Here is a 543,494-nt window from a genome sequence, read left to right on the forward strand (position 1 = left end):
AAACCAGAAGTGTCTTTGTTGCTGCAACAAGGATAAGCCAGCCCACACTAACTGCCCTATTCCATTAACGCATCCGAACTCTTTTTTTGGTCTAAGCACAGCTTATAAACAATTTGTTTTCCATCCACAGCCCCAGACTTCAAAAATTTAAAAAAAATTCTTTGTACTAAAAAAACCCAATATTCACCTAGAAGTTTGCTACAACATTTTTGCAAATTCATGCAATGTGAATTCCAAGATGCTTACAATCAATCTTTTTTATTTCATTCTGCATTTAGGTTGAAGAGTTAGGTGTTGGTGGGACTGTGCTTCATTTTCAACTTTCAATGCATAGATTATACTTCCATTATTTTAACATTCACTTTCTTTTCAATATTTTTCTTGTGACTGCAGCAAAATCTTATGCTACAGCCCATATTTCAATTTTTTTTTTTTTTTGACTGCTGAGAGTATCCTGTCAATTCTTCCACACTGGTACTGCCGCATCCTCTTAAAATAAACCATCTGCTAAAGTCAAATTCCATCGTTCCCTGCCTGGGCACACTCCTCAGCCATTTGGATGACAAAGATGCAGAAAGGGCTGGAAGGAAAAACATTTGGCGTGGTGAATAATGTTCAAAAAGCGGTATTTTACTTGAGTGATAAATGGCACATTCCTGAGCGTCCACTGGGGCTTCTAGAGAGCAACGGAAAAACGGTAAAAGCGGACCTTGACAGGGTGCCGATGACATTTTACAAGTGCTGCCGAAAGACTGGCTGGCAGGGGCAGGTCCTGCTCCTGGAGATGCTGCTGCTGGCACAGACGGAATCATTTGACAGGCAGAGTTTAGTCAACAAAACTCTAAAACTTATGCTAACAAAAAGTGACCTCAATCAGTAAGATTTTGTATACTAAACGCAATGTGCATGCATGGCCGTGTATATATAATACATGTGTATTTATATTTTTATATAATTTATATAGACAGATATGCAGAACAGCATCTGGATAGTGGCAGATAACCTTGAGCATGGCTGAGTTTAAACAGAGGTATTCTGCAGCTGTTCAGGAACTCACACTATCTTCTCATATCTCTGTGTAACTAAAAAGACCTTCTTCAAAGAATAAAGAAAGAAATACAACCCAGTGCTGTGAAATAGCCACTTTGAGAGTTTTTGGTATCAATTCTGACTGGAGTATCTAAGTCGCGGTTATGGAATACGTTGATTAATATTTCTTCTATCGTAACTTAAGAAAAAAAAATAATTTTAAAGACCTTCTGATAAGGCCAAATGTATTTCAAGGTCTCGCCCAGCTTGCTTGTCAGCTTCTCCTTAAATATTTGCTAAGTGTGTCTTTGGGCTTATCAAAACAAAACTGAGTAAGACTGCAACATTTCCAAACATTCTGTCTGCACCGTTGACAGATAAATCTGTACCTGTTCCTCCAGAAAACTCCAAAAGTACCCCCATACCAAGCTGGACTGTCTGATTCAAACGCTGCTTGGTGAGAATACCAACAGTGGGGTACTGCAAGAGAATCCCACTTAGTTAAAGGTGTGTTGCCTAAAAACTCTTGAAAACCTGAAGACCCTAATTATAACTGTGGCTATTGTATTTGTGCATAAGGTATGAAGAGACTCCGATTTTTCAGGCAGATCAATTCCTGTATTTCAGGAAAACAATATTATTCTGTTCATTTCAGTGCACAAACAAGTTTTAAGTGCGTGTGGAATACTAATATTCCCATCTTTAACCAGAAGGGTTACTGCAGTATTGCCGGGCACAGAGTAAGGGATCCTGTTTCTGAGACAATTACAGACACTAAGTGCCTGAAGGTCACAGGAAACATTTCCATTTTTTCAGTGGAAATAGTAGCAAGAAAAACTTCTGCTCTCACCAAAGGCTGCATGCTGAGGCCACCGGTACTTGCATTATAGTGTCATTATTAATTACTTTAAATTATTATATCTTTGCAAACTCACCAACGGTGCCCATATGCAGACACTTATTTCATGACAGAAAATTCCACGCAGCTTTTGCGAACAAAAATGACACATTTTTTAAAAAATAAAAACCAAATCATAAAGACCTTTAGAATTCACCACTCACAAATTCTAGTTTCCAAGGGAAAACAGTTCTGGTAAGGCCAAAAAGTTGGGGGAAAAAAAAGCCCAACCTCAAAAAACCCCAACAACCTAATAAAGATATTAAACCAGACATGCTACTAGAATTCTCAGCATATACATTCTAGTGATATATTTGAAAAGCCATTCATACTGACATTTCTGTTATTTGCAAGGCCGAGAGTCTGCAACAGAAATCATTGCAGTCTTTGTTTCCTCATATATAACCAGTCTGCCTTTCTTTGAGCACAATGGTGGAGAAAGGTCAAACAAATAAAATCTATCAAAACCAGGAAAATAGATTGAGCGATATAATCTTAATTTCTGCTCTAGAAATAAATCACTGAAGAGTTTCTGGCATGAAAGACAAATGCACTTGAACTCAAAACCAGTTTAGATTCACTCACATAAAATTATTTTGGACAGACACAGTTTACTACATAAATATGTAACACCTAACAAGATGTTAAAGTATCTAGCCTAAAACAAGAAACCTTGATTTTCAGGAAAAATAAACTAGGTTAGCATTTACCTAAAGAAGCTTATACGAATGTTATTTTTTTCCCTGAGTCATCCCACCAAATTACTTTAATATGTTAATTATCACGTGGATACACACAGACTCCAGTTCAGAAATGAAGACACTCAAGGGAGCTCTCAGAGCTCCCTCAAAACCAAAGGCAGTGTCACTCTGTCACCTCCCTGCTGCGCTGGACCCTTGGGCTCCTTGAAGGACAAACAACTGGACCTTCATCCTGCTCAGGGCTCCAGTTCACTGGATGCAACTGCATGTGCAGGGTAATAGCACGACTCAATACACTATATTAGGTTTCTATACAGCCGCACGGAGATCTGATATTATATAATTTAAAGACAAACTACACGATGGCCTACATATCTTTCGACATTTTCTTCAGAAATGAGACCTGACAAGTCACAATCATACACCAAGTATGATGGTGTTGAAGTAATCAACCAGGTATTGCTAACAAATGCCAAGGAGTATTTCAGTACAGCTCCATCTGCCCCAATTCACAACGCCATTCTGAAACTAAAGAAAATTAACACCAAAAAATGTACTCACTAAAAAATATCTCTAATTAAAATTAAATGTAAACCTTGTCCCTAGTATAATTACTGTTATGGAGTTAATGTCCTTGGTAGATTGAAACTGGAGTGCTGAATTTATTCAGAAAGATAAATCAATCAGTCTGAATCAATTCAGAAACACAAATCAAGGTCAATCACAATTCAGAATTTAGCAAATTTAATTACTTGTTCATTTACGGTTAACATCCTTAGGTTAATCTTAAGGCTGTATAAGCTTCACCTAGTATTATGCTTGAGACTTAATAATTTGCCTCGACATTTAGAATAGTTCTACATAAAACTTTGGATTTGCTTTCAAATAAAAAGCAAAATAACAATAAACAATGCTGAAAATATATTAATACTTTTTTCACTTTCCATCAGTATTAAATTTTAAAAGTTGTTCCAATTAAAATATTTTTTCTCTGTATTTATAACTATTAACTACATATGTTAGAACCTGTAATATGTATTCTTGTGCATTGTTTTCTGTGTATTCAACCAGTAAAATACAAAAGAAAGATGTAAAGTACTTCCATTTCATTACCTGTAAAATGTCTTAATTGGTTAAATAAATCATTTTTTAAAAAATCATTTAAACTACCTGAGGTAAAAAAACTGGCCAAAACTGGCTCTACTGTGTAAGGTCAGAGCTGTGTTCATATATCCATCAATAGATTAAATTATTATTAGAATAAACGAGTCACAATACAACAACAACATTGTGAAGCAAGTCTAAGCTACTAGAGAGGATTTAATTCTCAGAAACAGCTGCATAACAACCACACTTCTCTGAACAGTAACAAATTAAGGGCATCCACAAGACTCCAGCTGTGCTAATGAATTCTTCCTTCCACATCTACAGAGATGATCAAAATACCTGCAGGACTTTTTAAAGATTGTCAGTGTTCTTACATCTCCATCCTAAGAAATAACTCTGATAGACATAATTTGTTTTATTCTTCATTTATCATTTTACTAGTTTTTACAGACATATTCAAATTAAAACGTTCAACAGGAAAAATTAAGACAAATGAAAACATAAAACCATAACAATTTTATTTTTTAAAAAAATCAAACTACAGAATAAATGGCTTCTGAGGTGGTACATATTATAAGATGGTTCAAAGGGAAGATGAGTTTGTATTAGGTTAAATAAGATAGAAACTGTAATAAATCCATGCTCTTCAGCACAGACTAGATTGCCTCGCTCAGCAACATGCTCTACAGAGTAGTTAAGCAGTACGGTACAGGATCCTGTTTTGATCACTACATTTTTTTCACTGGAGGGAGTGAGGTTAATCACAGCAACAATTACCCAACGTACTGGTAAGGACATTTCAAACAACAAATTGATTTTTCAGCCTGCCATATGCTTTAAAAATCTACCAAAGAGACTGGGGAAGTGAAAGGATATCATCACAAACATCCATGAAAGTTCATCAGTAAAGCCTCTAAACAGCCTTGAAACTTCATTTCGAATGATAAAGCAGGTGAAACTCGTAGTAATAATAGCCGCAGCAACACACGGCACGCTCACAGCTGCCCTCCGAGCACCCTGGTGCACACGCAGCTCCTTGCACACAGAGCGTGCCGGGCACACACGTATCCCCCAGAGAGCATCCGAGGTCAATCACTCGATCCTGCTAATGACAGCAGGCAAGCACAGAGAGAAATGCAAAGTTTCTATATCTACTCTGCAAGAAAGCACGGAAGATATCATACCCATTCAATGGCATAATACTTACTACAGTGAACTAAAAATGTATGTTATAGGTGAACACGTGCATCCTCTATCTAAAAAAAGGCAATCATGCACTAACTAATTCTCACTTTCTGATTATCTCTTCCTTTGTTGCCTCTTCCTTTTCGTCATGCATTCCACAGCGCTTTATTCAGGTTGCCCTTTGTACTTAGTTATCTCTCTTTTCTCCTCTTTTGGGTAATCTGCTACCCTACTGTGTTACTTTCTTACTTTGCATGTTGACATCCACTGACCTCTAAAGCACTAGTACACAGCGATTCTAGCCAAATTCACTTCTTTGTCAGTACACAGTGAGGAGAGACAAAATAATGCATCTGAAAAAGGTAAGACCAGAAAAGAATAGAAAAGGGGAGGGCACGGGGAGGGGAAAGACCCAGCATTTCTATAGCATTTTGCTAAATTATTCCTTGGAATTCCACCTTGATGCGAGAGGAAGTACACGAGAGATTATCTGCTTCACTGCGACTGCAGGTTAACTGAAAACTTGCTGTGAGCATGTTTACTGTGAGCAGGCCAGCACCAGCTGCCTCCAGAAAACATGCAGAACCGGACTTGTCCATATTGTAAATAACTGCAGTGCTCTGGTTTCCAAGGAGAGCTCCTGCATCCACAAGAGCTGGTTTTAGCAGGAAAGCATTATGTCCATCCATATTCCTTTAAACATAGTTTTCAATATGCTGATTTTAGTAATTTCTCAAGTCAAATCAAAGAAATACAATACTAAAAATTAAAAATATCTCAGCCATTTCATCTCCATTGAAGTTCATGAGATGAGCTCCTTATAAATGCTTTCCAAGTTTCCCTTTCTGTCATTTCCACAAAACACCATCACTGTCTCACAGGCAAAGAAAGGAACATTTTCTCTGCATCTGCGCATTGTAGGGGTGGTCAATGTTTGCAATGCCATGAGCCACATACAAAATCTGTCATCCCGTCAGCAACCACGAGAGTCACTCCCACACCTCCGAGCTGTCATACAGACCCCAACGCAGTTTACACACAAACGAGGACAATTCCCCAGCAGCCCCAGTGCTCCATCACACAGGGCAGTCCCAAAACGCCCCTGCATCCCAACGTGACCTTCAGCAGCCCTAGCACCAGTGCAGCACTTGAACAGCTTGAGAGCCATATGCAGCTAAAGAATCAAGGGTTAGTCACACCTTACCTACTGTTATAAATAGATTGTAAGGTTCTCGAGAGTAAACGCTGTGTGTTTGCACAGTGCCTAATTCAACAAAACCCTTGTCAATTAATTGGACTCACAAGTGCTACTCCTACACAGGGTAGCTTGTGCAAACCCAGAGTTTGTCTCAGGGTAAGAAACATTAAAATATGGATGTAATGAACATTAGTATGACAAGCTCATTCTACAAGGTAGTACATATTCCACATCTTTCTCTGAGAGCTGACAATCCTATTCTTTCTCTTTTCTCGTAAGTTTTCTGAAATGTGGCGTAGGAGTTCTGCAACATTTCTGCGTTGCAGATAACCATTTACCAATATTCAACAAAAAAATATAGATCTTATTAATACATACCACTAAAGCCGAGTATTTCAAGGGCTAATAGCTGGGGAAGCATAGCATGATGATACTCCTTAAAGAACTACTAAGAGCAATAAACCCAGTTTGTAGGAACAAGTCCTAATCTGACTAAGTGGTAGCACTAATACATGGAGACGACAAAGAAAAAGGGTGCAAGAAGCTGAAGATAGATACACATTTTAAGGGAGCTCCTGTACTATCGCCCTGTGGCTTAACGTTATTTTACTGCTGTATCTTCTCGTTTGCTATCTTAGCAAAATGGTAACAAGAGGCAAAACCCAATGACAAACCCCAATATCATCCACTTAGGACAGCAGAGGTATCACCAAGAAATAAAACCCAGATTTTGTCAGCAATATTTCAGACTTCCTCCATTTGTAATCAGGGAGAATTTACACCTCCTAAAGGGATGTTAAGGATACTACAGTGTGAGCCAGCTATGGGAGGGTAACACAGGTACGCACTGCAAAAAAACCACAACAACACAAACAAAAAAAACCCAACAAACCAAAAGTCATGCGCTTTGACAGTCTCTCACAAGCACCCGAGGTTTGCAATATGGCAGAGGCAGCCCACCCACTAGTGAGGTTTTATAGGCAAAGACCTCTCTAGCATTCTCAGGTATATAATCCATATTAAGAGCCACAGGTATAACTAAAAGCCACTAATATCACAAACTTCAGATTTTATTAACTATGGTAAACAAAAACCTTGGCAGGATCATCTCATCTCAGACAACCCTCTGCAGGCACCCGGGAGTCCCCCCGTGTCACTCTTTGGCCTCTGCTGAAATGTCACGCGTGCAGTGGGCTCTTTGCTGGTTATCCCCTTCCTTGCCAAAAAAACCTCTATTTTTTAATGAGCCTCCCAGCTTAATGCAGTTCGCACAACTTACCCCGCCATAGCTGAAGTCACAGCAAAGTAGTAAATACAAAAGTTTGATATGTGAAAATACTGTATGTGTATATTGCATGGAAATCCAGAACTTTCCCACCGAGGACACATTTCTTTACACTTGGAGAAAAGAAAGCGTAACTCATTTTTTGAGTCTTTCTGCTATTAGGATTTGTCCTCAGTAAGAATTTGCTTAGTGATAGGGAACAAAAGGTTTACAAAAACCATCAGTTTGAGGTACAGATAGGCACTACCTATTTTAAAGTGAAAACCACTAACATTCAGAATTACTAATGGATGTCAATCTCATTACATGATTAAGAAAACCAACAGTTTACTGGATGCTCAAATTACATAGAGTTTGTCAGTTATCCACATTTTAAATATTAAACTTTTCATCTTTGTTGTGCACAAAATGGATATACTACAGCATAAAATAGTTGTATAGAGAAAATTTTAAAAAGCTCTTTTCCCTCATTGTGTAAAATAATTTCTCGTTTCTACTAAATCTTTTAGTTTCAATTTAATTCCATCTGCCAGTGCCTGAACTTCCTTACCAGAAAGGTGCTTAACATGAAAAACATCCAGTTCTAGGAGCACTCTGGAAAGATTTAGGCATACTAATTTCCTCAATTATTTCTTTAGATTTATTTTTAATCAGTATTTTAAAACAATAAAAGTACCATTACACAATACCAAGAAATATTTCAGTCTAATTCTAAATGATGTAGCAGCAAGAAAATCCATATATATAACTCTGGTTTGTGTGCTTAAGCTATTTAAACTCATCTCATCCTTTAACACGAATCCTCAGAATAAAAAGTGACCTTCCTTTTTGATCCTAAATATCAATACTGAGCTATTAATGTGTGAATTTATACATATACATGCTCTACACATGTGTATGCTACAGATACAGACATGCTCCATTATTATGTGTCTTAAATCTCTTTGCAAAGGTTCTACGGCATGCAAGGTACTCTTTTTACCGTTGGCTATAATCGCTTTTTCTTTGAAGGCCCCAAGAGTAGAAAAAACTTCTTAATAGGACCACACAGATGAAGACTCATATAGCACAAGCTAAAAATCATTGTTTCAGTAGTCTCATTCCCTAAGTGAATTTCTAACCTTCAGTAAGGTGGCGATCACACCAAGATCACTGCTGTGACAACCTTTGCACAGACACACCAAAACCAGCTTTAAAGGGGGTGGCGCGAGCTGCCGCCAGCACCGACCCAGCAGCGGCTCCCGCGCGGGGCTCGGGCTGCGGGACCCGGCTCCGCAGCGCCCGCCCGGCCACAGGCCCCCGCACACCACACACTGACACCAAACCCCAAACCCTGGCTGCTGGTTCCGTTCCTTCCCTCAACAGCAAACACCAAGCTCTTTGTCACAAAGGCAGCACTACGAGACGTGGTAATTCGAAACGAAACAGTCCTGAGGAAAAAAGTACCAATTACACTACTAGCATCGCCTGTAAAAAAGCATCACACCAAGTGACGCAACACATTCAAACCATAGTTTTGCTTTAGATGAAGATGCTTCCCCAAATTTCATCTGAACATTTCAGTTATATTGTTGATATTACCATGTAAAGCCAGACAATACCTCCATGTCACTATTGATTTGTACATTTTAAAGACACGTATTTCCTATCTACCTCTTTTAGCCTCATATTTAATAACCAGTTTATAATTTAACATTTTCTTTGACATTATTTTAGTATTTTAAAACTACATGATATTAATTTATCAGAATATAATTTGTTTTGGCCAAATTCTCCCCAATTAGTTGAGAGATGTAGCTTTTAATGTTTTTTTTCATTAAAGAATTTTTGGAAACATATTGTGTCTAGGACTAATTCTAATATTTTGTAAACAGTGTATATAGCAGGAAAAGTACTCCCATGTGGCATATTAACGATTTCTTTTCTTCCATTATTTGAATGCAAACAACTCCTCAATTAAAAGTTGTGTAAAAACTATTCCAGTTTGCTCTCTCAATTCAGCTAAATCTCTAAAGCATCACCTATACAAATTATTTGAAACCATTACATTGAGTTTTCTGAAACTATAAGACAAACATATCTACACCACAACCAAAGAGAAGAAAATAAGCATATACTTGTACTGCTTAACTGTAGCAAGATACCATCAGTGATACCAGCTTTTAGGTGCTATAAGCACATACATCTTTCAGGATCAATTATTTCTTTTTCTAGTACTCTATCGTAGCCATACACAACAAAAATAATTTTGTTGGTTTTGTAAAAAATAATCTATTTTGTTTTAAATGCAACTTCCAAAATCTAAATATAAAAACAGAATTTGAAAATATATTTCATTTTTCATATTTACTCCAATTGATTTCTTCATTTTATGCAGGCAGCAATACTAAAACCTGACATCAGAGTTTATATCTAATGGTTGCTGAAGAAGAAAAACATAGTTATGCATCACTAATTACACAAGCAACATCACTGTTCTTAACATTTGGCAGTGTAGAACTACAATTACAACATCATTAAGTACAATACCTTTTCTAATTCTGACAAATAGACAAATCCAATGCAAGAGGGACAACTGCTTTATTAGCAAGATTCTCATAACTTCATATATGATAAAGGTAAAAGATATGGTACTTACAGTGAATTCACAGAAATCAATGCTATCAAGACTTTTGCTTCTGTGTATTCTCCCTTTTATTCTTCTTAAAGAGGGCTTTCCCTGACTTACACTACAGGTAGCACCATTGGGACTTTCAGAAGATGGAGTTACCCTGCCAAACAAAGAGTCACATATCAGACAAAGAACACATACTTTTACTGAATACATTTGTTTAAAGTATATTTAAAAACCCAAAATTTACAAAGGAAAAAAATACTGACAGGCTACACAAAGAAGGAACGCCACTCCAAGCTTTAGTTTTCAATCAATAAGTGCCAAAATAAGACCACAGAAGTGCGCAGAAATGTAGCTCTCATCAATTCCACCACTGTGTGCAGACTTGGCCAAAAACATATAGTAGTCATCATTTTGGTATAAGAGTGAGAAGTATCAGAAAAAAAAATAATACGTTACACAAAAAAAAAAATATAACGCATCTAAAAAATTAAAAGGAATATTCTTCTCTTTTGATCCAGTGAAAAACTGAATCCTGTGATACATGTCGATGGGCGTGAGTTAAATCAGTAGGAGCTTGGCAGTATTTGGCTTCTGACCTTTTCCAGTTTGAGTGCTAATGGTACTTCAGCTATTCCAGCAAGGAATAATGAGGAACAACAACAAAATTAATAGGATCTGTTAAAGTTATAAGGGTAATCTATTGCGGAACCATACTATGAGTTATTTCATCACATTGCTTAGGACCACGTATAGGCTGCAAAGTCTGTAACTAAAATTTTGAGTAAGCAATCCATATTTCAAGGACCTCATTGGAAGTTGCTAATGAGCAGAAGTGCGGTTAACAATTAACCAAATGCATTAAGGTTGGTGAGGTCAATATTTTAAATGCAAAATAGCCTCTAGTCAGTCTGACACCACATTAGAAAAAAGAAAACTGCATTCCAGCAAATATGCTCACCAATAATCACCTAAAAACGTAAAAATCTTAAGGTGCAGGTTTACACTTGTTTCATATAGTTCTCAACTGCAGCCACAAGAAACCTCAAAAAACAGCTTTCGTGAGAAATAGTACGTATCTTTTTTGCATTTCCCGAGACTTTAGACAGCCGTTCAGTGTTTTTCTCTGTAACCATTAAGATTCCTCTCATGACAAATATTTAAGTACGTTTTAGGTTCTTTTACTTAGAATTAACAACTTTGGTAGGTACATAAATGCTTTTACAAAAAATAAAGGTGGAGATGTCTTACACATACACATCACCAAAAAAGGACATTGCATAGAGTGGGCTACGTTAACACTTGAAATACAAAATTCAAATTACAAAATACAACAACCACAGGTTAAATACACTTGTTTGAATAGTGAGACTCCTTGGCCTACACAAGTTCATGGGCAGGATGAAAGGTTTACGTGCATGTTTGTAAGAGGGTAGGAAAAAGTTAGAATAACCAAACTTGAAAATGAAATCAGATATTCTGAAATCTTTTAATCATTTTATAAAGATAAAGCCCTTCACTTTTTTGTTGAATTACTGGGATTACCAAGTCAATATATTGTTTTCAGACACCAGTTTTTGGTTTTTACGCATGTACACATACACACATGAACACCTTGTTCTAAGTTCTCTTCATAATGCAGTAATTTGTTTTAGAGTTTTTTTTTTTTTCCCCTTGAGTTAATGTTCTGCCAACTTTTAACTGCAAAGATACATAAAATTTCTAACTGAAAACATAACTATAATAGTCAGACATTTTAATTACATTATAATCTTCCTGCTGAAATTGCATCACATTTTTGGTATAATTATGTATGGATTAAATTCCGAGAAATATGCTTTGCTACTACAGTAACATATTTGTTCACCGAACGGAAATTGCAAAATTGCAACAGATTCCCTCCTAAAATATCTTAAAGAATTACCAGGACAAATTTCCAAAGACAGACGATTGCTCGGTCTCAACTCTTGTTCCCCAAACAGAGTGTGATATTCACGGTGATGGTACATTTCTATTGTAGGAATGTATCTTCTGTTACTGAGCTCTCCAAACATCTGAAGAAGTTAATCCAAATGCCCATAACCATATATATGCTGAGCCTATGCCAAGTGCAGACATCGGAGCCCCCAGAGAGATCAATTCCTTCAGTACAGTCAGAGCTCTGTGTTTATTCTCTCTCCAGAAAATCTCCGACGGCTGCGGATTTCATTACTTATCACTTGGGTCAAGAAATCCTCACATGCACCCCTGGCAAATTAAGTGCTTGGTACATTACACTTCTTCCTTATGCTTAACAGCAATTTTTTTTTTAACAGCTGTAAGCTGCATTTGGCTTTTCGAAATTTTGAACTACGTTTCAAACCACTTATTCCAGGGCCTCACCTATAAACATGCATTTCTTTAAGCTGCAAGTCTTCTAATGTTTTCAGATACTAAGAAGCCTTATAAAAAAATAAGAAAAACCTTATGTAAAATAAAAACAAGTAAAAATAACGGGCAAATCAAAGTTATGTAGTTTTACCAAAGAACTACACTAATGATGTGTTTTGAAGGCCCTTCCCCTTGTGAGCTCCACTCTTTAAAGCTCCTTGAAAAAATGTACTTGCTGCCCCTGGAATCCATCTGTCATTTAATTCTGCTGGAGAATAAATCAGGCTATTACTTGTTAGCTTCTGAGATTCAGAAAAATGCTTTTAAAATCACATTTAACTTTCAAAATAAAATTTTATGGAAAGAAGTATCACGATTGAAAGATTCCCTTCAATCCCATATAAAATCATTAATTTCCAGGTGTCTTTACAAGAAAAAAAAAAAGTAGTATTTAACCAACCAAAGACAAATCCAACCAATATCATTACTGGCAATCTGGAAGCTTTGCACTGTATTGTGCCCCAAAGGAAGGATATGAGGCACAATATCCATATTTACAGAATCATGGGGTTTTGGCTCTATGGTCGATGAGGAAACCCTGGGACCGGTGCAAAGACATTAAATGTCAGCTTCTCCAGTGCCTCTGCTATCCCTACAGTTTTAGCAAAGAGGAGCAATAACAGATTGAGACAGACTTGGCTCTATTTCACCTCATCTTCTCAGAATGCTGGATGCAGCAATGCAACTCTCCAGAATCATCTCCAGTGCCACTCCTGTAGTCCTGCAACAGGAGCTGCTTCAAGTACTAGAAACTTCCACAAGTAATACAACTCAAAAGTTGTAAGGTAACCGCAAGTGTCAGCTTCAGTGAGTCCAAATTCATGAGACAAGGCTCTAAGTCTTCGAGTTTGACTTGAAACTAAATTATTCAAAAATCTGAAAAACAGCTTCTTAAAATCCCTTTTACTTTTGAATCTCGCCTTGTGTTCTCAATACTTTCATTATAATCAAAGAAACAGAGTTTACTCTTTCTAAATGAATACTGAAATTATAATGCAATATTCAATGGTTCTGGCATCCGAACCTCAAGTTTAAATAAATTCATTATTCATGAAATTTACCACATCTGATTCTCTCCTCCTTTCTTCTTTTACTTCTATTGCTTAATAGAAGATTAATAAGTGAATTGCTAAGTCACTGGCTGCAGTACATGCAGAGTTACCACAGGTCAAAGCAGAAAGATTTGTAAGAGCCCTTTTAAAGTGTCTGTACCGCATCAACTACTTCAGTGCAAGTACTCCTGCATCAAAGCCTATGAATTATGTGTTCAAGGCAGTCTAGAGCTTTAAAAAGTAGAATATAGCATCAAGATCTTCGCAGGGAGTGAACAATTCCAGATGCCTTGTTTGAAATGTGCTGTTTCTGTTCAAATAATTTGTTTAATATTCTGGAAACACAACACCTTTCTAATGGAACTCATCACGGGAATCCTAAATTAAGGTGCTCCAATTCATTAACTTTTGGAAATCTTAGTCAAGTAAAATTGAACCATTTTGTAAATCCCACCTGGAGCCCTTATTATCCACAACTCTTACAACGGTTTCGTTGACCTTGACTGGTTCCTGATCATATATCACATTACATAACTGTGACTCTAAATTATTGCTCTGGTTTGTAAAATAAGCAAAAACCTTAAACTTCCAGTATCTGTATTCCACTGATGAACATGGTAGCCTAACAAAATACTATGCAACAGTGACTTCAAGGTGCAACACCACATCAAGGGCTATCAACTTAATACACGTATTGTAATTAGATGGAATGTATAAAACACAACAGTTTTCGATTAATAAAAACTATATTTATGTTCTACTCGCAAATAATTACTATTTATAGCAACCTTCAATACTACCTGACATGTTTTTTGTAGTTAAATTTTGTGTGAAATGACTAAACTAATGCCACATTATTTTCTAGACAGACCAGTTAGATTGATTATCTTTTAAGAACTTAAAAAATTTTCTTCTTGTCTAGTGATTAGAGTTCTGAAAAAAATTATACAGGACAACAGAATACTTAAAAAAACAAGTCTTGAAATGACATTTTCTGTATTTACTTTACAAGTGTAATATTAATGCTACAGCTAACACAGAGAGAACAAGTTTTTGACAACTATATAGCCTCAATAAGACCTACAGTGGTGACATAATTATTACACATTTCATACACTGCAATTTTTCTTCCTACCTTATAAAAAACCCCAATATTTAGGTACTTCTAGAAAATTATTAATATAAATGGTTTCACAACATTTAAGTCAAACTTCTTCGAAACTTCTACCTCTAGTAGTTACGCAGATCTCAGTTGAGAGGTACATGAAATTTCCATAATTATACATCCTCCCATTAGAAGACAGTCTTCTTTAATACTACACAAAGTGAAGACATCAGCTGAACTTACCTGAATGTCACCAGTATGCCTTCTGGCTCAACACAAGGGTGGAAAAGCTGAAACTTACTCCCACAGATCAGACTGGAAGACCTAACACTCACAGTTGCTCAATATTTGTTTGAAAAAGGCAAATCTGAACCAATGACTAGTAACACTGAGCAGCCAGCTGTTACGCAAAATTCTTGTGCACCTCTGCAAATATCTTCAGTTCTAAGCACAGTATCCTGACTTCATCAGGAAAAGATAATTTGCAACATGAATAAATACTTACAATGGGCTCAACTGAAATTGTCATCCCCATTTCAAACAAATATTAAAGGGAACTAGTAATCATAAATTTAAACTATCCATGCTGGTGATCTGTATTTTTCCACATGGTTCTGTAGAGAGACCCAAGAGGTTCCATCTTTGATGTTTTCTTTCTCCTAAAGTGACATTTTCCATTATTTGATTATTCTAAATATGACTATAGTTAGAACATAAACAAACAATAGCAGTTTTCTCCATGAGGTTGGTCCTAACGATAAAACAAGCATCCTTCATTATAAGCCTGGTCTTCTACACCCAAGCCCCTACCTGGACACAAAGACTGAGGTAACAAAGCTTTTAGATCAGTGCTTAGTTCCAGACATGCTGGTTATTCCTCACCAATTTCAAACATGTTTACTCCTCTGCTTGGAAATAAATGTGTCTGTGCAACATCTTACAAGAAACTATCATTTAACATCCAGGCTTCTATATCATGCATTGTTTTGACAACAGCACCAACCAGGAGAATTGGATCCTGTCAAAATTCAAGTTCTGCAGTGCATTGCATCTGCATTCTTTTCTGTAACCTAGATGGCCTCAGAAAACTACCAATCATTCTTAAGTGATGCACGAAATGCAAATATGGAATGGTCTCAGCCATTTCCATAATATTCTTCACAATGCGAACTCAGCACTAACTTGAGCTGTTTGGGTTATTTCATGACTCTGCGCTGCCTTGCACCAAGGGGAGCACAGGGGAAGCCTTTCAAAGTAGAGACAAATGCTTTAAAAAACAGAAGGGACTATTAGTGAGAAGAATTATTAGAGTTGCTAGGATATCCTGGTCCTTTTTTTTTTTTTTTTTTTTTTTTTTGTTTCTTTGCCTGTTCCTTCTCCTTGCAGCAGAGAAACACAACATTTAGTGTGACAAGAAATTATGGTCTACTGGTGCATTTCCCCTTAATAATGTGATTTAGCATTTCCCTATTGTAAAAGCATTCAGGGTGCACATATTGGAATTTCAGTAAATATTTATGTCAATTTACTGTTTAAGGTGCTCCCAGGTCAGCAGTTAGTTTTTCTTGAGCACCTTAGCAAATATGAGTCCCTATTGCACTCTACCGGTACTAGTGGCATTACGATGGTGGGTTTTGTATCCAAATACTGTCTCCCCAGCAAAACAATTAAAAACATCCAACTCATCAGGTTCCTACATATTAGATTACAACATCACACAAACACAGGAAAGGGTCTGAATCAGCAGGTGGAGACTCCAGCAACTTCCTCCATCACAGAGTCCAAAACTCTACTGCCTCAAGTAAACCCCATCATAAAACAATCAAGCTCCACATTAAACACAAGCCAGTTTCTGGCTCCAGCACGTCCCACTGCCAGCCTGTGGCACAGTTTCCTTCTCTTTGTTCAATTGCCTGGTTTATTCTCAGCTTGTTTATAACCATTTATTCTTAACTCAGCATGAGACATTGGTGTCCATTTTTTTTGTTTTCATTTGCAGCTCCACTTTCATTCATCACAGAATAGGACCTACATGTTGGGGGGGAAGCGGGAGAAAATTGGAGTGACAGATGCTCTATAAAGAAATAAAACATTGCTGTTACCTTTTTCATTTTCTTTCAGTAGGATTCAGGTGGATTATCTCCACCAACAAAATGATGAGTATTTTAACCCTTTTTTATTAAATTATGTCTTTGCTTCCACTTACAAAACATACTAACACAAAGAGTTTACGAATCTGATTAAACAGAATGTTGCAAGACTTTAAAAATAAGTAAATAAGAAGAGACAAAAAAGCATCCTCTGATTATAAACTGGCTTGATTTATGCATTTTCTTTAGTTATTTTTGATATTTTCAGTGATACTGGAATACACTTTTGTTTTATGTGTTGGAAATATACACTAATGTTGCGTTGATTTTAGTAACAGTAACATACTCTTCTAATATTCAGGTTTTCTTAATGCATTATTTGATACGGACTACACACAAATAAGAAAAAATTAACATGACAAAGTATCCTTAAGCTTTTCTCTAAAGGCATCAGAAAATAGTATTTCATCCATAAGCATAAATTCTATCCATACAGATAATGCCTAATGCTATTAAAGTTCTCAAAGAAAATGCGACTACATAATATCATGTCACCTAGTAATAAGAACGTCCCAGAGACAAGCTTTCAAATGCTGAAGTAATTACAAAGAAAACCATCTTATTTGCCTTAACACTTTTAGTCAACTAAATCTTCTCACAGCATTGCAGCAACACAATGTCAAATTACAGATGTTATGAAATGCAATGCTTATAGTATGTATTAGTGGGGATTCACTATACTGTTTTGCTATAACTCAAAAAGCACACAACCTCACCATGAAACCAGGCAACATAGAGCTGTTCTAACTACAACTGAAGACATAAAGTACGAGTTGAATCGGATCCTTTCAAACTTACTTTTAAGGTACACAAATACAGATAGCTTCACTTGAACATGCCAGCAAAGAAAAGATTTCCAAGGAGAGACAGGAAACAGGAAATAAAACAACTGTTATCATTATATTACCCATAATTAAACTTCTTAAAAAAGAAATACAGCAATATACACACTGCTGCACGCAGACAGGAGTGGCATTTGGGGAGAATACAATAGGTGCAGTATACTTTATGTAACTTACATAATCAAAATCAAACCACTAAATAGACTATAAAAACCTTTGATTAAAAGCAATAAATCTTATCTGTATGACAACGTATTTTTATCTGAGACTAATTTGATTTTGTACATTACAGTTAGAATGAACAGATTTGCCAAATTGTGTTGTTATCTGCAAGGAATAGCAAGATTTGAAATTAATGACAAAAAGCTTACTAGTTCCACATTATGTTTCTTCAAGTGATGTATTTCATTGACAGTGTCTATGCTAGCTGACAACGTGAGGGGGAAAAAAAGGCTAAAAACCACATTCTACAATTCGTGTAAGGCCCGGTTTTGTTACAACTGCTGACATGAAAATACTTCTACTTGTGAACTACCAATTTTTACAGAAAATGACCTATCATGCCTTCTGTGACACTTCCCTTCACTAGGAACATGTAAGTACAGTGAAAGAAAACCGTATGACCATTATCACCTAAATATCACTCTTGGTCTTTTATAGATAAGAAATGCTCAGTGTACAAATTTGTTCTTGGTATTTTCCTCAGAGAAAAATCTGACTTCACAAGTTCACGGGTTTTCTGCTTATAATCTGTCCTCATGATGATACACACCCCACTGCTCCAACCGAGCGAACAGTGGGCTCTTACAGGTCCATGTGCGACGGGATATTGCAGTGCCATATGCTTGTCGTTGCCCTACTCACCCACTTTACACCATTATACTTCAATACATTTTTCATAACATATTGTTGATTCATCCAGAAAAATCAGTTCAGCACACAATCAGCAAGCACAAGAACGGCAGAAACAAGTCAGGGAAAAAGCAGGCTTTAATAAAAATGATCGTATATGAACAGTGCTACCCTCTGTCATTCGCTAAACCTATTAGGCTCGTACGTCCCTTTTCCCATTTTTTAAACACACCTGTCAGCAGAAGCAGGGGTTGGGCAATGCAGACCCCGGCCTTCCGCACAGCTGCCACGCATGGGCAGCCCCTGCCCGAGCCGCCCGCGCCCCGCTCCGCCGGCCACGGCCGTGCCGACAACCGGCCGGCAGCACCGCGCGCGGCTCGGCGCGGGAGCCGCGCTCCAGCGGCGGAGAGCGCCCGGCCGGCCGTCCTGCGGCGGACAGCTCCCCCGGCACCGCCAGCTCCCCCGGCACCGCCGCCGCCCCCCGGGCGCTGCCCGCACGCCTGGCGGTGAATTCGCCGGGAACTTTTTGCCGCGGAGATGCCCGCCGGGCGCCGCAGGCCCGCTCTCGCCCGGCGCCCCTCACGCCGCCGTCATGCCCGAGGGGAACCCGCCGCCCCGGCCGCCCGTCCCGCCGCGGCCCGCGCTCGGCCAAGCGCAGCGTCCCCCGCCCGGCCCGGGCCGCAGTGCCGCCGTCCCCGTTTGTGCCTACTCACCACAGCTTCCTCTTTAAGGGCATCAGACTGCCCCTGTTGGAGGCGGTCACCCCTATGGCCATCTGCAAGACAGTCAGGTATTTCTGATACTTCATTTTGCCGTCGCCCCCCCTGTCCCTGCCTCGTCCCCGCCGCCGCCACCGACAGAGTCTCTCCAGCCGCTGCATGCAATCATCAAATTTTTATTTCCAGGCATCTGCCGTCCCTGCGTCGCGCTTCTTCCCCTCCTCCTCCTGCCGCGCTCCCTCTCTCTCTGCCCCCCCGGCTCACGCTCTCCTCCTCCTGCCGCACTCCCTCTATCTCTGCCCCCAGCTGACGCTCTCCTCCTCCGCCTCCCGCCGCGCTCCCGCTCTCCCCGCTCCAGCTGACGCTCTCCTCCGCCTCCCGCCGCGCTCTGCCCTCCCCCGGGCCCACGCTCCTCTCCTCCTCCCGCTGTCGCACTCCCTTTCTCTCGGCTCCCCACACCTCGCCTTCTTCCCCCCGACTGGCTGCCGCGCCTTCCCTCTCCCCCGCCGCGCCTCCACCTTGCTGCGGGGCTCCACCTCCCCCGCTCCCTGCACCTGCCCCGACCAGGCCGCTCGCCCCCCGTTTCGCCTCCTCCTCACCTGGGCCGGCTCCTGGCGGCCGCCGCCTCCCCTCACTAGGCCCTCGGTGGGGCCTCGGCCTCCTGCGCTGCCCCCTCGCCCCCCAGGCCGGGCCGCCGCGGGGGCCGCTCCCCCCGTTCCCCTCTGGGCAAGCGAGGCCTCCCCGCCATCTCTACCCGCTCCCGGTTATTGGGGCGCTGCCGCCCCGCTCCCCTCCCCAGTTACCTGGGGTATCCCGCCCGCGCCCATGAGGCGCAGCTGCTGCTCTGCCCTCCCGCCATCAGAGGGGCGCCATGCCGCAGCCCGGCTGCCGCGCAGCGCTGCCCTCTCCTCGCTGGCCTCGCCTCTAATCCCATTAGCGCCTGGAATAGCCCCATGTTATTTTAATTATCTCCCCCTCCTCCCGGCTAACAATGTCGGTTGTGGGTTAGCGGTAACTGAGCTGTGGAGGCAAGCGGCTCACTACCTGCCGGGGCGGCCCCGTGGAAGCGGTGAGGGCGAAGGTGAGCAGGAGGGTGAGGGCGAAGGCGAAGGTAGCGGTGAGGTGAGGTGAAGTGAAGGTAGCGGTGAGGTGAAGTGAAGGTAGCGGTGAGGTGAGGGCGAAGGTAGCGGCGAGGTGAGGTGAAGGTAGCGGTGAGGCTGAGGTGCGGAGGCGGGCGGGCCGGACAGCGCTGCCCGCCAAGCCCCCTGAGGAGCCGCGGTGTGCGGGGCGGCTGCGGAGCAGCTCCCCCGCGGCATTGCCCCCGCAGCCCCGGGCACGGGAAGCCGCTTCTGAAAAGCCTGCTGAGGCCACAGGGATGAGAAGATAAACGCGACACCGCCCCCGCCTTTTTTCTTCCTCCCCCCCGCCCCACGTCAAGAAAGCATATTTGAAAAATCAGATGGTGATTAAGTCAAAGTATTGAATGTTTTTAGAGGGGTGCCCACCTTCTGGATACGTCAGCAAAAATAGCTGAACACATAACGCTGTAGCGGCCTTAGGTGTGACACCGTGGTCATTATAACTTCAACCTGTTCTGTGTCTTGCTCCTCAAGCTCCGCCCGAAGAGCAGCAGGAGACCTTAGTGTTTGACTAGTGCTTTTGGAATTAATTCTAAACCCCTACAATACAGAGACTCTGCTCTGCACAAACATCCCTAAAGCGTAGGGTAGTGACACATTGATCAATAGTGGTAGGAAATACTTTCTTTAGAGATATCCTGTTTAAGCAAGGAGATATTTTGCAGATATGAACAAATCCATGCTGAAGTGACAACTTTTTCTTACAATGCTGTAATGTAAATAGTATGGATTTTAATACCCAGAGTTGAGGTCCTAAGGTGGCACTATCAGCTAGGAAATATATTTTGAACAGCATTGTCAGAGATGAGCATTTCAGTGATTATTTTTATTCTTTTTATATGTAATATATACCTCAAGACTGTAGTAGGCTACATTCTTCCTAGGCCTGTTCATTACACACGAATCAGAGAAAATATATTACTTACAAGCACAACGGATTTTAATTAGAAACTTAATAGCTGTATTACTGTAGTTGATGATATGGATGGCTTTGCATTTTCAGCCAAGAAATCTGAAGTGCCTACAAATGTCCTGAAATTCTGTGTCACAAATGATTTAAAAGTTCAAATGCCAACTCAATGCCCAGCATAAGCCTGCACATCTACAACTCTCAAGATACTGTTAATGGGTTCTTTGTCTTTGGCGAGATCAAGCATTAAAAGCAATGAGGGATGGTTAACTTGAAATTATTAGGAAGGTTAAGGAGGAGGAATTTATTTTTATACGTGAACAATGCTAGTAGTATACTAACTGCAAAGTCTATATCTTTTATAGACAGAACATCAAGTCAGTGTGAAAAATTAGAGATCTTACTTTGCCTTAAGAACAAAAACTAAAACCAACATATTGCTTTCTCCTTCTATGTATCTCGTTATCATTTGCTGACTGAAAAAACGCTTGTTGCCCACACAAGTTCTAGGAGAGTAAGTGTGGACTGGATTTTATTCTCACCATCGTTAGTAGAATGCTAGCTACACTGCAATTGAAATATTCATTTACACTTGTGCAATCCTATTAGGAAAATAATTTACACCTTGAAATGGTAGGAAATGCTGACTAAAAGATGATGAGGCTGTGTTAGTTTGATTGTCAATTTCAGTTTGAATGTTACACATGTCAGAAAAATACACGTTATTCTTGTATGGAAATTCTTGAAAGAAAAATCTAGTCTTAATCTGGTTGTAGTGGTAGAAATTTCATAGATTAGACAATCTAAGGATACAAGGGAAGCAGAGTTTACTTGAAAGCTGATAAACCTGGAAAGAAGCAGGTAAGCTTTCAGAGTTCTCTACCTTGTAAAAGGACTGTGTATCAGAGAGTCCCAAAACATTGTTTTTCTTTTTTACAGTAGCAGGTTTGAGACATAAATTAATTTAAAGTATCTGTATACAAAAGAATTAAGAAATACACCAATAATACCTTGCATAAAGACTTATGATGGAGCCCAGCTCTATATTCAAATATTTATGCAACTTCTTTAAAAGACTGTAATGTGATTCCTATTCTTAATGAAACAGGAATTCCTAAATCTATTTAAATTTGCAAAATAATTACAGTTATTCCGGATACAGCTCTGTAGTTTTCAATGATTATACTCTATCAGTCTGGTACTAACAAATTGATGCGTTTTGTACATTTTAGATATGATCTTCCATACTTCTTGATGTGCATTACAGAGACAAAAATTGGATATTAATGAAAACACTTTATCCTATAATTTTAATTTATATTATTCTGTTTCTCTCATACTTGTTTCTTCTCAGTGCTGCTCCATTAGATGTGGCCTTTCAAAACATCTTACTTTAAGCACCTATGTTTTATACAGCTGCAAGAGTAAAAAGATCCTTTCTTTCTTGCCTTTCAGATGAACAGCCTATTTTTAACAGGGGTCGTTCAGCAGTTTCCAGACTAGGGTAAGCATCTGGACATCCCACTGTTAGCTCTGAGGCCTGTGTGGACCTGTTAGCTGAGCTAAGTCCAAAATCTGTATAGTAGATATCCCTGCAAGGGAGGCAGTCTGATCGTATTTGCTGTTCTCAACGCAAACTCATTCTGTTTGACAAGATACACTCTCCTTCACTACAGAGACCTGAAAGCTGCTTACATTTTTTTGGATCTAACATGCATTTTAAAAGAATTCCTGTTAGATTACTTCAAGTTAATATAGTTGTTTCATAGCTGGGGGGGGGGGGAGGTGTTTGTGTTTGTTTTGGTTTTTTTTTTTAGTACAAACCCAAGCGTAACCATGAGAGTTTCTTAATTGTATTTGCTTAGGTAACTTAACTGCAGACTTTACCTCTGAACAAACTCTATAATCTATCTGTTGCTTTCAGTCCCTGGTGGCCCTGCCTCTTCTGAAGCCTGTCCCCAGAATGTCTTCCCAATGCACTTCTTGGCTCCGAAGCACAGCCCACTCTTTGGGGCAGTTACAAGGTACAGAATTATGTGTGACAGCTGCACTTGAATGCACATGTGGTTGACACAAACCCCTTGTGCTAGTATGGTTATACTAGAGCAGCGATGTATCCAGAAGATAGACGGATGGACCCTGAGAAGGTGGAGTTTAATGCCAGCGTCTGTGATCTAATCTTGGCCTGTGCCTTGGTGTTTTTAGGTGGAGACTGGGCTGCTGTCAGCAGTGCAAGACTGAGCAGCTGCAACTTAGGGGATGCCACTGAGGCGGTTGTACATTAGGAGCTCCCATCAGCAGCTGAGAATAAGGCAGTGTAATTGTGATGTAAAGCTATTTTCATCCTAAATTGTGCCTCTCATTTTTTTCAGTCTGAATATTGTTAGAATATATACCTGATATTCCAGGTAGTGCAAAGCAAGATTTTATAGCATTACCTACTTCTGAGTTCAGTAAGCCTGTCACTAGAACAGGGATTGCAGAACCTTATCTTGCTTTCCTGTATCATTAGCCCATCACGCATCTCTGTAGTGCCAGTTGTCACTAGATGCCATCCTTTTCAAACTCTCACCTGTGTCACTCAGTCTTGACTGAGCTCACAGGAGGAGGAGAAATTTAGGTTTAACTCAAAAGACTCTTAGGGGACTTCACAGAAATGCACTTTTAAAAGAAGTCTTGGCTATGCCTGAGTCACTTCAGATAAAGTAGTTTTTCTGCAATGACGTGAGGAAAAAGAAAGTAAACCTCTAACTGGCATAGCTGTGTTGGCTTTTTTTGCTGATGGCAGCTTATTTTGTTCAGCAAACCTGTGTAAGCTACACTGTTTCACAAAAAGAAAAAAATAATCTTACCAGAATAAATAAGATCGTTATTAGTACTGTAGTGGCTGCATCAGCAATTTCTGAGGGTAGAGTAAACCTTAATGACACATTTTAAGCCTTCGATTGCATTCATTTTTAGGTTGTCAAAATTGTATTAGAACTAAAGGAAACATTAAATAAACTTGTTGCTGGTTTTATGGCATATTAAATGTCATCTTTTAGTTGCATTTTTGAATAGTCTAAATTTTAGCTTTACTGTGCATATAAGAGAGACTATTCATAACACTACAGTGTCCATTCCATATAGTTCTCAATACTGTACTATGCTGAAGAATTAACATTTTGTTTATTACTAAGATATGCCTGTTCCCCTTGCTGACTTTTACTCCAATGATTGATTAAAAAAAACCCTTGATACACATGTCATATTCTATGCTTCTGTGGTATTTAATATGATTTGAGGACTTTTTATTACACAGTTCAGTTGGTAAAGTGGCAACATTCCAGAGACTGATACGATACTGGCATTAAAACATGACATTAGATGACTGATCTCCATCTCTAATTTAATCTGAATCTCCCTGTTTACTAAAGAGGGTTCTTTTTCTGCAGTAGTTGTTAGTAATATTTTATTCTGTTAATTTGTACAGTTAGTCAAGTATAATCATAATATTAATAAAGATTTATGGTAACTAAGAGCATTGATGCAGATCCTTCAGGCAAGAAAGCTACTGAAATAGACTTTCAGACTTCCTTGCCATTTCAATCTATTTGTCATGTGTAAGATTGATACGGCTCCTATTTTATTTCCAGAAAAAAAGAGAAAGGGATCACACCTGTCAAAGGCAAAAGAGTTCCTTAGAATCTACAAGTATGTCAGATGCAGTGACTCCAGGGGTTATTTTCTCCTTCCTCAAAAGTAAGAAAAAAAGTGTATATATGTTTCTGTGTTTCCTATCTATGCATTTATAATACATAATTCCGTGACATTTTCTGATCATCTAGGGCTTTTCTATACCCACATTAATATGTTTATTGTATATTATGCAAAGCCTTTTTCTGGTCTATTACTGTTTCTTCCATAAACTCCATGTTATGTGAAGACCTACAAAGGTACATACAGTACCATCATAAAAAAACAAACAAAAACACTCAGAGGAAATTTCCTATCTCATTTTACTTCACAACTGCACAAGAGGGAAGTTTTCACATTTATTTGAAGTGTCTTCATGACTGGCTAGCTTGATTGGTGTCAGAAAACTATGGGTCTAAGTGGGTGTCATCATAAACTGACAGAGTCATTTAGAACTAACTTGCATTTTCTGAAATAGTTTATCCTGGTCATTCATTTGAGCTGCCAAAATAAGAAGAGGTAAATAGTTTTGGTTTGGAAGAAAAGAATGTTCACTATGTTTTCTCAGAAGAAGATATTCACGGAAGAAATCATTTTTATTTGACTATGGGTTATCAAGAAGAAAGGGTTTGCTAGATTAAGCAATTTAAATATTTACAAGAAATTTGCAAGCAAGCAAGTACCCCTGTTTCACTGAAGTCAGGGCTATTTAGTAATGGCTTCCTGTACAGAGTGCTGTTCTACCAGGTCTGATATGGAGCTGCTTTACACTATTACTGTCAAATTTTAGGTTATTGCAAAAATAAGAATACTATTAAAGTGATCAATTCAGGCTAGAACAAAGTGGACCTGTACTGCCACTATCCAGTACTTCTACATATACTCACTTCTTGCAAAATTGTAATTCTAAGGTTTTACTCTTAGGATGAATAAAAACAAACAAACAAACAAAAAACACCTGAAGTCAAAATTATCCAAATATCACGGTATGCCTGACAAGCATGACCCTCTCACAGGATAAAATAAGCTTAATGTAGAAAAAAAAGCGCATATGCATGAATACCATTAGTGCTCTCTGATATGGCTTATTCATGTAGAAAACTACTGGAGGGAAGAAATCACCAAGCATACAATTTCAATGTGAGATGCAAAAGAAAAAGAAGCGTAAGTAACATCACTTCCCAGAAAAGATTCTAAGAAATAGATTGCCATCTGCAACACATCGGAGTCTCAGTACACAAAGATCTTATTTATTAGTCTCGCTAACTGCGTATTGTTAGAACTGTGAGAATATGTAACTCTGAGGTGAGGTGTGACCAGAACTTGCTAATATTCTGGGATGTGGAATCAGTAATGGCTTTCATTTTTAGCTGTTATGCCTGATGGGGAAGCCTACAAGCACACAACATGTAAAAGAGAAAGAAAATTGTGAAAAGCAGGGGATAATTATAGTTCCCTGAAGCAAGGGTGTGGAATTCTGAAAAAAAACCCCAAATTTATAATATTGGAGTCTGAGGAAAAAATAAGTATATCTGGTAGATGTGTTATAGAACCACTGTGAAAAATGGGGAATGAGGACCAATTCATAAGACTGTACTCAGTTGTCTAGAAAGAATACTTCCTTACATTTCCTTTACCTTTTTTTTTTTTTTTTAGATGAATAGCGAGTTTTCTGCATGGTAGCTGTACACATCAGGATAAATAGATCAAAATGAGAGAGAGTATTACTAAAATTTAAGGAGCCTCTGCCAAAAATTATATGCATGCCTCATTTTACAAATTAGTAGTAATTTAGACCCTTATTTAGCTTCATTAATATCTTTGATTAAATCCTGATTGGAATGTTTCCACATCCATGAGATATAAAGCCTGCAGGCTACCGCATGTTTCATGAATGTATTGAAATTCTTCAGAGTCCTAATTGAAGATGGTTTTAAATGTCTAGTTGTATATTTGCACACTTACTACAAATGTGAAAACCATTTTTCACGTTCAGGAAGAAAACCATCCTCATTACAATGTATATGACTGTTAACGCTATACTATTTTAATCAGAGTCTGAGTACAATGAAAATGAATGTAATAGGATTTACTATAATTAGAGGCAACTGTACAGTAATCTACTATGAAAAGAACACAAAAATGTTAGTGGAGCTCATTCCAGGGATATTGTTTATGCTAATTATTCAATCTTTTTAAAATCACACTAAGGCTGATTTTAATAAGATTTTTTCTTTGACAAAACTTTAATCAAATAATTCAACCCAGAAGGCTGGTAATTGTGAAGTATTACTCTTGTCTGGGACAGAGAGAAGTGAAACTAAATACAAACAGGAAAAAAAACCAAAGGACTACAAGCTACTGATTTCGTTGTCCTGTCTGAATAAAAGATAAAAACAAATACCATAAATGATAACATAGTGATAAACAAGACTCTCACAACGTGAATTAAGGAATCAAATTTGAATTCATGGTTTCAAGTCTATAAGTGCTCAATATTTATCAATATTAATATATACCAAATGTTATGCTAGTTCCAGTGTAGGGAAATGTACATGAAATTTTGGTGTAGGCTGCAGAGCTGTTTCCCAAGTGATTATACTGTTTGTATATACCTGTCTCTTGTAACATCCTGATAGACCATAAAACTTAAGATACACACAGTAAGCGTAGCCGATAGGAATGTAAAAATGCCAAGCTAACAAAAATTATAATTAAACCTAATAACAAAAGTTTTGATGCTGCAGGGAACTCTTTTTGTGAGTTTCTGGGACTATACCTGGTGAAAGAAGCAGCTCGAACACGACGGGTTGAAGGATTGGTTCCTACGATGTTGCTTTTGCTTTCATCAGTAATTAGCTCATGTCATACCCTAGTGACATGGTATCCTATCTTGTTGGAGACATTTGGTTAGATTCAAAATACGGCATTGGGTTACAGTTTGCATCTACAAAAATTTCAAAAATCCAATATGGCTATTTTCAAGAGAAAAAGCTATTCATGCTGTTAAGAGTCTGCAAGATAGTTTTAAGAAAACAGCAGAGGTAGCATTTGTAACATTCGAGGGAGATAAAGCCCTCCCATTAAGGGGAGAGATACATATATATAAAAAACTTATAAATGTGTGTATATATATGAGAGATATAAAAATCAGCTTAAATGAACTCTTGAGTCAAGGTTTAAAAAATGTTTCGATTTCTGAGAGCCTAACTTCAGACAATATATTATATGTCTCACTGGGTATCCCAAGTTCTTGTTCAACTTTGAAAATATTGGTCCAAATAAATATAAAGTATTTTTAAGAAAACAAGGATAAAAATTTTAAATATGTCATTAAATAATCAACAACTAGATTGCATTCTTTCAGGAATATGGAAATTAAACATATAAAACTTTTCTTCTCTTTGGTGTCCTTCAAGACCATCTAATACAAAATAAGGAACAAATCTGTTCATTCCAGAGACAGGTATTTTTGAATATCAAACATGTATTTTTTTACTTCATTGAGTACGTAAGGGATTTGCAGTCCTCTATCTTCTTTTACTAACTGATGTCAAGACTTTTCCAGACTCCAGTAAGTTATTTATAGATAATAAAAATTCCTGTGCAGATCAACAATCTTGCTACAAACCAGATTTTCATAATAAATAAGCAATTTTTCTGTCCTCTGCTTCAGAGAAGACACAATCAATTCTAGCTTCTCTTATACACTGCAGTTATTGCTACTTTTGGCATAGATGATCTGGCTCCAAATTTGCTGCGAGTAGACCAATTTTTTTTTAATTGCCCTGGTATAAAAATAAAACTGCCTTTATGGCATTCTTGATGTTATGCTATCAAATTGCGTAAGGCCTTACATCCTGGAGAAAACACATTAACAGCAAGAGGGAAAAAGAGGAGAATTAAACAACTATTCTTCCCTTAACACAGAGCACAAAGTTTTGGGGTTGGGTTGTGGTGTGTGCTGGTTGGCTTTAGGCAAAAGAATAAGGTAAAGTAAATAAGGCACTACTAAGATTTTGTCTGGAAGGTAAATAGACTTAAATCACCTTCTGCTGTTATGGCAGTTTATATAACATTTTTCTGATCAGTTCAGCTTCTTTTGGTTGTTTTTAGATATTAAAATCACAGAAGTATGTACAATACTGTTGGACAAGATTTTATTTGTCTAACTTCAAATTGGTCATTGCATTAGTACTCTCTAATACTGAAATATTTCTACTTCCTAACGTGTTCCAAAACCAAATCAGCAAAATATATTAAATGAAGTAATATTTTACTTCAGTCTCTGTCCTTGCCCTTTGTTTGCCTCTTATCATTTAACATTTTTGCTTGGAGCATCCAAAGAAAAAGCAAGACCCTGTTAGGGTCAGGTGTACTCAGCTGGCATAAAATAACAAGTCCCCACTGAAGTCATCATTTTATATCATGGGAGGGTCTGGTGGCGTCATTTAGTCCATGCATTTTGGTGAGTGTTGGAAGCAATATTTCCAGTGAGTGTTTTCCTGGAGCTGACCTGGATAGTGTCTGTCCTGAGATGTGTCACGCTGTGATCTGCACTGCTGCAGTGCCAGCACACACCACGGTAACAGTTACACTGTGATTGCACTTCTCAGTATAACCTACAACCTTTTTTCTCATTACACACTAGCAAGTTTGAGAGCTCGTTTGCTCTCTTGCCAACCAAGCAATTTACCTACCATCTGCATGTAAAGAGCACTCAAGCAGTTACGAAACTGTCTGGTTCTTACTCAACACTGTGTATTTTTGGGAGCTATTCATTGGCTCTTCAGTCTTTGGAGCAACAAGAGAGGACACAATAGAGATGAAAATGAAGCTCTGGTTTTTATTATTTTAGTTTTAGTTGAAGAGCCCTGCCTTTTGATTCTGTAAAAATTCTTCAACAATGTACAAAGGACAAATTTTGAGGATTAACTAAAAGAGCCATAAATAGAGATCTCTCCTGGCACCCTAAACATCTCTACAAATCTGTTCATTTTATTGCAGTAGCGCAAACTCTTCCTCAGAACCATCTGCACCACTACTGAGATTTGAAAACCAGAACACACAAAAAAGACCATTGCTTAACGGATAATGAGCAAGGGCACTGTCAAACCTGCTGCACTTATCTTCAAGCCAACTGTCCAAGCAGCTGGAGCACATATTCTTTGGTCTCACTCCCAAGGGAAAGATACAAATGCTACAGAAGCTCAGTGCATTTCTCTGAAAAAAAATCAGCTGATTTCTCGCAGAAAACTAGTGTGATAGTCCTCCAAAACTTTGCCTGGACCTTAGTGACAAACAAATAGAATTAATAAAGCAGTGACCAGACACCAGAACAAATAAATAGCAGTCAATATTCAAATGGAAATAATGAAATCAAGCTTCATATCTGCTCATGTAGCCAAAAGTGATGATGTTCTACTTATTGTGAGTGACCTCGCAGTGGTTGGAGATACCCGTGTGCAGCACTGACGGTTTGAATGTGTACCGGAAAGAAAATGCAAGGAACTCTGTAAAACACAGAAGACATAGTGTTTGTAGGAACAAAGCAAAACTACCAAAACTTGCAAGTAGTCACTGCAAAACACATTCAGTCTGATGATCTGCGGACATCATTGTGACAGCAGCAATAAATCACAAGCCCTGCAACTGGTTAGACGGAAGGTTTCTTGTGAACCTGAAGCCAAAGATTAAGGTGGGTGATGTTGCATTGGGCTCACTCCTTTCAATAGATAAGTTTCTAGTTATCTTCTTATGCAAAGAACATACCATCTGTCTTGGGCATTTATGAAATGTTCTTTATGTGCTATCTACACTGTGAACGGAACAGAAATAGTGTCTGCTCTTGCTTTCCTCTATTTCCATGTGAACACATCTCTAAGTAATCTGTGTTATTTTTACATTATGTCTTCTACTGCAACTCCTGAAAGCATCTGTCTTAGCATTGTGCTGCACTTTTTATCTGATCATGTGATGTACTACATACCTTCAGTTCCCACTGACTTCCATAAATTTTAACAACATAGTGCTATTCTACCAGAAAAAAAAAGTTTCAACTGACACAGCTTTGATCCCAGCAATTCCCAGTGGGTAGAAAACACACTAAAAAAATTCATTCATTCAGCATAGCAGTGCGATAGACTTGTCCAGTAGAAGAAGGAAGAAAAGTTCTGCACAAGCATCCCAATGCTATCCTGCCTGCAAGAAATTTTATTCTTTTGATGGACTTAAAATCAGAATAGCACCAATGTCATTTCTCAGTTACTCTTCATCCTACTTGATGCAGACATCTGACAACTCCTGACAGATCTGATGCTCCAGAAGCTCAGCTTCCCTCTGTTGAATTATATTACAAATACAACCAAATTCAAGGTCATAGCTAAGAATCCAAGTGGATATGATTAAATTAAATATAATGCATAGAATCTCATTCCCATTTCTGTCATCTTCAAATTTATACGAACCTCTCTGAAGGAGTATAATGGTGAATAACACCACCATTGAGACTGATGATTTTCTGGGGGAGTTGGCTACAAGAGTTATCTGAACCTTCATAAAATCTTAAGATTTAATTTGCATTTTCTTTGCCATAGGTCTTTTAAAGTACAAAGAACATCAGTTTGAGAGATACTGCTTTTCTCTTTACCAGTGCATTGTCATGCTACTGCACAAATAAAATTTATCTGTTAGCATACCTAACATGCACCAGCAACAAACATTTCTTTTCTGGTATATAATATTATTTAAAAATTATTCCACTTCTTCTAACCTACTGTACATATGCTTAGCACCTTTTGTCTCAGTGTGTGTTTCTCTGAATCTCATTAGCACGCTTTATTCTAGCAAGCAGCTGTTTGCCCTTTGAACTCAATTGGCCTTCACTAGATGGAACAAGAGGGAGTGTTTTCTGCTATTTTTTATCAAGACACTTTGAACACACATTCTTGTTTTTCACCTGTTTTCTGGCTAATATTAAATAGAAAGAGGCTGTAAGGAAACAACCCATATAAAAGCTCTGTAGATTTCATCTGAACTTCTTCTGCAGGCCCAGCATTGAAACATCTTGAGACATTTTCAGAGAGTTTGTTGCTATCTTTTGACGTGCTTCCTTTTTTGATTCTTCCCCCTCCAATATCACAAGCTAATTTTTTCTTTGCAGTCTGTTGGAAGTGTTCTAGAAACAACTAAATTCATCTTCTGTCATCTACACAGAGTGACAATGCTGTCTTCCATTTAACAGCAGCGCTAAGGTTACTCATAAATTGTGCTGTGCATTTGAGACATAGCCAACCACTTGAGGAAGCAAACTCACCGCTCCCCAGATATCATTCCTTCGTTCTATAACTTCATTGTATTTACCAGACACTGCTAGTTGTTGCGATACACACAATTATTTTTATGTAACCTTGTCAACGCAGAGAAAAAAGTTTTATCACCTGGCTTGCACATGCCAATATTCCATTATCTTTTGAATAATTAACAGCAACACACATAATTGAGCTCAGTTTATACGAACAAGGTTTACAAGTGGTTTATAGAGATATTATTCATTTTTTCACATTTGTAGAAAAAATACAAATCCTCTTACCTATGTTTGAGTAATAATTATTGGTAAAGTTATAAGAAAATTCACATACAGAATAGGAGAACAATATTAAAGGGATGAACAAACCCAAGAAATCACACAACTTTGAAACTGAATTTAAATTATCCTCTTGTGCTTGCCCACTGCATATTGCCTTTATTTTTCTGTCTCTACTAATGACGACGATATTCACTTGTGTGAAGCAGAGGAAACTGATAGGCAAAAGTCATCTATAGGATATGTTTCAAAATGCCACAGAGTGGGATAGATGTGTGTGTAATCTAATTTTCCTTTATCAGGCAACCATCATGTGTCTGTGTGCTGTGTGTAGCAACAGACAGCGTAATATATAACATACACGTTCTGTAACTGAGGAACACATCAAGCAAAAAGCAAATGTGCCTAGTTCTAAAAGAGCTGCCTATTTTTCTCCTTAGTGAATACACAGGGGTTATTTGCAGGCAGTATTTACCATTGCTTTGGGGGAGGGTTAGAGGAAGGCAAGGGAAAGATCTAGCCATGTTTAAATATCCTATAGGATTTCTTACATCTTCCATGGGTTGATTAAAATCATGTGTTCCTGCTTGTTCCTTATCCTTTATCCCTTACAGAAGGAGCATGCGGCAATAATTTGCAGCAAGATTTTTATGTAAGCGTCCCTCTTACACGGGTTTTATGCAGAAGGGAAACATATGGTTCTGAAAGAGCATTAATACCCAGGTACAGCTGGTCTTTGAAGATTTTAAGTGATCCAGCTAAAAAGAATGAGCAAGTGTCTCCCAAGGGAAACTGTGGCTGTTCTGACACTGTTCTTTGTCACAAGTGTAACACTTATAGGGAGATGCCTATGGAGACCTAAGAATAGAATGGGTCTTGTATTGGCAAAAGAAAAGTAGACATATAAGTAAATAGGACTAAAATAAAACCCTCAACCTGGCCAGCAATAGAGAACTTCATCACAGTCTACCAGGCTGGCAGCAAAGAAAAGCAAGCAAACTGATTAATTCGTCTATTGTTATTAGTTAATGCAACAACTAACATTTCTCCATGACAGCAATGTCTCTGTGCCAGGTTTTTATTATCCTGCGGCACTGGCACTCTTAAAATTCCTATTACTCAGAGACTTTACTTTGATTTAAAATGGAGTTTTGTTTGCTGGATCTAAACAGAGCTATCACAAAAAATCTAGTGTCAGACCTTAGGTGAGAATCAACACTATTTTCTATTTAAAAGACTCATTGGATTTAAAGACAAGTGACTTTTAAAGAAGGAAAGATCTAAGGCCCCAGATTTATTGGAGGAGCTGATGCCAAATAATGATGCTCAATCTTTATTTTTCTCATATAGAAATATCCCATAGCCCCAACCATACTTAATCAGCTTCATTACTGCATATTCCAGGGTAAAATTCTCCGAGGTATGCATATGTTCCCCAGGAGAGACTAGATTGCCAAAGAGATAGAGTATAAACTTGATATAGAGAATTTGAAATTCAAAACAGAAAGTTTACAACAGAAGGTTTAGGAAACCTGGAAAAATTATGAAACTCCTATAGTTTCATGACTGCCAGAGGTAAATTGAAGGAGCAGGAGAACGTCAGGAGGAGAGATGGAAGAGAATTTTATAGTCCAGTCAGAGGTCTGAGAAGAGGAGCCTTTCAAAGTCCCACCGAGATCGGCAGCAGATCCAAAGCTTACTGTTGACACAAACGAGAGAGCTGAAGCACAGAATCAGAAGCCATGGGCCAAGTCTGGCTAAATGAAGTTTTGTTTGGCAGGACTACTCAAGGTAAAAATTGCATTTCAGAAATAATCCACTATCCCGTCTATAGTTACAACAACAATGAAAAAGAAGTTGCTAATACAATGTAAACATATAAACCCATCATTTTCTCTGAATTCTGCAGAAAGAATGTGTTCAGCTAAGGTGAAAATCTTGTCCTGGGGCTGCCACTGGATAACATGTCCCTAACTAGAAGGATTAGAACTACCATGACATAAGAAATCCTAAGCTAATTTGGAAGCAGAACAGCTGAAGAAAGGCTGTTCAAGAGAAGTTGGAATTAGAGCGAGAGGTTAAATTGCTTCAGATTCTTTCTATCTGTGCTGATCTTGGTGCCAGATGTGAAAGTCTGGGTGAGATAATCATCTTTCCAAACCACCAAATCTTTCATAAGCCAGGAAGTTTAGAAGGCAAGATCTCACAGATATTGTATCTAGGAGCATAATAAGAAAAAGTTCCTTTTATTCTTCTCATGTAAGATTATTGCAAGAAAAAAGAGGAAAAAATATGGAGAGAGGTAGAGCTTTTTTTGTTTTAAATGAAGAGGCAAAAGATATTGAGCACAAAAGTTTAAATTATAGTAGTTATTTTAAAGTAACTAAAAGTTGCTTCACAGATTCTAACAAAGTATGTCCAAAGACTAAATACACAAATATGCTCAACTAAGTAATTTCTCAAACCAAAAGCAATAGGCTATGGTAAGCCTCAAGTAGGTCCAAGTTGTAGACTTGTTCTGTGATATCTGCATGAGTACTTTATAATGCTATAGATTATTAAGCATGTTGATGTATAAAAATACGCAGAAAGGTTGGCTGCTCATAGATCATACAGCACAAAGAGATACTGGCTACATAACAAATTAGTCACAGCTGGATGATTTGGAACCAGAAGGCCTAACATGCCAGTACAGGTCAAATTTCATTCAGTTTACAAAACAAGACTTCTTTACCCAGGGCAATAAAACAATGCCTCTAGACTGGATTTTGCAGAACCTGGGGCTCCGTTGTGAAGCTGCGTGATAACTTAGTCATGACAAAGATGCCACAGGATCAGGGAGCCCAGCAGAGAAATTCTGCTGCTTGGAAAGATTCTGGCTTGAGAAATCCTCATCGCTTGAAGAGCTGAAATGAATAAAGGAATTAAGCTTGAGGTTACGAAATTAAAAATGGAAGTCTATGCTTTTGTGCTTTGGTATGTCTTTATGAATATTTTGGTTTCTTTAAGAGTCATTTATCTTTAGAAAGATTTCATTGTATGAAATGCTTAAGATTTTCTGCTTTTAGATTCTCTTTTGGCAGAGGAGTGGGTTTTTTCAGTGTAAAGACTCTAGCTTTAATGTCATATTTCAAAAGAAATTTTCTTGCTATCTTTTGCTCTTTCTCTGACAGCCATCATTGCTGAGTAATGCCCAGGGTCATACTTTTGCAAAGCAAATTCTTCCTTTGCAACATTGCTGCAGGACCAATGGCAGAGCGTATATCCAGAGGACTAGGCACTTGTCCTTTTGTAAGATATAGATTCAATTCTGTAAGGGATGTGTCTGGCACAAGAGTTAGCTGCAGATCAGTAAAGAAATATGAAAGGTAAAGTCAGCAACTGTAGAAATGGTTGTAGGAGTATATACACATGCATTCATATGTATATGCAATTTCAGAATAGTAAGCAAGGAAAGTATTAAATGTAAGGTAATTTGTTCCTCCAGAAAACATACAGTGAGCTATTAGTCCAGATCTTTACTTGCTTGGACAAAGCTCCAGACTGAGCCAAAATCTTTGCCACAGAGTGCAGAGAGCTTCAGCTGAAGTCAAATAGTTGACCCAAGGTATCAAAGATAAATTTAATCTGGATTAAAAAGTCCTGAAATAATGCCTAGATAGCAGTTATTTTCCCAAGAGAATTTATTACCAGAAAAAACTTACTTGAAAAAAAAAGAGTATTCTCACATCTCTTGGCAGAACATCAGATATTTTAGTGAAATACAATCATTTTCTCCTGCAACAAATTCCTACCCTTAAGAAACCTTAGTACAAAAAATCACTAGCATTCAACTCATATTAGTGACAAAATTGGACCAATATTTTTAATGGGATGCTTAGCATAAATATGGCATTGCTGAATGATTGTCCATTTTATTCACTGCTAAATCCTGCCTCCATGAAATTAATAAATTATAATAATTGCAAGGAAAGCAGAAATGGGCCTTTAATGACATGATGATTCAAGAGATAATCCTTGTTAAAGAATAGATTTGTTACCACTGAAGGTGACAGAGCAACAAATCCTGATTTTGATGGTTACTATTTTTTCAGCCATGGCAGGTCTTTACAAGGACCTGGAAATTTTCCCTATTTATAATTTGATTTTTAGTCCCAAGTTTTGTTCCAGCATTTTAGTTCAACTGGTTTTATGGTTGTCCAACATAAAATATAACTAGTTGGTGTATGACATGTTACCTCTGCAGTGTATGAACATATTCTGATTTCTACAGCACTGAGTCAGCATTCTGATGAGTTAGCATTTATATTCCCGACAGCTGTTTATTCCTCTCAGTGTAATTTCAGAGATAAATGTCCAGAAGGGATTTGCTGCCCCAGATCTATCAGAAAACATATTTAAGATATTCTGTGGTATTTAAATCATAACCAAAAAAATTATTCAATAATGCTAGGACAAAAAGTGTTTAATTTTTTAACATTAAATAACTAATTTAAACCTTACTATATTAATTTTAAATATAATGTGGTAAAAAGTCAAAGTATTTTTATTTTCTATGTCAAATCACATCAATGGTTTCTAGGGCGATTTAAGAAACATACCGAAAGTTCCAATCAGTATTTTTATTTTACTCCTTTTATTCAGAGTTGAGAAAGTAGCCTTGACAAGAAAATAAGAGATAGGAACCAATGCACATGAAGGACCAAACTGTTCCTGGAACAGCTGATTGATTGTGTTTTCCTGAAGCCGTGGGACCAGTTGGCACAGTGGAACATAAATCCTGATAGGTGGCAGAACCAGTAGACTAGGATTTGCTGCATTCTGAAATTCTTCAGGTAATGCGGCAGGATTATTTTGGCAAATATGGTGTAGGTCATTCATATGCCGTCATTTATCATCTACTTTTTTTTGGTTTTTTCTTCTTGTAAAGCAATGCAGGTGGTGCAGAGTAGCATAGATTTTATTTTCCTGCACCAGGCCTATAGACTCTATAGGGTGCACTAGCTGTGTTATCACAGCTGCCTTATCTTTGGGTTTTACTAAGAGTAAACTCTAGAGAAGTTCCTAGGAGAAGTTTTTTTTAAACACTCTTCCGTTAGATGTGGGTTTGCAATATTGCAGGGAAATTAAAGTTACTTCTAGTGAGATTATAGAAGTGTGTGTTATCCATGCAAAAATCCAGTTCTGAATCCCATTAAATGAATTGTTTTGATCATGTCTGGTGACAATGAATTCTACAGATTACTTATGATTTTGATAAAATAATTAAAAATAATACTTAATTGCTCTGTTCTTCTCTATTCTTTCAAACTCTTTTTTTTTCTTGTCTCAGGATAAGAAGTAAAAAGGGATTCTTGATATAACTTCCCTACAAGTTCAATTCATATCCTCTATTATTTACATTAGAAAGATATCTTTGCCTATTATATAGAGTAATAATATATACTGCCTAATAATTTTAATTACATTCTTATTGATTTTTTATTATTTTCTGGGATAGAGTAAAAAGAACAGTGAACAGTATTACAGAGGAGACTTTTCCAATAGATTCTTTCTGCACCCTAATATTTTGTTTGCTCTTTTGGCTGCTGTAGACCACCCATCACCAGTTCTTACTGAGCTTTCTATATTACTGGCAAGTGCTTTTTTTTTTTTTTTTAACCCTCCCATGGTGACTATAAGTTTAGTAATAAAGATAACGGGCCAAATTAACTGTCAGGCGATTCCATTCATCACAGTTGTAACTGTGTCTGTAAATCAGCAGACAACTCAATGAATAAAACCATCACGGTTACTACTCCAGTAAAGTAAGACTTCCAAAATACAAGCAGTACTTTGGATGCTAAACTCTTCAATAAACCACCAAAACTTGCATGTTATTACCCTAGGACTTTTTTCCCAAATCCTTACTTATGTCATTAAATGAGGTTAAACAGGAAAAGAAAAATCTTCATCCAGATTTAACATGAAAACTAAAGCTATGGGGCAGACTTTATTGTGAAAAGAAACTGCCTTGAATCTAAGCATTCAAGATTGTTTATATGGCTGTGACATATGCACCATAAAGAAAAATGTGTATGTAGATAATCATCTCTTTGGTCTATTCATTAAAATTTATTTGGGCCATTACTGTACAAGTGTTGCATTGCCAACGTAGGCTAATATATAGCTTTTTCAAAAATCATTAAATGAATTTTGAGATTGGACAGTGGTTACAAATTATTCAGTCCCTTCTAAAATCAATTCATAATCCTGCGTGTGCATTTGTCAGTTTTCCTCTGGCTTTGTAAAACATCCTGAAGATTGCAGTGCCTGTGCTGTAATTTTGTGTACGTGTGTTCAACATTCCACTGAGATTTAAAAGTGTAGGAAAGAATGGGCAACAGGGTCAATATATTTGTATAAAAGGTATTCTAAGTTTAATACTTTGTTTTATTCCCAGATTTGTGGATAGTACAATTTTTGATTTACAGCTCAGTCTTAAAAGATGGGGGGGGGGAGTAATTTGATTGAAATGCTGCTTTAAGTGATTGTATATAGCTCTCTGCCTCTTGAGAAACCGTTAGGTTCCGCAGTAAACACCTACGTATACTCTCACTGCAAAAGCCTAAAAATCTAAAAATTTTGTGCTGAGATTCACGTGACCATGCAATATCCAACACAAAAGTTTCGAAAACACTGTACAATATACATTGTGAATGATACCAAAAGCAACAACAATGATATATTGTTATCTGTTTCTTGGTAATGTTGTCAATAGTGTTATTTGTATGACTTCAGTGCATGGAGTTCCCAGGTAAGACTAATAAACTTGTATTCTGACCTTGAAGTGTTTACAATCTAGGTGTGTCTTTATGGAAGTATTGCTATGACAGAAAGGTCTAAATGATGTTATTACATATAGTTTAATACAATTTTTTGCTTAGTGTGCAAGCAGAGCCTATGCCAACAGCACTCTTCAAAGTAATGTTTTTAAGGCAATTTTATGATTCAGTGCTGTTGGGGTGGAATTGTAGCAAAGAATATGTAAATTTCCAGAGAGGTAATCTAAGTACAGCCAAGTCATAGGACAGAATGTTTCTGTGAGAAGTTTTTACTAAGATTTGGTAATTTTGTTGTGAGCTCTTACTCAAGGACTGTTTTAAATGTAAATTATGTCAAGCATATAGGCACATTCCAAGTTACTGATCAACACAGTAACAGTGGGTATGTGAACTACTAAGTCCACCTCCTCTCACACATGCCCCTTCTCAAAACTGACACTTCCATTTTATTAATCTTTACCAAAAACCCCCTCACTTTTATAAGATGAAACCATTACAGAAGGGAAGAATCACCTTAAGACAAGAATACTGGCTGTCTGGCTGGACAGACAGCTGTAAGGCGCAATCTGCTTGTCTGTATCTGGGCTACTGGAACAACGCAGAGCATACCTGGGCAGCACAAGTACAGCAAAAGGCTCTCTGGATAATGAGGAGATGGCTTAATATGGATGTAGCAGCCCCATCACAGCTCCAGAGTTTGGTATTTAGCTGGTTACAGCTATACTGTGGCTCCTTCTGACGCAAAGAACAACCTTTTGGGCATTCCTAGCCAGGAATAGCCAAGAATAGGTTAGAGTAGTCTGAGGCTGCGCTAATTAACTCTAGAAGCCAGAAATTAGGGAAATTCGAAGATCAAAAAATGTTTTCAAGGCCAAAAGCTACCTTCATCCTTTGTCTGGTTTTGTTGCGAGCAGAATGCAGGGAGAACAGATAACTGGGTCCTGGATATTTTGAGACATGAGATATTGTGTCAGGAAGCATGCATAATGCATTGCTATGGTAATGGTTACCACAGTTGGTATCTTTTACGGAAAAAAAATTAAATTCTGTGTAAGTGTAGTTAGCTTACATGAGCAACTGCTACTTCAGTCAGAAGTGCCTTTTAGTTACCTATAATGTCTTAGAACTTGTCATATTTTGCATTTTGTGTAGCAAAGGTAGCAGTTTACAGAAGTGACAATTTATGTAGTTGAAAATGCACGTTATTACCTGAGCTAAGCAGGCTACTTAAGAAACAGTCTTGTCTTTATTGTGACATACTATATTTAGATTACAATTAACTATGGTATCTGATAACTGCTAATGTGCCAACAGTTGCAAGAAATTCCAGTAACAGACTGGAAGTACGTTTTATGGTATTTCTAAGATTGGAACCCCCAAAATGACTTGGGAAAGACACTTGTTCTGACATCTTTATTTGCTTTTCTCTTCTCATACTTGTTTTCTCTTTTACACTTCTTTCTACTGTTGACTGTAGCCACGGCTTATCTGTTTCAGGCTCCAAACTGACACAAACAGCTTCCTATCAAATAAGCCAATGCTACTGGATTAATTCACCTTGACATAACTGCTGCGATGCCAAAATCCACAAGGTAACTCGTAAAAATTGTTAGGTATGTCAATGCTAATTTTTATTGTTGATGCATGTCATGACAATATCAGGTGGTAAAGAAGCACAACAGTACAGTCCCTTGGTTCATCAAAATCTAGTCCTCTCAAACCTAAACAAACATTTGGGATCAGAGGTAATGTGAATAAACTCTTTTCCATATGCATGTTACCAGCTGTGTTAGCTCCTAATTTACAAAATATGTTTGCACTAAAAATACACACAAAACCAGGGATGGCACCCTCACAGCAGTAAACTGGCCATGACTTGGGCATGCCAAGGAGCAGATGTTTAGAGGAAGCCAGTCAAGGTTTTGTCTCAGTAATTGCTGGCAAGAAATGGCTGTTCCTGCTTTTCTTCATCCTTGATTGCATTGGCTCAATACATCCTCTCTTGCAGAATACCCTCTGTGAGGAGGTGCATAATCCATGAGAATTTTCTCTTACAGTTTCTTCCCACATAAATATCATTGGGAGAGCAGGATTTGTTTTCTATTTCCAGTGCCACTCCGAATCATTCAGATGTGGAGAAAAACATGACCATTAATGAAGGCAGCTCTCTGTTTCCATACAAAGCACATCCTTAGCAGCTCTTTTCAGGACTACTTCTCTTAATCCTTGGAAGTAGGAAAGTGTGAGGTAGGATAAATGAGAGCACCAGTTTTTTCCTTTCTAGTTGCTATTCTACAGAGACATCTATCCTCCCAACTTATTTCCGCAGACAAAACATAGGAGTTTGAGAGGAGGAAGGAAGAAGACTAGTAAAAAGGGAATGAATTTGCACGTACAGAATCGCTCTGTATAGAATATGGAGTACAATCAGGTTTTGAAAACACTGCATGGCATTGGCAGCACTGAGGGCTGACTAGAATGCTGCTTTACATTTCTACACAAGAGTTACTACATCTGTAGTGTAAAGGTGAGAAATTACAATTATGTTTGAAGACTGTCGCGTTTGTTAAGAAGAGTCAACCCTCTGAAGAATTCCACTGACGACTTCTCTCTGTGGTGTCACTGTGCTCACATGGTTGGTTTGGGAGGGGGCACAATTATGGTCCTGGAGAGTGCAGCACTGCTCTGCGGGGTGTCACAGAGCTGTGTTGTCCCTTATCTCAGACTTCGTGTACCACAGGCCTGTACGCTCTGGCTCTTGCAGTGGGATCCTGCGTCCCGGCTAGAGCTGATCAACCTGATCGGTGATTTCTGGTTCATCTGTGCCTCACACGCTGGTCAGGGAAAGAGGGGATTATTTGGCATTTCGCAGCAGTGGAGGACTGCATTTTCTGCCAAGATTTTGGCTTAATTGAAATCCTCCTGAAAGGGATTTTTCCTACGTGCAGTCCAGCCCTGTGGCCTTTGCCTGTTGTGTGATTTGACCCCCATGTTGCATTGCCCCTTCATGTGATCAGATATATCAAGTCTCACATGTCAGAAAGAATAAACGGCAGAAGTCTAACTTGTAGTAGAGGGTAGGATACTAAAAGTCTTTGCCAAAGGAATGCATCAGGGCATAAAAAAAGTATTTTAGAGCAAAGAAAGTTTAACAGTACACAGCCTCATGACCCAGTAAGATAGGACCCAATACAATAGGACCCAGTACAGCAGTTTAGTGGGGAAACTATGTAAAAGAGGAGTAGAAAATCTATGGAAATATGATTTGGTTTGACATATGCGTGCAAAAAAAAGGAACCGTATAATCTCTTGGGAGTGAGTGAGTGAGTGTACCAGCAGCAGTTAGTAGAACAGATAAAACCTGAACGTTTACATGGCTATTGGTTTTTATTTGGTTTGGATTTTGTGGTCTTGATTTATCACTACAGTGGACTTATTTTTGTTGTTTGCATATGGAAAGTGGGTTATGAATGTTTCCAAGTCAGCGAGGAATCATCTCAAAATTTCTTAAGTGTGAAAATTATCATATCTTCAAATTTGGGCTTGTGCTCTTCACTGGGTTGTGTTTGGATGCCATTTATTCCTGTTTAGGCAGCACAGATGCCAAAAGATGCCACATGCAATGAAGGAAAGGCAGTATTTGTCACCATGCCTTTGAAACATCGTACTTACAAGTGTATTGGTTGGTAAGGAACATAGACTCTTTAAGTGATATTAGTGAATCAAACTAAGAAATGCTCCTCTGTATTTGTGTGTGTGTGTGTGTGCGGGCGCACAAACAAATCATCACTACTAAATGTTATGATATTGTTACAATTCTAGTACCCTCTAGTGGCCAAATTGAACAGGACTTCATCAGAGACTGGTACCTTAAATTTTCAGTATTAACTGCCAAGTGCTGCATAGTTTCTGCTTGATTTTATTATTATTATGCTGCAGAAAGCATCCTTCTACTTTCAATAGCTATGCAACTTATTGGATAACCTTGCAAATCTAAAGATAACAAAGCTACTTATTGCCCTGGCTTGTGCCCCTAGCTTCTTCTGAGACACAGCTTTTGGAATCCTGTGGTTTTGACTGAGGAGGACAGAAGATACTAAAAAAAATGTCATTGCAGTTTTAAATCCAATATTGTTTTTTGAGATTTTTTTTTCTCAATTACTATTTCACTGAGTATTCTTTGCAAAGAAAAATAAGTTCTATCTTTAAAGCAAAAAGTTTAAGGAGTTCTGAGCTATTACTTTACAAATGGTATGGAAAATGAGAAAAGGCCGATTTACTACATTTGTTCAATAAGCCTCATACTGTAAGACCTTCTCAATCATCCTGTCTTAGTGTGAACTTACTTTTTGTAAATCATTCTTTTAAATTGTTAGAAAACACAATGTTGTAGTTACTCAGGTAGACCATAAGCTTTTCAGCCTAACATACAGTATGAATAATCTGATATTTATATGATGAAATAGTAAGAAGTTAAATAGAAACTTACATTTATGCACATCACATTGCCATCTTACAGAAAAACACAAGTAATTCTTCCATGACTGCTTGACTATAGTGCCTTTTCAGATAATTGTTCTCAACAGTGCTGATATTAAGGCATGAATTTAATTTTTTGGATTGTGCTCCATGTGCTCTTACTGAGCTTCTGAAAGCACCCAAAACACATGGCAAAATGCCATAAACATTCTAATTCCTAAATTAAAAATTATGTTTCGAGGTGTCAGATGCCAACATATGGCTGTCCAAATAAATTGTAAAAATCTGGTGCTGTGGCTTAGCTCTGCACTTCTTCCTGAGTAAATGCTGTTTACATGATTTGTACGTGTTATTTTTTATTGTCTAAAGCAAAGCAGTGACTGTCTCCTTTCCAATAGGGCTTATAATTAGCAGTGAAGTTTCCCCACACTGAAGCTTTTTTTCCCAGTGCAAAATGTTGAATTTCAGATGTTCAAAACCGATGTTGTTAAGAGCTGTAAAATACAATTCCAGTAGGTTCAGAAGGGTATATTGTACTGAGCCATTCCAAAATTTTAAATCTAAGCAGGAAATCCATAAAGCAGACTTCAAATAAAAATTAATTACATGCACTATAAAGCATGTATACACACAAACAATCTATTTACATAAAAATGGAAAAGCTGCCTGCAAAAATCTCTTGTTGCTCACAGTGTGAAAATAAATGGCTTGTGTTATAACAGCTGGAGTTTTGTCATTTACTTCAGAGACAGGAAGTTCTTGGCCTTCAAGTGTCCATGTGTCTGGCATTTTTCTGTCATTGGAAAAAATACAAATGATTCAGAATATTTATAAACATTGGGAAAAGGGCAGCGAAGCTATTTTCCATTTTCTCTTTATGCTCATTTCTTCTAAGTACTGCTATGTATTTCTAGCTGTCTTTATGCACCCTGTAGTTGCGTGCTGTTGTATTTATGGATGGTGCTTTCTGTCTCTGGTTGCCTTGTTGACAGGGTCCCTGCAACTGTGGTTTGTAATGTGGTGAATTTATGCAAGATACATGCGGGTGGCACATTTGCTTTGCTTCCAGCTATATTGTTTTCTTCAAAAGTGGGGTTGTCATTTTCATAAACTGTTACAAACACTTGAGACTCTCTTCTCCACAAATGACCATGTTGATTGTTTAAGATTTTCTTTCTGATGTTTGACACAACTGTGGCAGTTAAGAAAAAAATAGCATTAGCCAGTTACCTATTGTATTTTTCTCTTGGATGGAGGAGATGAGTGTCAGCATGCAACAGAAGGTGTGGAAAGATGGACGCTTTTCTAACCCGGTGTCAAGGTGTATTTTTTTCCCCAGGACACTGATGTTGAGGTAAATTGTGTGCTACTGCACACCAGTTTGTCTGCTCATTGAGTTCGGTTTCCAACACAGGTGACTGTTCCCTTCTCGCTGTGTGACTTCTGGGGCTACATCAGCTTCCACACTTCCCGGTGACACACTGCGAGGAGACCATCGCCCCAGCATCTTTTTTCTTCTTCCAGGGTATATGCAGGACTGATACACCATGTGCTTTCTTATCAGGTGGAATGTATATAACGGCCCTATAGTGAGACTACCTCACTCTAAAAATACTGATACTGTCACGTGTTATGATATCTGGTTGATTTTTTTAGAGCTATCAAGTATTTCCTGCACAGACTAGCTTCAGGAAAGCTTTCATATTTGTCTACTGCTTCCCTAATGTGGTTCTTTAGCTGCAGGCACTTATTAATTGGTTTGGTTTTGTAAGTGAATTGTCTTGTGATGTTACAGGACCAGTGTTACAGAATTAATCTATTTAAAGCAAAACAGCACATATTCCGATTATGAATGACTGCAAGTCTCCTGAAACTTTTGTGAATGTAGATGGAGAAAGGAGTTCTGACTGGGACTTCACTAGTCGTGGCTATAGGTCAGCCCATGTGGTACAATTTGGGCCGATACTGTATTGTATCAAGTGTGTTCATATTCTGTTACCATTTCATGTTTCACTGCTACTCAAGATGAACTTAACCTCTTGCAACCATAATTTTTTCAATCACTTCACAGTCATTAAGTTTTACTACACTTCAACCAGCTAGTGTAATCCAGTCCCTAGCTGAAACGTAATAAAACTAACTGAGACATGCAAAGATATGAAGGCTTCATAATTTACTGTTTGTATGCTACTGACACATCAAAAGAGCAGTGCAGCTTTTAACTACTTCTGAAGCATTTTTCTCAGAATGTAAGTTTCTGTCTTAGCTGGATGTATGTAAATTGTCTACAATATTCCTTAACTTCTAATGAGCTATTGAGAGCTCTAGTCCATTCTCAGCTAAATCCCTTATTGAATTAAGCAAACCATGATTCCAAACACACATATATCAAGTTATATGCTGTTCTTACATATGTCTTCTTCAGTTTCTATTTCTCTTAAAAATAACAGGAACCGTGATATTGACTTAGGCTGTCTCTCACATTCCAATAAAGTTTATGAGTAAAATGTACTTCTACATTTGTACTTAGTCCTTGAACACTGAAAATCAGCAGTGTCATCAATGCATTACATCACTACTGAATACCTGTGGTAAAGACCAGAGGTGACCCCAGCATTCATCAGCATCAAAAGGTGTTCATTATACAAGCTAAAATCATAGTTTACAAGTGCCAAGTAAAACCAAATGCAAATGAAAAACTTCTTGAAAGCATCAGTGGTGCACTTCGCTTGCATGGAACTGATAGGAAATATTGCGATCATTAACGACATCATGACATCAATGATTTTAACCTGTATTTGTTGAACGGTTGAATCAGTTGTTCCTCAGCAGAAGGGCTTCCTTCTTGGTCACTCATCTGACAGGTTTCATGCAGCTCCATCTCTGATACAGCCCTCAGTTTTGTTTGCTCTGGTAATGCTGGCAAACGTCTATGCAGACGGTCTAGATAACAGTAAAGAAATTTCTCGAATAACTGGTAGTTCAAAATAACACCCACAGTTTGATGTAATTTTGTCTGTCATGTTGCATTTGGGTAAGTGGCTGTTTTAAGTAGACATAATTTCTTTTGACCTTTTATAGGTAAAGTTGTTTCCATATTCATATTTGCAATAGACTTGAGAGGTACAGGTCTGACAATTCATTGGAATTTTGGAAATAAACCTGAAATTCTTACTCCATCTAAACTCAAGCCTAGCCAGTAAAGAATTGATTTCCTGCTGTATCATATGGACAAGTACCAAACAAATATTTCTCCCCATGGGGTCACTAGGAGCTTCGCTTTATACTATAATGAGAATTTTATAAAAGAAGATTAGAAGAATCAAGTCACTTGTGTCTTGAAGAATAAATACTGCTATAACACTCCTTAAAGTACTGTGGGTCTAATTCTTTGAAATAATGAGACAAAAGAGTTCAAAGCAGCGTTAAATGAAGTGTGTGCAAGGGACAGTACCTCATGCACTGGGCATGTTCCACCAGGACGCGTTGCAGTTGTTGCACTGAACTGCATTAGTCCAGAGCTGGAGTGACCCTTGGAACCACGCCACGTTTGCAGCACCTGTCAAATGGTTCTTTCTGCAGGGCATGAACACAATGCAAACCCATTCAATATCCATATCTGCCAGCATGAGCAGGTCCAGGAAACAGCAACTGGCCCCTGCTGTACACGCAGGTGATCGATAGTGGAGATTGATTCTATTGCGTGTGCTCAGCCTGCCTGCCACAGAGAGTCTGTCGGCCGAGCGCAGCGGCAGGATGGCACACAGCTGCTGCGTTAACTGGCGTGGTGAAGCCACGGAGCGCGGACATAGCAACTGCTCATCGTGCACCTTCCATTTGGATTCCTTTGTCCTGTCAATCAGCCTTTATAGGGTGGAGAAGGCAAATATTTTAATGGAAATAATAAACAATGCTATTTTTCATCATACCTTTCTGTGTACCTTGCAACAGGGTTTATCAAAATCAATCTAGAAAAATCCACAACTCATGAAAATCCATAATGCATAATCCATTTAATTGAATCTGCAGCATATGTGTGCGTGAATTTAAACAGATTATGTGCATGAATTAATGTGAATATATAGCATATGTTTTTCTTTGCCTGCTATCCAGTATATTATTATTAGCAATAGCAGATTCTGAAACTGGCTTTGCACATTTGATGCATGCTACTGGGGGAGGGGAAGAAGGAAAGAGGGTAATAGTGGCCGAGCTAAGGCAGCCGGAGGCATTTTTCTGCCAACACAAGGCACAGACAGACACAATGGATCAGGGATGCTGTTCCAACAGTATCCTTTACTCCTTTGGAAATGTGCAGCATTGGCTTTCTCCTGTTTTCGCTGTATCTACTATGATGTTGTCAGGGAGACAGAGTCCTTGACTTGCACCCAGCTGCCGAGGCCATCACCCTTTATAACAGTACTAACCCCCAAACCTGCTGCCCAGCGGAGGATTTAAATCTGTTCTGTGACAGGCCCTGCATGAAATGTTTAGGTGGTATAGAATAAAAATCTCCCTGCGCTGTCCCTGCAGTTAATTCAGAGGAAACGAAAACTTCATTCCAAAATGTGTATTCCGAAAGATCTGGCTTTTTGATGTATTTATAATCCCTTCTATTTATATTTTGTATGCTTTCCAAAAAAATGATAGCATAAAGAGGCTCTAAATAGCCTTTTCAGAATGTGGTCGTCCATGAAGTACATTCTACATGTATAAAAATCCATAAAAACATTTGTGAACCTCCTTCGATCTTCTTGTAATTGCTGTAAAACTGTACTGTAGATTGATCTTGAAAAGATGCACTAAATGGACATCTGTTCATAAGTAAATTATGGTAAAACATCTGTTGCCTTCTCAAGTAATTGGATCTCTAACTGTCAATTTTTAGGGTAATCAGGTTTTCAAGAGAGGACACAGTCTACAGCTATTTTAAAGGTCAAAATGGTTTTGGTTTTTAATTGTTCCTATTTATTAAAATTCTTACAGTACTAAGACTTACTGTTTTGTATTTATAAATAGTTGTAATATTCAGGTGTTTAAACCCGTTACTGAATGGATTGGTAAAAGACATTATTCTTTTAATTAAATTCTAAAAGGACATTCTGTATATAAGCTTTGAGCACAATCCTGCAGTCATTGCTGAGAAAACTCTAGCTGACTTGAAAGACTCAAATTTGGAATATAACAGACACAAAAAAAGAAAAGTAGGTCACTAGGATATAATTGTAAACATGCCACACATATTTTTTCACATTATCTTTACTATTATCTAGTAAAACATTGTTTCTCGAATAGGTATGAATAGTGCCTGATGTCCCAATAACATTGTGATTAACTTCAATTATATTGTTGATTTTTAGTACTGCAATCTTTTTCATGCAGTTGTTTACAGATAGGTATAGTAAATAATGTGACTTACAAGAAAAATGTGAAAGGGATCAATTACTCGGGCACTATGCCTACAGAACTTGTCAATCTATTTTTAAGTATTTCAGAAATGGGAAGGAAAGTAAAAGATCAATGTTACATTTCTGAGCTAAGCGTTATCAGTAGTACTTAGGAATCCTTTTCCCTGTCTTGACTCTTATTCATTACTAGCAGCAATGTTAATATACAGTATTTTGCTACCAGTTTAAATGTTCAAAGTATAACAATAACATTTTTGTTTAATAAATTTTCCTTCCCTTTATTTTCTCTTTTATAACGAAGAACCATAAAGACAGGAAATACTCTCTCTTGTTTAGTGCAAGAGAGAAAGTAAACACTAATTATAGCAAATAACTATTAGTGTCAAAGGATTCCAAGACATTACCAATATACACTTAAGCATTTCAGAGCAGACAGTGACCTTACCTTCATAGCCAAGGAGAAAGCTTGTCAGCAAGTTCGGACAGACCTCTTCCAAAACAGAACAAAAAGCAGAGAAAGCACTTGGGCCTTTTAAAGAGAGTTTATCTAAAAAATATTCCGTTCTCTTCTTGCAGCTCTCCTGGGACCAAATGTCTTTGTATTCCTCCAAGGAAAAGACTCTCTTGTAAACCAAATATGACAGCACTTTGTTCACATCCAGCTCTTCCAGTATTTTCTCTCTCTGATTGCTTGGGATTTCAGAAAGCCACTTATTCCTGTTTTCCTTTTCTCTTTTGGTAGATTTTGCACAGTTATAAAACCAGGATTTGGCTGTTCTTCCAAACATTTTGATGTTTAAATAGAAAATAGAAAAATCGACTTCTGCATTTATTGTGCCGTATTCAGTATGCAAAGTGAACATAATATGGATGGATAGAATGCAAATACATACTGCTGTCTGTAATTATTGTAATTCTAATGGAATAAACAAGGCCTACATACAAATTATAAAGAAATCTAGCTCAGTGCCTGCAGCCTCCTAAGAGGATTACGTTACACTAATTAGCCCTTTACAACTGTTAACAGCTTCTGAACCGTAATGATGAGACTGAGAATTGCTTAGTTACTGTTACTTTTTAATTCTGTAAATGATCTTCAAAGATATCCCTTTGCAAAAAAAATAATTCATTTAAGAAGACAGCTGATCAAACTGAAATAATCTGTACAAGCTGGTACAGGACATAAAATAAAGTGTCTTCTGTACACTTTAATTTTGTATTCCTCAGAGGCCGTACCCAAGCCCCAGTATAAATTCCGTCCACTTCTTATTCTTTCATAAAATATTAGCTTTACATTGCAGTGGAATTATACATTCGGAAAGCATGTTTCTGTAAATATATTGTAATCCTACACGCAAAAGGTAAAAAAAGGTTACAGAATAAGAGCTTTTTTTTGTGAAAGCAAATATATCACGCTTAAGAGTAACATTTCTGCATGTTTAGATCTTTAAGTTGTGTCCAAGCAAAATAAGACACCATATAGCGTCCATTCGATGCACCAGGTTTCACGGGGAGATTACTGCAGTCCTGGTGGAGGTGGTTCTGCCACGGTTAATCACTCATTGAGGATCCCACATTACATAACCTCCCTTACGCAAATGCTGCTTAATACAGGGACTTTTTGGTCTTGTTTTCATACTCTCTGTCAACATAAATTCCCTGAGTACTTCCTGCCTCCTCCTCCTGCTGTTTCTTAGTCTATTTTTTCTATTTCCATTACTTCCAACTGATAATGCATCCATGGCCTCACTTGTGCGCCCTTGTCTGCAGTTTTCTTAAGGGTACTTCGCCTGTTGTGCAGCAAACAAAACTATTTTGCCACGCTTTTAGGAAAACAAGTTTTATAGTATTTTAAGTCCTTATGATCTTAAGATGCTACCACTGGATCCTCCTGTCAGGCTTCTTCTGTTTTGGAAATTTCAAGTGTTTATCAGCAAGCATTAAAGTTGGCCACTGACCATATAATCATTTTGGAATTTTATTGTGTAGATCACCATCCGAACAATTAACTAGCCAGGCTTCACGGAACTGTTCGGAAGCATTGCCTGGCACCTTGTGGTGGGTTGTAGATACAATAGAACAAGCCTGGTGTGTGACACATTGTCTGGAGTAGAGGACAAGTGGAATGATGTGTTATTTTAAGCTGTATTAACAGTCCCGGTTTATAATGTTGTGGCTTATTGACCATAGCAGTGAGATTCTCGTGCTGCTTCTGTAATCATCTTGAATCTGCTCAGGCAGAGCTACCTGTGCATCGCAGGGTGTCACACCCCGCGGGGAAGGCGACCCGCCTGTTCTGCTGTCCCAACGGTGAGTCGGGCAGTGCAAAACAAGGGCAGAGGAAGGGGCCATCCTGTCCGAAAGGCCTGGCACATCTTCTAGGCAACCTTTGAAAGTAAGGGCTCCTTTATAAGCCTGATTCTAAAGGTCCCCTTTGATTTTTGAACCTCCATAGGGGTAATACAGTACCCTGCCCAATTCTTTCCATAGTCTCAATGAAACCTCATGTTTTTTGCCTCTCTGAGTTGTTTCTCTCTCAGAAGTTCTACTCATATTAATACTGCAATATCTCAGCAGGTAAAAGATCCTGATGCAGCCTGGTGCTCCACATGTGTTAGACAGCGTCTTATGAATCAGCCATCTCAGCCACTATAACATCTGATGGTAAGTTTTTCCATTACTTCAATAAATACTAGAGCAAGCCCAAAGTTACGGGTTTTGGGTTCATAAGACAGTGCCCAAAAATGACATACAGAGGATGTAATCTGAATACGTTTCTCAGAGTTTAACCTCAAAACTAAATCTGTGTTTATTTTATTGTGCTGATAATGCTGATCATCATCAATGTCCTAAATGGAGTAATGATTTCTGCACAGTAGTGAATTTAGAAGTTACAAAAACCAGGTAATCTGTCAGATTAATCATTAAATGAATGTTTAAAGGAACCTATAGAGTATATGCTACTTTTACACACGTCCATGGCAGTTTTGCCCATGACAGTCTGTTGCTGAAGAAGAGTGACCTTGCTATAATAAGGGGCAGATATAGGTGTTAGCACGTTGCATCTCTTCAGAAAAGCAAGGAAGAATTGGTGCAAATGAAAAATGGACATAGGTATTGGGTTTGCTGAGGGATATTCTCAATATACCTTAAATAACAATTAATTTTTTTAAAGGCATTTAAAAGTTTAGCTGATGCAGAATGACTAGAAGAATTAACTGCAAAGGTGTACAAAATTCTGGGCATTCATGGGAGAGAAAACAGTCATCTGCAATGAGAATGCAAAGAAAGGCTGGTATAATATGGGCTGGTTAGTATGGGAAGGGAATTGTACTGACCACAGCAGTTATCCAGGGTAACGGGAGAGAGAAATAACAGTCTGAAATTTGGGAGTATGCAGTATAGGAGTGTCTTTGGGCTCCATGCACTGAATAATTTACGGTATTTTTTTGTAAAGGAGTACCATGCTTGGGTACTCACCTGACTTTATTTGCAGGTTTATTGGCATTCAAGTGCTCATATTCTTGGAGAGGCCATGGAAGGCTATTTTGGAGGTTGCTTATGCTACGGACCACCAATTGAAAATGGATTTTATTATGACATGTGCATGGAAGACAGGTAAAAAGAAATGTTCCCATAAAGAAATGTTCCCATTACTTTAGCTGGTAAAATAATACATCCTTTTAATTTCAAATATGTTGTTATACTATCTTAACACCACAAAGACTCTACCACGTCACACACCTTCTCAGACAGGAGTTGTGGATATTGGCACTTCCCCATCGCTCCTCGGAGCGCGGCGGGCGGGTGTGTTCGATTAGCGCCGCGGCAGCGACGGCCGCACATCGCTGTGTTCCAATTAGGAGAAGGAATAATGGGGACACCAACTCTCCTGCGAGGCCCCCGAGTGCCCGCGCAGGGTCACCGCTGCGGCGCGGCCGGAGAGGGGCAGGGCCGGGCGCCAGGCGGCGGCGGGGCGGGCCCGGGGAGGCGGTCCCAGGGCTCCCGGGAGCCGGGCCGGGCCGGGCCCGGGGAGGCGGTCCCAGGGCTCCCGGGGAGGTGGCTCGGGGGCGGGCCCGGGGAGGCGGTCCCAGGGCTCCGGGAGCCGGGCCGGGGCGGGCCCGGGGAGGCGGTCCCAGGGCTCCCGGGGGGGTGGCTCGGGGCCGGGCCCGGGGAGGCGGTCCCAGGGCTCCCGGGAGCCGGGCCGGGCCGGGCCCGGGGAGGCGGTCCCAGGGCTCCCGGGGAGGTGGCTCGGGGCCGGGCCCGGGGAGGCGGTCCCAGGGCTCCGGGAGCCGGGCCGGGGCGGGCCCGGGGAGGCGGTCCCAGGGCTCCCGGGGAGGTGGCTCGGGGCCGGGCCCGGGGAGGCGGTCCCAGGGCTCCCGGGGAGGTGGCTCGGGGCCGGGCCCGGGGAGGCGGTCCCAGGGCTCCGGGAGCCGGGCCGGGGCGGGCCCGCCGCAGGAGGGGAAGATGGCGGGCGCGGCCGCCGAGCTGGCGGAGCGGCGGCTGTGGCGGCAGGAGCAGGAGCTGCGCTGGCTGACGGCGGAGGTCGGCCGGCTGAAGGAGCGGGAGGCGCCGTGCGGTGCCGGGAGCTGCAGCCCGGAGCTGCAGCGGCTGAGAGCCGAGAACGAGAAGCTGCGCTACCGCCTCCTGCACCTGCGCCGCAGCCTGGCGGCCGAGCTGGGCCGGGCGGCGCCGGCGGAGCAGCGGGCCCCGGGCCCCGCGGCGGCGGAGGCGGAGGCCGGCGGCGAGGTAGAGGCCGGGCGGGGGCCGGGAAGCCCCGCGGCCCTGCTCGGTGCGGGCGCTGCGGGAGCGGGGCGGGGGCGGGCCCGGCGGCGGGGCCCGGCGCGGCCTCTCCGCGTGGGCCCTGGCTTTTCCCGAGGGTGCCGTAAGTTCTTCAGGCCTCCGAGCGCTGCTTGTATTGCCCACCAGCCCGTTTTAATCTCCCGGGGTCTCGCTGGGGAGCTCTTGCCGGTGGCGGTTGCAATAGTAAAATTGGGGGGATCGTGTTGAGAAGATTTTGCTTGGTGAGCAGTTTTGCCGTGTCTGTTGAACATCAGTTTAGATGTGTCATGCGAGGTCTTTCCTCTGTAGTTGCCTTTTTAGCCCAATATTGCACCGATCTGGTTAGTCTTGTTGCAGTGATTGCTGGGAAAAGTCTTAAGAGCATAATGGTACACTGAATATTATCACTGTTTTCAGAAAGTCTTCAGTGCAAGTCCAGCTGTTGCAGTGTATGAAAATGAAGAGGAAAGGAAAAAAGAAAAGGAAGCTGTGAACCAACATGGGAATGATGTAAGTGGTTGTTTTATACCACATAATAATAGAAGAAAGAGTATTGTTTGGCTAGGTTCAGAGAAGATGCTGACATCTGAAATACTTTGCTGTATTTTGAAATCCCAGATTTTGAAAAGAAGGCTTGCTGTAGCGTGCATACAGGAAAAAAACATTATCAAAGAGCTTTACCTTGCGTATGATTAGTAGGGTTACTTATACATTCTTAGATCTCTACTTTTATGTAGGAAAAGGATTTGGGCTGTTGGGAAATAAGGGTCAGGATACCGTGGTTCCTAACAGAGCGATGGTTCATGAGTAGTTAAACAGTGTGCGTGATGACTGAAAGAGGATGTTGGCAGCACTAGCTGGAGTTCAATAGGTCTTCACAATTCACCTTACATTAAACTAAAGGAAACTTCCTGTGAATTATCTTACTTGAATCTGATGCTTTGAATGCATGGGCAGAAGTGAGGGCTTGTTGGAGTGAACCAAACTTGCCTCAGATGTCAGCCAGATGCAAATTCTGGAACAGGAGTGTAGGCTAATTTCTGAGGTCAAACTCACAAGGCATTCAGGCCCAGATTGATAAAGATGCCTTGGAAAATTGGAAAGCTGCTATAAAATATTTAGCAAGTCAGATGGAACTATCCTGTGTATAATAATTTACAGATGCTTTACTGCATATTGGTATAAATTCTAGTACAGTGAAATCTGGTCTGTTGGAACCTTTAGGGATGCATGAATGCTGTGAATCCTTTTATTCTATTTCTCTCACAAATATCTATGTGTATGATTTAATTTATTTGTTACAGCTACAGTGTGAGCCAAGCTTCATAGAAGACCGACTGAAGCTTTATGAAGCACTGAAAAAAGAACATGATGCTTTGCTAGCTTACAGAGCAGCCAACCAGAGCAAACCCATCAAAATTAGCCTGACAGATGGAAAGGTGGCTGAAGGGCAATCTTGGAAAACCACACCGTATCAATTAGCTGTAGGAATTAGGTAACCTGCAGATTGAAGGAGTTGGACTTTTACAGTGATGAATCTGTTACTACCATCTCTTACCTTGTTGCGTAAAATATATATGTCTCGGTCAGTGGATGGCGAGTCTCTTAAGTTGGTTTATTTGGAAAACATTGAAACTTCAGCTTAATGCAGAAGAAGTGGCTGGGTGAAGTTACTGTTCTGAGTGATGCTTGAGGTTCTGTGCTGGGATCATAATGCTTGCTTCCAGTTAAAAACCAGAACAATCAGTGAGACTGCTAGGAATTGATAGAAACATCTGAAGTTTTGTGAGTTACCAGATAACAGAAGCAGCTGTTAGAAGCAGATTTTCCTCCAGATCCCCAGCACTGAGAACTATTGAATGGAACTTTAAGACATTAAGGGTCTGTACCTTAAAAATAGAACACTGTTTAAGAAGACCGCAGAAAGAAAAAATATACGTCTTTAGGTGCCACAAGATGTGGGTGGGTTGTTACGGGGTTTAGAAACCTAAGCACTTTTGCAAATCTGAGCCTAAATATTTTTGTCTCTTCTCATCATCTGTGTTTTTTAGTCAAGCCTTGGCTTCAAATGCAGTCATAGCAAAAGTGAATGGTGAGTTGTGGGACCTGGATCGTCCACTGGAGGGAGATTGTACTCTGGAGCTGCTTACGTTTGATAATGAAGAAGCAAAAGCTGTGAGTAAATTCTCATTGGTTTCTGCTTGATTAAAGGAACTAATGACATGAAATTGATTGCAGCATTAGGCTTTTAAACATCTTGAATTAAAAAACAACCCCCCAAACTATTCAAGTAGTATATTTGTCATGATTCAACAAAGATGATGAGATACTAAGTACGTATAATCTATAGGTGAATAAAATCTTAGTGTTCTTTTCTTCCCTTCTCTTTTACATAAACAGGTTATTTTTCAAACGAGATCCTACAGAATATCTTGATTTGTATGCTGACTTGAACCAGTTTGATGTTTTCTAAAACTCATGTTTGACTCGGTGTGTTTAAAGATCAGACACTGAATGCAACAGTGAAGCTGTCCTACAGTTTTCTGTAAATTGTCCAATATAAAATTTGAGTCAAAATCTATACCTCCTTGTACCAGCACTGTTTATTAGAAACTTAAGTAGCCATATCTTGGCCAATTTAACTATGAATATACTTAGCGATACACCCAAGATTTTTTTTTTAAATGGGATTCAGTCTTAAGCCTGTGTTTATCTTTATGCACTAGAATTAGACTTCATTTTGCCAAATAATTATTTATCTGATGAAGCTTGTTTGAGGCTTTTCAGGAGCCTGTAAAGGATTTATCTTGTAGCAGAGGCTATAAAGTGGTCTGAATTAATAGGAACTTAGAACATAAGACTGGTATTGATCTACTGGGTTGTTGACTCCCCTCTTCTGACATTTCAAGTAATGTGGTTTGCAGTCCTATTAATAAGTGTACTGCGTGTCAACAATGGTAGGTTATTGGCTACATAGGTTTAGATGAAGTTAGTATTGCATGGACTGTAACTCACTGGAAACTAACTTATAAATTAACAAGGTGCAATAAGTGCCAAGGTGACAGAATTGTGCAGAGAGATAATGATCATTCACACTGAAATACAATGGACTATTCCTACATGTGCCATTATATTAATAATTCAGTGTACTTCAAAATGAGAACAGAAAATTGTTGTATTTCCCACAGAATTTAAACAACATTGATTTGAGTGCATTTGCCATCTGCAGATACACTTCCGTTTTGTTTTTTTCTTTTTAGTTATGCAATGCTAATGACCCCATGACCTGCTCACCTGACTTTATTTGCAGGTTTATTGGCATTCAAGTGCTCATATTCTTGGAGAGGCCATGGAAGGCTATTTTGGAGGTTGCTTATGCTACGGACCACCAATTGAAAATGGATTTTATTATGACATGTACATGGAAGACAGGTAAAATTTCAGTGTCTGAGAAATGTAATGCTCTGTATTGAAGATTGGTGCTAGAACTATTTTTGCTTTTTTGCCTGTTAAAAGTAACATCGTGTATTTAGTACAGTTTAAAACTGACGAATTAGTCTTCTACATAATATAGATCTGTGTATACACATATACTGAGTGTGTGTGTATATTAAAATGCAAGAGCAGTGTTCAGACACCTCCTTAAGACTTGCAGTTGTTGAATGTTCTGTGAAAACATGTAGAGTGTTTGGTGAAACTTTCTGAAGTTCCTGAGAGATAGAGGAGACAGTTTCTTTGAAGAATCATGGGAGTTTGGTTTCAAAGTGCCATAGTCACTTGTAGAAATGGCACGTATGCATGTAACTTGTACCGGTGTTTACTACTTTTCTAATCCTGGTGCACAGCTTTACAATTCTGTTTTTTCCTTGTTTATCTTTCTGTAGTCAGGGAGAATAGTGAATCTGCATCAGCTGATAACTAGCTCTTGCAGCTGGGTTGAGCTTTTTTTTTTTTGCTTAAATCATATATACTTTGAGCTACAGATCTTCCAGACATTTAAACATGTCAAAGGCATGATTGCAGTGTGTTTGTTCAGGGTGATACCATTTGTGTTTCTGAGTTGAGTGTCTGAAAGTACAGCCAGTTGTAAGAAACTAAGAAAGTACTGTGACAAGTCATAACAACACTTCCGATGTTTTTCAAATTAGACCACTAGGAAGCGATGACTTAAAAATGGGAATATCAAAATGAATAATTTTAACTTCTTTTTCTTGTGTTTATTTGTTTAGAGGTGTATCTAGTACTGAATTCGCACTACTAGAGAACCACTGTAAAAATATCATAAAAGAGAAGCAAGCTTTTGAAAGGCTGGAAGTCAAAAAGGAGATCTTGTTAGACATGTTTAAGGTAAATCTTTGGAGTAGCTGTGATTCTGGTACAACGGTCTTTTAAAATGTAACTTCTATGAAATACTGCATATGACTGACTCAATAGAATAGCATCCTTTCCCCCCTCTCCATATCCTTCTCAAGTGTTCATGATGTTTTCAGGCAATAGTAAAAACTATTTATTACACACGAACAACTCAAGTTCAATGAGATGACAAAAAAATTAGTGCATGAAAGGCACACATTCAGTCTGGCTCACTTGCAGAGACAAGTCAAAAAAGACTTTGTCCTCTAGTTCTCTCTTTTATACAGTCAATATTACCGGTCTCACTGTACTATGTTTTAATTGCCTTTCAAAAGTGCTTTGAGGTGTTCAGGTGGTAACCACTGTGCTTAGCACACCCTCAGGGAAATCAGGACATTTTTGTCTCTCCCCTCTTGTTTTATAACTCTTCTGAAAGGATGTTGAACTTCTGCATACATCTGTGTGTTCATGTGACTTTTTAGTTGTCTTTTACTGATGCATTTGCATTAATATTATATCATTTTCAAACATAATTTTATTAGTCATTTTATAGTTGTTTCTGACTTTTCTTGTTTCCCCATGCAGTATAATAAGTTTAAGTGTCGTATCCTTAATGAGAAGGTGAACACACCAACTACCACAATATACAGGTAAACAATATTAAGTTTAAAAGGTATTATGAAATACTTCTATAGTTAGGTTTATTTCATTTAAATGGAGAGGATTTTTTTTTCTAACTTCTGAATCCTTGTGTGATTGGGACTTAAGTTTATAATTAATATTGCTACTTACGTAAAATCAGTTCTTTTCTTTCTTTGCTGGGACAGATTAGGTAACTTGCAGACAAATGGCAAATCCGCTTTTCACCCATTCTTTGAATTACCAAATAATGGGTAAAGCTAACTCTTAGCTCAGTGTGGGGTGAAGGTAGTATTCATTCAGTTTCCAGGGATAAAATTAGTTAGTCAGAAAATGGCAATTTTTTTTTTTCCTGTTTGTGCATAGTTTGAAATCTCCTTTTAACTAAACTTTTAACTAAGTTTACATATGGAGCAATGTGAATTACTAAGTGTGCTAGGATGCTCTTGATAATAGATGAAGTATGCTGAGTATTTACTGAGTGACGGTTGTGCCTCAGGTAGAAGGCACAGTTATGTTTAAGATGCACTGAATTTGCTGGGCGTTGCGTATAAATGCTTATTAGTGTGTTTGAACATGTCAAGCATTAACTTGTATGCCATTAGTGACTGTCTTTAAAAATATTGGAGTTTTTTTAAATAATCACTTTTTTTCTTTTGGTATATAGATGTGGTCCGCTGATTGATCTCTGCAGGGGTCCACATGTGAGACACACTGGAAAAATTAAGGCCTTCAAAATATTTAAGGTAAGTTTAAATTAACTGTGCATTAAAACTTAACTAGACTATGGGTCAGTTAATTAATTTGTGTATTTATTTCTCCTGAAATGATTATGCTAGGGTCCTTTTTATTGTTTTCTTTGCTTCCTCTGAAAATAGTCCTTCATTTCTTTCCTCGCTTTTATTGTACAAGTAGAACTACAGACTTGCATCATTCATCTGCTTCCAAGGTTTACTGATTCTTGACCATCACAGTATAGTACATCAGTTAACAGCATCTTTTTTATTGAGTATTGTTGCAGTAACGTTGCTTAGACTATAAGGAAAAGCACTGCACAAATAAGCTGGTAGTGACTGTTGCTGTGGAACCAGTGATACTGTGCACCATAGCGAGTGTGGTGCCTGAGCTCCTGCAGCAGCACCGTGCTGGTATCTGCAGCCAGCGCTGCACTGGGTAGCACAAATGTCCTAGTTCTGTCCTAGCTGTGCTGTACTGGCTGTCACATCTGTGTGCTGTATGTGCGTGCACTCAATTCTGCAGTAAATGAGCATCCAAGATATTAATTGGGTCAGAAAATAGTGTTTTGACCTTGTACGATGGTATGTTTCAGGTCCAGGAGGTAAAGTGGACATGGACAGATCTGCAAGTGCTGCTGTTTAAAAACGGCATTGCTCACAGGGAAAGCCAGAGACGGTGTTTGCAGATACCTCTGGTTATGATGTAGTTTAAGCTACTTGCAGATGCTAATTTGGGTAACCTTATTAGAACCGACCTCATTGGAACATTCATCATAGTTGCTTTTGCTGGCCTCCTAGCTGAAGTTTATGGAACTCTGCGTTCCAGGGATTAAGTGTTAGATTGTCATAACACCTCGGGTTTAACTGGGAGAGTGAGTTGATTTCGTTTTGTCTTTTGTTTTTCTGTACTTCATTATGTTTTGCACATAAACACTTGCTGCTTTTTTAGAAGATACAACGCGAGATGATAAAACATGCCATGATGAGAGTTAAAACAACATGCCTAAGTAGAATAAGAGTATGGCTTGACCAGTCATTTTTGTTTATGTCTTCTGCGTTAGTATGCTGACTAAAAGGCAGTGCAAGTATCTTTCTTTTATAAACAAATACTGAATGACTGCATAAAAAAATCTTAACATTTGAATGCATTAGTGTTTATTCCTCCTTTCCCTGAGATTACATAATATTACCTTAAAGTATGGGGTTTTTTCATCAGAATTCATCTACGTATTGGGAAGGAAAATCTAATATGGAAACTCTGCAGAGAATATATGGAATATCCTTTCCTGATAATAAAATGATGAAGGAATGGGAAAAATTCCAGGAAGAAGCCAGAAACAGGGACCATAGGAAAATTGGAAAGGTACACTATTTCATGGCCGACTTCTCTTCTATGCATCTGTAACAGAAATCTTTCTGGTTTGTGGGAGAGTTGTGTGGTGATTTTTTTTTTTTTCTCAGTTTGAGTGGGAGCCAGTTCTATGAATTTCTTTGTGTCTGTTGTATTTTAAAATTTTAATTCTTCAAGCTCAGCTTGTCACTTGCACACAAATGTTAAACTAATGGTGGGAAGAAGTAGTGGAGTAGTCCCTCGATTTAGGGAAGTGTATCTTAAACCTTTTAATGTAGGGTCTTTTCAGGTCCTACCTAAACCACTATATTTTTTCATAGAAGAGAGAAATTCTTGTAAATTGTATAAAAACATAGTTTGGTCATTCTGTAGTTACGTCTGAAGTGGTGCTTACAGCATTCTGTTTTTAATTCACCTAGGAGCAAGAACTCTTCTTCTTTCATGATTTGAGTCCTGGGAGCTGCTTTTTCCTCCCCAGAGGTGCCTTTCTTTATAACACACTCATGGATTTCATACGAGTGAGTATATGCTGATGTAACTCCTACAAGCTTAGTATCAGTTGTTGATCTTAAGTGATAGGCCATTCATAGCCCAGAGCCATCCTCAGAAAGAGAAACATCTATGCGTGTAAACATACACCAGATTTTTCACTCTACAGATCTAACGCTTTTGAAGACAGGGCAGAGTAAAGCGTTGCCATGTGTTTTATCTAGCTGTGTAAAACCTACGCGTGCGGTAGCCCCTTAGTCTCCCAGTAAATTACCATCATAAGAACACAGTTTAAAAGAATCAGGGTTTTGCTTGTCAAAAACTCTGTCACTTAAAAATATTGAATTTGTTTTATAGGAGGAATATCACAAGCGTAATTTTACTGAAGTTGTGTCTCCAAACATCTTCAACAGTAAACTCTGGGAAGCTTCAGGACACTGGCAGCACTACAGTGAGAATATGTTCTCTTTTGAGATCGAGAAGGAGACTTTTGCCCTTAAACCCATGAATTGTCCAGGACATTGGTTCGTACTCTCAACTGAAAAACTTCTTTTGCTTTTTATGTCCTTTGTGGGGTTGAGGGGAAATAAATGAAGTATTAAAACATATTCTCGTGTAGGTTTATGATAGACTACTGAGCAACTAGTGTGTTCAGAGAGCTCCCCTAACAGTGCCCCAGAGCAGACCAAACGTACTTCTTGTAGGAGGCTCTTTCAGGAATTCTGCACTAAGTGAGCTGGGTCTGTGCGTGCTAATAGTAGTCTGTGCCACTAGTAAATACAAATTATGTTGGCTAGAGATATACATCAGATGTGGTGTACCAAAGGAAGGTAGAGGTGAACCAGTCTTGATTGTTACTCTTACAGTGTTTTTTCTGGGTGATCTTTAGCAATACGTTCTGAGTACTGCACTTTTTATGTTTGCCTGCCTTTTGGGATGCAGACAACCTGAATGAATAAAAGCTTCAAAATGTGATTACTACCTGTACTGATACTGTTTTAGTTTCTGTGTTGTCTTAAATCTTGTATAAGAAGGATAAAAGGAACATTCTTTCTTGTTCTTTCTAGCTTAATGTTTGCCCATCGTCCACGATCGTGGAGGGAATTGCCTCTTAGACTGGCAGATTTTGGAGTTCTTCACCGAAATGAGCTCTCTGGGACTCTAAGTGGCTTGACTCGTGTAAGGCGCTTCCAACAAGATGATGCTCACATCTTTTGTACAATAGAACAGGTAAAAAACAAACAAAACCCACAACCCCCAAAAAAACTCACTACACGACCAACCCTTCCCCTACCAGTCAACACAAAAAAGAACCCCATCCCGGTGCAAACCAACATTGAACAAGAAAAAAATCCCCAAAATATTTAACCTCTAGCTTCTTCTATTGTGTTGCTTTGTAGTGTGATGTTGCTTTTGATAGGGTCTTCTGATAGGTTTATGTGCTTTCTTATTAGCCTCCTGGAATTCTGTATTTCTTAAGCTTCTGCAGTATTCCTTACATTAATAGCCTCTTGGACTTTGCCTCTCTGTTACAAGTTTCTCAAATAGCAGTGCCATAATTTGTGTTATTCATTTTTTTCTTTGAAATTTAAAAAAATGCTGATACCAAAAGAAGAAAAACATGTTATTTAAGTGACATCATCGATTGTGAATTACATAGTAAGATTTTCTGTACAGGTTTTTTCCCTTTAGAAAGAAACATTGGGCAACTAAATCCCAAAAGGTAAAATCTTTTGCATCTCCCCCTGAAAAGGAAGCAGCTGTTGACCAGATTTTGTTTTCCATAGTAATTCTAAATAAATGCTTTATTTTAGCAGAAATACCATAGATTTCAGTGAAGCTGTGTGAATAAATTGATGTACTCCTGCCAAGTCTGACTCATGCAACCTGGCTCCAGAAGCCCAGGCTTCCCAAGAATACTGCTTTTCTTGCCCCACTTTCAAGCCACCACACCTCAGTTCTCTCTTCACCCGTTGCCCAGATTTGGGGTTGTAGGATGTAATTTTAATGTAATTTTTTTTTTAACGGAATGGTTTATGAGGAATTCAGTAAATCAAATTTTGTGTAAGTGAATATTAACTAACATGTTTTGTTTATGTTTAAGATCGAAGAAGAAATTAAGGGCTGTCTTGATTTCTTGAAGTCAGTGTATGCTGTCTTTGGTTTTACCTTTCAACTACATCTCTCTACAAGACCAGAAAATTATCTAGGAGAGTTAGAGATCTGGGATCATGCAGAAAAGGTAATTCATGTAAAAGCAAACAAGCAAACCCCTTAATATTTGTATTTGCAGAGGTGAATATTAGCTAAGTTCTTTCATGTTGAATAGTGAAATTGCTTAAATCATGTGCTAAATATTGTCCTCAGTGGAAATTCTTGTTGAAAAACATCACATTAAATGTAATATTTCTGTATAAAACAAGAACTTTCTGATTCTTACGTAGCCCTTTGTCTTGAGCTGATTTGATTTTTGTTAACATTTGTGCGAGGAACTACTCTTATTTCAAGATTATTTATTGTAAATGACTAAATGCTTGAACAATAGGAGTCGTGCTGCCTGTTGACTGACTTTGTATTTCAAAGGCAAAGGCTTTGACTTACAGTAATGAAAGGCCTTGCTATACCTTTTCAAATTATTCCCTTTTTTTATGATTAGCAACTTCAAAACAGCTTGAATAACTTTGGAGAGCAATGGAGTTTGAATCCAGGAGATGGAGCATTTTATGGTCCTAAGGTTAGTGAATCAACATTTTAACACAGCTGTGGGATGGACAAGAATATGGACACAATGCAAGCAAACTGTTTAACTGTATTGTTTTGCTTCACAGATTGATATTAAAATCAAAGATGCTATTGGCAGGTACCATCAATGTGCTACTATCCAACTGGACTTCCAACTACCAATTCGATTTAATCTTACTTATGTTGGGTGAGCAGTAAAGCTAAATATCTTCCTCTTTTAAATGAACTAATAATGAAAAAAATGGTGACTTTCATTGTATCTAATTACCGTTAAACTGCGATGTATTAGTGTTCTGTTGCTCACTTAGCAAATGATGAGCTTGTGCATCAGTAGCTTGGTCAGCAGGGGAAACATCCCCGGTGAGTGGAGGACTGAATTACAAACTTGAAAATATTTCCTTGATGTGGCGTTAGCTCACTGTAGTTGTACATGCTGCTGATCGCGGAAAATGTCATGATCTGTTTTGTCTGCCAGTTCTGAGGACAACCGATCACATATAATGCTAAAGAAAACCCCGTTGAGTCAGTTTTCACTTCCAGCCTGGTCACCGTGTCTGCTTTGAAGACATTGCATACAAAATCAAACATATCCTAAGGAGCTAGTATGTTGTAATAAGTACTTTATTGTTTTTATCAGGCAAAGTTTGCTAACTTTGAATGCAAACCGAATGTGAGCAATTTTTAAGGAAAATCTCGCTTTGGCTTCCAGCTAGGAAGAGAGAGATTTATCCACTACGTGAATTAATCTTAGTACTAGGTTGACTTGAACACACATTTTCTGGGTTGCTTTTCTTGCTGTATTTGTTCTTTGCATATTATAAAGAGTTTGGGGAAGACAGAATAAGAATCTTTGTTACTTTTTGGTCCTGCTGCATGTTCTGCAGTAGATGTCATAGCTCTTTGGTAGGTGCCAATACTGTTTCGAAGAGCAGCTGGCTTCTTTTTTTTTTTTTTTTAACCACAGGATTGTAATTTAAGGGCTGGTAAGACCCTGTGCAACAAAATACAGGGGAGACAATAGTGGAAAAGGAAGAGTGAGAACATAAAATATTAAAATGCACAGAAATGGAGCTGAGTCAGTCAAGTGTTTCTTCAAGCTTAGGAGTTCATGTCTATGCCACTACCTACAGGCGTGATTATTTTAAGTCACTATGATTATTCAGTATTCCTTTAAAAACCCAGGTGACTTTAAGGAAGTACATTCTTACTAAAAATGGTAGATTCTGCCTAAGTGTGAGTAACTAAACTTTATCTTTTCTTGAAAAGTAGAATTGAAAATATTAGTAGGATTATCCGTGTGTGAGATGAGAGATTTTTTTTAAACTTCACTTATTATTTTTCAGGAAGGATGGCGATGATAAGAAAAGGCCAGTGATTATTCACAGAGCTATTTTGGGATCTGTGGAGAGAATGATCGCTATCCTAGCAGAAAATTATGGAGGAAAATGGTACGTGGCACAAAAGCAGATCTAAGAAATGTTTAATAACGTAGAAAATACAAATCTTCCCTAATGTCTGATATTTTATAATGCAAAATAATATCCCTAGAACTTTCTCAAAATTAGTAGGTACATTACAAGAAAAGCAGTCTAATTTTCTGGTCTGAGTTATATCCTTTCATTAATAGTTCATTATTAGAAATATAATTTCATGACATTGCAGGAAAAATTAGGCAATAAAGCAGAAATAAGAATTGTGATTGAATGTATATGTGCTGCATTATTCTTGTTCCTTTTTTCTTAAAAACAGAGTTAATTCTTACTTTCAGCCACCGATCTGACTGTCCACTTTTCACTATAAATTTAGAAATAAAAGTGGAAATTATATGAAAAATAAAATTCTGTTAGAAGTTGTGAAGTTATCTAGGAAGTGAGCACAAGATCTGAGTTCTGCGTATGTCATTTTATTGGAATAAGTCTATTTGCTACTTTTATGTGAACTTGAAGAAGGTGACACATTATCCAGCATGCTTAGCTAACATAAATATTTTTATAAAGTAAAGAAATTATTATTGAGGAAGATGACTGTAGATATGAACGCAAATGTAAAACGCACATTTATCTCCTATTTTTCTTGTCCTGCTTGCCAGGCCGTTCTGGCTGTCACCGCGGCAGGTCATGGTTGTGCCTGTGGCACCTACTTCGGAAGAGTACGCCCGGCAGGTGAGCGTAGGGCCTTCCCTTTTATAGTAACAATGATGCTTTAATAATTTTGGAGACATATTTGGGTGGGGACATAAGTTGTTCCATGTAGTCTAAAATTTGTATAAGCCTGAGAAGGGGATATGTAACTCTAAAGTGGTTTGCGTTCTGTTATTATGTACATACTTCAGTAAAACAGGAGAAAACATTCTGGATGACAAACCTTGTATACTAGCTAATGTTTCATTATAGAATTATCTGTTTAAAGTAGGGGCAGAGGCCGATATTTTTCCATTTCCCAGCGTGTGTACTCCTGACTACATTACAGCTGACCATGGTCGGGTTTGTCCCTCTCCCCTGCTGTTCCTTTCCGCAACCATAAGTGGTTTTGTTCCTTCTCCTCTTTCTCCTTTCTCAGAGTGAGGAAACATTTCTGACATTCAGCAGCGTAGCTGTCTGAAGACATCAGCAAATATTTGATATGGATGCTACCTTGTATTTTCTTCCAGCTGGAGTCCTGCTAAGCCCTTAAGGGTGTGTGCAGTTTTCTTCAACTAACTTCATTGACTTCCTTACAGTGGTTCACGAGAGCAAAGTTATGCACATACATGAATTAATTATTGAAAGACAACAGGGATTTAAGTAGGAACAAATTTATGTTGTTGAGTATATACTGTAATATTAAGGGTTTTTTTCTTTTTTGCTAGGTTTGCAATGAATTTTTTGAAGCAGGATTTATGTCAGATGTGGATCTAGATCAAAGTTGCACATTAAACAAGAAAATTAGAAATGCACAGCTGGCCCAATATAACTTCATCTTAGGTAATTGCAGCATCTTACAGTTCTGCATATTGTCTAAGTTTTAATGTTGGGCATAGAGTTTGTCTAGACTCTCATCTTGTAACGTAGGTAATCGGTTTAATACTGTTTGTGATATGTCTTGCAGTGGTTGGAGAAAAGGAGAAAGCAAATAATGCTGTCAACGTGCGGACAAGAGACAACAAAGTTCATGGAGAGATTTCGGTATCTTCTGCCATTGAAAAACTCAAGAAATTTAAGAGTTCACATATTCTAAATGCAGAAGAAGAATTCTGATGTTGCCTTTAGGAATAAAATTATTAGCTGCCCATGTGAAACGGTGTTTCTTCCTGTACAGCAGTAATGCTCACCTGAGAGAATTTTCAGTTAACGGTTGCATAAAATAAGCGTAGCTGTGTTGGTGCTGCAGGAATCGCATGAGAGGACAGATGCAGCTGCCAACTCCTTCGACAATCCCACGGGCTTCCAATCTAATTGAAAACGTGCTGCGGCTGTGCGGAGCTCTCCTGGTTCTGCTGTGGGGATAAACGGGGCTGCGGGAGCGGCGCAGCCGAGGCCGGGCCGTGGCCGCTGCTGCGCCCGGGAGCTGCCCCGGAGCACTTGGGTTTAGTCTCTTGCTCACTCCAGGTGATAATTAGTATTATTTTTTTTTTCTTTTGCGTGGGGGAAGGAATAGCTTCATTGTTTCTGAATTTATGTTCACGGGCTACAAATACATTGACGGCTTTGGAAATCTCAGTGAAACAAGCACTGATTTGGTGTGTTAATTGGTTGCTGTAAAGGTGATTGCCAAGAATGAAGCTGAATTATTCACTGTATCTGTGTGTGGAAAGTGTTTTATTTTTTCCTATGTTTGCTGTTGACTTGGCTTTTTTTCTAAAACAAACAAACCTTTGAAAAAACTTTGTGTGGAATTTGTTGCTGAAAAGGCACGGATGACAGTTTTAACTTTGAAACACAGTATGTTGGAATTTTAATTGGCCATATTTCTCTGATTTGTTTGTGCTTATAAATGATTTTAAAGTTATTGTTGCAGGCAATTGAATCATATTTTTGGAGAGATTATATTTTGCCACAATTTTTTTCACTTTTATCTAGTTACAAGGCTTGGATAGCATTAAATGTATTACTTAATTGTCTAAGCTATAGAATTGTAGTTGTGATTTAAGTATCACTGAAATGTAGTAGAAAATACTAATTGGTGCATAAATGCTATACAAATACAAAGCGAGTGTTTTGCTTGTCCAGACTTCTGTTCAATAGGCCTGGGTGTGGTTTTGCGTGTCCCTTTTTACCAACTGCTTATCCTCCTGCTTTCAGAAGAAAAGGGGAGAAAAAAAGAAACTGAAGGAACAAGTGCCGGAAAAGTGTGGAGGGTGATTTTTATATTTATTAATAATATATTCTATATATAAAATATCCTTTTATGGACTACAGCCCACATGATACATCTGATGTATTCAGATTATGCAATTACCACCTTTGGTGTGGTTTTGTTTGGGGGTTGGTTGGTGTTTGGTTTGTTTTACAGTGACTTTCTAGGTTTACCCAATATAAGACTTTCAGCATAGATGTATCTATGCTGTCACAATTTAAGTTTTCAATGGCCTGCAGCAAGGAGAGAGGTCATTGAAGAATATGAATTAATGGAAATAATACGAAGTTTTCTACAGGGACGAGTATGTAGAGAGGGGACAGACAGGCCCAGGACAGCGGGCCTGTGCGTGCTCGGTAGTCCCAGGAGGTTCAGAACAGCGCGGTGGGTGACAGGCCCGAGGGGTCACGGGCTGGGGGAGCCCCTGCTGGGCCGTGGCCCCGCCCCTCCCCGCCGTGGCCCCGCCCCTCCCCGCCGTGGCCCCGCCCCTCCCCGCCGTGGCCCCGCCCCTCCGGGCTGCGGTGGTGCCGGCGGCTCCGCCCGTTTCCGGCGACGGGCAAGATGGCGGCGCCGGTGGGTGTGCGCGCTCTGCGGAGCGTCTGCGGCGCCGCGCTGTTCCTGTCCCAGCTCTACGTGCTCTCCGGCCGCGGTGAGTGCGGCTGCTGCCGCTTTGCCCGGGCCGGGACCGGGCGGGTGGGGAGCGCGAAGGGCGGCAGGGGAGGGAGCCGGGCCGGGCCGGGCGCTCCGAGCCCCGGGCCCGGCGGGCAGGCCCGGCCTGCAGGTGCGCGCTGTTCTCCCGAGCGCCCTCCGCCCATCCCCGCGGCGGAACGCGGCGCCGGGTCGGGCTGGGGAGGCGCCCGCGGCCCGGGGTTGCTGGAGATGCGCCGTCCCTGCCGTGACCGGGGGCCGGCGGCCGCCTCGGGCCCGGCCGGCGGTAACCGCGCGCCGCGGGGCCGGCGCTCGTCGCTGCGGCCGGGGCGAACGGCGGGCCGGGCCGGGCCGCGCTCCCGGGGCCGCCGCTCCGAGCACCGCGCGCTCCGGCCGGCAGGGCCGGGGTGCGCGCCGCGGGGCGGGGCACGGGGCGGGGCACGGGGCGCCCCGCAGCACCGCAGCCTGAAACCCGCCCTCCCAGCAGCGCTTGGTTCTCGTGGACCCCGGAGACTGAACTGGAATAAACACGGCCCCTTGTCTAAACGGAACGATTCAACTCCAGTGTTCGTTTTAATCTTAATATAAACCTTCTGTTATTTATAGAACAGGAAACCGGATTTTTATATGTTTTTCATTCTCATTACACTTTCCACTTGTAATTTCATGTCAGCGTGCTTAAATGAAGCTGTTTCTGAAGGCAGATTTTATTCTAGAAATACCACTTTCTCCTTTTTTTTTCTCTTGCAGCAGGATCTTTGATGACCACAAAGCATGCCCAGCCACAGTCTACATTTGCAAAAAGTCTAACTTCAACAAGCACAAATACTCCGTATTTTAAAGCAGCAGGTACAATATTTTGTTGTTTCATTTATTTTTCTTCTACGGGCTTTTTCCTCAGTGTCTTTGAGTTTAATAATAAAGTTCTTGAATTATGTCGTAGAACCCTGAACATGCTTTTAGTGCTAAAAGACACTACGGCATACATACCACATTACGAATTACTCTTCGATGACCTTAACAACTAACTAGATAGTGACAAGTTAAACTGCCGTTGTTCATGCGTTTTGCACCCTCTCAGGATGGTGGCAGTTCTTGAAAAGCTCCTGCTTTCTGGAAGAACTTGTTACTGTTCCCTGTCCAACGTAACTACACTGTTTGTAGTTTACTAAGGGGTCCACCGGGACTGCCTGAAACACCGTTCTTGCTGGTAATGCAGCCAGTGGTTCTGAACACACACTGACAGCAGATGGCCGGGCCAGCTGCTAACGTAATAGCCTGCACTAGAAGTGGGTTGCACGTGTCACCTGCGCTGATTGCTTCCCCTGGGGAGGGGACGCCACCGGCTGAGCTCTGTGCGGCCCTGCGGTGACAGCCCTGCAGTGACAGCCCCGCTGTGTCCAGCAGCTCGCTCGACTGACACAGCGGTTCCCGCAGCACACATTTGTAACGCTGTGTGACAAGCAAAGCCCTTTGTGCAGTGTCAGTGCGGGGGGGGTGTGTATAGATGTATGAAAGAAAATATATACGTGTATACAGGTCTAAAGTTATACTTTAGACCATATGGCTTTTTAAATTTGCTTTCTTAATTTTATTAATGTATTTCGCCTTTCAGAAAGTACAGAAATTCCATCTTACGTGACGAAGTGTCCCAGCAACGGCCTTTGCAGTAGGTTGCCACCAGACTGTATGACATGTAACACAAACTATTCCTGTATATATGGGAAACCGGCCACTTTCGATTGCAGAGTCAAGCCACATGTTCATTGTGTCGTAAGTAACCTGTTACTTTAAACCCCAAATATAAGTCATTTAATTAATGGCATCTTGTCATAAAACATAAAAAAATTGGTTTCCAGGTTCTTAGGCAGGTTTGCAGCTCTCTGATACCCATAACCTGACTCGACTGTAGGCCATCGCTGCAGAGGTGGAACCTGCCCTTGTGTTTTCCTGTGTCACGCTGGATCTTTTTGTTACACAGCTGTGCAATTGGGTTAGAACCTTTTGTTGGCCAGTCAAAACTGAACCAATTTGAGAGTGGGGAGGCTGAATATCTGTCAGAGGCACAAACTGATCTTGCAGGTGAGACTGAACGAGTCCTCCTTTTGGCAGTAGTCTTAAACTGGAGGAAGCAGTAATGTTCTACTGTGCTTTAATAACTCTTTGTCCCTTTTTTAATGTTGATTTTTCTATTGTACTTGACCACACAGAGATAGCAAAGAGGGTAATTGCTATTTTGTCCAAAACGTCTCTCTGTAAAATGCAATTTGATACTGCACTCTGTGAATCTTTTTTTTACTGCTGGTGAAGTGATAATGCTGTCCTTTTATAGGATCAGAATAACCACGAGCAGGAGAACTTTACAATCAACATGACATGCCAGTTCTGCTGGCAGCTTGCAACGACGGATTACGTATGTACCAACTCCACAAGCTGCATGACGGTTTCTTGTCCACGACAGCGATATAATGCCACTTGCACAGTACGGGATCATATTCGTTGCCTAGGTAAGGTGGGCTGAAACATTCTCTAAAGAAGCTTTTTTTTCTCTCTTAGCGTTTTTTGTAATGGGTAAATACAGTGATTGTTACTGTCCATTGCAGTAAGCAGCCTGCACTTTGATTAACCTATTGGGTTTTTTTTAATAGTTACGTTTTAATTTTTAAACGTAATAGTGATATTTAACTACAAACATTGGTTTCTAATATTGTTGTGTACCTTTACATAAGAGGAAATAGTTTTGGTTCATTTTTGTCTACTTCTGTGAATTAAACTAACTTGGACACCACTAATAGAATCAATATTAAATGTCTCAGTGGGATAGCTTAAAATCCTGCTGGTTTCACTCAGCTAGTTTAATTTTCCCCCTCTTTGTTCAGCGGCCTTGCATGTTTTTTGCTGTGGGACAAAGATTGAATGGACAGAGCCTGGAGACTGTATACGAGCCTTTGTGTTGCCAGTGTTGGTCTGAATTAGTGTCAACCGTTTCAGACCCTTATTGGAGCAATACAGTATCTTCTTGCTTCTCATTTTCGTACTCACTGTGTGGTCTTTGTTACATTAAGGTTTCAATGTTTTCTCATGTTTAGGTAATCGTGTTTTTCCTAAGATGCTCTATTGCAACTGGACTGGAGGTTATAAGTGGTCAACTGCCTTGGCGCTAAGGTACGCAAGAACTCTTAGATAATGTCAAGCTTAAACACATAATATTAGTAGAAATAGATTCATTGCCTATAAAATCTTTGGTTTGTGTGGTTTTCTGCTTGGTATTTTTAAATGGCGTAGCAAATAACCAATATTTCATGTAGTCTAGCTTAGAATTTAGAGGCATAGGATGGCTGAAGATCTCGTATGCCCTGATCCTGGCTGTCTTCACAGAGAGAGCTTCAGAAAAAACACACTATTTCTGCACCAAATGCGCTTTCTTCAGAGCAAATGTCAATGGTTCTTGGGCTTCACAACATGATCTGAGTAGAGAGGACATGGGCTTTTTTTATTCTGTATGGTGTCAAATGAGGTACAAATGCTCAAAAAAATCTACAGATTTTTTTTTTTTCCCTCCTAGTTTTTTATACGGTTTAAACAATTAGGGCTGAAAATTGTCCAGGTTACTTCTCAGCATCTGAAGTCAATGCAGCTTGTTGCTGAACTCAGTGGAGTCACCGGGCTGGCTGTAGCTGCTACACGTTTGTTACAGTTTCCTTGCCAAGGGGAACTAGGGAATGCCTTCAAACAAAGTGTCTTGTGTTTTAAATTGTTAGGGAAGAGAGCAGTGTAGCAGTATTGAATGGGACTCTTGAGGTTATTTTTGGAATATTAAGCCATTAGAGCACCACGAGAGCGATTTGAAAAGAACTGAAGTTGTTTTGGTGGTAAGACCTTTTCCATTAATCTGATAAATTAGGTAGTAAGTATTCCTGGAGCCAAAGATACAAAAGACACTGATTAAGCCAGTGATCTAACATACTTTCCTTTATAGCGAGAGTTGCTCCCTCTGCCACCAGCTGGAGAAACTTGCTGTTGCCCGACTGCTGCGTGGGGCTGAATTTAGCGTCTGGGTGTGATTTTATAGCTTGCTTGTTGATTTGGGTTTGGTTTTTTTAAGTTTCTGCTAGCTTAGAAAAATTTGAGTGTTTGTTTTTATTGCCTGTCCTGAATGAAAACCTGTCAAGTCCATGGATAGCATTAATGAGCTAAGAAATAGTGCTATTTCATCAAGAACTTTCTCATTTAAATAACCCAGTCAGCTCTTTTTGTACAAAAGATGTAGTTTCTTGAATCGATGTGGAGCAAAGACGATCATCAGCTTGTAAGTGTGTCAGAAAGAAGTGTGTACAGATACCCAAACTGAGCTCCTCTAATGATTATAATGAGTCATGTTTTTATTCCTATAGCATCACCCTTGGTGGATTCGGTGCCGATCGTTTCTATCTGGGCCAGTGGCGGGAAGGTCTGGGAAAACTCTTCAGCTTTGGTGGACTTGGCATTTGGACACTCATTGACGTGCTGCTGATAGGTGTCGGCTATGTGGGGCCTGCGGATGGTTCTCTTTATATTTAAATGTGGGTGCGATGTGTTTCAGAGAGGAGAAAGGGCTCTAAATAAAAGAATGTAGAGATTTGAGCCTTTAAGGTAGAATGAAGAACAACTGTTCTTTCTGTGTGCATACATTTTAATGTACAGTATCTGTACTTAGTTTGCCTTTAACTAAGGTAAAATAAAAGAGTGGATCACTGCGTAAGTTGAAATTAATTTTCTTTCTTCTGTGGACATGCTATTTTTCTATGAAAAAGGCTGAACAGCTAACCAAACTCCCCACTGTGCTTGAACTTGGACGATCTGTCAAGCACCAGAAGAGATGCAAGCTAACTTGAACATTGAGTTGTTTACTTCATATTTGTATGCTTGAATTTAACTTTAAAGCTAACTTCCCTAAATATGCAAGTAATTTTGTTTTTCATATTTGTGGGAGGATAATTTATTTGCCTGAATTACTCTAGCAGTGTGTAGATCACCATGTTTTATGATGTTAATTACATTAATCTCTGTTTTGGGATATAGCAAGAGCTAACATCTGCTTAGCGACTTGTTGACATAAAAGTGCGGGGTTTTTAGAATTAGATTGTGGTAACACTAAAAGCTGAATACGAAATAATTGAAGTAGATTTTAGGATTGTTCCAGAATGTCTTTATTCTCGTTGGGTTTGACCTGCATATCAGTTAACAGGTGCAATTTGAATTTGTATTCTTGTGCTAGCAAGCTTGCCAAGTTAATTAAAGGAAGGGGGAAAAGAAGGCGGCGGTTGTCAGTATAACCGAGGCGTGTGTGCAGTTCAGAGTCGGTGAGGAGCCGGTGTAGCGGCCGGCAGTGCCGCTGCCGCGGGGCTCGCTGCGTTCGCTCGGGACGGCGGCGCTGCCCCCCGGCCGCCGCCGCTGCGGCGCGGAGTGCGGTGCATCTGGCAAGCTGCCACTGGAATAAACTTGAAGCTTTAATGGAATTAAATAGTGAAAGTGGTCTGTGTGACTTCGCCTTCCTCCGCGCCGTTCCGGGCGGGGGCGGTGGCGGTGCCGGGGCCGGGGCCGGGGGCGGGGCCGGGGGCGGTGGCGGTGCCGGGGCCGGAGGCGGTGGCGGTGCCGGTGCCGGGGGCGGTGCCGGTGCCGGGGGCGGTGCGCGGCCTGGGCCGGCTGAGCGCCGTCATGGCGGCGGAGCGGGAGCGGCAGCGGCAGCGGGAGCTGCGCTTCTACCGGCAGCTGCCCAAAGTGGTGAGCGCGGCTCGGCGGGGGCGGGCGGGAGCGGGGCCGGCAGCGCACCGGCACTGCGGACAGACAGACACACACACACACACACACACAGCTGCTGTTTTCCCAGTCCTTAGCAAACGCGCGCTTTTCTCGAGGTCCTTTGCCCCGCAGCAGAACGCGGTAGGTGTTGGCTCGTTCAGCTCGTTTGCAGCTCTTGGTGTCTGATCTGCTTCCAGTTAAATCACCCGAGCATGAGCTGCTTCTCTTTTGGGGCCTCTCTCGCCCCCAGCCCAGCCCAACAAGTCTGTCTCGGATAACGCGTTTTTGTTTGTTTGTTTTCTCCCCCACGTCCCGAGGGGAGTGCCTTACTCCTCACGTATCCGTGCTATCTTTTGGTTCGTGTTACTGCGGCTTTATCGGTGGTGCCGTTCAGAACTTGCAGAACAGCAGCTGGCACGTACTCCGGCAGAGCTGGTGCTGTACACGCACAGGTGCGCCATCGAAACCACATCAAATGCACCGTCCTTGTATTCTCACGCTCTTTTTCAATAGATGTTTTTCAGGGTTTATTTTTAATGTATAACTGAATTCAGTGAGGTTTTTTGCTTTTAAGAGTCTGGAAAATGTGATATAGTAGCTGTAGTAATAGGTACCCGGCTTGCCTTCCAGAAGGGGTGAGCAGCCGCAGCTCCTGGCGTTTACCTGGCGTCGTGCACCTTCGCAGTTCACGAGAATCTGACCCCTTTTCCTCTGCTTGTGAACTTAATACTTTTTAAAATGGGACTATGGAACCTACTACTTTACAAAATTAAAATTAAATCTTGAAGTTACAATTTCAACATGTTTTCCAATCAAAGGCTTGAAGAAATACTTCTCTGATTTTTCTTCTCCCAGTGAGAAGGGATGCATTCAGGCAGGTAACAACACAGATGCTTTGCAGATACATTTTGAATGGGTTGGGAGGGCACTAGGGACCTGCTCCATATGTCAGGAGCCAAGAGATCAGAAAGAGCAAAGATGAGACAAGGAATGGAGCTGAGGATCGTAGGTTGTCAGGAGAAAGTGGGGCAGAAAGCAGCCTTGGACAAAGGAGGGCAGTCCCTCCCATTGCTGTGAATGGGTAGAGGTAGCATCTGGCCGGATTTCTGGCGTGAGTTAAAACTTCAAACCATGAAAAAAAGAAAGGCGAGCGGACAAACAGATGTTGCTATTTTCAGACAATGTACACGTACATTTAACTTGCAGGGGATGGGGAGAGAGTTCTTGAATCCTTACTACAGGTAACACTGAGGCAGCTGTTGGGCTCCTCCTCACCCGGAGCTGCACGGCTCCAGTTATTAGCCAAACACAGACATCACCGTCACTTTAGTTTCAAACCCAGGGTGAACCACTAAGGTGGGTACAAGAGCAGTACCACAAACAGGGCGTCGGAGCCGTCCTTTTCACCAGACACCAAGCCATAGGATGGGTTTTTCTCTAGGAACTTCATGCGCATTTGAACGGCTGCATCAGCTCTGCCACTATGAAGAAACTTATGGCCCAGAAACCAAACCTTCAGATCCAGAACGGAATGACCATGATTGACAAAGGAAAGAAAAGAACCTTAGATGAGTGAGTATACACATGTGTGCGCGTGATGGACATTTACCGAGTGTCTTTTCCTTAGTTCAAAACAGAGAAATGTATGGCCGCATGCACTTGACTGCAGAAAATGCATATTCAGGTTTGAATCACCGTACAATCTGTTAGATTTTTTTGCTGCCTGTATCCATATAATAACTTAGATGTTTGCAAACTAAATGGAAGCCTCATGTTGATTAATTCCCTTTGTAAAGGATTGAAAATTTTCACTTGTAGCATATGCTCTTCGGAGAAAATGGATTTGTATAGTTTCCTTTTTTTGGAAACTTCATGTTTTCCTTTGTGCTTAGAAAAGCTTTGTGGTGATAAAAACTGCTGCAAATGCATTGTTGGCATCTAAAATCAGAAATGGCCATTCAGCTGGTCTGTGTATTTTAAGCTACAAGCTGGTGAATTGAGCATAGTGAGTACATGTTTCCAAAGTGCAGATTTTTTTTGGTCAATACTCTCTTACTGTTTAACATCTGTTCAATTAATTTTTTAACTTTTTATTTTAGATGTTTTCAGATGTTTCAGATCATCTATCAGATTACCACTAGGGCTGAAGATATTTTACTGGTAAGTTAATTAAAAGTTCACTTAAAACAAGTAAGCAATACACACAGTCAAAATCAATTGGATAAACAGCACTGGCTTCCAAGTAACAATATCAGCAATGATCCCTTCAATTGGAGGTCAGAATTATTTTTGTAAAACACATTAATTTTTTTGCAAGTGTTTCACGCCAAAAGATATCCAGGTCTTTTAGTTGTAAAGGAAAATAAAACCAATTATAAGCATTGCTTTCATGATGTTGAATACACTGTTTCTTAATCAGATAACTAAAGATGTTATTAAAGAATTTGCTGATGATGGTGTCAAGTACCTGGAATTGAGGAGCACTCCTAGGGAAGAAAAGTCCACAGGTACAATCTGTTCTGGTCTTTAATTTGTAAGTCTGATGTGCTATAAAACTTAGGTAAGACCATGTTAATAGCAAGTAAAAACAAATTTAGTTTGGTCAATAAATATACACTTTCAAAACAAAAGCAAATATTTAACCATGTAAAAAGATGTCACTTTACAATTAGATTTCTGGTGACAAAAATATGTTGATTATAACTCTACTACCCAAGAATTTGGGTTATTCGCTATTCTGAGGTTGCTGTTATTTTTAATAGCTGATATATTTTATTTTTGTTACTTCATTTTTTATTTTCTTTTAGATGTGCTTTCATAGAAACACATAAGAGAAGTCCTGTTGCTGCTCTCTGGTCACACTAAGTTACTTTCTTTCAGATACTTAGGAGAAGGCTTAATTAAAATGTAAAGCTTTACTTCAAAGTAAAGCTATCTTTATAAACAGAATTAGAACTATATAGATTAAAAGGCTATGGACTAAAATCAAAGGTGCAAAATGAAACTTAGGAGGCTAGAGAGCTGCGTCTGCAACGTAATAAAATTAATTCAAATATGTTTATTCCAAATGTGTACATGTGTTTGTAGGTATGACCAAAAGGATGTATGTTCAAACTGTACTTGAGGGTATAAAGCAGTGTAAAGAAGAAGGCCTGGACATAGATGTCAGGTAAATAAAGCACACGGAGTACCTCTGTTTTGAGGGTTGTGTAGTCTGATGCTCGGTCATGGTTTGCAGAGAGGTTTACAAACCATCAGTGTAGGAAAGAAAATTGCGCTTAAACTAGATGACATGGAATGGAACAGGTAACTCCTAGGGAAACCTGAATTTTTATCTTCCTTTTTTACTGATAGAGAATGAAACTGAGTAAAGCTTATCATCTCTAAGACTGTCCATTCTCTGCAACATTTTCAGGAAAAGCAGTGGTTTTTGATGGAAATTGCATTAAAGACTCATTTTTTTTCTCAGCCTGGAGGTATAGCAAAGATCTTTCTTGGTTAGCTGTACAAACAACCTGCTGTAAAGGAGACGTGGTCCTGACAGCAGAAAAGTTTCGGAAGGTGTCAGTGGTTGCTTGGAGGCGATCTGCTCGCCTGTCTTTTATACTCAGTACCAACCCTTGCTAGATTTAGTTGTGGAAGCCCAAGAAGTGTGATTCTGCACGTGTGCCCCTCTGGGAGGCTGCAGGCAGCAGGTGAGCCCTGTGTCCCCTGCCCGCCCTCTCACCCTGCGTGAATCTCATTTGTGTCCCTCTGCACTTTGGTACCTGCCTTCCTCAGACAGTTTCCTGTACAAATACTCTCTGCACTCAGCTGTGAAGGATGTGAAGTGCCATTTTTGTTGGTCTCCTGATATTACAGCTTGTATTTAACTTAATATGTACGTTTCTGCCCTAGATTGTTAATAGCGATAAATAGACGAGGCGGCCCGGCAGTTGCTAAGCAGACTGTTAAACTTGCTGAAGAGTTCCTGCTTTCCACTGATGGGGTTGTAGTAGGACTTGACCTCAGTGGTGATCCCACCGTAAGTTTTTGTTTTATTTTGGTCTGGTTTTGAAGATAAATATACAAGGTTTTGTAGCAGCAAGTGTTTCCAATCATACTTTGTTCTTACAGGTTTTTGTCCTATGTTTGTTGCTAGTTTGAATGGATTGTTTGTAATAGTGATACCAGGTTCATCCCTGTTGCTGCAGGGGACAGACACTCTAACGAAGAGTCGATAGATTCATGTATGCCTCTGAAGAAAGAGCCACTGAAAAGTCATGTTTGTGGGAAGTGTCTGACACTAAATTGTCCCAGTCAGATTGACAGTGTCGAGGCAAGTTAAATAATGTTGCAAGTTGACACGTTTAAATTTTATTTAGATGCACCAAATGCTTGTTGTGTGTTGAGAAAGCAGAAATATTTGAGGATAGCTGTCAAGTTGCAAGGAAATGGCTCTGGGTGGTAGCTGTAGAAAGGATATCAAAATCAAGACAATTGGCTTGTCAGTGTTGGGCATCATCTGAGCTACTGATGTTTGACCAATTTGTCTAATTTGTGCCCAAAGAGGAGAACATTCTGTGACTTGCTGCATTCAAAACTGGAGTAATGGGAAAAGAAAAATAATTCAATGTAACTGTATTTGAATTAAGTATTTCAATATTGCTCGACTTCTTCATTCTTGTAATAGGAGGAGTTTTGTAAAACCAATCTGTACAATGGTGATGTGTTTCTGTCTTCAAGGCAGGACATGGTCAAGATTTTTTGGAACCACTCTCAGAAGCAAAAAAAGCAGGTCTAAAGCTGGCATTGCACCTTTCAGAGGTAAAAGTTTTCTTCAGTTGATCCTTCTCTGTAATTCCCATTTTATAAAAGCCTTGATGAAACTAAAATTAACTTCTGTGTGTTTTGAACTTCTCATGGTGAAGTAGTAACGGTTTGGCGCACTATGACAAGAGAAAAGAAAACAAGGAGAAATCTTCAACAACCTGTTCTGAATCAGAACTGACAAATTATTTCTTACTGTACTATATCTATTGGGGGGTTAGGTGCGAATTTGAAAATTAGTCGTGTTCCAAGAGATCTATTGTTTTCTTCCTGGTATTTCATCAGAAGTCATGTATAGTAACACTTGCACATTTTCATGAGTAGTTCCATTAGCTCTGCTTGTATCAGTAGAAAGAGTTGGGCTTCTCCATACAATCTGTTGAAGTGGTAGCTGAAGTTTACACTGACAAGTCTGATAAATACTGAGAATATTTTTATTTATTCAGGAACTTAAGCATGATATATGATGTCACAGGCCTATTTATACTTGTTTCTATTTCATTAAGAAGGCTTCTGCAGGATAATCTTGCATGTTTCTCTGAAAATTTATTTCTTAATGTCTCAGAGGTCTTTTGTTTTTGTTTCATTTTTTGGTTTGGTTGGTTGGTTTTGGCCTCTTGCAGTTTAAGTTCTTCATGCACCATGTTTTAATCCCTGTGTAAAACAGACATTAAAGGTCCTCTTGCCAGGGTAGTTTTGAAACTGAAGCATACAAAGCTGATTTTAGGCCTCCAACTGAAAGTACTTCAGCACCGCAAATAGTTATTGTCTTGTTTTTCCGTACCAGTTCAGGATTATGGCTTCTTCGGTTTGTAATTCCAAGTTGAGAGTCACCTTCATGCACTACTTCTTTCCTTACAGGGTAGTAATGCAGATATTTAGTCTCACTAACACTTACTTTTGGATATGTGAACATAGAATGTGAAGTCTACTGTAATTATTTAATGCGCTGTTTTATGCTGCCTTGATAGAATGTCACATACATTCTCTCTAGATCCCAAATCGAGAAGAGGAGACCAAAATTCTCCTGGGCCTGCCTCCTGACAGAATTGGACATGGAACATTTCTCAACTCTGCAACAGCAGGCTCAGAAGAGTTAGTGCCACTTGTTCGACAGAATCGCATACCTATAGGTAAGAAAATGGCTTGGTGATCTCTAGATTTCACAATACCGTTCGTACTGCTGACTGTAACTCTGATTTGTCTTTGACCAGAGGTGACTTAGAAAAATGTGGTGGTGTATGTGAGAGAATTGCCTGTAGAGGTACACTGGTAATGCTTTTGACGTATTTGTGGCGGCAGATGAAAACAAAACTAAATCATAACTTCTAGTTACTGTGCAAGGCCGTGTGGTGTTTCTGTATAGGGTTTGCAAGCTCCCTAAATTTTATATCCAGCCAGTAGTTAAGAAGAAATTGATTGCCAGACTTTCCTCAGAAGACACAACCAAATATTTGAACCATAGAAAATCAAAGAAACAAAAAATAGCTGGTTTTAATTTTCATTCAGGAGCAAAGAAGTCAATTAATCAGTCAAAACCACGTCTTTTGTTTTGATACAAATCCTTGTTTTTTTGCTTAGAACTTTGCATGACATCAAACATCAAAACTCAGACTGTGCCTTCCTGTGACAAACACCATTTTGGATACTGGTACAACATGGGACACCCTGCAGTGCTTTGTGTAAGTTTTTTTATTTTAACCATATATTTAGGCAAAGAGCCAAACCAGTCTGAAACTGGAGAAGTCTATCTCCTTTTATGGATCAGAGCTGACTTATTAACAGTTTCCAACCTTGCAGCAAATCATCTGCTTACAGGAAATCATAACGTTCTGTTCTGTATTTCTCTTGGTGTTATTGTAAAGCAAGACCTGTTTTTTCTGTATAGGTAAGATGATCAGTGATGCATGCAATGAGCTTTTAACTGTTTGTGTACTGACAGATTTCTCTTAAACATATTGGTCCAATGCTTGCATTTGAGCTTGTGCTTACCTGAGTATTTATTGTGTTGGATGAGAGTTATTGAGCTCTCCTGACAGCCGATTAAGGTCCTAAAATGTTGAGGTGCCAAGTATTTTGCTGGCATTGGCAGGATTTTACTATCATCCAGTTGGTTTAACCCCTATAATCTGTAGCATTGTGCAAGTGTGTGTATATATATTAGTGTTGTGCTTATTATTCAAATAAGCCTCAATCCTTTATTGTGTAAAGTATTTATTATTGATCTTGAACTCTGTTGTATTGGGTGAAAAATAATTAATGATTGGAGATTATTTCTGAGACTTTCAATTGTGAAAAGTGTAGATAACCAATGAAGTCGCGTAAGGAAGCAGTTTACCCATAAAGGCCTAAACAAACAGTAGTTGAAGGAGGAGATGCTTCAGTCGAACGGGACATAGTTAGCGATCCTCTCTGTGGGGACACGAGGACTCTGAGTTGCAGATGGGCAATCTTATTAACCCTGAAATAATCCTAACTCGCTCCTTTTAGATGAATGATCTTTAAAATTGTGAAACAGCAAGATAAAACTGGTTTGTGGTGTGTAGAAAAGAACCCTTTATGATGTAGAGGAACTAATTTAAACTCTTTCGTTTTCTTTCAATTTAACTCCAGACTGATGACAAAGGCGTCTTTGCAACAGATCTATCGCAAGAGTACGAGCTGGTTGCAAAAACATTTAATCTGACTCGATCGCAGATGTGGGATCTTTCCTATGAATCGATCGACTATATCTTTGCTTCAAGTGTGGTAAAATCAAAGCTAAGGGAACAGTGGTGTAAACTGAAGCCAACTCTGTTTGATTAATCAAACAGCTGGGTGTGTTAGCTTAGTTAATCAGCATTCTTTAGTTAAGTTCCTGGCTTTTTTCAGACTCCAGGTTTACAAATGCAGCCCATAATCTGCTCCTGTGCAAAATGATGACAGGAATACATCCTTTGTTAGTGGGGACAGAAGCAAGTGTTTGCTCCTAGTTGGGAAGGGCTCTCAACCAGTGACTAAAATCTGAATGTGTCATCAAGTAGTTTCTCTCCAGTTGATACAACATGTCTTAAAAAAAGTTGAAATATGTCATCATAGTACAAACATTTGAGAGTCAGAACAGAATAAAGGCACAACTGTTTGAGTTTAAAATGTCTCTGTTGGCCAAGTACTTTGCATGGTGTGTATATTTGGGGTTTTGTATTATTTTTAAACATAAGTTTTGAGCTATTGATTAAACGTGAAGACAGAAACAAACTCAGCAAGAAAGAAATATGTCTCAAAGGAATTAAATATTGCATCTGTTTTTATTGGCATACATGTGTGACTGAAGCTTGCTGTGGATTGTGTAACATACGTGGCAGTGCCTGTTGATGCCCTCAGCACTGAGGGTATTGAGACGAAGTTAAGAATCTTTAATGCCTTAGTGAACTGTGAGCTGCTTGGGGCAAATGCTCTAGTTCTTAAAGTGCTTTCTAGAATTGGTGTTTGTTTCTTGTAAAAAAGCAATAAAAATAGCTTAAACCTCTGTGTTTTCAAGACCACTACTTCAAGTGTGCATGTTTGAGCTGTGCAGGAGAGCAGCAGGTCTGAGCTGCTGCAGGACGGGGTCTGAGAGCAGACGCTGCGCCCGGGTTCACCCTGCGAGTCACAGTGCTTGCTCACCTATAGTTTGATACTGTCAAAATATATGTGAACATACATACACAACAGTATCTAACACTAGATATTGCTAGCTAGCGTAGGAAGTATCCAGAGAGAAGGTATTTCATACTAGAATGCTTTTACATTGATTAATGAAAGAAGCAAAATTTGGGCTCTACAAGGAATACTGAATATAAATAGAATGATACAAAAGCTGTTAATGACCTCTGTTTTGGTCTTTTTTTAATAAAATCAGCATGAAGTAGTTGTTCTGGCTCCAAAGTGGCAGTAAGAAACAAAAAGAGAAGAAGAAAAAGAAAAAAAAGGGAAAAAAAACCCAAAAAAGCAGGGGGGAGGAGAGCAAAGAAGTTGCCATGTTTGTGTGGCTACCTGAGGTTTCCACAGAACCTTTTCCAAGCAGAAAACATTCCTTTTGGAGATGGGGGAAAATGATGTGAAGTAGAACTGTAGCTTTACATATTCTCATTTGAAGTCAGAATAAGACCTCATGCTTTTTAACAGTACTTTAAATTACTTTCCAAATAGTTTCACTGATCACATCATCTTTTGTTGTTTGATCAAGTTGCATTATCACTTGCAATTTGGTCAATTTTGTCTGTATTTTCTTTCTACAGAAATAATTACTATGGTAAATGTAATCTTTTTCCTTCTTATTGAAAAGCCCTCTAAAGTCAGGTTGTGCAGCTTTCTGGAATGTTATAGTTACGTGTATCTTAGTCTCGCTATAAGTGGGCCTACACTCGTGAGATGGCATTCTTGTGTAAAATAAGTTATGGCCTTCTAATAACTCTTCAGTAACCTGGTATTTGGTTTATTAGTGAAGAAAAACTGTCAGCTTCCTGTTTATTTACTAAGGAGTGATCCTTGGTGTTCATTTTAGCTGTGAAGTGTCCAACTTTCTAAAGCAAAATAAGACTCATAGTGTCTGAGATTCTTAGTTTCAACCTGTTAGTGTTACACAGAAGTGAGTTTGAATTTTAAGGTTTACATGTTGACTGCGACATGTAGATGTGTTCATTCCAAGAGCACAGCCCTGGTAAATGCTGCTATTTCCAACTTCCTTTTCCTGCAAGCATACAGCATCTTAGGGATTTTTAATATTATGGACTGCTACATATAGTTCTGAATATTCCAATTTAATTGAATTCTGTGTGTCTTCAAAATATTGCCTTGCTTCAGTTGTAGTACTGCCCCAAACAGTCTGGTACATGACAACACATGGATACTACATAGTTATAAATTAAAAAACCTTCCCCGATTATTAATGAAAGAGCAGTGTGCTGGAAAGCCAGTGAAACAGTGCTGTTCTATGTCACCTGAACACTGTGTACTTACCCTGTCACTTCGATACTTGCAGATGCACTGCTGATTTAAAAACACCCACCGCTTTGTGTTTAACAGTATTTATAGTGTCTCGGCGGGTAATGGAAGTCAGGAGGTAACCTGGAGGATTCCATTTGTGTGAAGTACAAGACGCAGAAGTATCTCTGGGTGGCTAAAGAACAATACACAGAACCAGGGGATTTCTGTATGTTGGTTTCTAACTGCAGTTACACTTAGGCTGGAAAGGGTGGGGAGAAGATTTGGAATGAAGCATAATCATCTGATTAGCACTTTGTGATGCACAGTTCAAGTTGTACATCAGAAGCTGAAACCTTACCTTCTTACTGTCGCTGGGCTAGTTCTCAGGAGTATAACTTTTATAAGTAGAACCGCAGAGGTTCCTCCTTTGGCTTCAGGTAGGATTATAGTTAATTTTAACTTAAGTGCTTCTTGCTGAGCCTGCTTGCTGAATTCAGTTAACAGTGAGATAACCATTTAGTTTCTAATATTGTATAAAAACGGCTGTGACATACAGTTAGAGTGAAGCATCACCACATCAGTAATGAGGCAGAAGAGCTTTCTGGTTTCCCACCCCTGAACGTATTTCTAGAATTTCATATGGTATGAGGTTTATTTTTTAAGTAAACAAAATAGATCTAGACTGAGTTAATATTCTTGTTTATTCCATCTGATTACATAAGATAACACTTACAGAACAGTCTTCAATGCTCCAAGTCTTTATTCATATCACACACTTTGGTCCTCCTAAACAATATTGTCTTTAGTGAGGTATGCAAGCAGAGAGCGACGGCTCACTGTAGCATAAGCTTCTCAAGAGTTCCTTTTGAGACAAACACTGAAAGTCTTCAAAACCCCTCTACTCCTTATGATTATGCTTGTAACATACCACAGCTTACCATCACACAACCACTCAACTGTAAGTATTTACACACTGCTCTTCAGGATCAAAGCTTTGCAAGTAATGTAGTTTGCATGAATGATTTATATGCCTGTTTCAAACTAATACATTAAAAAATAATAATGCAGATAAGGGCATTGCATTAGGTAAGTGCATAGGATGATTAAGAGACTGGAGCACCTCTAATGTGAGAGGCCTAGAGACCTATTTAGACTGGAGAAGGCCCAGGGGGAAGATCTCATCAATGTTTTTAAATACCTGATGGGAGGGAGTGAAGCAGATGGAGCTTAGCTCTTCTCAGTGATACCCAGGAACAGGAAAAGGGGCACAAACTGAAACACAGGGAACTCCATCCAAGCGCAAGGGAACACTTTTTACTGTGTGGATTGCTGAACATGGGGACGCATTGCCCAGACAGGCTGGGGAGTCTCTGTCCTTGCAGATATTCCAAACCCTAAGCAACCTGCTGTAGCAGACCTTGCTTGAGCAAAGGAGGTGGACTGGACAACTGCCAGAGGTGCCTTCCAACCCCAAGTATTCTGTGATTCTGTGAAGTGAATATACAAGTACACAAATGATTAAGTCTCCATATGAATATAAAATCTTTTAAAAATTAAATACTGACTTAACTCAGTTGCTCAAGTGATGATTTTTCACCAGGCTTGAACAAAAGCAGTTGACTGACTTGTGAAATTGTTTTTAAAGAATGATTTATTCATTCTTCAGAGCCTTCCTCCTTTGACATCCATTGTGGAATCCTTTAGTGCCATCCGGCCCCTTAGGCAGCCGCAGCACCCCTACGAGTAGCCTATCTGCAGTCTGAATTTTCCGTGCTAACATGGGGCTACTGGCGGGACTCCTCTCTCCTGTTACAGTTTGAGCTTTTCTTCTCTGTACCCAGGGGCTACCAGAAGGAGTGATACTGCTATCTGAGGAATTATCTGTACATTTCCTTGGAATTTCAGGGCTAGTGCTTGGGTTCAGCTTGCTGTCTTCAGCCAGTGGAGACTTTTTGATTACTTTTCTCAGTGAAGATGGACTGTTCCAAGGACTTGATCTGGGTGACACGTTAGGACTCAAATGGTTGTTTGGATGAATTACAGGGCTCAAATTACTTGTAGTATTTGTTGCAGTACTTTTGCGTCGTGACAGTGGTGATGTAGGATTACTCTCTGGGTCAGAAGAGCTATTTGCTGAAGATTCATCACCAACAAACTGAAGCTCCTCAACTCTCTTATTAAGAGATCTAGCCTTCTTAAGAGTCTTGCTGGTATCTTGATCACAGCTCTTGTCTTTGGGAACTTTTTTCTTTGGAGGTTTCATGCCTATTAGGACAACTTTCATGCCGGTCTCTTTCTTTTCAGCACACATGAAGTCATGAGCACGTATGGCAGCATCCACTTCTTCAAATTCTACAATTGCACATTCCTGAGTTCCCAGTTGGGTGTAGCGACTGCTGACCCTCCTGATATCAGGTGGTAGATCCCTACCAGGCTTGAGAATACGAACTGATGAAATTACACCAAAAGTTACAAAGGCTTTGAGGAGATGCTCCATCATTCTTTCTTGCGTGCATCCATTTTCTTGTTTGCTATTAGCCTGCAGCTCAGAAATCATGTGGATATCATACACCAGTAACATCCTGGTAGGGAGGTTTTCACTTGGAAACACTGGAACTGGAGTATTTCTTCTAACCTTCCTATTATCATCATTGAGCTCGAGGGTGTTGGAGTACTTCAGTGCATAGGCTGTGGTTCTCCAGTCACGGGTAAGGTGTTTCACCTTGAAGACAGACACAGGTTAAGCAGCACAACTGACCAAACCTACTCAAATTACAGAAAGGCAGGTGCAGGCTCCAGTCTACAAACAGAAACTTGGGTTTAAGTTTAATGTAGCAGACTTGAATGAAAAAGTAAACAGGTTTTTTTTCTGCTATAGTGCATCAGTGAGCTTCTATAAAGCTCATATCCTGTTGAATCTACTGAAAATAGGGACTGACACTAAATCCCAAACTGAAAATCATTACTTTATATTGAAGCCTGCTCAAGTGATGTTTGTCACTCCTTATCTAGGTCTGAACCATGAATGAAATGCATGTTCTGTAGGTTTTATTTTGTTAAATTTGCCAAACAAGTAGTTTTGCCAAGTTTAGGACTTCATTTTATTGAACTGATTTTTCCTCCCTCAAAAATCTCAGTTTAAAAACCCCAAACTTCTCCATTTCCAAGGAGTGCTTTTAAGAGTTTATCTGTTAACAGTATAATCTTTTAAAGTGGTCTGAAGAAACTGGGAGTGCCTTAACTTCTAGCTCTGCAAAACGGTCAGATTTAAAATCTTGACAAAATGTTTCTAACATAGTTTTAGAAATCATTTACATACACATACTTACATAGGAATTACTAATGTAAAAAGAAAGAAGAATAAACCCCACCTCATCTTTAAGTGACTTCAGTTACCAGATACTTTCTACTACCCTTAGTTTTTGGATCTCCATACATGTGCAAAGGTCAGATTCACCATCTCTTCTCAGAGACAAGAAAGTAACTTTACCAAGATTATTTAACTGCTCATGAGTAGCTGATCTAGAAATGCGTTTTATCCACTGTCCCATTTACTATACCCTACTCTCTCCCAGAATGATAATTTAAAAGTGTAGTTGCTTAAAAGCCTATGATTTCCCTAGCCAATCATGATGAGTGCAGCAATTGAAGTTCTGGATCAGAACAAACCTAACCATCACATCAAGACTGAATCAACCCCTGAGAGAAGTAGATAAAGAGGAAGACTGTAAAGCTGCCTCTATAAAATAAGTTATATTCATCTAATCTGTCCTAATATTTTGAGATTCATCAGGTTTACACAGGTCTTAAAGTCTTAAAAAGACTGCTTACCTTCTTAAAAGAAGTGAGGAGTTTAACACTGACATAGCCCATCTTATTTCTTCTCACATGCTTTAGAAGGAAGGCATCTTTCTCAAGGTTCTCATCTGAGAAGTAATATTCAATTTGTGCTATTAACTTCTGGATCAGGTCATTTTCTGGTGGTTTCCAGTTCTGGTCAGAGTCATCATCATTTTCCCCACCACTGGAAAACAGTTAAATCATTTTAGTAACAGATCTTCATCTTCTATTTATTGATTCAAATAGTCTTTCAAAATGAAAAGGCATAGCCATAATGCTGATTCCAACTTACTTTTTACGTAGGCACTGAACAGGTATCGCCCTATCCATCTGAGGCAGGAGGCCAGCTCAGATGATGAAGCTTTCCAGTCAGCGTAAGGAGTCAGGTTCCAAAAGGAGCTCGTTTGGAGCTCATTCCAAAAGCTGATCTCAGTGTAGAACAATGAGACATATACACTGGCATCTTGAAAGCTCTCTGCTAGCTCAAATCCTATACCAAAACATGGAATGCAGGGGCACATGCACTTGGTGCTCTACAAAGTTCTGCCAGTGTCAGTGTTTTATTTTTCAGTATGACGCTATTCAACATAGGCTTGATATTTATGTGCTTCATGAGTAGTGTCACATACCAGTGAATGAATATTCTGACTTGATGCAATCATGATTTCCCAAGCCTCATCACTGCATGAGTGCAGGAGCCAGTATCCAGGGAGTAAGAAAGAGACAGGACTACTGCACTTTTTACAGCTCACTTCCAGAGTGACAGAGTAACTTAACTACCAGTTTACCAAGGGTCTTAAACTGTATGTATGTTTCAGATAAAGGACTTTGGTGCAGTAGCAGCTCATACACCTCAGGAACAGCTGTATATGCACACATATGCGGGTAACTAAGGAGTCATTCTCATTTCATCTCTGCCCCTCCCATCATGTTGTCTAGGTACCTGTGCAAAATGGAGCAGTACTGAGTCTCACATCCCAAAAAAAGATATCACAACCATGGATTTGAGATAAACATCTTGCCACATACAGTCAGAGCAACATGTTTGTTGCTGCAATACAAATGCCCATTTAAATTGTTACCTAGCGTTGAGGCATACAGTTCACCCACAGACTGCAGCCATAGATGTTGCTATAAGAACTATAACGCACAAGTCTGTCTTAAAACAGAGCCATTTTTTAAAGCTGTTAGCAGTCTAGTTTTGCTGTGGGACTATCATGGAAGTTTCTGTTAAAACCTCAGCAAAAAAAAGGAGGAGCCACACATTTTCCCAAAATTGCCTTGAGTGGCTTTTCCAGAGCTTGTGAAATCATTTAACAAGGGAACAGGCACCACACTGGAGTCCTCCGAGGGCAATCTCGAGGGAAGCTGCAGCTACTGACTGCCCTTGACCTGTGACAGCTTTGTCCCCGAACTGGTGACAGTAACACTGACCAGCACACCACCCTTAGCAGGTGCTGCTGTATAGCTGAAGGTGCTGTTCAGATCAACGGGCTCTGCACAGGGAATGTGCTCCCAGGTGTGACTAGTTACAGTAGTTCTTTGGGACCTGGCTTTTTGAAGGTAATGATTTATTTACTTATTATGGTTCTTCTGATGATAAGGCAACACACCAGATATACATGGATATTCACGGAATCCTGGAAGTCTCCTTGTTAAAATCTCCCTAGCCATTTAATCGGGTACAGTTCAAAGGCATGGCAAGATAGAGCGAGAAAAAGAATTTGAGTTATTTGACAATGCCAGAAGTATAGGATGATATATGAAGTTATGATTAAGACAGTGAAAAACATTTAATGGCCAGCTGTGGGTGCTGGTTTCAGAAGAAGAAAAAACAAAGTTGTTTATTTTTCATTCATGATATTCACTTACCCCACTACTTCTGATTTTTCATTCACTACTGATTCAGAACTGGTGTGGGCACAAGAAACATAAACCATTTCAGCATTTTTACATATCCACACTCTGCTAAAAAAAAGCTTACCTTCAAATCAGGATGCAGCTTATAGGGGTTTTTAAGAGGATTTATTAGTACAGATATTTGCAGGTATTTGGCAGGTTCAGATGGAAACAGAATGGAGCATTGTGCTTGGGAAAAAAATTAAAATGTATGTTTGCAAAGATCAGTACCAGCCCTACTTTTGCTGTAACTAGCCTACTAGTTATTCACAACTTTAATTTACTTATGTTTGTATTCAGAGCCTTGCAATGGATATGCTTCTCAAAACAGTTAGGATAGACTGAAAAACAACCTTTTAACATGGTGACTCATCTGGCTATTAGTCACACAAGAAACTAAACACCTGCATAGAAAATAGATTTTGGGTTTTAAATATCAAACGCAGAAACAATATATTACATTGTCTGGATGGAATCTAACCTTTTGACAAGTCTTTGCTGGGTCTCAAAAAGAATACAATATTGTATTAATAAATACTATGTGACAATACATACAGCATTGGGTTGATGCTCCAACAGTACAATCGCTCAACAGCAGTCTAAGTCTGTTAACAAAAACTAGTGGATGCAACACTGGGTGCCTACTAATGGTACATGTGGCTGCAGTAATCATTTAATTGCAATATATATTGTGAAATATTGTATTTTAGACTGACGACATCATAAAAACATTCACCTTTCAAGCTCAGATTCTTCCTGTATTTGTCTACATCCACAGTAAGCTTAAGCTGAGCAAGAATAGCTTTACTTTATGCATAGGAGAACCACTTGTTTGTTATAAACAGCCTGAAGATTTTTCTGAAGCACCTGGCAGATAAATGGCTGAGGACTGAACGTCACAAATACTCACAGATCTCCCGAAGAACTGTGGTGTCTTGACCATGAGGAAGTCGTTTTCCTTCTTAAACTACAAAACATAGCAATTGAGGGAAAAAAATCTAAATTGTCTCCTAGCTTAGCTGGAGAGTGAAATGGCTCATTCCCAGCAGTTTTAGACCATCACTGACAATTTTCCAAATATCTGGGTAAATAACTTCCTATTGGATGTTGCATTCCCAAAAGTAAATCCTTAGCTAGGGTTACATGTAAATGGCATAAACATGTCTGACCTTCACCTACTTTCGATGCAGAGCCTTTATAGTTCTCTCCATGGCAATAGCACTGGCCTTTGTTGGATCAAGAAGAGGCCATTTACAAACAGGTGACCTCCATAAGACCTGAATATACATCAGCACTGTCAGCAAACATTTCTGAAGGTAGCACCTACTGTAGTGGATTAAATAAGCAGCATGTAAGAGTTAGTTATTATGTGTTACAAAGCTTGAAAAAAAATAACCACTCTTTTTTCAAGTCTAGGCCAGGTCTAGAAGCTCTTACACAAATAACATCAACAATCAAAAAAAACAAATGCAAAAAATATTCTGAATTTAAGAAATCAGTAATTGGAATGCAACACTGTAGACTGCTGTACTCATTTGATTTATAATAATACAACACTCATATGATTGTGGAAGACTAAGTAGACTCAGTTTAAACATTTCACTTGTGTCTAGCTATGTTCGCCTCCTGTGTGTAGTGCCTAGTTGACAATTTTGGCAGCCACAGAAAGTTCCCCCTCCCTAGCCACCACGCTGTAATTTAAAATGATGCATCACAGTCCATTCTGAGTCAGTGCTAGGATATTAAGTTAGATAATTGATTAGAAACAATTGATCTTCAAACAGAATATTGAATTTCATGCTGCTGTACCTAAATAATCTTTGCGTGACTGAGTTTATTACTGCATCTTTAGCTTTAGTACAAAACCCAAGATGAACTACAACTAGTGACCTGTGTGTCTGCAGTTTTCTGGCACAAAAAAAATCCTGGATGTTCCTTTTACAAGTCAGAGATTCTGGTAGGCATCAAAGCAATTTCAGGCATCAGTAATAATTCCTGCAACTTATAATTAAATACAGACAACACTATTGGCATTATCAAACACGAAAGTGTAGAGCAGATGGTAAAGTGATAGTTTCTTCTGCATTTAAACGGGTCTTGATTTCATGTCTGGTCAACTTGTTTCCAAAGCCACAGGACAGGTCTGCTTGTCCATGTCTTAATTCTAGTAAAGAAAATCCTACGGTTCTATGCAATAAACACCAAAGGGGGATGTAGGACCGGGGAGGGGGGGGCACACAACACCAACCAAGACTAAAGGCCTTTCTGTAAAAGGCAATGAACTGGAGGTGTCGGGGGTACCACAGCTCGGCGCTTCCCGCTGTGGGGATGCCACGTCCCGTTCCGCACCTGCGGCGCGGCTGCTGGGCAACGGCAGCCAGCCTGGGCCCGGCCCCGCGCCCTCGGCGGGGACAGGCAGCTCCGCGCCCGGCAGCTGCCCCCGTTGGAGGGTTTGCAGCGTCTCCCACCCCTTCCCGCCGGCGTTGCATCAGCCGCGGCCGCACCGTTCCGTGGGTGTCCGCGGCGGCCCCGCTCCTTGCCCCGCACAGCCAGGCCCGCGGGGAGCGGCGGGCGCGGCCCGGGGCCACCTCCCGCCGCCGCCGCCACCTCCCGCCGCCGCCGCCCGGCCCGCCCCGGCGGGCTCACCTGGAGCGCCCGCACTGCCCCGAGTCCTCCTCGCTGCAGCTGCCGCCGCCCCGCGCCGCCGGGCGCGCCGCTCCGCCGCTCTCCTCCTCCTCCTCGTCCTCCTCCGCCGCCGCCTGGACGGCCACTCGGATCTGCACGGGGCCGCTCCCCGCCGTCAGCTCCGGGCCGCCGGCCCCAGCCCCGGGCTCCGGCGCCTCGGGGCCCGCAGGGCCGGCCGGCTGCCGCTGGGCCATGGTGCTGGGCGGCAGAGCGCGCCGGACCGCCGGCCGGGTTCAGCCCCGCGCCGCCACAGCAGCGATGCCCCGGCTGCCGCAGCCGCCTCCCCTCCGCTCCGCTCCCCTCCCGCTGCGGCGGCGCTGGGGCGGCGCTCCCCGCTCCACTCCCCCGTGCGGGCCCGGCCCCACAGCGGCGGCGACTGTCCCCCCCCGGCGCGGGGTCCGCCGGGACGGCTGCGGGACCCCGGGACAGCCGGCCCGTCTAAATTTCTTCCGTGTTGGCGACTGAATTGGGACTGCTTCTATTTCAACAGATATCGACTGGCTCCTCACCGACGAGCAACGCCCCAGCTCCTCATCTCCTCGAACAGCCTTGAGGCGTTGCGTTTTAAGAAATTCAAAAAGGTTATGCTGGGGTAAGTGTGGTTTTAAATGATGAGGGTGGGATTTGGAAATAAGAAAACCGAGTGAACAGGGACATGATTGGATATATGTTATTTTTGTAGAGCACTCTGTAATTCTGCATGGTACTTAAACAATAAAAACCATTCTCCCCATAAGAACTTCTTAAAATATAGAGGCCCCTTTTCTGAAACACTTATGCATTGATTTATTTTGAACTTAAAGACTATTGCACTATATTTCAGTGGACTGTGTCAGCTATTAAAGTGAAATTAACATTGATTTTTTCAGGATTAGAATCTAAACCGTTTCAATTTACCATGTAAATATTCATCCTTCAGTCAGGGAAGATCTATCTTTCAATATTATCTGAACCCAAACTCTAAATGCAGGTTGGTTCTTTAAGTCACTGCCTCATTTGTGGCATCCTTGTTTTTGTCGGCACAATTCGCGTGAATCATACTCCACTGTATTGCTTCAATGTTTTCTTAAAAATTTGAATTGGCAAAAAGTGCGACTGCACTCGGGAGCCAGTTCTCATCACTGTGACAAACAGTCCTCATGAATCAGATTTGCTGGCATGAACACGTAACGGAACTGCTGCTCCGCCTCAGTGGGTTGGCTTATTTTTTAATGGGCCTTAAGCAATGAAATATTTTGTTTATGAAATATGCTTACGTGCATCAGTAATCAAATCACTAGTTGTCTGCTAATGGAACAGCATTTTGTAATAAGTCTTGCATAGGGCAGCACTTTGCTATTGGTTCCAGTGGGAGCAGAAACGCAAACACAAAACATTCTAGGAGAGCGTATGTACAGGGATTGTGGGTCTGATTTTGTATTTAAGCTTATGGGAGTAGTTTGTCTCCCTGGGTAAGAACAAGGTCAGGACCAGTCTGAGCAAAGAACTGGTTTGTGATACAGCTGACCTAAATGATGTTTGAGAGAGACACTTCAGTTTAGCTGATGACTCCTGTCCAGGTTACATGAACTTGATTCTACAGACGAGGACATTAGATGCGTTTTTCTGCTTTACACATGGTTACTGCACAGAATGGGCTTTTAGCCTTGTTTAGCTCATTGCTTTGAAGAGTCCTACTATCATTATCATCTAGTCTGCTATAAAAATGTTAATAACGTTGAGAGGATTCATGTAGATGAAGACTGATGTCATTTCAAACACTCTGTTGATTATGTCTCCATTGAAATTACCAGGCTAATGCTTGCTTTGGTTTTTTTTTTTTTTAATATAGCAATTTTCTATAATGTTTGAGTACTAGCAGAGATTAAGCAGCATTTGTAACCATGGGAGAACTGAAAACTAAATGAATAACATAGACAAGTCCCTTAGAGGGGGACCCATATCTCAGCTGAGCTTTTGATACTCAGGATTATAAACCCATGAACCACAATTTGCAAAACTTTCACAGATTTCTTACGGCACACTCATTGTTGACACGGTATTGTCTCATATTTTATATTTCTCACAAAGTAAGCCATAATTATGTTATTTTTCTGTCAGCCTTTCAACTAGAATGACAATACCCCAAGCGAAACCCGGGATACGGACGCGGAAGACACCGTGAGGCAATTCCCAGCCCTCCCGCACACACACGGCCACGCCGCCGCTTTCCCAGCCACCCAGTTCTCGCTGTGTGTGTTTAGAAGCACCCACGGCCCATCTGTGGGGCCTCTGGGCTCCCGGAGCTGCCTGGGGCTGCAGGTGCGAGGTGCCCGAGCCCTGACACCGGGCTGAGGTGCCCGCAGCCCTGACAGCCCCGGGAGGGGGGCAGGGGGACAGCCACACGCTTGCGAGGCCCCCTCCCGCGCCTCCCCGAGCCCTTTCCCCCGGTCCCCTACCTGAGGCCGCCTCGCCGGGCAGCAGGTGTCGAGCGTCGCTCCCGCAGCGGGCGCCGAGGGGCAGCGGGCGCCGAGGGGCAGCGGCACGGGCGACATCACCTCAGCGCTTCCCGCCACTCGGCGCGGCCGCAGCCGGCAGGCGGCGCGCGAGCGCGGCTCGCCGGGAGCGGGCCGGAAGCGGCGGTTGCCCTGGTAACGGCGGAGCGATTTCCGACAGGGGCGGCGGCCGGCGCGGAGGCGTGAGGCGGTGCGTGGCCATGCTCCCCAGCAAGTGCCGGCCCGGCAGGGGCCCTCGGGCCGCGCCCGGCCCGGTACGTACTGCCGTGGGGGGCGGGGTGGCAGCCGCCTCTTCTCCTCACCCACCGGTGTGTGGTACGCGGGCACAGGACCGGCGGTGGGTGCCGCCCCGCCGAGCCCCGCCGAGCCCCGCCGAGCCCCGCCGCTCCTCAGACGGGCGGGCCCGGGGCGGGGTGGCGGCGCCTCTGCGGGCGCGGCCCCGCCGCCCTTCTGGGGGCTGCGTGTGAGCGGCCGCGCTGGGGCTGAGGGCGCGGGGTGGCGGCTGCGGGCGGCCCTTGCGCGGGCCGGTGCTTCGCAGCTGGCGGAGCCCCTGGGGCCGCCCCGCGGCCGGAGGCAGCGAGGGGAGCGCGGCGGGGAGCTCTGCCCTCCCTGTGCCGAACTGGCGTGAGGAACCTTCCCTTACGGTGTTTTTATGGCCTCCTGTCGTTTGCTGGGCAGTGGATATATGAGCCATTTGGCTAAATGTTTCCGTTAAGCGTTGTGATTGTTTAGTAGGTGGGTGCTACAGTTTGTCGTGGAAGTCCAATTAAAAGACCAGCACATTTTGCCTTTAAAAAAAAATTACCACATTTAAATGCACGCATTTGTTTTCTTCATGATAAAGATGACATCCTCATGAAAGTCACACTTCCATTGTCTTTTAAAATCTAAAATCAGTGGGTTTTTAAGCTAAAAGTTTAGTGTTACTTAGTGCTGTGACGTACTCTTCATAATAGTTCTGCAAAATAGTTCCTTTCTTTGCAGCTTTTGCAGTTGAAAATCCCTTTATTGTTAAAAAAAAGTTACATTCAACTTTTTGTGTTGATATGCATTTTTATAAAATGTAATATTCCATTTTTTTTTTTCCAACTTGCAGGTTAATAATTGTGGTCTTCAGCTGGTTATCCAGACATCAGCAATAACAGACAAAAGCAAACCAGTAATTATTATCTTTTCTTTAATAGGTATATCAATGCCATTGTATGGTATAGCCGAATTTTTATGCTTTCAGATAGGAATTGCTTTTTCAGTAGTAATACGTTGACTTACATGTTGTACATTATAGTCTTGGTAATTTAGTTCATCCTATTAAAGATGCATAAAGTAAAACCATGGGGATGTACTATAGACTGCTGCAAACTTGACATATATATATGTCTATGTATATATATGTATACCGCATATATATATGATTTCTTGTGCTTCCATCTGTATGTCTCTTCCTCCTGTAATTGCAGTACTCCTTACAGGGTGTGTGGTGTGGTTTTTTCTTTATTTAGTCAACTGCATATGAATGTGCTGGTAACTTCCATATTTTAATTTTAGTTTCCAACACTGAAACTTTTCCATCTTAGGATCTTAATAGAATGAATACTTTTTTTTATTGGGGCAATTACTTTATTTTTTTAAAGCATTTGCAGAGTTTCCTGAGAGCCGTAGTTGTTACTAAGGTGTTGTTTGTCTGTCTAAAGGCATTATATGCATTTGAAAACTTTAACATTTGTCTTAAATATTGTGTTACAGTTCGAATTCAGAATAAATAAAGAACAGTCATCTTTCCATAATAGACTTCTGCAGCATGATCTGGAAAAAAACTATTCAGGAAGGCAAGGTGATGTTCAATAGGGTTTGGTTTGCTTGTCTTTTGTATATCTTTTTATTAACTGAACAGTAAAGAAAGACTGTATTATGATTACAATATGTAAGAGTGACAGCGTTTTTCATCACTTTTTGAGCCTCATTCTTCTGACCCCTTTCTTCTACCTACAAAGCCCCAATCTATCAAATGCCATACTATGCATTCCCTGAGAAGCCACGCAATTCTCTACCGTAACATTTTTATTGCATGTTTTAACATTTTAATGTATTTAGACAATTTTAGTTTCTAATTTGGAACCCCGTTACAAAGAGGTATTTTTCCTTTTGTGCTTTTGACTTTGAAAAGCAAGATATTTGGTGGTATCACTGCTAACTGTAGTGAAGCCTGGAGGAGCTTCTTGGCACACTGCTGCTGCTTGTCTGTCATATAAAAACAGTGATTGGTTTCGGCAGCAGATCACTTTAATTAATATGGCATTTTTTTATTCGTTTTGGCAAAAGACTGAAGACCAACAGCTGTTCAGAATGGGTTGATTTTTAGGGACATTATGCAACTTGTTATGTAGTAAATTTAAGTCTGTGGTTTGGTTTTGTCCCCACACAGGAGACCAAAGAGTATTAAGTCCTTTGGTGCATAATAAGCAGATATATCTTCCAGTACCATCCAGCCTGACAGAACTTTCTGGTTTGGAGTTGAAGCAGAATACAGGTTCTTTATCAGGATTTGGCGAGTCTTCTGTTCACACACCTACAAAATCTAGATCCCAACAAAGCAGCCACAGTATTAGTTTACATGCTTCAGGTAACAGTGAAAACTTCTCTTGTTAGTAGCTTTTTTTTTTTTTAACTATGTATCTCAGTGAAAAGTTGTGACCTTTATGATGCGCTGCTTCTGGCTGTGAGAACGCATGACTGAATAGCAAGTGTTACCTGCTGTTCCCTTTGGGTATTGAGAGGTCAATAGATCCTTGTCAGGAAACCAGTAGAAATATTTCCAAAATAGAATATAGACATTTAAATATAGGCTTTTTATAAACCTTTCTTTAGCAAAAGGGCAGTAATAGGGATGTTTCACGTGTCTTTAAGAGAATAACATTAGATGAAAAAGGTCACTATGCTGTTGTCATGTTTCAGACTGATTTTTAAGTCTCTGGTCTCATGTTTATTGGCTTAAAAACCTGAGACACAACTAATTTAAGACTTTTGCAACAGGGTTAATTGATTATTTTTGGTCTTGACTGTATTTTTTTTTTTCCTTCACAGTTGGTTTTTTTTTTTTTTCCACTGTGAAGGATCTGTAGACAATTTTTTCAATGTTTCAATGTTGTTGTACTTTAGTTTCTAGTTCAGTGAACATCTACTTGATCTGTGTCATTGAATTCATGCTGAGTTAGGTAGTATCTTCTTTAAGTTCAGGTACTGAAATTGTGAAACAATTATATAACCTTACTTTAAAACATCAATGGTAATTGTAATCAAAACAAAAGCATCTACAAAATATCTACTTACAACAAATTGTTGATACAAAAAACTCTAGATATGAGACCAATAGATGTACTTTGATGGATGTAGCTGTAAACAAAAAATGGCAGGAAAGAAAACTGATAATGAGGAGTACTGAATGAAGGCAAAAAGCACTTTGTACTGTGTAACTCTTTACTTTTAACAGGAAAGGAAATTCTGCTTTTATTATCTGTAGTTAATGAAATTATTTTACAAAGAAGTAGTTAATATATTCTCTGTATGATTTTTCTGATAGATAACACAAATTTTGGGAGCAGTTCATCGATAACATTTCCTGTATTGCAACGTACTGCTGAAGAAAAAATACTGAACTCTGATAGACTTACCCTGGAAAGGTGAGAAGGCAATGGAGCACACACACCATAGCTTGCCACTCTTGTGCCTGATGATCTTAAGTGATGAGTAACCCAGTAATGCCTTGGTCAATGGTGTGAGTTGGGGGTTTTGCTTTCTTGGTTTTTATGTGTGTGGTTTTGAGAGAACTGTGTCCCATAGAGAGATTCGGTATGAGTGCCCTCGTGATGAATGTATCCATACAGCAGCCATCTGAGGCAGTTAGAGCTTTTCCTTGTAAGCTAAGGAGCTAGCTTAAGAGTCAAAGGCAAGGTCATGGAAGTAATCTATAGAGTCAGAGACTATGTCTTCATTACTTCTAATCTGATGCATTAACTGTAGAGTGTTTTGTTTGGTTTGGGAGGTTTTTTTTGTGTGTGGTGGTGGTTTTTTTGGTCTTAACCCGGACACACAAAAAATTATTTGAAATATACTTAATTGTTTGGGGGTTTTTGTGGTTTGTTTATGGGTTTTGTTTGTTGTAGTTTTGTGATGCTGGTTGTTTGTTTGGTGTTTGTTTTTTTCAGGGGTAGGGTTTATGTAGTCCAGAAAGCTTTGTCAGGTCAGTAGGACTCCTTCTGGAATAATCTTAAAATAAGAATAACCATTTTCAGCATCATTTCCTGTATCTTTTACTTTTCACATTAACACCTGTTGTTTAATGTATTTGTATTTCAAATGTTAATTTCCATAAACCAAAGAAAAGTTGCATAGACACAGAACACTTTGAATTCCAGTCCAAACAGGCTGGTTATGTGGTATTTGATGAGAAAATTGGCAGACTCTGTCTGTTGAAATTGTAATAGTGTCGCAATACAAAACTTCCATGTAGTTTTCATGTAACAAGCAGATCTCTGATTAAGAGGCCAGGCTTTCAGAGAATTTTGGAAGCATTTCTGCTGTGTTTTCACAGTTTTTTGTTTGGTTTTGGTTTTTTGTGTGGTGGGGTTTTTTAATAATAAGGCGTTACTGCCTTATTTACAGAGTTTAATTAGCAAACCTAATTACCTTAAGGTCATATACTTTCCTAGGTTCTGTGGCTTACCAATCTGTTACTGACATGTGTATTTTTGTTTTTCCTTCCAGACAAAAACTGACAGTGTGCCCAATTATTGATGGGGAAGATAATCTTCGGCTTTTGAATTTCCAACATAACTTTATAACCCGGATCCAAAATATTTCTAATCTGCAGCATCTTGTTTTCTTAGATTTATATGATAATCAGATAGAGGAAATAAGTGGGCTTTCAACTCTGAGATCCCTAAGAGTCCTTTTGTTAGGAAAGAACAGGTAAAAATAATTAACTTAAAGCACCCTACTTCTTCATGGCATAACAACTGTGATCTATCATTGTGTCTATTACAGAGTTTTCAGATTGTGATGTTGGCTATGAGGCCAGTGAGCTCGTCCCTAGCACTAGTTAAGTGTTAGGGATCCCACCAAGGAAGTGCCACCGTTTTTCCTCATTGTATTCTTCAGCAACTTCCTTTCTTATGTAGATTTTGGCAGCAGTTCTGAAGTATTTTACATGTAACCCATGTAATCTTCTGTTCTGATTGGCTGTTGAATACATGTTCTTAAATTCATGTCTTTTTGCATCATGTAAAATATTCACTGATTCTTTATAACCTGTAAAAAGTGTTTCTGCCTGATGTACGTAGCTGGTAAAAAATCAGACAGACGAATCACAGATTTTATTGCTTACTTATTGATTCTGTTCTATTGGGAGATGCAACTTGCTAGTTGTATTACTTTCTAAAAATACAGTTCCAAATCTTGTAGCCTTTAATTCTAATAATTCAATAGGAGTATCTGTGGAGTTGCTCACACACTTAAGGGTTGTGTTCTGATTTTGTTCAGGTGCCTTATTTTCTTTATATTTGGTAAAGGAACAACTGGTAAACAAACTTCAATTATGTGCAGATTACAAGGAATTTATCTCTTAGTTCAGCCTGTGTTCAAAACTGACAACTTTCAATAGTGCAGTATGTTACTAGAGCTTATAGCTTTTATATCAAAAATCTCACCTGTAGAAATTTTTTTTGTTTATAGCAAAATATTGGGGCATAGGAATTATAATTTTAAGGTGCTTTAAGGAATTATTTTCCAAATTGTAACGACATTGAGTGCTGTGTAGTTTGGGTATGTAGAAGTATGGTTTGGAAGTAGTTAGAATTAGACATAAATGATTACAAGTCAGACACAGTTGCTAGCAACTTGTTTTCAGCTTGGTCTATATGTGATCTCTGATTATTCTCAAAGCAAATGCATGATAAAAGTGATTGTTTAATATCATCAACCAGTAGGTAATTATGCTGACTATATTGTAACCTGGATTTGGAATCTGAGAAAATAGGACAGGATAGAAAAGCTTTAAGACTGTGAAGTTGTACAGGGAGAGAAGAAATACTGCCAGATCTAGAGATCTTTATTGTCTAGAAAGGGACAGTGGCTTTCAGGTTTTTTTTAATGCATTAATTCACTGGAAGACAAAGTGGGAAGAAAAAAAAGAGGTTTATTCTTCTAAGAAACTCTCAAAAGCATGTATCACTATAGTCTGTCATTAAACTCATTTGGAATTAGCTGCTGGATAGGTGGATTATTGACTTTGTTTTCTAGTGGTGCAAGTATTCCTTCCCTTTTCATCTTCCTAGAAGAGCCATGTATGTACTGTTGCTATTGTGTTATTGACAGTCAGAAAGAAAGGTGATAGTCTAAGGCATGCTCATTCATTCTTTTTTTTTCACATGGTTCAGAAATGTGTTGTTCTGTTACTCTTAGTAGGTAGGAAGAAATGACTAAGTTTTTTATTAGCCAGAAGATGAGTTTTTGTCTAGTATGAAAAATAATCTATGTCATAATTGAAATCTTTCAGAATAAAGAAGATCTCAAATCTGGAGAACCTAAAAAATCTTGATGTTTTAGATCTTCATGGAAATCAGGTACAGTGCAATAACTTGATTATTTATGTTTCTTGTGTAGACAGAATGCATTTCCTGTGTCTTTTACCAAACTATTGCTTTTTGAAAGGCAACTGGTAGCAAATTTTGCAACTCTCAAGGTCACAGAAATCAGTAAATTAATAAAGAGTGGTATGATATTATTTTGAATCTTGGTATCAAGTCTCTTGTACTTTCAGCATTGTACTTTCGAAAAGTTACAGTGATTTAAATCCTGAGTCAGTTGAGTATAGTAGCATTCACACCTACAGAATAGTAATCTAGCATAAGTAGTTATGGTGTACTTAAACTAACGCAGTCTTAGAAGACATAGAAGAATTTAAGGTCCCATTGACTGTTGTATTGTTTCTACTATTGGTGATCTTACAAAACAAGATTCCTTGCATAGCTGCAGAAGAGTTAAATTTGTACAGGAAAAAGCAGAATGGGTCCAAGCATACTTCTGAATGGACTTGGGTCACTTAAGGTCTATTCAGTTTCCCAATTTGAGACTAAGCAGTCACTTCTGTTTCTAGTGCATAGAAGAGGGAGATTCTTGTTTAATGGGTGTGTCAGAAGCAGCATGGAGCATTAAGGGCAAGCTGGGTATAGTATTCTTTAGTAAAATAAATTTAAAACATGTGTGATACAAAATGTTCTATAACTGAGCTGTTTAAAACAACATACAGTTACTGTGACTATATAAGACCAGTGTGTGGATTTTCTGGACTCCTGTTCTGACAGTTTTGACATCTTACTGATTTCTCTCTTTGTGTGTTCTTTATTATACAATTGCTTGACAGTGGAGAATGGGAATGCCCTTTTTTTTAAAAAAAAAAAAAGTTACTTTTGATTAAATTCACTATCTTTTCCTATTTAGTGGTAGGAGAAATAGAAGAAAACAATAGTAGATAAGGAGAATTATTTTGAGGATTCTAGTAAAGTGATGATTCTTTATTGCAAAAATGTTGCCTGTAAAGCTATGAAAAACCTCTTTATTGGATGAACGTGGCAGTTCATTGAGCTGTAGTGCACTGAATCAACATTCTACTACAGTACTCCTTGAATGGCACTGTGTATTTGGGTTTCGGGTAGAAGTATTTCTGTGGTTTTGGTGTTCGTGAATTCTACACATTTGATGAAATTATGCATTGTTAGTCATTAGAGCATTTCTGTGCAGTTTGCGCTGATTGCTTCTATTCATCAATTCTGTTACTGCTTGAGAGTAAAGATTGACCGCAAGTTGCTTTATAGGGTATTTTGGCAATTTATTTCTTGAGAAATAGATGAGTTGTCTTCAAACTTGTTGATTTGTCTTTTTAGTTTTATAAAGTCATCCTCTGTGGTTCATATTTATATAGGTATTAGAACAGTAATCTGTTTTGCAGCTTTTTTATTCTTTGTTTTACATAGCAGCTCTGTTTTGACTGGAGTTTTTGTGTTTTGGAGTTGCCATTTCTTAGTTAATAGAAGATGAGGACGCATAATTTGTTTTGTAGTAAAGACAGTTCTATTAAGGTGAGAATATCTGACAAGCAGTCTTCATCACAGAAGAGAATTAGCTCTATTTGCTGCTTGCATATAGTTTACTTGAGGTAGGAGTTAACTTGCATTTGATGATTCTGATATCAGCAGCTTTCCTCTGTAGTCAGAAGGACAATTCCAGAAGGTGGTTTAACATTTTTGTTAGGCTCCAGTAGATGAGAAGAGTCATTAAGTAAAATGCTGCTATTTAAGTGATATTGCCTAGCAACAATAATATTATTATTACCATATACTATGGAATATAATTGCTATAGTCGTATTACTACTGCTAACAGATTTATGACAGAGAACAGAGTCTTTGTTTTCATGGTTTGGCTTCTCTAATGTCACCAAATTCATAAAACTCAATGTAGCAGGTTACAGCAAAATCCAGTAAATCCTCCTGATGCCTTTTGGCAAGTCATTTTACCAGGTTGACTCTTCAGTGAATGTGATATTCCACAGTTCTTTCTGAGGTCATTGAAGGTGCTTACATATCTGGCAAGAGAAAAGTATTGTTCTTTTAACTACCATGTTTCCGCTTTATGGTTTGTATATGCTATAGGACATATTTACAATAAAATACTGAAATATCTGGTGTGTAGTATCAGTTACATAATAACTGACTGAATAGTTTTCATTCTTACTTCAGCACTTTAATTTACTACAAGAATATTTTAAGGTGCTTGCAATAATTCTTTTTTTTGGTGTTCAAAGCTATTGTTAATAATGCACAGTATCTCTTACATCTTACCTCTGATCCCAGAGAATAACTGAACAATTAAATCTTGTGTACGAGTTATATTAAAGGTATTTGAAATGCATTAGACTAGCAAAAAATGTTAACTCATACGTGGTGGTTCTATGAAAGGTAAGAAATCTCAGCAGTTGCTCTCAATAGATGCAGAATATAAACACTCAAATAGGATATGGCCAGAATATCAATATTGTTGATCTTATTTTTCAAGAACGCGGTGCTAGAGCATAGCTATAAATTATTTTTGTTAATGTTCACGGAGTAGCAGCAGTTAAGAGGAAAGCTAGATTCCTGTTTCAGTCTGTCCCTCCCTCTCTCTTGGGGTGTAAATCAATCCTGTAGATGGAATGCAGATTGTGAAACCTCTAAGACTGGAATCTTTCCAAGAGGCTGGAGGTGAGGAAAAACAGAAGGAGGAAAACTTCAATTTTGCTCACTTTTGAGAAAATATTTTGATTTATTTGGGCGATGGGGTTTTTTGATAATATGGTTTGGTCTGAACTTTGAGACTTCTGCCAAAGTGAGAAACGTACTGGGAACTGGATATACTTTAGAACACTGAGCTGCAGTGTTCCATCATGCTTAGTGATAAACCTTGCATGATTTTTTTTTTTTCCAAATCAAGCTTTTTAATGCATTGCTACTTAAAGAAAATCCTTTTGCGTAATAAATATCAAAAAGAAGGTTAAAAAAAATCAATGTAATGCCTAATGAAATATTACACTCAATGCCTACACTTTACAAAAAGAACAAAATGTGAATTCCATTGTCATATTACTTCTCTTTGTGTATTTTCCTACATGATTTATTAAGGCTCTTGATTTTAACACTGCACAGTAAAAATTTGTAAGAAAATACACCATCTGAATAACATTTAATTAAATTTTTATATAGAGTCTCTGTTTCTATGGTTATTAACCTGCTAATATGGACATATAGTGCTACATCATTCAGAGACCCTGCACATGGTTGTGTGCATGGTATATTTAATGCACTACAACTTACATTTAATTTTGAACTAAACATTTAATTTCTCAGTAGTGCACTTCCAAGCACTCTTGAGTAGTCTATGGAGAGAGTGCCCATCGTTGGCTTGATCATTGCTGTCAAGGTGAATAGTATAAATGTTATATGTTCCATATAAGTCTCTTTAAAACCTTTTTATTTTAGGTAGGGTAAAAATTGATTTTGCTTTATCTTCCAGTGAACTAATGCATTAAAACTGAGTCAAGTTGAACTTGAATTTCGTTCTAACTTTTAGAATGAAATTTATTCTATAGTGCTTCACATTTTAAAAAGTCGTTAGAGTTATTTTTTGTGTTCTGTTAAGTCTTGTGAATCATTTTCCTTGTCAAAAGTTCAAGAATATAAGTAAAAAAAAAAAAGGCAATTTGATTTTTCAGGCATTGCCTTCTTTTCCATAATCACAGAAATGTGTGTTAAGACACAACTTTTGTGCAGTTTAATTTTTGATGAGCGAATGCTGTGCACAAAAATCCCTTATGAAACAAATCTATTTTATAGCTAAGTATTCAAACATAAAAGCGAACAAAAAATAGAATAATGACAATATTTACAACTAAAGTCTTCAACTTACCTATTTGAAAAAGCAATTAAAAATGATTGATAATAATCCTTGTTTATTTATAATTAATAATAGAAAATAGTCATAAGACATACTTTCTTTTTAGTAAAAGAAATGTTATTTGAATCCTCTAAAAACAGGTGATAATGGCTTGTTATCTAATCCACTATCGATTATCTAATGCATAACTGAAACGGAAAAAATCCAGCAAAGCTATTTTTACTCTTTATCACTTTGCTAAGTTTTATCTTTATACATCACCAATGAAATCATTGTCTTTGCAATAGCGGTAAAATGCCAGGATTAACGTTTTACATTGTGGCATGCTGTAGTTGTAGCTAAGCAGACATCTGCAGAGGTCTGAGCTCTTCACGCTGCCCATCTGTTCTTGGCTTTGCTTGTACAAGTCTTTCTGTCTAAATATATTGTTCTTAATGGTGGTAATTTTTGTTCCTTTTGCTGTAATATTTTTGTATCCTGATAATTTTTATTTTCTGTGTGTAATACACGTAAGTGGACATGTAATAGTTTAAATAGCAGTTGAATCAAAAGTTGGTTTAAGATGTTATTTAATTTTGGGTGTCCTATCTACTTTTGTACACTTTTTAATGGAAACATTGCTGAAGTACTTATAGCAGCATATTCAAGCCATATGTCAGACTTAGAGATACATACACACACGTGTGTGTATATATATATGAAAACTAACAACAACATTATGTGTTCTCAAACTGTTAAATAATAGCTGCCTTACCTCTTCTCCCATTCCAGGAGCTGCTAGACACTTTCTGGAAATTGGCACAGCCAGATTTGTGCTGGTCTAAAGCATCAGAAAGTTCCTTATCACTGGGCAGGTGTGTGACACCAGTCGCTATCTTGCTTGTCTGCATCCAGCTGCTGTTGGCAGCTTGGAGGAGGAATAGTGTGCTTGAGTCCAGGGTGTTCAAGGGAGCGTACCGTGGTCCAGCAGCTGGTCACCCTAATTGAAAGGGCGTTCGTTATACTTGCTACTAGCTTTGTACACTGCATCCTTGCATGCCCTGCCACTTTTTGCGGAAGGCTGAAGTCTTTCTTGCAAGATAACCTGCTGCCTTCTTTCTGCCATGTAGCATGGGCTTCGCTAGAATATGATAAGAATATCCTCCTGAGCAGTGACAATACTTCATTCTTCGCCATGATACATTGCTGTGTGCAAGTTCTCTGTAAATGTCTGGATAGATGCTGGAGGACAGATCACAGACCACGATGAGAAATAACTATCTGGATAGAGGTCCTTGAGTGGATCACTCTGAGAAATACAAACAACAGAAAATGAACCCAGATTGTGTTAACAGAGTGATGAATGCCTTTGTAAAATACAGTTGCATTTCTAGAAGTCAAAAATAATATTAAGGGGCAGTAGCTATTATTACCCTTCTATATAAATACATGTTTTATTTTTGGTTGGATCTCCTGGATCTTTAAAATAGGGTATTAAGTATAAAAAGAAACTTTGGGCAGCTCCCTGTTTACTGTAGTTTAGTCACTTTATTTGATCCCTCCATTTTCTAACCACAGGAAGCCAGGAGCTGCTGAAGAAGTGCTGGGGACTGTCAAGCAAACGCACTGTGTATCGAAACTAAGGAGGCTGCTGCTTTGTTTTCTAACTTTTGAGCATGTCTTTCTGATTCCAGCAAGCACCTGCTTGTAAAACTTCCTTGCAAGTTCCCATTTCAGAATAATTGCATTCTTCTCCAGAGGGCTGTGGCTGCTCCTTGCCCCTGACTCACAGCAAGTTCCTGTCCTCGTCACCTGCTGGGAAGTCTTGTCTGTGGAGCTCCTGTAGATAGAGTTGTGAATGCTCCTACTGGCTTTTGAAGAGGCATGAAGGGAAATTGGTGCAGAGTTCTGTGATGGTAGGGAGATAACAATGCTGCATATTCTTGTAGTGTAGGTACCAGGATGTTTGGATGTGTGTTTGAGTACCTTTGCAGGCAAATTAAGGATCAACTACACACGGAATTTTCCCATTTTGGCATACCATGATATCATCAGTGTCACCTGAGGTTCATGGTGTCTTTGAGTTTGCTGCAGAACAGCATGGCTGAAATAACCTCATTTCTGATACAGAAGGAAGTATTGTCTGATTTTACTGCAGCATTACTAGAAAGGTATTAGTGCGTACTAGTACTTAATCTCTAGCAGACTGTAGCTTGTTTTCAGCCATTTCTGACATGATTATCATGGTTTAGAAAAAAACACGGGAAGCACACTGCTGTATTAAGTTGATTGTACGTGTATACTTAAAAAAAAGTATCTGCTACATGTATCATATATCTATATAAAACACAGTATGCATGTTTATAACTATACCTCTTTCACAGATTACTAAAATAGAAAACATCAGTCATTTGAGTGAACTGAGAGTGTTAAACCTTGCCAGAAACCTCCTAACCATTGTAGAAAACCTTAACGGACTGGATTCGCTCACAGAGCTCAACCTTCGTCATAATCAAGTCTCTGCTATAGTAAGGAACAAAACTCATGTCTTTCTCCCCGCGCACCCCCCCCTTTTTCTTCTGCTTTTAACAAAATGCACTATTACTGTAACTTTTAAAAATCATATCAGCACTTCAGATTTGTGAAATCTTGCATTTTCCTATCTTGTGTTGCTTATCTTGTTCTACTGCCATACTTATTCTTACAACATAAAGGTGAAACAAAAAGCAATTTATTTTTGGTGTTATTTTGTTTAAATGTGATCACTGGTAGTGATTCAAATCTTGACAGCTCTCCGAGACGAAAAGGATTCTGAAGCAGCTTTGTGGTTCTAGCATACAAATTTAGAGGCTTTTCTTCAATACAACTTTGTTTGCTGGAAACAAACCCTAGCTTAATTTCTGTAGTTCAACTAAGCAGTCAGACCCATCTTAAATTTAATCTCCTTATGAATATTTCTGAGGCAAATGCAGAGAAAATAGGTATAGATCTTAAAACCAGAATTTTCCAATTGACACTTTAACCTAGCATTGTAAGTCTTTATGTTCTAAAAATCAAAGCTTTTTACTTTACGATTTGAGTTGTAGTTCAGGCATGGCAAGTAGATCATTTGAACAAATGCTTTTTAAAATAATGCAGAAAGTCTACTTAAATAGCTATATTTTTCTGGCCTTCATACTTCCTTTAGTTCTTGGTCTCCTATTGCTGCCGAGCCTTTCCTTTCTTGAATTTCTGCTACTTGCCATATGTGAATTGTTTTTACACTTCAAAAATAAGAAATTTCTGCTCATTGCTGATTCTGTTACTGTACTTTCCCCCTGCATCAGTTATCTTACCTAGAATTCTGCTACCTTTTTGCTCCTCTCAGGTGTAGCTCATACTTTTTCCTTGCTTACTGTTGCCACAAATGAAGAGTCAGCAGGAAATTTAAATTAGTGAGTTACAGACTTGGACTCTGTCCTGTATCTCAGTTGTATGTTTTAGTATTCCTGGCCAGAGACAGTGTTTCAGAAAATGATGTTCTGCGCAGGGGTACTTTTTTTTTTTTTTAACTGTGGTTAAATTCTAATAGGATGGTGTTTTGTATGTGTATGAGGTTTTTTGTTTTGTTTCTAAGTGGATGGTGATTTTAACAAGTATGATACTAACTCTCCTTCCTCTAGAGAAGAACTCTTAAATCACATGAAATCACGTCTTGGACATGTCATACTGTCTGATAACTAAAGTAAAGATATGGCTCTTTCCTAGAATAAAGTATTTTTCTTATTTTGATGATAGGTGTTGTCTTTGTGTGCAACAATGTATATGTATTTCTTTACTTAAACTTATTTTAACTTTTTTTGAGGATAAACACCTTGAAAAAATAAAAGCTGCAGTACTTTTGTATTGCTGTTCGGAATCTGCTGCAATATGATCTTACTTGATGTATTTCATTTTACTAATTTTTGAGCTATTTGCTATTTAAAGATTTTCTGCAAAGGTCTTTAGTGGCATATATTAAATTCACAAGTACTCGTTCTGGAAACTCATTCCTCCTTATAAATTTTAATTGTAAAGGTGATAGAGTCCTTCAGATCATTCTCTGACAGAAGAGTCACTGCTGTTTGGTAGTGCTAATTCCACTGATATATTGCACTTCAAAAACCTTATTTCAGCAGGATCATAAAATGAACTTTTTTTTTTCTTAATTTAAGTGTGTTTATCCTACAGTGTAAATGCTGAGACAGCACCTTGGCTTATTTCCCAAAAGCCTGTTCAGAAACCAGCAGCAGCCTTATCCTCTTTTCTTTAGCAGCATTTGCTTTGCAAGTGATGCAGCTTGTTCTGCAGAGTAGATATCTGCACTGAAACACTCCCTTGCGGTCTGCACTAGGGAGAAATGGAGCTGCACGTTCAACAGAAATCAATGTTGCAGCAAGGTTATAGCATATAGAAATGGCAGTATTTCATCAGGCAAAGCAGAGAGGTTCAAAAGCTACTTTCAGCTACTGAATTTATGCCTCTATCTTTCCTTCTAGAAAGATGTGGATACTTTACCCTGTCTCCAGCATCTCTTCCTCAGCTTCAACAATATATCTAGGTAAGGGAAATAGCAGTTTGCTTCCTATCAGTAATTCGAAGTATGCTATTGGAGCTGTATTTCATTAAAATGAAAATTCTAATTCAAACACTATGAATGCAGATTTTGTTTTGACATAGCAGCATAATCAAGCCATTGAGTATTTTCTTTAAATATAAAAAATTCTTGAAGACCTTTGCATTTAAATGTAGTTGTACTATGAATATTCTACCAAGAAACTTGTATTTTTAATTTTAAAGTTATCATTTTGTTTACAATGATCAAATTTTAAAAATAGTTTTGTAAATATGTTGTTTTACTATTAAACTGCATGTCTGTTAAAGCAACAGTACACAAGATACATCTTATATTTAACTTAAAATCACTGTATTTATAGAGTTACACAAACTGCTGAGTCAGCTTCTGCTTATGATTATTAGATTTTGTGCTTATATTTTACTTGTCCATATATTAATAAAGTCTGAAAGGTATATTTAGGGCTATTTCCCTTTAAAACCAGATGGCAGAAGCAGAACAGCTCAACTTTCAAAGCAGGGCTTTTATAGTTTCAAGTAACTAAGTGCTTTTCGTTATAAATAGAAATGTTTGTGTTCTGTGCTTTTTCATATTCATGCATTTTTTGGAGTCTGCATTTATACTAGTGCCAATATTAAAGAGAAAAAAAAAGTGCCTGTATTATCTTCAATTTGGTATGTCTTTTTTATTTTACCCTTTAGTTACAACCAGCCTTCTCTGCTTAGAATCAAAGAATTTAATGTGGGATAGGGGAAAGATGCTTCATGTTCTAATTACTGGAAGTACTGTGCAGTTCTTGTGGCATCTGCTTTCTCTATAAAATGTTATACTTAGTACGAGCTTTTATTGTAATAGGTACTTGAATATTTTAAGTTGACCTGCATTATGGTTTTTGCAGACAGCTCCAACCTACTTGTCTGTGTTCATTAGGTTCTTAAAGTAACAATGCAGTAGAGCTCATGGGTATTAAGCATTTAAAAAAAATCAGAGATGAACTGCAAGAATCTTTAATATGCTCTTCCCTTAATTAATCTCTTAGAGATGAGGTTAGCATTTTGCCTCTCTTGAATAATTTTCAGAATTGAACCGTGTTTTTTATTTCCATTTTTCTAAACAATTTCTTAGCTTGGCAAGAACACTGAGGGGACTGCAGTAGCTGGCTCCCTTACCATCAGGGAGCATCACTGCAGTCAGTGGAATTCCTTTTTTATATACTCGGTGTATATATATTTTGTGTAGCCTTCTGACTCCTTTCTCACATTGTTTTATGCAAATTCATGTTATTTTTACAGTGATCAAAGAAGGAAAAAGGTTTCAGTTTTTCTGTGAGGTTTTTAAAGTGCATTTCTCAAACTATGTAATCAGTAGCTTGCTTCTTGGTACTTTATCATGCTTGTTGTTTATTCATTTGGCTTCAGTTGAACTATTGATAGATCTAGTCTTAGTTTTCATGTAAGCTAGAAATACTTACTTAGAACACTCGCGTGAATATATAATTTGTTTTTAATTTGTAGTTGGAATAGGTATAAAATTAAAATCTTAATGTCAAATGAAAGACATAGCTCTTCTGTAAAATTTGTATACTTCTGTGGGTAGGTAGGTGGATGGATCAGTTTAACTCTTTATTTACCAGACATTTAAAAAAAAAAAAAAAAAAAGAAAAATTTCTTTCTATGATCATATTTAGCTTGGGTTTTTGAAAAAATAACCTGCCGTTGCATATAGCCGTTTTGAAGGCTAAAAAAAAAAAAATCCTGATTTTGATTTATGTAGTAGATATGTCTAACAGGAAAGTGATTAAATGTAAAAGTATACTATTGACTATCTCTGTTCTGATACTTGGCTTGATACTTTTTGAACTGACTGAAAAAGTTACATGCAACCATAATACTAGTGAATTGCTGTGCTACTTCTGAACACTCATACAACCCTTTTACATGATTTTGTGTGGTTTTGTGAGTTGCTTACCTGGTTTTACTCTGTGCCATATGGTAATTTAAAAAATTATTTTCCCTAGAAGCAGCTGTTTCTATACAACTAACTTTTCTTTTAGACGATCAAATCGATACACAGATATTCTAATTCATTTATCTGTGGTTCCATAGAGAAAACCTGCAAGTGGAAACAAACAACAAAGTATAGTGTCAAAACCTGGATATACTTGTGTTACAGGTTCATTAAAATATTTTATTAGTGGTCATTAAAAAAAAAGTAGTATTTTTGAGGCAGTACTCCCATGGAAGTTTTTGCTGCTTCCTATTTTTGTATGTCAGCAAAAATCCTTGAGTGATAAATTGATAAATACTGACATGTATGAATTAATATTTCAGTAAAAGATTTGGAAATGCCTTTTAAAAATGGTCACTAAGACATGAGAATCTGTCATGGGTTTAATCACTGACATTCTATTTCCCTCATGCTTCAGAGGAGGCCTCAGAATGCTGCTGCTTCTCTGCAGAGCTTTTAGTGAAAAAGGATGTATTGGCAAAATTAATATAAGCTAAAACCGAACCCTGTAAAAGTTGATGCTGATCTGAAACGAAAGAAGTCCTACTTCGGCCTTTGGCCCCAAAAAATTTAGCAGCTACAAACTGAAGGTGTTCATACCTCTTGGCTGAAGGTAATAGTTATCTCCAGAACTAGTCATAAAGAAGGGGAAGAAATCCTGTTTTGAGTTTGTCGTGTGGTACTAGAAAGAGATTACAGTGGATATAAGTGGAAGATATACCACTGAGATTCGAGGAGATGGTTATTGCTCATATTTCGAAATGTGAAACCAGGGAAGACTATTTTTTAATCTCAGAAACAAAATAAATATTTTCACTGTTATGCTGCTGTCCAAGTCAGCACTACGGTGACTTTTTCATTTAGTAAGGTGTGTTGTCTAGCCACGTGAAAAAAGTTGGATACCAGCTCAAGGACATGTAATTGTTCTTCATTTGGTTACTGAATTGGAAACCTGAGAGAAGGAATGTTCTCAGCCTAATAAAATCAATAATATTTTTTTTCTCAGCAGAATGAAAACTTATGAGTATGTTTTCAAATAGTTGAACAAAAGCAGTCAAGTGGAATGAAACGCTGACTGCGGTAACATCTGTTTTCATCAGTAGTTCAGTGGTTAGAAACCTGGGAAAACCCAAGCTTTCTTCTTTGAATGTTTTTTGAACATACAGTTCCTTCTTGGGTGTTCTGCCAGACTGCAACGAGTATGTTGCCTTCCTTCTCTTCTCCAGAGCTTTTTCCATTTATGGAACATACTTTAAAAACTTCATTGATGCAAATGATAGAAAAAGATCAACTGTCTTCCTGTGACCTGTTCTTGCCTGCTAAATGTGTGGATGTGAAAGTGTATCATTGGTGGAGGATGAGCTTACACCACTCCAAAATATTCTGCTGCTTAGTAATTGTCATGTTCTCGTATGAGGTGGGAGAAGTGGGTTTGCATCCCCTCTGGCAAAGGGGAGCATTGGATGCAGGGACTCTGAGAATGCACACAAGATGTAAAACTTATCTATTCTGAAAAGATTTCCAGAAAACACTTTGGTAATTTAGCCCCAAGTCACAAATTGTTTTGGTGTTGCTGAAGCTACCATTTTAGCAAAGATAAATTAATCTAGGAAGAAAGTAGGACAGGGAAGTAGAGGTGATTGCTGTAGTTTGGTGGGACTCCTGCAGAAGAAGGTTGCTTGGAAAGAGCAGCAGACGTTCCACTCAATAAGATTGACTGAGGCAGTCTGACACAGCATCATTCTCAGCTGCTTTGTATTTCATGAGCAGGTTAAAGACTCCTTTGTGGTGAACAGAGGCCAGAGACACCATTGAGACGTGGCCTCTGATTCACACAGAGTGCTCCCCACTTGGGGCTGGCAGCAGCCTGCATGCTGGGAAGCAGACAGAGCTTGGTTGTAAAGTATGCAGCCTGTTGGGTAAGTGTATTACATGAAAGCTTTGCTTGGCTTAGGATTGGGATGCCAGTGTGACAAGTATAGTGTATTAAATTTTCTACATTGAATTTCTAAAGCTCTGTTTTTCATATATGTATACAGAGATGTGAACCTATAGCTATTTTGCACTACTGTTTTACTCTATGATTGAGCTGCTAATAGGGCAGCTAAAAGTGGCATAGAGCAAGCACGTCTGTTAGAGCTCTGGAATGAATGTTCTGGTATGCTGAAGGACTGAAAAGTTCAAAGCACAGAAGTATGTGTCAGTAGAAGGTCTTGAAAACACTAGCAAACTTTCAACTTCTGTAATTTCTTGAAGAGGTTTGTTTTATTAAAAACCTGTAAATCATATGTAATGACAGAAGTACTTTTTAGTTAAATGTGTAGTGGGAAGTGTTTTCAGTAAATTAATGCTTTTACATTATCTGAAACTAATTTTGAAGACTAAGAAATTTTCGTATTTGTCAAGCGGAATCTATGCTAGCTCAATGGAAATTCAGTTGTCTTTTCTTATTCTAACATATTTACAAGTTTGCTTTACTAGCTTCTGTGTCATTTGGGAAGGCTATCTTTTCTGTTCAGGACATATTGAGTGTGTGTTTTAAGTAAAATGTCAGCCTGGTCTTCCAAAAGTGTGGTTACACAAGCTGTTTTATGGAAAGGAAACTGGATCTGAAAAAGAAGCAGAAAATGATAATCAAACTTGTCGTCTTAACCACATGTACAAACCACCCAATTCTTCAGATATGCGAAGCCCCTTCACTGCCTTGGAATCTGTACATTGTTCATTTTCCATCAGTTCTGACATTGTTTTAATGTACTAAGCAGAAAGGTACTAGAACCTTCCACTTCCCTCTGTCATTTTTGTGCTGCATCCATTTGGTATATCATGTAGAAGTTACTCACATGCTGTACTAATTGCATTGGGTTTTTCTGAGATTTTTATTAGGTAATTTCTTTGCCTCTGCTAGCTTATGTTGGTATCTGGGCCTTTCTTTGGCAGGCTCAGACAGATTGCTAGTTGGCAATATTATTTTTATATTTTATTTCTTTTTGTTGTTGTTGCAGAAATTGGTTTAGCTAATACCTAGAATATTTCAGAGATATGTCACTTTATAATCTGACGTTCTGGTAGATCTGAAGCCCTTAGCAGCTGAACATTAGTCCTCAGCAGGTTACTGTATGCTCTTTTGAAAGCTGAGTGATGCCAATGATAAAGTCAGTTGCCACTTTATTGAATGACAGTCTTTACTATGAACATCTATACTGCATATGAGTTCTGATCCCTAAATTCAGGGCATACTTAAGGCTTGGTATCCTTTCAAGTATTAGTGGAGGAAGACTTTTGCTGCCACTAAAAGTGAGAACTATAATGACTTTATGCAATCAGTAAGATTGTCAGATATTAAAAAAATACTTTCCACTTCAGAAATGGTCTCCTATTTCAGAATGTCATTAAGTAGTTGTTGATCAAATAAAGTGATCCTCTGTTTATATTTTAGTGTGATCATCATTGATTGTTTTGTAATTTTGAGGAGTTCTTTCACTCCATTCTCAAAAGTACCAAGTCAAATTATTTCATGCTTTCCACTTCCACTTAACTTTATAACACAGACTCAACTTTTGAAGGCCGAAGTGCTTAAGGATGGCAGCATGGTTCTACGTTTATACACTGTAATCAATTTCTTAAAAAGTATTGGGGAGTCATGTTTTTTTCTATACTGTTCTGCTTTTTTGAAATCTAGTTAAATAGTTCTCTGCTGTTTTAAAAATACTATATCTGAGTCAACTGCTTTTTTTCACATTCCATCTTCAATGAAAGGAACATGATATAGGCTGTACATATCTAAATACATTTTACCCAGGCCAGTTATTTTTGTCAAGAAACCAAAATCAGATGTTGTCTAAAAAGCCAACTTGCTAGTGTTTGTAAACTGAACTTGGAACAACAGACAGATCTGTTTTGAAGATATGATGCTTTTGTAATTGTGGTTTTTTTTTTCCAATATTTAATGATGTTGCAAACGCCCAGGATCATTCTGTGGTATTCGTGGTTGGCTTTTTTCTTGTATTTTCCATGGTTTTCGTGCTGGCTTTTATAGCAAATACACCTTGTTGGTGTTTTGTTTTGTATTTTTTTAATATGACTTGATATGTATCCTGTTCTAGGTTTTTTTTCAGGTGAAACTATACTCCTGTAGTTAACAAGTTCTCCTTATTCTGTATCTCTTCATCTGTATGCGAAGAGATTAAAAAGTTAAACAGCAGCGGCTCTTGGTATTTCAAAATACTTTACATTTCATTTATCATACACAATATTGATGGGTGGGGCTTTTTCAGTACAGTGAAACATTAATGTTCTATCCTTAAGAAATGAAATTCTCCATCTCAGAATTATTCCTACTCGATGACATTAAAACTTTAAACTCTTTTGGTTACAGTTTTGAGGATATTCTGTGCCTTGCTGATTCTTCATCTTTGTCAGATATCACCCTTGATGGCAATCCAATAGCTCAGGAGACATGGTACAAACACACTATTCTCCACCATATGATGCAGCTCCGACAGCTAGATATGAAGAGAATCACAGTAAGAAATTTCTGTTTTCATCAAACTTACTAGATCCTTAAATTCAGAAGTAAAATGTAGGGCTTTCTGTGTATATATGTATATTTAAAATACCACCATTTTTTTTTAATCTAGTATGGAATTGAATGGGGTATAGACATTGCAATATTTAAAACATTAACCTTTTTTCTTTTTTCAGTCTTATGTAAGATTATGCTTTTTTTACTTCATTTGACGTTTATTTCTAAATGCTTAAATTCTTCATTAGTAAATACTGTGTGATCAATTGGCACATGGCATGAGAGAATCTGCAAAGCTTTTGATTAGGACTTTCTAAACACAGTCGTTACTGGTTTGCCATATAGCCGAAAAGGAACAGCATATTTCTTAAAAAGGAATATTTTTTTACCGTAAAATTGGTGTTATTGGTATCTTCTTACATTTAAAAGTGTTGTTGGTTTCTTTAGTCAGTCTCCCTAAGGGAACTTGGTGATCACACAGTTTCTGTGTCTGTATTTCTCCCTTCCTTACCTAATCTACTCTCCCCATTCATTTCTGGTTCTGCTGCTCAAGTTCAAGTAGCCTTGATAAGGAAGAGAGGACTTGCAGACAACTAAGTCTCCTACAGACTTGCGTAAGGCCTTTTACAGAGAAGGCAGAGGTTGAAGGGCAAACACTGGGGGCCTTGCCATTAAGTCAACTGTTTTATCTCTTAATGCTAATTCTTCTGCTGCTACTCAAAAGTGATGTGTAAGCATGACCTCCTTTGCAAGAAAAATCCATCCAACAGCAAGATAACAAATATAATCTGCTTTACCACCAATAGTGTTGCATTGTTATCATTTTTGACCAGGTGCTGATATGTATACCTTATTTTAAATGTTTATTTGCTTTGCACAAAGGCTGCACTGCTTTATAAATTGCACCTGTTGTTTTACTATCTACCCTGTTGTCCTGTAGCCAATCCACCATGAGTATAAAATAGAGCCAATTATGATGTAAAATATGACATGTCATGCGGAAAACATTACTTTTAAAAATAAAATGCTTTGGGACATGAGAGTTTTATTCCCAGCATCAAAAATACTAAATACTTGGGGTTTTGCAGATATTCAATGGGTCGTTGGGTTTTTTTGTCTGAATTTATACTGACTTAATTGAATACTTGTTAAGGGTTGTCAGGCGTTGGAACAGGAGAGGTTTAAAAGGCATTTAGACAAGGTTCTTAGGGGCATGGTTTAGTGCTAGAGTTAGGTTAGGTTATGGTTGGACTTGATGATCCTGAGGGTCTCTACCAACTGAAATGATTCGATGATTCTATTGCTTTGCTTTAAAAAGGCTGTTTCATCAGTATTTCAGAAACTCGAGTCACATAAAGAAAAACTGTCTCTGCCTCCCTCTTCCTCTCCTTCTTGAGACAGATCCTGGTAGAACTCTCAGTGAATGAAAAAACTGTAGAAAGAGCTCAAACTCCTTTTTAGACTCTCTGGGATCTGTACGGGGAAGAAGCTGTTGGAAATGCATAGCTGTAGGAAAGACTTAGTCTTAGTCTAGACTTAGCACCTTGTTAAACATCAGAGAATCAACCACAAGATAAAAAGCCATAGAAAACCAGGCTTCATCAGTTGTGCCGCTCATAAATCTACTTGTAAAAAGAATGTGGTTTGTGTTCTTTTTATTTTCCTTCTGGTTTTCAAGCCTTGAATTTTTATAACGTTTTCTCTGTGTACAGGGTGCTATATGTTTTCTCCCATAAAAACTGTGTTGCCCAGATAATAATATGGCTTAAGAAACAGGGATTTTAAGAAAAATAACAAGTATCATGAGATTTGTGATAAAATTAGAGAGTTGGCAATGCCAAATCAAGCAGTTTTGCCCAGTAATACAATGTACATCAGCTGTAAGGGTAAATGTAGCTTGGTGGGGGAATGGAAGTACAGTATTGGGTATGTGCTTTTTTTCCCCACTTGATTAGTATACCTAAACTCTATTTACATTTGTAGGATCTTTATTAGTCTGAAGAGCGTCTAGTCCATTTTGAACTTAAGCATTACTATGTCTTGGAAAGAACTGGGAGTTGGACTGGGACTTTTTTTTTTCTGACTAAGAATCTTCACTAACCTGTTCAGAAGCTCTTCTGCTCGAGAACTGGGTTTTACACAGTAGTTACTTCTGCTTTTTAACTTTTCTTTTACTTGCTGGCTTCACTGCGACAAGAAAATTATTTCAAGAAAGAATAAAATCTGAAGGATGTCTTCAAAAGTTCCTAAGAGACTTTGAATCTTTATATATATTGGTTTTTCGAGGAGATTTACTCTCTTTGGTGCCAGGCCTTTTCTATAGGATTCTATGGAGAAAAGTCTGGTGGTAGCTGCTTCTGTCTTAGGGGAACTATTCAGAACATATAGCTGACATGCAAATCCAATACACAGCACTTGGAATAGAACTTTTTTGCATTGTAATTGTTCTAGTATTTCCTAAGTTGGGACAGATTTGTCTTTGTTCAAGGGATTGCATCGTATTATGACAACTTTTAAACCCTTACCTGTGAGGAAGTTGATGTTTTCTTAGGCCATCTCATTCCTGAGCCGTTCTTCAATGTAAGATTTAAGCTCTTAAACCACAGAGGTGGCGAAATCAGTGGAGGCTGCTCATCTGTAAGGAGTTTCACTGTAAGGCTGTAAACACTTATTGTCCCCACTAGAAGATTTTCAGCTGAAAACCCCATCCATTTTGTATTATGTATCTAAAACATCAACTCAATGGAAATCTTTGATTTTCTGAAACTTTGATAGATCAATCTGGAGGCTTAAAGAGTGGGGAGGAGACTGGATTGTAGTGGTTGGACAGACTCCGGCATGTCACCCGTGTTAACCATCAGTAACTGTCTGCAGCAGTTACACCTTTACCTCACAGCAAAGGTTGGGCTAATGTGGCTCGATTTATGGCTCACTAAAATAGCCTTCTGTGCATTTGATGTGAGTTACAGTCAAGGCAGGCGCAGGGTGCTATGTAGTCATTCACATTGTTTGGTTAACATACCATAATGGTTGTTTTTCTGGGCATTGAAGCTTTTTGAATGCATTTCTTAGTTTGAACTTGGAAAAGTGGACCTATCCAGTGGTGCTTGCAATTTAGCTTTTTTCCCTCCAGTCTGTAGTAACAGTAAGCAGATATTGTCTGCAGACATGTAATAAAATACTAAAATATGAATGAAATGTGTACATATTCCTCACTGAGAAATTATTTAACTAGGAACACTCGCTACCCATCACTTTAAATACACTTTCTCAACAGATTTTCCTAAGTGTATATTTATATGTGTGTGAATATATAATATCTAGTATGTGTATATCTTTTTTAAAAAATGTGCTGTGGTTCCCAAATTGAAAGACAAGCTGCATATTTTTAACAGTAAAACTTTGCTTTTTTTCATTGAGGTTTTATAGATTTTGGATGCTTAAAGTAAGAGAGCTGTGTTTGGATTTGATTCTTTGCTTAGACATTTTTCTGCTGCTCAGGGAGTAGTTTCTACTGCTAATAAAAGTTGATAGTGATTCCATCACCACCACAAAGTGTTCTGTTTTTTTTTTAGGGAAGGATCCATATTTTTTTTTTTCTTCTGCTTGAAAATAAGATACCTCAGGAACTTCTAGAGTCATTATTGATTGTAATCCTCTGAAATCAGATCTTGCAAAAATATACTAAATTAATACCAAAAGTAAAATATCAGTATATAGCTTGTTGTCAAATATGACTTAACAATTCATCAAAAATGTCGTGATTGTTATTTCCTTAGCTGTATTTCTACTAGAACCATCCTTACATTCCTGCTTCATTCTTGTGTAAGATCAGCCTCTGGTGTACACAATAACACAAACAGTCTGCCTTCTGCAAGCGTGAGCAGAATTTTGTGTATTTAAAGTGTGCTGTGTTGAGTCTCTATGCCTTGAAAGCTTAAATGTATATTCCAGGTGATTCTTCATGTTCTCAATTTTCTTCGTTACCTAGAGTAATTTATATCAAGTGTACTAGAGCTGTTTCTAATCTATAGTTAAAATTATTTCAATAATGGAAACGAAATACTGCATTTGTCGTGTGCTAACTTAGCATCTTTTCCTCCTGTCACCTAGATGGTATCATTTGTTGAAAAAAGACCTTGTTTGAGTAACAGAGAAGCAGCAGTGAGGAAACGCACGCATTGCTCTGGGTGTCCGGGAGCCGCTCGGGCCTCGCCGGGTGTTCCCGGTGCGGAGGCCGGTGCCGCCTGGCGGGTTTGGCCGCTCGGGGCTCCCGCTGCGGGCCCGCGGCTGCTCGGCAGAGGGAGCGCTCGGCCCGCCCGAGACACCGAGAGGGCTTGGGGGATGCTGGGGGCTTCCGTGGGCCTCAGTCTCTTGTGTCCTGTTCACACTGAGAATGTACCCTGGCAACCTCAAAAGCTCATTGCAGAAAGTGAGACTTCCGCTTCTTTAGGAAGTGTACCCCCCCTTTTTTTTTTTTTTTTCTTTTTTGGGAAGATGGCTTCTTAGCCATTTAGTTTTTAGATGGGAAGTGGAGAACTAATAAATGGAGGAAATTTCAATATACAAGAGGATATTCAAGTACTTTTGTTTTGCTGACACTTTGGCCTTCTGGAAGAGCATCCCACCTTGTCCAGCAAGGTTTGGTTTAAAGATGAAACAGTTACGGACAATAGAATAATGAGGGGGAACAAAGGAGAAGGGAGATAGCTACAGCTCTTTTCAAATTTTTTCTAAAAGAGAAGAAAGGGTTGTAGTAAAAATGAATTGTGACAAGGTTATTAATGGGTTTGTTTTATAACTTCATAGGTTGGAGGGAGTTGTGGGTATGTTTTCAAGATTGATTGTATGTGTTGTGTAAGATTAGTCAAGAAACATATGTGGATTTGATTTCTGTAAAAAGTAGATCTGGCCCTTGATCTTTATTCAGATGTTTATCATTCTGCCTTTATGAATACTGTGTAGAAATAGGATATATTTTCTTTTTAGGCTGAACTAATTTATTTTGTAAAAGAAACAGTATATTTTAAATGTCTGTAAATAGGGTAAACTCTTGATCAAGAAAAAAGTCTTATTCAGTTTAATAGAAGACTCTTGTTAGAATGTAGTTTGCATTAGTTTATTCCTCGTACACTGAACTGCCTCAAATGAGGGCAGTAGGCCCTCACGGATGGATGACAGTGTCATTTGGACTGCATTAAGGGAAGGCTTTGAGATAGAAGATAGAATACGAAGACAGATTTGTTGAAGCTGAGAGAAGACTGAATTAGGGAACTTTGCGATGTTTGCATTAAAGCTTGGGGGGAAAAAAAAGTAGTTTTGAAAGGAGGAAGGTTAATGAGGGCTAATTTCCTATAGATTAGTGTCATTTTGTTATTTAATTCTCACTTCCCCAGTGTGAAACACGGCAATACCTTGGTTAGTTTCGAGTGGAGTCTATGATGACTGGCCAGCTGTTTTCTGCCAAATAGAATGGATGGTTTCTGCTGCTTCTCCCTTGGTGGGAAAACTAGTTTACATTTCTCTTCTTCCTACATACCAATTTTAAATAACTTCTAGGGATCAAAAACCCCTTAATTTGAGACTTCTAAACATACTTTAAGTTACTTTATATGTTCAACGTGTTGAAAAGTCATTAGGGAAGAACAAGACACTGAAATTGTAAAAAGCTTGTTTCTTTAAGAAGCCAAGTTTAAAAAGCATAAATTCAAGGTCAAATAAAGAGTTTTAATTAGAAAATTAAAAAAATCCAGAACAACTCTAGCCCACTTTCTATGGAAAGATGTCACTAATGTAGTTTGCTAGCATTTATATTTTAAGACTTCAGGGTTTTTTTAAGTAAATGCAAACGTATTACCCTACAACATGTAATTCAAATGGCTGTCATGAAGGTCGTGGTTCTAGTTCTTAACATTTTCTATCATACCTTGAGGAATAGCACATTTCTATTTTGCGTTATTAATTATACATTTGTATTTGTGACATAAACCTGCAATGGGTTTATTTCATGATTTTCATAGTCTCACTCTGAACTCTCCTGTTCAGGTACTGGGTTTCATTGTGTGGTATTTTGTTGTACTGGGTTCTCGAAGACCTATATCTATATGTAGTTTTAGTTATTTATTTATTGTTGATCCTCCTTTTAACATTGAGTAGTGACCTCTTGAGGTCTCTTCTGAATTGTTCTGTAATTCTATGACACCAGCCATTTGATTAATACCCTGTTCAGGAAGAACTGAAAAGCCCAGTAGCAGAAGAAGCGGCCAACAAAACTTCACCCTCAAAAGGCCAGAAGTTGCTTTCAGAACAAAACAAAACCAAACAAATGAAAAAAAGGACCAAAAAAAAAAAAAGTTAGACTTTCCAATTAATGTTCCAGGGAAATTCCTGCATATAGTTGGGCTAGAGAAGTTTACTGTATCCAAAGCCTCATGCCTTAGTCTGCATTATGATATTCCTCTTGTTTAATATATGTATAGTAGGTTAAAGTTGTGGAGGAACAATTTGGAAGTTTGTTGTTTAATCACCTTGCGGACTGATGTCAAAAGCTGTGGTGTGTCAGTGTGTTTCAGGGGGCTGTACACAGGTAAGAGAGTAAGTCTGCTGTGTGAACCTAACTTCTTATACTTTGGAAGTTTTTTTTCTTACAAATGTTTTTTATGATGCTAAGTGTGAAGTTCCTGTTTTATTTTATCTTCCAGGAAGCATTCAGCCACATGCTTAGGGGCTCTTACAGTGCTCTAAACATAGCATGTTGTGTTTATGGAGAAGTCTTGACATATCCATATGTCTTCATGGTTGATGATGTTTTCTGTTCATTTTTGCTTGTTAATTTTCTTAATACATAACTTTTTGGAAAGCGAAAAGGTTGGGACAGGGGCTGTCTATTTTGAGGGAAATCAAAACACTTTCTGTATGTTCTGGGAAGATACTTTAATAGAAACACCCAAATGGCATGCAAAGTAAATCAAAATAAGTATGCTTCCCAAATATTTGTGTTGGAAAGACTCTACACTTTTTACTTCATAGTGAACATTTCTTTTGTTACTTGGAAAATACATATTCTAAAAATACTTTGCTGTGAGAGCATTTAGACTTCTATAAACAGGGAGCGTTCGACCTAATATGGCTGTATTGCAGTATTAAATTGCTGTACCAGGAAAATTAAGCATCTTGGTTTACGTGACTTTCATGATTTAGGAATCAGTGGCTTTCTTCTTGAAACTTCTTCTTGAATAATAATATTGATCAGAAATAATGATAATGTACTATAGTTAACTTTGCAAATATTATTTTCTTCTGTTCCGATTGCTGTTCTGTTACTGATTGAGAAAAGTAAGCCCCTGGAAACAGTGTATAATGATTAAAAAAACATCTTGGATTATGATTCAAGAATAAATAGAATTCAGCTCATTCACTCTTGTCTTTTCTTCCAGGTCCTACTAATTGCAAAAACTACTGCAAAGATACAATGCACTGTTAATATTTAAAAATTTGTTAGTGTCATACTGCCCATATGCTTTATACTTTTTTCAAAGAGCTTTACAAATGCTATTTTTAAATGGCTTTATCCTGAGTATTTGCATCTAAATCTTTTTAGAACCTCATTAATTCCTCCTTTTTTGAGGCTGTTTTTCTTTTTTCATCCAGGAAGAAGAAAGACGTATGGCATCTGTTGCAGCAAGGAAGGAGGAAGAAAGGAAGCGTGAAAGCCATAGACAGGCCTTGCTTAAGGTATTTTCTATGACTGTTCTAAGCCTACTGTAAGCCAGTTTACAGCAATAACCTATACCCTAATATTTTTCTGTAGTTCTTACAAATCCCAATACGCCTCTGTCTCTTTCAAGTCTATTTTAAGCAGTGCACTCCACAGCTGAAACTCTCTTCAGTCAACCGTGCAAGTTATACTTCAGCAAAAAAACCCAGTTGAATACATGATTGTGACATAGTAAAAGGATGGCAAACTTCACTGTCACAAATGCACAGATAAAGTAAATCCAGACTTTTCAGTGATTTCAGATACCTTGAACTCGGTCTCCCCTGTTTCAGATGAAACAATGATGAGTGCTCTAACTGCTGCCCTGCAGGGTGTTCTGAAGTGGTTTTCCCTTCATTCTTTCCTGTTGTTCCTTTTTGTAGAAGGAGTTACGCAGTCATCAGAGCAGCAGTCAGACCCCAGCTGTTGTGTTTTTCAGAAGAGCGCTGATCTGCCAGCCCACCTGGCCTGGTGAATGCTCATATGCATGAGATGGAACAGCTCTGACAGGGCAGACTGAGGAGCACTCTGGAATAATCTCGCAGGGCTGGGGCCCAAATAACCTGTGTTGCTAATAGGAGACCAAAGTTCAAGGATCTAAGAATATCTGCATTCCATAATTTTTCTTTTCTGCATTTTCATCGTTTTGGTTTTGTCATCCAGTAATGGTTATACAGAAAGCTTTTACAATTTCGCAGACAAACAAACAAGTTTTAGTGTATCCGTTTTGTTAAGTTGCCTAGGTAAAAACATGTTTCATTAAGGGGATTAGACTGAAAGGACTTGCAGGAAGCTGTGAAAGTGTAGCAAATGTGTGTAACTCTGAAAAAGAAGAGGACACAGTATGTTACCAGTGTATTAAAAGACATTTTAAGTTCATAGAAAAAAACCTCAAGAACCTAAATACATAAATGGAAAAAAAAATTCCATGTCTAGTACCTAAAAATATGTTTTGATTTTCTGTGTGTTCGTATCCGTGCATAGTTTGATTTTCATTTATTTATTTCTATATATATGTAAAAAAAACCAAGAAAGTCTTAGGTACAGTATTTAAAAATATAGTGTTGTCTTTGGTTGTTTTTTTTTATTTTTGGCATTTGGGTGTGGGCGCTTTTGTTCGTTTTTGGATTTTTCCTCCTGTAAGACACTGATGCATTTAAAATGTCTTCAGGTTTGAAGTTTTGATGCCAGTTCTTAGCAACGTAAAGAAATAGGAAATAAGTAAATAATATTGACACATAGTGTTATTTTATGCTGTTGAAAAGCTGTGTCTCTGGACTTTAAAAAAGTAGGTATTGGAAGTGTTTATTTGTAGTTCATGTTCTTAACCATTTATGTAATGTTTCCTTGTAGCACAGATGTTGTCTTGACAGCCTAGATTTCTCAGTGCATTTTGCTAGTGGAAATTTCCATTGGAAGGAAAAAAAAAAATCTTTTTAATGTATAATGCTATTGTTTCTCAGATTTCAACATCAAATTGTACATTTTGTATTTTAATCAAGATGTCTGTCTTATCTTCAAATAGTTAAGTGGCATAAGAGGCAAACACCAATATCTTTTGCACGATTTGGTGATTTTGTATATCTTTGTAAATGTATTCTTATGTATTATGATTCTGATTTCTTTTACCTGTTCAACACATTCGAATTGAAAGGATCGAATCTGCTCATAGATAAAACATCCAGTGAAAAAAAGATGTGAACTATAGTATTTTCTTCATGGTTAAATCGGAAGAAAGTACTTAGTGAATCATATTCTGCAATTTTTGTTGTCGCTTTCCTCCAAAGTTTCTTAAAGTACACTGCAGTGTAAATGAAATTGAGTGCTCCTTCAGTAGCAAACAATTGCTGTTTTCCTGTATTCATTGTGTCAAAAAAGTTAATTTTGGCAATGTCACGTCATCTTTGCTTGCTGATACTACTCTAATAGCAAAGTTTCTCCATCTGTCTTTTTCCAGACTATTTTTTTTATTGCTTAAAACCCCTCCTTGGGGAAAGTTCAAAATGTACTTTGAAACGTACAGAGAATGTAATTCCTTTCCAGCAGAGGCTGAACTTAATATTTACTGGAACAATAAATAGCTATTGCTAGCAGATTCTTCACACTTCTAAAATTTGCTTTTTGTAAAATGTATTCTTGGAAGTTTTCTAAGCTCAGTAGGAACGAGCAGCCCACAGCTGAGGGCTGACAGAGCAGTAGAGGTTATGAGGAGACCCTCACCCTCCAGAACAAACAGAATTTTCTTTAATGTGATTGGAAGAAAATGTTGATTATTTCACCTTGCCCTGCTCTCTGTGACATGAAGCCCACTCATCACTGAAGTCTGTAGATGTTGAGCTCTTACTGTAGTCTGACCAGATAGCGTCAGAAATCTTTGGGCAAATTGAATGTGAAATAGAGTTTTGAGCTCTTTATAATAGAAAAACTTTCAGGAAAAGGGAATTTTTAAAGCAGTTTCCATGTGCTCTCAGCATCAGTTATAAGCAATTATGAACATTATTTTTATCAGTATTTAAAGTCTGGTAGGTCTATCTCTGCGTTATCAGTCATTGAAGCAGGTCATGGTGTTCACTCTGTGTTTAATAGGTGCAGCACTAGGGATTTGCATGTAGGTGTTAAATGATTTACCACAAAACATTTGTATGCAGTTGTTCTTTATTCTTAAGGAAATACCTAAGCTCCACAAATTAGCAGTCAGAAATGGTGACATACTTGGCTTTTTTGATTCATCTACTACTTTGTTTTCCAAAGAAATATTCATTTGTAGCATTTTACACTTCACATCTCTACCACTGAGTGCTGTGAGGAACATTCTTAGTGAGCTATAGTGCAGTGGTGTCTACAACTAGCCCACTGTGAGAGGAATTATGTAAAACCTTGATGGTAACAATCACATGTTCCTGCTATAGATTAAACCTAGGAGCACAGCAAGTATGGGACAGACAATATATCAAAGTGTTATTTTCTGATTGTAAAATTAGATTTACCCTGCTCCCTTGCCTTTCTATGTAGGCATATCAAATAAATTATCTTTTTTTTTCCTGTTTGAAAAATGGGTCTGTAATAAAACTTTGTGGTTTGTGGTTTTTTTTTTTTTTTTTGGATGTCCCCAGCCATAGAGTGTCTCAAAATAGAAATGTATATGTACAATTTTAAAACAAATAAAGCCTTTCTAGCCTTCAGGATTCTTGGTACAGCCTTCTTAATCCTAATCAATATTGTGGGTTTTTTTCTTCTATTTTAATCAGCCTGACAAAATATTCTAAAGGAGACAAGAGCTAATGTAATGATATTTAAAATTGTGATATTAGAGAGGCTTTTAACACTGGTAAGAAATTGATAAGGGTGGTTAGCTTTTATGCTCAAAGGAAATAATTATCAGGGATTTATCTTGCCTGAGATCCTTTTAAACCCAATTTGAGGTCACTGCAACTCGAAGCTAACAAGTTCTTGCTGTTTCAATCCAAAACTTCATAGTATTGAAGTAGACTATTCATTAGTACATCTGAAGAGTATGCACCTTTTATCCTTCCCTTGTTTATGAGTAGAATTAGTGAAAAGTATACAGGGTACCTATGAAGTACTCTTTATACTACATAGGGCAAATTTAGGTTTGCCTTTTCCCCGCCTGCATTCCAAAATATCAGGACATTTGTTTGTATTGCAGTTTCAATAGTGACATTCTGAAGTACATGAGATAAATTAAAGGATTCTTAGAATATCATGGGTTGTTTTAATACTTCGAAAGAGTAGGAAGCTTTAAATTAAGGTTGTTACTTTTTTTATGGACTTTGAAAGCTACATTTCTATAGCCATATCAGTTTAGGGATAAACCAAGAAATCATTGGCTTTGACTGATGCTCTGTTTTATCCATGTTTTGTGGATGTAAATTTATTTTTTGCTAAGCTCCTCTATGATATTTTCCTCTCGGAAATTCGAAGTCACTGTTAGAGTTTCATGGAGAGCAGTGTACCAGTGAGATGGCTGACACCCAGAGAATTACATCGGGCTCAGAGAAACCAAATGAAGTGAAGCTAACAATGAATTTACCCTTTGTTATTTATGTTGTGCAGTTTTCATTTAATAAGAGCTCATGAACTGGTAGCTGAACTCTTCAAAAGCACCTTGTTCTTTAACCTTTCAAAATGTGCTAAATTGGATATATTAAATCGTGTATGCCTATATCATAGACTAGAATAATAATCTCTATATAGAACCGTAGGTAATTGGCAGGATTTGCATTACTATACAAGATCAAGTACTTAATAGACTTCTGAAATAGTGGTTTATTGATAAGACCTGTTTAGAACATAAAAACTGCTTTAAAAAACTACTACAAAATATTTGAACTTAGATTTGTTGTAGTCCTTGCATCTGCTACAAAAGCCATTTCATATTCTGGTTTTGTAAAATTTATTTTTCCCTTTTTCAGAAAACAGCACTTTTTCCCTCACACAGAGTATGTTGCAGTTACTGCTGAGACTTAGAGCAGTTGCATGATTTTCTTAGCTGAAGTGCTGGGGTCACTCTGGCAGCAGGAAGGAAAGTACAAGCAGTCTGCCCTGTTTTGTGGGAGGAGAACTACAAGCAGCTCCAGACTGTCAAAATGAGACTTCTGTGGTTATCCAAAATAGATAGTTTAACTTCATTCTTTCACAAGTTGTGGGGTTTTTGTTACTTTTCTCATTTGTGTTATGGCAAATTTTGTGAAATCATTGTTTGCTGGCAGTTATGCAAAATAGCACTAGAATGATGCATGGATTTTTAATGCACAGCCACCAACCAGTACTATAATTTCTTCAGCTTAAAATGTTTTGATTAAGCAGCATATTTATTTCAGAACAAACAAGTGTGTTGATACTGCACTGTCATAACTTAATTATGACTTTTCTATATTGTTTCAGGAAAAGAAACGGTTAACGATTTGTAATATTGCTCGTCAGTGGGAGATACAGCAGAATCAAATAGCTCTTGTGGCTTCTTTAAACCAAGATAAAGATAATGAGCCCTGTCAGATCAATGGCAGTGCTGCATATGTATTTCCTGAAGAAAGCAGGTATTTTATTGGGAAATACTTCTTGTTCATGTGTTGTATTCCAGGTTGATACTTCTCACCTCTGAGATCTCACTGTATTTCACTATCAAAAGTAATATATCCAAATCAATCCTGAAAGGAGCTTTACTTTGTGGTTAAAGCTGTTCGCCATTAGTAACACACAATGTCTATTAATAAGTAATGTAACAGCAACTAACCGACTAAAGAAGTGCAAGCTAAATTATTATGTGATTTTGCTGAAGAAAGGATGGCTTCATGTTTGCAAGAAATGTTAAATATGAATTCTTGAACTTTCTCAAGGCTGTTTGCTTTCTTAACAGCTTAAATTTCTGCCTTCACTTGAAATGAACAAAATGAGGATATATTGTTTATCAACAGGTTTCGTAAACTCAGTGTTGAATTTATGTTCTTAGTTTGAACAGCAGCATCTCTTGTTGGACTGCTTTCATACTCATGCCATTTTAACAATAGCTGTTCTTTGACTTAGTTTTATTCCTAAGATAACTTTTGTATTGTTGGTTTAAAATATATTATTTTTGTGATACACTTTGTGGCTTGCTTATTTGCATCTAAACGGTGGCCATCTGGCATTCCGTATAATGTAAAAACCAAATGTAGAACTTAATAAACAATGTGTGCGTTGGATTGGCTAAAACCAAACTAGCACATGTTCAACCTGGAAAAGCCTGAAAAAATAGTCTGCCTGAATTCAGTAGCAAGCCCAGGTTCCTGCTGTGCCTGATAAGCACTGGAAATGTCAGGTACGGGCAGGACTTCTTTGCTTCTCACAAACAGAACCTGTCTGAGTTCAGTCTGGTATTGGCTAGACCAGGTTTTTATCTCCAGTACAGTGTTGCATCTTTTGAAACTTTTTTTTTCCTTAGCATTTTAAAATCTCTACAATCCTTTTTGTTCTTGTGCTTCCAAAGCTTTCCCCCAAACATATGTTCAGCCACTGCTTTCTTGCCTTCTTGGTTTCTGCACAATTTAATTGTTAGTAATCATCCCATGTGACCAAGTCGATGTAACTATGGTAGCTTGAGTATTGTCCTGCCAATGAACAGGTTCTCATTGCTTGAGAAATGATCCTTCTAAGCAACATTTAAGACTTTTTCTGTGGAGTTGCAGGAAAGATCTTGGTGTAATTGTGATCTCTGCTTATGCTGGATACAGTAGCTAAAGTTGGTTTATTCCTTGTAGTTTCCTGACCATGTATGTTAGGATGTTTTTGTCAAATGTACAGTAATAAAATGTAACGTATAAAGTCTGTTTTGGTGGGCTTGTGAAAGTTCTTGTAGTTTAAGATGTGTAAAATGCGTTATAGAAATCAAAGTGGTTATTTTAATGAAACATCAAATTCACCCTCCCCAAGTGTTAACATACTAAACCATGTACTTTATTTGCATATAACACTCTTATGCAAATTACAGTGCATTTGGTTTTCTGAATTGGATACTCAGGTTTGGAATTTTTCTTTCTTAGGGCTGGTTAGAGAAATGAAAGTGTGATACTGATCTTTATCACTGACTTATATTGTTTAAACAGATGAATGAAGATGTTGCGATGTGTTATAATTAAGAAGCTGTAGATAACACTGCCATTTTTTGCCTTGAAGCTTTATATCTCTTTAACCCCCCTGAGTTAAAACTGACATTGATCTACTACTATGTTTTGTAGTAGTGAAGAATTTCAGAAGATATTTTCAAGATGGGTGACTAAGCAATAAAATGGCAGGTGAAATTCAGCATAGATAAGTAGCTACAGCTTCACATGTGAAGTGATGGGCTCTCAACATTTCCTGTAAAGACTAAAATCTTAGAGTTTTGGTTGATTTTTGTCAAGAAAACGTCAGTCAAGTGATCACCAGTAGTCAAATAAGCAAGGTATGTTAAAGATACTAGGCAAGTAGTAAAGAATAAAATAGTCACAATTGTTATGCAACTGCCTCAACCTGTGATGTGTGCTCATTTTGAATTCTCTGTGCACTTCAGGTCCAGTCAGCTGAGTTATCAGCTAGGAATTAAGACATGAAGAGATGAGAGTTGAGAATACCTGGACTTATTGCTTAATTTTAAAATTGCTGTAGTGAATTGTAAAGCTGACATTATTTTAAATAAATACTTGTTCATCCCTATTAATTAAGGATTAAGTAAGGATAATAAGCCATACGTTATTCTCAACTCTAAGCAGAATGATGAATCCTGATGAGATAGTGCGACATATGGGTTTGAGGAAGGAGTGATACTCTTTTTCCAGAAAAAAAAAAGGAAAAAAAAAACCAAAACACACCACAACCCACACACAAAACAAAAAACCCCACCCAACTGTTCAGTATTGTGACTAGCATTATCCTGGACTGGTTATCCTGGTCAGTTCTTAAAGCAATTACTCATGTCATAACTTTTACGTTTCATGTGCAAACAGAACATGAAGGCGATGTTGCTTGATTAAATTTGTTGTTTGAAGTTGGTTTTAAATATCTAAAGCAACAAAGTATCTTAACGTTCTGAGCTAAAGCTTTTAATGAGATTACCCCCTACCCCGTCCAACTCAAATGCACCCAGAGTGTTTCTGCTGAAGAAGTAGAACATTTGCAATGTTACTTGATGAAAAGAGGATTTTCCAGCCCTTCATGTTTTTGAAGCAGATTGGGTATGCAAATGAATGAATGCTGAGAAATGCAATCATATTTGACAGTTTGGTTTTGGAAAATGAAATGACTGTCATTAAATGGAGTGATGCTACTGTCTCAAAATAATCTCTTTTATATCACTGCGTCTTTATTTCCTCCACAGGTCACTTGATACAATATTGAGCAGTGCAGTACAAGGCTTGTCTGTTCTTGAGTCTCATTTAGTGGAAGTGGAAGGTGACACCCTTTGCCTGTATGGTGCTGGGGCACTGGAGTGCCTGGATCGAAACTGGAGTGTTCAAACAGCTGGAATCATCGTCACCGTCTCCTTTATGTTCATAGAATTTGATGAAATTGTTCAAGTGTTAACAAAACTGAAGATAAAATTTCCTAATTCTGTGGTAAGAAGGCCTCAGATTTCAGCTGTGTGAACAGCTATGGAATGTGTATTCTCTAATAGAACCTTAATTGGGCATAGTCACCTTGAGTGCTTTCATTTAAATAGATACATTTTCGAATTACATATTTGCTTGGTGTTGTCCTATAATTCTAACTTTAAGTTGATACTTCTTAAAAATCAAGACTTTAATTTAGATTCTCACACAGGATGGTGGGGTTTTTTTCAGACCAGTTATTATTTCTTGTAATTCCTTTGACCTAGCCGGTTATTTTTAAGTTGCAAAACTGATGTGTAAATACAGTATAGTATTCTAAAATATTGTTATGGATACATGCTATCAAGAGAGCTTCATTTGTGTTGTGAGCCCGAAGATAGATAGCTGATAGGATAAAAATAGAGGAGTAAAATTTGAAGGGAATAGCTGGCTAAATCAGTACAGCTCTTGGAATTCCTCAGTTCTTGATGAAACAAAACAACATAACTGAGATGTTACTTTAGTACTTTTTTTTTTTCTTCTTGGACATTTAGATCAGTTATTCTGAAGTAAATAGTAAAACAGTGATAGATAAAGCAACTTGTTACTCAGATGATCTGCCTCTTGAGCTCCCTGCTTCTTTTTAAGGTTTTAACAGAACTTGATGGCTTAATTGAGATAGATGAATGGGTGGGGAACTTCAGGCAAATTTCTGTGTCTCAGTGAAACAGTTGTTTCATTGTGGGGAACAGCAGAATCTCAATGAAATTTTTATCTTCACCATCAATTTTTCCTCCTTCCCCTTCCCTCAATGCTACTGTGTAGCCAAATATACTGTGTTCATAGGAGCACTGTCCTAGGGCATGATTCAAATAAACAGCAGGGTGTGACTTAATGCCAGCCTGCTATGGCCAAAAAAGCAGAATATTTTAAAACATTCATTTTTATGTGTGGCTGTTGCTGTTGCTTTACTTGCAGAATTAAAATGAACATTGCTCAAGTAGTATCACTGCTTGTTATAATATTGAAAATATTAGTGCTGTTACTAAAGAGTTTATAAATTACTTAGGGGCTTGTAATGTTGAAATTTCTAAATACATGTTATACACTGGTTGGTTGATACATTGATACGTTTTGCCACAAAGACCTCAAATGGAAGTGAGCTCAGTTGCTTCATCAGACCTGAAGACTGAGTTTGAAAAAGGTTTGAGTTGCACAGAATAGGCATCCTTGTGTTCACTCTTTGTTTCCTTATTTAATTTATTGTCGTTTGACTTGTTTTCTAAGCACCTGAAGTTTAAGGAGACGAATCTTATGACACTGCAGCAATTCAATGCATTGGCCCAGATGCATCGCCTTGAACAGCTGACAGTTGATCCTCAGGGAAATCCGGTTGTCAGCTTCACTTTGTGGAAATACTATGTTCTGTTCAGACTGAACCATTTTAATCTACAGAAGATAAATGGAGTAAAGGTAGGACAGTGTTGTATCCTTCTTGCTATTGGTCTTACAAGATAAATTAGCATTGTTTTTAAAAAAGTGGATTAATTGCTAATAAAATGAGCAGAACACTGTCAGTATCATTTCAGTATTGGGGGGGGGGGGGGAAATGAAGCAGACTTCACCAGAGAATTTCTTGTGTTGTGCATTTAAGTCCAACTGCACTGTGAATTAGCCAAGTTGATAAAATTCTTAGTTGCCATAAAAATGTGTTGTCTCATATGTTTGCGATTGCAAATGACAAGCCAAATCGATACCTGAGTGGCTGGGATTTACCTGAAGGGAAGACTTTTTATTATTATTTCTGCATGTGTTTCAAAAAAAAAAAAAATCATGAAACAAAACTAACAACAACAACAAAACCTGCATGATTTTACTTGATTTTAAGAAGCACTTCTTTACTATGTTCAAGATGATCATAGTGCTGACATTGAATACTTGTGCAAAAATGTGCATTTGATAGACTACTTAGTAATTTATAGTATGTGATCATTTGTATTTTCCAGTGCTACAAAATGTAGCTAAAATTGTATTTTCTTCTTTAAGCCTGTCACAGGAAAGAGTCTGTCAAATAGATATTTTTTTCTGTGGTGTGGTGGTTTGTTTTTTTGGGCTTTTTGGGGTTTTTGTTTGCGGGTTTTTTGTTTGGTTGGGGTTTTGTTTGTTTTTCTCCTTGCTTTGTACAAGATTGTTGGTGTGTGGTTTTCTGTTGGGTGTGTGTTTTATGTTTAAATAAATAGAAAGTTAGGACAATAATATTGCTATTCTTTGTACTTTGTATTCCCCTTTACATCAATTGAAAGTACATTTACTCAAGCATATGAAATGGTTATTTTATACTTGGGCTTTGATCAGAAAGGGAGTGAGAGTAGTTACAATGCAACCCAGTATTTGAATGCACATTCAATTTTGAACACTAAAGAAGTTTAAGTGGTGTTATAGAAGTTAAGTTAGAGCAAAAATGATACATAGCTTTAGTGTTTAGGTCTGGTATTTTAATTTGGTCGTCATCATCACATATGTTTTGGATTCCATATTTTACTTGTTATCTGATACAGCCGTAGCATGAATGTTGTGGTTTACTTGGTTTTAGTTCTGTAAAACACACATTAGTTGCATGGAAGAGCAGGAGTGGGTTAGAGCTCACCTGAATTAACTGCCAGAGAGAGGATGAGAAAAGATGAAGGATGAAGGCAGATACGACTCACTCCAACAGCACGGTATCTGGAAAAGAAAAAAAGCGATAGTCAGGAATCCCACAAGAGCTTTCAAATAACCTTGAATTTAGTACTTTACAAAAGATGCCCATCGCAGTTGATTTTTAAAAACAAAAAAAAAGGAGATGGGGAAATAAATGAAGGTTGAATGTTCTTGTTGTGATCTTCAGGTCAGCAAATTCAGTCTTTGAAGAAAAACTTTGAATTTAATAGTGCTTGGGGATGAATTTAGTAAATGGATTTACATGCAGCACAGCATGCTTTTTATGTAGGGCATATATCAAATCTTGAATATGTATGACTGAAGAACATTTTTGTCCTCAACAAACTTTTTCAGCCAGACCATGCTATATGAAGATGTGCACACAGAATTTTTTTCCTAGTGTCATTAATCATTTGAAAAGTGTCATAGCCAAGGAGAAGAAAGATAAGAACTCTGATCGCTGTTTTTCATTAGTCTACAGCAGAAGTCATGGCATCCAACTTTGCAGATCTATATTACCTTTTAAAGTCAGTAATAGAAAATCCTGTTTCACTGTAAAGAGATGTGCACTCAGACCTTAGGTCAGCCCTAAACAATGGTCTCAGATGACAGAAAGGGAAACGTGCATATTCTGCTATTCTGATAGTTGTGTGTGATGTTTGTGCAGACTGTTGTGTTGCTGGCTCTGAGGTACATAGAGTTGGGGAGTAAAAGCAATATATACTAACTGAATGAACTAAATAAATCACATAACTCTAGGACTTCTAAGACTTTTTAAAAAATTGTATAAGGAAGCTTTTATTTTCTCCCCAGCCTCCCCCTTCTGTTCCATTTATATTCCAGGCTAGAAACTGAGTATTAGTCTCCCTCTAACAATGACTTTGTTCCTTGGTCAAACTGTTACATTTACTAACTGTGAAGAAGCAAATTCTCTTCATTGAGATACACTATTTGAAGTTTTTTCCCAGTGGTAGTAATCTCAGATTCATTAGGAGTTGTCAAGGTTTGAAGTTACTGAACTTTACAAAATGCTTTACACCAAGTGGTGTGGCGTATGATGTAACAGATGCATCACATTAACCAAATGGGGGCCTGTTTTCTGCACTTGGCAAGAAGCAGGAATAATAGACTTAGGTTTATGTGATATTACCGTTATAGCCTTTTTGTGATTAATGGAGCAAACAATGTACTGGAGTAAGAGAGAGAACATGAGTTTCTGTGAACTAGAGAGTGTATTCAGTGTTGCTGTCTCTGTTGACCTGGTCCTTATGCTTCTCTTAACATAAATAAATAAATTAAAATCGCTTATTTCTCCAGCAGACATTTCTGCCCGCAATGGTCTTTGTTTCGCTAGCTGCCTTCTGCGCTCTTTGTTTGAGACTTTGTTTCTGTTAACAGACAGTTCAGCAAGTTCATCTATTCTTAGGCTACTAAGTAACACATATTTAATTTTTAGTGAAAAGGAGCAAATCTAAACACTGTGAAAATGAAATTGACTTTGCATTTCTAACTTACTGACCTATGTTTTCTCTGGTTAATTTCTCCCAGTGTTATGCTGTTGCAGTGTATTTTAGGTAAAGGGAGATGTATAGTCTATAAACAATAAATAAAGATATGGTAACAGCACATTAATTTGGATAAAAATTCCGTTATGCTCACACATTTTAATAATACAGAACACAGAAATTGTCTGGAAGTACTTAGTAAATATTGTGAATATTGAAGTTTTATTTAATAATGGGTTGCTTTCCAAAAATATAAGATGAACAAAAATTAAATCTGATCCAGAAGTTAAGAAGTCACTGAGTTTCATTGCCCTGTGTTATCCAGGTCAGATTTAGTTGATCATAAAGATTTCTTCTGCACTCACTGGAAAGCCAGGAGTCTAGAAACTGTGCCAGCAAACTTTTGGCAGTTGAAGTCAGTTCGCAGTCTGGCCATCAGGGCAGGAGAAACAGGCCATGGTCTCCAGAGGTTATGGGCCAAGATAAACAAAAAACAAGAAAAAACACCAAAAAAATAAAACCCTTCCACCTTCTTTATACAAAATGGAAATCTGTAAAATTAATCCTCAAAATTAGCTTAAATAGACATCTGTAACTTAATGTTCACGAAGTGTAATGGAGGAACAGTTATTTTGGGGGGTTTCTTTAGTCTTCTATAAAGCCTTCTCTATGATGCTGCCAAAATAAGAGAGACCATAACTTATCTTTTCAACATTGGGTGCCCAGAATCTTTTCATTTCTCCAGCATAAATTGATCAGAAATTTTCCAGTAGACCTTCTGTAAGTGCAGGCTGTATGGAGCAGAATTAATATGTCTGGCTTTCAGATATTCAATGTAAGAAATAGTTATAAAACTCCTCATTTCATGAAGACTATAATGAAGCACAGGGTAGCATGTGTATACATTAAAGTTTCCAGAATTACAGGAAATAAAACAAGCACAAGTACCTCATTTGGTTTCTTTTTAAGTATGTTTAAATTGCCAGTAAAAGCAAATCTACGTTTTGAAGATATGCCTGGAACAGATCTGCATGCAGTGTTCTGTATAATAAATTTCAGTTAATACTCAATGTACATATGTAATGAAATATGAATGTGCCAGGTTTGAAGCTCAGCTTTTTTCTTTTTCCTCCCCTTTCTGCCCCTTCCCTCACAGGTTACCGAAAATGACATTGTAATGGCAGAAAGGCTCTTTGGCATTCTGGCATATGTAGCATCTTCTGAGCTGCCGCATTATCGCATGCTTTCATTATTCGGAGAATCTAGGTAACATACAATGAACTGAACTGGAATTTGTCCAGAACATATTGTTTAATTCTTTTGCATGCAGTCATGCTAAATTCTTTCTAGGTAGGAAGATTAAAATGTCACAAATAACATCTTACAGAAGGTAGGTTCTCTGCGTATTGCAGAAATATTAGCATCTCCTGATTTGTGTAGCCAGACATTTTCCCAGAAGTTGTATGAAGTCTGCTCTGTAAGAGTAAGAGGCACGTGCACACAAATGCGCTGCTTGTTTAGTTCTCCAGTTGTACTGGTATTGTTGAAGGTTTATGGACTTTCACAATGAAGACTGACTATTTTTACTGGGTATTTTATAGTGGGTGACTATGACAGTTAACAGATTTAAGAGTTGGTGCTGCAAGAAAAAAGGTGCTCAAAATACTGGTTTTAGTCTTTTATAGATACATAATTAATAAAAGCTTAAGCTGCAAGACTTCCTGTTTAGGAGACACTATGTCATACATGTCAAGAAGTCAATCGTATAGAAGCAAATTAACGGAGGAATATATGGAGTCCTGTATTTTGAGTAACATGAGGATGCAATGAAGTTGAAAGCTCAAGAAAAAGACCTCACAGTCACTACAAACATCTGCATGTTAAAATTTTCCAATAATTAAAAGTGTAAATATCTTTATTATCTTTTCATAGGGGGAAGCAATTCCATTATCTGCTGGAGGGAAAGGGAAAGAAATCCGGGACTGGGAGTGAGGAAAGTAGTGATAACGGAAGAAATGGAAATGAAAGCACAACTCGGGCAATGTTGAATTACATGACAAAGGACTTTCATATGGAAAAGCTTGAAGTAAGTATATAATTAAAAAATACTTTCATTGTCTGTTATAGAACCTTAGACTACTACTAATGGAATTTATCTGTATATGAAGTTTCAGTTGTGCTATTGAGAATGGTGGTTTTAAAATGTTACCACTTACCATATTTACACGTATGATCAAACATTTCATCTAAGTGATCTTTGCCAGAATACTGGGTAATGGTCAGTTTCCTTCTTCAGTGAAGTGGTTCCTGAACAGTGCCACAGTCTCAGAAGTACATTCTCACCTACGAGCCTTATGTTCATAATAAAATGTACCTGTGTTAGTAAAATGTAAGAAGTGAGCACAGTTTTTTGCAAAGAGAAATATATATTGCATATGTTAGGATTTTCTAATGGAATTAGAAAGTCAGAAAGTATATCCCAAAGTGAATTGGTGAAGAACACCTTTGGACAAGATTTGAGATAGTACAAGCTGTGGTAAGAAAGAGCTGTTTCCTAGCTTTTAAATGAGCTACAAGAAAAGAAATAGTTAGGAAATGTATTAGGTTTAATTATTAATAAAATTGCAAGCTGGCTTGTTTCAGACAAGTGCATCAGTCACGCTTGTTTTACTTTGCCTTTCTGATCTGCTAATTCTTTTGCTTGGGCAGAGGGAAATTGTTCCCAGGGAGAACATGGTGCTTTCAGCCACTATATCCTTTCTGAGCAATCATCGTGAGTTCTAGCTGTATGCGCTCTGCTTCTCACATTTGTCCTGTCATTTGATTTTTGATTATGTGGAAATATATGAATTCTCTATGGCAAGAAATTAAATCGAGTTCATTAAATACTGATTTCACTTATTGCATTGTGGTTTTGCTGTCTCAGATCCATAGCATAAAAAAGAGACAGTGACTGCATGTGTGGAGAGATTAAATTAAGAAAACATTTTCATTTCAAAAGCTGTGATAGTAGCTCTTAAAACTTTGAATGGCATAGAGTAAGACAGTGAGGCATTCCTCTTGTCCTTTACCATGGAACAAGCGCTATAATAAGCTTGGTATTTGTACATTCCATTAAACATATGCATTTTTCTCTTCCCAGTGCAGCCATTCACACCTTGCTCATTGTTGTATCATTATGTATGTGCCAGCAGATATTACAGACTGTCACAAGAGAAGCGTAAGAGGCAAAAAACACTATTCAAGTTCCCTGTCAGCAGTAAACTAACCTAATAAATGTGATTGAATAAGTTTATTGCTGCAGATGACACTGAGTCATTGATTAATAATTTGGTTTTTCAGATCAAACAGCTGGAAGGTATTTTCTCTGTTTTATCGCTTAAGAAAGCTTCTGTTTTGATGGCCTGAAGCACGACCTAACATTTTTAACAGTGCCATAAATCAAACTAGTCAGATATTAAGCACCAATATAACTTCTTGTTCAAAGGCTATTATGGCATTTTATAGGACCTCTGCAGAAATAGGGATTAATGCAGTTTGAGTGACTAAAAGGTGGAGCTAGTAGTTGCATGAAGTGCAATATTTTATTATTATATTTTTTTTTTTTCAAAGGTTCAGGTTACTCCAGTATCTAATGTAGTACATGTTAGGGACCATGCTGCTGCCAGAGTCCATCTGGGAGCCTGCAGAAAGGTTGTGTACTGGCATATTTTTCTGTGACAATGTGCTTAGTTCTAATTAGGGCAGGTAGATAAACATATACTTTCAAACTGTTGCACTGTTAATTGTGAAAAGCTGGGAAGGGGAGGGAGGGAAGGAATGAAAGTAGTCTGGTGCTTAATAATTTCTGTAAATTTTCACTGCTGTGCCAGAAGGCAACAAAAATCATAGTGCTATTAAAAGCTATTTAGATGACTACTAAAAGTGGCTTTCAGATAGATTAATGAATGTAATAGGAATATTATGAATTTAATAATAATAAGATTCTGTGGCCACACTCATAATAGCTGGACTTAAACCCTGGGCCATGCAACTTAAAACCAACAGGAAAAAGTGTGCAATGGCCTCTTTCACTTGATCACTATGTTCTTTAATTCGTTAAATTTTTGTGGTGTTTTTTGGGTTTGCTCTTGTTTAATCTTTTCTTCCTTTGTCTTATACGATGTGTAATGGTTCTCCCATGCAGGAAATCAAGGAAAGAAAAACATTTTGCCAGACATACGTCGAGAACTTAGTGAAAGAAGCAGCTGACATCAATATGAAAAATGAGTCGTTGCAGAAGCTCTGGCCTCAAATGTTCATTGAGCTTGTCAGAGATGCAGTGATAGAAATACGCAATAAAAATTCCTACATGAAACTCTGCTTACAACGGATCACTGATCAAAAACAGTAGAGTCAAGGCTTGTTGTCTTGCAAGCTTTTGGGTTCAGTATTCTGTGATGTTTTACAAACTTAGAACAATAGAATGTAAAATTACCATTGCTCTGGCATATTTCACACCCCCCGAAGGGATGCCTATAAATCTTAATTAACTCTTGATAGTTTTGAAATAAAAGTTTACTTGCAGACGGCTTTAACAATGCTTCCTTGGCTAAAGCGATGAGATAGCATAGAATTAACTTGGTGATTGCCATGTTCTACTAAGTTATTGTTTATTTTTTTCTGCTACCCTTTGCTTCTGTAGTGCTAGAGCACTGATTTTTAAAGAACAAATTTACACTCTGCCTGCCTTATTTTTTATTGAACACTTTTCAATTTTCACCTTTTGACTGTTTGCTGTTTAAAAAAAAAATCGAGAATAGTAGCCATTTTTTTAATGAGCAAAAGCTAATAAATTATTTTTACACCCTGGACTTGACGAAGACTTATTATTATTGTTGTTTAACTTGTGAGATTATAGAACACGTTTTCACATCAATGGTATCACAGTTCTCAGTATATCAACAATTAGTGAGCCTAATTCTCAACTGAACAAATTGCCCAAACTTGTTTTCAAGTGTTTTTCATTAATTCTATTTGTAATAGTTTGTGTCAATTATTATAGGTAAAATATGAATTTGAGGTATATTCACTTAGGCTTTAGTCTTGTTCTGTTAAAATATGTTAATAATGTAATTTCTTTCATTTCTTGATTACTAAATGATTTATTTTTGAGGTTTGGCAAGGTCAAATGAGCTAAAATGCATGCATTACATTTGGTAAGGAAACTGATGACTACTGTTCAGTTGTAATTAATTTCTGTGACTGTGAAAATTTTGTATTTGTTATCAATAAAAATAAATTCTTCACTTCTGCCCTTCACAGATACTGTAGAGAAGTACTGTGTGCAAAGAAAATACTTCTTAATGCTGCATGAAGAGATGAGACACAACTTGCCCCCAAAATCAGCTGTGAATGGGTGGAAAAAAACCTGTTCCATAGTACGATAACTTCCATTGCAAACAACTTGCCAGCTTCTGCCCAGAAGTGGAATTTAGGAACCGTTAGCAAGTCCAGCTGATTCCCATGGCTAGTGTTCTTATGCAGGTAGAAAGTTGTGCCATTGAAACTTAATTTTATAGTTCCATTGTATCTTAACTAAAACAATCCAGAAGCTTTGCGCATTCTTTTACTCAAATTGATCTTACTTAACTTAAGCTCATTTATAAAAAAGAAATGTTCAGAACCAAAGAGAACTAGAACTTCCTGCAAGGATTTCTATGGCTCAAAACTAAGTTTATTTTAAAATTTTACCTGGACAAGACTGTCTGGCAGAGCAGAGAGGCAAATACGGTTTTGTAAGTTTCTGTGCCCTGAAAATAGCCTTGAATGAGCAGCAGGAGTGGTCGTAGGTGTTTTGGAATATACAGTCCACTTGCTTTCAGGTCAAGCTAGTGCATCTGAGTTGTCAGAGAATCCCTTTTCAAAGCGTGTTACAGGTTGACAGTGGCATGCATACTCTTAAATGTAATTTCAATTTGGTTTATGTTATGTGATCTTCTAAAGCATACTTGCAGGTAGTTGATTTTTCAGCCTTTACAGAATTTAATGGAGGTTTAAGTCACTTAAATTCTAAGGAAATGTTAATAGTCCTGAAGAAACTGCTCCAGCAGTTGATAGAATTTAATAGAAACAGTCACCCCTTCAGGCTTTTTGAACTGCTGCATGGAATTTATAGTAAGATTGGTGTATTTGATAGGATTATTTTTTCTTGCCATTGGAAAATTGCACCCTCAAGCTTTATGGTGCATTTATTAAGTGAACAAATGAAGTCCCTGCAAAATGTGAGAAAAGGAGAGTTTAAGTTATAGAAATAGTCGGCATAGAAATGATTACGTAGAAGTTTTTTTGGATCCATCAGTTCCTTTACATCATTTCTGTGCAAAGGGGGTGGGTGGAGCAATTCCAGCTTCTGCATGGGGACAAACCTCAGCAGCTGTGTGAAAGTGCAGAACTCTCCTGGTGATGTAGCTGGAGCAGATGGGCCCCTTTTGAATCAGATTCAGCAGCAATAAAAGGCTGGAAAAAATGTTTTAAGAAGGGTGAATTGGTCTAGAGGAACAGGAAGTTCTCCACGGGAAAATCCAGAGAAAAGCCAGACTTTCTGATACTGAGGCTTTAGAAGCATAATCCTGATTGGAGGCTGTAAGGTAGGGTCTTGAAAAAACTAAGTGAAATGAATTAGGGGGTTTTGACTGTGAGTTGTAGAAACATCTCCTTAAAATGCTCTGTATTCCCAGCAGTCTGTGAATGCTGCCAGTTTGAACTTTTTTCACTAATAGCAGCTGTTTCATAACAGAATTGCTAGATGCCTGAAGCGAGGGTAGCTAGACAGCTATTATAAATGAAGGAAAAATTAATGTTGGGCTGCATATGTTGTTTTCAAATAGAACCAGTAGGAACAAAAAACCTTACATTTTTACTAGTTATTAGGAAACTAGTGAATGACGGGCTAAAGTGATGTTAGACCTAAGAACACAGAATTTTAAGCAGCCAGGTCATCTTAGAATTGTTAGCATGCTATGTGTTCTTTATGTGTTTATCAAAGTTGTTTGGCAATTCATGCGGACTTGTGGGATATATTACTGTAGTCGCTTACTAAGGAGTTTCTGATATCTAAAAAAAATTGAAGGTGGTATAAGCAGCATTTTCTGAGACAAATTTCCTTTATATCTAGGCAAGTGCAGATAATGATGTGGGTGGTTTTTTTTTTTCAGTTTAGCCATATCATGCATGAAGGCCCCATTATGTCATACAGAGTCACTGTTTATTATGCAACCGAAACTTGATCTTCAGTAAGGAGGCTGATGAAGAGCTGTATTTCTTACATTCCTTTTGATATAGGATCTGAAAAAGTAATAGAGCTGCGGATATGCCGCCACAGTGGAACAAAGGGAGAAGTGATTCGCTTGATGCAAACCAAAAGCTGATCCCTGTCAGTTTTAAAGGAAAAAAAAGGGTACTGGGAAGAAGTCTTAACTGAGCATTTTGAAGTAAGTAAAACTGCTCCACTGCCTGGGACCAAGTCTTAGATATGAATGTGGAAATAGCTGAAAACTTTGTTTTCCGGTCTCTGTAGATCAATGATAAAGGTGAAATATCTTGTTCTACTACTTCAAATGGTCATGCTTTTATAATGTAAACTATTTAAAATAATAATAATGAAAAGGTTAACCTATTAAAATGCTTGCCATGTGCAGCTTAAGTTAAGCTATTGTACAAACAGTATTGAGTCCACCATCTCTGTCCACATCCTGCAAATTCAGTACAAGTGATGACTTTTTTTTTTGAGTTGGAGCTGTAGGCTGTAAAAGTGACACTGATGCTTTCAGTTGCTACTTTTATTGTAGTGACACATCAGGATTAACTGCTTTCTGTTAGCTAGTTTATTTAAAGAAGCTGAGACAAATACTTGTTATTTCATATTATTAAGCAACATTGAGAGGCCAGTGTACATATTCAAAATCTCAATAACAGCTATTTGTTTTGATTGGGAAAGCAGTCTACTTGAATATGGTTCTGTTCCCACAACAAATTCTGCTGCATCTTGAAGTCCAGTTTCAGTGAAATTATTGTTGTCTTTAGTTTAAGTTGGAGGCATCAGTCTTTGGGGGATTTGTAAGACCTGGTGTTTTGTTACACATGTAGAACAAGGAGAGGAAAAAGAAGACACTAGCTATCACTTCGCTTTATGGTGTGGGAAAGTTACTTTTACTCAAAAGTACATATAAACTGTTTGATTTTTGCATACGAAAAAATAGAGAGTGTAGGCTACACAGATTTAAACAATCTTACAAAAGGCTAATTGTCATCTGCTTACACACATCACCCCAAAGCTGGATTTTCTTGAGCGTGACCTAAAAGAAATTGCATCTAAAGGACTGTTTATACAACCCAAGTATCTGATTTTGTTGGCTAGATTTGCTAGGCGTCTGCTCTCGGGGGAAGAAAGATAAGCTCATTGGGAGGAACTTTCGTCTCTATTTACTGTGGTGAAAAGAGCTGGAACTTGTGTGCCTTACTTGTGTACAGCTGGAGTGGACAGATGCTTCTGCTTATTGTATCAAATGCCAGGAAGCTCTGGTGAAGAATCAAGAACTCTTAATGGTAGAAAAACTGATTTTTCTCCAGTTCTGAGTTGTTCGGTTTTGGTGTTGCTGGTTTTGTGTGTTTGGTTTGTTTAGCTTGGGGTTTGGTGGTTTTTTTGGTGTTTTGGTGGGGGGGGTTGTTGCATTTGTGGTTTTTTTTTTTTTTTTTAATTGGTTTTGTTTTGTTTGGTTGGTTTTTTTCAGTTACAGATAGATGTATTGTAAGCAGAAACATACTTGACTGATGAAATTATGCTGAGCGTAAAACAAACAAACTAGAAAACTGTGGGTTAGAATATTTATACCAAATCCAGCATGAGAAGTATCCAGCATCCCCAATAAATGTATTTGTACAGGACAAGTGTGTATTCCTGCCCAGGGAATACATTGACTTAAGGAGGCCCTTACGTATACCTATTTTATCCATTTTGGAAAATACAAACTGATGGGTTCGTGATTGCTTTAGACTTCGGTTTATTGGTGCAGTATAAAAAAATGTAATCAAGACAGCAGGATCAGATTTCTTGGTGCTGTAATCTGTTGGTTAACAGGGTGACAATGCTTAATCTCACCTTTTGTTGCAATCTTCCTAATTAGGCAGCCATTTCCATATTAGGGAAAGTCTTGTGTGCGATCTTCACTCTTGTTATATAGTGCATGGCATCTAGTATATTGCTACATCCATAACCGGGATGCTTTCTAGTTTCAGACTATTTCTTTCACTTTGGTTTGACTAATGTGGGTACCTCAGAGGCCAAATGCTGCTGTTAGCAGTATTTCATTTTACATCTAACAAATCTGGAACTTTACATGAACACTGAGCAGATCATAAACAAGCTCATTCTTTCTGGAATACTAGACATGGATAACGTAAACAGCACTAGTGGTTCAAAGCAGTGAGAATGATACCTTTCAAGAATCGAGGTAATGAAAGACCTTTCAGTGTCTAATATTGAGCACTTAACACTTAAGCATGGGAGAAGATAGCCTGGAATGACATATGGTTTCCATCTATTTATAATATATCATTAGGCAAGAGATTGTAAAGTTAATTCAGACTGCAGTGGTGAAGAAATTGTGCCTGTGAATGCTATGTTTGTGTTACATGCTCACATAGTCTAGACATCTTACTTGCTTGTCCAAGTAATGGTGGTATTAATGCAATTCACACTTGCTGAAAGAAACATAACAATATGTAGAGAAGCCATGACTTTACAGTAATAAAAAAATGCTGAATTCATTGATTAGCTACTATATTACACTTAGAAATGATGTTGTCATCACTGTACTCCAGTATTTAAAGGGTCGCTACAAAGATGATGGAGACCCCCCTTTTTACAAGGAGTCACATGGAAAAAAACGAGAGGCAATGGGAACAAGTTACTCCTGGGGAAACTCCAATTCAACATAAGAGGGAAATTTTTCACAATGAGAATAATCAGCCATTGGAATAATCTCTCCGGGGAGGTGGAGGATTCCCCAACACTGGATGCTTTTAAGATTCAGCTGGACAGGGGCTTGGCCATCTTGTCTAAACTCTGCTTTTGCCAAGACAGGTTGGACCAGATGATACTTGTGGTCCCTTCCAACTTGGTATTTTATGATTCCATGAGTATGTGCAGTGGTTTGTGTTCCGTATGGGTATGTATCACAGTTGCTGCCTATTTGCATTAGGCTTCGGTGGCCTATGCTTTCTAATAAAGTAAAGAAATAATTCTGAAGGGTGGCAAAAGAAACTAAGAGTGCCAAGTTACAGCTTGCTTTCAGTTTCTAACTTTGCACTGACAATAGAATACATTAAGCTTTATGCAACTGTCATATCCTGGGTAAACTACACATGTTAAAGCTCTCAGAGCCTTAGAACCATAGAATTGTTTTGGTTGGAAAAGACCTTTAAGAGCATTGAGTCCAACCATTAACCTAGCACTGTCAAATCCACCTCTAAACCATGAAACTTTTGTGTAAGTTTATGAACAATGTTATTTAGATTCCAAAGAGATGTTAACAACTATTATAAATATAAACATTCAGGTTTTCATAATCCAGAAAGTGCCAACTGGCTTGCCAGTTTAGAGAAGAACTGGGATTCCCAGGTGTGACAAGTGCTACTGCAATACAGAATGAATAGTAATGAGAATAATTTATTACAGTGGTTTTACATGCTTCTGGAGACTGCACGTGAATGCATGGGAACTGGAATATATAAATGCACAGCAAAAGGCATCATCGTTCCCTAAAAGACATGAGCATGGCAACCTCTCTCTGATGTTGTGGTAGTCACCTGTTGTGTTGGTTTGTTGTTGTTTTGGCTTTGTTTGTTTTTAATCCACCAACTAACAAACACTCTAATGCTTTTATTACAAGGCAGTGAACAACCAACCAACGTATCTTTAGAGGTTTTATTTCTTCTGTCTTCAGTATTTGTCTAATCGACAGCTGCATAAGCAGAAGTGTTACACTGTACATTCAACAGTTACAACAACGCTAATTGATTTATTAGTGCTGAGGCTGTCATTGTCCTGAGGATCTGTTTCTAGATTAAGAAGTAATTGGCAAAGCAATTTTTTTATTCTCTGATTTTGAAGGAAGATACCCAGTCATTCTTTCCTATTGTGAATAAATGTGGGAGCCAGTGAACTTTTTCCGTGTGAATTGCAGACACTTACAGATATAACTGTAGATATTGATCTCCATCTATTGCTTATTGCCATCATTCAGCAAAATACTTAAACACGTGCTTGCTTCTAATTACACAATTTAATATTTCCATTATATTTTATGGCTTTTCAAGACTAGGACTCATTATAGCCAAAAACACGTTTGATTTTTGGCCTTAAACAAGAGATGTAAGGTTAAAGGCAGCATGTTAATTAAGTGCATTAATTACTTTAAGTCTTTGGATCAGGTCATTTTTTATTTTAAAGCCTGTTATTGTAGCTTTAATTGGAATCATATCCTATCCAAGACAAAGCTCGATATAACCACAGTTATATTTAGATTATTCAAAGTAGTATAGGCATTTAAAGACATTCTTATTGATTGGCTATTTTCGTTAATTACTGTAAACTATGAACAGTACTTAACATGAGGAATTTAAGTTACTACCATAATGAATGTCTCCCCAACATACTGTTTAATCTTTGATGATGGAATGCAAAATAGGATTGTTTTCTAAGAATTGTTTTTAGCCATTTGTAGACATCTGATACCACAAGCATGCATAACAAAGGTTTGGCTAAAAATGGAAATGGAGAGCTTGTTTCATGAAATTGTAGATGCCAGGGGTTTGGTTTGCTTTGCTTTTTCTAATTAAAAAGTGAGCGATGTAGCTCTCCACCCCCTTTCACAACCCCATGTCCCCAGTGTAACATAGTGTAGACTACACTTTGCTGTAGAACCGAGTCTAAACTCTATTTTGTTTGTATATTGAATTTCTAGATGGTTAGCAGTTCTCATGATCCACAAGATTGTTTACAAAGCTTTCTTTATGTTGCATGATTTCAGTGTTATCATATGTCTCCTCTGCAGATGTAATAAGATTTAAATGCAAATCAACATACTGCTGAAGATTCTAAAAGGTATTTGCATTTATTTATGCTCTTTATTGGGATGCATAATCGAAAAAGCAATATCTAAACTAGGTAACTAGTGAGCTAAAACTGATGCTACTGAAGTTGTTGCAAGATTCCCAGTGATTTGAGTGCCTAGGATTTCACATATGGCCTATATGGAGGTGAGAATTACTCTAACCAATTTCTTTTTATATCTGAAGTGATGACATCTATGTTTCAGTTAGTCCTCTAGGTTCTGTGCTGGCTAGAGGAAAATAGACACTTTTACAATGTGAAACATCTGATTTGTTTTAGATGTCCATCTTTTCAGTGCGGTGGAATTGCCTTTTCTCTTTTTTTTCTCCCTTTTTAGGGTAGTCTAGGCAGTCATCCAGATGTTGCTGTCTGCAAAAGATTGAATTTGTGCAGACAAGTTCTGTCCTTCCCACCTGTTGTCTGCTTCCCTCTAATGCAATTAAAACCATGCCAGTCAGAACCCAGAGAAGCAGCCTGCTTTGTGCTGAACAAGCATGCGCTCTGCTTGGATTTGGGGTAAAATATGAGTGTCCTAGATATCCCAAATGAGCGATCCATACCCCAAGTCATGCTAGCCCACAGTGCAATCTAGATCAGTAGGTGCTTTTGTCTCATTTGAAAAGGCTTTGAGGTTTGGCAGACAGCTTCTCTCCTTTGCTCTTTTGAGTATTGCCAAAGGAGGAGAGTAGTGTGGCCACATGGATAGCGGGGGAGATGCTGAATTAGGGTGGACGTTGTTATATGGTAGTTAACTGCTTCAGTGAGGTCATTACAACAGTATACGTATGCGAGTAGTAAAGTGTGTTGCAAAGTATTTTCAATGCGCTTGGTGATAAGCTAGAAGTACACGTGCTATATGTGTTAGTTTGATGTAAGTTTATCTCTGTTCAGTTAGACAAGACCTTTTCTCTAGTGGTGAGCTCGCTGGTTGCAAGGCAGCTGCTCTCTCTCATACAGTGATTATTACATGCTGGGCAACTACAAAGAAAGTGGGTTATTTGCAGATAGTATGGGTATTCAAGGTATTGAACAGATTCTTCACGTATTCTGCAGAGAACCATTTGCAGTATTTTCAGTTTTATTGAAAAAATAAGTGGTCCGTATCTTTAAAGAAAATGTGGGTTACACTGCTTAAAAATTACTTCAGAGATGCTAAGGACCCTTTAGCTTTGCTGTTATGGTTTGGTTGTGGGGTGTTTTTGTGGGGGGGTTTTGGTTTTTTTTTTTAATTGCATGAATCTTGATCTGATTGTTGCTTGGAGAAGAAATGAAAAAAGGAGCCACAGGTGGTCTGAGAAAGTTATGTTGATTATTTGCTCTTTCTTCTTTGTTGGGACTGAACTTTTTCCCTTGCTTGATGGTGCTGGCTGTAGGCTCACTCTCAGGGATTAACTAGAGGCTGTGTCAGGAAAGTTTTTTAATAGATCTAGGTGTGCTTAGGGCAGTTTCCAGATTTGACCAACATATGTTGCCCATCTAAGATTACTCATTTATTTTCACATCTTCCATTGATACCTCACTTCGGCAAGCCTTGTCATGTTGCAGGGACAAACTAGCATTTTAGTAATGTATATCTCAGTATGTGATATATGAATATGTTTGAGGTCTTTCAGCATAACGGATGAGTGTCAATTATAAAGCTTCTCATCTTAAAGAATATTTAGGTTAAGACATCTGTTCAGCCTCTACTGCTGACTGGCTCTCATTTTTTATTCCAGAGACACCTTCTTATGAAATACACTTGTGAAGTCAAACTCATCCAAAACGGTATTCAAAGGAGGCCATGGTATAAAAAGCAATACTTTGGAGAGGAACAGCCCCTGATGGCCTACATTCTAACAGCAGAAAAAGTGAAATAAAAACACTTGGTTGCATTAGATATCTGGTGATGAGCTGCCAAAGGTGTTAAGGTAGCCAGGTGCTGTATATCTCATCTGCAGTGTATGTTAAGTGTTGGGCAGCTACAGAGAGTGAGGCAGCCTTGCGTATTTTTAGAGGTGTGAGAACTGTTGTGGGAAGCCAAATCCTTCTATATTTCCCCACCCCTACTCCCCTTCGGAGGGTCTCACTTTCCCCACCCTCTGTTTCCAAGCTCCAGTATATTCTGTTATTATTTAAGGAAAATATTGTCAGCATTGCTCGTAGCTTCAGTGCTTGGTCTGACAGAAGGCAGGCACAGGCAATTTTTTGCTTTTCCCCACCTCTACAGTGGGGAACAGCTACAGAGAGACTGTTGCTTCATTAGTTCTGGGTGTAAAGCTGAAGTGGCATAACCATGTTGTGTGGAGAGGCCATGGGGAAGAATGCCGGCTAGGGGCACCTGTCAGTGGGCAGCAAAATAGTTCTAGCACATGGAGTGTGAGATTCAGTGGGATTGTTCTTTTCCTGGCGCTTTAAAAATATTTTTTTTATTGCTGTTTTTTCAATTGAATCAACAGATGAGAGAATCCGGTACTTGGCTGCCACTAACAGACTTCATTAACTAGCACTTTCACCTGTAACAGTCCGAGGTCAAGTATTGCCTGGATTTTTTACTTTTATTTTTTCAGTTAGTCTGCCTTATGTTCTATGGAGAAATCATGCCACTTTTTTTTTTAATTGTTCACTTTACCTATAGAACAAATGGAATTTGTGATAAATAAAATGCACTGAAAGTAGTTACTTTTGTCTGACCTTATGTGCTAAATATTTAACATCTCTTTGAAATACTTGCTGATTTAGAGGAGTCTTTCTTTTGCCGTTGGTTCTTTCATACACATTTGTTTCACAATGCAATCAATTCAGTGATTCATAATCAGAAGTATTTGTAAATCTAGAACAGGCATGCCAAGTTGTTGGCTTTTGGTCTTGCAGTATTTTAATGGCAATTTGTGATACAGCTAAAAATCTTGCAAAACTTAAAATAGATTTGTGGAAATTGTCTTCAGTAGCTCAATTAAAATTATTTCAAACTTTTGGCCAAAATTTTGTCACCTCTTTTAGACAAAGCTTTAAAAGACTTATTTTCTTAACCATTCAAAAGATGGTTTTGAGATGTGCTCAAGGCTACTGAATGCTGAAGTATATTTTTTTCAGAAGGATTTACAGAATGTTCTAGAGATTAAGTTGATGAGTATAACTGTTTATCTTGTTTTGATCATGGACTAAAGCAGTATCATGCCAGACGCTGTTTGGCTTTCCTTCATTCTAGAATTGTGTGATGACATCAGTCTTCCCATCAGAGAGAATTAGAGCTTTAAGGTACAACATATTCGTGGTAGGAATTATTATACTGGGATGAAGATTTTAGCTAGGGGTAAACTCCAGGGTGATCTTTTGGAAGTGAAGAATACCAATTGCTTGTACACAGTGAAACCAAGCAGCTGCATGCAGCTTGTTTACTGTGGGCCAATAAATGGCTTTGTTGTGGTTTGTTTGGTTGGTTTTGGTTTGGTTTTAAATTACTTGGATTCTTGGAAAATTTGCATCTACTTTCAGATCTGAGAAATGAGTGCCTGCATTAGTAGCAAATTATATCACTCCATTCTTGGGAGGAGCTTGGAAAGACCATGGGTTCTTACAGCTGCATCGAGAAGTTTAGGCTCACTTCTGATCGCACACAGGTGCAGGAACTGGTTATTTTTGTGTCTGGAATGGAGATCAGGAGCAAACCAGCTCAAAAATCTGTAATTTGAGTCTTCCTATTTTCACCTCTCTGAGACTGTTGAGAAGGGGAGGAAGAATGGATGGGCGACAAAAACGGAGGAGTGCGGGTTATGAGATTGGGAGGGACCGTGATGGTAATCTGAAGTTGGGAAATATGCTTTTTACAATAACATGGGCAGTCGAGCAACCCAGCTGCCTCTAGTGCCCGGTGCTGTGGAGCAGAGGAGGCCTGTGGCACTGCAGTTGAGTGAAACGGGGCTGGACACAAAGAGTGAGCTGGGAGCCAGGATCGCAGCTTTTCATTTCAGGCATGTACAGCTTGGCAGGTCTCTGTGGTTTTCAGTGAGAAATATGTGCACCCCAACCTCAATGAACGTTCGTCCTTTTCTCATAACATTCTTTAACTGTTCTCTTTGGTTGCTCTCCCAGTTCATTCCAGAAGGCGGCTTTCTGCAGACTGTGTTAAAACGGGATGCCTCTGTCTTGTGTCAGGTCAGTGATTTAGCTCACTATTGAGTATTTTCTACTACTTTATTTACTCTCGGAACTCCTAGTGATCACTTTATAAAATGAGAAAGAATAGCTGCATCACATGAATACCTATCTTAAATTAGAAAGGGTAGGCCCTTTACAGATGTCTTCGAGCAGTGTTGATAATCTTTACTACATGATGTCTCTTTTCTGGTGTTCCTCCAGAGACATTCCCAGGCAGCATTGTCTTGTGAAATCCAGTAAGTATGCAGACTTTCCTGCAAGTCTGTGGCACCAGCCATCTTCCTGTTTTCTGGAGGGAGCAGTTAATTTGCTCACTCCTGGTAAAGGCTTAATAAATTGTTTGAAAAGCATTTTTACAGTTCTGCTCTGTGTTAGAGCAGATAAACTCAAGACAAATTCAAGGTAGATTGTTGGGGCACCAGCTCATTCCCATCTGCTGCCTTTACTGGGAAGGTGGCAGATCATTTCTGCAGATAAAATGGCATCTAGGATAAAGTAGTGCCAGTCCTAATTTGAAAAGCACTGTAAGCGGATGAGAAGTGGGGGTGACAGCAGCTGGCTATCAACACACATCTTTCCTTGGTGCTATTCAGACATGGGCAGAAAACATTCTATGGGCAAATGTCATGCACATGTAAATTTACTCTACTGTTCCGTTTTCAGACATGTCACAGGGAAGGGTCCATCCCAAACACCTACTCCCCTTTGCTAGGGAGAAGTTTATAGTTCGAACTGGCTCAAATTAGTGTCTAAGGACAGAATAGGATCACTCGTCTTTTAATGTTGTCTGAGAGATTATTTCCTAACTTGCCAGCAGTCTGATGCTCAGTGTCTTCCTCATACGTGGGATTTAAGAGCATGGTCTATTATTTCAGGGTTCTCTTAGAGATTATCATGTTGGTGACTTTAAGCATGAGATGCTTGTGGAACCTCTGCAAATCAAAGGCCTCTGATCTGAGAAGACTCCTGAATGGTTTGGTGGCTTGGAAAAATCAGAGAGAGACAAACATGCACAGAATCTTCAGGTTGGCCTGAAATGTCTCATGAACAGACCATTTACACCATTTGCAGAAAATGGTGCTGTTACTCCATCATGCCTCTCCTAAATATTTAAAAAAAAAAAAAAGGTAGTATTTTCTCTGGCAGGACCTGAGCTTTAGGCTACAGATCAAACAGGTTCAAATGTTTTTCTGGCCTCTTTTTTTCTTGGCAATTTTTTTGATTGATTCCTTTATATTCCCATCAACATCTACTCATATTTCAGTGTAGTCTGGCCAACAGCCTTGATACAGAGACAAAAATCTTTAGTCTTGTTTAACCACGCTAATAAGAAATGTATATTTTCATCCTGAAGTATGGGGTTGTCCTTGCAATATGTTACAAGAGTTTTGTCTCTCAACTTTTGGAAGTTTCCAACACTAAATAAGTATTTAAATGCTACTTCATTGGATTTGAGCTCTGTTAGCTCTTCTTTTCTGGAGCCGCAGCTAAAATGGATCTCTAACATGTAGCAACGTTAATCCTCATTCCTCTAATATACCTGCGTGCAACAGGGAATGGAATTAGGATTACATGCAGTCACTTAAAGTATGTTACAGCTGTTCTTGATTCTAGAAGACTTTGTCCTTACAGCTGTACTGCTGGAGTATGCAGCTGGTTTTTGCATTGCTGAAATTTGGCTGACTCTGCAGCAACATCCAGGCCTTCTTGGATGCTTCATCATAAAAATATAACACTGACAGTGCTCCTGCTTTTATTATTAGTGGAGGTGCAAATATTAAAAATACTCCTTTCATAAGAATTTAAGTATAGACAGTACTGCACAGAACTCCTTTCTGTCTGTGTCTGCTTGATGTATATCTGGAATTGAAAAGGGCCAGGAGGTTCCTACATAAATAAATCTTGGAGACTTCCATGATATTACGCACAGTTTTAGCTTTGATATTCTTTCTTTAAAGAAAGTCAGGCCTTAGCTGTTTCAGTAGCAAAGAAAACCTCAAAAATGTGAAGCTGGATGCAGGTGGTGCAGACAGAAGTTTGCACAGAGCTTGTAACAACAACAGTGGGAGGTGTGAACTACTGCTTTGCCATCTATTGGGTGTTAGCTCAAATATTCAGCAATGGTGTCTAATCACGTATATTAAGTATTGCATTCCTTAAAAAGGATCAAAATTCAAGAGGCCACAGATCTGCATGATGTGTGGTGTGAGGCATCTCCTGTTGATGGATCAAACTAGTGGCATTTGGGAGTTGCTTCTGGTTGTTGGAGTTAAAAAGGAGAAGCCTGATGGGATGAGAACCAAGGAGCAGGGCTGATAGATTTTTGGCAGCTCTGAGATGTAGTTTATCCCGTAGGTAGAATTCCTATCACCCTTCATCTACATTCCTGCTCTCACTATTATTGAACAGGAAAGCATTAAAACACTTCCAAGACTGAAGTGAGACACTCCTTCCTGAAGTCCTGAATGCTTCTGCGTTTGTTGGTTTGTTTGGGTTTTTTTACCCTGGTGCCTATCACCTTCTTAAATCCTTTTTCCTCTAATGAACTCTGTTTCGAACCTGATCAAACAGGACTATATGTACCAATCTGTGGATATGGGAGGTGAGGAAAGTGAAAACAAGCTTCTCTATGAAGGAAGAATTACATCGACATCACCTCGTTTGGGTCAGTGCTACAGGTGATTTCTTTAACTTCATTGAGTTAATGACTCACTGGATGACTCACTGCAATTGTTCAGTTTTTTGCAGTATGCAGTTTTTCTACATTGGAAGCGTTCTTTCCTGTTGGTATTGTTATTTTATTTTCTTTCCTTTTTTTTTTTTTTTTAAAAAAAAGATGGCATTTAGCATGTTAGGACCATACTATGTTGTCTGCATGTGTCAGATGCTTTCTCCATAAAGCTACTTACCTGAAGCAGAGTTTGTAGGTCAGCAAGAGATTTTAACCGTAGAATGGGGGTTAGATACTTTCTTAAAACATGGCCACCATAATACAGAGTTGGTGTTTTATTACTAAGAGCACAAAAGCATCGTTCTTTTACAAGCATTAAAAAGCAAAACAAAAAGATGTTTCTCTAACAGTCATCCATAGTGTTTTGGATAATAGTATTTTGCTAGTGGTAGGAATCCTAACTGTTCTGAAGATGCTCACAGATTAAGTCCAGCAAGTAACTTAATTCCACGTTTCCCTAAAATTGCTTACTTGATATTCTGCAGAATTACATGGAACTTTTTATGATTGCTTAGAAATTAAAAATAATAAATAATATTTTATGCTGTATACACTACTTACCATGCTAACGCTGTGCCTACCCATGGAGTAGTCTATGGCTAATTTTCATAGCCGTGCAAACTACTTATCTTCTCATATTTGTGTGCTTTTTTATGTTTTCTTTTTCTAGAAGCAAATATGTTAAAGTGCACAAACCTACTTCACTGAATCTCATTCTCTGTTTTATTAAGTGTTTCATTTTGTGCATACAGTTTTGTCCCACTCCACCCACCTTTCTTAGCCTGTAACATTTATCAGAAGCCGAGCAAGCTAAAAAATCTGAAAGAAAGAATTTAGCCTGTCTTATCTACTGCACCAGCTGCTATGGTTCCACCGTGGAAGAGGGGGCAACCTGCAATCTTGCCGCAGCTATATGTGTTTGAGTGCAATCACTCTGAAGTCACCTTTGGATCAGCCCCACATTCAGAATTGTCTTTGTAAGAATAAGAACAGCTCTGTTGTGGGAACCATAAAACAGTCCATACCCCAAAAAATTCAAATGAAGGATCGTATTTCATAATGGTAGACATTTAGGCCAGGTATTTAAAATAAACAAACAAATGCAAACACAAACCCACTTTTTAATGTTTTTTTTTCTTCTTTGCCAATAAACCCTCTACATTAAAAAAAAAAAAGGTGACAATTTTTAATCTGGAAAGAATAGACTTTAGCCTAGAGGTTGACAAGGTGACCAAAAGCCTGTCTTTACACTCCCTTCTGTCATCCTTTTTTCAGAAGCTGAGTTGATAGATTAATACACACGTTGTGTGTGTCTGCACGTGCATGTTTCTGCAAGCGTTTGCGTGCATGCGTTTGTAAATGCTCAATCTCAATGTTATGAAGTAGTTGCCAACACAGGAAGGGCAGTTGTGTGTTTCCCAGTGATGTACGTTCCAGGGCAAACTGAATCTGTAGTAAAGTAGTCGGTTGTAATACTGAACAATTTATCTCATACCAAAGATCTTGATAGGACACTTGAAGGTTCAGCGGACTTCACCAACATTTTATTAGGTGGAAGCACTAGAACTTTATCTTGTGATTTTATGAATCAGCCAGAGCTGGCTGTGTTTGGCATTTTCTACGGATGTACTTTAAACATCCTAGTTTACTTTTTTCATTGATAAGTGGAAATACTAGCCACACAATTCTCTTAATGCAGACCTGCAGGAGCTTAGTTTTCTTCCACTGATGATTTACAGTTAATAATAACCCTTCCACTGGCTCATTAAATGCTGTTTTATATTTTTTGTAAGGAGAAATCCAGTTGATAGAACTATTTATATTGCATTTAACCTCTGTAGCATAAAGTGCTTTAGATATACCCTATTTCTTAGACAATGCATTTCACCTTAGGTGTTTTCCCTGTCTCTGACAGCTCTAGGGATATTGTGAAAGAGAGAGTTCTGATGGGAAATATACTCCATTAAGTAGTTTATTCTTCAGATGTTAATAAAATTATTCTTGAATAGATTTCTAAAATCACTGTAGAATTCAATTTTAAATAATAAACCTTGCCCTATTTTTTGTTACTATTGTCTTTCACAAAAACATGTACTAAGTGAAGCATTGCCATAAATATTAACTTCACATATCTGTCTGTCCTTGGGTTGCATTTCAATAAAGGATTTATGTGAAAGTTTTTGAAGCATTAACTTAAATATTGCAGTAAGTGCTTGTAACTGAGCCTGACTTTTATGTGTTGGTGAGTCAGGACCCTGCTAGTGATAGTGGTAGCATCTAATCTTCCCCCTCAGTGAGATTAGGGTTGCTTTCTCCACTCTTTCCAGGTAGAGGGAGTAAGATAGATTTCTTCTTCTCCTTTTCAAATTTGAAACCGCAAGAGTGAGAACATTCTCTTCTTTGGTGGTGTTGGAGTGCAGTTCATTTCCTTACATTTACTGACAGGCCTTGAGAAAGACTTTTTGTTTTGTTTAGAACCAGGGGCCATGCAGTTGCAGAGTTTAATAACCTAAGACAGGGTTATTAAAAAGACAAATGAAAAGCCTTTTAGGACACTGGAACAAACTCAGAAAACCAAAGCATCTGGTGAAATAAAGAGGAAAGCTAGTTTTGCCATGGGACATGAGACCACACAATAGAACAACTGTAATATGCTGCTTTGAAGCCATTTCCATTTTCCTGTAGACAAGTCTGAGGACTTTAGCATGTAAACTTCTACCATTCTACAATTCTTTCTTTGGTTTATAAATCCTTCTGTTTACTGTCTCTTTTTACCTCAATGTGATTTGTCAATCTCTTTTTAAAAAATTCATCACCAGATTTGAAGCAACATTTGCCATGAAACAGCTAATGAGGACAGGAACTCGGCAGACAAAAAACTTCAGTCTGTAGACCTGAACGCTGCAGTTGTCAGGCAGCAGTTGTCTGAGCCTGGCAACTGAGAGAAAAAGCAGAACCTCGCACTTCTTGTCTTGAGGATGATTTGCTTTGCAGGGTCTCCCTCAGTCTGCTGTTGATTTTCGGCCGTTTCCAAATTCTTCATCCTGAGCAAAGTTTCAAGAAGTGTTAAATAAGTATGTACAGTTTTCCAGGAAGCTTCAAAAGAGGAATGAGATTGATTTAGTGTCCATTTGGATAGCTAGTAAATGGGTAATTTGTACCAGTTCCTGGATATCTGGAAAAGGTAAAGTAGCAGCACAATGACTTTAAGACCTGTGTCTACATGTGTACATGAGAACCTGTAGTCTTCGTAAGAGCCCTGTCCCAAAGGTAAAAGACTAAGTTTGTCCTTGTAAAGGCTGTAAGACTGGATATTGGAAGTGAGAACAAATAAACAAATAAAATACAGAGTAGCCAGGCCTGAAATTCTGAGGTCAGTTCCATGGATTTCAAAATATTTCGGTTTTGTCTGCTGAGTTTTCTTTTTTTCTGCAATAGAATGTTGCAGGTAAGCCCTGCTGCATTTTTCTCCCTTACAGGACATGAAATTCACTATACTAGATTAACATATTTATTTTATTATTCCCTCCCTTCACAAATTGCTCATGTGTTTGCTGTCACTTATGGAGAACAAAGATTCACTTTCTCAGCCAAATACCTTGCAGGGTTTGGAGAATAATTGTGTTCTATTTGTTTACTTTGTGCCTCAGGAACCTTCAGAAAGTTCTTTGGGTTTTTGTCTTTGTCTTTTGCTTTGTTTGTTTGTTTGTGAAGTGAAAATGAAATAAAAGGAGGGGTGAAGGAAGAAAAGTGGATTGTAGAGGAATTGTGTGAGAAATAGAATTAGATTGATTTTTAAAAGTTAGAAATGTTTTCGCCGTACCTCTTAAAGTACTCTTTTAGCTTTTCTCTTTAAAAGCGTAAGTATGTGTGCACAGACACTGTGGTGTGTTTAATACTATAATAGTAATGTCTTTTCCATGTATTTCCATAAGTTCTGCTATCTTATAAAAGTTGAGATTTTTTACAGGGCAGGGGGAGTAAGAAGCTGAGTAAAAGCCATGCTAGATGTGCTCTTTTTTTTTTTTTTTTTTTTCCTCTCCCTGCTTGGAACGTTTTGTTCAACAGCATGCACGTCTGTGTGATTTCACTGACTGCTGCCGAGGCAATGGCAGGTTCTCTGAAAATCTTGATTCTGTTGAGGAGGAAGCCGTCCAACACCACTGGGAGCAGGGCTAAAGTCAGCCTGTGAGCACACAGGACCGAAACATCAGAAAGCTTTTGGAACTCATCCTTGGAAAGGCTTGCGTGCTCCAAATGCTAGACTTGGGGATGAAATATGACTCAGAGCACTGATCTCACTGAGAACCAAGGAAATGGAAAATAAATTATGTAGGAGACTAATGGATAATTAAAAATTCAGTGGTAACTTTTCTTTTTATGACAAAACATTGTTCTGCTCAGAGCCAAGCAATAGTTTAGGTAACTGCTAAAAATTTACAGAGCATTTTTCTTGGCACTGGGTAGTAGATTATTATTGCTGTTCTCAAGTATAGTGACAGTTGTTTGTAACACTAGGAGTGGTTTTGCAACTACTGCTCTTGTTGCTTGAGACAGGACAAAGATTGGACAAGCATTAGAGAAGAAATGGAGAGAGATAAAGAATTGTTCAACTCTGGCATTCCCCTGAAAGAGATACACTAGCAGGTAAAGAATTATTTTCTCTTATTTTGAGTATTTTAGAGATTAGGGGCCAAATCCAGTCATACATTATGGTGGAATTTGTACTTTGAATGCCTGTAATACTCTCAGTAGTCTCCTGGTAGTTTTAAAGGAATAACTCTGAAGCGAACATGTGGAGACTGTAATTCAAGAGTAAACTGCTATGAACATACCAATGTTCTTGAACGTTGCAGGTATTAGTATGAGGCATTCCGGAAGCAATAGTCACAAAGCATTTGTAGCTTACCTGCGAGGCAACATCAGTTTTCCTTTCTTCTCCTACAGTGCCAATTGTCTCACATCTGAAGTTTCACAGTATTTAGACTTTCGATTCCAAAATCAATTAATTACTTTTAAACACTTGAATATCTTGTTCAAGATCACATGGTAATTACATGGCCAAGATGGGAGGAGAGCTAAGTATTTTGGCTCATTATCCCACAGTCTAATCTTTACACTGCACTTGCCACTTTTATTAATAACTATAAAATCTTCATCTTTATCAAAGCGGGCAGTTCCTCAAATAGAATTATACTTGGTGATCTTTTATAGATGATACCAATACTGGGTACTGCTGGTACAGTTCCCAAGAATGTGATAATACTTAGTTGAAATAAGATGATAATTTTAGATTAATATCTGGAAAAAGTATTTTGCCATACTTTTAATCTGGATCAGCTAGATAACGATACTTTTCCCATTCTGGGGAAGCAGTAGTTCAAGTGTGATAGATATCAAAACTGGAAAGATCTTCCTCAAACTAGGCTCATCCCCAGGACTCACTTGAATGAATGTCGTTTTACTGGTAGATACTGGTGGTGTTTTTCTGTTGACTGGGGAATGGCTCTCTGAGCAAGCTGATCCGGTGGCAAAGTCGGCCATGCTTTAAACAGGTGTTGAACCAGATGAACTCCTGAAATCTCTGTTATTCTGTATTGTCAATAGGAGCAGAATTATATTCCCAGTTGTATTGTCCTGTCTTACAGTCCCTCTTACTAGTCCTCTTAAACAGTTACCTTCAAGATTTAAACTGATGTGAACGAAATGGTTAAGTAATTCTGAGCTAATATTTTATCTTGCAACAAACATTTTTTTGTGTTTTCCCCGAAATAACATTTACTTACCTATTACAAATGTTTTTTAAACTGTATGAGTAATCATTAACTTGGTTTCATTAATTTCACCATGATTTTTTATTGTTGTTATTACTGTAGTTGAAAATAGCTAAGCAGCTGTGACAAATTTGGGTAAAGAAATTAATTTGACATTCCTTCATTCTCCATGTGTGTTCTGTGTGTTGTAGTGTCTGATGATGATGATGATGATGATTATTATTATTATTATATGTCATGGGAGGCTTTCTTCATCCAGTGCTGTGTAGTGAAGAATAACAGCTTTATAAGAAGAGAACATCCAGATGAAGCTCAAAGCTTGACAAGCTTTGGGTTTTCTGGTTGTTACATACAAGCCTTGCAGTGGTAAGTTAGGATTGTTCAGAGGTTTCAGGCTGGCGCAAAGCAGTGATTTCTGGGAAACTGCCAGTCAGTGTTTTCACTGAGCTAAAATAACGAAGAGGAGGAGGACAAGTCTAACTTCCTGTCTAATAAAATAACTTTATGGAAATTTTGGGACACAGCATCATACTCATTTCAGGTGCAAACTGCAACCTTATCTTCACATGAGATCACCTGGTTCTGCTAAAGCTATCGCCACTGCAGTGCTGTGAACCTAAGCAGCAAGGCTTTTAGTTCAGTAGCTGTTTTCAAAATGTAACTTAAATCTGTTCAGAATCTTATAAGGAGAAGAGATATGGAATTAATCATTACTTTAGTCATAAGATCCTTGTCCACAGTGGTGATTTCAGTTTTGCTTATAGACTCACAGCACCGGTCTTAGAAACGTATGGTTCTTAGAAAGTTTCTGTAGTGGGGAATGTCTAATCACAGGGCAGAAACTCAAGAGTGCCTTAACAGGAAATCTAAGGCTCTAAGGAACTGTGGTGTGAACACTCCTGCAAATCCTCCACTATAAAACTACAAGGGGGAAAACACCTTTTCCAAGTTGTAAAAGTTGAAAATTGTGACTTAAGTGTAGGTTTGGTTTCTAACTCCAGTATAATTCATGAAAAGGTTGTTTTGTCAGGCTAGTAATTTGAAACCAACTTCGTAATACTTAGACCCTCACAAAGATGTCAGGTGAGTTTCGATAACATTCAGAGAGGGATAAAGGAGAAGACAGCAGCAAATGTTCATTCAGAGGACATTTGCTTAGTTTGGACAATGGATGCTGTAACCACCATACTCTGAAGCAGTACGTTTCTTGACTAAGACAACTATGCCCTTGTTAGGCATTTCTTATTAACAGCTTTGACCTCCACAATCCTTACATCTATTCTTTTTGGGAAGAAGATACCAAGGTAGTATCCAGCAGCTGCCCTCCTTGAGAGTGATTTTCTCATGGTGGGATAAAGAAGGGTGCAGCATCTTGCAATGCAAGTATATTTGCCTTTTTTCCCAGCACAGCTGAATCTAGTCCCATTCATGTGTGGGTGTCTAGAGAAGGACTGGGAGGCACATGCTAAAATGGATTTGGAGCCAGTTAGTAGGATTAGTGTTTTCTCAGGTGATTCTGCAGAGTATGGTATGTGAAATGCTACCTGAATGCTGCAGCGTTTGGCTTGTGGTGTCAGCGATGGTTGGCTAGGATGCAGCAGGGGAATGGAAGGGCTTTGCTGTACTACTTTAGCATACCCTGGGCTGTAGTAGGTTGTCCTGGAAAAGGAAAAAAGAAATCACAGAATGCTTTCTGCTGTTTGCTTTAGTGAAAACTATGCAAGAAGGATGGTGTTTAGTTATGGTGCTCATTTCGAGCACCTGAGTTCACTTCCTAGAAGCTAGGCAGGCTGTTCAGTCTCTGTGCCATGTTTCCCCAGCCTTAAAGTGAGTAAGAATGTCCTGTCTGAGGTTCATCTTACTTTTGTTTAGCCAGGCTGTCAGCTCTTAGGGATGGTGGTTTTCACTGGCTGTATTTACTGGGCTGGCATTATGGGACCTGGTGATCTTTCTCAGGGCTCTTAAAAGCTACTGTTAAACTACTGCTACTTCTAATTTTTAGAAGGCCTCCAAAAGCTTGAACTAATGTAGAAAGTACAGTTGTGTAGCTGTTTTCTGACTCGTTAGAAACATCTGAAGAAAATGTTTGGTAATTGCAGTCCAGTTGTTAGTGAACAAATGTTTCTCTCCTGGACAGTCTGTCTCTGCAACTGGATTCTCCCTGGCAGTTTCATCAGCAAAGTGAGACACAAGCATCCTCTTCCTGGTTACATACCTGAGGAAGAATTGCATTTGACCTCTTACCTGTTAGAGTGAAACTTTAGAAGGTATACTGGTTTCTGCCCTTTTCCAAAGATTAACAAACACACCAGAGATGCCCTCTCTTCTGAGGAATTCAGTTTTGCATTCTGGACATTTACTCCTGTAGGATATTAAGTCTCTGTAAAATATCATGTGTCCTTCATCCAGCAGCTGACAGGACAAAAAAAAAAAAAAAAGACGAAAGGACTCTGGTATAAATCTGCAGTTCTTTGGGATGTGGAAAACTCTGTGTGTTGTGAATTGGTGTACTATAAATAACGACCCTGCATTTTATAGTGTAAGTCTTTATGTGAGGATCTGAGATTCCTTTTGATTTTTACTGAAGATGCTGTAGGGCCTTTTAGGTGGGATTTATTTGTTTTATGTGTCTATTTTAGCACCAAACTATTCTTAAGCAGAGCTTTTAATGCAGATATTTCTGTTGTTTGTTGTTCAAATGTATGCAGCTTTCCCAGGGTTTTTTGCTAATTTCTTCAGGCAGCCAAAAGAGGTCTGCCTAAAATATTTACTGACTTACTTGGGTTCAGAGTCCTTATGTATATGCTGGTCTTTGAAAATTTTTCAAGGATCTATATGCAAATCTCTGTTCAGTCATAGACACGCAGGTGAATGATGGGTTGGAAGGCAAACCAAATCTATCACTAGCTTAGAGAAGGAAAGAAAACAGGACTGGAATCGTAGGGCTTTCCTGCCTCTCTGATTTGTACTCAGGACAGCTGAAAAATAATTGTAAGGAAGGAAGGCATGGAAAAAATACTGAAAGGCATATACTGATGCTAGCTTTAAGATCTAGCTCCCTGAAACCAGAAAGATGCATTTGAATGAGAAGAACTAGTTTTTGAAGGGATGTTGACTGCATTTGCCTTGCAATGTTTCCAGTCTACAATTCATGCCCTCTAAATGAGAGGGGCAGAGCAAGTAGTAACCTCCATCAAGCTGGGCTTTGAGAGTTAGCAAGCAATTTACAGCAGCCTTTGATTGTGAATGTAGATCGGCTCTTGCGGCCAAGTATACATTTTCAGTGTTTTGCATGCTTATGGGGCTTTGACTTCTAATCCAAAGGGGTTCTTATATGATGATGCATGAAGATGACGAGAGCATATTACATTAATGAAAGGAAAAGAAAAATGTGAATTTAGAATGTACTTCATGCTCTTGTATGTGCCTTATCAGCACCATCAACAGAAATGCACAGATTTAGACCATTCAGAAATCTGGCCTTCTGTTTCATTGACTTCAGGCCTTTCAACAGTGAGAGGCAAAGTGAGTTCAAGTACAAATTATTCCCAAGGGTTCTATGGCAAAGTGACTTTCCCTGGTATTTATGAATGACACAAGTTTAATATCTGGCAAGAAAGAAATACGTGTCTATACTAGGAAAATTATCTCTTGCTGATATTAAATGTCAGCAGTATTGCAGCAGAATCACAGATGACTGTGGGTTTGCTGCCAGCATACACAAGGACAGAGTCTGTTCAGAACCATTTTGGGAACTGGCACGAATCTGGCACATTGTGCACTCAGCTTGCAGTTGCATCCTGTTGTGCACTCCGAACCAGCAATAAGTAATCTCTCTAATGTAAACAAGGATAAAGAGACCGATCAGAAACTGCCATGAAGAAGAAAATCTGAATTCAAAGGAATAAAGCAGGAATACTGTTGATGCAGAGTAATTTCATAGTCCAGTTGCCTGACAGGAAACCAGTGAGGCAGCTGTGGAGAGGGAGCGATTGCCCTCACAGCAGCTTTCTGGAAGTCTGCAGATGCCGTTACATGTTCTGAAGAAGCTCAGTGAATAGAAGATTACTAAATGTATTTTTCTAAGGTGTTAAAATAGTCATATTGGGACTTCCTTTGAATTTTGACATTGTCAGGAATGGTGATATGTTTTGACAATTTGAATGCAAACCTCAGCACAACATACTACATTTTCCATAAATGCTGCATAGTATGAGAAATAAAGTGAAGATCATCTAGGGTACAGGGTGCAGACAAATGACAGTGAATTGGATAACTGGTGTTTAAAGGAGTAACTCAGGATTAGGGCTGGTGGCTGTTGTGAACTTTAAGAAATTGGTGGAAGCAGATCGAAAGGGCAGAGGGCTGACATTTGACATGGAAGTTTTTAAAATGTTTTGTGAAATACACAGCACTAGAGAAAACTACAAAATATTTCTGTGTACGAAGTGAAGTCACAGGCTCGGGCACCACAATGACTGGTGGAACGACTGTCAAATGCTCAGTAACATGCAGTGGAAGGAATAATTTTAGCCAGTCACACATAAACTGGCTGCAAAGCTCAGGAAAAAGATGAAATATCATTGTAAATGACTCAATGAAATTAACTGCTCAATATGAAGGAGCAATCAGAGAAGCAAACAAGCTGTTCACGTGTTTCTTCTCACCCTTTCCATAATATGGGCAAGAACATTCAAACAGATTGGAAAGCAGTGGTTCTGCAGTTGCTTTTTTTTTTTTTCTTTTTTTGTGTGCATGAACAATAAAACAAGGAACAATAAAACTTGTCGCTGTCAGGTGTCAGTGAGGCCAAAAGAGCTGCTGAATTTTTGGGCTTTTCTCTGAAGCACTATCATCAGTCACAGTGGGAGGGAAAACAATAGCAGATTGGACTGGACTACCTGCCTGATTTGCCATAGCAGTTCCTATATTTCAAAATACCATTTGAAGTGCGAAGTGATGGTATTTCTATTAGTGCTATATGGAAATCATAATTCCTAATCAAACTCCCCTAAATTTAGTGCACATATCAAACATTTATTTGGATGTATTTACTATCCCATCAATATTCTACTGTTTTTTTCAGTAAGACCTTACTATCAAAATGTTTCTCTTTAAAAAGCAAGTTATCTTCCTTCAAGTAGTATTCCTTTAAACTCTTCAAAGCAATTATTCTTTAAAATTTCAGGTCAGTATTCAGCTCATTAACATAGACTAAGCTTCACAGTGTACTAGGGCAGCAAGTTATAGACATTGAGTTTTTAAAAACTTATAAATAAGGATTGCAACCTGGCTCTGCTGTTCAGAAACTCTCACTAATTTCAGAACACCAGGATTTAAATCACTGGTGCTATCCATACTGATCAATATGAATGGTTTGTTGCAATTTACCAAAATACAATTGCTTTTTAATTCTCATGAGGGTTCTGTGAGAACAATGATACATATTCATTCTTGCTAGAGTGAAATGGAAGCCAGTGACTCTGTCTGAGACTTACAGAATATGGTATCTGACTTCGGCTTATTTCAACACTGGACAGAGTTTGAGAACAGTTTTTTCCCCACTGCTTGGTTTGCAAATTCACAGCTACAGTGAGAGCATGTTATTGTCAGAAAGCTGTCATCCGATGGGTTGAATTACAAACAGTCAGGGTAACGATTCTTTCTGTTTAGGTTCTTGAAAGGTTTGAAATCATTAACATTCCTAGAATTGCGTGTATCATAAACCATAGGATGGGAAGATGATAAGGGTCTCTATTCGTCATAATTCACTCATGTATGTTAAGTCTCAATTGCGAAGTGTGTAAATACAATAATATACCTATGCTCTCTCCAGACAGTTGTTTTTTGTGCTCCGATAGCCAGCACAAAGTTCTCCAGTATCCATGATTGCTCTGTCCTGCTCCTTACATTGACAAGAATGAAGAAGGATAGGAGATAGATGAAAGAAGATGTAGTTGCAGCTCTTAAGTGTTCCAGCTGCTCCTCAGGGACCCTGTGGTGCCATCATACAATGTGCTTTTCTGACTTATGCCAGAGGACCAATACATGAGTAAGAATAGGTAAAATAAGAATGTACTAGAGTTGGTCATTTCTCAGTTGCTTAGAAGGAAAAGGGTCAGTGAGTCACTTCTGAAACATAGGTGAGAACAATATTTTCGAGTTTTGATAGGAAAAGAAGTAAAGACAGAAGAGAAGTCCCTGGAGTCCCTGTCATCAGCAACTGATGTGATTCTGTGATTACCAGATTTATGACCTCTGTGGGTTTGGTTATTCAGCCTATCTTTGAAGTAGAATTATTGGGCAATTTAATAACATAGACACAAATGAAGACAGTAGAGAGACAAGGAATCATAAATTTAAAGAAATTAAGAAAATTATAGCTATTTTGATTAAATATAAGAAATACGGTGAGATTGTGAGGACAGTATAGAAATAGTTTAGTCTGTGTTAGTGTGCCAAAATGTCTGCATGTGAGCTTTGGGGAGTTAATTCTTTTTGCTGTCCATAGCTGATGCTTACTAACTCCAGCTGTGACAAAATTCTCTCCTTAGGTTAATGACATCTAGACAAATTCCAGGAAGGACGTGAATTTGGATATGAGTTTAGTATCTGTTGAAGATAAGGAAAAGAGTCGGCCTAAAATGTAGGGCAGTTTTACAGGCAGAATTAAAATGTTGCTCCTGTTCCTTGAGACTAAAAAACTAAAATGGACTAACAGTATGTAGTGTAGGAACAATTTGGGTGGGCAGGGGAATGGCCTACCTCCATCAGTGTTTTCTTTCAGTGACTTTTAGTATGTACCTGAGTAGGGCATAATGCTGCACAATTTACAGTGGTACTGAGAGGCTGACTTGATGACTTAAGCTCCTATAGCATATTGTTCTTCGGGGATATTGCAAAATATATATCAGATTTCGGAAGCGATGTTTCAGGGTGTCATTTATTTTATAATAATCTTCAACTGATATTTAAGATTATTTTTGTACTGCAGTGCTTGAGAAATAACTTCTGGCTTGAACATGAAGTCCATGCTATTTTTGATCAGCTTTATCTTCACACATCATAAGTTTGATAACAAGTCGGAGTACGGGAAAAATGGGTAAGATGCATACTTGGCCAGTGCTGCGCAGGGGTTTGCTTTTGAAAGCCTTATTAGAGCTGTGTGATCTGACAACAAGCTCCTGGCAGTTGTGAGGAGGGGATAAGTGATGCTCTGATAGGTGACGTTCTTTCTCCCTTGATTGCTGAACTTTTCTGTGAGCCTTCATTAGGGCACTGGCATCAAAAGCGATGTGTTGGAATTAGAAACTAACTTGTTGAAATGTATGTACTAACATCAGTAGTAGGTTTCTTTTTTTATTTGAAAACAAAACAAAAAGCACCCCACAACACAAGAATTATAGCTTCCAGAGTTTTTGTGTTTATGGTCCTATGGCAGTGAATACCCACATCATGGAAGAACAGGGAAGGTAAAGGGATAAGTATTGGAGTAAATACTGAAGAGGGAGTGTGAGCAAGCTGGAGCTGGCACCCATATCCGCTTTGTGGGCCAGCACTGGCAATGTGCTATAGTAGGTGAAACTGTTGCAGCAATTTATCATATAACAACAAATCAGGCCAGATTTATCTAATCTGTTTTTGTGATTAAAATACGTCCTGGCTCCTTTTTCTAAAATGAATCCTTGTCACAGCAATGGCAAATTTATGAGTAGACTCTGTGTCTCTGTGTGTATGTGTATATATATATGAATGGATGGATCTATTTTATTTTTCTTTAAGCATTTGCCCTTATGATAGAGTAGATGGTTAAAAAAAGGATGAGGAAGCACAAGAGTAAGAAATGGTGACCACTTCAACCAGAGTTGACCTTTAATGTTGGGACCGTGGAAGGCTTTCAACAACTAGGAACTTTGGGGTTTTTTTCTATTTCAAGCAGAGTGGTGTTGCTCAAGATGAGCTGACAAGAGCTTTCTAGACAGTGACAGACCTTCGATGAGTATCTGTCCATGGGAGATGAAGTAGGGGAGGATGCCGATATTGATTTCTGTTGCTGACTTTTGATTGACTTGCTGTTTAATTCATCCTTCAGCACCTAGGGGACTGCAGTTCTCATCTTCTCTTTGGTGCTCTGGCTTCTCTCTCGAGATGCGTGATTATCAGTGATACGTATCTGGATCATGACTCACCTTGTTGTGGTACAGCTGGGCTTTGGAAGCGCTCCTGTTTCCCAGGACACATGGCCGTATACTATGAGCCAAGCAAAATGGTAAATGTCTGTAATGGAATGGACACATTTCAAGCCTTCTACATTTTAAAAGGGAATAGGAGAATCTTTTCTATGTTATTTAGTCTGGGGAAGACTTTTTTCCTTCTCACTCCACCTCCTGTCACTTTCAGCGCTCCGTTATTCCTAGCCTTGGTATCCTGTCATGAAGAGAAGTGTAAGAATGCTGAGTGTCAACATATGATTCTCACAACCCCGTGCATTGCCATTTCAAAAGTTGAATGTTGTATGTTCATAAATGTTACTGATTGTGTCTTGAATGGAACAGGTCTTAGCGCTACTATTCACAAGTCCATGGAAAAGTTCTCTTGCTTTCCTTTGAGCTAAGGGGCCTTTCATAGTGATTCTGATGGCCCTACAGGTCAAGCTGCTAGGAGAAACAAAATAGAAGAAAGAAGACCTAGGATACTTTTGGACTGGTAAATGAAGAGTGTGGAACCCTTCAAAAGGTGTATGCTAGCATCTGTACTACTGCCTTCCACATCGGAGGTGCACTATTGCTTGTAGTATGTGGGCTTATGATTTATTGCCCTACTTGAGCAATGACCTTTCTCCCAGGTGATGTTGCTACAGTTGCAACCAGTGAGGTACAGAATTGTAGAGGTGTTGCTGTGATTCATGTTCTGTGTCTTTCGTTACCCATAGCTGTGTGATTCAAAGAGCCATCTCTCCGGACAGGAGCTTGGTGCAGGAAGAGAGCGGGCAGGGTCTTTGAGAACCTGCGCTGCACAGGCACACGGGGTGTCCTATGGAACCCCGTGAAGAAAAACTGAATTTGCTTGTGCAGTTGCTTTCTGCTGTTTAGGTACTACTCACTTCTGAACAGTGTGTATACAGAACACACTCAAGATAAATGCCTTTGAAATATCAGGCTGTTGTACTTCCTGGCTAAAAAGGTGCTCTCAACAGAACAATCATGACTGAGATAAAGGATTTAATTTAATTTTAACCAATTTTGAACAGTACAAAGGGCACTAATGTGTTTGCAACCTAACACATCTTATTACCTAGATCAATAGCCCTTAATTTTATGTCTTTATCTCTCAATAGTAGAAGTAGTTTATAGAACTTTGTTTACCACCAGGTAAAAAAGACCTCAGCATACATGGAAAAATTGTATCTATCCGATGAAACACCTAACTTTGCAAGATACCTGGAAATTTTCTGCTGGATTGAACCTTTTTAGCAATTGACACTCAGTAGTCTCACTTTTCAGCAGTAGTAGTTCTAGCACGTCTTCCGATTAACTTTCTAGGATACCTTTTGGTGCTGCTGTCCAAGCCCAAAGTAATATGAATGAGAATTTATCTGATTAAAAGACCCTAAAAGTAGTAGTACCTACTGTGAAACTACCTGCATCTGACTTTGTTTATTTACTCTACGTTTTATTTCCAGCTTATTTTTTACACAAGTGAACACAGAAGTAATTTTTCAGCTTCTTTTAGGCACTAAATGGTGTCAGTCAGTGTCTTTGGTGTGGGTCTAAAAGACTCTGTAGTGCATTCTGGTAGATGTCCCCCCAAAAAACCCCAATGTATTTTAAAAACAATTTTGTCACGAATTCTGTTTATTTTGTTTCAAGTTTTATAATTCTATGACATCATACTCCCATTGCTTTTTCTTTGCTTGAAGTTCTAATCCCAAATGACATGATAGTATTTTCTGCATCAGTCTACTATGATTATAAAGCAGAAGTGTTTCTAAATCAGGTGTGTTTAGGTCTTGTTTGGTTTTGGTTTTCTTTTTCTTTTTTCCCCAAATATTTCCATCTGGTGTCAGCAAAGTTTGAAAAGCTTCATTTTTTGGGTTATCAGAAGTTTATGATAAGTGTTCTTCTGTCTGCTGCTAAAGAAGTTCTTTTGGAGCTTGGTTTTACCTTGTACTAGCAGTAATCTTGGAATTCCAAAAACTCTGTAATTATTTGCACTTTATGACTTTGATGGATTGTATTTTACAGTTTGAGTCTTGGTACTCCTCTGGGTTACATTTGGGTTATCTTAGCAACTAGAAAAAGGCTGTTTTCACACTTACACATTTTCTCACTGATCTCCATATTTTCTCCTATTAAGAGAGTTTTTATTGAACACATGGAAACTGGTGGGAGGAAGGATCATTTTCATTCTCTCATTCTTCCCCAACCTCCTTTCCCCCACAACTCCTTTCTTTCTAGAGGACATAAGTGAGACAACTGGAAAAGTATACGGGGCGGGGCGGGGGGGGGAAGTAAACTTATTTTTCACTGTAACTTCAACTTCTTTGGAAAACCCATCATCTCAAAACTATCACCTTTCCCTTAGGGATTTAAAAAAACCCCAGTTTTTCTGTTCAGCTCCCGGGGTTGTGAGCAAATGGAGTTTGCCTCCCTACTGAATGGGCCCAGGGCTGGATCTCTGGTTGACTAATCATTTCATAATCGGTCAGGAAATTCTCTAGATCTCCAAGTATACAGAGGATTGTCCCATCCAAACCAGAATGCCCCATGGGACAGCTTCATACTCTTCGTTGCACATCCTGGGGAGCTGTGAGTTTGTGCAGGCAGAAAAAGATGCATTATAGTTGCCTCAGAATTCCTTGAGCAGAGCGTTTCTGTGGATGTGTCACAAAGCTCAGCTGTGCAGAGCCAGGGTTCTCTGGGTGCACTTCTGCTCCACCAGCTACTCCCCTTGTAACCTGGAATCCCCAAATGCACCGTACCCTGGGAACATAGGAAGCAGAGCAAAGTGCTGGTTAAGATTGAAGATCTCTCTCAACCTCTGACAGATTTCTGGACATCGTAATGCATTTTCTGTTCCTTTCATCTAGTCCACGCCTTAAAGCGGAGGTTATGATTTGGCTCTGGGTACTTGCGTTGACAAGCCGTGCTTAGGCTCTGACTCACTGTGCAGACAGTATGTATAACATAGAGATACATACGTTTCTCTCCAGCCTTCTCAAAGTTGAAATTACATCCATAATTTCAGCAGAAAATGCTAAACTTTCAAAAGGAAGGCTGTTGAAGAAAAAGAAATGGAACTATATTGTGTTTTATAGACAAACATTGAACCCTGGAAAAACACGACATAAGGTAGGCAAGACGAGCAGGTGCTTCAGTGGCGCAGTGTGGAATTTAGGGACTTGGTCCAGCTGACACTGGTTCTGAGCTGCAAAATGTTCCAAAAGATGCACTGATTGCTAAAGAAATAGTGGGGGTAAATTACATAATAAAACAGAAAGTAATAACCAAGTGACTTGGAGCAATTTAATAGCCCATTAAAAAGTCTGTTTTGCTGCAACCTACTTGGTAGTTATGTAAGTACCAAAACCACTGTGTTATTATCCGAGATGTTAGGTTGGAGAATGGTTACTTCTCTTACTGTAGACACAGAGATTGATAGCAGAGGCAGATTCTCTTACTGGTTGTGTCATTTTACAATACAGTAGTGCCCTATTGGATCAAGGGAATTGCAGCATCTTATGACAGAATGATTTATCAAAAATAATCTTCAAAATTTAAGTAAAATCTCTGTCTTCTTGATAACATGAAAAAATCTATTTTGACTTCAGGGGAAAGCATCTAAAAATCTGTTATGCAAAGAGCTACTTTTATGTTAACTTTTTTTTTTTTTCTGTTCTTATACACACTGCCTGCCTTTTAAACTGCATAGCTGAGTTGTGCGCCAATGGTGTTTCAGCGAAGGTGTTTTACTCTGCTCTGTCTTTTCCACAGCACAGTGATATGTCATGAATGTAGATGTGGAACTCTTGCCACCTGTGGATGCAACTCAAACTTGACAAACGAGGTCAGAACAGGCAGAATTAATTGTAGCTCTTTGCATCTGTCTGGTGAAAGGTTCATGTACGGAGGGCTAGGCAGATTCTTCTTTCTCAGCCAGAAGTAGATTTGCCTTCTCTATTGATATGATTCCCTTAACTCTGTGGTGTAGTTGGCCTAAAAATGTTCCATTCATCTTCCAGCTCTCAAAGTCCCAAGGCAAGGATGTTGGTGTGACTAAAGACATTTTATCCAGAGCTTATCAATGCCATTCTATATTCTATGTGTTGCAAGTTGTACCTGAGAAGTGTAAAATGCCAGGTTCCGTCAGGAGGAGTAACATTTAGTTACCAAAATGAATGACTTTGTGACAGATGGAGATATTGCAACTAGGAAACAACTGTGCTCTTTAGAGCCCTGAGGAATACGAGCTCTTAAGCCATCATGGGCCCATCTTTCTGTATAAAGTGATTACTTAAATGTTGAATGTAAGCTGTTTCTTGCTTGCAGTGTAAGGGTTTGACCCAGCTGGCTGAAATCCACATGGTATTTCTTCATTGATTTAATTCCAGTTTGAATCATCTCATGTATTGGAAGATCCTGTACATATGTAGAGGGTAAATATAATCTAGATTGTTTCATTTATTTGATTGTATTGGTTTTCTCACATCAATACGTGGCTGGTACATATGACGAAGGCTACTTCTTAATTCCTATAAAATCTCTGAGTAGAAGTTTCTAAAACATTATTTGTCTGCAAAGTAAGGACTGAAGGTTTTTTTTGTCATGTAAGCTGTCTTACTTTTTCCTTGCATTTGTGAAAAGTGTGCTCAAACCACATATGTGTATGTATGCATGCACACATACACAAAACTCAATAAAAGAACCAGCTACCCAAACTGGAATGCAAGGAGTGATTGCTCTGGTCGAAGTGCAGGCTTTCCACAGATGTTTGATTGTCCACATGGGGCAGGCTTCATTTGAGATGAATAGATAGTACATAAAATGCACTTTCCCTCCCCCTGTTCCTCTTGTTTATCTGATTTTTGTGGAAGGATTTTAATTAACCCCATAGAACTGCAATAAACTACAGAAACTGTAAAGCTAAAATCGAGAAACACTGCAAATAGAAAAATTGCTACATAGCTGTAAGGTTATGTTTTTCTTCTTTTGTGCCTGCAAACACATCTGTTCAAAGCTATGTGTAAACTTCTTTTCATCTCTGTGCAGCTGAAACGCGTAAGGAAATATTTTCCTGAAAAAAAAAAAAAATAGCAAAGCCTGCTTTAAGGAATTTGGGAATTACAGATATTTAGATAGTAAGCAGTATTGCACACACTCTCCAAACGTCTCTTAGTAGTTCTTCCAACATGAGAAAAGTGCCTTCTGCAATAGTACTTCTATTTACTTCTTTATAGGATGAGAGAAACTGTATAATCTGAGGCTCTGTGTGTGTCTCACACACACACACAAAATATACTCACATGCATAATTGTCTTCTTGAGCAGATGTTGCTATTATGTAGATTAGATTTTGTGGGAAGGTAGATCAGTGAAGCAGAGTTTGGGTGTTTTGTTATGTGGTGTGTGGTGCATAACAGCCCCAAGAATATGCCCGCACTGAGGTGCTCCAAGAACCCTGGTCCTCCTCATGCGCTGGTGCTTGCCCACGCTCGGCCCTTGGTTCAAGTACTTGGAGTCTATAGACCATCTACTTGAAGTGATCTGAGTTCTGTTTACATTATGCACAAAGAAAGACAACATATATAGTCTAGTTTACTACATTATCCTCATGTTAATCTGTAAATGAAGCAATTTTTTCCCTCTCCTCCCCACCCCCTTTGTTTCTCCCTTTCATTCACTGTAGCAGATAAATTAAATTTGGGTTGAGTTTTAGAAGCAACAGCTTTTTTGGGAGGGCAGGTTGTGTGTTACTTGAGAGGGCAGGCAGAGAACAGCAGCTAACGGGCTGCTGCACAAGTGCCGCTTGGGAGGGATGATCATCGGGGCTCAGCTCTTGGCTGTGCAGAGTCCAGCTCTCTTGGGGTCAGGCTTCATGTTGACAGCTCATCCTTGTGGTATTTTAATGATTTACTACACCTTAGTGCTTCTTAAGAGCCCAAACTGAAATAAAAGGGAGAGTCTGTGTTTTGTACGGTAAGTGTTCGGCACTTGTGGCTAATCAGATCAATTAAACTGTTGGATATTAGGCAGTTAAAAACTGTACATCCTGTAGTTGCTAGATTATATATTGCTAAATTTATGGTCTAAAGCCCTAGCATAGAAAATATATTAATGTGCGTTAAGACTTCTAGTTACTCTGCTGGTAAACTCTTCAAGAGTAAATGTAGGAATCTCCAATTTAAGAATCTTTACCCAAGAGTGGGCTTGTTAGATGAGGGGATTGTTGTTCATGAATTATGGGGAACATGTCTTGGTTTCTTGCCCCAAAATGACTCCCTCTTTCTATGAAGGACAGGGTAAAATCTTGTTCTCCTTAGGCTCATAGGGATTTGGCTGTAAAGATTATTTTTCACAGTGTAGAAAGTGTGTTAAAAAGCAGCTGCATAGCCTTGGCTGTGACCATTTATGAAAAAGGATGACTCGTACTTACTCTCCCTGAACTGCTGCGTGCGTATGCCTCATCCTAAAAACCCCTTATTTTCAAAAAGGGAATTGGAGCACGCGTCCATTTTCCACTGTCCTGTCTTTTTCTCTCTTTAATAACCTAATAATTCAGCCAGTACACAATGTTCAATTGCATTTTTATTCTTCTCAGTGTATAATGGAAAGCTGGACTGTATCAGGGCTACCACCCTCCAGTGAGAGTAAAAGATGATGCAGACCTGTTAATGCTCAGGAGGTACAGGGAAGGGGGAAACCACAATGTTTTCTTTCATGCTCTTCTTGATGCATTGGAGATGTTTTGAGGACAGACCAATGTTTTGAGATAAGATTTGCCTGCAGATCAGTACACAGGTTGCCCGTGGTCCAACTGTTTTCATGAATCAGGGGAAAAATATCTAGGCATGTCCGCTGTATGGGGAGGCAAGCCCCATAGCTCAACACTTACATCATCCGTAAGCCTTTTGTTTATTTTTGGTAAACAACTCTCTTCTGCTTCAAATTAATACCCTGATTGAGTTGCTGATACAAATGTTAAACTATTTAGCATCAAGCTGCCAGCAGACAGCATGACAAAAAATGATGACAGGAGTGTTCCTGCCAGTGACTTGTATTCAAGAGCATTCAGAGCCATATCACAGAGGCTGGATCTCTGGATTATGTTCTCCAGGTTATACATTCAGCAAGTGCTGGAGATGGATACTATTTTTTTTTCTCAGTAGCAATGGTTTTCAGATAATTTTATGTTTAGCCAAGGATCAGTAAATCAGGAAAATGGGTAATGTTGAAGAGAAAAACTGCCTGAAAACAGCCTCTATTCCAAGCTAGATATGTGAGTTTGGTTGGGGGTGTGTGTGTGCCTGATATAGGTGCAGTGACACGTACTGAAGCACAGAGGCAAGAAAGAATAAGTGAAAATTAAATATTAATACTTGACTCTTGCATTCCTGGAGATATTGCTGTAGTATACCAAGCTACCTTTGGGATTGCCAAGGGCGAGCATGGCTAAGTGCCTTATGTCATATTTGATCTCCTGTCTTCTCAGATGTAGTTGTTGTCTGCCCTTTTTCTTCTCTTGATTCTTCTCTCAACCTCTTCTGTTAAGAATATAAGACTAGAAATTCGAGCCCAATTCAGGCTTCACTGTAACCTCCTGACACTTTTTCACTGGATCAGAACTTTCTTGTGCGTAACACCAGGAGAGCTGTGTGCTGGTGTTGACTGGGTGACAGTTATTGTGTATAGTAGCGCACTAAGGCAATTACGATCAGGTCACAGAGTGAAAAATAATGCTTTTCTGAAGTATACTAGACCTAATTCTAATGAACTGCATAGGAATAATTTCACCAAAGTAAATTATATTGCTTTAATTTTCATAGCGTGGGAAATGAGAAAAGAGTGAAGCCCAGCATGTGGCTAATTGTAGCTTAGAAGGTTTCTTGAAGTAAAAAGATTTGTGGGTAAAATTACATTGTTTCTATGGGAAGGGTGGGGGGAAGGAAAACTAATAAGTGTGAAATTAGAAAGAAAAAATCTTTAAAAGAGTATTTCAGCTCATAATCAATAGTTCTTTGACATGTGTTAGCAGGAATAGCACTGAGGTGACAAAGAATCCAGAGTAGATCAAACGAACACCATGGACTCCAACTATCAATCAAAATCCAGCCCTTTTTTATTTCATGACCAAGGAATTGCATCACTATTCAAAGGGCTTATTCTTGTGTCATGTATGTTGCCTTAAGCAAATTAGCTCTGGGAACCCGCTTGGGAGGAAAAAGGAAAAAAAAGAAAAAAACACACCACAGAATTTTGTCAGAAGATTTATCCAAAGTCAATATTTATGGAGTCGTAACAGCCCGGGAGGAATCTATGCTGTTTCAGTACCACAAGCAGTGCCATTGCTTCCACAGTGGTTTATAGAGTTTCACACCTCTGAATCAGCAAATAACTTCACAAAGGCAGCTCGTGTGCCAGGGACTTGTCCAGACCATGTGTCTCATATTCACTGCCCGGAAGGGTCAAAGCTCATGGTTAATAACAATTTCCTCAGTATCACCCTGTTATTCTCACACTGCTCAGAATGCTCAAGAGCTCCAGTGTGGCGAGCAGAGCACACACTTGTCACGAGTGAGGAGGTGCAGAGCAAGGAAAACCGGTGTGTGGGTTCTCCCACTGCCATCTCTGTGGTGCTTAATGGAGCTGGTTATCTTGGCTGCAGAGCTGCTCTACTAGAAGCTTGTTGCCACGTGCTGCCCATTGTGGCAAGACATGTTTGCACTACAAGCACTACTACTTATGCTTTCCTGCTGATAAATCCCTGATTTTGGAGCATCTTGAGGGAGTTGGCTACTCATAACTCCTACTCAGCATTTCCTGTCCTTTGTCTCATAGCTGCTTTTCAGCTAGAATACAGGACATTTTGAGTCTTAGGTCCTTGTAACTATTCTTTTGCATCCTGGGGAAATAAAGATGTCTTGGACAAAGACTGTTGGTGACTGGGCATCTGCATTTTCTAATCTGTGAAAGATGCTGAAGTCCATTATTATTTCTAATGTCCAAGAGTGGATCTTAGCTCTTTTCCATGGCAGTCTTGAGCATTAATAGGCTTGCTGCCTAGCAAAGTAGCTTGTTTCCTGGCTGCTTGTTTCTGAACGATGTGGGCACCCTTTGCTCTCACTTACCATAGGATATCTAGTTGGTCACTTAAAGGTTTCTAACCCTGCTACAGTGTTTTGGTCTCAATCTCCAGTTATTTAACAGTTGCTAATAGACTTCCAGCTGTGCATGGCTGGTTTTGGAGGAAGTCAGGTTTTAAACAAACAGTTCAGATCTCCCAGCTCTTGAGGCAGGCAGACCCATTTGGAGAATGCCTCTCTGATGGCAGACAGACTGCACCCAATATTGTGCCGAGTCACTCTCCATATTAGAATGTGTTGTAGTTACAGATATAGTAAAATAAATAAGTTTTAAATTATACAGCTGAGAAACAACAAAGGAAAATAAATGTAAACCAGCACATACTGTGTGCTGTAGGTCTACAGTCATGCGATTAGATAGTAAAGATAAGAAACACAAACTAAAAAGGCCAGTTGTTGAATGACTCTGTTTTCCTAAAGGCGTATTTTTGCTTCACCTAAATCTATGTATGTAACCTTCTGGTTGTCTTTCGTATTTCCTGCTGTGAAGAAGGTGGTTTAAAAGGAAGGCTTAAGTGGGAAACACGTGTAGACAGGTTATTTGACATAAACTTTGTAATGCTAGCTCTAAGGGACTAAAGATGGTGATTAGCAAAAGGCAATGGGAAAAAATAGTGAGTACATCCACATAAGAAAACTATCGAGGTATTTGTATGTAGCACAGTAGTAACAGCAAGGGACATGGTCTTTGTACATGATGTGGCTGGTGCTTACCCAGGACATGGAGAAATCCTCCAGTGTGTGACCAGAGAGACATATTTGGTATGGAGGAGGAAGAGGGAAGTCCTTTTTTGTTTGGCTAGACAGGCACCCTGCCCTGCTCTACTGCTGTGGAGTTTTCTTAAGAGTGAGGCAGTGGTACCACAGCCCAGAGTGAAAGTGCCATTCCTGGAACTCACCCTCACATGCAAAGTAGAATACGCATAGAACAGGGATGTTTTCCAATTTCTGTAATGTGACATATTAACTGAAAAACTTTCCATCTTCTATGCATCTCGGGGCAACTGACCGCCTAGCACTGGGGAAAGGCATAGATGAGGCAGAAAATGGAGGCTTTTCTGAACGGAATTTCTGGGTGTGAACTACAAAACACTACTGTTGTCCAGGATAGCTGAGCTGCAACTGAGCTAGCTACTATTCTTTTCCTTTGGTGGTATGTACTCTTTCTAGTATTCCAGCTTAAAGAGTAACAGACCTAGGGGTGAAGAGAGAACTTGTAAAACTACACTGTCTTTCTTCCAGGCCAGCAAGCTAACTCATGTGTCCTTTTTTTGTTTTGGTTTGGTTTTGTGATAGTGGTTTTTCTCCCCCCAGATCTTGAAATCTAATGCTTGTATAAAAGGTACTTTCCAAGGCTTAACCGTGCCACTGACCTGTGCTGGACATGGTGCAAATCTGACATTGTCTTCCGTATACTAGGCAGCAGATTTCTAACTCTTTGCAATGTTGACGCCTGCCTTCACAAAGAGAAGGAAATGAAGCAGAAAGATCCCACTGCGACAATTAGTGGCTCACAGGGAACTATTGAAACAAATAATAAGTGGCTGAAACAATTCAAGGGAGGGTAACTCTAGCTTCCTACTCTACCACAAGCTGATCTTTCTCAGATTCTCTCCTTCCTTATTCCAATGGGGATTTTCACATGCTTTCATTCCCACCGGGAGTGCAAGACGATTCATAGTGACTAGTGAGCAGCAGTTCAGTCCTGCAGGGCAGACCCTTGTTCTACCCTGTTACCTGTTTGCTGGTCTTATCATTTTATGCTGTAATCTAGTCTGAATTTTCAAAATGGCACAAATGTCTTGTTCCCAGGCTGCTGTAACCCAAAGAATTGTAATGAAACTAAGTGAAATAGATTCCTGTTCTTTCACTGAGGCAGTTGGCCAAAGAACTGGCCATGGGCAGGGAAGTCTTTCAGCTTTGGAAGTAAAAGTACCCTAATTCCTACCCCTTGCATCTCAAATCTGAATCTTTGCAAATTGCTGGGTGGCACTGGTAGCTGTCCCTGCCCTCACACAAGGAGACAAGATGTGGCTGTAACACCATGTGCTGAGCAAGTGATGAAGTACGTTGATTCCCATCCTCACCCAGATCTTCTTTTGCTTGGTGAGTTGACAGCTCCCTCAAATGCCTTACTTTCTACTGCATCTTCTGCTAGCAAGTTAAAACTTTAAACAAGCATTTCCTTTGTGGATTACTGCAGGAAAAATTACATTGAAACTACTGAATTATGTTTCTTTCAAGCATTTATATTTTTGCTCTCTATTTAAAAGAATGATGCAATTTCACAATCCCTTTCATGTCCACCTCTTACAATTAAAAGAGCAGCCAATAGCCTGAGTACATTGGGTTTTTTCTTAGCCACATTTGTTATGTAAGGCCATGAAAGACTTCAGATAACGTTGCAATATAATGAGAAGGGGACACTCGTAGCTCTGCAGTTGTTCAGAACAAATTGAGTGTCAGCTGCTGTGATGCACAGATAAGGTGTGGGAAGGGCTGCTCCTCTCCCCCTCAGCAGCAGGACAAAACTTCCTCCTGCACTGTTGGGAAAACATGACGCATGCTGTTCTGAACAGCTCATCAGCAGAGGAAGGAGGAGAGGGAGGGATGAGAGATAAGACTCTGCTTTAGCCCTTGGGAGGTAGCAGTCATTCCGAAAGTCAAATAGAAAACAAGAGAGAGATTAGGAAAATTAAGGGAGCAAAAGAGACAGGAAGGGAGAAGAGCTACAGGTGTACATTCCCTCGCTTTTCAAAAGGCCTCTTTGTGCTCTCTGCTGAATTGTACCAAGGTTCCAACTCTTCTGATGCTGTTAGTGCCCAGCTGAACCAGCCTTTGAGACCTTGGGAGTGGATGCTAATACTGTTCCGTTTCCCTGAATGTAGATGCAAGGCCTCCTCCCAATGAGGGCTGATAAAGTTTGGTAGCTATTTTTCAGATGAATACAGGTTAAGTAATCTTTCCCCAATATATAGAGTTCGGAACTGTCTCAAGTAGAGCAATCCCACCATGTTGGCTAAGTACATTAATCAATTTATTAATACCAAAGTACTTAGGTCTTCACTCTTGAAAAGAAATTCTTGTCTCTAGTCCATCTGGCTGCAGTTGTGTCTCTCCCAGAAGGAAACAGTAGTTGTATAATTGGCAGAGTAGATGAAGTAGAACATCTAATCTGTGGTAGAGATTAGAACTGAAATACTGTAATCTGCCAGAGTTATTCTTGCCCACATGCTACCTGGTTTAGCAATTAGTCACTTATTTATGTACTTCATTAGGTCACAACCAGAGTAACGCAGCATTCGCTTCCTGCTAGATTGTCTACTGCTGCCAAATGGGCTTCAGTCTAGCTCCGGAGCACAGGTACGGGTTTACCTTGCACCAAACCACAGCAGAACTCAGGAGGGACTGGAGGAATTCTCCCTAGAGTAAATCTGTGGTTCTCGAACCCACTTACTACAAGTGAGACCTTGATGTCTCGGAGGTAGCATAGCTCCCCTTCTCTTACTGTTATAATGCAGCCTTTCTTTGCCTGTGAGAAAGCTTTAACATCCAGCTGCATGCAGCTGTCTTTTTACAACCAAGATCTGCCGTGGTGCCCACGAAGCGTCTGAAAATGCTTGGGAGTTGTATGCTGTAGCAATTGCCTGTTTAACATAGGTTAAAAAGGAAGTTTTCTGCAGGAGATCTTTTGCTTGGAGGCTGTTGCTATACATGGGCTCGGGAAGGGAGTAGCTTTTTTGGTGCAATGAATAGTACAGTGAACACATCATCTTCTACTGGTTCAGCTGGGTTCAAGTGTAATGGAGTCCACAGTGTTGCCAAGAAAAAACAACCTGTTTTTCTGTTATTTAAAGCAAATGGGTTCACCTGGTTGGATCAGTTCCAGCACAACACTAATAGTTGTTTTGTTTTTTTTTTTTTAAACCATAAAACTAAATGTTGCGATGAACTGTTGCCAGTGACTATCTGGTTCTAAGCTTTGGAGCTCACGCTGGACACTTTATTGCACTGTTCAATAAAAATGTCGTTAGGGATCTTAGGGCCAGTACAGTTAATATAAAGCAGGAACAGAGAGACAAATCCAATTTTTTCCTCAGATGTTGACTCAAAAACTATCAAGAAAAGATCTTCCTCATATATACTTGTCCGTGGTTTGCTTTTCACAGTGCTGGTGTATCACTTTTAGTGGCTTGGTTTCAAATCTCAGACTTTTGGGCAAATACTGTCAGGCATCAGGCATTATCTTCTGCTGGTATTTTTCTAGAAGCAGATGGTCTTTCATCCAGGCAGTGAGCAGGGAGATGGCAGTTTTCTCTCTCTCGTGTTTCCTTGCAGTGTCCGAGGGCAGCAGCAGGTGCTGTGTTAGTGCCCTCCTCACAAACACTGTAAGGCTGTAGGAACTGAGAAGTTATAGGCGGTGATATACTGTATGATGTATGTTGCAACCGCGCAGCATGGCCGTGTCACCGGAGCGCTGTGCGGCCCGGCCCGCTGGCTCCGGCCGCTGGCTCCCGCTGCGGGAGCGGGCGGTGCCGCGTGGGCCGGGCGCAGGTGCGTGGCGCGGCCGCCGAGAGAGCGGGCGGGCCCGGGCGCGCCCCGGCCGGCTGCGCGGCGCTCGCGGCCGCCAGGGGGCAGCAGGCGCGGGCCCAGCGGCGCCGTTGCCGTTGCGCGCGAGGCGGGCGGGAGCGCGGGGAGAGGCGCCCTCAGCCCCGCAGCGCCGGGAACCTGCCTCGGGTCCCGCGGGGCGCCCGGCAGCCGCGCTCCGGCATTCCCGGCGGAGGGGGCGCCGCCTCCCATGCGCCGCAGGCCGCGCGGGTGTCAGCCCTCTCGCCCCCCGCCGCACGGAGAGCGCCTCGTCGTGGGGGGACCGGACGGGACGTGCGCCGCGAGGGACGGCGGCGCGGAGCGGAGCGCTGAGGTGAGGCCGGGCCCGCCGTCCCCGCGCTGCAGCGCCCTGGGGAGGGACGGGCGGACGGGCGGGCGGGCGGAGGGAGCGCCAGGTGGGCGGCGGGCGGGCGGGCTCGGCGCCTTGCCGGGGGGAGCGGGGAGCGGGCGGCGGTGCCGGTGCGGCTGGGGCGTGCGGGCAGTGCCCGGGGCGGCCGGGGCCGCGGGGCCGCGGTGAGGGCAGCTCAGCTCAGCTCTGCGTTTGCGTTCGAAGCCGCGGCCCGAGGAGCTTTCAGTGTGCCCTGGCTGGGAGGGAGCGCTCCGGTCCGCTCCGCGAGATTCCTGCGCCTCCTGTTTTTGCCTGGTTTCGGCTGAGTAAGTAGCCATTTCCAAGCTGCTTGCCGTGCACGCTCGATTTCCAGGGGCTGCATCCAGAGGGGTGGGTAGGGAGCTGCTTCACTTCGCCTCGGTGTCCCACCGGCAGCAGCAACTGCACGTAGGCTGAGATGGATCCAGCAGTTTGCGTGAGAGTAAAAGTGAATAACTTTCCTCGCGAAGAATGCGTGTCGCAATTGTTCTCGTTCTGGGCCAGGTCTTTTGGTCTGTCTAGGCACAGCGTGCGAAGCGTGAACTGTGTTTGACGTTTGGTGTTTCTCTTCACGCTCTCCTGGCTTTGTTACGCTCTCTCCTGCGCCTAACTTCTAGCAACACTGAACTGATCGGTTGTCAGGCTACAGGGGTATTCGCTGTAGCAGAGGGGAATCTCAGAATGCTTTTTTTCTCCTTCAGCTGTAGCGTTACAGTTTTTCAACTGTCAGTGTGTCCACACTTGTCTGTTTAGTAGCCCCTTACACACTTGCCATTAATGCGTCCATACCGGGGGGGGAGGTGCTAGAAGCATGAATAGTTTCAAAAAGCCGGCAGCAGTGAGTTCCACAGGTTGATATAGTGGGTGGAAAATCTACTTCCTTTTGCTTCTTTTAAATCTGCTGCCTGATATCATTCAGTCCTTGTAAAATGAATTATACTTGTTCTCTACTTGCTGTCTTTGTGTTTTTTCAGGACTGTATTCTTTTGTTATCAGTCTGCCTCACCTGTCCCTTATTTCAAGGTAAAGAATTCTTAGCTTTTTAGTCACTTCTTATAGGGGAGTTCTTCCATATCTCTTGATAATGTCATCACCTTTTTCTGTACTTTTTCATTTGTTTATATATATATTTTTAATCAAGGGATCAGCAAAACTAGGAGTTACATTCAGGATTTCAGTACAACGTGAGTTACATATTGGCATGATGATGCCTGTTAGCAGAGACGACAGATTTAAGTTGGTGCATCTATTATGTGAATAGCCAACAAAAGTAACAGAAATATTTGTAACTCACTGTATGATTATCTTTTGATGAATAAGTGCAGTTTATTTTTTTAATCAGAAACTATGATCTAAATAACTAGTTGTTAGTAGCTCAATACAAGGGTGTTATGCCATGGATGAAACAGCTGCCTAATGGGCTCTTAATATTCTGCCAGTCTGCTGTGCATGTTTATCCTGTCTTCTGTGGCAAGAGTAGGAACTCAAAATAACCTAAATTAATCTGAGTTTAGTGCTGTTTGTGGAACTGCCTGTGCACTCTTACCAAATTGGTCTATCAAGCTGTAGCTTGCCAACTTAGGCTTCTTTCTGGTGTAAAATTAGTGGTAATCTACTGGATGTGATTTCCACCCATTCAATATCATGAAGGGTTTTAAATGAAACTTGATACTGCTAAAATTCATTAGACAGCTGTAATTCTTGATGCTTTCTTTTCTGTCACTGTTCTCCTGGGGAATCTAGTGGCACAGCGGAGTTAAGCAGACCAGGACGAGAGACTGCCTTTTGAGGAGCAAAGTACTGTAAAATGAGTATTTTTAGCAAAGTTAGAAATAAGAAGTCAGCTGGTTTGGGTTATCACATAGAGGCCTTCAGAGCAAGTGTAGGTAGGAAACATGGATTATTTGTCATATTTGTGCCCTGAACATAGCTTGTCAGGTTTTATTTAGGAGCAGGGCTAATCCCAGGTTTTGCTGATGATGACTCTAATCTGAAACAGCTCCACTGGAGCTGAATGACCAACTTGTGATTCCAGACTCTTAACTCTTCAGAAGCACTTAGAGGTGTTGCATGGTGCAAGATTTCTGTCTTTTCACACTATACAACAGGCTCATTCAGAGCTCCAGCAGATTTAATTGCCAAAAATTAATTAGGTTGCTGATAGGCAGTGATGAGTTTTATGATCACAGTATAAAACCTTTGCTTTTGCTGTAGAACAAACTGGATAACTGTGATAGGCAAATCTGAATTCCGTGAAGCCTGAAAACAACACAAAAAATAAACATAATCATCTTGAAGACTTAGATTGGCCTGAGCGTGTGACTCTGTGCAGATAATGGCAGCAGAAAAGCTGATTTTCCACATAGTAGTTGCAGTTCTCTGTGATGTGACATCAGACGTGTGAGATTCAGACTATTCACAGTGGTGGCGGTACTGAAAATGGAGGTGAAGGAGTGCTGGTCAGACAGTTAGATAGTTTGATAGTTTGTTTTGTGGGGTTTTTTTACTTTAAAACTCCGGTTTATCATCTACAGTTAAATGCAGTCAGTGTAGGGACTTCTATGGACTTCGAGTTGTTTTGTTAGAGAAAATTAAGGTTTGATGGTTAAGCACTTAAAAAAAGCACTTAAAAAACCAGGAAACTCCAAAGTCAACCATGCATAAGCAATTTTAACTGTGTCCCCTGTAGTGTTGTGTTATCATAACAGGCTTCAGTTTTAGAAGGTTGTTATTTTTTTGCAAGCAGGAAAAAAGTAAGAGCAGGAAACCTGCTACATCAGACCAACTTCTTTGGACCTTGATAGTATCACTTCTGCCACTGCAGATAGGCAAAGCGTTTTGTAGCTTTTCATTGTGAAACGTTTCCAATGGTCATAGTGCTAGCTGGAGAGCATCTTGCCCTTAAGTAGGGACATACACAGTTCAGTTATGAGTTCTTTTGTTTTCAGAAAGCAGCTTAACCTGATATAAATGCAGTTTGGGTGATGAGTCATTTAATTATAAAGCTAATTCAGTTACGAATGTATGTGGTTTAAATACATGATCAGTGGACATGATTGCATTGTTAATCTACAGTAGGTTAAGTAGGAGTGGATTATTGCGTGTTTTACATTTAAATAACTTCTCTTGCATTCCGGATAGTATATTACAGTAGAAAATTCTGTTTACATATATTAGATTTTTAGGGAGAATGCATGGTCTAGTACTTCATTTAGAAGATTAATTAGGAGATGTTCATGAGATATAAATAAAAAAGACTGATTAACAGAGTGATCTGATGGGCACTGAATTTGGCCTCATGTCTTACTCTGTATAAAGGGAGCAGAGCTGAAATGGTGTGCTTCAGTGTTGCCTGATTTTTTTCGTGGTTTTTTTTTTGTTTCCTCCTTTGTGTTAGTTGACAATAACAGATACAAATTCTGTAATTTAAAACAACTCTGTTATCTCCTCGTGGAATGTTCTGTCCCACCCATTTTCCTCTTGGGGACTTGTGAGTGTCATGTCACACATCAAATTTGTGTATCTTCTGCCTGCAGGGTTATGGCATTCCCAGAGATGGGTCAGTGTTCATCATTTTGGTTGCTGTTAAGCAATCAGTGCTTGTCAACACCATCTGCAGACATCCATTACATATTGTTTAAATGGTAGTACCAAGCGTTAAATGTGGGTCTTCTTGGCAGGAACTGTTCTTGCACTAGAAATATTCCAGCATTGATATGTTCTTAATATGATCCTTGTGAGAGAAAATAGCCTTATCTGTTGGTTAGGTGATATATGCGTGAGTTGCTGGAATGTCGGCTTCCGTTTTCAACACTACCATTGATCTGCTGTGTGCTGCTGATGCAGTCTTATAGGCGTCTTGCTCCATTTCCTTGATCTCTGAATAAGATATGATAATTACAGGGCATTGGCCAACTGTTAAATTTCCTGAAGATAATTTGCATGCAAAGTGCTTTATGCTTAAAAAAAAAAAAAAAAGGCACTGGAATAAAAATATCTAGTGTAGATGAACGAAAACAAATGATGTAACATGTGCCTCATAGGTTTATTACAGTGTTTCGTCGGATCACATCTTAAGGACTTGCTTGTTGTCTATTTCACATCAGTCCTGTGCTGCTGCTATTTGGCATCCCAGTTCAGTATTTATTTTGGTCCTGGTTTTGGAATTTCCCTTCACTGGAAGATTCCATACTCCTTATATGGAAACATTTATTTAAGAAAATGTCTTTTTTTTTCCATTGGTTCTGTAGGTTCTTTTCTCAGTGAGTACAAGAGCCACTATCTCTTTCCTTTGAAGCTCTGATCTGAAGGCTGATAAAGTCAAGGAAAGGCTTATCAGTAACTCCAGTGGCTTTCAAATCAAGGCATTCCCATGTGATGTGCTCTTGTCATTGGAAAGAATGGCCACTGGTTTCAGCCATGAAATCTTAGTGGCATTTTAAACCATCATTTCAGTATTTCTTTAAAGGCCGTCTGTTGATATGCTTGCATTCACGTGTAAGGAACCGCTTCTGTGTATCTCCTGGTTTTGCAAGCAGGCAGTGCTCTTTATTTCTCCAATGGGATGAGCGCTGTGTCTGAACTGTGGTAGAAGCTCATTCTCTGCTGGTAGAATGAGTTGACAGAAGACATGAATGCAACTGTTCTTGGGCATTGGCTCATATTCCTCGTTTGCATTAATCTGTTGGTGTTAAACGTGAATATTTTTCAAGCGTCGATATGACTGCAATCTTGGAGTTTAGCCCTGCATAAAGTGTGGAGCCTTCCTTTCCTCAAATGTTTTCCCATATCATCACTTCAGCACAACTCTCTGTGAAACAGAAGTCAAAATTAAATTCTATTTCACCAGGAACAGGGAATGCCCTACAACATAAGAATTCTAAATTTTGACAAACATAGAATCAAATTGACAAGTTATGATGTGTTCATGAAAACATCAGGGAAGGAGGTTTTATCAGCACAGATATATTTAGTGTCTTCATCTGATTTGTGGAAAGAAACTGCTAAGCATCAGAGACCTGGAAATAAATTTTACTGATCAGGTAGTGATATTTAGCAAAATCACAGAAGCTGCATTTGTGGTCGAATGCTTGCTCATTAGTGCGCAGTACTACCTCATGGAGTGTTTAGGAATCAGGAGGTAGATCTGCTCCAGAATCATCAGATCGGCTTACAAATCCGGAAATGCTAAAATTAATATATCTGACTTCGTGGTTTTTGGGCACTTAGACTTTGCAGTCTTATGTTTGACAGTGGAAGAGCTAGTAACTTGCTCTTTTAATGGGAGTGCTTGTCATATAGTTGATTCCTGGAGCTGGGGCCTTCCAAAGACCTTCTGGGTACCAAAAAAATTATGTTTAAACTACAGGATTTGGTAGATAAAATTCAACCCTTTGCAGAAGATCTGCTTGTTCATAACTGTGATCCTGTGTTCCCCTTGCTTTAAGACTGCTATGAAGTCACAAGTTATACATAGCTATATGTGATTAAGCAGAGAGAGAAATGCAGTTCTTCAAAAAGTTACCTTTTCTTACTGCATTTTTGTTGATTTCACTTTGCTTACCCTATTGTGCTCTTTTCCTGAACAGGAACTTCTTACAGTGTTACAGTATTGTCAAATTCAGGGGATAACTGTTGTGACAATGGAAGTTTCAACTTCTGAACTGTCTTTGTCTGAGGGTTGTATTGACCTCTTCTTGTATAGGAATGAAGTTTAGCAGAGAAACCTGGTAGTGAGCAGGATCTTTCCAAATTTGTCTCTGTCAATGTAGAAGTGGGGCTGATGTGACACCTTGGACCTTGCTGGCCCAAGAGGTGTGGGGCAAGGTCTGTCCTTTGTGACTGCACGGCCTAGGGAGATAAAAGCACAGGAGGAGACGAATGCCCAAAGTTAAATGTTTGTTGTGAGCCTAAGAATACTGTCTGTAATGTTGTGTAGAAGTAGTGTGGTTTCCTGCTTGTTGATTTTTTATGTGAGTCATGATACCCAAGGTGAAATGTGTTTGCTCTTGTTTCGGGAAGAGCACGGATAAAGAAGCCCTTTTTTAAAAGCCCTTCTTCATGAAAGCTGCTTCTTGGTGAAAAACATTTGTTGTGCCTGGCCTTGCTGGATCAGCACTTGGAAATGTGTGAGGATAGAATATCGTTCCCCCAGGAGAAAAACGTCACTTAGATACTTGAATATACTATGACTAAAATCTGTAACCCTGAATCAAGCGGATTCCCCTGATACTCCATTTGGATTAGCTGGAGAGAAGTGCATGGAAGGACAAACCTATTTCTAAATGGCAAATTCAGCGAAACTGTTGACAATAATCTGAGAGTAAACGTTGACTTGGAAAGTTTTCAGATGTCCTGGATTTTTTTCCATGGTAAAGGTGATTGCTGTAGTCCTGGCTTTGTAACATCAGGCTGCTCTTAGTTGGTTGTATATTATAGTTGTATTTTAGTTTGGTTATTTTTATCTAAAACATGTAGTTTCTACGAAAGTAGAAAGAAGAAATGATTTTGCTTATCAGATTGGCAAAGAGAAGCAAGAGCCTGTCCAATCCCACCCTGCTAATTACGATAAAATGACATCCCATGACACGAGCTGCCCAAAAGGATGATAAATTATATGGAATGGATGCAATTACTTGATCTGGCAGCAATGAAAGCTCTGTCTCCTTCTTCCTGTAGTTCCATGGAGCTGCATTCAGTGGGGAAGTGAATGTGGAACAGTGGGCAAACCTCCTTGCAGATCTTTAGGGCCTCTATGTGGAATTTAAGCACTTAACTAGAGCAGCATAAGAATAAGGATTTAGAAGAATAGAGTGTGTTAACCATTAACTGTTAGTATTGTGCAGCTTTGATGGCCCAGGAAATACAGTTTATGTGTTGAAACACGGGGGGTTAAGGCAGGATGTCAGTTTTGATTTTTGTGTCGTGATAAGCAGCCATTAAAAATGTAATTTCCTATATTCCTTCACTTCTTCAGACATTGCTTGTAGTTGTTAATTCATATTGCACATCAAAAAGACTGTCTCTCCTTTTTTTTTCTTTTTTTCTTTTCCCCTCACAGTTCAGGGGTTTGCTCACATTGACATTAAGGAGTCTGGAGTAATCTTGTTTACAATTTTTCAGGATCAGGTTCAGATTCATTACTTAGGCACTGCCAATGCTGCTGTAATTAATCAGTTGTCATAAAGCTGTCCCTTCTGCCTGTATTTGTTGCTGGCCAAATTCGTCACACCAGGACTGAATGTAGAGTCATAGTTTGTGAGCATGTTTAAAATTTAAATAATAATAATTATTTTAAACAATTAAAAAAATCCCTGTGCAGTTTTGAATTCTGAGAGCATGAAAGAACTAAAATGTCTTTCCTTCTTTGATATTGTTAGAATTGGAGAGAAACTGATTTGACTTCTTTTGAACCATGCTGCTTGTGATTAAATTGTGATTGTTTCTACTGCTTTGAAATGGAAGAGAGAGACAAACTGTTTCCACATATATCTTGCTGGCGATTGAGGGTTCGGAAAGGTAGGGAGTTTTTTTGTTTCTGCTTTTTGTTTTGTGGTTTTCCTAAAGTTATGTTAGAAGGGCTTTTCAAAACTCTAGGCTTTTCAAAATTCTTCTTTACCAAGACTATACAGACTTTATGTTAACCAGGAAACAGTGTCAAGCAGTGCCCACAGAGTGATTACATGTGAGTTGCATTCCTTTCAGCAAGTCTTCACCTATCTCGAACAGCGAGTACTCAAGTAGAAGGTTGCAAGTCACTGTGTAAAACCCTGCTTTCCTGACTTTAAGCAATGTGCACAATAGCAGTAGCCTCTGATTGGAAACAAACAAACAAACAAACCCCACGAAAACAAACCCCAAAACCTCCACAAACCAACCAACCACACCAATATAGAAAACTTGGTCACGTGCTTTTTAAAGAACACCGCTGATCTTGCATGCTCTGCCTGTGGCGTAGGGACTATTTAAAGCAGCAGCTGAAGTCCACAGTGTTGGAGGAGCTACTCAGTTTTCTTTGCCAGCACTTTGTAATTGGCTGTTCTTGTTGTCTTGCAAATTCAAGAAGTCTCTCATTCACATTTTTCAGTTTGTAGACATATTAATGTTTTGCCTGAAGTATCAAGTGATGTCAGGTGAAGGTCAGTGCACTATAATGACCTGCCCTCAAGCACAAATAAGTTCAAGCTCTACTGCCAAGAGATGACCTTTAATTTCTTTTCATCTGATGCAGTAAGGGCCTTATTCAGAGTGGTTCGCTCTCACTTTACCTAGGCAAAGTCCCAGCCACTTAAATAGGTTTGCTTGAGCAAGAATGGTTACAGAAGTTCCCTAAGCGTGGTGTGATGATGGCAGAGGTTTCTGCATTGTAGATTAATTTGATAAACCAAATTAGATTCGGTGTTTATTGTAGTCAGAAAAGAAGAGTGAAAGGTGAGAGTGGATTTTATTGTGATATGCATGGCTGCCAACTCTGAAACTACTAAGTACTGTGTCTAAGCTACATCTGATCAACAGAGATAGTGAGTAAAGATGCTTATGCATTAAAGCATTTGTTATGTGTAGGCAGAAAACAGTACTTCAAGCTGAAGTCATTGATTTTTAGATACAGCCAGAAGGCCGTGTATGCTGTCAGTGGGTAGACCTGTATTGTGGTAGTCAGGCTTTCCCATGCTTGGTGTCTTCCTCATCCAGGGATGCCGTTGAGCTGTGAGGTGCAGAGTCCCTCAAAACTAAGTGTAATAATTTTTCCCAAGCTGCTGTGTTGCAAGATGGGATTGCAAATGGGCTAGCTTATCCTGAATGCAGTAGTGTATGGTTAAATGGGGAGGCAGGATACAGTCACCTTTTTACTGTGCTGTGACTGACTGTACTGCTGGTTTCCACTGTTTTGTTAAAAAGGGGATTTCCATTAACCTGCCTTTCTTTGCAAGCCCATGCAGGAGTTGTAGACAAGTATGGTATTTCTTATTGTTTTTTCTCTTTAACCCTTCTGGTTTCTGTGGATACCAGAGTGGGTACTCATATGCATCAGCTCCAGTGAATGACTCTGCAAGCAGCAAAGTAATTTTGGTTCTTTCAAAGTCAGATTATGCAGTCAAGTCTTAGACCTACTGTTAGGCAAACCTCTCTTGAAAGCAGTAGCAGATTTACTTACAGGCTGAGAAAAACTCAAGACTAGGATCTGACCTGGAAAGAGTGACTGGGAGTCAAAAGGAATACAGTTTTCCTGACTCATTAGTTTCATTTTTTGCATGATGCTATTAGCAAGGGTGACCATAGTTGTTGGTGATTCTGTGAGGTTGGTATCTTTTATCTGTCAACCATGAACTCATTCTTCACAGGCCACTGGATGGCATCTGCCAAACTATATATTTCCTAATAGGGAGATTTTAATCTGCAGCGAGTGAAATGTTTCAGCTTTGCTGTTCAGTGATTGATAGCCTGAGATTCCTTGAACGTACATATTATCTTTGTGGTTTTGTGTAAGGACTGATATCTCCTGTAGGCGTGTAACAGTTTATGCAGTTTACACTAAATGGACTGATGTACTAACTGTCATCTAGACCACCAGAGCACATGAAGCATAGCAGCAAGACAAGATTTGTGGGATGTCTGAAATCCCTCTGAAACCAGCAGGGTAAGAATAAACAGCTCCCACTCCCCGCCCTTAAAGGACCTCGCAGTTCAGTTTTAAAATGTGGGAGGCTGAAGGGTTCACCACATGGAGGTATAATTGATATAAGCGTTAGGATATTTCTGGAAGTCTGAACCAAAGCTGAACCAAATAAGGACTTCAGGAAAATTATATTCAGTCTCAAGGGGTAGAATTGAGAAAATAAATTATTTCTGGATTTCTGAATATATGAATTTTACATTTCTTCTGCTGTCACTAATCATACTGAATCTTCATTTTTCTTTCTTAAAAAGACACAATGATACTGCTGTTTGTCATCCTTACTAATTAAAGCCGGGTAACTTAGTGTTTTCCTTCTTATTGCCATTAACATCTTCCCATAAAGAAGAGATGCACCTCTGCAAATGTACTCCTTTAAATGGTAAAAGCTTAACAGCATAATTGACATTTGATGCTACTATCTTGGTTGCCTATCCAGTTTTGTAACAGTGAACTTTTTGTAGGAGTCTGTATATATCAGTCCCAGAGGATAAGAATATTCAATGTCTATGTTGTTGTGTGAGAGCCTTCATCTAAATTTTATTGTGGGTGAAAGCTAAATAGAGTTATACCTGTATTTTGAGTTATACCTGTATTTATTTGCATGCAGAATTAACTATTTGCAAAAATATTTACAAGACAACTTATTGTCATTCTTCTAGTTGTGCATCAGAGGTCCATTGATAGTTTATTGTTTTATGTTGGGTTTAAATTCCCTGGTATTCTATTTCAAAATTATGAAAGAAATACTTGTGCTCATGTAAGACCTCTCATTAGACCTGTTATTCATCATTATGTAGGAACATAAAAGAAAACAATAAATCTTCATGTTCCTTTGTTGCATTTCAGTACTCATATATGGAGAGCCTCACATCAGAGAGGATTTTAATGAGAAATAAGTTAGAATCTCATCATGTACTGTTTAATAACAAAGTAATTTAAACAATCTTTTAAAAGTAGTTCATTCCAAGATGTTCCAGGAGCCTAGACTCTGAAATCCACAATGCAGGATGTGTAAACTACATGGTGAGCTGTGTTTCTCTCCGTGATGTAGGAGTTATCTGTACTGCCTCTTAAAAATAAAGCACCCAAGTCTTGCTATTAGGTATAGGAAATTTCCTTCAGAACAGACCTGAGCAGTTGATTTGTTATATTTTATTCTGCAAAGGCACATTTAAGATTTATATGAATGCCATAGTATCACAGCATTATTTGTTTTGGACACACGTTACATATTTTCCAGTGGTCCCTAAAACATATGCCCATGTGGGTTCCTGAGAAGCTTCTACATCCTTGAATCTGGCCACTAGCCAGTTGAAACCCTATGTTGCTCTCATATACTGCACCTATGGAAGGTCTTTAGTGTTAGAGGACACTGTCTTGTTTGAATCTTTGAGCTTTTAAGAAGATGATACACCTCTGCTCCCCCCATGCCCCAGTGCAGTACAGTGGATTAAAGTCATTGCCCAGTTCTGTCATGACAACTGGGTTGCAGAAATACTGTTACCTGAGCAGTGCTCGTCACTTTGGGTTAAGTGGAGCTCAACTCCAGTGGGAATTGCATGAAGGAAAAAAGAAATCTCTTTTTGCCAAAATAAAGCAGGTGGGTTTGCTGACTGCAGGAGAGGACTGAAGGGAAGACGACTTCCATCATGTTTAATGTTTACTGTGGAAGCCCTTGTCACTTTTTTTTGGACACTGGTTAGTACAAAATCTATGTCAGTAGATAATTGCTGTTGTTTTTCCCTCTGGCTATGGCAGTATTGAAATACATGTTGAAACACTTGTCCTTGGAAACTTGTATAGAAAGGGATTTGATGAGTTATTTTGGGAAGCGTGCCCACGTTAATCTCCATTAAAGAGTACAGGGAGCCAGTGGTCTGCCATGCAGCACTGCATTGAATCACAGTGGTATCGTCATCGGAGCACCAAGACCATCTTCCTTTGCTGCTGGAGTGCACGGGAGAGAGAGATACACATTTGTCTGTGGCTGGCATATCAATTTATAAGTGTGTTTTGTTTGTACGTAGATGGGCTTATAAACCGACACTGAAATGCCTTGCTTTTACCTGTACTAACAAATAGTGTGTTGGTTTTTTTAAATTATTCTTCTGTGTCAAAGTCTCATTCAAGTCTTGAGGGAATGTCAGTCTTTCTTTTAGAATGCTTAATCCAAACCAGAGAACTACGTAACAGGCAGAGATATCTCTGAAGTTCCCTGGGAATGATTTTTATGCCATTTATAGTTCTGCACATAGAGAATAATGCTACAGAAGCCCTTGGAGTCACTGTAGCCGAAGTTTGGAATTGAGCCCTGAGGATCTCAATGGTAATTTCAATGGATGCCTGTGTTATATTTATAGATAAATGTTCCAGTTAGTATCTGTTCCGCTGCATGGGGCTTTACTTTAGAAAATTAAGCATCTCTTGACAATAGTGGATATGAATAGCTACCCAGAAGTGAAATATTTAGTCAATCTTGACAAGACTATGTTCCCCCTGGTAGCTTGGATGACCTATAGTGATTTCCAAGGACTAAGAAGGCTTCCATTAGAGGTTGGCTAACAAGTTTGAAAAGTGGTTTGATTTGACTTTCGGAGTGTCCCTGTACAAATACGGCTTTATCACTTGTTTGCTCTGGAACAATGTACGAGTATTCCCAGAAAGTATTATTATTTGGAGGTATTACTTATGCAGGGAGATGTTTCTTCCACTGATACTCCAAAAAAAAATTTGTTTCTGAATAAGCAAAGATTTCAAGTCCCTATCATATACTCTCCTCTCTGTTGTGTCCTAACACTGGTACCCCACGCACCTCAGAAATCTTGCAAGCAGAACAGAAGGAACTTTGTGAAAGCTCATATTTGGAGATTAAACCTGTTCAGGTAGTACCTTGACAGGGACACCATTTTTTTTTTTTTTTCCTTTTTTTTTTTAGTTTTTGTGAGGACAGTAGTAGATTTAAGCATTCATCTACTATTTAATTTCTTCCTTAGAAAATCACAACTATAAAGTTCAGGATTTTTTTTATATTGTTAGAAGTGTTTCTGTGTGTTCACAGAGCCTTACTGCCTGTTTACACCATCCTGTTAGTGTGAATCATTCCTAATTTAGAGAAAGGGCAGTTTCACATCAGGTTTTCTGTTTGTGTTGGAGCCATGCAGTGAGTTAGCTGTAATAGGCTAATGATACATCTATTTACCAGTAAATAAAATATTTATTTCAAAGGGTACCTTGTCACCAGCATCACTTGATCTTCCCCCATGTATGCTGTTGAATGTTGCCTAATACTCAGTCCAAAAATTTTATTCGCTGAAGCACAACCTTCTGTATATATATACATATTTATTTATTTATTTAAGTGGAGGATATGATGCTTGAGCATGTATTTACAATGTTTATTGAACAGTGTGAAAGTTAATTCTCAGGGTAAGTGGTTTAAAAAAAAAGAGGAAAAAACCTTGTCTTCTTCCAGACAGGCATTCTCATTAAACAGATGGCTGAAAAACAATGTTTCCTCTTTGCAAAGGAAGGTATCTTCTAACTTCACAATAATTGTGTAATATATGTGATTTTTCCTTGATGAGAGGGGTGTGTCCCAGCTGCGTTACTAAGAAATAGCTGATTATATTCCTGAAATATGTCGTGTGTTACTTTCCTTGTACATGTGCCTTTAATTAGCTTTGCTGCAATATTTGTTTTCCATGACCTTTTCAAATAGGATGTGTTATAACTCTTCGAGTGAGGCTGGTGGGTCCTTGGTTTTCATGTAAAAGATGTTAGGTCCTCAGAACCATCATCCAGCTCTTGATATAAACTCCAGCTAAATGCTGTTGCAAGTCTATGTTTTGAAGAAACTCAAAGATAGACTAAAAGTTAGAAGCTTTTCTTTGATTTCAGAGAGACACGTTGTGTTCTGGAAACAGCCTTCATTAAGCAAGTCATGAAAAGAGTGTAAAAAAAGCTAGGTTTTGACATATTTACAGGTAAAGAAATTAGTATGGCTAAAAGAGGCTCTAAGAAATTTCTGGTATTCCTAGTTGCTCTGAAATGCAGTTATATGCTTTGCAATGTCAGTATTGTTAAGGCTTACTAAATAAATGGCTTTGGAGACTGACAATCCATACATACTACTTCTCCCAATTGAATATTGATAGCCAGAGTGTTCTAACTACCAGTCACAGTAGCCAGTTTTACCTGAGTCTCCACAACATGGAGGGGATCTCAAAGCAGTATATGAACTGAATCTGAAATGCCACTATAGCTGCTTACACTGGTAGAAGGGTATCTAGAACAGTAACTTGTTGAAAATAAATTCATGCTCTTACTGCTCATTTTTTAGGCAAGACTGTAGTTGTTTAATCATAGCAGAGTTCACGCGAGGCTGCTCCTCTTTTTTGTTATGACAATGAAGGATTCACCTATTTTTTGAATCGGTGCTTATAGAGATGTCAGGTATTTCCACCTGACTTTTTAGATTGTTAACTATTCCTTTCTCCATATCTTTCAATATCAGTAATCAGATTAATGTTGATCAGGATTATGGAAAGGTTAAGAAAGATTGTTTTATGAAAAGGGTCTACAACATGTAATCTTCCCCTTCCACTTACATGTGCAGCCCCTTCTACATCGTTGGTTTGGAACACTTTGGTTGTAGCAAAAGAGCTGTTTAAAAGGAGAACTATTAAAAAATAAGGAATGTGTCTTGTTAGAAGAGATGATGGTTTCTAATATGTAGAGCTGTGATAAATAGCACCTTTCATAGTTTTTAAATGCTGAAACTGCTAGAACTTCCTTCAGTCCTCTGGGCTGATTAAGTGTGGAACAGGCTGATCTTAATGGCTGTGCATGCGACAATTATTAGTGGATCTGAGAGCCAAGGGAATTTCCAGCCACGTTTACATGACACAAGTAGAATATACTAGTTGGACATTAAGTACTTTCAGATGGGAACAGAATTGCTCAGGTCCTTACATTCTCGTACAGGGTCTATCCAGTCTGTTCTGCACCAGTGACACAGAACAGCTATGGCAAGAGTTGGAATTCCCTAACTCAGTGACAAGCTGGTATCAACATTCCTATAGTAGCCTCTTTAGAGAGAGAAGGGAAGGTAAAAAAAGAAAAAAACACCATGTGGCTTGGCCACCTTAGCTTTGTTAATTGTGTGCTGGGCTTCTTCTTATATACCTACAGATACATGAGTGCATATTTTGTGTCCATCCCCTAAGAAGTAATACTGATTAACTTGTATAAAATAGAATGCTAAGTACATGCTGCAACCAGCTGGTCTGCCCTGTTTATTGGAAGTGTTTTCTAGATTCCTTTAATTCTGCCTACAAAGGCTTTGAAAGAGTTGAGGGATCTCTTCAGTAAAAGAAAGTATCTGGCTTTACTACTTCATAGAAAATTGTAGAAAACATTACCCTGACTTTGTGTTATTTTCTAATGACTGTCTAAGTCAGGGAAAGGTCAGTGACCTGATGAAGCTCTATAGGTCCCTAATTTGGAGCTTAATAATGTTTTCTAAATTGGACGCTCTAGAAGACAACATAGATTCAAGAACTGAAAGATGCACTTTGAGTGGTGAATGTCTTGACAAAACGTTGTTCAGTTAGAAATGAGGTTGTCCATCTACAGTGCCATCATAAGTAATCATTCTTCTAAAAATTGTAGTTACTAAGCAGAATTTTAAAATAATGCCAGAGATTTGGTCAAAACTGCACAGCCTGTCAATTTGAAATCTTGAAATGAACTTAAGATAGATTTGCAATATATTCCACACAGTTACATCCCAAGAATCTCTCTGTCGATTTGAAGAGATATGTGATCTAATTTTTGTAATTCATGTTACCTTTTACATAATTGTAAACCACTGTAAACCACACTTGACAACTTTAAATTCAGTAAGTGTTTGTGAGAATCAGCTAATGCTTTCAAAAGGTAAAGAGGGGACAAAAGACTAAAAGTTGCAATTTCTGTGCAGCCTGGATCTTGAGAAAGAGTCATCTTTCTGTGTTGTTATTTCAAAGAAGTAAAAAAGAACAATTAATTCATTTTTTGGCACTCAATTTGATTTTGTGTTTTCTGATTTTTATTTTGTTTTGTCAGTTTTTGTTTGTTTTAATAAATCTGGTTTCCACATAAACTACATTTTCAGGAGAGTAATATCAGAATTACTAATTGACTTAGCACTGCACATGCCACAACAGCATACTTTGTGTTTATCAAAACTATTACTATGGTGTTAAATCCATATTTAAGCTTATTATTGAGTTTAAGAGGTCTTTAGTAAATTTTACATCAGGTTCATTGTTACAATATTTTCACTTTTATTATATTTGTATTACTAGTGCACATTAATGAAATATATAACCAGTATTGTGAACAAGATTAAGAAAGCTGAGATCTAGAGGAAAAACTAAAGAAACAAATCCTACTAGTCATATATAATATGACTGCAGCTCGCAACCTATAAACAAGCACTTCCTTGCTTCTCCTCTTTACAAAAACCCTTGTTAGATCTTTAATTGAATTATATGTGCTTCGACAAAGACCAAAGCAAAATTGTTTGAACTGTGGCATCCTCCAGCATAACAGTATTTTTACAAGTCCAAATTAGCATCTTGTTAATGGATATTTTGGGAAATTTTGTGTATGATCGCCGTTGGATTTCACCAACCTGGGTTTGTTTCCTAGATTTTCGGAGGGCGATTAAATGTTACAGAATTGAATGCCAAATAATCATGTTACACATTTTTCCACCGAATTCCAAAGAAATGAGCTGAAATTGTTCTTTGAGAAGTGGAACATTCACTGAATTAAGAAACGGCTATAGAGGTGGGACCAAAATTTCAGACTGCTCCAGGATGGCCCTCAACTTCACAATTATTGTTTTATTTAGGGTCTTGGGTGCTCCCATGTAGGACAAGCTGGTCGCAGCGCAGGCGCCGTCACCTGTTGGAGTGGGTGCGCCGGGCAGCGCCTCTGCAGACACTGTTGTGTCACAAGTGCCCGTCATGGGATGGAGTCACCCAGCAGCTGCACCACAGCACGTCACTCCCCGGGGTTTAAATGACACTTAGCAGCTGCACCTATGAATGTAAGAGGCTTGATTGTGTCTCTGTGTATGTTGTTGTTTGTGGAGTATACTTACTGGTCTGTGGGGGTTTTCTTGTGAGATTTTAGGCGAAGAAATGAAAACTTCTGGATCTTGATCAAGCTTAGATTGCAGACAGGCACTGAGCTTTCTTGGACTGCAGTAGTTCTGGACACACCCAGAAGGAGAACTGTAAAGTTTTCAAAGCATTTAAAGTAAAACAGAGAGGCACCTTCAGGGTTAGGTGGAGTTACCTGCAATTTTTGTTTTAATGAAAATGTTTGCTCCATGTAAGCATCAGAACTTTTAATCAGATCTAGTGCTAGATTTCTCTGTTATGCAGCTTTTGGAGACAAGTGTATGTTTTAATGTAGTTAATGAATATTTGAAGAGATTAAAACTCAGGTGTTAAGTGTCAACAGCTGCAGTGCAAGCTGCTGAAGGTATGCACAAATTATGTAGTCAGATAAACCTGGTGCACTGTGAAGTGCTTTATCAAAGTCTTGTGAATGTAGTGAATTTCGAATGCAATCCAAAGGACTTGCATTGAGCATTGTTTAGTAGGTGTGAACAACTAAGACCTATACTATATCAATGTACAAAGCAGCAGATTCGAAGGCAATCTTAAAGGGTATAATATTTTTTGTTTCAGCTTTTCTAATTATAATTTATTTTAATTTTATTTTTTCCCTAAGTAATAGGAAAAGAGAGCTTTGCACGTCAGTGGAAACGTGACTTCAGAACGATGATCAAGTTTCATAGCCACTTCAAATTGCCATGATCAGTAGCTGTGACAGGATACATAATCTTACCAGGAAGATAGATACTGAAGCAAATTTCTGGGATTGCCCATGAGCCTACTAGATTATTTTTTCCCGAGTTACTACCATTATTAATCTCTGCTCCTTTTTGAAATCTCCAACACAAATTAGTGTTTTTGTTTTCTAATTTCACTTATTCATCCGAGCCCTGCTGACAAAGAGCTGCAGTGTCTTGACTGCATGAGGGCTGCTAGACTGAGGTGATTTAAGGAGACTCTGCACGTAATGTTGAGAGTGTCAAGAGTAAATGTCAGTAAATGTCAACAGTAAATGTCAGTAAGTATCAAAACAAAGGATAGTTATGATTAGCTCATGACTTGCCAGTGTAACTGCTGAGACTGGCAGCAGCAGTTTGAAGGTGTTAGGATCACCTGCAATGTCAAAGGGGAGGAGACTTTAATCAGGTCCTTTTTATCTGGTCTCATTTTCTGTGGCCTGATGCACGTTTTATTATATGCAATGAAACTCCCCTCCCTTTGATTGTCGTGCTGTGGTGGTTCTGGAGGGAAGATTTGAATTCCCTTCCATCCTCTGTGGTGTGTGTGGTTTGGGGTTGTTTTTTGGTTTGGGGTTTTTTTTCTTTCTTTGGGCGAGGGGATGCGGAGGGGTGTGGGATGTGTGTGGTTTTTGTTTTTTCCCCTTCCCAGTTTCACGGACTTTGTTTTTGTCTCATTGGGAGGTGAAATGGGGAAGATTGTTGAAATATCAAATATTTTAATGTAGTTGAGAGAGTCTTGTTAACTCTGCTGAAGTACAAGAGTGTGGGTTGTTCCAGTTGACACATTAATATCTCTTCTGCTAGAAGATTCTAGAAATTCTTTTCCTAGACAGGTGTATAGTGCTTTTAAGCTCCTTGTGGGAAGGTAATTTGACTTCTACATTTGCAAGACTTATTGCAGTGACTAGCACATAGTACACCTCATCAGGCTTTTGAAAGTTTTCCATGGCAAAATTCATGTTATTTAATCCTAGTGTTAACTGTCTAGCCATTTCAGGTATTCGTTTTGCCCTGGATCTTCTGGGGGGAAAATGATTGTCACGTTTGCACTTTTTCATATCAAAACCACCACTGCCAAAATTATGTTTCTTACAATAGGCTGTAAGCACCTGAGCACTTTAATAATTTTGAAAACAAGCTCTTAAATTGCTTAGGTATTTAGCAGTTTTTACACTATGTGCTCTTAATGATATTTCAAGAGAAATGCGTCTCTGAGTTGCAGTAAGAACTGTTTTGAAAAAAGCATTGAAATACTGTTGAAAGTTGAGTTTGTAATGCAACCTGCCATTGACAACAAAGATACAGATGAACTGAAAAAATTGAAAACATATGCATGGACTTTAAGCACACTTTTTAAGAACAATCTCCAAAAACACTGGAGGTCCCTCCCCCACTTCTTCACAAAACTAGATCTATAATAGTATCTCTTCTGCTTTTCAAATGAGGTGCCATTTTCAAAGTGGATTAGGGGAGTGCATATTTCTTTTTCTGTGAGTTTGTATCCCGTAACAATGTTCTGCTGAGATTGTGTCCCTCCATACAAGGATGTTAGATAAAAAGATTATTGTGGAGTTTAAAAAAAATGAAACAGAGTACATCTGGAAAAAAAACCAATGCAAAACCAGAATTATAAAAGCTTGAAACTAGGTTGGTTACAATCCATGTTACATGTATATTCTCCATTTTCAATAAGTGATAGAAAATGCTTGCCTCAGTATGTTTGGTAATTAAGAGTGAGGTTGCAGGAAGTGAGACAATTCTTTCCTTCGCAATTCAGACTGTCTGTTAGTAAACAGCATCCCAGAGGATCTGTCTAAATGCTTAGTGTTAGAGCTGTGGATGTGGACTTGCCTGACATTTCAAGGCAGGCAGCTTTTTCTGAAACTGTGTGCTAAAAGCTCAAATGGTGTAAAGTGTTGCAGGAGATCTAGACTAAAAATCTGTTTGCAGAAGTGCTGCCCATCTTTATAAAGCAATTGTACAACATTAAGTGATGAAATTGATGAATAAGTTTGAGAAGGCCTCTTAGATCTACTGACAACTGTGGAACTGCAGAAAGTATGAAGTTTAGCTAAGCCCTAACGCTTTCTTCCTCATGACGAACTCAAACTCGTTACATGCAGAACTTCTGTCATGATGCTTTTCCAAGTACTCAACTTTTAATGCCTTCCATTTAAAAAACTAAACAATCGAGCCATTTAAAAAATAAAGAGGAATTTTCTTTTAAAGTTGTTAAGTATTTTGTGATTTCCTAAAACAAATTTGTTGTTATTTGAATTTTGGTTGGGGAGACAATATTTACTTTGTCTAGTTACATGCAAACAACCCACATTTTCTAGTGGCAGGATCTGTACTTTACTTAACTGCAAATTTCTTAAGTTCTTACAATCTTGGCCCTTTCCAGGCACGTTTTAATTATCTGGCTGCCCAACAGAAATGGAGCCCCCTTTGTCTATGAACAGCAATTTTCTTTTGTTTCTATGCACTCCTCTGCATTTCACTATGTAACCACTTGTAAATGGCAAGATACAGACAGCGGCTGACCAAGTTCTGAAGTGTATGGATTTAGGTTCAGTCCTAATAGTGTTTTATTTCCTCGTATCTTCCTTCTGCCTGCCACCCTCAATTTATATTATATTTCTTTACTGCAAGGATCTCTCTCCTGCCTGAAAATTCCAGTGCAGCATTTTAGGTGTCCAGTACATGATTACAAATTTACCAAAATAAGAACTGCTCTGATGCCTGAAGGTTTGAGAGTATTTCCAAACCCTACCCTCTCAAGGGCTGGTAGGGCTTCTATGCATTTGCAGAAGTCATGATGCAATGATAGTACTTAGAAATAAGGATCAGTTAAATTTGCATTCAGAATGCTGTTTAACCCCAGATTTCCACCATGCCTGTGGACAAGGCATTTAACTTTTTTGTGGCGGGGTTTGCCATCTGTAATAGAGAAGGAACAACACTGCTTTTCTCTGGGTTTTTTTGGTTGGTTGGTTTGTTTATCTGCAGACTGTATGAGCACTCACAACAGAATCATCCTTGCATTGCTCACAAAACGGAGAGTGTATTAATGATATTACCATAGAATAGAAATTGTTAACCCAATTTCATTTCTCTTAATTGTATTAACACAAGATCTTAAATAAAACTGTTTGCTTTATTGTCATACAAGTGACATACCAGGAATTTGAGGTAAAAGGACAAGTAAGTTTAATATCAGATTTGCATCCTTGGGAATCAAATCAAGACTTTGCATCCCACAGCCTCTCAGCAACGCACTTTGGCAGCGTTGAAGTCCTGTTGCAAAAAATGGGGTGTGTCCAGTCTATTCATGTAACATACACTAGATTTCCAATTCAAATTTCTGTAAAGTCCCAAGAACTGAGGAAGAGATGACTAATTTAGGTCTGATTCTAGTTTCATAGACATCCTGGAAAACACTGAATAAACTGTGTTAAATGTTTTTCTCTTTTCTTTCTTTAGGATTTGTGTGTGATTGGCATTGTGCTGTACCACAGTGAAGAGGTATTTTTCACTTCAAGACACCTTGCATTAAAGGAACATGGTAGACAGTTTAATAGTTACTTTGAGGTAAGTGATGCAATAAAACATTTAAAATCTTATTTAATATGCTCTTAACACACTGCAGTAAATATCAATTTGGTTGTATCTTGCTTTGGTGTTAGAAGTGTGTGTATCATAGAAGGAAAAATTAAAGTCTTGTCCAAAGATCAAGTAGTCGAGTACATGCATACCAGACATAGCATTCTTTGGTGATAGTAAAAAAAGAATGTTCTCAGTGTTTGTTTATGTTTAAAGTATCTGTTAGTGTGTGCCAATGTGATGGCATATGTAACTGGAAACTTTTTTTTTCTTCATGAGGTTGTACAACTACGGTCAATGGGCTTAAATTATGATTTACATGTTTTAGTACCTGTGCTGCAATTCATTCAGGGTTTTTTATTTTGCATTCCTGATACAGTTTGCCAGTGGGCAAACACAGGAAAGACCTTTCAAACAGCTTCCCTGACAAAGGAAACATTCAACTGTTTCTAAGCTGGTCTGTCCAGTTCTGTAGTTGGGCAAGCAGATTCAGAGAACACAGGCAGCTGTGATGCTACACGAACAGCAGTTGACCTCCTAGGAGGAATGAGAGCTGCATGCTCTTTGATTTGTATGGAGATACTATCAGTAATACCTCTGAAATAACCTTCCTTCTTGGGAATTTTGAACATCAATCTTCGAAGTGCAATTCTGGCACCCTCCTAATGCGCCAGGGCAGATTCTGCATCAAAACTGGTCTGTTGCATATTATTGACAAGACCTATGTTATTTTTCCTGTTGAGACTTGTCCATGCATAGCTCCTCCCAAGCTGTCCCAGACTTAGGCTCTTTTGCAGACTTTTATTTCGGAGGAAGTCGGGAAAATGAGACAAGAGCCATACTGCACTGGTCAGTACTAATCACTTGGCTAAAATACTTTCACTCCTATCTTGGCAATCTACAGTTGGCCATGGTAGCCCTTCATAAAATACAACTACCAAGGGACACCAGCCATGCGAGAAATCAGTTTTGGTACCCTCCAGCTTCATTCATGGGGAGCTAATACTCACTGCTGTGACAGGAAGAACTCTGAGAGGTGTTCCTAAATGAGCTGTTAAATACCAAATGTTTTCTTGCTACTCCTATGATAGAGCTAATACCGCTTCGCTTTGCCCGCAGGTAAACAGAAAATGGTATTGCCACTAAAAGAAAGTGTGCATGTTTGATCTTTGTAACTTGGCTAGACTGACAGTTTAAAGTCTGACTTTGCTTTCAAGTAGGTACTTGGTTCCAAATAGTGCCATAACTGTGAGAGCATGGACTGTATCAGCACAGTTCTTACGCACAGGCCTGAGTTAAAGAGTCATCAATCAGTTACAATTGGTACCTGACCTGTTCATGTAGACTTGAAAAGTTTTGCCTTATTTTGAGGACCACTTGTTCTTTTTGGCTTTTCTGCACAGTAAGAATACCTGAAACAAACCCAGTGAAATTGGAGAAGCCTATGTTTGTGGCTTGGGAGGACTAACGTGGGTCAAACATGACAAATAAAAAGGCCTAGTCAAGCCGGGTTAGCCAAAGCGAGCTACTGAGGGAAATAACATTAAAAAAATTAAATTGCTGCACACTGATTTGAAGCAAGAGGCTTACCTCAGGGTAGCTTAAGGATTCCTGGCAGATTTCCTGTGTGTTTGAAATAGTAGGTTGGTACTGCTGTTTCTGAGAGATCCAGTTGCAGATACAGAAGCAAATTTGAAAACTAGCTTCATTGTCCTTGAGCACATACATACAGATGTGGATTACAGTGCAACCTCATTAAAGAATGGTCAGGAAAAGCTTGGCACGGAGTAATTACATATATACTAAAAGTTTACATTGTAGAACTGAGAACTTTAATCTGGTAAGTAATTTGCTTTGAAGATTACAGTTCTCACTGAGTTCAGAACTCCCAATCTTGTGCCTGATTTCAGAAGAGCTTACACTTGGGACTCTGCAGTCTTTCAGACTGATCAGAAAAATCCTGTCCTGTTGAGGATGAAAGCATTCATTTCCTTATGCGAAGTTTCAACTTCCTTTCACATGCTTTGAGGGATTTTAGGGAGCAGAATCCATAAAGAAGCAGCGAGAAGGTAGGAAGATTCTGAAAAGGAAGTTAAACATAATTTGCAGATGATGTAGGCTGGGTCTGCCAGAGACTGTGCTCTGCCAACATAGAAGCTTGTTGTGTTTTCATTGAGACTAGTTAGGAGATCACTGAGTGCTTGAAAGAGGGAAATGCAGGTCAGCTAAAGACAGACTTGAAGCTGTGATTTTGCAGTTTGGAGGCCTGAGTTTTGTTTCTTTTTCTACCTTTGATTTCAGGTGTGACTGGCAAATCAGTTTCTTCATTCATGCCTTTGGCTTCCATCCACCACTGTGTTATTTGCACATTTTGACTGTTACTGTGGTTTCTTTATAGTGCGTTACACTGGCTCTGATTTCAGCTACCTCCTCTGTATTTTGCTTTATCACAAATGATAGCTTTGTGAAATATAGTACTTCCTTCTAACGGACTTTTAAAGTGTTTTAATTATTTTTTTTTCTATATTGATGTGGCAGTAAGGAAGTAATGGCTTTTTCTTGCCTTTGAATAGTTTCTTGCTTTGAGAGACAGGGGCTTAGACTATGATGATGAAGTGATGATAGGCCATGTGCGATCAGTCCTTCCCTAACGATTCCTTTTGCAGTATGTTAGAAAGAACAAACACAGAAAACTCAAGAAAAACATTCTCCCTCATAGAAGAATATTTGTATGGGTGATAATGAGATGCTGAGTATAAAAAACTCCTCTTTCTGTTTAGGAGGTCTGTCTCTGAAAATAACTGAAACAATGAGAAACATTTAAAGGGTTACTGTGCAGGGAGCAAGGGAAGGAGCTGTGAGTAGGAAGCACAGCTGGATTTTGTCTGGTCCATTAGTTTGCAGATGTATTTTGTGTCCAAATCCATCAGTTTTACTTCTGCACTGCAGTTCAGCAAATCATTAGCAGCTTTCCCGTTTATAGAGGGTCCAAAGCATACTCTTTGTAGACTGAAAACTCAAACTCCTGGTAGAAATAAAGATACCTTTATTCTACTTCTCATACCTTTCTGTGTTTTCTGATGAAGGGGCTTGCCAGAAGCGGGCAAAGCAGTCCCCAGTGCAAACTATAGCAAACAAAAGACTGAGCTAACTGAGCCTAACTTGTAATGGGCTCCTAGGAGTCATTTTGGTGGTGAGGCTTGACAGAACAACGTTTGTTTGGGCTTGGTTCCCATCATGACTCCTTTCACACTGAAGATGTGGGGACTGGGGTGATGCTTGGCTGCTTATCCAAAGTCTCTGTTGAGCTGTCCCTGCTACTTTCCATCTTCTGTGCCCATTAGGTTATTCATTTTCCACAAGCGTTAGGCAGCTGGAGAAGAACCTATTTTCTGCAAAACTATGGTGATTCTTTGCATGTTTCCTGTGTGCTGGAGGTGAAGTGTTCATCTGTAAAATGACAAGCCAGATCTCGAAGCAGACTTAGTCCACAGATGGGTGAATTCTTACTTACCACTTTAGAAAACTTGCAAAGCATATGCCAGTTTGACACCACATGCCAAGGTGTTAAAATATGCACTGCCAAAAATATTTGAATTTAAACATAATGTTATGTGAAAAACTACCATTGGATTATACTTGGTGCACTTTTGCTTTATAGATAAATATGTGTATGTACCTGGTACTGCTTGCTGTGAAGAGAATGTTATAAGAAGTTTTCTTACAGTTTAAGAACGTTTCATACAGTTTAGTGAGTCTGCTTTGGTTAGTAATGATATTCAAGTGTCTACATCAGTTCCTGCGGTATGAAGCCCGATAACAAGTTGTAGATATGTGGTTTGTGTTAGTGGTAATTATATCTTCTGTTTCACTGTTTGCTTTTTCAGACTTCTCGGTTCCCTAGCAGTGCTGGGATTTCAGTTTGTCATCCCACAGCCTTCAATTGAACACAGAAAGGTAAGCATTACAAATATTCAGATTTTGTATACTTAAAGGTAAATGTCGAAAACATTGGAATAAGAATCATGAAGCAATGCAATCTAAATCAAGTATATATAAATATAAACTTGGTTAAAAGAGGCTCATTGTGGTTAATTAGCTGAGTAATTATATGAAGTGTTGTAGGTCACAAATAGGTCCATGTCAGCTTACTGAATCTTTGGAGCATTTTCATCAGGTAAGACAAAAGGAAGAAGAATTCAGGTTGGTGAGAGCAGCACTCAAACACGGAGTGATTAGCAGAAGCATCCAGTTGCTCATAGGTGGCTCTTTCTCGTGCAGAGATGGAGACATCTGAAACAGAGGTCGGACCCAAACCACACTCTGTTGCTAGATTTACAGTGCTAGAAATCAGAGCTGGAAACTGCTGAACTTCCCTGTTGTGCTCTTGTGAATGTTCATTCACCATCGACAGTGGCATGTCGAAGGCAGCTTGCAGCCTGCGCACCTTCCATCCTGTTCAGCATTCTCGGCTGGAATACTTTGGTTTTTGCGCTGCATTTCAGGAAAGTAGTGGACAATTTGAGGGGAAGGGGAAGGCAACAATGATTATCCTTAAGAGGCTTTAAAATCTCACCTCTGAGGGAAGTTTGAATGAATTCAGGTTGTTTAGTCTAAACTAAGCCTGGTGGGAGAGGCAGATTTAATCTCCAAATACTTATAAATGCTGAAGAGAAGGCTATTCTTTCTGTCTGTGATGGAGTAGGTCAGAAGAAATGGATTTACACTGGGGCAAGGGAAACTTAGGCTTTATGTTCGAAAAAAACTCGTCATGGTAAGGATATAAAGAAGAATAGATCATAGTGACTGGATAACATCTAGAATTTCCATGATGGATGTCTCTGTGAATGTGTTGGACAAATGCTTGTCAGGAATGAAGTGTGGCTATTGCTGGTTCTACCAGAGACCTGAGAGGACACCCCTTGAATGCTCTTCTATCTCTTTATGGGCTCTGACCTTGTATCAATGTTGTTCTTGTCTTTTAATTGGTATTCAAACACAACAAAGTAATTGTGAAAGGTAACAACCTATTTTTAAAAAGTTTGCTTTTTATTATAGATTTTAAATAATAATGGAACATGCATGTTTATTTTTAAACTGTACTTTTTAAGGGAGATAAAAGGTAAGTTTGCGGGGTTTCCTTTTTCTTATGTGCATAGGCTACTGCCTTTGGGGTAAGGAATTATTTGGACAGTAGCTCCACAGGTACGGACTAGAAACCTGGAGTCATCCAATAGTCGTAGTTCCTGAAAGAACAGAGCTGTCGTGTTCAGCTCCTTGTGCAGCCTAATCATAAGACAAGTTAAATTGAGGTCAGTTAATGATGAAGTCTGAAACTGAGACGGTCCAGTCTGCAGCATTTCTTAAGCTGCCCTAGTGCTCTATTCTAAACCTGAGTACACAATAGGATTTCTCCCTGTTTTAGATCTCTTCTGGTTTTTTGTGCAGCTGAGATGGTCATGCTGCTGCTTTTTTTTCAGTACTCTGTCTAATTAGACGTTCTTTTGTAACATTGACAGTGGAGAGATGCTGCAATCCAGTTTCCAAATGGCCTTAGGGGAAAAAAAATCTACTAACCAAAATAGAGTAAGTTGGACAAACAATTGCTTCATTCTGTGAAGCTCCAGAATTAATTTTGATAAAATCAGATTCTTTGTTTTCAGTTGAATGAGAAATGCCACGGGTCGGGAGTGTTTCTGTACTCGTTAAAGGGACTGCAGCAGGGCACTAAGGGCCATGGTAACCACCTTCGAGCTGTTCTTTTTACAGAAAACAAGAGAGGCAGAAGTCTCCTAGTGACCATCTCATACGGGCTCCGAGGCTGGCTGTTATTCTCAGCTCTTACACTATGGGAGAGGATTCTATTCATGCCACACTGTTTTTAGACTGGAAGTCTGTATTTATTAAACTTTTGAGAAACCTTCTGACCCACCCATCAGCTCCAGACATGAGGGGCTGTTAGTAGCTCTGAAGGCCAAGTCAGACATATGTCTAATCGTGTCTAAGTTCTCAGCTCTGTAGCTCTGGAAATTGTCCCTGTTGTTTTTATGCAGCAACCTGGACATGTGTTTGCTGGCGTACCTAGTCAGCACCTCCTGGGGATTTCTGCACGGATCTCTCTGCTCTTTGGCAGAGTTCCTTCTATGTGAGAGGAGCTTGGTTTTGCTGGTAGAAAGGGAGAGGAGGAGGAGGAGGGAAGGATTTGATGGAAAATGTGTCATTTTTACAATGTAGTGAGTAACAAAAGTGGTGTTTAGTAACTTTCGTGTACACACTCAGAGGGTATAACTTCCATGTACACACTCAGAGGGTACAGTATGTGGAAACTGAGTAACTAGAGCTGAATTATAATAAAACATTAGTTTATACCCAATCTTTATCGTGTGTTTGTTTTGCAGCTTGAAGTTAAGCTTGAGTGCACAATTAGTGCTTGAACGTGCAGTGTTGGAGAGTGTTTGGATTCTCTCTTGTGCACCCTGCATATAGTCGCTTTTGCTCTGAAGGCTATAGACAGGGAAATAAGATTAGAAAATTGAACTTGGGTATTTGGCTAAGTATTTCATTAAAATATTTCCAAATAGTCTAGATTTTTTTTTCTTACACTGAAACTTTTGGGAAAATGAAACAAAACCCAGGACAATCCCCAAAGCAGTTGATGGGAATCCAGTTGTAATTGCCTCTGGACACCCACAGTTCAGCCGAGATGTTATTTTTTTTTAGGACTTGAGAGCACTTAGAGACATACGGAAATGGTTTCTGTTTGTTTTTAAATCTCACTAGATTTTAATTTTTTGTTTCTTCTTTTTTTCGGAATCCATGTTTAAAGTCAGAGAAGCTGACATAATGTCAGTTTTGGAACAAAAATCTATTCGTGTATGCCTGACTCTTACTTGTGAGAGTTTTATTTAGCTTCAGTATATTAGAACTACTTAAAGTATTGTTTAGCTACTCTTGATGTAGTGGCATATGTCTAGGACTTGAACATGAAGAAGCTTATCTTATCAGGCAGCATTTTTTTTTTTAATTATTTAAGGAAAATTTCATTAACAGAATCTGGAAGAGCAGAGCTCAGCAGGTTGCTTTCCTCAGATGCACACACACAAATCTCTCTCTGGCATGACAGCCTGGGGACTGTTAGCCAGAACAATGAGCCAAATTACTTTCATAGCAGGGAAGTGCAGATAGTGGAATTAAGACTTGGGGGGGGGATGACATGACCAAATGGGAAAGATGGTGTTTTTTGGTTTTCCCCCTCCCCCTTTCCCTCATTTCAGTTTATTCTGGAACTCTTCCGGTTTCAGGAGCAACCCCTGTCATCCCCAGACTGAATGCAATATTACTCTGTTTCAGTTCCCCTTCTTTTGTTACTCTGGGGAAACTTAAGCTTGGCTGTTAAAGTAAAAACGTTTTGAACATTAGCTGGTGAGAAGATACTTATTTTGAGGAAAACATTTGACTGGGCATTGTTTTCTACTTTTAGTTTTATAATTTTGGAATTAAAGCCTTGGAAGCTTCTCTGTCATACAAAGTCAGAATTGACCAATAGAGAATTTCTAGTTTCAGAAATACCTGGCTACCTGTTTTTTATATAGAAGTAGCTTTTGTGCTTTTTTTTTACTTTAAACAATGCGGTCTCTCCTGTCAGAAGTGCACAAAATCTAAAAACAAAGAGCATCTTTACATCTTCCTACATCTGAGCTTATGTACTGCTCTGTTTGTTAATCTTATCTTAGTAAAAAGCACAAGTTTGAATGATAATACAAATACGTTAAACATGGTATGTTCATCAGATAGAAATAAAATTTCCTATGCAAAGGCTTTTGTGGTTTCTTGCTGAATACAGGGATTGTAGTATTGGTCAGTATCTTCTTGGAGATTGTTTTTTTCCGCGATCTAACTTACTTATTCCTCATTCATAGCATATAATTTCTAAATATCAAGTGTACTCCACTCTAAGGCTAAAATACTCATCAATATTAGTAAAAAAGGAGGTAATGTTATGTGAAACCAAATAATTGCTACTTGCATTCAGAAATCAACCAACCTGACTGGAAGTGTTTGAACTGAAATATTTCTAAATATTTTAACAGTTAACTTACCTTGTTCATCAGTACTGGCCATATGAACAGCCCTCCTGCTGCTCATCATGCAGTCAGGCTCTCTGTTCTCCCTCCCTATGGTTGTTTTATTGAACAAATATTATTTAAGCTTACCTGATAAGTGTCATACTGTGATGAACAGAAGGTTAAACTGTGAAACATAACAGTCCTTGTCCCAGGCAGCCACTGAAGACTGTATTCCTAATATTTCAGAAGTCATTCCTGGCTGGATTTTTAATTAATCATGTTGCTGTGTTAAGGAAGTAAGCTGTAGATATATTTATGCCTTGTTTATTTTAGTAACATTGGTAACATAAATGGAAGTAAAGTTTGTCCAAATAAAATTTCTGATGCAAATATTGCTTTGTTTTAACATCTTGCTTCTGTTACAGCATTAATATGCTTGTTGAATGGTCATCACTGTTAAGTCAGGAGAAAGAAGGAATGGGATCAGGAGCAGAAGCTGAGGGAAAAGACAGGCACAGGGGGAAGAGGAAGGTGGCCAGGATCTCTCAGCTGGCCGTGGTGAGCCGTTCGAGCAGCTCAGTTACTTGTGGAAATGAGTAGCAATGCAATGTAATGGCCAGAACCCATCATTACTCAAATAGCAGTTTTGTTCATAAAAGGGAATTTCTACAATTAACATCTACTTCAGAGCAGCTTTCCTATCTCTAGTATGCTGGTTTTTTCAGGAGGGTGAGTTTTTCTGGTTTGGTTGGAGGTGTGGGTTGGTATTTTGTTTCTTTTCAGTAGACGCAGAAGTTTTCCTTACCTCGAGAAGGAGTAATTTCTGAGTTATCTCTGTTTTCCTTTTTCTCCTTAAATCTACCACACAATAGCACTGCGCTGATTGCATTGGCAGAATACATGCAATTGAATTTGGAGCTTATCAGAAGTTCTTTTAAACAAACTAATCTGCCAGTGTGGTTGACCGTGAGGATCTATGCACTTCCGCTTTGCTTCAGAACAAATTAAAAATACTGCATCTCCCTTGCTTGTCTGTGCCCATGTTCTTATCTAAAGTTTTAAAATTGCTTAACATCTACATTTGTCTGCTGTAGGGTAAACCTTTTTTCTGGGCAGTCATGTACCTCCCTGAAGTTTGTCCTAGGAATGGAACATGTATATGTGACAAGTAAAATGAAGTGCTGAGGCTTAAAGGAATTTCGGCATATTCTCAGATTACTTGGACTACCTACTTTGAGGTCTTGCTGTCCTCTGTCTTTGAAAAAAAATCAAGAAGTAGGTTACTGATTTGTTTTCATCTTTCTGTCTTTCCATCTTTGTTTTCCCTGGCAATCTTGCTTGCTTGCTCCAGTGTGCTGCAAAGGGCTTAAGGTGCCAGGAATGATTCCTTCTACGGGCTGTAGAAAGAGGATGGTGGAGATGTAAAGGGGAAGGTAGAGGGAGAGTGTGCAGAGAGGGTGATAACTTTCAGAATACTATTTCAAGTGATAAGAATTTGGTTACTAAATCTGACTATGATATCATTTTTAGGATTCATATAGGACATTCTGTGTATAAATGTGATCTTACACCTTCATTTCTGTTGTAATAATGACAGTGAATGGCAATGTCTCTTCATTTCCATTGTTCTTTTACCCTACCACACCCCATAAAAGTCACTATTCTGTTAACTGAAAGGGATACAGCTGCCTAATACATCTGCACACACTATAATAGAGTAAAATGTGAAGCATGAAGCAAGTCTGCTCTATCCTTGAAACACTGGAGGGAATTGGAGTTAGACAAAGTAGTTAATATCTAAGCTTGGCTTCTGGCCCAGACACCAGGGCGAATGCCTAATAGTTGTAAGAAGTCCCATGGGATCCCGCCACAGCTGCTCACCACTTCACTTGTGCAAATCCTGAGAAGCAGAAGCACAGAATGGAAGGCTGTGTTCTTCCTTGCAGTCTAGGTAGAGGGAAGCTCTGCCCTAAGGTCAACAGTATCTGAAATGTGTAACTTGTCAGGACTCAGGTCTTCCTAACAGCCCCACTATAAAGTTATTATGGTTCTGTCCTGCTGGGCTGCATACACTAAACTATATTTTTCTAGAGCAGCTTAGTAATCACATACCTGTGTACAGCTGCTGTGTATGTCTTCCTTGCAACAAGTGTTTGCAGGTGTCACAGTTTTTTATATCTTGTAATGTTTTAATTGTTTATAAGATAGCTGCTATCCATTATTATTGTGTTTTCAAACACATCAGTTCCATCAACACTGCCAACTGAAATGTGGCCTATATTCCTCTTGCAGTTTTCCAGTGGTCAGTATATCCACTTGCCTTCAGTACAGGTATTTAACCGTATAGATATACCTGCTGTTGCATTCATTGAAACTTTAGTAAAATAGAGCCTTTCTAGTTCACAACATTGCTATTCTAATCACAGTGATCTTTAGGGAACAGGAGAGATGACTTAGTCCATGCCAAGACTTTTCCTTTAAAATTGGCCTTTTGGGGCAACAGAATATTTAGAACAACAGCTGAAAGAATTTTCTTGTTACCTCTGTGTTGTTACTAATTCCCGTCCTTGATGATGTGGACTGAAATGGTTAGAAAATAAAATTCTTCTTTGTTTCGGGAAAGGAGACAGGATAAGGATACATTGTTTTATGCAAATATACTCTGTGAAAAATCAAGGCCAATGTTTTTGTTATTTTTAATCTGCTTTATCATGGACCTCTTATTTATTTATTTTAAATAAATAAATACTGACTTCTTTAAGCTTGGAGCATGAGAGGCTTAAAGCTCCTTCTATGTTCCTCTGGAAAAAATGAAAGGATCTTTATTCCAGTTGAATTCCAGAGCAGGTGAACTTACAAGGTCATAGATAAGCTTCTCATCTTCCTTCAGAGCAGTATTGCCTGCTAGTTCTGTCCCAGGCTTTGGATCAGAGCAATGATAAAGGTGAGAAGCTTTTTGATTTCACAGATGAGTTCTTCTGTAGGGAGTGTTTCTTTCTATTTTATGACAGCTTGTCCTCTCTGCTTCTGGAGTGATGGGTGGATGACTCACTGAGAGATCTCGAGAGGTGTTATGTCAATTACTAAATAAACAAAATCAATATTTCCGCCATATGTGGATCCCAAAGAATTTTTAAAGTGTAGAAATACAATAGAAGGGCAAAAGCTTTGTGACAGCTGAAGGTGACTGACCTGGAAAAGGCCTAGTGTAGTCCAAGCTGAGTGACTTAGGTCACAGATGATAGTCAATGATGAGGAAATAGTTCATTAAAATAAAGACGCCTAACCTGTGATATGGTGAGGGCCTGATGCTTATCATCTTTATCTTACTGTAAATCAGGAGCAATCCTCCTGTAGATAAGAAGTAATTGTATAGAACTGGTAGGAGTGAGGTCAGGAGTGAGCTATCAGTTTACTTGGAAGAACTTAACGGTCTCACAAAAAACATGGAAAGAAACCTCTGTCCTAAAACACTCGGCTCACAAAGCGCAATGGAGGTGGTCTTGGTGTGAAAAGAATTAGCCAAACTTGGAGGAAGCTTCAAGCTCTGTTGGCACAAAAACTGTTCTGAACTTTTTTGAGAGCTGTTTACTTTCTAGACTATTTAAATAATGTTAAAGTTTCTTCAGATGTGGTCAAAGTTGGTTGAAGGGGCAGTTAAGCTTTCCAGGCATTGTAACTCCCTTCAGTGATTTGTGAATACAAAGGTCTTCTATTTCCAGGCTTTTTAGCCCTTTAATCTTCACAGGCACAGATGTTCAGACAGAGTTTTTATACAAAGGAGGGAAACCTAAATCGTTTAAGCTGGTAATATTTACACTTACCACGTACTGTAAAATTCAAACGGTTTACTACATCTCTGATTAAAGGCTTCCAAAATGCACTGAAGGATTAAAATAGCTGAGCATATGAACCAGGCAGACATGTACACATTGTGTCATGATGTTTTGCTTGGCCTCTGCTCCATTTTTCTGCTAGCCTTGAGAGATCTGAGAGGTTGTTATCTGCAAGTTTTAAGGGGTTTTTGGTAGATTGTTTTTTATCGAGCCACCAATGTTCCACATGTTTCTTGTAAGAGGCATAAAAAATATGGTCGTTGCAAATGAACATCTATAAAATGGACTGTAAAGACTTTCTGCTGGGAAATTGTCGTGGCTATATAGATATGGCCTTTGTTGGAAATCAGCTGAGCTAATACTGCAAGAATATTCCTTTAAGATGCTTAGACTGGTGAAAGAATTAAACCAGTTCCATAGATGTGTTTACAGCACTGGCAGGGAAATACGATAATGTTACAGTGGAATAGGTTCTAAACCTAAACTATAATTTCCTCAGCCCATTCAAAATTTGGCACGCTCTGCTCTGAACTGCAGTCCAGTTCTAGTTCCTGCGAGTCTGCCTGCTTTTGAAATTCTAAGAGCGCAAAGACTAGCTCTTACTTTGTGGGATTGATCGTTGATCAATTATATAGGAAGGCGATGAATGTTCATGAAGAATACTGTGATCATCTCATCCCAAATATGACATACGCATTTTTAATAATAGCTGTCTGAATTATCAGTCAGGCTGAGCCTGCCTGCCATAAAAGCTGCCTGCACGTCTTCTGTGACAGGCTGTGCCCCAGCAAAATCTTCAGTCAGAACTCTAATATAAAGGAGGTGCAGCCCTGGGGTAACAGAATAAATAAGAAGAGGTCATGTTTTCCAAGTGGCTTGACAATTCTTTAATAATGCTGGTGATGGTTTTGTGTCATTGCATGGGTTATCGTGTGGCATGATGATAAGAAGGAACATGGAAGGCACGATTAAAAAATGCCTAAAGCCTGAAGGCTGTTGAGGAATATTAACAGGATTAGGGCTCTTTGCTCTGGGAAGTACAGGACAAATATGATAGTAGTAGTTTAAAATAAAAAATGGTGTGCTGGCTTCTGGTAATTCCACTTTGCATCCAGCACGTGCATGTGAGTTTATTGAGTGGATGCCACTGGTAGCATTTTTCTGAGCAGGTGATAAAATGTTCTTCTGGATACAATTTGTTTGCTTTTGGGTGAAAGTATACCATGAAACTTTGCAAAACCTACCTTCACACCTCTTACATCGCTTTCAGACGTATAATTAGGAATATGATGTAGTTAATTTGTTTGTGAATCCATTTATAAAGTCAGGGCATTTAACCAGGAAAAAGAATTACTGCATAACATGTTAGAAATGAAATCTATGAAACATAATATTATTGTATGTAACCTGGAGCAGGAAAAACAAAACAAACAAACAAAACCCAGAAATGTCTGGTTTGGTTTAGATATCTCCAGGTTTAAAGTTTGCCGTTGCATTGCATCCCTTTTCAGTGTTGAATTTGCAGTGCTATAACGTGCTCAGTATTTGCAAAATACTTAGTGCTATTGGCTGTGGCTATAGCAGCTTACTTAATTTTGTAGCTGGTTAGAAGGTATATATATATACTGTCACCAAGCATTATGAACGTTATTACTGTGGAAGTCTATCATTAATTCACATTTAGAGTACTGTGTGCAGTGTTGCAAACCTGTGTCAAAATGTAGGAGTGGAAAAGGAGCTGAGAATGAGGACAGTCCAAACTCTGGCCCATTTTCCTTACAAAGAGACGAACAGACTGAGACTGCTGAATTTCAGAGAGAGATCCTGGAAGTGGGTCGTGTTAGTGATTTCAAATCAAACATCATGATGTGGTGAGAATGATCATTCTTCATTTATCACAATGAAAAAATTTGGGAGACCCAGTGAAATTGTCAGGCTGCATGTTTAACCAGAGGAAAACGAAGCACTTTTTCAATGGAGAACACACAATTTTTTGGAAGCCAAGATTAGAAATATGCTAAAAAAGAGGTTAATTGTATTAATGGAGATTAACTCCAGTAGTGGATATGAAAAACAATTGGAATATGTTGTTTAGCTGAAGGAGGCCCTTAAATTACTGGTTACCTGGAAACAGAGCATCCTTGGATGTCTCTGGGCATGTCCTGGTTCTTATACTGGTCCCTAAACCTTCGCTTCTTCCACACAGAAATATAACACTGGGTTAAATGGGCCTCTGATTTGTCCACTTTTTTCCTCCTTTTCTGAACAGTTAGTTTGTATGTAAGCTATAGTTTAAGAGGATGAAGTATCCTACAGTATTTAAAAATCAGTGTGTGTCAGATCAGTACTGCTTTGTCAGTCATTGTCTTCATGCACAGCTAGTTGTATTTGAAATATTTGTGGGTTTCAGTTGAAGTGACATTTCTTCTTCAGGGACATTCTTGCGTAGTGTAGTTTCAGCAACTGCTGCTGAAATCCCAAGATGCAGATCTCATTTCTAAATTCTGACAGAGGCGCTTGTGCATTCCTTGGTATTGCTGGAATTTTTGATTCAGGATCAGAGTGCTGAATTATATGAATTCAAGATAAACTGTTTTTCTATTTAACATGCAATCTGTGTCAACCTACTGGTAGCACATTTAATTCAATAAGATCTAAGGTTGTAATACAGTAAAAGTGAGGAAAAACTCAATGCTTGTCTTAAGTCTAAATCTGCAGGAATGACAACTATTGCATTAGGCAGTGATTTAATGGAGAATTAGTCTGCTTAAAAGCTACTAAACATGTTAAAATTCTACAGGGTAACTTTAAATTTCTGAAATCCTTAAAATTTGGAAGTAAGCAAGTAAAGAATATACAGTTAGATTTCCACACCCCCCCTCCCCAGAACATAGAAAACAGTGAATGTAATTAAGGAAGCAAGAGATGTAGTATTCTAAAGTATTCTGCTTTCGGGTTTTTTCAATTTATTACCCATGATATGCAGGTTGGGGGCTGGGGGGAGAATCCAAACCTCCAAGAAACAGAGAGGTTCTTAGTATATCTTAGAAAGATAAAAAATAAAATTGTAATTACATTGTTCCGTGGACTGCCTGCCCACAGTGGTATTTTTTTAAAGATTTTGGGGAATTCTCTTATCTGCTTCACTGTGCCTGAAACAGTCTTTTAGCTGGTTTTGATATTTTTTTCTCATTATTCCTAATTAAATGATCCCAATGTTCAGAAGTTCTGAGCTTCTAACAGGTTTTGATTAAATCAGATAATTTCTGATTACTTAAAATAAGAGTGTTTTTCTGGTTTTTTGTTTGTTTTCAGTTCTGCCAGGTTCATTTAGGTAAAAAAGTACTTACTTTCTGAAGTTTTAGTCTTTATATACTTTTTATACACGGACCTCCTATATTTGTTCTATATATGAATGATGTTTTTGAAAAACAAAGAAAACCCAAACTGCTTTAGAAACTGACTAATTTTAAAAAGAGGACTGTTGGAACAAAACCTGAATGTAATGCAGCTTCTGTTTATAAAAGTAGCAAACTAGCAAAATAAACATTGTTCACTATACAGCTGTACCTAGTGAAATTTATTACTTCCACTTACAAACCTTGTCTTGCCAAATAACTGAAAAATGTATAAGAAAGAAAGAAAGGCCTAGAATTATGGGGTGACGTTAAGGGGAAAAATAGTTTGAATTTGTAGAGCGAAATACTTGGTTGTTGATTAACTTGCAGCAGAGAGAAATCTTTTTGATGGTGCATTTGTAGTTAGAATGAATATTACTATGTCACCTAGAGGAGGAATCAATCGCGAACCATGGGAAAGTAGATTCAATGGGTTAGTTGATCTCTCTCTTTTGCAGGCTATGTGATTCTATTAATTACTTTCAAGACTGAACTTGGCAAGGAAAATTCAGTATGTTTCTCTTGTTCCCCAGTGCAGGCTCAAACTCTTCACTTTAGGTGGTGTGCTGTGTAATGGGCAATTCCTGAAGGCAGAGGAGGAGGGAACTAACGTCATGAATCTCCAACTCTGCAGTGTTTCTGAGATGTTCTGGAATACTCCAGCTGTCTCCCGTAGCTACCTGTAGTTTTGGCTGTATCCTAGGGCTCTGCTAGAGTTGTTGCCCGGTACAGAGTGGCTCGGAAATCGCAGGACCAAAGGCGGGGAAGTGACCTCTGAGTCCTGTAGCTCTGCTCCTCTGCCCTGAGGAAGGATCACTCATACCTTAGTTGTTCCCGGGAGAAGTTTGGGATCTGCCTCCCTGTGCCAGGATCTCCTCAGGCAATTTGTTCTTGTGCTTTGTTTGCCTTTCCACTAAGTAGTTTTTCCTGCTAGCTAATTTGGATCACCTCTGATTAAATTTAAATCCACTGTTACTTGTGTGTTGGCTATAAACATGGAGAACTATTTGCTGCAAGGATAAAATGAACAGCTCTTTTTATTTATTTATGAAAACTGTTTGGAAGGCTCATTATTGCCCCCTTTGTTTTCCATTCCTTAAGCTAAGCAGCTTCAATTTATTTGGTCTTTTGTAGTAGGTTTTACTGATTAGATTATGCCATTAATCGCATGTCATCTTCTGTAAAGATCTGACTGTAACCTCCATCTTTCTCAAAGCAAGAAAACTGAGACTTTAAGTAAAAATAGAAGTGCATAACCTGATTTGCTACTGAGAATTCCCATCTCAGAATTTTGTCATCTTATAACTAAGTAGTATTGATGAATTTGTACATCAGTATAAGGCATTATATTGTTGCTTTTTGATTAGTTTTATTATTTTTTTTTTACTTAACTAGCTAGATTAAACCTTCTCGTGCTATGTCTAGAACTCTTATACTGTGAAGTTTAAGGGGTGCGAAATTACATTGCCTTCAGTCATTCAAAGCGTCATTTTACCTGAAACAATTATTTCTGCAATGAAGTTGGCAGCCACAAAGTTTTCTCTGCAACAGGTCAACACTTGTCACTGTTATATCAGTTTCTATTTCTGCATAATGAAATATTTCTTATGTTGGTGGTGACTTGAGTTGCTTTCAGACTAATGGATTTTAGTTGTTACCTGCATGAGTGTCTTCAGCTCATAAAAAAAAAAAAAAAAAGGTGTACTGAACCATCATAGAATAGTCCAGACAAATGAAACCTGACTTGTCTGATAACAAAGGACTATTACTTTTATAATAAGTAGATTTTACTGCAAACTGGGCTCAGACCAGAAGAGTGTCTCCTTGTAACCGCTGTACTTTCATAGTTGTGGTAGAGCTACATTAATGTGTAGTGGATGTATGAACAGTGAATATTCACTGAAAAAAATCAAAAACTGAAGAATATCTTGTTTAGTTGGTCAAATTGTGAGCCAGCAGTGTTCTGTTATTGGGTATGAAAGCAAATATAACAGCCAGAAACCAAGACTTTGTTGCATGTTATTCATAATTTTGACATTATGTGGTATTAGGTTGTCCAGGCTATTGGATTGAAAAGGGTGATGCCAAAGGGGATACCCAGAGGAGAAAAAAAAAAAAAAAAGACAGAGACATCTGCTCCTGTTTTCAAATAACATTGGAGAAATGGGTAACATATCACACTAATGCAGATGCCTTTTATTATACACAAGTTATAATTAAATGCAGTTTTTCCTGTGGTTGGTGATGAAAGTGTGAGAGCAGCCTCAGAGGGGGGAAATGTTTCAGATTATGTAGACCACAACTGACTATTGTACAGCAGCACCACAAACTCTGCACTGGCGTGGTTCTCCATATGGTGACGGTGCATTGAGCCTGTATTTGCAAACCCGTTCCTGCCATGCTATAGGCAGCTGGTGCGTGCTGCCTGGCTCTGCTGTGGGTGTTTCGCAGCTCCCTCAGTGGCCGCGCATTTGCTGTGACTAGAGGTCAATCTTTTGCTATTATACAATAATGTTTGAGGCAAAGCTGTTAATGGAAGTTAGGTGTTTAGGAGGTCACCCTTCGAAGGGGGAGAAGTGACATACATGCAGACAAGGCTGTCTTGCCAATGCTCCATTTCGAGGTAGCTGCACACTTGAATAGGGCCGGAGAGGTACGGCACGCATTTGTTTGTGGACAGTGCATTTTTTGTCTCCTAATTGAAATGATATGCCTGTTTGCTTGTTGGTATAAACATTATTCAGAATATAAATAAACTATTAAAAGATGCTAATTTAAAATAATGCTCTGCATATTAATAATTGTGAGAATCAGACATTGGAAGCCTGCTTTGAAAACCTAAACCAGTGATCCAGCCAGTTGGACTAGGAAAGCAACAGAAAAATTATGTGTTTAATGAAAATTGATCTAATTTCTGTGTGACAAAGCTTAGCGCTCTGCCCAGTATGAAACACTGTGAAATCCTGACTATGTCTAGTGCCAGGAGTGGGTAAAGCTTGGGGCACAAGTCCACAGGAGAAGGGGGTGGGTGGTTGTAACTTCTGGGCTGTGCTGATACCTTGCCAACCACAAGATGCGGCTATTTATATACTTGGCCACAGCTTGAAGGGTTAACTCTCCTTACAGTAACAGTCCATGCCTTTCCTAATCCTTCCTAGCTTCCTTCAAGAGAAACCCCCCTCTCTTTGGGATTGTTCTTTGTTTTGCTTTCTCTGTGCTGCTGAATGGTGACTGTGGGCTAAGTGCTGCTGCACACCTGAGACCAACAATTTGTCCTGTCTTTCAGTGAATTTATTGGGGATTTCTGTGAATGTAAGACTGGGCAGATCATCTTGAATATCTCTTTTCCTTGAAGCGTTAATATGGGCAGGTGGGGGAAAAGAGCTAATATAAGAACTAACAATTGCAGTATTTTTGGCTAGTTGGGAATCAGCCTATTCTCTTATGTTACTGCTTTCCTAAAAAGCTCCACATTAGATGGGAGTTCCTGACATGTTATTGCAACCACTAGCAATCTCCATTGTTGAGGCGTCAGAGTAGAAGAGAGCAGTCAACGTCTGTTCATCACCAAAAATGAACTTACCTTCTGACTTTGCTAATATTCTAACAATTTTCAATGTCCACATTTCCAAGATTTGCATTACTCAGTGTTTTCCATTGCTGAGAACTAAAGAAAATCTATTCCATTCCAGATAGTCCAAAAAATACTTGTGGTCTGAATGGTTGATGGCAGTAGGAGACCTCCTCCTATGCTGGTGGAATAGGCAGTTCCTTGACAGGGAACGAAGACAAGTTACTTCCTATATTGTGCAGTTTCACTTGTGACTGCAGAGCGAATGGCTTAAAAAGAATATTAGTGCTCCCCTCGTATTACAGTGTGAGCTCTTGTTCCTAAGGCAATCTGTTGTGCCTGCAGGTTCCCCAGAGGATAGAAGAGCAAAGCGATGCACCTGAGGACAGCAGTGCCGGCATCCCAGGCGTGTGGGGAAGCTGGGGCCCCTGGTCTGCCTGCTCCCGGAGCTGCAGCGGCGGCGTGATGGAGCAAACGCGGCCCTGCCTCCCCGCCTATTACCGTGAACGGGGCTACCGGAGGCCAGGGCGGCAGTACCCGGCCTCGGACAGAGCTCTCCAGAACTCCCGCCACCGCGAGGACTCGCTGACTGCCTATCCCGGCCATGTCATTTCTGCCATCCGAACATCTGTGCCGCTTCACAGGAATGAAGAGCAGCTTTGGGCTGGCCTTCGGGCCTCTGCTTCCTCCGGGGGCCACAACAACAGCCATTTGAGCAGAGGAGCGCTGAGAGGCAGCAGACATTCTCAGTCCCAGAGGCAGAACGCCAAGCCAGAAAAGAGGTATGTGTCTATGCACACATTTTATTCTTGCTATGAATTATGTATGTTAAGAATGACACGTCAGATTAGAGTTGGTATGTTTTAAATACTTATGGAAAAGTTATTAAAGACTAAGACTGAGTTTTACAAGGTTTACCATCTTCTGTGGAAGACTCTCCTCCCTGTTGACTACTTACATGATAATATCCAAGGACAGATATAATTTTTCTACAGTTGTACAAGGCAGATGATCCTATTTCTGTTTAAGATTTGTTTTATGGTTTATTGAGATATTGTTCCTTTTCTGGTACACTCTCATTTGACATTTCCATCTTGACCATAATAATAGAAATCAGAACAAGTAACAGCTCTATAATGAATTCTTAACTTTGGCCATTCTGATTTTAATAGATTGAAAAAAAGATTCATCAAACTTTTTTCATAAAGAATGGACAACTTTTCTAATCAAATCTCTAGGTTTGTTTTGTATTTTTCAGAGAGTTTTGATTTATGGGCTTTTTGTTTTCTCTTTTCCATTTTTTGTTTTCTACTCCTCCTTTTAGCAAAATTTTTGAAACTAAAAATGTCATTTAATACATAGAAGATTTGAAACACTGTATGTGTTTATATCAGTTTTATAATATTAGCTGTCCAGTTCTAAGGCTGGCTGGAACTGTGCTGTTACAATTAATTCCAATTCTACAATTTCTGGAGAAACACTTTTTTCCTCTTCTTAGATACCAATCTCTAAGGTCTTTTTATGTATGTGTGAGAACGAGCATGGAGATCCTCTGAGAGGGAGTGCTCCTGAAAATCCCTCTGTCTTTCCTCAGAATATATCTTCTAGCAGGTGGGAGTTCTCTGATTCTTTCCCTCTCAGCCCTCTTTTTGGAGATGCATGGAGAGATTTTTGGGGGTAGTTAACAAAAAACCCCAAACAAACCAAACAAAAAACAACCCAAAAACCAGCACCAACACCCCCTCCTTCACATCATCTGCTTCTTTAAGATTCTTAGGTGAAGCACTCAACTGCAATTCCTTTTTTGAAGACATCTTGCTGACCCAAACAAAAAGAAGAATGTTACCTTGAGGCAATATTCCAGCCTGACTGGAATAAGACAGTAGGACTCTGTTGCTGGTGATAAAGACATCCTCAGCCCCTGCAAGAAACTCTCTCCATCCAGAAGAATATTCGAAAATAGAAATTAACCTGTGAGCCTCCTGTTTGCCTCAGTGAAGCATAAATTTCGAAAAGCAGGACCAGCTGTTCAGATGTCCATCTTCCTAAGTGTAGGCCATTTCCTTCAATCGCTGCTTTGTCTTTCTTTCAAACCCGTGCAAATGGGTAGCCTAGACCTATGGAGTATAACTTCAATACTATACCGGTGATGTAAAAAATCAGAGAATGCCAGAGGCAGGCTTTTAGTAGCAGTATTAACATGACTGCATTGAGACAGAAGTCATATTTCTTTTTCTGTTTTCTTACTTAATCATTTACTACAATGCCCTTCTGTTCTCAGCTGCGCAGCATAAGAGATACAGGTTGTACATAGCTGGGTTATTACTAATACTGGAAGCTTGGCCTTGAACCATCAGCAGAAAGTCATCCAAAGCCTGTTTGCTCCAGCCCCTTGGCACCCTCGGTCTCCGAGGGAATCCCAGCTGGCCTGGCCAGGGCAACTGAGCGGCTGCCAGGCTGCTGGCACCCTGGGCCACCCGCCCGCCCGCCATCCGTCGCTGCTCTGGTGGCCTCTGCAGGCCAGGAGAAACGGAACAGTGTGGAACCAGCCCTGCACTCGTGGCTGGGACACGAGAGGACAGTGGGCAGAAAATAGCATTGGCTGTGTGCAGAAGTGAAGCTATGTTCTTTGCTAATAAATGTCTTGCCATATGAAATATTAAAATGATCATAATGCTCATTATGTCTCCCCTGGATGATGAAGGCCTTTGCTTTTGAAAATTCTTGTGCTTTCCTAAGCACAGTGCAAACTTCTGTACCGCAGTCGATTTTCCACCCACACACACACACACACTGCCCCTTGGCAAAAGACTGTGGATTCAAGGTCAGTGTTTTAATCTCATTTGCGTAATAAGCTATTTCCATCTTGTGTTAGGAGGGTCCCTGGTGGCTTTAAAGCCTGTTGTATTGCATAACTTTGAGATTCTTTGGTGGTGACTGTAAAAACAGAATGAGAACAAAAAACGGTATTTGAAAATGAAATTATTAGAATGACAAACCTAATAGTTTTCCTTAACACACAAAATCTGAAGTACAAACCTTCTTTACAAAAGAAATTACCGGTCCTATCAGATATGCGGAAAATGGATTGCAAAATGTAGGTTACTCTAGACATGATTTTTATACTGTAGAACAGTGCTCGATGTTCACTAAACGGGTGCTGTTGGAAATTGGTGGCAGGCTGTTAAAAAATGTAATATCTGTGTTTTCACAATATGTACAGTCAGTGGAAACATTTTGGGATATTCCTTTTTACCGCACTGCGCTTTATATAAAAGCTGTAATTTTAGCAGACTTCCGTAAAACAATAAAAGAGGAATGGACATTTGTGGCTGAGATAAGCTCACATTTGGTAGCACAGTAAGATGAAATTGGCTGGTTTCCAAGGCAAATCCATTTTGACAGCAATAGCAAAGAGGCCAAATGTGTTTGTATCATTTAGCAACAAGTGGAAAAGTTCTCTACCTGCTTCCAGGCAGCTGACAAAGAACTGTTCAGTTTCTTCAGCAAAATTCAAAATATGATTTATACGTAATAAATTTTTATGCATCTTGTCTGTGAGGAGAATATTCACATTGTCAGCTTTTGAAAGTTAGTTCCCATGTGATTCAGTTGGGCTTTAGAAACCAGGGCTGCACATGAAGCTGAGGGAGAGATTTGAGGTACCTATGATTAGAAGCCTCATTTAAAAAGTTTAAGTGCTCCCCTTTTTATCATAGTGCCATAAGTAGAGTTCTTGCATAATCGAAGTGTGTTTAGAAATTACGGTCAGTCACTGGAATGAGGATGGAAACACAAAAGGAAAGCTGATGGGTCTCTGGGTTGTCCGCTGGCAAAGGGAGGGAGCTCTGCTCAGCTTTGAGAGTTCGGTTCCCATCAGCACGGCCTTGGTTTTCAGTTCACCTACAGAAAATGCATGGAGCGTACCATGCAATGAGAACAAACAGGAACGAGGAGATAGTGAAAAAATATCAAAGCATTTAGACATCTTTATAGAGAGGCACATATGGAAAAGTAATAAGGACATGAGAAAGGATAACATGCTTTAAGAGAGAAAACACATCTCAAAAGGAAATATCATTCATGGGCTAGGTTTTAGTACTTCTTAAATGTTGTTTCCATTATTTTGGTGATAGAGAAGACAAAACTGCTATTTTATATAGATGGTGCTGAGTGTTAGGGTGCTTACAACAACCACCTTCACCTTCTCTAGACATGGACTTTCATGGCGGAGCAGCAAAACTTCAATGTCTGTTTCTGTAAGCACAATGTGTACTTCATATATGGTTCTTAGGAGCAGAAAGAAAAAAAATACATTTATTACCAGAACAATGAAATAAGTAAAGCAGGCTTGCATAAATAGTGCAAGTTTAAAGAAATGTGCTAATAAGGAAAGGGCTTCCCTAAAGCTCTTTTTGGATTTGGAAAAGAAATGAGAGATTTTCACTGAGGAAATAATCCCAAAATCATCAACTTCTCACATGGCTATGGTTCTGTGGACTTTATTCTGCTGCCAGGGGCTGATGTGAAAGTCTGCTGTGCTGCTTTGTACCCTGGATAGGGTCAGTTTGCATTTCTAGGCCTGTGAGCAATGGAAAGGAAGAGTGGATCGTTTAATGTTAAAACAGAATTTCCCTTCTCAAAGTATTTCTTTTGCCCTCTCTCACACATGCTTTGACCAGGCAAATGTAGGTCACCCAGCTGGCAGGTCTACAATTAACCTTTAAAGGGACAATTCAGTTGTTATTTCCTTAACCAATTTAAGCATCTTTAGCTGTATGTTCTGATGTATTTTTTTGTGACCCGTTCTAGTCAGTTCGAGTTCACAGAGGTGGACAAGTGTGTGATTGCTGGACCTTCAGGTTCAAGGAAGTATTCTGTTCTCAAGTTCTGAGGCTTTATATTTATTGGCATGGGTGTTTGCTTTTCTTAATATTTGGAATTAAACCCAGCTCAAGTACTTAGCCATCCCTCCTTTCATTATTTCTCTAACAGAATGAAAACGTCATGCATTTTACCCCAAACCCAGTATGGTTATAAAAGCTTATTGTGGCTCGGTGTGTATGCAGGAGGAAGACAGAGGGAGCAGGACTTGATCCTTCTCTGAGGATAAATTTTCCAGAAAAATCTGAAAACAGCAGCAGTAATCAAAGAATTCATTTTGGTAGTACTCGGGGGATTTAAAGCTGTATGAGAAAGATGTTTATTTTCCTTCGGAATAAAATTCCAAACAGGTTCTAATAGCAATAAAAATCACGTGAGGTATTTCCTGGCAAAATGAATAGCGAGCTGGGGTGGTTGTGGCCTCAGGCTGACTTTGCGCTGTCCCACCTCATCTGGTTATTAGTCCCCCTGATAGGCTCTAGGTCTCATTTAGTATTACCTAATCAGTATCAACTTTTATTACGCTACTGTGAGCATGCTTTGAATGGTATTACCAGAAATAAAAACCTAACATGATACTATAATTACAAGCCACCCGAGAAGCTTTTATAATCTCAACTGCTGAACATTTCAGCCTTTCCTGAGGTGGATCGACTGAAGGAGAGGAAGGGGAGTGAGGAGCCTGCTGCATCCAGGCAGGTGATGGAGAGTGCATTCAACCAGTGAATTATTGCTAGCTCAGGAAGGGCCAAAACCACAACGAAGCTCCCTTCGCAGTTGTAATGCATCTCCACAGGGCGATGTGGTTCCCTGCTTTGAGTTTCTGCTGGTTTACCTGCCAGCTGCGTGGTTAGATCCTTCAGTCAAACCTTAAACGTGAAGCTAAGGGGAAAAACTTGTAGACTTGTAACTAAATTTCCTGGGATCAGAGGCGTTATTCAACTCATAGAGAAAGAAGACTGCAGTATTTGGATTCAAATTCTGTAGTGCTATCTTGGTGTGGAAAATGACAGAAATGAGGTTATACAGCACGTGCTAGGAGGTCAGCAAAAGCCAATATAGTAAGTTATTGTGCTGGGCATATTGCAACTATGCCAGACAGCAGTGTTAGTAGTGATCTCTGAGGACAGAAATCTTAATAGTCCACGTGTGTCTCTCTTACATGAATCCAATTAATTAAACCTGTTCCCAAGAGGCAATTTACTTAGTGACCCTATTCATTAATTCCACTCTGTCAGAAAAATGTAAGTATTTTTTTGCCCCTACTATAATACAGAAATGTCAGAAAAATCACTCCTGTGGTATAATCCATTTTTCTACAGAAGATGCATTTTTTAGGTATAATTGCTTACTCTGTGTCTGCTAGCAGTTAGAAACTTCTAGGTCAAATATAGTTTTATTACTCATATGCTTATATCATAGATGGGGAATAGTGAATATCTACAAATCATGGTGTGTTTACTGAAGGTACCAGAAATGTAAACCAACCTAGTTAGTTCCATAATGAAAATCAGTAAACTGAAGTGAATGCCTACACCGATTTAATTGCAATGAAATGTGCTGATGAAGTGTGAATAATGTGCTATAATGTGGCAAAAGAAGTTTGTGATCCTCTTTCCAATGCGTGATGTGCTCCCAGAAGGGGTGGTTTAACTCTCTTGTGACCAAACATTTGACAAAGATAGCTGCTCACCTTTTTAAACCCATTTTCTAGGTCAGAGAGCAGATAGGCACGCAGTTTCATAACATAAAACAGAGTCAAAGGGCTCCCTTCTTTCATTCATGTTTAAGTGATTTTCTCCAGATTGATTTAGAGCTGGTGAAAAGTGGGTGTGTGGAATGCAAAGCTGCACAGAGCCACAGCACAGTACTGAGGCAATACGTAGTGGCTTTTGATGTGAATCAACCCAACTGTTGAGAGCTCTCCCTTCTGAGCAGATGGAAATACATTCCCAGAACCAGTAAATCATTCATTTTTGTTCAAAATGACACTTGTGAAAGAGTCTGCTAAAATACTGCGAGGTTTAACCTTGATAGCAGTTGTGACCAGGATAAGACAGTTTATTTTGTGACTTAAAAAAAGGGGGCCAAAAGTGCATGGTGGACCATCATTTTAAAGTAAGCTTTCTTAACTGTGTGCCTAAGAATATATAAAACATGAAGGAAAATTAAAAGCAGTAGGAGGACTGGAAAGCAAATGGTTGAATAGGACAGTTGTAGGCCAGTTGCAGTTTTGAATTATAGAGGAAGTGCTAGGGATTAAAAATAAATATCTGAAATTATTTTAAGGATACTATTTTAGGAGTAATAAAAAAATAATGAAGTACATTAAAAAAATATATATCTGTACCTATTCTGTTAACAGAAACTTAGGTAATTAGGACCTGTTTTTTCCACTTGTAGTTATAATTTTGTGTCTGCAAAGGCTTCTTGGTCTCCCTTTATTTTTTTCTTAATTATATTTTTAAATATTGGAGCAATATTTCAATAGGTTAATTGCTGATAGGAATAGCAACTTCCAGTTCTTCAGAAACAAAATCAAGGCAACTCTATTAAATACTTGAACTGTATGTGAATGAGTAGTGTCCTTTAAAAGATGTCAATTACAATAATGTAATGCTACTAATTAGATCTTTCACTATGATTTAAAATATTAGGTTAAACCCTGGTATACTTAGACACAGAAATAGATTTAAATAAGTTAGAATATATGTAGTTGATTTAAAGAGTATATGGCTTACTAACGTAAGCATGTGTACAGTCCTGTTGAAACCACAATGGGTAGCAGGACTTAAATTTAAGCCAAAGAACTTTGATAATGATCTAGGGGGACTGAGCTCCTTTAGAACTGAGTTTCTAGTGGAAATCAAAGAAATATACTTTGGGATTTTTAAAATAGAAATGAATAACTACGATTCAAAAGCACAAGTCAGTATAATTTAAAATATGTTTTGCAGTGGTACATAACGTGGAATATTGTTTGGGAAATCAAGCTATAAATCATGTTTGTACTTTTTTGTCTTTTCTCCCACTTTTGTCTTGCCTCTGTTTCTGATGGTAGGTTGCTGTTAAGTTCAGCTTGAGTCATGCTGGCTGTGGATTGATTGCTTTGTTGACAGGGCTAAAAAACAGCCAGCAACACTTGAGAGATTGGATTGTAGACAACTGCTTAATTCCCAAGTGACAAGAAGGGGCAAGAGCCTGAAGAACGCTCTGGGCACCCAGAGCACCCAGGCCACCTCTGCAGTTAGCGAGAGCTCACCCATGGGCTGAGTTTCCTTAGCACATTGAAGGACTCATCTGTTCATTCCAGGACAGGATTCCTGGTAAAGCACCCTCTGAAAATTTTGAAAAAAGCTCCGAACTCAACCAAACTCTCAAGAAAATTAAAAGCAAGTGCTAAGCATTGGTTTCACATCTATCCAAATGCTCTGTGATGAGATTCTGTTGTCTTTCATTACGGTGTTGTTGTGGCTGGGCTTCTGGAATAATTTCTGGCAAGAGACAAAAGAAAATTTTGGAAAAAATATGGAGCTTGCATTTCTTGTGCAGTTTTCCCTCCTCATCTCTGGTGGAACTGGTGGCTAAAGGCTGGTACCTTCCCAGAACATTGCATTACTCATTGAGAAACAGAGTGAAAGGTTGTGACTTGGAAATTAGGGAAACCGGCAGTTTCTTTGAGTTAATTCTAAGAAAACATTGCAACAGTAGGACAACAGGTATTCTGTGGTGTCATAAATGAGAGTTTTTGCTGATGTTCAACCTTCAAATGTTTCATTTACAAGAGAAGTATTTTGATACTAGGAGATAAGTTGAATGAAATACTGCAAAGCTCATGTAAAATACATTCTTTATTCTGTCAGACATCAGAAGAGAAAGAAAATGAGCTATGCTTGAGCTGGAAGGGAGCCAAGGAACCTCTGTTTAGAGAATGGTGGGAGAAATGTAAGGAGAAAGGAAGTGATGAAAGAAGGGGAAAAATGAAAATATATGTTGGAGAGAAGCTTTATAAAGAGCATTTCGCAGAACAGGTGGAGGCCCAGGAAATCTGTAATCTTAATTGTGTATTTTAAAGATGCTGCATATCCTTGATTCAAAGAGGGTTTCTATTCAGTAGAAATAACCAGCCCACCAGCTCTGAAAGTACTTGATTCTTAGTGAACCTCAAGAACACTTGAGGTTCAAAGCATTGGTCTTAGCATAAACTGTGAGGCAGTGATAATGCATTTATTTGCCTACCAAGGCACATGTATGCTTATGGCTAAAATTAGAAAAAGCTACTACAACACAATTCCTTTTTGTCACTCAAAATGTGCTGCAAGGGGCAAATTTTCTCTGTTTTCAGCTGACTTATCCTCAGCATGGGATAAATTGTTAATAGTTAGACCAACAAGAATATTAGCTAGTAATCATTATTTTAAAATATTTGCTACAATCCTTACACTAATAGCACAAACCTGTTTTTCATACTTGTCAGGGCAAATGTATTTTGGAATTCAATGATATATTTAGGTTGGCTGAGGTTTAAAGGGGCCCATCATTTTCGTTATCAAGATGCTGAACAGATTTGTCTGAACAATCGGCGGGGGGGGGTTGTATGTGCATGAGAATTATGCCCAAAGAAAGAAGATTGCGAGATCGGCGTTAAACAACTGTTATGCCTCTACTTGACATGAACCCAATAGATCAATCATTGATTGAAATCTTTTTATTAGAAGCAATTAAATAAAAGGCTTGGCCTGTGGATCAGCAGCGACAGAAATCCAACTGACATAAAGATACGCAGTCAAATGCCCTCGTGTAAAATGAACTGTCCTGGCTTATGAGAAACCCAGGAGCACGTTGCTTCTCTGCCTGATTCTGGCTGATCTAGGAGGAGGAACTTTTCTCTAAATGAAACAGATGTAGGATATAAACGTAGCTCTCCCCAGTCTTAAGTGGTCTCTGCACATCTAAGGACTGTGTGGACTCTGAGAAGGAAGTACACCTGACAGACCTGTGAAATTTCTGACTATGAACGTTAATTTGCAGGCAGTGGAAAATTAGCATGACTGTTCTGCTAGTACAGTCATAGTTGGTTCAGCTGAAAAGGGGAGTGCTTTTGAAGAAATCCATGTAGAAGGTAATTGGTAACTTCCTGAAGTGTCCAAGTGTGTGCAAAAGGAGCCCTGGATTTGCACAAGTGAGAAACACGGAGTAATCCTGCAGAATGGAGTCCCAGGCTTCTTTTTCCTGTCCCTTTTTTTCAAACAGTTGGTGTTTTCTTCTCTCTGGGAGTTGGGTTTCTTTTGATTTTTTTACTATTTATTATGTATTTCAATGAGCAATGAAGTGTTCTTTTGACTGCTTCAGTTCTGACATTACAATGCTCGTATCTTAGTGCCAATGGTTGACTTCTCTAACCTATTGGAGTGCAACCCTGCAATCATTCTCATGAGTGGTGTTCCAACTTACGGTTTCAATACCTAAGTAAATCCATGTATAAACAACACCTGCTCTTCAGGGACTGTGTCAGAAGGAACCTAAGCATTATTCATTATTGCTGTTTTCATGTAGGCTATGTGAAGAGTTTGTACTGATGCAGTCATATCCTTGATATGTCAGTGCAGTGCAGCATGTTGCAGGTTTTGGAAATATATTAAAATCCATTCTAAATACAGCTGTTTTGGGAATTGTGCCAGTAGGAGGAGTATGGGACTCCATTCTGCTGCCAGACTCCTGTAATTATTTCTATTAATGCTAGGGAACTTGTAAAGACAGAATCTAATACCTTGCTGGAAAAGCTTTGTCAAAGTTGTCTAAAACTTGAAGTCTAAAACTCAGCTCTTACTCAAATCAGATTTTCAGAGTTTGTCTGCAAGCTGTTGACTGTGGTTCATACACTCAGCTTCACTCATGTAGCAACACATACTCAACATCCTATTCAAATGCTCTTCTTAACCACTGCTACGTTAAGAAGGATGACTCTGTTATTTTTTAGCATACCTGGATATGTAAAATCTAATGCTGCAAAATCTCACTCTACTCTAGGTCTGGCTAAGTAGGCACAAAGCTTAGGGGTGTGCTGTTATTTGCCAATTATTTTTTCTTCCTCCACCTGTGCATTAAATGAGAGTGCATCCCAACTGTGACCTGGGTCGTGGTAGTGATGACAGTGTGCATTTTAAAAAAAAAAAAAAAAAAAAAAAAAAAGGAGCTCCCAAGCCATGCTGTGGGGAGGAGTAAGTGGCTTATAATGAATATAGGTAATCATGAATGAATGACACATAAGAAAAAGCCCTGCTGGCAACTGGAAACTCCCGACAAGCCATCAGGGCTTGACCTTTTTCCATCAGAAAAAGCAGATCAAAGCTGGGTTGATTTAGCATAAAGCAAATGGTGTCAGCAAGGTTAATTTAATTCTGATTATTAAGTTAACGGTAGATTTTGTTGGATTTTCCTCCCCCTTTTCCCCGATTCCCTTTTCCCCATTGTTTTCTCATGTGTGGATCTACATAACACTCCCTCACTGCTACATGACATCATAAATTCCGCCTGACACTCCCCAAGAATTATAAAAGTTAATTACCACCAAGCTATTTTTACAAGCTTCTTTATTACATTGCAACAAACTGCATTCCTAATTTATAAGGATGTTGCCAAGTGTGAATGAAAGATGCTTTAAGGCAAAACAGTGTTCAGAATAGTTTCAATCCAGGCAATATTGATTTAAATGAATGCATGAACACTGATAAAGATGTTAGTAATTAGAGATTGTGTGTTACACTTTGTTTCCAGCAGTTTGTATGCTGAAAGAAATGTGATATTTCCAGCTACAAAAAGTTAACCTTCCGTTTCAGAGGAAGTGCGTTCCCATGGAAATTCCAGGTCACATTTACTGCACAACCTGAGCACACTAAAACTTGTGTTCAGTGCTACATGGCAGTGTCTCGGGTTATTCTGGCCCTGAGTGTTATGGGGGAAGAGACAAAGGAGAGGTCTCGCCTCAATGAGCCTTGCTGCAACCACAGCAATATCATCATAAGGGTGCTGCAACCTTAGGCTATAGCAGAAGTGGTGCCTCATTTCTTCATCAGCGGGGACTCCAGCAGCATTTCCAAGTTACAATGTAGAAAAAGAAGCCAAGACAAGACAGGAGCTAACAGTAAAAATGTTGTTATTGCTTTCACTTCTTAGGCACTCTTACTGTGTGCTTGTTGCAGTGATCAGCCATTTTACAAGAAAAAGGTCTGGCTTCCCTCAAAATCAAGTTTTTCTAATTTTTGTGAATAATTTGATGAGACTCCAGCAGCTTTTGTACACTTGCTGCCTTCAACCATGAGTCTTCCTTTCAGATACTAGTTGTTCTGTGTTTAAGACCACTATATGCCCGCCCACTTAATCATTTTTTCCAGGCTGAAGAGTCCTAGTTTTATGTCACAATTTCTAGTGTGTCTTTCAGTTCTTTTCAGATCTGACTCATGACCCTGAACTGGAGATTAACAGTCAAACATCAGTCTCATTTTTTGATGTTTTGCCAGGCTAGTTTGCCAGGCAGCAGTTCTTCCAGGTGGGTCAGACGATGCATCTAGGTGTTCCTCTCTGGAAGAATCTAGTGCTTGTTGCTTCATATAATGTGGCAGTGAGAAGGCTGTGACAGGCATATTCCTCTGGTCTGCAAATGGCTTATTGCTCAGTTGTTAGCAGCTTTCTCCTCCTGTTGATGAAAAATGCAAGCAACCTGACTGTAGATGATAAATTCCAAAGGCTCATTTCAGTAGAGCTGCCACACTCTGTCCAGCCATGTGAACACCACCCTATGCAGTCTGTGCTCCCCACAATGAAGCAGTAACTTTCTCAATGCCCCGAGTTGTTGTCAAGGTTTGTATTTCAGAAACTTCAAATTTGATGTGGTTAAAAATAGCAGCAACACAGGGGAAATAAATTGATTTGCACATTTTAAAAAAACGAACAAACAAAAACCAGAAAACACAGACAAAAAACCACAACACAAAACTGTGCTCATTTAAATGAGGTTGGCTTTAGTCTCAACTTCAGAAATAATTCCCATTCATAATTTCTCTTTCCTGTCCTGTCCTCTTACTGGAAGCTTTTTTATCCTCTCTTAATGGCAAAAAACCATTAGACTACTTTTTTTCTATTGTAGCTACCAAAACCCTACCTCAACAATGACCATTACTGTCACAGAGCAGATTAACGGGTACAAACAGCTCAAGAGTGCTGGTTGCTTATCTGCCAGGATAAATCAACACTCTTGTTCACACATCCTTGAGCCAGGAAGACTGATTAAAAGCCCCACTTGGCCATTAAGCTAGAATGTTAAGTAAATGACTTCCAAGGTTCCTATGTTAACAAGAGTATTGGGAAAATATAAGACTAGGGAAGAAAACAAACACAAGAAAAAACAAACCCAGAGAAAAGTCTCTTTAATCTGGTGGCTGTCTGACATCTGTAACACTTCAGTTTCTACAAAATAAGTTAGTCAATTTATAACCTCTGGTTTTCACTACAGTTCAAGTCTATTTTATATATATTGAAAAACATAAATACATTTTATGGACAGAAAGAAAATGACCTTCTTTTAATGGCGTCTCCCTTCCTGAGCTGCAAAGGTTGCCCAAAGCAGCTGTATTCACACATTGCTCTGAAGTGGAAGGATTCTTTTTGCCAACTTGTTCTTTGTACTGCAGCATTAGAAATCAAGGCATGATGTGATGCTGAGCTGTAGAGGATGACAAGAAAAGTCTATTGCTTGCAGATAAAATTCCAGAATTACTGTCTTGAATGGTATGACCCAAATGCAGTGTTATTCATTTTGTGATTTTTCACTTGTAATTTGGAGCAGAGTTTCTAGGCTGAGTCATTTGTGTTGCTGTGAGTGTGCAGAGGACAAAACTACCCTCCAGGAGTGCCAGCTGTTTGAGAGTGCTGATACAGGTGTTTTACAGCCCAGAACACTGGGGCTTCAGTAAGAAAGAAGAGATCTGTGTGCAAGAGAGCAGACCTGAGACTTCTGTGATTAGTGCTGGGGGCTGTAGGAGGTCGTGACTTATTAGTTAAGTATGGCTAATCCACACTTTGTGCATACATACATATATATATAGTAGTACATCTGCTGGTAAAAGAGAAGATAAACTGTGTACCATAAGAAAAATATTTTCCTGCATTTGTCGTCTTTTTCAGAGGTATTTCAGTAATATTTTGATGTTCCTTTTTCCTGTTTCTGCTTTTGTTTCTTAAGTAGCAAATGAAGCAGAACCACAGGAAGCCTTTTAAATAGATACAAAATGTTTAATGATCTTCACCATACTGGATTCAAATTTTCTTTTGTCATTACTCAAATCTACAGCAGGGATTTCCTGCTGTTAAGTATCTCAAGCTCCTCAGAAACATGATTATGAATTTTAGGAATATACAGCTTTGATTCTCTGAATTTTGATTTTAAAGGAGGGCCCTAGGGATTAAAAGAACAACCACCACCTTCCGCCAAACTGCTACTTTACACCATAACTAACAGTTTGCCTTTACTAGTTGACAATGAGTGACTTCCCATGTGACTCTCAGCCAAAGAGGACCCAGGATTTAGTTCAACCAGTAGACATCTTCAGAGATTCCCAATAGGCCAAGCAAGACTATAGCTTATATATAGTTTCCGTAAAATAGACCGAAATTTCTGGTTACCTGTTGCTTTGCAGTGAATAACTGACTAATAAAAAGTCATATAAGTATCTAACTGCTACTTTACTCATGAATGCAGTAACTGTTTTCTCTCTCTTTCTTTCTTTTTAGAAGCAGAAACAGAAATCCTATCGGTCCGGGGAAGTATGGATATGGAAAAGTGCCATACATTTTACCTTTACAGACTGATACTGGTCAGGAGCCTCAGAAACTTCGGAGGCAGCGGCAGTCATCAAGGAACCATGTATTTCATCAGAGTCCAGTTCTCATGAATACCTACAGCCAGGCAGCTAGTCCTTCACTTCAACATGGGAATCTTTATCAAGAAGAAGGTGGGCCTCAGGCTGGACATCAAGTCCTGGGGCCCTCAGTTTACCAGTCACCTTCGTTTCCTGTATCTCAAAGCCTGTTTCAGAGCAGTGACTCGAACCATCACGGCTCTGCGTCACCCCAGGCGGTCCAGGGTCAGCCCCAGCCTCAGCAGGCTGCAGCAATCGTCTGCATTGGCACCTACAAGCAATACAAACTCTGCAACACAAATGTAAGTTTGCTTTTCCTATATTTACTTTGTCAGACAGCTGGTTTTCCCTAGTATGCTAAGTGTTCACATAGTCAAGAAGTTAAACCGAACATTGCTTTTTGTTAAGTCAGTGAAATTTTTTTGTGTACTTTTTTTGAAGTGTCTTGGGGAATACTGAAAGTAGATGTGTAATATCGTAGTTACCTAATACCATACCTTCAAGGATTTTAGACAGTCACTAAACCTACCAATACATACAATTCTAATTTGATAGAAGGAAAAACTGAGTCACAGACAAGTTTAAGATTTTTCCATGTAAGAAATGGAAAAATGGAGTTGAGGTAGGCGATGTTATGAAGGCTTCCTACTTCTCAATGCCATAAGGCTATCCTTTTAGCAGTGCTGGTCATGCTCTAAGTAGCGTTTAGAGCCAGCACCTCGAAGACTAGATCACTCCAGTATCTTTCCATGGTGTGGTGTGCGTTCTGTGACAGATGCTTCTTTTACCAGTGTTCAAGCTCTACATGCTTTGATTTTGGCTTCCTAGTTTATTGAGGAGAAAATCTGTTCTGTGTTAATTTTTAAATAAAACTTACTGTGTTATTACTTCATTCAAAAGTGCCTGGCTGGGTGTAGCTCTATGCTCTGGGGCAGTCTCCCATTGTATGTGGGAGGCTAGTGAGGTTTTGCTATTTCTCCTCACAAGCAGCTTTCATCCTGCTAAAATGTTCAGTTTCTAGCTCTGTCATTTTAGTATTTCCTAAAGTATTTCTTCCTAATATTTGCATCTTATTTGGGCTACTTAATCTAACTTAATGTTGCAAATGTCAAGAAGCTCATATTTGGATATTAGAAGCAGGGTGTTCAAGAGTGGTCTCAATATGTTGACACAAGAGGACATATCTTTCTGGATGGGTGCAAATCTAATGCTGCTGCCTTTTAGAAATGCTGTTTCGTTTAGTGGAGATGTAGCAGCAGAACATATGATCAGGATAACAAAAATACAACCTAAGCAAATCAGATGAGTGCCTTTCTGCCTCCTTAGTGTAGCAGTTATTGCATTTGCTTTATTTATGAATAAAGGCCATTTATCGAGACTCGGGCAGTTGATTGAAGAGAAGTAATGTCAAGAAAGTCTTAGTGTTATTTGTCTGAAATGGAAAACATGACAGGGCTAGTTTGAGCCTCTGAGAATAGTCTCTGGTACAAATTGCTCTTTTGAAAAAACACTCTCTGTTTTTTGAAGGAAATGGGAAATGAACTTAGTGCATGGGCATTAATTTGGAAAGTTTTCTGTGCTGAATTTGTTCACTGGTGTCCAAGTGATACACGAATGTCCCAGTCGTTATTTCATCCCTTACTGCATCAAGGCGAAAAGTTGGACAGTATTCTGCCTGACTTAAGACATGTAACAAAATAGTTTCCAGGAAAGACACCTTTTCAGCAAGCAAGGAGTGAGAGGTGAGGAAGCTAGAAATGAGGTGGAAGAAAGAAGGTGGCCGAGGTATGGAGAGGGAAGGTTTGTACAAGAAATTTGTTGAGAATGACAAGTGGCTTGAGAGAAGAGGGCTGTGAGCTCGTGAATTAGCCAGTGCCAAGACATGCAGGTCAGTACGATGAGTGGTCTGGCCACTGGCAAATCTCTTTTGGTAGTAGGGGAACAGGAGTGAAAATATTTTCATGTTAATTTTAGAAACTGTTGTTTAAACAGAAGATTTGAGTAGACGAAGAGGAAAAAATAGGTGAGCATACTGTTGCTGCATCTTTGCCATTGTTGCATGTATAAAAGCAGCTATAAAGAAATTACCATTTATATTACAAGAGACTTTTAATAACAAAGAGAAATGTAGGTGATGTAGCTCCTCCTAGGCATGGAACTCTACATAGTGATACTCTCTATTTAGTGACATTTCTTTACCCTCAGAGAAACTGTAATTGCTACTCAGTGTTATTTTTCTCCCTAGAATGTGGTAATTAATATAATTATAAAAAAGAAGTTGCTAAGAACAGTTTTAGTATAAAGGCCAGGACAAGAGCAAAACAAGGCCAATAGTGTTTCACTTTGTTTGCTTGTTCTTCCTGATTAAATGCTTCTGCACGTGGGCTTTAATTTAATTTATCGGCAGCGACATGTACCAGTGCTCTTGCCAGCATGCAGAGAACAGTATATTTTTATTTCTTTTTCTTTTTTAATTTTCCTGGAGCATACCAAAAATGAAAATCTCATTTATTGAGAAGAAATACTCTGTTAACGGTTATCCCAGTGTTTGGCCACTCCCTCTGCAGTTTCTCCTAAGGGCAGTTAATTAATAACAAATTAAGTCAATCTGCTTTGGTCCATTAGGTCATTTCCTCATTATTGTACATTTATTGTTTTTTTCATTAATAGCTGAACTCATTTTACATGACTGACAGCTTGATTCATAAAAGTTAAACTTGTGGGTTTTGGTTAGGGAGAACCTCGGAAGTGCTTGTATTTATTCAAGTGTTCCTGCAGGTCGTTAAACCTATTTTCTTATTGTACAAGTGGCTTCCCCTCTTCAGCACCTTGCACATAGGTTTGTACATGCTCGCCTCAGAATACACAGCCACCTGTCCCCTCTTGGCAGGCAAGAGGCAGTAAACATCTGTCCTTTACACACAGACAGTACTGACACATCTTACTGAAACCATAAACTGTTCACAATACAACAAGATTCTACAACTGTAGTCTGTGTTCCTCCAACACGAGGGTGTGATGAGTAAATCTTCCTTACTTCCCCCTGCGTTAAAGGAAAGAGAATTATTCAGGCATGTGGGTGGAGTAGAACTTGAAAGCAAACTCGTCTGCGTTGTTTGTCACCAGCACAAAGGAAGCAACTCAAATGGAACACTTATTTACTGAGCACTTTTTGTTATTAATTGTCTCAAGCCTTGCCAAGTCACTAGCTCTTCCTGAGAGGCTGAATGTGTGAATATCAGACTGAGGGTTTCTTGTGCAGTGTGCACAAGGAAGGGTTCTGGACATTCAAGCCTGCTTATTTTGCAGTTTACATTTGGTGATACAGAGTGCCCCTTTTTAAAGTCAATTTTATGTGGGTTTTTTTTGGTAAGGCATACAGTGAATTATGGCTTATTGGTAAAGACATGAATTCTTAGTATGTCTCTGTCCTTAATATATGGAGACCTTATTGCAGCCTTTCAGTACTTAAAGGGGGCTTATAAGAAACATCGAGAGAGACTTTTTACCAAGTCCTGTAGTGTCAGGACAAGGGACAACCATTCTAAACTGAAAGAAGGTAGGTTTAGATTGGACATATGGAAGAGCTCTTTAAGATGAGGGTGGTGAGGCACTGGAACAGGCTGCCCAGAGAAGCTGTGCATATCCCATCCCTGGAGACGTTCAAGGCCAGGCCGGATGGGGCTTTGGGCAACCTGGTCTAGTGAAAGATGTTTCTGCCCATGGCCGGGGGATTGGACTGGATGACCTTGGAAGGTCCTTTCCAGCCCAAACCCCTCTATGATTCTGTGCTGTCCTTGGTGGTGAGTTCAGGCTAGAAGGCCCAGCTTACCCTGACAGCTCCTCACCTCTCCTCTTCTGCAGTTCCCACTTTCCAAATTGCACCAATACAGTTGAGTCTGAAGTCACATAGTAATCATCACCACTTAAATGCTCTGGTTAGAAAGCCTGTAAAGTAAAATAGTGACCATTTTGGTGATTCAGTTACAGTGCCGCAAGGAGTATGAAAAAATAGGCAGAGAAATTCATATATGAGTTTCACCATGAAGAGCAATGCAAAATTGATGTAAAATCTAAATTGTGTTTATCTGTGGACTGAGGTGTGTTTTTAACCAAGTCTGTGCCTTTACTTTTATACGAACTTGCAAAAACCAAGCTAAAATGTATGAAAGACTAATTGCTGAGAGATCAGTGAGATATTTGTGGATGAAGTTTTGCTGAGCTTGTCCAGTTTCATTCACAGTTGCTAGTTTGCCCACTGATTCATACAGATTACTGTCATGTCTCCAGTTAGACTATGTTGCCTTTCCCAGAATGCTATGTGACAACTACTTAGCAAGAAGTCCCTTGTGTTTTGGAGAATTATCTGGATAGGATCAGAAAGCAATGCTTGCTTTTACTTTTTTGTCCCTGACTCCTCAGCTATACATACTATTACTCTGGTAGAACAGCTATGGAAAAATCCAGCTTTTGGTTCTGAGTAAGAGTTCTCTTCTTGGATCTGTGCTCCTGTGTGCAGAGGACTTGAGAGTGGCACCTGTGCAGGGAATGCAAAGTATCCGAAAAGACAATTTTGGAAATGGAAAGAGGTTTTATGGTTGAAGAGATGAGGTGAGGTACGAGGCTCAGAGGCCAATCCCCAGCTCTATCATGATAGGATACATTAATATATTTGATCTCCTAAAGAATATTAATGATGATGGTGCTAATTTTGACTGGTGTGAGTTAAAACTTTTCCATTGGAAGGCTTTTATGGATGCAGAACCCTAATTAAATAGAATTGAAGTGTTCTTCAGGAATGTGTTGAGTCCATTAAAAACTGATGTGCTGTTCTGTCACCTAAGTGTATAGGTAGGCATTGGCAAGCTCCCTGGACACCTGGGATCTTGGCTGTTTTGCCAGCTTGCTGGCATTCTGCCCAACCATTATTTAAAGTTTTCCACTCTAGAAAATTAAATGTTTCCAGCGTTTCTGGTTTTAGCAAAGGTAGAAGTGGAAAAGATTAATTTTATATGGAACAGAAAATGTAATTCCCAGACAAGTCTTTTTCAGAAGTGATATGGGGGCTGCAAGGATGTGTGCACTCTGTCATGTGGTTGGGATGCTCAGATACTGAGGTAAAGACAAATAGAAGAGTACATGTTTTTAAGAGAGCTTTTTAAAAATTTTTTTTATTTTTTTTTAACTGAAAAGACCCTTCTTATTCCCAAAGAGCTACTGTGTGGTTTATTTATCCTGGTTTTGAGATTTGTATAGAGTAGGTGTTTGACATAAGTGACAATGTGGGGTTATGATGACATATCTTTTCCTGAGGAAATTTAACCTTGACTTTATGTGAAGAATTTTCCCTGCGAACACTGTGGGATTGTATGTATATTTGCTGGTCTGACATTCCATGGGTGTATAGGAAACTTATTAAAAGCTTACATTACTTTGGGTTGTACTGGCCTTTCTTTGACTGTTTTGATATTTGCAGCAGAATTTTAAAAATATTAATTCAGAATGCGTTGTCATGAGCACGGGCTTAACTTACCAGGCACCACTCATAAAATGTCCTACGTCATTTGATCAATTGTCCGTTGTATACAAAGGGTCACATAGAGACATCTTTGATGAAGCTCTTGGACCACAGTTGTTTCCTCTACATCTCTGCACTGTGGCTTTATGACATTGCCTTCAACAACTGAGAACACTGTATTAGAAAATATTCTCTTATCTGCTTTTGGTGTTTATATGTGGTAGACACTTTCTGTATTTATCATAAGATATAGCCAGTTCGTATATGTTTAGTACTATTTGTAAGTCTGGGGGTTAGCTTGAGCACTCTGGGAGCTGAGTTTTCCAGAGGCTCTGTCAACTTCCCAATATATATTTTCTTGATTTTTAATGTACAGAAGTGCTTCAAAAGATATGGTTAACAGTAGTACTTCAGTATTCTGCAATACTGCAGGAAGCATTGAGCTGCATTTTTCCTCTGTGAGGTTTATTTTGAAGTTCTGAGCCTGTTAAATGTGTTGCATGGTGAACTTGGAGAAGCGTACGTACTGGCTGAACTTGAGTGAATTCGTGTCTAAGAATAGCTAAAGATTCAGACCCTCATTCATATGTAGTAATAACATGATATAAAAATGTTAATGATTCATCTAAGTGCACCAAAATCAAACCCCAAATGCATCTCTATTGGCTAAAGCGTTTGTTGCCTAACGTACCAGTGAACTAGGGATGGTAGGTTTCATGTAGCAACTGGAATTGTCTGAGAAGTTACCTTTGTAATTCTTAGAGTAAATGGAATGCACGTGTCAGGGAGGAGAGGAAAGGGGGAAAAGATCCATAGTTATCCGATCACTTCATCAGTTATGAATAGCAGCATTAGCACTTAAAACATTGTGGAGTGATTTGGAAATTTCAGTTGGATTGCTTGTCAAAATGATTTTTTTTTTGTTCTGCAATAAAACATGACTGCAGGGTGATTTAGATGTGTTGCCTGGTTATTGTCCAGATATAACCCCTGTGCCAAGTTTTAAAGAGGAAACTAATCAATGAAAATTGTGACTTCAGAGTTGCAACCAGACGGTTGCATTCCTGACGTATTTGTAGATTTGTTTAATAGGGTATTGTAATTTGAGTGGTTGTCATTTGTCAATATGGACAAGTGTTGTGGGAGATATTTTAAGGCATTCCAGCTTGTCTGTCTTTCTTTTTGTCAATTCACATTGACAAAAGTATTTGTCTGAAATTCCAGTGCACAATTATTCAACACTCCTATAATTTGAACAAGAAATTTGCTTTTTATTCATCTGTTAGTTTAATTGCATCCAGGTTTTTGAAGCAGAGGAAGCTGCAGATGTCTAGAAACTTTGATCAGGGGAAATCTCTCGAATTAATTTCTGGGGTTTGTTTTGTTGTTTTTGTGAATGTTTGTTAACTATTCCCATTAATTACAGGTATAGAAAACACCTACTGGCAGATGTCAGCATCTGTTTTGGTACATGAAAGGAGTAATTTTTTCCTGCTATTTTTAGGAGATTAGTTCAGTACTGCTGATAACAATGAACAAGTTCAAGGTGCATTTTCAAGACAGATAGCAGGAGAAGAACATAAATTACCTGAATAAAGGAACTTGCAGTGAAAGTACCCACCAGGACAATCCAAATGCTCTCTTGCACTGACCAAGATGAGTGAAGGAACGAAGTGCAGGAGAAGCTGCCAAAGTTACACAAAGGGTGCTGAAGAAGTGGTCTGTTAGCAATACTGTTGCTAGAGATTTTAGTTTTATGGGAATTTTAATTTTAGATTTTTAAGTGAGGCTCAAAAACAGCAAATGGCGAAAACTCATGTTGAAAGCTAGAAAACAGAAATGTAAGATTACATCTAGGAAGCACGTGCCTAACCACAGAATAGTTGTGCTGAAGAATCGTAGTCCGAACCCCCTCCCTCAGAAGGAGTGAAAATGGAAGTTGGCACTACATGCTCTGTGATGCCCAGAACAGTTAAGTAAGACTTTTGCATATGATATGTTAAGGACTAACTGCATATAGAACAATGCAAAACCCAGAAATAAGTAAAGCAGTGGTGATAACAAAAAAACCCCCAAAACCCCCCAAAAAACCAAAGAAAAAAAAAAGAAAAAAGAAAAAAGAAAAAATAATCAGGCTGTGGTGCTCTGTCTCATCTTTGCTAGTACTTCATCAAGTGTGCTGTGTGTTTGTCCAGAAATAACACCTTTGCAGGCAGCATATTGCACACATAGAGACATGCAAGTATAATTAATAAAACAGAGTTTCTTTGTAGTGATAGGTTGTTAAGGCTGTTTATCTTCAAACTCTTGACTAGTATTTGTGGAAAAGCCAATCCTGTGTTTTTTATATCTGTGACTGCAATGTTAGAGAGGCAATGGGGGATCTGTAGGGGGAAGAAGCCAGGGAAATATCGCCTGCCTCGTTCTGCAAACCACCCTCAGTTTTTGGCTTCAACATACAGTAACTTCCCAGTCAAGCAATGTAGTGTTTTATTTTTCTGTATTTCTGTTTGCATTATCATTTGTTAAAGATAGCAGGAATACTAATTATCTTCATGGCTGTTTTGAGACCTCAGTTTGGGTCACTTTTTGATGAGAATTTTTTGTGGTGGTATGTAGTTTTACTTTGAGCGGCACAGCGCCATTCAAAGGACTCTCTTAATGTGGCAAAGTCAAACCTGCAAAGGTTTAGAGCTTTCAGAACTAGAGTTTTGTCAACAATCCTATGGTAAGTCTTGTGTGTTAAGAAAATTATTCAATTACTTGATAATATATTATTTTACCCCAGGGTCCCTGCATAGATCAACAGCTTAGTTATTAGTGATACACTACTCAGTGTTATTCTCTTTATTGTTCAGCCTTTGGCTCCCTGCCTTAAAAATGCTCCTTGCAGAAATGAGAAAAAATTGCTTCTCTAAGGACTAGATATTGATAACTGTTACTGCAGTGTTTAATATTCACAAAGCTGCTGTGCGATAGCAAGATCTAATCTTTGTTGTAAGAAAGGGAGCTGAGATATGGAAGAATGAGGTTTAAAAGAAATGCTCAATAATTTAATGCCCCATGTCAAGGAATTGGGATCAGCCTTTTTTTTTTTCTGTGTTCAGCATCATATTTATTACTTGACAATAGTCAAAGCAAAATTCGCACAGGCCAAAACTGTAGTTATGATTTGACAGCTCATCTGCAAATCAGATCCAAGTATTTTCAGTGAGACCCCCTGTTGTGGTTTAACCCCAGCTGGCAACTAAGCACCACACAGCTGCTCACTCACTCCTCCCCACTGAGGTGGGGGAGAGACTCTGAAGAGTAAAAGTGAGAAATCTCATGGGTTGAGGTAAAGGCTGTTTCATAGGTAAAGCAAAAGCCGCTCACACAAGCAAAGCAAAACAAGGGGTTCGTCCACCACTTCCCATGGGCAGGCAGGTGTTCAGCCATCTCCAGGACAGCTGGGCTCCATCACACCTAACGGTTACTTGGGAAGATGAACACCATCACTCCGAACGTCCACCCCTCCTTCCCCCAGCTTTAGGTGCTGGGCCTAACACCATATGGCAAGGAAAAGCCCTTTGGCTAGTTTGGGTCAGCTGGCCTGGCTGTGCCCCCTCCCAGCTTCTTGTGCACATCCAGCCTTCTCCCTGGAAAGTCCTTGAGTGGCTATAAACGGTGCTTGGCAACAACTGAAATGTCAGTGTATTATCAACATTCTTCTCATTCTCAATCCAAAACACAGCACTATACCAGTCCCTAGGATGAAGATTAACTCTATCCCAGCTGAAACCAGGACACCCCCATAATGAAAAGTACATAGTTCACAAACTGAGAAAGGATTGGATTACATAATTTTCACCAGACGTCACTTTTTTTTTCCCCAAAACCTAGTAGAGTGGCTAATTCCAGAACCTGCACACCATCTTTCATGTTCCTTATTCTGTATGTCCATTGTATGTACTTACTGCCTTCTACAGCAAATGAGACAGAGATTATATAAGTAACTCTTCTAACTAAACATTCCCGATTCACCCCAGAATAAATCCATTCTGCACACTGAATGAGTCATAGATCATATGGAAAAAATGGTGTGTACTCATATAGTTGAAAATGGACCTCACAGGCAAAAAGAGCTAAATGATATAGTAATTGCATGGATGATCTCTTCTAAGTTGAGGTTAAACATTCTTTTAATGTCCTGTGACTTACTGTATGTAACTTTATGGTTTTAAAACAAAAAAGCCTTCAAAACCAGAATGCCATCATGTGATACGTCACTATTCACAGGACTCATCAGACCTTTGCAGTTGAGCCAATGGCAGAAGGAATTTACCCTCTACGAGTACTACAGGGCAAAGAAAATGCTTTGCCCTGGTGTTCAGAGGTTTTTCTCGGCATAGGTGTTTCTGCCATTCCTACAAATACAGCCCATCTCTGCTCCTAGCAGAAGCTGTCCCACTGTGTTTTCTTGCTCCATCACACTTCTCTTTTTCTTAGTGCCTTGTCTAATATTTTCCATCTCTTCTCCCCATCTCTTCTGCCTCCAGTCTCTCCTTCTATTTAGGTTCCCCACATTCTCGCCAGTTTCATCCAGTTTCACTTTCTTCTTCTCAGTATCTTCTCCACCTGACTTGCTCATCTAGTCTCATCTCTTGAATCCCAGTCTCAAGATTTATCCAAGTTTTTCCCAAAGTATTCCATGCAGTTTTAGGTACAGGCATTTACATTAGGCTGCTTCCTTGCTTGTCAGTGCTTCCTGCAGCAGGCTCAAGGGGTGGCTAAGAGCAGAAGAGAGAGATGCTTGTGCTCGTTTCCAGAGCCTGCCCCTGCTACCCACCTCAGGAGCACATACCAATAATTGCTGGAAAACTTCTCAGCCTCTTGTAGCCTCAGATGTGGAACACACTTCCTGCAAATAGATTGTTCAAGTAGTTCTGCTGCAAAACTTTAAAAAGTTTTGTCTGAACATGTGTGAAGTATGATTATGAGATTTTTTTTTCAGTACCTTTTGGCCTGGCTATATTTGGGTATATTTCCGTATAAAAGGGAGATAATGCATTCTTTACAAAAAACCCTCTGTTTTCATGGCTGACTTAATTTCACTCATTCAAATAAAACAGACGCTTGTATTTAAAAAAAAAATCAGAATATTTGAAGCATGGGAAAAATAAAAACACTTCTTCCCTCTTCTTTTCCTTCAGACTCTTATTGGATCAAATACTTCAGTCAAAAAAATGAAACTAAGGCAGACACCAGGAGTGGAAAGTTTTAGTCTGAACAGTTAAAGTTTGGTGAACTCATAAGTAAATGGACAGTGCTGTCCGTATAGCTGCTGCTGCACCAAAGCATTATAAAATATGGCAAATGTATCTGCTAGTTAGTTTAAGGTGCCTTTTTAGTAGTATGACCTAGGAAGAAAGAATATATTGCAGAAACAGTGTAAGAGTGTGTTGTATCAGAAACTCATTTTTGATGGAATCAAGAACTCTAAAGTATGAATAATGCTTCAATTTCTGTTACGCTTGGCTCCTGCAAACTCCCAGTAATTTTTAAGCTACATTTATCCTGCTCTACAACTATTCTATCTTTTTTTTTTTTTTGAAAGCAAATTGTTCCTCAATGTAGGTCTTTTCTTTTTCTTAAAAAAAAAAAAAAAGCAAAATGCATTCTCTCGATGCACTTAGCAGAATTTACCCTAGACATAGTAACATCTGTACATTTTGTACATTTGTGCCTGTACATTTGTGCCTCAGATGACACTGCATAAACATTTATATTGCCTGGTTGTCACTTAGAATAGAGATTCTTCCCCAAGAATATTGTGGCTATTGCTGTAATAAGAATTTTTAATTAAAAAGTGGAATATCATGGTAATACAAATCAGAAACTTCCCTAAACCTTGTCTTTCTGCTGGAATCATTCAGGTAGTCCCTCCTCCCACGCAAAGGCCAGTCATTTAAATGGAATGCATGCAATCGAATTTCCATTGAAATTAAAACTGATAGAGGATTATTCCCATTGAGGAAGCTGATATAATAAAAGTGTAAAGTAGTGAAACCTACATGACACAAAGGCTGCGCTCCAGAAACAACAGGCTGCTCCAAGAGCAATGTTTTTTAAAAGTGAGGTTCAATACTGCTGGAAACCCTAGAGTAGACGTTTTATCACATTGACATAATTTCCCACAAAATGTGAGGACTTGATATATGATCTTTGTTTTACATCTGTTGATATTACTAGAGTTCCATCAAGTATGAGTTTGTCTCAGGGTCTTTCAAACCTGATATTGGTGGTGCCTTTCAAAGTGTTTTGGAGTGGCTGATTTTTCTAGTATAAAGAATACTACTACTAATATATGGCAGCAACTATCCCTAGTACATAAACCTGACATTTTCTGAGGAGGACTATTAAAACATACTCTATTTTTCAGCTGTATTTGAGCAATGTAGACAGATGAGACACTGAATCTGCAGCAAGGCTGAAAGCTTCCATGTTAAGGCATTCTTCAGACTTTGAGCCAGGTTGTGTCAGATGGAAATAACTTTTCATTGATTTCCCATTAAATGAGGCAGTAGTGTGCAGTTTAAGCACCTTGAGCTTTATGTAGTGTTTCTATAAATAGATATTTGAATGGAGAGATTCTTGTATTTGGTGGAATTTTTTATGCAGCGTATTTATATAGAAAAATGATACCACCGCTGAGACTGCGAACAGCCCTTGTACAGAGTAGTTATGATTTCTGTTGTAAATGCCAAGCTCCTGATGCTTGATTGGGATCACGTAAAGAATATCCTATGCGCACTCCAGTCTCAATACTGAAGTACTTCCCTCAGGGAACTGGGCACTAAAAGAAATGTGGGACAGTAAAATAGTAACTACATTTTGAAAAAAATGGCTTTGGAATGAGTTGATAGTCATCTGGTCTTTTGCTGGCTCAAAAAAAGACGAGCAGCAGTCAACGGGCTGGATCATTGGCAGGTGTGAATACAGCTCTGATACAGCTCTGACTTCCACAGCATACTTGCGTATCACTTTACACCAGGTGATACTTTGGTCTGTTTTCAGCATTTCTCTTCCATTTTCTAATTGTTGAAATTAGGTCTTGTAGAAACCAATTATTTTGTTTGTTTGCTTGGTTGGGGTTTTTCAGAATAACATTTGTAAAATTTTAGCAATAAAAAGAAATAGGTGATTGCCTTGACACATTTTTGGTACTACTGAGGAATGGTACTGTTCATTTTCCTACTATAGCTCTTTGGTGAGCCCCTCCTTTGCTTATAGTGCCAAGTGTTTCCAGTCATGCACATTAGATCAGTGTAGATGCTTTGTGTGGGATGGATGAGTGGCTAACATTCTATTTAAAACCAAGGCTGGACTTGAATCTTTTACAAGTTGTTGAAAATCTTAAATAAAACAAGTTATTTCAATCTAATCAGATGGATCTGTCAGTAAGAATTTTTTAAAAAGCCACAAACCTGTAAAGTTAAGCAGAAGTACTTCTTTTTCCATCTGTTTGGTTGTTCTTTCTTCCCCATTATTAGACATACTGTATTTTCAGCTATAAAGTACAATGGAAGGGAAAAAAGATAAAGCAGTAATAGACGCATTTACCACATTGTGCATTATGTCTTATTTGTCGGATACGTTGCAAAGTTAATAAAGATGAGGTTTGGCTAACACTTTGAGGACTTTTCTAGTTAAATTCAGAGGACTTCCTTGGTGCAAAGCTGAAATCATTAGTGGAAAAAAGGGTTCTTAAGTTCCGGACAGAGATGGCGGCAGTTCCCTTCCCCATGGCTGCGGGAGCCAGCACACGTACCTTGGGCAGGCAGGCACCAGCGTGCAGCTCTGCAGCGACCGCCTGCCTCGCTCCATACACGAGCTCATTGCCAGCTGAATGGGATTTGGGGAGAAATACAATGATTTTGTTTTTCCCATTTGTGACAGGCAGTCCCTTGAAAGCAGTGCGGGAAAAGAGAAAGGCTGCGACGCTGTGTGACTCACTCCCTTGGACTCTGCATCACTTCAGCATCTCTCTCTGGCTAGTAGAGAAAGTAGTTGGTGCTGATTGTCATAACTGAGCTGAATCACCATTGCAGCAGACACGGAGGTGTAAATTCATTGCTTGAGGCAGTGCTGAGATTTCAACAATACAGGTGCTCATTCCTCATAAACTTGCCCAGATACTGCTGCATTCACAGATGTTAATTTTCATTCCATGTCAAGCCAGACATTTATAGTGTCCTGTCTGTGGTCATGGACTGTAACTAGAGCTGGCTAGCACTACTTTTACTGCTGTTCTTCACATAATTCTTAAAATTTTGCATTTTAAAGTTTCTTGCCTGTTTTTGTTTTTCAAAACCATTAATTCTATTTTTATAAACAATCTGCCTGATATTTTCTGCCACAGATATCGACACATTTAATATACCTTATTTTTTTTTTAGTTAGCAGACAATCGTCTTCGTGTTCTGTTATAATTTTAAAAAATCAGAACTATTGGGGGAATAAAAGAGTCTCCAGTAGTTTAAATGGATATGTTGCTGTGTTCCAGTGTGTGTTTAGCTAGACAAAAGTGGCTTGCCTTGATTCTAAGTAACAGCGATAGGTTCATGCATGTTCTGTGGCAACGCAAAGAGAAACAACTTAGCAGAAGAATTAGAATTTGAAGGACCCCAGATTCTGCTTTCTGATACGGACATGGAGCTTCCATACGTTTCAGGAAGAGCGAGGCACCAGCATTGCAGAGCAGAAGTTCATTGCAGACATGGTGAATCATTGTGTGAAGAACTGGAATTTATATAGTATGCATGTTGCAAGGACATGCCACTTTTAAGAGTATGTTCTGAAAATGAAAGAATGAAAGAAGAATCTTCAGATCACTGTTTCAGAAACAAGTATTTTTATTTTCTTTGGAGATGTGTTTATCTTTTAGAATGTCAAAGGATTGATATGATGAGATAGAACCACTGCAGAAATGAAAACTAGAGTACAACTAGATTACCTAGACTTCATTTAATATATAGTATTGCACACACAGAAAGTATCAATCATTAATTATGCCTGAGCCTGGAGAATCTAGAAGGACTATGGGGCCTTGGAAAGAGTTTGCCAGTTACTGTAGGTCATAAGAATGAAGAAGTGCCAAAAATCTTAGTCAATGTTTTAATTGCCTTTCGAGGTGGTTTTGGGATCAAAATGACCCATTTCTGCATGTCCAGAAAGGCATTATCTCAGTGCAGCTTTGAAACAGCTTCGCTAAGGGCAGGTGTGCATCCCGTGTGAGCGCACATCTGCTGCTGGCTGGTCATTTGCTGGGCTTTTGCCAACACTTCGTTCAAGTGTCAAAGTGTCAAAGATTTCTTAAAAACCTCTGCTTTTTGAATGTTTCCCAAAAGCTAAAAAGCAAGTAGGGTGGTTTCTTTGTGTTATAGTCTTGGCTGTACTAGCAGCTCATTTCAAGCAAGCTGTAATGGTACATGACAAAGAGAAGTACTGTGTGTTGCTGTCCTTCAGCATACTTTCATACCTGCATATCTCAGATGAAATTGAGGCATAAATAAAGCTACTGTTTCAGAAGTGCAAAGTTTCTATAAACTGCAGACACAGCGCATTTCAAGAAATTTGGCCTGAGGTCCCGAAACACACAGGGACACTTCTAAAATGTTTTGTCTGAAGTGCTGCCTGCCTCATCAGTGCAGTGCTGGGCTGCTGCTCTTACCTTCACGTTCTGAAAGTACGGGAGGGAAAGCTGGCCAAGATGTGATGATAGTCATTGAAACAGCCGCCTCAAAATGCAGCAGTGGAAGCTCTGAAAGCATCTTAGCTTGTGTGAAAATGTCCAGCACTTTGAAGGTACTTAGCTGTATAAAGCCCCCCATGCTTAATTTACAGCATTGGTTTTTCCAATCATCTAAAAACATACAAAATTATGGATTCTAGATGCTGTTTCTCATGTTAGAGTGCACAACTGAAAGAAGAATAATGATAATAATAAAAACCTCTCCCAGCATATAGTTTTCTAGATAATTGATGCCTCTACATGGTGGGATCTGAGACATCTTTGTAGATGCAACATATATTTTTTTGCTGATCTGGACTCCACAGACCTGGTTTAAAAAGGAGATTTAATTTCTTTTTTTTACAAATATCCAAATAGGTCATCTTGTTTTTATATCAAGATTTTTACTCAAAATTTTAGTTTATAATTAAACTTTGATGAAAGAAATGGAGGAAGGACAATTGAGCAGAGACTTTCAAAGTAGTAGGGATGTTACTGAGCGGAGACTTTTAAAGCAGCAGGGACATTCCTGAGTTAGCCTTTTCTTCTTGATCCACCCAGTGTTTAGTGTATTCGTCAGTCCTTTGCCCTTCTTTAAAGCAATGGGGCCTCAGTCCTGTGGGCAACTTTCGGTAAGTTTAAAAACAGAAACTGTAGCTATATAAAAATTATCTTAGAAGGGGTGAGTGTCACTGTTTTTTGGCAACAGCGATGAATATTTCGATCCCTTTATTCATAGATTGTCTGCAGTTTGTATGACGGGGTGTACAGGAAATGGTTTATGAGCCAGAAATACTGGTACACAAGAGCATGAGCTCAAGGCTCAGAGAAGGAAAAGAAGAAACAACAAAACTTCACAATAGACTGTCAGAAAACATGTGCCAAAAAAAAGGGAAAAGCGTCCCAAAAAGAAACCCTTCAGGCTGGGTTCTTTGCTGGTGCAAAATGATGGCGTTCTGCTGTAATTTAATGTAGTGGCTGTAATTTATGTCAGCTCGGGTTCTGTCCCTTCACCTTTACGATGTGTGCTATAATTGGTTTCCCTGAAAAAATGTAAGCTTCCCAGCCATGGCTGGCTGGTGGTTGTGGCCGAGTTCCCCTCGCTGCAGTGCTGGGTCCCAGACGTGAGGATGTGTATCCAGTTGTGGGAATATAGCTTTGCTTTCTTCATTTGGCACTAGAAAGACTTTTGGTCCCACCCTTCCGATGTAGTTTGGTGGCTCATGGTCCTATTTTCAGGGAAGCTTTTGGTTTCATTTTTTTATATTTTTATTACGAGGTTTTTTGAGGAAAACAATATTTGTGTGTACTTGGAGCTCTCAGAAGGGTGGGCGAACAAAGCACAGATGGCCATTTGGCCAGGAACATTGTTTATTCTAGAAGATTTGTTACTGTGATTCTAACAGAAGATAAAGTAGTCCGTGAACCTTCCCCCAGGCGTGTCTTTGGTACAGTTTATGGCCCACTTGAAAACTCTTGACTTCAATGTCTCACCGATCTGGTTGCAACATCTTCCTATGTAAATGGTGGATACAAAGCAAGAGCTCCTCTGGGACCCGCGGTGCAACGATGACCAGACTTTCCCCTATACAAATATAGGACTTGCAGTTGCAACAACAGCTCTTCTTACTCATTCCCTTGCTGCTCCCTTCAAAGGCACAGTTATTTAGCCATGCTGCTTTCATATAATATTGTCTCTAGTTTTCCCTTGAAATCTGTCTCCTATAGAAAAAAAATCCAGTCTAGTTCTGCGTGTGGTTTCTACTGTTCTTGAGTAATGTTTTTAACAGCCATTTTGGTCATTTAAAGGCTACCTGAAAATAATGCATCTGTGACCAAAGCTTGTCTATTTTCTTCAAGCATAGAAATTGTTCTAATTAACCCCACACCTTTTCTAGAAATCTTTATCCCCTTTGTGTGTGCCCACACACGGAGGAGTCTTTTGCCGTAGCTGCTGTAGTGTGAGGATACAGGCAGAGCAAAGCAATTAAGTGTTTTAAGTATTTAACTTGTATTTACTTTTGGAATCTGCTTCACATCTAAACAAGGCTTATCTGCCAAAGGGTTGCACTGCAGGTGACCTAATAAAAGATGTTACTTCTGTCTGTAAAACTTGCCCTGCCTTGCTCTATGTGTGTATGCACATACCTGTATAGAAGATGCTCTCCCCGCTATTTAGCTTCAAGAACTCTGATGCTAGCATTTGAACGCACAAGTTAAAATACAAGGAAATGCATTGACTGTAACAGCAGCATGTAGAAATAAAAAAGTGGTAATTGAAGCATAGGATGAGAATTAGAAGCTCGTGTGGCCAGCTTTTAATAACTTGTAGAAGCATGTATGTTTAGTGTTACAACTGTGTTGAATCTCAGCCCAGAAAATTAATAATGAAAAATGTGAAGCTATTGTGGAAAGGAAATGATTCAGATGTAGTTTATTGAATTTATCTTAAAGTGTCATCTTTTTGCTGAGGAAAATGACAGCTCAATTAAAAAATTGCTTTTTTTAATAGAACTGTTGCTCTATGACCTCCACAAATTCATTTTTTTCTACAGGCATATTTGATGCTGTTGCTTAAAAGCACACTGTTACTTGTTTTAAAGAAAAGGTGTCTCCTGATGTTAATGTTAGTCATGTGGATTAGAATTTGGCAATGCCTGCATTAACCTTCTAAAGTGAATTAAGAAAGCAATAATAGCATTGCTGTTGATTATAAAGTGTCTGGGTTTTTTTATTTAAACAGATGTGTCCTGAAAGCAGCAGAAATATCAGAGAGGTGCAGTGTGCGTCGTACAATAACAAGCCATTTATGGGTCGATTTTATGAATGGGAACCTTTTGCAGAAGGTAAGGGAAGACAACTTGGTTTTGCATTGTTATACAGGTTGTGTTTTGGAAAGGCAAATGTGATTTTTACTCAGTGGAAGCCATCGGGCTTTGACTGAGTCTTGCTCATTTTGCTCTGTCTGCTGCATTTATTAATGGCCAGACAATTAGATAATCTCACATCAATATTTCCTGTCTTTTACAGGAATGAAAGCATGTAAGTCCTACTTTGACTGTTATATATCATTGGCTCTGTCTAGTTTTGCAACAGTATTTCAGCTACTACACTGTTAACTATCTTCTTTTTTATGTATTTATGTTTGATGACAAAGGTTCAATATGGCTCCATTTCAGTAAATAATTTATTTTTTTTTATGCCAGCTTAGCATGTGACTCACAGTCCTTATGCATTCATTTCAGGACTCTCTAGCTGTCTAATTTGTATTTTCTGGTGGTATGTCTGACTGTTGGGATGGGGACTATGGGAGGGATACCCATGCTGTGAACTTCCCCAGCTGCATGTTGAACTGATTGTCTGGAACCCAGAGCAGCAGCAGCTCTGGTAGTGGTCTGCCAACCCTCTGGGGTCCTCACCCTTGCAGGATAACATTTCAGTCAGTCATGGGTTATATATTATTTATTTTGTTTGTCTTTCTGTAAACAAAAGCAACGGAGTTGCACTTCAGTTGAGATTTATGTGGTAAATAATTTATTCTTCAAATACGTCTCTGGATGCAGAGGAATTGAGTTCATGTCTTATTTTTTAAATTAACTTTTTTAAAAAGTTGTTTTCCACAAACTTCAAAGACCAAAGAGGATTTACACATAGAGAAATAAGTACACATACTGTGGACCAGCTATCTTTGTTGTTCTGAGGCCGTTCTACCACTGGATGTGAATCACTAACAGGAGGGTGCAATGATGACTCTTTTACCCACAGACTCCTTCACCACCAGGCTGTGTGTGTTCTGCGCCATCTCCTCTCCAAATGGAGACACAGTCTCACCTTAGAATTTTAAAATGCAGGATATGGGCCCATCTGCTTATCCTTTCTAGATTCGAGAAGAACAAAGTAGAAGGAAGAGAATTTAAATATATTTGTAAAGTGTCTCTTGAATATGGCTTTTATTGCCATCTGTGTAAGTAGCTACGTATAATGCGAAGTCACACAATTAAATAGAAGTAATACATTATGTCATGGCTTACAGCCAGTGTTTGCAGGAATTTCTCTTTGCCAGAGGACTTCATCACAAATAAAGGCTTCAGTGTGCTGTGATTTGTCTTTATGGCAATACTCTGCCCCCGTATGTCCTAAAATTGATGTAGTGGCAAGATTTACCTGATTACGCAAATCTTCAGACTCGGTGATTTGCTCTGGGGCAGCTGGTGCTCTGCATGTGTTTTAGTTTCCTACAGTCTTTAACTCAACATGCTAGGTTGCTTTTCCAGCTCCAAAAGGAAGGCAAAATAAGGGACTGAAAAAGGAATGGGCTGGTTTCTTTCATGATGGAGGGATTCCTCCTGCTTCTCATGTTTTTATTCCCCCTACTTTCATCCTAATAGGTTTAGAAGGAGAAAAGAGTGATAACTACTGGTGATTTTTTGCTGTTAATAAACTGAGGTCATATCTATCCTGTAGTACAGAGCCTGACATTAAGTTTAGAAGTGAAAGCAGTGACCAGCACATCTGTAGGGCTGCAGCTGGGTGTGCCAGCTGGAACACAGCGCGCATTGCTGTCACTGCATTGCTCTTGGGGACCCAGGGAGCCCCTTGCTGGACTGCATTGTGTGAATAGCTCGCTCTGAGCCAGCTTTTGGGGTTCTGTGCCTTGCCTCATTGCACAAAGGCAAAATGCCTGTTTCGTAACAGTGAAGACCCTTCCAGAGATGTGCTGAAGGAAGTATTAGAAGTCACTGTTTATTTATTTTTCAGGGAACTGAAGGAGTGCTGCAAGCATGTGAAGCTCCTTTTTCCTGTACCCAGAAATGGACATTTCCATGGGTACTTGGTGTGCTGGCATGCTCTATGTAGTTCCTTTAGTTGAACAGCTTTGATCCACAATGGTTGTTACCTATTTTTTACACCTCAACACAAGTCAGTGCAGATTCAAGTAGGCCCATATCTGGCTTCAAACTGAGCTAATAAGGTTTGTTTCTAATGTAGTCACGCCTCAGTCCTGGTTTGGTCTGTTGTGGGTATAGTGAAGACTTGCAGAACTATACCTCTTTATTTTTAATTATGAGTTATATACTATGCTTTTAATTAAAGTCATGTTTAGACATTGTAAAGTTGCCCAAAAAGAAGTTTCAGAGCTGTACAGCTTTGGCGCTTTGTACCATGTATTTAGGCAGAAAAAATAATTTGGTACCCTATGGCTGAAGGCATGTTCTGCGGACAGCGTGACTTCTCCTATAACGTGGCCCCAAAGACTTACAGTGTATTAGCTTTGATATATCCCTTTTCAAACTGCTATTGAGAAGACACAGCCAATGCTGAGCCAGCTCAGCCCACCTCCATCTTCATCTCCTTGCTTCCTCCACAGCAGCTTTGACTCACTCTGCCCTCTGCCAGGAAAGATGACTCAGGGCATCTAAACCATGCCACAATAATTTCTTTTTCTCTCCCCTGCATTGCACAGCTTGTTCCTAATGTTTACATTGGATCAATAAGGGTAGCTAAACCATAATTTGCAACCCTGTATTGATGGTGACTTAAGTGTAATTATTATTGTTTTTGAAAAATACATATATTTTTATTTCTCTCTTGTTCAGATTGATGCAGCTGCATTTCTAACCCCTGTTTTATCTGCTACTGGTCCAACACAAACTTTTGTCTTTATTAAAAAAGCCATATTAAAGGGACTATAAAACCTATGAACTTAGAGTTTTTAATGAAAAAACCCTAGCTTGTGTTGGAGAACTAATAGCACATAATTACTTTAAGGGCAGGATTTGAGAGGAAGCATCCGGTTGTGACAGAGGGAAAACGTCACAGTGACATGGCCATAAAACCTGTAAGGAAGCTTAAATCTACAGAAGCAGAGCATGTTTTAATCATTCTGGTAGTTGAACTCTTTAAATTTGAACTCTTTATTTCAGAACACTTTTATTTTTAATTGTGGTGAAAAATTCCTAAACTGAAGTGTTTGATATTTCGATGGCTGTATGAAAATAATCTATTTAAAGGAGAAAACATATTGGCTTATTGGAAAAGATAACCCAGTGGGAATCTGACCACAGGAGTCTCTCTTAGTGAAGAACAACTGCATATTAGAAAGGAGGGAGGTAACTGCAGATTTTTTTTTTGGTCAGAAATCCTGTATAAGGTTAAAGAAGAAATAAAGTCCTCTCCAGGAAAATCTGTCTGATACTTCATCTTCAGGAGGATATCTGGATAGTCTTATGCATCCAAAATACATTGTCAAATAGAGTCTTTTCAAATCAACAGCTGCAGGGCCTCTTGCTTTGAGTTCTGTTTGATAACGACAGCCAGACTTTTGTAACAGACAGTGGTTTTTGTCCTGCAGCCCCAGCCATGGGTTGCTGTCACAGCAGTGAGGATCACCCCTGTGCCGGGCAGGGAGCGGTACCCGTGCAAAGGGCGAGCGCTGGCTCTGCAGGGCGCTCTGCTCTGCGGGATGCAGAGTCCCGCAGGGATGCTCAGCTGTCCTGCCTGCGCTGCTCTGTGCTGTGGGACCGGCCAGGGTAGCCCCGGCAGCACCTCTGCCTGCCCCACAAGGGCAAGAGGCCTTTGAAGTCTAGGAGGAGCCGTGATTGCACCTCTAGTGTGTCAAACTTGAAATAACTAAAAATGTATTATTTGGGGACTTGCCTTTTTTCTTCCTTTTAAACATAGCAATTTACAAGCAGAAAAATACTGCAAAGTCTGAGCAGTTTCTCCTGAGAGACAATTTCACTTTCTTAAAAAAGAGAATTTTGCAAATCAGAGCCTGGTCCACTGAAAGTCAGACACAATTTGCCGCTAAAAGATACTGAGGCTTTGGCCTCTTCCCTCGTAGTAAAAGAAATGCACAGTTTTCATTTTTAAAAATGTTTTCATTTTGTTATTTTAGAGCAAAATTTCGATGGGAAGTTTTCTAAAATGCAGACGTGACCAAGCATTTCCTCCAAACAAGGTTTTTGTTTGCTTTTTGTTGAAAACTAGCTGTTGTTTCCGTACTGCCCTTCCATGTGAATGTGCTTGTTTGCAGGGCAGCACACTTATTTACCTGCATCACACCAACAGCAGGAATTCTCACAGTTTCAAATGTACGTGTTATTTTCCGTATGCAGCTGTAACTTGTGTCAGAGCTCGCTGGACACTATCTAACCAAGCTAATAATAGAGATGAGGATGTTGCTAAAGGATCATCGTGGTTGTGGCTGTACAGATGATTTAGTTCCACTTGGTAATGTCAAGATGTCTTTGGCTTAAAGCACTGTGTCAAACCAGAGGAGTTTCTAGGAACAGAGCCATGTTCAGATGTTGAAAGCTGTTTAGATGGTTTGTTGCTGGCAGGCAGTGGCTGGAGCGGGGGGCTGCACAGAGCAGGGAGCGGCCTCTGCTCCCCGCGGGGTCCCGCGGGCCGGGCGCGGGGCAGCACCTTCCACCTGCGCCGGGGCAGCTCCAGCAGCGAGAGGGATCTCTGCAAAGCCTGGCAGAGTTCATTTGTTTCCTTCCACTTGCCAGGTCTGGCTTCCTCTTAGGACTTCTCTCCCTTTTTCTGTTTGATTGCGGAGAGACAGGAGTTGTGTGGAGTCTGAACAGCACATCACCCTTTGGAGCAGGGCCGGAGTGAGGCTGAGCTTCAGTTGAGATAACAATGGCTGCAGCTGGAAGCAGCAGTAGTGTATATGAAGTGGTGCTAATGTCACTGCTGCATTTTCTGTGGGGTGAAAAATGGGTCCCAAGTCTCCTCTAGCCCTGTTGTTGCCAAACCTGACTACTGATGGGCACCCTGATGTGTGATTCAAAATCAAGCGGAGTGAAAGAGGCGCTGGGTGTCAGGAGCCAGCCTTGTGGCAGGGCGGTTGGGCAATTTCAGCCGGCTTCTCTTTGCTTGAAATGTATCAGAGCCCAAACTCTGAACTGATGGAAGGACATTGGGTCTGCATCGGTTTTATGCTGGGCTTCATGATACTCTTTCTTTAAAACGCCTTTCAAGTCAGCTCTCCATCCTGAAGCCTGTGTTGTGTTCAAAGGAGAGCTCACTGTAGAAGTAGATCCGTGCATGCTGTAAAATCCTTTCTGAGTTTACTCTTGTTTTAAAATACCTTCTGGTAACCTGATTTCTAGCTATGGATGTCTCCCAGCTATAGCTGTGAAAAATACAAGCTCTGAAGAAAATGAAAGGTATAACTTCCACAGGTCTGTAGCAAATACTGCAACTTCAGTAATTTGTGTCAGATAAGAGGCATTTATGACTTAGACTGAATTCATTTTTGCAATTAGAATCATAGAATCATTTTGGTTGGAAAAGACCTTTAAGATCATCAAGTCCAACTGTTAACTGAGCACTGTCAAATCCACCTCTAAACCGTGTCCCTAAGCTCCTCATTTATGTGTCTTTTGAATACCTCCAGGTGTTAGGATGGAGACTGAAGACTAATGCAGGGCCGCTACATTTATTTATTCATGTTTTTTCTTGCTGGGTTTGGAACAACAGATTTCACTCATTTTGAAAGACAAAATATCTCCTCATAACATATCAAAATGTAGTGGCCCAACTTAATATGTTAAGTTGCCAAGAAACTTCTCCAGGCCTCTCTGATTGATGGCACTGAAGACACTGAATGAACTCTGATTAATATTATTTAAGTAATTAGAAAATGGGAGAAAAACCTAACTGATCTTTTAAAAATCTTGGTCTTTTAAAAATCTTAATAGCATTGAGCACTTCTGGGATGGCGCACTCAGCAGGCAGAGAGGGCCAATGACGTTAACAGGTCAGTGCAGACACTGCCTGCAGATCCTCAACAACCAGCTGTGTGTGGGCACAGAGTAGTTTTGCTGTTGTTTCAGGGTTTGGGAGATTTTGGTTCATTTGCTTGGCCTTTGTGCAGACGAGGGTATATAGGCTTTTGAGGAAAACATTTACTCAGTTCTAAAGTCTCATCAATACGATGTTTTGTAGAACATTTTTCATACCGTTGGTCTACAGAAATCATCCACCAGAACTAGTGAACCTCAGGACATCCCTCCCTGGGAGCGTTTGTAAGTCACTAAATTAATATCAAAGTTCTGACAAGGAACACTTCTCTTGTCAGATTTCTGGAAGTTGCTTTTAAGTTTTCTGTTCTTATATGTGACTATTTGTATATAGCTACCAAATACGCACAGATAATTTGGCAGCAAGTTTTGGGACCAGATATAAATGTGGCCTATGGGGTGTTGTGCAAAGTCGCAAATCAGTGAATATTCTGGGCCAACTCTCAGTATATTATACTTATTTTCAATTGTTTATTTTTTCTTCTGTTAGATTATGAAATATGTGTATAAACAAATTATTATATATATATATTGTTTATATGTACATTACTAGTGAAAGCATTCATTCAGTGTCCATCGTTGGATTTCATTACATCTTACCATGGTAGAAGCATTATAAAGTTTGATATATACAGAGAAACATAACATTCACATCATCTTTATAAGTTAACTGGAAATGAGGCTTCAGCTTAGAGTAATTAGAGGATTCATGCTTGAGTAGGATTAGCGAGGTAGGTGGTGGTGCCTTTGGTTTCTTGGCTAGAGGAGCGCAGTCCTTGAGAAGCAAAGGTAATGGAGTCCCAGCTTATGAACTCTTGGCCTTTCCTCATTTGTAGCTGCCGGTTCCTCGTGGCTCAGGATGCGCTGTGCTGAATTGGTATTCTCCTAGTTTGCTGTGCTATACTTTGACAACCTGATTTTTTTCACCCAAAGGACAAGAAGTAGTCTTAACTGTTTTATTTATACTTTCTCTAGTGAGTTGCTTCTAGTTAGTGAACATACAGATGTTTGAGTATATACACAGTATCTCAAGAAATAATCCAGCTGTGCTGCAGTTCATCCAGCTGCAAGGTATTATATTCAGTGAGGCAGCTGCTTGAAGTCTTAATTTCTCATTGTGATAGACCATACTTCTCTGCTTTTTTTTCCCTGCCTCTACCTGTTAAAAATCTTCTTGACTGCTTTTATTCCGTTTTGTGGCTGGTTGTGCTTGAAGCTTATATTTTAATTGCACCTACTTTGTTTTACAGGATAATTTTTTTTGGTTGTTTTTTGGTTATTCCTGTTTTATGTGAAATGCTGTAGCCAGATAGATTCATTGAAGAGCCAACAGAGTTTTGGGAGATTTGAAATATAATGAGTAGATGCTGTTTGTATTTGTTGATTAGCTACAACTCAAACAGTGCACACTTATCTAATGATAGGAAACAACAGAATATAGGTAATAACAGAATTGACATTCTTACATTTCATCACAAAAAACCAAAGGGATTACTGCCACCTGGTTTTTTTTCCTTGTTTGTAGTATGTGTGTAGGAAAGTAAAACTGTCTAGGAGTTGGTCTCTGTTCCTGCAAACTGAAATTCTAACTCTATGCCTATCAATTAAAATAAGTGTTAAACAACTGTGCTGATATAATTCCCTTCTACATACTTTTCACATGTACATTTCATATGCAGTTTTCTTCAGGGTTACGATCTAGCATGATTTGGTATTTAGGAAATGAATTTGGAAAAATTAAGTGAAAACTTTGTCCTGTTTTGTATTTTCTGAGAACTGATGGCTTCAGATCTTCAAGTACAGTGTGGGCTGACACATGAAACACACTGCAGCTTGCTTTGCTTGGCCTTTCCTGTTATCTGTTGGGCTACTTTTAACTTGGATCAGTCTTGATGTCTACCTGTTTCAGGAAGAGTTACTTAGCAAATGAGTTATATTAAGATGAACAGGCAGCCAGTAGCAGTTTAGTGTAAGATAAGGCATCCTGAAGCATATACCTGAAATTATTGTCAGGAGCTTAAGCACTGTAGGTGTACAGTTTCTCTTGACTTCTGATGGAATATGATCTCTAATTTCCTTTAGACTCATGGGAAATCCTATCCGAGGCAGCGAGGTATCCATTTTTCACACATTACCGAAAATTTCATTTTTAACTGACATCTCTTTGAAATGTTTCTCACTTATGAAACTGAAATTTATTCAAATGCAGTGGAACAAGAAGTTCATTTATACTATGTCCCTTTTCCCCCCTTTATTTATTCCTGTTTTGTGAATGGATCACAAGCGAAAGCAGATGGAAGTTTGCAAAGCTTTAAAAGTATGGCTGTGCTAAAGTATCTGAGGCATTTCTTTGACTTCATCAATAAATCTGCTTCCTGAACATCTGTTGTGTTGAGCTTGACCTGGAAATTGTAAATATCCTGTGTATTACTGAAATATGTAACTACTTCCATAGAAAGCTTTAATAAAAAAATATACTTAGATACTTATATATGGAAACCTGATGCTTCCACATGGCAACTTACCTTTTATAGTTACTCTTCCTATGTAATTTTATTAATACACATGTTTTGGTTTGCATTTGTAAGCAGCTTATCAATAGCAGAGCCTGGCTTTTACCCGGGATTCTGTGGTTTGTTACAATTCAAGTGATACTGTGTATGTATTTTCAACTGCACTGTTTAAAGCAGGGACGACACTCTGATGTATGGAGTCAATCATTTCCCTGGGATAGCTCACATGCTCCGCATGTTGTTGTGTTTCTAGTTCGTTGTGCATACCTCAATTTCCCCACTTTTCTACTTGGTATTTGGAGGAGAAAATGGGTTAACGAGATAAGAGCAAGAAAATTTGGATGTTTATAGACGGGCACCTGGATGAGCCTCAAGAATTGGAAAAGGTTGTTAGTGCCTTTAGGAAAATGGGAAGGGACATAATCCATTGAATGTTATCCTTCACCAATAAACTCAGTATGCTCAAAAGTGGACTTGAACATAAACCATGTAAACAGAATGTATTTTTAAGAAGACAGGAAAGTGAGAGAAAGGAGATGAGCTGACAAGCCATATCTGTCCTAATCTTACAGGCTTTAGATAAATTTAGCCTAGCTTTGGTGTAGAAGAGATGTTGTCTTCTGTATCCAGATGACCAATATTTACCGTTTTATTTTAGAGCAAGGATGTCAAGTCAAACTCATTTTCACCAGGGGCCACATCAGGCTCACGGTTGCCTTCAAAGAGCCAAATGTAATTTTAGGATTGGATAAATGTAGCTACTCCTGCATTCATCCAGTCCTAAAATTACATTTGGCCCTTCCAAGGCAACCATGAGGCTGATGTGGCCCCCAGTGAAAATGAGTTTGACACCCCTGTTCTAGAGTATCTAACCTGCCTGGTTGCATTAATTGTGAGTTGGGAAAACATTTCAGGAAAAATTATGCCCTCATTTTAAAGCACACTGCTTAGTTCCTTTGGTGGGAGCAGAAAGTTAAGGACGGATGTTGTGGCTTTTAGGCTCAGATTTAGAAACAAAATTGTATCCAGATTGTGCAGTAATGAAGATTGTTAGGCTAGAATAGAATGTGGAAGGAAGATTTGATTTTTGCGAAGCACACGTGGAAGTGAGTGGTGTAGATACTTTTAAACTTACTTCGATAAAATTTGTCTCAACTCTCTCCACTTGCTACCAACAGCAAGACCTCCATGGATTCAGATCAGTATTTGTATCTGCAGTATCAACGAATTACCTGATACTGTGCGAGTGTCTCTGAGAAATGCTGTACAAATGCGTATACTTATGACTTGAATGGGGGGGAAAAAAAAAACCAAACCAAACAAAAAAAACCAAACACATTTGGTTTTCCACTAGAATATTCTCTAATTTTATTTGTTCTTCTGAAAATGAATAAACTCCTGTTGTCCATGGGACGACTCATCTGTTAAGCTTCAGAGCCAAAATGTCACTCCAAAAATTTGCCTTCACTGTTGAATCGAAATCTTTCACTTCTTTTGGCTTCTTTATAACGAAACACCGATGTAAAGAGGGCATCTTATCGTGATTCTTATGTCTCTTTTGGGATATGAAAAATGAATCTTGGTCTGAATTCTCCTAAATCAGTTCTTTTTGGTGGTAGTTCCTTCTGTAGCAGATAGAGACAAGCAGGCTTGGATGCTCTGAACAGATGTATTTTACAGCTTCACAAGGAAACTATTTTTTATGAGTTTTATGATTGTAGTCCTAGGAGTCCTCGTCACGCAGATCTGCACAACCATTTCTTGTAGTATAATACACTAGAACGGGAGAAACCTTAGGGCTCAGAGTGTTTTGCAGGTGTGCCCTTCTTGCACAAACCCCAGTGATCCTACCATGTCTCCAGATCCATGAAATAGTCTGGAGAATAAAATAGAACTGCTAGGTCAAGACTGTGTAATCATTTTAGCATATGTTATACATTAACTTTGGGGAATATTGAATAAACAGGGCAACAATTAAGCAAAGGATTATCGACATGTGTTCCATCTTTGTTGTGAAATGTATGAAATATTTATTCAACACATTTCTTGTACAATCTTCAATTTGTAAAGTCAAGTATGTAATCTTGATTCTAAACACTTCTATACAGTGTGGGTTGGTTAAGCTAGAAGGCAAAATTGAAAAACGCCTGGTAAATATTCTTTTCATGTTTAAAAATAAATGGGCAACTGAGACATAAGGAGAAAACACATAAAGCGAGTTTGGAATGTGAAGTAGAAAAGAGGTTCCCTACTTTATTAATATTTTCCATGTGTTTGATTTCAGAAAAGCTTTCCCTTTATCTGCTCCGTCAGCAGTGATGTCCTGACGTGGCGCTGCGTGTGCAGCAGGCTGCAGAGCTCCTGGTCAGCTCGCTGCTGAACTTCAAGGGAGGCAACATAAATATGACTTTCTATAGGTCCTAATGGCCCAAGAGTTGTTAGTTAGGTTAGTGGGAGTTTTTCTCATTCACTCGGTGGATTTTGGACGAGGTGATTTGGAAGAAAATGCACCATGTAACTAAAAACATGATCGGAACTGAGGTCGGACCCTGCAAAACTTTGTTGCAGGTTGATAATATCAAGATTTCATTGTATTCAGAGAATTGGTATGTACCTAATTCAGTGGAGGCTCAGGAATTCACTAGAAATTTTCACAGTTTCTTTGGAAAAAGGTGACTCAGTTCAAAGAATACACCTGTGGCCCCTACTCTGTCCAAAGGTTCAAGAAGCTTTCGCTGAGTCCGTGCCTGTTCTGTGGGTGAGCGTACAGGTGGGGACTTGGAAAGGAGCAACACGTAACTGTGGGATTCAGAGTGTTCTTGCTTTCCGTGAACAATTACAAGTGCACAAAGAAGGGGGTTTAGGACCATCTCAGAGACTCAATTACTTCCTTTGTCAGCCCTTCCTCAGATGTCTCTTTTGTTTTACTCTATATGTTCCTGAGCAATTAAAATTGTGACTACTAAATGACACTTTTATTCTACCATTGAACCTTTTAAGAATTAACAGTTCTTCTAAAAAAAATTAAAATAATGTATGTATTCCTCGTTCAAAAAAACCTCCAAACACTGACGTGACTCTTGGAGAAACAAACTATAAAAGGGTCCTAGTAAACACAGCTGCTTTCGCATCTACTTTGGGAGACTGATTTCTTCTGAATATTTTTCATTGTGTTAAAAGAATTACATGTTAAGATACATTTTATTTATGGTTTGTTCATTTTGAGCCAATTCCAGTATCAACTGATACGAAAGGGAAGATAACATTAACTTCAGAGGGAGTCAGATGTGAATCTAAACATTTATATTCGTAGTTTCCATTTGTGTACTCAAAAAATGTGTATGCACGCTCTCAGCAGTAGAACGTGCACTTTTGGTTTCTGGAATATGTAAGCACAAAGTTCTCTTTTCTTAATGTACTTTCTATAATATTGTGTGGATTTTAGAAATGAACACCTACATACGCCGAAAAGGTAGATACACAGGTTCTGTTTCCTGTAAAATGTGTGCATTTTATCCAATTAGCTTTATAAATGTTTTAGCTTCAACTTATGAGTTCCCAAGCTGAGGTTTGGGTCAGTCTCCAAGTGGGGCCAGAAGCTGTGCCCACAGCTCTCGATAGCAGTGTGGGGAGAGTTCACCAGTCCAATAGCTGTGGCTGGCTGAAGAGTTTAGGAAGCGTGCTCGGCTACAGAAGACAGTTTCAGCTCTGGCAGGTCTGCCGCTGCTGTGTTTTAATAGTAGGTGACTTAGTGGTGGTTGACATGGAAGCATGGCCTAGGGCACTTAAAGCATGAGCGTTTTTTCCCAGACTAGAAAATCCAGGCTCCCTCAGGTAAGGCCCTAACTGCAGGTTACCAGTTTAGGGGACATCTGGGTGGCTGCTGGGGGGTGTCCCTATGTCTGCTCCAGCCCCAGGAGCGGTGAAGTTTAAGACACGCATGTGAGTTACAGCTGCTTAACAATGCTTAACATGCTAACTGGTAAGATCCGCACTTGTAGCCTGTGGTAAACACAAATTAAAAGTCATTTGCTGAAGCCTCTCTTATTCTGATAAAACCTCTTTCTGTGGGATATGACTTTATCTTTTGTTTTGTAGTACAGGATGAAAGCCTGCAAGGTTAGTCCCTGGAGCTCAGGCTGACTACTGAGACTCACCAAGCTCAGTCTTAGTCTGGAGTCACTGTGCAAAACTTCTAAGAGTGGAGGAGGTATGGGAGGTTGTAAAGATAAACTGCTACAGAGGGTTCCTAAGGATTAAGTGTTATAGCCCATTTTCTAACATGGCATTCCTTAAGAGCCCTCAGATTGACCATTTCGAACTTCATCTCCCAGTATTTCAAAGGAGCACAGAGTTTACAACTCGCATTGATCTAACTGCTAGAAAAATGAGGTTACTTATTAATATGACTGTGAGTGCCTGTGCTGCACATAATTATTTAAATATAGGCATGCCCGTGTTTCTGGATTATTCTGTTAATGTTTCAAGTGGAGATTTTTGGTAGTGCTGAGTGTTATGAGGGGAATTAAAAAGATTTTGCCAGTTTAGCCAGCGTAAGTAGTTGGGACTGGCATTTATTATTTTATTATATATATGCTTGATATTCCTTCTTGTTATGATGAATTACTATTTCCAAAGCAAGCAAAATCTTACCCATTGTGAAACAAAAGCTTATAATGTGGATGAACATCAGAAGAAAGAGATTCCCAGTGGTAGTATATAAAATGAAAAGCAGAACTGGCTTCTATTGTGCTCTGTTTCCATTAGACATCTTGGAAGTTTTATAAGCATGGCGCATAATAAATATCTAAGCCACAGTTTGAGGTCTTTTACAAAGGAGAGACAATTCTTGCTAATATTTTACTGGACCAGTTCTCCCTCTTATACCCAGATAGATACAAATCTCTGGCATTTGTCCACAGTGTCAACTTGTGAATTTGTTAATTTGCTTTCTGTATTGCACTGTATAACTCTGAATTTAAATCCAAACCCACATATTTAAAATTAAGTTTGAAAGAGCCAGAGAAACTGTGCATTAAATTTGCTCATATATCTGCAAAGAGAAGAGATCTGCTTCTGAATAATTTTCGTCAGAGGCCTAAAAATACGGAGGGGCAACTCACTATGGTTGGTTATGCTGAAACGGAGCAGTGATCCCTCTGGAGAGAGATCACAAAGAGCTAACTGTTTGGATCCATTACACCACTGAGGTGGATATCAAGTATAAAACCAGAAACAGACCTCAAAAAGTTGAGCCTGATCTTTTTTTTTTTTTTTTTTTTTTTGTGTGTGTGTGTTTTTTTTTTTTTTTGTTTTTTTTGGTTTTTTTTGTTTTTCAAATATAATAATATAAGTCTGGTGACATCATCAGATCTGAAAAGTAATGTAGACTTTTACTGTATTTTTTTTTCATTACTCCAATATAAATGTATCCCAGTGTATGTAAAATGCATTATAGCAAACCCACAAGCAATTTCCTTCATTGTAACAAATACTGTATCTCATTAGAGCAAAACAAGCCCCCAGTTATGTTGCAGAACATCTGCTTAATAATTTCAAGTTCCTCCAACAGTGCTGCCAAAACAGCTAAAAAGTCAACATCTAGTCCATTACTTTGATCAACTGAAGTAATAAAATTATAAATAATGCACCAAATGCAGATCTGGTGAAAGGCAGCGCAGGGTGTTGGCCCTGGGCTCGGGTGGCTGGGACTGGTGGTGATGTGGCTTCAGGCACTTGGACCTGGTGTTCCAAGGGGGGTGGGATGGAGAACCAGATATCTGGCTTGCATAGGTTTCCTGTCTGATAGTGAGAAAGTGAGTTGATCTTTCTGTGTCCAGATCCTGACTCTAAAGTTCAGTTTAAAATGCCCTTTTTATACCCCTGGGCTTTCTGTAATGCATATGAGGTGCTTTATCATTACTGACATGAGCAAAAGCATCTGTAAACAAACAACAGATCGATGTTTACGTAAAATTTGGCATGAATTGTACTGATACTTATTATTTCTCTGCTTTGTGACGATATCAGTTTCTGCTCTGTATGTCTTAGGGAAACAGTCGCTGTGTGTTGTTGCAGTGTTAACATTTTGGCTACCATAGGAGTGTTTGGTAAAACCAAACCAGTGTGACCACTCAGGACCAGAGGGATACAGTTCAGTATAGATCTCTTGGAGTTGACCCTGTTGGTCTGGTCTAGTTAAAACCAGATCAGGGCTGTAGCAGTTCCTGACTCTGTATATTATGGATGTATGGATAAAAAAGTTTTTTGTTTCAATGCTCTTCCATGGTGAGAATTTAACTAGTGGCACTAATTAAGGTGTCAAGAGTCAAATTACTTTTATTCTGAAAGACACACCATAGTTCATACAGACAAATGCAAATCCTAAGGGTTTCAACTGTACAACCACACTGTGCAGATGGCAGGATTAAGTGATGACGCTGGACCTGTGAGGGATGTGATAGCCGTAAATCTTTGAGATTAAGAAGACATGCTAGAATAAAAATTGACATTTGGAACATTACCTTTGAATTCATTGTGATTTGTAACTTCTGTGGTGCCACAGAAAGAGAAGGGAAAGAACAATAAGAAACAGAAGTTGTTTTTTTTTTTTTCACCGTATGCCCTTAGCATAGGAAGGATAGAAGGATTTCTGGGTTTTGAAGGGATCTTTTTCATGAGGTTCTGTGTGTGGGTTGCCTTTTGGGCAGGAGCAGCTTAGACAAAGATGAAAAGATATTTCAATACCAGAGTAACAGTACATATTGTATTCCTGAACTTCAGTCATTTGCAAGAGATTCTTGCACATGGCCAGTCATTTGAAAAAAAGAGTAGCCTGATTCTGAAGTGGTTAAACTGGCACCATAAAAAGAGAAAACAAGCCACTAGTTTATTTTCACCTGTTGGATGCATTTCAGTTGAGGTTACTTTTTAACTACCATCATGTTCCAAAGCACTCGTACAATAATGTGGAGAATAATTTGGTGTGTTGTGTGGCATAGTTTCTCTTTTCCTCAAAAGCAATTTACACAAGCATTGTAGGGTCAGCTCCATCAATTCCCTTGCAATATTTCCTGGTTTCTTCCCCCAAATTTTCCTCCTCTAAATGCTGCATTTGTAATACATGTAGTTTTAGACCTTGGAAAACATGCTTTACTTAGGTGTCCAGAAGGTCATCCATCAATGAAATGATGCTGTTTGGTTGATGCAGCGCTCTGCACTAGTTCAGCAAGAAAAGCTTTTGAACTGAGTTGCGTCAGAAATTCAAGTTTAGGCTTCCCACTGAAGTAAACATATTACTGTTTATTCTCGGGTGCTCTACTCTTTATGATTTCGTTAATAATGTTACTGTTATGGTTAGTAGTATAATGCATCATTCAATCTGGGTAATCTGCATTGATTAAAGCTATCGCATAAAGAAGGGTTAGTGTTGAAGACCTGCAAAATGCCATTCAGCATAAATGGAGTGGAAAAATCAGGAACTTTACCATACCTGGAAGTTTAAAATCTCAAGCTGATAATGTAAAATTCAGTTGTAGCAGCTTTTAGTAATCAAAATTATAACAAAAATATGGTGGAAAACTTTAAAAGTATTTTCAAATTCAAAGTCAGGGTAGCTATCTGACTTTACAAGTCCTACGAGTACTATCCAAAGCATGCAGACTCTTGCAGACAAAATTATTTGTACAAATAAGCTTTTGCTTTTATTCTTACATGTTGATATTCATTCTCATGAAGTGTACCTCGATCTGTTTATCTGAGTTTCATTTTCATGGCATGAATGTTTACAAAGAGACAAAAATAAACAGTTACCAGTAGTCAGCACTGAAATATGTTTTTTTGTTCACTGAACTGTGCGCAAACAAATTTTAAAACTATGTGGCTGGGCCTAACAGCAGTTACTCTTATTTACACACTGGTAAATCCACCCCTACAATTTAATAGAGGAATTGTGTGTGTGCAGTCTTGCGTGGTGTTTGTATATGACGGAAGTGCTGGATGTATGTATAGCTTATATTGTATGCCCTAAATGTTAATCAGTTTATGATGTATGAAACTGTGCTGCAATATGTATTGATATTTATTGCAGCATTTAAAATATTGAAATATTTTAATAAATTATTGCAATGTTGCAATAATTTCACTAAATATTTCAATAAGTATTTATTGCATAATTGGTTACTGAAATATTTATTTCATTCACATGTAAGCTGACGTTTTGTTGACGAAAGCACCTGTTTCTATTGGGTGTTGGTCACAGTTGCTGCTGGCTGCTGAATTTGGAAGGCACAGTGAGGGCAGGACGTGTTCCCATACTGGCAGTACTCTAATCTAGTTAACGTGGGCATCAGTTGCAATGAAAATGTGATGACCTGAGGATTTGCCTATATTGGCAACTGGCATATACACCTACACCATAGACAGCTTCAAATCTATATACATTTGTCTTCACAGCTGTTTCTAATCATATTAGCAAGGTTGATCTGCGAGTACATGCCAGAGGCTCTACCTCTGCTTTCTGCTCCAGCCATCCTCCACAGACCATGCAGGGCAGGCGCCTGAATTACAGACAAAGATTTGAAAGCAGGTGTTAAGTTTTCAAAGAAGAAAAGGTTGTGTTGTTAAGAACAAATCTGAGTTTCAAAAGAATTTTTCTACAGCCCTAGGGTACTGGATCTCTTAAGATTCAAATAGTTGTGAAAATACAGGTATCATAGACATGTCCTGTCATTATCAAAGTGCCACTTTATTGATGTCCCTGTTCTGCTGATTATTCTTTTGTGTTTCTTTTTCTACAAATTCCAACAACGAAAGCTACCAGCTTTCTTCTGAGAAAAAATCTCCAGGCTTATTGCTTCTGAGATCGTTGCCTCTTGTCAGTTTTTTGAGATAAAGTTTGTACAAGGACAAATAATTTACATGGTGTAACCTAAAAGACATTTTTCTCTAGGAGTATTCATGGTAATCTTTTTTTTTTTTTTGAAAGTCTGTGTCTCAAGAGGCCGCTGCACTTACATCTGACATCGTGAGACTTCAGTAAAAGCACTCGTATTCTTGTACCTTACTTGCCTTTAGCCCCAGTTCATGTAACACACCTTGCATGTTTAATCATTTTGTAACATATAAAACTATACTGCAGTAATATTAATTTTCAAATATTAGACATCTCATTCCAGGGCCAGTGCAAACAGGCAGGCACTGAAGGGCCAGGTCAGCAGGGTACATAAAAAGTAGTTAGATAGTAGAAATGTTAATATTATTTTAAGTTTATAGATTGAGGTTTCTGTGGCAGTAGAAAATATTTATCATTTAAGATGCAAAACTTTTGGATCTTCAACATTATCCAGGTGATTATCTGCATACAATGTCTGAGAAAATATTTTTAAACCGCGAGTGCACTTGAATTTCTATTCCGTGAGGAATAGAAATCAGGCATACGTATCTAACAAGAACATCTGTAAAATATATTTGATATGTGAAATATAAATATATATTTTTTAAATAATGTTATTTAAATGTATGTGAAAGTCTGTATAGCACAAAGAATCCAATTCTATTGAAAATTTAGTATGGTGTGGAGATTGATTCATTCTTAATTTTAAAAATTTTTAATTCAAACTGCAATGGGAATTTCCTGTGTTCTTATGTCTATTTTAAAAAGTCCAAGAAATGTATTTTGTAAGTCTAATGTAGAGCTGTGTTCCTTATCTTAACACAGAATGCTTCAATTTCTGCACAAAACAATACTATAATGACAGTGGCTTTGTCTGCATGCAATGGGAATATGAAAGTTTGTAGAGAAAAATGTTGAGGAGGCAATATTTACTATGTATGCCATTTGGCAGTTGTTCTTTAGGTTAGCTGAGGTCTGATTCCATGTACTAAATGCAATTTATCAGAAGGAGAGTGTCTTCCAGGTTAATTTAATTTGAAAGGAATCCAGTTTGCATGCTTAGAGATTCCTTGGCAACATGAACTAGCAATGGTTAGTAGGGATTTTGGAGGGAGTTTTGAATCAAAAGGGAATTCCTTATCCAAACTAAAATCATAATGTAGATACAACTATTGTATTTATTAGCATTTGAAAATGGATGTGGTGTCATTCAGAAATCCCAGTTTCATTAGTTCAGTCTCAAGAAGGGTTTTCTGGAGGAACCGGAGCTCCCTTTGCTGAGCCGCGGGATCTTTGCTCGTGTTCTTGCCAGCATCCCGTGAACGGGCTGCTCTTCCCGGTGGCTCGGGAGATGTGCTGTGAAAACAGCAGCTCCTCTCTGGGAACGGGAAAGAACGTGAAGAAGCTGTTGGAAACTCATCCAGGATGCCCTTTGTGTTTGGTCCCTGGCTGAAGGCAACCTGTGCCAGGGTGAGTGGCTCTGGGGCTGATAGCCAGCGGTGAACGGCCAGGGCTCCCTGGCAGGTGGCTGCTCTCAGGGAATGGGGAGGCAACAACAGCAGCTTGCAGGGAACGTTGTTAAAACGCAAACTTGTGCATGGGCACAGCTTCCCCTTTTGTGCTGTCTGCTCCACAGGGACAGAGTTAAGTGCAATCAGACTCTGCCGGCAGCTGGTGCTAGAGGAGCTCAGAGCTATGCTGAGGTGACCAGAATTTTTAATCTGTAACTTCTCTGCATTTGAATTTGACATTTTCTTCAATTTTATAATAATATATTTTCAAATATATTTAATTGAAGTGTAGGGAACAATTGTGGGTTATGTGAAAGCTTGACCCCTTGTGCTTGTAATGCTTGCTTATGGTCTGTACCCAGTAAAGCCCAAAAGAATGCCCAGCTTGTGTGAAAGAAAGGAGGACTGAATTATATATGTATGGAAGATGAGTTCCCTAATAGAGTTGCAGACTGGCGTCTGATTTGTTTTTTATGGGTGCAAGTCAGTTGCAACTTCTAAATTCAATGGATTTACCTACTGTAAAGAAAGAGCTGTCAGATCCAAATCACAAGTTATTCCTGAAAAATCATAAGAGCTGAGCAGATGCTCCATTTTGTTACTGACAGATACACCGATGATATAGTTCTGTCTTTATAAAGGAACGATGTTCTCTCTTAAGTGCATAATGAGGAACCTAGTCAGATGATTGCATACTTCTTTGTCCAAAAGGTCAAAAGATATAAGCCAGGATCTGAGACTATGATTTCAGTTTAATTTGACCCAAGGTTATACAATACACATTATTTTTTTTTTTGCCCTGTAGAACTGTAATTATTTGGAAAAAGTATGATGTTGAAGACAGCCCCTGAGTTTTGGTTCTGGATAGAGAAATCAGACTTAATGCCTACAAGTCCTCATATCGTTTAGAGTCAAACCGACGCTTAGCGATATAAAAAGTAGCACGCATAATAGCGCTTTTACAAGACAAGCTGAATGTATAAATTGAATAAAATTAGAATCTGTGGAAATAATCTCAGGTGAGCTGCTGAAGTACACTGGGTAGAATGTTTGAGGACCAGGATGGAGCCCGTACGCGGGAGCGTGCAGACACAGCCCGTGCTGCCGAGCGCTCTGCTCATCAGCCTCAGTGCATTGCAAACCTTGGAACTGTTTGCCTCACATGAGCTCACCAGTTGGAGGGCTGCCGTTCTTCGTGTAAGGGTTGAGAAGGCATGCAAAGTATTTAGGGTATGTGTCAATGCATATCCTGTAGATCGTGCTCGGTGTACTACAGCAAGGAAAAGCACAGAATTGCTTTTCATAACAGAAGATAGGTTTATTTCCTTTTTCAGGGTCAATTTTTTTTCCTCAAGCCTCTTTTACTGCACGTTCTGTAATGTGGATAGTTGTTTTACAATATACATAGTCAGACTAAACCCTTGAGAAACAGGAACACTGCACTGAAATTACAAAGCCTCCAAGATCGCATTATGGGGAGGGATTTTTGTTCACCTAATTTTTTTGTATTTTATGGAGTTACTTTTAAAAACATTGTCTCTGCACATTTGAAAATCAAAAATTCATTTTTGAAATGGACCTAGACACTGTCATATATTTATCCGTGGCTTTAAGAAAAATACCAAATATTGTGACATTTAGGATAAAGCCCAAAGAGCTGGGAAAGCACTACTGGCTGCTTTTGGTACAGAAAGTCATACTGATGATAAAATCTGTAGGAGTTAGAACAAATGTGTTACCCAGCAGAGATGTTTCTGACTTACTGTCTGGATGAACTGAGGATGCAGTCCTGTCCATCAATCTGATGTCTGGTTTAAGAAACTTCAGAGTGAGTTTTATTGCCTAATTTGGGGCACTTAACCTAAAAATGGGAGTTTTGACCGTCTGTATTACTGTTTCATATTCTGTGGTACGCTGCATGGAATGATCACTAATTACTTAGGTGCTGTTGTATGTATGTCTTCATAAGTAGAGTACACACGAAGTTTTTTTGGCAAGATCTCAGGGCAAGGCGGTGTTTTTACTGATAGCACAGAGTAAGCTTTCCCTACACATAAGGGGAAATCTGAAGGAAAACATAAGCTAAATGGAACTGGGGTCTTTGGATGGAAATAAAGGTCATTACCTGCAGTTGTAAGTCACAGAACAGTTGAGGTCAGAAGGGACCTCCAGCTCAGCTGGGGTCAGCTACAACAGGCTGCCCAGCACCTTGTCCAGTCAGGTTCTGAAATAACAGATTCAAGGAGAAACAGACCCATTGCATCTCCCATAATAATAATAATAATAATAATAATAATAATAATAATAATAATAATAATAATAATAATAATAAAGAAGCTTCTTTTAAAGAAGTGGGTGATCTTTTAAGGATGGTACTTCAAGCTGAGTGCTTGAAAAGTAGCTCTTGCACTCTAGCAACTATTACTTGTTAAAGACATTTTCATACGGAACTTTGTTAGCGGTGCATGCCTTAGTAGCAAGTATGCATTACTACTAAACATCTTAATAATTCCTTTTGGCAAATACTTATTTTAAAATCATTACCCAGCCATTTAGAGGTCCAGCAGGGTTCCAAACTGCACATGCAGCAAAGCTTTCATTCATCCTTGTAAAGAGCTATTCCTAAAACTTTCTTACATCAAAAAGGTTGCTACAGGAGCAGTCAGTTTTCAGACACACATCAGGTAGGGTCTTTCAGTAATAACAAACTAATTAGGTTAGAATCTAACCTAACTGTGGTGAGTCTTTAACCAGGGGATGTTTCAATTACTTGCCACCTGCAGGGGAGGGCTGAGGGAGGGTTGCTGAGTTGGGCACAGGGTTCCTCATCTTTCTCTTGGCCCAAACCTAAACAAGCCATGCTGGGGAAAGACCATCCCAAACAAATCACACAGTTATGGAAACTTCTGCAAGGAGAATGGCTCCCAAAAAACTTGAAAACAATTACGAACTATTTGCTAGAAAACAAAGACAAAAAATTTAGTTACTTTTTGAGTCAGCCGGAACAGGTAATGACCTCACGTCTTAGGCCCTGTACAGCTAGATAGTATTTGCCCAATGTTACGCGTTTTTTTTTCAGTAATAAAAAAGGGTCTTCTGTTTCATATATAAACGCACTTAGGATCCAACTGCTTCCATCATAGTTGATTATAAAGCTCGTAGTGAATGCAATAGCATCACAATAGGGCCACTAAAAATGGAAGCATACTAAGAAAAACCTTTACTATTCAGACTGGAGTTGTGCCTGTTATCATGCTGCTGGAACTAAAACTCATCAAGACAAAGCACCAAAGACGCCAAAGCTTAATTCACATGATAGATAATAGCAAGATAACAATTTTCATTATTCTTTCTCCAGAGACGACTTAGCTTATCTGTCACAATAATATTTGGAAGAATGTTTCGCATTCTTGTAAAAAGCATCATTTGCCTTTGACTAGAATGAAATTTGTCATTACAAATGCCTTTGAACAAACCCTTGTCCCAACTCAGGGAACTATTAAAGCAAATATTTAATTATAAGTATACATTTAATAGTAATGTGTACAAAACAATCTAAGCATGCGATTCTGTCCTATCCAGAATTGCAATCAATCTCACTATATGTTAAAAATCCAAACATAGGTGAAGCCCAAGTTGCAGACACATGCAAGTAGTTCGAATCCATTTTACTCCACTAGAAGAGAGAGAAGGCCTGTCTGCACATACTGTGCAGTGGAAATTCTTTGCTCTGAGAGTCCTACAGAGAGAGGCATATTGTTTGCGTAAAATATCTTGATTATTTTGCCTGAATAGGCCCAATGCTCTGGTCGGTGCTCCCCGGCATGCCTGTTGTGCCAGGCGCTCCTGGGTAGCCAGGAAGCGGCAGAGCACGATGATGTCCTTGCTGTGGTGATGGCTGAGGTACATTGGCTTTCTCTGACTCTTCCAGCCCTGCTGTGTTAAGTGGCATAGGTACCATTTGCAAGAAAACCATGCTCCAGAAAAAAACACGACTTCTGAGACTGTTTTTAGCATCCCCCTTTTCAGGGCATTGAAACTTTTTAAGTGAATAGGGCATTTTACAGAAAATGCCTAACTCATCACTGGATTGCTTATTACTTTCCATGTTGAGTTGATTATTTTACTAGCAGCTTATAGAGGGGAGTTCGTAATTTCCTGTTAGTGTTAAGGGTGAAATCTGCTGTTCAGCTTGTGCATCTGAAATGTGGTTTATACCAACTGCTTAATAAAATTAGAAGACTTTTAATGACAGCAATGATGCGCCACATAGTTTAAGTATTTATGCACAAATGCAGGTTTAGGCAACTTACCATTAGAAGTGATCAAATCAGGTAATTTTTGCTCTTTTTCTCTTTTTCAAATGAGTTCTTTACCAAAGAGCATTGGTAACTGTTTCAAGCATTTGGAACAGATTGTGTCACATCAGCAAGCAAGACCTGGAGTTTTTGTTTCAAAAAGTTTACATGTTTCATTATTAGTGCTTTTTAAGCAAGGTATTTAGCACTTCTGGTTTCTGAGGCTGGTGGAGACTCTTGGCCCTTCTCCCCAGCCCAGGAGGAGTTGACACCACGCCCAGAGTCTGGAGCAGCCCCTCTTCTGCAGAGCTTAATTTATTACTTGGACTTAAGACTCGCTCTGTGACCTACCAGAGGAATCAAGAGGCTCCCTGTGGATTCACTCCTCCTTAGGTAGGAATAATAATTTGGCTCCCTCTCAGTCATATCTCGATAATTGATTCCTCTGCCTTCTTCTTAGATGGGCAACACATGCTGCTGCCCTTAGATGTTGGCTCGTAGAACTATGAAATTTGTATGGAATAGTCCTTTGTTTTCATATATCCTACACTGAAATTCATGAAAAAAAGGAGTTAAATGTGTTCCTTGACCTTGCAATTGGATGTTTGGGTCTGGTAGGTCAGTTTCTGGTAAGGCCTCAAAGAAAAAGAAAGAAAATGCTTAAAGAGCCGAGCACGGAGTGGGTGAGGGAGCAGAGAAAGCTGATAATTTTTTTCAAAGACACCTTACATGCAGAAAGCTTATGTATATCAAATATATACATTTGTGTTTTGCTAAAAAGTTGCCTTGACTTCAGTAGTGAAATAGAGGGAGGCATATCAGTTCACCTCACCATGCTACCGCTGCTGTACGGCGTAGTAGGGCACCTGGATTGTGTCCAGCCAGCCTTGGCACTCGTGTCCGTCACCACACACCTGCATGGCTGTGCGCCCTGTCCCAACAGGCCAGAGAGGTGTTAGGGGAAGGAAACACTCACTTTGCGTCCCACTGGGGACCTGATCTAGTCCTAGTGGGAGAAGGCTTCCTGTAGATGTTGTATGAGCTGCATCAGGCTCTGTATTTCATGGTGGCTTATCCCTTGGGAACACATTCTGTCTTCAGGTGGCCTTGGGAAATGGAGCTCGATAGCGTAGTCAGCCATGCACCTGTGGTTCCTGAAAGGAGTTTTGTGAAGGGCCACTAGATATCTCCAACATACATATGAATAATTCCTTTGTCTCATATTATCAAGACAGGGAAAGTCTTGTATGTTCTTTTGAATGCAAGAGAAATATGGGCTGTCATATGGGCTGAAGGGTGGAGTGATATTTTTTGTTTCCCATGAATAACAAAAAGAAAAAGGTAATACTGTATGTGTCATGTTGTCCCGTTGTATCTTTTTAACGCTTCACTTTATTAATATGTCGGTGTGGTTACAATTATCAGGAACTCTGATGCTATCTAGATGGTTATACAAAGTTAAGTTATTGAGCAAGTGGAATCTCTACTGAATATGATCTTGGTTTAGATTCAGAGAGCGGAGATTTTAATAGCTTGCCTTTAATACTTCTAATAAATCACAAGTTGAAATGACTAGTTTACCTCATAGAAAGACGTGAATCGCACATTGCAGCTTCTTCCAAGAGTTGCCTCACTTGTTCTCAATTTGGAAATATTTCCAGTGGGCTGGAAATGCTTTCCGAATTGCTAGATTACCCATGCACACTTCTGCTATGAAGGCCAGATCAGGATTTATTTAATTCTAAGACTGCAGTATTTTTCCTGCTATGTAGTTGTCTGTCTGCAAGGTTTGCGCTACCTTTAGATTAGTGTTGAGGTGCTGCGTGTTTCCACGTGCATCCATATGGCTTCTTTGAAGGAAGCAGTTCAAATAAAGGAGTAAAAACTTATGTCAAACAAATGACCTACATACGAGTGATGATGGGCTCACAGTCTAAGAATGTAAGCTGCAAGCAGTAACCATTTTGCAGAATGCCTATCTTGTCAGTAAGTGCGTATGAAATCTTTTAATATTGGTATTCTTTTAAAGGCCATATAGAATGGGTTATTTTTAAGCACAGGTTAAAAATGTTCTTTCTGGTGTAGATGCTGGTTGCTAATCCCAGCTGAGCCTTCCACAATCATAGAATCATTTAGATTGAAAAAGACTCTTAAGGTCATCGAGTCCAAATCAAACTAGTCCACAAGTACAGAGACCAACTAAATTCACTGCAAGGAAAAAAAAACGTGTTTTTCAAAAGGAAATGGCCAGTAGAGAAAAGCAGTTCATTCTCAGACTTCCAAAGGCTGTTGCAAAGGGGCAGCTCTTAAAGAATAGTAACTAAATATTCAAAGATGTAGTTTAGTTATGCAGTAATTCTTATTATTGAGAAATACCATAGAAGAAAAAAAGGGTCACTGAGTCACATATTGTTTTCAAGCTCTAGAAAAGCAATGAAGCAATGTAAAACAGAAGAATGGGGGAGAAACTGAGCAAGCTTTCAGAGAGGAAGATTTAATTTTGCCGTGTGATTCAGCATAAGGAACGGCAGGAACGTGAGGGAGGGGGGTCGGAGCTGTAATCCTTATGGAGCCATTTGCTCCCTGTGTGACCTTGGTCAATCAACTTGATCTCTGTGAGCTTCAGTGAATGGAAATAGGCAAAAAAAGCAAGCTCAAACACTATGCCGTCACTTAACCGCAATTTCTCTGGTAATCTACCACAGAGAAAAGAGAAGAAAAGTGAGTCTGCTGGCATCCCAACAATGAAAGCAAGAGCCACTGAAAGTAAATGTTTCTTATTACCCTCCTCTGTACTTTACTTCAGACAGGTAAATATTCCAAGTACATGAGAGACTGTTAATGTTCTAGAAGTAAGCATGTATAAATACAATTGTAGAATCAAACTCTAGAAATAAAGCAGCAAATAAATCAGAGTGCTGTTTACTTTAGGATTTTATGTTGACTGCTCCCAGTAGGCAAATGTGAGGTCTACAGGTTAGCCTAAAAACCCAGAACTTCCAAACTGGAGATACTTTTTTGATCTGCAGACTTTCTGAACTTCAGTGAATGCAATAATAGGAGTCATGACTTGCATAAAAATGTCATAGTCTGATCCTCCTTATTGGTAGTTGACATCTGAAAAGTGGAGTACCCTCTTCTGATTTGCCTTCAAAGTCTTAGTTGGCATTTCAGAGGGGGAACCAGCAACAACGGAATGAGCCTTACTGCCATCTCATTTTCTTGTTTTATGGCTTTTCCTGTGGTTATGCACTGGCTAAGTGTGGCCGCCTCAACTTATCATCAGGAGAGGACAGTCCCACAGTATACGGGGTCCAAAATTGAAATCCGAGAAGGTAGGCAGGCTTCACCCAATATCAAATCCATCAACACTGATCATCAGAGCCAGTAGCACTGTTGCTAATGTTTTAAACTTAAAATTACCTTTCTGAGGCTGAGGGAAGAGATAAACATTGTAACTACCATCCCGAAGTAATGTTACCTTCTTTCTTTGTTTTGTATTTGCTGATACTTAATGGCCGATGGCTGAACTTTTCTGTATTTTTATAGAAGAGGTTTTCCTCAGGCAATTGCGTCATTCACTTTCTGAAGGACCATTTGACTCCACATTAAACAGCCAGGAAAAATCCCAGTCTTTGCCTGTTGTAAGATTTCTCAGCCATTCTTCTCCAATGAAGTGTGACCACACAGGTCATTGACTTTGGCAGTGCAACCAAACTAAGGTGACCCCATCTCGTGAAACTTATTCCCACAAGTGACAAGTGGCAGGAGAGAAGGTGGTGATATGACACCTCTGAAGGTGACTTCACTACTAACGAGAATTATGTAACAATGTCCTTGAGAGCAGCATAAGGTGCAAAAACTAAGGCTTAACTAACACGAGACTATTTCAAAATAATCTCTGAAGTAAATCTGTGCTTCTCACCTAACCCGGTTTAAACATTCAGCCTAAAAGTTCAAACAGATGCTAGATCACACAATGGAAAGGTCAATGATATTACCTAAGTGGCAGTACAATGGAATCTAGCTCTTTCTTGAAAGCATGATATTAGTGAGGATTACCTGGTTTACTGGAAATGTATATTCCTGGATATTTATAACGAAGGAAACCAATTGCATTTGCCTTTCGCTTCTGTAAGAAAATGCGGCTTTAAAGAGGGATATTGAAAGAACAGATTTCTGTAGAGTTTGTTTATATATAACTTGTTCAAATGGTAATCTAGGAAAGTAATAAATAAAAAAATATAGTAAAAGCACCTACAGTTTTGCATCATCATTGGTTCCTTTTTACCCTCTGACATGTATTTAACATATAGGGTCAGTTATGAACTGTAATCTAATTTAGTCACATCTCTTACTTTGAAATTGTGGAACCAATTTCTTAACATTTGCTCAGACACTTCAAATCTTCAGTGTAAATAGTTCAGATTTATACTCGCATAACACAACGAAAAGTCTGATCTCACTGTGGTTTTCTCCATTTCCTGAAATTTCAAGTGCATAAAAATCTTAGTCATTTCCAGAAGTACTTTATTTGAGTAATGCAGACTAAATTGTCAGTATTAATTCAGTTTGTTGTCAAGAATTGTTTTATTGATAATTGTGAAAACGTGCATTTTTAATGTATATTATATTTATTACGAAAATTTACTGTCCTTGTTTATCTCCACAAAAATAAGTGTGAGAACGAAGAGATCAGTAGCTATAAATAAGCCAATACCAATTTCTTAATGGGAACAACAGGCAATGTTTACACTTTTCATTTGTTCCCAGGCAGACCTAATGCCCTGTGTCTGTCCACGTCTCCTCCTCATTTCCAAGTTCAAGCACTCTTCGCAATAGCGTCCTGGATGTGACCTGAAACTGTGCTGGGAAACTGGCCGTCTCCGTTCCTAATGACATCAAGTGCTCTTTAAAATTTCCCATTAGAACAAAAATATTCAGTCGCCCCCTGAGATGGGTTACAGCAGTGACAACCCGGCATGCCAAGGTTGAGGCTTGCGAGTTTTCTTTGCCAGCTGTGAATGTTCGGGTGGTTGGCAAGGAACTCCCCAAAACCTCAGCAACAGGATGGCTGGTACTCATGGCTGGAGTGCAGAAATCCTACTAGAAAACTGTCGCTGCTTTGGTGTGGGCTCGCTGAAAGCGGGCTGGTCTGACGTGCAAACAGTAAACCAGAAATCACCTACAGAGGAGAGGTGGTATTGGCAGGTGTTGCAAGCTGCTCTGCTTGGCAGGTTTTGCTGTGCCTCCAGTGCCGGGGCTGTGGCGGCACTCAGGGCAGAGATTTGAGTGGCAGCTGCCTCCGTGATCCGATATCGCTTCCCGGGCTGAGCAGAGTAGAGCAGAGCACAGCAGGTAAGTACTGCAGCGTTTTCGTCCCTGTGGTTTAAATTTTCTGTGGTTCACATGTGAACCCAGACTTTCTCAATTGTAGCAAGCCTCTGCTTTTACACCTTTCAAAACTGTGACACAACACAATGTAGTTGGTGAAGCCCCAGGACCAGGCAAGTTTCGGAAGACAAGGACAGAGAGACACGGAGGGACAGTCAATGATCCCTCACAGATCCTGTGCCCAATCCAGCAATCCTTACTCATGTCAAATGATTTCAATTACTTGAACTTCAGGCGCTTCCCTTTAATTACAGTGTTTCCCCCGAACAAGGAATGCATGATTTGATTTCCTTCACTGCCATATCTCAATCAGCTTGGTAGACACCCACCGGTTTTGGAGGGATTTGGGGAAAGGAATGCTCTCATCCTTTCATTGTTATTGAATATAGTCACATGAAGAACCTAAATATAAACAGATGTCCATTTTTGAAAAGTCAGCATATTGCTGAAATTGAATATTTTTGTTAGCGTCACTGTCAGAAATTTTATTGCAGAACATTCAATCTCTGGTTTGTGTTCAAACAATATTAAGAGATTGTTGCTGCACTGAAATTTGGAGGGTTTTCAATAAGATCACTCTGCAGCATTCACTTATTTATTTATTTAGTGTCTGGACTGGCAGAAACTGGAATTACAGCGTTCCTTTGGCTACTGCTACTCACCTTGGGGACTGGGGTGGGGTGAGTGACCCGTGCTCTGTCTTCTCCTTGCCTGTTGCGCACAGAATGAGATGGCCATGCCTGACTGCGTTCTCCTTTGCATCAGATCTGTAGAGGAAGCATGAGGGCTTAAATCAGGTCTCTGCAGCATAACCAAGGGACTTCTTTATTGAGGGTGGTGGCCCGATGAAGTGTCTTAGCAATGCGTGGTCTTTGGCAGTACAAGGGGGATATGCACAGGGGCTGGGTTCCCGTTCCAGAGTGGGAGCACAGGGAAAGCGTGAGCAAAATGAACCGGGAAGAAATAACCAAATTCTTTCAGGTATTGTACAGGTTCGCTAGTTACTGGTTCAGCAAAGCAATATTTGAATACTTCGTGTATGAATCTGAGTAAGTCAAAACCAGCATGTTTGTTTTCACGTATGTATGTAAACTCACTGAGGAGAATATCAACCACAATGGAGTTTGAGTAGGTCCTGTTAAAATCAGTGCTAGTTACCTAGAAAAAAGTTTTCAGTCATTTCTCGAGCATGTTTGCAGCATCTTAATTTTAAAGAGAAAATTTAAACTTTTTTTCAAGTGATGATAGCTAAGTTGGAAAGTTTAACTTAAAAATGTCAAAGGTCCAGTTGTCTGGGGACAACAGCTTTTGCTGCATGAATGTGCATTTGGCAAGGAGGAGAGTTCTTACGGTTAGATGGGTTGACATGTTTGGCCCTTCTGTGACTCAAGTTCTGGTTTTATTTGGTGTGGGAGCTGGGAACACAGTGAAGATGCAGCATATGCAGGAAGAAGGTGGGCTTATTAAATGAAAAGCTTTGGTTTCCTTTGCTAGAATAAAACATTATCTTGATGGAAACAGTGAACTTTAGTCACTGGGAAATTAAAGGAGATATTTGAAGAATGTTGGATCTGTTCTATGAAAATCAGTCTAGAAGTCATCAGTGGATCAAGTCTCCTTGGGGTATTGCAGGAACACTGGATAAAATCCAGCTTAAAATGAGGTCAGATTATACTTGCAATAATATCCAAACTATGGGGTTAGCTTTTTCTGCCTAAAACAGCTGCAGACAGAATTGATGCTGTGTCTGCTGCATGAAGGTGAGGATTTGTGTGCTGTGCTCCTTCTCAGGTATTCTTGCTTTTAAAAGCTACACCTGTTTAGAAGATCCAAATTCCAATTCTGTCATGCTTTCTCAGTCTGAATGCTCTTTCACTCTAAACAGAAATCTGCTTTGATCACAGTGATATCTGTCAGATATGGTGCTACACAATGTTAGGGAGCAGGAGACTCAACCCATCTGGATGCTCGTGGGGCTCTCGTCGCAGAGCTATGTGATCATCCCTGCAGTTATGGGAGTACTTCTGTGAGAAGGGAAGTTTTATCCTGATTTTGTGGTTTGTAATTCATAGAACATGGCTGGTGAGTATTTTGTCCAATGCAATAAACAACTCTTAGCTATGGCAGGATCTAATATGAAGCATCCTTCCTAAAATGCTATTTATTCTATCCTTATCCATCATTCTTGACGCCATTAAAGGAGAAAATAATTGTCATTATTAATTTAACTGTTACAACTATAAATGAGGTTTTGGTTGAAATACTGATGAGAAGGAGTTGTGTTTTGGAAATTACTCTGAAACCATCACAACTGATTTCAGTGTAAATACAAAATAAAAATATTGTTAATTTCTCATCTTCACTGTTAGCTAGTTGATACTAAATTAAGCATATTACATCAGATATAATACCAGCAGGCTCCTTCTTCCTATTTCTAGTACTACTACATTGTGCCAAGCCACACATCAGTACCATCAGTGCTCTGTCTACCAATCACCACCAAAATAGAAGTGATTGTCTTTCAATGGAAATAAAAGATTAGATCAACAATGATTTTCTGACTCCAATTATCTTCTAACATGCTTAGCTCAGTTGAAATACATTTCATTCACATCTCATTCCCATGAGCGATCCTTATTGTCTTCTGAAGGACTTGGAGCCAATGTTAAAGAGATTCTGTGGGAAGTTTCTGTGACTGTGTACTTGCTGCCCGTTGCAGACTGGAGTCATGGCCTTGTACTTACGGAGAGGTTTGCAAATGGAAATGGACATCTAGCATCAGTAAAAAAAAGAACCGGACCAAACACGTGCAGACTGGAGATTCAAGAGAGGTGGAAAATATTTAGAAGATAAAGGAGTTTAAATGACTATATGTATTGTAAAATGCAGTTAAATATCTACACATTTGCATCTAATCTTCTGCTAGTTCTACTTTTTTCTGGAGTTTATACAGATGAGTCGGTCTGTAGGCCCTTCCAACTGCATTCTTATAATTTCTATCAAAACTGACACAATTGGTCACAATTGCTGTGAATTAGCTTGTTACTATATCGTGTATTTATTTTTGGAATTGGAGAGACAGCCTAGGTATGAGTCTTCTGTGCTGTACAAGTAGCGTACAGAAGCTGAAATCCAGCTAAACCTCATGGGTAGAGAACTGGCCTGGTGTAAGAAATGCCAGCTGGAGCAGCAGGGCTGGGTATGACTCTTTCTCCATCCCATATAACAAGCTGTGCTACTCTACAGCATTTACTTAGTGGCATAACATAAAGCTTGGAAGGTGTTTGAGTCAGGATAAGGGCTGTCTTTAGTAATGAAGGAACCGCAACAGTTTTCCTGATGCATCTGTGCCTCCCAGGGCAGTGCAAGTGTCTGGACCAGGCCCTCATGTACACTGTAAATGCTCTAATGTTAAATATCATGCAGTATGTCTGTGGCAGATACATGTCTGCAGCAGTTCCCAGTTGTAACTAATATGTCTTCCTATTCAGTATAGCCCATAGTCAAGGAAAATACCTCCATATGTTTTGAATTATCTTGTGTCTTCACTGGAGTTCTCAAGAGTATGCTATTAATTTAATACATGATTTTGTTATACATATGTGTTGTGTATAAGCTGATCAAGATACAGACAATAAGTTTTGGAATAGCTGACTGTTAGCATATGTGAGGTTTATCTAGCGCAAATACTTGGTAGGGTCAGTATCCACGGGTATATTGTAACCAAAGCTCACTGGTCTTTTAGAGAGCTGCAAAATTCCAAATATTTATTTCATCAGTAATCTCCTTCTCAGAATCTATCTGAATAGGTCATTTGCTTGGCAATATCTCTTGTGCAGTAATTATTAATTCCAGAAGAAAAGCAGCTAATGCGACTTGAGAGATGGTATATTTTCCCTTTGTCTTTCCTCTGTTTTCCTTTAAAGAAACAGTCACTGCACTAGATACAATTTTGCTGTTCCCTTGCAGTGATCGGGTAGTGGCAGTTCATGTCTGTGCTCCTGTTTGAAGAGTATTTTAGAATTTAGGAGAATGCCTAAGAGAGTATTGAGTGAAGAGGGATATTTAATTGCTTTTATTAGTCTGGATATTGAATAACAGTGTAAAACCCGCTTGTGTTTCTTCTTAAGAGAAGCAGTGGATTTTTTTCCCCATATCCTTGATTACTCACTATGGGTTGGGCATCACACTGAGTAGGCTGCTTAGAGGACTTAACCAGCTTATTTTCACCAGAGAGCAGGCAGTAATTCAGAAGGGGGAGGGCGAGCTGCTGAAAGCTTGTATGTATATGTAGTTTTAAAGTGCTCGAGTCAGTACAGAGTGGTTTCAATGGAAAATGGATAATGGTTAACATCAGCCTTTGTACAGCTGCTTTTTGGCTAAAAGAGGGGTAATTTATATTTAAAATCTGAGAGTGTGATTCATTATTTTTCACAATAGTGCTTTGCTGAAGTTTTCCCTTCATCCCCCTTCAGATTCTTTACAGTTAGTAAAGCTTCCTTGGCTATTTCAGCACAGTTTCTTCCTCCGTAAGGTCTGTACCAGGTGAACCCTAAATCACAAACTGTGCTTGCCCTCCATTTTTGGATAATATTTGTGAATAGCTAACATATTTAGCTGTAGTCTTACTGCCAAACTTGAAAGGATCGCCACATTACTATGTCGCACCTACTCCAACTTGAGGTAGCGGCAGGACGGCTTTAACAAATCGTAAGGGAGCTGTATTAATGTGTGTCTTTCTTTCTATGCTATGATAACAAGCATTAATTGATACAGACATTTAAAAATGACTTGCACATATAAACATGCATTTCCTCTCCCCCCTAATTGCTTTGGGAAGAATGAATGTAACTAGGCTGGACACGGTTTATTAACTCAGCTTTCTTGCGGGTTTGGAAATATTTTTGCAATGTCCCACGTCTCCAATAAAATTCTGTATTGTTTGGTGTCTAGTAGCCTGACTGCATGGACAAAAAGCAATAGGCTGGTTTGCCTCACACATTCATTGTAAGGTGATTATAAATTCTGGCTTTAACACCTTAAAATTACATTTCACAAAAGTGAGAAACTTTGTCGTTTCAGATCTTTGAAATGCTTCTGATACTTTCACATACAGGTAACTGTTGACTACTGTGGTGGGGAAATTAAAAAATGAAGCTTTAAACTAACAAGCTCTGTGTTGCTACTTTATGATGGTAATGATTATGTTACCATTCAAGAGAAGGATTTTCTAGTTTTGAGGGATGTACTTAACCTACCAGGTTATCATCCTGATATTTTCGTTATTAGAGATTCATGGTTTGACCTCCAGCGTCCTATTAAGACATTTACACTGCGATGGCTGAAGGGGCAATTCTAAGGTTGATAGCAGCTAAGGTGTTTCAGAGTATGTAAGATGCTTTAAAGTAGTTGCAGCATATTTAATTATTTAAGAACAGTTTTCTTATAAAATAAGAAAATTATGAACAGCAGCTTTTAAATCAACAGCCTGAAACCCACACGTATGTGTTTGATGTTATCTAGGCATTTCATGCAGCAGTAACTGTATAGGTTGTTTTCGGCATAATGGTGATAATATTTCCATGAAGATTTTTAAGCATTAGTACTTATGTCGCTCCTACTCTGGTAGATTGACAGCTGTACACTGATCAAGCTGAAAATGCTTTCCATATACAATTTTGGTGACAGAAAACTATGTCTTTTAATTATGCTTGCTGCAGTCCAGAGCTAGAGGTAAGATTTGCAAGACCCTGAAATTTCGCAATTTACTGCCTTCCAGAGACAAAACCTGACCTTTCAGAAATAATTTTACAATTAAGGGCTAATACTCCTTGGTGTAGTTCTCTGGGATGGAGTCCAGCCAGGTGCAAGAAAATCTTCCTTCTTTTTCATTTTGAACTCTGAACATACGTGTATCTAGGACTGCACTTGAATATTTACATTTCTTTGGGGAGCCACAGTGTGAGGTTTACTGTGCAGAAACTGCTGCGAACTGTTTGAATTAATGGTAACAATTTCCTTGATGGTAAACAACAGCTTCTCAAAGTTGACTGTATGACAGCAGAAATATTTTGAACGGAAGCTACTGCTGTACCTATTATAACTAGGCATTACAGAAGAAAGAAGAAGCCAATCAATAAACATAGAAAGGCTTGTGCACTCTGGGGATCCTAGGTTAGGGAACTGAACCCTTTCAAAGAGCACAGGGACGTAATTCAGTTTGTCCCAGTGCCAATCTCCAGTGGTAGAGATTCTGCAGTCTCCAGAAGTAAATGGTGCTTGATTATTCCTTCCAGTGGAAATTTTTCTGTGAAGTACAATATAAATCTTCCATACTACGACTCTGGCCCATTACCTCCTGTCCTATTCACAGTGCACATAGGAACACTTTTATTCCCTTCTGTACTTTGTCTCCACTTAGAGACGGTCATCCCTTCCGTTTTTTCAAAACAGCATCATGATTTGAGTCTCCCGTCTTCGGTCCCATTTTCTGGAGTGCTGCTCACTGCTCTGGATGGTCTGCACATGGACATGGACCTGTGTCCAGAAGTGGATGCAGTGCGCTGGCTGAATCTTGAAGTTACTGATGTGATTCACGGACTGCCTTCTGTTTTATACCTCCTTGTACGATGCTTGCTTATTTTTTGTTAAGTTCACTCCTTTTGACATCTCACGTTAAATGAGATCCGCTGTCACCACTCCAGTTTCCGTGTGTAATTAGTGCTTCCTCAGTAATTACTCAGCTTGTGTTTGTGCAGGTGGTTATTCTGTCATAAATGTAGGATATTGCACTAATCTCCATTACATTTTATCCTGCCCTTTCAGACCTTTCCCCAGACTGTCAACATCTTTTTTGAACTCTAATCCTTCCCTCCAATATTCTTGCTGCCTTTCCCAGCTTGGTGTTACCCGTGAATATCATCTCTCCATTGCATCATATACTTTGTGCATGAAAACATAAGCTGGAACTCTACTTAGGAAAGATCTTGCCAATTCTCGTTCAATAGATACCAAAACCCAGCCAGTGAACTACTGAGTATAGTTTTTGAACCAATTTTGCACATCCCTTATAGCAACTTCTTTAAAGTGGTGTTTTCCTAGCATGAAGAAGTGTCAAACACCTTTGAAAAGCCAAGGTAAATTGCAGCCACCACTTCTTGCACACGCAGAGCCTGTTTGTAGAAGGAAATGAAATGGGTTTGACAAGATTTTTATCTTGACAAATGCATACTGGTTGCTGCTGCTGCCCTGATTATTTTACAGGTGTTTATGAACAGTGGGTTTGAATTCTTGTGGAATTTTTCCAGGAAATGAAACTCAGTTGACTTGTTCAGCATTTCTCGGCTCCCCCTTGTCTGCACTTTGCAGTTCAGAAATTGTCTCTTTCTAGTTTTCTGTCATCTGACGCACCCTCCGTAATTCCCAAAGATAATAACTGCTCTGAGTTTGTTTCAGTAATTTCTGCAAGTGCCCAGGGCTGAGTCCATTAGGCCTGACTGCTCTGGTGCTTCAGGTTTATCTGCAGGTGACATGGCCTGTTGTGTGGCCACTGGAGGGTCTGATGGCAAAACCTCCATCGTCAGCTCTTTCTATAATATCTGTCTCAAAAAACAAACTCTCAGGGAGAATAAAGGGAACAAGAGGAGGAAGTTGTGTTTAGAGTATCTAGTTCTATTTATTGCGTGTAACGACACTATAATTTTGCCCTTAGCTGAGAGATACAGGAGGTAAAGAGAGAACTTAGTCTTTGTTATTTCGAAGTCCGACGGTTAAGAGCACAGAGGCTGGTGGTGCCAGGGTCAGAGCTAGTGCGGACCAGCTCCCAGCAGCAGGGAGCAATAACTGGCTCCCCAGTGCCTTCCAGCTACGTTTTCCCAGATCCAAGCCCACTGCATTGGTACCTTTCAGTTTTTTGCAGGACTTTTAACATCTAGCACTCAAAGCATGAAAACTTTGAAAAACTAAAGAAAAAAGAAAAATTAGAAACAAAGTTCCTAAGAAATCTTGAGTCTCAGCAATGATCATTATAGTCTTTTATATAAGAATAGTCTTAAAAATAAATGTAACGTGGAAACAGATCTCCAAACACTGAATATTTGGGACTTTATCTGCTACCAGAGGGAAAGCAGCTTTCAAGTTAACTGACTGAGCTCCAGATCACTGGCATCCTAGTGAAAACATTGTTCTAACAAACATTCATTTTTTTTAAACTAATGTTTATGAGAATGTAGGAAATAAATATCTTTGAGTATGTTGATAAAAGCATAGATTGCTTCAACTAATCCTTAAGAAGTTACTTGCCTATTAAATGACTGTGGCAGGAGGCCATAGAAATACACTTAGGACATTTTAGACCAAATAATAGCTATATTAATGTTTAAATAAGTACAAGTCTCTTCTAGTATTTTAGAAACACTCATCACCCTGTAACAGTTTTGTGTTGTTGTTGTTTTGTTTGTTTGTTTGTTTTTACTTAAGTCAATCCTTAAGTATATAAGGCTCAGTCAGAACACATTGACATGTATTTCGTAAGGGACAGTGACAGTCAATCCGAGGCTGGCTTTTAGCTGCTGCTCATTTCTGATTTTGTTCATTCTGCAGTGGCTCCTCAGGTGGTAGTTTCTTGGTGGTGTTCCAGAGCAAAGAATCCTGTTAGAAACCCTTAAAAAAAGGGATTTAGTCTCCTCTCTTCTTTGCCCATTGACACATACAGATGCTAAGGATCCTGTGTACATGCAGTATGAAAGCAGATGCTTTCTTTCAGGTGCAAAACTGTCATGTGTAGCATCAGCACCAGCCTCTCTCAGGAGTAGAGACAGGAACGTATGCTTGCAGGATGTTCAGTCGTTTATGGAGCTGCTTATTCTAGTGTACAGGAGCAGCTGGATAGATGTAAAAAATAGTTCATTATACGTATTTATATTTGCATTAATTTACACACAGATGATTGGTATAACAGCGATGCATTTAGTGACAAGAACAGCATGGTTGGTTCAGGAGTATGTGGTGTCTGTGGTCCCCACTGATGTAACAGGCATCACAGAGAAGCAAAATAACGTGAGTGCTTTTTTGTACACTCTGAAACAGAGCCAATCAGCTTGATTTACTGGGTCTTCCTTGACCCGCCCCCCAATTTTAAATCTCTTTATGTATTTTTTCCTGTATTTATTCATCAGCACACACAGACGCATGCCTTTAAAGAATATGCATGCCATCCTTTCTCAGTAATGACTGTCTCATCTTGTCTAGGTGCTGGAGCTTTTCACAAAAGCTTATTTCATCAACAGTTTGCTTCTGAAGAAAATAATATTGCTCAATAAAGCAAACTTGTAATAATTACAATTTTCAAAATGCAATTTATTCTCACATTGTGTAAATCAACTGTAACTTCATTTAGTTTACACAACCACAGGTAGTGGATTTGAAGTCTGTATTCATCAAAGCTGCCACATTCATGTCAGCACTGAAAACTGTAAATGATGAGGTTATCGGTCAGGGAGATACTACATGATTTGCAGTAGGCTGATCAGTCCAGGAACTGGATTTGTGGAAAAGAGGTGTGTTTCAGAGTCATTGCCTCCTCTTGGAGAAAGCAAGGGTAAAGAGGTGAGGAATTGTAACGATTATTCTGGGTTTATCCAAAATGATTTGGCTGGGAAATTGGCAAATTCAGTCTGCTTAAAGAAGCTAAAAAAATCTGTGGATTGAAATGACTGAAAACTTTATCGTCTCTGAGTTGTGTAATTAAAGTAAAATGAAAGTTGATTCCTATATACAAAAATTTTAAAAAGATACTGTATTATCATTTTTGTAAGTAATGATGCAACAATTTTTATTTTTAAAGGTGAAAGATTTCTTCTTCCTCTCCCAAGCTAAATAGCTAACAGAAGCATAACTTCAGGAAACATTCCAACTTTAATGCAATCTGTACTATTCTCTTTAACAAAGAAAAGAAAAATTCGTTGCCAGTCATGCAACAAAATGAGTCAGTGAGAGCTGGCTCATTTGCTACAGGAGCTTGAGAGCAAGAAACAGCAGCGTTGTGTTCCCTCCTCCCGCTGCTCTCAGCTCGGCTGCTGGGTGATTTTTTGGTGTCATATAGAGGAAGGTTGGGATGCACTTCAGTGCGCAGTGAATTCCGACAGATGCAAAGCTGTGCCATTGGTGTGCAGGAAAACTCCACTGGTGCACAAATGTGAGGCAAGACTTTCTGTGGCTCCTTGTTAGGAACTTTATTAAACGTTACAGATCTGGATAGTGTATGCGTGGCCTTTTCATGAAAAGCATTACTTTGGGAATTTTTAGTGTTCAAATGCAGAGTTCATTTTTTAATAGGAGAGAGACCTCTAAGACATTTAACTTTGTGAGCATAAATATACTCCCTTAAGAGATGACTGAAAGCTTTTGTCTGGAATGTTGCTGGGGACTTCACAAGCCCAAACTTGCATCTCCTTTCTTCCCATCTACCTTTGGCATTTATTATTCTGAAGTGTGACGTGAAGTCCTTCTTCAGTAGAACTGATTTGAATAAAAATGGCCAAGTGCTTTGTGGAAAGCCTGAAGGCGGGATTTGGAGGTATATTTACTCATGTTGCCAAAGTATCGATTTTATACATTTTTACATTATTTGACTTTGGAAATTGTTTTGGGGTACTAATGTGCTGATGGAGATAGAATCATATTTCGAAATACAGATCTGGATGCAAGCTGAGATTTCAGAGGCCAGTAAGATTCTAATAGAGTCAAACAGAAATACTCTGTTCTTTCAGGTCTTGAAAACAGACAGAAAGCAGCACTAAGCTCCTTTCAGAACGTCCCAAGCTAACAGCAGTTGGGACTGATAGTTCTCAGACTCCCTCAGGAAGTGGTCAGCACTTCATGGTGTTTTCCAGATGAGAAACTGCACTGCACGTAGCAGGTTTTCTTCTCTGATTAGTGCCAGAATTTTTATACCAAAAAAGATATCTAGCTGGAAAATGAGGCTGTTTAAAATAGTTGTATTTTTTTTTTCTGTAGTTTGTGCTTCACTAGTATGTTCCCTAAATATTTTATATTTATTTTTAATAAATTCTGTACAATATCCCTGCAAGACAAGGCATCTTCCATGAAATCCTAATATTCTAAGAATCTATCTTCTACAAACAGTTTTGAGGGGATGTCAAACCATACAATTACTAAATGGTTGATTTAATCAGATTTACATCAATTAGCCAGTTATGCCAGCAAAGAGTAAAATGGTGAGGAGAAAACCTGTGCTTGATGTTTTGGATAGTTCTTCACCTGTCATCTTATGAGGGTTTTACTGATAGAATTTTAGCTGTTGGTGGACATAAAGGAAGCAAAAACTTTTGAGCTTAAGCAACTGCTGTTTCGTTTTCTTCTACTTTTCTAGCAGCATTTTTATAATTTTGATTTGACATACCACGAGCTGTTATTCAAAGCTTCACCAGAAGTGCAGCCCACATGAAACTGCCACCTCTTGGCTGTTCTGAGGGCCAGAGAGCAAGTCTGTGTGGCTGCTGTGCACTGTGTGCAAAGTGTAGGTGATGGCTTGTAAATACAGATAAATGCCTTTTTAAAAGCCTTTTTTTTTTTTTCCACTGACAGAGAACTTTGGTCGATACTTGCACAGGGCAGTGGAGACATCCAGTGGCCAATGTCTTAAGTGACTGACAAATAGATTCTGGATTCTGACTGCCTAACAGATGAAAGGCTGATGTGAAAAAAGGCATTTTTAGGAGGGGTTTTTTTCCCCTTTAAATTCAGAAAAGAGTTCCAAATGCAACACAGCAAAAACTAAGGTCTGTAAAAGAAACTACATTACGGGGTCATGTCATTTAAAGGGATACTGGCCTTGAGCCACTGTTAAACATACAACCTGCGCCAGTTGTACCGAAGGCAACAGTACTTACTCTTCTCGTACTCACATAAACCACCTGATTAAGTGCTCTCCTGAACCAAGGCCAACAGCACATTGACATCGACAGTTTAGATTTAAATTGTTATCTTAAAGTTTTTGTAGACAAACGTGGATGTATTGATTTAAACTTCAAATGAAAAACTCAGTTTTGAGCAGCAATTGAAGAAAATTATTATTAACAAAGCAACAGCAAAGGCAAGGAATTGAGACTTGTGTTGTGGTTTCCCTAAGCCTTTGACTAGACTTCCACAGTGATCGGAAGAAACAGAAATATCCTCAACTGGGAACAACTGGCCACCTTGAATTATGCAGAGGTTTGAAGCAGGCACAATTATGGATGCTTTATTTGATTATGGCTCGATAATTATATTTGTGGGATTTCCCCAATGCCTGTAAAAGCTGTAACCGGAGCAGAAAAGTACATACTCTGATAATGATCCTCTGCCATTCACAATGTAAATGCCTGATGTTTATGTCACAGAGCAGTTATGCCACTGTCATTGTGCAAAATCCCCCATTGTATGAGGTATCCTATTTCTACATTAAAAAAAACCCAACAAACACCTTTGAAGGTTATTACAGCAGCTCTTCAGATTTATCACTTGTGTAGAACTAATTCAAAATGGCAGACATGACTGAGCTCATTGTGGACATTTCTGAAGCTTTTATTAAACATCCCAACTTCCCCAATACTTACATTCCTCTCCTTTTACAGCGGGACCCAGGTAGAACATGCATATTATGCTGACACAAACTTTTAGGCAGTCAGAACAAACGGTAATTTCATAAAAGCACATCAAACTTATACCTTTTGCTGACTTACAGATGTCCAGCTGGTCAAGAGAGACTTGAATATGATTTTTTTAAATGAATGACTTGTTTCTAGTTTGTTTCTGTTAATTCCATTGGGGAATAATAATTAACTTTCCAGGTACTTTTAATGGATGACAGTAAATCTAAAAGGTATCATTAATAGTTTTTCAGTGGCAATGGGATTTGGGAGGAACGGAGAAACTAGGAAAATTGGAGTAAATGAAAATGTTTGCAAGTTTCTTATTGCCATAAATACTAAATATGTGCACAAGATTATGGAACATCAGGGCCTTTAAGAAATATTTCACTTCACTGAAGAAAAGTCTTCACTGAATCTACTCCACAGTAGTTGCCCATGACTAACACAGGATTTACAGGATCTGGGAGTAGAAAAAACTGTGGTATATTCAAGTAAAGATGAGAGGTTTGACTGATATCTTCAGTTTTGGCTACATATTTGTTGAAATGTACTTGCAGTTTCATTATAAAAGCTTGAATTTTTTTTAAATTAATATCTGAACCCCAATGCAGAAAATATTTTAAATATATATTAAGTTGTTGAGACAAGGTGAAGTAATATACATCTTTATTACATGAGAAAATGAAAAGTGGAAGTTAAAAAAAAAAAAAAGCAAATGTTCCTCCATCATTGGAACGAAGAATGGAAAATAATTTTTGAAAAAAAAGCCAAGCCATGGTAATAAAATTTTGTAAGAAGTTAACAAAACTGAAAGGGACAAAGTAGAAAATAAACACAACTCATTCTGGTAATTGTGAAGAGACGTTCCCAAGCCTAATAAGGACAAAGTATCAAAAGAGACTCAAATAAAACAGATCATACTACATTAGTATTTCTGTTGGAAAGACCAAATGTAGTTACGTGGTAATTATTTCCTGGAAAATGTTTGCATATTGTTATTTAGATCTGGCAACAGGTAACTGCTGTAAAAAGCATTATTCCTTCTGGCCACTTCAAAAACTTTTAACTGTCCATCAGTGGAAAACCAGCCTGGTTCGGGATCACTTCTTGTTATAGACCCGATAGCCTTCAGTGCTACATTGCACTAACATTCTGGTACTGAAAACTTGGCCAACATAGTCTGTTGTCCTGAACAGCAAAACCTTAAATAAAGTAGTTCTACTTTCTTGAAAGCCTTGTAGGGAATGTGGGTTTTTTTGTTTCCTACACATTTTCCTTCTTTGTATAGGAAGCTGCATAAACAAAGTTGCCTGCATTGTAGTACTGCAGCAACACTTGTCATCCACACTGGGCTCCACAGGTGATCACTGGCAGATGCTTTTTAGCGTGGAATTGTCCCATTTCGGTCTGTGTCTGCCTGGGTGCATCACTCCAAGTCTGCAATGCAGCTGTCAGCTCATAGCCACAGTGGTATGCAAAGGACTAGACTTCTGCTGGTAGTGTGTTGGACCTGTCTCTGCTTTCCTGTATGTACATGTGTCTTGAAGCACTTACGATATGAAAATGAAACCTTTAAACTGAAACTTTGGTTTCACAAAACTGTAAGTTCTGCCTTACTGATACAGTACTCATTGAATTACATCTGAATGGAAGAGACCATTGTTTTTTTTTAGATGGCATCAGCCTGTAGACTTACTATAGCTTTACTGACAAGTATAGTGGATACAGAAGCCTGAGACTTGCCAGACACCTTACCCTGCCGTTCGTTCCTCCTCTGCCCCGTGGGCTTCTATTGCATAACCGAGAATGTCCATAAACTGCAAATCTATTGCTGACATCCCACAGCATTGTTAAGCTTTTACTGAAGTAGATGTTACAGGGGTAGACATGAGCACAACCCTTAAAAGTTTTTCCCGTGTCTGCTATGCCCCATTACACTTCCTGTAAAGCAGATTCATGGCTTTTATCGTGAGTAAATACTGAACTACAGCTCATGGCAAGCCGGGCCCTGAAAATAACTGAGCTATGCAGAGACAACTTGTTCCTGGAACAATCGGTTCTGACACATGGTGGATGAGTGTATCTTGGCTCGTTACGGAGAAGCACTGAAGTTGACTTTACAAGGCAGTGTGCACAGAGAATTAAGCCTAATTTAAATTCGCTTAATCCCATAATGTAGTATTAGCATGAATGTGATATTTGCTTGCCAAGAGTGTGCATGCCACTTCTCTATGGCACCCTCAAGGCATGTTTCTCAAATTGCAGAGGTTATTATTAACTATTTTTAGATGTTTAGGCAAACTTACAAAAACTGACAAATGGTAAAAGCATTCTGTAATGTTCTGTGGAGAACTAGAACTGCTACATAGATAACAACAGGGAGTCTGGATCTCACATTAAGTTCAGATTTGGACTGAGGAACCACCGAGGAGAGTTTGTACATTCCAGTCCCTGCCTCACAGCATGGGGAACGTGAAATGTCTCTGTTGTATCATTTATTCTGGTGGCATCTACAGCATTCTCTGTGGTAGCAGATTTAACGTGCATGAAGCTTCGATCTCAGGAGCTGCAACAGGAGGAGGGAAGTTACTACATTTTGTAAGGGCAGTCAGCTTATGGCTGTGCACAATGTCATTAGTTTACTGATCAGTTGCATTTTGATTTGATTTACACATTATTTCCTGGGGTTTTTTTTGTTCTGTGGCTATTTTTATTTCCCTTTGAACAGCTGAATACATTATTTAGCAAATGTATTGCAGTTGGAATGCTCTTTCTTGTAACATTTTTTCCTAAGAATATCATTAGATTGAGATTCCTTGCACTGGCAAGCTGCCTGCTGAGCTCTCTCTGTGTATCCTCAAGCTGGCTGCTGAGCAGCTCCGCCGCCTTGGCCTGCTGTGCCCTGCGCCCGCTGTCCTCCCGCAGAGCTGCCTCGGGCCGAGGCTGTGAGGAGGCAGAGCGGCGCGTTGGAGGAGGAGGCTGGAGGAAGGGGATAGCTGACATGAAGTCCAAGGGCACAGTGCCCCTGGCTGCCCTGGCCTGTCCCTCCCGTTCTCAGGGGCCGCGTGGGCCATGACCAGCGCGTTCCAGGTGGGGGTCTCTGCTGCAGGCCCTGCTCTTTGGGGGCTGTGCCGTGTGGCCCTGCGCACAGCGTATGGAGCCGTGCGCGTGCTGCGGATGGAGAGCTCCCTTGCAGTGCAGTTCTAAGGTTTGCAAATGCTTTTTCTCAATGAAACGGTCTATTCGCAGCCTCCGCTCCGCTAGGTTCCCCGCCAGCCGGCCAGGCCCGGGCGCCCCTGCGGCCCTCAGGGCCTCCCTCAGAGCCGGGCGGGGCCGGGGCTGCACTGCCCGGAGCCTGAGAGCGAGAAAAAGACAGTTTTTCAGGGACTGTTCGTGTATCAGCGTGTTAATGTCGCGTCCAGCAGTTTTACTGATCAGGAGCCACGGTGTCGCGGCTTGTGCTCAAGCGAGCACCGCAGTCTCTCCTCGCCCCGGCGGTGCCGCCCGCCCGGCCTGTGGTGCCTCCTCGTCGGGGCGGCAGCGCCTGGCACAGGGAGTGCGTCGTGGGCTCCCACACACCCATGGTTTGCTAACAGTGGGACTGAAAGAAGTTTAGGATTGTTCTTTGGAGTGTGAATCCTGGGGAGCACAGTTTTCCCCACAGTTGTGCTTCCCAGCAGCTGTGCTGCCGCTCTGCCTTGCCTCTTGGCCAGGCCAGCAAAGAGGCCTTAGTCTGAAATGCTGCTGAAGACCTAGTTTTAACTCCAGCCATTCGTTCTGGTAACATCTAAATCCTTGTGTTTTCCCTTTCAAAAATGTGTGAGTGGGTTGCGCAGTTGAATTTTTCTTCTCAAACTTGTATTGTAATGAAATCTGCATTTAAACAGGCCGTTTAGGGGAAATGAAATGTGTTGGTATTTAATAGTGTTTTAAGTTAGATTGATTAAATCACTCTTAGGAGGATAAAAGTAACTATAAATAATTAATGTATGGGTGGCAACTTCTCCTCCACTCTTGCATTCATTTTGACTGTGGCTTACAGTGTGAATTTGATAAATAGATGTTTTATCTTTTTTCCAGCTTTACACGTTGCCAGTATATGTGCCATGCAAAGTAGGTTCTTTGTGTGAATTCTAGTGCATCAACGAATAGGACAAATTAACTGGAACATAGGTTGGTTTTTGTACTTAATCGTGCTACTCCTGCCAGTGACAGACTTCAGGTTTTCGTCTGTCCAGAAGGGTAATGATTTCTAAATTAGTTCCCATCTGCAGGGCTTTTGTGCCTTGGTAGAACAAGTTAAAGGATTATTCTATGGTAGGAAGTTTTCACTGCTCTGTGATGCAGAACAGGTGCAGTTTGTAATTAAACATGGGGTCTTGGTAGCCTTACTGGTGAAACGGGAGGTGGCAGAACTGTGGTGTTGTCCCATTCTCACCTTTCTGGGTCTTGTTCCTCATAAGGAAAGATGAAAGGTAAGTTTCAACAGAGAACTTCAGGAAAAACTCCCAAGTCTTGCAGTTTAGACAAGACAAGCCCAGGATATCACTGAGGTACTTAAGGCTAGTTTGGCGAGGACGTTATAAGAAACGTACTGATTTTTTTGATTCAGATACTGTTCCAGTCTGTAAAATGAAAACTAAGCATTACATGTTACCATCCACCTCCTTCAGTTAAATCAATAATGAATACATGTGGCAGAACCTGTGTGGTAGCATTAAATTTCACCCAAGTTCACTGCTTAGCAAGGTAGGGTAAGATGAGAGTTTCCCACAAAGACTTGGTTGTGCTAAGGTGGGCATGAAGGTGAAAAGCAAAAACCTTAGGAGGACATGTAAAACAGTACCTGTATAGTGAACCGTCTTAGTAACCGTGTCGCACTTGAAAGAGCCCATTTTTGAGTGGAAATGTCTCTTGCTGCCAGCTACTTTCGAAGGTCTGCACCTAGAAGACTTACTCTATTCCCTGAGGTCAGATAGATCCTTCTGTAAAGTCTAGGATCAGGTGACAGTACTAAAATATGTTGCCTGTGTGGAATCAATCGCTTCACAGCTCATTGTTTAATTGACATTTTATGTCCAGTTGCCAAGCCAATGGTGTAGTTTAACCTACAGCTTAAGCTATAAAAACTCAAGAGTTGTGGCAAAATACTGGGTAAGGGAAGGTGTCAAGATACATGTGAGGTTAATAGGCAACAGAGTACTTTTTACTAGTGTGGTATCCTTTTTTACAAGGGAATTCTAATATGTGTTTGCTATGCTGTAATTTATGCATAGTAAATGCACAATGCTTACAGAGAATCCTAATGTGAAATGCCTCTCATTCAATAGGGGCAATTCAGTTAGCAGATTTTGCTCTTAGACTACAGTTTTTTTCACATCTTTGACATCTGGGAATGTTGTCTTTAGGTAGTAGTAGTTGGTATATGACTAAGCAAGGCAATGCCTTACAGTTGGTCATGAAAAGAATCTGAATATCAAAGGCCAAAGGGTTATAGGGTGAGATGCTCATAAAGACTTTTTTGGGGGGGAAGCATGGGGGAGGCAGGGTGGGCAGTACTGGTCAAAGTCAGTGACTATTTTAGTGTTGTTTTGTTTTGTGGGGGTTTTTTGTTGTTTTGGTTTGGTTTTGTTTGGTTTTTTTTGTTTGGTTCGTTTGTGTTTGGTTTTTTTTAGTATGAGCAGGAACAGTTCCTATAAAGAAAGAATAAAAGACAAGTATTATGAAACAGGAGTCCTATTTTACAGAGTAAGTAAGCTCAGTCTGCTTGTGGTTGTTAATACCCTGCATTACCTATCAAATCATAAATAAGGGAAGATAGAGGTGTAGGAAAAAATACCATGCTTCAGCAGTTAATTTATTGATCTTTCTGAGTAGCTCAAAACTTGGGATCTAGAAGGCAAACTGAGAATTTCAATAATATTTTAAAGGATCAAAACCAAATGAGAGATATTAAGAGGAGGAAGCATACAGGAATGTGAGGCTTCAGGATACTTTGAACTAAGGGAAATCAACATAGAAGATAAGGACATTTCAGAAACCCTACATGGCTAGTTTGACTTGATTTTAAGGAATGGGAAGATAAGAAAATGTACTCTGCAGAGGTGCTGCTTGATAGCTAGTGTTGTGGGTTATAAAAATAGGAACTTTCAGACAGAGAAAAGGACAAGTTGATTTCAGTTGTAATGAATCACCAAAGCTGAATTGTATTTATTTGAGAATTCTGAAAATAGTTATGTGTGAAGTGACAAAGCTGCTAAGAATAATGTTCAGTTTATCATTAAAACTAACTGTTATACTTGGAGATTGAACTGCAGGAAATACCTCACTTTTTATTTAATAACTTAATGAACTCCTTGGAACGGTAAAATAGTGAATCTGTCTTGAAAAAATAGCCAATGGAAAAATTACCTCGTTGAGCATGGCATGCATAGCTTCTGCAGAAAAGGGAACTAGGTAAACAGATCTGTAACCTCACTTAAAATTAGTAGAGGTTTTTGCGGATTTTATTAAAAGATTGCCAGATGCAAGAGATGATGTATACAAGTGTCAGCTAAATAGCTGTGTGAGGGGAAATCTAAGATGCAAATTTCAGAATTGGTCTTCACTAGTCCTGTGTCTGGACAGGGGGTGACTTAAGTTGAGCCGAAAGTTTTTTACTTTTACAGAAAACATATGTTAAATATATATTTGAAATAATTGCACTTTTTTTTTTTTTTTTGGCTAAATAGCCAAAAGTTATGTCTTAGCTAAAGATCAAAAAATACACTTAAGCAGAAAATCCTGGGAATATCATGTTGTAGCAGCTGACTGAGGTTTATACCATCTCTGTCAGATTAAATAGTAGGTCTCAGTTGTGTTACAGGGTATGAGCTGAAGCTTGGTGAAGTCAGGGGAGTTTTAGTTTTTGATGACAGCAGCAAGCATTGTCAAAAGAAATACATTCTGTGTGTATCTCACCACCACTGGATAACAGTGCTGCTCTTGGTTGGAAAGAAACGGAAGGTATTGTTATTTCAGTTGGCAGATAGGACTAATGAACCACGGGCAACTTCAACACGATATGATTTGAAATAGTCTACCTAAATGCATTAGCAAGTTGATAGCCTAAGATATGTGGAGTGTTAGGCTGTATCTGTTTAAGTAACAGATTTTCACAGGAGGAGATAAGTGTTTCTTGCCTTCTGTGTTCCTCTCAACCAGAGTTCAATGGACTGACTTCCTTCTGGTGCTTGCATGTCAACAGAGATCACGAGGTTTTGAATAATGATACATTTTGTATGTTTTTTGTTCTTTGCTTAATTTTCTCTTAAACTAAGAAATAGTCACTGAAATGCAACTTGTAGAAATGAAAAAGAAAATAGTTTATTTTTTTTAAAATTTGCATCTAGCTTGTTTTATGTGTTTCTTAATGCTAAATATTAGTATGATTATTTGATGTGAACTGACCAGTGGCTATATATGAGGCTAATTTGATGCACATCTTTCTGATTACAGTGTAATTTTACAGATAGGAGTTATGAAATGTCGTAGCGTGTTTTTATGCTTTAAGAAGATTACATTTGGCAAAATTTTGTAAAGCTAAAAATATTCTTGGTCATTTGGGAAAATATCTGTAATTAAAAACGGCTATACTGTTTAAATTTTCATAAGGTTTGCTGGAATGCGTACCTTGGAGTTGGTTTCTTCATCGCCATTCATTTGATGTAGTCACTCACGTTGCATTCAGTTTGCCTATTTGTTTCTTCCTCTCAAACCTCCGTGTTAGTTTAATGGGCTTTTCCCTCTTAAAACTACTCCTGGGGTATTTATAATAGGGACTTTTGTCTCTTTCCGCAGTGAAGGGCAGTCAGAAGTGTGAGCTGAATTGCCGTGCAATAGGCTACCGGTTCTACGTGAGACAAGCTGAAAAGGTGATAGATGGGACACCCTGTGACCAAAACGGAACTTCAATCTGTGTGGCCGGGCAGTGCAAGGTAAGGCTGCTGTCTCTAGTGAGTCTGCCTGCAGGCTGACTATGCCATATTGAATTTCTCTAAGAGGTTGATACAACTGGACCTGGGAAATGGTGTTTTGAACGTGTCTCTTTTTTTTTTTTTTTTTTTTTTCCTAAGTAGATGTGAAAAGTGTTAACTTGTATTATTACAGCATTTATTTCTTAACTATGGTTTCTGTCTACTGAGAACAAACTGTGGAATGCTGAATGGCTGGATTCAGAAAGTGTTCTAGCCACAATGATTTCCAATGACTTCCAATGAGCTTTTTCCACATAGAGGAGATTTTATGAAAGAATCAGAACAGAAAGCTTGGAAGCTTAAATAAGAGAGAAATACAATATCTTTATTTGATTAAACTTTACAGTGGAGATATTTTTTTCTGCAACATAATGGTTTATTCAGTTATGTGTTTATCTTCGTTGCTTTTTAGCTGATGTTAGTGCAACTTTTGTGATTGGTCCATGTTTGCCATTTTTAAGAATCGGGTCTTACTGGCTGTCCATTTATCATAGAATCATAGAATTTTTTTGGTTGGAAATTACCTTTATGATCATCGAGTCCAACCGTTAACCTAGCACTGTCAAGTCCACCTCTAAACCATGTCTTGAAGAACTCAGCAATGACGTTTTCTTAGAAAATAATTGAGTGAATTGTTGTTTTTCAAGGATTCAGAAGGAACTACTGTGGTTACTTTTTGCAGTCTGCTGTATAGATTCCCCTTGTAATGAATAAATACACTGCTTTCTGCAAGATGCTAGCAATTTCAAACACAATGTTCCATGTCTAGAAATAAACATTGTTTGTAATCTTTCAAGTAAGGTAAGTTAAAGAAATAAATTCCTAGCAAGGGCCATTTGATGCTTGGCTGATGTTTCCAATATATGTTGGCAAAAGAAGCAAAAGTGGGTCAGATGTGACTCATGAACTCAAATAATGAAAGGTCAAGTTCGGTTTAAATAGTTGGTTTGCCAGAGGAAATCACTTATGAACACAACCTTTTCCTCTGCATGTCCAGATTCTTCTTACTTGTGCACATCTGGACAATGCCATATACATTTCTGTTCTCTATTTCTTAGCACAAGGAAAGCCATATCTTTGAATTTCCGTTGTAGATGATGGATCTGTGTGAAGTTGATTATTCTTTAAAGCTTTCCTTGATCTTAAACCAATTCAGGAAGCACCAGAAATTTTCAATTGCAGTTCTGATCTATGACTCAGAGAATTGAAAAATAGATTTAGTATACCAGGCGTTGTCTCGTATAGAAAGGAAAGGCAGTGTTCAGCGGCCTAGTAGGTAAGTGTTCTGAATTCTGAAAATCACCCATTGCCTGTGTAGAATGCCACTTCCCAAAGCTGCATATAAATGAACAACAGGTTGTGAATCCTTACTGTAAATATGTAACTTGGGGGTCATAGAATTACAGGATAATTCAGGTTTTAAGGTACTTGGGAAGGTCATTTAGTTCAACAACTTCCTCAGAACAGGGTCCGCTGTATCAGGTAGCTGTCGTGGCCTTTTCCAGGTTGAGTTTTGAGCCTGTTCCAGTGTTTGAGCAGTGTCGCAGTGCAATCCTTTTTCTTGACTTCGATTGAAATTCCCCATATTGCAGCTTGTGCCCTTGTCTCTCAACCTAGCACTGTATGTCTCTGAGAAGTTGACTCCATCTGCTCTGTTACCCTCCCATTAGATGTAGACAGCATAAGATCTTCCCATAGCCTTCTCTTAAGGGTAGGGAATCCTAGGTTGTAGTGGTTTTGTTTGGTGTTTGTTTTTTTCTTTTCTTTTCTCATTTTCGTATGGTGTTGAAAATAGACTAAAAATCAGAATCTCTGTCTATTTGAACTGTTCCTCAGTGATGGTTACTTAATGCTTGGTGAAGTGATGTAGTCTATCATTCTCAAAGAGTTAAATAGAACCAGTTCTGTGCTTTATAAGCAATAAATTATCATGATAAAGCTAAGCTAAGGCAGGTGAAGGTACTTCTTATTCAGTGCACTTGTAGTGGTTCTCACTACAGCAAAGTAGAACAAGCATGAGCTGGGAGAAGTTGAGGGAGTTAACAAGAGTCTTTATAGGCAGTAGTATTAACTGTACTTGTGCAGAAGGCTGAACATTGGAGACTTTGGGAGATGCATCTAGTGAAAATACTGAAAGGCTCATATTTTTCTTCTGAAGAGGAACTTAATTCAGAGATTTTTCCATCTTGTTGTGATTAGTTCTTTTGATCTGTGGCCATTTACTCCTTATTCATTACTTGCAACCTCAGTAAAATTGTGTGGTGAGTGTCAGCTGAAAGAGGTGACCCGTTCAACCATGCAATAGTTATGCTGGGATTTTGTGTGTGTGTGTAAACCACACGCTACTTTTCTTTGTTTCGAAGTTTTGAGTTAGTATTTGAGGGAGTATTCAGAGATATAGATGTTAAACTAAAGGGAAATGCAGTATTACAGCATTACGGTGGTTGGAAGCACTGTCACTATTGACTCATTTATTCTTTTTTCGGTGGTTTCCGTGGTTCAAGATTAGAAAAGTCAGTGCTATGTATTTGGTGAAACTTCACCTCTAAATAGTCAATAGCATGCATTTGAAGGAAGTTTATAGTGCTGTGTCAGATGAAATATGCTTGATTCTTCTTAAAAGTACTTTATGTTTCAAGATAAATTAATCTGTATTAAAATTACTTATCTTGTTCCTGATGATGTAAGGATGAATAAATGTGATACACAAATGAATATTATGTTTTATATATTGCCTGTCTCCTTGGACTTCGTTTCCCACTGTGTAGGCAGAGAAACTATTAAAAATAAATAGAATAATTTTACTTAACACTGATATTATACACTGTAGAGTGAGCATAGATATAGCTGAAGGATGTAATAATTAGAGAATCAAATAATTTAAGTTCTGTACTGTCAGATACTTAAGAGAGTATTTTTTTCTGAGAAGTGGTCAGCATTTGCAGTTAACTGAAAATATTTCTTGTGCAATGAGGCTTATTCAAACCTCTCTAGTAGGTAGCTCTTTCTTAACTGCACATTATTTTAACTTTGTTTTTTAAGTGTCAGAATTTAAGCATCTAATGCATTTGTGGTCTCTATCACCCTCTGTTGGAGATTTTGCTGCATTACTAGAATAATAACATCCTTGGTTCCCAGGACCATTGTTTGTGGTTAGTATTTTAAGTTTACCTTATTCTTAGAAAAAAAGGATGGAAAACGTTGCTATAATAAAAATAATTACTTAGAAACAGAATAAAGAATACAATAGAGGCAGGTTACCTTCATCTGAAATAAGATTTAAACATGTATGAAATATGGTATTTCTCAGTTCACATTTTTTAACCATTTAAAACGTAAAACAACCACAAGTAATATTAGTTATAAGTTCTCAAGATATAAAATGCAGTCACACCTGTTAACACTGAAAATTCATGAAAGAAAAGTTTTGTCTTAGTGTCAAAACCAGATTGCTTAATACATTGATCCTCTCCTTTTTGAGTTGTTAACCAAAGTCAGATACAAGAGCCTTTCAAAATTGAAGTATTGTTTAATCTTATCAGGAAAGACAAACTGTAGCACAAGAGAAGATTTTAAAAACAGTAGTATGTACAAAAGCCCTTCTCAAAGCCTGGTTGTTGTGGCCAAATCATGCATGAGGGTTTGAAAAACAGTGTGTCTCTGAGTACCCCTGAACAGCATCCCAGAAACCATTTCCTTCCTTCCAGAGCGTGTCTGTTTTCACTGCTGGTCTTTTGTTCAACTGGCCCCCAGAGTTGGAAGTAAAAACTTTATAACTTTTCCAGCAGCACACATGATATGTAAAAGCTTGTTTTTCAGATGTAGCCCTTCAAGAAAACTTAATATAAACTTATGATGAAATATCCTAATTTTTTTTGTTTACTTTTTTATTTGTCTGCAACATTACAGTAGCTGGCAAACATAATAATGCCAGTACTACAAAAAAACTCATTCATGATTGAAATTATCATGTACTTCATGGTGTAGACTAGATTCTGAATTCTAATGAAATGAAACTTTTTAAAAAGCAATTAAAGAATTTTAAAATAAAACTAGGCAAAATAGGAAGAACTTGTGATATTCTACCTATGCAGATGAAAGAAGTATAACAATGATCTGGATAGTCAGTTTTATTATTTTTGTGTGGATTTTTTTTCTGCACATTTGAACGATGTTCTTTCTGACGAATTTTGCAAAGTGAATGTTTTTGATTGACATTCATATTGAGTTCCACTTCTGTTTTTTCAAAATTTTGATTTAAGTGCCACAGCCGGTTATTGCTAATATATATGCTTTGAATGTGTTTCAGTATTATTGAGTATGTGTCATTTGTTTGAATACATTTGCTACCCCTCTGCTAACTAAAATTTCACAGTGTTGTTAAGTTAAAGAATACCTATAAGTGGGGTTTTTTCAGCTTCTGATTTAGCGAGAAGTTTTCTTGTTTTGAGATTTTTTTTCCTGCTTGTTTTAAATCAATGTATCTTTTTATTTCTTCTGGAGCCAGTGGGATGATCCTACTCAGTAACGTTTAAGATCAGAAGAAAAAAAAAGTAGAATTTGAGGCCATTTTAATAAATGAAGCGAAGTATGAAGAAAGAATGCTCTTAATAATTTTGGCCTTGACCATAGTTTACTAATTGTACCTATAGGGAATTATGTTGCATGCATTTTTTTTTGCATTCATTTAGGATACTTCTGGTAGAAGTCTTTCTCGATACTTGGGCAGGTGTAAGCACTGGCTCATTGTAGTTTTGGAGACTGAAAAAAGGTTATTTGTGAGCTGCGAAGCAAATTGTTTTGCAGAGATGTTAGTTACCACGCGGTGGCGCACTTGCAAAAGTATTATTTAGCATTTTACATAAAACTTCGAGTGAGAACTGTAAATATCTTTTAAAGGTACCTGAACCAACTATTTTATCTCTCCTGATTTTTATAGTACATTTTTTCTTGCATTGTAGTTTATTTTCATCTTCCAGTTGATTTCTGAAGTTAACTGAAAATATCTGAGTTTTAAAATGCACACAGGGAGTAACTTCAGTAGCAAAATGACTGGCAGTAGAGATTTTACATGCCTTTTTGAATTTAAAAAAAAGGCATCAGATGTTGAAATGCTTGCAAACTTTATAGGGAATTAAGTCAGTTACAGGAAGTATAGCCAAGCATGCTAAATGTCCATCAGAATAACATGATTAGGCAAGGAGCTCCCATGTGGAATTCTGTTGATGGGCACTAGTGTGCAGGTACCAACTATAGGTGGCATTATTGTTTTAAGTTAGGGAACTCTTAATGACTGTAGGAGCAGAGTAACAGATCAGAATATTGATTGCTTACACTGGAAAAAAGGGTCTGGGGAGGATTTGGGGGTTTTCGTGTCTGTGCACGCTTTCTTGAAGCTGGAGCCAGACTTCTCTCCTTTTTCTATCCTAATCTGTTTAGTTTATAGGTTCTTACAAGCAGGTAGTCTGTACAGTGCTAGCTTCTCTGAAGCTTTTCTCCTTGTTCTTTAAGCATTTAGTCTTCATTTTTTATCAATAATAATGTATGGAAGAACCTAGGACCTGGATTAATGTAGCAGAAACAAGGGCACATGGATATCCATATCTGTCCTTCAGCTGAATTAGAGAAAATGTTTGTGGTTGCATGTTTGTCTTGCTTGGTTGCTCAGAAGAGGTGGTTGTATTCTTCACTGCACAGGAACTTTGTAAAGCTCTGTGTCTTGAGATATGAAGACTTTGAAAGCAGCCTCAGAAACTGTGCCAAGTGAAACATTGGTCTGTCCCCCGGTGGCATGCTCTCACCGTCAGCACATTGGTATGAGCCTAACTAGCGCAAAGGTGAGTGAATATGGGTGTCAGGCATTGTTTGTATCTGAGGAGCACCAGTGTCATGAACTCTTTCTAGTTATTTGACCTTATCCTAAAAGAAGGCCATGAAATAGTGAATTACTTATGTTGTTTTTACCATGAGAGCCGCCGTGTGCTGCAGGTAATTGTCACCAAGGCTTTGCCAAGGATATGATCACACGGGGGATGTGCTCTGTGGAAGTGGAGAACTAGGTTATGGAGCCTAATGGCATGCAGATGCTGAAATGCATTTCAGAATCAAATGAAAATTAAATCTCTAGTTTGTTAGTATTCAAGGCTTTATTTTTTCTTATTTTTGCTTGATTTCTATCAATAGTAGTTTAGAGCACTGTGCTCTGAGCTCAAGACCTATTCAAGGAGTAGATAGGATGCATTCAAAGAAGCAAAAATCAGCATTTTGCCAGATCTTTATTTAGTTTTGCTCATACTTTGTATGGAGCCTCTTTTGGAGGCTTTTTCTTTGAAGGAAAACTGGTTCATCTGTGAAATATACCATACAAGTAGAAGACTATAGTTAGCCTTTTAATATGTACCATTATAATTACTTGGCTATAATTACTTGGCTGTTGGAAACAGGACTCTTCATTGTTTCTCTTCATAATGGCTTGCTAATGCCAAGCATTGCGTTATGAAACACTTGCCTGGCATGAATAAGGTGTTAATGGAAGAAACAGGTTCCTGGGAGCTGAGAAATAACTCCTCTTGCTGCTTCTTCACTTTGCATAGTTTTCTATTAAATGCTTTACAGAGAGTGAGTCTCTGTAAGGTTTCTTGACCTCGCTTTCTAAAAAGTCTTTCTACCTTCCTCCATTTATAAAGCAACACTAGAATTTTTTTTTTTTTTTTTAATGTGTTCTTTGGCCATGACCTAATTTAAGTTGCTTCTGATAGCTGATACACAGCAGGTGCAATCACTGCATGTAAAAGATACCGAAAGGGTAACTTTACTGCCTTTGAACTGAGCAAAAACTGATGTTAAATCTGATTACAGGAAATTGCGAATAGCAAAGCATACAAGTCCATTATGTTCAAACAAACTGAGTAAGCACTAGATCTGTGTATTTGTTCTCCTCCCCTTGTCTATCAGCTGCTTCTCCTGAGAAAGACATCGTAATCCGAAGGATGGAGCTCTTCACTCTTTCATGAAGCTGCCATCTGAATCTAGTTCTGCACACTTTAATCGCATTGTAAATAACCCAGTAATACAGATGTTGTCAGGGTCAGATGTTACTTACAGTGACATTTAACTTATTTATCCAGCCCATAAAATACACCGTTTATGGTAGTGCTGTGTTTTGGGTTCCGCCCCCCACCAGTTTTAAGCCAGTTATGGGGGACACACTGTTCTTGATTCACTTTAAGTTGATGCAGTATAGGTATGGAATAAAACAAATAATCTTAAACAGGCATGAACATTTTTACTAAATTTAATTGAAAGAGGGTGAATTTATATAATTGTGTACATAATGCTTTTTATTTCTCTCCAGCACTTGGAACCCCAAAGTGAGATTTCACTGTTTTGTTGAACTACAGCCTGTCAAGAAACTTGTGAAAAGACACAACATAGTTGAATAACATTAAAATTTGTCTTACAGCTCTAAGTACTGGAGAATAATGTTATGTTATGTGAAAATTTTTTTTCACCAGATCTGCTGGGAAAAAGTAAAATAAAATGGTTATACTAGAAAAAGTCTGATTAGAAAAAGTCTGATTAGACAGACTTTTTTCTTAAGTGATAAAAAAGTTACAGTGTCAAATACCTGAGGTAAAATCTCAATCTTGAAAAGTGTCCTGATCAGAAATCAAAAAATTAAATGCTTTTTAAAATTTTATTTATGATTTCAAGTTCCATAGCATATCAATAGAATGTGTAGTTAACTGATGCTTATAACTGTACAAAATATATTCCTTCTTTTAGATCAAATTATCTAGATAATTTTCTTAAATGTCAAAGAGGAAACAGCTTCCTTGTGTAACTCTGAAGATGGAAAAAATAAAATACTAGAACTTCCAGTCACATCTTACTGCTCTAGTGTTAAGCAATTATACAAAAATAAAGTTAAAACTGTAAAATTTGGAAAAAATACCACCAAACAAAAACCAAACAAACGTAAATGGTTTTAGAGAATGTCTTAATTCTAAAATGTTTTTTAGCTGCTTTTAAATATTTTGCATAGCATATTGTTTGGAAAATGTTTGCTTTACTCCAGTTTGGAGCAGAATTAGCTGCTGAAGTGTACCATAGAATGGCTAATCTAAATTCTGATTATCTTTATGCTCCACTCTGTATCTTTGGTTTTTTTCCTGTCGAATGTAGAAATAATGTGTAACCTGCCTATCTGAAGGAGCTTGAGATGTAGGAAAGTAAAGGAGTCGTGTGTAGCTTTAATTTGTTCTTATATCTGCAGTTCTTCTTAACCATTATTTTGCAGCTTCAGGTGTCTTCCTAAAAAGATAGAATGTAATCCTTAGCCTGCAGTATGCATCTGTCTTCGTAGGTTGGATAACAGTGTTAGGAAATAGATACCAGCTTTGAGCTTAAGTGCATCACCACAAAAGCAGTTCTGCAGGCAAATTGCTATTATCTCTAATGATTAAGTTACACTATTAGGGAATCATACTATATTTGAAGTACTCTTCTCTCTGAACTAGTTTCTGAATAATGTATTTAAAGAATAAATCAAAAATAAAAAACCAAAAAAGTTCTCAAGAATGCTGGGGATATCAATGGAATAGAAAACAAAAATATTGTATGTTGTTGGGCCTTGGGCTTTTTTTCCCCTCATTAAACAGATTGACACATATCAGGCTGCAAGTGAAACTGTGTTTGTTTATTAATCTGGCAGTATTCCCTAGGTTGGAATAATCAAATGATCTCTCTTGAGTGCTACTGACTTTCTCTGGGTCTAGGGTTGAGTATATAGTCTCTTCTTCAGGCTTTGACTCCAAGACAGCTGAAGAGTAAACCAGCCTCTGTAATTCCCTGCCAGTCATTTTTTTTTTCTGTTCCTGTCCTTTAGACATTTCTTTCAGCATTGTAGTGTATTATCTTTTTTTTTTTTTTTGATGACAGTCGTTTTAGTTTTGACTTTCTCATTTGAAGTTTCTCTTTTTGCTTGAAGCTGTTGATAGTAATTTTAAATGTCTTTCTGAGGCCTACAACTGGCAGCAGTTGCTGGGTTGGCAATGAGAGAGATGAACTTGATTGTTTTGAGTTCATGTTACAAACAGCAGTGCCTGCAATTTAGTAATCATCCCAATGGAGTCGTGTTCTGCACCTAACATGCTTTTAAAGAAACAGGATAGAGTCCTCTAATATAGTAATATGCCACTATCAAAGGATGCTGAGAGTATTTATTAAGAAACGTTCAGTAACACACCAGTCCCTCCACGTGGTTATTCATAAACAAACCTGTGCTCTTGACCACTGGTTCTGCTTCTGAATTACTGTTTTTCTCCCATGATGTGGAAATAAAGTGCAGACAAGAAAAAAATGAGTATGGATAAAAATACGAAATTAATATGATCTCAAAACTATTCCTTTTTCTCAGTCCCTTGCAGATTATTCATGAATGTATTCTAACAAAAGAAGCTGTGATAGGCTGTAGTAAGATAGCTTGCAGCATCGTACTGCATTCACAAAAGAGGCAAACTGATGACGAACTCTGTACTCTATACTGTGGTTGAAGTGGAAGTGTTTTATATGATGTCTCTTATTCAGGAATTACTAACTTATAGTTAATGCCTTTTAAGTAACCAAGAGAACAAAATCTGGTTTGTGTTACATTACAGCAGGTCAAAGGAAAAAAAAATACAAGAAATTTCAACCAGTCAAAATTCATTCAAGGGCGATGGGAAAGCAATTCTAAAAGGGAACCCTGTAGCTAGTGGAAGACCCCTCTTCCGAGGTTAAATAGGAAAAGGAAACAAAGTAATTTAGATTTTATTGCAAAGAAACAAAGAGAGCTGCCCCAGAAATGATGTTGCAAAACTCAGGTGTAGGGGATCTGTTTAACACCTGGACAAGCCAGCAATGGGAGAAAGCTGTTAACAAGGGGACTGACTGCATATTCATTCTTGTTCTCCTGTTTAGAACAAGGATGAAAACTTGGCAATTATTCCTAAATTATAAATGATACCATAAAAACAAACAAACAAACCAACCAACCCTCAAAAAACCAAACAACCAACCAAAAAAAACAACCAACCAAACCTGATCTGTGGTTTTTGTTAGAGAATTTTCTCTGTTAATTGAGTGGATTATGTTTCTTGTGCTAGAGATCAGAGCTTTGAAATGTTCAAGCTATGTGACTTTCAGCATCTCATTTTTGTGATTAGGTTAGGATTCCCAAAAAGGGCTTATAGATTCGTCTCTGCAGAATGTATAGAGATCCTGGAACCTTGATTAGATGCTTAAAACTAGACATTGTCAGTAGTCATCCAGTAGACTGAGTGGTATTTTGGCTTGTTGCCTATGTGTTGTATTTATGTCAGTAGAGGATGTTATGCATCAGTCAGTTCAGGTTTGGGCTGCATCAGTTTTGTGCCATTGTCGCAGGGAAATGCTGGATGAGGAACTTCCTCGCTGCAGAGTGGGCTTTGTATCATGCACAAAAATAAAAATCAAGAAACCGTGTTCTTGAAATTATTGTTGTCTGGTGAAGTTTATACTAGAAGACTTTCACTGTGAACAACCAGAAATGATTTTGTCATGATAAACATAAGAAAAGCCAGGGTGGGGAGGGAGGGAGGGAGGAGTGGAACAAACAGTCTTAGAGCAGGCTTGATATGGTATGACATATTTTGTGAGAATCCTCATTTGATTGTTTACTTTCTCCCTGATTTCTTGCTGAGTGTCTGTTAGTAGAGTTTAACTTGGACTGGGGTTGGAATGTGCAATAAGGCTACTATAAGTTATTACAAATGAAAAAAGGTAGTATATGTATGCTAGAGACAGCTTATTAGCAGATTGAAATGTTCATGTGGCAGATGGGGTCATGAAGTTAGGGGAAGGCTATTTATGAGCATTTATGGGGAAAAATAAAGGCATGTGTGAGGATTTATGAGGTGAGTGCTATGGAATTAATATTTCATTTTCATTTTGATTTTTCTGTTGTTCTTGTTGCTTCCTCTGACAGTTTGAATCCACAATGTCTCCTATGATGTCCATAGTCTAGAGATCAGATTTTTTCTTTGTTTACAGTTGGATAACCCTGTGCTGGTTTGTGGCTGCACCTCCTTTGTACTAGTGCAGTGTTAGCTATTATGCAGTTGACTAGTGATATTTCAGAGCTCATCTTCACGTCAGAGTCCTTAGAAATACAATATGAAAGTATATTTATTGCTAAAGGATTGATCATCTTTTATAGTGCTGATATACCAACTGGTGACAAGGGTTAGTGTTGGTAGTTTGTTAATTACTGTTACTAGTGATAAAATTACTGATAAGGTGGAAATTATATTACAGTTCAGTCATTTCAGAAACTTTAAAATTTAGGCACTATAGGGGTTTTATTTATTAATTACTAAACTACTGAGAAATTATACTATCAGGAGCCAATAACCCAGAGGTCTTAATGAAAGTGGAATAATTTTTAGAACACAATGACAGTGCAGCAGCATGCTGTCTGACCTAAGCTGTTTTTTACTAAGGAGCCAAAGAGCAAGTAAATGCTTGATTTTGTTTTGGTGATTTTTTGGGACCAAATTGAAAATACTAATAAGAACTGTAACAGAATATTCAAAAATACCTGTTATTTATTCAGGAAACTGGAAAAGCAATCTGGTCTGCAGGAAATTAAGTATTTAGGCTTTGTTTTCATTTAACTACATTGTGATATTAGTTTAGAGCCTGGAAAGGGTCCAGTATGTTTTTAGGAACTTCTGTTAAAACAAAAATTACAGTTCTGATAGACTGGGTTGGGTAACTTTGTCATCCTTGGGAGGAAGGTACATATAGGTAGTAGTTCTGTGTGCGTGTACATTTTTCTTTTTATGCAGGCTTTTGCACACACATGTGTAGATGCACCCAGAGCAAATAGTTAAGGAGCTGTTCTGTCTTAAAATGTACTTGAAGTCTTTCTTATTGCATTAAATGACAGCCATGAAAAAAGGAACACAGAAAGACATTGAATTTGTGGTAGTGTATGTGTAAAAGAAGAGACACTTAGAAAGCAGGGAAGCTCAGGCCTTACCAGTATGTAATGGAGAGGTGAAGTCACTGGACTATGCAGAGTGGCTGGTTGTTTCCACCTAAGATCTAGTGTGGATTCAGATTCCTGTTCCAGTCAAACTAGAGGGCTGTTCTGCACTAGGTTTCCTGTGTGACCCTGGATTTAACCTCTTTGGTTATCGTTAATATAGCACTGCGTAAGAATACCTGGGTGTATGCTGAATGGGCAAAGTGGCACGAAAGCCATTTTTCAGACTCTTTAGCCCTGTTAAGAGCCAATTTTTTTAACTGAAGTGGAGCCCAATAGTATCGTGACTTACCTTCTTTGGGTGGCTTGCATGATGCATCTTTGTCCCAAACATGCCCTTAATGCCTAGATTCTCTGTCTCAAAAATGGGAATAGTGTGGCACATCCTTGTTTTATAGGATAAATACAATCTGTGGGACCTAATGGTAGTGGCATGTAGGAACTGGATTAATAGAAAGGTATTGCACTTCATTGTAACAAACAGGGTTTTTGTGTACTTTCTATATGTTTTGACTACATTGATCTTCAGGAAGTTGTGTTTTGCCCTTAAGCAGAACAAAAGTGTGGGAGAAATTGTCAGGGAGAGCAAGAATGTGAGTCATAATCCTTTGCTGAGACCAGAGTTTAAATTTTGATGCAGAAACTCGTGTTTACAAGATGTTTACAAGATACAGTTTAGTTTCACAGGAGCCTACGCAGAGTTCCCTTCAGTTTAAATTTCACATTGGTTAAGTTTTCCCATAATGGTTTTGAGCTTTTCTCAAAAGCTCAAAATAAAAAAGTATTCTGGATGTCATCTGGTACCACCTCAGTCTGTGAAATTTAATAAGATTAGATCAGAGATTGTAAAATGGCATACAGCTAGATCAAAATGAGTTTGTTCAAACTTGGTTGAAATTGAATTTTTAACTGAGCCTAAAATTGGCCAGACTTTCTTGTGGCTTCGCAGTGAAACGGGCATTTTGTTATTGACAGTTCTCTCTTTCTCTCTCTCTTTCTTTCTCTTTTAACCCTCAAAAGTGCCATGGTAGTAGACTTTTCTTGAAGTCCTACAAATGGGAGTTACATGAATGTATGATAATTTAGGTTTTCTTTTAAATTAATGTGAATTTCCAGCTTCTGTGGTTGCTAAGAGAAAGAAAAAAATGACTAGATCATATGCTTAATGGCTCAGACTTCGCAAAACCAGTGAGGTGAGTTCTACACCCTTATTAAAAATTCTATTGATTTGCAAATCTGTGCCCTATTTTGAGGCCCCAAACATTTTTTCAGATTGGCAGAAATAGCAGCAAAACTTGAGCAGAACAGAACAAAATTGATGTTACTACAAAAGATTGACATGTTTAATCGTTTTTATGGCCACAGCTTGTCTCCACTCACAGGAATATACTATGTTGTGGCTCGTGATGAGATAATCCAATTTCCTGGAATTCCAGCAATATGGTATCTTTGAACAAGAGTATTTATACCTTGCTCAACAGAGAAGTCCTCAAAGTGCTTATGAATAACTTCCTGTTCTCTCTTTGTAATGAACAGTGACACCTGGTCTGTTCAAAGTCTCATGTAAAAACCTACTTAAGCACATGCATTAAACCTGATAGATTTTCTTTTACATAATGGTACATTTAAATGTATCGATAATTTCTGCCACATTACATTGTTAGATGTGTAGTTTGAGGCAGCTTGACCTGGCATCTAAGTGCATTTCGTGAAATGCAAACTTGGCCAAGGTCAAAGTTGTTGTGCCCACAGTCAAGCAATCCTAATCGTTCACTGGCAGTATGTTAGTATAGCTTGGCATGTGTGTAGTTTTAACAAATCCTGTGCAGTGGAAATTAGAAACATAAGTATGTATGTATCTCATAGCAGGGAGAGATGACTTTGAAACAAAAGTATGTTCTATAAAATGCAGAATGTTTTTACAGACATTGCCTTTTCCTTTTCATTCTAGAGCTGTGCCTATAATTTTAATAACACTCATTTGCCACTGTGTTGACCTTACAGAAATTAGAAATGCCAGAGACTTGTTAGTTACCGATGTTGGGCTGTTGTTGATGCTATTTATATAATATGTGTTATGGCTTATTCTTCTCGAGCTCATGAACACAAGGAACTATGATGACAGAAGCGGGAATGTGCTTATTGGTTTGGTTCCTATGTAAATATGAGTAATATCTGCAGAATTCTGGTGAGCGACTTCAGAAACTAATTACGAGTAAAATCAGTCCTCTGTGACAGAGGCACTTTCGTTCCCTTGCTGTCTGTGTTTATTTCCTGTATCCCAAGCTGTTTTCTGTAGAGAGGTGTGAGCCTTTACACACACACCTAATAAACATATGTAGATCTTTCAAGTGTGCATTAGTGATACCTTATAAAATGCAAGGTGGAAGAATTGCTTAGTATAACATTTTTGAAGGGGACTAAGTTCCTGCTATAGTTGTTAAATCCATGTTCTTACAAAGCAGATGCTTCTTCCTCAACACTGTTCTTGACGCGTGATTACTATAAAGGATTCTAGTCCTGCTTTCCTGAAGGGTTGTTTTACACCATAGCTGGATCACTGATATGTTCTCTTTAGCACACATAGTTTCACCCAGTTTAGTAGGGAGTAAAGTATGATGAAAGGAAGAATTGGGATTCTCTAGTTGTAACTTACTTGATGCTTCTGTTGGTAATAATAACGATAATTGGAGCAGAACCAAATCTAGAACGTCTGCTAGAGATTTGCAGTGACACCGGTAAGAAAGAACATTCAGTAGAAGACATAATGGCAGACTTGGAAGTCTTACACAGCTGGGGCAGTATGAGAAGGAAATGTGTATGTTTCACAAACATGTGCAGTACAACAAATAGCTTGAAGAAAACATGGCTTTAAATCAACTGATGTTTGCTACAGTTTGGAAGTACTTTAGGGGTTGGATGCAAGACCACATTATTGCAGATTAGCTAAAAACCAGTAACCACCTGTGACAATGCTTGTTCATGTCAAGTAAGAGATAATGCAGCCTGGAATTGCTGCAACTACAGACAAGATAATCACGTCACCTTGCATTTGCTGTGGGCAAAGGGTTATACAATTATTTTAGCTCTGTTCATCTGCATTAATGTTAAATTTCAGTAACTAACTGTAGCTTGAGTATTGATTTTACTCAGAAAATTAATTTTCCTAAAAGAAAAAAACCTTTTGAAAAAATGTTATCTTTCAGAATAGCTCTTTATTTTTTCTGGGAGCTTTCATGGTCCAAAACAACATGAGCAAGGGGCACTGACACTCTTCCCTTGAGGAAGAGAGGTAGCCAATAGAGGGAAAATTGAGTAAACATAGTTGTGAGAAGAGAACCTAGGCCTGCGTCTCAACAACTTCAGAAGCAAATGGAGCGATTTTAAGCAATTTCATTGCTGCCGAAACCTATTTTAGGCTACAGTGAATTAGTTCAGCACACTTCCATGTGGAGGTTTAGGTGGCGATCTGGAGAGAGTCAGAAGGATTATTCTCCTTTACTTAGGCATATTTTTATGTTTTAGGGACTACATTAAACTATTTTGATCAGCAGTTGAATGATCGTGAGGTAAAAATTCTACATTTTTGTCTTTTTTAACATTTTTCTTCAGGCTTTTCAAGCCGGATATACCACACATGCATACAGGTAGGGCTTTTGTTGTTTTTGAAAGTAAATTGGTTTTTAAAATTCAAATAGATGCTCTTTGTTTGTATTGCTATACTTTATTCCTAGAGTTCATTCAGTGAATGAAATGTGTTTAATTTTTTTGTGTGTGTGAAGTAGAAAAACAATTTCGGGTTTTCATAATTTTCAGTAGTTAAATTAAAGACCAGTATGTCTGAATTTACTTTAGACATTGCAGAACATATTTTTATAGGGGTTGTGTTGATACAGACCTAATCTCATTTTATCGTAGCTGTTCTGTGGCAAAAGCTAAAGAAGAACTTGGCTTATCTTTTCCACTTTAAAAAAAATAAAGGTTCACACACTTATGCAGTTAATAAATATTCTTGTTTCATTATTTAAGATTCTCATAAACAGTTCATGTAGAGAAAAGGGTGTCTCAAGGTGTATTCAGTAGTAAAATTGGAGAAGGCCTGAATGTGGAATATTGAAAGATTTGAGGGGTTATGCATTCACTAAAGCTTATTTAAATAAAATATGAATGCAGGCAAACTGGACCCTAAATTTTGGGCCAGATGACTGCTTTGTTTTACAATATTAAACTCAGTGTTTGCTGAGAGGGAGGAAACAACTTTTAAAATAAGTTCAGGTGGCCTTGTGCAACCCTTGAGTATTACAAAGAACCATGATCTTTCCATCAGATTATTGTTGTATTGAATGGAAGAAATATGTATGCAGTGAAAGTATATTGGTGTCTGAATACCTAGCATTTAAACCCTTAAATAGGTAGAGTAGCCTGCGTGGAAAGAGCTTGAAATGTCTGTATTCTTTAAGACTGGAAAATAGTTGTCATAATTGTATGTGTTTCCTACCATGGCAAGCCTTCATTTTAAAGGGATTGTTGCAGTTTATGCTCACATTTCAAGAAATGGGGCATGACTGAAAAGTCTTTGACCTGTGGAAATCCTACCTGCACAAGGATATTGTTTTACAGGCTATAGAGTTTTATTAAAACAAATAAATTTTATTACTGCAAGATTTGTTTGTTTAGAGTTGGCTGTATGTGGCAGATGCAGTTTATCTTATGTGCCTGAAGTTTGTTGAGCTCCTTTGCTGACACAAAGTCACAGAGTGATGGATGTGACTTCTGAACTCCGGAATGTTTGCAGTGGACTCTAAGACGGCGCCACGGTCAGTCACCTCTGTTATGGACACTAATGAATTTGTACAGCTACTAAGCCTAGACTGGAGCTTGGAATTGCTTTTGTAGGTTTGTTTCCTCCTCTCTGATATTCTTACAAGGCTTTAATTCCTATTCTCTAGGAAAGCAAGACATTGAAAAAAAGTTATTGTTTTGCAAGTAATATTCTTCTACCTTCCATACAGCTCTGAGTTCATTGCTGTTTTCAGCAGCAAAATCAAATGGGATGAAACAGATTAGGATATAATTGTTTCTGTTTTCCATATGTTTTAGTTGCTTGTTCTTTATTCCAGCCTTCATTTGATTTCTGCTCTCCTTCCAGTGATAAATGGAGTTGTAAATCTATATATCAAAAAAAGGGTAAAGCTGAGAATTTTTGGAGTAAAATTTCTATATAAATGTCGTTGCTTGTTGCGTATGATTTTCCAGAAGTAACTTGCCTGTGCAGTGTTTCTTCCATCAGTAAAAAACCATGAAGATGATCTGGCAGATTCATTGCAGATCTATAGTTGTGTTCGCTTTTAAAAGTAGCTTTGTGGAAAGTATACTTCATGGATGCTTTACTGTCCTTGTCACTTGTCCTGATAAAAATAGTTCACAAGACCAGGTACTGGACCTAGCCAGTTAAAACAGCACAAAAGTTGATTATGATGAACAGCAATGTTAACTAAGTGGATCTTGCTGGACTATAAGATGCTTGACTTCCGCTATACAGTGCTTTTTATGTAGGTTTCCAGTTGTTGTTGCTTAACCTTTCAGTTGTACCAGATACTTAAAGCAGTGTGTATTTCTGTATTATTCAGGAGCTGGTATGAGCAAACCATCATGTACTTTCTGTGAATCTAATGTATTATGAGTTTAAAGCCTTGTGGTTTTGTAGTTCTATTAGATTCAAATTCTGCACTGAGATATCAACCAGCCAGTGAAAACAGTACTTAAGAAGAGCTTCAGGCTAATTTTTGCACTATGAGTCATTGTTAAGAGATGGGTTCATCTTATTTATTTTCTCCTGCAGTGCAGCTTTGCTGAGAAAAATATAATTGAATCTTGGGACCACGGCCCCCAGAAAATGTTTTCTGTAGAGTTGTTCTTCTCATGTTAAACTTTCTGGTAACTATTTTATAAAAAGATACAAAAAACTTACCTGTCAGGTATTTGGTCATTTGAACTGTCAAGAGTCTTAAGTTCCATTCTGAGAGAGAGAGAGAGAGAATTGTTCCAGTCTTTTTAAAATGGAAAGCTTTTGATTTTGTTTTTTTCAAATAATCTTAATAAGATAAATAAAACCATTGCCACTTCATATACTGGAGGCTTCTGCTACCTTCGCCACCACTCTACTCTGAACATCAATGATACAAAGGGGAAGAAGTCAAAGTCCTCAGTTTTGCCACGTGCATTATGTTCCAGCTGTCAGGGTTTTCTGTGTTTAACTTGCCGTGCAGTGGCAAGAATGAACGTGGCCTGGCAGTAGCAGTTCCTGAGTTTCATGGACATTGATGTAGGGCAATTGTTCTTTTGCTTTTTTTAAAAAACCCAAACAAACCAAAAGGAATGTAACATCCTTTTTTCCTTTTTTTTTTCTGTGCAGTTTTTATAACTCCATTTTCTAGACTGAATTAGATGCAAAATGGCCTTGTCTTGGATAAGTCTTCCAGGCACCTCTTAGTTTCTCAAATAATGGCTTTGATGTTCCTGTTGTAAAGCAGATTCCAATGAGAGAGGCTGTGTTTAGAAATGAGAAACAGTGTTTATAAGATTTTGTAGCGTATCTTGTTTTGGCAAAAAAAAATATTGCAGCTTTTGAGTGTTTGTAGCATTTAAACTGCAAGTGAATGCAAATTAAATTAGAATATTTTGTTACTACAATTGTTTCAAGACATTCTGTTGGAAAATGCTGAAAACGGGTATTTTCGGAAGCATCTTCTATTTCTTACGAGCCTTAAAGGTGGTCGAAATTTTATCCAATTTTGCCATTGTAATGAATTCAGTGGGATTTGGAGCTATGTCCATCACTTTGAGACTTCTCGCTGTCACCACACCGCTTGATATGCTGGGCCTGGTGTTACCCACCAATACTGTGGCAGCTGTTCCACTTCCTATAGAAGTTACGGTTGTTACTTGGAGTGGAGTCCCACCTTCCAGGTAAGTATCCAGTGCAGGTGATTGAACCTTTCTTGTTCTTTGCCTCAGCATTGAGTAACTCCCACAGGAAACACTGAGGAATTTAAAGCATTATCTCACATTCAGATTGGCTGTATTTGCTTAAGAACAGACGTGGAAATTTTGGTAAGTCTTGCTAGATCCTGGAATTTCCACATCTTGGGCATGTGCCCTCACTCTGCACATTGAAGAGTACTAGGGGGAGGTCACTGCCAGTATGCAGTACATATTTTAAGTTAGCCTTTTGTTTCTTTTCTTTTATTTCAAGTGCTTTAAAATGAAATGGTTATTATCAAATGGAATGCATTTTAGTTTGACCTTTTTTTCCCTTTAAAAAAAGGCGTTGTGCTTATTTTTAAATTGATCCAAACCATTTACTTTTTACATTTCTGCGGAGCAGAGAGAGAACTTGTAATCAATTAAAAAAATTAGAGTAGAAGGGGCAGTACAATTTTAGTTGTTGGTCCAATAGAACAGAGGCTGATGTATCTGACTCTAAGAAATTACCTGATAACAAGGACTTAAAACTGTGTGACTCTACATGTTGCTTTGCTGTTCATCATAGCATCCAGCATTACAAACTTATTTCAATTTTTTGACAAAGTTTGTACAAACAGTTCATTTACATAGGGATTTATAAAGCTCCCCACTGAATAAAACCCAGAGTGGCATTGGATTCTCATAGAAGTTAAAGCTGCAGGACTGAATCCTTGATTACATTAGTTCACCTAGTTGAAATTATATTCCAAATTTAGCCTTAACATATGTTGTTCTAAAAATATTTTAAATTAAGTTCAGCCCATAAAAAGAGGGACAAGTGTCAGTGCTCAGCATCATTGGGACAATGATGTTACATAGTAAATGGATAAGTTGAGTGAAGCAGCATAAATGCACCTGGAGAAAACACTCGTAGGCTCCAGTATTAGCTTTTCGTTTAGTTATGATTTCCAACACCTTTGTTGAATAAATGTATTTCAAAATGCTTGGTATAGGTTTGAAAATATCTTGGTGGAATGCAATAACTGGATTCCCAGTTAAATCCAATTGTTAGAATTTTCTGTAAAGATAGTTAAACAAATTATTTTTGATGTTGTGCATGTTCCCTAGAAAGCTGCTGTGCCTGCTTATGGCTTTACTGAACATTTGTTCTCCATTCTGCGTATTTCTTCTTTTAAGGGCTTGGGTCCAGGCCAAAGAGCACAATTACACTTACATGGGCCTTGATTCCTAAACACATGCCTAACTAAGGAAGTAAGCAGTCCCATTGAAGTCAATGGGATTATGTGCATATTCGGAGTTAGGTGCAGGTTTAAGTGCTTCAATGAATTGGAGCTTTACTGACCAACTGAGTATTGTAACAAAAAATCTTTACTAAGCACAGATATATTATTGAAAATGCTTAACTAATGTTTCTCACATGGATAGAATCAGAAATACGTATTTAGTAGAGAAAAATGTTACACTAGATGAAAAAATTAGTAATTAATGACACATAACCCTGAATGAATAGCATTGCTGTTGTACTGAAATAGGAAGTCGAGCATACGCTGCATTTTATATCCATGGGAAATAATTGCTGTCATCTAATACAGAGAGTTACAGTGCGAGTAGCTTATCATATCTTGAACAGCATGATTCTAAGGGTTGTAAGTTTTAGTCACACAGGACTTTTGGCTCTGCATATTTTACTGGACTACTGCTAACCAGCAATTTCCTTGAATGACCTTACTTTATGAATGCAAAACTGTCTTTGGCTTTTCAGTGGTTCCCAATCAGAAATCTGCATTGAAACAAACAAAGCAATACCATGACTGTTCCCATCAAAAATGGAATTCATACAAACTAAGAAGCAAATGAACATATTGCTGAACTGGAGCCTTTGAGAGAGATCTCACAGCAGTCTAGTGATCGGTATATACTGTGATAGTAAGATGAAGTTAGCAAGGCTGCACTCATTTGCAGGGTTACACCCGTGCTCATGGATTTTTGGAGCGAGGCCTTGCCTGACAGTAAACGCACAACTTTCAGAGTTTGGGAGCTGACCTGTGTCTGTTGACCTTGATGTAGTTTCACATGATTTTTCTGATTCTGCATGTGTCAGAGAAGTTATCTGACCCTGCTTCGGAGGGGAAGGCCAAAAGCCATAACAAGGCAGGTTTTGATCGCCCCAGCTTGCTGCTGTCTCTTCTCTTGCTCTCTTGGAGTTCCAGCAGGAGCAGCGACAGTGCCAGAAGGAGGCTGTGGACAGGTGAGGGAGAAGCCCCTTCTTCTATCCAGGCTGCTCAAATAACTCCCTGAACAAGGAGATGAGAGATTTGTTTCTATTTCCAATTTTTTTCCATTGCCATGGCACGATCAAAATAAATACTGTTCAGATCTTAACTCACATGAGCATTTTAAATCTTCAGTTTGTACTTTTGTGCATACTGTGAAATCAGAGGACCTCTCTTAATCTTTGAAGAACTGTTTTTTCTGGAGACCCTTTCCTCCCTCTGTCAAGTCCAGTTAGGTAACTGCACAGGCTTTACCATCAAAATCAAGGAACTTTGCAGACCTCGAAGTCCTTTACTAATCTAATGAGGGGAGTGGGCTGTAGTTTGAGAACATCTGCTTTACACAATATCAGGTATTATTATATAATTGAATGCTTTTCAAGTGCCAAATGGTGGAGGTTTTTTCCCAGCTGTAGCATAGAGTTGTTTTCAGACTTCAAATAACGAAGTTGTTGAAACTAACAAATAATGACCCCAAATGGACGGAATGCTGTGATACTTTTAGTTGCTCTTTTCTGCTGGTTCTGACTGAACTTTTCCTTAGGGAATAAGGGTGTGAGTATATAAGGTTTTTCGTTTTGTCTTCGGGACTTGAGAAGTTTGGGGAAATGCATAAATTTAAGTTTTGGGATTTAATGGTGACATGCCTGAATTCTATCAACAGCAAAGAATAAATAATGAGTCTTACAAATTCTTGGATGTGTTTCTGTATACTTGTGGAATTTTAAAGATGTAAGTATAACAACATAGGCAGATATTAATCCCTTCACATGATCCCAACAGAATCGTGCCAGAGATTAATCTCAAACAATGGGATTCGCAAATGTAGCATAAGTAGCATCGAATTTCAATGTAGTGTAGCATCTAGGTTTCCGTGTTCTGGCATAGCTGATAGATTTAATAGTATTTTCCTAGGTATTTTGTGTCATGTATTTGTGCTGCAAAACTTGCAGAGCAGTTAAAATTGCAAGAAAAATCAGTATTTATGTGTGTAGCTTTTTTGACTTGTATGAGGATAGAATGTGTATACCACTCTCTCTCACTTTAAGCCTTTCCTTTTGGAGCTTTTTTTTACTATTTTGGGTTAGATTTCTGGTAATATTTTTAGCACAATGTAATTTCACTTTTATAAGGGTGATGTCATCCTGGTTTAATCCACCGTCAATCCATTTTTATGCTCACTGTAGTTGGTAACTCTGGCACCTTAGGGGTCAAGTTTCATTGTGGGCTTTACTGTACCACACTGACAGTTGAATATCACTAGTATGAGGAGGCTTTATCTTTAATTTGTTTAGATTCAGTCAGATTCCTTGAAGATATTACTGTATTTCCAGCAGTCACATTATAGCCAGATGATAGTCCCAAATTAGGAGAAAATATATTTTTTTCTGTCCTGAGAGCTTCTGCAATGACAATTCCATATTTGACTTGCTTTTTTTAGTTAGTTTTAAAGTAGTGGTAGACCTGTTTTATTTGAGTCACCTCTGGCCGCCTTTGATTTAGAAGTGGTCATCTATTCCGACTGGATTTCCTTCCTTCAGCAATATGTGAAACAATTTAGCAAATTGTATACTGTCTTCTCCATTCATCTGCATATCATTTTTTCCTGATGATGCTTCATTGTGCCTCCTTTGTAAGAGAGAAAATCTTAATGTTTGTTCTTAGGGTGGGAAGGGAAGGAATTTGATAGTTTTGGCCCAATAGCTGAGTAATTTGATGTCAGTGTTGCTACTTGGTCTTTGTAAATGTCTCCTGTCTTAATATTCTGATTTCTGAGTTTTGCAGTAATTCAGATCCAATAATTGCAGCCTTTTCTCTTGGACTGGCATATTTAGGCTTCCTGCACTATCATTCATGATGAGTTTGATGGAAAATCTGAAAGCCTGTGATCAATCTATTTGTTGTAATGAGCTTTAGTTCATAAACACCATTAGATAAGTGTATTGCATACTAGTCTTACCTAGTGTGGTGGACATGCCTGACTTCAACGACATCTAGTAAAGCCATTTTGAGATGGAAGAAGGGGGATGGGTGGTGTAACAATACTGCAGGAGTGGTGAGCTTCTTAATAAGCCCTCTGTGCTTTAGAAGCCTCCAGAATTTAGTGGATGGTATAAAAGCCAGAAGTCAGTGATACGTGCTTATCTGCGGTAATATTTTTCTTACACTCAGCATAGTATTGAAAGAATTGTTGAACAACTTTTGACAAAAATTATTTCTGTACTGTGGTTTTTGACCCAGTGAGTGTTTCTATTTGGAGAAGTTTTTCCATATTTTAAAAGAATGGACACTATATTTTAAAATCCAAAGTAGGTTGGCATCTTGGTAATGGCATGCTTGTACGTGTGGAGTGACACAAAGAAGACCTTATGGACTGAATTTATTTTAAAGCTCTCTTTACAAATTGTTTTGTTTCCAAACATTTATTGCTATGAAGCCAGAAAAAAGTTAAGTGGAAAGGTTATACGGATGGGCTGCTGTTGGAAATTTACATAGCAGTTGTAGATCCAAGCCCAACAGCTGCATAGTTCCTACAGGAGTGGTGGAGTTTGGTCCATTCTTAAAGAGTGCAGGCTCGTTATGTGGGGGAACATTGTCAGAGAAACAGCCTTTGGCTGCAGCGACTCTTGCACAGCAGGGAGAGTTCTGGAGTCTGTAAAGCGTGTTGATTGTTCACAATGATCAGTGATAGTTTGATGTGAGTGCTCCTCTAAGCAGAGAATTGAGTAAGTCACTGAGTTGGCTTCATTGCCTATTGTTTACTACTATAGCTAGAGTTCTAGAAGAGAACTAGATATGCTATGGCTCTTTATTTTTTATTAAACGCCATTTAAAATATAAGGTAAAATGTCAGTAGACATATGTAAGCATACTTTCAGTACAGGTGACCATACAGGTGAAGAGTACTTGGATGGAAAAGAAAAAAATATGCCTATAGTGCTGCGCCTTCAAATTTCAGAAAATACGTTCTTTCTTTACAAGCTAACAGAGAATACAGATGCGTATTTCTTTGGACATGACAGTATATTGGTTTTGTGTCAGACTGTGTTACACTGATGAGCCTTTAGGGAAGAACATATTTCTGTAGCTGCTATTTTGCCTGGGCATGCCAGTCATGAAGGCCAATTGCTGGCACCTTGGGCCTCTTGCTGAAGAGTCAGTCTTACTGAGTTCATGTTATGGGAGCCAGCATTGCTCACTAGAGAGCTTTCAGAACTTAATTCTAAGAGACAGTCAGTAACCTTCTGAGAATTGGAGGAGCTATCAGCTTGGATCTAATATTTTGCTGGTTGTAGTCTCTGTTTTCTGGCTTTGTAATGGATTTTACGATGGAAAGATATAAAGAAATACACATCAGAAAATAAGCAATTACCCAGTCTTTAATAGGATACAACCCGAATGCTTGAGAGAACACTGTTATTTTTCATTAATACAATAATCACTTTCATGTAGTCTTTAATAGATTATAAATGCACTTATTCTGGGGAATTACACATAGCATCAGAACTCATTACTTAAGCATTTTTAATAGTGGCAGAGTAGCACAATTGTACTTTCTAGCTATGTAATAGTCTATAATTTATGAATAAAATAATGTTGCCAAATAAGTAAATAGTAACACTGAGAAAAAGTTATTACCTCCTTTTGTCACCAGTTTCTGAGGTTTAGTTTCTATCTCCTCATACCTTCCTAAAATTTACCTGCCTAATACTGGGAACCACAACAAAATAGCAGCCCTAAATCATTAGTGGCATTAGTTTGCATCCTTTCGCTGCAGAGGATCTTAAACTGAAAAGGAAAACTCATCACTGCAATTGCTTTTGCCTCCTGCAGTGTAAAGTATGATGCTCTTTTGCATCTGTGTATAATTTGTGACTTATGTCCTTGAGATAATGTAAATGTACTGTTCAACAGGGCTGCAGTAAAAGCTTTACTATTGGTCAGCTTCTGAAAGCACCCCCAAAATGAAAAAAATTTTGCCTGGAACATGTAATTTCTCTTAGCTCTTTCAGAAGAGTGTACAAAATTCTAATTGGAAGGTTTTGACTTAAACTTTATTTTAAAATATTTTTATTATTTTATGTCTTGAGTGTTGTCTTGTCGTGATCAAGAAGAAGATGTGGCGTCTCTGCAGAGAGATTTAATTTAGAATCTTTCCATCCTTAATGTACCTTAATTTTTTATTTTTATTTTTTCTTCTTTCAGTCCCTTGTGAGATAATAGTTACATTGGAGAAGCATCCCTGAGACTAACGTATGCATATGACATCCAGTCAAAAATTTTCATCCAAAAGCCTCATGTGCCTAAATAATCTTATTTCGATCATGCTTTGAAGTGATCTTTTGCCATGCTTTTTGGCAGACAGATAAAAGGTTTCTTAGCTCATGCTTCTTGCCATCCAGAAGCTTTGTAACCACATGATGCTGATACTGGGTGTGCCTGGTGCTGGTGCTTTCTCTCAGAGGACGTGCAGTCACACCAAACACTGTTAGAGCTTTACACCTTCTGCCCTTCGCTTGCTTTGTGCAGAGTTGTTGTGTGGCCAGTTTGAAGGAGGACAGAGTGAGTTGCATCTGCCCCCAAAATGTCATGTAGGCGTTTCTTCAGAAGTAACAGTGTATGAAAAAAATTGCAAAACCTACCATGTTTAGTTGTTAAGTTGTAAGGCAGCGCTCCGCTAACTTCATGGGGAACTGTGAGCAGGTGTCTTTAGATGTTGCTCTGTGGTGTCTGTGTAGAGTGGCTGCACTGATTTATGCACGTCTTTTGTGGAAGGTTTTACTAGTAAACCTCAGCTTTCATGTGGAGGACTATTATTTCAGCAGCTGTGCCGAGGGCTGTTATCTAGAGAATATTATGGTTCTGAAAACATTTTGGCATGCCAGCCTTCTGCTCAGGAGTAATTGATTTCTATGATAAGGTTTTAGAAGCCTTATTTAGTAGTTTACAGTTTACTGTGTTCAGACAGGCTTTTCTGGAATCATATAAAACCCACTGTGACTTGAGTCTCTGGTTAACTCCTTGGCACCGTTGCCAGTGAACCTTGCGTGGAGAAATCTGACTCCTGACACAGAGGGATTATGTATCGCAGAGCTGGCACAGCTGTGTAGAGCTCAGGTTGAGCAGTTCCAGCACTAGTAAGGTACAGCACTGTTTACAGGGCCAGCTTAAAACCTCCTGGGGCTACAGTTACCCCAGAGCAGGAGGAAATTGGCTCATGTGTTCTCTGCAGTTTTAAGAATGTTGTTAAGGAAAGCAATGAAGCCTACTTGTAGGGTGAGTGTGTTAGAAAACAAAAAGACAGATATTTTTTGACCCTATAGCATTTCCTGCTTTTTTTTTGGCTTTTTTTTTTCTTTTTCTTTTTTTTTTTTTTTGACTCTTGATGGCCTTTTTTATTTCTTTGAACCTCTTCTTTTTGATAGACAAAGAAAGAATGAGAATTCGATTGCATATGAAATGGAAAATGTAATCAGGAGTTCTTTTTATAACAGTTGCAGACTTCCTGCACAAACTCTTTTCTCCTAATCCTATTGAGCATTTCTTTTACAATGTTACACCAGCTGTGGGCATAGCATTGTGTAAAACAGGTATAAATGTAGGACAGTCCTAAAATTACATTTGGCCCTTTGAAAGCAACCGCAAGGCTGATGTGACCCCTGGTGTAAAATGTCTGAGAGTTTTGGAGATGTTCATTTTGGAACAACGGTGGAAGCTATTTGGCAATATTGGCCTAACTCGGTGGTTGGTTTACCTTGTCACAGCTAAATTATGTCCTGTACTTGAACCAGATCTCTTGAAGACTAAGTTGAGTTTTTCTGCACTGCATGGCAATTCACATGTTAGTTAAGACCTTCGGCAACTGGGGAATCCCTGAGTCCTGAAGTCACTGTCGCCTTGTTTAAAAAATGTGTTCCAAGTACTTACTCTTGAGTGCTTTTTTCTGTATTTGAAATATTTTACTAGATTGTTTGCTGGAAAAATAGTTTTAAAATCCATTTGTCATTTAAAATGCCAAGATTATTCTCCAAATCAAAAAAGTGTGGTAGCACACTCAGAAACGTAGCAGAAGTCTAATGCTGAATAGAGAGAACAGTCATTTCAGTGAGAAGAATGCTTTTAGAGATGTTTTTTCATTCTTGTTGCTTTAAGGAGGAGATTTTCTCAAAGCACTGGGAAAGATAAACACAATAGAAGTGTTGACTTGCTCTAGGACCTGTGGTTCTATCTCTCTTCAGGTACTTTTGAAAATTTCCCTAAAGGCAAAGTGGCTTCTTGACTAAATGGATTTCATCAACTTTTCCTTGGATGTGCTAAGCATTGAAGATTCATTATTAAAATTTGAATGTGAATTTCTAGATCAATTTTTGCCTTTGGGAATCTCCTGCAGCAGTGCCATGTTTCAAGAGCAGATCTTTCAGTGAATCGAAGAGACTCAAATACCACAGAGTGAGCTCCAGTTTTCCAGTCATCCTTATCTTCGATGTCGCTGGCAAGCTTTGTTGTAGAAGAATCTCTGGAGGGTTGGGAAGGAAGCGTTCTCAGTAGCTCTGTGGGTCAGAAGTGCATGTCCTGACACTGATATGCCCCTGCTCACCAAAGAGGAAAGGCATTTATAGGAAAGCTGACGTATGTTTATAAATGTGTTTTTCTGTAGGCATTGCATCTGTAATCTCTGCCTTACCTCATAGGGAAAATGTTATTGCCACTCATAGTTCCTGTCAGGAAAGCGTTAAATGTTCAGGGAAACAATGGAAAAGCCATATCATTTTTAATTACTCGACAAACTACAGATCAACCCATAAATGATTATAATGTTAATGAAATGTGACTGTTACAGTACTTTTGTCATTTATGGAGAGAGAAAGTTTTTTTATAAATGGTAAGTAGAGACAACCTGGCTTAGCTTGTTTCTGGTTGGCCAAGATCTTTGAGCTTTGCTCACAGCTTTTCTATTTGATATTCTTACATGTGTAACAACTAATTTAAGGGGTTCAATTGAGTTTTGCAAGTATGCATTTTTATTGTTTTATTCTTACATTGTTTTATTCTTACATATATTCTTTAATTTTCCATTTTAGTATATTTTTTTAATTGTGTGCTGTGTGTAGAAGTCCTGTACTTCTAAATTTTCAATTAATGGTTACCTAAAATTGAAATGCTGCAATAGTTAGATGAATTATCTATATTTTATTATAGAATTTTCACACTCAATGAGGAACAAAAAGTCTTCCAGATAAAATTATAGTAGTTTAGCCCAGTCAGTGTGTGTGGTACCTGTGTAGATTTTTGCTGTTCCTCTACAACCTGTTCTGCAGAAGTTCATGATCTCTTCTTTATACGCTGAAGCCATATTCTCAAGGACCATTGGTGTTATTTATGTAGCGGGATCGACTGTCGTATCTTACTGGAATGTGTTTGTTTGGGTTTGTTTGGTTTTTTAATAAAGCGTGTTTTCCTTACTGTTCATTATTGTTTCTAAGATGGACCTAAGCTGAGCGTGAGATGGTTTTCGCTGCTATTTTGTCCTTGCTGCCTGTTTGGCACACACTTTATATTGTGACCGGAATGATTTTATATAATCTCTTTCAATATTTCCCAAGCTAATAACTTCAAAAGTGTTATTCCTAATTCTTCACTTGGATATGAAGTGCTAATAATATGCAACTAGATCGATGTTATCTTCCTATTTCATAGGATCTTTTTAATGTATATGACAACCCTTCAGGCATTCTCTATTAATGTGCTATTTACAGAACAGATTCTTTTCCTGGTTTTATAGCTTGCAGAGGTTCCAACAGGTACCGTTCATATGTTCTATCCTCAAGTTCCTTTGCTGGAATACAGCAGGAAGGGAACAGGAGTTTCATTTCTCTGGTGGCAAATAGCTGGTCAGGATTACAAGAAATGGGAAGGTTGAAGAAGATTGAACAGCCTAACTTTCCTTAAAAAGCTTGTTTCTGCCTGAGAAGAGTAAGTCCTCATCCATGGGTTCATACTAAAGCCTTGATACTCTACCCATAAACCATTTAGCCCCTGCGCTTTTCTCACTTCATCATCAAACTCGTCTTCAGTTTCTCATCTCAGTTTAATCATGAGTGTGAGTCTGACTCCTCCTACCACTCGGCACACATCTTCCCATCATCAGCCTCTTCCTTTTCCGCATCAGCTCTGTGTTTTTGTTGGAGTGTTAGCCCCTGCTTCAGTAGTCATTCTCTAGCCTCTCCTTATTCCTTACTCCTCATCATTACTGTTTTGAGAATCCTACAGGAATGTTTTTCATTTTAGACAAGGGACCACACAGATAGAAGAAATCTGCACAGGGAATAAGAACATAATGCAAAAATTATATCATCCTTTGTTTTGCTATTTTTAATGGCCCTTTTCTGTGCACACTTAGATTCAGCTGGAATGTTCATATTCACAAACTTACTAATGCAACTGCACTGCCTTCTTGTCTTTCCAGAATTCCAAGTTTCCCTTTATTCAGAGTTTTCTGTCTCAGGGTATATTGTGTCAGAGGATGGGCAGTGCATACTTGTATGATGATATTTTTATGTAATGATGTTGGTTATAAAGTAATTACTATATAGACAGCTAGCCTGTTCACTTCAAAGCAACATTGGGAATATTTTGTAAAATATCTTAATCTAACCTGGCTTTGGAAAGGATGAAGCATTTGGTTTTTTTCACTGGAGCAGTAAAAGGTGATTAGATCACACCTAATTAAAATGCAAAATTTTTACTAGCTCATGACCAACAATAACTTTCCCACTCTTTTAAGAGTTCAGTTAAAAATATTTAAAAATGCCTAACATTTTTTGCATTCTTACAGTGCTTATAAGACATAAGATGTCATCCTGAATTAATTTATGGCATTAATTGCTATTATAAGCTTCTCTCCTGCTCTGTATATCTTCTGTCCTAATTCTGACTTATGGTGCTGCAAACTGAATTAAACTACGGTTAGCTATTAAAATGGTATAGCCAGAAGCAGAAATCTGATTGGTATAAGGCCATATTTTATAAGCATGAGTCCACACCTTAGAAACAATCTAGTGAAAAGTCAAAGGTTTGAAAACATGGCCAGGAAAATGCTCATTAGAAAGTTTAAATGTGGTGGACCAATCAGAGTGGATTAGAGCAAATGAAAGCCATGTGTTCGAGTTAACCATTCGTTCTATCAGTTTGACAATGTATGTCATTTCTGTAATTGTAAGTTGTCTTAAACTTTTAATAGATGCTAAACTGTCCACAGTATTCTAAGTCTCATCATGGCTGAGCTCTTTGCTTCTTGATAAGTCAACTGAATTTCATCTCACATGAAACAAAGTTAAGTATCTTAAATGTGTAGTGTCGTGCTTCTTCCATCAAATCAACAAATACTCCAGTGTTGTGTTGACATTAGGTAATCCTATTGACTTCAGTTGAAAGTTTGTCTAGTTTTGTTTCTCTAGTTGAGCAGAGACTGATGTTTGTGCCAGATTTTGTCCTGTTTGTTGAACAAAAAAATGTAGAACAGGAAACAGAACATGAAGAACACAAATATCTGACTAGTGAGGAAAACAAAAAGTTACTAATTAATTCACATCAGCCACTTAATTGCCCATTAAAGTAATTGTAAATATTATCTTTGTAGAAGCAGATTCAGTAGAGATTCAGCTACATTTGTTTGAAATGTCTCCTTCCTTTTTTCAGCTATGACAAAGAACATTCTGTTTAATTCTCATTTTGTTTGCATAATGACAGCAGTATAAAATAATTTCCAACTTGCTTGCATACATATACTTAATTTCCCTAATGTCATTAGCTATTTGATCACAGAATCATGTCAGCTGTTCTTGCCAAATAGTTCAAGCAGAAGCTTATCTTGAGCTGTCTAATGTGAATTTTAAATCAGTCTGGTCATTTTTATTGGTTTGTATAGTATATGCTCTCTTCAACTGTAATAGCCAATCAACTTTGTAACCCATACATTATGCTGCACATATAAGCTGTCAGCTTTGAATGTTTGGAACCTATGTTAATTTCTGTGTAGGATTCAAGATGTGTCTGCATAAAAGAGCACTGGGGATCACCAGAAGTGTTTTAGAAAAGAAGCTACAAAGAATATTGCAGATGGCTAATACTCAAAGCCTTCTAAATACTTTTAAGTGTTATATAATTTTTTCCTGCTTTTTGGAAACTCTTTGCAGAGTTGTCACTATTGTGATTCCCTGCGAATAACTATTGGGCTAGAAGAGAACCTTGCAGAAATGCCTAGACCAGTGCCTCCTCTAGCTGAAAGAATATTGCACAGATAAGTCACAAGGACATTTGCATGGCTCTCTAATAAGAAGACGGAGACATAAACAGTAAATACTGATAGAGACCTTTCTGTAATTTCCTTGGCAACAACTGCACAGATAGTGTGGAAGAGGGAAGCTGTCAGTGTGTATGTGAGATCTAGGAAAGTTTAAACATTCTACTTCTCATCTCTGTTCATTTAGGAATTGGCCAGAAGGAACGTTGAATTTAAGATCATTACAATTTTGGAAGTGATGGTTGGAACTGCATCTGCATATCACAGTCCAGCCTAAGAGTTTTTCTGACTATGTCAGATTTCTCTAAATTTCTCTAATTTTTCTCTAAATTCACTCATTTCTCCAAAATCATGAAGTTTGGTCCTCATTCAATGCTGGTCTTAAAATTTAAACTTGATGTTGGTTTATATTTGTACGTGGATGTCCATCTAGAAACAGAGGCAGCTCACTTGACTGTACTTAGGTGTAAGACTAACTTTTCAGATTTTTGCCACAGACACAAGACATCCATTAACCTTTCCCATACCTCACAATGAAGAGGAGACAGAGGGAGATTTACATGTTGTAAAACAACAAAACATGAAGCTGTACGTTTCCAGCAGTTATGTGAATGTCTTTGTGTCCTTCTCAAGACACATATTCCTTAATCGGTTCTTTCTTACTTACTGTAAACCTAATTGAAGACAACTCATCTAATTTAAGGCAACTCCTTTTCAGGGAAGCCAGTCCCAGACCCTCAAGTCAGAGGTTGAGTTGGCACATTTGCCTCTGGCTGAAAAAGATACTGAAGACAGCCGCAAAGAAAGATTTAACTTATATATCAGTTTATAACAAACGTTAAAACCCTCAAGAAGAATACTGTATCATAAAGTCTGGTTGTTGTGTCTGACATTTTTATTGCACAAGTGCTTAAGGTGCTGTACTTCTGCCAACACGCAAACTAATTCTTTCCAATATGTTTGATAGAGGATATATGGTGAACATTTAGTAGTTCACACACTTTTACTGTGCAGTTTTGATCTTGTTTTATGCAGTCAGATTTTGTCTACTTTTCCATAGTTTTGTTTAAACAAAATCAGAACTGTCCACTCAATTTTTCATAAAATATCTTGCTTCTAGTGGCAAGCCTGTGCATCTCATTCCAGTATGTGTTTTCAAGAATGAATATTTCATATTAATTTAAAGTCTTTTAAAATCCCTGCAAGCGCACGAGCACACGGAATATTCAGTGTTTGTTAACTTCTCTTATACAAAATACTGATTAGAAAAACAATGTTACATACTCTAAAGATCCTTACTTTCATATCACAGGGTGGCCAGACACAGCAGCTGAAACCCACATTTAGAAAGGAAAACATTTTGATATAGTTAGAGTTGATAGATGTGCATCAAAGTGAAACGTTATTTTTGTAGTCATCAACAGGCTTCGGACCTCCCATGCTAATCATAAACTTCCCAGGCCAATAAAGCTAATTCGTTCTGGTTTGCCACTGGCCTCCAGCTCCCTTTCCAAAGGGGAATATTGTGCTTGCTGTTAGCTAGAAAATTAGCAAAAGGCCTTCTATTTCTCTATTTCTTCAGGCCTGTTATGTGTATGATATTTTGCTTTGTTTATATGGTGTCTAAGGGTGTGTTTTAGATGTATTCATAAAGAGATATTGGATGAAGTACCCTATCCTTCTTTCCAGTTTTTATTAACTTACACCGCACTGGTTATGGCAAGCATATGTTCAGGCCTCATTTCTTCCTCTAAAATATATCCTCCTTCCTTCCTGGAAATGTTGACCTGAGAGAATTACAGGCTTTTGTGTATTCGTATAATGTATTATGTTCAGTTTTATAACCTAGTGAATGCTACAAATTTACACCAACCTTTTTTACATGTATGGAAAAGGCACTTTGAGATGTAGAACAGGTATGCCAAAGGACAGCCTATGATGATAAAAGTTGCCAGAATACATCAAATCATTCTGGTCAGATCCTTTGTGAATTGACGGGTGGCTGTTTGGCTGTAGTTGGACAAGGTACAGACCCCAGAGGTGCTGTGCATTTGCAGTTCTTCAAGCCAAAACCAAAACAAAATACCCAACAAACAAATGAAAGAGGCGGAAAGGCAGAAGATTTGGAAATAGCACCAAGACAATGAAGGCCAGTGCTGAATCTCCGTATGGCTGACAGTCACAGTTTGACCTCTCTGCTGACACAGTATCAAGTCCTGTGCTATTTGAGTTTGGTAGCTGTATCTGTTGCTGTTTACATCCTAAATGGAGCATCCCTGATTATGCTTTCATTTTGAAGGCTAAAGAAGTTATTTATGATCATGACTTCAGTTTATTTTCTTCAGCTTTCCTGTGGCTGATGAGTGTAATGAGCACGTGTTTTAATAAACTAAAGAAGAAAGCTCTGTGCATGGTGTGTACCCATTAAACAGTATAATGTTCACCAAAGAACAGTTGAGATGTGTATATGTAAGCTGGAAGGAGGACCTTGACATAAGTTATTAAAGTAGAATTAATCACAGATAGGAGTTTAAGATTTTTATTTTCACAAAAGTATTTTTGAGTATTTGTTTAAACTTGGACTTGGTTGGAATTTTAGTTGTTAAAAGGCAAGAGTATTCCCTGACCAGCTGCTGATCGACAAAGAGGGGCTGTAAGATCATTTTCAATAATTTGGTTTTGCTGTGTTATTTTCCAAATGGAGACAGAATTAGGTCAATTTTTAAGACTTCATAGCCTGTTATATGAAATGATACGGAACTAGTCTAAAAATCTTAGGATGGTGTTAGCAAAAGTGTGATACAAGAGATAGAAAAAAGTAGTATCACTCCATTTCAGAAGAGTGGTGTGTATATTCTGTTACTATTTTAGTGGGTTTAATCTCCTTAAATAGGTAGGTTTGTATGCTCAATTTATTCCTGGGAATTTTTGTATTACAGAGTGTCCACACAGACTAAGCCCATCTATGTTCAGATTAAGTACTGTGCAATTGATGTGAGTAGTAGTAGCAGTGTTAAACTGGGGGTATGCTGAAGCCTGATTGAATTTATTGCAGAACTGCAGAATTAGATGCAGAATTATCATATGTTCCATAACAAGTCTCTTCTAAGCAAATTCATTAGATTTAATTTTGTGTAAAACTAAATGACTGTATTTCTTAAACATAATTCCATCCACTTTTCTGAACTTGAAAGTAATTCAAAAGCAACTTCCAGCTCAGAAATTTGTTGTGATTCTGTCAATTATACAGTTACTGTACAAATTATGACCAAGATGGGTCCAGCATTCAGAAGTTTGACTCTTACGAAAATGTTCTGTCTAGTCTTACTAAAACCAAAGTAAGAACAAAGCTATCTTAAAATCATGTTTCTAAACTCTTCTATGGTCAACTCTGATCATGTCTGATAAACTAGCAACAGTCACTGCACAGCAGCTGTTATCTGCTGTCTTTTCTCATTATGCTTTAGGAATTACATTTATGAGTTTGGCTTCGAATTCTTAGTTGCTTTTTGTTACATATATAAATGCAAGAGGATATTTTGCTTTCAGCACTTTTTTTTTCAGAACCATAGTTCTGACAATTTTTTTGTTTTTAGTGTAAGATGCACCATACTGTAACTGGTCAAATTTTCCCGTTGGTTTTCAGTTTGTAAGAGGACTGTTAAATGAAGCATAATGGGTGTTTACTCTCTTTTTGATTAAAAACTTATATATACTTCCAATTAAAACAATGTGCTAGACTACTCATGATATAAACGTGCTTTGGGAAGACATTTGTTGGGGAAGAGGTGTCTGAATGTTGTTTTTTTTCAGTCCCTACTTTCTCCCTGTTATGCCCATGAAACAAAATTCTTTGAACAAAATTCTGTGGGATACTTGCTTATATATTTAAGTCTGTAGGGTTTTTTGATTTTTTTATTTTTATGCAAAATGACCTGGTGACATCAGCAGACTTCCTTAATTTTAGAATTTGTTGGGAAAGTTCGATTGATTTGATTTCAATTCCAAACTTATACATCACTTTCTGTTCTAATGTTGCTACAAGTTCTTTTAGTAATAGGACTGTTGTGTGAAGGTGAAAACTAAGTATTGGTGCTGATGTTGGATTTTCCACACAGGTCTTTACTGTGAAAGCCCTGCTTGCTGAAGATGTTCTTGTACTTAAATAAGCCTATGGGCAGTATAATATTGCAAGAGGAATGCGAAGGAGCATTAATATGGCTGAGTGAGGCCCTACATGTTTTCCTTTGAAATAGCTTCACTGCTTGCCAAACCGCCTTGGCAGTGAGTAGCATGAAGGCTAGATGTGGAATTATATATGTGTACTGTATTTTTCTTCACAATGAAGGGGATATAGTCTGTGACTCCTACGCAAATTTAAAAGGCAATGATTGAAAGTGTTGGAGTAGTAGGATAGAGGTGTTGAAGAACCTATCTGGTAATCTCTTAATACACTTCAAGTTGATTATACTCTCCCTAATAATACATATGACAGTGATCTTGGATAGGGATTTCTAGGAATTTTTTCTTTCTTCTTAGATATATTGATCATTTTCTATATATGGGCATCAGAATATTTACTTTAATAAGTAAAACTAAGCACAGTATCTGGCTTTGAATCCTTTGCAGTTAGTTTTTTAGAGGAAAGCAAACGGCCTGGTTTTTTCCTAGAGGGAAGGGTTACAAATTGAAATCTGATTACTATACACTTTTAGTGTGTCTAGGTTGCAAAAAATCTCCAGAAGTGGCAATACATTACCTGTCCTAAGAATTAGTTAACATAGAACCTGCTGATTCTTTTGTACTAATGACACGAGACATGAAAATAAGAGAAAAATAACTATATGTGGTACTTACCTTAAATGTTTTACATTTAAACTTAGTATTCACCTGTAAGACCATGCACAAGGCTGTTTACAAATACCTGTTGGGGAAGCAGTAATTTTTATTTCCCTCTAAGATACTGGCACAGTAGCTTTTTTGTTATCTGATGGTAGCAATCAAGCTGAGAGATCGTGAGGAAACGAGCTAGTAATGGATATTACAGAGGAGTCTACTTGAAAATGACATCAGAGAAAGAAAGATAGCTAAGAACATGGAAGTGAAAGATTGGAAAAGCTGCGAAAAAGTAAATGGAAAATACTACATTTAGATTAACGTTAATCTGTTTGATGTAAAAGGAATGCTTGGAAAGTTAAAGAATGAGATTTTAAAAGCCTTTTTAAGATGTCTTCCATGATAATACTTCATAAGAAATACTTTAATTCATAGATTAATGCTTGATTTGATCTTTGCGTATGTTGGCTTTGGATAAGTAGTCTCCAGTGGTCCATGGCAGATTGAATTTGTGTAATGCCATTTACCATCACATTTTAGCAGGTATACTAAAGTATTCTCCTTACCTACTTGCACATAATGCATTTAGAAATTTGAAACCATACATATTTTATATGAACTAGGTTTCTCTTCTAGCATAGTGTGTAGAATTTTGCACTGTGAGTTTTTATCTGGGAAACATTTAATAAGAGAGAAGAATATCACTCATTTTTAGTAAAAAGAAAGAAGGGAAAAATCTATCTGTGGTACTATAAAAATGAAAGAAATGTTTACTGAGATTGAAAGAGAAGCAAACAATCTCCAGTCAGTCCCAACTTTTCTGGTTAAATATAAATTGACTAAGACAGTATAAAACTATTACTTACTTTGCAGGCCTGAGGACACAAAAAAGAAGAGATTCTACACCTAACAGTTCAAAACATTATTTCGTTATTTGTTATTGTGTGGGGGTAAGAACATAGCTGAAAACCTTAGCATTGCACTGTATTTGGTGTATTTCCTTGGAAAGGGATAAGATGACCTTAGCTAATTGTGAACTCGCTTCGAAAACAAGTAATGACAAATCTGCAAACTTACATAGACAAAAGTGCCAGTTTGGAAATGGATGTCTGGTTTTGTTTCTTTATTTGTAGTTTGGGGAATTTATGTATCTGTGTAGACTTTTTCCAGCTGACGAGTAATAATAATAAATAGCATTCTTCATGGAGCTGTCTAGTGTCATGGCAAGCTCTCAGCTTGATCTTCAGGTGGTTTCCAAACACATCAGCAGAGTAGCTGTGGGATGAGTCATACTTACCATCCTTCACCAGCTCGTGCCATTGGGTTGCTACATAGCTTTGAGTAATTATTTTTTAAATTATTGGACAGACTGCTGGCATGAATGATGACTTGTTGGCTTGACTACTAACCTTTGAATTTAGGAGACTATTTAAAAGACAATTCAATTCTGTGTTATACCACAGGCTTACTTGTTAATGTGAAGGCCCCTGGGTATCAGAAATTTTCTCAGTCAAAGAGAGCAAAATAATAGTCTTTTTTTGGAGATGTGTTTTTTCTGCAATCACTTCTGTCTGATGAGGTGGAGTTTGAAATATCTGTAGTGCTTTAGGTCATCAGTAATTGGATTGATCAGCAGCTTTATAAGAATCCTAATCCTCATGTATTATGAATTAAGATGGCATTTTCTTTCCTATTGGAGCATGATTATAATGTGCACCTGGCTAGTGTGTTTTGGTGATTCTGAGTAAGTGATCATTCATCTTGGGGTAAAGTAACTTGGACAAATTGGACACTAACAATTTGGACCATTAGACCAGGACACTTTATAAATCTGGGTGTTCTGATCAAGTTCATTAATTCTCTTGGGAGTTTGCTGTTAACTACTGGAAGTTGTCATAGCTCTGTTGGGATAGCCTGGAGGTCTGGATTGTAGGACAATTGTGTCCTTTTGGCGCCTTGAGGAATCCCTCTCCAGTTTTCTTGAGTGTTGGCTGTTATGTGACACTATTTTCTAGCAGAGTTTATTTCCTACAGGAAATATCACAAAGTTCATTATCTTTCAAGAGTCATATTTTCTTACAGTAATATCCACAGTGAAATGAGCAAACTAAACAAAATCCCCAAAAACTCTAAATGAGCAAACAAACGAAAGGTTAAAAATGGGAGAAATGCTATTTTTTAGTTTTTAATTTTGCAGCTGTTTTGGATGCTTGTGCTTGACAGTGTATATGAAACAGCTGTGATAAGTGGTTTGCGAAATACATGTGAAAAAGGCAAGTCAAATCTAAACTAAAAATGCTACCAATGGAACAGCGCGGTTATAATGCTGCTAGACTAGGAAAATAGCTAACTGGTGAATAGTGTTATTTGTTTTATTGAACATGAGCTAGTGTGTGGAGCTGTATATAAATGTCAAGTTATATATTCATTGAGAAATAGTTCATTGTGAGGAAGTCTTCCCTGAAACATTGGCTGGAAGTTATTTAAGGCACAATCCATATAAATATGAAGCTACTGTATTGAAAAGACTTGGAACTGTGCAGGAAATCTTCAGGAGGAAATCTTCCTTCCACACTGGAGGAATTTTCTGTGGTTTTGTTCACTTGCTTTTTGTTGGAATTCTGATTGTTTTCCAGCCGTGTGATGGTGTTGGCTGCACAGATGTGCTTTTACAACCAGATTTCTCAAACAGTCAAGTTTTATGTCTCTCTGCGGACCTTTAAGATTAGAACTGGTGTTATTGCTAGCTTTAACCCATGTAGACAGTCTGAGTATGGGGATAAAGTAATCGGCACCATTTGCGTCTTTCAAAACATACGTAGAGAATGTTTCCTCAATTTCTTTGTTCTATGTGGCCTTTTAAGTTCCTTTTTTGTTGTTGTTGTTCTTAGTACTCATATTTATTTACATCTTATCAGCAAACAGTATTTCCAGATTTTATGCCATTATATTGAGATTTTACACTGTATACTGTAGTTTAAGCTGTGTAGCTAATAATGGTAAATAACTGCTTAAAAATAAAGTGGCATGCTAACTAACATTAAAAAATATTTTCAGAATATTGAATTATTTCATGCAGTCATTTTGGGCTTGACTTTCCTCCTTATATAGTAGAAAACTGTTCCTGAATTTACGCATGCCATTTGTCCCACGAGAAAATTTGACAGTACTGACTGAACTTGTTTCAGTTGTCTGTTTCAGGAGGACACATTTCAAGTTAATTACACTGGACGTGCTCTGGATACTCAGAGGCTTATCAGCTATTCATACAAGTATTTATCAGTTTTGTGAGTTACTGATCCTATAGTAAATGAAATATTTGAGACAGAAGGATGCATAATTATTTTAAGATCCTTGTTATCTAGTTTGAGCTGCATATGAATTTTCAGAATTCATATACAAGACATGTGGCTCAAGATTTAACATAACCTGTAGCTTTATTATTTATGTTTCCAATTTCCTGCCTTGCAGAAATCAACCATGCACAAGAATTGGCCATTTTCTCTTTGTAAATGGCATGTGTGGTTGCAAGATGCCTAGAAAAACAGAGTGAAGTCCAGCTATCTGCTCTACCTATGTGCTTCCCAGACTTTTAAGCATGTGGAACCACTTTCCAGAGTCCAGACAGCTGGAAAACTCCACATACGCTGATAGTTAATTTGCTTCTAATGGGCAATGTGTGCTTAATGGGATTGCTTTAAAACCAAGCACATTTATAAGATAAACTATCAAAAAATCTATTATGTAAACAATCAGATTTCCTCAGAATTTTGTTTTCATCAAGAGAGTAAAGATACACATTTTCTCTTTAATTAAAAGAGTTCATTCATTTTTATATGGTATACATCTGCAGAGAAGGAGAAGCCTTGTTCTTTCACTCAAGCTATGCTTCTAATTTGTACCTAATTTGCACCAGCAGTGTAACTGACCTGTTGGTGCTGTGCGTTCTTGACCTGGCATGGGCTTCAGTGATGAAGAGTGAGCATTTAGTCTACTAATGGGGTAGATTTTGACCTAGGCTAGTGTTAATTCTTTTAATTCGCAGTGCAGTTAGGGGCAAGTTGAATGCTATAGTATGCTTATTGGATGAGGTGGTGAATTAGGAAGGTGACATCAAACAGAACATGAAGAGATTTTGGTAAGGAATAACTGCATCTTTGGCTCAGGAGTTTTGTAACTAAATGGGAGAAGCTGGGATGTGGTTGCTGCCCAAAGTGTAAGTTACATTACAATGAGATGAGTTCTCTCTGCTCACTTCAGGTATCTGGGTTGTCTGGCTTTGGAAATCTTCCTCCTTCTTCCTGTATTTGATTTCAGGATGAGTGCTTAATCCAGTGTGTTTTGATCAGTATTGCAAGTCTTCAGCCAAGTATATACATTTCCTTTGGCAACACACAGCTATTCTCATTTTCCTGTCGGAAGAGAGGAGAAACCTGGTATTTCCATATGCTGCAGAAAATACAATTTGATCATCAATACAGGTCTTCCAAGATTTTTTTCCTTTATTCTTCTTTTGGATCTGAAGTAAGCTCTGGTTCAGTACCCCTGTGACACCAGAGAACAGAGGTGCCTGTGCTACAGAACTGTCCTTAGCTCTGGTGCTCCAGCTGTATGACTCCTGGTCTGAGATTTACTTTTCTTTGTTGGGAGGAATGCTGAATTTAGTCCTGTCCCCTAAACAGTGTGTGTAATGTGTGCAATACTGGCTCCTTTCTCAAGGCTACCTCTATTTCAAGACTCTCTGCTGCCTGATACAGTCTCTTACCCTCTTCCTTGGTTCCTACTATTGCTAGCACAGTATACACATGACTAGAAATGTGATTTTTGGCATAGGCATAGACTTTCAGGGCCCCTATTATGCTAATCAGCCTCAATGGCCCTCACCAGCCTCACCCTGGTAGGCCTCACCCCACGTCCCTGCTCATGGGACCAGCAGCCCCAGTGGAATTCAGCCCTGGGCCCTCAGGCCCTGCTGGCGCTTCCTTGGCAGCATTGCATCTCTGCAGTGCAGCCTCAGCCGTGCGTGCGCCTGGCCGGGCACGCTGCTGATTTGCACCCTGATGTATGGACCGACTTCCTGGCTGGATCTTGGACTTGCCTTGTCACCACAGACTTGTTTGGTGATCCTGATCTGCGCTGCTCCGTCTCTTGGTGGCAGTGGAACGGAGTCCTAGCCAGTGAAGGCACCTGCCTTGCTACCCATGCTTGACACCTGCCTCCCTATCCCTTTAGGGTGCAGCCAGCTGTCACTGCTCCCTGACAGGGGTTTTGAAGGTTGACTGATACTGTTTTACTGCTTTCGTTAAGTAGTAAGCGTGAAAAATGTTGGCCAGCTTTTGCAGAGCTTTCTTTTCATCCTTAATTGGCAGGAGAGGATGCTAATTTGCAAATGTAGTTTTTACTGCTGTATTTTTTACACATTTCCTGCCTGCACATTGGACTAGTGTGTGCCATAGTTGATCCACTCTTGAGGAGGACTCACAATGATTTTCAGAGTTCTTTCTAGATCTGTTTTCCCCCGTCTAAAAGAACATCATTATGGCTTTGAGATTTCTACCCATGTAGACAAAAACAGGGCAGGTAAACTATATGCATGAAAAGATGTTCTACGAGGGCTTCCTCCTCTGAATGAATTTCAAGAACATTTCCAAGCAAAACTGAAAATTATTATTACACTCACAATCCTAAGTGGTTTGTTTTCTCATGGGGACAGCTTATTCAATTGTTCTTGTGATGGCATGTTTGATGTAGCTGTCATTTGTCAGCTGGACACTTGGGAAAATGTGTGTTAGTGCTGAAATCTAGTTTTAATGTGTTGTAGTTTTGGACCTGAAAAAAGACTCTCCTTTATAATTCTGATTTCATAGGAGGATTCCCAGTGTAGGTCATGGCCGATTATATCATGCAGTTTGGTGCTTTTTTGCCAAGAACTCTGTTTATTTGTTTTTCTAATTAAATAGTAAGTATACTTACATGACCCAGAGGCCTCACCTCTTTCCTTAGTGTATCTTTAAAATATTTTCTGCATGTAGAGTTAGAAGTATCAGCCTTTATCACTCATGAAGAAGTAAAAAATTGGAAAATACCATGACTCAAATTTATACTTAGAATGTTTTCTCTAGGAGCAGGCTTACTTTCAACAGGAATAGACATGCATTATTTGTGTAATTTATAGTTATTATTTAATGTTTTTAGGGAGATTTATGTTCTTTAAAGGACAAACAGGCCTAGTCCCATTTCTTGTTTTACATGAAGTATCCAAATATAGCAGTGGTACCAAGTAGTATATTTCCAGTTTTATGATAGGTGTGAAGGAACCAGTTCAAATATTTCGAAGGGTAAGGCATGCTTTTTCCTTCAGTTTCTATTTTTATGTGGCTGCTCATTTGCTACACTTCAACATGAAACACAGACCAAAATGCCTTATGTGGAACTAGTGTGATGAGAGGTAATTTTCTAGAAATCTGTGTCTGCTTTTTATGCATATAAAGAAATAGATTAAATATAATCCCTCAAAGAAGTATTTTCCTTTTGGTTTCACCACTTTTTTGTGTATAGGAAGAGGTAGAAGACAGCATGGAACATGTTAGATCATGTGTTATGAAAACAGGCAAGAAAATAATATTAAAATTAAGTGTGAGGAGGACCAGAATATGGTGCTAAAAATCATAATGTCTTATTAGGAAAACAGAAGACATTGATTAACCAATGCAGAGAGAAAAGGTTTTGTCACAAAATAAATGGTATTCTTAAAAATCAGACGTGCAAAGCATGGTGTCCACTTGTTTTGTAGTCAAAATGTAGTGTTGGGCAGAGGAAGGAATGTCTCATAAATGTCGTCTATACTCTACTTGCACTATGCAACTGCTGTCTGGGGAGGCGAAGAGGTGCTTTGAGAAGTTGGAATATAAACCAGAATTCTGTCATCAAAATACAGAAAACTGGAATATGGCCATGAAAAATATGCATTCCAGCCCAGCCCTGGGCAGGTGACAACCAAGGGTCTTTTTCTCCCTCTAGCATATTGCAATGCCAGAAAAGAGAAAGGGATAATAGATTTAGTACTGAAGGAAAGATTCAAGATGATAAATCAATTTGAGGTTAATACTTAGTTCTTTGAAGGTGGACCTTTTCAGTAAAGTCTGGCTTTGTAACCAAAAGTCTGAGCTTTAAGAAGTTAAGAGTAGGGAGAAGAGGAAGGAAATGCTCGTATTTCCTTTTCAGGATTTCAGTGTAGCTTAAAAGCACCATGCACTGCCAGTACCGTGGTAGAAAGAGGAGGAACAGAAGATGATAGTGAAGACTAATATGCTATTACTGAAGTAACTGACACACTTCTAGTGATGTAAGGTAAGCTGGGCTGACCTAATTCTATACAAATGCCTCTTTGAAGCTTTGTAATGCCATTTCCACAGGATGAAGTACCTTTTTTAATGGTGTACTTTCCAAACTGATCATATCTCTATTACCTCACAACAAAGAAAACAAAAATATGAGAAACAGAGGAAAATCCAGAACTGGAGTGACTTTAGATGAGAAGCAATTGGATAAATGAGGATTGTTCCATTGAGAAAAGGAAATAAACAGGAATAGAAGCTAAAAGGCAAGTTGGAAAGTGGTTAATTAATAAAAGAATTAGTCAGGGCACAAAGCAACTGTATGGAACAATTTATTAACAACTCTTTAAAGCTCTTTTTTCCACAGCATCCCTTTGTCTTTTCCGTAACTGTACAGTGAGATCAGAAACAGATTAGGCATACAGATAGATAAGAATATCCCTAGCTTTGTTATGTAAGTTAACAGTGGAAGGTGTTCTGCTGCGTGCAATGGGGTATACTGGTAGCCAGTCAATATTTCAGTTTCGGAAGGAATTCTTTTATGGGCATAACTATCCCCTTAAAGGTTCCTCTGAACAAGAAATTATGTGAAATCAGATGCTTTCTTAATTAAAAAAATTAGCAAAAGAGTACAAATAAAACATTGGGAGTTACTTGGAAAATCATTAGTATCTGAAATATTTAAATTGAGTGAAAACTTCAACCAAGAAGAAATGCTGAGATGCACTGAAACACATGTGAAGCCCTGGGACTTGTTTCCTCCAAACTGCTTCGTGTCTGGGGTTTGCTCTCATAGGGCTCCATATACTTAATACACAGCCCACACTTTGACTTCCTTCCCAAGCTTTGTGGGTTTTGGTTTGTTTAATGGCATGTGTAAAAGTCAAAATATGCCTTCTTGGTCCCTCTTATACCTATTGTTATTTCATCTGTTCTTGGCCAACAAAGATAGAGATGCTGATAAAATTTAGATTCAGTGTATGAGAATGCCTGTTTAAAAAGGGCTGCGATAGCAAGGAGAAATGCTTTAACTATGGCAGGGAGAACATAGGAGGGAATCTCTTGCTCTCTTTCTTCACTCTGGCTGGCCAGTGACACGGAGAAATGTGTGAGGTGGATGAAAAAGCCTCCATGGGGATAAAGAAATCCCTTTGTGGTTCAGCTGCAGTATTTCCTGACCACAAGAAGGCAGGGCAGCAAGTGGCATTTTTCTGAATGCTTCCTCTTCAGTACACCGTTTTCTCTGCAAGGAAGAGATGTTCTTTCTGCAGTCTAAATTGCCATAGGGTGGCAAAAGAATCTTCTCTCTTTCAAGTGTTAAATTAAACACAAGCATTTTTTTTTTAAATCAAGAAAACTCAGAGAGAAATTTCAAGTGAAGTTTTATGGCCAGTGTCTCTCAGTGGTTCAGGCTAAAGGACAGCAGTAATTTATTCTAACCTGAAAATCTCTGAATAATAAATTCAGAAGGTAATGCTTCCTGGAAACAATGCAATGAGATAATTATTGGAAATACCTATTTGACAGCTTCGAATAAAGCAGCCATCTTTACCGGTGACTTTGTCAAGCATGTAAGACTTTCTCTGTTAAACTTGAGTTCTTTTTTTGTTGTTAGTAGCCTGTAGATCACTAGGTCAGGAAGATGACCGATTAAATAAAACCAAAACACAGTATATTTTTCCGTTTGATTTTTCTTTTGTTATTCATCAACTTCTTACGTCATTTGTACTAAATTTCTAGTACATTCAGCCTTTTTTCTTCTCTGTTAAATCTTTACATGGAACATTGAAATAAATAAACAACACCTTAAGTAATAATAGAAATGCAGTGTCTGCTTAATTTGCTTTTCTTGTTAGTAATTCCAGGAAGATGGTGTCTGGCCAAAGCAAATTAACAGAATGCTATTTTAAATACTTATTTTAAGAAACAGTTAAAAGGCTCATGGCTTATGCAGCTGACTTGTTTCAGCCTTTATCTTACTTTTAAATAGTTTATCAGTTTACATGCTTCAGCTGAGTACCAGTGCATGTTCAGTCAACTCCCCGTTTCCTCTCAAATTCAGTAGCATTGACACTGCACCTGTAGTGACAAAATGTCAATTAGACTGATTTTCACTTGTATGTATTAATACTTTGAAATACACAGAAGTCATCATTCTCTTCTGAAGTGATTCAGCCTGAAATGTCTAGTTATACTTCATGTTATCTTGCTTTAAGAGTTTGTGAGTCAAGTTCTCCAAACGTTAAAGCTGTAGGAAGTAGAAAGGAAGTCTTTAAAATGTTTGACTCATGTTTTCTCTTACTACTACTTTTGTACTAGGAATTTGGTCAACTTTCTATGCAAATACACCTTTTGCAGAAAGAAGTGACTGTAAGTGATTTTACCTGAGCATACTGTTCATGATTACACATGGAATTACAGCAAGGCTGAGAGACCTGGAAGAGAAATTGCTTGCCTTTGCTAAGTTTAACAAACTTGTCCTTGTTTGAGAGTTAAGTGCAATTGCCTCAGGAGGTAGGTAGTAAGAAAACTTCATAAACTGATCAATAGTTACAACCCTCTTGAGACTGACAGCTAATTTGTTCACAGATGAAAGTCAGTACTTTTTAAATGAGAACTATGCTATCCAGAGATCCATTGTGTAGTTTCGGTTCTGAGAGTAAGAGGTAGGAACTTTCCTCAAAAGATTCTGATGTCTTTTTCTGTTTGTTTGTGGCTTTAAAAAAAAAAAAAAAAAAAAAAATATATATATATAATTTTGGATTTTCTGTTTAAGTTATATACCTAAAATAGTTATGGTATTGTTTTGCTCTGTTTCTATGTAAAAGCAGGGATGCTTTTGTGTTGAAATCAGCGATATTTTATTTCATTTCTTCCATTTTAGTATTGCAAGGTGTTTTTGTTTCTCTATCTGCTACCGCAGAACTTTGTATCTGAAATAGCTCCTTCAGTCATAAGCTCATTTTTTTCCTATTCTACCACTGGTTTTGTAATCTCTAGTGTAGTGATTGTTGAGGTTTGGAGAGAAATTCTGATCTTGGTTGCAGCAGAGCAAGTTTGGCATAGTGTTAAGTTTCAAGTTACTCTGTGCTGTAAAGAAAGGCTGTGGTTGTGAACAGGCACAATTCATCCAGTTCAGTTGGATAAAGCTTGAAAACATAGTAGCAGGTATGGACAGATCTCTTGTCATAATATGGAGAACAGAACACCAGCTTCTGGATTTCAGAGAATTCTGCCTGTATGTTTTTGCAGAGGAAAAATGAAATGCATATGGAAATCATTAGTTATACTACTTATTAAATGGGAATGTGGCACTATTTTCTGTGCTCAGAAACCTGCCCTAATAATATTCAGATAGACTTTGATAACGTTTATTAGTATTTACAGAAGATATACTGCTTTCTGGAATAATTAGCAGAGAGAATACTAAAAACACAGTTACTCCAAATTTTTTAGTTATGTTTTTTTACCTTCCATTAAAAAAGCGAGGACTGGCAATTTTGTGCCTATACTGTATATTTAGTCACAAAAATTAGTTAACTTTGCCTTTTTCTGCAGTTCTTCACAAAGCTGGAGACAGTAGTCAATCTGCGTAAGGCAACTTTAATCATTAGAGTCTCTGCTACACACTTCAAGATCTGAATGGTGTATTTGTTCTTTTTAAACTTTTTCAAGCACTGAAACTGTAGTTTTAAGTATCATAGTTGGAGCTCTCATGTTGGAAGTGTTTTGCCCTCCGGTTTAGTTGGCAGTTTGCTCACTATCCTTTTTCCTTTCGTGGTACATCTAGATATTTAAAAAAAATATGGAAGGACAGGTTGGCTCCCTGACAGAGTTTTGATGGAAAATTTCCTTAAGTTTATTTGGCTTTACATTTTCAGTCAGAGACTTTGCCATAGGCAACCAGTGTACAAAGTACCTGTAAGGGCAGCTCTACATTTAGCTGTCAGCACGATGGTACAATCTGCAAACCTTCAGCTTGCCTTAAAAAGGGGGGAAATTCTTCTTTCATTTATGTCTTGAAGGAAGGTGGTGTATTTGTGAGATCAACATAGTAGTAGAGTGTTCTGGATTGGTTTTGTCAGAAAGTACTGTTAAGGTTATAGTGTCAAATTTTCAAAAACTGCAGGTTTGGCTGTCAGTCAGCATTCTTTCAGCCCTGTGGCCAGCTGCCTGTGCTCATGCAGAGGGCAGTCAGCTGAAGGGGCTCTTCTGCCGTGGAGCCCCCAAGTCCTGCCTGGCCGACGCTGCCTGCGCGGCTTCCCGCCGGGCGTGCCCTCGCTCTTGGCAGTGATGCTGGCAGAACCAGGGCGCTGCAAGGCTGTGTAACCACGGCGGGGGAAGAGTTGACCTGCTGCTGATCCGAGAGGCTGAAAAGGACAGGTTTTTCTGTAGATGTAGAAGAGACACAGTGAGTCCGGTTAGGCAGGAGGATTTGTCTTTAGGGACAGTAGTAGTAGTCTGTAAAAGGAAAGGCCTGAGAGGGTAGAGGCGCAGTGACAAGGATGTCTAGTTAATACAGCTTAGATTTTACTGTGCTGGAGAATCAGATATCCAGATTCAAATACAGCAGAATTTGGACTTTAAGCAGCAGTGAGAATACTAATTTTTCTATGTTGGTTTAGGAGTTTGACTGTATTTTATTACAATTCTGAAAGCTCTCTAATACATGAAGTCTTCTGTTGATAAGATTTGTTTGAATATTAGAAGACGGAAAATATTTGCAACATTCACCTCTCATAGCAGAGGAAAAGAATGGCTGGTAAAGCTAGTTTAAAAATAGGGTGAGGAGTCTGACATATTCAGCTGTATATACAAAGCTTTCCACATTACAAAAATAAATCTAATACATAGTAATGGTCCGCTTCCCAATTTCACCAAAAAATTCACTTCCCGCCTCCTAAAATCTTGGTATGTTTTAAAGTACCTGTATTCTGAGTTCATGTGGTCTACTGTCTGACATATGAGACAAGGTTATTCTTGGGTCATATTTTTGAGATTTCCCCTGCAACCATAAGGATAAGAATTATGTATTTACATGAAAGATGAGATTATAGTGTGATTTCTTGACTTCAGGGGCTGGAACTTTAAGAAAGACATAATGTCTCATATTCACATGATAAAATACTTAACTAGGCAACAGTGAAGTTAGAAGTTGCTTAAAATGAGAACAGGAAGGAAAGGGGGTACAGGACTGGAGCATCCCGTATATGTTATACAACAGTTGTTCTCTTCTGTTGTTGAATGTGATAGTTCATTGGGGTTCAACACTTCTTTTCTATTCTGTATTTTTATGTTGCTTAGTTTACCATAGGAAAATTTCTATTGCATAGAGGTTACAATCAGGCATACTCAACTGAAGGGAAGCCCTCCAGCTTCTGTAGCTCTGTTTGCAATTTCACTCATATTGGGAACAAACACTCAGTGGTCTGCTTGTGAGATGTAATATTAATAGTTCAGCTTTGTATCAGGCTTTCAATACTGCTGTCTTCTTTACTTGAAAATAGGTCTTACCCATCTTCTAAAAGAAAATACTTCATTTTCAAAGGCTTGCACTTCTGCTCGCTTGAGTCAAAGCAGGTTATTTGGTGTGTTGGACTGTTATAAATCAAAATTTCTTATATTCAGCTATAATATGAAAGAGAGGTTACATCCCTGTCCTGCTCCAGGATTATCCTAACAGATGGGACCATTGCAGGAAGCAGCTGTGAGATTCTCGAGAGAGAATGGACATTTGGGTTCCCTGTGGGCCAGGAGATTCTGGCCAAATCCCTGGCAGGATCAGGCCATTCAGGTTGCAGAAATGTGCTGATGTAGGGCTGACTGTAAAACCATAGGCTGCTTCCTGATTAGTTTTTAATCTATGATTTATTTCTTATAAATGTCTTTAATAAAAGGAGGTGCTGTACCTTTAAGTAGCACATGCCGTCTAACCATCAACAGGCATCTTTTGCGAGCGGCTTCAGCCTGTTTCTCCAATCATGCCTGCCTAAGTCAATAACGCATTGCCAAACCTCCTCGTGCTTTAAAGGTTACCCTTTAGCTTGTTCCATGAATCACAGCAGATGCATAACTTGGCAGTGACCATTTCTGTCCCTCCCCTTCTTTGCTTTCTACTAACTACAGCCCCCCAGCCCCTTGCTGGCTGAGCCCCCTCCCCCAGCAGGGAGAAGTCATTACATGAAGAGATCAACTTACCAGTTGTCTTCAGAGCAGTGGCGAGAGCAAAGCTCCTGGTCGTGCAGGGAGTGCGCTAGAAAGGGGGAGAGGGAGACCGAGTCGGACCTGGAAGATCCGAGGGCTGCGATACCGAGACACAAGTGCATCTGCTAGCTGTTAGTACTTGGCAGAGGGCTTTCTCCTCCAGGGTAGCTCTAACTTTGGGTAATAATGTTTGTCAGCTACCTGATACTAACGTTGCTCTGCTTTCAGACAGCAGGGTTAGCAAGACCTGGGGCTGAGGTAAGCAAAGTATAACGTCTTGTCAAAAATCGTGTTGTCAGAGTTGTATTTTCTTCCTATCTATTAAGACAGATTGTGAGTGATTTTTGTTGCCAGACATTTTAGGATTGCCTTGCTTCATGTGTAAAAAGCTGTTGTTTTGGTTTGGGTTAGTTTTGGGCGTTCGTTGTGGGGTTTGTATTTGTTTTTTACGAAAGCCTATAGGTCCTAAAGGAGAGTTAGATTCTTTGGATTTGATATACAGTATACTTTCTGTGAGAGATGACTGTAATTTGTGGATTTTTCTTTACTAAAATACAGAGAAATACAATACTCTGCAGCAGTAGATGGTAGTGTTCTGTTCAGATTTTCTACAAAAACTTTTTATAAGGATAGAGTTTGGTGATGTGAGCGTGTAAAAACTCTAGGCTCCGTTATTTTACTAACATTCTTTTTGGCAAATACCTGTAATGTTTAGTATGTGGTAGGGCAGAAAGATCTTTATTTTTTAAAAAAGAAATGTATGTCATATCACTAAAGAAGGACTTTATGCATTCTTAATACGAGAAATCTGAAGTAATGGAATAGAACAGCTCTTGCTGCGCTCTGAAAAGTTGCTACTTGATTTACGAAGAGCAGTTTTCCAGATTTTTGTTCTCATCAGAGCAGTTTTTCATCAGGTTCTTATTTCATACCAAAGCAGAAAATTTCAGCTACTCATTGTCATTTAGGAAATAATTCATCAAGCATAGTACTATTAGATACAAAATATTCCATCTAATGAAGTTACTAGCCGAAAACACATGTGATACACATTGTGCCTTGCTCTAACTGAAATGAGATGTATAGTGATGCATTTTAAAAGAGTCATTGGGAAGTTTTGTTCCATAATATGCCTGCCTTAAGTAAATCTTCTGAAAATAGTGATTCTGCTTTAGAGCTTTGCCTTTTTTTATCCCTGTCATAACTTTATAGTAGCCTAATGAAGTCCAGAGCAATTACTTTCCCTGGTAAAAGAAAGTGGAAATGAACTGGAAAAAACACCTTGTCCAACAGTGTGTGGTTGACACTCTCTGTAGCTCGTATGTCTAGACATAAACTGTATTTTGCTTTCAGGCTGTTTTAGAAATCGAAGTTGTAACAGTTTTGGTTCAAGAAAATGTATTTTCATGAAATCTTGTGCTGCCTTTGATCTAATTAAAGCAGGGAAATGTTCTCAGCAGAGACTCAGGGAATTTTAATGGATTGATGATCAGAGCAACTGGAAGCTGATCATTGCCCTCTAGTTGTCACTTAAGTTTTTAACTGCCTGGTTGATTGTTATTGAGCACAGAAAATGATAGATGGACTCACCTTGTGCACATTGAGGAACCTTCAAATGTGTGGTGGCTCATATGGAAAATATTTCTGTCACCACTGTGTGCACATGTGGACTTCAGAGATCCATATAAAGAACAAATCTAGAGCAGCAGCAGTGTTGCCTGCCAATTATCCTCGTTAGCAAGTAAAATAAAAGCAATGCTGTGTTCTTACCTGGAAATGAATTTCTGCAGTAAAAGTGCAATGTGGAATGTTTTAGCACTGTGATCCATATGCCAAGTACTTGCAACTGCACTGGTCTTAGTTTTTCAACTAATAGAGCAGACAGAATATGAAAAATGGCCTGTTACTTTATCAACGAATCTTAGGTTGTAGGTTTTAGTCGGTAGTGAGAAAATCTCTCCTTTATTATGTTAACATAGCTAATTTTGAAATTTATGCAATAAAAAATATACTGTGTCTACTATTATTAATACAGTAATTCTTTGTCCTGTATTGTAAGAGACCACCCGATAATATTGTGCATTTCCCTGCTCCAGCTGCGGAACCTTGGCTACATAAATGTTATTTCTCTAGGAAATTACTCCGTTAAGATTTTTCCTGTGATGGACAGACAGGGAAAATAATTGAGAAGCCATTTTTAAAAGGAACCAGTATTGTTTTGTGCTCCTTTGAGCTGTTCTGTTTACTTCTCTGAATATTTTAATTGATTTATAGGTATGTATTTTTAAAAATTCTGCTCATAAAAGTGTCAGTTTGTGACAGATTATAAAGTCAATGGGAAGATGTTTTTCTTGCCAGCTCGCACTCTCTGTATTTTTAATGCTGCAGAATTTTGACTGTTCGAGAAACAGTTACGAAAATCCAACTGTTACGTTTTTACCCTTTTAATTCATAAGGAACACCTAGCACTTGTGTGTGTATAGTTATGTTCTGCTTTTCATTTGTTGGTGAGTTAAAGATTGACTTGGCATGAAGTCAGTGAAACTGCATTGCATTTCTTTTCCATCCAGGAGGGAAATAAGGTTGTATAGCTTTGCAGCTTATACCAGGTTTGCAGTGGTCAAGACCAAAATATTTTTTGCATGCTTCTTAGGAAATGAACATGACTGTCTTCATCCGCAGCTGGAAGCTCTACCTGGTACCTCCTTCCAGGATCAGCCTTGCTAGAGGGTCAGAGTTCAGGTTCCTTCTGACTGGGGTGTCCAGGAGCAGTCGTTGTCACCACCAGACTGTACTGCTGTCTTCTGGGAGTGAGAAAGAGCTCAGGCTAAGGTGGCATCAGCTGGGAAACCTCTCATGAGGAATGAGGAAGATGAAGCAGGGTAAACATGTGTGATACTATGCAGAATGCATGAGGCCTGAACTCCGGATTTCAAAACAATACTTAATCAGGGTTTCCTTCTTCCCCCTTCTAGCCTGGTGGTTTGGAATCATCTCTAGAGTGAAAGTCTTTGGTTTGACCAGGCACATTGGGCTCGAGAAATCTTTGAGCAACTAGAGAGTCTTCCTGAGGAACAGCCTATTCACCTATTTTCAAGTCTTCCTAAGCATATCATTATTCTTCACACATTGTCAAGCACGGAGCCTTTTAAATAGTTTTCTCAGTATACTTGATAGATATTTGTATTTCGAGAAGAGAATTTCAACTTCCTTGAGATTTCAGTTGTTCCAGCTGAATTCTCCTTCCACTGTAGTAGCTGCTTTAATCTTGAATACGTTGGCCGTGAATCAGTGCCATCAGCGCACGTGCCAGTGAAACTGTGCAAAGGTACTGAAGACACCAGCCTGGCCTCCTCAGCAAAAGAGCAAAATCAAATTGTACAATTTTGGGGTTTGTTTTTATTGTTTCCTATTAGCATTTAGGAAAAAAAATCGTTCTAGTTGACAAAATGTGTACTATTTAGCTTTAAGAATATCTGAATACTAGCATTTAACATGAAGCATAGAAGATACTTAAAAATGTCCTTAAGGTTGTTTTAATATATTTTTTATTATAAACACAGCATTTATTTAATCACAGATGTGAAATGCTTCCCTTTGGATTTTGTACATACAGAGGATACCCGCTAAAATGCACAAGGGAGTCCGAGCAACTTTGAGTCTTTATATGCTTTACATGCCGTCCCAAGTTGCAAGACCAGGAAAAAACACACAGAAATGCAGAGGCCCCTGTTGTCATGAGGTCTCCTTCTGCAGCGGCTGTTCTCTCTGTAGCGCGTAACTTGGCCACAGGAACCAGAGGAGCAAAGCGAACATGTCAGTGTTTTAAAAGCTCATTCAGTTCTGTACAGGTTCAGGTGTCACAATCCCCACTATACAAGTGAAACCCACTGCAAGAACATTTACAGGTCCAAAGCGTATTTAACTGAGAAACTGGCAAAGGAATTAATGACAAACTTTAGAAGGTCTATACGCATTTTGGCACTCAGAGACAAGGTTCCCTTTCTGGCCAAAAGAAAATATACTAATAAGTTATATGAAAATGAATACTTTCAACATTGTCTTTGTAGGTAAACTGATGTAATTCATGCCTAAAAATAGGACAGATTATTTTGGTCTCAAACAAGACTAAAGAGAGTTTCTGTTAGACCTGGACTATTTCTCCCATAACTAACTTTTGTCTTTCCTACCTCCTTAAAGTCCTCTGGTCCTTATTGTAAGCTTCAAGTTGTGGTTTTCCTTCTACAGCTTTGTATGTGTGTATACGCATGTATATATGAATAGAATTAGTTCTGTACTCTACTGGGCTGTGGAAGAAAAACCTTAATAGAGCATTTAAAAAAAAAAAATCTTGAAGATATGTGTAGGCCTGTGCAGAATTCTTTCCTGTCTGCCCAGCTGGTTTCTGAGGTGAGCTGGGGAGTACAGCTCATCCCAGCATTGCGACTTATTTCCGTGTGGTACAGTATGAATGGAACTGATCTCAGCAATAGACTGCATAAGCAAGAGGGGGAGGGGGAGGTAGGTTATGGCCCCTTTTGACACTGTTTCTTGAGTGACTTTTTTCTTGTCAAGGAAGAACTCTCTTCTGGCTTTTTTTTGTTGTCATCAATTCTCTTATGATAGTCCTGTGAGGTACAGGAGTGCTGTTACACAGTTTTTACTTGCAAATTCCTGGGCCACAAAGGTAAAATACCATTCAGAAGCTCAAAACAGTTGTCAAAAAGAATAGCTTTTAGATATGCTTGACAAATCATCCTTTCCAGCACCTTAATGGTTTTGTAACCTAGCATGGCCAAGAAATGAACTAATTAACCTCTGTCTGATCAGCCACCAGGCTACAGTTACCGGGTGCACCTTCTGCAATTTATAGGCAGGGAGCCCATGATATGACCCAATAAAACAAGCATTTCCATCACTGACTTTCATGGGGCCAGCATATAAGAAAACATCATTTCCTCTACTGACATACTGACAAAAGTAATTTCTCATCTCTATACCTGAGTTATTCCATCTGCAAGCCAAGATTAATAGGGCTTCCATTGATTCTCCTGAGAAATTGCTATGTCACCTTGACTAAATTTTCCCATAGAACATTATCCTTAACCCTTCTGTTTATGAAGCATGAGAATGTTTGAGACCCTTTGTGGCCTGGTAACTAAGGAGGGATTGAACCATTTATTTATTTAGCATACATAAAAGAAAGTTACTTGGGTTTACTTTAAAATTACCCTATTCTGAGTTAGGAAAAACAGATGGTAATTTACATGTGGCTGACATCACCAGTAGAACATCTGAAAGTGAGACATACCATAGCTGAAAAATAATCCTGTCAAGTAAATATCCACAGACATGGCCAAATCATAAGAATATGCTCTGTATTGCTGTTGATGTAAGTACTACAGAACAGGTTTATTTGACCTCTAGCATTCTTGCCCCCTATTCCTGGATTTATTGTCTGTCTCAACTGCAGTATTAGCAACACAAACCTATTTTGCTTTAAAAACTTTGATGTAAACTTAGTGTAGTAGGATGCTCAGTTTAAAGTTAATTACGTTCTAGCAAAATGACCCAAAATATATTCTTTCATTCTTTGTCATTAGGCGGAATAAATGTTTGTCCAGTTTTCTTCTCAAGATTTTTGTGGGGCTTTTAGTTCTTCCTGTCCTGCGTATTGTTGCGTATTCTTGTGGGAAAGACAGGACTGCAATATTAGCAGAGCGGTGTGTACTGGCAGAATGCTGTAAGGATACCTCCTTAATAGGTCTCAGATCACAGGCCTCCAGCCAAAGCCTCTTGACTTTGGGCTCTGGTTCAGGCTGTGCTGAGCTTCTTGTTCCATGCTATAAGCATCTAAACGACAGATTGAGGGCTACAGTAATTCCCACAGTAATTACAGCATCATGCTCAGTCCTACCATAGTTAAGCTAAATTAATTCAAGTCATTACCAAATAAATGGTTACATGTGATGGATGAGCTAATTTGTTTCTTAGACATGGTTCATAGACCATTTTCTGGAAAGCTGTCCTAGAAACTTGTTGGATTCCACATTAGGTAGACATATGTTTTAAAGAATTTACCACAAGTTTTACACCTGGAAATACTATTTTACCTAGAAACTAACAGTTCACAAAATACTTTCTTTATTGTATTTTATTATCTGTATCAGTTCTCTCGATTGACTTTCTTTATCTTTTTTCCATCTTTGCTTTTTGAACTAATAATTCACTTAAAATTGAATATTAATGAATGTATTTTTATCACTATAATGTAAATGCCTTTTCTTCTGGCACAGCAAGTTTATCTTGAATTTCTTAGCATTTTAAAATTTGTTCCAAATGTGCTGAGCGTATAAATGGAGCAATGAATTTAGGAGATGGGTAGTTTATGTTAGAATGCATTGAGAGGTACATGCATTCACAAACAACAGAAAAGGGGGGAATAAAATCTAGTAAGGAAAATAAGTCCTTATAATGGTTTTTAAATCAGAACAGTCATTGCATAAATAGATCTTTCTTCTAAAGAACACTTCTTTGGTTTCCTATCTCTTTATGGTAATGTTCTAAGGCTCTGAATTTTTTTAAAGTGCTCTGATGTATAATAGGGCACAGGAATGTGTTCCAAGACTCATAAAATGTTTAATTAAAAGAATGGAAGTTCTTGTAAACTCCTGGTAGTTGCCTTTAAGTAATATCACTTCTTAAAACACTTTTTTTTTTTTTGCCTCCCAGCATCTGAGATTATCTTTCATTTTGTGTGCAGCACTGTTATGTGCTGTATGTGGGTGATGTACACATTTTAAGGAAACTAGTTGATTAATAGAACTACCCAGCCTCTTGCCACCAGGGCCATTCTGGGAATGAGAGCTGGCACACAAAGAGGCTGTGCTAAGGAACTAAGTAAATGCCCTGCTCTTGAAGTCAAGACTGTGATTTTGTCACAAGTTTTCCTGCAGGTAAACTGCTACAGAGGGATCACTGGCAGTGCTCACTGAGCCGTGGCTCAGAGCCTGCGAGTCAACAGTCAGAGGGAATTAGGCAGTGATCAAGAATATAAAGGAAATTTTCACTTCATGATTGAAAGCATTGGATAGAAGGGGGCTCGAAACTGTGACGCGTAGCCCTATCATTACTTGATCTGTAGTTTTCTTGATTGTTCTTTCTATGTCACTTAACTATTCATTGCTGCCAAAAGAACAGCAGCAGGGATCAAACATCATCTGCTGGTGTGTTTAAGGACCCAAAGGCACCATCACAGCAATTACATCACTGACAGCAGCTATGTTGCTTCTCTTTAAAGACCCCTTCTAAATGAGAGACATGAAAGTGGAGCATCAGAGAGTATTAAATTAAAGGTTTGCCTGCATATGTGATTGCCTGAAGCTGTCAATCTGTTTCTTCATGGGTTACAGGTATTATTTTCCCAGCATGTAGGTTGTGAGGAAGGTTTTATCAAGAGACAGAAGGTTTTGACAAACTTCCACTCCCACCTATTTGACAGACACAGAAGAGTGAGGTGAATTAGGAGTCAATAAATTAATCCTTCCAACTGTACCTGCTTTTTGACTGCAGCATAATGGTTGCTTCCATTTTTTGTGAGATTTCTTCCCAAAATGTCATGGTGGTGGGAATAAATCCTTTTACATTTTTTACTTAAATTAAGAAAAAATTCTTTTGTTGTTAAAATACGTCGGTTAGAAACCACTTATTTCATTGAAAATTTGAAAGTTTTTTTAGAACTGTGAAAAGATACCAGCTAATATGTAAATCATCACAGGTAAAGGATAACAGTAGTAGAAAGCTTGGTATTTTAATACAAGATTACCTTCTTGATCCTTGGAAGCTGAAATTACAGAAGCAATAGTAAAAACATGTGGGGATGCTGCTTTGTAATCCCAAGCAGCTAACAGATTTACCATAAGAAATTATCCCTTCTAAGGAAAGATCTCTTCTTTCTCTTAGTGTAGTAATTTCAGTATACTTTTGAAGTGAGTTTTAAGTAACTGCTGCAGAGACAACAGAAGCACATTTGATAACATTCCGTGTATGGAGGGTATATTAACATCTGTACATGAATAGAGCATTTGAAGCACGTGCTGGACTCTTGCTTGTAAGTACTTGAAAACTGAGATTTATTTAGTGTTCGAATGAGCAGGTGATAGTGAAGCATTCTAGCCAGGGGCACCAACTGTTTTGATGTTAACTGTGAGCCAATATCCTCTAGAAAAGCACAAGGACACAGAATAACTCTATAAATGACTTTTCTTATTTCCTCATTAAATGGAAAATTCTTTGGTGAAATGGTAGAATTATGTTGTTCAAGCAAATCTATTGAGCTGAAGACAAGTTTGTTAGGTATTTGCTGATGTATCAGGCACGGATTTTCTTGGTACTGTGGAGGAACAGGAAGAGACTAAGTGATGGGGTGTTGTAGCCCCACGGCACGAAGGACAGCATACGCATACCCTGCTCGTGACATGGGGTGATCACATCACCATCTGCTCTGTGGCTGCATCTCATCCTTTTGAGATTTTCAGGTATTCAAGTGATTGTGTAGTATTTCAAGGTTAACTGTTCAGTATTATCCTCAGGCTACCTGACAGAGTGTACACCAAATGCTAGTAATGTGTTACATTCATTGAGATGCCTGGTAATTGGTGCTATGGTGGCACTCAGAAGAACAGCGCATTACCAAAGAAACACATAATTACAAATAATCAACGTAAGAAACAGAGAGATTTCTTCAGCTGCTTTATTACGGTCCAGGAAATTAAGAAAGCTAAAGCAAAGCAAAATGATAAGCAACTCCACTAGCAGAGCATTCTGATAGTGGAAGTAAGAAAATACCTAATGCTGTCGTAGTGTGGCTATTGAGGCTTATCTCTGGTAACATCAAGTTGGCAGAGACTGGGTTGTGTGCTGCCTTTTCTTTCTGAATGACCGCCACTTCTAGTTGTCAGGTGGAGGGTGAGAAATGCTAGGAGTGACAATTAATACACGATGCTTTATTTGTAATAGAATAAATTGATTTCTAACCACATAAAAAAAAGTTAATAACTAGGTAAAACTGTGCTTAGGGTTCAAATAAACATAAAGAATTCTAATGACCTATCCAGAAGAAATTAGAAAGATTATTATTTTTATGTGTAGTAACTTCTCTTCACATAGCTGTGTTGATACCAAGAGGCTTTAAATGAACTTTAATCTTGGTGAGAATCAGGCCAGGAATCTATCAAGCACAGTTCTGGTTTCTTCTTTGTTCTCCTAACAAACTACCTAAATACCACACTATTTTAAAGGTGATAATAAATGTTATTTGTTAAGCGTTGGTTTTTACTGTCCATCCTTTTTGCTTTAGTAGTGGATACATTGAGTTGTTAAGCTAATTTTAATTTTGTCATTCTCACTGCAGAAGATTCTGCTTGTGAGAAATGTGTAATTCTTTTCTGATTTTCCCGAAGGTAATTTTAGGAAAGAGGAATCAGTAAATATCTGTTCACAAGTCAAGATACAGTGTACTTAAACAGTAGGAGTTACTTGGAAAAATGTAATGCATTTTTCTGTTTTGTCAGAAGTCAGTATTGTGATGCACAGAAGTCCATTAGTCCTTGGTAAGAATGGCAGCTGGTGTAGCCCCAGCCATGTATGCAACCATTCATTTTAAGAAGTGATTGAGAGCAGACGAGATCAAAAGTTGACGTCTGCAGCTGTTTCCAGCTGCTAAATAAGCATTAAAGAACTGGTGATGCTATATTTTAGTCAAGGAGAAACACTACAGAACTTGTAAGAACAAATTTCAATGCTTACAGCACTATAGCACTGTTCTTGCTCAGTTTCAGGACCGACCTCCTCCCTCTGTTGAAGAGAAAGCTGGCAATACCTAGCAAGCAAGTTAAAGTGTGTAGAACTCTCATATCTGCCTATAAAGGATAAGAGGTTTGTTCTTGAGTAACAAGCTGGTGTTGATAGAAAATGCTAATACTTCTGCTTCAAGTCAGAAGTAAATTTCTACTTTATCATAAACAGTTTGGCAACCTTTAAGAAGTGAACACTTGCATAAAACATTGTTTGATTAAGAGGATTTGGCCATGGATCTATAGGAAAGTAAGGAAATGACTTGAAAAACAGTCAGCTGTGTTGGAAACTGTTGGAAGCTTCATTAGGGAGACGTTGCAGGGAAGCAAAACTGGAGGATCAACACCGAGAATGTCAAGGTGAAGTTTTGGCTCATGTGAAGAGGATCAAAACCAAATTGTCACTGATTTAAAACTGTCGTAAATGGGGTTTCATTCTAGGCAAGTCGGGATTTGAGAAAGAGATGTCATTAGCAAAATCCTGCTGCCTTGATTAGATGCAAGTTTTCCTAAATTCATTGTACAAATATCTATACAGTGGCTGAGCTGTAAATGCTTTGGTTGGGGGGATCTGGAGATAAAGATGGTATCCTGCGACAGAAGGAAGGAAAACATGCATCTGGTGTGGAGCACATCTGAAAATAGTAAGAGCTGACTAAACTCTGTGAAAACCATTTTAAATTTTAGAACGGCAGAGCTATAACTTCAGGAGAAATAGTGTCCACTTTTCACTCATAAAAGTGCTGTTGCATAACAAGGTTTTTTTAGTCATTTATTTGTTTTTTAATGTAATTTTAAAATATTGTCAGAAGGTGGAGACTAATGAATGGCCTGTGTGTAATTCCAGGAGTGTCCAGGCATGTGCCTTGTACTCCCGTACAGCTCTGGATACCAGCCTTCTGCCAGTGGGCAGGAGAATCGAGCCCTGTTTCAGTCTGGGTATTTAATGAAACCAGTCTCATGGAGAGCTAGCTTGTAAGCTGGATGAATATTTAATTAGTAATACTGCATGGGGGCAAAAGTGTTATTTCAGCCTTATTGTTCCTCTTTTTTTCCAGACGGTGATATGATAGAATGGTTTTTCTGTTACCTTCTGTCCATACTGTACGTGATGAAGTCTTTGGATAGGGCTTCAAAGGGCTTACAATAGATGAGTTCTCAGGCCAAGTCAAAGACCAAAAGTAGTATTTTCCAGTTGTGTGTTTAAGAAAAATAAAAATTTGTCATTATGTCCTAGCACTTTGTGGTGTGACAGCAATTATTACAGGATTATCCCAGTTTTCCTTTTTTTGTGGGTTTTTTCACCTTTTTTATTTTTTTATCTGTCTTAAGTACGAAGGATGTTTAGGTTTAAGGGAAAAGATTGTCAGTGTTGTGATAATTTTCCTGGTAGTCATCCTGTTTGATAAAAATCACGACAGTTATGGTAACTAGTGAAGATTATGGTATCTAACTTTGAAATGTCAGCTGTGATTAAAAATGAAACAATATACCAGTTACATTTTGGTAGCCCTTCATCAGAGACAGGCCCCGTTCAGCAAAGTACTTGAACGTGGTCACAGCTTTAAGCATGTGAGAAGTTCCCTTGAAATAGCGTGCATGGGTTTCTTGCTCAGACAGGACCATAGTGAGATTGATAGGAATTTCTACACAAAGCAATGGAACCATGTTTGCAGCAGTGTTAAGACCACAGTGTTACTGGCAACTAAGGAAAAGATAGGAATAAAATTAATTATGTGGGACTTGCAAGCATGACTGAAAAGGGTTCTTTCTAAGTATGTGTTCCTTCTGCAGTGTCTTGAGACCTGGATGTTGTGGTAAATGATGTCTTCAGACATGTGAGGTTTATGAAAAATTAATTGGGTCAGGAGTTCCTGCTGGTACAGATATCAGGAATTAACATTTTCTGCAATTGACTAATAGTGCTGAGATTAGTAATTAAAACATTGTTAAGAGGGACTTCATAGCTATGTTTAAAAATGAAGCCATTGCGTCTGTTCATCATGCTTGAAAAAACTCTTCCTCAAAGGAAAAAAGAAATTCTCAAAGCTACTCATGGTTTTAGGCTTGGGAGGAAAACTATTTAATCAGAATTCAGTAGTTCAATATGAAGAATAGCAGAAGCTAACCAAGTTATAACTGAAAAAAGTTAATGAGTTTTATTGCTTTGATATTTATCAATTGAGTGAGTCCATGGTAGAAGCAACTTTGCTTGTCCATACAAGAATCAGGGTTCTTTGATTAATTGATCCTTATTCAGTGTGGATTTCTGATGTGTCTCGATTGATTAAAGCCTAACCCAAAGAAGGAAATAAACAAGATGCATCTTTTTTGTAAATTTGTCCAATGGTTTCCTCGGTGTCACTGTCATGGTATTATAAAGTACTACCTTCATGAAATGACTTATTTTATACTTATATCCCTCGTTGAGCTCCACCCTGCCCAACAAACGAACCAACCCAACCACAACCCACACTGAATTGGGAAACTTGCAGATATGAAGAGGTAGTGTCAATCAAATAAAGCTCTGTGGCTGTGTGGTAAAGGTAAGGTAGTATGGAGAGGATTAAATATAACTTTTCGTACATGTGTTCTGCTTAATAACAAGCACTTTTATTAGCAAGATTCAGATGAAATAAAAGTCTAACGAAAGTGGAATACTGATAATACCAATTACATTTATCACATTTTATAAGTCTTGTCATGTTTTAATTCAAATTATCGATCACATTCTACTTTTATCTTAAGATACGTGGAGCATACACATGCAGTTAAGCCCTACAAGTGCAGATTATTGCAGTGACATCTAGGTAGGCCTACAACATTTTCTCAGTTAATTTGTGTAAGAAAGTTCATATTTATTTGTTGCTAACAAATCATTTTGCTGGAGGTTTTCTGTTTGGTTGCCTATGGGGATGTCTACATAGAGGTAGACTTCCCATGTGTGTCTCTCCATTTTGTCTTCTTTTAACTTTCTTTATAAATTATGGACTTCTGAGATTGAAGATGTTTAAACCATGAAAATTAGTAACAGCTGCTTGTCTACTAAAAAAATTATCCATGTGCTTACAAACATCTCTAGATGTACCCATAAATGCAAGCATTTAGTCTCTGTGGCCTCTCTGCATTTCATCAGAACATACCATTTGAAAAATAATTTCTGAATGAGACAAAAAAGCTGGTTTTCAGGCATTCTTCTGTGAGTTGTTACTGACAAAGTGTCCTTGATGTGCTACTGGTGTTTATTGTGTCCCTGATACTAGTGAATGTGAGCTACTCATTTTAACTGTATTTTATAGGATCTTCTGGCTAGAAAATGTAATGTAATAATGCTTCTCAATTAAGTCTACACAATTTGTAATGTATCGCAGCCTTGATGGGTATTTGTGTAGGCTGCATAAAGCCCACAATACAGACCACAGTTTTTGAAGTCATATCAGCAGTTGTAGAATATTATCAGATGAATGAATGGATTGCTTTAGCAGTTTGATGTTTTGTGTTGTGGGTTTTTTTGGTTTTGGTTTCGGTTTTTTTTGTTTGGTTGGTTTGGGGTTTTTTTGGTTCTTTGTTTGACGGGGGGGATGTGTTTGTTTTAATTTGCTTTTTCACATCTATCCTTTGGATTGGCTTCTGCTAGGGACTTGTTGAACTTTTTCAGATAAAATACAGCCTGTGGAAACCTTATAGTTTACGGTCAGAAGTCAAACTCAACATCATGTCCTTGAAGCTCTAAAAAATGTAACTGAATTTTCTCTTTGGTATTTATCACTTTGTAGTATTCTTACTGTTTCATCTAGACAAAAAATAGAAGCATTAATAGTCATACTGGAATATAAGATTAGAATTGTCCTTGTGGGTAAGCGTGTCCGGCTTTCTGTTGCAGGTCATCTTATGATCTTTCTTCTAAACTTGACAATTTCCATCGTTGTTCCTGGGGTTTTTTTGCCTTCTGTCCTTGAAGGTTCTGAGATAAGCAGTTAAATTTAGGAATATGCCTTTTGTTTTGAAATAAGCCTACAAAACTTGGATACTCTGAATATTTGACAATTTCCCAGAAAATACGTAAGGTCATTAATATCTCAATAAGGCCTTTTGCATTTTCTGTTTTAAAATTTGAGTGATTTAGGAAATGATTCTATAATAGCAACTAGGAAAAAAGGCAAGCTTCTGATTTTTTTTTTTTTTTCTTTCCTGTTTAGAATGTCATCAGAATTGGTTTGCCAGCTTCCGTTTCTTCCTATCAATACATTAAATTCTGTAGCTGCTTCAGGTTTGATGGTACAGGCCAACCCTGCTTTAAGGGGTCTTTCCTACATGGATCCTGTGTTGTCTAATTCGTCAGGTTTTTCAGATATTTCAAATAAAGCTTTTCTGAAGTTGTGACATTCAGAACAGATAACTTCTTTATGGATTCTCTAACTGAGGTAAGATTGGTTTATACTGTTGACTTTTTCTGAGTGGCAGTGCTAGTACAATCACTTTCTTCTCCATCATCTCCTGTTACCAGCAACTGTGGTGCCTGTCTCAAACATATAGGTAAGCCGTGAAAGTGTTTGGTGTGTTTTAAACTGTTCTGATCTTAAAACATCCCATTGACTAGTCCCTATTCTGCCATATATTTTTGGTCTTGCTTCTGTTTGACTTAAGAAGTAGGAAATTTCTGGTAGTGTCTGTAGCTGCATTAGTGTCACCTAAGTACTGCCCAGCCATAGGTGTCCTTCGTTGGTAAACTCTGCTTCGTGAGAACAACTACAATCTTAAGGCAGAGTTGTTACCTGATTGACCTTACTTTTGTCATTTGTTAAAGAGAGATAACACTAAATTGTTAGATGGTAGAATGCCTGTAATGAAAGCCGTGTGTCATGACATTCTGAAAATTATTTCGGTTTTCAAGTCCTACACGCCACTCGCTTCTCTGAGGTTCACCTTGCCAAACTTACCTTCATCTGGGAATCCTGAGGTAAAATGAGGGAGTCCCAAGCCACAGGGCAGCATCAAAGTGTCCACAAATGGTCTTAAAAATTGCTGGTGTCACTAATCCCTTATTAGATATAATGAGGCTCTAAAATTTCTTTTTGAATTGCCTTCATTAACCTGAGTCCTGTGTAACTTGGAGAGGCAGATTTTAAATGTCTTTGTTAACATAGCAAGAGAGGTTATTAGAGGTTAATCCCTGAAGCATGACTTTTTTTATGCTGCTATAAATTTATTTGTGTACGTTAAAAATACAAATGGTTTAAAGTTCAGCTCTTGCAGTCTGTCTGGAGCTTAACTCAATGCACAATCATGGCACATTTCCAGCTGGTGGATGTGCCAGGCTGCAGAGTTGGTTTCCCTGTCGTGGTGAAGCTGAAACCATCCAACTCCGCATACTTGAAGCCAGTTTACTGTTGAATTGGCAGCAGTTGCGGTCAGGCTTCAGTTGTAAGAAAATGCTTTATTACTTCCAAGTTTCCCTTTCAGTGAAGAACACTTACAAGACCATAAAACTGTGTGTGTCTAAGATCTATCATGGCAACCTGGCAGAACAGCATCCATTTTTCATCTGAAGAGTTAGTGGTTTCCAGTTATGTAGATGGCTAAAGCAGTAATATTTATTTGGCCTCTGCCTTGTTTCCTGTTGCTGTAAGCTTTGTCCCTTCTGAAATGCATTGGTATGCATCAACAGTGCGGAGAGTTCAGTTCCTCAACTATTTTAAAACAGGTGGAGACATAACTGATGGGAGTATCTGCTGCAGCGCAGTTCAGCAGTCTGGCAAAAAGAAAAGGAGAAAAGTGCCATGGAAGTTAAAACTCGCTTTTTGTGTAAAGTGGCACAAGCAGATACCTTCTTCCCATCTTAATCTCCCAGATAAAATCCATCCTCACTGCTTTGGTGTATGGTAACTGTGCATGGAGTCCATTTGCAGGACCATTTGACATCACAAATTCCCTGATACTGGACAACTTCGCCCAGTTTTTTTAGGCAAGTACAGCAGTAGCATCATACCAGGTTGCCACTTGTGGCTTCCTTCCCAAATGGAACATCAATGTGTTTGTTAGCTTCTTTAAGATAAACCTGGGGGAGAGAATCCCTTCTGTTCCTGTTACCTGAAAATATTAAGGATGCAAAGAAGACAGATTTCTTTTTACTCAAAACAGCTTCTTGTGTGAGGAAGATGAGAATCTATGCCTGTATTACAGATCTGAACTGTTCTGGAAATACTGTTTTGCATCCTGCTGCATCCATTTTTCCTCCCTTAAATATAATTAGTTTAGATTTTGATATGAGAATATCATTTGGATTGGCAAGCTGAAGTTTTTCCTTTCCTGCGCATCATGAAGGACTCGCAGTAGGAACAGCATGGGAAGTAAAGGCAGTCAGGTGGTAGCCCTGCGCCCCAAGGTTTTGGATGGTGAGAACACTCGCTGACTGATCTTGAAACATAGGATTTTAGTGCAAGCAAGTCTTCCATTAATAAATATCTTCTTGATATTTGGAATGCAGGCTTGTGTGCCCACCTCCCTCCCCCCCGGGCAAATCCCTCTTGTCTTCCACAAGCTTCTCTTGGTGAAGTCCAGCAACAACTTTTGTCCTATGCAGTTGTCTCCCAAAGTGCTCCTACGAATCCAGATTGAAATGGGCCTGCTGGGGAGGAACAAAAGAATAAATAAAAGGATTATTTAAGTTTTTAAGACTTAAATGTTACAGAGGGACTTTTTTTTTGTTTAATAATCTTATTTCTGTATCTAGTGGAGCAAGACTGCATACTGGTTTTGTGTGTAGTTCCTCTAGTTCCATCAGTTCATTAGAAAGGTTTAAACTTTCTTTTGAAATGTACTGAATAGGAGAAAAGTTGTTTTTAAAACTTTTCAGAGTTCTTTACATACAACTTCATAGAATCATAGAATAGTTTGGGTTGCAAGGGATGTTCAAAGCTCATTTAATCCAACCGCGCTGCAATGAGCAGGGACATCTTCAGCTAGTTCAGGTTGCTCAGAACCCCGTCCAGCCTGGCCTGGGATGTCACAAGGGATCAGATTTGAGCATGAATTGAGGACTTTCCACCAGTTAGCAAGCCAGTTAATTTCTCTGAAGATGATGTATAGAGAGCATTGCAGCTTAGATAAATCTTTTGAAAAATACTGTGTGTGGTTGACACACAGGTGAGAATGCTTTGTCTTGCTTTTGTACAGGTGCAGAACAGAGAATACTGAGGAGAGGTGGAGGATTAGCATGTGAGAGATTTATGTCTGTTTCCTATTACTTTTTCACTTCTGCTGCCCGGGTGGAGCCTGAATCCTTAAATCTCCATTCAAGGAGCAAGGGAGAGGTCTAAATATCTGTGATAATTAATTCCAGGTACCAGATCCAGCTGTTTTACATACATACTGGCAGGGCAGAGGGGTAAGACTTAAAAAAAGTCAAAAGGCAGAACTTAGAGGTGTTATATTTTTTGATAGTGGAATGTCATGCAGTTTTATCAAGGCGTCATGCTCTAAGTGAGCAAAACAGTTCAGTTACTTAATTTTACAGAAGTTTTTATGAGGGTTGGAAACCTACTTATGAATTTGAATCTAAAGTTAAGCTAAGAAGTGGGGAAGAAAGCATGCAGAAGCAAATCAAAAATGAAGCATGATACTTAAAATGTAGTTCTGTGGAATGCTGAGGGTTGGCTAAAATTGGTTTAAAAAAAATATATGCTTCATTGTAGTTGTTAATTGTTTCACTTCAGTTTGAACCAGTTTTCACTCTTAAACCATTATTGGAGTCCCCACATCTCTTTTCTCACAATACCGGTGGTGTATAGGGCTGTCCAAATCTGAGAACACAGACGGAATTCACACAGATTGCAGATATATATGTGTGAGAGAGAATATACTTAATGCAGGCAAGCGCAAGCATGCTAAGATGCCTTGAAGACCCAGAATGGACATGTCACAACGGTGATATTCTACCTATTAAGTAACAGAGTGTTTTTTTTCTATGAAGCGTTTCTCTGAACTTGAATCTTCCTATCTCTCAGAGATATCCCACGGTTTATTATGAGACATACTGAAGAATAGTATCCCAGGGGTTACATTAGGACACAGATAAGATGAGGTACACGGCTTTGAGCAGAACTTCCCATTCATGAGGTACACAGCTCTAAGCAGAGCTGCATGTTCAAGTAATCATTGCTTGCCTTTTTTCAAGAAGGCTTTTTTTTAGGTCCCTGATTTTTTTTTTTTTTGATTGCTCAGTAAGAAGTTGTGCTGAAAAGCTCTAACTGCACACAGAATTAGTGTCATTTTGGTCACTCAACTCTATCAACAGTTGTGCAAGCATTTCTCTATTCCTTTTGTCATATGTGTTCTGCAACACAATGCAAATAAAATGAAATTATTAAGATGCTCATTTGTATATTGTAAAATAGTTTATGATTTTCGTGGCTAGAAAAGTGAGCTACTTAAATGCAGCAGTGACTTTCACTCCCATTCTCCTCAGCTTACAGAGGCACGTCTGTTCTGAGCCAAACTCAGCAGTTCTTATTCAGGCAAAACTGCCTCTGATTGCAGTGACTTCAGTGAGAGTTTTGCCTAAGTAAAGACTGAAGGGTTTGGATCACCAAACTTAGAACATAGAGTTTTCTAAACCTTGGGCTGTACTGCACAGAAGATAATGGGTGTTTGAAGGAAAAAGGAAATATATATTTTTTTCTACAGTGATTTCAGCCGTGTTAGTGCTCAAATTAAAAGCATTCCTTTGAGAAAGCTTGGCTTCTAAACTCTGCCAGTGTCTGGGGCTGGGGATTTTAAGAATTACATTTGAAATTCTTGTACTTTAGTGTCAAGTTTAGGGACATACTAGTCAATGAATTAAAGTATTAGTATGATCAGTGTTTTTGTTATACGGTATCAGGATAGATGTTCTGTGAAATATAACAGTGTACCTGCTTTCTCTTGCTTTAAGTTTAAAACAAAGATGGGCAAATATCCCACAAATATAAAAACCTTGAACCAAGTCCAGGAAATGTTATTTACCTAATACAAGAAATATACAAAGAGCCCATCTTAAAATTATTTACTGCTTACAACTTGTTTTAAAAGCTTGTGCAGTAAAATGCAGTTAGAACAGTTTTGATCATAACAGTATTTACTGCCCAGGTACCAAGATAAGCATATAGTTTTTACAGAAGCACTGCAAAATAAGCTTTAAATGCTCACAAATCATTAGTGTTTAATACCTTTCCCTCATGCCTGTGTTCAAGCAAAATGCAAAATATTGGAGAAGCAAGCCTGGAATACTTATATAGCAAAAACTTAGCAATAGCATCTTCCTAGGTATTTGTACAGCAGAACTGACGAGTTCAGTACTGAAGAGGATGCGAGGCCTGAAATTTTTCATGTGAAATTAGTTTCTGTGCTTTCATGCTTGTAGAGGCCGGGTACATCATAAATGTGGCCGGTTGAAATGTTACTGTGGGCCAAGGTGGTGGTTGACCAGGAATTACACAGGAGCGTTTGCTTTTCTAGGAGCAGTTTATCTGCTGTCTTTGGTGGTGGTTAGATTAGGTACCACAGTAGCTCTCATCTGCAGTGTTCTGCATAGCGCTGGAGAGCATAAAGGAATGTGGAAACAGAATGGGGAAGCATTGATGAGACCTCGTGCTGAACCCTGGCATCCTGAAACCCTGCCTCTGGATATAAATCCTGTGGCGTATCCTGTGGCCAAAGCTAGGAGGAGGAAGGGAAGTCTGCCAGGGAGGTCTGGAGCCACACAGGACTGTAGGGAGGAGAAGAAAGGGCTGGATCCTACACCATGATAGTTTATTCAGGCCTACAGACTTCGTAGTCCCTTTTAAACAGTGTACGTCAACCCAAACTATTTGTTAATGTTAGGCAGACTTTGAAGATTATGTGTCAGAACTTCAGAGTGCTGCTAATTTTGCTCTAGGGTATGGAGTAGAATATTTAGGCTCTTTCTAATTCTAGCATCAGGTTTCTAAAATTCTCTACAATACGATTTTTCTTTATACCGAGACTGTGTGCATTGTATCCAGAAAAATAGAAATCGTTGTTTTGAAAACTATTATTCATATATGGGCAAACAGACTGAACGTCCTGATTTCTTTGAATTCTAATCTGTGCATAGAGATTTTTGAGAAATAGATAGTAGGACACATCGTGTATTGGTTTTTTTACAGCTTCATATGAAATCTGGGATAAATTCTTCAGAAAGAAAATATTTTTAAAATAATATGGTAAGTACATAATAGGCCAAATTCTGTGGTCTTTATAAAGTTTCCTGACTCTACATTTTGCAAGTCTGTGCTCCTTGCATGAACTCCTTGAATTTCCTGGTCATTGATCCTGCTCAGTGTAGTAGAGGAGCAGAGAATTACTTTTCCTCCTGTTCTGTTAACTGTGTGCTTGAATATCTATTTGGTCTTATGCTACAGAGCACAGAGTGGTGGAAACTCTTGGCGCTGCTTCATGTACAGAGCACAGAGTAGTGGAAACTTCTGGCTCTGCTTCGTGTTAGTTTGCACTTGAGGCAGTTTGTTCAGCACTGACATTGGAATATGAAGCTTTCTTTTCTAGCGTACTGGCTGTATGGTCTGACAGGTACAACAGTCCCCGCCACCACATGGCTCAGCCTCACTTCTTGAGCAGGAGGGCCGTTGACAAAACGTCAGGCAGAAGTTTTGAACAAAGAAGTTCCTCACATTGTAACTGTCATTACTGCAAGCACTTCTGTGCTTTATCAGTGTGAAATAACAAGAAAGCTTGATGAAATTTTAAAAGAAAGTGGTTCATGTAATTACCCATACTAGCAGTGATTACATTATCTTTGAGCTGTCATTTCTATATAACACTCCAGTTATTTATAACCTATGGCTTAAAAACTGGATTGCAAAATAGAAAAATGTATCTTAAATGCCTAATCATTATATATCCATAAAGAATGAGAATATCAGGCCAAGCACATGATTCAATCAGTAGGAAGTCAAACATTTCTGCTTTTTGACAAAAATGGTGATATTTGGGAATGGGCATTCACTGTTCAGGAAGCAAAGGTTAATACTCAGTGATACTTGGTGAAGCAAGTAAAGTAAGACTTGCAGTCATTCTCCAAATTGAGAGGACGGGTATTGGAAAACTATCTATTAATCCACAGCCTTGAAATCAGGACTCGTATATAGTCCTGACTGAATTTAGAAATGTGAGATAACAAATTTTGCATTGAGCAGTAAGTAGAATGAGAGTAGGTGATATGCTTTGTATTCTGATACTTTGGCAAGACTGAAGTAGTGATTGGTTTACTGTCAGAATGATGATTTACTTAAGGACACAATTCTTAACTGCTGAAGCATACTTTTAATTTAATTCTTTTAAATTTTAATTAATTGAACTCCTGGTGGTCAGATGGTTCGATTACTTGCACTTGCTTACACTTACTGATTGAGAAAAGGTTGGTGGTGGGAGAACCAGCCTGGCATTAAGAAATAGTCTTTACTTAAAGTTGCTGTGTGTTTACCGTTCCACGTATTTAGTGATTTTCTCTAAAGATGAAAATTACACTTGTAGTCAATGTTGGAGTAGTATAGTCTCTCACGAATGAACAGTTTTAAACCATTACTATCATTCAGCAACTCTTTTCTGGAAATGGTTTGTTTTAGAACTGAGGGCTAGCTTGATAATAGTAATGGATTTTCAACTTCATTAAAGATAAGGAAAAGTTTTCAAATGCTAGAAAGAAGTATCCCAAATTTTATCTAACAGATTAGAGGTTTTCTAGGGGTAAAATCAGGATGAAAATATTCCTTGCTGTCGAGCTCACCCTGCAAATCTTAAGAGAAGATCTTAGGGCTTACTGAAGGTTGTCAGCAGCTTGTGAAACGGTAAGTGTTATAAATGTCATAACTTTTACCTGAACATTTTTCAGTATGACTCATTCGTTACCAAATGGCACTTTGGTGGTAAAGGATGCTGAGTCTTCATGAGGATATTTTCCCCAGCTTTCTTCGGTTTAAAGTTCAAACAGCCAGCAAACAGCATCATCCACTTAGTTGTTAGAGATGCTGGAAATTGTAGGTGGATTCATCAAGTTCTTTTAAACTTTTTTCTTGTAGCCAATCCCAACAACTTTGATGATAGTGCAGATTTCGCTTTTTACTCGACAATGAATAGTGTATAGCATAAAAGAGGCTCGTTGTACTGCATTTTTGGAAGCTGCAACAGCTTTGAGATGTGTGTTATAGGAAACTGGAATAGGTGCTGGATTCTTAAGCGTTATAAACCTGCGTGGTAGTAAGAGGTAAGCAAAATTGCCATTAATGTGTCAAGTATTGTATCTTGGTTTTACTAAGGATTCAGCAGGCAGTAGAAGTTTAAATATATTGAAGAGATTTTTATTCAAGGATAGTTGGTCATATGCTTCTGAAACATGATGAGAAGGTAGGCTGGTTATGCGTGGTATGCTTAATGAAGTAAGCAGAAGTGGGATAAATTTATTGCATTTTTGTCCATTTGTTTGTCAATTCTTCTGTTTCTTGCCTAATCCTGCCAAAAATTGTAGATCTGTAAACAGAATCATCACAACTACAGTAATAATATTGGTAATGTGGCTGAGCCTGTCTCCCGTCTAGGTGTTCCAGGAATTATCCCTTGCCTACAGGAATCGGTGATGGAGTAGTCTAGTCTCCATTCACTACTCGAAAGAATATACTGAAAGAGGATGTGGGTGTGAGTTAACAAGTGGTTCAAGGTTAAAAAAGCAGTGATATTAAAGACGTTGCAGTTTTCTCTCTACCGGCTTCCTTTTGAGAAGTGTGTGATATCCTTCTTTACTGCTGCTCTGTAAGATTTGCTGAAATTACAGCAGCGTTCTTGTTGAAAACTACCATCCTCTGTTAGAAGCATTAATGTTTGTATTGTTTTTATCTGCTCTTGTGGTACATGATGTCTTCGTTGTATCTAGAAAAGAAATAATTTTGTACTGGGAAAGGGCAAAAACAATTGAGAAAGAAATATTGAAGCAGTGAAGAATGGTATGCTTTTCCTTTCATGAAGTAGATTTTTTTTTTCCCCTAGAATTTTGAACATGTCTTCATTAAGTCAGAGAGAACATATAGGGCTATGATGGTATTTGATTATTTACCCTAATACTGCATTTCACTAGTCTTTTTAAAGTAATTTAAATCAATAGATGAAATATAGTTCAAGAAAAAGGCTCAACTAGCATAAATAAAAACAATTGTGTTCATGTCAGAAAACGGATGGTAGAACTGTATTAGTTTGCACAGATGTAGGAATTAAGGTCATAAAACTCTATACAATATATTACGGAAGGAGAAAGGTTTTTTTCATGTAAAATCTCGAGGCAAGTTGATTTTACCACTCACACTCACATACCCACGTATACTCTGAGACACTAAGACATATCTGTTGAAGTGCTTTGCCTGGGATCACTTCTGTAGGACGTGGAAGGTGAGGAATGTTGCCTGTCCAGCCCTTGCTCTGTCTCCTGGCTTGTCTCCTGCTTGGTGAGGAAGACTAACCTAATAGCTATTTAGGAGTGACTCTGACTCAGCAACTCACTCCTTGAATCCATTTAGAGTAGCTGCACACTGCCGATTTTTTTCTTGTTAGGGGCAAGTTCATGGCAAGAGTTTGTGTTCCTGTTGCGCCAACAGGAAAAGGAAGGGTCAGCGGGACCTGCTGTAGCCACCTTGCCCTCCTGCTTTTGCCAGAGTGCAGAGTGTCCTGCTGGTGAGTTGTTCTGGTCTTGACATAAACATCATGTTCCTCAGTTTTATTGCAATGAACAGGGTCTTTTGTTATCAACATAGGCCATTTTTTTTAAGCTGGTGCTTTGCTTCTGGAGCTCATATATTTTTTCATCCATACCAATCTTAATATTTTGGGTACAATTCTCTACACAGGCTTCTGTGCCATTTTGAAGATGTCACTCAGTCATTCGTTGTTATGGTCTACATCTATGAAAATATTATGAAGACACTATGTCTTACTGTCTTTTGGAATATTTCAAGAAACTGCTGTTGTAAGAGTTTTTACGCTGCATTCTCTAGACATAACTGTAATTCAACTAATGAAAAACAATTGAAAATTTTACATAGGAATAGAATCACTTGCAAGCCATCAGTTGGCACCAGAATGGTGACTAGTCTTTGCAGTTCGCTTATTCTCTCATTTTATCCTCTGCTGATCTAACTGCTAATCTTTTAGTTGATCTTTTTGTCTTAACACTGATTTTCCTCAGCCAGCACTGATGTCTTTACAAACTCTTCTAATTTCACAGCCAGTCTGTTGTCACTAAAAACACAGTGTGGTAATATTGTGCAACATCCTTTTAATTCCTTTATGCGGTTTAAGAAGTTTCTTGGCTTCAGTAAATTTTATTAAAACAACATTGTACTATCTCTTTTGTAACAATTCTGGAGTTTCATCTGAACTGAACCATCAGGCAAATTTTTCACATATTTAATTAGTGATATGGATGTTAAATGTAGACATAAGCAACACAAATGCAGTCAAGTGTTCATGTGGAAACACATTTATTCCTATACAATGAGTTGTCTGCATTGTGTGACTGCAAACACATACTGCATAATAACATAGTTATGATTCGAACAATGATTTTCAGCAAATTCGTGATGGCTTGTTGTCAGCAATTTATGTAGCCCTTCAGGTATTGTGGCATAAATATTGCATGTTTTGATAGCACTTCCTGATTCTTTTAAGGACTCATGAGCGCACCATCCTGTGACTTTCCGGTTCCAAAGTTATGTAAAATAAAACTGCTCAGAAACGATTGGTGTGGGCTGTTTTGTTCAGGTGAATCTTGCAGAAGTGAAGACCCAGGTTGTGTGGAATTGTAATTTTTACTGTTTTGAAAGTATTAGTTGCATTTAACGATTTTTTTAAAAATGTATTTATAACTACCTAGCTGACTTAAGTTTAGGACTCACAGAAGAGTTGCGCTTAATTTTCTGATTGACTTTCAGTTGATTTCTGAGGGCAGCTTTTTTTTTTTTTTTTTTTTTTAATAGTGCTGTGGTCTTATCAATGAATTTGCTTTTCCCCTTTTCTTCGTTTGTGCTTGTATTTTCTTTCATCTCTAGTTTGTTACAGGTTTTTTAATACTTGGTTGTATTATTGCACACATTTTTGAAATCATGTATGTTTAATGTATCATTAGATGCATAGAAAATTTTCTTTTTTCAGTCATTGTGCTGCTTTGTGCACATATGATCAATTTACTGTGTAATACAGCTGGTGAAACAGTGGACACAGTTGTGAATGGTTCTGCATGTAGACTGTGTGCAGATAGCACGCTAATAGAAAATGTTGTTCCCTCTACTTACTCGTACAGAGAGCTGCTGGGAAACCCTACGTGCTGTGGCTCCTTTGCGGTTAGAGAATTCTGCTCCTTGGTGTACACAAGCTACTGGCATTGCCTAGGAGCGAGCTGTGTGTCTTGAATATTTACATAGGTATGAATGCAGAAAACAGATACTTGCATGTGTGTTGGCAAGTTTGATCAGGATATTGATACAGTAGAACAGCAAGTACAGCTGCCAGAACTCCATGCTCTGGACTATATGAATTTGTTCCAGGTGGAAATTCACCTCTCTTCCTTCTCTGCTTCCTCAGCTAGGAAACCAAACTGCGTGTTCTCTTGGCTGGTTCTTTCCTTGCTTGCCATTGGTACTTTACTGTTTTCATTTATCTTTTTGGCTCTTTCTCTAATTGGAAGAACCTAAGTTTGCCAGAAATTTTATTGATGCTGTACTACCTGCTCTCGTAGTTGTTTGTTTTGTGCTGGGGAAAAGAGCAGAGTTTATTTTACCCTGTTTGTGTGTGTGTGGCAAGTGAGTCTGGGCAAACATTTAAAAACATTTAAAGACAATAGCTCCCTAAAATTGCTTAGGCTTTTGTTTTTCATCTGCCCTGCATTCTACTGCATATTCCTGTTAGCTTTTATAAGGTTCTGTCTGATAAGTGAATCTTGGAGAAGTGACTGTCTAGTTAAGCTCAGTAAGCCTGAGCAGAATGTGTTTGTCACCAGAGCATTAAGTAGCTGTGTAGTGAAAAACATTCTGTTCTTTATTACTATTATTTTTCATCTGGCTAGAGTTTTAAGCACTAGTAAAAATAAAGATGCAAAAAAAGTTACCGACCCTTGGAAAGATGATGAGGCCGGTCAGTTCTGCATCTTCTCTTGCAAGCCTCGTCCTTTATCAGCGAGGAATGTCTGCTCTTAAGAAATGTAGAGAACAGTAAGCACATAAGCCTGGCAGAAGTGGAGTATTGGCTCATCAGAAACGATACATAAACGTAAAGCTAAAGGTTTTGTTTTCTGTCATATAAAAAAGTATATGTAATTATCCCATTGGCTACAATTTACCTGACTACTTAACCAATATTTTAGCAAATATCATATAGGAATTAACATAGGTTAGCAGTTATTATTCAGCAATAGTTCATATGTTTCTATGTGTGAAACAGTATAAAATATTTGCAATATGTGGGACACTGTGAGATAACTTCCAGACAAGTGGTGCTTTTTATTAGAAGTCACCATATATTTTATGTTGTACACATTGGTAACTATGATTGTATTGGTTTACATAGTTTGACCTTCTGATAATTTGCTTAACTTTCTATTTCATATATGTGTGCGCAATATTTAAACTGACACAACCAGGATGAGGTGGTATACATGTGCTTCTATGTTAAAGTTATTTGTTATTAGTTAGTATTTAATTTGATTCAACCTAGACTAGAATTTCTGTTGTAATTAAAAAGCACTGGAGAAGGGGACATGTAATAATCTGTCTGCTAGTATTTTGCTTTGAAATAGTAGACTACAAAATTCACTGTCATTCAAAAGTTTGAAGTCTTCATAGCACAACGTACCCACTTCTTCAGTTTTGCCTGATATGAAAGAAAATACTTAATCTCGGTGACTGAAATACTGGCTATTCCTTTAATTGAACTGATCCTAGAGAACTGCACAGACTATGGATTAATTTTGCATTTGGGTACTGACAATTTCTTTGGCAGTCAGAGGAACAGAGTAGAATTTAGGTCCCCTCTATTCTTTATGTAGAATACATTTTCTGAAACAAGCTTTTCTAAGCAAAGGGAGTTCCCACCATATTCTCAGCAAATAATATTAACTCCCATGTAAGTAAAGCTGGTCTTGCTTCTGGATTTTCCTTTTCTCTTAGTTTAAAATAACAAAATAGGAGATACACCTTAGTGTTCTTATTTGGGACCGTGCAAGTCTCATGTGCTTTAGTCTAAGATACCAATTTTCGGTAAGGCTTTGTTTTTCCTACTTCCTAGAGTTCCTTACCTCAGAGAAAGCTTCTCCTAGGTGTTTGGATGGTTTTACATGTCAGAAATATCTTTGTTCTTCATACCTGATAGTCTTACATCTCTGTGGTTGGCCAGTGGTTATATCGCAGTGGGCATTAGAGGAGATGTTTAGGAAAATAATAATTAAATAACATTTATAAGAAATTGAATACTATTTCAAGTTCAGAGAGAAGCTGTAAGCAAGTTAGAATCTGATGAGGATACGAAAACTACATTCTCTCATTCAACTGTATGTGCAGTAAAAGCTTAGATGAGTAGTTTTGCTCAAAATGGATTTTAATCCTGTTTTGGTGAATAGCATAAAAATGATTCCAGAGTTTTGAAGCTGTGGCCTTCTAGAAGATAGAGCAAGCAGACAGTCTTGGACAGGCGAACAGTTATCTGGGGTGTCTGGCTCAATGTCAGAGAATTTGCACTGTTCATATTGTGGTGGGCTTTTGTATTTACATTGGACAGTTGGAATTACTATACCAGCCTAAATATTAATCAGAGTGCCTGCTGGTTGCATAGGACCAGTTTAATAAATTGCAGTCCAAAGGCACTGGGAAATTTAGCTAGGCAGAACATGCAGCTCATTAGCTGTTGCTGAATAATGTTATGGAAAAGTGATACATTTTTTCCACTGAGTTTGCCTGATTATTAAATCTTTTTTTCAATAAATGAAGTAGCAGAATCACTGTTGAGTTCAGTACCCAGATAACAGTTTTAGAAGGTAAAGTACAACACGTTTTATTGTTTCTCCTCCCCCCGCCCCGACCCCAACAAATAATTGATACATGAGTGATACATGAGTGATAGAAAAGATTGGAGAAAAGCATGCGGGATTGAAAAAGGAATGGGACTCAAATTCTTCACAGCAGCTAGCACAGTAATGTTTTTGCCTTCAAGCCACAGTAAATATGATAGAGCTAAGTGAAAGAAATCAAGTTTTCTGTTTGAAAAGCACTCACTGGAAGAGTAATACATTTTTAAAAGGCAGAATTAAATGGAAGAAAATCCTAAGTTTAGGGCCAGAGGAAAATGTGTATTTATTTCCACCAAGAGCCTACATGTGCATCTGCCTTGAATGGAAATGTGGTGTTACTTTGGCTTCCTACAATATACTTTGTCAGGCACTTGGAGGAGAGAGAATATACCTAAAGAGCCATAGAAGAGCTGTGATTTTGCTGGGGGTCAAGAATGGGCAGACTATGTGGTTAATCCCAGCTGACATGTTTTGGCACAAACAACATGTAATAATTAAATTACATCAGTGAGTTCACTGCAGTTTGGAGTGAGAGATTTTGAAATGAAATACAACTGAAATTGAGATTATGTGTAATTGGTGCCATGCAGGGAGTGAGAATATTACATGATCCCTGAGACCAAAGTCATTTATCGACAGATGGATTGTACATTCTAAGAACGGAAGTGCTGGACTTTCAGCATCATAAATACAATCGATTCCAGTTTTTAGTGTAGAAGTCATGCTAGGAAAATACCTCTTGAAAGAACAGCTCATTTCTTGTTGCTGCAACACATCAGTGCTAGAGAATCCCTTGGCTTTTGGGGTGCTATCAAAGCAGATAGGGGTACTGTTAAAATTTGGGAGCTTGGAGCAGCCAAGAATGAGAAATAAGGAAGAAGCCGAGAATACTGCCTGCCTGCACTCTGCCCGATTTAAAACTCAGACTCCGAAGCCTAGACTTGGTACTGCCTTGGGGCAAAAGAGCATTTATTGAATGCTTTACCACAAAAGTGGCAAGCCAGACTTTTCAATAAAATCTGTAGCATTTTCTTACTAAGAAAGAATGTTTCTTACCTGTTGATGGTGCCACCCTACCTACTCGATATGGGTGCCGTGTCGGGATATGTCTCTGTACCTCTCTGATTTGGAGCACCTCTAGCTCTTGAAGTCTCACCTTGGGAATTAATATGGCATTTGGGTAGGATAAGGAGATAAGGAGAGTTTGAGAGCATATTGAAAGATACACTTAAATATTGTCATTTTCCTGTGTTCAGAACAGTCCTTTGAGGTTGTTTTTTTTTTTAAGAAGGAAGGCAGCAAACCCTTGCTCTCTCCAGAGGTTCCATGGTGCAGTCACCTTGGCTCTCACAGAGACCAGCAAGTGTTCAGAAGCCACTGGATGTCAGCTGTATGCTGAGCAGCTGAAGTGTTAAGACTCGGGATCCTTTGCTATAGTTTCTGCAGGTTCTGGCTGTAAACTTGCCCTCGCCTCCTTTGTCCTTGTGCTGGGAGAATATGCTTCCTGTAAGTTGAGCTCCAGCTTCTCTTTTTGTCCTTTTCCCCCACTGCCTGTGTTTTCTTTGGTTCCGTCCAGTAAAGCACACTGTTTCTGAGCTGCTCCTTAATGCTTCAGTGACAGAAGGCTGATTCCGTGCACTTTCCCTCCTGACAGTAGCAATTGCAGGCAAAGTCTTGACCTTGCTTGAAACTCTGGAGCGTGCACAGTATGGCTGGGGTATTTTTTTAGTGTTGTGCTGCCCAATCCTTAACAAAGTCTGTGTTGACTGGATGCCATGGTGATACTCATGAGTTTAAATCTTGACTAGACATGGACATTGTTTCTTAAGAGGAGAAAAGAGCACATCCTTGATTTGTATCAGCCTGGTTCCCCGTTTTGAGCCCCTGATCTTAAACAAGAAAAGTACAAGAATTTCTGAGTAAACCAGTTATATGTTCTTTTTAAAAAAACACACATTTTTGTGTACTCCTATTTTTTTTTTGAAAAAGTAGAATTATTTTTACTGTTTATTTTCTTTGAAAAGAAATGTTCAGCTTGTTTCAAGTACCTGGCAAGGAAATTTTCAGTGTGGGTTAAATTTTGGCAGAGCTATAACCATCTAAAAGCAACAGGGATATTATTGGAAAGCATTCAAAAATATTACCTGTTACTATAGTTACCACCTCTGCCTTTTTTTTTTTTTTAAGCTGAATTGTAACTTGCAAGATTGCTGTGGTAAAATTTCATCAGTGCGTGTGGTCTCAAAAGTAGGTACATGAAGGTGGAGAGAAACTAAAGACATTAGGCAAGCGGCAGTGAGCATAGCAGGGTGAAGAAAGGTCACAGCGATGGTTGAGTTCATAGGAGATCCCCTACGCATGGAGTTCCTGCGTGTCGCTGCTGTTTGAGCCATGCACCTCCTCGTTCTCAGTAGCACAGTTCCAAGTATCATAGGCATAATTAAGCCCCCAGAGGTTTAAAAAAAAAAAAAAAAGGCAACACTTGTTATGGATCTTCGCATTTTATTAGAATAATTAATTAAAGCTGTCCTGGGAGATAATAGAGAACACTATTTTCTGTGCTGCTTTTTTTGTGAGCAACATAGTGAATAAAAAGAAATACATGCAGTTGAAAGGGAGGACTGATGAGTAAGTGTTTATTGCACAAATATATTCTGGCTGTGTTAGCTGCTGTTTCAAGATCAGACATCTGTCCTTAAAATATTTTGCTGCTTGGAGGTTTTTTCTTTGCCTTGAAATAAAGCCAAGTTTTTCTTTCATAAAGGAGAACACTTGAATAAACATAACCCTAGTATAAAGCCAGTTGGGACTAGTCTACTGACAATGACCAGAGTCCTTTTCACATTGGGAATTATTAGAAAGACAGTGAATCTAACTTGCCCCATGGAAGAGACAGAAGTTTACAGGAATGTTACACTAGGTCACTTTTATATGTGGTCTGTTATTTTTCAGAAAACATTGAATATTTCTTTCTTTTAACTTTGAAATTGCAAAACATGCAAGTATTGGTTAAATACAGTGTACCCATACAGACAGTTATTTACGCATGCCAAGCAGGTAGAGCTTGTAGAGCTGCTGTTACAGAACAGAGACAGTTGAGAAGTCTGAGAGGCTGCGTGTTCTGGGGAGCAGGGTTGGCACGCAGTGGTACCTAACTGGGAATTGGATTCTGCAGAAGTTTGCATGCATTTCTTTTCTATTAAAAAAAGCTTGCAAGAGTTGGATTCTCTGTATGTTAGACTGGGTGACAAGAGTTGCAATGCTAGTAGTGGCTGAAACTAGTTATTTAATTCCTTTGTCCTCAGTTTACCTGTCTATAAACTCTGTGTAGTGTAGTATCTGCCTCAGGGATTTTAGGTTTCTACAATCCACTGAGAACTTGGATGAGGTAACCAAATTGTTACCTGTTAGAACTGGAAATTGCTGTATTAACAGATTATGTTAGTTTAACTTCTATTTTGTTCTTCAGTTAAAGAGAAAAAGATTGAAACAGGTTAGCAATGACTATACTTCGCCTCTAGGCATTTTATTTCTAACCCAGATTCTGCTGCTTTGAGAGACTTTTGGCATTCCTTTCTCTCTCCTTATCAGTGGAATGGACTGTACTGAATCAAGAGGAATCAACACTCTTCTGACACAGACTACAAGAAGTATTTAAATAAAATAAAAACTGGCTATGAGCTTGCACAGTAAAATCCAGGCCCATCTCTCATCTGAACCTCAGCAATGTTACTTTTTTTTTAATCTTGATTTTTTTGTTCACTAACACTTACCCACACATTACCTAAGAATTCACTGATTAACGCCTTGTGAAGGCATTGTTTTAAACGGAATTTAAAACACATGCCGTGTTTTGATCATTATTAGTAACTTAATGCTGCTGCCCTAGCTGTTTTCAGCTGTGCGAGCTATTGATGCACTGTGTAAAGGACAATCCAGAAAAAGAGTGTGAAGACACTTCATATATTCTGTTTGACCCTGAAAAAGATACTTGTAGTGTGAATCCTACCTCGTGTAATGTATTTATAGGAAGCATCCACAAATTAAACTTCTTTCTAGCCTAGTGGTGGGATTTGTGTTAAAGTAGTGATTGGGGTACAAAAGATGTAGCAAATTCATGGTGACTGTGTAGTGACCACGGGCAATAAGAAACAAAGTCAAATTCCTGAAGTCCGACCTCTGTTGCATATTTATCCATTTTCTAGTAATCTAGGACACATAGTATTACATTCCTTTTTACTTTTTGCCTGTTTTACAGTAATGTATGCCTGTGTTTGAAGTTCAGATGATGTTTGTCACAACAAAACTTAAACTCAGATTTGAGTATTTGAACAGCTGTTGAGTCAAATTTGAGGTTGCATTTGTGATCTGAAATCGTCCATGATAATTTCAAATCTTGTTTCTCATTCAGGCATAGCCTGTTACTATGTGCTGCAGCCTGTGCATTCTTCAGCATTTACAACTGGAATATAGAATCTGAATGGAATAGTGTAGCTCAAAAATGTGTTATTGTTAACTTTTCCTATAGCACAGTAATTGTTTGAAGAACTGCATGAATCTAAATGCAACTCTTTGAACCTAAGTGCTCTGGGAAAAGAGATAAATCAGCTACCTCAAAAATCAGAAAATAATCCAGATGCTGTGGCTGTGACTTTTACAGGGCATTGCAAATGGATGATACTCTGGGGAAGGATTTCACCTTGTAAAACTGCCTGCAGTTTTCATGTCTATTTTGACCTGTCAAGATATCCCAGAAAAAAGAAAAAAAGATGTTGAGAAACAGTTCCACTGCAACAGGGAAACAGTGTTTGAGATCCAGCACTCATAAGTGATTTGGAGAAAGGTAGTAGCAGAGGGAGTTAGTTACCTTCTGAAAACATTTTAGAAAACCATTTTGAACTGCAGTAGGTGCAGTTAAGCCAACAGAGATGACAACGGAATGAAATAGCATGAGCAGTGTTTCAGCAGGCAGAACACTGAACATTTCAGTCTGGAAAAAAGGTAACTTGGGTGAGAACGATTGAGTGAAGTCCATAAAACTTGAGAGTTCGTAGAAAATGTGAAGAGGAAATGATAGTCATTGTCTTTCTCGATACAGAACTACAAGGCATTGGCAGAAGTTACCTAGTGTTAGTCTCAAAATAAAGCAATGATGTAGTTAAACAGTGGAACTCGCTGACAGAGATTAGGCTGCTAAAATTTAGGAAGGAAGCTAAACAATGCAACCTGCAAAAATATACTGTCAAAATAGCATATGTTTTTCCTGATTTTTAAGATCTTTCCTATGCATCCATTGTAGATGCCTTTGAATAATAGACCTTTGGTCTGACTTGGCATGACCTTCTGACGTTTCTGATACTATAGCTGAAGAGTTTTGGTCATTGAATCTAATCATTCAAAGGGGCTGATCATTCACTGCCCTGAGATTCTTCCGAAGCTTTTCATACTTAGGCTTTTTTGCTAACCTGAATATCTTCACATTAGTAAGAAAATCCTAAGAACAAGGAACTTCTAGTGCAAATGAAGGATGAAGACATTATTGACACGATGGTGAAGTCGAACACACTCTTCTGAGGCAGGCATTAGGCTGCATTTTTTCCTTATTTGTATGCCAATCAAAACAAATTTATACAGTTTTCTGTTACTCTGGGACCTTGTCACTGATGTTTTGCAATTTTTCTCTCTGATTAACAGAAATGAAAATATTTGGAAGTTTGCAGCATTGAAATACATCAAGATACTAAATACAGCTTTTGCTTATACCTGACTGTAAGACTTGATCCTGCAAATATCAAGAAATTATACTAGAATATAAGAAAATATCTAAAAATTTTGAAGATAATTAAAAACTGCATGTTGAAAGTGTCAAGACTGTTGTTAGTATAAATAGTCCTGATTCAATACCATATGGTCAGCGGAAGCCATTTGCAGAATCTTGTAGACTCAATAATAGTCTCTAGTTATACAGTTCAGGAGGCAAGGAGTAGTTAATTTCCTTCGTAACAACAAATTGCAACCTGAATGATGAGCCTATGAGAATAAGTTAAACTGTATTTTACTACTCAGTGTCTGATTTGGCTGTCAGGTTCTATTTTGTTTTGAAGAGCACTGACAAGTGAAAAAAGAGACCAAGCAAAGCTCAGTTAAGACCTGGACTTTGTTTAACTGTGGATTATTTTCTCTTGCATCATTAAGGAGTCTTTTTGTTCAAATCAGGCTCTTCCTGTAACTGCTTAGTACAAGCGGCCAGGAGGGCGTTTTCTTCCCTCTGCCCAAATTTTACTCTTAAAGCAAGTATGTTTCCCTTGAATTACCCTGATGAGGGAAGAGGATGGAGTGTCAGGACAACTGTCTGCTTTGCATCTCCAGTTAAGGCTGTTCAAGAACTTAATAACAGTTGTGGAAAATTTGTATGTAGACTGTATTGTCCAGGACACTTCAAGTGTTAACTTGTCTATCTCCAAATAGGTGTTCTTTGGTTTGGAAGTAGTTATTCTGGATTTGTAGTGATAGAGTGGTCTCCTCACAGTGAATTCTAGTATTTCTTTTTCATGTCTACTTTGAGATGTTTAAAACAGCTTAGATAAGTAGCAACTTTAAAAAAATCCTTAGGTTTCAAGAATAACTCTTTTGTAATACGAGCATCTAAATCTAATCCCTATACAAACTTCATGAAGTCGCATGCAGAGGTAACTGAGAAAGGAACTTGGCACGTTCAATGCCATTATCGTTAGAAAGAGCATTCTTAGGTTTTCCTTTTCTGTGAGAAACTGATTCTTTGTTGGCTGAATAGGTTTAGGAGCCTAGAAGGAGGGATTTTGGACTACAACTCCATGTTTGAGGAAAATCAGCATCCTAAGAACCGGACTGTATCAAAGGAAAGAACAGATCAGTTATGAAGAACCAAATGCCCTGATTTCTGGCTGCAGAATGTAACTTAAAACATTAAGCTCATTATTTGGTAATGTTTGAGCATGAAAAATATGTAATGATGTAAACTGATTAGTCCCATATAAGCAGTCTATTAAAACAAGTGAGAAGGAGGACTGTTTTTTGTCTAAAATTACAGTATTGTTTATTACTGTTGTTTTTGATATAAATTATATTTGTTGGTATAGAAAGGTGGATCGTTTTAGTTAGATGTTTTTCCAGAAATGTATTCAGTCCATCTTCAAACACGAGCTTTACAAGTAGGGGTGGTGTGCTGCTACTCTTTCATCCCATGTCTGTTACCACAAAATCACATTGTAAAAAGGAAAGTGATCTTTGCAAATGATTTCTCACAAATAGGCAAAGATCATTTAGTAGAGGAAACTTCCCAATGCAGTACAAACCAGTTGTATTTAAAACAATGTAGTATACTGTATAGATAAGAAGTTATTTCGGCTAGACTCTTCTGAACCCAGAAGCATTAAATCAACGTTGAGTGAAGAATGTGAGCCAAAGGAATCTACCGCAGAGCTGTAGTGTCTTGGTTGCAAGCGTTAAGAAACAAGCAGTGGTTAAATCCAGCCCTTGCTGGCTGAGGAGCAAAGGATCATGTCTTTCGAGATAAAGCTAAAAAGTCTGACAAATGCACAGGGCCATGTGAGATCCTAAAGAGAAGTGACCTGCCGCTGTGTGGATTGTTCCACAAATACATTTTCTCGGGTATTGCATGCGTTCATAGGAAATGGGTGTTCCAATTTCTGCTACTTGTGATGTGGACACACACAGGAAGGAGCTGGTTTATGCCATCATATACTCAGCTCTTGTGGTCTCCTCGCTTTTGGATTCACACATCTCCTTCCGTTACAGCACTGATGTACAGCCAAAAATCCAGGTGGGTCAATATTAAGTGGGCTTTGTACTTCACTTGTGTAACAGAGCTAGGGTGCACTGCCTCCTGGCCTAAATTCTGGTCAACAGGAGTATGTAAAGCTCCAAAGCTTTTAGATTCTGCTTGCAGCAGATTTGCAATAACTCTCCCCACCTCCCCCCACCTTTTAATGGCTGTTATTCCCTATAGGACAGGCAGAATTTTAGCTTTTCAGGACTGCAAGCTCAAATAGAGCTTTGCAAATATAAAATTTAGTTTTGTTTTTTTTATTAAAAAGTAGGAAACTTGAACCTGTGTAAGTTTGAAAGATTTCTTTTCAAATATCTCAGTTACAGCTCCGTGTAGTATATAGTTTCTTCATAAAGAGACGGCATTCATATTTGTGCAAGATCACCCATATTGTTTAAATGGAAGTAGAATGGGAGGATACTGTATAGCTGTTGAGCCTCAAGAAAATGGAGAAAATAGAACTGTATTGAATGGAGGATTGCATGATGCTGGAGGTGTCTGCCGCATTGTGGAGTGGCTGCTCTGCCATTTCTGAGTTTTCAGAAGGAACAGGTATTTTTCCACCATTCAGATGTCTAGTCCACAGAGCAGGATAAAAACAGCATCACAGAGGTCATCATACCATAGAACCTTTCTTTCAACAATGAAATCGTTGCTATGGAAGCAGGGACTCTCACTGCTGTGTGGGCAGAGACGAATGTTTGCCTGTAAGTGCTCGGGGGGGCCATTCTAAACTTCGGTCATACCTGAGACAGTTCTCCAACTCCCTTCCTGATGTTGTCTTCCAATATTATTACTGTTTGTCTACACTCTTTTTGACGCTCATGAACTAGAAAATAATAATGGTAGGTGTTGTAAGAGTTCAGGAGAAAACTTAAAATGCAATTTTTAAGACCAGCGAGGAGTAGATATGTTATATCAAGGTAACGACCATATCTTTGGATGGGTTATGTTGTGGTTTACACTTGTTTTCTAAAGTATCAAGCTTTTGAAGAGAATTGTGGAGACCTTTCATTTGATCCTGAAATATTGCCAACAATAATACTGAGATACGATCAGGGCAGTGCTGGCTTATGCATTAGCTTTAGCCATTTAGATAAGAGGTGTTTTAAGAAGGCATAGAATTAACATCAATGACATAAATAGCATCATTTTATTTAACTGTTTGTTGTCATTGCCAACAAGGTTAAATTAGGCTAGATTTTAAGAACCGTTTCATAAATTTTCAGACTGCACTGTTACTGGATTCAGTACATCTGTGTATCTAAGCCCTGTCTGCAGTTTTGAAGGCCCTAGCCTTATGATCCATATCATAAACATATACTTCATCTTTGTGTACAGATTCTAGGAAACAAGATACCTTTCTTCAAGGACTACAATGTGTGGAGTTGGTATCTGACCCTAGATATTGCAATGGTTTTCTACCTTTCCAGTTGAGTTGTAGAAATAAAAGCATAAAGTTTGTTTACTCTTGCTGAATCTGTGATATCAAGTAATTTGACATATTTGCAACAGATCAATATATTCGAGCAGACATGAGTGCTTCATTATATGGGATTTGGAATATTTGTTTCAGATTATATTTAGTCTGGTCTTAGACTAAAGCACCTTTACTATCCTTGTGGTTTTAAGCTTTCTGAAGTGCAAAAGCAATTAGTGCATTTCAGAGATGAACACACCATTTGAACCTGTTTTACCTCTTGAGCATTACAACTGTTTTGGATATGGATCTTCCAGTTGCAAATGTAATGTTCAGATGAAAAAAAGAGCGAAACTTTGAATGTCAGGTACTTTTTGGTTGGTTTTTTTCCTATCACAGTGTTCCTGTCCTTAAAGAATGTGAGCAAATTGATCCACTTGAAAGTGTGAAGACACAAAACTGAAGGCCCAGGCAGGGCTCGAGATGTGCTCCTGGATGCTCTGGCAGCAGATAGGCCTTTGAACAGACTGACCTTGGGGTCCAGGCGTGCTGAAATTAGTCTTCTGTATTGTGGTCATGTGCTTGTGGTTGGATTCGGTGCTTAGAGGCTCCTGAGTGGTTAAGACAGATTTTTTGTAACCCAGGCAGAAATGAGTGCTGCTGACTAACTTGTACAAGATCAAATGTAGAAAAAGGCCTATAAGCCTTGCACTCACCTTCAATATGTGTTTTTCCGTTTCCAGTGGAATGTTTTTATTATGATGAGTTATCTTAATCTCCTTCACTCTTCAGTGCTATTAACAAGGCCACTTCAAAACACTTGAGTAATGAATTGCTTTAATAAGCTATTTGTAGACATCTCAAAGTTGAATAGCTGTCTTACTTTGATAAGGTGATAGCCAGCTATGGTGTGTTTCAATTTCAGCTCTTTATTGCTGTGGCACTGCTGCCCATTAGCTTGATTTCATACACCTTAAATTGGTTCTGTGTATAACAGAGCTACAAGTCCCATTTATAGTATCTTTCCTTAGGACAAAAACAATGTGAGAGAAATTGTTTTGCTGACCGTCAGAGGTGTCAGTGTGAGATTCGTGCTTTATATTTTTAATACTCTTTTATTAGCTGTTACTAGTTGATATCTTTAAGACCATCTTTTCACATTATTACTTTTCCTGGCTGGCTTGACTTTTTCCATTGTAACAAGAATAAAACCTTTTTTCTCTCAAGTAATTCTCTAGCCAGCAAGAAACTGCTGAATGTCTTAGTGAAAAGGTCTTTATATGTCTTTATGCGAGTAGCTTTTTTCTTCATTAAACTGCTGCATATCTAGATACTATAAATGTAATTTGGATTCTTAAGGTTGTCAAAAATGAATAGGTTGTTTCTTCTTGCTGACTGAAATTTATCTGACAAAATTAAGTTCAACATAAAGCACAGATAAGTAATGAAAACCGTTATTGTGCAGGTAGAAAATCTGTGATTATTTAAGTGGATGGCATCTGGATGTGACCGCAATCTGTTTGTGAAGGCCTGTAAATAGCATCAAAGATTTGTGACCATTAGGTCTGTGGACAGCAGGAAATATTTGAAAGCCAAAGCAGGATCAAATGTTTGGGTAAAAATTATGGTTATAGCTAACCACAAATCAAGTGAGAGCCGTTAGAATGTTGTTTGTTATCCTATGGTTGAATGTAAATTCTCAGCATTGCTCCTTTGATTTGTAAAGCAAATGAGGGTCAGGCTGTACCCTTGAAGACCTGTGAGACGTTCAAGTAAGACAAGCAGGTTACGCTGACTTCATTGTGCTCTGCCTTTGGAAGCTTTCTGAAGGTATCTCTTGCTCTACAAGTACAGGCATGGTTCCTCACTGTTGAACACCCTGTGTATTTTGTTTCCACTGAACCTCACGCTTCTGTTTGTGCATGTTAAGTACCTCATAGAGTAAAATGCTTAAAGAGCTGTCTGTGGTGTAATTTGCTTGCTCTTCTGTTAGAATGCCATGAAGCATGTGCATTTTGGCTCCTTCAGGGATCAGCAAAGCTGAAAGAAGTTCCTGGAAGCCTGTATGGTTCTTCTCATTTACAATAGCTCTGGTGGATGAGGTGTACGTTTGGTGGGAATCTCACCAGGAGAGCGATGTACTGGCATGTGCGAGCTATTACTCTCTAGCAGTCATAAAATCTTCATTGGCATCTCATTTAATACCTGTCCTGGACAGATGGCACTGAAAGGAAGACTCTTCATCTAACTGTAGGAGCTAAATGTGTAAGTTCATGTGTGAAGGTCAAAGGTTTTAACAGTGGCCAAAGAAAACCAGTCTTGTTATCCTTAGCTTCTAAACATGTTCAGGAGAGTGTCATCCAGCCAGTCTCTAGGCAGCCTTGCTTAGGCTTGCGGGGGACAAGTAAAACAGAAAAATCAGGGTCCTCCCTGGTGGAGAGGAAGAGAGAGGTCTCAAAGGCAAGAAACAAGAGCTGGGGTGGAAGTGTCAGAAACTGGCTGTCTGGGAAAGGAATCTAAGTCCGCTAATGCAACCTGTAATTCTGAAAGATGAGGAGCCAAAGCTTTCCGATACCAAAGCAATATATCTAATGATATAATACGTCTAATGATATATCTGTCTAATCTAATGTACCTCCTGCCTAGAAGGAAAGGATTTAATGAGTGGCACTTCTCTGAGTTCCGCTTGAGTTAAATTAGTAAAGTTGAGACTTTCTTTGTTAGTATCTCTTGTGATGCCTTCTTTATCCAAGCGTCCTTTTACATGTTCTGAAGGGGGGCCTAGAATGTAAATACCAAACTAAAGCAATACTGCAAGTGTTTAATGATTTATTTAGTCCCTCCAGTCCAATATTATAAATGACTTTGTGGATAAACTATTAAAATACCTTCTGGAGTGTGTCACATACTCGTAATGTGCATTGCCGTAGAGCCCTATAGACAGAGATGCACCATTTTGTTGTAGCTAAGTACTTCAACCATTCTGGTATAGCTAAGATCTGTTTTTACTAACACTTACGTTAAATTTTATCCTACAGATTTTACCTAGATAAAGGTAATAATTTATGTACCAAAATTGTATTTTTTTAATATTCTTTCCTTAGTATTGTGCGTCAAATGTTTTTAATCACAGTCAGAAATTTAGAAGATTCAAATTGCTCAAACAGGGATTGAAACTCTGTGTCAAATACATATTTTAATGTTTGACCTTGATTTTTCATAACTGGCCTTACTGCTTCTTATTAATTTTTTTGTTTTACTTCTTTGAATTTGGGTGTATTTGGGGTTTGTAAAGGTGTATTCACTACTCACTGTGAATCTGAGCCATTGGAAACAGAATGCACCAATGTTAAGTTGCACATGCAAATGAAGGGAGAGGTATAGATCTTTTATGGGGTACAACCTGAAGTGAAATAAGGCAGCTGAATTTATATTAATATAAACTCCTAGAAGTTGGAGTTTCGAGTGAATAGAGTTGTAGTAGTGATACAAAAGGACATACTTTAAAGTTGGGGGTTTTTTTCAGCCATTTGTTTACATAGCAATGATTTGGGGGGAAAAATATTTTTATGGTGTTGCTTGGTTATAAAAGAAGTAGGAGCTCTTAGACATAAATATTCATCTGGAGAAAATGAGCAATAGGTTGTTCTTGCCAAACATCCTTGGCCTCTCTTACCATTTAAATTTTGAATTTATTATTTTAAAGTAATTTTTGCGTTTCTGTGAGATGTCCATGATACAAACCATGCTCTGAAAAAAGATACTCATGGCTTTCTTTAGAAAAAGAAATCTGGTATTGAAAGAATAAAAGTATCTTTGCCTTAAGTTTGTTTTAGCTTAAAGAAGGCATGGCTTTTAATAGTAGTGCATAAATGAAACCTTAATTCTTGACAGTGTAAATGTAGATGTCTACATCTAGCCAGTTTTAATCAAGTTTATTGCCTGTTCTGCAATGGCTACTTCTTGTAAAACTAACAGAGGTATAAATGGAATTAATAAGAGATAAGAAAGAAGCATTGCTAGTTGGTGGTGCAGCTTGGAACAGAAAATATGAAAAGGAGGTGAAGCAGATCATATTATAAGATGTCCAGTGGAAACAGCTGATAACTGGTATTGTTTTGTTTTGATAGTCATTTTTTTGTGGTTTCACATTTCTTTGTATCATTTAATGGTATTTTCACTTGTCTTCTTTTGTAGGAGGCAAAGGTAGAAGTAGTATCAGTTCAAGAGTTTGTCCTTCGTTTCAGTTTTATAGAACATTTTTTTTCAGCTTAAATACCTCACAAACCAAAAGAAATCTTTGGTTTGACTGATAAATTTTAAGAACATATTACCAATAACAAAATAGCAGTAGTTGCTACTTACATAATTGAGGCTAATTTGAAAATATGAGCAATACAAACTTTATGTTTAGGTATAGAAATTAACTTTTTATTCCATTGACCTTTTACATTTTGATTTCACGAGGATTCTAAGTGCCACCTTGTGGTCAGCGTATCTTGTATCTTGTTATAGGACACAAATTGGTGAGGTAGGATAGTAAAATTCAGTTTCAAATATTGTGAGAGACATTAGTTACATTTTCTTTGGGGTTTTGTTGTATAAAATGTCTTTCTCATAAGTTTCTTTGTCAAAAGGCTGAACTGAATTAATGTGTAAATCCAGGTGTCAGGAAGGGGAACAGATTATCATTGCTAAAAACACATGTGGAAGCTTCTCAGATTTACTGGGGGAAGGCACAGGTAACCTCTGACACAGCAACGCTGGCGTGGTTCTGAAAAGCTTTGAAGGTAAGATCTAAATGAGGGGACTGGTGTGTAAGAGAACTCCCAGAAAACCAAATATTGACAGCTTTAGCTTGAAGCCTCTGTCACAGACAGGAAAAAACAATATTTGCATACTAAATGCTTTGCTAAAAAGTCAATAACAGTGTTTGCAAGTGTGAATTTAACATTGAGGTGGGTAAAGTGTTACGTAAATTGGGGCTGATAAAACAAATCTTGTAGTTCTGGTTACAACGGCAGTGACCATTTCCAGTGGCACAAGTGAAAGAGATTAAGGTATCTGTGAAGCAATCACTGAGTATAAAGGGCTATCTGACAGTGCTGACATTTTTTTTGCTTTGTATCGTCCAGCTTTTTGTAGTTTCCTGGTAGGGCTGAGTTTTGTTTAATGTAAGATGACATTTGAGGACTAAACAATAGAATCATAAACCAATTTAGAAAATGGATATCATTGTATTCCTTCAGAGTTCAAACCCTTTATAAGACTAGATACAGACAAAGAATCTCCAAGGAAACCTGCTGAGTTATGGTCTGAGGTGAAAGGGCTCTGCAAGGCCGTTAATCATGCTGCATTTGTGGTACGATGAATTCCACAACTTTAAGTTGGAAATTCTCCATACTTACAAAGGACCATGAAGTAAATTGTGATTCCAGCAAGCTATTCCTGGTTAATCAAGAACAGTAAATTATAGTTACTTATGTATCTTTTGTAGATGGCATTTCACTGGAGACTAGAGCTAGTTCCTAGGCCCAGCTCCCACTGATTTCAAAGGTAGCCTTTCCACTGATTTCACTGAGAAACTAATGTAATACAGATATGTTACTCCATGAAGTTGATATTATTGGACAAATTTTGGAATATCTGACCACTTGCTACACATATACTACGCTTATAAAACTGGAGGGAGAAGGGGGGGGTTAGAAGAGACTCAGAAGAAAACATTCTTACTAATCCTTTCAAAGCTCCCTGGGTATTCTTGGCTCAAAAACCTGCTGCATTCGCTCACCTTGGTCATGAAGTGAGATGTATTATATGATGGTGATGCACCATCGCACTACAAGGAAGCTATAAAACAGATAAATTCTGGTGTCCACTAGATGTTACATCATGAGGAGGTCTGGAATACTCAAAGGGAAGAGTTGGACATCGAGCGCAACTGATGGATGAGAAGGTAAAACACTAACTTTTGGAGCTGAGTGGCTTTGTGCTGTGACTGACTGCATCCCTGCATGGGTTTTGAATGAGAAAGAGAAATAATCCTTTTGAGGACTGAGGAGGAAAAGCAAGGAATTCCTGTAAAGGTGGAGGGCAGAGTACTTTCTAAATGTATAGTGGAGCAGACTTGTGTTTTCTGACAACTTCTCCCAAGTAACCAGAAGTGTACAATGAAATGTTCTCAGGATCAAGAGAGCACTGAGAGGAGAAGCTCTATGGCTGGCAGGTGACTGTTCCTCCTCAGGACTCTTTCAGCTGCAAAGATTCCTACAGATTTCAGTGAACTTAGCTGAAATCTATGTAGCGTATTCTGAGCTTTAATTACTGGAAGGAGAGCTTCCTCTAAAGTATTTGTCATTGCTTTTTCTTTAAGTTATAATAGAGAAATTTATATTGTTCATTGTATGTTTGTAGAAGCAGAAAATACAAGTTACTAGAAGAGCATTAGAGATGTAGTTAAGCTGCTGTTGAAGTGTCATTCATACCGGTCATTGTTCTACAATTGGAGTCTAGTTAATAATTCAGTTGATGCACAAACCAGAAGGGAATTAGTCTTGCATTCCCATAGCTGTCTTGGCCCTACCGTGCTAGGGAAAATGAGACTTTTTTCCTGGTTTCTGCATCAACAGAGTTTCTAATTTGGTTCCATTTACAAAAGAATTTTCTTGAGGAATGACACATCAATAGCAGCTTAAGTTTGGATACAGGACACCAAGTGAAAATAGTTGTATAATGGGAGGCGTGGTCTGGGACTTAGGTCTGCCAGGAGTTTGGGGTTCTTCCACAGACCTCCAGCGTGACCGCAGGTTTTTCTAGCAATCTTATCCTTCCAAATGTAAAAACAGTGTGAAAAGGTGGCTGCTTATACACTCCTTCTTCTGACTGTGGCCATGGGTGACTGACTAATTTGTGGCTCTTGAACATCTCAGTCATTGTCTCTGTGTTGGCTGGGACTTTGTTGTGAGTGATGGCGGACTGTGGTGTTTGGAGGGTGGCCTGATAGTCTGCATCTGTATGTGGGGGCTGCAGGGTTTTCTTTGTCAGACATCCTGGTGTTTCCTTTGTTTCTGTCAGCTGTATTCTGTTGGTGTTGTGGCATCTCATGGTGCTGGATGGGTCAACTATGCCATGTTTTTACCCAGTTTTGGGGAATGTTTCATCTTTAATGCCTAGGTACAATGATGCCTGAAACAGCAAGCTCTGACTCAGGCATTTCTGTGTTTTGCACAAATAAAACCAAATTTTATTCTGAGGAATGCAGAGGTTCTAATTATATGTGGTTACTTTTCTGCTTTCTAATAACTTAAGGATAGTGCAATCAGATTCAAGGTGTATTAAGTATCTGCGGCTTATCTTAAAAGTGTCTCTTGAGGATTTGGAGCTTCCCCTGTAGCCAACCCAAATTCCAGCCTGTATTCCAGAAGTGAACAGCAGGCGGTTTGTCTGTGTGCTGTTTAGCTGTCAGCCATTCCAGCTGCTTGTGCACATGGAATCACAAATTCCTGCTTATCTCCAGGCTACACTCAGGCCACAACCAGTATGAAAATTCCAGGACATCATATCTCTTCCTTGATTGCCAATGAAGTTCTTTGTTCTCACAAAACAGAAGCTGATGTCTTTTATAGCTAAGTTGGTTTTTTTAATGAAACTGTAACAAAAATATACAGCAGCATTGTTTTTGTAAAAATAGAGTTATATTCCTGATCAGTGAAGAAGTCTCTAAGTTAGCATACCAGCTATTGGGAACGCGTTTTACATATCATACAAATGGTGACCTCACCCCGGTGTCCTGGGGCAACACTAAGTTTCTAATGTGCATGTTCTATTGTGTCCATTTCATTACTGGTTGAATTAAGATAACATCTTCCCATTTCTGCTTGAAAGGCTTGGCAAGTAAAAACATCAGATTGTGTATGGAGAAAATACCTGACATGGCAAGAAAAGCTCAGACTGCCTTAGAAATTTGGCTAGAATATGGGAAACTGTTTATTAAAAGGAAGATGAAAGAAGGTCAAAGATGATTCTCTTAACAGCCAAACCATGAAGGATGTAGAGCAGGAGTGAGTAAGGCTCTAGCATTTGGTAGAAATAACCAAGAATGATGGAGAAATTGTATTGTTTATATGCTTTCACCACCTTTCAACTTTACCGTAGGTGGCTCTAAGAGTCACTTTAATTATCTCTTAACAGTCTTAGCTTTTTTCTTTTTTCTGTTAAATTGTTGCTGTATTTCTAGCTTATTGTGACATCTTTCCTGACTTTCAGCTTTAGCGTGATCCCAAATTTTGGGAATGATTTCTTTGTGCTTGAACAAGCATTTTCTTGGTAGACCTGAATAAACATGTTCAGGAAGATGTTTAGTGTTTAAGGAAAAGCAAAATGAAACTAAGTGCAAACGGAAACTAAGCTGCAACTGCAGAACTCATCACATGTATCACTGCTGATCTATTATGGGTCAGTTCCTCCTTTTAGGAAGGAAAGAAATCAGACTATTTAGCCTGTAGTGCAGGCATGACAGAATAAGGGTCATTTCAGGGCAGGTATGTAGCTGTGCAGACACACACACGCGTTTTGTTTATTTCCATTTGTTGTTTATATGAATGAAGAGCACAGTAACTTTTTTTTTTTTTTTTCTGTTGTGCTGCTGTTTTGCTTGAAGTTGCTAGTGCGCATCCTTGGAATGGATTACTCAGGTGCAATTGCAAGAAAATACAATTAGCTACAGAAATAACAAGATACTCTGAAAAAACCCGCAAGATTTCTAAAAAACAGATTCAAGTCTTTTCATGGACCTTAGAAGCACAAAAAGAGAAATAATATCTATGTACTGAGAAGCCCATGTTTGAGTCATCTACCACATAACCTTGAAGTTACTGTCTATTTACATGTCAGCTTTAAAGGATTTTCTTCTTGTTGTTTGTTTGGTTTTTCTGCATCATTTAATGGACAAAGTTCAAATAATTATTTCAATCTGTCTTTAACTGTGCTTTATCTCGACTTGGTTTAAATTGATGCTCCTTTATAGTGCAATATATATGCAGATTTACAACATGAATGGTGGAAATGCCAGACTCCTGACATTTGGGTCAGAGTCTGTGATACCTAATTAAAAAAGACATTTAGTTAGAACCCATTCAATCCATCTTCCTTATCTGAATGTCAATGAGAAACCTAAATATAAATTTTGCAAAATCCTAAATGAGTCCTAGTAAATATCTTCTCAAAAATCATATCATTCTGAATTAATTCTGTAGATGGCTTGTTTAAATGAATTCTGACAAGGGCATTTTTGTGGAGAGTTTGAATGGTAGTGTTACTGCCTCATTATTTATTCTTTTTAGACCATTTCATAGATAATCCAGGAAAAAAAGGGCAAGAAGAAAATAATGTTACTGTAAGGGTGACAGATTTCGTAATACCAGCTAGATGACATATATGATAATACTAGCTTTAAGATTTATCAGCTAGTATTCCTACATCAAAACCCTCAGATCTCTATCTGATAGAATTTCAAAATACTTAATCAAATGGTCTTTGTTAAAGCTTAAGAACATGGGCAGTCTGCTTTATTTCGTGCAGTCGCTATTAGGAGAATATGTGCCCTCTGTGTTGAATTTCTCCAGAGACATGTATACTGGTTTGGATCTTGATCTTTGCTTGTTAATATAAAGTCCTTGTAAAGTAACTATGAAAAGTGTCTGTAGAATATTTTACCTTCTGGGTAGACTAAATAATCTGTGCTGCTTCTTGCTTGCCCTTAACATATACAGCTAATGACTGTGTGATCTCTTAGGTGGCAGGCTGTGGAAGAACAGTTCTTACTCTGTTCACACGTTAATCTCATTCTCTGTATGCTGTGCAATCACCATTCTGTATCTCTTTTCAGATTTAAATAATATATTACTAAGACTAATCTATTTCATTTTATAGCCGCTAGCAGTACAAATGAAATTAGATAACAGGAAGTGGGAGCTAAATACGAACAGAGAAGCATCTAGATGCACTTACAGCCTGGCTGTCCTGGAGATGGCTGAACACCTGCCTGCCCATGGGAAGTGGTGAATGAACCCCTTGTTTTGCTTTGCTTGTGTGAGTGGCTTTTGCCTTACCTATGAAACTGTCTTTACCTCAGCCTGTGAGTTTTCTCACTTTTACTCTTCAGATTCTCTCCCCCACCTCAGCGGGGAGGAAGAGCAAGTGGCTGTGTGGTACTTAGTTGCCAGCTGGGGTTAAACCACAGCAAAAGCGTAAATCCTAATATATTCAAAATATTTTCTTGAACAATATGATACTTTATAGAAGGGAAAAAATTAAATGCAAAGTAGAATACTGAAAAGATATTATCACCTAGGAAAGGTAGTTTTAATCGTCTTGGTGTATCATTATTTTTGTTGGATTCACTGTCAAAGGATGTCGAACTACTTTGGAAGGATGACCAGAAGTTTGAGAAAGGAGGTATTAGTAGTTCTGATACTGTTACGTTATACCATGCTGTAAGACTCATGTACCAAGTTTCTCAGAACGTGGAGTGGAGAAGCAGTAACATAAAAATAAAGGTGTCATCTCTTGTAGTTAACTGCCAGAAATCACCCACAATGCTAATAGTTAGTCTCAGTACTTCTATTTGTTCCACAGAGCAGATGAAAGAGTGCGTGTTTTTTGGTGGCTAAATCAGTGACACCAAGTTGGAGATGTATTATAGTATTGCTCAAGCTGAACAGCAGGTATGGTGGCTCCCATTAAGCTCTGTTTCATAGGACAGTAGCATATAAAACTTAATTAGCAGTAGCCTCAGCAATCAGTGGAACTAGGATTTATTGATAATATACAGTGGTAAAGCAGATGTCCCACCAGTAGCAAGGTATTCTTCTGCCACCCACTTCTTTAGTGGTGTTTTAGGCCATGCACCTTGCTTGATGACTCTTCTCACATTTGTTAGCAGCTGGATCAGCTGTGGTACATCCATAACTGGCCCTGACCCTTTTCTTAGAATTTTTGACTTACGTATTACTTCTGTTAAACTTTTTATTCTTCTGTCTTCCAGCCCCATGGATGCCTAGGCTCCAAATTACTTATCTATTATAACTTGCAGCTAACTATCTGTCCATATAACTGATTTTTGAAGTTAATGGTGATAATACACTACAACTCATAGCTGTGGCTTTCCTACCTGATAATACAAAGCAGCTAAAGCAACGGACGCAAGTTATTGTCATGTTTTATTACTTATGCCACTCTACCACATAAATTTCAATTTTTAATAGAATCATTTAGTACTGGAATTGTAGCATCTGTTTTCCATTTCGAGGATCAGCACTTCATGTTTTCAGATGCCTGGCACCAGCCCTGTTCTATTGTATGCATAGTCCGAAATCCCTATTAAGTCCACCACTGAATATTTAATCCAGATTGTCCCTTGTTTCTCTCAAGAGTTTTTATTTAAATTAATTTTAGCATACAGTTGGCTGTAATTCTTGAGCAGTGTGTTTTATGCTAACTAGTAACTTAGAGTTTCTTGAACCACTTTGCAAAATAGTTGAGCAATACAGAAAATGTGTAGATAATGCAAGTCAAAAGTACCTATTCTAAGAAACAACACTTTGCAAGAAAATGTTCAAAGGGACAGATGTGTTCTAGACCTCTTCGTATTGGTAGGCAAGGAACTGCAGTAGTCCTGTCCAAAGCCACTTGGTGGGCAGAATGCATTTACCTTTGTCTTCTCATTCATCTCCTATTCACAGTCCTAATATTTGTACATTCGTAGTAGGAATGTTGTGGGTGAGGTGGCTCGAAAAGCAATATCTGCTTTTGGATTCCTTAAATGTGTATTATATGATGAAAAAGAACTCTGAATTCTTCTTTGACCAAGGCTGCCTTTCACCAGTGCGAGAGTGTACTGGGCTGTTGAATCACAGAATCACAGAATGTCAGGGACTGGAAGGGACCTCAAAAGCTCATCCAGTCCAATCCCCCTGCGGGAGCAGGAACACCCAGATGAGGTTACACAGGAAGGCGTCCAGGCGGGTTTGAATGTCTCCAGAGAAGGAGACTCCACAACTCCCCTGGGCGGCCTGTTCCAGTGTCCGTTACCCTCACTGAGAAGAAGTTTCTTCTCAAATTTAAGTGGAACCTCTTGTGTTCAGCTTGAACCCATTACCCCTTGTCTTACTGTTGGTTGTCACCGAGAAGAGCCTGGCTCCATCCTCGTGACACTCACCCTTTATATATTTATAAACGTTAATGAGGTCAGGTTGAGTTGGATGTTAATTTGGCACCCACTTTACATCTCAAGCTTGCAGAGTTGTACAAGGAAGGAGTCTGAGATCTCAGACCTATCTGCTTATCTAGCAAAACTTGTGATCTTTATATCTGTTGACATAGTTAATACTTAGTTGTGTTCCCATAGCAAGTATTGGAAGGAAAACTCCCAGTGGGTTCCAGTTTGTATCACTCTTAACATCATTTTTTCTTGCTGGTGTATCACAGTGTATTATGTAATGGGATAAGGGGATTTATGTTTGCTATGTACACGTATGCTTAAATGTAATGAATACCACATCCCGAGAGAAGTTAGAAGTTGGTTCATATTTTTTATGAATCTATGTTAGCCAAACAGCAAGGTGGTATTTCTTAAATTTATAGTCATAACAGGAAAAAAAAATGCTGAATTATCTGTTCTGTACAGCTACATGGATTCTACGTTTTGGGTTAATTTGGGTGAATTCTGTTTACCAGTCTGGTTCTACAAAGATGACTACCATTCCAGATCTCTGCACAGCTTCAAGCAGCTGTTTAAAAGCAGAAACGAAACAGAATCAGCTTGCCAGAAAGGTGTTTCTTTCATCTTCCCAAAATGACTCTGGACCAAGGCCCAGGATATCCGAAGTACCGAGTCCTGGACCAGAGCAGGGGTCTGATGCAGTATGTCATGACCTGTCAGTACTAGAAATCTATGCTTCATACAGTTAGAAAGGGAGATTCCCGTGGAACACAGGCTTGCTGTGTGATATCCTTTCTGGATCTGGAAGTATTAGAGAGTACACAGTCATTTTTATATGCCTGCCTAAACTGTATTAAGCAAATGTCAAGGTTTTCTAGAATATATTAGTTATAACTGGGCTTCTCTTCTGAAGCCTATGCAATATTCATCTTTAAAGCACATCATTTCCATGGAAGCCTCAGTAAACACACCAGGAAAAATGAATTTTTCTTTGTAAAATTGTAATTTATTGCTAAATAACTGTTCTGTTGGTAAGTAAAATGCATATATGAGGGCACTCTGCATAATATAGACCATTTATGTAGTACTTATTTTGTTATCTAAATTATCTTGTGTTATTTATTTATAGTCTTACTATTTATCTTACTTATGTACTTGTGGTTCTGTGGCTTTTTCCTCATTGTCAGTGGGTGGTTTCAGATTATTAGGTCCTTGTCTCCAGTAATTCATTCTTTGTATATTTCTCCGTCGTTTCTGTGAAAGAGCATTTAAACATTACAGGCACTTTTTGTGACACAGGCTCCATTTACCCTATATGAGAAGAATTCCAAGTAGTACAGCCAAAGATTGACAGCTGTTTTCTATTAATATGTCAGTTAACATTTGACTAAGAAAGACGTGGGAGTTTAAAACAGGTTTGCTATTTATTCCCTCCACAAGAATCCCATTTGTAGTGATCGGTTGTGTTTCTTCTGTGAACAGGAGTTCTGTTCAGACTGACCCACACTAGTTCCGCGTTGTGGTCTGAAGGAATAAAACACAACTTTCTCTATACTCTTTTATTTGCTAGGAGGAAGAAAATTGTATTAACTTGTGTCAGACTCAGTAATGATGGAGACCACCATTTATGCTAGCAATTCATATTGTATAACACCTCATACTTGAAAGGATTTCCTCCATAAAACAACTTGCTGGCAGCGGAAATTTCCTGAAAGTCACTGTATAACACAGGCTGATGCTAAGTACCACTACATTTCCATCCAAGAAATATATGGTAGAGAAAATGTAAATACTCTCAGCAAAATACCCTTCCAGGAGGACTAGTACAGAGATTACTCAGTCACTGGGCACAGCAGTTTTAAATTTAGATCACTCACATTTTTCAAATTGTTTTAGCGGGTCTGAAATCATATTCTATGATTTGGTATAGTGACACGTGTAACTCCTGGGTTTAAGCAAATGCATTACTTTGCTAGCAATAAAATGCATTTTGAGGCAAAACAAAAATACAAATTGTACATGATTTTAAGATGTCTACCAAGCAATGCAGCTGCAAGATGTTAAACCAAGTGTTCCTATTTGAATCCAAAATCTCTTTGAAATCATGCAACAATTTGCTCACACTAGATTTGACAGGATGGACAGATTTGTAGTTATCAGGTTATCGCACTGTGAAACAAAGAGTGCTTGGGAATCTCCTTCATGTTCTTGCTTCCTGACTACAAACAGGTACCATTGTCAAGCTTCATATGATCCTGGCAGCGATGAGTTAGATGCTTTTATCTGTGTTTCTTGGATAGTCATTAAAAAGATGTTGGGTGTTAAATATTTGTATTGGAACTAGGCAGATTCTGGCTTGCACATTAGAACATTTTTTCGCAGCAAGGACCAAGAGTTAATATTGGGAATAGAAAAGAAATAGAGTGATGACAAGGCTCAAGATACTCCCTATGATGTAAGTTGGTGGTATCAAAATACTCTTTTTCTTCCCCTTCTTATTTGGATGTTTGCTTCCAGGAAAGACCATAAAGAAATAATTAACCCTTTTTTTCATCAAGAATTTTGCAGGAATTTGCAAGTTTTTTTGACAATTCGAAATAGTAGAACAATACTCTGTCATTTATTTTGAACATTTTCCATCAAATTACTACATTTCATAAAATAAGTGATAGGATTCTGTTCTGCTGGCTCATGTAATATGTCATTCTTATCTGAATAAGAACAAAAAGTTCTTTCTTGCCTGTGCCAGTTAATCATATTGGCAGATTATAAGTGTTCATCATAAATGTTATTTACAGTCTGTAAATACAAACCAGCAAGATCAACGGAGAGAAACATTTCTGTAAAAGAGGAGATAGTCTCTACTGTATGTGCACTTTTAAAGTGCAGTAAGTTGGAAAGGTTTTCTTCTGGCTTGTGTCAAATCTGTAACATTTTTTTCTGCCCTTTAATTTACATGATTTTAAATTATTTTATATTTTTTATACTGTCCTGTCCAAGTGGGTGTTACTGAGTGGGCTGAAAATTTAGGTACTCAGTGAACAGGAGGATTGCCTAGACACAGTAACTGCCTTGGTGCAGTATAAAGACTTCTTAGAAACCTCTTTTGGTGAGAGCAGGCTCAGTGCTCAATTTTAGAGGAGATTAAGACAACATTTTATATATAAAGTAGTTCTGCCTTTGGAAAAAGCCCATTTTGGATCACAACAAAATTACAGCTCCTCACCTCTTTTCTGACTAGCAGCTACAGGTTCTGTGTTGTTAAGAGATTCTTTTTCTTTCAGCTGAAGAGGGTGTAATTAGCAATGATCAATGCATTAGTGTTCTTTACTGCATTTGTATTTTTGCTAACAGCCTGTAAAAACCTGTAGGCTAACTTGAAATCCCCAAGTCTGTGAGCCCTCTGGGTTTTATTGCCTTTTTGCATACTGAAGAACAAGGGAGAAACTGCTGAAATGCTAGTTCACAAAATCTTTTCAGGATTGAAGGTTCTCTGAAAGTCGTGCTGTCCTTCGTCGTTATGTCTGAAGTCTGCAGTTGTAAGATCTTGGAAAAAGAAATCTTATTTTATTTTGCAGAGCATTGGCTGTGACGACTATCTGGGTTCAGACAAGGTGATTGACAAGTGTGGAATATGTGGAGGGGACAACACTGCTTGCAAGGTTGTGTCTGGAGTTTTCAAACACACACTAACAAATCTGGGCTACCACAAGATAGTGGAAATTCCTGAAGGAGCTACTAAAATCAACATTACTGAGATGTCAAAGAGCAACAACTATTTGGGTAAGTTGCACGTCAGTGAATAAAGCATTCTTTGTGCGCTAGTGCAACTGGGGAAGGGAGGGTTATGCCAGGAAAGGCCTTCTAAGCAGCATGAAACAGATGTCAAGAACAAGAGAGGAGAAGGGGCAGGAGGAATCATTAAACAGACGTTTTGATCAGAACTAACTGACAGTTTATAATTTTGGCTTGATCTTGCATGGCAAACGCCATAGACCTGTTGCCATCTATTTCCCAGTCTGTCTGACTTGGCTTTGGTGTTTCCTCTTAGTTGGTTCTGCTGTGGTGAATATACTTCCCGCATTGTTAAAATTCTCTGAGAGGTCACGAATCTTCTCCTTAATTCCTGCTGGAGCTGTAACTAGTTCTGTAACTAGTTCTATGGGCAGCAGTCTGAACTGTAATGTGCAGGGTGTTTCAAAAAGTTGGACCCCATTTCAAAGCAGAGAGATTTCAAATTAGGTCCATCTTTTTGAAACACACACTCTGTAATCTCCAGCATTTAACAAAAAAGTGACTCTTCAAAAGCGAAGAAATAAACTACCCACAGTCCAAGAAAATGAAGTGCTGTAGCAGGATCTTATCAGTTCTAATCTGTCCCGGTTTTACCCAAATGTATTTTTGATACTTTATATACACCTATATACACTAACATTCATTTTTTCATGTGAACAGTTTGTATAGCATCCATCAACACTAACTTGTTTGCTGACGAAATAAAACAGTAATTCTATGTAAAGAGCTTCCATAGATGTATATTCAATAGAAAATGGGTGAGAGTGCAGCTTACTTGACAGGACAGTGAAAGTAGGTGTGTTACTAATAAATAAAATCATGTAGCTGAATATAATTTTTCTGTCAGATTTGCATGCCAGCATCTGAAAACAGCTGACAGAAAAATTCCCTTAACTATTTGAAAATGTCCTGAGCCACTTGGACATTTTTGTAATGGGCTGGACATAAAACATTTTTTGCTTAAAAATAACCAGGCTGTTGGCATGTATGGGAAAGTGGCAAAGCTTTTCTTTCCCATGCTATTTCTTCTCTCCTTATTCCCTGAGCTCTTGGTTTATGCTATCATCTCTTTTCTTTTTTTTTTTATTTTTTATTTTTTATTTTTTTTTTTAATCCTTTTCATATGTTTCATTTTAAAGCTGCTGGTATGGATTTAGTCCGCTAATTTTACCAGCTCCCTCCCCTGTTAGGAATTCTTGAGGCTGTTGTTCCAGCTAGAAGGATTACAGCCTCTCTGCTTACACTGTTACACAATAAACTTGCTTTATTGAGGCAGGTGAGTTGTACCAGGACAGGAATGAACATGTTCTAACAGATCAGAAAACTGAAACTAGAGAAAGATTTATCAAGCGATTTATTGAACAAGTGAAATGGTAATTGGAAGGTTGGTTTTTGGCATACTGGTGGTCACAAATTTCTCACTGATAAAGCAGCAGAATGTAGACATGCACATTTTTATACAGCACGTAACACTGGCAGAGCTGGGAAGCTTGAAAACTCAGATCTGGTATTTACAGGTTTCTCTATATTTATAGTAATAAGCAGAAATCTTGAATTTTAAAAATAATTTAAGAAATCTTAAACTCATCATTATGCTGCAGCAGCAACAAGAAAAACAACCCAGCAGCCATTCCTTTAAGCATGTAGTTGAGTGCTTTGCAAATCTGAAGTTCGTGTTCTGTCCATGTTCTGTCATCGTGCAGCTGTAGCCATCAGAGCTGCCTGTAGGCAGCATTCTTCTTGTTGCAAGGACTGTAAGTTAGTTGCTTTTGGTTTTCCTTTCAGTTCGCACATTTTGTGGTTTCTTCAATGCAAAATCATAGGTCAGCTCAGGGTCACTAAGTTTTTATTAGAAGATGACAGCAGATGTTTCTGGGAATCCGAGTTATCCTGCTTGTTTGGGAGACCGTCTTGAGTTCCATGTGGTTTCATGACACAGTTAGCACCTTTTCACTGCTTTGTCAAAAGCACTAAGCAAATGAGCAACCAGGAAAGTATGTTTCCACAAGGAAGTATTTCTGTAAAATCAGGACGTTCTGGAAAAAAAGGAGGCAAGAATGTGAGGTTTCTTGCCCAAAGAGTGTCAAACTCAATTGAAAGTCATCCAGACATTTGAAGGTTTCTCCATACTGCTTTTGTAAACTATTTTGTATCGATCTATTGCTCATCGTTGCAAAACCTGTGACCCTCATAAAAAGCATAGAAGCATGGTTCTAATGATTATGCTGAATATGACGGTAGCTTATTAAGTTTCACTGATTTGAAGTATGGCATTTTTGGGTTTAGCACACAAACTGGAATGATTGCAGACTTAATTTTTAAGTTCTTGCTACTTGAAAACAACAAAGTTTTGTTAAAAGAAAAAAAATAACAGTGGTATATGAAATGTTTTAATTCCAGAAACAATGACATTTCTGGAACGTGTCATTATCTGAGTAGTGAGAATATTTAGATTATTAGACTGTTTCCATGGTCGTTCAACTGGTTGTTCATGTAACTTTATAATTAACTTCTCACCAAAACAACAAGATTTCCTGTGCATCTAGTGATCGATACTATTTTATTTGTGTGTACCTTAAAAACCTTCTACAGCATTGTTTGGTTTACTTATGGGGTTTTTTGGTTTTTTTTTTTTCTTTTTTGACTGTTCTCCTGTTTTCAAATGAATGAATTTCGTACAGCACAAACATAATGTTTTATTCTCCCTGCCCCCCCTCCCTCATGCCAATGTGGTAGAAATCCTTTTAGGTTTTCTATTTCTTGAAGATCTTTACAGAGGGAAGAGTGTCAACATGATAAAGGAAAACTTTTTAACAGTCAAATTGATAATGGCCTGTGACTTTAACTGGTATTTCTTAATGAGCCAAAATGAACTACCTCTAACAGACCCATAAGGCAGATCAGAGATTCCCCAGGAAACACCTTGTATTTTTTCTTGTGTGTGTGTGTATTCAGAAAGAAAGCAGTCTCCAGTTTGGCACTGCTAAATAATAGCTATTAATAATGTAATAATCAGTCTGTATATTTACTCAAGTATTTTTTTTACGGTAAGAAGCAAAAGCTATGTATTACAATTTAGGTTTAGACTCTGTCTAAAGTGTAAGCAATACTACAGGCTGTACAGTCCTGAGCTATGTACAGAACAACTTGCTTCTCCAAGTAGTTTCAGCAACATTTTCTTACTGGCTGATGTGTTAGACCTTTTCGGCAGCAGAACTGCTGACCTTGGACAGACTTTTCCATTGGCACAGCACTTCTGTCACATACTGGTCTTGTACAGAAAGAGACAAAGACATACTTTTTATCCCACTGGTAATCATCAGCTGGCCAGTTCTCATACCCTGAAATGGGAAGCTTGCCTCTGAATTAAGTAGGACCATAATACCTTAAATGGGACCAGTACGTTACAGCACTTAAGCTGCAAAATATGTGGGTTTGAGTATAAATACTTTAGCATCTTTGGGATCAGGATTTGGGATAATGGCCAAATTTTTAAGTCAAATGACAGGGATATGAAGTTATTATTTGTAGGTGCTTTTTGCATGTTGAATCTTGAGAACCTGACTCAAAGAAGCTTGTTGTTACCCATATCTGTAGCCTCAACAGCAAGACAATATGACAGGAGCGAGGTATCAATAATAAGAATTAAATTTTAGCTTTATACAGGACTGGAAGATAAAATGGTTGAAAATGTATTAGTTTTGAAATACACTTACCCTGTGTAATGAACTTATTCTACTTGGAAAGAATCTGGTAATATCCCATAAGTCAAGCAACAGTTTCTGTGTAGAGCAGGTGTCTGAGTCTGGAGTCATTTGACTGAGGTGCAGTTCTGCAAACGGGACCAGACGCTGCCGGTCACGGAGGCAGGAGAGGTGTATGAGGTACCGCATGGCAGGAAAGTATCTACATTACAGTTTTGGCAATTCTCTTAACATTTTGTGCCTTACCTGGATACTATTTACTACAAAGATGTTTCATAGTGAAATTTATTTCGTTGCTAATTGTAAAGCTGTTTACATTTCCTTCGGGGAATGTGTTATGTATTTCAATTGTGGTTTGCATGGAATTAAGTTATTTCAGCCACTAAATGACATAGGGAGATCCTTGGATCTAATCCATTTTCCCTGCTTTCTGTAAAATGGCACTCTGCTATTCTAGCATCTTCTATTAGCACATGCCAGTACACAGTATTTGTGATTACAGTAAGAGTTACATTTTTTTAAACAAAGTCCAAGAGATGTTAATAGCATTCTTTTGAATATTGGTTTGCCTGAACATGAATATGGATTTAAGGAATTCATCATGTGCAAACAACAGTGGCTGATACTAAAGGGGCTGGGAAAAGATTCTTTAAAAAATATTTTGATTCAGTGTTCCATGCAGCAGATAACATTCAAACAGCGTGTCTCATGATGTAATGTTGTTAGCAGCTCTTGAGCTTAAAATAACATTTTGAAATCAGTTTAGAGATTCAGATTTACAGCAAATAAAGGAGTTAGAACAGACAGAGAATTTAGAAGATAAACATAATTAGACGCACTGCTATATCACGTGATAATATTAAGTTTTATCATTTATATATTAGCAATTAACTCATTGATTTCCTTCATGTGGTGCTAATTAGATCAATAGACTTTTAAAATATACATTTTTAATAGACTATAAAAATACACATTTTTAAAAATTGCTCCTAATGATTTTTTTTTTTAAATTTATACAAGATTAAAGGTTTCTGTGCACAAAAGTTACAACAGATACTATATAATAATACGGAGAAGAGAGGGTATGTGTTTGAATTTTCAGGGCTTGGAATGACCATGCACAAATATGCTAGGGGAGGGGAGTTGTCTATTTTCTCAGTTACTTTATATCCAAGGGATCTTCTTATAGCAAACTTGTGGTACAGTGCTCAGGTGTGTGTTGCATTCAGTGACTGTCCCAGGTAAGCAGTGAGAGCTATCAGTGCATCATTGGTAATTCTTACATTTCTATTCAGAAACAAGATCTGCAATTTTTTCATTAGAGTTTATGAAATGCTGCAACCCAAAGCTGTGCTGCTCTGTGGTCTCTCCAGTGGCAATCTGGAGCACAAGTCTGAGGAGGAGCGACTTGGGGAACTGGGGCTGTTCAGCCTGGAGCAAAGAGGCTGAGGGGAGACCTGATCGCTGTCTGCAACTGCCTGAAAGGAGGTTGGAGCATGGAGGGGGTTGGTCTCTTCTCCCAAGTAACACACAGTAGGATGAGAGGAAATGGCCTCAAGTTGCACCAGGGGAGGTTTAGATTGGATATTAGGAAAAAATTCTTCCCAGGAAGGGTTGTCAAGCGTTGGAACAGGCTGCCCGGGGCAGTGGTGGTGGAGTCACCATCCCTGGAGGGGTTTAGAAGATGCTAAGTGGGGTTCTTAGGGGCATGGTTTAGTGGTGGACTTGACAGTGTTAGGGAGTGGTTAAACTTGATGATCTTAAAGGTCTTTTCCAACCTAGACAGTTCTATGATTCTTTTTTTATTGTGATGGGCTTGTGAAACCCCCACAAGGACTTTTGACACTGTGTTTCCTATGGTGTATGTTATTCATTGAGTGCATCCCAATATGTGTCAAGTTTTTTACCTTTTGTCCTTGGTCGTCTTGCGTGTTCTCTGCTGGCATTAAACAAAGACCTTTCTTGCTACAGATGATGATGTGCTCCAAACTGTGAATAAAAGATTTAAGGAATCACTTCTTAAATAAACTGAAATTAAGCACAGCAAATTCAAACCATAAGGAAATTTCAGAGTAAATGATTAATATCTGAAGAGGCAGTTAGAATCTCTGTGTGAACTCAACCAGTACATTTTGAATAATGTTCCTAAACTGTGCTTTTTATGATTAGGAATCTTAACAAATCTGTTGCGTTGTTATTTCCTGAATACTGAACTGAAGAGTCAGGAAATACTACGTAGAAAGAGGAACAACTTGGTTTTTTGGAAAATGTTTGCAAAATCAAGCATTCCTATGGTAATGTGGTAATCAATAATTGCTTATTTGTTTTCGTGCCTTATCTCCTTGTCTCCACTCTCAGTCTTTTCCTGCAGGGCTTCAGATTTTGCTTTTGGTTAGTTTTCTGACTCTACAAAATTGGCCATTAATAGAAGCTTAACCAATTTTGGCCACCTCTAGAAGTCCAATTCTATGTCAGTTGTAGAAAAGATCTGATGAGCAGAGAAGATTCTGATTTTTTCCACTTCACTTAGTTCGCTTGAGTTAGCATTGGTTGGTTAGTTGTACGTGTATTGATTATCTGAATTAATAATTAATTTAATTAATTGCTCTCTGCATGGACATGCTTTAATTCAAAACTAACGCAGGTCTACTAAGAGAATCGTCTTTCTCAACATGGATGTACAAACAGCCTCAGTACTGAGGAGAATCCAGGAAAATGTTTTTCCATGACTGCTGGTTTATGCACTCATGCTCAGAGTCTAATCAGACAAAAATGCGTTTTTTAGCAACTACCCAGTCCAGCGCACATGAGTTAATATTATGCTTACTGCTGACAGATTCACTCCAGAATTTATGTTTAGACTACATACACTGGCCTGAGACTTTCGATGGGTTGCATTTCTTTAAGCCAAAATGTAAGTATGGTATTGTGGTTAGTTGTTTGTGTCAAAGCTTGTTTACAAGGGTGATTTTCGATCATTTCATGGTCTTCTGCAAACTATAATTACAGTGGAGGCAGGGCCTACAACCTACTCTTATTTTGGGTCGTGATAATTAATTACCTTGAACACAGCTGGGGTGGCTGACTCGTTCTGTTCGGAGGATTCAAGACAATGGTGAAGAGGCATGAGGAGTCTGTTTTATGACTGGAGAAGACAGAAAACTTAGAACCATATTCTGTCAAGAATGCTTGGGTTAGTCTGGGTTTGGATCTTGCCTTTTGTGTCATATTCATGTCACAATGAGTGTGGTTTTTCCCTATTTAAAAAGTCATAGCTAGGATGAAGTGTTCACTGTGTTACATTTAACAGTCTTTGTACTTTCTTCTGTATACTAATTGCATTATTGATGATATTCTATTTATTAAGCCTTTCCTTCCTAAAACGTAATGCTAGGTTACAGGACAATTGAGATTATTACTTATGCTTTCTAGCCCCAGTTACACGTGTTGTCATGTGGGTTGGTCCATTCTGGAATTTGGAAGGCCTTTTCTGTTGTGGTGCTAGGTAAGCATCTAGGACACACGAAGCCAGGGAGAGCATAGGATCTTTTACTTGTAAAAGCCTTTACAAGACAATGATTTTTGAAAACAATATGAGCTTATCATTGAGTTTAAAAGAACCAAACTAGAAAAATCCTGAACTGAAGAAGCATGGTCAGACAGCTTCACGGAAGGTGTAGGTATCAGTATTGGACCTTTGAAGTTCAGCCTATGTTTGAGGATAATGCATGCATAGATAGGTTACCAAGGAGAATAAAGACTGTCACAAGTTTGATTCTAATGCAAAAGGTTTAAAAAGTAATAGGAGGTAGTATACTAAGACAGATAAAAATGTGCAATAACTGTCCTTCTAACACTTCTTACCTGAAGTTCATCACTAGGATGCCTGGTTCTTCATGCCCACACCTCTACATTTACATATCCTTTGAATTATTGTCCTTAAAATAGTTTCAAATTGATTTTCTGCAGGGAGAGTTTCTTTCACTAAATAAACATTCATCGTATTGTAGCCAACATGTATTACTTGGCTAGGGTGATCACTTACTAAACCCCTTCAAGTTGTTAAGACTTTGGATGAAATTCAACCCTGGTGTTAATGAATTCAGCTCCACTGAATTCAAGTTGCACAGGAGTCTTACCTAGTCTAATGACCTGTAGTTGAACCAGAATATATTTAGGACGTTACTCTTTGCTGACCATATATTTTTTCAGTACTGTTGTTGCTTAAGTAATTACACTTTAGAGTTTCTGGCTAGGTTATCTTATGATAGGGAATTCCCTTCTGGCTTCATTAAACAGCGAGCTAATATCTAACACTCTATATAGAGGTCTGTAGGGTTCCAGACACATTTTGAAAAATACAAAAGAAATTCTTTTTCAAAAGTTGGTTTATTCTTTTTTGTATATCAAATGGCAGATCTTAAAAAAGGTGGATGATGTTACTCATCTGGGTGATGGGAAATACTCTTTCCCCTGTCCTCAGGAAAGTGGTTAAGCCTTAAATGCTGAGATAACTTATGTATCACAGCTTTCCACCACTGTCTTTACAAATCTGCCTTCTGCATGTCGCTTGCCATCGGTGGTTTCACTTCTCAGCTTCTAAAGGAGTTTCTCTTTGCTTGCTGATTGTGGGAGATCTGCTGAGAGCGAGCCCTACGGTGGGTGCTGAGCAAGAAGCCTGGGTGCCTGGCCCAGGAGAGGCTGGTGGCTGGATCTTAAGGAGAGTTCTCCCTGTTGCTGCTTTTCCAGGTAAACAGCCTCTTGGCCCTTTTCCTCTTTTCTTTCTGCATCTTGAAGAAGAATATAAATATTTTTTTCTAGCACCCATTGGCTAGGCTTTTTTGGCTCATACCTGCTCATTGATGACAGTGGTTATGACCAGTTTTGGACATCATAGAAATCATGTTTTCATTTCCTGTGTTTCTTGCTTCTGTCATCATTTGACAGGGCTGTTATTATTTTTTTTACTGTTTGTTTGTAAGCGATGTTCTTATAAAAGCAGCTATCACAACAGCAGTGCCCTAGCTGAAGCCTGCTGTTGCTTTGATGATGTGCCCTGCAAAATACATCATCTGAACAAAGGCCAGGAGCAATGAGTCTCACTGAGGTGCTTGTTTCATAAGTTCTGTATTAAAGGAACAGTTTTTTCCTCTTCTTGAAATATGGAACGGTTGTTTTGAAAGGAAGGGAAAGGGATAAAGAGAAGTATGCAAAATAGTGAGAGGAAACTCAGAGAGGCTGGTTGTTCAGTTTGCCTTGTAAAGCACCCAGCAATCTGGTTGCTTATAGAACTTTGCAAACCCCCTCAGCCTGGAAGCCTCTGGAGAACTGATTCTGCAAGATTTCCAGTGTTCCCTGCTTCTTGTCAGACCCCAAAATCTTTAATTTCAGCCTTTCTCACAGTGTTTTGATTATGCTTATGTTTCCAGTTATGGACAGAACCAAGGAACTTGAATGCAAAATTCAAAGAAAATGCATTAAAAAATGAAAGAGGACTGTTTGAACAGTGTTTATTAATCTGAACCCAATTAGTGTGAACTTCTTAGGTCTCAAGGCTTTAGATTATTCTTGTCGTTCAGTTGATGCCAAACCATCGAGTAGTTTGCATGAAAATACTCATTTTAATGCTGGTTTTAGCGCGCAGTGTTTGGACTATCAACGCATGGCTTGTTCAAGACTTCTTAAAAAATCTAAGCCCATCTGAACAGTGTGTGTTAATCGAGCATCTTGTGATGCACGCACTTCAGGGCACTGACCAGCATTCAGTAACATGGCTTCTCCAGTCACTAATGCAACTGATGTTCTGCTTTCCCTCTGTTCTTCCTTTGTCTCTGACGTGGCCAACAAGGGACCATTTTGGAAGTGTCACGTATTCCTTGGAAGTCATTAGCTTTGTGAGTTGATTAAAGTCCCTCACACGTAATTTGTTGCTCAGTTGTTTTTTACCTGGAGTAAACACTACTCTGACTAAGGATGTTCTTTTTTAAAGTTATGATCAAGGTGTAGTCATCTTACCTTACAATACTTCTCTTCTTACAAATTTTAATTCAAAATGAGTTTTGTACTCTGACTTAGCTATACATAAAGAATTACTAGTATCAGTCCAAATTCATAAACTATGCATAGGCAAATTCCCAAATCACATGAGGACACATCTCTTCCTTTGCTTGCCAAGAGGAGAGGTTGTTACTAATTTAAATAGCCGTTCGAATGCTACACGACAAAACTTAAGAAAAAATGATTGGGAACCTGATTTCAATTGTCATAGGTATTTCTGTACAGCATTCTTTGATTCCCTAATCTTATTTTATTCTGAGCAAAATTCTCTTTTGGATAGCAAAAAAACCCTTTCTTTGTTCCTTAAGCATCCCTTGATCTAGTCAGATAGAACGTGTTCTTACATCTTTGTCTGATTCTGTAAAAGAAACATATTTTTATTGGTTTTTTTCTGTTCCTTCTCTTATTTCCCTTTGAACTTCTCAGTTTCAACATTTTTGTTTCTTAGCCTTTTAGAAATCTCTTTTAGTAAAATAATCGCCCAGTAGAAATTCTACATGATTAGTGGCTTCATGGTTGGATCCAATAAAGAGATTTCATCTGCAGAGAATATTTTTTATATTGCAGCATTAAATTCCATAAGAAATCCAAGTCTTTTCTAAAACACAATATATATGGGGATTTAAAACTTGATTTATAGACTGTGTGATTAAGTTAGTCAAGGGAGATTAAACTTTATCCTTTATTTCTTAACCTGCCCAGTGTCTTTGTTTTCTATTGAATATTACTTCAAACACTTTGTGTCAGAAAAATTTGGTTGCTTAGAAGCCTTATGGATCCAATCTTCCTTTTGTATTAGTACCCATGGCAGCAGTAGTTACCTCATGGTTGTGGCTCCATTTCTTTTATGTGTTTGTGTTATAGTCGGATTTTTGTAGTTCTGAACATTTTGGTAGTGTGGCTGAGAGTTCTGGGTCAGGTGAGTGTCTGCTGTGAGAACATGAACTTGGTTTCAGTGAGCTACTTGCCAAAGGTTACCAGCTCACGCTGCTAACCTAGACATGGCTTAGGGACACCGAGATAGAAATCCTGAATGTCTGTTGACCACTGGTAAACACGAAATGCTAAAAAAGGGATTTATTAAGGGCATGATAGTCCAGCTGCAGCTAATCTGCATTGAGAGGTTAATACTTCAGCCCATCTCATCCACCTACACCAGCACGTCTGCTGAAGATAACGCCAAGCTTTGGGCCAGCGTGCTGTCAGCTGGCGTACGTGAGTGCTGTGGCGTGAGGCTACAGCTGTTTCCTCCGCACCTATAAAACTCTGGAGCTGGTACAGAGCAAGGAACATCTGAGTGTAACTTAAAATAAGAATTCTGTGTAATAGTTCCTCTGGAATTATGGGAGGTAAACCTCAGGGAGGGGCAGGACAGGGCTGTTCGTTGAGCAGGAGGACTCTAACCAAAGCATGGGAACACTAAAATGATAAGCAATACCAGAGCTTTGGAAAACTTGGGAAACAGATATATTTTTATTGGCAAAAAGAGGCCCCGTCATTTGTCTTGTAAATTGCTTGTAAGGACCTAAGGCAACAATGTCTTAGTGTGTAATGTGTCTGCAGATGTTCAGTCAGACTGCAGAATAAAGATTCCTCAAGAAGTGGAATTATAAGTTTACTGTTGAATTTCTGTCATAACACTTCATCATTCTCTTTTAGGTTAATATTCCAGAGGACTGGGGGGATTGATTTTTTTCCTTAAGCATCTGGCAGAGCTAGGAGAGGTTGCTATCTATTAATATATGCAGAATTATAGTTCCCTCTGATTTTTCTGTTGTCCTTACAAAATACTCCTCCTTTCCTTCCAGAAGCCTAATTAAGGCGGGGGAAGGCCAAGCTATGGGGATTGATTTGAGCTTAAATTTACATGATAAACAGACACCACCTTCCTTCAGTTATCTTCTGCTAATAAAAAAAAAAAAAAAAAAGACTGAGAGCATGATGCAGTCTTAAATTTGCGTTAAGAGAGTCTAAATTTCCAACATCAAAAGCGTGTAATCTTAGGAACTTAGAGGTTTCTTCAGACTGTATATCTATTGATACAGTGAGATGTCTCTTTTAATAGCACCTCATAGTTTATTCATAAAGCTTTTGAGTCTCTAGTTCATGACAGTTCTTCATCAGTTCTTTTCAAACTGTTCGTACAGTCCTAATGAGCAACAGACTTAGTTTAGTGTTAACTACCAGCAGTTATCTCTATCAGAGGGAGAGATATTGTGCATTGAAACTGCAAAGTTTGTCAGTTATTTATAAGCAAATGTTCACTGGTTTATGAATGAAAAAGAGAGTTCCTTCGCCATGCCTCTTAGCTTGGGCTCAATTGTGAGCAGTGGTGCAGGAGACACATTTTGGAGAACTGCAAAGAAAATACAGGATTTTGTTCCATTTTGATAGTTTGTGAAGAAGTGTCACGTATTTGTAATTTAGTAAGTTGCCATGAACCTAGCAGGTAATTTAATTTAAAAAGATAAGCATGGGAAATGCCGTTAATGTCTTTGGATTAACCTTGAATTACAGTGTGCTGTTGGTGGGCCTTTGTGTGTGGTGGTTGAGTCAGGAGAGGTGTTGACCCGGAACCCAGGGAGAAATACGTCCGATGACCATACAACAAACAGAAGTAGTGTTTTCACAAGCTATTTAGGACGGTGCTGCTTGCATCTTTGTTCTTTGCCTTTATTTGTCTTCGGTTAACAGACTGTGAAATGAGCATGGTAACAAGTAGAACACAGTGTTATTGTAAAAACAAAACCAGATGATTATTTCAGCGATTCAAACACTTAAGAAAACAGCAGTGTGACTTTCTGTGTGCACGTTGGAAGATGGACATTATTTTGTATTTATTGAGAATCAGATGAGTGTGATGCCTTAGGATGTGTGATACTCTGTCCTGCTGGAGTCGTGTTCCTGAGTTAGATATTGTTGGCTAAAGTTGAAAGTTAAAGTGAGAAACAAAGCAAATAAGGAATCTTAAAATCCACTGTTCTCTGTTGGTTTTCGGTTTAGAATGTGTGCTGTGTCTTTAGCATCTCGGTCTCTACTGCATATACTTTTGAAGCAAAGGTGAAATCAAATGGAGGAGTTTTGTTCCCACCTTGGAATGTCTCTAAAGATTCAGGAGGAAGAAACAGCAAGTGCAGAATAGGATATAATCATTTGTGTTTTATTTCAATATCATCCCCAATGCAGATGAAGCAACAGCAATTCAACACTTCTCTGGAGGTAAACCGATGAAGGCTTTTTTCAGCCCATTAGCTTCATCACTTCTTTTAAGAAGAAAATAATGGTAATATGGTCAGGATTCCTCCGAAGTCCAAGCAAAACCAGGCATGTTGGAACCCAGCTATGCTTCAGAATTAGTTAGATGCATCTCCATTGGCCTTTATTCTGCAGGTGCTGAGGAGTACTCTAAAGAAGCTTAGAGACCCTCAGCTCCCCATAGTATTAGAGTTAATAAGTTATCTCTTAGATTGTAAGGTAAGAATCTAAAAACTGAGAGTGCTGTGCAGTGAAACAAAGGAATACAGTGACAGAGCATGTTGCGCATCAGATAAATTATACTGATCTATTGCAAAGTATTTGGTTTCACAACAGAGATGAAAGTGAGGGTGCATATTTGCATCCCCAGCAGCAATGATGGTGGATTCAAGTTAAATATTTATTTTTGACCTCTTGACTGTCGTGATGATCTGGCTTTCACAGAGTCCAGATCAATATATGAAAAATCCTAGAACTGACCTTCTGGGGGAATGCAATAAGGGGCCAGACCTTTCATGTTGTGCAGGGCTTTGCATACGTAGTGCCTAAAAGTACAAGCAGAGCTGCCTACATTTCTCATTCTTTGAAAGGCTCCCAGACTTTAACAGAGCGTTAAGATTTTCCAAAAGTATTTCAAGACACTGCCTCGTAAAGTTAATAACAGATAGCAGTGTAGCTGGTTAGCGCTTAAAATCTATTCAGCATGGTAAATCGTTCCAGAGGGAAGGTGGGAACAGTGACCAAAAGTTCTTGCTGTAGAAGGCTGCCCTCCCTTCACTGCCTCTCGCTGATGTTTTCTGCTGAAATCCACTGGTATATGGGTTTGGATTTCATGCCTCCATCTAGAATTTGGCTGTTGGAACAAAAGCTCCTTGGTTCTTTGAGAAAATTGTCACAGAAAGTGCTTCTTATCTTCAAAGTGTTTTTCTGACATTAATTAATTGGATCCTCGCGATCCTGTGAGCAGGATAAGGAGCAGCCTGAAAATGCCCATTAAGCACCCCTACTGCAATTAACTGTGTTAAACACTTTTGGAGCCTAGCTGGATAAAGTGTTTTTTCTACTGCCCAAATAACTTTAAAAGTGTTTGAAAAGAAGTGCACAAATATTAAAAATGCTTTTGAACTTTCGGCAGCCTTCTATGCCTACGTGCTTGTGGATGTAACAAAGCTGCTGTTCAAACAAGCAGGGGCAGATCCTCAGCAGCCCAGGAATTACAATGGTGCCATTGATTTCGTTGCAACTGCGCTGCCGCAGCCGAGCTGAACAACCTGGCTCTTTGACTGGGAAGTAAAGCAATATGTAGTAACACCTGATTTGAATAAAGAGCTTTAAAACCTAATAATAATAATAGTGGTAATAATACCTATAATGAAGATACACTTGCAAACACATGGAATAGATTTTGTGTGAGACAGAGTCGAGAGAAAGACACATTAGACGAATGGGAAAGAAAGGCAAAACAAAATAAAGTCATCTGTGTTTGTGGATCTATCCTCGTATGAAAATGGAAAATACTTTATCTCTCCACTGAATTACCAAAAATTCTTTTCTCTCTCAAGTGACCGTTATCCTAAATTCTATCTGACAGTAAGTCATTGTAAAGGGAACCAATATGTGTTTTGGTATTTAGGGTGGGGTTTGTTTCTGTCTTCACTGAAGTTAATCAGGAAATGCTCTTAATCACTGGAGTTACTGGGTGGATTTTTGATGGGATTATAAATGAAAAATATGCAGCGTTAAAACTCGCTGGACTTGGAATATACACAGATCAATATTGCCCAGAACAATCTTTAATATTTAGTTCACATTGTCAATTCATGGTCACATATTTTCCCTAGGAGTTATGGTCCTTCAATAATGTAAGGGTGATATTTAGTTTAGAAGTAACTAATTGTTAGTTAAGTAGGCTGTCAACTTGGAAACACTGAAACAGGGATTGATTAAAAGAAGACAGATAAATATGTCATACCGAAGACTATGAATGGTCTGCAGTTTAAATGAGAAATGTTACCTTCACAGTATCAGACTTATGATATCTTCCTATTTAGTGTAAACAGAAATGAACCTAAGAGATGGAGGAAGAGCTCTTGAGTAAATTATTAGTCTATTATGTTTAATATGTTACATAAAGCTGAGGTTGCAGTAACATTGGGTTTTTTTGGTCTTTGGCAGCCAGGGTGACTGCGAGGGGTTTTGTGGACAGCTCAGAGTGCAGCGATATTTCTTGTCTTTGAACAGGTGTTAACGTGGACATGTTGGTGACTCGCAGGCCTGTATGTGTGCATGTGTGTATGCAGCCACAAACACGAAGTAAGAGACTACAGCTTTGGAGCAATAGTACAGATCATCTTCATTCTCTAGAAATTTAATCCAATTGTGTGCTGTCCTTTATCTGCTGCTTTAATATCCTATCCTGCCTGAGTAAGCGTTGGAAACCATTGTTGGTCATTGATGGGTGCATTGAAGATCTTGTGCTGTTTGCAGCTTCGGTTGCTGGGTAAAGGGCTGGGTTTCCTGCCCTGCTGCGGGGTGGTGACAGTTTGTGTCCCAGAGTGACTGACAGGTAGCTCCGTTTTGATGAGGCACCTAGCATCCATCTTTTCTGGAGTGTAATAACTGAAAAAAAATGTCTTACAAAGGCTAGCAGCCTTTCTCTTCACAATGCATTTAGAAGTGGGAAGAAACAGTGTGTTTACATCATGTATTTGAGAAGGGTATTGAAGAACTCCTTCGAGAAAAAAAGAAGCCTCCATCAGCTAATCAGGGGCAGTGGCTCTGAGCTTCAGAGGATTTCACTGCTCAGAGAACAGTATTTGCTGCTTTTTGGCTGTGTGTGTTGCTCAGCTAGTGTGTTATTTATGTTACAGTGGTTTGTGGTACTACTCTGTGTCTTTTTTTACCTTGACTTTGTTTGGTCGTTTGGTGTGATTTTGGGTTGTGGTTTCGCTTTTTTGAGCAGAAGAGACTGTCAATGCAGATGTATGCAACGACTTTATTGGCTTGAGTGAAAGAGATGTTGTTGGATCAGCTGGTTATGGTTTCTTTGGATGAGGTGGGCAGGGTTTGTGTTTGAGTTTAGATTTTGGTGGTTTTCTGGCAGCTAGTATTGAAACAAAAAATGAGTAAATAGAAAAGAAACAAAAGGAGTGGAGAAAGTAAAGATGCTAATTGAAAGGGACTATAATGGGAAATGCCAAAACCCATTCAAACAAAAACTCACTCTACCAATGCATTCTTTAAGATGCTAGGGAGAATTTTAACCTGGATTTATATAACTACCAAAAGTCATCAAAGGATCTGTGGATTGCTGTTCACTTGGATTGGTAATAATCATCTCTGATATAGACTTCTTTGTTTCACTTAAATTGTTTAGACTTATTTTGTGCATTTTTTTAAAATGTAGGTGACTCAATAGCCTTATTGAATGACTGTTTCTCAAATTCAGTGGCTTTATGTTACATAATAAACATACAAGCTCTGCGAACATGGGCTGTACCAGTCCTGCTGTGTGGTATATAAAGCAGTTACACACCGCGTGCCCATCTTCTAAAGGATCCTAGAGCCTCTCCTAAGTTTATGTAGTTGACCCTCTTTGGCTTTCTTCTCTCCAAAAAAAAGTGTTCTTCATTTTTTGGTCAGTAGTTACACCATTTCTGTATTGGTCAGGAGTAAGAGGTGAGTTGGAAGATGCATCGTATGCTTCCAGTTTAGCAGTTGAAATTAAATGAAGGCCACACAATGAGCTTGGTTGGAGAAGTAAGAGCCATAAAGAAAACTACAGTTTTAAAAAGGTTATTTTAATTTACTTGAGCTTATAGTTCCTGGTTGTCAACAAGTTTTCGGAGATGTTTTATCATTAATATTAATAGTATGGTAGCAGGGTAGCTATTGAACTAATGCTCACATGGTTAACTATTGGAATCAGTGCTATGAAGCGTAAAAAAGCTGAAGTTGGAATGGATGTGTTGGGTGAAATCTGTTCCTCTTGAAGCTGAGGAGTGCTGTGCCAGGGACCTCCGTGCTACGAGGGGACACCTGAGAAACGATGTTCAGCGCTGTGCAGGCAGAGCTCAGCCTGAGTGAAGAAGGGGCCTGAGCAGAAGATCTCAGACCCTTGTTTCTGGGTCACAGGGGCTATAAACTATGCTGGAGGAGGGGAGAAGGAAAGAGGATTGTTCAGCAGAATTTAAAGTGCAGTGCGGCGGAGTTTCTCCCAAGCCATGCCCTTTCCCAGTTGAAAGCAAACCACCAGCATGCTTGTACCCTGGCGTGGCATTGCGGAGGAGAGTGCAGTCGGGCTTTGCGCTGGCAGTGGCTCCTTGAAACAGCATGAACATTCACCAAGACAGTTCCAGCCACTCCAGCCATCTCCTTCTGTTCCCACCAGGATTCTAGGCTGTGAGCCAATGTGCTAGAGTGGCACTCGATCCCAGAATGGCACTTGAATTCAAATTTGTTCGCAGAATCATACTACAAGGCATTTATGTATCGCAGTGTATGCAGATAAACAGCTTACCACCAAGAAGTGATGATTTGCTCTGTTAATGTATGAGGGAATGGGGTGGGATCTCTAAGGTACTCGTGCAGTGGAATACAATGTGCACAGAAATAGTGCAAAGTGTTTCTCCTCAGGGCTGCAATCCTAAACGGTGTGAAAAATGCTGTCTGAAATGCAGAAAAAATAGATTATGGATTATGTAATTTTTAGTTTAAACAAAAATTAGGGCTATAGCTTATAACTTCTTATAGTTCTGAGTAGGTGATACTTGAGAAATTCCATTAAAGGGAAAAGATAGAGCTTATAAAACTTTAATATGAGTTAATCAAAGACATAAAGGCAAGAATTTTTATTTTCTAAGGTGGAATTGTAAAGGAGAAGTAAGAAAATTGCTTCTGAAATGTCGAATATGTAATGTTCAGCATGATTAGTTCATTGTGGTCATATTTCATGGTTTAGGAGCATGAACTTGGCCTGTTGTTGCTACTGAGATTCCCTGAGCTCCTCTGGAAAATCTGGGCCTGTATTAGGGTACGTGTGTAACAGTGTCTGCTCAGTGTACTCATCAGGAGACCTATGGGACTGGAAGCAGAAGGTCTAGAAGATCAAACTTGAGAAATACTAACAACTGTCTGCAGAGCAGTTTGCAAGAGATCTACTTGCACAGCGTGGATGGGAGAGAATAACTTCTTAGTAAAAGGAGGAAAAAAACCAGCTTTCTTTTTATTTATGTTCTTTCCCACATATGCTTGGAAAAACTTTATTTAGTTCCTAATGGCAAAATAATTATGTGGTTTGTACTAGTGATACTTAGCTCATTTTCCTCTATTATCTATTCAGAATTTGGACTCCACTGTTTTATCCATGCTGCAGACAAAATACTGCCATTAATTAGCCAGACTTACTTAGTGATCTGGGGATAGACTCTCAACTTTCGAATTAATCATTTTTTTCCATGTTTTCATGGAAAGGTTTCATCAGAGAAAATTTTTGTTTCGTTAGCTTCGTAGGTTAGCTTGGGAATAAAGAACAATGACAGAATGAGAAGCGATACACTGAAATGATTTGTATTTGTGATAATCCTATGATGCTTTTCATTAAATAATTCAGTCATTCTTCATTGTTCTTGGCCCTATAAAAATCATCATTAAAATGAGATTATTTCCATTTTTGTCATGTCTATAAGTTTCTGGGCTTAACTCCAGGTATCAGTTGTGTGCCTCACATGGTTTGATAGCTTTGCCAAATAAATATCAGATCAGTTCAGTCCCAGAGCATCTTTTAGATGTTTAACACAAACAATAACATGTATAAGACTGCTCCGAGCTCTTATAGCCAGAAAATAATGTATGAGAAAATAGATACCGATGCCGAGTTGACTTGCTGTATTTCCGGCTTTCCTCTGATCACCCAGCTTATTGTGCCAGGAATTCATCTTCTGGCAGAGTGTTCTCAGGTGAGTGCGGACAGCCTTTCACTAGTGCATATAGTATTTTTCGTCGCCAAGAGCCAAATACTTGGGAGGATCTGTAGTAAATGAATGTTGTTTTAAGCTGAAGATGGAGGTTTACTATGCTGTTGTCAGCTTTTATTGGAAGAGAGAGTAAGTGAAGAATTGAACATTTTTTCAGGGCTGAACGTAGACAGTGGAACTAAATCCATCTTATTTAGTTTGTGGCCTGTATCCCTACTGTAATGGCCATGGAATTAATTGAAGCTCCTGTGTCCTTACTGTAATGGCCACTAAATTAATCAAAGCCAATCTTTTCCCACCCCTAATAACCTCTGGTCTCTCTGGGTGCCAGTGCCCTGTTCAGATCTACGTAGTGTGCCAGCCCTGGTTCCAAACTCAGCACACGCTGCTGGGCCAGCTGGCTGGCCTGGCGTTACAGATCGCTGGGGGCTCGTGCTGGAACCTGCTTTTCAGTGGGGAAAAACTATCTTACATTTCTTATCTATCCTGTCATCAGCATTTGTTCGCATGTTACTGTGTTTGAGACTTCAGCACCTTTGTCAGACTTGCCTGAAATCAGATACGAGGTTCAAAAGCCCTCCAGAGAGTGGGGTGACAGACCTTGAGCCAGAGGAATTGATGTCTGAGCTAGGGGACCCAGCAGTGCTTTGTGGCTCACAGATCTGTGTGTTTTGAGTTACAGTATTGAACTTCTCCGTGCACAGCATCCAAAATTCTTCAGAAATTCCACTTGAAATTTGAAACAGCTTAGGAATATCCATTAGCTCCAGTTTTTCATTGCAAGGAATTAAAGCTATGTACCAAAATAAGAAGCAGTTATAATCCTTTTTACTTCAGCATTTGATTCTCATGAGATACAGTGCTGTTTTTTTGCAGAGATATCACAGTCTGCTGTTTTAACTTAGCTGTCTTACAACTATTCCAGTCCTTGGCAATTGTCAGGTGTGCTAGTAGGTACAAAACATTTTTTGTTATGCCAGCTGGAGAGAAGAGTTGGGTATTTCCACGTGTGCATTTCACTGCTCTGTCCCTTCTGACTGAGGTAGTGTCTGGTTCAGAAGATAATTCAATTGCATTTATCCACCCATAGGACTTACTCCAAATATGTGCTGAGTTTCTGTGCTGGGCTAAGTAATGTGCAGCTGCACGGTGCCAGAAGGCTCAGCCATCACGTTCAGAGCCATTAGCAGCCAGTCTGATCAACTCCTAAAATATAAGAACCAGATTCTAACTGAAATTGTGTAACTAAGCCAAATACTATAATCTGCAGGTTCAGTGGGAGTTGCATAGCGAAAATATCACATGCTACATTGGAAACGTATCCCTCCTGGAGATTACTAGTCCTGAATGTTGTTTGTTATTTCTAAATACTTGCTTTACAGCTATTGCCGGTGAAGAGTATTTCCCGATGTTACTGAGGTATGATAGGAAATACGTTGCTAAAAATTCAAGCCATGCTATTTCATTGCAATGAGACTGAAATTCTTGTTAAGCCTTGTAAGAGCTGAAGTTCTGAGACTTCCACTTAGAAACTTTAACCTTAGTTATGCTCTGTCTTATTTAAAGAAAGAAATTAAGGATGTGTAAGTCAGAATGTGAAAAGACTTTTTGAAATGCTTTATAGAAAAAAAATTATGAGTTACAATTGTGAGTTACATACATGCTGTTCAATTCCTATGTCCTTTTGAACCACTACAGTTCCCTTGAGGTGCTGCGTTTCCTAAAAGAGTATATGTGCAACTGCGTATGCATTTAACATAGTTTATCTACACATGCAAGACATGCATGATTCTTACTCTATTCCTCTAGTTTTTAGTGCTGTCGTTTATATTCTCCCCATTTCATTTCAGTCTACTTTTGTGCCAGCTCTTCTGTACTAACTCTGCAGTATTTTCAGGACCAACCTGAACAAGGGTAAAATTATATACCATTGAAAACAGCAGAATATTTACATTGACTATAGTGGAATTGGGAATTCAGTCATTCTCCAACCCTTTCCAACCTTTTCAACTTGAGGGAAATTTCTGTGCAAGAGAATGAGCTTTTTATAGATTATTTTAATAGTACTTAAAATGTATTTGAGGTATATAATTATAGGGAATGGCTAGGTAAAAATAAACTAAAAGCTTATCATTCTTTATCATATACTATCATTGTGTAGATAATTGTGTAAGTCCTTTTAGTTTAGCTTATTCACAGAATAATAGGAAACCTGCTCATTTCCCGTAATTGTTGGAACGATACTTACCTTCAGCAAATACTGTGCTGGCCTTTTGATAACTTGCCTCTTACTTCCACTTCAGGGTAGAGGACTGAAAGGTACTGCTCATAAAATACAATGGCTGTGTTTAGGACTGGTGTCATTCCTTACAAGATTTTTTTACTCATTGCAGTCTGTACACTTGGATACAAATTGGGAATCGAAACACCCTTGGTGCAGAAGTGGATCGTTGTATCTTTAATTGTGGTAGTGGTTATTGAGATCCCAACACACAACACTTGCATATATAGTTAACAGCATACCATTAATGCCTCCGCGCTTTCCTGACTTCAGTAAAGCCTATCATGCTGAAGAGGACTAACCAGGTTTAGTTTTGTGCTAGAGGCCTTATCAACGTAACACTAGTATAAAGATATACATCATCTCTGTTGTTTCCTCTTATTCTTTTATCTGCTTTTTCGGTTAATATTAGCATGTCCTACAATAAATGCTTTTAGAAACTAATTGTGTGCTCTAGGTGAGCTAGTTAGAGTCATATCTCAACATTTGGCAGCATTGCCTCTGTGTAACTTATTCCCTGTGGAAGCATGGAAATCCTGTGTTATTAATTCTGTACTTATGATTAATAATATTAAAAGTCATCAATCACTCAAAAACACCTGTTTGAAAAATGGGAAAAGGCTTTTCATTAAAGTAATTTTAAAGAGGCGAAGCAATAATAGGAAAAAAACCCCTGAAAATGAAACCCAAAAAGCAATTTATAAGGCCTGCTTATGCCTTGCAGTGGAAGAATTGCCAAAATGCTGAAATTCTGCTTTAATTAACCTTTTCGCTTGCATCATCTAATCTGCTTCCTGAACTCCCTATTTAAAAAGCTCCAGCCCATATACAGACATATATTTACAGTCTTTCTCTAGCAGCTGGGTGAGTAAAAGGATGTAAATCAATCCTCTGATTGATTAACACTACTATTTATATCTGTTTTCAAAAGGTCTCTGGTTAGATTTTCATTGTTTCACACTGGTCCCCAGTGGGACTGAGTATGTGTGCCTGAGCAATAGTGACTCTGAAGCACAATAAATGCCATATAATCACATATTTTGCAAATGTCATGTCATATATCACTGTATGCGTGTTCTGTAGTAACTCACATATGCCAGAGTATTAGAAGTTGAAGTGTGAGAATACTGTAGTCGGAGAGTGTGTCTGTGTCATTTTACTTCTCATCTTATCAAAAAGACCCAACAAAAGAGGAAGGGTAGACTAGCTAATGTGTTCTCCTTTCAGTTGCCTGTTACTAATACCTATTGGAGAAGACTGTATTAAAAACCATGGGGAAATACTGGATCATCTTCTGATTGCATGAAATCCAGAAAAGGAAATTGCCCAGAAACTGAGGTAGAACTGGCAGTGCTGCTTTCACTGAGCCTGCCGGATCTGTTGTAGAAAAGTGGCCAAGCAAGGTGAATGGCAAAAAGTAAATGAACTCTGAAGGAGCTGGATTCCAGTACACTCAACTAGTATTAGTAATGAGGATGGTTCTGTGACATCTATATATAATGTACATCTACAGTACAAAACTGCAGATTCAGAAAAAAACAGCTTCTAACTAGTAATAGAGGTTGAAGATAAATTTTCCATCAGCTCAACTGATTTCTCATCCCCCTGTTCTAACTTACCATTAAGGAATCTATTTCCACACTGACACTGAAGATTATGTGCCCAGTCTTCAAATCAGTACAAATCTACTAGATCATGTTTAAAAGTAAATAAATAAGTGGAAAGATTGCATCCAGAAGATGTCTGTTCCCTCTCAACTGAAACAACAGTAAATTACACAGAGAGCTGGAGTCTTTTGTTCTGCCATTTTTTTGACAGTGTCACTGTGGAAGGATGAAACCTGCCAAAGTAGAACCTTGGGATAAACTTGGCAAAATCCGTTTAATGCAATTCATTGTTTCATATTTATTGTTGCATGAAGCAGGATTTCTTTGATATAATAGCTCCCTGAGTAGAATATCAGAAAAACTCCTTGAGAAGGATTATGCTGAAGAACATAATGTTGATCAGAAGTCAAGTGTTACTATTTTAGATAAGAAAGAAAACTGCATGAGTGTTTCCTTTGAAATAATAGTATACTTAAATTATCGTTCCCTAGTAACAGTATTGCAAATCTGGTATTTTCATCTCCATTTTCATCTACTCTGTACTACAAAAATATTTAAGCAATTGCTTGAATGCTATTGTTTGCAATAACACTGGTTTGGGTAACTGTATAGAAGGGCAGAAGCAAAATTTCAGATGTTTCTCAGATCCAAATATGAACGTGTATATGCAGAAGATTCTGGTTCCTAGGCTTCGAAAAAAAGACTGGAAGTACTGTAGGATCCAGCTTACTCTCTGTTTCAGTCAGGATCTAAAAAACACATGAAAAGTCATATTATGCTTTTGTATTACATTTGCTTCTGGTCCTCTTTGGACTGCAGAATCGTGGAAGGGAGTACACACGGGATTTTTTTGACCTAAGTGTTGTATTAGAAAGTATTCCTCTGCATTAGGATTATATAAAGTCATATAGTACTTCCCACTGGAGAGTCTTGTTCTCTGGTCTGGGTCCTCTCTGACACTGGTAAAGTCACAGTTAGAATATGTACCCATGCCCTGTCCTGGTTGCTAGTGAAGAAGACACATCCAGTGCAGGAGATGAAGGTGTCCCACCCGCAGAGATGCTGTCTTCAGACTGGGTGTATGTACAACCTGATACTAATTTAGGGCCCAGTCAGTGAACTGCTGACCATTTTCTAATATCTTCAGTTAGCTCTAGAAAAAGGGGTTTGTAGGATCAGACTGTTAAAGATCATTTGATCCTTGCTGATTACAAGATTCTTAGCAATACTAATATTTCTGGAATTAAGCTTGGAGTCCTGTGGGAGCCTTGCCATGACCTTGATAGGAGTTTGAATTCAAATGGTCAGAGGCAAATAATACATAATTCAGTTCACAAGAAGTGTGCCAAATTTCTCCTGAGTATTCTGTAACTAAGGTGTGTTCTAATAATCATAAAATATTTATACTTTGGAAAGGAGTTATTTCAGAGCATCCATTTGAAGGAATGCATATTTCATTATTTTAAAACCGTAGATGGTTGAGTCTCTAGACATTTGGCTTTTTTTTCTTTATGCTTCAGAGGTACTTTAAGTAGCCTAGTAGATGTATACGATGGCTTACAGTATTTCTAGATTGAGGTCAATATGCTCTTTCTTTATTGACTTGAAATGTATTGTGTATTCCGTGCTGCAAGGCTGATAGGCATGAAGACAAGCTATGTTATATAAAGCCGAATAGTTTTTATTAAAAAAAAAAAAAAGTATTTGAAGTCATCTTAAAGTACTTTTGGAGAGAGAGTTTTACAGTCTCTACATGTTCGGAAGTAGCCAGTGGTTTTAGGAGTCGGACTCATGGTTGGCAGCTGGTCCGCAGGCTGCACGCGTGTGCTGTGCGGAGGTGACGGCAGCTCGATGCGGTCCCTTGGTTGGACCCTCCAACATCCCACCACTTCACATCTCTCCTCTGTTCTGTTCCCCACTGCCAGTTTCCACGTGGTTTTTACCATGGGACTGACTTACCTCAGAGGAGATTTCACCAAAGAGGATCTATATGGTTTGGTGGTACAAGATGCTCCATTCTGCACTGATTTTTATAATCCAGTTTGTGGATTAGAAAAAGCTCCATATAATGTATTTTCACACAGGAAAAATAAACAGTGGAAGTTGTGTGTTTCTTTCACTTCTTTCATCATAGTGCGTATTCAGAACTAGTCATATTATTTACTGCAGCTGTTTCTGGGCACTTTCTTTAAAGAGCCTCGGAAAGCATTTTTTTCTAAAGCAGACTAGTTTAGTCAAAACATTCTTACACTTTCAGTCAACTTAAATGGCAACAGAATTAAAAACAAACAAACAACAAAGCAACAACAACAAAAAACCATACCAAAACCATACAGAAAATATGCTCCAAATGTGATATGTCAAGTGAAAATTGTGCTGAGGCGTACAAATGAGATAGTTCCTACACTTTGCCCGTGATATGCTTTGACTTAATTGGCAGCTACAAAACAGATGTGAGAGCCTCACCCATCTTATCCACTTGCCTTTTCTAGATGCCTCTGTTGAGGAAATTTGTCAAATAATTTTTTACCAAGTTTTATCAGTCTTTGACTTGCATCTTGAGTGCATCTGCAGCTTGTCGAGGTCTCCTGGATTAAATTACCAGTGAGACATTTGCCATGAACTTCAACAGCACAAGCCTTTGGTTGGGAGCATGCAGTCCCCTTCCCGGGAGAGGGGAACTGCTCTCTGCTTCTCGCTCTTGGGGTCAGGACCAAATGAGGGACACTTAATAGTTTTTAATACGTGGGAAGGAACTTTGATTCTGTCCGTCTAAAGACTTTATGGGGTTTGTAAAGCAATTAAGTAGGGCTTAGGACACTGTTCTCCCAGATAAAAAGGCCTTAGGACAGAAAATAAACACACTGTGTTACTGTGAGTGTTAGTGCTGTTGCAGGATTGAGAGGTTTCATTTTGTTATTGGCACTGTGCTGATGCAATTTGGGGTAAAAATGTACTGCGGATAGTGAGGTACTAGACCTGCACATAAAATATTTCTCCTCAGATATGAAGTGATTAGAAAAATAGGAGTCATTCAGCAATAAGTTTACAAAGTATTTCAAACTGCTTATATGGATTATGATGTTTCCAGTTTTCTGAAGGACAGGTGGGACTTTGTGTTGGGAATAACACATGTATATTCTTTCTGGATCATACAAAACTTGAGCATCTATTTTATAAATCTGCTATGCCAGGCTGGACATACTTCATATAATATAAGGTGTGTTTAACATTGGGTAGACTAAAACTGAACATGTACATATTAGGACCTATCATTTTTAATTTTTTTACATTTTCTGATTGCAGTGATTACAGAAATTAGGATTACAAAAGCTACTCTTACAAACCATCAAACATAACTTCTGACTAGAAATACTGACCTTGACAGTGGATGCAAGTTCCTTGTTTACAGAACTTGCCTCTGTTGCACCACTGCATCAACTACCTCTGATTTAAATTATCTTTCACCTTTATTTTTCCAAGTTCTGTATAGAAGGCTGTATAGAATTGTTAAACAGGAAGACAGGAGCTGCAAAGCATCCTTAAAAGGAGACTTGTAAGCTGAACTGTAGAAAATTAGTTAATACCCTTCAGATGCTTGAAATACAAGTCTTAATATATGGCCTATTCAGATTGTAGCCCAAGAAATGCTGATCAGAATTTGTAGCCTGAAATATTCTATATCTCTATTGCAAAATGTTACTGAAGGCTAATGTAAAGAACACAGTTTTAGTTTAGAAGCTGATCACGAGATGAAAGATAGATGGAATCAGCTACAGACTGTATGAGGAATTCCTCATGAGAAATTAACGGTAAAGCTTTTAAAAATCTTTCATGCTTTGGCTAAAAATATTAGCACCAAAAAAATTCTTCAGGGTGATAGAGTCGAGGTGGTAGCTGCAGAGTGATCAAAACATAAAAGAGGCACATTTTACCTTTTTATGGGGAGGCCTCTTTCAGACCTGCCATATGATGGATTTGAAATGAAAGTTTAATGGAGTCTCAGTTTCTCGGACAGCCATCTTTCTACAGCTTCATTATTAACAACGATTTAATCTTACCCAGCTCTCTTTTTCTTTTTCTGAGCTCTTGATGATTCATTTATTTTATTTGTTTAGCAGCAATATAAGATAAAATACTCAGACCATAAAGTTAAGGAAGCGTTCCATATTAAAAACCCATGGAAAACTCCAGTAAATTTCGCAGAAGCATTTACTCCACAGTTTTTTTTAATTAAAATGTAACAAGTGTAAATAGCCTGTAAATAGTGGGAGTGGATTTCATGTTTAACCTGCATGCAATAGGATGTGAGCCATGGGTTTTCTTCCCAGCACTGTATCGGTAATGATGATGCCATTTTCATGGCTGATGTCATCTAGAATATTTTTCAACTTATGTTCACGGTATAGAGACTGTTTTGTTAATGTGTCAGAAAATGAGACCTGGGAAACAAGTGGATGTATGATAGCTCTTGGGAAAATAAACGTGTAGTGTTAAGTAAAATCCAGTTTCAAAATGCGTGAATACGTTTTTACAGGGTCTGATCCAGAGCCATTAATGTAGTTGTCCTGGTCGTTGCCTGAAGACTGATAAAGTTCCCCACTTTGTCTAATGAGCCATTGCTTTTTCATTAATGAATAACAACAGAAAGGATTTAGAAGAGACACGAGTACGTGAGACATAAGTACATGATGCTGTCTAAGGATATTTACAAAATTTATCAAATAACCACAATGAAATCACCTTCTATAAACAATTTTGTCAATATTAATTAAATTAAAAATAGTTCACGGGGGAAAAAGACTTTGCATCTTGCAACTTCACAAGGCAAGGACACTGATAGTGTCACTGTCCCTTCAGCCAGCATGTTCTGTTCCGAGTTCTTCTCTACTGGACTGGCTGCATCTTTATCTGTAACTATGGGATTTTCTCAATACAGAAGGTTTTCTTTCAGCAAGGGGGTACTCAAAGAAGAGTAATGAAGCGATTGACGTGGTTTCTGAAATGTGGCAGTAGTGCTGCGCTTAGAATCACTAATTTATATAAAAGAACAATGATACTTGCAGTGTGGTTCTCTACTGCTGTCTTTTTTTGTCTTAACATAATGCCCCTTTACGTTGCTGTTCTGTGACTGTTTCTCAGCACGCAGTCACACGGATGTTCCTCTCCGAGAGGCCTGCAGCAAAAGCAGCAAGACTGCATCTGTTGGTTAATTCAGTTAATTCGGATGTCTGGAATATGTAAGAACAATTTAAGTTTCTTCTCTAATATGTATTACTTCGGAATTAATGGCACAAATTTAATTTCCCATCGTTTAGGCCATGTGTGTAGGCTTTTGAAGTTTTTCCCAGCAGTATAAATAGTTGTTTATAATGCTGAGAGCATTTTAACTGGATATCACAGTTGTTATGACAGGACAAGGAAGAAACAGTCTCTAGAATAACTAGGTCCTTGACTGTAAATTCTGTAAGTTCAAAGCTCATACCTTGAATTTGCATTAAAAAGTAAATTGCCAAGCAATATACAGCCAAGGATGTCAGTAGATTTTGTTGTCTGTTTTAAAGTCTGTATTTAAAAGCAAATTCTTTTGTAATAAAATTGAAGGTCTAAGTAAAGCTTTTCGAGAAAGAATCATGTCTTTTCTGTGTATTTAAACAATGTCTGATACGGTTTCACCCTCAAGGTATTACTATATTTTAGAATATATGAGTGTAATATTGCACAAAATTATGCGCTATGCGGCAGGACCTTAAGGGTTTCAAATTATATTCCCATAGACAGATAAATGAAGTAGGAACAAGAAGGAACAGGAGCACCTAGAAATCAGTGACTTGCCTATGATGACAAAGGGAATGCCCTGCACAACTGGATATTGAATCCAGATTTTATGCTTCCTTGTCTAGTATATGATCTGCAAAGTCACTTTTCCTAACACAAGAGATCCTACTGGCATTTTCAGAGAGCTTTCCTTTCCAAACAGTGCTGCAGATCAGGGCTCTGCAGATGTTCTGGGAAAAAAGTTGTGTTCTGAGAAGGAAATGGAGGCGCCAGCCAAATGGCTTTGTGAAGAATAACTGGAGTATTTGGCAACCCAGGATATTCACGTGTTGCCAAATTGTTTCGTTCTTCTGCATTGTATAATGTACTGATTTTCTGTATCCGCCTCTGTGTTTGTTCTGTCTAAATGATGAAATAGTCAATTCACTGGAGAGGAAGCGGAGGGGAAAATGACTTCCTTGGATCCCGCTGTGGTCAGTGTGTGCCGCTGGCTGGCTGACGGGCACACGACAACCTATGGGAAACTGTTGAGAAAGTTTTCCAAGCTATCTTCGATTTTTCTTTCTTTTCTTGCAACATAAACATACCAAATGTTCTGACAAAGTTTTCTAAGCTTTTTTTTCCTACCTTTTTTTTCTCAAATATTAACATAAGACTGTTCTTTTCAACAGCTACACAGGTTGTCCCCTGGCCTCAGAGAACACCCAACAGTGTAATGCAGCTTTGAGGATTTGAATGTATGTATTTGAAGTATGTGAAGGTGATTTACTCTGATCAAGCTCCTTGTGTTTCTGTCCCCATCCTCTACAGCATTGCGGAGTCGATCAGGACGGTCCATCATCAATGGAAACTGGGCAATTGATCGGCCTGGGCGATATGAAGGTGGTGGGACAATGTTCACTTATAAACGCCCAAATGAAATCTCCAGCACTGCAGGAGAATCGTTTTTAGCTGATGGTCCAACAAATGAAGTCCTGGATGTCTATGTAAGTTTCTTGATTGAAAAAAAAAATGTTCCGTTCATTGTTAACACGTAACTCTAAAATTGCATTCATTACCAATATTTTGTTACTGGTTTGTTCCTTTAATTTCGAAACATTATTTTTGATATTTTACTATTGCTTGCTGTTGCTCCCATCTTGCTCCAGATCGTAGGAAACCTAACTGATGAGAAAGTCTTTTTCTCTCAGACTTCATTGATCAAGTAAACCCCGTTTTATGTGTTCAGTAAAAGAGAGATAAAGCATACAAATATCTGGGCCGGGGGCAGGGGTGGGTTCGGAACTGGATTTTCTCAGGATACCTTCCTGCTTAAGAAAATTTGGCTTAGTTTAATTTTAAAGTGAACTGAAGCAAATATCTAAATCAGACAAGGCCCCTCACAGGGTGATACTGTTTCAGTTTTCTTTAAAAGAAACACAAGTCCAAAAAACTATAGGATGTGGGATTTGAAACCGAGCAGTTTTAATACAAAACTGTGCTAGGAGACCATAGATAATAGCCATTTGAGAAAGGAAGAGAGAAGACAAGTTGTGACTAAGAGGGGAGAATCATATTGAAAAAGCTGTTTACATCAGGTGGAACAGGTTTTACTGCATCATGTTGAAATAGAAACTATAACTGGAATTGATTACAACTTATTCAAAGATAAATGGTGTATTCTGAGATTATACACTTTCACACGGTGAAGTCCATTCATTGAAAAAGCTAGATTAACTGCTAAGATGGTTGTTTGATCCAACTACAGCTTTTTTGCCTTTCAGTGCTATATGGGGTGGAAAAGTGAGTGTGCTGGGTTGTTTCATGGAAAAATGAATAGTAAATACCCCGGTTACTCAGCTGGGAAAAGTTAGATGTTGGCAAAGTTATTCTCCATTTGCTATACGGTGTATTAATAAAGCAACGTAATAATTATGCAAACATTACTTCTTTTTTGATAATTTCTGATTGATTGCAATGTAAGACTGGCAAAAGCCTGGAAGATTAAATGTTTGGGCTCCTAGATTCTGCGATGCAGACTCCATGTTTTTAAAATATATGTGTCATTGTGTAGGATGCTGTGAGCTGAGGTTTGGTTTAAAGTTTTTATTGTCAGCTGATTGATGCCTAATATGTAATGATTTATCATATTTTAATGTTTTAGTTTAGGCTTAGCGTCTTTTTTTTTCTTTTGCAATGAATATAAGAAAGCTGGTGTGATGGGCACAGCTTTATCAGTTTTGCTCTGTGGCTGCTACTGTGGATTGCCACTTCTAATTTGACTGGACTCTTACCTGAGATGTTTCTTGTAGATATGAGGAATACTACAACTCATTATAAGCTGATAGTTTAGTGTCTTTTTCAATGTAGTGTGGAAAGATAAAAATGGATAGTGCTAGATGAAAGAAAATCAATCATCAGTATGACTCAGTCTCTCTTATGGGTTTGAAATTTGTAGCTATGCAGATACAGATGTCATTTTTCAGACTTTGTCTTGCAGTTCCTGACTCATGTAATTCTCTTTCCATGCATACTCATCATCTTTATGCTCTGTGTGGAAAAATGAAAAGATTTGCAGATGGGAATTCCAAATGGCTTTCCTTCCTTTTTCCTGAGATAATGCTATCTTTCTTCCACTCTAAAAATGGAGGGGAAAAAGCTCTCTAAATTAGAGCAGGTTATAATTAGCAAGATAAAAAGAAATGCAAGTTTTGTCTAAGTGTGAAGTATACATTGCTATGAAGACTTAGGTCCACTAACTCAAAGCAAAACTGTTGTATAATTCCAGGTATTTCTCTGCAGGAAAGCTGTGACAATATATTCATAGGGACTTCATCAGCTAAGCTTTTTATAAAATATGCCTTTCAGTTGTTTTGAGAAATGTGATGGAAAAAACATGGGAACCATTGGAAAGCTGTTCCTGGAACCATCTTAAGAACGGGGTCCTGGTTCTGCTGAAGTCAGCTTCACAGTGCTCAGTTCTCTTGGGACCAAACACAAAGGGGGTGTATTTTTTGGATAACGAAGTTACATGGGAAGGATCAACCCTTACAAAAAAATATTACAGGCAATGCATTACTAGATGGTTCAGAAAAGTGCGTGATCTCTGAGGGACAGAGTTTTGAGGAACAGCTATTATATTTGGCAAGGAAAAAGTTATTTCGACACAAGGAAAAACAAAGGTCTGAACCCGTAGTTGGTGTTGATTGGTGTGATGAATTTGGTGAAACCTTGAAACATAAGTGTGCACTGCTGGGACGTAAAGCCGTTGGCAGAGCATGACTTTCTTCTTTTTGACCCATGGTTTGTCAGAACCACAGAGCTAGTACAAGCTCTGGTGTTTGATCTTGTGGCGGGGGGGGGGAGGGATTTGTTTGTTTGTTTGTTTTTAAAAGGTACTTTAAGTGTAATCTGAGGCTTCTACCAGACCAATCTCCACAAGGAGTTCAGAACTTCTAAATCAGCAGTGTGCAGTGTCAGTAGAAGCAGTACTGAAGTAATCAAAGCTCAACAAGTGAAATTAGCAGCTGATGGCATCTCAGCATTTCTAGTGTGAGCATGCTCAGGTTGTCAGCAGCAGCAACATAACATTATACAAGCTGGTTGGGTATGGAGTGTGCTGCTAACAGTTTTAAAAAGTTTTAATAAAGTCGTATCTTGCTCAAGCCTGACTGCTTAACCAGGCACACCAGAAGCGGCACTGACTTGCAGCGGTGTGCCCATGTCAGCTCACGTGGCCTTGCGCAGCAGCGTTGTGGAACCCCTCAGCTTCATTTTCACATTTAAAGGAGAAAGCCTTATGGTTCCCACCTGCGTTTCACCACAAACACCTTGACAGAGTGGTAGTGACTAGCTGTAAAGCAGTGGGAGTCTGTCTGTACTTACATTACATCTTTATTCAGTTGAAAATTAGCGTGGGTGGATGCAGGAGGGTTGCACGGGTGCCCTTCAGCTGCTGCAACCAGTTTGTGGGTCTTTGTAATCTGTTCACTTGATCTTTATTGAGCAATGCTTATGGTGAGAGTGGCACATTAGTCGTTTTAGCGAGTTGATTGTTGAGTCTCCATTGAGTGCTGCAGAGGTAGCTGCGTGGCGATGACAGGAACAGTTTGATTTGTGAGACAGTGCACACAGAAAACATGTATGTGCTGTGCAAATGTGCTCCGTCCAAGCACAGCTGATAAACCTTAAAAAAGGCAGTTGGCTGGCTTTGTAGATTAGGGTCTGTGGTATGTATTCTTCTCTACTTATGTTTCCTTAAAGGTATCTGTCAAGCTCCTTCTACTTGACGATGTTTTGGTGACCGTAGGACCATCTCTTGTGCTGCTGAGGCTGGTGTGAGCGGAGGCCAGGCCGGGGCTGGTGCAGCCCACAGCCGCACGTTGGCCCGAAGCGTGTCAGCTTTACATTTTTCAAGAAAGATCTAGAGAAATAGATCCTGTGCCATCACAAGTGACCTCAGCTTGCAAAGGCAGTAACCTGTATTTTCTTACTTTTTCCAGAAACAAGTATATTTTTTTTGCATTTTTTGGAAGCAGGCATTAACCCTTGTTTATATCCTGACCAATGATAAATAATGCTACATAGCTGATCAGTTCAAGTACATATTTAAGTATTAGTAATATAACAAGTGGAAGAACTGAATATATGGCTGTTTTTCTTTTTAGATGATACATCAGCAGCCTAACCCAGGTATACATTATGAGTATATCATTCCAGGAGACAATGTCATTAGTCCTCAGTTGCTTGCTCACAGGAGGCCAGGTAAAATGCCACTATTTCCTATTATTAAACATATTTTATTACCCAGTAAGCTAATAGAGAAATTAATACCATTAAATTCGGCATAAATGCTGCCATTCATTGGGAGAGGCCCAGAATTTCACCCTACATGTTGAAAGAGAAGTCTGCATAGGTAATTCTGTGAATTAATACTGGCAGGGATTATTTATACTGTAGCAGGGACTCTGGTCACATGTTTCTACTTCCAGTAACAATTTTGTTGTAAAATGTTAACCATGGCTTTGCATGAGCTGGAGTGTTAAAACTATGCCTCAGAAATGAAGTAGAACATGATTTTTCTCTTCAGAGTTTGAGATAATTTAAAACAACCATTCACAGTTTCTCTTTCCCACCTGGAGAGGATCAAACACAAAACTGTTGCCTTCCCAAGCTAGAATCTGGACAGCTCGTGCTCCTGAGTCATGGGTATGTGCTGTGTGTACTGGTGTGGAGTTCTGAAGGGTAGTACAAAATTTGCAAGCGAGTTTCATCCTACTTTTAATGTTTGTGACTTGCCTTGACAAATTTCTAAGTGATTTGTAGTCTTTCCAAAAAAGAAGCAGCTGTGCTGTGACATGCAGAGGCACAGAATCCAGAGCATGGTACAAAAAAAATTGCTTTGGGAAATTTTGACACTGGCTGCATTAACTCTACAGTGTGGTTGGAGATTCTTCAGTTTTTAATGTATTTGCTAGCTGAGACTTGGTTATCTTAGTTTAAAACAGCAGAATCTTTCCAGGACACTATTAGGAGGTGTCTGCACAGCAGATTAAAGCTGCTTTCAAGTTTAACGATGCTCCAGTTGTGATAGTTAGTGTTTGAAAACAAAGACTGATATTTGCAATTGAGACCCATTATTTTACTTTTTTGTTGTTGTCCATCATCAGGGGAGCCCTTGAATGGTCAGTTAGGAATGCCGGAAAGTACAAATCGTGAGGATGAGGATTTGCGTAGGGAGACAGACGCTCTCTCTGCACAGTCCGCTGGAACTTTTCCAGTTATTCAGCTAGGAAGATTTCCCGCTCATCAGCCAGAGCACCAGGTGCCTGCTGTGCAACCACCAAGACAAAACCGAGAACACAACTGGAAACAGATTGGGAAAACTGAGTGCACGACTACATGTGGGAAAGGTAAGTGCTTCATACACCATGCACAGAAAATAAACGACACACAGGAGGGTTCCGGCACGGGAGAGGAGCAGCAGTTTGACTATTCAGCAGCTCTTATATGCACAAAGCATTGCTGGACCTGGTGTTTTCTGTTATCTTACAAGCAAAAGACATGTCAGTACTATTATGCGTGCTTATATTAGTACTTAAATCAGTAGAAACAACAAAATTTAACATGTGAAATATACAGTATGTAAATTAAAAGGGAATCTATGGCATTCGTCTCTGAAAGGAAATATTTCAGGATTTTATGGCAAACTGCTCTCACACCCTTAATACACAGCTGCTTTCCTCAACATTCTTTGGCATTCTTTATCCTTCCATTTGGCCTCTCCAGCTTTATCATATACACCCTCAGTGCTTGCTGTGTCTTTGTCAACAGATTTCTGATCTTTACGGGAAGGTTTCACAGGGACTCCATCAGCCATATCTTTGCCTCGTCGGATGTTGCTGGAACAGCAATAACATGACTTTAGAAAACTGAGGTTTTCATAGGGCAGAAGTGGGAAGGAAGAGGGATGGAAAGGGACTGGCAATTAGTGAGCCTTTCCTACAATGCCATGCTGTACTTTCCGCTTCCTAAGGGCTTCCCTTAATACTACAATGTAAACAGTACAGCATTCAGCTCTTACATCTGGAAATTTTGGATGAAATCTTAGTCTGTATTTCGTGTTGTTAAATTACGCATTTCCTTTCTGTATCAGTGTTGGATGCTACTGTTATGGCTTATACTGTGGAGTCTTTTGCAATATGTCATGTAATTTTCTTCTTCATTTCAGGGTCACAGTACCCAGTTTTTCACTGCGTCAACAGAAAGACTCACGAAGAGGTATCTGAGAGTTACTGTGACAGTAGCACCAAACCCATTCCAGAAGAGGAAGCCTGCAACCTCTTCCCATGTCCAGCTTTGTAAGATAATACAATTTAAGTCAAGTGAAATAAGCCAATGTCATTGAAGTTTTGCATATGGAAGAGGCTATTCAGTAGGAAACTAGTTTGAACTTCTAAGCGCTATGCATTTTTATCATAAAGCCTCGTGGATATATTTCCTTAGTTGTTGGTGACCTTTTTCCCCTTCACAGAGGGCAATAGCATTCAGAGAAGACAAAGGGAAGTTGGCAACAAGTGAGTGTAGTAATTTCTCAAAATGTGTGTGATTTTTCAGGCATGCACACTAGATATGGTCTCTCTGTGCATACACTTTTTCAACTGACAGGCTTCTGCACATACCTGTCTAACGAAGAGGCTGTGTAGGTTGTATCACTCCACATTGGATCACTGTGCTCTAGTACCCACCTGTTCATTCCATGGCGTTGTATTTAAAAATGCGATTAGGCTGATAGTGCTCACAACGGCCACCTCATAAATGTCACCTCTCTTTCCTGGAATTCAGTATTTCTTCAGTTTGAAGCCTGGATTCGGAAGCGATAGTCCTCCTTTCCAACACACTCACACAACCAGCTCAGCTGTGATTTCCTTCTACAAAGACACTTGCCATCAGGAGATTGTGACTTACAACTGGCTAAGCAACTTCTTTTAAATAGGCAAAAAAAGTGTCAGTTCATCCAGAGTACATACCAAGAAGCTAAAAGGATTAAACCCAGTTGCCATTATAGCAATTTTATTTCAGGTCAGCAGCTGTGTGTTCCATCTCTACTGTGGTTACATTCTTCAGTTCCCTTTAGAGCAGCAAGTGGCCACTTCTTATCCCATGGAAGTTTCTAGTGGTTTAAGTGCTGGTAACAGTGTTAGAGATGCCTGACAAAGCAATTTTCTAGGCCGTATTAGATACTCAGGAGCTTCTGAAGCTGTTTACTTGGAATTTTCTTCTCACACCAAGCATTATTCTCACCTTTTTCTTTCTAATAGCTGTATTAGTTCAGCTTCATTTGTTTACACAGGATAACTCAAGAATATAAACAAAGATAGGTAAATATTTATTAAGAAGAACAGAGAGATGTTGCTTGCTCTCCACAAGAGTTCTGAAATAAAAATTGCGAACAATTCAGATACTTCCCGTGTTTGTGTATGTCTTCATGCTTGAAATAAGAACGGAAAGGGGAAAATGACATGTTTATACAAAAGTGATTAAATAAATACAGTGAAATCTTGGAATGAGAAGCATATATCTAAGGATTTTTTTCATCTCTAAAATTAAATGTCATTCACAGCTTATAATTTGCTATTTCAGTTTTACTGATGAATGGATGCCTGGGTGCATTACACGATCTTTGTGGAATTGTCATTTTTAGAGACTTTTCTGCAGAAAACTTCTATGCAACACATCTTAAATTTTGGGGAAGTGTCATTAGAGCAATAATATAGATAGATACTTTAAAAAAAAGAAAGGTATTAGTGGCTTAATGTTTCTAATATGTCGTGAAACCATGACTTGTTCAATCTGTATGCATGCTTATTATTAACAATTACAGGTAGATTGGTTACAGGTATATAACATTGTCTTCATAAAGGATTAAATTAAGCATGCAGAGACTTGAGACGTTATTTTTTAAGATTCTGTACCAGCATCAGAATCATGTCATTTGGGTTCTGTCAAGACAAGTATTAGAGAAATCTTTACTGAAAAAACACCTTTCTTTTTTTTTTTTTCCTTTTCTTTAGCTGGGATATAGGGGAGTGGTCTGAGTGCAGCAAAACTTGTGGCCTTGGTATGCAGCACCGACAGATCTTATGCCGGCAAATGTACGCCAATCGTACCCTGACAGTTCAGCAGTACCGCTGTCATCACCTGGAGAAACCAGAGACAACCAGCACTTGTCAGCTGAAGATCTGCAGTGAATGGCAGATTAGGACAGAGTGGACTTCAGTAAGTATGATGGATTAATGTGGGGCATGAAGCCTCAAAAAATTAAGTGAACGGTTGAAGAAATAGCTGCAGTCTGAAGATGAAGTCTGCAAGGTATCTTACTGTAGGGAATATATTTGGCATGGTAAATAACTTCAACCTGTAAGACATGATTAAGCGTAGCAGACATGATTAAGCATTTGAAAGCAAGGAAAAAACAATGAGACTGCCTTTGGAAGCTTTGCTAGGTACCCTTGTAGGCAGGTGCTGCAGTCTTTAATTTTCAAATTCCCAGGGATTTTCCTCTTTAATTCTAGAGTGTTTACATGACTCGTCTAAATATTTCATGCATACGCAGCAGAAAATTGTTTCATTCTTGCTTTTTAATCTCAATACTTCACATCATCAGGCAGAGATATCAATAGCTGTCAGCGTTCTCTAAGGTTGAAGAAAAGAGAGCAGGAGAAGGCAGTCCTCTGTTCTAAGAGGGATTCAGAAGTTGTTTTTCTTTGAATTTCTCTTGCTTCGTATCTGCTTATAGGTCAAGATCAAAATTATGCAGAATATGTCAGCCTGCTATTCAAATACCAGCAGTTCATTTTTATGAGGTGCAGCATGGCCCGTTGAAGACAGGGTTTAATTTTATGTTTTCCAAATGTATCTGCAAAGTATACTGTAGAATGCTACAGACTGAGAATATGATTTAAAACTACTAATGCATTTTTATTCCCTATTCCCAGCAATCTAGAGTAGTTCTGTAGCTTCTGTGGATGTGTTAGCAGGAATTAAGGAGCTGTACGTTCCCAGCTCCCTGATAAACCACTGTTATTCTTGCACAGAGCTCTGATGCAACCTCCCTTGTGTTACAGTGTTCAGTGCCTTGTGGAGTGGGGCAGAGGACCCGGGATGTAAAGTGCGTCAGCAACCTCGGAGACATTGTTGATGATGAGGAATGTAACATGAAGCTGCGGCCAAATGATATTGAGAACTGCGACATGGGTCCCTGTGCTAAGAGCTGGTTCCTCACAGACTGGAGCGACAGGGTAAGGCTTCTCATTTTCTTCGTGCTGCCAAATCTTCTAAAACAACTTAGGTGCATCAGAATTAAAAAATTTACATCTGTACAGCTATAAGAGGAGTGATCTTATTTTCCATGTTTATTCTTGATCTGTGAAACAGGCAAGAGCAAACAAAAAATAATTATCCCAAGGGCATCTTGAGTTGTGTTAGATACAAGAATGCATAGAAAGGGCAAATGTGTGGGTACATGACCAAACATCTGGATTTAGAATTGGCTCTGTGTCTGAACTTGCCAAAATATCAAGTGTACTGAGATTTATTATTCTGCCTTGCTTAGCCCTGAGTTTCAAGATTCAGACTCTAAGATTTTCACTACTGCTTTTTTAATGGGTGGAGGTTTGAGGCCTGATGTCTGGGTTTAAGTTCAAGCCATAAAACAATTATTCTATAGCTGTGAAAAGAAGAACAGCTTTGTAAACTCAGGCAAGGTTAATTCAGACTTTTGTACTTTGTGAACAGGGATGTATTTTTTTATTGCAATGAGTTAGATTCTCCATATGAAAGCAATAAAAACAGTGGAGATTTACCTTGTTTCATGATTGAGCTCAGAGTTGTTGTTCAGTAGTGATATTTATACGCTTTCATTAAAAAACTTACAAACACAGGCTAAGAAAAGCCTGGTATTTTGGTCCCTCGTGTGGGGGTGTGTGTATCAATTCCATCTGTAGACAGGTTGAGCCTACAGTCTGTAAAATCCTGATTGCATCTCCTTTTTCTTTGACTGGTTGTTTTGGCAGGCAAATAATATAATTTATCATTGAAGGTGTAAGATTGTATTCATAACTTTGTTGATTCATTATTTGGATGACTTTGAGGTAGTATCTCTGAAAGCTAGGGATGTCCGGCTCATAGATAATGCATTCGTTTGGACACAGAAGATGTTCTGTGTTTTAGATGCAGAGATAGTGGATGAACTTCACAAATAGGACAGGTACCTGGTATGTCACGTAATTTTTAAAAGGCCGATCAGGCTCGTGCTACAATTAAAGGCTTGCCAAATTTTCAGCCTCTAGACAACTCAAATAGATATTTATAAAGAAAAATAAATTATACACTAATAAATCTTTGTTGTTGTTGTTGTCATTTGAACTTGTTTTTCCAGTTGCTAGTCACACAGTGTGTGCTCTTCCATAGCATGGACTGGAATTTATCAGGTGAAGTATAGGTATTAGTGCAAATGGCAAAGTCTTTGCTGTAGGGAAAATGGCAGTGCCTTTTTTTTTTTTAAGCTTATAGAGCTTTTCTTTGTACAGTGCTATTACAGTGATATTTTACAAGTAAGAGAGAAAATAAATTCTACCCTCAAGGACATCTTTCTTGAAAAAGCCGGCCCAGCTACTATCAGCTGGTGCTGTTCCACCACATAAAGCACACACACTCCAGTGAAGACTCTAGCATCAGTGTTTTCTTCATTGTTCTACATTGATATTTTGTCCTCCGCGGAGTTCAAAGTAGTTTTTGTAGCTGAAGGTTATGACCGTAGAATGTTGTTATGCTTCTTTGTATGTATTAAATGAGAAGTGAAGCAGGTAATGTGGAAATGTTGGAATTTTTTCTTACCACAAACATTTTAGGATCAGAGAGTAAATAATTCATTTTGTTACCTTCTCAGCTTATGTAAGTGTACAAATTAATTTCTTCCAAATGCTTGCTACTGCAGTTGGCATTATTCACCATCGCTTCTGCCAGCAATGGGTTTGGAGTTTGTTTCACAAAGAGAATGGAAGGAACAGTTTATTTCAGGAAAAAAGTAGGTTTGGGCTGCAATGCGCAGAATCTTCTAAGGTTCACACACACCTTATAATTCGGATGTTCAAAGGTTTAGTGGCAGTGATTCCAGTGGAAGTCAGTGGAATATAGGAGCAGTCAATAGCTTTGCCAAGTCAGGCCTTTGGCCATTAGCTTTCTTATTGTGCCTTGCGAGGGCTGTTTTTTAAGATCCGAAGTCTCTCCTTCTTTGTAGAGAAGTGTGTTTCTGTTGAAAGACAAGAGGAGAATTCTGTCATGGAATGGAAATGGGCATTCCCAAGTATATGGATTTCGCATGTGTAATTTCCCCAGTCAATTCTTTAAAAAGTACTTTAAGCCAAGCCACACTTGAGCAATGAGCATAGATCAGTGATGGGCAGCCACAAATCATAGAACAGAATCATTTTGGTTGGAAGAGACCCTCAAGATCATCGAGTCCAACCGTTAACCTAACACTGGCACTAAACCATGTGGTTCAGGTAAGCAGCCAAAGTTCAAATGCTTAAAGAAAGCTTGTTCAAACCTCTCGAGTCTGCAGAACTGTGGTGGAAATCTCACAAGAACAGACCTTCTTTGTGAGATTTATTACATGCCTACTTCAAGTCCCAGCTGGAAATACCACAGAACAGTCTTTCCCATTGTATTTTGACATTTCAGCCATGGCTAGAAATAAGAGGTAAAAGAACTTATCATAACTTTTGAGAAGGCTGGAACTCTGAAATGGTTGAGTTCAAACTTGGTTACCGCTATAAGAGGAGGCCTGGCCTTTACTTTTCTGAACCCTGTTTGCAAACACTTAATGTGAATTGTTGCACATGCAGCAAGTACAGATTTCCAGAGGCCTGTCAGAGATTGGTTAGGCACATACTTTCTCTTTCAGCAAGGGATATATCAAACTTCTATGTCTGGATTTACATGATGTATGGGGCATTACAATATAGCCTTGGTTAATTAGCGAAACATCAAGAAAAAGCACAGTAAAATAAAAATTACAATTATCTTTGCTGCCAACAGATGTTAAATTTCAGGATTTGATAACTGCGGTATATATTTGTGCAGAATTCGACAAGGGTATTCTTTAACACAGGGAGAGGAAGAGCTGAATAGTCACACCTGAGTTTTAAGAAAAGGACAGGACCTAATTTAGGATTGGCAGAAAGATTTTGGGTTTTCTTGTTTTACTGAAACCTTGGAGAGTTTTAATTAATGCAAAATCATGCTAATTGCCTTCATTTTCATTAATAGTTTTGGTGGTTCTGGTTCTAAATTGGAAGATTATAGCATTAAACTTCCCTAAATGTAATTTCTGCAATACAACAACATATGTGCACTTAAAAACCTGCGAAGTACTTACAGAGTTGTGTGTATGAGTTGTGTCTCCTTCCCAGGGTGGGCTGCATGGAGCTTCACTCCATAAATAACACTCGGCTGCCTTCTTGCCATATTCTCCCATCTTGTTTTCCCAGAACGTATTATGTATTTTAGGCCCACCTGTTTCCTCTCATGGCATTGACCTTCTTGGATTCAGTTTCTGTGCAGATTGATTCTTTATACATATAATTAAGCCTAAGTAATTTTTAAAAGCCCTCCACGTTCCTAAAGCAATACAGTCCTTGATTTGAGTTGTTTTGATGAAGAGGTATCGGAGTCCATTGTATGTATGTTACACACACACTTTTACCTGCACAGCTCATGAGTTGTACGGCCACCATCTGCGCACTGGTGGAACATGTAAAGGAAGGAAAGAAGGAAAACAAATCATCCTTAAGAAACAAACTCTTGTTTTCTGAAAAGTGTATGCTGAGTTGTTTTTCTTTAAAGTAGATCTAAACACCATATTCTGATATCCTCCAGGCTCAGTCTTGAGAGAAACATAAATTTTTACTCATTTCAGATTGCTGCTAGAAAATTGTAACCTGTAAAGCGCGACTCATCTTACTGTCTTTACATTTGTTGCTTTGTCTTGAGTATAAGTAAGAGAATTAACTGAAGTTTCATGGCTTTTTCTTCTACATGGTATTTAACTCCTTTGGATTATACAGAGTCTGGACAAACTTTTGTGATATTTTAACATGCTTTTGTAGAATGATGACTTCCTATCTCATAATTCTCTTAAGATGTCAGACTGCATTAAAACGGCGGAGTTCCACCAAGCTGGATCCATTAAGCAGTAGAGTAAAGCTGGTGAACCTTAGTGAACTTAGCAAAAAAAATGGATTGATGGGAGCAGATGAGATTCTTGCAAACATTTCACATGACTGATTCTTTGACAGCTCTAATTGCTGGAAAGTTTCTTCTCTTATGGGTCAGAAGTGGGAAACTGCATTCTCCTGATTTACAGCAATGGGAGACTCACGAGTGTTTCCTTCCAGCAAAGTGGAGCATTCCCCTCTTGCATTTTTGTTTATTCCTCATTGCCATCTTCTCTGTTCATTTGTTTCTCATTTTATGTTTAGAGCATACTTAGAAAAGAAGCCAAAATACAAACAATTCTTAGATGTTAATGAGATTCTGAGGCCAAAATAAAATCTTGGGAAGAAGAAAAAATGCTGCACATCAGGGAACAAAATCAAAACAGGTCAAACCCATGCTCTGGATTTCACTCTTCATTAAAAGGAGTAACAGCAATGCTTTTGTAACATCTTCCATTAGAGAACCGTAGTGTGCTTCGTAAAAATTAACGCTTTATTCCTCACAATCCTAAAGCATTACCTAATGGATATAAGTGGGTTGACTAGTCAAATGTGGAACTGCCAATGAATATTGTAGCTCACGCTCTTCTTTCACTGTTTTTATTTACATCTGGATGGCACATGTAAAATCTCCTGGGTCCTTCACAAAAAAAAAAAAAAAAGAAAAGAAAAGAAAAAAGAAAAAAAGAAAAGAAAAAGTCCCTACAGCTTTCAAGGGAAGTGATATTTATTGTGTGAGCCCAAGTAGTGAAGAAGTCTGTTTCCTAATGTTACTTACTTCAGAGAGCATTAGTAATATGTAAGTACCAACTACATATAAAGAAAGTAACAGTGCATATGTAGAAGCAATCATGATCCAGCTGAGGTTTCCAAAAACTCTTAAGACCGTATTTCAAAACTTTTGTTACCTTGGAAGGATACTATGGATCTGCTAGACTAAATACAGGGATGGTTTGACTTCTGATCCAGCACCTACTGTATACATAGATGCACTCTAAAGGAAAATAACTTAAATCCAGATACCAGAAAGTGTTTTGGCAATACATAAGGATATTTCTGACCAGCCCCCCTGCTCGCAACAGTTTTATGTCCTTTGAAAATCTGCCCCTAGTCTTGGAACTGCAACACAGTTGAGTTTCTGAAATACAATTCTTAGTTTATTATTGGGAAAACAAAGGTTACATAATCCTTCTAAAATCCCTGCTGAAAGGGATTTTCTCAGAGTAGGTCAAGTAATGCAAAGGAGTTTCATAAATGTGTTTCAAACATAGGTCTTCATTTTTATTTTTTGCAGTAGTGTAACATCAGGAGGATGATTCATAAAAAACTTCACTATCTTGTGGGGCATAATTAAGATGATGAAGGTTAAAGTGTGGTAGACAGAAATCCTGCGCAAGTGGGGATGTTTTACTGGAACTCGATTGGTTGTTGTTTAAAAATTTAATTAAGGGCAGCAGTGCCGCTGAGACCTGCATGAAAGGACTCTGGAGTTCAGATAGACTTCCTGCTGCCTTCCTTGCGCTCTGTTGCCCCGGTTGAGGGTAATGAGTGGGCCTGGCACATCAGTGAAAGGGAACTGGCACTGTTGAGGGGGTTTTTTTCTCTACCATGCCCTGTGGCTGTGACTGAAATTCAGGCTTCCACTTGCAGTTTTCCAAGTTTGCAGGAACTGGCCTTATTTTCCTGGGCTGCTGTTACAGTTATTTCTGACAGCTATCAGAGCACGGGATTAGGGTGGGTTTTTTAATTTTATTTTTAGTTTCTAATGGAAATGGAAAGCTTCTGAAACTGAACTCATGAGGGAAGGACCTCAGGAAGAGGAGAAATGGCATACTCCTTAAAACGCGGGAGGGTGTTCCACAGACTAAGGTTTCTGAGGGATTTCTGCCAATTAAAACAAGACAGTGAAACAAAATATCTTTAATAATAGGACCAGAACAGAGAAGTTGCAGCTTGTGAAAGTTCCTCATGTCATACAGTGTTAGGTTATGGCAGTTACTGTGCATTAATGCAACATATCAATGGCACCAAATTGAAAGCAGTGGGTGTGTCAGTTGTGAAAACCAAAAGGATTCATTATCCAAACGCTTCCTACTCCCTGCCTAGGGCCTTGGAAATCATGGCTTTCACATGGAAGATTTTTACTGGAAGGAAGAAAAAAACATGAAAACCCGAATACTTAACGCAGAAACATTCAGGTTTAAGTTTGCTTTGTAAATCCTTTGAGAGTAGTTAATCTGTTGTAAAATCTTGAGCAGAGGGTGGGACACCCCTATACCTTCCCGTTTGGTATTTCCTTTGTTATTTGATATGTCAGCCTAGTTCGTGCATAATCATTTAAAACATAAGACTATGGAGATTTTCTGGATGACTTTATAGACTAAACTTGTTTCCAGCTCTGGTTTGTGAAGCAGAAAAGCGAATTAGATTGTCAAATGAAATTCACTTAGAAATAAGAAAAGTATTTGCAGAGTATATGCATAGTTCTCTAGGCATAATATAATTTAACATACTTGCCGAGAATAAAATATTAACAGCCACAAAATGTATTTCCGTACAGTGGGTTTGAAAGGGAGCCATTTTACGGGGCTCAGCTAAACAGTTTACCTAGGAGTGGACTGTTTGAAATGGGCTTAGTTTAGTTTTAGTTTACATAGACAGGAAAATGTTCGCTACTAGCGCAACTTACATCATTTTTGTATTTTCAAGTTTTTGCCATTTTTACTTTGAAAAGACCTCATTAGCCATCAAATATGGTTTGCCGAGGAGTATATTTTACATATCTGTGTGGAAGTGGAAAATTTTGTTGTGCTCCACAAAAAAAAGTTCGTTATGTTACTTATAGGCATCATTTCAGAGAAGCTTAACTATTCAATCTTGCAGATGGAGGAAGAAACCATTCCAAACTGTGAGCAATTTTTTTGCTGTTCCTATGGAGTACATAAGCATCTCTTTAAATTCTTAATTTCTAGTTATTTCAAAATTGTATTTTGTTTGTTAAAAAAACAGCTTTTAAAAAGTTGAGTAACTTTTTTAGTTTTCTAGGGATTCCATTTCAGTAAAGCTTTGCCTTTCTGTTTGGACATCTTGTAAAAGAATCCAACTTGCTGATAGGAAAGATATTTTTCTACACTGTATAAATAAAACTTCTATAAATATAACGTGACTGTGTTTCACACAAATAACCAGTATGCTTCAGTGCAAGTGAGTAAAGAGTAGTTTGCAACCAATTGTGCCTTCCATCAGTTGTGTCTCTGAGAAGATGAATTGCTGCTGCTTAATCCTGTTACCCGTAGTGGGGCTGTCACGGCATCTGCCATTCTGTGGCTGCGCTGCGGGATGTGAACCCTTACATCGTTAGCAATGGGAGCCAAATCAAGCTAGTGGGCAACTCTGTGTCTCATTACCAGTTCTTTGGATCATTCTTACTTTTATTCAATAACATTTTTTAAAAACGCTCCAATAGAGAGTTTCATTTGTTCGCAAGAAATGAACTGTTCATTGTGGAAGCAATACACAGTTTCTCCTAACTAATTACCTTGTCTGTTAAAAGTAAAATCTGAAATGTCAATCAAATGTATCTTCATATACTACATATTTATTTGTGGTTTTCTTTGCATGTGTAATGTAGCTGTTTAAATTCAATTTATACATATCTTTCAGTGAGCTGCACATGGGGTTTTCTTTATTTTAATAGTCTAGACATGAAATGACAAATGCATTTTGAAAGAAAAAGAAAGGGAAGATTAAGAAAGAACTAAACAACAGAAACCAGTCTAACAGAAGAATTGATTATTTCCCTGGCATGTTTATGTTTTTTAAATAGTTTGATGCCACCCAGAACAGTGGAATATCAGAGACTTTCCTACTGAAGTAGTTGAATGACCAAACTATAAGGGCATAAATGGAATTTATCCTGAGTGATTTATGGATGACATGCATCCTGTCTCCAAATATGTGACTTAAGAATCTGCCTATCACTGTTTATTAAGATCTTTCACAATTTAGCAATTCCAAGTTGAGAATGGTGAATGTTAGTTACTGGGAAGTCATATCCTTAGCAAGCAACATTGAATTTACATAAACTTCTACAGCCACCTCTTCTGCTAAAACTATTTAACATCTTACGATTGAAACAGCTTGGGCAATAATTAGTGGTAGTTACAGTTACTTGCTGAGGTTTTACCTCAATATTTTGAAACCAGCTGTCAAAAAATTTTATATTTTTCTACTTTATCGTGCTCTCATACTTTGTCAACTCATTATACGGAGGAGTTCCAGGGTGCGCTATGCAGTCATTTTACGGTAGTGCCGCAGCCCTCGGGGTCTGCCTCCCCATGTCCATTTCAGCAGTGTAGGCGTTCACCTGGCTGGCAGCGGGGACTGTCAGAGGAGAAACTCGAAGAACAGTTCAAAGGCTGAAATATGGCTGCTTATTGAAATTATCCTTTCTCAGATCTATTAATTGGTATGCAAAAAGATGAATAAAATGAAAACTGAAAGAATTTACAGACAGGAAGAAGGAAAAGTAAGAAAGCTAATAAAAAGCTGTAAAAAATTAGATTTCTTTCTTCCCTAATCCTTCAATTTCTTTCATTTGTGGCTGTAAAAGGTCAGGTACTACTTGTAGTGTATTCAAATATATGAAACTGTAAGATTATTTGCTACAGCTGAATTACAAGTAAAAATAATCGACTTTGCATAAATTAATGTCATTTCATGATTGTTGCTTCTCCTCATGTCATCGTGCAGTCTGGAGGACAGACTGATGACCATGTTCTGTCTTTTGCTCCCCAGTGTTCTGCAGAGTGTGGTGCCGGAGTCCGAACGCGTTCAGTGGTTTGTATGACAAACCACGTCAGCAGTTTGCCTCTGGAAGGCTGCGGCAATAACAGACCCTCAGAAACAACTCCCTGTGACAATGGACCCTGTGCTGGTAAAGTGGAGTGGTTTGCTGGGGGCTGGACACAGGTAAACTCTAACACGTGTATTTGTTTTCTGCTGGTATTTTAATTTTTAAAGTGTATTTTCGTGCAATCAAGATGTGTGCCGTAAGGTATTTCTACCTCTCTGTGGAATACTTGGATGTTTTTTTCTTCTGTAGTTTGCTGAGTTGATGTTCAATACTTTTCAGCACCTGCTGGTTTTTTACTTTGATGAAAATAAGATTTTGCTCTTGTCGTCCTCTGTACCTTCATTTTTATTTCTCATCTACTGACCCAGTGTTTTCATAAAATGAAAGATAACAGAAAGCTGCTTAGCATATTCAGGTGACTGCTAAAGCAACAGATTTGTGCCTTTTAAAGTTTAGCCTGTGATCATGCATACCTGCAGGGATATATATATAGCGAGAGAATTTCCAAAAAATAAGTAAGACAGAAAACAATGGCTAAACCCAAAAGTTAGCTCCAGTATTGCTGTGCTGAAATTTGTGATAATGGGTGAAAAGAACAAAATTTGGTTAGTGGCTTCTATCCTGATGCTCTTTCCTCAAGGTAACTTCTTCCCTTGATCCCCATCTCAATAGTCCTCATTCTAAATGAATGTTTCAGAAGCTGTCAGCTGGTGCCCAGACAGTTCTGTCCCTTTGCGTGGGCTCTCAAACAGCCTCAAGAACCTTGGGACTGCTGGCGCCAGCACTTCATCCAGCTGGTATGCAAAGGTCTCTTGGCTGTGCTGTTAACTCCCTGTATTTCAGATTCCGAGATCCCTCCACATGATAAGGAGTTGGGAATTAGACTGGTACAGCTACTACTATGCTAATGCTTTTAGACGTAAGTGGTAATTATTTGCACTGTATAAGAGTAATAACAAATTCAGATTTAAAACATACTTAGCTGCTGTTCCAAGGACAGATAACATCTGGGCCTTGTTATTGACACCGCTTCATGCAGGGGAATAAGAACTTTGTATCCATGCTTGCCAGGACAGAGAGAAGCCTTTAGTAAGGTCATCCCAACTCTCCCCTTTCTGTTCGGAATAAGAAAGTTTCCATCCTTTACAGTTTCCCTTTCTTATAAGCTAATTCGCCTTCTCTCTTTGCATGAGCTTGAATTGTTTGATGCATATCAAGGGTACAGATCTTTGCTGTATGTTATCTGAAAGAAGTGTCTGACAACACCTCTTTTGCTGGCCAGATCCAGACTTCTAAACACCAAACTGAGAGCCGACAGCAGAGCAGAGCAGGAGGGAGCACTGGTGGATGACCTTCCGTATTATCCTCCACTAGAGCTAAAGCTGAATGTTAAGGTTTTGTCTTTCGGAGGAGCCGTTAGAAGGGACAGAGATGTGCGGTGTTAAAGAAAGTGCAGTTATGTTCTTTTCTGTAGAATTTATTTGGGTGCATTCATCTCAAGGTTCTTAGTTCAGCCCAAGGTTTTTGTGGGTATCTGGTAAAGGGATCAAAAATTCCATCCAAAATATTAACGAAATCCCCGCATTTAATAACATTTAATTGGTTTAGGCTAGAAAAAGCCTTTGAAAATCATAGTCCTTTACACAAAGTAGAAACCAATATGTTGCTGGAATCACCTTCTATAAAAACCTTTTTACAAGTGCCAGGAACAGTATTGTGTGTGTATTTAACCTTTAAATGGGCAATAAGAATCTGTGTGAGTCAAATTTGCTTTTTGGTACTGGAACCGACACTGTATCACATCGATACTTGCAAACATGGAAAGAACACCCTGGCAGATCAAGGCATTTTCTAAAAGCCACACAGAATGTGGGGATTTGTAAAGCTGCAAAACGGTGCTCTAACCTTGTAACCCTCAGAGGTTCAGTGCAGTGCAAACAATCCTGCTTCAGCAAAAAGCAGTAACACTGTTTATGGAGAAAGTAAGTTATGCTTCTCTTTTTATTAGAAAAATAACTACCAGTTTCTTTCTGTAGTTACAGGTAAAACTACACTTTCGGATTTCTCCGAAAAGCACACTTACAGTCATATGTCTCCATAAAAATAATCAGAAATATGTTTTGCGTCTACGGTACCAAATTTGTACTTCACACAAGTACAGTTTTAAGCACTGTAACCATTTTTAAGAATAAAAATTAAATACGTAATACACCGACACTTACAGTCAGTAGTCAGGTGATGAATGAAGTAATTACTACATCCTTCAGCCTTTCTTGTCCTGGTTACTAACTGTGACTGCTGGCTGTTATAGTACTACATAGAAATAATCCAAGATTTATCTAGGCTACTACTCTGCTTCTGAGAGATAAAAGCCTTACCACAGGAACTTAAGGAATACTTCACTCTTTTCTCTTCAAGTCATTCACATGCCAGTGATGGAAGGAAAGATACAATTAAGTTTATTTTACTGAGGAAAGAACATATGAAAGTAAGGAAATGGATTTTGGATGTTAGTGTCTAGGTATGTGTCCAAGAATAGGGAATAAGCGTAACTTTACAAATTTACCTGGTTTAGTGTTAATTTAAAATGCAAGTATATGTGTGTTATGCGTGTGTTATTTTATTTCAGAAACAAATAACGTGGAGCAACACGTTACTTTGGAAACAAGTTGAAGGACATAAGTGGAATAACGAATTCCACCACTTTTTTTTGTTCTCTGATACAGTGCTCTAGTGAATGTGGCAGTGGAACTCAACAGAGAGAAGTCATTTGTGTTCAGAAAACTGAAGGCAATTTTGATGTTTTGAACCCCTATGAATGTTCGTATTTGGAAAAACCGCCCAGCCAGCAATCCTGCTACCTCAAACCCTGTGGGTCTAAGTGGTTTCACACAGAATGGAGCACAGTAAGTCTATCATGCTTTTCTATATCTGGTTTTGTTTCATGTGTCTTTCTGTGTATATTGAAAGGGAAAACCATTGGGATAAAACCGTCGATCACAAAATTGACTTTATCTTGCTCAGGAATGATACTAAACAGAAAGCATACTCTTTAGTACCCAGTGAAGCTTAGCAAAGTTAAAAAGTATCTTAACCAGGGGGGTGCACCGCATAGTTGCCTTTTCATCACTGATCTCTTCTTCCAAGAATCTTCTGTTTTATTAAGTTGCTTTACCCCTTAATGAGACTATGTAGTGCACTAAGAAGTTCTTTCAGACCTCTAGTTTCATTAAGACTAAGGAGCATTTAATAAAGAATGAGGGATGTATTCAGTTTTACCATAATACTTTACTGTAAACTCTTCACTATAATACTTGAAACTTTGCTGAGAGAAAACTTAATACAGAGCTTCATAGATGTTCAGTTTCCCCTGGAAGTGGACCAGCTACATTCACCAGTGCCACAAAATGCTTTGGTTTCATCTGTCGTTCCATCATTTACTGTACCTGACAAAGCTTTCTGGATTAATACAAAAAAATCTACATTTTTCTCCTAAATGAAAATCAGAAAGCTCATTCTTGTCTTAGAATGAAAAATGATGTGAAAATTACTTAGATGACATCATATCTAATGCAGTAACTTACACCTTTCCTCGAGCCTTAAATCAACTTCAGAACGACAGCACTGAAATGTGGAAGCACCTCCGATGCCTTCAGCTTGAGTTCCCTTAGTCAGGACCCCTTGGAAATACCTCATCCACATGACATGAGAGAGAAGTTATTTTGGTTTTCCCTTTTACTAAATGCTCTATTATTTGACTGGCCTACTGGCAGCACGAGAAAGCAGAAAAGAAGGTAGAAGGGTTTGTGTATAGTGTGCTGTATGTAACATCTAAATTCTGTCTTGGTTCCATTTTAAATGCTTAAGATCTTTACAAACCTGAACTAAAGTTCTTGTTGGATGTGGGATAATTAGTATTCTATACAGCTGTGTAACAAAAGTAATTATATTAAAAACCACAAGTGTTCTATGACTGTGACCACAGGGCTGTGTCTTTTCTGAGGTGGGGAAAGGTTGTACTTAAAGATGAAACAGCAATTTAGGAACATATTGTTGAGACTATTTTAGTTAGTTTGCTACCATATCTGATTTTATGAGAGTGATAATTTGGTTTTGCCATGTTAGGAAAAGAAATAGTTACATCCAAAAAGCCAGAAAGAAAACATTTGTACTAGTTTGGGACTGTTAAGGTTTTAGTCATTATAAATGACCCAGATTTAATTAAGTTTGTGAGCATTTAGGTCAAACTGGACAGTGAGCCACATCTCAAAGACCTCACTCAGGCAAAATTCTTGAAGTCAACAGAGGATTTGCTTCAGTGTGGGCAGAAATGTGTAATAATTTGCTTTAAAAATACCATGACAAGCAAGTACAGAAGTCTCTGGCTTTATAATGGACTTTGAAGGAGCACAGAAATATTTTCTTTAGAAATTCAAAGAAACCTGTAACGCTTAGAAAAACTGTTGTGCTGCAAGAAGTGAAAAATAATTGAGCACTAGAAAAAAGGCAATTAAAATTATTCCTGATTGTGTATAGATGGAGGAAAAAGGGCAGTGGAGGGCAGTACAGTCAAGTAGTACAGTTCAGTGCAGGAAATTCTTAAAGTAAGAAATGTGAACACTGTGCAAAAAGTACATTTAGGAGATACATATAAATAAGCAGAGAAGAACAAGACTAATTAGAGAAGCAAGCAGCTAACTAATAAATTCAGAAAAGGAAATATTGCAGTGTGCTTTCAGTTGCATGGCATCTACCATGTTTACTTGTCCAGTTATTGCCCCCATGGTAAAAAATGTTTTTGAACCTTCAACAAAATTGCACCTGTATGTATAAGGACTTTATGGTGAAGTTGATAAAAAGCTACAGTGATACCTGGGTCTGGCTTCAGGGTTCCCATTTTCTTCTTGCTGTATTTGCACATCTCATATGGTCTTCATGAACTTCAGCTTTTGTGTTTCAGTGTTCCAAATCCTGTGAAGGAGGATTTCGGGTTCGAGAAGTACGATGTCTATCAGATGACATGATAGCCAGTACTCAATGTGATCCACAGCTTAAACCTGAAGAAAAAGAACCATGTAACACACAAGATTGTATCCCTGAAATAGGTAAGGAAGAAGCAGCTTCTGTTCTGACAGAACCCCATCTAGTGGAGAAGATATTTAATAATCTTGCAGAGGTTTGAGAGTATATTTTCTTTATCAGGTTCAGGGTTTCATTTTTACACAAAATACAGCTCTTTATGGTGTAAGAGTAGGTTTTCATTTCTGATTAAAAACGTTTTCCTTGTAACATGTAAGGAATTGGCTCACTTTTAAAGTCGCTGAGAATGTGAGAAATGTGCTCCTGTGAAAATGGTACACATAGGGTATTTTTATGCAGCCTCCTTGTATTGTCAAAGTCTTCTCTTGGCAGAGTCTTGAAAACAAAAAGAAGAAGATCATGTATGATATACTGCATTTGGTAACAGGTTCTGTAAGAACCAGTAACATGAAACTAAGACACTAAGGGTGATTAAGCAATTTTCTTTTATATATAATAAACATATACATACACATAATTTGGCATTGGAATTAAGCCATTCATCACATACAGATTTGATTTTAATAATAATGAGAATGACTACAGAAAGGAAGATGCAAGTGTTTAGAAACAGTTTTATCTCTTACAGTCTAAAACAATTCTCAGTTGAGAATTATTCTTCAGCATAATTTAAGATTACTAGATAAAAACCCTGGTATAGAAATATTATTCATATTTTAATTATGTTGGTGTTGTTATTTTTTATTTAAAACAGGTTTGTACAGAATTGCTCATTTTTACATCTGCTATTAGGGTTCTGTCATTCAATCTTTTTCTTAACACCTCGGTTTCTGTTGTCACATACACAATCATCAAAATGTGAACAGACCACATCCTAACAGCTTAGAAAAATGGGGAATGTTAAGAACACCAACTTTTGTCTTTTTTAAACTAGTTATTTTAAACCATTCATAATGTTTGTAAAGAGGGAGATGGTTTACTATTTTGCAGTACTTAGATTCATCAGTACTTGAAAATAGCATTTGCAGGTTCTGGTGCCACCTGTACACTGCCACAAAGATTAGTACCTATGAACTGAGAAATGAAGTGGACACATACCTAAGTGAAGAATACTGGAGAGTTTCCTATCATCTGTATTCAAGACAAAATACGTGTTAAAAAAAAAAAGCACAGTACCCCTCCCCGCCCCCAACCACACAAAAGTATAAATGGAAATAGGTGCATTTCTTCCACATTTTTATGTATCTTTTCATTAAATGTAGAAAATCTTGAATAATCTAAGTTACTTGCATAGGTAGTACATTTTAACCTGACAATGAATGTTTAAATACGGGTCCAAGGGATTTGACATGGTAAAAAGAAATGGATTGGATATTCGTTGTTCTAATACTGTTCAGTTTCTTCTCTCTTCCTTTTTCTCCACAGATGAGAACTGCAAAGACAAATACTACAACTGCAATGTGGTGGTTCAGGCCCGGCTCTGTGTCTACACCTACTACAAAACAGCCTGTTGTGCATCCTGTACCCGTGTGGCAAACAGACAACCAGGGTTTCTAGGACGTAGATAACAAATACTCCTCTGCTCGATGCGGCAATGTCAGTCTTCAGATGGAGCTTGAACAGTGTTACTGTTTTGACTACAGCAGGTTTTAGCTTCTTAGAGATGGTTTTCTTATATTACTGAGTCCATCAAGACTGTGGTTAAATCTCACACCCTTTCAGTTACAGTTATTGTGCAGTTATCTTTTTTTAAATGTTTGTTGTAAAACCATGATCTTTTTAAAGCATTAATTTTAAATGATACTATTCTTTGCACCTGCTCATCAGATAATTATTTAAAGAACATACCAGCCTTAGTATTGTGAAATTAGTAAAAACTAAATCAATCACAGGCAATTACCAGAGATATTTGACCAGTGTGGTTGCAGCTGCTGCATTATTTTCTAAGTGCTTACTCTTACTTGGTATTTTGGACTGCCTTAAATTAGATGACTAAATCAATGAAACATGCACATGAGAAAAAATACTTCACAAAGAACCAGACCCTTGAAGAACAATTTATCATCAGTTTCTTAGCACCCTAATGTGTATTTTTAATTACTTCAGTCCATTCATAATAAATTACAGTCACTGTTAAGTTTTCTCAGTTGTACTTTTAACTAACATCCTGTCCTCAGGCAGCAAATACATATACACTTGACTGCCAAAAAGTGCCTTTATATTTAATTCATAAACTCTTGAAGTTACACTTTTCTAATTTCATGTGGGTTCTAAAATACATTACCTACCAGAGTGCCACTAGTTTCCAGCCCTTTAAGTCTTTAACAACTGCAGCTGTCAGTGAGACATTTACCAGAAAGGTGAAGAGCCTTTGCTGATATAAAAAAGTGATTGTTTCCATTGGCAAGCTCCCTTTCCTGTAGGGCAGTTATTTCAGGGAACTGGTATGTTGCCTAATGTCTTGTCTCTGCACTGTTGCTTAACAACTACCGTACCAAAGTACTTTGCCCAGACCTAGTCTGGATACGTCACCAGTTTCTGAAACAACCACCAAAGGATGCAGGTCTCTGTACTTTATAGTAATCCATTGCTCTTGGTATCTGGCAGCAGTAGGAGTGTAGTAGTCAAGTACCTGTAAAAAGGACATTTTAGCTATTGACATTCTTCAGGTTTTGATCAGTTATTACAACACCCTTGTCTTTTTTCAGTCAGTGTTTCATCCCACAGATCTATTCATATCACTCGTTTTCTGCTACTCAAGAATCGCTCCAGACTTAGAGGTGAATTTAGGTGGTGATTTTTCATTTCTGCAATTACTATACTCAGCCTTGGGACTTGCTAACAGCCAACAGGATGTGCTGTGCAGTGTAGATGAAAGTTTTTGCGTTATTCTCTAGCCTTTACCTGAGAGGTCTTTCAAACGTGTAAATAAGGCTGAGGGAAAAAATTAACACCTCCGCTTAGTCAGCTGTTTATTACAGCATATTGCTTGTAAATTAGAGATACCCAACTACGCATCTGTTTCTAGGGTGCCTGCTGTCCCAGCTGAAAAGCAGTTTTAATGATCTGTGTTAAGTCACTCCCAGTGGTGTGAAATAACAGTGATTAAGGTGTCCTGCTGCTGCTGAAGAGCCATGTTTGAGCCTCATGGTGTATTCTTTCCTTCTTCCTGCTTTGGTGGAGAGGATGTAGAAGAGAGAATGGGGCACTGGGAGGCAAAGGCTGCTGGTGTGGGACCAGTCACATCAGTTTGTGTGCTGGGAGCCACAGGAAGGTAGAACTCCTATAGTCTAAAAGCTGCCTCGGATTGAGACAAACCATAGATTTTATGATTTGATCACTCGTGAAAAATATATTTTGGTCATGATGAACTACTACTGTTTGGCTAAGTGAAACAAAAAAGAGTTTCTCCTAAAATTTGCAGTTACTCTTTGTGACTACAAACCAGTAATGTCATTGGCTCTTTCTGTACACCCCGATTTGAGTTTTTTCACTGTAATTAATTGATATAAAGCTGCTAGAAACAGAAATGCTAATTAGAAAACCTTTAATTTGAGTTCATGAATCTTTCACAGTCCTATTCCCTTGTATTGTGAAGGTTTATCCATGAAGACAACTTACAGATTCATGATCATTTAAATGCCTCGAATTCTTGACCAAAGAATTATATAGAGAAAGTGCTCCATAAACAGCTCTGGTATCCAGTATTTGCAAATACATATTTTCATCTGGATATCTCATTGCAGCAAATCTTGACATACGGTATATAATTTTTGCTGTTGTCTCTTTTGTCCCAAGGAGGTGTACCCTGTCAGCTTGAGGGAAATACCTGTTCCATAAAAAGGCTTTCTGAAAACCACAAGGCGAATGAAATGCAGAGAGGTAATCATGTTTGCAATCAGTTCATAGAAAACAATCTGCTTGCACACACTTTTGCCTGTGAGACAGTCAGTGACTCAGCACATAGGCAATGCCAGTCTTTTATAAAATATGTTATTTTGCTCTAGAGTATATGGCTATTGGGTTGTTTCACAAAGATGATGATACTGTACGCTACATTAAGCTGCCACTAAAGTAAAGAGAATTCATGGGAGCTGAAAGATATATCAAAGAATATATGCATACACATAGTAGTATAGCCCTGTGTTATGCCTAAGGTGTACAGCTTTGTGAATTGAATGCAGTGAGTTACAGTTATACAAATTGTACTTTTTTTTGAGTAAAGGGACAGTTTTCAGATGTACCAGATAAAACGAAAAAGATTGTTTCACCTATTTAAACATCTAATGATGAGGAAACTGCCAGAATATTGCTGGACTTAATAATTTATCATCTCTTCTCGTGTCAGCATAATCAAAATAGATGTTCCTGCAAAATGAACTGATGAACCCTTCGTTTCAGCACTTTGATGTACTAATACTATCTATACAAAGTAAGTGCTATGCTAAGATTTCACCATCATGCAAAGTGCACTTTTGAAATTGTGACTATGGCAAGTGATTGTTTGAATAGTGCAGTGCACCAATTTAGGATGATGCCTGCAGAGGGCCTGATTTTACTTTCACTGTAAATCAGAGGTGGCCTTAATGAATGCAGTAGACTTAGAGCAGGTGTAATACAATATAAAGAAAGAAATGACGCAGGCTTCTGAGTTGGAATGCTTTAATTTCTTTTTCTGATATTTTAACTTTGGTAAAAATCCCACAAAATGGTGGAAAAAAATGCTTCCTTGCCTTAAAGATGTTCATGTTACAAAATCCAGTAAGACCAGAGTAAGTGTAGGAGCTGTAGATAATTGAAGAATCTAAGCTGTCTAACTGCTTATTGGGGTAAAATCAGCATGCAGCATGTCTTGCAGACGCACAGCTGGCCAAAATTGACTCTACCCAGGGCAGGCTCTGTGTCTCAAAGCACCTTTCTTCTGGAGTAGTGCTGGTGCAGTTTATTGAGTTATCAAGAGTCCATCAGGGTTTGCCAGCTCCTGCACAGTGTCAGATCCAAGCAGATGTAGGTAGAATTGCTTGTGTATAGCAATTGCATGCCAAGTTTGAGAGCACTTTTTAGCAGCACTGAATCCATGGAGTTCTCCCTTCCTCTCGCTCACTGAGAGAACTGAAGGTGATGTGGAAGCACGAGGGTTGCTCCTCTGGGAATGACCCTGTGTCTGCCTTGCCCAGCAGTGAGACAGCGTTAGCATTTGCTTTAGAGTCTCTGACCTTCAGTCTCCAGGGCTCTGAACTAGGGAAGATCTTGTTAGCCGGCCATGGGTGTTCTGCAAACCTGCTCGCCTTGGAGTCCAGCCGGAGTGTGCGCTCACCAGCCCCATGCAGGACTACCTCAGGATGCCTGCCCAGGGAGCTAGGGTGTTCCTCATTACATACATAATCTGTTATCTTTTTTTTTTTTTTTCCCCCCAATGCTTCAGCAAATGGAGAACTTTCTGTATGAGTAAAGCAGTGTTTGACATGATTTTGTTGATTAGATCCCAGTTTTATGACAATACGGTGCAGTTCAGAGTTCGGTCCTTTTATACAGAAAAAAACCCAGTGTGTTGCAGAACATCTGAAGTTAATTAAATGTTAATGCAAGGACATATTTTAAGTTACTTGTTCATAGACTTGATAAAAGTGGTCAGTATAGCCCTGACAGAAGTGAGTACATGAAACTTGTAGAATAAAAGACCACGTGGGGCAGCGGTATTGCCTGGACTTTGTCTGGACTACTTACTTTGTCCGAGACCTATAAAGCACCAGTGGTCACCACTGAGGGAGGAAGAAGGTAGGTGCTGGAAACAGCTTACGGCTAGTAAAGGGGAAGTTTTGCCTTCCCACAGGAAATATTTTTCTTCCACTCTTTCTAATCTATGCCACTGTAAGTAGTAAAATGCGCTTTTCAGGGCCTTGCTTTGCTTCATCCTCACCCTGACCTGTCTCTCTTTCACACCCACAAGTGTTCTCCTCTTCCTTTTATCTCACCTCCATTCTTTTCTCCTTCAGATGACAATATTCAATTTTGCCAGAATTACTGAAAATCCTGAACTGGCCATTTGGTTGATAAGAGTCTGTGTTAGAAACAAGCCCAGCTATGAAGAGAGCTATATTCCTGCCAGGCCAGAGAGAGACAGTGTGTGTTTGTGTCTGTCTAGTTTAACATGCATAGCATTGAAGTACCTACTGAATTAATTCCTGTGCAGTGAACCTGTGATTGCACAGCTATTGAGGTATGTAGTGACCCTTCACTCTCACATCTCTTGCATAAAAAAAGATGATGATCATCTTCATGCTCAAAAAGGAAAAACTGTGTGCCTACCTGGTTTTCTCGAGACTTAAGCAGAGTCCCAGGCTTCTTTCAGAGCTATTCTGTGTATTGGGCAGATAAATCAAGTGTAATTGGAATGTAAAACATGAAATTTTCAACACTGAAAGTAAACTGCCTTTATTTGTATACTTACAGAACATGCTTGTGGGGGATACATTAGCTGCTGTTAGGAAAATGGAGTAAAATAATTATTTCTATATCAGAAATGAAAAATCATCCACTAAGCATTTTCAATATATTTTAAAGCAAACTTATCATTATAATATCTCAGTAGTGTGGGTGAAATTCAGACCTGGTGAAAGGGAGAAAATCCCATTAAAGAGAACTCACACCTGACCCGAACTCAGCTCTTTGCTTCTCAGCTTTTAGCAACCAGTTCTTATTCCCAATCTTCTATATCCCCATTTGCTCTAATGGGTTATATGTAACTACCACGATATCTGGAGAGGAGGGGAGCTTAATTTTGAGAAATCCTTTCCCTTCCAGCGACAGTCTGTGGTTGCTGCTTGCCCTGAACTGTGCAGTCCGCGCTGCGTCTGGGTCTCTTGAGACCAGTGGCCTTGGCAGGGGTTGGGTACGTGTGAGCTTGTGAAGTCCCATCATTGTCACTCAGGATCTACACAGAGGATCAGGAAGGACTGGAGACAAAAGAAACCCTAAAGTTTTTAATATGTATAAAATGGTCTACTTGACCCTCATAATTGATATTGGCAGAAGGATATACTTTATTATAACTTATTTTGTTGTTATTTGTAAATACAAGATGTCTATGGGAAATATGTAATTCTGAGCTGTGTCTATGTAACAAGCCACCGCACCAAAATATTTCAAATATTTAGAATAGGCAGATTTTTTTATTAAAAGGGACCTAATATGTATTTATTTACATATACCATTCAAATTTTGTCCAGCTCTTTCATTATACTAACCCAGCTTTTTAGGGAATTTTATAGCACAAGTATCGCATATATATTTTTGTATATATGTCATACTGTAAATCCATAATACAATTTTCTAAACTTTCTGATTAGCCAGTTCCTTGAATGAATTAAAGGGGGAAAGTATAGGCAAATTGCTCTCTGACTCGTTCAGGAATGTGTATCCATGGCAAAGCACCTGAACCAGAACTGTACAGCATCTTTTTCATATTGTATACATTTTCTCTTTGATGGAAAAATGTTAACTATTTTTGTTTATGACTAATTTATTTTTTATTATTGTGAAAAATAAAGTAATTCAAGATGGATTTATGTGACACGATTTATTTATTTGGTTGAAGTGTTCTTCCAGAGTTTCTTGAGATAATTCAACTATCATCAAGGGCACGGCACACTAAGGGAATCCTGACTCAAATTTAGGAGTGGGCAAAATATGATGTTGCAAAAGGCGGTGTCTCCAGTGCAACAGCCTGGCAGAGGTGATGGTCACATCCTGACCGCTGCCCCTCAGAGAGGTGTTGATGTTGCAGGGGGAACGGTGGCTGTTCCCGGGGGTCTGCCAGGCCCAGCTCATTTTCTTGGCGGGTTTGCTCCCAGTGTGCTCCTAACTTTGTTGTCCATTTGCAGGATGAGGCTCTGTCGCTTCCCCACGGGGACCTGGCGAAGGAGGGGGTTGTATTTCAGGAGGCAGCAGAGCCTGCTGTGTCTTCTTGGAGCTGGCATGTGCAGTCATGCCATCTTGCAGTTCTTTGTAATTGTATCTGTTTTTCAGTTAGTGCTTTACCAGTGGAACGTGAGGATGTAACAGCAAAATAATCTAAGCGTGGATGCAGCTGAAGTGTGTGTGTACCATAAAACAACGTCTAACACGGTAAAACAAGTACCGTGCATGCTGAGGGAGCGTGCAGGGCCTGGGTAGGATTTCTGTTGGCAGCTGATGAAGGATTGTACTGTTTTTTCCCCACTCTGGCATCACCAGACCAGCACTACAGGCAGTTAATTACAAATTTCATTATAATTTCGCTATAAATCAGTGAAACTCCAAGGGAGAAAACTTTTTTGGAGATAACTTAACGTGACTTGACCTTTCACCTTTGCTGTTACCAGAAATTCTGCAGAGTTCCGGTGTTCCGAGTTCTCCGTTTTACTCCGGAACGGACAGTCGCACGCGCGCTGACAGCTGGAGCGCGCCCGCGCTGTGCCGGCCGGCGCTCAGGCGCCGCCTCGTGCCTTGGGCGCTCAAAGCGCGGCGCTGCGGCGCGAGCCCGCCGGCCCGCGAGCAGGTGCGGGCGCGCGCCGCGTGAGGAGAGGAGCGGGAGGGGGAGAGGGAGAGGAGAGGGAGAGGGTGAGGAGAGGGAGAGGGTGAGGAGAGGGAGAGGGTGAGGAGAGGGAGAGGGTGAGGAGAGGGAGAGGGTGAGGAGAGGAGAGGGAGAGGAGAGGGTGAGGAGAAGGAGAGGGAGAGGAGAAGGAGAGGGAGAGGGAGAGGAGAGGAGAGGAGAGGGAGAGGAGAGGATGAAGAGAGGGAGAGGAGAGGAGAGGAGAGGAAGGTGAGGCCAGGGCAGGTATGCGTGGAGTGCGCTGCTCGCGGGGGGTCACAAAGTCATTTTGATTGGAAATGACCGTTGAGATCATCGAGTGTCAGTGAAGAGAACGTGGTTCCCCCTACCCATGCGCGCCGAGAGGGTGAGCGGGGCCGGCCTGGGCTGCCTTCCCTACGGCTGCGGGACACCAGCGCTTGGGCCCTCTGGTTTGTGTCTGTGCGAAATAGACATTTGTTTTTTTAAAAAACGAGTGGAACTTGAATTATTAACCCATAAAGTTATACGTTAATAAATTTCTTGTTCTTCTCACACGTGTTCTTTATGCTTAAAATGAAATTTCAATGTAAAACGAGGAGTTCTGTAGCAGGTGCAGTGCTGCTTTCTTCTCACCTTGGTTCAGAAGTGAGGTGGCCGTGACAACGTGGTGATTTGTCGGAGCCTTCAGGCCTGTGTTGCATGAGAAGGATTTTTTATTACCAGATGCCGCCTGTTTCAGGCCACAGTGGGTTCACTGCTTCCCATGATTTGTGCACAGTGGACCTGTGTAAAGGTAAATACAGAGGATGTAGCCAAATTACCTAAGCTGTATGCCACCCTGTACTGATTAATTGTTGGGTGCTAAACATTCATCTTTAATGCCTGACTGCTCACCCTGTTTCCATGTTACACTTTTAATTTGTCAGTTCAGAGTATTCTTATGCAAGCAGCCATGTAGCTATAGCTAGCCACATAGTCTTAAAAGAAAATGGGAACCAAAGGAGACCACTATTGAGAGCTTATTGGTGAGGTAAAAAATAAAATAATTACTCTTAAAAGAAGCCAAAAATTTAATTTTGCCTCTCCACACATGCAAGTTCCAATGAGGAATAAATACAGAAAAGTCAGTGCTATCTTCCTGTTCTGTTTTCTAAAATAGCTACACTGATCAGACGATTGATTAAGAATCAGCTGCCTTCGATTTGGTTGGTTTGGGTGGGTGTTTTTTGAGCTGTATGTGTGTATACAGAGAGAGAACGTAGCACAACAGCTATCCACAAAAAATGTGAAGCTTTTCACAGAATAGCTGAGGTTGGAAGGCACCTCTGGAGACCATCTACTTCAATGCCCCTGCTCAAAGGAGGGTCAGCCAAGCAGGTTGCCCATGGCTGTGTCCAGTCAGGTTTTGAATATCATCCAAAGGTGTTTTCTTAATTTCAGGTGGGATTTCCTGTTTGTTGTTCAGTTTGTGCCTGTTGCCCCTTGTCCTGTCACTGCACATCCCTGAGAAGAGCCTGACTCCATCATCAGGTATTTATACACATAGTCCTTCCCATCAGGTGTTTATACACATAGATAAGATCCCCCTGAGCCTTCTGCAGAGGGAACAGTCCTGGCTCTCTTGGCCTCTCCTGGTAAGAGAGGTGCTCCAGTCTGTTCATCATCTTTGTGACCCTCCACTGGACTTCCTCTGCTAAGCTTGTCTCTGTCTTGTACTGGGATAGATCCTTGTACTTAAGTGATCCTGATGACTTACGCCTTAATATTTTAAGTGAGCCAACCAGGACACTGCACACAAAATACTATTCTCTGTAAAGATGTAATATAATCTGCCTAGTGGGAAACTGCTGTATCTAGCACAAGAATAAGTGATGAAAAAAGCATTCAGAATGAAGGCATCAAAAATGTAAAAGATGTACTTAAAACATGTACTTAACAGCCTGGTGAATAAGTGCTGAAATCCCTTAGCCTTTTTAGTATCTCTTCTACTTCCTTTTTTTTTTTTTTCCTTTTAAATTTCTCTGACTGATTTCGTGTTTCTTATTATAATTGGCCATATGCTAGCAGTCCAGGCTTTGGTTACAGATAATGAATTTTATTATTATTATTAATAATAACAATAATGAGGTTTGACTTAAAACTTCCCAGAGGCCTTCTTAAAAACACATACATACCTTGTTTATGCTGCTTAAATCTCTTGTTTGACTGAGTTACTGTTCATCAACTATTACTTGTTACCATATTACAAAATACATTTTATTGCCATTTTATGTTAACTCTTTTTTAGCAGGTGGGTACTCTAAATATTGAAAAGAATCTTAGATTTTCTCTATGTTGAGACCAAAAAAAATGATAATTTTTATGTTAAGGTCTCAAATTTGACCTTCTTTAGGAGTTGTACCCGTACCGTAATACCACTTCTCTTTGTTCTGAGCTTTCGTTTTCTGGTTTCCAAGGTGCATCTCCTTCATTGTATCAGCAGTCAGTCTTTTCCTGAGGAGTAGGTTAGATGCAGGTCAATAGTTCTGATATGTTCCAAGGTGTCTCCTTTTGAATCCTGCTACTAGATTTGATACTGATAGAAGAGGAGGGGAATTGCGTCGTCTTTGGTCTGCTGGTTTTGAAAATTCTTCTGCACTCACTAACTTGCATATGTGTGAAACACCGCAAGAGGCTTTTATCAGGGGGCTGGCTAGTTGCTACTGACTTTTGTGCGGGTTAACACTTGCAAACATAAATGCTGAACTTGCCTCTAATAGAGCTTTTTTCCCCCACATACTTATCTTAAATAAAGTTGAGAACACTTCAATGTTTGCCTAACTCAAATCATTTATATGCTAGATTGCTAAGGAAAATAAGACCTAAGTAAAATCATATTAGATCTTTAATTCTATTGCAACTGGCAGAAGAAAAGCAGGTCCATTGACTCCAGTGGTTCTAAAAAGGAAGGATTTTTTTTCCTTACTGGTGGTGTGGGGGTATAGCCGAATTAAGTCTGGCTGATGTTACTGCTCCTTGCCAAGAACAAATTACTATTCAGTAGGGCATTTTCTCTCAATGTTTTTTTCCATATGTCATTTATGTAAGAGGGGAGAAAAAAAGCTGTAGTACAACCCCTTATTATTATTACTCTTTTATTTTACTAGAAATCTATGATTTTTTTATAAATGTGTGGATTTCTAAAAACTTAATGAATGATACGGAAAAACTGTAAGTGAGAACAGATACATGCCAAGTATAGATGAACTTGGCACTGTCGTCAGTGCTTCCAATCTGGAGACTCCACTTCTTAACGTGTGCCAAAAGGTGCTTTTGTCTCTGGAGACTTTTATCTGGTTAGGGACCAGTGTCCAGGCCTTACTGATGTAGGGTGGATTCAGAGCGTAAGAGGTGAGATTCTGGAGTGCTGGTTACTGCTGGTGGTTTTCAGAAAGGTGGAGGGAAGTGCTCCATAGCTTCTTTCTCTGAACTGTGAAGAATGTTAAGATTGGAACATCAGTTGTGTTGTCTTCAACCAGGTGAGTTCTACAGTTGACGTGCCTGAGAAGATTTGATTGCAGTCTTGAGATCCAAAGTAGAGGTTTTGCTATAGAGTTGGAGCAGTTACTGAGTGGAGGAGGGGAAATAAATAAATGCAGGTAAATATCTGGCAGAGATTTGGGGGCTGGATAACTTCTCTAGATCTTTCCTTCATTGCACTGGGCTGTTTTATTTTGTTTGTTCTCTGTTACTCATTTTTGGTTGGGTTATATTGAAAGAAAAGTGAATATTTGAAGAAGGAAGACTGACAAAAGAGCGAAAATCCAATAGGGTACATCAGGAACTAAAAGTAAATTTAATATTAAAATAACTTTCATACTGCATTCCTACTTATTGTGTAATTTTGAGTGAGGCATAGGAAAGTAATATTTAATGTGCACATAATATGAATTTAATGTAATACATCTGCAGTGAAATTGCCATTACTGGGACACATGTATGCAAATGTATCAAAGCAGCATACCAGTAATTACCAAGAAAATCACATTGTGTGCTTTCAATTTAATTGGTGTCCAGCAAATGTAAAATCGTTAGTCACTTTGCCCCAGACTAAGTGCTGTGTGGAACACAGGTCATCTTTCCCCAGTGTGGTAGGTAAGCTGGAATCCAACAGTTGTATCAATGACCTGTACCTTTGCAAATTCTTTTGATAAATAAATGCAAATAATATAATTCCCCAGCATTCCAATTTGGTCTTCTTGCTGTATGTGTTTAAAAGACAAACAAACAAACCAACCACCCCAGACCTTAGTGAATGATCCTGTGCAATTGTGTGGATTATGGCTACCTGGACCTTAGCATCTCTAGTTGTAGTTCTTGAACTTTCAGTCAGATGACTGAATGGCAGTGGATAGCAGTGTTCTATTAACCCAATGGAAGTCAGAGCTTTTTGGGATAGGGAACTGCCTGCATCAGGTAATTCTTTTTACTTTGTATTAAGATGTGTGACCACGAGTCAGCCCTTGTGAGGAAGAGGTAGCAGCTGTTGTCTGTATTGCTCAGGCCCTGGTATTGGTAAACACATGCAGACAGTTCCTGCTGCCCAATTCAAGTTGCTAGCTGGCTTTTACATTGTAAGCATGTCCCTGTGCTGCAAGGCTGAATAAAGCAAAGTTTGCCAGCAAGAAACAACCCTTTTGGTATGTTGTTATGGAGCTTTGTGAAAGTATTCTTCTTTACTCTGGAAAACTCTGAAATTGGTAATAAGAGTTTACAAAAGCAGGAATTCGATGATTGGAGAGCAAATCAGCAAAATTCCACTGAAACTTAGGGAGCTACACCAGACTGCAATACCATGCAGTCTCTGGTCAAAACCATTTCTATTACACGCATGGATCTACTATTATCTTCAAGAGAATATCAATACTGAGTTAAAAGTGTGTTTCCCTGAGAAGTGTGCTAAACTGTGTATTCTTTCCCTTAGGACATAACCGGCTGTTGCTTCAGCTTTGTAGAAGCCTTGGAAGGGATGGACCTCCTGACTTCAGAGTGAAATGGGAAGAAACATGCCACTGGAAGAAAATGTTGCTGGAGCAGAAGATGCTGCTTTGGAGCATGTCTAAGGTATCCTCTGTTGTTTTTCCTTAAGGTTTGGTCACTTTATTACATCTCCAGAACTTCAAAGTTGTGTAAGTTCCAGTCTTCTCCACCCCTGTTGCAGTTCTTTGTCTATAATTTGTGACAGAACTATTGCTGCTCATGTCAGCAGCCAGTTGAAATAGCTGCTACTTGTTCTAACTTACAGTCAGGTGGTGTCAGATTGCAGAAGGTACTTCAGATAGACCAAAAGGCCTACTTAGTGAAAATCAGAAAACAGGTAACACAAAAAAAAGTAGCGTGTTACTGTTTCTCCAAAAAGCATCCAACATGCTTCTCCCACTATATGATAATTTGTTTTTACAAGCAGTAGAGATGGGCAAAGGGCTAAAATCATCACATACTGTTCTCTTCAAACCAGATTTCCTGCTGTCTGAAAAAGTCTCTTGGCTTTCTTGTTTGTTTTGTGGAAAGAGTGCTCACTTTTTTTTACAGTTATTGTAAAGGTAGTTTTCTTGGAAGTGGTTGCTGTTGCCCTAGGAAGAAAGAGTACACTAAGGATACAGGCTGAAGATGTAACAGGAATGTGGCTTGCTTTAAAAGACTGTCGTAAATTCACTAGGTCAGATGAGCTTTTAACTAGGAGTGAATGCTGTTTGGCTGCCGCAGAATAAAGGGAAACAAGAGTTTGTAAAATCCACTCCAGCTTAATTACAGAAAGCACCTTCCTGAAAAATTGTTTTTGCTTGGTAACTGAACCAACTTGCTCAGCACTGAATTTTGGCTAAGACTGGAGAATAAAATGTAGTAATACTTCATAGTTTCATCCTAGAGATTGGTGATTGGTACACTCAGCTGTGTGAGTGCACAAGTATGCAGGCAGACTTTTCTGATGTATTTTGACTTGAAAATCTGAAGAACTGGGAGCCTGTGGCAGCAGTAAACCTTTATGCTATTTTAACAACAGAGTAGTGAAGTAGAGAAAAAGGAAAAACATACATGCAAGTGTTCTACTAACTTTTCTATAGTCATTAGTAGATAACCTTGGAAAAAGCTGTTTATTTGAAAGATTGCTTCCAAAAAAAGGAGAGAGAAATTCTGTGCATACTTCACATTCTAACACTTGGAACACAGTGTCCATTTTTAATCATGTTTTGACTGTAGCAATTTGACACACAGTTCTTTTAATTTAAAATGTCATTAGTGCGTCAGTTACTGTTTTTCATTAAAACATCACTTTTACACTAAACTGTAATAATTGGATTCTCCTTCCCCAAAACTTTTTTTTTTAATTGGGCGTAATCTTCCTTAGTATTAAAAAAAAAAAAAAAAAAATCCTAAATATTGCCCTTTGTTTTCTTGACGTAAGTTAAATTGCTAAGTTATGCTGTTGTACCAGGTCAGTAAGTGCAACCTGTGGGACTTGGATTCAAGGCATAAAATACTTTTTATGTTGTTAATATAAGTAAAGAATGAGGACAACAGATACTATGTGTGTGGGAGACATGCAGACAATGGATCAGCTTCTTCTCAATTCTTGCTGATGTATACTTCCATGAATAAATATGCTATCTCCATGTTTTATGCAAGCACTTTTAATAGCAAGATTGGAAAGCCAAATTGTGAATTTTAACTGTAATCTGGTATCAAAAAGATGAAATAAAATAGAGAAAGGTTACATTAGTCTATAAAATAGTGCATTTGGAATGTAAATGTAAAATTAAATGATTAAATGCAAACTGGATAATAACTGCATTACAAAAAGTCACACTGAATGAACAATTACAGGTAACACTTCCAGTAGTGACTGTATTTGAACAACCTGAGTTCATGCGAGAGTAACGATTTCTCTCTCAATAGCATTGACAAGATCTATACTGAACTCTGACGTCACATGGAAGGTATTATTGGTGCACTGAAAGGAGTTTGGAAAAGGGAAACCAAAATAAATATGTTTGCCTCTATCCACTATGAGCAATTTTTAAATGAATTAGTTTGTTTATTCTAGAAGAGGAAAACTGGACATGGATTTAACAGTTCACAGTGTGAATTTTTTTTAGGTTTCTCAATGTAATTATTTTGATCATTAGGAGGCTGGTGATCAATAAGAGAGTCTTGCAAGGATGGGGCAAAAAAACCCAATTTAATTTTGAAGAAGGAAGATTGCATTTACGATCTGTAAAGAACAGAATTATTTTCTGACTAAGAGGAATATAGTGGAATTGTGGTAGGATAAGGATAGTTTAGACAGATGTCTATTTTTGAATCTTGCCTCAGGACAGGAAGATGGACTAAGCAGTCTTTTGAAACTTCTGTTCTTGACTGTACAGTACAGCAATAATGATAAGAATAATAAAGTGGTTCTGTTTGTATTGGGTGTTCTGTATGCTGTGAAATCGGGAATAAGTTGTGTTTAATTTCGGGAAACAGGCATATTTGGAGGGGAGGGAAGCTGACAGAAAAGACTATTGTTTTGATTTGGGATCTGGCAGAAGGGAATAAGTAAATGAAATTTATATACAACCTCCCCTTGCTGAGACCATCCAGTTTCTTTTGGTTTTAATGAGCTCTGAACTGAGTACTTGTTTCTGTGCTACAGAACAATAGTTTAATTGTCATTCAGCTAGATTCATATCCCACTTCAGGGGTATATTTTTGTTTGGGGATTCATATCCACTTCAGGATATAGCATTTTTTTTCCTGTGTGTGGTTTTTTGTTTGTTTGGCTGGTTGGCTGGTTTTGGTTTGTTTGTTTGTTTTGGTATTTTTTTAATGAATATGTATTTCGAAATATGTATTCACAGGAAGTGCCTTCTTTTATGCATTCTCTAGTTATGAAAAGCGGATCCTCCAGTCTTATATTTTCTGGAGACCTCTGCTTCTTTTTATGTGCAAGGCCTTGTTCTTGTCATCATGGAGGTGAACTCAGATATCTGGCCTGGGAAACCACAGGCTGAAGTTTTACTTTAGGTGTATTTATTTTTCCAACCAAGGCCTGTATTGCTTAAAGCCACTCTGCCACCTGTTCGTTCTGTCATCTGCTTGCATGCCTCTTTTGTCCTTTGCAGGCTGTTTTCTGTCCACAGACACTTCCTCTTGAACACCAAGATAAATATAAGCCAAAGCTGTTTCACCTAAATAACATATCTTCACAAATTGCTAGGGTATGCCACTCTTAAGGTGTGATTTTCTACAGTGTTTCTGTGAAAATATAGACTTTCTTTTCTGTTGTGAGATTCTTGCAATATCAGGACCTTGAACATTTTAGCATAGTCCTATGGTTCCCAAGTTGTCACTTTTCCTAGAATTGCTTCAATAACATTGAAATTGAACAGTAAATCCACTGTGATTATGTATGTTTTTAACAAAAAGGCTGAAGCACTTGGCTGTCTATGTGAGCAATAACTTATCAGACCAAGAGTGCTCTAAACCTCAGTTGCTGCTTCTGCCATTCCTTTTCAGTTTCTGCTACTAAAAACTGGTGACTTTTTTTAGAAGTGCAGAGGGAATGACTGCCTACCCCTTCTCCGCATTAACACAATATCAGTACATTTGGCATCTTTTCAGTCCAGTGTTGGAAAGATGTATAATTCAGCATGAGTCTTCTTAGATTCATTGATAATAATGCCAGCATAGCTGCCTGTGATAGAGCATTTGCATCTTTTTATCACTCGGAATAAGAATGCAATAAAATACTTGAAAGTAGTTGTCAGCTAGTTAGCTTATTTCAGTTTGGCTCTACTTCTTCTTAGTTTTCTGCAGGAGATGCAGTCACTTTTTACTAAAGGACAACAGTTTTATCTTTTCAATTTAAGTTTATCAATATTTATTGCAAATGAAATTCCGCTACTCTTTGAAAATGGCTTGAAGAGTCTTGGTAAGTATTTTCTGTATTTTCATTTAGATAAATTTAGTATCATGGGACCCTGTATTTCAGTTACATGCCCACATTTTGTGGTTTAATGTGCTTTAATAACCTGCATGGTAACATTTGAATATGCTTTGAACTGAATAAGTCTCAAGCTCTGCCTGCTCTCTGGGCACAACCTTTTTTTATTTTCTGCAGTTATCACCAACAACAGAAAAGTTGAGCAGGAATTTAATTCTAAAGCTTAGATCCTTTCACTTTCAGAGTCGCTACTTGTACAGAGTACCTGTATGAGCTGGTCACTTCCTTTTTACTTGATGTAGATCGATATAGTCTGAGGCAGCATGTAGCCTGCAGGCACTTGAAACAAAGCTAGGAGATTTTTGAAATAAAACTTGATGCACTTATTTTCATTTAAGTTAATGCAGTTAAGAAAAACAGTGTTTTCCAGGACTGGAATTCTGATTTTTATAGAGCAGAAAGAACGGAGATTATGTTTCAAGGCAGGAATTATATTTCGTCTGTAACTTTCTACTTCAGATTTCTGTTGGCATGTGTTTTGTAGCTCGTTATTCAGAAAATATTAGCTGCAATTGAGATTGAAGGTGCCTCACAATAGGGAAGGCCAAATGACAATGAGTAGTAACTACAGCTAATACCAGTGTGAACACTCCATTTTGGCTTGTTTTGCTGTGCTTTTTTTGTAACTGCTTTTGTTTTATTTTGCAACATAAGTCAGCATTTAGCTGTGCTTGAGAAATAGCATGAGTGCAGTGCCTTTCATTTTCAGAACACTGCAGGATGCTTTCCAAAAACTGGACAGTTGGGAGCACAAATTCTTTAACAGTACCTTGCCCATTTCATCATGAAGAGACTTCACAAGGAGTTCTGTTGGAGTAGTGGCAGAGACGTGTAATAGTTCTTTTGTCAAGGGGCTGTGGGAGTGCTGAAGCTCTAAAGAAAACCCTCTCTGCCACTAATCCAGATAATTTTTGCTAGGGGAAGGTTCTAAGCGGGGATATGGATTAGGTGGTTGATTTCTATTTTCTCCCAATACAGTAATAATGAAAAGAATATAACACTTTTTCCACATAGAAATCCGATATATAGCATGTTTGCCCAGTGTACATAAATAATTGTATTCGTCTGAGTCAGATTTATGACACTGCAGTATCACACACACGCCCCGCCACCGCAAAAGAAAAGAAAAAAATCTATATCTCTAAGGTGCTCTCCCTTTCATGAGGTTTTCATAGGAATTATTACCTATTCTGTCTCTCACAAATTCTCTCCCAGCTATGGTGGTGAGAATATTGTTTGAAAACTAAATGAAAAAATCAACTTTTTGAAGCTGTGAACAGATATACTCAGAAGATGTAACAATTCAGGGACGAGAACTTGCTGCATTATGCATTGTGTCGTGAGAGTTTAACTCAGTTTCCAGATTGTACAGAGAAAAATTCAGCCATGTGTTCAGCAAGCACACACACCACAGGAACCTCCGAAGAAGATTTAAGGGCTGGGCCTTTGCGTGCAAGTGTCTTTCACCACAGCAAATGATGCAAAAGTAACTTCTAGAAATACTGCAATTTCCTACTTCAGGGGTTTCTTGTCCTTTCGTGTGGATTCCTTGCCAGCCATTTTCTCAGTTCTGAAGTAGAGATGGTCCCGTAGCCAGCGTGTACTTGAATAGTTGTGTTGGATTTTTGTTGGCTTTTGTGGGATTATTTTAGCAACATTTCTCTTTTTGGTTTACAGTGAGTATTCTGACACTGTTTAAGACAAATGCCACAGTTTGGTAATGTAATTCTTGACATGTTTCAGGTACAGTAAGGTACAGCACATAGATGCATGCCGGTATTTCGAGGAATTCAAACGGTTTCTTTCTCTAGGTTCTAGAGAATTCCTAGTCCAGAGATGTTTGGGGGTTTTTTACCAGCATTTTTTTCATCATATTTTTGTTATGTTTTAAGAAGTAGCTGCAATTGATGGCAAGTATCTGAATGCACTCACAGTGATATTCCTAAAGTACTATCTCAAGCTAATTATATATTAATTCCAACATGCTAGCTACCAGTGATGAGTTTACTACCAAACATAATGCCTACATTTTCAAACTGGTGTGAGTTGCAGCTGTGTTACTATCTACAGAGTTAAAAGTGTATTGTTGTGATCTTCCTTTGCAAATGCAGAGCAGTAATGATATTAAACCTAAACATTGTTATCTTCATTTGAACCCACATATCTCATCCGTGAATTGCTTTGTTTTGTCTTTAGTGAGTTTGCTTTAATCCTTGAATCAGCTACAACATTAAGCTCAAACAAGCCCTTGGGACTGAGTAGTTCTGTGAGTATTGATATAGGCTCATAAGGAAGGACAGTTTGTCTTGTAGAATTTTGAAGATATGTTAGTGACTGAACTCAAAGGCTATAGTTTGGGAATACAGTATCCATGTAAGAGGCTTAGTAAAGGAGTGAAAGTTTAATACAAAGTGCTGATTATACTAAATAATATACGCTAGTAAAGGCTGAAGAGTTCCGGAAACTGGATGCTAAAACGTGAGATTATTTTGAGCTACTTTGAATTTTAAGTGATCCACATGGACGGGGAAATCTTAATGTTGCATATGAAGCAATGAGCCATGAGCTGACCATTAAATCCTCAGGAGTAATGTTAGCTCTGTGGAAATACCATGGACTGGTAAAAAGCAAATGTGAATGTCCAGAATTGTTGGGAAAGGAACAGAGAACAACATGATAGTTGAAAAGGCTGTAAAACAGATGACTACGATGAGATGTTGATAAAGGTCTGTAAAATAATGGAAAGAGGATATAATTGGTACATTTTTATAACAGAGAGAATGTACAATGAATATGGTAAGCTCAAACAGAAAAGATACTTTTTCAATGATGTGTAAGCTATGAAACTGCTTCCCCAAAGCATGTGCAAATGCTGAAAAATCTACTGGAGGTTAAGTAAATTCATGAAAAAGAAATTCACTGAGTGATTTTAAGTACAGAGACTGATTTATAAAGTCTCTGACTTCTGAACGGTTGGAACTGGAGCCTGGCTCAGAAATACTTGGTATCAGCCCTTGTCTTCTTATGCTGCTTCCTATGATGTGTCATTTTGTTTTTCCTTCAGCTTATTCTTTTCTGATGGGGGGCAGAGAGGGGTTGGGGTACGGAGCAGGACTGAGGCAGAGTTTGTAAAAATGAGACTGGGCCGCAGGTACCTTTTGGTGTGGCTCAGTGTGTTCCTGTTGGACGTGTGTGAGATGAAGTCTGTAAGGAGCAATGTGTCAATTCTTCTTTTTAAGTAAGGCCAGAAAATTATGCCTTGCTACTGTGCTTAATGAAAAGGTACATAAAAAATATATTTTAAAAGAAGTCTTACATGCCTCTTTGAAACAAATGTTTCCTTTATTTAGTTTTCAAAAATTTTTATTTTTCTAATAAAAGCAAAATTTAAAAAAAAGAGAGCTTCAACAGCTGTTTTCTTTGAGAGGATCTGAGATACAGGTGCTTATCTCTAATCTGGTTCTGCTCAGACTTGCCAGCAGCACCAGGAGAATTGATGAGAGGAGTCAGGGAAAAGCATCAATCAACTTTGTTATGTGTGTGCTAGGAAATCTAATTGTCTGATTATTGCTGTAGCATCAAAAAAGCTGGGTGACAAGTCATAGAATGGCTATGTGGTTAGTAAGCTTTGACTGTGGCAGCTTCCCTGGAAAGGATAGGTGACAAGTGTTATGTTCAGGCTGAGTCCTCTCAGTGTATATACCATCTTTTTCTTCTGCTTTCTTTTCTTGCAGTGTGGAATTGTGGATTAGTATAAAACTAATTAATTCCACAAGCGTATAGCAATACCTTCTGTGGTCAGGCAGAAGCACCAGTACAGTGAACATACAACAAAACCCATACTGCTGCATAAAGAAAATGCCTCTTTTATATCCACAAGAAACTAATTAGGAATGATATAATTTTGCCATTTACATGGTTGTGGGTGGGGTCAGTAGATGGGACTTTCAGAGTGTGAATGTGTCAGGAAATGAATTTCAGTTTGTGAGTTTTTATAGGACATGTCCTAGGTATAGAGCCTGGTGGAGTACAGATGCTGGGGGAAGAGCTGCTCTTTGTAGTGTTTTTCTGTAGCACTCAGAGCACTAACAGTCACAAGAATCTTTTTAACCTTTATTACATAGCTATTGAAAAGATTCTTTTCCCTGGCAGGCTGCTGGCGATGTGGCTCAAAAAATAGTGGGGAAGAATGAGTTGATATAAAATGTGTGTAGTAACTGATCAGTGAATCCAGGAACTTATTACAAAATGAAGATTTTCTGAGTGTTTATGTGGTACATTCCTTTAACAGAAAGCCGTAAATGATTAAGAGCTGCTTGAAATTAGAATGTGGAATTAGGAGTGGGGGATTCTTGAATATAGAGGCATACTTCATTCTTTCCTCAGTAGGATTTTAGGCGTTGCTGTCCTTGGCAGGGCAAATGGGCTGGAAGCAACTCAGAGAGCACGGCTCGTATCAGTGAAGGATGCCTGGATGTAGGCTGGGAGAGCCAAGAGAGTAAATGGGGCTGGCTCTAGATGTAAGTTCCTCTTCCAAGATTCCAACCAATAATGATACAGATTAACTGTAAGGAAGAGTCCGAGAAACTTTTTAATCTCAGTAGTTTATTTTTTGTTTGGCATAAATGGCAAGGTTCTGGTGGTGGTGAGGAGGGGAGGGATCTGCAGACGTGGCCTCTGTGAGAAGAGACCGGGGGTGCCCTGTGCTCGATGCAGTTGGCTCCACAGTGGACCCACTGCAGGACCTGTGTGAGCCCATCAGTGAAGCTGGTCGAACCTCTCCAAGAAAATATTTAAGAAAGGGCAGAAAGTGCCCAACAAGAGGAACAATGAGGTCAGAGTAGCAGGAGGCGCTCCATGGTGGAGCAGATAACAGCCTCAAAGGGAGTGTGGCACGTGGATGGCCCACAGCATGGCAGGTACTGCCCCGAGGGACCCAGTGCAACCCGAAGGCTTGGCAGGGGAGGGAAGATGAGAGGGGGGTGAGGGGAGAAAATGTTTTCTGTAAGTGTTTATTTAACTGTTTGTTGTCTTTGTTTCTGAATACGTGAACCAGTAATTATTGTGTTAACTGACATTAAGTTAAATTCCCCAAATGAATTCTGTTTTGTTTGCAACAGTAATTGGTGAGCGATGTTTTTTCCTGTAATTGTTTCGACCCTTGACTTGTCTCCTTTTTGTTCTTCCTATTTTCTCCCCTGTCCAGTTAGTGGACGAGTGGCTGTGTGGGTGCTTGGCTGCTAGCTGGGGCCAAGCCACCACATTTTTGCACGTTCATTTTAAAATTCATAAAATAATTGTGTCTTTCTCTTTAAAATATATAAATATTTGCAGGATTATAATATGAACAATGGAACACAGTCTGATGTATCTCCTCTCTTCTAATGACAAACTTACTCATGCTAATAAACATATTGCATTAAAGTAGAAGTTCTGGTTAGATTTCTTAGGTCTCTTAGTCGCAAACAGCAGTATAGTAGTAATCCAAATGACAGACTTCTGCATTCTTAAGCCTTGTTATCCTGCATTTCCTCAGGAATTTGGAACACATGATGGTGACAGAAGATTCACTGAGTAGCAGACGGCAACTGCAGCTCGCTAAACAGCCTTGTAAAATAATTCTCTCCCTTTTGTTGGGAGTAACTTTTAACTATTCAGGATATTATGGATTTAAAATTATTACATTCCTTAAACCTGAGGTTATATCAGTGTGTAGTGAAATAATCTGTAATCCATTTGCTGAGCAGGTGCATGCTCCTGCTTTCTGAGAATAAAATATGAAGTGATCCCTGCATGACAAAAAACTTTAAAAACAAGAAGTCAGAATGTCCTGTTCAGAGGATTGGATGTGTGAGTAGATAATGGAAATTTCTTTCAGATGACTATTCTAGAAATTAAAACAGAAGGAAGAATGAAGTCATAGCAAAAGGCTACAATGATAATAAATGCAGATGAACACTTGAGATGAAGATTGGCTCACATCTTTGCCTCTGGCAAATTTGCACGGAGAAAAAGAATTTCATTATTTTAAGTGGCATGATAATGCCACATAAGTAATTTATGAATCTGAGGTATGCTCCCCTGGAACTGATTATCTGGACTGAAAGTACTGGGTTGTCTAGTCCTGAACAGTGGAAGGCAGGTGTTTTTAACAGTGGACTATGTTCTGATCTTTTATTTGCCTCTTGTGCCAGCGTAGCATCAGCTGATTTGGGCAGATGTGTAACTAGTTACTAGCTTGAGTGAAGACAATCATTCGTTCCTTTTCTTTAACTGCCATGATCCAAGTCTGGACTTGTGATGATAACATGTCTCAGTGCTTTTTCAGCTTTTTTCTTTCTACGTACCAGAACATAACTGTTCTCAGCTCCTGTAGGAAAACAAACCTACATTAGAATTTTTAGAATCCCATAATGTCCAAAAGACCAAACTTTCCCACTTTTTTAAGTGTAAATGTATTCTGATTACTGTCAGTTTTATCAGTTTGATCACAGCAATAACTGTCATTACTGAAGGAACAGTATCGTGACTTGGTATCTGCCCAAAGAGACCAGATTGTAACTTTTTCAAGGGTAAACAAAACCTTTTGCAGAAAGAATTCTCTTACCACATGCATAACATTATACCCTTTTTATTTTGTCAGGAGTTAGTATGTTTTAACAGAAGCCAGCCATTTTAAATATTACTTGTTTGCCCTTCTGCACTTGGTCAAGATTTAGAAGTCCGTTGTGACTTTTGGTTTAAAAGACTGGGTATTATTTGGCTATGGAAGAGCCCCATCTGTGGTTCTATTGGTGATGGAGCAATTCTGTGCAGCAGGTCTGTTGTGTACTTTAAAGTCAGTGTTAGGAGGGTTGTTAACTGACCTGTTTTTTCATTGAAAGTTTGTTTTATTTTATTAGATTAAAAAAGAAAGAAGTATGTATTCTTGTAAAAATTGATCTATTTATTTGAAAAAATTATTTTTTTATAGGTTCCTGTATCTTTTATTCTTTTTTTTAGATGAATCGTTTTTATTCTTTTTTGGATGAATCAGTGGCCTTGCCTAGAAAACAAGTCTCTGGGTAGATAACAAACAAGCAAGTCTTTAAAATTTGAGACATTTTTTCAGTTTCTTCCTTTTTTTTTTCTTTTTTTTTTTTTTTTTTTATGTGAACTTAGTAGAAATCCCGTGCATTTTTCTAGATGAGATCAAGTTATATGTAAGTTTCTCTCTGGAAATAATTGAAATTAATTGAATTTTGTTAACCTTTTTAGTAAAATTTTAGCTCACTTCTGGCACCATTAGATATCATTTGCAGGAGTGTAGGTAAGAATGTGGCCTTTGTTTCTTGATCCTTAATCTGGATGATAATAAAACAGGTTTTCCGTCAAAGGCTAATATCTCTTCAACATTTGGACTCTGCTTTGAGTGAGTCTGAATTTGATTAACATAACCAGTGGATCCACTGTTACACTCCTATTCACTGTTAACATGAAGCACACAAATTTTTCTCAAAGTGGAAATAATTGTGATCCAAGTCGAGTTGTATTGAGGGTTTGGGGAATGGAGAGGAAAGACGCAGTACTTTGCAGAGAAGTGCTTTGTTTTTAGCTCGGGTATTGCTAGCATTGCAGATTTCAAAGTAAATTTTGCAGTGTTGATCTATAAAAATACTACCACTGAAGTATCGAGAGAGAATGAACTTTTACCCTTCATTGGATGGTTTTAAGTATTTGCAGTACATACCACTTTCTTGATAAAACTGTTTTTCATATATTTACTCTCTAACTTTAGTTCTATCTTTGATCCTTTATGGATCAGTAAATCAAGAAGCACTGGTTATAGCAGATGGGCTTGCTTAGAAAATCATTATCAGAAGACTGTACTTGTAATGCAGTGCCTGCCTAATATGTATCAAGGGTATTTGTTGATTCCCGTTAGTGGCTGAATCCTTTGCTGTGAACATTTCTGATCTTCCCTGCAGCTCTAGTGACTTTTTACTGCTGAAATGTTCTTAAACAAAGGAGGCTGAGAAGCATTCTGAAAATACCAGGACTATACCAGTTAACAGTATTTCCTATTTCTTTGCTTACACAGAGCGGGTAAAAGAGCATAGACACTGAGCTCATATTCAGAGGCCCTTGGAGGAGGGTCCACGTGAGACTGGCACATCTGTGCACAGCTGCTTTCTTCTGTGCCCTACCTGGCCCAATCCCAGGAATTTTACATTGGGTTTGTAAATTGTGAATGCTGCTAGGGAAATTTCACAATTTGAAAGCATTTAGACTTAAACATCTAGGGAAGCCATCAATAGTTGATGAAAGCTTCTGTACTTGTATTCAGACATGTAAGAATGTAATGAGATGCAGAACGTGTTTGTGTTTAGATCTGTGGAGCACAGATAGTTTTTGAAACTGCCTCATGCCTCTAAGCTACGTGCAGCAGGGCAAAGGAGACGCAGGGATTCACAAAAGATGGTGTGCCAATGGTAATTTTAAGTTGCTTTTTTAAGATGTGAAGAAGGGTATAGTTTGCTTATGGTACCACATCCCACCTAGTCCTACCATACAATTCAGCTGGGTTTCATTTCTCTGGAGAATGGCATGCGTTCATACAATAGTCTGAGTTTCCATGAGTAAAATAAAATGTTAGGTGCCAAATAGATTTTAGGGAAGGTGTTAGACAATATTTCCATGAGTGAAAAAAGCTGGGATTCTTTATGTTCCCATGGATAATCTAAATGCTAAAAGCAGTGCAAGCTTTTAATTGCATATTTAATCTATATGCCATTACTCATTTAAGTTTATATACTTATATACTGCTTAAAATTCTCAATTTTGAAAAATCCTGACCCAGACTTTCATAGTATTTGTAACGGAGCGTGGGTGGGTGTTCTGTGCAGGCTTCAGTTCAGGGCCGTAGTGAGTCTTGGGAGGATGACACAACAGACCAAGGTGGGTTGTTTTTTTAATGTGGTTTACAAAGGTTCTTCACCTTATTCCAGACAACTGTGAAAGCACGGCCTTTATGCGAGTATTAGTTACACACCTCTACCTTTAGTCTGCATAACACATAGTTGGGCTGAATCTGAGCTTGTTGCTTCAAGTCTATCACAAATTAATCTCTTTTTTTGGCAAATTTAGTGGCTTTTTTTCTTCTTATTGCCTAGAAGTCTGTTGCAGGAATTCTAGCAGTTCAGGCCCGTTGACTCAGATGAATAAACAATGAGTCCTAAGAGTGAAGAGCTTGAGTGTGAAAGGTTGACCTATTTTTTTCCGTCACATCAACATGAGTAAGTGTTCTGAGAACAATAATGTGTTAATCTGCATACTACAGGGGCTTAACCTACCTGAAAGGAATCGATCAGAGAACTACTTAAAATGACATGTTTTCCTTTTAAAGGATAAAATGTAAGCAGGGCTCAAAATTTGAAATGGCATCTCTGAAAGTATATATGGGGGCAGTGGTCAACTTTTCAAGCAAACTGAACTTGGAATAAACAGGATTCTATCTATGAAAGAAATTTTCTTGCTTTAGCAATTGCAGAAACACATTTGGAAACCTTTTGTTGTTGTCGTTTGATGTGTGTAAATAGGAAATATAATTGGCCACCTAATTTTTGTTAATTTGGGTATTCTTGTTTCCTGACTCCTAAGATTTGCATACCAAAGTGAGCAGCAGTCTTGTGTTTGGGAAGTATAAGACTAGAATACTAAGCACTGCGTCTCCAGGGATGAAAGAGTAAATTAGGTGACTCTGAAGCATCTTGTGAAGTAGTTGGTGATTGGCAAACATTACATTGAATATTCTATCCTAAATTAAATGAACATTTACATAAATCTTAGATCACGTGTTGCCTTTAAGCCATGTTTGTGCAGCTAGAGCACAAAGCTTCTCAAAGCTCCCAAGAAGAGCATTTCTGGAGGTACTGTAGGTGATTTCCTTTGGCATGAGTCTACTCCAGTGCCTGAAAAAGCCTATCCTTTCATTTTGTAGAATATAATGGTGCAAATTCAGCTAAGTCTTTTATATTAGTCCAAAAGAAAAATATGCTTTTTTAAAAAACTCCGTCCGGATTTGTGAGCAGGCCTGTACCAATAATTACCTTCAAAGCTTGACCCTTGAACAGAAAGTAACATCAGAATTTTGTTAACAAGACCAGTAGCCCAGAGTTCTCAGCTAGAATGAATCAAACCTGTTCTAATGAAGGCAGCTGACTTAAACTGATTTGTTCAATTTAGTAATCATGCTATGTGGAGAATCACATGAAACTGTTTTGGGTAATGAGTTCTTGAAACAGAAGAACAAGCAAATGGCTGAACAGTCTCATTTCTAGTATGGCCTCCAGGCTTCCAAAAGGCAGCAGCGTAGGACCTGTGTGGGCCATTATTCCTATGTGGACTAGAAAATGATGAAAGAACTCTCTCTGAATGAGGTACTACAGTGAAACTAGAGAGATTTCTGTTTAATCTTTCGTTACTTAATTTCTTGGTACTATTTCTATTCTTGTTCTAGAAATTGCAGCAGTGGAGGTGGTGGCGGGGAAGTACCACATCTTCCCTCCTCTTTTCTGAGTCTTTAACTGTCAAATGGCAGAAACTGACTCGCTTCTTGTAGAGTGTCTTTCTTAAGCTTAGGTGGCTGTGAATTAATACTATAGCAAGCGCTGCACCTTCCTACCCACCCACTGGGGGATTTTGTTGAAAGGTGAGCATGAAAGACTTCAATTTCTTTTTAGGATTTTGACGTGATGAAAGATGGATATGTAGGGGATAACAATGGGAGAATTTCATGTTTTCTAAGACAGAGAAGGTGTAATTCTTACTAAAATAAGATTTATTTGTAGTTTTATATAAGACACAGTGGAGCTGTGATATGATAAAAGGCAGTTTTGTGAGGATGCTCTGAAATCTCTGATTGTTTACAGTTGATCAAACAGTCATAAGTGAAACCACTGGAAAGGTGTCAGTGAACTAACTGGGATATGGGAAGGATTTGGGTAAAAGTGAATCTTCCAGATGAAGGAGAAGGAGAGAAAAAAATGAAAAAGAAAATAAAAAACCAAACCACAAAACCACACAACTCATAAAAAAAGCAAAACCAAACCCTGTCTAAATAGCTAATTAGATATGCTGACTGTAATGTGAATACTAGAGAGCTATGTTTCACCCTTTCACAGAAATAAATCAAAAGCCTAACATGGCAATATTCTAAGTTCTTTTCAGGGGGAATGTGTTTGCAGCCTTCATTTGGAGTTCCAATTTGTTTGCAAACCATTTAAATTAAACTAATGATGTAGTGGTAAGTTTTAAAGCAGCCTGACATTAAATTAGATTTCTTGTGCTAAGATGCCTGCTTCTGAATTCTGGGAACACCCTCCTTATTAAATAAACCTTGATATCATTAATGGTTCTGCAGATGTTTTTGCTATTATATGATATATTTGCCCTTTTTACTATATGTCTGTTACCTTACATCCATGTTACTAGATTGTGCTTTCATAACTGGCTAACTGCAAAGAAAATCGAAATTGGTCCTGTATACGTGGAGTTTGTGAACACTGGACAGTAACATTCAGTTTGAGTTGTAGGCACTTACCTTTCTTTGCTCCATTCTAGATCTTTGTATACTATACATTAACGTTGTCATTGGTTTCTTTAATTTTTTTATACACAGTGTCTATGGAAGGAATTAATGACTACAAACCAACAGATTATTTGTTTCTGCACCATATAGTTGTGCCAAGGTGTTGCTTCATTTGGAGTGTTCAAAAACCTTGATGGGGCATATACAGTAAATGGAAAATACAGGGAGTTTCATGCATCTCAAAAACTATGGTCTTGCTTTAGTTAATTTGAATTGCTGTGTTCCATAAAAAAAAATATTCCCTGGAACTTAAATTTTAAGAAACTAAAGATGTTTTCTGGTTGTACAGAGAAGTTTTCTGTTCTGTGGGGGTTTTTTTCTGATTCCTTGCACACCAGGATCCTGATTTATGGCTGAAGTTCCTTGCAAGGCACATGTTATGCTAATAGCAGATGCAAACCCAAATAATTAATAAAGTGCTAAAAAAATTAAAAATAATTTCCCAAACTTTTGATGTCTTCATATTTTCATCTTAATGATTATTTGTAGGTGTATATTGCCATGGAAACCGGGTGTAAGATTATGTACAGCACATTTGTGACACAGGACAAAAATATATTTTAATTTTGAAAAGCTCTTCTGTTTAGGTGAATGGGAACAGGACAGCCCCCAAAGATTTCTTTAGTTTTAGTGAAAATTCTAAAGGCAAGTGACTGCTAATGTTAACAGAAATATAACAGGTGATAAGAATTCTTTTATAGTTATGACATGATTTGGAATCGTGCAGTTTGAGGACAAACAGCAAGTTAAATGGTAAAAATGTGCGCAGAGGTTAATGGAGGGACTTTTCCTTTATTTCAGCTTTCCAGTGTGACTTAAAAATTGCTGTCTTGAAGCCAGTGATCTAAATCAATAACTTGCAAGATGGCTTTAGTGAGGGTGGCTTCATTTATTTTATTTTTTTTATAGGCAGAAGGTCTATTGGAAGTTAAAAGACTCAAAAGTCATCAAGAGTCTTTCTAAGTTGGGTTTAAATCATTTTAAGTGTTCCTCTCTCCTGCATATAATGACTCAGTGAGCAAGAAGTGATGGATGCCACTTAATGACTCTGCAGAGTGTGACTAAAATAGAAAGATACTTCACATTCAGAAAGTAGAAATTATATAATACAAGATGGCTATTTCCTGTGTTTCAGAAATAATGTATGCCCTTCTTGCTAGCAAGTGTAAATCATGGTGGGAAAATATGCATATGTCTTGTTTTCAATGTGAGCTTCCTTCAGTGAACATTTTTTTTTTTCTGTCTGCGATTCATCTTTTGAAACTGGTTTGTACCTTATTCAGCATCTTCAGGGCCATGTAGGAAAGAAGTCCTTTTTTATTCTGAAAGCAGATACTCAGCATCAGAATGTATCAGCTCAGCATCAAGGTGAACCATCAGCTCTCCTTTGGCAGTCTGTTTTCTATTTGAGTATTTATCTAGATATATTGGAAACTTTAAAATAAAATTAGCTTCAGCATAAAAATCTTTTGCCAATGTTGAATCAGCCATGAACATAAAAAGGAAAATATTTCATGTTGGCTGCAATGTAGGATTTTTTTCTCATTAAGAACCTGAGTAGCAGTGACATGAGTTGAAATTGAAACTAATTAGTTTCTGTTGAAGGCACTTATTAATTCTTACTATTATTATAAATACTTGGGGAACATGATCCAATGAAACAGAAAATCAGATGATCAGTGAAATGGTACAATAATGACTTCATGATATTATTATGAAGTCAAGTCATGCATTTCACAGTTCTTTAGAACAACAGTGATTAATTAGATAATTTTGACTTCCAGCAAAGCATTTACAAATATTAGCAAGTATGTGGTTCTCATTTTTCATATCTAGACCTCAGAAGCATTTTATCTATGATTCTTCTAATTTTACACAGTGCTGCAGGGTTTCGGATTTTTTTAATACTATTCAAGCGTGTATCTTTGCTTAAGTTGCTTCTCACTTTCTGTTGAAATAGCCCTGGGGCTCAGGAGGAATGCGACACTGCAGGTCAGCTTTGGTGGTGGCAGATAATACATAGCCTTGGAGAAAAATCTTAACCTTGTTCCATTTTATTTCTTTTATAATGTATAGTAAAACAGATGAGACCCTCTCACAAGCTTCTGAAAGACACTTAAGTAGCATTTGCAGTCTCTTTAAAAAGGAAACTATATAGATGAATTATGGATTTGTCATTGTCAGGCTGCTCCCTAAGGGCTGAGGGTTTTGCCAGCCAAGGCAGGTGGGACAGGACTGGACATAATGGCTGTGTTAAATCATAAGTCCAGATCACCAGGGAAGTTTGTGGTGATGAGGGAGGTCCAATGTCAAGCTAGAAAGTTGATTGGCACGTCAGGATTACGCCCAGTGATGCTAAGCAGAGTCAGACACAGCCCAGTCATCTGTGAACATTGCCATGGTGATGGCACTGAGTCAAGGTCCAGCTGGGGAATGGGCCCGCAGGCCTGGATCCCCATCAGTGGGGTTCATGGCCAGGCACGGCAGGGGCCGTGCTGGAGACGGGGGTCACAGTGGGAGCTCGGGCATGGACTGGTGGGCCAAGCTGAAGGGGAGCCCCTGGGCCCACCTGCACGGGGTGTGGAGGGAGCCCCCAGGTGAGGCCGTCAGAGGAAATGTCCCTCAAAGGAAAGGAATGAGAAAATAGCTCCCAAGCAGCTGACTACTTAGGCACTACAAAACGTCAGAAAATTAGAAGTTATTCATTGAACATTAACACAAGCAATCAAGCAGCTGCAAACTTTCCACGACTGAGGTAACAGGCTGATAGCCAAGTTCCTGAAGTATCTGAGAACTCTGAACAGGAACAGAATTAAACCCTTGGAAAAGATTGTTTATCCCAGTCTCCTGTTCCCTTGCTGTGGTAAATGATGATGGTGCAGTGAACCATTTGCACTCAATTCACTTCTACATTTTTATGATTTTAGCAGAAGGAACATAACTTTTGAAGAACTTGAATACTATGTTTGTCTCTTTTAGTGGTGGAACTATTATTATTACATTGGTTGTGGTGGCAGTGTTGGTAGGGTTTTTTCCTCTTGTTAGGATTAATAGTCAAAATCCCAGTCAAAACATGTGAGGGTTTTTTTAGCGTAGTATAGAGGGTTATCTGAAGGTTTCAATGCCGAGACCACAGAATAGGGAACAGGGTACTACACATTCTATTTTTCTGATTGAAAGCTGCCCAAGCACAGCCGTTGACAGTATGAGGTCAAGGCCATTTACAGAAACGGCATAGGCCCATTTTCTCATGAAACATTAGAATTGTTTGGGATAAATTATTAATATTTTAGAGAGAAATTAATTTGGCTTCTTTTTTCAGTGAAAAACAGGGTGATTAAAATACACAATAGTGTGTGCAGACAGTGAAAATTTCTGATGCAAACTGCATGTTCTCCAACAGCAAATCCAGCCCTTTTTCTTATCCCTTTTCAGTGATATTTGCCTGAATCATGTTTGTCAATACAGGTGAACTTCGCAGAATATGCTTTTCTTTCTCAGCAAAGAGTGGTTATGACATTAATTTACGTATGCTGTTCCCTTTCCCATCTTAAAGTAGTTTGTAGTTAATTAGTTCCACAGAGTAATTTAATAAAGTAATATAAAAAGATGAGGGCATAATTTTACAGTTATTCAATAAATTCTACTGATATATATGATACTTAATAATGCACTTGGGGTTTAGAGGTTTGTCTCTTTCATACAGCATTTGTGGCAAGTCCGGAAGAGTTTCTTAGGGTGTTCCGGTTGCCCTGCGGGTGAGGGAAAGGGCAGGAGTGATTTACAATGTTACAGTCGAGAAGCCTTGATTAGGCAGTCTTGAAACACTGACAGCAAGAAGATATAAGTTTGGATTGCAAATCTGAGTTACAATCAACTTGTCTGCTTGCCTCTAGAAAGGTGAAATGCTTCTAAGATTGTTTTATTTATTGTTGTCAGTATTTCTGTGGCAGATTAATTGCAAGGGCTTGCATGGCTTTGACAGATGGTCTGCGTGCTGGTATGTAGCAAGCTGCAGCCTAGAGATTCATTGCGAGAGGCACTCATTCGGAAATTTCTTTACTTGGCAATATGTGACAAGCAAAAATGCAAGGGATAAATAGTCAGGTACAGGCCAAGGAAGTCCGTGATGTATTGGAGGTCACAGCTGTGGCACTGGGCATAAATGGCAAGGGTTTGGTAGCAGGGGGTGCTGCAGGGTTAACCTCTGTGGGAGGGGCTCGGGGGCTGCCCTGTGCCAGTCACAGCTGCTTCAAATATTTGAATTTGCATGTATGTATATGTACACATATGTGTATTATTAAGATGCACTTTTCAAAAATATGGGGGGTGGGGAATAAAGAATCCCAAATGTGCACTGGTAGAAAAGCTTTGTCTGAGTAAGTAATTCTGGAGGCTCTGCTGGTAGTTTGCAAGGACTCCTTATTTTCAGAGAACCTCCTTCTCTCAGTCTTCCTGGTTTAAAACAATAATGAAGCTATGTAGTTATCTTGTAGGCACATTTATAATACATTATTTGGAATACTTACTCTTTAGTTGCTGAGTTACTTAACTGAGCTCATTACCCTGTAGTTTTTCCCATTGATTTTCCTGCATTAGCTTCTATTACAGTTAACTCTGATTACATCACTTAACTCCTTTTTTTGTTTGTTTTCTTCAATTAAAGCACGTTGGTTTTTTCCTCTAGCAAAGTGAGATTAAGTTACATCAGAAGAGAATTGGGCATTATTTTGTTTACCTACCCAGTGCTGTGTTTAAATGTCTACTCCCTTCTGGGAGAAAAACAGCTTGCAGTGATATGCTTCAGTCAATAAACTCCTGTTAATTTAATGAGGAACATGGTGTGATAGCCATATTTAGTGAATTGATCAAAAGATTACAGCGCTTCAGTAAATGAATGTGCTAGAGTTTATAATGCTTTTACAATTTTGAGAACGTGTAGTGATAAGAGTGTGCTTGTATGTCTTCAGTCCACGATTTGCTGGTTTTCATCTGTGGTAATAGTCACCAGTAGGAGATTTTAATGTTTCAGGAGAAAAGCTGGGTCACATTTACTACAGAGTAACACTAGAGAAGGAATTTCCTTTCTCATATAAATATACACATTATGATATGGATCAAACACCATTTCTCATTTATTTTTAGAAGAAAAGCTCATTGTAGTGATTTTTGAAGTATTAGAATATAAATGCTTTGTAAGTTTGTTATTACAGGGGTGCTTTTGTTACTACAGATAGAATTATTTTGCTACCATAAAAACATTGACACTTGCAAAATTATTTATTTCAGTGATGGCAGTAGTAAGAACTGATGCCTCTGAGGTCTGAACACCAACTTTGAAGTATAAAGTCCTTCTGGAGCTTCAGATTGAAGTCTCAGGAGGAATGATTCAAACCTCTATCTCTTGGCTGCTAAATTAAGGGATTTTTGCAATTTATTTTGACAGATGTGTTGGCCGAGACCTTGCAAAGTAAAGTGCCATCTGGTCTGTTTTGGACATCAGGAGTCTTTGTCACAATGTGGAAGTAGTTCTTTTCCTTATCCTTTCCAATTACATAAATGGCTATATCTTCTTATAATGCCTTTCTAGTTTGTCTGTCTAGATTCCAGTAACATGGGTTTTATATCAATCAAGTTAATTTCTTCTTCTAGTGAAAGGAGCATACAGTGTGAGAAGGAGCTGACTTGCTTCGTATTGCAGGTGTATATTTTGCCTGATATTTCCAAGCCTGAAAATTTTAAGAAGCAAATTGAGTCAGTTCTCTGCATTGAAACAGTGCCTTTGCTACGGAATATTTTGTTGCCGTAAGTGAAGGGAAGAGGTACAGTAATTTTACTAGAAATGCTTCAAATGCGCTGACTGTCTGGTCTCCTTTATTGCACCATTTAAATTTCAACAATAACTAACTTTAAAAACTGTTAGCATAATTGCATAATATTGCAATAACAAGTGTCAGGTATAGTTATGATTGCTCAGTTGTGGTTCTAAATTCCTTCTGTCAGTTTGATTTCTTGATCGATTGTCTTTTGGGGTTTATATTACAACAGAGAAATGAAAACTTTAACGAACAAACCCTCAACCCTTCAACAGTCTGAATGGGATAGCAAGAGAAATCAAAGTTCTTCAGGTTGCTTCATGATAACATAATGAGGATAAAGCTTTTAAAAATAGCTCTATACAAATAATTTATGGTTAAATGTCACTTCAGAGACTGATGCCCCTAGATGGTGCTATTATTCAGGTCCTGGTTTGCTAGAAAGGCATTTTCCTGATCAATTTTTCTATGCTCAGATGATGCATGAGGCGCACAATGAAGTTACTGTAAGATGTATTGATTTAAATGAGAGCAGAATTAAGCATAGAAAATTTCATGTAACAACACTGATTGTGAGGTCCCTTTAAGGCTATGAAAGGAGTGAACTGCATGTTTATGAGGTGGTGTGTTTTGTTTTGTTTGGGGTTTGTTTGTTTGTTGTGGGGGTTTTGTTGTTGTTGTTATTGGTTTTTTGTAAATATTATTTTTGTGCCTTACCAGGAAAAAGGGCCATAACGATCTATCAGCCACATCTGTATATGCACAGCATGTTGACTTTGCATCTTTAATGTACCTTGTATAAGTAGCATTTATTTAGTATACAGGTAAAGTTGATTTTAAATGAACAAACTGAATTTTGTAAAAGGAATGCATTGTATTTTAGCAATGCTATAATTTTAATATTAAGAATATATGAACATTGCAACATGGATTATCCCAAGGGAGGTGGTGAAACCAAGCCATAAGCCTATTCTCATTGAAGTCTGAAATTTGAGGAGATGTGGTCCTCTTACATTTCCTTCATGGAAAATGATATTTTACTAGACTACACTTTCTGTTTATTTTGCATCAATTATATGGGAATAATTATTATCAAATTCTTTTTCCCGCGCAATGCTCTGAACACGTTTTCTGTAATAACACTTTCATGATGCAATAGCTTTGCTTTTCATTTTTACTTACTTGAATAAGCAAAAGCAAAATGTGGTATCAATAGAAGTGCAGTGACAAAGATAGAATCAGAGAGACGTTCTGACTGGATATCACCAAAATAATATCTCCGCGCTATTTTCAGCCATTTTTTAAAATTGAGTTTTTCTACATGTAGAAACCCTTGATGTCTCTCTTGGGAGCTTTGTAAATTATCTTTTCCACACAAGTCAATTGCTGCCATTTAACATTGCTAAGCAGTTGAACAAATTGAATAGCATCTGTAAAGAAAACCAATTATATACCTCTTTTGTAATGCTGGGATCAATAAGTTGGCTTTAGCAGTTGCATCTTAGTCAGTCCCAGTTCCTAACATCTGTTGAATTTTGTATTATAAATAAAATTTAGTTTCCAAACATAGATGCTGCTTTTTTTGTTGTGTGTAAATAAAAGATAATTAAGAATAAATGAGATAAACAGCCTTTAAGGTAGATATTCCAAGTGGTCCTCAAACATTCCCAAATCAACTCTACCCATTTCCAACTATGGTAAAAGTTGAATGTCATCAGCTTTGTAAAGTTTGTTTAGAATTATACCAAGATACACTTCCTGGTCATTGACATGGGGGCATATTTGGAACTCTAAAGACAGACCTATCATGTGCAAAGATGACTATTAATAGTTCGTCCTGGGGCATCCCAAGGTGTGAGTGAACACCATGCAAAGGGTCATCATAAAAGCTGCATCCTACCTGAAGCGGCAGTGGCAGCTGTGGGTGCAGGGAGGGCTGAAGAAGAGGAGCGATACACCACCCTGCAGAATGAGCGCCTGTCTCCTGGTGCGACTTCGCCCATTGTCCTGTTCTGAGCCTTTGCCATGCTGCTCTCAGCCTGCACTGCCTCTCCAGTGGCTCCTTTGTGTCCAGTTCTGTGTTAATCCCCCGTGACCTTTTTTGTTACGTTGTGAGTGCAAGGACTATTCCTTGGGCACTTTAAAGTTGTTTTGTTGGTGTTGTGGGTGGTTTTTTTTTTGGTTGGTGTTCTGGGTTTTGTTGGTTGATTTTTTTTGGTTTGGTTTGGTTTTTTGTTTGGTGGTGGTGGTTGTTGTTGTTTTTTCCCCTAATACATCTTCATATTCTTTTTGATCAAACACTGGAGAACCAGTACAGCTGAGTGTGAGTGAAACGCAGGTCTTTTCCTGTGGCTTTATTGTGGGATAGTTTTTACACACCTGCTCTGTTACACTGGACTGCTGAGGTGTTACTGAGGTCATAATTTGACCTGTAAATCTGTATTACTTTTGAAACCTCATGAGAAGGGAGCAATGTCGCTTGGCTTTAGGTGTTTTCAGAACAGCTGAAGAAAAAAAAAAAAGTCTTGCTGTAGACTGAACAAGGAAAACTACAGGTATTGAGAAGTGATCATTATAGAACCTCACAATTAATTGCGTATTGAGAGAAATTATCTGAGTGATAAACAGAGTTCTTTAAACTATTACCTTATTTTAAAAGGATCATTAATTCCTACCTCTCTGGAGACAAAGACTAATACACAAAAGTGGGGAAAAGTAATTTAAAAATCAACCGGTCCAGAAGGGTCACAAAACCCATGATATGCATGTTAAATATCTACTTGCACAAACTCCTCTTCAGCAAAATACTTGAGCCTTTTGGCTGTATGTCAAATTATGTGGGAAGCTCTGATCAATAAAGAAGCTGTTAGCCTCAAAGCAGCTTCCAGCAGGATGTCTTTCCAGGAATATCTATTAATTTTGTGTGGGCGGGGCTTTGTGTACATGTATGTGTACATGCACAGAAATTCTTTGTTAGACTTGTACCGATTCCTTAAATCTAGAAGCTTAGCATTTTAAAGCAATCAGCTGAAATACACTTCTAGGTTGTGGGGGTTTTTTGTTTATTTAGTGGTGTGGGGTTTTTTTTCTTGGAGCAGTCAAAAACTGGTGCTTAAAAGCCTCCCATTTTAAAGTACTGCTGCATAAGCTTTGCGAGCTGAGCATGCCAGGTACACTGCACTATAGAGAACACTTTCTGTGAATGCTGTCTTCCTTACATAGCAAAACCCTATGACTTTACTGCTGCTTATGCCCATTTTTCCAAGTATAGCTGATAGAACTGTTGCTGAAAGAGCGATTTTTCTATTTGTGAATGAAACTTGGAGGGCAATTATGTTTTAGTGTTTATTATGATAGTGGGAGTAGGGAGGCAAATAAGGACAAATACGTTGTGCAAAGCAGGATGTTGATGATAATGATTTGCCATCATGAATGCCAGGTAGCTCTGTCTTTCACCAAAATGTAATCAGAGTTTGACAAACTATAGAAAACCTGCAACAAGACTGAGTTTAGACCTGCTACTGCCATTAGTATCAGTATAATAGAATTAAAATGAAAATAGAGTGTATTTGTGTGCCTGACTGCTTAAGACCAGCCATTATCATTTGGTATACTGATGCAAGTGGGCTGGGGTAAACTGGTATTAGCTGATGTAAATCCAGATTAATGTAATAACCTTCCCATTCTGGATGAGTCAACAGAATTAACAAATAATGTAATCTCATTTATTCCTCAATGGTTCATACAAGTTCATAAATAGCAAAAGCAAATGGTGTGTCAGGACTGCCTCTGATACAAGAAGGAAGGGGTAAGCATGTTTTATTCTCATCTACGAAGCTTCTGTTTCAAGTGTGTCATATCATTTGAGAAAAGACCTTATAGTCTAGTAACGCTATTGGAGACCCTGTTACGGATCACTTAGCCTTTGAAGAGAAATATTTAGTAGGCTGTTTACCTTGATTTAGCCCACAAATAACAGAATAAATATAAAGGAGAGATGTTTGAAAGCTGAGGAGTCTCTTAACTTAGAATTTCCATTAGGAATGAATGAGAAGCTGGAGCCTGCTCCATAAGGAGACCTTTGTACACAGCTACTGCCTAGCCACCTAACTCAATTTGTGTCTGCTTTAAAATCTGGGCTTTATTAGAGTGAATTACATGTTAAAGTGACATTTCTGTCTTTTAAAGTTTGTTTCCCAGGAGGTATTTGCAAGTATCATCACAAGAAGGTGATTGTTTCTTAATGTCTCTGTTAGGGAACCACAACCTTGCTTTATTTGCTGTGACTTGCATTCTTTGATCAGGTTTCTGTGCTGTCTAGAAATTACATTCCAGAGTGTCTTGGTTCTGGGCCAAGATAATATATGGGAGATGTTTGCATTGAGATGGCTTATCTTCCTGTCACATTCCACTGAGAAAGGCCATCAACCGCTTTAAGCAGTGGTTTTGCTCAGCTGTTCCAGCGAAATGCTGTAATCAGGACATGAAGGAGAAATGTGTTTTCTTGGCTGAAATTCTAGTGGAAACTAGATTACACTGCAGAGCTGCTGAGCTGAGCTTCTAGTGTGTTGGACAGCTTTACCTCTTTCGAACCAGCTGTTGAAGGTGGTGGTGTGATTCTTCACCTGACTTTCCCAGTTTAGAAGAAGGAGCACGGAAGAAGTGGCTGGTACCAAATATGTTCTTCTCTACAAATTACTCCATGAGTTGGCTCTGCCCACATTTTTGTTAAAAAGTAGCTGCTGAATTAAATCAGCAAGTGTCAGGCAAGAATTATAGGTAACTAAGGGAAGCAGCCAAAAATTGCATATTTTTTTTCTTCAGACTATTTTCAAGTTTATCTCTTATTGAAAAATAGGAATTTTTGTGTTTCAATTTTGCAGTTTAATTAGATGCAGCTTTCCCCTACATATTGTTCACAAGATGAAAGCTTTGGGTTTTTTTGTCCAACTCTTTCTAACCTTTTATTTTTCCTCCTTTTTTTGTTCTTATAGATATTATACTGATTTTAAACTGTAGTATATAGCTATAAATAAAGTAGCTATAAATTAAATTCTTGTACTATAGTCTTATACAAACAGGAAATAACTTTAAAGTCTCTTGAAAATACTGCACTTATTCTAGAGACGAGATAAGAGGGATGTCCAAAGTATGATCTTCCAGAAAGTGGCAAAGGTTTTTCCAAAGAGTGTTTGAATACCTGAATATCAGCTGGTTTTAATATTGCTGAAGGAGGGAGAACTGGAAAGCAAACCAAGAGAGCTGTGAAGCATAAACCAGCCCATGTTAGACAAAGGGTATCTGTGATGTAGAACTAGCCTAAACAGGCTCTTCGGAACCTGTGTGTGTTGATTCCACTGTGTCAGGAGAAAATCACTAGAAACATTGTAGAATAGGAAAGCCGGACAACTTAAATAGGTTTAAGGCTGATAGAGAGAAAGAAACTGCAGAAACTAAGGTTGTATTACAGGATAAACCTTTCTTTGGCCTAATAAGTTTCTGACAGAGTAGCTTTCCTGTGACTACAAACAGCTGGCACCTCATTGCTCTGTATCCTTGATGGAATTTTGTTAGAAGATGCAGGGGTAGGTTATTGTTTTGGTTTATTTATTTGGGGGTACTGTTAGACTAAAGCAACCTACCTTACTACCTCTCTTCATTATTTCCTTTTTTTTTTTAACATCCGTTCTGGTAGTATATTTCATTTTCATTTACCCTTTTATCATTTTAGTCGCCTTCTCTAACTTCTGTTCTGCAGTAATCAATCGAAGTTAATTGATCTGAATTCAAGTCCTGGAACAAAGTCAGAAGTGAACAATAATCTCATGGTCTTTACTGTAGTTCTGTTTTCTTTTGATTGCCATTTTGTCAGCGCAGTGTTACAGTTGGCTTCTTGGCCAGTGCTGTTTTTAACAGAGCTTTTAAAATGTATGTATTTGTTATGCTATAGTTGGCTTTATGTTAAGAAGTTCATGTCCGTTATCAAGGAGATGAAATATCAGCATCCTATCCCAAGCAATTACATGAAAGGAAAAGGGAAGCAGAGCTGTGCCTTAGCTTAGTAAGTAAAGCTGTGCCTTTGCCTTGGTGATTCATGGCAGTTACTGCCAGTAATATCCTGCTTTGTACTGGAGCCCAGCTTCCTGCAGGCATGCCTGCAGTCTCTTACATCTGTGTTTATCTATGTCAGACTACTTAGGGGTAGCAGCTGTATCACAATATTTAGCAATTCTCATTTTCTCTCTTGGCTTCAAGTAATGTGATGTTGCAAACACCACGTCTCAAGGTAGTTGGATTTTTCATCCAAACATCAGCATATGTTATGTGTTTTCTTGGGACCACTGTTCTTCGTAGCTTTGTTGGGCTGCAGTGTTTATGATCTGGATGGGAAAAGGCAGCAACCAGGAATCCTGTTAAATTACAACAAAATTGTTGTGTGAGGATGTGTCTCATCCTTTGCTCAAGATTATGGAAAGGCATTCACTGACACGAAAATTCTTAAACTGGAATTCATTTATCCCATTGCATTTGCAAAATTTCTGAGGCACTCTAGCCTGTGACTTTGTTGCTTGTATTTGTCACCATTTAATTGTTTCTGTCGTGCTTTCAGTTTGCTGTACTGAAAGGAAATGGAGGCATATTAATAGCTTGATGTGAAGGAATTTTAGTCAAATACACATTTTTGTATAAAATTATCCTTTTTTTTTTTTCCCCGACATAAAGCTTGTCTCATTATCAAGAAAAAATGCCTTTACTATCTTTGCTTTTTACTCAAGAACCTATGCTGCATTTTTTTCCTTATGTTAGGAAGCATCTGTGCCTGATGGTTTTGAGCTTTGGCACTAGGAGTCAATCTAATACCATCTCTCGAGGCCAGTTTCCAGTTGACTCTCAGTTTCTTTTTCAAATGTGTTTCCATTTATTTTGCATACTCAGCTGTTTACCTACAAAACCAGTTTTTATCTTTCAGTTAACAGCTTTAGCCAGTGGCTTTCTATTCACTCTAGCAATTGCCAAAGCCTTTTCTCCTCTTTCTCTGCATTTTCCCCAAATACAATCAGGTCATTGAAATAAGCTGTTGTAGCAATTTAACATATGCTATAAGCTCTCATTTGAGTGGAAGTATTGGTTCAATCTTCTTCCTATCTTAATGTATTACACAGTTGCATGTGGGTCATCTTTTTCCTGAGCAAACCAACAAAAGATAACTCATGCAGGTGGCAGTCGGGCAGCCACAGCATGTCTATTTTAATGATAACACTGGACATTCTTACATTCCTGTTTTCTTCCCTGCTGGTGCTATGATAAGCTTTGCAATTCAGTAAGAACGTCACTGCTCTCACAGATTCTGGAAATGACCACCTAGTTGTTCTAGACAACTTTGTCAGTCATAATTCCTCAATTTTGGCTCATAGTATGGTTAGAAGATTATTTTCCATGTGATGAGGTTTTAAAGCCTTTGATTTCATCTGTAGCATTCCATGTGGTCTTGCAAGTGGAAGAGGGGGGTATTTCTGAGTTCTTTGTCTCATTCCTGAAAGACTCTGCAGGAGGGGAGGATCTAACACAGTCACAGCCTTCTGCTGAACTGTTGTAGCAAGGGTCTGCAGACAACTGGTAATGTATACGGTAAATAGAGGCTAGAATGTTCCTCTTTTATTCCAATTTTATTGAAATTATGAAGATGAATGGGATATCAAAAACAATTTCCACAGAAGGGAACTGTCTGAATTTTAACCAGGGTCAAATCATTGAACACAGCTGTGACAGATGAATGCAAAATTTAGTAAAGTATCTATTGTGAGATGGGAAATTAGATGTCTCAAATAATTGACAGATTACTTGGCAATGTAATCAATCTGGGTTAAACAGTTGCACATGATTATTTTTGAGAACAGTTCCCTGAGATACAGCTGATGAATTTAAATTATCTAAGAGAGAAATCCTTTCTCCTTGTTCATGTGTTTGGAAGAGGTTAAAAACCACTTGTTCGTTGCACTAACTTCTAAGAGAGTTCGTTTTGCCTTGAAGGAGTTATTACTACATTAGAAGCTGCACACTTACTTATACTTCTGAAGCAAATCTCCTACTTTTGTTTCTGTAGAAGTTCAATGGTTCTTGGTAGCAATTGCAAAAGAAATTATAATCTGCAACCTGGGAGAACAGTTTTAAAAAGGAGGAAGAGAAAAACAGATTTGGAGATGCATCTTTTCAGAACTTTTAAAATTAGAGGTAATATCTACTCAGACTTCACGATGCAGGTAGACATGCCAGACTTCTGTAACTTGGCACCTTGTGTGCCAGTAGCAATTTCCTAGAATGTGTTTATAATTAAAATGCATATTGCTCAGAGTATGCAGCTAATAGCATGGTGCAGTGGTTGCCACAATAGTAGACCAAATTGGTGGAGTCACAAAAAAGAACTCAGAGCCAGGGAACATCCAACACAGCATGTGAAACAACTATGGAATACAGAAGCTACGACTATACAAGTTGCATGGAATATCATCGTGTGGTTGCGGGCTGGTTTGATAAACGTGGGTTTGATAAACGTGCTCTGTCCGACCCCTAGTGCTCAGTGACTTGGCAGAGTGTGGGACTCAATCTATAGCCAGTTACATGACTCATGGACAATTAGACGAGAATATTTGAAAAAAGCTGGGTATAAAACGTGCTACAGAAGCATTATAACGATGCCAAGCTGAATATAATTCATATGTTAAACATGAATATTAAGGAAGCATGAAATTATCCTCTATTTTATACTAGTTTTGCATGCAGAGAAAAATACGGGTAGGTACTACTGCTGTTTAATATAAGCATGGCAGCAAATCTTGCAGAGTTCTAAACAAGAATTTGGGGGCCTGTGCAGATCAGCAGAGAACAGGGTATTGTATGTGTTTCTGAATACAGTACGAGATTAGAATACTTGAGGAGAACAAAACTGTTAGACATAGGAAATATACACTAGAATAGGCAACCAGTCCTAATATTGTAAATCTGTTATGGAAAGTGTAGCATGTGTCCTCATTTCCAGCACGAGAGGAAATTAATGGGCAGAATTTAAATTATTGGCATCATTTGATAGGTCATATGATGACTCATCTGGAAACAGACCTCAAAATGTCATTCCGGTGTCCTGAACAATTCTATTTCCCAAGTATATCCCATAGCCACTAAATACAAAGAGGACTTTTTCCCCTTCATAAGCAGAGAAAAACAAAATAGCAGTTAGAGAAAACGATTGAAAACCAGTTTATCATACTCCTTTTTGTGTAACACAGCAGAAGAATGAAGACAGTACCAGATGTGAAGCTGGCTAGGCAGAAAAACATTCTTTTTTTCTTAATTCTGCCCCTTCCCTCCCCCCCACCCCCGCCTTCCCGGATAGTCATTTGGGTTTGTAAATAAAGTAGTTCTGGAAATGTTTTATTTTGCCCATCAATACTGGGAGCAAATACGCTGAATCTCAGTGAAGTAGAGCCACTTCTGCATCTGATTTTGCTGACCAGGCAGAAGATGCAGAGTTTCACAGTGATAGAATAGGAGGCTTTCTCATGGCAGAGCTGGGAGGAGACATAGCAGTGATTCAGAAGTGCCTGGATAAAAAGAGGCGTGTTGCTGCGTTACCTCTTTGTGTGCATATCCACAGATGTGACAGTTTACAATCCAGATGGAAAGTAGGCCTCTAGGTATGTCTGGGTGACCACAGTATGAGTCGTTCTAGTTTTGCACATCGCTACTTAATCATCTAGTTATTATTGTACACAAATGTAAACCATGATACTTTTGCCTCAGTATTGCACAATACAGTAAAAATACACCTGAGAATGTGTTCTCTTCTTGCCTGTATCATTGTATCCATAGTCCTAATGCGCAGTGTTGCTCAACTCTTCTGCTGAATTTGCTGGAGTTTATATAAACATCAGTGTCATTTATGTCTTCTGACATTGAGGCCTTCCTTTCCTGTTGTTAGAAGACAAACTCTGGTGTTTGATTTTGGGGAAGGCATTCCTCATAAAATCAAAATGCAAATGAGCAATAGTAGCAGATGGGGTTCTGCAATAACATGAAAGGAAGGCAATTTTCCCAGAGAATGAAAACTGCCAAAGGGCTGTTACAGTACAATTATCTTGAACTAGGTAGTCTTCTTCCATAAGATAATGACTTTCTGTCTTCTAATGTGTTCTGGTAAAATCCCTCAGTCTTTTAAATTAACATTGACATTGTAGGCAAACAAACAAAAAAATAATCATGTCAGTTATTAGTGGTATAACTCGCTATCTGTGTCCCAACTGGGGCCTTTTGACTGTTACTGTCAATAAGAAGTAACCAGTTGGTTTTGGGTGTTAACCTCGCTGTTGATGAGTCTTCCTTTTTCTAATATGATTCGTTAAACTATTGGTGTATTTTGGAAACCATCTGTCAGAAACACATAGTGGACTTGTAAAATTTTCCGAACTTGTGTTGATAGCCTTCAGTGTCCACAAAATCTTACAGATTATAAATAAGATTGGATTGTCTTTATTTTTTGTATTCCTTCAGCCTTCTTGCTAATTTGGCAGGGGCGTGGGGCAGGATGGGGAGAGTATGCTTAAACTGTTAGAAATAAAAAGATCAAAATTCAGGAGATAATTAAAAAATTATTGTTACTGCTTACAGAATAAAGTTGATTTATAGGTTTGGAGGAAAACGGATATGGAAAGTTATTGATTAAATATTTTGATATCTCAGAATAGGTACATATTAGTAGGCTGATAGTTCAGTCCACCACATCTGTAATGTTTGTGTCATACTACAGCTATTAATGTTACGGCCTTTCTGCTGACAGATGGGCTTGGGCCCCCCATGAAAGAGTGTTGTCTTTTGGCAATGCCCTGGGCAGAGGCTGTGCCAGCCCTGGGTTCTATAGCTCTGCAGGCGAGTGGCCATGTGATGCTGGTGTCTTGATTTTTATAAGAGGTGTTACATTGAAGCTGCTGGAAATGTGAAACTGCTGGAAATGTGTATCTGCAGAAACAAAATTGAGATTTTAGTTTGCTTTCTTTGCCTTTATAACGTATATTAATATATGTTAATAAATAACATATAGGTTATTATATTTTAATGTGACAGCAGTGGAGGAAAGACCATTTCATTTATCTGAAAATCACTGTTGACTAGCACTGATGAATGATAAGGGGAAGTATGTCAAATTAAGTAGTTTAGATGTATTATTTAATTTAAATAATTTTATCCCAACAAGCAGGTAGTTGTCTTTTTCTGACAAGAACAGCTAGTCTGTACGTCACTCATTTATTTTACTTGGACACATCCATGTGGCTTTGCTGACACAAGCAAAACTTGCTCATTATCTTCTCTCGTTCTTTCCAATTCATCACCCAGGGGCAGCCTTGCCCTTTTATCATTTATTAAATCTTACGACATTATCCTTAAGGCTCTGAGCACTCGAGGCTGCAGTGTGTACTAGCCTTGGATCTATTTATTGATGTAAGCACAAGCACACCGTACTCAAGGATTGCAAATGGTCTCTTAAGACATAGTTCCTCGTCTGTCTGTAAAAATACAGAGCTGCTTCTCTAATTTTGAAAACCACGTTTTCCCTTGTATACCTTAGTGGGGCTTTAAATTGTAATTTTCCAATCATTTCTTTTATCTGATAATACAAATACTTCAATATGCATGTAAGATTATTCTACTTGCTGTATTTTGAAATCAGAAAGCAAAAGGATGAGTCTTGCTACAGCCGTACTCAATAGAAGTTGCTCGGTTGAATGTCTGAACGTAGACAGCTCTGAGGATGAATGTTGATTAGTATGCTAATAGAAACTGCTGGTAAGAAGATATATTTCCAGATATGCACAGTGTGTTTGAGACCCTGAAAAGCTCAAAGCTGTTCTAAACTGCTTCATCAGTTTTGTGTACAAAACTCGTGGAGTGTTAAAAGTCAATTCACTGTGTGCTACAGTGGCATGGAAATGTGCTTTCATTAGAATCATTGTATTTTGCCAGGTTCTGGGTTCTCTTAGGCACTAATGATTTCTTTTTAATCACAACACAGTGGTTGCTCGGAAGTATATTTCAAACTATTCACCACTTACCTTAGTACATTTTATTCTTTTTCTACACATAAATATTTGAGCTGTTGAATCTGAATTACAAATATGCATAGTAGTCATAATTTAATGAGCCTGTGCTCATTCTTGTTCCTTGATCTCTTTCCTCCTTAGAACCATTCAGTACTTAACTGTCAAGTTTAGAGCTTCAGGCACCAATAAGGTGTTGAAATTGCTTCATGGAGGTGACAGGTGTGTTCTCGCTCTGTAACAGTAATTCACTGCTCAACTACTGCCATGTTCAATCTGTGGTGCTCAAGACAAGAGCAGATTTTGGGTATTTTTGCCTCCTCAAGTCTTTGAAAGTCAATTTGGTAGTAGGAAGGCATAGGGGGAAACAAAAACAAACCAAACCAACCAAACAAAACTCTCCAAAAAGAATCCCACAACCAAACAACCCTGTAAGCTAGGGCAGAGGAAAAAACAGGATGAGTAAATAAAATAAATGCAATATATTTCAATAATTAATAAATATGTCGAAAAGAAGTAAATTATGACTGATGGAGATGAGGGACTAAACGTAATTTTAAAACTCCCTCCAAATATGTAACGGAGAAAAATAATTTCACTGCCCACATTTAGTGAAAACATTATCTCAAAACAGCTTAAAAATAGTCGCATCTTACAGGGACTGGGAGGAAGATAACTAGGGTCCCAGTTCAGAAGCACAAATGAGCAATCACCTCCACATTTCTTTTAAACTACATTCATTTGCTGCTGTTTGTGAATCTAGCAAAATAATGAACTAAATATATAAAATGAGAAACACTGATATTTTAGATTGTAAGGTTAAGAAAAATGAGGCTTCTTATGGACATAGAAAGAATCAGTTATTTTAATAAATGCAGTCATCCTTTTTTTACTTTCAAATAAAACCCCTTAAGTATAGATCCCTACTCCTTTTTAAATTTCATATGTATAATTTCTGCAATTCAGTTGTGATAAAGCATGGTACAATGGCCAAATTTTTCTTGAAGGTTTGGGCTAAGGGTGCTCCTTAGACAGCATGAGATATTCCCTTCTGATGCTACACAATGTGAAAGGAATCAGTTCTGTGCTGAACTGGATTTACAACGTTATATTGCTGTATGTACACAGTTCTTCATAATTTCTTTCCCTATGTCTTTTACTCAACTGGAATTTTACTTTCAGTTATTGTAGTCCAAAGGCATTTTATTGAACCAGATGCATTTATTTTCAACAGTTAATGAGGAAATGAATATAATGGAGCGAATATAATTAAGAATAGGCTAGTGTTATGATGGAAGAGAGATACTTTATATTAAGAAAGTATCCTTTCAAGGGATCAATAGTGATCTATAGCAATCACATATATTTTATCTATTAGTGAAATACAGTCTGGATTAAGGTAGAAGAATGCTGACTCTGAGATTATCAACAGAATGTAGCAGTTATTGAAGCAGTACCATAAGATAGTCAGTAAAACCTTTATTGTATGCCAGTTCAGTATAAAGTATTTATGAGAGAGATCCACTGAGGACACAAAATTAGTTTGAACAACAAGAAAAGCCATGAGAAGGTAAGGAACAGATAAACTGCAAACTAATTCATATACCCTTTCAAAATGCTAAGAGCTCTCTTAATAAATTGATTCCATGCTCACCAATCAGTATGCTATGTGCTTATACTAGGAGACCTAATGAATATGATAATTGATTATATACTTGCATGGTTAGTGCAACAAATGAATTATATTTTCTGTTAGCGTTGTGGTCTTTCAAGTCTTGTAACCAGCTTACACTTCACATGTCATTTATGTTGCAGTTCATAGATTGCTCTGGAAAGTGATACAAACTTATATCTGCATGGAAAAACGGCAGGAAGTTTTGCACTTGTCAGATGAATGGTTGAGATGACAAGATGTCTTTTCATCTCTGTGTCACATTGTCACTGTTTTACCATTATTATTTTATTACTGTACAAATTTATGTTTGCTTTGCTATTCAGATCCTTTCATGTTCTCTGCCTTACACTCCTGTCAGTGAGCTGTTTGGGTAATGCATTCCTTTAAATAATTTTACAAAGTAAATATTTATTAACACTCTTGATGTGGTATTTGCCAAATGGCACATGGCCTTGTAGACCGTATTCTAGTTAAATTCCTGTTCGATATTAGTTTCTGATACAATTTCTAAAATTGAAATCAGATTAATTTGACATAGCAAGAGAACTTAAGTTTCAGGTCCATGATTCATGACTTAGTGCTTATCAGTTTAGACTGCGTCTTTTCAATGTTGCAAGGTCTCTCATTTAAATTCTTTTGTCTTTCCGATAGAAAAATCTCCACTACAGTTCAGAGTTCCTAATAGTAAGAGCAGCAGTATATGGACTGTGATGCTACTGAAAGAGGGTTGCCATAACCTTCAAGTTACTCTTCAAAAAAAGAAAAGTCACCTCAGTGGCAATTGACTCTATGCCTCTGCATCAGAGTCAATTATAAGCTTCTAAAGAAAAACAAACCTCATGGTATTCCTGATTTCATGTGACCTTGCTACTATATATTGTTAGACTTTCTAATACTTTTTTACCTTCACTTCTTTCTCATACTTATTGTATTCTGTGCAATCAATCTGTCTTTCAGTATGAATCATATCAGTTATCTGTTCTTGTAGAATTATCATATCATTTATCAGTGTTCCTGCAGGGCTTCCCAGGCGCCTGCTGCAGTGTTATGTAAGCTGTCCATAAGATCAAAATCAGCTTCTGATAACAGTTCACCTATCTTCTCTATATTCTTCCCCCTCCTGCTCTCCTAAGAACAGATGCAAATTACAACTACTGTTACACTTTTCAGGATGAACCAGCTGAGTAAAAGTATGACTAAGCTACTTGTCTCTATGCAGCACATCTCTACTGATGTGCAGGGTGGTTTCACTACAGAGGTAACACAGAGTTTCAACCCCCGGATTCCTTTCCTTCAGGCACATACAATCTATTATACAGATTTGTTTATACTTAAAATGTAGTTTTACAACAGGGGCTGGCTCAGTGCAGTTCTGGCGGGTGTTAATGTTCTTCAAGGTCACTCAGGCTGTTACCTTTCTAATATACTAGCAATACTGTACTACAGGCTGTGCGGGTACAGTATTTAACAGTGCAGTCTCCTTTGTACTCTCATTAACATAGATATGGGGCTTACTTAAAACTACTTAATGTTTGCACAAAGTCTGTCTAAGTACCATTCACCTTGAAATACAGATATGCACTTGAAGTTACTTTTTCAATTCGTTACATTGCTGAGAGGGTGAAGTAAGGCATTAACATATTTTTTTAAAGATTGTGTAAAACAGATTTGGAATCTTGTCCATGGCTTTACATAGGTTTCCTCTCAAAACATGTGAACTATTTGTTGTTGAAATTGATTTAAGATCTCCCTTCAACAGGAATTAAGTCAATTATGCTGATGCTTTCATTAATTTTTCAGTATAAAACAACTTCTTTGTGTCTTAGTAGAAAAAAATTAATTGGATTTCAACAACAGTGGCTTTCTAGTTAATGCAAGTTGGACAGTCTTGCCAAGCTATGCTAAGAGCATCTGCTTGCTTGTTAACAGATTGTTTGGTTTTTCGTGGATGTTCAGTGGTTTGCACTACTCATGCTTATGGCCTCAGCACTTCACTCTGTTACATTTATTTATTTAAAAAAGAAAATAGAGTTCTGAGTACTTGGGCTATTCTTTCTGCAATAAAATATACTGAGCTTTGTCCCCTAGAATGTGTGATTATAGGTTTCATGGGGTGGGAAGTTGAATCTTTTGCTTCTCACATACATTAGACCAATTAATTGCATTTTTTTTTTGTATTTAAGAAAGCCACTTCAACACTTAATAAAACAAAAAATAGAAAAAGAGTGAGAAGGAAAGTTTCTGAATGGATGCAAAAAAGGTAGAGTAGGTGATTAAATATCTTTGAAACTATAGTCTGCGCAGTGCATATTGTGTAATTTCTAGAGAAATGCCGTTGTATCTCCACTGTCATAAATTTCTGTGTTGATGCAATAATACTTGCACATGAATGCCCTCTTTCGTATTCCAGTTGTGTGATTTAAAATCCATCTTCTCAGTTGCGTGCTGTTGTCCAATTGAACACTGAAACGTGCTATAAAAGTCAGCATTTAAAATTAGTCATCAGCCTTGAGCATGTAAAGCAAATACACTTGAACCCCTGGTATAAAGTAACATCAGTGCTGTCAGGGATTATTTCATTAAGTGTAACTCACAAGGAGAAACCTTGAAATGCCTTCCTGGATCATCTGTTGTCATTGGAATTGACTTGGAATGAGCTCTACAAACCCTATGATCTTCGTACTTTATTTATGTTCTCAATACTAAGGTCTTTCAGAGCATATATTTATTATATGTAGAATGATAGTTTTAATAGTCTGTTTAATAGTCTTGTTTTAAAGTTTGTAACACCTGTGATTAAATTATATTTCATAGCTGAGAGAGAGTGAAGGGTTTTTCAGGTGTGGTACACTGGCTGTTTCAATAAAATAAAAAAATTATGATGCAAATTAAAATGTCCATATTCCTCTCAGCTGTGACAGTCAAGAACCAGCTCATTCCATTGTGTGAAATACATCTATTTGAAATGCATTATTCATTCTGGTAGTGCTTGAATGGATCCCCAGTCTTGAAATATCTTTTCTGGGAACACTTACTGTCCACAAATAACCAAAGTCACGCTGTAAATGTAATATTGGTTAGCCTACAGCTGTGTAAACTATATATAAATATACTAGTCATTTCCATTCAAATAGAGAATTTACTTTTAATACTGAAAACCATCCAGCCTGTACTACTAAGATTTTCTTTGAAAATATTATTGTAACAAAAATGCAGAAAGAGCTGTTTGAATACTCCAGAAGCAGTTATTTCAGAAGAATACAGTTATTTTAACATTATGCAGATTTAAAAATACAACAACAAACATTTTTAATACAGGTCTTGTGTGAGATTATTGACAAAACCAGTTGTTTTTACTTTAAAAATACACAAATTTAAAGAACCTCTGATGGAAATATCTTTAAATCCAAAGCCAGATGCTACACACAGAGAATACTTCAAGAGTTTGAAATCTGGCACAAATAAATCTAACCTTGAACTGTTTTATTAATGTTGTTCCAGGTCACCCGAGCTCATGAGAACACGACCTCTTCTCAGGATGTATTATTGCATAGTAACCCAGACCAGCTCTTAGGGAACATAAGAATCTATGTCCCAGCAAAGACAAAGGTAGGTGTAAGGTTTTTGCCTTTTTTTTTTTTTTTTTTTTGAATTCCAACCCCCTGCCCTGTAATTTGGGAAGGTGTATTTAATATCCTGTAGCTGCAGTTGTGTGATTGTTCTTATGCATGTTTTCCTGGTGTTTAACTATTGCTGTTTTCATTTTGATGTCACAACAGTCTTGTCAGTTCAACTTCTTAATCAAGTTGAAATCAGTATGAGCAATTTATTCTGATTGATAGTCTGATACTTGATTATCAAGTTGTGAGCCAGGTATTGCATGGACTGGGTGCTAGTCAGTATGATCAAGAACATTGGTATTTGCCCTCTGGTGGTAGAGGATTACCCATGAATATGAAAAAGTGGTATTTACTTGCACTTTAATTTGTCTGGCTTTGATTTTCCAAACAAGGATCTAAACTTTCAGTAGAAGCACATAACACATAATATGTGTTCTGAAGACTTAGAATTGCAAGTGTGAGTGCAAACATTGTTTTTGGATAAATCAGTAAATGTGTGATTAATTCGAACAGGTGGAACATGGCACTATTGACTCTGCATAGAGTGTAAGGAAAAAGTTCGGCCATTACTTCTTTTCCATAATTTTGTACTGTGTTGCTCATAATGCTGTGGGATGGGTAATACTTCAGAAATAGCTTTCTTTGGACTCCTAAATGGACCAAGTACCCTGGGCATTATTTTGAATTAGGGCGAATACTGTATTTTAATATCCAACTTGCATCTCAGTTACAGGTAGACTTTCTGTACATCTTGGTATTCATGTTTTAAATAACGAGCACAGACAAAACCTTTAACCATTTGCTCTCTCAAGTACCATTTAATTAAGACTAGGTGTTATGATTTAACTTTCTAAAAATATGTTAATCAAGCTTTGTTTTAAAGTAACCTTGAGTATGTTTTGTTTTGGTTTGGGTTTTTTTATAACCTCAAAGGCTTTGCAACATCAGTAAAAATGTTAGCAACAGGAACAAGTAGCATTGACTACTTGTATGGAGAGGCTTGGCAGATTGGTTATATTGTACTTCCACAAACGTGTCAAGGTACGCGCTATGTACTTACAGTGGTGGAAGCAACCACCGAATGGTTGGAAACATATGCCGTCCCCCATGCTACAGCCTGAAATACTATCTTGGGCCTTGAAAAGCAAGTCTTTTGGCGACATGGTACGGCCAGGAAGAATTGAGTCGGACGATGGCACTCATTTCAAAAACTCATAGACAATTGAGCCAAAGAACATGGTATTGAGTGGGTATATCATATTCCATATCATGCACCAGCCTCTGGGAAAATTGAAAGGTACAATGGTTTGTTATAAACTACACTAAAGGCACTGGGTAGTGGAACCTTTAAAAACTGGGATTCACATTTCGCGAAAGCCACTTGGTTGGTCAACACTAGAGGATCAACCAATCGAGCCGGGCCTGCCCAATCAGAAATTCTACGTGCTGTAGAAGGTGTTCTCAATATGTAGTTAGAAAGTAATGTACTTATGTACTTATGAGTAATGTTTCAAAGAGTAAGCAGCTCACTTGCCATTGGATGAATTCTCTGTAGTTGATTCAATTGTCTGCCAGCATGCCATTATACTTACTTTGCACTCAAGGTTTTCTGTGCCCTACACATTGGAAGATATCTATACATACTTTATTTCAAAAAGGCTTTGGGGAAGTGGGTTTGATACAGGGTGATCATTTTGATTGTAAAAAGGCTGCATGCTCAATCAACTATGAGCTCAGTAGACTGATAATTCTTCAGACATAAAACCTCTTCTGGTTTAGATACAAATAATGTCTCTAAAATAATGTTGAATACAGTGATCTGTTCTTGGCAGATCATACTTAATGTCTCTACAGCTATGAATTAACTGAATTAGTGCCAACAAAAAAGCATTAGCAAGCAAAGTTTTGATTTTAGCATTAAAGAACTTTCTAGCCAGACCTGCCCTAGCAGAGGAAGCAGAATTTAGAAGACACATGGAAGTGGGCAGAGGATGAACAGATTTTGTAATAGATGCCCTTCTGACAGCATTTCAGATCTTTTAATTCGTATTAAGACTAACAATGAGGAATCAGGAAAATCATGCTATGCGGATCTGCCAGCCATTTTCTTCTGCTTGGCAAACTGCACAACCAGGGAGCCTCATTCTTCCTGGCACTGGGGGCGAGAAGGAAGGCAGCTCTGGACACTTCTCTGCTAAATCTGCTTCTCTAGGCTTTGTTTCAAGTTGCGGGGTTTCTTCTTCAAGAAAAGTGTACCTGTCAATCCAAAACCCTTAGGAAAGGCATTACAGCCTTTTCTTTTTCACAGTGGAAAAGATCCCTGTTTATAGCAACAGTTCAAAATATTTAATATGCTTGCCAATTAATAGAACTACTTTGTCATCTCTCAGTTATCCAAGGTAATGGGAGGTAAGAATGGGAGAGAACTTCAGTGTTGTACGAATTGTATGCAAATTAGTCTTATGAAAGTGTTACAAATTCAGTAAGATCATTTTTGAAAAGTGTGTAAGCAGTATTCTGTAGAAAGCAGGTGTGGGCTGCTTTAAACAGCAGAAAGCAGAGCAGAGCCTGATGCAAGTGGCTTCCCTGTGTGACTGCGAGCAGGGAGAGCAGCAGAGCAAAGGACCAGCTTCATCCCCCTCACTGGTACTGACCTCTGCATCGCTGAGAATGGGCTGTAGATCCAGCCACAGTATCAGACAGGCAAAGGGTACTGACAAATTTTAAGTATCACTGAAGCACTAAATCAAACATAGATGATGATTAATGCAAATGAAAAAGTGAAGAGAGCTTCCTAATCATAAGGCTGTTGCTGTAACTACCTCAGCAGAATCAGAACCCGTGTGAGTTATGTGCCATCATGTCTGCTCCACTGTTGTTCTGACTATAACATGTGCCAAAGGCATGATTCTAAGTGGGTTATAGGAAAGGTTAGAAAGCTCAAAACTGCACACTGATTTTTTTCTTCTCTTGTTTTTTTCCTCCCTCCTTCCTGTCATGTAGGAACAAACGCTACATACTCCCCATGTGAGACTTTCATATGTAGGATCACACATTTTCTTCCTCAAGTATGCAAAAAAATCATTAACTGTTCACTAAAATATGTTGAGAAAGTCCAGAGGTGCAAGAGAAAGCCATCTGTTTCATCATCAGGGGATTTTGTTGCTGTCAGGATGTGCATTAAAGGCCACATATTGTCTTGACACACAATATCTCCTCACTGGGATCAAGGGACAATATAAATGAGATGAGGCAGTGGTTTCACTTAAAATGTTCAGTACTGAGCATACAATTATAAAGATTTGTATAAACAAGTGATTTAGCTGTGCTGGGAACCACTGACATTGATAATTATCCCCTCAAGTATATTCTGTAATAACTAGTCTTACATGTTTGTTAACAGATTGCGCAGTATCTTCCTATTTAACTTGGTGTCCTACATCATTTTGAAAAGACCTAAGTATAAACATTATGCGCTTTCTCACTCAGAAAGGTGTTTACAGTTACAGACTACAAGCTTCTTCCTTGCACTTACAAAGAGACATTTTTTAATTTCTTTTTTTCCCAAGAAATATCCCGTTCAATAGATGTCTGAGCTGAATTCCACTTTTTTCTGGTGATTTAATCTTTCTGATTGTGAGAGGGACTAAAGCATTATGTTTTGCCATCACACTTGGGTGCCACATAAACATGCAGCCTAATGCACAGGCATATACCATTTTCTGAATAAGAAATAAGAAAGGGAAGTAGTTATCCCCTAGTGTTCCAAATAAATCAAAGCATGTTTTTAATGTACTTACTTGCTCTAAGGATAATACTACTCAGAGTTAGGTCTTAACAACAGTGTATTTTGTGTCACTGTGATTTACAGACCACAGCAGCAATCTCTCAATATGTATTAGTACCATTTATAAATGAACCTGTATTAGACAGCTGTGCATCATTGTCTACCTGCAGAAGTTTTTCCAGTATTACAATTTTAGAAATGTGTATCTGCCACTGACTGGGAGAGCAACGTATGCGACCTTAGGCAACAAACAGGTTTTGATGTGCTCATGATGAAGCAGTTGAGTAGCCTGACTGGCCTAAGTACCCAAGCACAGAGTGTAACTCCATTCTCAATGAGATCAAAGAGCAAAGAGTAATAAGCTGACGGGCTTACATTTTAGGTTACTGCAATAACAATGAATGTCACCATTCATGGTCACTGAGCAATGACAAGTAAGTTTTTAAAACTAATTGAAATGGTACTTTTGTTGTCGTGTTATGTGAAAGTGTGTGTTTTGGAAAAGTTGTTCAATTTGCAAACAGGCATTTAATTAGAGTTATAAGTTAATTGAAAATTTTAGGATTTTTGGTGATTATGTGACTGCTGAGAACTCTGAATTAGTTAAAAATGTGATTGTGGTATTTCTACCATGCAAGGCTCCACAGCTTTTCATTTTTAATACTTCTCAGATAACAAGTGAAATAGAATAGTAAATGTTCCTGATGAATAGTAATATTCAATAATTATTCATTTCATGTAAAATTTGCATTTGTATCTCTTTAATTAAAATGCAGTATACTGCAATTAGTCTATATTCAGCTGGTAATATCATCCAATACACACAAGGAAATGCAAATTTAAGGCTTAGTCTGTATTTAAATATTACCAGGACTCCTTGAGGGTAATGTCTTTAGCATCTAGCTACCCTGGATGTCCTTTGCACTCTGTGTATACTCAGTAACTTGTAGAGACTGTGGTTTTTTTCTTTATATTACAATAAATCGTACTAATTATGTTCATGTCAAGGGGTTTATAGTTCTGATAGGTCGAAGAGATCAATATCAGGCCCTTCATTTGCAGTCAGCAGCATTTTACATTCTGACAATGCCTGAGACCCTGAGGAAAGGGCAGTTTTATTTTCGGTGTTTTGAAGCAATCTATTTGAGTATGGTTGCAAACATTTCTGTTAAATGTCATACGTGTTAGTCTGCAACCCTTGAGGAAAAGCAGGTGAGTATGTAAATAGCTTAAGTTCTGCTGGTCAGGAATTGAGATCTATCCAGACTATCTGTCTGCTTTACTAGAGAGCAAGAAAAGCAGTTTCGTGACACGGTTTTATCATCAGTGGTCCAGTGAGCTTGAGTGGCTTTTTGAAGAGCATAACTATGCCATTAAACTGAAAGAAGCAGCCATTTCTTTTATTTCTCCCAACAAAAAAAAATAGTTTTGGAAAGAATAATATTGTGCTCATTGGATATAATATACAGACTCTTCTGAGAAGCCATAACTTTTTTTCTTGAGAACATTGCTTTTCCTCTATTATTCTGTTTGGGAGGGAGACATTCTTTTGTGAAATATTACTCTCATTCATCATCTCTGAGGTTGACCTCTCTCTGTTAAGCTTTAGGATTAATATGCAGACTTGATCTGAGCACAAGCAAAATCATTTTTGACTAATACAAAATCCTTTGTGTTAGTCACTTGTATTTATTCTGTGGCTGATGGAACACTGATTATTTCTCTAAAACTGTTTATCTAGTAAAAAATCAAGGTCATTCACAATCTAGCAAGCCTTAAAGGGAGTATATGCATCTTACCATGTTATCCACGTAGCTTAAAAGGTTGGTTACTTCTCGCAGTAGTTTTTCAAATGAGAATGTACTGAACAACCTCTCTGTGAGGCTTTCTGATTGAAATCAGTTGGAACTGGAGGTAGTAAGTATGGCAAGAGCTGTAGGACTTGAGTTGAAAGTACGAAAATTAAGTTTGGCCTGTAGTTATAATAGTGTTGTAACTGGATATCAGGACTCTGCCTGTGTGCATACTCAGCACATGTAAGTCATTAATTGGTTATCCAGGGGATGCAGTAACTCCCTTGTTCATTGTCTGTGTAGGGGAGATAATGAAGTAGTTGCATCTGGGTGACTGACAAGACAGCTTCTTTCCAGCTGGGAATTCTGGTCTGTTCCTGCCAGTTCCTGCTGTGTTTAGTGCAATTTTCATGCTTAAATTACTGCCCTGGGCACAGTGTCCCAGAGAGTTCCTGCTGCAGAATATAGATCGAATATAGATAAGGCATTTGTATATAGTCTATAAAGACTGTTCCTGTGGGTGTGAAAATGGTGATACATAGGTAAGATGAAAGCAGTGGATTATGCATGTACTGGAGTGGTTATGTTGGACCGTGGGGCAGCTGGCTTGTGAGAATGTGAGCAGAACAATGGTCTGGGTACTCCCTCACAATCCAGATGAAGATGACACTGGAAGTATCATGGCAACGGAGACTCCCATTGCCTTCCAGGCAGAAACTGGCCATCCTGGTAGAGAGATTTCATTCCCCATGTGAGTGTTACCTGATACCAAGGTCCTAAAGAATTAAGCCTTTCATTTTAATGAACACTCTGTCCATGGCTGTTAATGCAGCAGTAAGCACCATTGAACATCAGCATCCTTTTCTTTCATGGCTGAATGAAACGGTAAGAATGCTCTATTTTGTTTCATTTCATTCACAACTTGTTCATAAATCTGCTTCTGCAGTGTTTGTCCCCCCTTTACTCTCCCAGATACCTGCCACTCATCAGATCTGTCAGCTCAGCTGCTATAAGAACCCTCTCTGACCTTCTTCTCTTAAAGCAAGTGCCTGAAATAAAGATCAGAGGGAGCTTTAGCAATGCATCAACTTTTTCATAGTAGTGATCAGTTTCTGTTTATTGGATTAATGATTGTGACCATACTCTTGCAAATACGCATTTTTATTGCTAATTCCATTTTGGTAGCAACTGAAGGAGATTTATACTTTGTCCCAGTAAACAAACAAGTCTCTTAATTTGCCAGTCTCACTTTGCCAATGGCTGCAATTTCCTTTGTTGCCTGTTCATTCCAAAAAAGAAACAGCTTGAAAAATTTTTTAAAGCTTGCTTTCATTTATAGCTTCTGTCACTTTCATGATGCAGCCTTAATAAATATCCCTCATTGCTTTCTTTGACTTACTTTGTTTCTAGCTCCCAATAAATGTGGTATTGAGTGATTATGATGATGTCGTCATCACCACTTTTGCATTGGAAGACTTCTGCTAGCTTTTTTTTTGGACATGGCAGCAATTTTAGATGCATCAGAATACGGCAATGTCACTACCAGTGTAGTGTTTCCTTAATTTTTTTTTCACTAGGAAACCTTGTAAAAGACATGATGATGACCCTCTTTTGTTTACCAGTAATGGTCTTCTGTTTCCCACTAAGCTGTAAGACCCATCTCCAGCTTTCACTTAACAACTTTTGCTTATGTTATTCATGGCTTAAATATTAGTAATTATTCAAGCGTAAAACAAGTATGCATCCCCTGTGATAGTTTAATGTTTTTCCACTGTGCAGTACTGTCTGTTGATTTATAATGGATAATTAGAACCTATTTATAGAACCATATTTAACTGCTTATAACCATGTTTATATAACCCTTATAACCGTGTTCTGCAGAGGATGAAATGGAACATATATTGCAGGTATGTGCTTTCTGACTATGCATCCAGAGTAATAGCACAGAATCAGAATAAATTTGGGTGACTGGGAGCCTTTTACAGCAAATACGTATAGAGTGTTTAGAAGCTCATCTTACTCAGTGAAACTCTCTAGAAAAAGTTAATGATACCATAAGTGAAAGTGTTGCTAATTCATGTAGGGTGCTTATGACTTAAAAGTGAAGGGTATTGTCTCCACAGCTGCTCTTCCTGCTTCTGCTCAGGGAGAAATAAACCAGTGACAGACCTTCTATAAGGATCAAGGGAGAGGAAGCACAGGTGACGTGAATAGGGTGACCAGATATCCCAATTTAATGAGGGTAGTCCTGGAGTAAGAGCCACTTTTATGCCAGATTGTATTTGTGATGTAGCAATTTCTTTTTTTTCCCCCCTTTTCAAACCTTATTGCCATGTAACCCCACCCTCCAAGGGTGACTTCTGGGATCTGTTTGTGCTCTGCAATCCTGAGCCATCGGTGCAGCTCCCAATATCTCACCAAGGCAGATTAAGATCCTGTGGCATAGCTCATGTAGTCTGCTCCGAGTCTGAGACTGTTGGTACTAAAAATCCTCGTTTGCATAAGTTTCATGCTCAAGGACTGGATAATTTTAAACCACAGAGGAAATTGTGCAACTAAACTGGCGGAGTAGAACACAGCTATCGCACCTATAGCATCGTTTCTAGATAGTGGCTGTTGTGAAGATGCGGAAGGTGATGGAACAACTTATCCTTGGTGCCATCTCAAGGCATATCAGGGATAAGAGGGTCATTAGGGGCAGGCAACATGGCTTCACGAAGGGGAAGTCGTGCTTGACCAACCTAATAGCCTTTTATGAAGACATAATGAGGTGGATAAATGATGGCAGAGCAGTGGATGTGGTCTACCTTTACTTCAGTAAAGCATTTGACACAGTCTCCCACAGCATCCTCACAGCTAAACTGAGGAAGTGTGGTCTGGACGATCGGATAGTGAGGTGGACTGTGAAATGGCTGAAGGAGAGAAGCCAGAGAGTCATGGTCAATGGGGCGGAGTCTGGTTGGAGGTCTGTATCTAGTGGAGTGCCTCAAGGGTTAGTACTGGGGCCAGTATTGTTCAATATATTAATCAATGACTTGGATGAGGGAATTGAGTGTACTATCAGCAAGTTTGCTGATGACACCAAGCTGGGAGGAGTGGCTGACATGCTGGAGGGCTGTGCTGCCATCCAGCGAGATCTGGACAGGCTGGAGAGTTGGGTGGGGAAAAATTTAATGAAATATAACAAGAGCAAGTGTAGAGTCTTGCATCTGGGCAGGAACAACCCCAGGTTCCGGTATAGGTTGGGGAATGACCTATTAGAGAGCAGTGTAGGGGAAAGGGACTTGGGCGTCCTGGGGGACAGCAGGATGACCATGAGCCAGCACTGTGCCCTTGCGGCCAGGAAGGCCAATGGCATCCTGGGGTGGATTAGAAAGGGGGTGGTTAGCAGGTCGAGAGAGGTTCTCCTTCCCCTCTACTCTGCCCTGGTGAGACCGCATCTGGAATATTGTGTCCCGTTCTGGGCCCCTCAGTTCAAGAAGGACAGGGAACTGCTTTAGAGAGTCCAGCGCAGGGCAATGAAGATGATTAAGGGAGTGGAGCATCTCCCTTGTGAGGAAAGGCTGAGGGAGCTGGAGCTCTTTAGTTTGGAGAAGAGGAGACTGAGGGGTGACCTCATTAATGTTTATAAATATATAAAGGGTGAGTGTCATGAGGATGGAGCCAGGCTCTTCTCGGTGACAACCAACAGTAAGACAAGGGGTAATGGGTTCAAACTGGAACACAAGAGATTCCACTTACACTTGAGAAGAAACTTCTTCTCAGTGAGGGTGACAGAGCACTGGAACAGGCTGCCCAGGGAGGTTGTGGAGTCTCCTTCTCTGGAGATATTCAAAACCCGCCTGGACGCCTTCCTGTGTAACCTCATCTGGGTGTTCCTGCTCTGGCGGAGGGATTGGACTGGATGATCTTTTGAGGTCCCTTCCAGTCCCTAACGTTCTGTGATTCTGTGATATGCTTCAGCAGCAACAGGTGTTTTTTTACAGCCACTAAATGCTGTGTCTCTTGTTGTTGTGAATCATGGCTCTCTGGTAACCATCCTGAGCAAAACCCAGTATATGCTTCAAGCTTCCATTAGTTTCCAAGCCAGGTAGGCTTGAGTTGTTTCCAAACCAAATACAAGAGATGCACAAAGCAACACTGAACAGCTGTAACTCTGAAAGGGAGATTTGTCTGACTTTGTATGCATACAGCATATGGCTATCAGGAAGAATGGGGCAAAAACATCTGATGTTTTGCCTGTGTGTAGGTTATAATAGAATCAACTGTAGGACCACTGTAACATTAACAACAAAATCACTGATTTTCACCCAGGTGCTTTGTCTGGTTGGTTGTATGATACACTTTACCTAGGCAGAGAGTTTAGAAAGTCATGTTCAAATGGAAAGATTGGAATATAAACAAAAGGATTAAATTAGAATAAATACATTGTAATTATTTTTTCTCTAAACATAATACTAATGCCGCTAGTAATGTTGCTAATGTTTTCAGAGTTGCAAATGGGGCAGATGAAGACTATTTGGTGCATTCGGGTTTTAGTATACATTTATGGAATATTGGAAGACACTCATAACATGTTTACTAGGAAAAGAAAATACTACTTTTCACTTTTCTTGTGTTCCCCTAGTGCAAATCTATAGCATCATGTTGAAATGTTCTGTGTGTGCCTGTTTGTGCTGGCTGCTTACAGAGAACAGCAGCTTGAAGGGCTTATCAATATACATACACCTCTGCAAGTCTGTGGTTTCTTCCAAGAAAGTAGTGCTTACAATAAGAGGCTTGGATATAAGCTTCAAAAGAAATGTATTTAAATGCAGACAGACAAATGGGGCAGTTAATATCCAGTGTATGTTCATATATTATTTTATACATATATATACATGCATGCATAAATATATACACTTACATATACAATGGATGTACAAATTTGTTCTTTGCTGTTGAAGTGTAAAGTTTAAAGCTCCAGAGTATGTTTCATAAACAACTAGCAGAAGTGTCCTAGCTTTCCAGGGGAAATTTATAAATGATGCTCATGCATGCATCAATATCAGCCAAAGATTTAGCTTGTACTCTTCCACAGAAATAATTGCAAACCACTTCAATATTGTAAAACTGCCATTCAGCAGTTCTGATCATATCGTGGGGTTTCTTTATGCTTAATTGTTTAGAAGGAATTCATTTTGTTTTAATCTTCATGTCTGTTTTCACAGCTGGACGCTCTCTGGAAAAAGTAGTGTGAGGTTTTCTGTTTGTTTGTTTTACATCTGTTGCCTGTTGTACTTTGGGAAAAGACATTGTGAACTTTGTCTTGGGCTCTGGGATAGCCCATCACAGCCAGTAAGCTCTTGCGAGCATTAGCCAGGAATTCTTTCTGCCGCTTCCTTGGAAGTGATGCAGAGACAGGATAGCCGCTTGTGGAACTAATTGTCTTTGTATTATGTGTAGTTATTGCAGTCAAACAGTATACTTTAGTAACCAAGCACATTATTTTGACAAGTCTCTTCCAACTATTTGCAAGCAGGTAGATGTAAAGAAGCTACGGTATTGTTCAAAGTTACAGCAATGATTGCTTTAATTTGACCAAGGGGAAAAAAAATCAAACCTTTGTTACTTATTTGCCTTTTCAGATAGCTGTGAACGAAGCAGACCTTTTCACAAAATGTCCCTGCAAATACATCACTAGACAGAATATTTATAAGAGAGAAGAAAAGAAACAAAATATTTTTTTATTATGTTTTACAGCAATGGGGAGCAAAAGCATTAAAGTTTCAACTGAGAATTAATGATCAATTAAGAGGTACAGCAGTTGTGTTAAAATGATGTGATGCTGCTTGTGCTTCTGGTGTGTTGTTAGTTCATTTCTTTGATGCTTTCTTGTTCCCTAAAGAAAGGATTTAATATTATGGGATGAATTATGCCGTACTGTGTTTGCTTTTGTCATTCATCTCTAAAATCATGGCCTGTTACTTTGGCTCTCAAGAAAGAGGAGAAAATTTTTGCATAAGTAGCTTAAAGATAATTGCTAGGAAAAGGACTATATCCATGTCATCGGTGTCTATATGAATATTTGTGTCCATTTCCAGTCAGATTTAATATCCTTATGGTCTAAATCGATAGCTATATTCACTTAATGGATAGTTTCTTCAGTGCACAGAGTCCTTGTCCCCAGGCGCAGGCAGTCTATGGCTGGAGGAATGTGTAGAAGCGGTAACAGACTGAGCATGTTTTACTGGTTTGTGTTGTAGAGCTGGTCTCCACAGCATGCTATAGAAGCAGTAGACAGAGCCTCATTCAAGGGACATTCCAAGTATCTTGATGACTCAGTCCTCTGTACTGAGCTTTCCCCGGAGAAGCTCAGCCTTGCATTGCAACTTCTGAGTAGCTGCACTAGCCGGTGAACGAGTATCTCCTGAATACGTGTCTATGGACTCATCCATTCTGTACAAAACAAGACACCCTGGATAGATGCTTCCATAGAGAAGGATGTTAGAAAGATTCCTCCATTGAGAGGACGTGCAGACTTCATTTATAATCATGTTAAATCCAGATGAAAAATTGTCATTAAAATTATAATTTTTTTTTCCATGTTAGGAGTGTGAGTTTATGCAAATATGACCTTTATACCTACTTTAAGTACAGCTTACAGGCAGAACACATGTTTGAGAGGCTGCAAACAGTAGGAGTCAACTGATGTGGTTTAAATGCAGATCCCTCCTGCTATGGTAATTAGCGAAAAGATGACAGAGAATTAAACATGAGGGGCTTGTTTCTTAAACATTACCTTTTGGATGAGGCATGAATAATGAAGCAAAATATGTCCATAATTAAGATTTTGTCATTCCTACAGTTCATTGAGGATTAGATCAAACTGCAGGAGCACCAGAATATTAAGTAGCTTGTTCTGCTCTCTAAGGAGCTGATATCAGATTTCTGATCACACTTCTTGTTTTTGAGGCTGTAATGCAGACCTATTTAGAAATGCATAAGAAGAATTCAGCTTCATCTAGTATTGGGGGCTAATTAAAAATTACCCGCTGTTCACAAACAGTGAATTTTAGAATTATCTGGCAGAAATTCAGATTAGGTACTTGCTTTCCAAAGTAACAGTGAGGAATATCTGTTCTCTGTTGGCAATTTGAAATATCATTATGGGTGTCAAATTGTATGTTAAATGGTAGATAGGTGGACTCATTCTGTAACGGTGAAAATTGATCTGGACTGTAATTTTTTTCATTAAAAAATAATCTGAAGTAGCTTTATGAATTTGGAGAATAGTAAATAAATGCTCTTTGAAGTACTGCAACTTGTTGCATGGGAATGCTGTAAATGCAACCTATATATATATATATACACACATAAAGTAAGTATATACAGAACTAAAAGACGTGGAAATAATTGCTCAGTTTTAACTCAGGAACAAATTTTGGAAATTGCCAAGCGTTTGTGAATTTACTAACTTTCTTGTGTATAAAATTCATAGTAAATCATTAAAAATGTGAACACACCAACATATTTTCATGGATACATTTTTAGTTTATGAGTGGGCCCTTTTGCCTGAATTCTGTCATTGAACTCCAGAGGTTCAGGCACTATCTGCAGCTTTGGCCACACTCATTACTTGGAGAAATCTGCATGTTGCCTCCTGGTTCATATTGGCATTCTCCTTTGGATTCAAAGACCTATTGTTTTGATTATCCAAAGACATACCTGCTCACTAAAAAACTGCGTAGAATTTGGAAAAAAAAAAAAATCTATTCCAAACCAATACGATTTGTAAATGAACTCAGTGACAGCTTTTGAAAGTAGTATTTGTTAGGACTGTGCTTGGACTTTAGATAGGCCATAGTTGATAGGTTGTTTTGTCTACTTATCATAATTGGAAAGGGGATTTAAATAAAACGCATGCTCATTCGTGGATGGCAGCCCTTGAAAAAGTGGTTGTGAGAGTTTTATGCCTGCCTTCAGACATCAGGTGAAGCGACGGATGTGAGGATACCTGACGTCCTGAAAGTAACAAGTTAGGAGGGCCAAGGGAGTTGGTTGGTTATTTTTTCTAATCTAAAAATAAGTCTAAAAATTCCTCCCTTAGTATTTAATTCCTGAACCTGGGATCCAGCAAAGAGCCTTGCTGGAACAGGAAACTTCGATGTTCTTATACTGGGGCTTCTGCTGCCTCAGCAGCCTCTGTAGTGTGCAACTGCCATTTGCAGGCAAGAATTAGTGAACATGGATTTCATAATAGAGCATTAACACAAAAGTTTGAACTAATTGTCTGGGTTCAGTAGTGCACAAGCTAGGCAAAATTCTGATTAGGACAAACAATAACCTTTCACTTCAGTCAAGGTCACTAAATAATTTAACTGTAAGAATATGGAGGTGAATCTTTCAAGCTCGGTTCCCAAACTCATCAACCAAAATCCAGCCTTACTAGTATACTTAATTTTGAGGATTTTCACTTCCTAGTGACTTCTTTTTGTTGATGATTAGTCTGAGGCCATCAAGAGTGTTACTCAGAAGTTGATGGTATATAGCTACTCATCACAGGGGAGGAACTGCAATTTACGTGGTTTAAATCAAATCAGGATCAAAGTGGTTTATTGGCTTATTAATGACACATAATTAGTCAGTAATAAGGGAACTGTAAATTTGGAATCAAAATGGTTTCTATCAAATCCCTATACACAGGTATGCTTTGAAAAGTTGCATATTTTAACAAGATATCCAAATTCCATACCATCTCCATTAAACACCACAGCAAATTTCCAGTGTTCGAAGTAAGTTTATTTAGAGTAAGAGAAGCTGTTAGAGCTAAATACAAAGCCCTCTCTGCCTTCCGCACCCTCCCAGGCAGCAGTGGCCCTGCCATCAAAAGTCAGTCACCACTACTGCCAATATGCTCCTTCTGCCCTTGTGACCACATGCTATGTGAGTTGAGAAAGAATCGGTCCTTTCTGCAGCCTTGTTACCTACGGGGAGAGGATCCCGTTTGATCTCCAGCACAGAGAAAAGATGATACAGAGACTTAAGAGGCTATAAAGCAGCAACTTTAATTATCCTTTCTAGCTTCAAAATACAACATTTGGGAATTGATGAATTAATTGGGGGGAAAAAAGTGTGGCATTATGGTGTTTCAGCGACAGCATAGCTGAGAAGCTGTGTTTTATATTAATGTAATCTGGTAAACAAGTTTAAGCTCCTTGATATAATTATATGGGACCCCATGCTGATCAAAGTAGAATAGTCTGGTAATTTATCACAGCAGCGGCCTGTGCTGCTTTGTATAATGTTTACTATTTGCTGAGTTCAGGTCATGAAAAGAACGTGATGACCTTGGATCCATATCTCCAGATTAATTTGTAGTAAGCCGGGTGCTGTCTTGGGGAGCTTAGCTGCTTGAATTCTGTTGTAAATGAAGAACCTTTAAAATGAATTTCTCTTCATTTGCAGCTTTATAGATCGTGGTTTGCAGTTCTGATATCAAATACTGATACTACTAAGTGCCACATACCCCACAGCAAGTCCATCATACTCATCAAGTCATGTGAGCTGCATCTGCAGCATCTGAGCTGGTGCTACACAGGTGACTGTCTGGGCAGCGCATAGCCAGGGTGTCCAACAGCTGTGGGCTTGGGCATCTGAAACCAGAGTTAACTCCCTCGGATATGATAATCCCTTTTAGTTTTATTAATTGTCAATGTTGTTACACTGACCACTATCTCAGAACAACATTTCTGATTAAGGCCATAAATAGTCATTACAGGTTAAATAATTGTCATTTCTACTTTAACTTTGGCTCATTTTTATGATGAAGCTGTATTATAAATGTAGGTTGCATTAATTGTCATCCTGCTCTTTAGATAGTGATAAATTAGAGATAAGGCAGAAAACATGAAAATTATGGAAAGCTGAATCTTCAGTTAGATGTGAGGAGCAGGGACTTTAAGTGAAAGGGTTGGTGTTTTGGTTACATGATCATTACAAGACTTTTAACATAATTCAGAAAGATTTAGAGGTCTCCATAATAACACTGAATTCTAGCATCCTCTAAGGTCTTTAATGGCCACTTGATACTTGAAAGCAAAGGAACTCTCATATCGGCGCTCTCTCTTCTGTTACAGAATTCCACCCTAGCAGTAGTACTCTTCTCTTTGGATGTAGTGGTTTTACATGTTGTGAAATGTAGCCATTCCGAGCAGGTGACTGTGACAGCAGACACGGGGACTCTTAATGTGCTGGCAGTGGCGATACCTAAAGTAGCAATATGCTAATATTGCTCCTAGTGAAGCCAGCACTGATCTGGATTTGCTCACTATGCTGCATAATTTATGCTGGAAGTTTATACCCTTCACTGTTATTTAAAAATGCAGCATATATTTTCTGGTGCTTTGTGTTAGTTACTCTATATCAGCTTTTTAAATTTAGTAGGGTAAGTAGGAGGCCACCCCACGTACAGGAGGAATGCCAAAGAGTTGGAGTTTTTGGAGGAGACAGAAAATAGAACAAAGCTGGGTTGAAGTGCTGACTAATTTACTGCAACAAAGGTCATTTTTCTCCTCATGAGAACAATACCTTTCACTGTCCCTTTGGCCTTCACACTAGTTCTCTGTAAATCTGCTTCCAGCTGCAATGGAGTTTCATTTTCCCTCTGAAGTTCTTCGATACTCTGTTTACAGTTGCCCTGTGGCTCAGCAGTGCTGTGGAACTGGGACCCCCTGTATTCACTTATTGAAAAGCTGTTCCTTGGGTTCCTGTGTCCTAACCACATTCTGTCAAGTCAAAAACACCGAACAGAACCGTGTGGAATGTTTTCTGCCTTTTCCTACCATGTCACAGAGATCCGTTAATCTTGATTAAGGCTGGCTTCATCTCAAATGCTGGCAAAAAAAGCGCGATCATCTGCCCTGCTTCTGACCCCTTAGTAGTAATGGCGGATGGCAGGCACTGTAAGTAAGAACTAGTTCACAGGCTGGCTGCCTTTAATTGTGTTTTGATTATATGGTGAAATTCCCAGAAGTGCAGTGGTGAGATTGCGGTAGGAGGACATTTCAGGGATGTTGTGAGCATGAATGAATTCGTGTTTGCGAGGCGTTACCATCCTGTGGTGCTGGAAACCATATTGAGTCAATTAAACATTGGTATTTCTAGTTTCATTGTTTAGTATTTTTATTCCGACATGTTTACGGAGAATTTGGGATGTATTGGAATGCCTGTCATAAATCAGTCAAGGAAATGTTGTGATTCTGTTTTGTTTAATATGTCGTTAAGTCATTCTGCATTTGCTGAGCCTTTGAATTTTGTGGGTTTAAGGGCAACAAATCTATTTGAAGCTGAAGTATACTGTATTTTATTTTTCCTATTTCTTTCTATGTATTTTTTTAAAGATCCTTTCCTTTCTTCCACTGATGAGTGTAACCAATGGCAGATTTTGCAGTAGCTTGCAGTCCAAGTTATTTCGCTCTGTAAACAGAGAAGTCCTTGTACTCGCATTGTCTGTTTAGTCTCAGTGAGAATTTTGTAAGATTAAAGTGCCCTTGCAAGATGAAAAGCCAGACCTTGCTCCTAAATCAGCTCTTTAACATAATTAAAGAAACTGTATCATACCATTTTATGAAGACATTTGAATGCTAAGTGAAGAAAGCTTCCATCAATTTGCTTTTTAATTACATTGTAGCATGGATTTTAAATTAAACAAATTTAAAAATTTCTACGCTTATGCTTAACATTTCAGTTACATATATTCCAGTTTATATGACTATTTAATGGTGACAAGTTTTTATATATTCAAATATTCTTTTATATATCACACATACACACACACAGATATATCAATAACGTAAGACAGTTGAAACATTCAGCTTTATGATTTGTGGGAAATCTGTTGCTTCCCTGTTGGCAGCTTTGTAATAAATGAGTAAATTGTTTATAGTTGACACTGCTGGGTGCTGTACAGCATACAAAGATATGCATTATGTTACAGCAACTGATTTAGCAATTTTTCCTTCTGAGCTTTAGCTTTAGGAGAATGTCAGGGATTGCATATGCAAATACGCTCCTGCGACCTCTCACCAGGAAATGGGAATGCCTCGCTTTTCTTTTCAATAGTTTCTTTTCAACTAATGTAAAAAAGTTATTGAAAATCTGTATTACTAGTGAGTGAGAACACTCCTCAGTCTCCTTGTGTAACTTCTGCAAAGTAAACCAGTGCTTTGGCCACCTATTTCAGATTGAGGGGAGTGAAAAGGGGAAGATTCAAAGTAAGATTATTTTATTGCTATTTTTACCTAAATATTAATATTAGTAAGTCATACATTACTTACTAAGGATGAGATTGGTTAGGTTTTGTGTGTAATTTTTAACTTTAATACAATTCATCAACACACACAATAGAGATCAGTAAGAATAAAGAGTGAATTCTTCAGTATCAGTGTGGGAGGTTAACGATAGTTGCTTTAGCACTCAAGAAGAGAAAGAGTAAGGTTTTCAGAGTTTACTTAATTATTTATTTAGAAAATCAGGGGGGAGACTTAACTGATTTCAGACATACTAAGAGAAGCATACTTTTCCCTGTTTTTCTTCACCTGATAGGAGTCTAAAAGGTCCTTATAATGATCACTTGGAAAGTTTTCTATGACTTTTACATTTGTAGCAATGCTGTTCTGTCCTTGCATCCCAAGTTGTCCTTTATGTTGACTATAAAAAGTCTCTTAATTCAAGTGCAGACACTTCTGTGGTGGCACCATAATGTAGGAGAGGAAATGAAGGAAAGCATAATTTCCAATTAACGCTGCAGAGAGAATTTAGGTAGATGGAATGTAATTACACAGATTGGAATTTGTCCAGTGTTCCAGGTCTAACCGCACTATAATGAAATAAAAATCCGTTGTTTACAAATATTTTATTCTTGTGAGTGCATCTTACACTCAGTTCCAATCAGTTTCAGTATTACCCAAAAGAAACAAATGACAGCTTGATGCTGTGAGTGGGAGTTACGTTGTAAGGGTGTTCTTTCAGTGATATGTTCTGGGATGCTTATCTCCTGAACCATAATTTCATTTTTCTCTTTTTTTCATATTCATCCCTACAGTAAACCAAATATTACTCTACTGATTGAAAACTGTTGGTTCATTACAAGGCAGACAGGTCTAATTTTTTTTTCTTTTTTTTCTCTCTCATAAGGGTTATTAGGGAAGCAGAAGTACCAACAGTTTGGTCTTTGCCTTCTGTTGCAATAAACTAGTCTTGATTTAAATCCATTTTTCACTCCTTGCTTAGTTTCCCAAAAACTAATCCTGAAGGTCGCTATAATTGTTTTGTCTGTTGAAATGTATCTGGTTATTAATAGGGATCTTTGTCTGGCAAAGTGCAGTGTGGGGTTTTGGGGCAGAAATAAGAAATTAATTGGAGTCATCATTATGTTTTAATGAGCTCAACCTGTCTTGAAGGACAGTGATTCTTGTTTATTCTTGTGCACAGTGATGGGGGAGAGGGGAGGAGTGTTCGCTGTAGTGGTAGGATGATAAGAGTCCTATGACTGTTGATGTCCATTGAGTAAATACATTGATTATCCAGACAGAATTTGTGATGGATGTGGGCTCACTCTCAGTGCTGAGATTAACCTAGTCTGACGTGCTGTGTCCAGGTAGACCTTACTCCAAGGAAACTCCTACTCAGACTTGAAGAAGATTACGTGTAACCCACTCTTGAAATGATCCAAACTAGAACACTGTAACTTTCTTATTTTGCACTGTGAATAGTGTGTTCAGGCAGCATTTTTGAAAAAAGCTTAAGCCAGACAACAAGATTTTGTTGACCTTCGGTAGCAGAGAAGCACCTAATTCTTTTAAGCAGATACAAAAATAAGTTTACAACAAGCTGTTGCAAGAATTAAATGTGTTTCTAACCTGAGCAGCTAAGACCAAAGCTTTCAGCCTTGGAATATCAGTGAGGAAGTTTTATTAATTTAAAAAAAAAAAAAAAAGCCAAAGAAACAAACAAAACAAACAAAAGCTGTGGATTTGATACGTACAACTCATGCCCTCCCATATTTTCTTTTCAGCAGATAAGCTATATGGCATCTTATCCATAACCAAAGGCAAGTATTAGCTGATTTCTACAGTTAGTAAAAATTCACAATAACAAAAGTGTACAGAGTAATACATTTTCATTGCACTTCGTTTATCCATGTGGGAAGCTCTCAGTTTTCTAGATATATCTTACCCAACCACAAGTTATTCTCTTCAATAAAAGGTTTCTGGACAAAATATTAATAGACTGTGACATACAGAATGTAAAGCGGAGTGGTTGGGTGACCCTTATGGCCTTAAACACTGTGACTTGTAGCCTGTCGTTCTGATACTGCCATTTAAATCCTAAATTGTGTTTTTAGCACACTTGATGTGAGTTGTGTGTGTTTAAAAAACAAGCAAAACCACAAGCAAATATTCCTAAACACAGTTCCCTTAGCTATCTCTAAAAGGAAAAAGCCAGCAAATTTGTTTGTAATGCTGAAAATCCATTAATTTCAGCCATACCTTCATCTTTCCAGTTACACAAAAATTGCAGCTTACTGAACAACTGCTGCAGAGAGGCGCTGGAGTCTTTTAAGTAATTAAGTACCTGAACATAATCTTTTGCTGCAAATTATTCCTTGTCTATAAAATGCATCATTTCTAATTCTCCATAGTAAGAAGTAATCATGCAACAGATTCCTCTCACTTTTTACTACAGGCACTTGAGATTTTAAGAAAGGAAGCATAGTAGATTAAAAAAAATATCAGTAACCCAGCCCTATAGCAACGGCCTGTGGAGAAGAAAGTCCACATGTTGTGCCCCCAGTGTGGAATGTGCTGTTTTGGTGAGATGCTGAGATGCAGAGTTCAACACCCAGCCAGCTCTTGAAACACTTGTGATGATTGTTGCTTCTCTGATGCTGATACATCAGTCCTTTAGGAAAAAACACTTGCAGTGGAAAAAAGGTTGAGAGGGTGTGTGTGTGGGGGGAGGTGTTTACTTATTAAAAAATAACTGCAGCATAGCATATCTGCACTTTGGGGATTGCCACATCACTGTGTCTCCAGGAATACAGCCTGCCTTCAGCTTGCCCTCTGTGTCCTCGAAACAGACTTCACAGTAGACTCCATCATCCATGTAGGAGTGGGAACTTGCAAGCATTGACTCCTCTTGCTTCTGCAAGAAGGTACAGACAGGCTAATCTGGAACTGGGGAGCTGTAAGATGTTTCTCATGGTTGACAGGCATCCAAAGAAGGGAGCAGAGCCTGTTACTGTGGTGTCTTTTTTTTATGATCCCTGATTTTGCTTTGTTGATTCAGACAAAAGGATGTTGGAATTTGAAGCATATGATTATTCTTGGTATTTGCTTCGTAATCTTTTGAAGATATTTAATAAATGTACTTAATCATACATCTCTATAACATAGTCTTCTGTGTTTACTGTCCCAAAAGGCAAGGTCTTTTCTTCATTTGTGTGGAGTCTGGGTCTTCACAAACTCTTCTCATTGCTGGTGTAAGAAGGAGAAAACAAATGTGACCCAACAGCATACACAGGTCTCCAGTGGTAACTGTTGGCCGGCTTCCCATGCTTCATTTACGTATTTAGGTTTTCAAGCCAGTAAATACAGCAATAGGAAAACAGCAGGCACAGGTAGGCTTCTTATTCATTTCTGCCTGAGGAAATACCTTCATATGAAGCTGTCTTGAAAAAAAGTCCCATACATGGGTGTACACCTTCATATAATTATTCTGTAAATAATCTCCCCAAGCTTCCAGGAGTCATGGAATAACTATAAAATGAAGGTGGTGTTACAACATCGTTAATTTATATTTCCCTAATCATGAAAATCTGTATCTGCAGGTGGTGACTTTATTCTTTATATCTGATGATAATTGTATGAGCTTTATATTAGTTGAGAATAGTGTATAATCATGCAGACTAATAGACTGATGGTCTTTGTAATTTTTCTCATTATTAGATATATCTGTGGTGGTGGTTTTGTCTATTTTTTATATATATTATTAAATGTCACTTTCAACATATATTCAAAGGTTATTTTCTTGAAGGCATGATAGGTGCAGATGTCTCAGTGAAGCTAACACATGGATCCACCCTTTTATTTCACACAGTAGTATATATTCAGCCTGACTTAAATTTCTGTAGATCTGCAGGATTCAGATCCTGGAGTTTCAGTAGAATGTCACTGCCTCGTGTGTTTTTTTCCTGTTCTCTCTTTTCTTCACATTTCCTTCTTCCAGTCCCTTAGTGTAGAAATCAAATCTAAATGCAGCCCTCCTTGATAAGACCTCTTTTTAGGAGTGTTATCAGGACCATCACCCTGCTTGGAAGACTGACAGAAAGAGAAGCAGTGAGAAAAGGGGAGAAGACATCACCCAAGCTCTGACACATGTGAAATAAGAAGATGGCAGTGGAAAACATTAAGCCTATGTTTAGTCATTTGTGGGATCTCCACAGTAGACATGCAATTGAATTATTTATTTTTCTGCCCACCAATTCTGTAAATCCGATCAAGCTGCATACTTTTCTTGTTTGTGTTCTCCACGGCAACTCCTGCATGAACACGTTATGAGCCAACTTTTGCCTTGTTTCAAATGGCTCCAATGGTTTGAAGCATTGCACGTACTCGGAATGAAGTTGTTGTGTAAGAAGTTGCCTAGTTTTGCACAGAGATGGATTCAAACTCCACTAGACTCAGTGGGAGTCTTCAGCGTTAATGGCTTCAGCAAATTTTATCTCAAGCCTGTGGTCAGTTTTATAACCCTACTGCAGTTTAAGTTCTGTCTTGTGCCCTCTAATCCTTTTACCAGTCTTATTCCTCATCTTTAAACTAACTTCCTTCTTCAAAGTGGGTCTGTCAGTTGAGACTCACTATACATTTTGTTTAAGATGCTTGCAAAATTTTTAATTAGAATAGTGTAAGAACCGAATCCCTCCAAAGATTTTTACTTGGCTTGCTTTTTTCATCTGCTATTTAAGATTATGCAATTTTCCAGGGAAATACCCTTTTGGAAGACAGAATGAGGTTAGCATTGCAAGCTTCATAGTGGGTTTAGAAAACATTTGCTAAAATATGAATTTCCAAGAAAGTCTCAAGATAATACTACTTTTATACTCCTTGCAGTAGCCATCATGGGTTTGAAAGAAGGTAATTATTCTGTCTAGAAAGTTCCTGTGATGATACTGTGATACTGAAAATATGATAAAATGGTGCCTTTTAAGTGGAAAAATGACGTGTATAGCTATAGTCAGTCAATATATAAGCTATAAAATGAATCGAATGCATTTTCAGAACTGTATTTACAAATTTACAGAGCAGCATATAATATTGGTTCTTCAAAAAAATGTCCACATAAGTCTCTTTCTAATTTATTTCCTCATGCCCAAAATAATAACGGTTTTAAATAAATTTAAAAACTGCAACATTACCTTACTTCTTGCAGTTCCTAAGTGCAGACCACTTCCAGGCTTATGACATTCCCTGTCAAGGCAGTTTTAAACTGACATATTTGATATAAGTATATATCCCTTCTCCAGTTGCCTGGAAAGCTTCAGAAGCAGAACTTTTCTGAAAACCTAAAACAGTTGAAGTCCATAGACAGATACAGTGTTTTCACTGAGTTTTGGAATAAATTCTGAATTCTTTAATGGACTTGAGGATGGGAACTTGTGATAAACTGCAAGCTTTGGCTGCTTACAAGCTGATAAATTTGAACTTGAAAAGACAAACATTTTGGGACAGAGTGTTACATCCAAGGAGTTTCGCATTTCACAGGTTATAAAATCCAGATATTACTGTGCAGTAAATACTATGGGCATGGATACAAGAGGAGCATGTTAGAAGTTTGCAAAACATAAAACTTGTTCAGGATCATGTAACAAGTAATGAGGTTTCCTTTCTATTGCATTTCCCTGATCTTTTCAGCTCATTTCCTTATAATGTATAAAAAATACTAACGAAGAGAAAATAGTGAAACTCTTTGCCTTGTGAACCTTACCTGCAATCATGATAAATGCAGTTTATCTCCTTAGAGACGTGGCTCAACCAAATCGAAGTTCTTGAGCTATCCTGAAAGACCAGCTTCATTTACAGGGAAATTCTTACCCATACTTCTGGTTTAACTCCACCAACATTTGTGATGGAGAAATTAATGTCAGAAGGTAAAAGATCAGTGTGTCATCAAGACCAGCCTGCTGCCCAGCTCTGTTCATCACACTTCAACATTGTACATTTGCACTAATACGACCACCAGAGATTATGTGAGCTTTCCTTCTTTCCACCTAAGCTCTTTATTACGCTTCATGTAGTGACTTCCATAGTGGAAATTCATGTTCATCAGACTTCTAGTTCTTAATGGTTTTGATCCAAATTATTAAAAGCACTCAGCTGCCTCTGAGAATACAAGCCCTTCAAGGCTAAGTGTGCAAATCTATTTGAAAATTGGGCTGAGGTTCTTCAGGCATTTAAACTGCTTTGAAATTATTACCTAAAGCATATGTTTTTGAAAAGCTTAAAGCTTTTACAATTTAGGTAAGAAAATTAATTTTTAAAAAAAGGGGGAGAAAAGTTTCATTCAATATTTAGGTAGTAAAAGACATTAAAGGGTTAAATTTGCCTCAGCTCTCATTCTTGCCAGTCAGCCAGTGAATTACAGATAAATAAAATCTGCTCACACCTTATCTAGAAAATACCCTTTTTTTTCTTGGCATGATTGTATGTGTGTATTTCACTTTATTTTTAAAAAAAGTACATAAATCTTTCCAAATACACTATGATAGAGTGTTCTTCATCTGTGCTGACAGACTTTGACAGACTTGTTAGCTGGATAGGCAAAGAGGAGCAACTCTTGGAGAAAGGGTTGAACGTCTTCCTTGCAGGGTTTTCCTTCTCTAAAGTTCTGCCTAGTCTTTTCCTTGCAGATTATTGGCTTGTATCAAATGAGACTATGACGCACTTTGCCCGTGTGCAGACCAGCATTTCTACACTCACGCGTCTTCAGCAGCTTTGTGACGCAGCAAGAGCTCGTGCTGGGCTCTGTCAGAGAACAGCAGACCGAGCCCTTGCAGCGCGGGAGCTGGAAGTTCGCTGCCTTACAGTTTCCTGTGAGCCACTCTTGTGATGACAAACACATCTCGCTTCACCAGCTTCTTTAAGTACATCTGCTATTCTGGCCTTGGTCTGCTATCACATATGTTGTGTCCCAGCTACTCTGTGATTTCATCATTTAGGCTAGAGGAGTGTTTAAGAACAAAACAAAACAAAATCCTGTAATAATAGTTCCACTTTGGGCTATAATCTCTTGCATTCACTCATGCTACCAAAGTTAGGCAAAGAAAATATGCTTGGGGCATAGGCCTGTGTGTCAGGTTACATGAAGGGTGAGTTCCTTTCTTAGTGTATTAATTTTTGTGAGGTGGATGGGAAAATCAGTGCTGCTATGGTCTGGAGAAAAATAGCATGGAGTACCCGTAACCTCATGATGCTCTGTAGCACAGATCATTTTTCCAAATCAATTACACAGTTTGTGGCATTACAGAAGGACTGTTGAAGTTTCCGTACTGAACTGTCTTCAAGAGAAAACATTTAGCACCCTCTCTAGAGGGGAAGGCCCCTTATGGAAATTGTCCGTAATGAAAGCTCTTTGACCAAACACTGCATACTAATGAGAAAACTGGGACATGAAAAATGCCATCTCTGATCTCTCAAAGAACTGGAGAATAAATTAAGTTACTTTTGAGCCCAAATGGTCTAAATTAGGTGTATGTATCAAAGATGACAAATATTGCAATTCAGAAAGTGCTCTGGTTTTATGCAAAAAGTTCTGACATTGTTTAGCCCTGAGAAAGCATCTTTCTGTTGCTGTTATTACTCTGCCTGCTGTGCTAAGACATGATATCACTGTTCTTGGGGCCTTTGGAGCATGGGCAGAAGAGACTTGCAGAAGTTGCAAATGAAGGTGTGTTTTGTATATAGTATTGGGATAAATCTCCTGCTGTTTATACTGAGGTAGGGTTACTGTTGAAATATGATAAAGCCAATGCCTGGAGACGCAAATCGCAGATTTTGCACTGTGCGGGTTTTATATTGCTGCAAGTAGATAGGACATTTCCAGTGCACTAGTGAAAGTGCATAAGAACATAAATGGGCTTTTATTACTGTATTTAGTGGGCATGGATCCAGTCTTTCAGAACTGAGGTTGGACGCTTTAGATCTCTGCAGTGCCATTCATTACAGGTTGGCTTCCGTTGTGTGCGCAGAACAATCCATTAAATGATTGCAAATGAACAGTGAGCTTTTTTAAAAGACAGGCTATAGTGCACTGAGGCTAAAAGCTGTGCTGGCTGTGGGGGTTTTCACTTACACCCCATTCAGCCCACAGAGATTGCTTCAAAATTTCAGCAGGAAGGTTGTTAACCCATCCCATTTATCAGCTGGCCTACTAAAAGCCATGGAATATTACCGCAACTGAAAAACTACTGGAAAGCTACAAATTCCAGTGTATTTTTAGCAACAAAAATCATACTGGTTTTGAGTTTGTTCTGCATACATTTTTCAGAATATTTTGCAAGTTTTTATTTACATCTTTGAGTATGTTTTGTTTTAACTTTGTCTCCCTGAAGAAGCAGACTTTATGTGTACTGTAGAAACAGGAGGAGGGCAGTGAGATGTTCTCTGAGTTAAATAAAAGGGACAAGAGGGCTTCAAGCTGTGACCAGCTCTAGATCTTTGCACATGCATGTCATGAAATGAAGTGGGGTTCAGATCAGTTGTCTCAAATGAGGCTCTGCACGTGTATGTGAAAGACCCAAACTGAAGTGTTGGCATTTGTGACAGGTGTGTCCCCAGTCGGTGTGGACTTGCCCTCTCTCGGCCCCCACCTGCCATGAACAGCACAGGCTGTCGCTTCGCTGCTGGTGGTCAAAGAACCCCTCCTGTGGCTGGCGGGGCTTTGGAGTGCAGCTGTGGTACTGATGCCCCATGTCACAGCTCACTGTTGCTGATGATATCAAACCTGCCTTCCCACCATTCTCTACCAGTCTTTCCTATGCCTTTTATCTTTTACAGCTCGTTTTAGAAGATTCAGTACTGCAGCAGCTTATCCTTGTTTCTGGTCACTTCACTGCAAGATACTTTCAATTATGAACAACCTGGATGGTGTGTAAAATATCATTAAGCAATGTTACAACAGGTCTTTGCTAACTGCAGACAGGATAATGAAAGTGTGTTAAACTCCACTGCAAAGAAAGTTGCAGCGGTTTAACTTCAATAGGTTTTAAAACTGGTTTAGTGAAGAAAGAACTACAGCCACTGTGCATGTCATTAACCTGGTTTCAGCTTAGTCCAGTTTAAGCCAGTTTCTGGTAGTCTTAAGAAAAGACCAATTGAGCTATGTACTGCAATCCTTCACTTCCAAGCCGCTTACATTATTACCTCATCAAAAGAAAGAACTATCTTACAAGCTGAGCTAAGCACTAACCAGTGAGGACAGTATATTCGTCTTGTACCCGTGTACACAGCATAGCTGGAAGAACCAGCAGGACTTACTCCCTTTTCATGCGGCGCAGTGGAAGCGGTGAGGCTGCTCTGCCCTGCAGCTGTGCTGCTGCAGCTGGGAAGGCTCCTCCGCTGCGACAGGCCTGAATGTGTGATTGGAGCATATTCCTTCTAGCGCACACAATAATGTCAAGTTTTGTGACTACGGTCTCTCTTGGGTCAAAGGTTAGACTTCCATACTCTTCCTGAATCTTGGTCCTATAACATTTCTTCTGATCAAAATAGTCTGCTAATTAGGTTTCACTTGGCAATATTGTTTGAGGGATGTTGTGCATATATCTTGCTCTAGGATGCAGATTTTTGATTTCTAAGCCTGAAGTTGATTTAATATAAATATTTGATATTTGATAACTAATAAATGATAACTGTGAGGTTTGTTAGACTGAATATGGTCCATACCCCAGACTTCTGGACTCAGTAGAAAGATTTCTCTACTTTTTACAGGCACTGAGGCACAGGATTGTATCCTGAATTATTTAGTTAAGAGGAAAACCTCTATGGATGCTATTGGGTGGGTTTGGTTTGGTTTCCAGGTAAAATATACAGGTTGTTCTAATTATTTTGGAGTTTAAACTGCTATTCCTGTATAGCTTTATTACAGGGACAAGACATAGCAGTTCTGAAAACCCAGTGAGTTACTAGTGATAGCTTTACAGTGGGGGTATAGATGAGACACTGATGCTACATTTTGGACTTGAATACTTTCATGTTCTGTTAATAAATTGCCATTTTGAATGTCGTCATTGGAGTGTGAGAAACTGTTGTTTGTTTTCTCTCTCTGCCATCATCTGCAAATTGCTTAACAGCACAAATAAATGTTACATAAGCATTAAAATTTTCTTCTAAGCAGCAGAAGCAATGTGAAAAAAATATGAAAAATGAAACACTTTCATTTGTGGTTGTAGTCTTTTTTAAGGTCCTGTTTGATTACCAGGTTAGATTTGGTGTAACATGCAGACTCTGTTCATAGCCTTTTAAGATTTACTGATATTTTAATATCATGAGGTTAGGCTAAGAAATAATTTTGTTGAAGAGAAAATACATTCTGATCGTTCTTATAGAATTAAAATTGGGTGGCTGATACTGTTACTCTCTATAGCCACAGGACTCAGTGCTCTGCTGGACATTGCCACCCACAGGGCAATGACATTGGGTCTGTTCATGTGTAAACTCCTACACCAAAGCAGCTTTCAGTCTGATGTTAACCAGCCAGCTGCCTGAGAGTGGTAGCAGACAGCAGCCTGATGTTAATCCCCATTCTCAAGACACTTCAGAGCTGTACGTGTGATGGCAGGTTTCTACGCAGTGCCAGGAAATGGCCTGGAGCGTGCGCTGAGCTGAGCCTGTCTGACCATGCTGGAGTCTAACACTAAGTCTGAGGTGCCGTGTCCTGCCTGTCAGCACTCTGGAAGAGGGGGTGAGTGTGTTGGCTTTGGAGGAATGGGCACCCATCAGCATGGCCTCACCGGAATAGCTGATGTTGTGACCCTGGCAGCTCTTGGCCAAAGACAGGATGGATTCAGTAACAACGGCATGCTTGTATGACTTGGGGTGTTCACCAAACTGCTCTCCATCAGCTGTTCCTTACAAGCTCTTGGAAGCAATAAGAGAATGAAGTCTTGCATTCAGCAACCCTTGATTTTCACTACTGGCAGATGCTCAGCAGGATGTTGT

General features: G+C 38.6%; 6 protein-coding genes across 15 annotated transcripts; 5 read left to right on the forward strand and 1 right to left on the reverse strand.

Moving 5' to 3' along the window:
- Positions 1-53,339: 53,339 nt before the first annotated feature.
- Positions 53,340-68,463, forward strand: LOC135992621 (threonine--tRNA ligase 1, cytoplasmic-like). Its single transcript, XM_065641918.1, has 19 exons — positions 53,340-53,936; positions 54,387-54,479; positions 55,274-55,464; positions 56,021-56,144; positions 57,280-57,401; positions 58,199-58,316; positions 58,908-58,972; positions 59,629-59,707; positions 60,915-61,061; positions 61,469-61,567; positions 61,896-62,062; positions 62,606-62,768; positions 63,643-63,780; positions 64,195-64,272; positions 64,367-64,467; positions 65,624-65,728; positions 66,370-66,442; positions 67,129-67,243; positions 67,368-68,463. The coding sequence occupies exons 1-19, from the start codon at positions 53,655-53,657 to the stop codon at positions 67,514-67,516; spliced, it is 2,409 nt and encodes an 802-aa protein (XP_065497990.1). The 5' UTR covers positions 53,340-53,654; the 3' UTR covers positions 67,517-68,463.
- Positions 68,464-69,168: 705 nt separating this feature from the next.
- TM2D3 (TM2 domain containing 3) lies at positions 69,169-74,612 on the forward strand. 2 transcript variants are annotated; one of them, XM_065641822.1, is made up of 6 exons: positions 69,169-69,264; positions 70,014-70,112; positions 70,879-71,036; positions 71,596-71,770; positions 72,353-72,428; positions 73,658-74,612. In XM_065641822.1, exons 1-6 carry the CDS (start codon positions 69,177-69,179, stop codon positions 73,821-73,823), a joined length of 762 nt encoding a protein of 253 aa, XP_065497894.1. In that variant the 5' UTR covers positions 69,169-69,176; the 3' UTR covers positions 73,824-74,612. The 2 variants fall into 2 exon arrangements, with proteins under 2 accessions (XP_065497894.1, XP_065497895.1); XM_065641823.1 differs by having other exon boundaries at positions 70,017-70,112.
- Positions 74,613-74,922: 310 nt separating this feature from the next.
- On the forward strand, positions 74,923-83,349 carry ADAL (adenosine deaminase like). 4 transcript variants are annotated; one of them, XM_065641678.1, is made up of 11 exons: positions 74,923-75,026; positions 76,486-76,616; positions 77,144-77,204; positions 77,464-77,551; positions 78,132-78,213; positions 78,942-79,068; positions 79,770-79,850; positions 80,848-80,986; positions 81,435-81,535; positions 81,639-81,741; positions 82,467-82,543. In XM_065641678.1, exons 1-10 carry the CDS (start codon positions 74,961-74,963, stop codon positions 81,714-81,716), a joined length of 954 nt encoding a protein of 317 aa, XP_065497750.1. In that variant the 5' UTR covers positions 74,923-74,960; the 3' UTR covers positions 81,717-81,741; positions 82,467-82,543. The 4 variants fall into 4 exon arrangements, with proteins under 4 accessions (XP_065497750.1, XP_065497751.1, XP_065497752.1 ...); XM_065641679.1 differs by having other exon boundaries at positions 81,654-81,741; XM_065641680.1 differs by having other exon boundaries at positions 81,672-81,741.
- A 2,159-nt stretch (positions 83,350-85,508) lies between these two features.
- Positions 85,509-93,484, reverse strand: LARP6 (La ribonucleoprotein 6, translational regulator). Of its 2 annotated transcripts, none has more exons than XM_065641784.1 (3): positions 93,186-93,484; positions 88,632-88,824; positions 85,509-87,522 (listed from the first exon to the last, which is right to left on the reverse strand). In XM_065641784.1, the coding sequence occupies exons 1-3, from the start codon at positions 93,416-93,418 to the stop codon at positions 86,452-86,454; spliced, it is 1,497 nt and encodes a 498-aa protein (XP_065497856.1). In that variant the 5' UTR covers positions 93,419-93,484; the 3' UTR covers positions 85,509-86,451. The 2 variants fall into 2 exon arrangements, with proteins under 2 accessions (XP_065497856.1, XP_065497858.1); XM_065641786.1 differs by lacking the exon at positions 93,186-93,484 and adding an exon at positions 88,933-89,055.
- A 2,414-nt stretch (positions 93,485-95,898) lies between these two features.
- LRRC49 (leucine rich repeat containing 49) lies at positions 95,899-142,307 on the forward strand. The gene is made up of 17 exons (XM_065641783.1): positions 95,899-95,973; positions 96,816-96,878; positions 97,463-97,550; positions 98,142-98,339; positions 99,297-99,396; positions 100,481-100,684; positions 102,270-102,336; positions 108,563-108,706; positions 110,696-110,757; positions 117,158-117,305; positions 124,955-125,038; positions 129,966-130,117; positions 132,913-133,150; positions 134,411-134,596; positions 138,485-138,594; positions 139,261-139,414; positions 141,515-142,307. The coding sequence occupies exons 1-17, from the start codon at positions 95,920-95,922 to the stop codon at positions 141,719-141,721; spliced, it is 2,259 nt and encodes a 752-aa protein (XP_065497855.1). The 5' UTR covers positions 95,899-95,919; the 3' UTR covers positions 141,722-142,307.
- Positions 142,308-184,209: 41,902 nt separating this feature from the next.
- Positions 184,210-469,815, forward strand: THSD4 (thrombospondin type 1 domain containing 4). Of its 5 annotated transcripts, XM_065641502.1 has the most exons (20): positions 184,210-184,406; positions 184,647-184,747; positions 185,435-185,483; positions 205,532-205,639; positions 209,539-209,608; positions 224,868-225,304; positions 239,196-239,625; positions 257,357-257,459; positions 306,528-306,664; positions 409,726-409,930; positions 439,410-439,585; positions 443,246-443,342; positions 444,248-444,490; positions 445,309-445,438; positions 447,152-447,356; positions 448,205-448,378; positions 457,154-457,327; positions 459,938-460,117; positions 462,172-462,316; positions 463,677-469,815. In XM_065641502.1, exons 4-20 carry the CDS (start codon positions 205,611-205,613, stop codon positions 463,817-463,819), a joined length of 3,078 nt encoding a protein of 1,025 aa, XP_065497574.1. In that variant the 5' UTR covers positions 184,210-184,406; positions 184,647-184,747; positions 185,435-185,483; positions 205,532-205,610; the 3' UTR covers positions 463,820-469,815. The 5 variants fall into 5 exon arrangements, with proteins under 5 accessions (XP_065497574.1, XP_065497572.1, XP_065497573.1 ...); XM_065641500.1 differs by lacking the exon at positions 185,435-185,483; XM_065641501.1 differs by lacking the exon at positions 184,647-184,747.
- The last annotated feature ends 73,679 nt before the right edge of the window (positions 469,816-543,494 follow it).

Source organism: Caloenas nicobarica, chromosome 10 (assembly GCF_036013445.1).
Source record: "Caloenas nicobarica isolate bCalNic1 chromosome 10, bCalNic1.hap1, whole genome shotgun sequence".
In the NCBI taxonomy this organism is placed as follows: domain Eukaryota; kingdom Metazoa; phylum Chordata; class Aves; order Columbiformes; family Columbidae; genus Caloenas; species Caloenas nicobarica.

Bases quoted from the DNA above. Each gene is read 5' to 3' on its own strand.
- LOC135992621 (XM_065641918.1), top strand. From the start codon at position 53,655: ATGGCGGGCGCGGCCGCCGAGCTGGCGGAGCGGCGGCTGTGGCGGCAG. The intron at 61,568-61,895 runs GTGAGTATATGC...TTTGTTTTATAG, and splicing joins CACTCATGGATTTCATACGA to GAGGAATATCACAAGCGTAA. The intron at 62,769-63,642 runs GTAAAAAACAAA...TTTATGTTTAAG, and splicing joins TCTTTTGTACAATAGAACAG to ATCGAAGAAGAAATTAAGGG.
- TM2D3 (XM_065641822.1), top strand. From the start codon at position 69,177: ATGGCGGCGCCGGTGGGTGTGCGCGCTCTGCGGAGCGTCTGCGGCGCC. The intron at 70,113-70,878 runs GTACAATATTTT...TTCGCCTTTCAG, and splicing joins TCCGTATTTTAAAGCAGCAG to AAAGTACAGAAATTCCATCT. The intron at 71,771-72,352 runs GTAAGGTGGGCT...TCTCATGTTTAG, and splicing joins GGATCATATTCGTTGCCTAG to GTAATCGTGTTTTTCCTAAG.
- ADAL (XM_065641677.1), top strand. From the start codon at position 74,961: ATGGCGGCGGAGCGGGAGCGGCAGCGGCAGCGGGAGCTGCGCTTCTAC. The intron at 78,214-78,941 runs GTAAATAAAGCA...TTTCTGCCCTAG, and splicing joins GGCCTGGACATAGATGTCAG to ATTGTTAATAGCGATAAATA. The intron at 81,536-82,466 runs GTAAGTTTTTTT...ATTTAACTCCAG, and splicing joins GACACCCTGCAGTGCTTTGT to ACTGATGACAAAGGCGTCTT.
- LARP6 (XM_065641784.1), bottom strand. From the start codon at position 93,418: ATGGCCCAGCGGCAGCCGGCCGGCCCTGCGGGCCCCGAGGCGCCGGAG. The intron at 88,825-93,185 runs GTGAGCCCGCCG...ACTGTTTTCCAG, and splicing joins GGGCAGTGCGGGCGCTCCAG to TGGTGGGGAAAATGATGATG. The intron at 87,523-88,631 runs GTAAGCAGTCTT...TCTGTCTTCAAG, and splicing joins TCCTCACTTCTTTTAAGAAG to GTGAAACACCTTACCCGTGA.
- LRRC49 (XM_065641783.1), top strand. From the start codon at position 95,920: ATGCTCCCCAGCAAGTGCCGGCCCGGCAGGGGCCCTCGGGCCGCGCCC. The intron at 99,397-100,480 runs GTGAGAAGGCAA...TTTTCCTTCCAG, and splicing joins GATAGACTTACCCTGGAAAG to ACAAAAACTGACAGTGTGCC. The intron at 108,707-110,695 runs GTAAGGAACAAA...CTTTCCTTCTAG, and splicing joins ATAATCAAGTCTCTGCTATA to AAAGATGTGGATACTTTACC.
- THSD4 (XM_065641502.1), top strand. From the start codon at position 205,611: ATGGTAGACAGTTTAATAGTTACTTTGAG. The intron at 205,640-209,538 runs GTAAGTGATGCA...TTGCTTTTTCAG, and splicing joins AGTTTAATAGTTACTTTGAG to ACTTCTCGGTTCCCTAGCAG. The intron at 445,439-447,151 runs GTAAGATAATAC...CCTTTTCTTTAG, and splicing joins CTCTTCCCATGTCCAGCTTT to CTGGGATATAGGGGAGTGGT.